Consider the following 506,340-nt stretch of genomic DNA (forward strand, 5'->3'; position numbering starts at 1 on the left):
CTCTATGTTCAGAAAGAAAAATAGCCTTATCTTTTAACACAGAAGAGAAGAATAATGCTCTTCCACACAAGTTTTGAACTACATAATTCTGTGTTCCTGACTTTGCAATAATTTAAAATCTATTTGTCCTTTCCTTTCCTGGTGTTCAGTATCCATATTTCTGTCTCCATTTAAACTGGATAATGTAATAGCACTAGTGCAGATGATATATGACATTCACTACCTTCCTGTTATTTTGCCATACCCTGAAGATCAATACTGGTAGCTCATCAATAGAATGTCTCTGGTGTCTTCAAATATTTGAGCACCTGTTGATCAGGTACCATGCAGGTAATTTTACAGGAGATGTTTGAAAGTCCTCACAGTTTAAAGTCAGTTCTGGATCAGCATCAGTATATATATACTAGAACTATTAGCTATAATACCTCACTCCTAAAACACATAAGAGAATTTAACCAATAATTTCTGCAGTCCAGGTTTTCTTTTAAGCAGTCCATGTGTGCTTCATGACCAATAGATTTCAGTTTCAACAATATCGGACTGTCCTTTACAATTATAGGATGCAGTATGGATTATCAATTTCTTTTCCCTAGTAGACATTTGGACCTTAAAGGTAGCATTTTCCAGTTTACCCTCAATTTTTTAAAGTCAGCTAAATTTCTGACTGAGGTTATACAATGATTTACCTGTGTGGATGCATAAGCCTGTAAAAAATTAATCACTGCCTCGTTTAGTGCTCCATTTGTCCCTTCTTTAACCAACAAGATTTTAATAGGTGAGATGCCCCCATTGAGAAGCCAGCAGCCATGGGAACCTTAAGAGCAAGGAAATGGCAGGTTAATACAGACCTGCAGGTCTATAGCTGGCGGTCTGTTTTACCCAGGAGGAAACAGATGAGGTAACTCCTCATTTGACTTGAGTGATGGTATGAGTGCCTTCATCTTTTCTCCATTCAAATCCCTTTTTAAGGGACTAATATTAGTGTTCACTGATGTTAGGTCATTTGGAAATGAGAACTTTGTGAAAGCCAGACTCATTAAAGGTAGTGGAAAAAAGCAAATTCTGAACAGCAGCAAACTCTGTTGTTGGGAGCTTCACTGTTTTGGGAAAAAGTATATATTAAAAAAAAAGAGGATTCTTTGCCTGCAGAGAAGCAGCTGTGTGCTCAGGAGAAATGTCAGATTATCTCTTGTTCATATGGCTATGTAAGGAAAATAATAGGAACATAAGCTAAGATCTATTTTGGCAAAAGCTCAGAGACACAGACATTTGAGTCTGTACCCATGTACTGTGGCAGTACTTACAAAGGGGGGCAAATATTGTGTTTCTTATATATATCAACATATATATATCAGTAGCTAAGGCAGTGTTTCAGCTGCTTCGACCTTTCAACCAAACGTCCAGATCCAAAATTTAATAGAAGCCCAGGATGGCAGCTGCTCTAGAAGCTGGTACAGTGTATGTTGATTTAATCTCCTGAAAACAACAGCCTGCTCTTTCTTCATTGTTTTTCCTGCTGTAGCTTTCTAAACAGGCTCAACAGAGATTTCAATAGAGATTCCTTTTTTTTAAAAAAAAGGTTTTTTGGGGGGCTGTATTTATAGGTCTAGTTCAGCACCTCAGAAATAGTGATACTGTTACCTGCCTTAACAGAAAATGTCACTGAATTACCATTGCCCGAATGTTTTGACAGTTATATTTTTGAGTACCGCAGAACTGTTCAATTTTTCTGTACTTCTGCTTCTGACATGAAGGTGCAGCAGATAATAGGGATTCAAGTGGCTACTCTGAAACAACAATATTAACATCTTCTCACACCAGAGGACCAGTGAATGTTTCCACAAGTATCACCTATTTTGCAAAGTGAGTTAAAGGACATCTGCATTTACACAAAAAGCTACTTTTTTTTACGTTTATGGCCTCCAGGAAAACTGATTGGAACAAAGGTGTGTTGCAAATTAGCTCTCCTATGACACATAGCACTAGATAATCACATTACTACCCTTATCAAGTACATAAATGACACATACAATTATTGGCTATCTGATACGTATAGACAGCTGCATCACAGAAGTTGTGGTTCTACTGTCCACTAAACCCAAACTAAGTGCCTTGTCTTCCTTGCAAACCTCTTTCTCTGCCTGCCATCCTTTCCTGCTTTAATGTGGGCAACACCTCAAAAGGATGGAGCTATTAATATTCTGTTGTATTTCTTATAGGAAAATATGGAACAAATATATAGGGACAGTATTAAAATAATGTAATTTAAAATTAGCCTAGGTGTAATTACCAATAAATCCAGTGCTGTAAGATTTGCTTTTCTCACAGTTATACTCAAAGGTGACTGAGCTGCCAATTGCTTCCTTCTAGTATCAGAAAGAAAGGAAAAATGGAGCATTGACTACAGGACTGAAAGCAAACAGCAGGAAGGAAAAGAAGTGAGAGCCACCTTAAATGATAATGGTGAAAACAAATTCATCCCAACTCACTGTGAATCTACTGCATCAGTTCTTTCTGAGAACAGAATTTGGCAAGGGGCTGGATGAAAAGAAGGATATGCCTGCAATTTCAAAGTTAAACAGTAAATTTCAGAGTCCTTCTCACAACTGCAGTCAAATCATTCATGTCTTCCCTCTAACAAGCACTAAAGGGGCCTTAGAGAAGACTTTGGAAATTCCCATCCTGAGTCACTCAGCCATGGTCACGATGGGATGTCTTGGCAGGAGGAATAAGAATGTGATAATGAACTAGACGCTTAGAACAAATGGACGAAGCCAAAGCAAGAGACACAAATTTCATTGTATCCTTAAGTTAGTATTGCTGTTCTTAAGTATAGAAAAAGCATTAAACTTTAACCAAAGTGGCCTTCACTTGCAGCTCTTCCATATGAAGGTGTACCTTACTAGCAACAGAAACAGTGTTGCATACCAGAACTTCAGTACAGTCAGGAGACTGACAGGACCCTGAGCCATACTTAAAACAGGACTATTCTGTAGTGTATTAAGAGCTACACCTTCACTAGAAGAACAGAAGAAACATTTAAACTTTGCCACTATGCTTTCTGTGGAATGTTACTTGCATGCACTTAAGGACAGAAAGCAAGCCATAAATGAGGTAATTTATTTTGCAATAATAAAATCAAATTATCATCTCTAAACTGTTTCCCTCCAAAACCTGGCAATGTTGGAGAATCCTCTGCATTAAAAGGCTTAATTAGGCCAGTAATTAACACCTTAAATAAAGATATAAAGAAATAAAAATCTTCCAAAACCTCAGCCCTTTCTGAATACTTATTAGCTGTGGTATATTCTTAGGCAAGTCAAGCTGATCAGGAATCATTTGGATTTGTAAAAGTGAGAGAGAAGATGGGCAGACACAATGAAGAATGAAACACCCATTTCAATGACTTATTTATACCATGGCATAGGCAGATCACTACCTCTTAAAATGAAAAACATACAGGGGGAAAAGGAATAATGTTAGAACAGAAATCAGGTGGATTTCTGGGAAATTTCTTGATAAATGCCTAAGACTAAAGCAGCTTATTTTAACTTTAGCATACAAACTGATATCTTACCCTGGTTCTCTTCCTTCTGAGTCTGAATTTGATTTTTCAGAGATGAATGATGACTAACTATTGGGTAAAATCTTTAAAGTCTAAGCCGGATGGTGAATGGGGAGGGAAGCAGTTGAAGAAATATCAGGAGTCATCTAAGGTGTGAGTCAGTCTTTAGAACATGCACTTGTGGACAAAACAAATGAACTGACGTAAATACCTTCGTCTTCAAATAATTTATTAGAGTCCATTTGGAAAAACATATGCCCAATAGAACAGGATCAGACAGAGTTCCTATCAACTGTGACTCTAATGCTGTCACACAAGAAAAGAATCGAATCTTTCATCCTATTCCTTAGAAATCTAATTTCCTTGGAGAACACAAATGGGTTTATATTCCAGGCATGTCTCCACAGTCCTTTCATATTTCTAAAAGCCAAGTTTTTACTTCAGATTTATCTTGTAATACAGCTAGTCTTTTATCATATTCAAATTCCTTAGGCAAGAAAAAATCAGCAGCATCGTTTCACTCCCAGACTGTAATTCCATGAAGTCCTGAACTCCACAAACTTTGCCCTCTTTTAAATTTTCCTAGTGAGATTCAGTACTACTCCACACTTTCCACTTCAATATATACAGAATGGTTTCTAGCACACTTTTTTCAGAAGTTGTATTTGAGGAAAACAAAGAGCTGCAACTAACTTTTTATATGTCAAGTTGCTTTCTTGAAATAAAAATTCAAAATGCAGTGACAGCATTGCTGACAGAGCCTGCATTAGACCCAAATACAGTATTTCTGTTGTGAGAGGAACAGAAGCCTTCAGCTTGCAGCTTTTTTCTTATTCAGTGCCTTTCATGAAGCAACTGTACTGGACTTCTCAAAATTAAATACTGCATATATTATTACACAGCCTTAGTGGCTGTTCTACCACAAATGACAGATCTTGTTAAAGTGACAAAAGAGAATTTAAGAGAAATTTAAAATATATCATTAGAATGTTTCTAAGGTGGCAAAAAATGATAACATTATATTATAGCAATGTGCTACCTGTGCCATAGGTAAAACTGGGAAACAATTCTATTTGAAAGCTGCCTTTTCCAGCTCTCAAAGACTCATGTGTTTCCTGCAGATAGCTTGAAATCTATAGTCTTGCAGTAATAGAGGGCTGCGGTGGGTTCACCCTGGCTGGACGTGAGGTGTCCACCAAAGCTACTTTATCACTCTTGTCCTCAGCTGTACAGGTGAAAAAAAATATAAGAAAAGGCCTGTGGGCTGAGACAAGCACAGGGAGAGATCACTCACCAATTATCATTACAGGCATAAGAGACTTTACTCGAGGAAAAGCAGTTTAATTTATTACCAATCAAATTAAAGTAGAATAATGAGAAATCAAGCCAATTCTTAAAAATACCTTCCCCTTGACTCTCTCTTCTTCCCAGGCTTAACGTTAGCCATAGATTCTCCAGCTCCCCCCCCTAAGCAGCAGAGGGGGGCAGGGAATAGGGATTGTGGACAGTTCATCACATATTCATCCCATTGGCAGGCAGCTAAAACATCCTTCTGTTACCAAACCTATTTCCAGCACAAATCTAAAACATAACCTCATACTAGGTACTATGAAGAAAATTAACTCTATCCCAGCCAAAACCAGCACAAGGTAGCAATACTGAATAGCAGGTGCTCATCATCACCAATTGTGACAGCTGAGAATTTCTTCTCCTCATTAACCTTAATTGTGACCTTTTAGAGCACATTTTATAAGAATCTTGTTTTTCTTCTTTTATTCACAAGATAACAAATGAGAGGTTAATCTGTATTTGCTTTAGCTGCTCCTTTGGTAAGCTTGCTCCAACTAGTTCAAAGAAAATGAGATCATTATAAATAATTTCTGCAACTTTTTTCTATAACAAGTTGCTTGCTTTCATGAATCATTCGACATTTTAAATTTTTTACTGATGTCTTCAGATAACACTTCTCTGTCTTACACTGCCTACTGCAGTGACTGGGCTTCATTTTACCCCAAACAATCTTCCTACAGCCAGTATCAGGCATTTGGATAAGGTAACTCATCCAAAATCCCTTGGCTATACTGCATTTTTATCACTTGACATAATTGCGTTTTAGGACCTCATCCTCTACTATTTTGTATCACTAATAAATTATGAAGATCTACCTGGGACAACTTAGACATCAGTAATTGAATTTCTTAAATTGCTTTTAAGTTCTCCATCTATGACATATAAGGTGCAGAGGTTAACTACTGGCTTAAAGACCTAAAGGGATTTTTGTCAGTTTAACATCCCCTTTTTGACCTCATGATCTTCTGAGATCTTCTGAAAGCACTGATAACTCTGGATATACTGTTTTGTTTCAACATTGGTGAAGGAATCTCAAGCACATAAACTTCCACAAAGCAGGCATCAATAGCGTCAGCAGGTGGGACATAGGCTTTTCCAGCTATGTGCTTGTACATGAACTCCATTGTGCAGAGGAGCTTCTTAGAAGTCCCATTAGCAGCTGAGTAGGATAGTAATGATACCTATCAGGCTATCATAGAACATGGGGTTTATGCCGATAATTTTCTTCTAGGCAAGCTGCCTTAAAAAACAATTCCAAAACAATTCCTGTTCTCATGGCTTTCTCAAAGGCTTCTATGCCTACACAAATAAAAAAAAAGGGTGAGGAGTTATTTCTTGGCCCCAAGACCAACTAGCAAAGCACAGCTTATCTGGGGGTGACCACATGAAGGAATAAATCTGCATCTAGCGCCAGAAAGCACTAGAATGCACTGCAGTGACATAAAGGAACAGGGCAAAAATGATAGCACCACTGTCAATATGCTATGAGAAGTCACAGGGAAAGGGTGAAGGCATAGAAAGTAATTTGTTTTCCTTCTCTGGTCCTTTAAGTTATTGTAACAACTAAATACTAAAGCTGACAAGATTTGGAATTTAGACACACTGTGACTTCTCTTACTAAGCTGTTAGCTGTGTCTTCCAAGCCGCAAACCATGACCAACTCAAGATGTACTGTATGTTTAAACCAGAACGTCCTTTCTGCCTACAAGCAGCATCTGAAGTGCAAACCATCTTGGTGATGGTGATCTGTAACACCTAACGGTGATCTCTAACACCTATAGGTTCTCTGTAACCACCACAGACAAAACCCTGGGAAACTGAGAGATAAAAGAATGACACACAGTTATTTCCTTGGCTGAATATCATGTCCATGAATGCTGAGACTAGCAAATCTCAAGGTTCTGAGAAGCAGGGAGTAAGAATTCAGTCACACATGCATCAGTCACTGTTTTCAACAGCAATCCATGCCATGAATGTCTTTGTTTATGAACAACATAAATCAAAATCTGCCTTTAGCCTTTCCACAATAAAACACTTCCTTTCTTCAGGGTAAAAATAATGCATGTGCTTCATTTTACACCCCTCTCCTCCTTAAGGTTGTTAGACTTTTCTTTTCCTCTTAACATCCAGGCTACACTCATCTCCGACCTAATTGCTGTCAATAGCAAGATCACTCTAAGTTCTGCAGCTGAAGCAGTGCTGAACAATTAGGGCTCTTGAGATGCCCATCCACTCCTTTCTTAATGCCATGTGCTTCCCCCTGCAAGAAAAAACTTCTGCTCGATTCCACCACAGTAAATTCCTTCCAGACTGCATCATCTTCTCACTGTCAAAATGCTTCAATTATATCGCAGTAGCAATGCTTAAGGGTGAACACCACTTCAATGCAGGCAAATCTTTAGCTATGAGATCTGTACTGCTTAAGGTTGTCTGTGCATTTTTGGTCATCAGAGTAAATTTTGTTGAACAAGGCATTCCAGAAGAGTATGATTGTATCTCCAGTCAACCCTAACTCTGTATTAAAGTTTTCTGTTCATCAGCTACAGTGTACCAAATAGATCAGTTATAACTATGGTTATAGAAAATAGATCTTAGAATTACTTAGTAGAACAAAACAAGAACTTTATAAAAGTCTTTTATGGTCCAAAAAGGCAAACCAATTCTCACTCCAAAAGTTGTTTTAACTCCTCAGATGCTGCCAGAAAGTATTTCAGATGAGTTTTTGCACAATAACTAGGACACTGAGAGATATGTTTTAACTTAAACCGTGCATCTGGACAACATTTCTGCAAGGAAAAGCTGTTTACTTGAAACAATATTGACTCACAGCTGTTGCTACAACAAAAGCATATCAAGAGAGCTCAGAAATCTATTAATGCTAAAGAGTATTACTGGCTGTTTTCTGCCTGTAAGCAGAGTTGCAGAATTTTTTACTTGAAAATATTTTCTATCAGAGACACCTATTACATCTTCAGAAGCAGTCTTTTAAGCAACTTCCTAACTTACAGCTTTATTATAAGACTACTGATGTCCTTGTGAAAAGAGGATTACAAACGTATGTCAAAAAATGTGTACTGCAGTAGCTGGCATTTTTCTTATGCCCTGGGGTAACACTGTGTGGATTACTAACACATATAAAGAGACTATAGATTACATTCTCAAAACTTCTCAGGCTTTGAGGGAAATTTACAGAGGTTTTTAAACTGTATTCCAAACAGAATTACTGGAAATTTCAACTTGTAGTATCTAAAAAATATGCCAACTTAAACTTAGTCTGAAATGGCTCAGTCAATCCAGCAAAACCAGCTCAACAGTAAAAATTTTGGCTATATCTGAAGTGACTATAAATTTTTTGAAAGACATTCTTTGTGTAAAACTGTAATCTCTTTTAAATATATGGCAGTGCTTCTGTGTAGGTTTTTTCAAGATTGTTCAAATACTGTATGTTATGTACCTCTGGCAATGCCATGAGTTGTACAATCTCATTCTCATTTCGCAAATATAATGGTAAAACCCACCTTCTGTTTGAGATTGCATTTTTTTCTTGATGAGTAGACCTGAAAGTGTCTTTTATGTGTTAAAGTCAGAGACCTGAGTTCTCTCAAATATGCACAAGTTATTTTAAAATTAAGAGTTTCTAACCCCATTTTTACCTCCCTTAAAAATACTCAAAACTTTCCCAGAATATATTCTAACAGGGAACATTACTATAAATCTTAGGTCAGAATTTCTATAACTTCACTGTAAGCATTCCAACTGTTAGGAATTAAATACATTTCTGGAAAGAAACCCTACAACATTCCTAGTGAGGGTAGAGGGTTACATAAAGAATAAAAAGAAAATACAAATCCCCATTTTGATAAGCAAAGTATATCATACTCCAATTTGAACAAGAGTTAGACAGAAAGGGAGAGGGGAGGTAGGAATGAAAAGAATGGGAAACAGCAGAGGAAATATCAAGATCAGAGGAGAAGGAGGTGCTCTATGCCACTGGAACAGATATTCCCTCCAGTCGCCAGATTGGAGCATTTGGATATTTCCCAAAGGAATGGCTGCCCATGAAGAGCCCATGCAGGAGCAGATTTTTCCTGAAGGACTACAGCCCGTGGGGACAGTCCATACCACAGCAGGGGAACAGTGTGAAAGGGAAGGAATGGCAAAGAATCCGGTATGTACTGGCAATCCTACCCCCTCATACCGTCCTGCCTGCTACTCAGGGGTGAGTGTAGAGACGTTCAGAGTGATGGAATGAAGCTGAGCACGGTAAAGTAGGAGGAAAGGTGTTTAAAAGGTTGTATTTAGTTCTAACACCCTAGTCTATTTTAACTGGTGATAAATTAGATAAACTTTCCCCAACTGGAGTCTGTTTTGCCCACTACAGTAATTGGTAAGCAATCTGCCTATCTTTATCTTGACCCACAAGCTTTCCCATCCTATTCTCCATCTCTGCCCTGCTGAGGAAGCGGAGTGAGCGAGTGTGAAGATGGGGAAAGTTTGTCCCTTAGCTGAAGTAAACCCACCATACCCATGCCATGCACTTTCAGTATAGAACTGTTGCCAGAAGGTATCTGAGATCAGAGGCATGTAAATTACAGAGATCCCTAATCATACTTCACTGCACACAAATGACCTTGGAGTTTTTTATTCCATCCTCAACATGGTCTACTCAATCTATTCAGTGCACTAAATACATTTGGGAGTTGCTGTGGATTAAAGATTAGCTGTGACAAACTGAACTTTTCAACCAAGTAACCTAGGGGAAAATACCAATTAAGCAATGTTGCAGTTCCACACAGGCAAAGCATGCTTTCAAATAGCTATTCCAACTACATGGCCAGAAGTAATTTGTAGGCTGTACGACTAAATTAACAAACTGCATATGGATTTCCCCATGCTCCCATTTCTATGTGCATGCAGTCCCAAAGAGAGTTTCTTACCATAGCTGGAGACCCAGGGTTAATGAATAACTGTGCCTAGACCTTTCCTCCCTATAAAGCCATAACACTACCGCAAAAGAAAACACAAAGAATTTATGATTGTGAATGTCCTCTATCAAAAGAAAACCTACTCTGAAAGATTAGTCTGTTCTAGTCCTCAACAGTATTTGAGGCTTAAGAAGTTGCACGTTAGAGTTTAATATCTTACTACAGCAGTTAAAAAAACCCCACAACTCAGCAGTGAAATACTGCGCCATGTTCTGGCCTTTCATATGCTGGAGGTTTTCCCAAATAGCTTCCAGGATAGGCCAAATTAACAGTAGCAGTGAACAGAATCACAGTTTGGCTCAGTGGACTAATAAATCTCTTCTTGTAAATGTTTAAGTTATACCAATTTTATTAACAAAACCCTCTTGCAACACATGCAGTTGTCCAATGCCTTTTATGGAACAGGCAGCACATGATAAATTATAACCATTAGCCTAAATCACAACAGTATCTCTCTTTAAACCTGAGGCATCCATAATACAATTATTAGAGTATCTATATTTAAAAAAAATAACGATGAGTAACCCTAACAAAAATAGAAGCAGAGAAGGAACCATTACTGAAAAACAGTTGGAAGGTAAATGTTTAGGATAATTTTATACTCTAAGCCCAAGCTAAAGAGAAGAATTCGTTAGGATTCTCTTCCAGGAAGGAGACCAAGCAGAGAAATCAGCAGTCACAAAAGGAAAACCACTACCCCCACCCCCAAGTCTCTCAATCTGGAATCATCAGTTGCTGTAAATATACAAAATAGGTGTGTAAAAGAGAAGCAGCTACCACCTGCTTACCTTTTAAAAGAAATTTTGGGGCATATAACCAGTTTCATGCTTTTCCATGCTTCATGTGTCAACAAGGCTGTGACAGATGTCCTATGAAAATGGCTTGCATTTGCCACTTTATCTTACTAAAAGAGCTTTTCTTCCTTTTTCATTTCAGCTCCTCAAACCCATGATTCACCTCAGGTTAAATAGACTCTGATTTTTAAAAACTAAACTAAACACTGTGTTTTGGATTTAGGAGTATTTGTGCTTTTGTCACAGACTGATTTTGTACTTTGTGGGTTCCTTACTGAAGCAACAGTAGCACTGTTGCTTGGAAAACTTTCATTGAAGTTTTGGAAGAAAAACTTCAGCAGTACTGTTTTTCTTGGAAAAGATATGGTAGTGGGATCTTTATGGGCTATAGCTTCCCTGAGATAGGAAATCTACAGGACAGACTGCAGAAGAACACATATTATTAAGCAGAGGTGTTACAATATTATAACTGAAATTAAGTGCTGAAGTAAAATTTACAATTTGTGCCAGACTGGTAAGCACCAAATAGTGTGGCAAGCCATTTTCAGAAGTGTTGCTATACCTTTGAGCACAGAAAATTAGATTAAAAGAGAAATTATCAATCAGCAGTAACAACATTTTTCTTTTTAAATTCTCTGTTTTGCTGCCTCATGACCTTTATATGATTTATAACCATACTCCTGTTTATTGCCCAGTTGTCTATTCAGAAATACACTACAGGGTTAATCTTCTCTCTTGCACTTGGCTACAGCTTTAGTACAGCAGTTTGTGAATAACTATAGCGAAAGTGATTTTGATAATGAAGTGATTCTCAACATGTATTTTTCAGAGCACAGTTTCACTTTCTAATGATGCAGATGTTCTGCAAATGACACCACCACATATAAGATATGTGTATCTGAAGAAATTTCTGAAAAGTGGGAAACCTCAAGGCACATTCATCACCAACAGGTCTCTCCTATCCTACAGATGGCATTGGCAGTTTCATACTAAATACACTTGAAAGCTCATTTTACATATATACACTAATAATTCCAATAGCTCACAAATGAAAATCAGAGTTTTTCCAGCACAAAGATGCATTTTCTTTAATATGAGTATTTCAAAACCATCTGCTCTGTCCCTTAACATTTAACAGACTGAACTTTAACAGACTAAACTTTTTCTAAGAATATATAGACATAGGGTAGGGATTACAAACAAGAATTGTCACTTTCTGAAGTAGAACTCTGTCTTGATCTTCCCACAGAATCTGTGCCTCATGAGAAATCTGTCTTAGCACTTGTTTGGGATTTCCACAAAGGCATCAAATTTCTCCTTTAACTTACAGCTGTATATCAAAGACTGAAAATAATTCTTATGTTTCAGTGCTCACACACTTCATCCTTTCCTACTATCCCATTTTTAGCACATGCTTCAGATACCTTGTGATGGGTGATGAATTCCCAGAGGTGCATGTAGTGCTGGACTTAGGAGGAGAAATATACTTTAAAAGTTTCATTATTAGACTGGATTTCTGCTGGATCAAGGTCTAGTGAAAAGGTAACAAAAGAACTGTAATCCTACATTTTTCTGGCAAATTTTGATTAAATTTTATAAAAATGCAGGGGTTTGGGTTTGTTTTTTTGTTTTATTTTGTTTTTTTTTCTTTCCAGTTGTACTGGGCAGACCATTCAGTTAGAATTGTTCTTTAGCAACTGACAAGCCTTATAGATCTGCAGTTGTAAGCCCCAGAGTTGAGACTTTTTTTTTTTTTGTCTATCTAACGAAGTATGCAAAAGAAGCAGATAATTATCATGGGATTGGATAGGGACGATTTAAATCTTCAGTAAAGAGTTTGAAAATGCAATTAAATGCTTGCCTGGTAGCCTTCAAGCATAACAAACATTTGTCTTTGAATTCCATTCAGGTAAAGGCTTAATCTTCATAAACTTCACTTCAAGAATCCCGTAATGTTTGAGATTGAAGGGACCTCCAGAGATCATCTGCTCCAACCCCACTGCTCAAGCAGAGTCATCTGGAGGAGGCTGTCCATAAGCATGTCCAGTTGGCTTTTGAATATCAGCTTTCTTTAACTGTAGCTAAGAAATAATCAGAGCTGTTAGTGGTGGTCTTGTTTTGTTCTCTGGTGATCACCAAGAAATTATTGTCGTCATGCAGAAAAACAAATAGTTCTACTTTACGTAAAGTTTGTCCCAGTTCCCACAGCATCCTGGAAAAGACATTCTGACCAATTGTGGACTTTGAACTCAGCCTAAGAACAATATGCTAGCATTGCTATGACTGCAGACATGATAGTACGTGTGTACGCATATATTTATATGTGATATGTGTTGTCAATCTTAAGGAATTGTTCTAAAGAGAAGTAGTGCTTTTTGCATATCATATTCTATGCATTTTAACTAGATTGCACATCTGCTTGATGGTCAGTAAAAGCTGGTATAAAGAATTTCAGAGTTTAATGGTCACACCTGGATTAATAATTTCGTAAAAGACTGCAACATTTTAAATGTAAGGGTAGATTAGAAATTCACCATTTAATAGCTTAGTGTACCCTTTCCAGATTCAACCAAAACCCCTTGACTCTCTTAGGTACTTAACAACAATATGGACAATTAAGCAAAATGGAAGAGCACAGAGAAAATAGCTCACTGTGCATTAAAACACAGCAGAGGAATCAAAGATAGACTGATCTATAATTTAAAGATGGTTCATTACTAGAATTTAACCAACCAACAGTTGATACTTTATATCTGATAATGGCATATTTCACCTTGGCATATATTCCTCTAGCTAGGCACTAGAAAAAATTTCCTGAGATCTCTCTTAAGACCACTCCCTTTTTTCAAGTACTTCTGTTTGAACAAACTGTACTTGAAAACACCTGAGCACATCTCATCATAAGATTACTTTTCAGTCACACCCTAATAAAAAAATATTTCTTGTTCAGCAAACATGCACTAAGCAAACAAGAAAAGCCCTTGCCCTTTGCTAGCACTCTTAATTCCCTGAAGTCTCATTTAAAGATTGTCAATGGAATGGGCAGCTCTGTACAGCATTAAAGAAGATAATTTCGCCATTAAACGAAAGTCAGTCATTTTTGTTATAACTATTTTCTAGCCTGAAGTCAGTCTGTAACTTGTTTTCTCATATCAGAATATTTCCTGCAGTAGAAATGAAGTTGAGAGGGTGTTCTAAGTATCGTACAGATTAACATGATAATTCCCCATTTAAACCGTTGGACTACCATAGAGCATGGGTACTCAAAGCTGCATAGCTATGAAAGAAAGTTTGAATGCTGCTGTCCTGAGGCAGAAAATGGATTGTATTTTTCAGTGGTGGAAGAGGTGTCATGGGGAACTGGAGAAGAGAGGTTTTATCTAGGAAGATGTTGACTGTTGAAAAGCAGTAGTGCATGGAAATTTCATAGCAGCTCTATCACATTTCAGGCCTTAAAGGCAAGTGTGCATACAAGTGCTGTTATTATTAGAGGAGTGTGTTATTATGGAGAGTTCATCTATGACAGATACAGATGATGTCAAACTTTGCGCTGGCATTTTCTGGGACAAAATTTTCTTCATAGAGGCTAGTATCGGCCATGTTTTGGATTTGTGCAGGAAGTAGTGTTGGTAACATAGGGATGTTTTCATTATGTGCTTACACAGATTCAAAGCCTTTGCTGCTTCTCACCCCACCCCACCAGCGAGTAGGCTGGGGCTGCATAAGAGGTTAGGAGGGAACACAGCCAGGACAGCTGATCCCAACTAACCCAAGGGACTTTCCGTACCATATGATGTCATAACCTGGGGAGAGATATATCATATATATGATGATATAAAGCTGGGGGAAGAAGGAGGGGACATTCACAGTGATGAAGTTTGTCTTCCTAACTGTTACATGTGATGGAACCCTGCTTTCTTGGAGATGGCTGAACACCAGCCTGGCAATGAGTAGTGAATGAATTCCTTGTTTTGCTTTGCTTGTGTGCACTGCTTTTGCTTTGCTTATTAAACTGTCTGTCTCAACCCATGAGTATTTTTACTTTTCTGATTCTCTTCTTCATTCCACTGAGAGTGAGCAAGTGGCTGTGTGGTGCTTAGTTGCTGGGTAGGGCTAAACCATGACATACTTGCTTCATCAGAAATAAATACAGGACATCAAACCCCATTAATAAGCACAATAACATATGATCATAGTAAATGTCCTTGGCAAGCACAGATTCTTAAAGCTTGAAGTCCAATCTGTGTTACTTTACTTTGACAGCCACTGAGGATGTCTGCCCTGTATTTCCCTGGCTATCCCTTTTGATAGCTGGGGATGTTTGTCTGAGCCTGAAGTCAGAGCTGGAAAGAGTTCCAGGTGAATCAACTCTGAGTCAGTTTTTGCTATGTTCCTAAGTCTTCCTACCAGGGGAATCAGCTGATTCACCCCAAATGAGAGAGATAGGGGCTAACATGGCAGAAATGGCAGAGATTGTGACCTGAGACATGAGTACTGCCTCAACATGAGTACCAAGTTCCTTTCCTGCACAGTGTATCACTACACTTTTCTTCTAGTGCCTTAAAGATAGAACTACATCATTTACTTCAGCAAGAATGTTTCTGTATTGCACAACTAGACTTTATAAAGCTAAGTTTGTATGTTATCCTCTCACTCCCAAACACTTAAGAGTATCAAACTTCTTTCTTAGTATTTTGAAAATACTCTCTAGTGGCCACTAAAACACCTCCTGAGATGTGAAGAAAGCATGATTCCCATTAGGGTAATTTCAGATTGCTTTTGAATTCTCTATTTAATTAGGATAAAGATTACTGCAACATAACAAACCAATTAACAGAGAAGTTGGAGAAGCTGATTTCAAGAGGCTATGTAGATTTAATACTTTTACTCCTAATTCTCTCAGACATTCTTTCCCCTCTGTTCAGATATGAGTCTTGCCTTCCTGTGTCCAAAACTCTGCTTCACCATGTGCCATTCTGCAATCTGTCCAAGCACAGTTTCAGGACAGGCAGAGAAAGATCTCTTCAAACCTGAAGCAGGAGTTAAGCAGGCACCTAACTTGGGAGGCCTTGCAAATTCTCAATATCCAGCACTGCATATAACACTTCACTGAAGAGGAAAGACAGTGAGGAGTAAGAAATTATTCTTTTTGTGAGGGAATAAAAGAGGCATAATTAACAGCAATGCCTCTACAGTACTTTGAATTTTTAAAATGCTACATGCTTTATGCATTTATGAGATTAAAAAAAATACGACCACAAGAACAAGTAATGGGAATGTGGTTTGCAGACTACTCTTTAAACTCAGGGGTCAGATTTTGAATATCTACAAATCATGATCTGAGTTTTGATTTCATCTCAGTCTCCTGTGAACTTCCTTTCCACAGTAGCACTAGGACTATCTGAAAAGGGAAATGTACTCCTATTTAATAATAATTACATATTATTTACTGTTATTATTTCTGCTCTTACTGCTATAATTATGCAAGCATGTTTGTGAATTTAGAACCACAATTTATAGTGGTGTATATCTATCTTAAGCTAGTAGGTTTATTTAAAACTTATTTGTGTCCAGGCTTCCACAGCAGCCTTCTAAACTTCAGTATCAGTAGATCTCATGGCTCATTACCTGGTCTGCTAATGCCCACAACTCATTTTACTCACCTAAGTGATATAGATGTTAAACATTTAAAGACTGCACTATTTGCCACAGAGCCACATCAATTATAAATAGCAAACAGCATTGCAAAGATCTTAAATTTTACTTTTATTGGGGACTCACTTTGAGAAGAAAGAAGAGTGCTTCTTGTTGCTGTCAGTTCTAATATTATGGCTAAGGCACTGATAATTTGAGTCTTGGTGACGTTATTTTGTGAACTATGACAAAACTGATTAAAAGAAGTAAATATGATGGAATCACAATGATGGTACTTATTTTGTATTGATATAGCCCTGGGAAGGCAAACAAAAGCAAAGGCACATTATGCTGCTCCTTGTACAAACACAAGTAGGTAGTGACTGCCCTGAAGAGATTATAGTCTCAGTAATTTACACAGATTACAGAGTAATAGGTATTGAATACTATGATTCTCCTTCTAGATCTATTGATACATGATGACAACATATCTCACCTATTTTAACTGATGATGAAATACTTCAAATATCTAATACAAAGGAAGGAATTTCTGGCAATCCAACAAATCCTACACCTCAAGCCCCAGTCAACACCTGTTAGGAAAAATGCTGTTTCTCATACAGAGCAGTTGTTGTATCTTCCAGCTTCTATTCAGTGATGAATATCTGGGAGCTGTTCTTAAAATTACTAAATTTTAAAAATAGCACCCTCAGTTACGTTGCATGCTTTCCATGTTTAGCAGAATAGAAAAGGCTCAACATGAAAAAGTTAATAGCCTATTTCATGCATCCCTTCCCTAAAGGGAGACAAAATTCAAGCTCAAAGGAACGCTGCTAGTCTCATCAAGCCACTTAGATGTCTTAAAAGAAGTTTTCTATCCCTTTACAGCTACCCCGGTATTATAAACAGTACTGCTAGTATGTACAATAAAGGCCATGTTTTGTTTAAAGTACAAATAAAGGTTGGTCAGATATATTTTGTTCAGAGATTTTAGTCAATGTCTCATGTAAGTGAAAATGGCCAATACTGCAAATGCAGTTAGATTACAATGTTGTTAGACTTCTTGAAGGTCACAGTTACTCCAATGAACCTTTCTTTTGCTCATTTCATGTCTCAGGGTTTTCTTCATGAACAAAATGCAAACAACAATGTAAGCAGTTGGGCCTGAGCATGTGACTTTATTGTCATTGAGAACTTTACTACTGACGTGAGTCAACCCAGCAGGAATAAATCCAGGGCACACGTGATTTCTGATGCTTTGCACACCTCACCACTGGATCTGCTGGTATATCCTTAAATGCTGCATAGACATGAAACACTGATTTTCCTCAGTTCCTAAGTCACCATTCATAATGACTTAACTGCAAACTTACTTTCTGAGGAGATTCAGTTGGTGATGATATCCTCCCACTCTGTTCTTCCCCTTCCTGCTTCTTAAACTGACTAGAGACCACATCCATTCAGTAGTTGTTGTAGACACCTGAAGAAAGCAGAAACCTTAAGACCTTTATTTTTCTTCTCACTTTCATCATTCTCTATTACATAATTTTAATTTTCTACAGTTTGTATTTTATCTCATATGGTTGAAGTCTTTACTGTGGAATAAGGTTCTCTTCCTCTGACTTATCTGATTCTGTTAACCTACACACAGATAGTCACCTTTTAAGGGTAACAGTTACAAACACCCCTATCTCGTTCTGTGGCACTACGTATCTTGTGAAACAAGTGGAAAATGAAAACTTAGCAATGTGTACTGTTTTCTCTCTGAACCTCAATTGTTTTCTTTATTTTAAAGTATGTTTGACTACTTTACTGGTACAAAATCTTCATCCTATCAAAGACATCAAATTCAAAAGAGTGATGATGTGATGAATGAGCTGTATTGCTTTGCTTTTCATGTGCCCACAGCTGAATTCTTTAGAAGGTCCAATTTCACAGTCAGGCTTCCCCTCTGCCCTCATTTATGTCATCAAACACAGCTGGGTCAAATCCAATATAAAATCTTTATTTTATCCCTTTTGAAAAAGCAATGAGTGAGAAAATTAGGGGACGGTTTAACTTAAGTTTAACTAAAAATTTCTAAGCAAGAAAAAGTGGAAAAAAGTTATCTAGTCAAAGAAAAAAATCAACTTACCAAAACTAAATATTTTATATTCATCTGATATGGAATGTTCTCATCGGAAGCAAAAGACTACCATGCTTTTCAATCAGTCACATTTTGAAGGAAAACAAAACGTTTTTAATTAGAATATAAGGGAAACCCCACAACTTCTCTCTCCCCCCCCCCCCATCAGATGTGTTAATTAAAGCTTGTAGAACAAATTCTAGAAGAACAATCTTGCAAAAAAATTTGTTATTATCTGGAAGTCCTATGAAATGGTGTATAGCATTTTTGTGTGTTGGTTGTTTTAGCACAGGTGTTACTTCTATCAGTAACAACATAAGTCAATTAATGAAACTGCATTTTCTTGTATTTAGATATATGATATTTATGACATATTTAAATATAAATATTTTAAACTATAAGGCATTAAGCCTGAATGTTTCTGCTAAAACCACAAAATCACAGATGAAACTCTAAAATATGCAAAATATGTAAAAAGACCTACATATGGATTACATAGCAAGAACACATAAAACCTAAATATTTACTCCATTATGACTCATATTTCTTTAAATGTTCTGAAAAAAACTCATGATGTCCTAAGGACATAATACTAAAATAGTAAAAAACTGAATGACAAAAATTAATGATGTGCTCGAAGAAACCATAGCAGTCCACTATTATTTTTAGAAAGCTGAAGTCACTGAACCAATGTGGAAGAGGTATTCTTAGTAACCCTTAACTCACTAATACCAAAAATTTAGCTCACTGACCCTTGCAGAGCTTTTAATCAAAACCCTGTCTGTCCCGGGTTTTATCAGACTTGGATAGATCGTAACACTTATCAGGTTTAGGCAGAACTTGTTGAATCTTGCAGCCTCTCTCTGTGTTCAGCTGACATTTACCAGTAGCTACTGGCATCAAGAGTAATCTCTATCCTAAAAGCATCCTTAACCTTATCAAAAAAACCCTTTGGGATCCACACTTAATTATACAGTGTGTGTCAGGTCAGCTCCAAATTTAGCCTGGCAGCTTCCCCTGGACCATAAATTTACCTTTGTTTTTCTTGGAGTCCTACCCCTAAAGGGGAGGTAGAAAACAGAAGGAAAAAAACCCAAACCATATGGGATGGCCTTAAAAAGATATCTCCAGTAAGAAAAAGCTCATATTGGAGATAAATGGATATTTTTTACTCAGCAATATATATAAAGGCATTTTTATCCCATTCTTTGTCAGTTGGGGAAAGAGGGAAAGTATTTTAAGGGGAAAAGCAGTCATTTGAATAAAGTTGAAGAACCAGCAGAGTACCTTCTAAGGAATTTGACCATTAATCTTTTTTTACTGTGATAAAATTTATAACTAAAAATTGGGTCAGTGGTCAATCAAGTAAGCAAACACAAATGCAGAGATGAAGTGAACAGGAAGTGTTGTGACTAAAACTAAAAAACCCAGCTACAGCCAAAGGCATATGTTCAAAAGCTGGCTTTGGCCTCTTCTCCAAATGCTTAGGATCTCAAGCTGATGATAGGACAATGAAAAAAAAGCAATAATAGGACAGCTGCTTCTGGTACAGCTGTTGTTTCCTTCTTTCTTCAGTGCCCAGAACATGATTCAGAGCAAAAGCTACTGCAATTATTGTAACGGAAATAGCAGATAGGTCAGATACCACTCATGTCTGGAACTAAATGATCTTAAGGACCTTTCCAACCCTAACTATTCTATGATTCTAATAAGAACATGACCACAGACAAAGAAGTGCACTTACTTAAAGGCACACTGGGATCCCTTGGTTTCTTTTAGCATTTTTTTTTTCATAAAATGACCAAGAACAAACTGAAGGTTCACAGACTAGTCTCAGTCTGAGAATATTTTAAGCTGACATTTCAAACTTTAGATCTGGTTCAAACTGTCAAACAAAACTTATTTTGTCAAAAATACATCTAACACTGATATTGTCCACCAAAAAAAAAAAAAAAAAGGACCAAAAAACTTTGGAAAAAAAGTTTTCATGGGTTGAGTTTTCCAACTTGTTTACAGTCTTTCAATATATGAAATTACATTATGCAACTGAATTTCAAATGCTTTAAGTGAAAACCTGAAAACACACATATGACAGGACCACACATCACTAGAATTTATTAAATGAAATGAAGATCAGTATTTATTATTTTGCAATCTAGCTCCATTCAAAACAATTTTTTTGGTTGTTCAAATCTTTAATGTTCCAGCCTGCTTCAGGACTCACTGAAAGTGATGGATCTATTCCAATCTATTTCAACAAGGCTTCCACCAGATCTCAGGTACTGTACAATTACAAGATGTTTTAGTTGTTCAAACATGAGAAACATGGAGGGGGGGGGGGGGGGGGGAGGGTGTCTTTTTTTTTTTTTCTTAACTGGAATTTAAATTTAATTAATTTATATCAATTTTCTGCCATGGACAACCCAAAACATAGCCCAATTTCAGTTGTTCCTTGACTGAATTCTTTACAGATGGTACACTTTACAAGTAGAGCCCTTGTAGGCACAATTACACACTGAGTCATTCATTTGATATTTATAAAATCGTAACAGAAGTTTTTGCACTGCATTTAAACATTATGGAGACAACTCAGAATTTTTTATAACAAAAATTTGATGTATTTATTTTTCCCTAACAGTTTAGAATTATTCAGTTTCACTCGCTTCTGGAACAAATTTGACTGCCACTGTTTCAAAAAAAAAAAAAATCCCCTACCAAAGCCATCACATCAATACATGAGCAGGGGGGCGCTGAATTAGCCCCTGTTGTCCCTGAAGTGGTAGCTTCTCTTGTGATAATGGTACTTACTTGGCTGCAACTGCATATCAAGATACCTGTAGTCTGGAAAAGTGAGCTGTAAACTACATTAATCCTGTATTTCTTCTTATTGAAATAAAACAAGTAGTGAGAAGCAGCTTTCCATCCGTAAGGAAATGACAGATAGCATATTATACATTAGCAAAATGATATTTATTTATTTATCTTGCATTCTTTTATGACACAGTAATTGTTTCTCTGAGCTATTGCCAAATACTGCTGGAAACAGATCGGCTATCTGACCTCTGCAGTTTCCACAGACTTTGGGTCTATATGTCTCTCTGACTGAGATCCTGATCAAGTTCATTCACTGGATGCCTGCTAAAAATCCAAGTTTGGCACCCACATCTGAGAGGTTAGTGAATGGTAAGTCCAGCCCTATTTTTAGTCAGGTATGAAATCCGAGAGGAGTAGTAACTCTCCCTTCTGCTATAATGGACAATGATGGCATAGCTTCCTTTAGGGCAAGATCAAAGGCACATCATCTTGCACCTAAGCATTGACAAACTGATGCTAGAGATGTAAGTTCACACCCAATACCATACTGATACAAGCTCAAACATCTTGGCAAATGATACTCTGGACAGTATTAGTGCTCCATGTTCCTGTTCTCTGTAAATGTGTGTTGCCTCAGCTATGTTTTCAATGGTGACATGTTTTCATGAATATACTCTGTTGAATAAGTATAGTCAGTTCAGTCAAGTCTGTATTCAGAGAAAGCAGTTCACATGAGCTACATTAAATCACTTGAAGAAAGGCAATCTTTTGAAGCCTCGTGCCAGCTATATAAACTCTGTATCAGAGAGGATCAAGGTTTCCAGCAAATCACTCTCCTTTCTTGCACCTCAAGCAGGAAATCTGTCTTCAGGCAAATGGCTAATATTCATTCTTACTCCTACATTCATCTTACTCCTCCAGTATTCATTGAAATGCTTGTTCTCTGTGAGTAAGGAGAAAGCAGAAAACAGGGTTGAAAGGACTCTCAATTTTGTTCCCTGAAACTGTTGTTTTTTATGATTTGTCTTGACGATCAGAATGGGTTCTAGTTTAACGTTCACAAACTCAGTGAAGCTTTTGACACCTCCTTGTCCAGAAGTTGGAAAGAGTATCACATTACAGATAAGTTTGATGTTGTAAGGCAGACTGTTACAGGTCATAAAATACCTCTAAATATATTCCTGGCTGTGCTGGTTCTGTTACCTTTCCAGTAGAAGAGTGATGAAATTACAGAAATAATGTACTTTCATGGTCTCTGAATGAATGACAAGAACCCTCATAGAAACAAGAGGCCTTCTAACAATCAAGGTGATCTGAACTATTTGCAGGCCAATTTTTACCCTTTGCAACTTTCCAAGATAGAATCATAGAATCATAGAATAGTTAGGGTTGGAAAGGACCTTGAGATCACCAAGTTCCGACCCCCCTGCCATGGGCAGGGACACCTCACACTAAACCATCTCACCCAAGGCTCTGTCCAGCCTGGCCTTGAACACCACCAGGGATGGAGCATTCACAACCACCCTGGGCAACCCATTCCAGTGCCTCACCAGCGCCTCAGTAAAGAACTTCGTCCTTACATCCAGTCTAAACTTCCCCTGTTTAAGTTTTAACCCGTTACCCCTTGTCCTATCACTACAGTCCCTAATGAAGAGTCCCTCCCCAGCATCCCTATAGGCCCCTTCAGATACTGGAAGCTGCTAGGAGGTCTCCACGCAGCCTTCTCTTCTCCAGGATGAACAGCCCCAACTTTCTCAGCCTATCTTCATACGGGAGCTGCTCCAGTCCCCTGATCATCCTCGTGGCCCTCCTCTGGATTTGTTCCAACAGCTCCATGTCCTTTTTATGTTGAGGGCACCAGAAGTGCACACAATACTCCAAGTGAGGTCTCACGAGAGCAGAGTAGAGGGGCAGGATCACCTCCTTCGAGCTCCTGGTCACGATCCTCTTGATACAGCCCAGGATATGGTTGGGTTTCTGGGCTGCGAGTGCATACTGAAGCCAGCTCATGTTCATTTTCTCATTGACCAACACCCCCAAGTCCTTCTCCACAGGGCTGCTCTGAATCTCTTCCCTGCCCAACCTGTAGCTGTGCCTGGGATTGCTCTGACCCAGGTGTAGGACCTTGCACTTGGCATGGTAAACTAAATATAGATAAAGATAGCAAAGGTGAGATCTATTCAGCCTCACTCTATCCTGCTTACATTGATCTTTTGCACTTCTGAGAATCTGAAGTCCTGTCTCTTTTAACTCTCTTCACAAACAAAATTATTGACTTTATCTCAATAAAGAAGAAAATGGTTATGTGCATTTACATCCTCTAAGTATCTAGCCTAACATCTTGTCTAAAAAGTTGACTTCATTCTGCCTAGTTGGAAAACACTGTTATTCTAAATTAGTTACATTTTTTTCCTTTTTTATTTTGCTGCTTAATACATTTTCTTATGAAGAGATGGGGTTTGGGGCATAGATTTTTTTTTTCCTTTGTTCTACAGAGTTCTTGCTAATAGCAAAGTGCTGAGAACCTCAGAGGATTTTAAACAGTAGTAAAGACTAGGGTCACAAGTTTATGCATCAATTTTATTTTTAAGTAAACAGTTCTCCTGGAGCTGTCTTCTAAAAATTAATACATATCAAATATGATAGCTGAGGGAAATAGGGAATATTTCTTGAATAACAGTAGTTTTTTTAATTTCTGTTTTACACATAGATACAATGTTTTCTGACACTATTAGCTTTGAACTGTATTTCTGTAGTACATTATAGAAAAGTCATTTAATGCTGAAAGTTTAAATTGCCTTGTGGAAAAAGGACCAGTGTCATGAAAGTGAAGAGGGTCTTTAAAAAGGAAGGTTAAAAGGGCATTCTGTTATGCTCTGGAATAATCTTGATTTTTACCATCTTAGTGCAGGTCTTGAGATTCTTACCCTTTCCTCTCCATTCTCTCTTCTCAGAATTACTCGTTCCTGTGAGCTCCAGAGTCCTGCTGTGTTTTATCATCTACAATATCCCTGATTTGTGACAAAATTCTGTGTCACTGGAATTGCTTCAAATAGATAAGAACATTTTCAGAACTTAATTAATAGAATTGAGATAAAAGATATACAGATCTCAGCAAGACAGATACTGTACTAGAACTGCCCTTCAGAAACTTATCTAATGCTTTCCAGGTTATCTTTACCTTTCAGAAATGTAAAAACTATGATACCCTGATGACATGCAAACTCTGGGGGTGAAACTCCTAGAAGTCCTCAAGCAGAATGGCATAAGCCCTGCTTCATGGCATTCTTTAGAGGACTTCAGTTTTAAACTACACTGGTCAGACCCTTTCCTAATATACCAACCATATAGGTATTATAAATGTGATCTGGGGTTGTTTTTCTTTTAGAGTCTAGCACCCAATTCACAGATCTCCAGTGTGAAGCCATGATAGAATAATTACCATGTTTATCAATTTTTTTTTGATGTCTAGAGAGAGATTTTTTTCACTCACACTAGAAGGAACAGATGTTACATCTCTTAACAGGAATCCTGTTGGTGTTCTTTTTTGTTTGTTTGATTTGGTTTTTTTTTGTTTTGTTTTTTTTTGTTTTTTTAAGGTATTATTCTTATTTATCCTGAGTTGTGACTATTCTATGCAGGAAACAAGGAGGACTTAGGCTAGGTGTGTTTTCTCCTTGTCATGTTTAGGTGCTAGATTCTGTCTCAGTACTGTGACACACACAACCAAACAATATCAGTCACCCCATCTCCAAAACACTAAGCTGGGTATGCAAAGGGAAAATATGGCAAAAGTACTTACTCCCTGCTTCACTCCCCCAGTTGGGATTGTTTAACTCTTACCTGTCTGTTCCTCAACCTGATTGAGCTAATATAAAATAGAGTTGGTACCCCACAACAATATATTAAAACAATCTGCATTCTGCCGCTTTTATGGGGTAGTGCCCAGCTTTGATGAAGATTTTAAAAAGGGACACACGTTCCTGAAGACCACTGGAGCAAAGATGGCTGCCCCTATATGATGCAAGAGGATGACCTGGGAATACCTCTGCCAGTTCTCCTCAAAAGTATTTCCACATAGTTCTTGAAATTTCAGAAGACAAGGAGCAGCATTTTTTAAAGGTCCTTGGTATCTGTTCCTTTCTTGTCCCAACTGGCATTTTTTTTCCAAAATTTCTTACTGTTTCAGGAGTTGTTTGGCCAACAGTGGAAAGCTGGAGAAGTCTAAACTTGCACCAGATATCCCTTCATTGCACCTCAAGAAAATTCTTCTGAGCTCCAAAATCTAGGAAAGAAATTTAGCATCATCTTAATCTGCCAGCTATAGGCAGAATCAAGCAAAAGGCAAACTCCCAAATGGAAGTCTTAATTGTAGTGCTATGAGCTATAATTCAAGTCTCCTGAAGACCCTTCTGGAAGCACTCTTTTCTAGGATCTCTTTTCTACCTAGGTGGCTAACTAGGTGGAGGGAACTAAGCATAATAGAGTTATTAATCTGTCATATATCAGAAGCCCCAATCATATAAAAGGGATATTGGCACTGTGACTTTCACTACAAAAACCACCTCCGTGAGAATCACCTGCTAATTAATTTATATTACAGCTGGCAGTGTTAGGCTTCCAGAGAAGACCAAGCTTTGGAGGCTTTTTTCCACTCTCTCTGTTTATGTATTAAGCAGACACTACTGAAGCTGCAACATGCAACCTTGTCGGATCCTGTCCCATGCTGTTGGCCAATTCTAAGAAAACTTTACTTCCAACACATGGCTAAAAGCTTATTACTATTACCATCTTCTTATCATTTGTGGCAAGTCTCTTCTCTTTAGGGTGGTCTCAACTTCTGACTTCCGACCTTGTAATTTAAAATTCTAACTGGAGCAGTCATTGTCACTTTCTGACATGATGTGGTCTGTGGAGCCAGTAAAACATAACGTGGTGACCTATATAGAAAACTTGTGGAGCCAGCACAAGGGCACAGCTTTGAGATGCCTATGTCAGTTCTTGTAAGGAGATGTAGGTGCTACTACTTCACACAGAGTTAGTGTTTTGCTGAAGCAAAGGTGCACACATCATGCAGAACTGGGAACAATTTCTGTGGTGAATTATTATTTGCCTTTGCTTACCTTAATGGGAAATCCTTGCTTGATGACCTGATGGCACCTACACATAAAAAGAATATAGGGTAAGACCTCATTCAGCCATCCCTTTTTAGAATCTGGTATACTTATCATAGGGAAGAGATGACCTCTGCTGACAGTTACAAAAAACTAAAATCAATCTTCAGTGAATCTTTTATTTTCACTTTTGACAGGCGCTAGTGCAGGCTATTTTTTCCTGATGAAGTTATTTGTGTGACACTCTTTTTCCAGTTGTCAGCTCCTCCTATGTCAGAGGCAATACCATTTATAAAGGAATCACAGGCTGTACATTTCAGGGGGATATGGGCAACCCTCTTTGCTTTAATGCTTTTCAAGAACATGTATTTCTTTTTAGAATATTCATCACACTTGGGAAAAATCCAAAACTATTTCTCAGTGCCTTCAACAAGCTGTTTGTACTGAAATATTCCTGCTCTCTATATGGAATTGTTACACGAACCTGAAAACCCGCAAGCCTAAAAACACACACTAAGCCCTGAAATGCATATTAAAAATTGAAAGAAAATGTTTTCTTTGTTATTGTTTTAATGATTGTCAATCTTATCTATTAATCCAGTTTATAGAACTCTCATTTTACTTTTTTTCCACTGGTCAGTCATACCTACTCTTGGAAATCTTTGGTGGAATCATGCAGGGAGAAGAGACTACCTATAACATAAAAATCTTTCATGTATTACCATCAGTAAATGAAGATAGATTTTCACACAGTCTACATGGAATCCTTTCTAAAACCTGTGGGTGTCAGATCAACACACAGATTCAGGTTCACAGATTTAACATCAAAATGGAGCCCCAGAGGTAGCAAGCAGAGAAAAGATGAAAACACCTTTTATCTGAATGTTACTCAACTTTGAGTCCTTATTAATTCAGAAGGCAAAATACAGCATTTATCATTAAAAATTGTTACCAAGATTTTTGTAGTGATAAGATCAGATGCTCTTTTTTTCTCTTACATTTTTGTAGCCCCTGTGTTATATTTATTTTCTCCTGAGAATATATAAGGTAGGTTTGGTACGACATTTCATTGCACTGGTTTGAAAGAAATTGTGCAAATGAATGGGAAATGATTTGATTTGTCAGTGAACCAAGGTTGAACGACTTACTAGTCTTACTAGGATCCAGGGAAGATTTGATGTGATGCATTAGGTGATGATCTTCTGGAACATTTACTGACATTGACTCACCTGTATTCATTTTCTAGCCTGTGAAAACTAGATGCTCTGTACTAGCTTAACATGTTTTTGAAAACTGGCATTCTTGCAATGAGATTCAAAAGTTATCAGTCTAGTAAGCTATAATAAACAAATGGTTTAATTTCACCCAGAAAGATAAATGGCAGCATTCACAGAGCAATTAACATAATACGTATCTTTAAAATAGTTATTCAAACAGCCAAAATTGTCATCATAGAGCTTGCTGCAGAAAAAAAAAGAAAAATGAGTAAAATGAAAGTATTTTAAATAAAATAGGGCCAAGGACTAAATTTGAAAAACTGGATTGAATGCTAGTGAAACACTCAGAGTCAGTCAATAGGACAAAGATTTTATATGAAGCTACTTCTTTTTACTTTGGCTTTGCACATAAAAATCATAGCTCCTCAGCTGATTAATTTTTATTTTATGATCAAAAGCAACACCTTGTATGACTTTCACAGCTACTTTGTCTCCTCAGTTGTAGACACGGTACTACTCAGTGATGCTTTTAGCTACCATTGGGGAATTTGCCTTGATAGATCCAAACCTTTCTAGAATATACCACGTTCTTCTTTTAAGTGCTACAACCTTTAAAACACAATAGAGAAACTGCAGTTTGAAAAAATTAATGCTGATAAATCCAGACCTCCTTTTTAATTGTGAAAATAGGGGTTTACGCATATTATACTTCAGGATCACAAGATGGATGTTACTCTAACTTCCAATAGATGCCAATATGTGGAATAAACATGTCTAAGAGAGTACAATAGACAAGATCATTATATCACTCCACAGACCCAAAAGCAAGGCTCCCGTTGAGATCAAAAAGCCCATCCTCTTTCCTTGACTACATATTGTATCTCCATATTCAAACTTTAATATATAATAAAACCCTATCAAGCCTTATTGATACACCTATTAAGAAATAAAGCACATTGAAGTCTCTAGAATTCGCATAGCTTGTCTTCTGCCTAATCTATCTAGCCTATTAATTTTCACAGACCCTGTAGTTCAGCGACAAGTGTACGCTGTGCATACAGGCAATCACTTCTATTGTTTCTACCTAAAAATGTGCTCATTCCAGGAGGGCAGCTTTTCTCCGAGCCTTGCACTGAAAGCAAATCTTGAGGTGATTACCTACAATGTATTAAGAAAAAGAAACCCAAAGCAAAACCCAAACCAAACCAAGTATTTCCCTATGCCTTGCACAGTGCACAGTTTAGCACTGTAGGTTTATAAGATGATTCAAGGAATTTGTGTAGCTCATTCTTGTTCAGACAAGCCCTTCTCAAGCCTATAACTTTAGAATACAAGTCACTATGAGCAAATAACAAACTGAAGCAAGATTCAAACATGCGCGAAGTATGCCTGTCAGTATCAATCCATTCATTATCACCAGATACCTCTCCAAGCCAACATACCTGATTTTCAGTTATGGAATACCTTCATCTCTACAGCACTTACCAAAGTCCCACTGCCTTGGAGAATCTGAACTTTATCCTCCTATGTGTTATACTGAAATCAGTCTGTTTCTAGGCTGTGTGCTATCATGAAGACAATATATTGAAATTAAATGAATGGAAAAGATGTTATAAGTACTTTGTTATGGCATTTAGTAGTGAAAGGGGAAAATGTGTTACATATTTAGTCTTTATACCCAAAAAGTTTGTAATATTTTCTTAACTTGAATTCCTCTGGTTTGAAATCTATCCCAACTACTTCTATACCATTCATTATAATATCACAGCTGCGCCACCCCAGAAGCTTTAATCTTAAAACCCCTATGAGAATAACAGAACAGTCATGCCAACAGGAATGCTGGCACAGAAAAACTTACCTGTCATAAGATTGCAAATAAGAAAGAAATATTTGAAGCTAATGCGCAAGGTGGGGACACAGTGGCAGAACATAGTAACAGAGGCAAGAAAACAAGGAAATCAAGGCACAGTCTGCACACCAGTACTGCAGTTGTGTGAGCTGAGTTGTGTACAGAGGGTAATACCATTCTGCTGCCGATTTCTTACACCTTTGGAGGCAAGACATGGGAAAAGCTCATTTCTTTCAGTTCAGTTCAAGCAACACTAAATAGTTCAATTGTCTGAGCTGTGAACAGTCCTTTTGTCTAAACCACTTCTCACTAATTACTTGCCTGCCAAAAATACATTGCTCATTCTATTCTTTGTCAGATGCAATTAATGCAAATTCAGTTTCATACTAAAATTATTTATTGTGTATCTTTTGTGAATCTCTGTTTGACAGCATACTATTAAATTACAAGTGCTGTGGTGTAAAAGGAATAGTTGCAATAAGTATTTGTATCTTTTGTATAAACTTATCATATCTGATGCCTTCCATTTTAAAGGACATGAAAGTCGTCTTCTTTCACCTTCCTCCTAGCAAACAGAGGTCTGAGCTAGGTAAATTGTCAGTCACTGCCTCAACTTGTCAAGCAGAGGTTAATGGACACAATGGCACAGGAATGCCTTCTTGCACTCATCCGACTGCTGCTGTGAGAGAAGCGTACAGGGGTGATCTCTAAACTTTTCTGTCTCAGTATGTCAATACAGTGTATCCATTCATGCTTGGTCAGGTCCTGCTGCACTGTTCAGAGAGTCGGGGGCATGTTTCCAATACAGCGTCCTGCCCTCCTGTCACCAATTATTCCGGGGCTGCCCTGCCCTTTATTTTTATCAGGCCTGTTCTTAATCTATCTGTAGCTATTCCTGTCCCATGATTTCAGATCTTAATTTTTTCTAACACACACATTTGATTCTAAAATGTTCCATTTGGCACTTGTCATCTTTCGAAGAATTCTCACCTACACTGTCTAATGACCTTCTCATGTCTGTTTTATTTTATGCCTTACCTTCCACTCCAGACAGTAATACTATTAGTGCACTGTCTGAATAAAGCTTCACTTTGATATCAGATGCAATGTTTTATTATACTGTAATTTTGTCAATTTCTCTGCAGCACTTAGCAGCTAAGAGGTATCTTTTTTAAATCTCAGTGTTGGCTGAAATGTCAAACCTTATCAAGCCCCCAGAGCGTGTCAAAGGATCTTTCTCATTCTGTTGGGTTTTTTTTGCTGAGTCATTTTAATATTCTATATATTTTCCTAGTTGCGACCACCTGATCTTCTTGACAGATATATATATGTATTACTTAAATATAGTAAACCAGCTACATGGATTTACTGTCCAAGGTGAATCCAGTTTTCTAAGAATTATCATGATCAATTAAATGTGTCTTCCACTTATGCTCAGAATTGTCCAGCTTTGACAACTGGAATAGAAAGGCTAGACAGAGGAGAGGATAAACTGAATTCCTAGCTAGTGGAGGGATTTCATGCGGGGGGAGTGTGTGTGTGTGCATGAGAATGTGCCTATACCGCTCCATGTGTTTTGATTTAGAAAATAAAGGGCATACATATCTGATAACTAGAAAAAATAACAGCTCCTGCTGTTGCCAGTGAAAAGGATATTTATGCAGTCCAAATAAAGTTCTATCAGCTCATCCAGCACCATGTTCCTCTCTATGCACTTCAAGAGCAGAGTGAAAATCCAGATCCTAATATCACATAGAATAGAATCATAGAATCATAGAATAGTTTGTGTTGGAAAGGACCTTGAGATCATCAAGTTCCTACCCCTGCCATGGGCAGGGACACCTCACACTAAACCATCTCACCCAAGGCTCTGTCCAGCCTGGCCTTGAACACCACCAGGGATGGAGCATTCACAACCACCCTGGGCAACCCATTCCAGTGCCTCACCAGCGCCTCAGTAAAGAACTTCCTCCTTATATGCAATCTAAACTTCCCCTGTTTAAGTTTTAATCCGTTACCCCTTGTCCTGTCACTACAGTCCCTAATGAAGAGTCCCTCCCCAGCATCCTTATAGCCCCCTTCAGATACCAAAAGGCTGCTATGAGGTCTCCACACAGCCTTCTCTTCTCCAGGATGAACAGCCCCAACTCTCTCAGTCTATCTTCATACGGGAGCTGCTCCAGTCCCCTGATCATCCTCGTGGCCCTCCTCTGGATTTGTTCCAACAGCTCCATGTCCTTTTTATGTTGAGGACACCAGAAGTGCACACAGTACTCTAAGTGAGGCCTCACGAGAGCACAGGGCACAAAGCTGCTCTGAATCTCTTCTCTGCCCAACCTGTAGCTGTGCCTGGGATTGCTCTGACCCAGGTGTAGGACCTTGCACTTGGCATGGTTAAACGTCATGAGGTTGGCATCAGCCCACCCCACAAGCGTGTCAAGGTCCCTCTGGATGGCATTCCTTCCCTCCAGCGTATCAACCGAACCACACAGCTTGGTGTCAGCAAACTTGCTGAGGGCACACTCAATCCCACTCTCCATGTCACCAACAAAGATGTTAAACAAGACCGGTCCCAACACCGATCCCTGAAGGACACCATTTGTTATTGGTCTCCAGCCGGACATTGAGCCATTGACCACAACTCTTTGCGTGCGGCCATCCAGCCAGTTCTTTATCCACCCAGTGGTTCATCCATCGAATTGATGTCGCTCCAATTTAGAGACAAGGATGTTGTGTGGGACAGTGTCGAACGCTTTACACAAGTCCAGGTAGATGACATCAACTGCTCTACCCCTGTCCATCAGTTCTGTAGCCCCATTATAGAAGGCCACCAAATTGGTCAGGCAGGATTTCCCCTTAGTGAAGCCACACTGGCTGTTACAAAGCACCTTGTTGTTTTTCATGTGCCTTAGCATGCCTTCCAGGAGAATCTGCTCCAAGCTTTTGCCAGGCACAGAGGTGAGACTGACTGGTCTGTGGTTCCCTGGGTCATCCATTTTTCCCTTCTTGAAAATGGGGGTTATATTTCCCTTTTTCCAGTCATCGGGAACTTCACCTGACTGCCATGATTTTTCAAATATGATGGACAGTGGCTTAGCAACTTAATTCACCAGCTCCTTCAGGACCCACAGGTGGATTTCATCAGGTCCCATAGACTTGTGTACGTTCAGGTTCTTAAGATGGTCTTGAACCAGGTCCTTTACTACAGTGGGCCTAGGGTCTTCATTCTCACAGTTCCTGCATCTGCCTTCCAAGACTTGGGTGGTGTGGTCAGAGCCTTTGCCAGTGAAGATAGAGGCAAAGAAGTCAGTATGAACCTCAGCCTTCTTCAAATCCAGGGTAGCCAGTTCTCCTGACAGCTTCTGGAGGGGGCCTACGTTGCCTCTAGCCTGTCTTCTATTCGCTACATACCTATAGAATCCTTTCCTGTTATCCTTCACATCCCTAGCCAAGTTTAATTCTAACTGGGCCTTAGCTTTCCTAACCTGGTCCCTAGCTTCCCAGACAACATCCCTGTATTCTTCCCAGGCCACCTGTCCTTGCCTCCACCTTTTATAAGCCTCTTTTTGCCTTTGAATTTTCCTCAGCAGCTCCTTACCCATCCAAGGAGGTCTCCTGGCCCTCCTGCTGCACTTCCTTCTAGTTGGGATGCAAAACTCCTGAGCTTGCAGTTGGTGATCCTTGAATGTCAACCAACAGTCTTGGCCCCCCCTGCCCTCTAGGGCTATATCCCATAGAACCTTACTAAGCAGGTTCCTGAAGAGGCCAAAGTCTGCTCTCCTGAAGTCCAGGGCAGTGAGCTTGCTGCACGCTCTTCTCACTGTCCTGGGGATCTCAAATTTGAGCATCTCATGATCGCTGCATCCAAGGCTGCCCTGGAGCGTCACATTTCCAGCGAGCCCTTCCCTGTTGGTGAGCACGAGGTCAAGCATGGCACCTCTCCTTGTCGGCTCCTCTATTACTTGCAGAAGGAAGTTGTCTTCCACCACCATTGAGGAACCTCCTGGATTGCTTGTGCCAGGCCGTACCGTCGCTCCAACAGATGCCAGGGTGGTTGAAGTCACCCATGAGCGAGCGTGAGGCTGTTCCTATCTGTCTGTAGAGTGCTTCATCCACAGAGTCCTCTTGATCAGGCGGTCTGTAACAGATCCCCACAATAATGTCTCCCATCGCTGTTCTCCCTTTAACCCTGACCCACAGACTCTCTGTTGACTGCTAACCTGTCCCCAGACAGAGTTCCATACTCTCCAGCCTATCCCTAACACAAATCGCAACTCCCCCTCCCCGCCTGCCAGGCTTGTCTTTTCTAAAGAGCCTGTAACCTTCCATTCCCACACTCCAGTCATAGGAACCATCCCACCACGTTTCTGTGATGCCTATTATATCATATCCCTGTAGACGTGCACACATCTCTAATTCCTCTTGTTTGTTCCCCATGCTACGGGCATTTGTATAGAGGCATCTGAACTGAGCTCCAAATGAAGCCGGCTCATTGGCTGGAGCAGCTGGAACATCTCTACATTGCTCCAAGCATTTATTATAGGTGCTGGCAACTGACTGGGTGTGTTGGGATGGAATGATGCCCCCCTCCCCAATGATCTTAAATTATTTGATAGCAGGTTGCTTGAAAAACTGGGGAACAAAGCAGTAGGATCAGAAAAGATGGTACATGCCCAAGTTCTCCATCCTGCATTGCTAAAGGCTGTTTTCTACTTCACTGTTCAGCTGATTAGTAGATGAGCCCTGAAAATGCTCTGTAGAATTTGTAAAGACCTTAATTCAAAATACAGTTTCAAATGTTAAGCAACTAAGATAAGCATGTCAGTGATATAGGCAGCTCTTGAGGAGTTCTAGAATATACACTGTGGAAGGGAAGAACTGGCATCCCAAAAAGCTCAGAAAAATACTAATCATCTTGAACCTCAGAGCATTGAAAAAATGCACTTACTTGTTAGTTGCTTTGAAGAAACTTCAATTTTCAGAATTGGTAAGGGATTTCCTGTTTTACATTTAAGCCACAGAAGAGTTATTCCAGGCAGAAAATAGCATAAGAATTTGCTCAAGACCTGCTGTGCAGAAAGTCTACTACAAGGACAAACATTGCTGCTTTCTTCATCAGCATTTCCAGGGACACTTGCAAACAGATGTCCTGATTAATCTGTTGTGAATTCTTTAAGAAATTCAACAGTTACAGAATTCCTGCTCATTCTGGAGATATCATTTGGATCAAACTATGTTCAAGCAAAAATGGGATTAAAAAGCAAACTGTGCATCTGAACAGCATTAAATCCTTTCTCATTCCTCTCACCATAAATCAAGAAAAAAGTTATCTGACTCCCAGTTTGAGACCTCTGTACCCAGTGGTAGTTACAGATATGTTAAAAGCTAAGTATGCCTCACGGAAAAAGAGCTTCAGGGAAAGCGGTCAGCTGTTTCCTGACATGTGTCAGATCCCTTATAAAACTCATGGGTGTGCCAGTTCCATGCATTAATTACCTGCAATGGACATCTGTTAATCAGAGGTTCCAGCCTCCTTCCCTATCACTCTCTCCTCAGATTTTTTGAAATAAATGTATCTGTTGTTATGTCATTTCTCATCACAAGGGTCTAACAAGGAACAACAGCTTTCCTATTAACCACCTACCAGCTGTAAAAAGGATAAGCTGCTGAGTCAACACTGCCAACAAAATCTGTTTGCCTGAGGGAATGACAATGTCAGAAAGTCAAAAGGAATATAAAATATCTAGACTTAAATACAGCCTGACCAACACTGAATCTGTCCAGGTATTTCATTTAGAGAAAACACTTGCTCACAATATTAGCCTTGGCTTATTATTTTATGCAGAGGTGCCAGGCAAGTCCAAAGAGTTAAAAAAACTCCCACCTTTCCTAGCCATACTCCTTGAAGCTCTGCTTCCCTTTCAGTTTAGATAGGGTGGGAAAGATAGTCTTTTGCAGGAACTACATAAGGAGTTTCACAGATGGCCTTTCGAGAGAGTTATGCAGATCTCTAAAGAGATGGCTTCTCAGCTGGCTCTTGTTAAGAGGCAGAATGTTTGTGTGTCAAACAGAGCCTTATGGTACTGAAGAGTTCCTGAGGTGCAAAATCCTTGAAAGCCTTCTGCCCATTTAACTCATTAGGAAAATAATTCCTACTGTGGAAAGATGATAGACTTGCTTTTTCCAGTGCTGCAAAGAAGGCAAGACTGCTGCTTTTACAACTCCATGACTGGATAAAAAATGCCACTGCTTACAGCAATTAAGCTACTGCCAGTGTCACTTTGTTCAAGAAAATGGAACACATCATCCCAGGAACCTTCCTTTACTTAAGCAGCTATTTGGAATATTTGAATTTCACACCAGCAAGAGGTGAAATAGTAGAGGTACGCATTATGGAACAGCTTCCAGTTGGGGAACAAAGCATACAGAATAAGAGAAAAAAATCCAAATAGCTCAATGCAAATTTGAGACAGACTCAGTCCCAGCATGATCATTCTGAAAACACAAGATTTTCTTGTCCAGCATCAAAGGTGTGACATCTTTGTTCTCAGAAATGTTCAGTCTCTGAAAGTAGAGCTAGACTCAAGATGCTCAGCATTTTCAAATACCAGACAAATACTGGAACCACTTGCTGGTTTACACCAGTTAATAATAAAGGAACCAAAGATTCATTTACTGCTCTGTCCCTCATGCATTATGGCTTGCAAGTGATTCTTTGGAAAAGCCTTTTAATCCTCCTGCATTTTAAAGTACAATTGGCTCCACAGAGCAATTAAGAGGGCTTAATTAAGAAGTCCTATACAAGCATTCAGCTCTTTAAGATTCTTAAATGCACATTCACTTTTGAACTTATTTCAAATGCAGAAATATCTTGAGCTGGAAGTTAAGCATGACATTTTGATAAACCACCACGTCCCTTCCTCTGGCATCATTCATGCAGAGAAAAAGCAATCATTATTTCATAACCTCCAGGGAAGGGCAGTGCTGCTCAATTGCAGGCCAGCTCTGACACTACTTACTGTCAGCTAAACATGGGGCAATATCCAGCCCTGTGAAATTTGCTCTCTAACACTCTCCAAGCCTGTAACCCCTGCATGTGCTCCTCAGATCTTAAGAAAGGTCTCAAGTTGCATTCAGGCACTGAGTTTCCATGACCTAGGCTGGGATTTGAGTAAACTTATTACTTCAAGAGGATTAACTTGTGATTAGTATTAATGTTGTGATTACTCCTTCGATAATCTTCCTTTTCAGTATGCCAAGTTTCTGTTTGTAGATTGATCAGATTCTTTATTACTAGTGTTGCTGCTATGGACAACACTATTTAGTTATTTTTATCAAGTCTCCATCTCAAAGGTCCAGAGAATACCACAATAAACAAATAACACAATAATAATAAATTCATATACTATTGGGAGTACAAATTTGCTTTATGTCAGAACATAAACCAGCATGATACTAACAATTAAATTCTGGGACTGTTTTCTATACTCTCCAATACACACTAGCACCAGAGCAACTATTAAATACAGGGTTAATTTATAAGTACAATTTTCTCAGTCCCATTTTCTGCCTTCCACCACTGAGGAACAGTACAAACCTGGTTATGAAAGGTGGCCAAGTAGTCTGAGATGAGAAAATGGCCTTATGAAACCAAAATTCATAAGACATTGACTGATACATTTAATAAGATTTACAGTTTATTCTCTTCCTGCTAAAATTCAGAACTTGTGAAGAAAAAAACCCAACCCTCCTTATCCATAAAATTCAAATACCACCCCATCCCCTCTTTCATTCAAGTACTGAAAAGGTACTTCAAGGTTTGGAAATTCAGCACCATGTATATTTATTAATCAATAATCCATATGGAAACTGTAAATTCTTATAAAATCTTCTGGACAATGCTACAAGTAAAAGCCTACTGCTATATGAACTTCTCACCCTTAATTCCCCTAACTTTTAAATGAATATATAATTTTTAGCACAACATATTTTCCATGTTAATTCTTCTATGTAATCTTCAAATGCTCTATAGTGAAACTTCATATTCACTTTATTTTATGCCATACAGTGATTCCTTTCTACTGTCATAATGCAATCTGAGGGGAAGTGAATACAAACCTACTTTCATGAATGTTGAGATATTAACAAACCAGAGCTTGATAGCAAAGCACTGATTACAATGCAACTAAATTGTGCTAAATTGCAAGAATTCATCATGCTTAGTTTTTTATTTTTAAAAAAGAAATCCACCTTAAATATAGAAAGAAATTAGATTAGCAGATTAGCAGAATCGTGCTCAACTGGCCACAGACCATACCTACTCTAGGTAGCTTCATGCTCTTTGATGGACAGTCTCAAATCATCCTCCAAGCATGCTTCCTTGTGAGGAACAGAAAAGTCATCATAGGATTTCATTTGAGTCCTGAATCTGTATCACACCTACATGTACTTCTAGGTATGATACTCTTCAGCTTTCTCTGCTTTTTTTCTTTTTTTTTTTCTTTCTTTTCTTTTTTTCTTGGGTGGGGCGAATTCAGCAATCTTATTTATTTGGTTGTTACACTCCTTCTGGGAATATTATATTACATTGTCAGCCTCTTCACCATGAAAATCCACCCTACAAATGCTTAAAAAAGAAGTGGAGGGCCCTTTAATATCAAAAAAAGCTCCTATTAAACTATTGCCACTTCGTTCAGTTTGTGGCTAAACAGAAAGTCATACACAGGCAGGGTGATGGGTCTTCTAATTATTTATTATCAAGTGTATGGTTATAAAAAAAAACATGCCTTCAACAATTTAGGGCTAGGGAAATAGTTTTTAGAAGTTAAAATTGTTATGTGTCAGTTTAATTTATGAAGGAATTGCAATATTTCCTTCTGTCATAAAACACCAACACAGACTGAACAATAGGAAAACATCCTGGTGTTGGGCACTATGATCAGTCAAGTCACTTAGAAGCCAGCCTCACAATGCAGTCTGTTTTAGAACCATTTCTGCAGGTTTTTTTGGCACAAGGGCTCTCTCTTCATTATACATAAGTTTCAAGCAGTAGGCAAAATGTGACCTTAATTTCTGAGCAGGGTCAGTAAGAGTTATCACAATACAAATAAAACCAGCTGAATTTCTTTGGGGGAAGAATGGTGGCATATTCCTCTGGAGTTCACTTGATAACTTAGCTTTGTTTTATTTAATTCTGGCCAATTTGAGCTCAGAACCAAAGAATTTTCAGCTAATACTGCTTGGATACGGCTACAAATAGAAGACTTTTTTCATAGTCCCCTTATGTGGATTTGTCAGGTACTTGTATCAGACTTAGTGGCCATCATGTAGTCAGTTTAGCACCCATATAGAGGTTTATATGGCTTATGTTAACAGAACCCCTATGCCCACAGATTCTGGGAATTCTGTATATACATGCTTGACTGCTAAGAAACTACACCATACTGTAAAAAAAAATACATCCCAGAAAAATAAATTTAAGACAAAATGCTGTTTGGGAAATTAAGGTTTTCCAATTAAGAATACACTGTCAGAAGGGAGGCACTCCCTGAAGGGAAGCAGCAATTGATACAGAATACTAGAGACTTTGGGAAACAAAGTAGAGTAAAAGGACCCAAAGATAGTACATTACAAACTGTCGAAACTCATCAGCTTCACTGCACAAAGACAGTAGATGCTAAAATGAATAACTTTCTGTGTTGACAGGTGACTTCCTGAAGAATAAGTTAGCATCTCAGAAGGACAGCTTTCTTTTCCAATCTCCTTTCTTTGCTTCAGTCTCCCCGTCCCCTTTACTAGAACTCTGCTAATTCATCAGGGGAGTGGGGAGGTGGGAATAAACAGTCAAGAAAATATACTAGTTGTAGGTGTTCTTACCTTACTTTATTACCCTTGGAGAGTACTTATATAAAAGAAATTTTCTCTTTGTTCCAATAATGGCAGCACTGCAGCAAAAGTACACAGTGGTTCTACTTTGTCAAACAGTGTAATGTATTCCCATTCTAAAAGGCTGTCTGCTTATAGCTCTCCACAAAGTCCTTGCTAATGCTATCCATCTCATACAGACCATTAAAACCCTTGATTGTCAAAGCACAGAAAAACTTCAAAGACGGTCTTTGTTCTTAACTAAAAATAGTGTTTAACAGCTTAGCTTATTGTGTGGTTCTATTTCTGCTGGTCAAATCTTTACATCCTTACTCACAAGCCATGACAAATTTACATTTAAGCTTTAAAACTAAAAGATGAAATCTTGATGCCCTTAGTAAATTTTTATTCAGACTTTTTCAAGAAAGACATCTATACACACGTGAAGAAGAAAAAATCTGAAACAAATAAGATAGAGGATTATATGTGCAGAAACTCCTACTTCATTGAAAACTGCCCTAGCCCCTACCTGTGTTTTCTTACTGATCTGAAAATGAGAGTCCACACAGCGTTTTACAAAGGCTTATCTGTATTGGTCAAAGCACAGCTGATGTTGGGCAATATAATCTGTGCAGGAATAAAGGGTCAGCAGGGTCCGCAGCCTGTTGAAATGAGCTATTTGAAAATGAATGTAGCACCTGAGGAAAAGAACATATTGGCTACACAAGTTCAGCATCATCAGGAACCTGCCTGGTTCCACCTGAACTTGTTTAAACCCACACTGACAACAATGTAACTCAGGAAGGAGGTTTAGTTCCACCACCAACTTGCCACTTTCTATCTGGGGGTCTCCTATTTTATCTTATTCTGGAATCTGATTTTTATCTCTGACCTGCTTAGGTCCTAGAAATTACTTGATTGCTTTGTGCTATGCTAGGAATTTTGTGCATCAATCTCCCTGTGCATTGGCTAGCAGAAAGAATCAGGTTCTCCTACACGAAAAGTTGTATTTGTATTTTACAAGGTAACATTACCATTGGCTATTTATTAGGGCTTATGCACTGATGAGTAGTAAAAAGTACGTATTGAATAATGTTGGACTACATTTAGACCAGTTCAATTAGTGCAAAGAGATCCAACTTGTTTATTCAGGAAAAACTATCAGGAAAGAAAATACCTGACTATATACACCATTAACAAACATCTTTCAAGCAACTCCAGGTGACAGCAGCTACAGAATACCAGGGATAATTTTGTTGCATTTTTTGATTTCTTTAAGGGAATAAAAGTAAGCTCAGAATGTGTCCTGTCTCAGTCTTCACTCTTTTTAACACCCTTGAAACTAAGCAAACTTTCTTGCAACATACTGGTTTTAGCTTGTGGCAGCTGATTAGCAACAGGGAATACAACTTCCTGTGCTACTTCTTCCCTCTAAACATCCTTCCCAGGCATTTCTGCGGTAGGTCATTTGTTTTCTGAAAGATTCACTGCAGCATTCCAGAGAGATTCAGGTGGACATTAGGAATATCTTTCCAAGATCAAAGATAGGAAGTCATGGGGATAAATGTGCCTGGATTGTTTTGCGGGAGAGTGAGGAGGCACGGTTCATTGTTTTTATTTTCCTCTGGAATCTCAGTGATATGCCAGCAATTTAAACATCATTCAGGAGTGAAACACGGAGGGAGATGGGCTTTGTAAACGCCAGTTTTCTATGATTCAATATGCTTTCCCATCAAAATGAGTTATTTAAGGGCAATTCACAGCTACTTAGGAGGAACAGAAATAGGTCCAATCTGCAGAATTCAGATTCATAATTTACATACTGCAAGAGCTAAAGCTGACAAAGATTCAGAAATCTGGATTCAAGGGCCCAGCCCTAAGGAAATGTTGCTGTAACATAATATGAATTCCTACAAATACTACTATCAACTCAATGAAAAACTTGAAAGTTGAGCTAATGGACATATTTGTATGGCCTAGAACCAAATAGGTAGAAAATCAAACCATTCCCAGTGGCCCTAGATATAAACGATGAATGAGCTGTACTAATTAGCTTTTAACTTACAAGTGCAAATCAGGTTAATTAAAAATAAACTTTACCACACTACAGCACTGAACACACCCCTTAAGTATAAATGAACAGATATAGCAAATTTGATCTAGATGCATTCATTGGGTTAATTAAAAGTCAGGCATGCATCTGCAGAACCAGACAGAATATTTTATTTCTGAAAGGGTTGTTGGCAATTAAGAAAAAGAAGACGAAGAAAATAAGCATCTGATCTCTGTTGAAGTTAAAAGGTTCTTTACACCAGAAAATCTAAAACACTGCTGACATGAGAAATGTTGACTCACAAGCCATGAGTGTTAAACACAATGTTTAACACAATGAGTGTTAAAGCACCTGCTACACCGGGTCTTCTGCACTGTCTTTTTTTATCTGTGGAGACTACATTGTCTGTGGCATGAACAAGTTTAATTAAGTATGTTGAAGTAACCTAATAACACTGCAATTTTAATACACTGATCTACAAACTGCAGAGGTTGAACTGCACCACACACAATTCAGACATCCTGGTCATAAGGAGCTCAGGCCACAGACAGAGCAGACACCTTGATACAGTGTCCTTATCAGCCCCTTGGCAGGTATGGGTTCTTCCTGAGACATGTCACTATAGTCCACTTGAGGAAAATCTATGTCCAACACTCAGCCTTTTAGTTGTAAGCAGTTTTCTTGCCAGGATGCTGCAACCTGTTTTTGCAGAGACCCCAGCATGCAACTGAAGCAGATTTGCTACACTTCGTTCTTATTTCTGCATCACAAGCACTTGCCTGCAGGCACAAACCCATTCCTGAATTAGCTTATTATCAGCTTCTTGCTCAGGAAAGTCAGCAGCACTGGATGCAAACTGACTAAGTAAATCTGTGTATAATATTTAAGATGATCTTGTTGGCAGATGCTTTAAATACATCTTCAGAAGTACAGCATTCTCTCTCACTTTTTCAGGAATATTCTTTTAAGAAACTACAATTGATGCATTCCCTAATGTGCTCTATAACTTCTTCATATGGAACTGTGTGTCAGGAAACATGTTAGGCAGACCTCCTCTGTATGGAGAAGCCCATAGATCACCTTGTTCAGCAAAAATTCAAGTACAGCAGTGTCTCAACTGGCTTCACAAGAGCTCTTGAAGTGAAACCTGATCCAACAAATGCAGCTATTTTATTATAATGCTTCTGCTTCCTTTCCCCCTAAGTGCATAAAATAGTAATTTAGATGGAAGAAAACACAATCTGTATGATGAAATGTTTTTCAAGAATGCTTCCTCCATAACAGTTTTGACAAATACAGTGCTGTGCACTCTGGTGAGCTCCAAGGCAAAGCAGAACATCTGAACAAAGAGACTGCAGATGGGTGAATAAACTGGGCCACCAACTACTTTCAGTCCAACAAACTTACTTCAACAGCCAAAATGGCAAAATTCACATCTAGAATCGGAAAAGGTCAATTCTTGCTGGATTTCTGCCATTACAATTTAAAAATATGCTCAAAGTACATGAGAACTGGAAACCTGCATGAGGTGAACCCAGTGTGAGGGAAAGAAGTTGGCATCTGTAAGCTCAATCCCCATCTTAGTTATTCCAGTAGACTATAAAATTCAGTCAAAGATGATGAGGTCTTATGTTCTGACAAGGCTCAAAATCTATGTTGGTTTACTCACAAAGCTGAGATAATTGAGCAATAATTCCTCTTGTATTTCAGTCACTACTTTGCCTGTAAAACCAGCTGATGAATTTGACATACCCCAGAATGCAGAAAAACAGTGCAAAATATACTTCTTTAAAGTTGCATATTTTACTTAAAGGAAAACTGTTGAGGAGTACAAAACTAATTCTAAGCACTATCACAAAGTACAAGAGAAGGATAAACTTAAATTATCTCATTATAGTTTTAATAAAGATCGATTAGCAATCAGTTAGCATGACAGCAGGTTCCAAATATATCACTGCTAATGTTAGGATGAGGAAATGTAAAACCTATTTGACCGCAAGGGAAAGAACAGACTTTTAAACAAAACCATAGATCTAGAATACTCTGCATATACACGAGGTAGATACAAATTTTCTTTAAATAAATAATTAAAAAGGCACATATAAGGCAGTATAGTCTAACTGCAAGTACCTTGTCAATGTATTTATCATTAGCAACCTAAAGTTGGTAACCATATCTTAGTAACTTAAAGATAAATAAATTACATATGTGGTTTTGCAGCACCTGCTTTGAGGGACAGTCAGACTTTCTGGATTTGAACTTTATCATCTGTGGGAGATAGATCAGATCATAGTTTTAGATGTGATCTTTCCTCATCAGAAAGCACCTGGCATTCCAAATCAACTTTGTCTCAGACTATATCAACTCAGCATTCAGTGCTGAATTTTGAGTTGTAAAAAACTCATCACTTTAATGCCAAAACAAAATCACCCAGCTGGGTTCCTACTAACAGCAAGTGAGTGAGGCTGAAACTGTTCGAAAATTCACTGTTGGTGTATTTTGGCATTAATAGACATCTCTTGCTGAAGACGTTCTGATTTCCTTGTCACTCCTGTCTTGCTCTTATGTCAGATAAAATATGCCACTGACAGTCAGACTGGTAACTGCAACTTTGTTTTGAAGGGAGAGAATGCACCTAAAATCTGATTGAAAAGCCTTGGTTTTGTTCACATTATGTGCACTTCTAAAAGACAGAGAAGCTTCAGGAACCTACATAGTCTAACCACTCTACTGGCAAAATCAATAAAGAAGTAAGTGTTGCAATTTTTTCAGGTGGCAGAATTACAAATACGTGAAGAAGTGAGCTATTTTAACATGCTTGAGATTATGGGTTTACTTAAAACAGATTCTTATATAGCTTCTGATATGTAATCATCTGGAAATGAAAAATGGAAGAGCTTGACTCAGTTTGGGTATGCCACACTAGCTGAGATCTGATTATGAGAGAAGAAAGGGGGCGAGGGGGATTATGTGGGAATATGTTCTCCTTTACCATCCTTTGGAAGTTTTAACACATATTTTAACATTTAAATTAAACTTTACTGTGTTTGAATTATAGTTGAATGCTCATTTGAAGTTTTGTGCTGAGCAGTTCTAGTTAAAACTTTCATGATTATGGTACCTCCTAAAGTATCAAGAGTGTCATCAAGTATTTTACCGTTATTCAGTTCAGCCAGCTGGTCAGGAAAAGCAAGAGGGAGGTTATCTTTATATCCTTTTATTACTGTCTATTTCCCAGATGATTTGATCTTACCAGAAGGCTGGAGTTGACCCCTAGAGTATCTTCTGCTGGAGACATCAGTATAAGGTCATATGGGAATCAGCCATTGGGCAAATCTTTCTCCCATTCCTTCCCTCTCTGCAAAACACAGACTCACTGTACACCTCTGTTCTGCTCCATCACTTGGAGGAAAGAGTGTGGTGTGATTTCATATGGCAGAAGAGCAAAGATGTAGCACAAGAAACCCCCTCTGAAGTTGAAGTGGAGAAGACATGCAAGTGGCATTACCCTGCTCCAAGAAGTGGTCAAAGAGGAGGCAGTGAAAAGCAGGGACAAGAAATGGTTATCCTAGTAACACTGGCTGCAATGCCATTGTGTGTTGCTTAGAAATTTAGAGCTGCAGTACTCTATTTAGTAGCAGAATATTAATGCTGCCACACTTCACTGGCTTCACACAAGAAATTTGCTTAATTTATACCACACTGGAATCTTTACCAACATGGGGGAGAGAGATATGTGAAACAAGAAATGGACATAAGAACCTTGACTTTACTGGAGTTAATTCAGTAAATTCAGACTTCAGGGGACTCCAGACTTTATTTTTGGTTGAAACAGAAAGATACTGGAATATACAAAAGACAAAAATATCTTTAAAAAATTACATATCCATCTAATTTTTTTTTTCTTCCAGTGTAAAGAAATCTCAGCTAAGAGAGAGACAGCTCTGTGGAGCTCACTATAGGTCTGTCACTACTAATTATGTCTGCTGCTCCAGCACTACAGAAGTGTGTGACAGAGCACTTACATTTTAAAATAGCATTATACTGTTTCATTAGGCCATAAGAACTCAACAGTATTTAAAATACACATGCGTTCACATTTATTTCTTAAAGTATTTCCTTGCCAGGCAAGTTTTTCTCAACTCCAATGAGGACTTCAGGAACAGTTATACAGCCTTTTTGAATGCTTTAAGCAGAGGAGAAATGCCAGGAAAGGTAACGTAATTAGGTCTTTAGTGTGAAATTAGCTGCTAGACTGCAGCCATGAAACAAACGAGAAAGTATATGTTCTAGATAAAATTAATTGTCCCTCATATACACTGATCAAGGACATAAGCTTCATAGCACCAAGTGACAGAAAATTTCAAGGTAGTGGAAGCAAAAAACAAAATGCTTGTAACTGCTAATGACACGTCCACCTCTGTATGTGAAACTGAAGGCAGGGAAATCACTGTCATAACAATAGCTCACTGTAAGGAGGAACAGTCAAAACCAAACCACACTGTGTGTCAACAATCTGCTTAATTGTTCCTTATGTGACACCACACACACCTTTTAAAGTCCTGCAAGCAAATTTTTGCCAGTCACTTTCCTCAGCAGACAGGCCTGTCTATGCTAATAATACATTTTCCCCTGGTTTTCACTGCCTTTTTATAACATGTAATAGTTTAGTTTCATAGCTCAAGCAACTGCTGTTTAATTTCTCTCTCTTCCATGGCTAAGAAGAAATTCTTCATAGCTTATACTTCATAATTGAAACAAGCATCTCCACACTGTTGTCTGTTAAGTACAGCATCACATACTGATCCATAATTCAATTATTTAATTCAGGAGTGTCAATTTTCCTTTATTTGTACAGGCAAGTAAAACCAAGAACTCTTCTGAGAAAAGCAGAGTAGATTTTTACAGACTATGAGACAAACAGTCAAAGTCGCCCCTCAGGACACATCACTGCTTCAGAAAATACTCTTGTACTGCTAGACACAATAGGAAGTTTTAGGAGATCTCTTGCACAGACTCCATGAATTTCTAGCTGTGTATTCTCAAGCTATTCTATGCGTGCAGCATGGAGAGTGCACAAAAACAAGGCTGCACCAACATGTACAAAATATTTTGTGGGAACAATGTTACAGAGGCCACTTCTGGAACCTTGAGCACAGACAATGTTAATATGTGCTTGCCCTTTTCCCAGCATGTCTGTATTTACACTTGAAACTATTGTCCGTTTTAAATTTCTGTGTTCAGCTTGCATCTCTGACCTGAGACTGCTCTATCCTCAATCAAAAATCCTGACACTACAGTGCCAGTGCTGACAGTAATTGTGCATATGTCTATTAAATGTTGGACACAGCATCAAGAGTTTTACATGCTTGAAAGACCTGCCTGTCTACAGCTCACGTTCACTACCTAAGTACAGGCATGCAGACTGAGGCACAGACTTCTGGAACATACTGTGTTCATTGCACATACGCAATAAAATTGCTTTATTTGATAGGTTGGGTTAACGTCACCATGGGGTCAAAAGGAGAAAATTCTAGACAAATGCTAGCTCAAAAATGCCTTAACTTTGACACTGTAAGCCTGGTGGCATTATGGGATATTTCTTTCCCATGAAAAGTCATGGTGTTCTACAGAGTCCTCAGACACAGGGCACCTGAAGAATCCTCTTGTTCTCTGGTGAACTCTGGTAACATTGCCAGAGCCCTGGTAGCCCATATGACTAAAGGCCGTTTCAGAATCTAAGCCCAAAAGTAGTGTCACACATTGATTGGTCCTACCTAACTGCAGGAGACTTTCAAGCACCTCAGCTCTTTTCTTGCAGTCTCAAATTCCTCAGCTGTTACCACAAACGAGCACCCAAAATCTTCCTTACATCAGAGTTCCCAGAACAAAATTAGGACAAGATTGCTTCCAGATAAGGCAGGGTTTACAGTCATTTCAAGGGAGAAAAAAAGAATAGATAACAGTTCTGTTGAATATACCATCACACTGCAAGTTCATTTGTATCACATAACCTGACAATGATTTGAAAGATAAGAATCTTAACTTCTGATGGTGCCTATCTTGTATGTTAACTGCTGTCTAACCGCAGTGAACTATTTGCTTTTATGCAGGTGTGACTCATGGCCTATGAATAACAAGAATCAATAGTAAATGCATTTGCTATATTTTGCACTAGAATACAATCTCTAGCCTGCAACCCTGGCAAAAGTTCATTTCATTTCAAGAAAACAAAAAATTAAGCCTTAAGTATTTCTTTTAGATCCTATCTATGTCAGGTTGTAACAGCTTGTATGTCATACAGTGAATTTAATAGACTGCATACATGAAAAAAAAGGCACTGCTACACAGAGTTAAGCGTTTACTAAATTGCAGTGCTTGAACAAACATTTCCTGTAAGTTTTACATTTTGTATGTCACACGTGTATTCACCTGAGGCATGTGTCCAGGAAATGTGAAAAAACAACACGATAGCTTTCACAATCCACATACCTTGTCAGGCATCATTAATTCTGTAAGCAGGCTTACAAAGAACTGAAATCTCAGGACCACCGTTGTCTCAAGAGACCAAGAAGGCTATTAAAATCCCACACTGAAATCTCGTATGCCAAAGGGCCCTGATATGATTCCTGAAGACAACATATCGGGAAGGTAGCAATAAGGTAACATTGTCTTTTACAGCACTTAATGAAACATGATGTCTACATCAACAAGAACAAATGGTTACAGACATAAAGAAAATATGCAAGAGTCTGATCCAGAAAAGTCCTCGCCCAATGCTAACTTTTTGTGTAAATGCTAAGTGAACCCTCACCGCCCCACTCAAAGGAAAACTGATTAATCCGCATGACACCTGCAGTAAGCACTCCCATGAACTCCAGAAACTCCAAGAGTATGAAATCAGAGTAGAAAAAAGTTATAAATCTATAGATTTTTAAGCCCTCATGAATTTTTAACAATAGTTTTCTGTGCTACTTTAATATCTAATATTTGCTGGATAAAGAAAATTTTAAAAAATCAGGGTGCAGACAATGCCAAGGATATGGCATTTTCAGTTTTTACTTCCCGAGGTAACATATTTGTGGGCAAAGACCATGGACCTGGAAGAACATGCTAACAGATTCCACTGCAAGAATCAGCAAAGCCTGCCACCCTGCAGGGGTGGCATTTTAGCAGTTCAAGGAACTTGAATGATGCTGTGTTTGTAGCCAGAACAACTATCCACCTATATATAACCTTGAATCTGCCACAGGCAGGTTGGTCTGGATTGTTCTTTTATATTCTGTAAGAGGATTTTTAAAAATAAAAGAGAATTAAAGGTACTCACTTCTACATGCCGTTAGCTAACAAGGTGGACTCTGAAGTTGTGAAGCTTGCAAGTTTTTCTTGCAGTCTTGCCATCCCTGGCCATGCTGCACAAACACACCTTTGACACACCCCCTCCTTGGAAATGCTAACAACTCGCTGTTAGCGTGCTCCATCCCCTGAGGCCATGCTTGGTCCCTGCCAGGGGACAGCAGCAGCCTCTGCACACCCCATCACAACCACCCCTTGACTTCGCCACAGCCCTGAAGGGCAGCCTCTTGCGCCTTCCCTCAAAACAAACACACCACGGCAGCAGCAGAAAGACCTTGTGGCACGCGTCTTCAGTAGAAAAAGCTGGAGGGGTGGTGGTGGTGGTGGTGCTTTTTGTCTTTAAAACAAAGCGTACTTAGAGCTCTGATTTTTTAAGGCAAAAGGAGGAAACAACGTTGAAAATGTATCTTCCGCCTCGTCCGCTCTGTCAAGGTGAAGCCTTTACCTCAGGGTGCTCTGAGCTCACCGATAGGTGGCGCTTCCTGGGAGGGAATACCACGGAGCCCTCCCGCCGCCTCTGGGGAGAAGCCTTGCGACTGTCATGGCCTCCGGGGCTGTGGCTGTGTGCTCCCGCGCCTCGCACCTCATCCGGATGAGCTACCTCACACATAAGCAGATTGCAGAGCTTTCCTCACCTCCCCACACGTTTCAGAAGGTTCTCCTACCCCTGCAGCAGCACAGCCCAGAGGAGTTTCTGCAAGAGGGTCACAGCTAGCCGTGCCCACCTGTAGGGTGCCCCCCAGCTTTGGAAAACCCTCTCAGGCACTTGGAGAGTCTGCCTTTGAGGAAGGCAGGTCAGAGTTCTCTACATGATGGCAGCCATACGCTGAGGTGGGGCAGATCAACATGAGATGTTGCCTCCCGCTAGGAGCTTTGTCTTTCCATGTACCTGACTACCTCTCAAATTACAAAGGATTTCACCAAGGTATATCTAGAGACCCCAGTTCTCTAACCCAGATACTAACAATGTTTGTGGCTGCATGCATACACTGTCTGTGATGAAGTGGTTCTCTGCAAGGCACTGGGGAAGCACATGGATCAATGGCTTTTCTTCACTGTGCCAATTCCTTTGGCACTGGACCCAACATGCTCTGCTCTGCTTGCCACTGGAGCGATTAAACTCAAGGATGCTTTCATTAGTGACTACATTTTAAATATATCTGGAAGGGCTGAGAAATACGGGGGGGGGGGGGAGAATATATTAAAAAAAATTGATTATGTTTGGGATGGTTGCTCAAACCCCTCTGTTTAAATAGCTATTCCACTACCATTCCAGTTCTTAGTATTTAAATGACTGAGAAGTAGAGGACATTAAAAGAGGTTTCTCAGAAGTGCTGAGTATTTGTTATTTCACTGACAGGCTGCAACCTGCAACCTCCAAAGAGTGAACCTCCTCATTCATCTCTTTTCCTTTAGCATGCAAGGAAGCCATTTTGGCAGGGCACAGGCCAGAGGACACCTGGGGCAGCCAACCTGTGATGTCATTGCTTTTTATGATAGTGCAGATTTGAAAAATGCCAACAAATTTCTTGTCAGCACCGCTGTAAATAATGTGTAATTTCACTGCAAATCTGGGCAACATCTTACACTTCCTGGAGACTCAGAGAAGCAGGTCCCTGAGGAGAGGAATCCAGTACATGGTATTCATGTTGCTGCTTTATTTGACAGTTTAATGTCACAATTGGGATGCTTAAAGCAATGTGGCTGTTTGTTCTTCCCCTAAAATGGTGGTCCTGCATTCCCTCCACTGCCGCTCCAAGTCACAGGGCTGGTGGGTGTCCGGCTGATGGCTTTACCTGCTGTGCTGTCCACACAATTTATAATAACAAAGATTTGTCACCTTTACAGATTAAAAAACTTGGCATTACAGCTCAGCACATGCTTTGAGATTGAATTAGCACATGGAGAAGGAGCCAATAGAGTCCCTACCTGAAATGGGAAAGCATGCATTTTATTTACCACTAATTTTGAAACTTTCTTTCACCTAGTAAAAAATTGAAAGTAGATAAGCAGCTTGACCAATAGCCAACTTTTAATATTACTCTCTCGTCTGCAAATGGATTACGGGCTATAGCCATAAATAACTTGCTTATTCTTAATGTCACTCCAGAGTGAAAGCTGTAGCTGGTTAAATGCAAGAAGTGCTTCCCGATTATTCAAAAGGATTTTTGGTACTGAATTTTGCAGACTGTCAACATAATACGAACTTATCACGACAAGCCTATGTTGGCTTCCTTAAAACAGCTTTTATCTTGCTTTTCACACCTTTAGGGTTCTTGAAAATACCTATTCTAATACATCTTAGGCTCCTTCTTCTTTTTGAACAGCTTCCCCCCCCCCCAGCTGAACAGCAGTGGCAGCTGGCAGGTGCTGTGGCCAGGATTCAGACACTAATCTGAACTATTTTTCAAAACTCCTCATCTAGTCCCTTCCTAACCAGAAGAGATCAGCACCTTTAGAAGACAGTTCACACATTCCTCAAAGAGCTGGATTTAAGATGTTTCTGGCTGTGACTATTTCTCTCCTTCGAATATAAATGACAACTAGACTAAAATTAGGCAACAAAAGTTAGGTGACATAACCCTGTACCTCAGTCTCCCCTTTATCGTAAACCCCCTGACTATGTATTTCAACTTGCTGGTTTTGAATTGCCTATCCTAAAACTAAGGATTACCTCACCTGAACCTAATCTGAGCTAAGATGCACAGTGCTCTTTCCTTTATCCAAACATGGCCAAGCTTCAGCTTCAATTTCTTGTACTAGATGGTTTTGATTCAGTAACCATGACTGGTGAAGAACAGTATATGAGACCCATGCTCTGAGAAGGCTCACAGGTGCTTCTTACATACCCTACTGAGTCTTTATGCATGGATGGGGTCTCATTCATGATCAAATGGAAATTTTCCGAAGACAAATTGGCAATGGCCTTGGGATTTTTCTTGCTCTCAGCTATGCGTGATTATCTGGGCATATTTTACCTGATTCATGGCAAACTAAAATAAAGGCCAAAGGTGCTTATGATAAACACTGGGTTTTGCAAGCAATTAATTTAATATTTCTGAAGAGTAAAGTCCTTTAGTGTAACTAAAGTATTTGGGTTTAAAGTATAAGTACCTCTTATAATATAAAGCATGGAACAGATCATCTCTTCTGTCCGCAAGCCCTAGGAAACTCTATAGAATAAAGCTGATTTTCTTCAGTGGGATTTTGTACTTGGACAACGAAATTCTTCAACATTTAGGGACATTATGATTAATTTAATGATTCGATTGATTTTATGATTTAACTTCAGTCCAGCAATAAGTTATTGTGAAAGTGGTTTGATCATGGCATTGTTTTCTGTTTAGTAACAGTAGAATACAGTTTAGTTCTGTTTATAACAGTAGAATACCTTCAAAAATATGCTTTCTCAATTGTATCATTGCTTTATAACAACCATATCCTTCCAGACAGGTATGGTTGGATTATAAGTATTTTCTTTGACCTTCCCCACTTATGGACGTAATAGGAAACTGCTGGTTTTGCCTATTATACCTGGATACACATGTGAAATTAAATCCTTTGCTTTTAATTTATATTCTTCTATCAGTTATGATAAGATCCGACATGACATAAAACAAGCGCACAACTTTTTTCCCCATATCCATCTATTTGGGCTATTGTTTGTCTTGTCTTTGTTGTGGTACGTTCAGATATAAATAATCTCTTACAAAACTCTCTGCAGGGAAAAGAAACAGTGAATGAATTATCGACTACCTACAAATATAACTAATAAAATATGGAAGTATAATAAAGAAAAGATCCACCTTAAACAAAACATGTAATTTTAAAATTTGATAGTCTTAATGATACCTAATTTATCACTGAAAGAAACACAATTTTTTTTTTTTTTTTTTAAGACATTAATGTGTGGAATTCATCACAATTACTTCAGATGATCAAAAGAAATAAAGTCGCACTGGATTTAGATTGCAGTCTTAGCACTGCAATGGCAATGTATTATATCCCGAGCCATCTGCAAAAATCTCAATACAGTTAGCAGCTTGGAAATGTGTGATCAGTACTGTTTTCACTGCTGAAGTCTACATCTCAGCCTCTAGAATATATCATCACAATGAGCGTAATTTGCTGTAGAATAAGGCACAGAGAAAAATGTGTGATGTCTCTGTATTCCCACTGGTGCACAATATATATGTACATAGTTATGGAGAAAAATATATATTACTGTGCACTACACTAATCCCCTTATACTTTTTGCCCTTTTGCTTTATGTCCTTTTCTAGACAGTGGGAGAGGATGAAAATTATCAGGCAATAAAAAGCTGTAGCAAATGCTAGACAAAGTAATAGAGGAGCTTAACATACTGCCGCCATTCCAAGGTCAAGCTGCTGTGACAAGGATTGCTTTAGGAGAGCAAAGGTGTGTAAGTACAAATATGCAGCTGCTTAAAACAGGAATAGATATAACACACTTCTATCTACCTTATGTGCTGAACTAGAATTTAAGTTACATTAATTGCTATTCATCTTCATTTTGGTGTTTCAGTAATACATTACATTAATAGCAGATATTATGACACATTTCCTTGTCAAATACAGTCATGTACTGAGCAGTGCACTAGGAGAAAATGATTGAGGAAACTGTTGAAGTGGAAAAATAGTCTTTACTACCATGCAAGAGGGCTGAGCTTGCTATTCTAGTTTTTAAGTTTTAAACATGCTGATCAAAAATGCCAACACCCAGGATACTTGAAGTTTTCCTGACAGATTTGGCTAATTTTCCTAACTTTTTCATTTGTTTAATATCTGATTTCAGATGGAATGAGAAATGGGTTTGTTTGTTTGTTTCTCCCCCCTTCCCCCTTAATGCACATTATGAATAAATTGTCCACTGGGCTATGGCCCCATTACAAATTGAAAATAACCTATCAGAAAAACCTTAGGAGTCATCCTCCACCTGCAAGCCACCCAAAATAAACCATACCTTCCAAAATGAAAGTTGGAACAAAAATAGAATCCTGAAGACTGACATACTTTGTGTTCCAATTTAGCAATTATTTGCTTGCTTGCTTGATTTAAAAATTTATATAAAGACTTCACCAAAATCCTGGGTTGGGTTGTGTACAAATAACATTGTACAAATATTGTTTACAAAGCACACTTTGTTTTTTTTTCCTGTTGTCATATTTATTGTTCTGTGTTCCACAAGCTAGGGTAACTTCGTATTTGTGGGTGCACACTGTATTTTTACAGCACGTGCTACTTCAAAACTTTACTGGATGACCAGGCGACTTTCTACTAAAGGGTAAATGAAGTGTGCACCTGCAAATTTGAAGTTTATCTACATTCATCCTAGTGTGGATGCAAGATGTAAGCCCAAGTTAAAGAAATGGAACAAAAGTCAGATCAAAATGTGCTCTATAGCTGAGAGATAAAACAAATGTGCATTTTGAAGAAGGTAAGTGGCAATTATACCTGACATTCTCTGAACTGCATTTGATTATCCTGCAGAAGATTAGGTGGGTAGTTTCTGATCTCTTTGGCTCATGTTTAGAATAATTTTACTACGGAGTCTGGGCTTTGGTGTTCTTGCTTGAATCCACATCATAACTTTGCCTTCTTAACAAAGCTTCATGAAAACTCATTTTAAAATATAAATTTTTCAGGCCTAGGAGAAGCAGGTGTTCTACTTATCACTGCCTTCATCTGAAAAGGCTAATGTGCGTATTACCCCTACTGTGTAATAAAATCTGAAGTGATTCACAGAGCCTACATTTTACTGAAGTCCCTTATATTTGCAATTGGCTAGGCATATCAAAAGCAAAGTGGAGATGCAGAATTTTCTCTTGGTGAATCTGATCTCTGCTTTGGAGGTATCATCTAGTAGCATGACTTGTATACAGTATTCACTGAGCCTGCATTTACTCAGTAAAGAGTACTTTATCGAGGAGTTCTGCAACTGCTCAAAGGGCAAAGTTCATACAGCAGTTCTCCTAACCCGGTTCTCCATCCAGGTTCCCAAGTTATTACACAAACAAGCAGCAAAAGCAGGAAGCCAGACTGCAAAAAATTCTGGCAGAGGAAAACTAAGTACAAGAACATTCAAATGGAGTCACATCTCTATGTTGCTGATTGTGCTTGGGTTTTGTTCAAAGATGGACGATTCAGATTCACCAGAGTATCTATTCAAAGAAGGCATCTCTCATGTATCTGGTTATCTTCTGTAAAACCATCCTTTCTGAGAACATGAACTCATATCTAGTTGATTAGACGATTAATCATTAATGAAAAAGAAGCCAAGAGGGGATAGAGTAAGACAAAAAGGCCAAGATATTTACCAGACCACAGGATTGTGGCAGCTTTTCTCATCCATAGAGGTGCAATCATGAACAGTGAAAACATCCAAAGATTACTAGATCCACACAGACCCAGGCCCGGATAGTATGCCATCCGCTTCTCCCAGACCTACTTCCCTAAATGAAGCAAGTGGAGCAGTTAATCTGTCATTGAGCACACGATCTTGTTCACTGCCATTGCTGAGGGTCCATGACATCAGTAGCTCAAGGGTCTTATGCAATTCCAGTTTTTTGTGGGTATTTAAACCCTCGGTGCTCAAACTGGTTCAAAGATCCACATGTGGAGCACACCTGTGAGAACAATGATCTGTTTGTAGGCCCATCACTAAATAGCACTGAACTACTCATTTTCTAACTAAAACAAACAAAACCATCTACTAAAGTATAATCACAGCATGATCAGTAATTGAAATATCTAAAACATTTTATGATTCTCATCACAGAAAAATGTAAGCAGCATGAAAATCCTAATCCCAAAGATGTACATTGTTTGTACAGAAGACATATACCAACTCTTAAGTAGCAGTCATCTGGAAAAAGAATCCATAATTAGGAAATGTACCTTTCAAGGCACTAATCATAGTGGAGTTTTGAGTTTGCATAATTGTAATTAAAAGACAAATCCATTGATTTGGGTACAAGAGCTACCCTTCAAAACCTGTCACTTCATAGCAGTCTCTTTCTCCAGACACTTAACAGCTATGGTAACTGGAAGTTGCTCTTTGAGCACAGAAATTAGCAAGAGTTATCTCTGATGCTGGCTTTGCGTAAGTCGGTATAGGTAGGTAGTCTGCTTCATGCTCTTGAACATAACAATTAGGCATGTTTCTTAACTCTAAAATTCCTCTTTGTGGAAATGGTTATTTGTGTGTGTGTGTATGCAGACAGTTAATAATTTGACGGGCATTTTAGTTCCTTAGTACTGCTAGAAGTGTATTTGCTCTTTCATAATGTCCAAACAAATTATCTGTTAAAAATAAACTGTGTTGTAGCATAGTGTGAAATGGAATTTAGAAGGCAGAAGATCAAAAGGAATTAAGTGCCAGAGCTCTGTCGTATGTGCTCGTAAAAATCGATTTGACTTAATAAGTTTAATGCAAAAGGGAATTGCGTTGCGTGCAATGCTTTCCTGTTGATTTTTAAAAAGTGTGGGAGCACATCTCTGCTGATGTCCATTGATTAAGCCCATGAATACATAAACTGAGTGCTTCACCTTTTTTTCTTTAAACTAATTCACAGAAAAAAAAACAGCTAACAGCTGCTACTTTCCACTCATATGAAATACTTCTTTTTTCTTTTCCCCATGTTGACATTTAAAAAGTCCTGATTTGTTTAATTTATTGTTTTTTAATAACCCTCTGTTTCAACAAACGTGGAGGTGCTGTGTCACTGGAAGTTATAGGTAGCTGTTTAAAGCACTGTTTATATTATGTAACAATATTTTGTGAGTTTGGGGATTTTGGTTGTTTTTCAGGGCGCAAGTTAGCTTGGTTTGGATCAAAAGCTCCTGTGGAATGGCAGAAATATTGAACCTATCTGGACAAGCAAGTAATTTCTGTTCATATTGGGTCATGTAATCAGCCTCTAAAAGGTCTTTTAGTCTTTGGGTGTGAAATCAAGAGACACAATGCTTATCAATCATAAAAAGACTGCCTTGATGCATTCTGACACTCACTTCTTACATTCTCAGTAAGCACTGTCATGGTCCCTTCCTTTTGTGAGAACAAACGAAGTGGTATAACCATTTTTCTGCAAAATTATTTTGCCTGTATGAGGATGTACATGCATGACACCTGCTTGGCTGAGCAGCCTCAGCTCTTAAACAATCGTGTTGTTTGTTCAAGGACATTTTTCATATTTATGTTGATAAACTGGTAGTCTATTTCCATCGTAGCTGCTACCAGAGTCACGAAGCAGCAAAACATTCCAACTCCAAGAATATCTGAGATGACAAAAGTTGAATGCAGTTTAAGGTGTACAGATTAGGTTGTGACCTTCCTTATCTGTCCTTGACTAGTCAGAGATGTCTTTGCTCTCTTATTACAGCTGTTTATCTGCTGGGTCTCTGATATACATCCCATAAACTTAACTGTGAGTTCCACCACATAACTTGAGTATGTTAATTATAGTCATACAGCTGCTATATTTGATGAGAATACAGGAGCCATGGTGCAGTATCGGGGGGTGGAGTGGCTGGGGTTGTTTTTCTCGCCCATTGCTCCCTAAAACTAAAACATTGTGCATGGAACCAAGTGGTAAGAAGGCTGGTTTATTGTGAAGTTTCTTTTGGGATTACTGTGCCCCAGTTTAGCCTAATTGAGAGCTGCCATATTACGGAGCAGGCAGGAGAATTTGGCTGCTGGAAACCAGTCCTGTGTGTCTGTATGTCACACATTAACATCAGTCTCTTCTTTCCCACAAAGACTTTTTTAAGTCTCCATCTGGAAACAGAACCAAGTCAGATGACCCAATTTATGAACATCCTTCTGACTCATCTTTATTACTATTTCTGATATTCTGGTCTTGTTGGAAAAATACTAAGAGACAGATTATGATATTTCATTAACCTGAGCTTCTTACTATCTGTCATACCAGAAGGAAACTGAATTAAAATAGAATTGTATTTGCATAGAAAACTTACCTTGACTGAAGTAGCGCTAGGGAAAATAGAATTAAACTTTTATTTATGAGATGTACATTTTCCTTTGGTAAGTCCCAAAACAAGTTGGAAGCCTACATTTTGCTAACAAAACCAGCCCCCATTCACATGCTTTTGAACATTTTACTGCACATATCCTTTCTAAACAGACCATGTTAAAGACATATATTTACTTCCCTGTGTAAGTTCACTAGAGTTTGCTATTCATTATAATCATTTACAGGAAACTGCCATCAGCTGTTATGCATACTAAAAGAGTAGTCACAGACCACGACCATGAGCAAGTTCTTGTGTGTGGCCTTGTACAAACAAGAAGTTTTTGACATTCACAGTTCTGAACCAAAGTCTAGGAATCCAAATGCTTCTGAGTCTGCTATCAAAATCTTGGTCCTTGGAGTTTCTCACCTGAAGTGCCCAATTTTTGATCCTTTGCTTGTGATTAATGACTTCAGGATCAGACCTCAAACTTCTCTGTGTTTCGAAATATGTGTTTCACACTGAAAGAAAACCTCTAAGGAGTGGTATCACCCAAGGGGCAAATTCTGTTGTGGCAATCAGTGCTTATGCCTGACAGTTGTTCTAACTCTGTTCAAGTCAGCAGTTTAAACTGCTTTGTCCTGCAAATTACAGCAATCACAAATTATTCTTGCACAAAAAATGGATATCCACATGGAATTTGGTGAGGAAAGAAAATGAACACAGCGGTGTTTTTCCCTTGTTCTTATGCAGTTTTTCTCACAGGCTTGCACCTGCAGCTCCATACCGTTAGGTCAGGCACTTAAAGGAACTGATTGCCACTGGCAAAGACTTCTCCCCTTCCTTCCCCCCTCTTCCTGCCTCTCGGTTGTAGCTTTTGGTTTCCATTAGAGACTCAAAGACATGCACAAAGCCTCACAGCTGGTCAGCAGACAGAACTGCCCTGATTGAGGCCCACTTTGGTCACTGCTGACAGCGTTACAAGCAGGAATGATCACCCCAAGGCTTGAGCTCTTAAGGCTCCTGACAGGAATGGCAGAATCAGTCTGGGAAACACCCCCTAGTGAGTCACTGGGAAGTATGTTCTCTTGCCCTTTTCCCCCTCCTTCTGTTTTTCCCCAGGAATAACTTACCATTAGAGTTAACATCTGCCATACTACAGGCCCTTTTGTGCAACACTTTCAATAACAAAATTGTATTCAACTGCTAGAAGTATAAATTTCAGTTTTTTACTTGATCTTATTTAACTGCCTTTCCCCATCCCACAGTATATCAAGAATATGCAGGTGTATATATAATATGCATGTGCATACCTATATATACACACAAGAAAAAAAAATAATCTCAGCTACTCTTTGAATCCAAATTCTTACCCCAGTTAATTTGGAAGCATTAACATAATCTCCACTAACAATGCCAAAAGTCTTTTCTGCAGCAGAGCAAGTGTAATTCTCATCTATGTATGGGGTTAGGGCTGTGCTTGGACAGCCTACACAGAAATGCATAGAGTCTGTTTATTTGGGCAAAGCAAGCAGCACGCAGACCAGTTTGCATCTGGACTCTTACTGCCCTTAATTCCATTAACAACAGCTGTCACAACTATGAACGTTTGTGATCCATACAAGATTCAACACTAAGTGCACAGGAGAGCTCTCAAGGACTTGCCTCCCAGAAGCAGCATTTGTGTACATATACTCTCGGTGCCAACAACACACAGCCCAATGCAGACCACTGCAGACCGTGGTCCAGAAACATCAGGTCATACTTCTACTCAAACATGATGCAAAGTACCTTTGGAAAGGGAATTGGTGAAAATGTGTTTTTACTATGATACCAGTCTATTATCTCATTACAGCTGTAGGCTCTTTCTCCTTTTCACTCTTGCATTGTCATGAGAAAAGTGGTTCCCAGCTGACATGGAAGATAAAATCCATAAGCATGCAAAGTGAGACAAAGCAGTTTTTAAAGACTGCCACTTTTATTACTACGAGAAAAAATTCCTAGGCTGAATGCTAACAGCTTTTCAACATTAGTTCCTGGTGCTTTCTAATGGGAGTTATCAAGAACCTTGCAGGGAATTAAAATTTCATGCTATATATCACAATAAAACTAAACATGCTAACACATAAACAGAGAAAGTAAAGTATGCAACAAGCTTCTAATCACAGCACTAATAATACAGAAGGTGAGCCACATTTATCATGCATCCTAAAAGAAGGCCTATGTGTTATATTTCAGCCAACCATGGAGAACTTACTTTTCACTGCCATGACAGATCATACAATACATCTAGTTACCAACAGCAGCTCAAAAAAAAAAAAAGCACAGAAGCAACCCTTACTTATTGTCCAATGTCTAGCATCCAGCATTAAGACAGTGAAGACAAAATACCAACCACAGCATGCCACATCACGTTTTAAAAGTCTTAATAATGGAAGACGTTAATTCCACCTCTGTTACATTGAATAACTCTCCACAGATCAATAGTTATGTGAAATAGGCTTCCTTATGTTTACATGAACATTGCTTTAAATTAGAAAATGCAGGACCCACCTGGCTCTGAGATGAAAGTTGTAGTAAGACTAGGAATAATAGGAACAATTAATTTATGGCCATTGCAGACTTTTTACTGTTGTATTCTCAAATATCTGCTCCTAGCAGTGATGAGACCTGTGGGAAGGCTTCCATTGACTCCTTTAGGAGGGAACCACTCCCAGCATCATGTGTGATCTGAGCAACACCACCGTAATGAAAATGAAAAATGAGTCACAAACAAAATAAGTCAGAAACATAAAAAATAAACATCACATTTATTTAAATAAAAATATACACACAGTGTACAATGGACATGGCTTACAGACAGCAATGAAACAAAAATGCTAAATCCTGAAATATAAAGAGCTGAATTGCTATAGTTGTGCTTCATTTCTCTGAACAAACACACACTATGGACTGAAGTGCTATTGATGTTACTTATACACAGCCCCATGTGCTCCAGAGTGTGAGACAGGAACATTACAAGGAATAGCTGTACAAAATGAAAACAAGTACCAAAGTAACTGGGGATTTTAGAAATTTTAAAGTCAGACCATTCATAAACAAAAGAGAAGTGCTGAGAACTTTTGAAGTACTTTGCGTGCACGGAAAGCATACAAAACACCACTGCAAGCAGTTAGAGATCTAAGTAAGAGCAGTACGGTCCAAATCTCAGCATTCCCAAGTACACAGATCCAGGGCTCTCTATTATCACAGCCAGATTTCCACTGCAACTCTTCCTCCCTGTCAGGACACAAACCTCATGCTTTATGTTCCAGCTCTTAGGAATATAAATGTATTGGCTCAAAACAGTCCTCTGGTTTATGTATTCTGAAGTATTAAGTTTCATGTTTATTTGAGCAAATGCAAGTTTTTAATCTTGCATCATGAGTATCATGCTGAAATTTATTGTTGCTATATTACTTACTCAGCAGGTGCTATAAGAGAGAGATTAAAAAATGCTTGAGTGCTGCAGAGTGTAAGCTGAATGCTCTGGCAATACAACAGTCAATGTGCTGCGTGACTAAAGAAAAACAAAAGCAATGTTCCAGAGACTGAAGTCTGGGATTTTTTTTCTTTTCTGCTTTAAAAAGGTATTTGCGTATTTATTTTTTTTTTAACATGCAATTGACAAAGTAAGTTTTGTTGTGAAGGACACTAAATTATTTTAAAGCATTTTGATTGTAGACATCTGCTTTTAAGCTACAAATAAGTGAAAAGATGCAAGTTCATGTCTCATGGCATTGCCTGTACAGCTCAATTTCTTTACAATTAGAAAAAGCATAAATATAGATATAAATGGTTTCAAGTTTACAACATAGCCAACAGACATGATACACATTTAAGGCTGTTAACTGATTACATACATTAATTCCACAAGTAATTTTGCTACATAGTTTTAATGTCACTTCTTTCTTTACTACACTGGTTGATGTTCAGTGCATTTTCTGCTTTTTATAAGTGGCCTACAGGATTTCCTGGAACTTGTGTTTAAACAAGAAATAAAAATAAGCTTATTTTCTGAAGCTCTTGACAGGCATATTATACAGTGGGCTTCGAAATGATATGTTGCACTTTTTTCCACTTACATTACTAGCAATGATTTAGAATACCATTACAATTTATTTCACTATAAATAAGTGAATTTTCATCAAGACTGATTGATTTAGACACATAAAGTATTTGTTAATTCCCTTATTCCATTTACCTAACGCCAAAATCCAGACAGCACAAAAAAATTAACATTAAGGCTCTTCCTCAGTTAACATTTTGTTTTGGCTGTCCTCCTAAATTGTTTTTTCTTTATAATACATACATTGCTAGCATTCCATGAAAATACACAACTTCACATAGACACGAATCAGATAACATAATGAAAAACTTCTGTCCCCTAGTTGCTCTATAAAAGCCAAAGTATAAACAAGAACATATTTTATACTTCCTAAAAGAAGGCCAATTAATAACATCAGGTATAGGCATGTTATGCATTGTAACAGTATTACAGTCAACTCTGAGGAAAAAAAAAACACCTACTTTAACCTCTATTTAGACACTAGTCTGTGGTACAAACCCTCCATATAAACCTGTAATGCATTATACACATATTCAAAGCTAGAGGCCCTTATTTCAGGAATGCTCAAGGCAGATCCTGATGACTTTATTTCTACAAATAATGTCCTCAGTAAGTGAGCAGGATTTAGCTTTAGATACCAGATATATCTTTGGAGGTTCATCTCCTAGCCCTTGAGAACTGCTCTGCCCTCAAAGTAGATTATTTCATAACTTAGAAAAGTTTTAACAGAGGAGATACGGAACATCTTCTGTGAATCTGCCACCAAAATCAGAATACTTCTCTTAACCCTTTGCAAAACAAATGGTGTAGTTTGTTCATGAAAATTCATCTGCTTAATTTTACTCACAGAGAACTACAAGGATACGTGCAACACCTCAAAGATGATTTAACTCATCTGTTAGGCATTCAAACAATGCACAGGGGTTGAAGCAGCTTCCACAAAGAGTACTCCAAGTAATGTAACTATCAAACTGCAGCAAACCCTCTTTATTTCTTCATAAAAAGCAATCTAGAAAACCCACTTGTTTGGAATCCATGCTCAGCTAACAGTTCTCCTTTAATGACCCAGCCTTTGCTTGTATGACCTCCAGTAGCCCACAGCAGGCAATGACCAAACCAGGAAACATTTGAGCCTGATTCAGTACTGAAGCAGCAACAAGGCTCTTTTAGGAGACTTTGAACCACACCAGTTGGTTATACAAGGGTATCATGACCTACAAAAACATGTTCCTATAAAACAACTGGCTTAAAAAAGTTCAGCCTATTCAGCTCAAACCCAGCCTACTCTTCTGTAATGGCCCAAGCTCAATGAAGTTTCACTGTAGTACACTGATGTGGGGTTTGGTTTCTTTTCTGTTTTATTTAGTTTCAGAAGACATGATGGGAAAGGCTGTTAAAACAAAAAAGGACAGGAATGCAATGCCTTTTTTTTTTTCCCCATCCAACAACCCCCCAGAAAATATATGGGGAAAAAATCTTCAATAGAAAAGTAACATGATAGTGTTAACAGCAATTTAGAACCAAAATGGGATTAAAGTGCTGAGACAAGATCTTGAAAGGCTATTTTCCTGATAAGAAGACAATCTATAGAATTTCATATTTTGAACTTGACAGGATGCCCATGGGACATGAAATGAAGAATTACAGGAAACCATAGTACTCACCAGTGAATACCATCCCCACAGAGACTTTTACAGCTGGTTTCAGAATTACAGTAGGAAGGCAGCATTCTCTCCTGTACATCTCTAGGATTATTTCAGAGATGCACAAGGAATTTACTGCTAGTTCTAAATTGCACATGTAGGTATTTTTAAGCTAATAACATAGCAGATAGTGAGGACTAGTGCAGCAACAGAACAACATTACATTACTGCCCTAGGAAGACTTAGGTTCCGTATATCCACAAAAAAGTTCTGTACAGATCAGCTATGCTATAGTTAAAGACCCAAACAAAAATTTATGAACACGTCCACCCACCCAATGAGTAGTGCCCACTTCTACTGCTACACAACAGGAAAAAATCAAGGCATTATATTCTCATCTGCCTGAGCTTAGCTATGATGCAACACCAACTCTTTTGACACCTGTCGAAGTAACACATTCCAGAAGAAGAAAGAAGTAATTCATGACAGGGCATTAAAAAATAATCAACAGATGCACCAACACACCATTTAAATGACCCACTTTTCTTTGAAAAAGGTTCCAATTAGTTAGGTAAACATATTGTATAGGTGAATTCCTGGCTTCACTGAAGTCAGTGAATATTGGAACAAGGGTCTCTTCCTGATGTTCTATGAGCCCCAAAGCCTGATCATGCAAATATACAAGATGGCTTTAATTTTAGGTCATCTGCATGTACCTATCCAATTAGAATTTGCAGAATCAGGCTCTTAAATATAATTTTTAATGGCATAGTTACAGATTTATACCCAGGTAATGGGTATTAATGGATTAAAAGCAACAAGTTATAACTCACAGTTCATTAACATTTCTTTGACTTCCATAGCAGTAAGAAAACATTAACTTCTTTATCCATGGTAATTACAATTTCCTCCAGATGTGCACATTCCCAGTGTGGTTTCATTCAAATAAAATTCTCACACTTCTGCTCCAGGTATTTTTTTTTTTCTCAAAATTAAGGCATTACATAAAGGTCAGTAACCAGTGAATAGTGGGGGGGTTAATTGTATTTCTCTCTGGGAGGCAGAAGGCAGCAATAAATAGACACAATTAGAAAACACATGTTCTTTGCAAGACAGATTTCAGGACTAACACAAGCTGGCAGAAGCACTAACATTCATTTTGAAAGCTGATAGTTCTTCATCCTACAGTGTCTATATGCAGCATTACAAAGTTGATATAAATCAGCTGCGGTGGCTAACTAGTCCTAATACAGCAGGTTACTCATAAGATATCTCTTAGGCTCTGTAATAACATACATGTCCTTATAGCCTGAAGATACATTGTCTCCTGTATATATAACTAATTTTCCTTACCTCTAAAGAACATATAGTTTTAAGGGTTTATAGTAAACGTGAACAGGACAGGTCAAATTCAGGTCACCTTACTGAAGAATTAATCCCCCTGATTTCAATGTGATTTATAAGAAAGTGAAATGAGTGTTACTTGGCTGTGGTACAGCAAGCCAAGAATGATATATCCAAATAAACTGCAAGGAATCAGAATGGAATTACTGAAATTACAGGCTGTAATTACTAAAAACATATTAAGAAGCTACCATGCTTATGTAAAGAAGATAAATGTAATTACTAAAATTATATTTAACCCAGGCATTAACATTAGAATCTTTTGTAAACACTTCCGTGAAGGATTTCATCATTAGTGACCAAGAACTTGGTACCATGCTGGTTCCAGAAAACACTATTCTCAGCAGTAAGAGACCCCTTAAATCAAATCTCAGGTTTTGGTTCGGAGTAGTCAGTATGTCACCTTGCAGATTGCTAACCTCAGTTACTATAGCAAATGACATTTGCCTCTGTAATCTTCAATCAAATGACCCAAATAACTAATTCTAGCTGGTGTATGAGTCATACTAACCTTCAACTTCACAAATAAGAGTTGACTATATTTGGTTTTGAGAATATTCAGTCCATTTCTTTTCATGGTATTTTATTTCATAATAACTAACTGAAGTTATTTTAACGTATAATGATGAAACCTGATAAAAATAACATCTCAACTGGTTACACATTCCCAATTAGTAAGCTATAAACAGTGATTTTTATATTCACTAATTAGCATGATGTATGTTCCTGATCACATTTTTGTTAAACTTAGGTGTCAGCTTTTCCATATGTCCCTTCTGGAGGTCTGTAGTACTTTGGGAAAGCCATCAGCTGTATCATGTTGAATGCATACTTTCTGCATTTGACATTCTTCAGCACATTCTCTATGCGGCATCCTTCTCTAGTGAAAGGGGGAAAAAGTACAACTTCATGAAACACAGAATAAATAAATACGCTTTATTTGTTCATTGCAGAGTTTCAGCAACAGTTGAAGTAAAAATAACAAAGATTCAACTTTACATTTCTGTTTTCCACAAGTGATGATACATCTTACAAAATTAAATCCAAGGCCAGGCCCAGTACAGTTATTGCCCTCAGAAACAGGTGATAAGATTTCCCCCCCCTCCAATATATTTGCCCTTGAGGTTTTAAAGTTTAGTAAAAATAATTTAAATACTTTAATTATTAATTTGTTCTAATTCCATAAATATATTTGTCTCTTAAACCTTCTCATAGTTTTTTTTCCAAATCGTTTGCTATATATGTTAAGAGTACACATTGCCCTAAAAATGCGTATTCTAGGAATAAGGCATTTTATTAAGTCTGGCCCTAGAGATTTGCAAAGGAAAGTTTCATCTCTGCTTCATTTCTTGTACGTTCAGCTTTGCAATGAAGGAAAAGAAAAATAAAAAAAAGCTTTTCAAACAGCCCAATGCAACACTGCTTTAGAAAGGAATGATGTTTCTTCACATAGAGTACAAAAGTCACAAGTGCCAAAGTGGTGCATCAAGACATAAACAGGAATTTGTTAAAAAGAATATAAAAGTGTCTTGAAAGCAAAAGCAACTAAAGCAACAATTACAAACAGGTGAATTCCATTACAAAACAGAACCTACTCCATTCCATTTAGTTACTTGACAGAAAGTGGTTAGTTGTAGTAAAGTAATAATCGTTTGTTAAACAAAAAAGATCCCATCAGCTAGTAGCAATGAAAATAATACAGAGAAAGTTAAGTCTCACAAACCACCACCCTGAAATATTGGTCTAGGGGTTAGTTTGTGTTGTGCAAATTCTTTTTTAATCTTCTTATTTTTTTTTTTTTTGTCAGACTAATTACTCTGGAAAGAGGAGTTCAAGCATTCAGGATTCCACATCTTCTTGTATACAGTGACAGCATTGTAAGCGGGCTTTCTTTGAGCTAATTAAAGTGGGAAAGCTTTACCATAAACAGAAAGAGCAAATCAATTCACTCAATGCATAGTATATTTCTTAAAGTTTAGTAAAAAAAACAAAACAAAACCATAATACATGTCAGTCATTGCTATCTTAAAGATGAATCCTTGGGGTCTGAGATTGTAGAAATATTACAGCACAATTCCTTTTTCTAAAGTTAGTTTGTTGCTGTTTGTAGAAAAGAAAGGAACACAAGTGAAGTTTATTGATATTTGGCTAATAGCAAAGCAAGACTTAAGATAAGCCACACAACCAGCAAGTGTGAGCTGACAAGCAGCAAGGCGACAGGATAGAAGTGTCGAGAAGTTGGCTTGTTATCAGTTAGACAGCCTGTTTCGGGATCATCCGATTCATTCAGTGCTCCCTGGATTTGTCTGCTGTTAAACAGGGGAAGTTAGGAACAAACAGAACAGCATTTAAACAGCAAAGAAAGCCAACATTAAGTATTTTGACAAAGTGAAACCACATAACCATTTCAATGAAAGAAATTTATGATAAGTACTTCCAATGTATTTATTGTGTCTACAGCTGATATGAGCAGCGCGATGACCAGGTGTCTAAGAGGTTATTAAGCCTGCTAGTTGCCTTGGAGTAGTATTCACAATTAACATTAAATAACTTATGAGATGAACTATACTACCACTAAAAAGAACACACACACACCAAACAGAAATGAAATAAGAGAAGTTAAAAAAAAAGTTAAGGAAGCAAAGAAAAAAAGATCATGCATATGTCACGATGCAACACTGACAAAAGACTGTCTCCATGGTGTTTGCAGGCTTTTCAGTCCTGCTTCATTATTTATTAGGAAATATATAGGCAGAAATAGAATGTGCACGTGCTCTTTTTTGAAAGAATTAACAACTATCCTTCAACAGTTTTAAATGATGGTATATTGACTCCTTAAAAAAATCACCAGTGCTGGTGGAAGTCAACAGCAGTTCTTTCTATTTAAAGGCTCACACCTACATTCCTGTAATTACCTTATACCTTTGTCAAGTCAACTCAGCCAGGAACTAACCTGGTCACAGCAAACTTCTACTAAATCACTTGAAGTTGCACAGTCACTGTCCTGTCAGAGCAGCAGGAATTCTTTCAAATCACTGTCAATCTCTTCTATTATAGTCTTGGTAGCTTCTCTGCAAGTAGAATTATGTATAGTTCAACTATACCCTTCAATCCCTCCAAATTTAACTTCATTGGTATATACTCAGGAGTCCTTATTAGTCCTTTGGCCAGTAAGAACTTAGAAGATTTTCACTTTTCTATATACTATGAATATTCTGGGATGAAAAGATAACTCACCATTTTTCCCTGTGGACCTAAGAATAACCACATATACAAATTACGACACAGTGCTTTTTCAGCAGCACATGTCCCAGTTATGCTGATTTTCAAGAAAGAAAATGCTGGCAGACTAGAAAGAGGCTGCAGAACAGTAAAGGTAATATCACACAATGCCAGGTAAAATGAGAAGGGTGCATCAAAGACAGCAGCAATCACTTCATGTTACAGAAAGCCTGCCCTTCTGACCTGCATGTTAAAAGGCAATGTTGAGTTTTCTGAGCTTGGATAGCAAGAAAGGTGCAAGAACTGCATTTACAGTATTTTAGACAAAATTCTTTCAGAAACTGTCAAGGAACTGTTTGATATGCTGACTTTGTCAACACTGTGGCTTATACCAAAAGAAATAACTCTGTGTTCAGACCAACCCAGTTAATACACAGTCTCCCACAGCATCCTCACAGCTAAATTGAGGAAGTGTGGTCTGGATGATCAGGTAGTGAGGTGGACTGTGAACTGGCTGAAGGAGAGAAGCCAGAGAGTTGTAGTCTATGGGGCGCAGTCTAGTTGGAGGCCTGTAACTAGTGGAGTGCCTCAAGGGTCAGTACTGGGACCGGTATTATTTAATATATTCATCAACGATTTAGATGAGGGAATTGAGTGTACCATCAGCAAGTTTGCTGATGACACTAAACTGGGAGGAGTGGCTGACACGCCAGAAGGCTGTGCTGCCATCCAGCGAGACCTGGACAGGCTGGAGAGTTGGGCAGGGAATAACTTGATGAAGTATAACAAGGGAAAGTGTAGAGTCCTGCATCTGGGCAGGAACAACCCCAGGTTCCAGTATAGGCTGGGGAACGACCTGTTAGAGAGCAGTGTAGGGGAGAGGGACCTGGGGGTCCTGGTGGACGACAGGGTGACCATGAGCCGACACTGTGCCCTTGTGGCCAAGAAGGCCAATGGCATCCTGGGGTGTATTAGAAGGGGGGTGGTTAGTAGGTCAAGAGAGGTCCTCCTTCCCCTCTACTCTGCCCTGGTGAGACCCCATCTGGAATACTGTGTCCAGTTCTGGGCCCCTCAGTTCTAGAAGGACAGGGACCTGCTGGAGAGAGTCCAGCGCAGGGCAACAAAGATGATTAAGGGAGTGGAGCATCTCCCTTATGAGGAAAGACTGAGGGAGCTGGGTCTCTATAGTTTGGAGGAGACTGAGGGGTGACCTTATAAGTGTCTATAAATATATAAAGGGGGAGTGTCACGAGGAAGGAGCCAGGCTCTACTCAGTGGCAAACAATGATAGGACAAGGGGTAATGGGTACAAACTGGAACACAAGAGGTACCACTTAAACTTGAGAAGAAACTTCTTCTCAGTGAGGGTGATGGAACACTGGAACAGGCTGCCCAGGGAGGTTGTGGAGTCTCCTTCCCTGGAGACATTCAAAACCCGCCTGGACACATTCCTGTGTAACATTATCTAGGTGTTCCTGCTCCGGCAGGGGGATTGGACTAGATGATCTTTCGAGGTCCCTTCCAATCTCTAGCATACTGTGTGATACTGCGTGTAATACCTTTTTCCTGTGGTCCACCCCCAGAACTTACTTCCTCTTCTGCTCACAGTGATAACATTTGGGATCAGCTGAGGACTAACTGCATTGTTCTTTGTTAATTTTCTCCTTTATCATGTATCTTTATATACTTTTAAAAACATTTTGCCTGCTGTTTTTCCTTTTCCTTCCTTAATCTCTCCAGGGTCCCAAAAGTCTGCCTCTTTGACCCTTTTGCACTTTCCCCTCACTCCTTTTCTACTCTTGGAGGTGAGCCTGCTGGTTTCACTTCTCCCCCATCACGCCCACAATGGAGAGTTCTAGCTCTATCCTCATATTCCTGTCTATTTCTTCCCAGTCACAGAGCCCAGGTGCTTTTGGACTGTCCTTCTGTGTGTCTTCCACCACAGACTTCATATGTGCACCTATGGCACAGCAGTTACACAGACCAAACTCTTTCCTCTGAAATGATCCACCTAGGCAGCAACAAAGTTCAACAGTCAGTAAGTTTGCACAGCCATGGCATTAGCCACTGTGAGGTAGAGCTTTAGCTTTGCATGCTAACTAACACTTTACTCTGAGCTGGCTGAGTTACACACATTTGCCTCTTCAGGAAGGAACCCTCCTACTTCTGCCATTTGCCTTGCTCTGTTTTGCCCCATGTCTCATTGACAGTGTGACTGTCTTTTATCTATGTTTCTACAAGTCCCATTAGCATCAGTGACATTTATGCAGACGTAATGATGGAAATGGAGATAAAAGCCATTTCTTCTATTATTTCCAACAGAAAAACCTACAGTACATTTGTTCTTTGATATTCTGAAAACAACGATCAGTGTCTTTCAACATAAGTCCTATCCTCCCCCCAGAGAAACCACAGTGAACAGCTGAGGGACAGGGACTTCTGTTCCACAGATTAGTCATATCATTCTATGCAAGATTCAATAAGATATCTTCAAAATAGAGCAAGAGGATCCAACTCCATTGTCAGCTTCCTAAGAACAGGCTGAGCAGAATACCTAAACATGAATTTAATTTAAGAGGAATATTTGATCACAGACAGGTGTCTTGCTAAGCTCTGGTAATACTTTTCAATGCACTGCAGTGACAATGTCTTCTAACACATCTTAAAGCATTCTCTGCAGCGACTAATGTATCTACTTAAAGCGAGGCTCTACACCCAGCTGTCAGCAGCATGACAACGCTGCTTCCCCTGGCTCATCAACACCTGTAGAAGTTTTCCTGCAAACAGCATGAATTCAGCTGGTGCCATGTCAGCTGGACTGATTTGCCTTCTGACACTCAGCACAACCAGAACAGTGACATCTGACCCTGTTATGGTGGAGTAATCATTTTGGATGGTATAACCATTGTTTTGGATGTTCCTTCCATCACAAACCATACTCTCAACTCACACCAAAGGGAAGGAAGAAGACTCCCAAAATACCCAAGTTTTTATTTTGTACACACGTACTCAATTTAAAGAGGAACAGTGAAAGCTTCTAAATCCGTAACACTTAGGGACGTGAACACCTCTCCAACCTACAGTACTATTTCTATTTATTTACTTTCAAATTGTTCATTTGAGGCTTACAACATAGCACCAATATAACATCATAACAGCCAAGGGTGCTGTAAGTTTAATGATGATATAACTATTTCAGTCTGCCTTCTATCTCACTTGGTATTTTATCATCTTAAACTCCTATTGGGATAATGCTGCATACCTATCAAATGAGGCAAAGGCAAAACAGCAGGTATTCTCTGTTGTTTTTAAATTCAGATGATAAATTGTTTGAACCTCTAAGCAGTGGAGCAGAGATAATGAAAATGATGTGAGGAAAAAAGAAGCTTCTCAAGAGTCCTTATAAAGCTAAGCACACATGTGAAGGCATAGTCTGGCTTTTGATTATCAGTCACACTGACATCCCTGAGCAAGGTTTTTGGAGTTGCATTTTATCGCTTTGGGATATATGCTTCTCTTGTTAGAACTTTTTCAGCTCCAGCTACTAATGATACTAGAAATTCTAAAGTGTCCTAAAGCAGTGCTTCAGGTAGAATACATAGGCAGCTCTTCCAGTGCTAGCAGGACTTCAGTCTGAGTTCATGTCTTGCAGTACGCATACTTTGGGGAAAGTTTCCTTTATTGCAGACAGACTCAAGCAAGCAGTTTCTGAGCCTGTTGGGTTTTTCTTGTCAAACTCCAGTGCTGACACAGACAAATGGCAAAAGTGAGACGCTTCTCTTTAACCCCATCCAACAACAGCAGCACAAATATTTCTTCAACTAGAAGGGATTGCTAACAGTTCTCAATCTTAAACAATTTTGCTTATTTATTCCTTTTAAGACTATCGCAATCAAGAACTTTCAAGAAAAAAACCTGTAAAGTGTGTTTTCAGCCCTCAGAGACTCTAAACAGAATACTGTCTGCTTGCTTGCTTTTTTAAAAAAAAACAAAACAAAACCCCACAATTTTTTCGGAGTGAAAGCAGCTTAATTTCTACATTACATATGTTACTGTGATTCACTCTAAATACTTCAGAGAAGAATCAAGTGTTTCAACATGCTGCACTACAGTTCTAGAAGGCAGCATTAAAGTTTTCAAAGGAGAAAGATGGGATCCTTGTGAACATCTCTTGGCCATCATGTAGATACTGCACTATAATATCGAGAAGAATAAAACATGTTTCAGAAGGAAATAAACAGATCTCAGACTAGTCCTGGAGGACTGCTGAATCAGAGCAGAACTCAGATAAAACATAGAATAGAGCAACCTTTTATGTTAAGATACAAAGTCAATACAATAAAACCTCCAATAATTTGTTAGAAAATGTTTCTGCATTGTTTCAAAATGGAAGGGAACCATAAGAGACATCTTCTGTATCAACAATCTTTATAATATTTCTTTTTCTGATGCATATTGTTGTCAATAACATACATTTTTTTCCTCAAATCTAAATGGTATTAGATACAGTAAAAGATGCTAGAAATCAATTTTTGCTGGTTATGTGATTCTATAATTTCCACTCTGGTTCAAAACAAACAACTGGCATTACTGAAACTGATGTGCAGTTCAGATCGAAGAATACTGTTCCAGTATTCTTTGAATATGAATCCTGAACTGAATCCAGTCAGGGATTTAAACATATATCAACAATACAAACAACCCAATGTGTTTACCAAATTTTCACCTTAACCCTCCTGTTTTTGTTTTACCTTTTGTAATGCAACTTTTTTCCCTATTCTTTTTGTTTTTATCAGTATCCTTTATTTCCCTACTCCTTTTGTCTTCCTTGTTTGGTTATAACACCAAAATGTTCCTTTTCTAACACCATTATTTAGAACATAAAAAGGAGAGCACAAGATATAACATGAGGCCTGTCCACTGAGTTTGGCCAAGCAGCAGGTTCACAACGTAGTCATGATGACATGACACCTAGATCTTGAAAAACAGTCAATATACAGTAATTCAGTTTTTTGTGCTCAAACTATACCACTGTTACTGAGGGTCCTCAGTCTGACCAGAGGAAAAGATTCCATTTTGAGGAGCTGGCCAGAAACAGCAGGGTACTGGAGGCTCAGCTCTGGTCACATTACAGATTTTCAACACTACTATGAACAGGCCATAATGGTTCAGTGCAGAGCACCAGATTCATAAATACACACTCTTGCAGTAGTACTTAATAAGAGGCTAGGAGACATTTGGTCTTGCACCCACACAAACACATCCAGGAAAACCCAACTGTCTTATGTGATCACACAGATAGACATGAGGACTTGGGAAGGAACGGTGAAGTAAAAAGTCAAATTACACAGCCGCTGTCTTTCAATCTCCAGCGTATGTGTTCTCATTGAAGTCAAACTAATTAAAACTAATTATTAATGCCTGAATTTCCCACCAATTTTGTCAGCTGAGCTGTTTTTGAATATCCAGGGGCAAGTGAGAGAGAGGCATACCCCACATACGCAGGCAACAGAACAGCACAACTCACTCTTGCTTTGGCCTACAGAAATGTCTCCCTGCAATCCTGCTCTGCAGCATCCTTCCTGAAAGATGTGGACTCTTACAGATTGAACTAGGTATTCACAATCTATTAGCTGATTGTATGTACTGTCTAGATTAAGACATTAAACTAATTCTGAGATAAAATTTAGGAAAATATTCATACTTTGGATAAAAGGTACAAAAGCCATGTGCTCATCTACTGTTTGCTAAATATGCGATGATAAAACATCAGAACACCGTTTGTTTTTTCACATGACTACAGTTTAGTAACAACAAAAATAGTTCCCAAATTAGGTATTTTGTTACTTACCGAAACTAGCCAATATAGTTAAGAGTTTGATTATTGCATGGCATATATTAAACTTCCTGAAAATACAGTACACGTTAACCCAGATCTATTCATAATAGACCACACCTGACAGTTTCAGCCCAAGATGGGAAAAAGTCTAAGAGAAGTATTACGGCTTCCTGTTTGTGAAAGCCATTTTTGTTTCAATATTGTCCTACATTAGAGAAAGTCAAAGAGAAAATGCTGAAATATTAAATGCTAAGTTAAACATTTTTAATTTGTTTAGACAGCATTTCAGACAGATCTGGAGAACAGAAAAATTCCCAGTTTGGTTAATTCTGTCCCAAAATTGTTGGCTCACCACAAAGTAAACCCCCTACTATTTGCCCATAACATACCATTAACACTGAAAAACAGATGAGCAACTGCAAGGTTTGTATCTAATATGCACAAAAGATGTGCTATTTGATAATATACATCTCCCCCAGTGTTAGTCCAGCACTTCAGAAATCTCATCTGAATGCAGGAGAATTAGTGTCTTCCTTTGTGACCGATACAAGATTCCTGCAAGAATGTTTCTTCCTTCAACATTAAAGAGTAACTACATAGTAAAATAGTAACATTGACAAAATTCATACAGTGAAAATATAATAAAAATAAATGAAACATTCCAGTTAGAATCACAACCCATTTTCCTCACTGCTGTTTTTAAGACACCTAAATTAACAGTTTAAATCCACCCTGAGCAGTTCTGGGCTGCTGAAGCTGAACACCAAGATCAAGTTCACAGTCTGTATCTCTGTCTCGTTTTTGGCCAAAAGAGATTGCCAACCAGAAGCCGCCACATGGGAATAGTCCCTTGGTCATGCCAACTCCCAGACTGCCGAGTTCACCAAAGAGAGTGCTAAAATCCACCATAATCATATGTGGAAACATTTAATAATTTCATGACTGAGATCATGTCCTAGAAACATCCCCCAGAGGGTTTTAATTTACAAGTATGGGCAGAGGCTTCAAGTCCTGCAAAGTCATTCTGGTCTTCTTACCAGAGATTAACTTCAGAACTGAAAAGTGATGGGTTCACAGCAGAGATTCTTCTTTACCTGTCAAGCCAGCTGAGTGGTTTTTGAAACATGATTTTCACCTCTATTATTCTCCAAGCAGAGGATTTGCTGTTTCATTCTACTATTTACCAATACTGCTGTGCAGTACTACACATAAATTCTACAAAGGTTTCTCTTTCTGTCAAAAAATGTGGTTCTAATAATCTTCCCAGACACTCTTCTATAAAGTATTAGGATTACATATACGGGAAATGTTCACGACAAAATTGCAAAATCTTTCCTGACAAACTTCTCTTACAAGGTTTGAAATTCAATCCAATATGCAACCAATATTAAAGCAAATGTGATCTATGTCTTCGTGCAGGAAAAGAACCAAGCAAAAAACCACAACCAAGCCATAAGATGAATCTGGGGTTTCTTAGAGATCTAAGCAGGTGTGAAATGATGATGACTACAATGTTTGAGTAAGTTCTGAATACACAAGACATTTCCCTGCCATAAGGTTATGGCACTACTATAATTGGCCAGTGAGTCACACTTATTTCTGGTCTGTTTCTGTCATAGCAAGGGAGCTTTATGAAGAATATGATCATATATTCAGCTCACATAGCACAGTGAAACAAACCCATGATAAATTATCTCTTTTATATGTCTAATCAGATTTTAAATGCTTCCTGTTGACCATGAAAAATCTTCATGAATCATCCCTCTTCTTTTGGCAAAGATTTTTTTCTAGCCTTTTTTCCCCCATGGTGAGGACAAGTGACAAAGCTGATTTAAGAGGCAAAAAAGGCTTCTTGTACAACCAAAACAGTCATGCATGAAGAATGATGCTTAAAATCTGATGTTAATTTCTACATGTTCAAATCTATGGGTAGAATGACAGAATTAAAATCAGAGAGAACTGTTGGTGTAAACAGAGGATCACAATCTGTCTTGCATTTGTAATTCGGGTCATTTTAAGTGAGGAGGGTGCTGAACAGCAGGAAGTATAAATTTGAATATTGTAATTTACTGTTTTATACCTGCACATTCAGTTTGAGATATACAACAGGAGGAATGTGACTGCTGCTGATTAATGACACCAATTCACCTCATCTCATCATGAGATTAACCAATGTATGAGTCATACAAAAAATCACAGGAAAGATCTGAAAACCACTCTTCCATTTCAAATAAACAATGACAGTTCATTAATTGCTTTCAGTTAACATACTGATACAGGTTTTTTTTAGAACACATTAGCAGTTTGATACCTGGTCTGTTCTGATCCCAGCCATTCTTCAAGTGCTGATGTCCCTCACAGTACATTTGTGAGGGTGCATTTATGCAAAGGGATTTAGCACATATGTAGAGTCCCCAGTTACAAAATGCACCAAACCCTGATTTTAGCTGGTGGCACTGGTACCAGGAGCAGCACTAATGCAGCGCCCCTACTCACACTAGGTCGACAGCTAAACAGAATTTACCCAAAACCACATAGGCTGGGATGCAGACTGTAGCAATCTGGAGATTGCACTCAACAGTCCTACCAATAAAACACCTTATCTTTTGTTTAGGAGGTTGATTTTAGCCATAACTAAGACAGTTTCATAAAATACAAACAACATCCTATTCAAATCCCAAATGTGCTGCATTTTCCATCCACTTCCTTCAGAGCAAATGACAGAGCTGGGCTGAAATTCTTATGAAGTGCCTTGAGGGTGGCTGTCATCCCTTCTGGAAACAGGATATATGTAGAGACTTTGAAGAACAAATCCTTTCTATAGGAAATTGAGAGTGGATATGACTGTTTTCTCTTTAATTGTTTTGTTTAAGCATTTAGAAGACAGCCAAAATTGGTTTGGAGCCTGTTCTCAGGCTTTTCTTTCTCAGATACCAAGGAGGAGGACTGAAGCTGAAATATTTTACAAACTTTTTCTCTTTGTTGTCACTACTCAGGTTTGTAAGGCAATTTTTATGCCAAATGATGCTGCAGGTTCCTCAGTAAGTTTCAGATAGACTCTCCCAGCTCCCTTCATCGTATCTCAGAAAGTGAGTATTAGCATAGACCATCACATTTTAAGCAAAGATAGAACTGCAGTGATAGGGAGAGTGAAGAGATGAAAACCCTGTCCTGGTTTCAAGCTGGGATACAGTTAATTTTCTTTGTAGTAGCTGGTGCTAAAGTGCTGGGTTTTTGCTTTAGTCTGACCATGACAATCCCATACAGTTTTCCTCCTACAATTTCCAGAAAAGAAATGACCTTTTAAAGACTTGAGATCACTATAGACTGAAGGCTCAATAAACAGTGTATTTACCTCCTGCATCCCAAAGCCTTTGCTAGCAGCAAGGAGTAAGAAAACAAATTATAACACAGGGGCAAATACCTTCCTCTCTATCATACTGCTACATTTTCCTTACTGTTACAAAGAAATGAAGAACATGGTTTGGATCAGTGCAGTCACAGTAATTCAGAGTTTGCCAAAGATGAAAGATACAGCTCTTAGGATATGCTCTATGAAGTACATTCAGGACTCCCTGAATGGAAAAAAGAAGAGTTCACTACACTGCAGTGTCACTTAATGATAAGTCACTGACAGATGAAAAAAAACACAGATTTACTTCTTGACCTGGATTGAACCATCAGACACTACATTTTTAAAATATTTTATTTTTTTTTTCTGTATGGCAGACTGAGTTATCTCAAACTCGTGATCAGTACAGGGGAAACATTCTCACCAGAATAGTCACTACAATGCTTTGGGAAATGCAGCTTGCAAAAAACTACAGAAATCTGCCAATTCCTGCAACTTTGAAGTCTCAGGGATAGAGACAATTTAAGAATGAATATCCCCAAATACATCCACAGCAAGCTGCATGTGTAAGTGTAAAGCAGTTCAGAAGTGGGGCTTTCCGCTAATTGCCATCACTTACTACTAAGCAGATGGATACTGTCTTAAAAGTGGTTTTAACTGTGGAAAAAACGGTGTTTTACTATGAAAATTCCAAAACATGTCACATAAAATTAGAAACACCAAAGAGTTTGTGGATAACTTATTCACTTATAATCTACCACTGTTTCCTTCTGAAGTAGCAGCAAGCCAGTATCAATGTTTGAGCATTTCCTTCCTTCCCCAGGATAGGACATGGAAGATAGCAGGAGGGTATAAATCTTCCCTCACTCAGATGGTGGATTATACTGCCTACAGTACAATCTATTATGTGTGCTGGTAATTTTGCATGCTGGAAGGTAAACATTTTAAGAAACATTTCAGCAAGACACTATCTGATGGTGCTCCCACTTTAGATCAATGCTGCACCAATTTTCCAGAAAACCCCTGTCTTTTGAAATAACTTCAGCACTCCTAGAACACAACACTGATGAGATTGTGCTGAGGGCAATTTCAGCACCTCCTGTTTCACACTCTATAAAAGAATGCAGTTCTCAACCCAGTCAATTCTGAGACATTTTAATCCTGGTATTGCTCATGCTTCTTTTGTCATTAAGAAAAACAGTAACACTTATTCACATGCTTAAAGTGTATGGCTTGAGTAACTGTGAGCCAGAGGCCAGGCGGTCAGACAGAAAAATCTACAGTGCAGCCAAAAAAAGCACATAGGTTGTTAATTAGAAACACTTCATCCCCCCCAGATGCCTATTACAATGGCAGGCCTTAAGGAATTCTGCTTCCCTTTTAATTTCTAATAAATGCTAATGCCCTTCAATTATCTTGTTAATGTATCCTACACTAACCACCCTGGGAATGACAGTGCCTCTCCAGGCCCAGTGAGATGTGTCAGCATTCACAGCCCGCCCCAGCACTTGCTCACAGCCAATGAACTATGAAAAAGTACCTCCTTCTCCTTGTCTTTTGGTTAATACCGCATTTCTGGGGCCGTTGGACAGCACTTACAGGCTTCTAGTAACTAAACAATTTCCCTTTTTGGCATAGATTTACTGCACTGGTAAGAACACAGCAGAGACCAAAACTTTTAAACTGCTTAAATGATCCTCTGCCATAAGCACAATTACATATGGACAAGCATGCGATGTTCTTTTTTAAAAGATCTCAACCATTTTCATAGTTTAACTCTTAATTAACCTTTACTAAAAACTAAATCAGCTTCACATCATCTCATCAGAGCCCAGCCTACACACAGAAAGGATGCCAGAACCAAGCTTGTCTCATTTTTATTAGTATTTAATTTTGCGTTAGTTAAAAGTAAGTTCTGTAATGTGCTATTAATGTGCTGCTAGTGACAGCTGCAATAAAATCAATACAACACAAAAGCTGCATTTAACAGCAGAAGTAAGTTTTAAAAATTACCACTGTCAAGCTACAGGCGTCTCTTGTTACCTCATTGATACATACATGGGACAGAGTTTGCTGTGCACTGGTTACATACCACTAAGTTAATAACATCCTTCTCCTCTCGAACAACACGGTTAAAACAGGCAAGCAGTATTTCTTTTATTTAACTCTCACTAGTGCTATTACTAGCCCTATTTTTATTCAGTTTTGCTCCTTGCAGGAACACTTAATGACAGCAGATACGAGATTCAAACAAAGCTAAAAGCATGTCAGAGGCCAGCAATTCTACTTATCAGTTTATGTACATCAATGCAGAATATTTTGGGGCATGAAATAATACATGACATTTTCCCAGGTACGGTACACAGTAATGAAATACATGTAAAAATACTGTAGAAAATTGAAAACATGATATTGCATCCTAAACTGGATTTTTTTTCAGTGGAAAAAAATGACAATTTTACATTGGCTCAATGATGTTTTCTTGAGTTTAGAATAATTAATCACTGAAGAAGTAACAGGCAACCTGGGGGAAGGAAAGAGTTATCTATGAACATTTTTTTCCCTAAAGAGGAGATACTAATGTTTTTTCTTCCATGTTATAGTGCTTTACGATCTCCAGCCCGTACTTGTGCTGCCACTGCATCACTTACAAAAATGAACCACACAAGCCTCAGATTTTCTTTCCAGCACCATAAATAAGGTCAAACGGGATGGCTAACAACGTAATGTTTCAAGCTCGTTTGACTACAGACTATATTTTGAATGGACAATCTTGATTTTTTTTCTCTGTAATGGAAATAAAAGGAAAAAAAAAAAAAGAAGACTTATGAGGAAGCAATTGTCTGGCTTGGGCTATGTTACAATGTGGTACAGAACATTAAGCTCTGCAAGAAGATTAAATGTCTTTTCATTTCTCTTTTGGCATTCCATGCCCAATGGAGTATGGGTAGCAAGTTTAAAGTTTTCATTTTTGCCATAAAAGATCATTTGACTTGTTCCTCTCCACTGTAATATGTATTTCATTTAATAAACCTTGTAATTAAGAAAACCTTACTAAAAAGCACTTTTCTATTCAAGGATTAAAATTCAGAGGGGGTTCATTTAGTTCTATTAGTTTTAACATCTGTGTTTGAAGTTGCAGATAGCTTCAAAAGTAACTGTTAATACATTGCTTCATTTACAATGGAAACTGGATGCTTAATGCATTTTGTAATGCAGTAATATCAAAGTTTTAGTATTTGAATAAAGCAGCCCACCGCAATAGCAGGTGTTGGTCCTGTCTGGGAAAAGGTCTTTTGGCTTCTGCTAGCCCAGTGTGGCTATATGGTAATATATAACCACTGATCACAGAGATCACGCCACAGAAAGCCATGTGTTGGAATGTTTGTGACCTCCTCTGTGGGGTGTCTATATTTCCAACCAGTGTCTGTAGGTTTAGATCCTTGGACTTTCCTATAGCTATTGCAGTTTTATTTCAGATAAAGGCTGTTTGTCAGCTGAGTGTATTAAAGATACAGGCCACAAACCAGTATTTTAGGAAAGACATCAATTTCTAAATTCAAAGAATTTGAGGGAGACACTGGCTGTTATCACCACAGCACCCACTGACCTGCACAGCTGGAACTAAAACATGTTTATGAGTTCTCCTTTCCAAATGGTTTTAATTGGTTTGATCATTCTCTGTTTCATAGGATTAGCCTTTTTGTCTTACTAACTCATTATTTCCTACAGTTATCATATCATGATTCTCTTTTCTTCTTTTGGGTATGTATTTTGGTGGGTCTCATTCAAATGTAAGAGCTGAATTCCAGATGTTCTTACTATATTAACTCTAAGGGCACGCAAAGCAGAAAATTTCAGGTTTTAATCTGCTCAAGAGACAGTGTCAGAATAGAACCATATCTGGAAAATACCCGTACTGTGTCTGAGTGCTTGTATAAGCACACAGGAGATAATCAAAACCATGAGTGCAAGTTCATTACCACCTCATTTCAAGTTTTACCTTGGAATTAAATTGAGACTAAAATGCGTTTTGTTGTTCCTATTGTGCTGCACAGAGGAAGATTCTTCATGACAGCAGGAAGAATGATTGCCTTTGGAACTGAAAACATCAAATTTGAGATACCTTTTTCACAGAATAACTTAAAAATCAGCTAAGACTACAAACATCTTTCTAGACTAGTGTGCTATGTGTTTGCTCAGCACCCTCCTACCAACAAACACACATTGCCTGAAAGTGAGAAAAAGTGTCTGATTTAAAAAATGCTGGCACACTCAAGTTTCATTATCCTCCCTGAAACACCAGAAACAATAGCTCTACCACCTTGTATCAAGTGACTGAATTTTCCCAGCTCTTCTAGCTCAGTAAAATCTTCATCTACAAACAAGTAGCTTCATCTGAAGACAGTAAACCTGCAGGGCAACTCAGGACACAAAGGTCTCAAGTCTTTTAGCTGAATTTTAATTGCCAGTCAAGGCATGTGAAACAGCCAGAAGCCGCAGGGATACAGAAATAAAAGTACTCTAAAAACTGTTCCTTGTCTTGGAAAGAATATCTGTGAAGTTTGTAAGCCATTTTTAAAAATTCTTTTTATGAAGTCACAGAACAAAACAGCAACATGTGACAAAATGAAATGCACCAACTCCTACGTTTCTACATTTTATTTGACTCTGTGTCTGAGCGTGCATGTTATGGGCTATACCACACAGACCAACACATTGAGCAGGCGAAACTCTGCTGTATGCAATGGTGCCTTGTCAAGGCACCTATGAAAGGTGATTTCAGTCCTCTTCAGCCAGAAATATATTTTACTGACTTTTAATCTACTGGATTAAAATGACACAAATTATACCCAGGCAGACAATAACCTTGGTCACAAAAAACCCCAAACCAACCCTCTTAATACTTCTGTAGAGCACAGTAAGCATGAAGCATAAGGTCATATCCACTCTAAGGGCTTCATGAAACAATGCGATTTTCCCTTCAAGAAAGTGCAGGAGGAAGTGAGTTGCAAGAGGAACACTAGACAGTATCTTACAGAGCTCAGCAAGGCAGGCTAGCAGGGGAAAAACAGTCCTGTATCAGTAAAATGAATACTCCTCTGCCTGGCAGCCCCTCTTGGGCCACTTGCTTTTCACAAAAGTGAAAATAAAGAGCATATTAGTCGCTGGACATGCACGAGCTCACTTTAAGAATGAATTCAAGCAGCATCTTCACATGATGATAATGATGTTAATCTGTGTAACTGAAATGTCAAACTGTATTTAAAGTAATTGTCTACAAATCTGCTGATAATACCATTATAGCAGCAAGTTTTTACAGAGAAAGAGGAAACAGGCAGCAACCTTCTCCCCTAAGCAGCAAGACAGCAAGAAAGCAAGAGAAGACTTTATTCAGTGTGATGTTGAGAAGGACTGTCCACCACTGCTCAGGCAGTTCATGCACCTGTTTAGCAGAGTCCAGGAGGGAAAGAGGCTTTAACTGTGCAGACAGTCAATATGAACCCAGCCATGTAAGCATGAACCCAAGTAGCAAGAGGGAGTGGGAAAATTATTAATGTGTAGAATAGTGAGTGTCAGTAAGGCACCAAACCTATAAGAATTGCTATTGCACATGCAAGTACAGCAACATAACTTCTGTTTAACACAAGCCAGACAATGAGAAAAGTCTCTGTTTATGAAAAGTAGATCCAAATTCAATTTCCAACAAAGGAAAGGACTGTGTGGTCATGAGCAAGTGACGTGACTTTTCATCTTTATCCTGAACAGGATGTGAAAAAGATACACGTGCCTTTCTTTATCTCATCCTTTGCTTGTCAATTATAAGCTTTTTGAGTCAAGAACATTTGACATTAAGAACTGTTTGCACATCTGCTCAAATCTCAGCTTTTGACCTACTTCTAAAACATTTACCTAGTGGTTATTAAAAGAAAGGCATTTAGTACATATGCAGCTTACCATGTTAGCAGTTGCTACATGAGTGAAAAAGTGAAGAATACAATACAAATAAGAAATGATAAGCAATTAGAAAGTTTCACACTTTCTTCAGGAAACAAACTCATGTTGCAACTTTTTTATGATAAGATCTTAAATGAGAGAGGACATCTTAGAAACACCTAGCAACTTTAACTAACAACATATAAGTAGGACAGAACATATTCTAATTGCACACTGATGACAACAAAAGGTGAAACAGAAAAGGCTGAACATGTCAGTGGTTTTTTAAAAACTCATGAATAAATATTCTAACCAGTTATAACCAATATTATCAAAGCAGATTTTTCTGGAATTCCAGAATCAATTCATAGACCTTTGAGAATGAGATGATGTAACTGCCTCCCTTTGTCTGATGCTACTTTGATCATTTCAAAACCAACCAATAATGCCTTTGACAGACTGCCAGTTCAGCCATTTTTATTAGCTTCCCTCAGCCATCTTATTACAAACTTAGAACACAGATCATGCCAGTCTTGGTTAAACTAAGTGAGCTAAAACCACAAACAAACAAAACCCCAAAACAAACCAGATTAAAGGTGCTGATTTTTGTTTCCTGGCTGAAATGTAATATGAAAAACATTCCAAAACAATCTACTGTGCACACTCCCCTTTTCTGTTTACACCACCTCAAGGCAGTCTGCTGGATGCTGCTCAGCAAACCTTTCTGTTGCTGATTACTTTGTAATCTGTAGATGCTCCACTGCCAACAGTTATGAATAAACTAGAAATGGATTTAAATGAAAAAAAAAAAAAACTAACAACTTCAGAGCAGTAAGGAGTGATTTTTTTTTTGTACAATGCTTATAAAGAACTTTATTTTGGCAAGAACAATATTTTCATCAGACTTATCAGTATACCCAAGACCCAAACTATTAATGAGATGATCTTAAAGCAAGACCTTTCTTATAAACATATGACTAATCTGCTCCTTAATCCTTTCTTAAGTATTCTAAAAAAGTTCCTCATATCAATGCTGTTGAGTGGCGTGGGTCTGTGGCTGAGGAGAAAATACTTATTTTTTTAAAGCAAGGTGCAGCTCATTGATCTACTGCTGATAATAATTTGCTGCCTTTTCAGTCTGTCTTCCTATAGAAGCAAACGTTACATGTTAGTGCTTGTTGTGAGGGGAAGGCAGATGCATCTGTGTATTCTTGCAGCCTTTGGGCACGCTAACTGATTTCAGTTGAATTCGAGTGAGGGATAAGAAACCTCAAAGATTATTATGTTCTCCCCAGTGTAAGGAAATACAGTCAAGTTGCAGAGACACGGTCCGAGTGGGAGGCTGTAGCATGAGGCTGAAGCTGCTTACACATTAGGAAACACATATGGTTAATGAGAGGAGTAGAAAGAAATTTCTTATAAATGCCAAACTGGGAAAAACTTCAGTTGGGCCTCAGACAATCATTCCCCAAGAAAGTCTATAAGCCATGAAAGGGTACAGAAAACTTTTATTCACCCTAAAAAGAGACACAAACCTGACCTCATATTCCTTCATGGAGTTACGCTGGTATGGTAGGCTTTAGTCCTGCTAGTAACAGTGTTTATATTAAAATTACAGATGCTCAGAATATTTCAAGAGTTATCAAATTACTCCCAAAAGCACTATTTACTCCTTTAAGGAATAAAAAAAAATAACTGATTCAAATAAAGAATGATACCCCTAATACCACAGTACTACGAAATCTGTCACACAAGGCTAAGTAAAGGTTCCAAGTACCACAGGCAGAGGCATCTCTTGCCTTATTAACAGCTGATCTCAGTAGGAGGCTAAGTCATATACCCCAAATATTTCATCCCATGATAGAAGTTACAGGGAACAGTGATTTACTTCTCACCCTCCAACCTCCCCTGTCAATGGGACTTTAACTTGGCTAAGCCTTGCTTGGGATCCCAGGGCCCTGCACAGATAGAAACTCTGCTCTGGCACCTACCTGGGGCAGTAGGAGCATCTCCAACAGAGGAGAAAAGCCACTGCTGGAAGACAATCCGCACGTGGCAACAACACCAGGCTGGGGAGGGAAGATAAGCTGGCAGGGAAGTAAGTGCACAGCAGGGCACAAAAACAGCACTGCAGATGCACAGCCAAGTGCCCAGTGATTTTGGCACTAGCTATGTTTGGAGTCACAATACAACTACAGCACCACTAAGCCCCAGGGTTGCAGAAACCACTTTAACTGTTAGAACAGTAGAAGTCAACTGTGGAGTGATTTGGCTGTGCACTTTGGGAGGGCTCCAACCTTTCCTTTGCATTAACTTCCTTATAAACACATACTTCCTATTCATACAGATTATACTAGAGGCTTAGGCTATTAAGAACACAGGTTCCCAGAATTATCTCACGAATTTATCTCTGAATGATCAAGAGAACAGGATACCAATATAATGCTGCTGGCTCTGTTATTGAGTGTAGTTCCAGACAACTACAGATAACATCATGGAAATAGAAAATCCATAATAAACAGTCCAAATGGAAACTCCTTTGGTCACTCCACTCCTGACAGTTACCACGACTTCTGCTGGCAAGGAAACACTGAGAAACAATGTGCTGCTGCTAGCTATGCCAGTGAAAGAAGTTGCTGTAATGATGAGGACACATTCACGAAATAACATTCACTAAATCAGAGCTGCCTCAGAGAGTAACAACTAGAAACCACTATTAAAATTCACTCCTGAACTGAGCTAAGCAAGGCTATTCTCAGAGGAGTTCTTCAAAATATCACACACCAAGTTGAACACATTATCATACACTGCAGGACAGAAAGAAACATGGAAATGATCACTGGAAAAGGGAAATAGAGCAGCAGACAGAAGGGGAAAACAACAGCAACAATCACATGCATAAAAAAAGGCAGGGATCCTATGAAAGAAAACTGGAACAGGGATGCTGGATGAGAACAGATGATGACTATGTGAACAGGGAGTACTCCAAAAGAAACTAAGTTTGATGAAGGAATTAAGGGAGCCTAAACTGAGAGTAAAAATTGACTTCAAAGTGTCTATTACCTGCTTTCTACATTAGCCAACTAATGCTATAGCCTGACATTGCATCATCTTTCTCCTGAAGAAGTGCACAAACTTCTATTACAAAACCACCTTTCTGGAATAGCAGCTAGGTGCCACTCTTTCCCGTGTCCCCTCCAACTTCTCCACAGTCTGTACATGGCTGGGAAGGAAGTCTGTACATGCAGGAAGGAAGTTACATACTCTCCCTGCCCATGTTACATTATTCTGAGAGGAATATTGTTTTAGAGCAGATAAATTCTTGAAGAGATTGGATCCATGATAAATTTAGCCAGCTATTGTATGCTGTTACTACCCGCTTATTTCCTGCTCTCTTCTTATCTAAATTTTAGACTTGGCAGTGTTGCTTTTCCCGAGAGATTTAGCTGTACGTGGTCAAAGCCATAGTAATGCAGCTGTGGCACATGGAGATTTAACAGGTGATAAATATGCATGGACTTTCCTCACACACTCTCCCAGAAAATCTTAATAGAAGTGAAACATAATAGGAAGAAATCTGGTATTCCTCACTCTGGTGAATAAAATGCATCTAGTTTCTGATTTCAGGTAAGACCTAGTCTTTCACAGGAAGATCTGAATAAGCAATGGCGTAAGCATTAAAGCACCCAATGAATGAAGCAATTAATACTCTTCAATGGATGACTAGAAGAATCTCAAAAGTAAACACCAAACCATATTTTCAGATAACCTGACTGCTTGCATGCCAGATTTGCCCACCATAGCAGGTGAAGTCCACGAAAACTATGGTCCTATTATGTACAACAAAAGTGACAAACACTTTACATTAGGGGTGCAAATAGTGTAAGCACTTTCCTTTTTTAATTAATCAAGACACAGAGTCTAAGATCACTGCTGCACTATTAAGGATCCAAACAGACTGTGATACTATATGGGAAAGCAAATTTATTGGATAAGGTTTTTTCATTTGGCTGGTTTTGAAAACTAAGTGATCCTAGCATGCACCTGGTAATTAATTACACACCTTTCTCATTGCCTCTACTGAATAATTAAAACATGCACTGAGAGAGAAGGCATAGTTCAAGTCTCTAGACTCTCATTTGGGTCAAGATACGGCAAGTACTAATATGGGCTAGATAACAGATCATTTACCCTGTTGATATCTCAGAAGAAGTCAGAGTAGGGTGAGTTTATGATTGGAATTCCTTTAAATCTGGTTCTCCTCTGGAGAACTGTGACATATACATGTGTAAGTCAGAAGGCAAGGACTCCCTTCAGCAAAAAAGGTCACAGGGAATCACAGTTTGTTTCGTGTCACAAAGCTAAAACACAAACATGGCCAGTTTCTTTTTTCATGAAAAAGGATTCTTTTTTTCCCCTGTAATGCACTGCAATGCTATGTTAGTATATTTTACTGTTCATCAGTTAAAATTTACTGACAGGTTCTGAGTCCTCAGGTAGGAAGGTACCCACCTTTCCCACATAATCAATGAAGGAGAAGAAGGTGCATTTCAAGGACTCACCCACCTAAGGCTGGTGTCAAAATGTGGAGGTGATACAGACTACTTACAGGTACTTCCTCCCCTGGACTGACAGGAATACTAAGCATTTACTTCAGAAATTCTGGTTTACTGCCTGCTGAAAAGCTAAGGGGTTTTTTGGTGACATAGCCTGGGTCACAGCTCTAAATATTCCTTGCAAAGAGTGGCAAAGTTTTTTACTGTTGTCCTTGAACACTCCCTTCCTCCCCAGTGAGTAGTCCAATAATATTATTATGGGTTCCAGGGGAAGAGCAACTATAATTACACAATGTTTTCCATTGAGATTCTACTTTCAATTGTTCATTCATTTTGAATGGATTAAATTCAAATTTCAAATGCCATGTAAAGAAGTAAAAAGAATACAGCTTTTTTTTTTTTTTTTTTTTTGTGATGGTTACTAGAACCTCTACCCTGAAGAGCAGGAGTTGATATTCTGCACCAAGGTAATAAAGGTATGAGAGATATAACTATTGTAAGAGCCTGTTCCTGCTAGAGTCTCAAATCACCTCTTCCTAACAAGGACTTGTTAAAATTCAGCAGGTACACTCTTTGAGGATTTAATTTATGCTGAACATCTGCCAGGTCAAGGGGTTAGACAAGACTTTTCCTTGCTGTTCTTCTCCATGACAAGTGATGACCGTTGCAACACGAAGCAAAGGCAATGAGGCAGGGGGACTGATGCTCTCCACTGTTCTCTCTACATTGTTACTGAAGCTATGGACGAGCTCTGGAGAAGACAAAGACACCCACATGCATCACACAGGAGGAAGGAACAACCAGAGGGAACTATTCGAGCACTGGTCTGGTGAAAAAAAGGAAGATGAGAACATTCTCATGAGAGAGTTCTCAGGACTCTGACTGGGGTGTTGATCAGAAAGGAGTCTGAAGTCAATATCTGGGAAGATGTTGGAGAAATGAGGTATGAGAGAAATGAAACTTTGGCAGTCAGCTAGAAAACATGCCCCTGCAAAACATGGACTTGAACATCTGACCCCAGTGGAGCAGACAAAATGTGTGAGCATGTATTACAAAACAACAGTCAATTTTACTTACCTAATTAGCCCATGTAGAAGCCTGAACCTCACCAATGAACTTTCTGAGCCTGACAAGGTGCAAAGTGCAAATAAAGTGTGTTTGGGTTTCCCTGTTTCCTTATTTTTTGGAAATCTTAAGAATCAGAGCATGGCTTTAAAGACACATTATAAAGATCAGCTCTGTGAAACGGAGTACTCATATTAGAAAACCTTAGATTTAACACAGCCTTTTCAAGCTACTGTTTGATATTTTGTCAACAACAGTTGTCTGCACATGGATCCCAGTCTCTGGTCCTGTCTATTTGCTTCTGCTTCCCAGCCCATGCAGCAATTGCAGCACTGTGGTGTTTGGTATAGGGCCTTCCATGGCCAAGGTCATCTCAGCCTGCACTTAATAGATTCTTGTCCAGAACATCTGGTAAAGAGCTGTTACAGCCATCCCATCTTCTAAACCCACAAATCTTTGAGATGATCTCTAAGAAAAGATGCCCTCAAACAGCTCTATAAAAAGTAACTCTTTACTTCATAATTGGGCCATCAAGATCCCATACCTTGTTGCCCAGACCTTTCATTCTCTGTATTTATGCTTCAATCAGATTTTTGATAGGCAATTTATCTAAAATAATCTGAAATATCCTTGACTGCTGTTTCAAGTGAAAACAGTGTGTCCTACATTGAGACAAATTTTGTATTCAATGTCTGAAATACCTGACAGGTATTATGCCCTGCTAAGAATGATGATAAAGCTGAAAGCCTGGAGGCTTCACCATATACAGTAAACTTGTCATTTCATTTGCTTGGTTTTACTTTTGAGGTTTTATTGGAAACATGCTCAAAACCCAGGAGATTCTGAGGTTAGTCACTACCCAAGGCCTCCAAAAGGAGCCCTGTCATTACTGAAACTTTAAAATTACACAGGTTCAGAAAAGAAAAAAAGGGAAAAGGACAATACAATGAGTTTTACAGAACTGCTTCTAGTGTGCTGCTTACCAGAGTCCAGCCTCCCTGGTAAGTGGCCAGCTCTAAAGACAAAAGGTATAATCCTTTGACAGATACTGAAAGGAACACAGGTAAATCAGCTTTTTTTCTCTCCCCTGCCTCTTGGAATATAGTTAACATTTAATGATAGGAAATATTCCCATATTGGGGAAGGGAAAAGTAGGAACAGAATATTGATGACTGTGACAGATTATGATCTGAAAGCATCAGCAATATTATAAATATGATGCGAATTGCAAGCATTTGGTACAGAGGGGGAAAACGCATTGATTTTCCTTATTCTACACTATGCCTGTCACTAAAATCAATGGACATCACACACACATACCAAGGAAACTACAATATGGAGAATTATTTATGGAATAGCTGCTTCACATACACATCAATTACAACACCATAATGGCTAGAGCTGCACCAAGAAGACAAAACCACGTATTACACGCTAAGTGATGAGAAGCTGGAATTCCTGTCATCGTTTCACCACATTTTTCATATGCTAAAGGGACAACTAATGGAAGCATTTTTGTACAGTTTTTCTTCTTTCTTCCTTTTTCACATTTTAGGAAGCAAAAAACATATAATCATTACAAGCCACTGATTCCACTTACAAACTAAATCATTAAATAACAGCTACTGGCAGTTATTTTCCAAAACAGCACTGTGCAATATATATTAAAGCAAACACACCAAAACATCTGAAATTGCCACTGGTTTGCTCAAAATTCTAGGGATGTTAGAGAAGCTGAAAAACAGCAGCATGCAGAAGTCAGTATCTCCAAACTTTTGGTGGCCAGAAAACACAAACCCATAAGCACATGCCTGCATTTTACAACAGCCAGCAAAGCTGTGTCAGCACTGGCAGGAAAAGAAAAAAGCTTTACAGCTACACAGGCACCTCTATAATTTTCATATCTCAAAATCATGGCATTTCCAATAGAGGCTGCTTTTGATTCACCATTTGCTTCTACCACTCTGTTTCACAGTACTCTGTCTCTCTTACTGTTAACTCTTGAAAGAAACCTTTCAAAGATCAATTCAGGCCATTAGGATTCTGGATGTTAAAATTGAATTTTTCTGTTCTACTAGTTCTTTTGAAAGGCTTAGAAGTGATTTGTGGCAATCAGCATAAAGGGATTTGACTGGCAGAGTTTAACTGAGTGACCTAGAGAAGATTCATCAGGGGAAAATTGCTAAAATCATAAACTAAATGGCAAACAGAGCTTTTGTCTGTCTGCTCTTAAAACAAAATAGGTTCTTTTAAATGTGAAAATCATTCTAAAAGCTTCTACAGGTAGTCAATGAAAAGCATAGAAATGCACAGCATAATCTTTCAAATAACACTCTGCAATAGTAATCAAACAAAAAGAAAGGATCAAGCATCACAATGATTATCAAACTAGTCTGTTGACCTCATTCACACAAACCTCAAAACCACAGCTGCCAAACTTCCCTCAGGTAAAATACATGAGATGTAGCTGAAACACCGTCTGTCTTCCTGTGGAAATTATGGCTTTTTCCCCTCTCATCTCTTTTGCCTGACTGCTCTTTCCTTCCCAGTTTGCTTTCTCAAACTGCCTTTCTTTGCAACTGACCTTTCTCCATCTGCCTGCAAGTCGAGAGCCCAGCTGGAGGGTCCATGCCACACTACCTAGTCAGTGGTGGCAAGGGAGGGAAGCCTGTGTCATCCAGCACTGTTCCAGAAGCACCTCCAGCAACAGATGGGCAGTGGGGAGGGAGAAACAGTCCCTGCTGAATGTATGTAGCACCAAAGATACCAAAAAAAGCACCCAAAGGCAGCTCTTGGTGAGAGCACCATGGAGTTAAGCACTGTGTGTCCCCATTTGACATTGTTTTTCCTCTGTTCTGAATTTTTGGGCTTTCATTTGCCAGCTCATAAGAAAAAAATAGTTTGCCTTTTTTTTTTTTCCAACCTCCACTTATGTGAACAATGTTACACAGATCACAACTAGCCCAGGTAAAAGATCTATTTATTTCTTATCCTGATGGTGCAGGTTATTTTGTATGCCACTGCTACACTAATTGCAAGGCTCTTGCTTTAAATCCCAGACAATCTTACCACCCAGACAATCCTACCACCCTACAATTTCCCAAGCCAAAATTATTACCTTCCACCCGAACACAGCATCTAACATCAGTTTAAGGCTACTTCAAGTTAATTTATTGGATATTAGCAGGATAAAAATTTTCTCTGTTCAAAACTACAGCAAATCATAGAAGTAACTTTTGTGATGGTGCTTCAATCTCATATATCCATCCGCCCATTTATTTTTTGTTTTCTCCAGATTTTCTGGGCTTTTCACCATTCATTCCTCTGCAACTCCAATTTACTGTTACCTTCAAACAGAATTGACGTGTTAATCTTCTCAGCCTTCAGACCAGTTATGCGATACAAAAGCACTCAAAGTCACTCATATTTTAGTCTACAAAAACCTACTACACTTTCATACTAACAAGTTTGTATGAATACAAGGTCTGTTTTTTTTTCTTTTTAAAATCATATTTGTATCTGTGAAACTTTTCCTATCTACTGCTCAATGCTATTCCAACATAATAATGGTTTTATGTAATTAGTTTGCCTGTATCTGGTAATTTACTGTAGCTTACACACTTTTGTATTTATTGGAGACATAAAAAGGAAAAAAACCAACATTTGAAATGCCAACATAAATGAAATTTAACACAGAAAACTCAGAAATTGTTCATTAATGATAAAATATGAGGTTATGGAAGACTGCACACAAGTCATTCACTCACTGAAATACTGCAGAGACAAAGGGATTTTTGCAAGGCATGTACAAAATTATACACCTCATTTTAATACAGGACACTGCATTAGCACCTTGCAAAACAAACCTGCACTGAAGCCACCTCAGTCCTCTGCTCAATTACTCTTTGTAAACATTACTTTGTTTCTTTAGAATATCTATCTTTGCCAAAAGACAAAAGGACCCTACCTGTGTAAACCTACAGTGCTAATGTAGACATTAAACACCTAATCTGACTATACTAAATATTAAGGTCAGGAATTACCAGTTACAGAATTTAAACATGATTATTTACATAGTAAGATCCAAATCCAACATAGAAACAAGCTGTGTTTCACAGAAGTGCAAGATACGACTCCTTGCTGGCTCACCAGAGTATTTTCTGTTAGTTTTGCAGTGACCTTTTTTATTTGCTAGAGACCTAATTTGAATGTTATAGATACATTTTTTAAACTCTTACAGAAAACACACTGCAGTACTGATTAAAGCCAACGATGAAAGCTTCTTTAGAGAATACAGCATCTGGATTAATTTCATGATCAAAACTTGTTTGCTCAATTTGTTTTTTTTTTATTCATCAGGGTCATTTAATCAGAAATCTTTACATCTTTTAATTACACACTGCTGATAGAATCAGCCTCAATTTCTGCATAGCTGTAATTTAGAATTAAAAATTTTATTTTTTTAAAGCATAGTAAAGATTTTATCAGATATTAACGGCAACACCATCAGTCCAAACTAACTTTATTTTTAATAACATGAGGTAAGAAGAACTGCCATCTGTAAAAAATATTTATACTTCTTTCACAATATTTGTATAAGTTTTACAGAAATTTCGAATGAGTGCATAAACATGTTAAAAATATATTTTAAAACAGAAATTGACTTTCATTTTTTAATTTATATTGTCATAAAAGGTTGTTAAGTCTTGTGAAAGCCTAAGAAATTGTTAAAATAACTGCTATTTACTTGGTCAAATGCTACAGTCAGTGGTGACACTTCCAAGGTTTCACTTATCTATCTTAGAAACTGTTAATTACTGCTAAAACACACAGCTGTGAAGCCCTTGCATGCAGAAGTGACTTACCAGCTGGCATGCTGCTGGTCAAGCTGTGCTAAATCAGGACAGGGGCCTATCACACATTTGCAACTGGCTTTAGACCCTTTTGTACCATACTTAGTTCCTGGCTCAGCCCAAAATGCAAGGAATATGCAAAAATCTCCACATACCTTCTCATACAGTCCAGCGCCCGAATAAAGAAGTCTTTGTGAAGCTGATGTTCATCCCTCAAGATGGAGCACTGCTCCAGCGTCACTGACATGGATGTCCGGTCTTTGGCACTTTTGCAACAGGTGAAACGGACTCCATTCATCTTACGGCAAATCTGAAACACATGCAGATGTCAAAAGATTGCCCTTTTCACACCTTGTGTTCTCTATGCACTACACAAACTGAAACTGTCACAGTTTTGCAATCACAGAATACAGAGAACTGAAGTATTTCTCAAGAAGAAAAAAGCTATAAAAGATAGTAATTCCAATGGCTACTGATGTGTGCCTTTGCATTTAAATCTACTGTGGGGATTTTAATATTCTAAGGATTATGCTGGCCTGACGCAGTGCCACAAAAGGTGAAAATGTGCTGAAAAAACCTGCAAACTTATCTTTTCATAGAACCATAGAATGGTTTGGGTTGGAAGTGACCTTAAAGCTCATCTAGTTTCAACCTCCTGCCATGAGCAGGGCCACCTTCCACTAGATCAGGTTGCTCAAAGCCCCTTCTAACTTGGCCTTGAACACTGTCAGGGATGGACCAGCCACAACAACATTTATAAATTTGCAGCATTAACACTCCACTAAAATAGAACCAAAAGATTATAGCTACTGCTCTATAGCCCATTTCCAATTTGTCCATATGACACATTTTAAAAGCAGATCTTCAAGGCTTTCGCTAGGAGGACAAACGTACAAATAACCTGCTCATTGAAGGAAAAAAGCCTTTCTTTATTTTAAAAGCACGCTGCACAGTCTTGTACTGCAATTGCAGTCAAGTCTCTCTCCTGCCCACCCCAACACCACCCCCTCAATGAAGCAAGAAATTGGTGGTGGATCCAAAAAAATTAAAATCAAAACCAAAATCTACTACTCTTAGTCCTAAGCATTTTAAGCAAGTCACTAAAATGTGTGGACTACAGCTTACGAAACCATAGCATCCAAAATTCTGAACTTGAAATATAAAGTATTTGTGTTAGCCTAGACTATAAAAGGAAAAGTTTCTTCAATTTTTTCCTCATTTTCTGTGAGAACCACCCTATTCAATTAGAGCTGAATTGTCTGAACACCCAATTAATGCTGAAAAGCAAAGAAGAACTTCAGCAAGTCTTACCTCAAGCTCATGGACATAGAGGACTAACATCTTATGAGGGTACGGATTCAGACACATCTGTATTTAAATATAGTCCTTGTTTTTAAGAGGTAAACTGTTCCACTCATGACCCAGAACAACTAAAGTTTAACACAAATGACTGCCATGGATTGTCTACTTTCAGTGTACATTTTGGCACAATTATAAGGAATAAGGGAAACATATTTCTGAGGATAATTTCACACCTTAAGAATCAATCTGTTGTTGTGCCAGCCCATTAGTTTATGCTTTGGGTTCAAACAATATTTAACTAGAAAAGGAAAATTTTGAAGGAAAGCTGGTGTGCCCAAGTGTGGGTTTGCCTTTCCCCTGGTATAATTTGGCCTAAGAAAAGGCAGTACTTTTATTTGCTTGCTCCTATCCCTGGGAAATCATAGCTGTAACAGTATCTAAAAAGGAAATATGAGAATAGGGCATGCAATAAATTACAGCAATTAGGCTTGATCCTAAGGAACTTCCCAGCTTGGCTATCAAGGGTTTACTTCAGATCCTGCAGGGTGAAACTTCATAATCTTGCTTCAGCCAATAAGCACTTCCTTATCTGTTAATTGCATTAGTGTCAAAAGTTGAATTTTTTTAGATGATACTGTGAAAGAAGTTAACTGTTTAATTGAGATTAATTCTCCTTACACTGTTTCTTTTGAAGTCCATGATTAATTGTGACTATTTGAAGTGAATGAATCATAAGAAAAAAACAGGTAATTATTCCAGATGAGCCTCTCATGCAGAGAAGGGAGACTAAATCCCAAATGTGGGCTGGCAGCACATAAATTGCTGGCTAGAGAGAGTCAGTTTTGAACTGTGAAGCATTCTAGGCACAATACGCAAATTACTGTATGCACAAACTTGTTTTGCATTGAAGCACAGTACAAAAGTCTCAATCATTTTAAAGTGGATTAAATTGAAAACAATCTGTTCACTTAAAGAAATTATAAAATCCTTAGATTTGGATTTAAGAAGCAGCATAGGTTAACCTGATGGGCTGGCCCACAAAAATCTTCACAATGACTCAGTTCACTAAGTAGCAGCAGTTAAACAAAGTAAATAATTAAAACTGGCAAACAGTGATCTGATTGCTCTAGAATATACTCTGTTTCTCGTGATCTAAGACAAAAGATGAAGGGGCAGTTTTGGAGATCAGAATATAGCATTTAAGTCTTTATCCCATTATATTTAGAACAAGAAATATTTGTGATACCAATTTGCAAAAGCTGACTTTTAGAACACAGCTATATTCTCAGGGTCCCATTACACAAGGGATTACATGCAGATGTGGATACATATGCATGTCCATCTAGAATCTACTGCAATAACAAAGTGATATCCATACATACTTTCCAATAAATAAATGTAATATAGTGCAACAATGTGTAAATCAATGAGTCAAGAAATACTAATTTCAGAAAGTTACAGTAAGGTAACATGAGGAGAAGCAGAATACAGCAAAGGAAAAATCTGAATCAGTTTGAATGTTCAAAGAATGCTTTTTACCCATGAAATTGTTTCCAAAGAATCCTGACTAGATAGTAGAAGACAATGTTCTATAGCCAAAGATTAAGGAAATTTTCATATAAACTCATTTTACATTACCCTGTACTGATTTATCTTATACTTCTTCAAAAAGCAATGTTTCATAGTAATTGCAGAACTTGTACTGTTAGAAAGGCTTCTGATTTTACTCACAACAGATTTATACTGCAATAGCATGTGATAATATTTATGAACCACAAGGCAAAATGTTATTAGCAATATAAAAAATTACAGTGGTGTTATTAATACAAAGACATAGCTAATATTGTCTTGTTCCTCACGTTAATGAAAAGACATGGAAAATTTAATTAATATTTTTTATAAAGTGTTTATTTCCCTTGAAGGGTATATGCATTTGAAAGTTCCCCCAAATGCATGGTCTTGCTTCAATTCTAGTAAATAAAGATTGAGCCTCTACTTATAGACAGAGACACCAAGGGTGTCTATTCTTATTACGTGGTTGAATTCCACATTCCTGAAAATCTTGAGCTCTTTATAAGTATCTAAGGTCATTTATTTGGTTGGGGTTTTTGTTTGTTTGTTTTTAACACAGAACTGGGAAACAAAAAGAAAATATGTAAATAAAGCAAAGTAAGTATCATTCGTTGTTTGATAAACATTTTTGTGTTCTGTGTCTGAACATCTGCCCTTTGCATATAAAGCTTATCAGTGCCCTTGGAGTGGCTGTCACAGTGACCCCATAAAGTGTGATTGACAAGAAGTTGTGCTGATACAATTAAACACTTGTTTACAAAACGTAAGTACTAAAAAGTTGGGTACAGCAGTATTTAACAAAAGGTAGAGCAAGTAATTATGTCCTCAAGAGTTATGGACAGTAAACAATAAAAGGAAGGTATTTTGAATAACCAAATTTTATATTATCAAAGAATGGATATGATTTTAAAGAAACAAGCAAAAAAAGTTAGATACTGTAGCTGAATTCTGTACTGTCTCTCCCATATGACGTGATACACTGATAGCTATGCATGATCATCCAAACAATTAATTCTGTCCATACTGGGGATGAAGGGATTCCTCTGCCTAAAACTGGACTCAGTTAAGCAAAAAAACATGCCCCAAACAATACATAAACCTCTTTTATCCTGTTATACAACTCACTGATATAAACGAAAAATTCTGCATCTGGAGCAAAACAATCCTGAGCAGCAGCACAGGCCATGGACTGCCTGGCTAGGAGAAGCTTTGCAGCAAAGGGGCTGGAGGAAGTAGGGGACAACAAAGTGACCAAGACCATCTCTCTCTTTGAATTCTAGCAGGTTCTACAAGTTAAGAAAGCAGGAAAATATAATATCTGTAATTTAACTGTAGGAAGAAGAGGTACATGCATGAGTGGGATGAGAGCCCATCAGAATGGAAACGTTAGAGAGCCATTTCAGCCTATCTACTTTAATCAATGAGTTTCCCAATTACATCCTTAAAATGCATTGTGCTTACAGTGTCAGCAGGCATACGAAAATCATGTGAACACATATGAAACAAGAGGACTTACCGTCGCAGCCAGCCACATGATTTCTACATTCTTTCTCTTTTTGGCCTGGATATTTTGATGGAGATTTTCTAGCAATCCCTTTAAATCATTTTGTTCTTGAAAATGTGGTAGACCTGAAAAAAATGGTTGATGAGTAGAGAAATAATCAAGCATATAAAAATCTGCTGTGATGGGATGCATTTTTTAGGTCAAAGTATTTTGCTTTTGTTACATCTCATTTTTCTTAGAAAATGATGCTTTACTTCCTAATATAAGAAGAGAGTTAAACAACACTAAACACCACCACCACACCACACACATCCCCCCAGATTTAACAAAGGATATTTCTCAGTCTGAGGAACTTTGATTTTGAAATACAAAATAATTTCAGGTTTACTTAAAATCCAAAATTATACCTAATTGCCTTAGGTATGGCAGCTGAGCTGACATTTTATTATCACAGATGTCTAGTGGCAACTCAAGAATAAGCAATTTAATTTGCTCTTCTGTTTTGTGGGTTTGTTTTAATGTTACCTTTATCTTCATTAGTTTTGAAAATCAGCAGAAACAATCAAAATCTGCTTTTCAAATTTACTTCTTCAAGTCCCAAGCCTAAGATTTGCACTCAATTCAAAGAGTGAGGCAAGTACTAATGCAGGTCAAAATCAATTCTCCTAATGTGATCACAGCTGGAATGATCCCTCTTATCAACAGGCTTTTACCTTTTATCTGTAATGAATTCTGTAGTTTCCCCTATCCGTGATTCATAGTAAGAAGTAATTTAAATATACTCAAGAACTATTTTTAAATGTCTAAGCTGCCTTACTCATACTGCTCTGCCAAAAAGAAAAAACTGCAGAAAAAGCGCATTCAAACTAGTTTTGCAATAATCTTAATAAGGATTGTTTTATCTTTGTATTACAATTCCTGATCAGACAATTTGATAATGCAGAGCATATAAAAATACATTACAACCTGCTAGACTATTATATTTACCTTGCACCTGCTTCTTTCGAACACATAGCATACAACGAGTACTCTAAAAAGATGCTTCCAGATTATGGGAATGCATAACTAGGTAAGTATTTTATTGTTTCATAGCAGTTTTCCCTTGGTTCACAGCGTAAAATGAGTCATCTCAGAGAGATGACTTCACCACAGGTAAAGCAAGATTCTCCTAATTTATAGTATCAGCAAATAAGATGCATCTTGACTGGATGTGATTGATCACTTAAATTCTTTGTGTCATAAAGCAGCATTAAACCATCAAATCATTCTTATAGATTATAAGGGGGAAAAGCCTGGAAGTACGTAACAGACTCACAGACTTTGTGTTGAAAATGCACGTACCGCTACATGCATTATTATGCTATGGAATAAAATCTTTGTTTGCTGGATTTCTAAACCTTGCATGTATCCCTCCTCTCACACGGGACAATGATGAACTGATGTTGCTGTGGGTGTTGGGTATCAAACCAGCAACACTGAATATCACTCATGACATGAGTTTCTTCATGTTTTCAGCTGTTTGAGTTCTAAACTGTTCAATTAATCAGGTACTACTAAACAACAATCACACATTTTTTCTACCCTTACTATCATTAGCTACTCCATAAAAGCAGTACTATTTTGGTGCCTAAATCAGTGCTACATTTGGTTGGCATTTTTAGTAGGAATCTTTCTGGAAACACATTTTTATTTAGTTTTCAGTTTCCTATTAGATAATTAAAGAGATTAAGAAACAGGTGAGTGACACAGTGCATATTCATCTAAAAGAAGACAAATCAGTGTTCAGCATATAGTTACATGCAGCTGAAGACTTTTAGTCTAGCTTTCTCTGTCTTCCCAATTACTATTATTTGCAATCAAAATTACAGAGGTGAAAGAAAAACAGTAAAGGTGGTAATACTTTTATGGGAGTGGAAAATTTAATTCATTGAAATGGAATATATGAATGAAGAGCAGGCAAGAGAGGCTGCCTAAGGGTGGTGGATGCAACAGCCTGGCCAACAGGCTGTGAGTCCCTAAATTCTGTCTGGCTTTACAAGAACTGTTTTTGTAACTAAGAGCTTTCTGAGCTGGGTGAGTCCTGCACTTATTTTGCAGCAAAGATTTGGCATTACAGGAAACTATCTGGAAAGGTGTGACAAAACCATCAAGGAGCCATCAATGTTGAATGACTCTCACTTCACCACAACACCAGGGCTGCTGCCAGCTTGCATGGAGGGTTAGCTTCTTAAGAACATGAGCACAGAGGTAAGGAGACAGGAAAGGAATTGAAGTCCTCCTGCAGCTGAATGATTTGGAGAGCTTGACTTTGTTTTTCCAGGGAGCTGGTTTAAAATGCATGTTTCTCCAAGCCAAGAGTGATTCCAAGTGAGGGTCCAAGAGTGATTCCATGCAATGGCAGGGAGCTACTGGGTAAGGCAATGGAACCAGAAGGTGCTTTGTCTTTTGTAAAAATTCGGATGAAAAACAGACTCAGATCTTAGAGGCAGAGAAAAAGCAAGAAGGCAATAATAACCAGAAAAGACATGATGAATTAGATAAGCGTAGTTCTTAAAAGCCTGCACAGTCTGGAAGAAGTCCAGAAAGACTGTGTGGCTCACTAATAATCCTTCTGCAAGAAGACAGTACAAGGTTAGTTTCTGTTACTGAAAAGTGGCCAATCCTATCTGCATGCAAATTTTTGCTTTTATATAATCTGAACCATTTATGAGGTAGCAAATCTACCTTAGACCTAACCCCAGATGAGGTTAGTTTTTCAGGATGCTTTCTTGGCAGGATTCCCTTAAATTAATTACTAACTCTTGTATGAGTTTCTCTGTAGAAATCCTAGAAATCCTAGAGCCAGGGGTGGATGATGGGCATACTGCCCACTGTTTAACAACAGAACTTTCATTTCTGTCACAGTTATTAACATCTGAAAATTATCCTGAGATAAAAGATAAGTATATACACATATACAGTGACACACTAGGTATAACTCCCAGTACATACATGTAGTAGATAATTTGCAAAACTAACCAACACAAGGTATGCTGTATAAGAACAGAAGCTTTGCAAGGCATTTTAACAGGCAGTATTCACCATGAGAAGGCACATGCAAATCCTGTAGGATGACAGGCCTTTAGATTTAAAAGATTCATCCCCCCCCTTTATAAAAAGGGAAGGAACAGAGACTGAAATCCAAGCTATTTAAAACAAGGCCATAAAATTTGCATCATTTGGGAATACAGTTTAGGCATTTAGACCACTTTAATAGGATTAGATTGATACAAATGGTCTTTTCAGTGTTTGCTTTCAAGAATCAGAGTAACAGACTCGTAATATTTATGATACCAAATTTCTGTAAAATTGAAATATAGGGCCCATTCTAATGGAACCCTGTTATTCACATCAGTGACATTATGATGTGGCTCACTGCTTGCATTTGCATCTGCCAGTTTCTCAGTGGTTTGCCATACCTTAATACATTTGCAAAATACGAATGGAGGGAATGACTGAAACTGATGAAAATTCCCACCAAGTATTTCTGTACAAATATATTAGGTACAGACTGTCCTCTACTTGAAATATCAAAAGGCATATTATACTAAGATTTAAAAGAGCTGTTTGGGTCATCATTATGCTGTTTCACTCTCCCTGTAGTTTCTGCTGTGGTGTTGGGCAATCACTACTGACTTCAGCAGGGCTGTGTACAGGCCATGTTCAGAGTGTTAAACTGTATGGAACAAGTTATGGGACTGAAGCCTAAATCTAAAAGCCGCACACCAATACTGTGGTAACATTACTTTCTTAGAATCTTCTATCTATCAAACCTTTTCAAAGCCATTTGCACATTGCATTATTTTGTACTTACAATCAGGAGGCATTTTTTCTGTAAACAGCTTGTAATATTTTTTTAGAAGTTCTAAGTTTTCCTGGTTAATGTTTTCCTGCAAAGTGGTATCTCCAAACCTATAAAAAAGCACAATGAAACGATGGAAAAGAAAATCCCAAACAAATGACCAAAACTAAAACAAAGCTAAATTATCCTTCAAAATGATTTCTCTGCATGCAGAAATCATAGAACCATAGAACAGTTTGAGTTGGAAAAGACCTTAAAAATCATCCAGTTCCAACCCCCTGATACAGGCAAGGACACCGTCCACAGGACTTTATTTTTTTTATTCCCCCTCCCTTCCAGCATTGAATGTAGTAGATTTTGTCAAACATGTAGTTGCTAATCTCTCATATGCTTTGTAACTAATATTTTAATACTTCAGAATGAGGTCATTACACATGGATAATTTTTCCAAAATCATATGGACAGAGTAATCCATTTACAGACAAACATTCAATAAAGCACATATTTTTTTTTACCTTCACAAATCCTGCATAAATGCAAGGGCTCTTTGTGGGAATTTCAGATGGCACCACAGGCTGAGAACAACATCTCTTACATCTCTTACTGCTCTTGCTTAAGTGTATTCATTTCTACCAGAGCTGGACAATATTGAAGCCACACAAGATGGAAGATATTCAAGTGTCAGGTGGAAAACCTGAAGAAATATTTTCTGCTATGGTCTGAGAATATTTGCTATAAATAGTCAAACTGATTACTTCTCTGGGCCCTTTCTGACCTAACACTGCTGAGCTGTTGGTTATCTTGGTTTCTTGTATCTGAAGCCAATGACAGTACCATTTCCATGTTGTTGAGCAGTGATTTCACCATTAAGCTTTACAGAGTTATGACCTGCAGGCTAGCTGGCTTCAGTTGTCTTCATTTAAGCTTACTGTGGCACACAGACCTCAGCAGTTGCTTGACAGTGCTGCAACTGGCTCAGGAACATGTTCTGGGCTTTCTTGCAGCAGCAGAGTCTGCTGGGAACACATCCCCTAATCCTAGCTATTCTGCACTTCACAGAAAATCCAGACAACATCAGGATGCCATTATGCTTACCCATGAACTGACCATAGCCACATAGGCAAGTATCTTTATCTACAAGATCAAAATTCTTGCAACAGCCAAGTTGTAGAAAATACAGGCTAAAAAAGAAATATATAATATAAATCTCCTGGTAGCTCTGCTGTGAGATATATGAGTATAAAGACAGGAATGTCCCTTGGGCAGTTAGGACTCATCTCTAGAACAGCCTTGAAATAAAGAAAAGGGAGACAGAGAAGGAAATGGTGGAGTACAGAAAGAGAGACGTGGACAGGTAAACCTCTTCAGGACAGGTAAGTTTTCTCTACCAGGCGGAGAAAAGGGAACACAAATCAGAAGATACCAAATGTACTGTTACATCATGCAGAAGGAAATGAAACATTCAAACACGTTAAGAGGGAAAAGACTACTTCCTCAATAGCCATGGCTGCACTGTCACATAAGAATATTTCTTTTAAATCAGATACATTCTCAACTGTGCTGTACTGAAGAGATGTTTTCATCTAAATAAAACAACATTTTCTAGAAATTTATCACAAAATTTTCTTTCTAGTCTCATGTTAATTTCCCCCACAAAAATATTTTTTACCTAAAAGCATGTGCAGTGTTTCCAATCTCAAAGACAAAGGTGCAGCTTTAGGAGTTAAGCAGTATTTTGAATTAAGTCTAACGTTTACACCTGTAAGTGAATGCAGAAAAAACTGTTTCTGCATGGAATAATCCAACTTGACTTTTTTTTGAGATATATATATATATTAGTATACATATATTTATTTATAGATCTACACATATTATTTATTCATTCATGGCTTTCTTTGTCCATAATGTAAAATCCCCACTGTGAACAAGACTACCAGTCTTCCTATCACGCCACCTGCAAGCCAGACATCTTTTCACACCAACTCCTCTCTACAAGCCTCCATATATCCAGGCTGCTTCTAAATCTTGTCAAATATTTCTTCAGGGCATTTGTAATGTAATAGTCCTTCCTGCCTATCCCACCCATGTATGCTGTCATGAACTTGCTTCTTCGTTCCTGCATACTCCTCTGCTTTTGGAGAAACCTGTTGTGTCCCAGTCACAATTGTCATGACTGATTTTTTTGATGTTGTACCCTATCACCTTGGCCATGTCACTCCTCTCATAGCATCACTTTTCCCTTCTTAATGTCATCAAGTACAAGCCATTTTAATTTTCAAGAACGTTTCAAGTTCTCTAACCCACTTGACTTTTTCAACAGTAAAATGCCAGGTTTTACCATTTTATGATTCAGCCTATGTCTCTCATTTCAATTTGCTATCTAAATTTTCTCATACATCACCACTCACAATTTAGAGAAGTTCCCCACAGATATCCACAAAGATACCTGATGGCATTCCTTAGAAGACTTCCTTAAAAGACAAAAGACTACTTTTACTCTGCTGTCTACATAGAACAGGACATGAAACTCCTGCTGTGTTTAACTTCTTGCTTACTGTCCAGTTAACTTCTTTTTTCGCTATTTCACTCTATTTCCCCAGCTACACTTGCTTTTGAGTTTGTAGTGAATGCAGTCTAATGATAAATGTCTCTCAGGTGCCCTGTTAATAAAACCAGTTAAGGAAGAAAAGAAAAAGTAGCTGTTCATTATTGATGTCTGCCTTGCAGTTTTAGGACTGCACAAACTTGATAATTAAACATCATGGACAGATAACCTTCTCTTGGAAAACTAACAGGCTGCTGAAACTTTGACTTTTATTGTGCTAATTAATTAGTTTCCAGCAATCTTTTCAGAGGATTAATATTAGCACATCAGAACTATAACATTAGCCTTAACGTTTCTACAAACATAAAACTAAGCATTCCCTATTACTAACTAACACTCCTCAGCCCTGGAAAAAAGCCCTAAAAAGTTGTGAAAAATGATCTCTTTCTAGCTTATGACTTGCCCAGCATCTTCAACCCCGCTTCTAAGATAATGAGAATTTTCAATTTTCAAACTCGTATTTGAAACAAACTTCTACATCTGTGAAATAGAAATTAATTTAATATCTGTACCCAGAGGAAACTTGGCATTGGCCGTGTGAAACGCACCCCTGCATGTGGTCATATCTTCACTTGGACTTATCATTATTTTGCATGGCTTCATAGCTTGTGCTTATTTCCTTTAATACATTTTAAAATACACACCAAGCAAATGTGAGATGGTCCAGCAACAAGTAACAAAACAGATTTATTTTTAGTCCTGGGAGATACCCTATACTAGCACAGCATACTTGGATAGAAAATGAAACATGATTTTCTCTTACCTCTCTGCAAGTGTTTGCTGTTCATTGATTCCAACATTAAAGAGTACTGGATACATGCGAAGTAGCTTTCCTTCTTTAATCTCTTGTGGCAGCAACTCAAACATCTTTGCTGGAAGCTGGACCTCTATAACATAATGTTCACTAGGAAAATAAAAAGATGAATAAGGATGGGCATATCAATTAGTTTGCTTGAAATTATAGCCTTCCTAAATTATAGAGAGCATAGAGACTTATAAATCAGTCCTTCCCTTTTCCCCTTAATTGTTTCGAAGCATAAAATGTGATGATTCAGTTTGCTGGCTTTAAGAGGATAACCGAGCTATATGGAAAAAAGGCAGGTAAATATAACCACACACTCCTGATAGTGACTTCTTTACTGAAGTGAAAATAGGACTAAGGATGAAAGCAGTAAAAAATCTTCAGCTACGAAAACACAAGTGAGAACTCCTCAAATATTAAAATGCATCCTACTGAGTTACCACAACTCCCTTTTGGAAGTCATGACTTGATCCTGTAACCACTCTAAATGCAATATGAGCAAAAACCTTTCAGAAAAGCTCAAAGCAAAATTCCCATTTTCTTCAGCAGCTGGATTTTCTCCCTGGGGATAGAAAGCACCACCAGTAACAAAACTGACTCTGTGAAGATAATAACTGAAGGCTCATTACACAAACATGAATCCTATTTTAGGAGAAGAGATGTAATATAGAACAGCTGTGGTTATATGTTTGTGTTTGGTCTGATTTTATGAAAAACATGTTATTTTGGCTGCCAGTCTAAACTCTTATTATGTGGAACCCTCCAAGTTGAATTTGAGGACTGATGTCTGACCCCACAACAGAAACAACAGCATGCTGTTAACTTGAGGCTTATTAGGTTTCTTTCAATTATTAGAGCAATCAGTCTAATAAAAGAGGAACAGACTAGAAGCAAATCCATTTGTCTCTATGATCTGGCATTTTAATCATTCAAACATGGCCAACCGATAACGAAGACTGAGGCTTTCTCTCCGGCAGAGCACATCTGGTGTACCACCAAGAAGGAAGAGTATTACAGCAACAGAAGGGAAGGAAGATCTATATCCTACCTACAGAAACCAGGCCTAAAAAGTCACACAACTTCTGCATGTAAACTTCAGCTAGTAAAATTTTTTGCAGCTATTAAAAGAAATCTATCATGAAGTCACTCCAACCCTTATTTTAATCAATCACATGCTTGCTAAGAAATTAAAATACAGTCTGGATTTCCCATGTGTAGAATTTGGGAAAGAAGACTCAGAAAACCTCGAAGAAAAGAGGCAGTTTCTGCACTAGCTCTGACAGGCTTGGCAAACTGGAGGGATGAGTGGCACTATCTCAAAGCAGGTGTTCGGATACGTATTTTAGCTTAGAAGAGTTCATGGTTGCATTTGAACCTCTATCCTGTCCACATATCTGAGAGCAAAATATAATAGATCCAGTACAGACTTGTGACTGAATTGTAATTACATGCAACTAGGGCAACAGCATATGCCTTGGTTCTGCCTTGGTACAGGCTAGAACTAATGTGTAATCTCTGAGCAAATGCCAAATGCTCCCTACTGAGGGGGGTTATCAGTTTTCAATGGAGGATACATGCCTTAGAAGGGGGAAAAAAATAAGTGTGTGTGAAGAAATAGTTTCATTCCCCAGATAAGTCTATTTGGTTTGTGTTTTGTTTAATTAATTCACCTGTGTGAAAGAAATAGTGAGTTAGCAAGGATGACAGTAAAGAACTCAAATGACCTTTGTATAAAAGCATTCATTCACAGGCTGCATGAGAGCTCTCCTAGTTGCTGTCAGGTACTGCCAGGAGATTTTTCTGTGATGGAGTGCTTTCATGAGGTTGAGAAGAAATGTTGGTTTAGTCTAATTCGAAGAGCATACACTGATGAACCAAAATGCCACCAAATCCTTGCACTGCTACATTTCACACCCCCAAATCACTACAAAACTTTCGGTGTGTGAAAGAACATTAGGAAATGCTGTCCTTTAGGCATGATAAATTAACATTGGTGTCATTTGAGAGCCTCCCCTTGCCCCCTCCCTTATTTTTTTCTTCCTTTCTTTTGAAACATTTTCTAGAAGTCTCACAGATAATCCGTGGTAACTCTGAAAAAAACCCCAACGAACTCTAATAGCACAATGAAAACAACTCATTTCTGATCATGTAAGTAAAAGGCTCCCAAGCTTTCACATTGCTGCCCAGAAATGGTACTGAAGTCAGGTGGGCAAAAAAGAAAAAAATAATTCAAAGTACTGAAATCTGGAAGACTTGCTTGATCTTAATTTACCAAAGATTTTACAGGTCCTGTGCTTCTATTTAAACATTAAACACTAATACAGCAGTAAATTTTATTGCCACGTCATGTCTGTCTTTTTGTGGCTAGAATTAGTGCAGAGATACCATCTTTTTTCAGCATGAGATGAGTAAGGTAACTACCACTTTTTCCAATAGGAAGGAAATATCAGTACATAATTTTTAACATTCAACGATCTCTCAGGGCAACTGGGTGGAGAAATCCAGCACGTTTAAGAGAGTAAATAATAAATCACATCTTTCCGAAAAAATTATATAAATTTTGGCATTATACACTGTTTAAGAATATCCCTTTCTTTGATTTTATTTGCCTTATTCTCTAATATTTGCCATCATTCCATAGCAAGGCATTTATACACACCTTTGCTTTGCAACAAAAAAAACAATGCACACATGGTCAGTCACTGCATCTCAGCTGGGAAGTGTTTACCTACCTCTTCTTTTAGCTGAGTGATGACTTTTTAGATCATTCCAATGTGGCTGTAAAAGTGCTAGTCTGATAGCGGGCTTCATTGAAAACATGGTATCAAATCCTGCAGTGCCTCAAAGTTCAGATGTACAAATACTTTAATAAAATTCTTCTATAGAATGTAAGTATAATAAAATACTACAATCTAATGCTTATAATAATAAAAGAACCTGAGCACCTGAACTAAACTGCACTTTTCCTGGATGGCCAGGGTCAGCCACCCACATCAGCAGGTTAGCACACTGATAGTCAATGCCACCACTCTTTGGATTGATTTGTTTGTGTACATGGAATCTCAGTCTTAAGCGCTTCCCCAGAAAAACAATTGCAAGTGAATACTCTGACTCTGCAAGATAAGAATTTGAATTAATCTTCTGTCTTGCATTTCTAGAGTCTTTCGGCCTCATTTTATTGAGCCACACCATGTATACAAGCCAAATGATCCTACACACTAATTAGAAATAACTAAGTTTTCCACTGTCTTCTCTTTTTATGCTTGACTTCCAATGCTGTGTGATAGGAGCTGTCTCACCACAGCTCTAACAAGAATGAGGCTCCGACACATAAGCTTTTAAGATTCTAATTTTCTTTTTCCCTGATACCGATTCCATCCAGTGAACACCTGCCAGTAAGTACAGTACAGCAATCACAGGCAGTAACTCTTCTTCCTAAAGACTGACTACTCCATCAACCCAGAATGCCTCAGGCAGCTCAAAGCTCAAGTCTCTTTTCAAGCCAGGACCTCCTAGTGTGACAGTTCAGTGTACTGCAGTAATGGCAGCAAGCCAGTAAATGTAGCTGCTGGATTTTTCAAGCTTTTTGACTGCTGTAATCTGCAAAGGATGTATGTCTTCTGTTTTACGTACACATCATAATTATTCTTAATTATTCCCGATGCACTGCCTATCATACTCCGGCCATCCTGCTATTTATTTCAATCCTTTCTCAGCAGGCCCATAGAATAAGAGTGAATTATCCCAGATAATTAAGTAAATCAGTGATGAAAAGCCTCTTCAGAAGAAACACATCTTTTCTAAAAGTTGTTGCTTTTAGCTGAATTTAATTTACGGTCATCTTAAGAATAATGATACTACTAAGGAAGTGATTTCTGCAAAAGTAAAAACATTTGGAGCTTCAGACTAGAATAATACCAAAGATAAAACCCCCATTCCTCCTGTGTAACAACCTATTAACCCTCTCATAGCCATAATTCATGAAGTTTATGTCCTGATATTCAGCAGTGCTTATGCGAGATGCATAATGTACCAGTGGCTTTGCACAAGGATTTTTGAGGTTGCGTATGTCCTGTGTGGTCTTCAGCAACTAAGATAGGCTTCATTTTTCAGAAGTTACCACTAGGTTTTGGTGCCTGAGTTTTTCAGTTTTTGTCTTAAGATCATGAAGGCCTAACTCTTAGAAATGTAATTTCATTTGTCACAATGAAATACAAGTTCTGGAAACCTCAAACCCAACGTTTCTTCAGTTAGAGGCCACTTTTGTAAATACTGACCTTGTCACCTCTCTTTGAATCAGTATGAAAAACACAACAGAAACTCTGCATAACCCAGACACTGTTTTGATTAATTTGTTTTAATAATTGGAACTTTTAGCTTTTCATCAGGAAAGTAACCCAGAACCCATTTTAATGCTAGCTTTACAAATCACTACTACCTCATTATATCCCCACTCACCTCATGAAAAGTAAAACTACTGCACTTTCCATGTAATAGAATTCATCAACAAGAAAAACACTATCTGGGCCTTTCATGTGCTACAGATTAAAATACATGCCATGGGCTCCAGGAAACAAAGTTCTTACCGCCTTCCAGTTATGATAGGCAAAAAATCTTCTGATTTGGCTTCGATGACTTTAAACATTACTTTCTGCAAATCTGAAATTCCCACAGCCATGTCTTCCAGCATCCCTGCTTCTTCACCTATATAGAAAGATTACAGAGGCTCTTAACAGAGTAGATAGATCAGTCACTGAATAGGTTATAGTAAAGCAATACAGGGATTATATGTTCCAGTCTGTGCTTCTAAAAAATCACAGTCCTAGATCTACATTAAAGTAATCTACATAAAAGCAAACTGATTTTTAGAACTGCTGACAATTCTCTGTGGCCTAAATGATAACTATGAGTATTAAGTACCACTGAAAATCAGGCTGCTCTGTATGTGCATACAATAACCTCAAAAAAAGCCTCTTTTGTCTATTCTGAAAGTGTTTTTAAAGACCATCCTACTGATGGAGGACAAAGGTTTTGAGAATAACAACAAGCATCATGCAAAAGGGAGCCTGATAGCAATCTCCAAGTGAGGATCTGCAGTTGCCTGTGCATTAAAGAGCTGCACAAATGCTAAATCCCTACTTCGGTCAAAATCTCTAATTTGGGGAAGGATCCAATACATCCAGCATTTTAAAACATAAGGTAGTTTCTCCCTCCAAACGTTCTTTTTAATAAGTATCAAATGATGACATCTATAACAAGCTAGGAATTAAAGAGCTTTCAAGCTATCTTCACATCACCAATACTGGTGTGTTCAGGGCAGAGGCTGATAAGAGTCAGTAACTGTTTAAGTCTGCTGTTTGGATTAGCTTTATAAACCTGCTTAGGTCAAATGCCTATACAAATGGAGACAGGTTTTATTAAAGCCAAAAGTTCCACTAGCTGTACAGAGGAAGAAGTCTCCTGTATTTAAGATGATGTTGTTCAGCACTCTGCATGGAATAATTAGCAGCTAGTGTTCTCAGAGGAATTGAGAATAAAATGAATGAGTAATTTTTGATGCAGAATTGACAGCACAGTATCAATGACTTCAACCGTGCTATTATATGGAAGCCTACTGTCTCCTAAGGATAGTACTTGTTGATTCGTAAGCCAAATTACTGGAAGCAGAACAGAGGTTAAAATAAGAACCTCCTGGGTAAACTGGTCTGAATACATAAGAAACTTTGTCCAAGAACAATACTTACTATATGTACTAAGGAGTCCTTCATATTGCACAAGCAATCCAACAGTATGAAGCTGCTGTAAAAATCCTTGATCATGCAAACCTGTGTGCAGTTTGATTATAAACCCACAGACCAATCCAGCGAGCTATAAAGACAGTGAAACCATATGAAATCAACAGATGTACTGTTATAGCACAGTTGAAATGAGGCTTGCTATCATTATGAGCAACAGAAATAATATTTAGATATTTGAGGAAAACAGCATAGATATTTCTGTTCAGTGACTACATACATAATTTCATATTAATATATTATTGAGGCATTTTTTGGTGTAGAAAGCAGTGAAATACTCCCTTATTTTACATTAGATAAGCTTCATTTATTTGTGGGGTTATGTGCTATTTACACTGACAGAAGCAAGACCAGAACGTCCACTGGCAGGCTGTAAACACGTAAGATTGTGAATTATGATGGATTTGAAAGCAGTTAGACACCTAATGCAACTGAATCTCCTTGGCAGTTGCCCTCTAACTCTTTAATTATGTTGGGAAAAACATATAACTTAAGGGAGAAATTAGATGAATCATTCAGAGAAAAGTCTGTCTGGAAAATAAGATCTACAGAAGATCAAAAGCACTTCAGTTATTAAAAGAAGACAAGTCTGAGAAGAAACATACTAATAGTCTTCAAACACATAAAATACTGCTACAATCTGATAACAGATAACCTGTTCTTCATTTCCAAGGTAACCGAGGTAAAAAAATACCTAACTTGAACAGCAGCAAGCTAGGTATTATATTCCAGGCTATATAATATTCCTGGCTAGACACGAGAACTTGACCTACAGGTGAGGATACTGGCATATAATCTAGGAAAACTAAAAATAACCTTATGGATCCTTCTTTGTGAAAAAAAGAGGACTAGGTAACCTTTTCCAGTCCATTGCAGACCTTCTTAACTCAGTGATACAGTTACTATGGATTTCCATCTACTATTATTTTCCCTATCACATTATAACATAATTAAGTGGATGTAATGGCAAATATAGGAAAAAAAGTTGTGTTAAACTGAGAAGAGGAAGAAAAAAAACAACAGAAAATCACAAACACTGGCATGAATAAAATGCTTAATTATAGCAACAGTAGGAGATAAGTGACACAAAACAACCTACTGCTTGACTAAAGACAATGTCTCTTCTTAGGGTCAGCATCAAACACTGTGGCAAACCACAGGCAAGTTCCTGGAGCAGAACAAATGCCATTGATTGCTTTGCCCTGGTCACCACTTCTCCCATGCAGTCCTTCAGTGTAATCACCAGGGGATATAGCTGCTCATACCAGTCACCTAGAAAAAGATAAAATATTTGTTCCAAACCAGAAAACTTGCAATTACAATGCTTTTCAGAATGAAAAGAGGGCTGCAGTGGCTGCGTAGATTGTCCTACATTTTAAAACAACTCTGCAACTCTATCCTAACTGCTGCAGTACAGCAAAGGACACCAGAGGTGTTGGAGGTAGAAATCCAGCATACCACCAAGACCGAGGCTAAATCCTTTGCCTGAATCCAACTATAGCCTGAAACAATGACTTTTTAACAGACCTAACCTCTCTGTAAAACTTGCATTAAAGTGTCATAAACAGAGCACACAGGGATACACATGAAAACACATTTAGCACAAGATGAATACTGTGGAGATGAAGATTTCCTATTGTTTCCAGCACTAACAGCTTGTTATCTAAACAGAGTACCACCAAAAAAACAGACGGAAGAGACTATAATTAAGAAAAAGTGAGTGCCAGAAAGCAAAACAAGAATAAACAGGTATCTGGAAGGGTATTATCTGTTTGATATATAGGCTGGAAAAAATATTAACCTTCAGGTCACATTCTTTTTCTTTTTAGCCTCTCTTTAGATTGTTCTCTTTAAATATCTAGATATACTGAACTCTTTTTTTTTTTTTTAGGTACTTCGAGTGGAGAGATTTAGGACTTCTGTCATACGTTTTGCTCTATTAAAATACATGCTAGGAATATCAGAAAACATAAGCCAGTGAAAATGCTTGAAAAACAGGACTCCTTAATATATTACAAATGAAATGAAGTGATGTCTAGGAATGGAGGAAAATCGAAACAGCTTACTCTAACTTGCCTAATTCCCAAGCTGTTCCTGAATTTTCCAGGACTTAATAAAATCATACCTGCATGGTAGTTGCACATAGGTTTGCCTACCTCTCCAAGCTGATCAAATGACAATAAAAAAACCACCCTCCTTCAGAATCTGCATCTGTTTCATTGTTACAGTTCAAAATAAAAGAGAAAACAACACTGCAAAAGAATCTATATAAAAATAGGGAGTGTAACTGACAACACAGTCCATCGCTTACTCATATTTTCTGTAGATTAGTGTAATTACGAATCAATGATAATTAAAATCTGTTCCATTTAAATTGTAATTAGATGGAAGACAACAGTACATTGTTTCAGGTAACATTCTGAGTCAGGCCAATGAAATACTCATTAGTTCTGGAGAAGTTCTTTAGGCAGGAAGACATAGCTGCCTGTTGCAAAGTCAATTTGGCTATGCTCCAGAAAAGTAGCTAAATTAATACAACTGTAGCCAAGAAGACTGGATAGAACTTTGAAAGCCAGGAGAAACTGAAAAAAAAAAGAAAAGAAAAAGTGCAGGAATGAGGAAATAGGAACAAGGACAGAGCAGTCACAGAGAACAACTTGAGTTCCTCTGCAAATAATGTTTTTGTGGTCAGGCAACATGCATTCTAACACAGTCATACATATTTAAATGTGAGTAATACAGACTGAAGAACCACTCGCAGTTATGAAGTTAGAGCCATCATGAACAAAATAGAACATAAGCCATCCCCTATTTCATGCTCCAGCAAAAAGAGGTGATCTTATACATGCCACTGACTAAGACAGCACTTAACACGCCATGTGCCAAGATCTGGTGTACACATTTTAAGGAGACTGCTGAAAAAAACCCGAGAGCTTGCAAGACTTAGAGTAGTTTAATCTCTTTAAAGCCTATCAAAAAGGCTGAGCAGCAACTTGATGTCCCCTCTCCATGAGGAGAAAATAACAAGTACTAACAAGGGAACAAAAGTGAAAGAACAACCAAAGGCCAGAGGCTACTGTGAGACACAGTCAATTTTAGAAATAAGGTAAACAAGAAGGTGTGACATACTGAAAGTCAGACTCGACAGACCAGACAATTTAAACTCTCCTTTTGAGTCTTAAATTATAGCAATTTATTAAATTAATCAATAAATAAATTCCAAGGAAAGCAACTGCAGCAGAACAAGATCAAAAGATGCAACGCCTACTGAACCTGTCAACAGGGCTGTATGTGACTAAAATAGAATTTCTTTTCTGCTTCCAACTTGAGCAAATAATGAAAAAGATCATACCTGGCCACTTTAAAGCAGATCTCAAGGTATTGATAAGTAGACATGTTCTATTTTCATGGGAAAGCAGAGATGGATACAGACATAGCCAAGGATCTCGCAAGTACACTGACAGCCAGGGCAAGAGAGAAAAAGCTGAATTTCTTGAACTAGCTACACTTTGTAAACCTGCTATTACAATTTCAGATTATGTGGGCAGGGCTAAAAACCTTTACTGACACTCTTGTTCATAAAAGAGGGGGTCACATACTGGTCACATAATACTTAGATCTGACTCTACTGAGCTCCCAAACTTAACCAGTCAATCCGCAGTGTATTTCTGCTTCTTTATGAACATAACTTTGTACTTGCCCTTACTGAGCTGTATCCTAGTATTTCAGTGCTCCATTTCATCAAGATCCATTCTAATCCTGCTCCCATGGTGCTTAAAGCCTCTCCCAGCCTTAAGCATCTGCAAATTTTATAAGCATCATTCATATTTAATAAGCTAAGTCAGTAATGAAAATATTGAATAACACCAGACCCAGAACAAATGTAAGTGGATTCTACCTCATATAGCCCTCCAGGTTGGCAGTAAACAACTGATAACCACCTTCTATTATTATTTTCCAAATTATTTTGCACATACCTTTTAGTACCTTCAAGATCATTTTCTCACAAGGCTGTTTTTGGGGAAATTATGTGTCTGGAATACTAACTTACTAAGTAATTTTTGTCAGTAACAGTTGCATTAACAAGGAATCCAAAGATCTGAAATTCTCAAGGCCATTTTTTCATTGAAGGGCATTCATGCTATATATATTAAAAATAAATCCTATTGAGTACTTAAAGTCGCAAAGAATGCAGAGCTTTACTTATACATATATTTTGTTTTGTAGAAAACAATAAAAACTGAAAATTTGTTGGAAACATTACCCTAATGACTGAGGAAAGAGAAATTATTTTATTATAGAATATAAATAGAATTGTACTTGCCAAAAGGAAAGAAGACAAAACTAAAGCCTCTTGTGATTAAGTTATCCATAGCTATCATCCTACTCCTTCCTCACACTGAAAATCCTTGCTCAAAATTAGTAAGGATGTCCAATCCCCAGAAGGTGGAGCTAGTTAGTAAATCTAAGAGAGGGATTGCACTGTTTCTTGAAAACAGAAAATTTATGCACGGACTAGTATATTCCAATGTCTATCCATTAATTTTAAAGCAAGTTTTGTGTGTTAAGTTCAAAATACGAGATATATCTTATGCTGAGACCAGGATCTTAGAAAGGACAACTCTAAAGAGAAATCTATACAGCTGCTCAATCTTCGGTCTGTTAAAAATCACCATATGTCACTTGTTATGCAGAATATCCTGTTGCAAATACTTCAGCAAGAATATAAATCAGGGTCATTCATTAATAATGCACAGAGCTCAAAATATTAATCAGAAGCACTTGCTTAATAGCGAGTACAACAGCTTTTAAGTTGCTCCTTGAAACTGAGAAGCACTGTGAAACTGAAGTTACTGAAACGTAAAAAAACCCTGTATTTTGAAGCTTACAAGAAGATTCAGTAGAATTCAGAAAATAAAACTGTCTTGTATGCAAGGCATCAATATGGAAAATGAATAAAAATAATAAAAAGCTATTATTTGTAAAGGGAGCTTTAAATCCCTGGTCTAAAATCAGGCTTAGACCTAACTTGCCACAACATCGTTGACATGTGAGGATACTGTTTGGGTAAAAGCTACTGCTTACACATCTGAATTTGGGGAGAGATGCAAGATGCCCTACTACTCCTGCTTCATGAGAAAACTGGCAGTCAGCTCAGAATCAACTGCTGCTGTAAAGAAGGTACAGAGGGTCAGCCATGGCTCAGGACCTCTGCTACAGCACAGACTAATGATAGCTTTTCAGAATCACTTTTGTGTTCAACACATTCAAGAACTCACATATTGACACTTCAGGTGACAAATCACAAGGTTTCTGTCCTTGATACCATGGAAAATCTTTTGAAAAAGACTGAAGAGTAAGCATCTCAAAAAAGACATTGGGAACAAGAACAGAAGCAATAAGGAGACTACAGGATAACTGTCAGGTTGCTAAAATTACAAAGGCAGCATGTTAGTGGTGGACTTGGTAGTCCTGAGGTAACAGTTGGACTTTATGAACTTAAAGGTCTCTTCCAAGCTTGCTGATTCTATGTACTGTTTGGAATATCCAACGATGAGTCAAAGCCCATTGATGAAGCAAGGAAACTCAATTCAAAAATTGTTCTAGTCAGCCACTGGAAAGGAAACTAAGGACATAAAAGCCAAACACATTAAAATGGAAAATGGAAGAATGAAATTAAAAGAAGTGGTATCACCACTATGCAGTTAGTGTATGATTAAAACATATGAATATGTGCAGCAAAGCACCAGTAATACTCCACTTTCATTGCTAACAGAGAGCTGCGGAAGGTCAGTTTATGACAGGATTTGCCCTTTTGTTGCCAGAAAACACCCATCAGTCCCATGTTCTCTTAATCAGCATGCCTGTACAGGCAAATGACCTGTTTAGCACCCAGCTAGTCATTTCCATGTGCTAATATTCAAGTTGCAATATGTCAAACTGCATGTTACATTTGATAGAGTTTGGCAGAAAAGCAAGCTTCTGCTCTGTTCAAAGTCAGACCCATTGAAGTGCCTATTAAAATGTGCTGGTAATAAAACAGGAAAAGCTCCGAGGCTTTGGAATTTGACTTCTATCTCCTTCTGCCCTGGCAACAGAGAAAAAAGCCAATTCTGCCACTGCTGTCTGCACCACTTAAAAATCAGTGGAAATCTTTGAAGGATTCAAGTCACCTCAAAATATAAATGGTATGAAGTTAAAAACTGAATACAGAATTAAAAGCAAAAGAAAGCATAACAGAGGGCCGTACAGACATATGGTAATGAATGCAACAGCAGCTACCCACAACTTTTCACTGTAGCTAACCACTTACCCCCCCTTACTACCTGGATATACAAATAATCCATGATAGGATTGAAATAATAGAGCTCAAAGGATGTAATTGAGTTGTCTTAACATCACAGATCGAACATTAGGCAAAATCTGCCCTATGGAAAAAGGCAAACAAAACAAAACAACCAACACAAAACAGCAGTAAACCCCTCAAAGTAGGCAATGTAAACATCATGGTACTATTAATCCACAGTACGAATTTACTCACCTAGGACAGGAACATCCTTCTGACTTTTTTATTTTCTTTCTTGAGAGGCTTAAAAACTGACTTAGTAGAGCTCAAGTATTAAACTTGGCAGCATAGAAAGGTCAGCTTCCTACCCCATATTGCCACTCTGCTCTTGGAGCTCGGTTTAACTTTAGTATGAGAGCTAAGCTCTTTGAAGAAAGAATGAGGTTTTATGCTCATAATTCTGTGGCATTTCTCAAAGGAATACCAAAAATTTGCAAAAGCCTGCATAAGTCTTCCTGGTGTTTCTGCAGTTAATGTAATAGCAGTTGCTTTGCACAGTTTGGGTGTCCAGAAGAACAATCTTGAAATCTTGGGTATTTATTATTCCATTGCAATCATCTGAGACTTTCTATACTGTCACATGGATTAATAGTGAAAATGGAAACCATCTAATGTTACATATACAAGTGTGTCCGCAGCTTCAGTCACAAGGAAAACAGAAAAAAGCAGCAATGACAATAACAGACATTAAGCTAAGGAAATCTAAAATACTCAAAACATAGGAGTAATGGATAAAACTCACTCTAGAAGTGTTGTGCACCTATTTAAAAATTAGTTTGTTGATTCAGTTAAATAGTATTCCTTTCCCTTTACACATTTTTAAGCTTCCTTTATTAGCCAAATTACTTGGAGAAAGCACTGGAATTATATGCTGGGCTACATATAGCCCAGGTTAAGTACTCTATCAAAAAGAGCAGGCTGATACAAAAGTGTGGGGGAAAAGAAAAGAATGTGCAGAAATAGAGCTGAAGTAAAGGCAAGCCTAAGAGAACAGGAAAGAAAAATGTGGGGAAAGCAAAGAGAAGAGAAAGTTTTTCACAAGTCTTTTGTCTCCACAAAAGAAATATCTGCTACTCAAGCGAATACAGACCAAGGGAGAATTCTTCATTTTCCTGACTAAATGGTAACTTACACTAAAAGCTCTTCTTCTGAGGATGCAAACAAAACCAGAACACAGCTTTATTTCACTTTTCTACCAGCACTGCATTAGGAGGGATGAACTGAAAGACAGAAAGGTTGAATCTAGACTTAGAGTCCCCACCAGGTATCAGATTATTCAACAAAAATTAACCCACACATGCCTGCAGCAATGTGGCTATGAACAGATGTTTCCCTTCATTCTAGCTAGGAAATATGGCACCATTTCCCAGGTGCTCTTTGCTACCTCTGCTGAAGGTTACCATTGGTCCATTCATCTGCCCAGCAACATAGTTTATGGTTCCGTAATTCACTTCAGGCAAAATCCAGGTGCAATCACACTGCCAGCTTAAATTGCCCGAGATCATGTGGTGAATTTTGCATGTAGAAAAACAGGGAATACTTGCACAGAGCCAGCGGAGGAATGGCTTGGTGGTAATTCTGATGGTGTGGTACAAGGAGCAGATGGAACCAACAGATTCTTTTAGCAGCACAGCTACACACGGAGACCTGTTAGGGACAGTGTAAGCATAAGAGCAAACTACCATGTTTCACTGGCACCTCTAATGCTGCAGGACATGCTTTCACATTCTGACTCTCATGGAAAAAGAAGAGGCAAAAATAAAAAGGATTTAATGTTGTCAAGTAGTTCTCCGAGACAAACCACTCTGGAGTTGAAACAATAAAAATCCTTCCTCTCCTTTAAAATCCATCTACTCTTCTTGATTTATCCTGCAGAGAAATCATAATCCTGCAACTGATGAAACCACAGCATGTTACCTTGGAAACTGATAACTCAAATTCAGTCTTAAGAATACACTCAAAGGTCAGACTGCATGAAAAGTTAGGCTAAGGAAGGTATAATTCATATTGAAAGGTAAGCATGAGAAAAAAGTGCCACTGATATTTCTGATGACAAAAAGTCCACAGAATAAATGTTTGGGGTTGGGGGTGGTGGAAAAAAGAGAGTAAGATCACATGATGTCAACACTGAGCCTGCAAATATAAACCTATCTTAGGAAGCTCTGAATACATGTTATGAAAACATCTATTGTTACAGGAATATGCTAGTGCATCAAGTTACTGTCATAATGTCTTCTGTCATCTAAAATGAACACGCATGCAGTCTTTTTCATCTTTATCATTGTTATATGGTACAAAAATAAAGTATTGAAACAGTCAGGTTCACTAATATAAGCAAATATTTCATCCTATATTTATGGTGCACTTTTCATTGTTTTGCTCAAACCCTGGGTATTCCCCATTTTTCTTACAAACATCAGTACAATGTTTCTTCAGCTCAACTCCAGCACTGAAGCAGTTTCAGAATCAAAGATCTATCTGTGCCCATATATTTGCACTGTTGATGAAACGTTATGCTCAAATTATGGTATAATATAATTGCAAGATACAACAAGCTTTCTGTATATGTAATGTTTGTGAATTGTACGTAGCATAAAATTGTAATTTGAGAAATATATCTCTGGGTGTAAACACGGTATGACTTTATATCTAGGAAAAAGTTATGAGCCCATACAAACCAGGCTTCGGATGTAAAATGGAGAAGAATTAAGGCAGAATTTATAACCCTAAACTTAGAATCTCAACCTCTATGTAGGTGTTTCACGGTGAGTCTTTAAGGCTTCACATCAAACTTCAGAGAGAGGATGCAGATTAAAAAAGCCCATATAAACTCCCACTCTCATAGAGAAGTCAAGCATGAAAAATTCTGGCACCAAAGGCAATGGTTTTGAAAATCATCAGGCAAGCAATTTTGGATGGTGTGTGCCAAAAACTTGGCTGGCTCTTCAGAAAGTTCCATCCTTTAAGTTAGTCCTATAAAAGAAAGGAATTTTAAAACATCTCCATTTCTCCATGACCTTGAAAGTCCTATAAATTGTCAAAGGCACTGCAAGATGCTCTCATGAAAATATCATTGGGAAATTACGTCTTCCTCATAAAGGAGAACATGAAAACAGTGATCTGCCCCACAAATCTGCAGTTTCCATGTGGCAGAACACTCAGCACAACTCATCAGAAGCACTGATTGTGCTCTCACAGAAGAAAACTTGTACTGATTCAAGAGAAAAGGGAAGCCCCCGAAATGAAGGGGAAAACAAAAAAAAGAGTAATTTATTCCAGTGCTGTAACATCTTGATATTTTTTGTGCCCTTGGCCTGTCAGCTCCACAAGACAACCCAGCTGAATGAAACACATCTATAATTTTCAAACCATTATTCCTTAGCAAGAAGTACTTTTCATTCTATTTGATGACTGCTTATTATAGTACCTAAAAGGAAGTAACTCTTAAGGGGTTTTGGCTTTGTGAGCTAAAAGCTGTAACCAATATTTCATTTGCCTGTGTAGGGTGTGAGCCTGAATCAAAGCTAAGCACATGTTTTTTGTAACTCCAATGGACTGCTTATGTACATTTTATGGATTATACAGAACAACAGAGGACATGTTCAGGGTTGAAGAGAGTGAAGGAAAATCTGTAAACATTCACTTTGCTAAGAGTGGCAAAAAGCATCCAGAAAGAATTATACTAAGTCATTATTTTTTTTCAGACTGGGGAGGGAGAGGGAAATCTGAAGCTCCATAAAATAAAGTAGTTGTGGCATTTGTTTGTTCTACGGAGTTTTTTTGTTTGGTTGGTTGTTGTTTTTTTTTAACTGAAGAGTTGGACTCCCACCAGTATCACTGAGGAGCTGTTTCATTTTATCCAACACACTTGCACATCGCAAAGTCTTGCTGGATTTCAGAATCAGATTTAATCTATGCTTAGAGAAAGCAATATGGAATGTAGCCATAGGATATCAGAAGATTTGGTGACAACGGCCTGTTGTGGATAAAGTTTTCTTCACATCTCATGGCATCACTTTACTTAGCCCTCAGTATTGACACACACTGACACCTGTATTCAGGGAAAAATGAATTTTAGCAAGTCAGAAAACAAAAATCAGTATAACACTTCAGAAAAGTGTAACAGTTTACAGGAGAATGACACAAAGAGAACGTTCACCTTTCTTGTAAGTAAGACACACTCCATTTTTTTTTCTTAAAACAGTATATTCAAGTAAAATCTGAAATGAATTAAACTACATCAACCTTCAAAGGAAAACACTGTTGCTTCAACAGGTTTTCATTGTAGCACAGAAAAAAAAAAAGAAAAAAAAAAAGAGCATAGCAAGAAGTCTGAGCACACAAGGGAACTATAATTTGACAAATAGCCTTCCATCCTTCAAGGCTAGAACTGTGCAAACCTTGCTATCTGCACTCTCATGAAAGATACTACTCACCCTTCTCTATATTGCTTTTCTGTGACTTTTTCCATGTTTATTTACTCTAGTCAGTGATTAAAAAAAACAAAAGCTTGCTTACCACCTGTATGAAACACCTTGCAATCTGCTGCTGAAGGATCATTTTCACCCTCTTTAGTGTTGCTGACGTTGTCTTTTTCAAGTAATCTGTCCACCATGGCAATAACACAGTTTAAACTCTTTCCCACATTGGCCCATACCCTGTCCTGAAAAAGCATAATTATCACTGCACATTACTGAAGAATTAAAAGAAGAGACAATACTAACTTCTTACTAACACCTTGAAGTGGAGATGTGCAAATTACTGTAAGTATTATTGGGAATATTAGGTGTCAGCATATTACTATTTTTCTCATTCTACAGCCTACTACCAACTTAATCTTTTTTCGTGTATTTTTTTTTTCTTGCAGTATAAATGACTGAAGTGAAACTGTTTGGGGTTTTTAGACACTGTAAAACACACATACTTCAAAGTCTACGCTAAAGTGCGTACTAGGTTTCATGCCCAATTACAACAAACTGAACGGTTTGTCTATTTGAAACAATAAAGACAGCAGACATACAAAGCCTTGCCAAATCAAACCTCCTGTGCAACTGCCATTTTTTTGCCATAGTACATGACAACCTCTTTTTGATAATTTAACATACCCTCCATTTTATCACATCAGTTACTCTGTTAAAGTAAATGTAAATAAAATTAAAAGCCTAGAATTAGAAACTTGCTTTCATGACACGTTTATTAGGTAACACAATTTCAATTTTGTTCTTCACCTGTCACACAAACTGCAACCATCATGCTTAACTGAGTTTATAATAAATATGAGAATTACAGATGTAACAGAATGATAGAATGAATTCTGTACAACAGAGAACAAGAGACATAATATGGAGTGAAAGACAAAGCTGTTATGGAACACAGATACAGGAAGGGTCCTTCAGGTGCTGGATGCTGCAGAAATTGAAGCTCTTGTACCTACTTATATGGAGCTGAATAAGAAAAAGGGAACAACCAAGCTGTACAGAAATGAGGCTGTACAGAAGGCTAGCAGTCAGACTAAACCCAGAACATAAAGCCACAGGAAAAAAAAAAACATATACATGTTTTAACACCAAGTCATTCTGAAACTAATGCAGAGCAATCAGTTTGCTTGAAGATTGAAAAATGGGAAGATAATATCACTGCTTTTCTTTCTACTTTATAATAGCCACAAGCATTATGCATATGTAGCCCTTGAGGCAAAAGACAGTAAGAGACAAGGTTAAAGAAAACTTAAACCTGAGAAATACCGTAGTTCCATAAAAATGGTAACGCCTGGAAGTTTGGTGAAGGCAAAGTTAGAACTAAGGCAAAAATTCAAACTAAGATTTCTTTTTAACTACACGCCACACTTCTTAGGCCATTATCCTGACCACAGGAATCTGATCTTTCCCTGTTCCCTCCAACTGAGGCCACACCCCACAACAAGCAGGCATCCTTGTGTCCTGAGGGACACGACATGGGCCTGCAGACTGTTGTACTGTATTTGCTGAATCTGTACAGAAACACAGTTGCTCAGTGTTGCTGCAGCAACGTAATTTCCCTTTCTTCCGTCTGCTAGGGGAGTTTAATCCCAACACAAAGAGTGATGCTTAATGAGCATCTGGAGTTATTGCATAAGTAACACGAATATGAGCCCTTGTTTCATTTTGGAAAGAACACTTTTTTCAAGCCACCTATTAAGCCAACACTGAGAGGATGTCTATAAAATATTCACATAAACATCCCCTGAAGGTTTAGAAGCAAAATGTTGACAGAAAGCTCACCCTTATTATCAAATAGAATCACAGAATAGTTAGGGTTGGAAAGCACCTTAAATACCTGACTGTTTTACATATGGGCATGTGAGATGGAGCAAGAGCCTGTCCTGCAGTCCTTTTTCTCCACAGTGGAGGTTCCTGGGATTAGAAGATATCACTATAGGCAGACAGAAAAAGTAGATGTGTCTACCATTCATCATGACATTATTCTGTTTGCACCAAAGATGGCCACATTTTGCCAAGAATACTGCTGAAATTTTGTAGTTTGGTAAGAACAATTCTCAATTAAAAACACAATTTCCAATCAGTGAAAACCAAGTGACACCCTGTTAGTCTCTGCGATCAGAAATCCATCCATTTAATGTTCTTTGTCATCCCATACTAGTCCCATAATGTTTCCTTTAGCCAAGCACATTTTACACCCATTTTTCACCTTTGTAAGTGGTGTATTTTCAATCCGCCTAAGAACTACCTTACAGGCCACCATTCTGCAGCATGTGCCAGGTTAAAGCACAAAATGACACCCACAGCCTCTCAAATAAACATCCTTGTAAGCCCTCTGTGTGATGTGAGTGATCAGAAGAAAATAAGTCTTATTTCTCAACACACTGAACTACTATGACCCTAGATTCTCAAGTAAGGATGCTTCTTCCCTGATACCAGTTTGTCCACCAGTTGTTGCGGATCTAATTGGATGGTAAGTTTACTACTGTGGAGTGAAAGAACAAGAGAAACAAGGTTTCTTGCTCCTTCTCCTTACAGTTTCAAGATCAAAAGTCAAGCCAGTGACAGGGAAGGTGTAAAGGGCTTCACCCTGCTGGGACAAGGCAACGACACACTGACATCTTTTACTTCTTTCAAATTTTAGAAGCCATTATTGAGTCCCAGCACATGGGGGGGGAGGGGGGGATGTTGCTGGTTAGAAATGGCCACAGATGCACTTCTCTTGTTGCCTGTGGTGTGGCACTGCCAGGCACACATGCATACTCTGAATGATGTCCACGAAAAGCCAGGCCTTGTCATCACAGAAAGCTGATCACTTTTCTTAAGACATTTAAAAATGAACCTGTATAAAGCAAATATCTTAACTAATGTGCATGATTAACCCCCTCCTGTGATGCGGCAGTACTTTGGAACGGAATATACTGCACACAGGTCAGTATGTCAGACCTGTGTCTGAGTACCATGTCAGTAGTTGAACATAACTTACTGGAAACACCATTTTATCTGTTCTTTGTAGCTTCAACTATGTTAAGAAGTCAGTCATAAATGTAAAGCAGAGAAAGCTCCAAATGCAATGTGCCTACCTTTTCTTGTATTATACATGATAACATGCTTTGTTCTTTCCTGCAGGGAAATTCTAGGACAGCAGAAGCAGCTGGCAAGAGGAGAAGAGACTATCTACCCAGAGGCAATCTGAAACTCTCAAGTTAAATATTTTTCCTTCAACAGTAATGCTTTACTATTGCTTATGTGTAGTGCACAATCCATATCACTGTCAGTTACTATGGGATGAATATTTGCACTTGGCATCAAAGAAGAGAGGTACAACACAGTCTTGCTATCCAGAAGGATGCTTTTTGGAAAACACTAGTCCCTCAGCGAAATAGTATCCTGCACAGTTAAGAAATTGGGAGTTACTCCTTACAGATAAATTTGGATGCGAGGGAAGGGGGTAGACCTCACCTACTGCCTTGAATTCACTTTTGTGATAGTTTGTAAGGTAATGAAGTCATTGGAAGTGGATGGAACAGGGTTATCTTTATGTCAAGATTTTTAGCTTGACGCCACTGGTTTAGATTTCAGGCAAAACTAAGATTGAAAATCCAACTGTAAAATGCAGGTCTAGAGCTTAATAATAGAGTGGGAAAAAACAAAACAAAAAAGAAGGATACAGTACCGTGCATACAAGGCAATGTATCTCAAAGTTTTTCCCTTTATAGTTGATTTTCAGAGTAGATTAAGCATTTTTCATACTTCATATGCATTTATTCTTTCTCTTTTCATCATGCTCATAACAATTCGATCATTACAACTACCATTATTCATTACCTAGATTGACAGAAAGAACTGAAAAATAATGGAAGTCTAATCTATCAAATTTAGAAAAAACCAAAATTTCTCTAGTATTTATACTGTCTTAAGTTTGACAATAACTGACTCAATTTAACTCAGAAAATACTTCAGGATACGCTTCAATCAAGCAGGTAATCTCACTAATTCAGCAGAAAAAAATAGATAAACTGTGAACTAATGTGCTTATATGTTTTAAGAGATGAGAATCAAGCACCTGGCAGAAAAAAAATCAAAAATCAATAATGAAATACAGTAAAGCTAGTGTCCCTGCAGAGAAGCTAAATGACAATACTAAACTAAAATACGGCTTGCACAAAAATGCTACTTATCCAATGTAAAATTTCTCCCTTTTATCAAATCTATTGTGATATTTATCTGAATGTTTCAACAGCTGAAAACAAACATTTTGGGTTTCATTTCAAGGAAAGAGCCACCATTCTGGCCCATTGGGTTGTTGAGAAAACATGAAAAAGTTAATTCAAGGCTCTAAAACCAGCAGACAAATAAAAGAATAAGTTATTTATTGTTTAACTCTCATGACTACTTAATGCATGGGGTTAGAGACAATTGTCTTTCTCTAGAAGAAATGTATTCTTCTTCCCTTATTTGTGGTATGGACAAAAATCACAGTTCAGGTGCAAGTTCTGTACCTCATGCAAGTTATTAAAGTTATTAATAATTTACAATAGCAATTAATATGCTGGCATCCTTTATGTTCATGAGAATACAGTAATGAACTGAAAGCATGAGCCTGAACTGAATAAAAATAGCTTGAGTTCAGGGCACATGTAACAAAGCAGCAGATCCATTATGAACACATCCACCAAAATAATTAATTTACAAAATCTCAGCCATATAAATAATAAAAATCTTTGGAAGATATGATAAGAATGTTAAAATCTAAAAGCCATGTGTAATTTTCAATGCAATCTCAGACATCCTAAGACCCCAAGACCCCTAAGAACAGGGTCTAAGGAAAAACAGCTCTTTTCTTGCTGAGAATTAATTCATGTGTATTTAAACTAGTTATATTCAGCCTTTGAAAAAAAAAAAAAGAAAATAATTTTCCTTCATAATAATGTATGCTACTTTAGTTTCCTTAAATCTGCCTAACTAGCAAAAAGAACTTCAGAAGGACCAAAGACTATTTCCCTGTCTGCGCAAAGAGATATTCTGGCCGTTACATGTACAACCAAGGAGCAACACAGAAGCACGCTCTAGTTGGGAAAATTCTTTCGAGTTATTTTTAAATCTGTATTGTATCTGAAAAATAGTTTTTCACAGTTTTGCACCCCTTTCCCCTCCCCCTCCCAATAGTACGTGACAAGGACATTTAGAGCTTGTATCTGTTTATGCTGATTTGGAGGGGTTTAGGATTGAATAGCAGCTAAGAGTTTATGACTACTTACCCACTCCTCTTCATCATATTCAGAATGATGGGGTATAGAGTCCTGTCTTTTAATCTGAGAAGGATGATCCTGATGCTGCAAATCACCCCCCTCTTCGGTACTGTTTTTAGGCATAGCTGGTTTCTTGAGGACACAGCCAGGCCGAGCTGTGTATAGTGCCAAAAGAGCACTTCTGACCAGCTGATCCTTAAATGCATGCACAAATAACTCTGTCTGCAAAAAAAAAAAAAAAAGTATGAATGAGGAGGTTAGACCAAGGAAGGCAACACTGCAACGTAACTATTATAGGACTGAATTACCCTTAGGTAGAGTGGATATTGGTTTCAGGCAGGCCTGAGAGGTAGAAAACAAAGTACAGCTACAGTGAGGAATGATTCAAGGGGCATAGGGATATCATCACATTCTACAATCCCACTGTTCTAAGGATTAAGATAAAAGTACAGTATCTGTCATAGAGATGATTATCTTTGCACACAATCCTATTCTATTCGACTTCAAGAATTTGCCTGCAAGGATGAACCTCTACAAGGATCAGTTCCAAGAGTAACCAGCCACAGCTCAGTAATTTCTGAATAAATGTCACATAAAATGTAATTAACAAATTGAATAAAACCACACCACTCTACACTGCTAAGACCTCAGCACCTGCAAAAGCAGTGTTTCCAGAGAGAAATTTTGGTACCTGTTGGTATCAACGCACCTATCGCGGCAGGTGAAAACACCTGATTTCTAGATTTAGTTCAATTATTTTTAAAGACATGAAACCTTGAAGTAGTTTTTCTAGGCTCTCTGAAGATGTTATTCAATCACTGCATAATTTTTCTAAATCCTTCTTGTTGACTGTGACAGCTGAAAGTTCACTGTATTTTTAAAACCTTCAACCTCTCTGCAGTATTTATCTCCTTTCCACCCCAACAAGAAAAGGAAAATGCTTTCTCCATTTGGCCTTTTAGCATCTCTAGACCCTCTCCATGTAAAAGCATTTTTGCCACCATTCTGCCAGGCATGCTTTTTTTGCTAGTACTGGCTGCCCTTCTGTATGCCTAATCCGCCTCAACTTTTCTTACTTTCCTGCATCTATACGCCCTCAAAAGTTCACTGACATTTAGACCACAATGCTCTAAATAATTGATGGTTTTCTTAAAGCTCTGGCTGCTGGGTTAGGTACCCGCTTGAAAAGTTTCTGCTTCTTTTACTTTCTTTCTTTTTCAGTACTATAGGACAATTTCAGTTTTCTACATTTCCAGCCTCCAAATGGTGCATGCTCAGGGAATTCATAGTTTCTGGGGAATACTGCTAGCAAAACCTAACAACCCTCTATAAAGAAGAAGCAAAGTGAGACTTGGTAGAGTTGCATGGTAACAGCAGAGCTTATCTTCAAGAATCTTCTACAGTATTGTATTGGGAGAATCTAAACTACTGTGCTTGTCTGTCCTTAGAAATGACAACATCATGGCTCTACTGAGATTTTACGCCTCCCTTTCCACTCGAAGTCTGCTTGAGATTGTTTCATGTCTCTGCATCAGGCATGGTAGACTCAAAAGAGCTTTACATTTCAGAAATTTTATGTATTGGACAATTTGAAGTAAGGAATGACTGTAATATATATTAGGTAAATACCTGAAAAGTCTAAGCAATTTAAATTAACGTAAATATTTTATAGGGAAAGTTCATTTTAAGAAGCAAACTGGCATGGAAGCAAACCTCCATTTTTCTATATAGAGACTAAAAGGCTTCTGTAATTAAATTCTGTTCTGGGATTCCATTGGTTTAACAACAATCTACATTTCAGCTGCATTTTCTTTCTGCTACATTTGCAGAACATCACTATTTATAAAATTGTATTGCAATCACAAAACAAGTCTATACAAAGAAATGAAAACTTTGCAATTTCTTTTAGATACTCAACCAAAGAATATTTCTGCAAACAAAGATAGGCATAGCTGGAAAATGAACTTATCAAGCCTTCTGCAAGCTGCAAATTCTGACATATTTGTCGACAGTTAAAGGCTTTCTTAATCAATTAACAGAAAACGTTGATAAAAGGTTAGTCTCAGGAAAACACTATAGCAAATTGCAAATTATACACAGAGAAGTAAAACCATGAGAAAATAAGCTCAATTTAAGAAGCAGCAGTGGAATTATTTGATTTTCCACTTCCAAGCCATGCACCCAGTCTTTCCAACATAAATACTTAGCTGTAATTCACCTTACTGATAGCTCAGACATACTCCCTGCTACCTAATGTTTTTAGAAAGAATTATTCTTTATATCAAGCTTAACGTTATCTTAAAGTGTTATCCTTTTTAATATATTTGAGGAATTTAATCACCAGAAAAATCATTTTTACAATTTCCTCAAATAGCATTTTCACTCCTAAATTTCTAGCAAGTTAAAATGTACGAGAACATTTCTATTTTACATATAAAATAGTATACAAAAGGTAGGAGAGCAGAATTGCCTCACATGCATAAGAATATAGGTAGGCTTCACATAATTCTATTCAGAAGAGCATACCAAACTATCTTAAATGTAAGCAGGGACCCTTTGTTAGTCTTAATTCTCCCATACTGGACCAGATTACATAGATCGGCTATTTTAGAATACTGAGATGATGCTTTGCATTACCTATGAGGGACTCAGCTGCAGCACTGTGTGGTTTCACTCAGTCTGGGGTTTTGAAACTTAGCATTGGCTTTCTCTGAAGCTGTTTCTTGGTCTTTCTTTTCCAAATGAAATACCTCCTTTCTTTTTTACAGGCAGCTGTGCCTCTACACTAGTTTCCTCAGCAAGGGTCCCACCCTTTTTCTCAATTATGTGTCTTTTCCTCAGAGTAAATTTGGGAATAGCCAGGGAAGCAGGTATTCTGTCATTCATGCAGCAGTTGTTCAGAAAACTGGATTCATCTCTTCCAAGCAAAAGGTGGAGGACAGACAGAAACTATGGGCTGTAGGTGGACTACGTCAGGTTAGACTCCTGCTTCCACATCTGGGAACCTGTGCTCCAATACTAACCAGCAATTTAAGCCTGGTCCTGAATAGTTGATACGGACATATATAGCTAAATGACAAAGGATAAAATATCTGTGACTTCTCCAAACTCAATGGATTGTCTTTTTTGGCCCTCTTCTGTGGCCAGACTCTCCAATAGGCCATGGCTCAAACAATGTCAGTATCACAGCAGCCTGCAGCCACTCTGAAGTCATTCAGTCCTCCAGCCCAGGCAGACAAAGGTGGGAAGGGCAAAGCCAGTGGCTATAGCCACAAACAAATTCTTTAGCAACTGGGTCTTGGATCTTCACAACAAACACTTTGTTTGATTTGCTTTATTTTTGTTTGCACATTTCTCCGAACTAAGCACTAACACAGTGGCTCCACTTTTTCTACATGCAGCTAAGAATGGCCTCCTTTGTATGACATGGAAAGGTATGCTATAACTACCACAACACCCACCCCCCACTCTTCCTTGATCTACAGGCTGAATTCTACTTCCCTACATTGTTCTTGACATTCAGTGACTCCAATATTCTCAGAGTTACTGTGGATTTACACATCTGTAACCAAGAGCAATGTTTATCTCCCCCATGGCTCCAATGTAATGCCTTCACAGTATGTGACTGAGTTCAATATTCAGATTTGAAACTCTCCCATTGAAAGATGTACTGCTGGGATAATAGTGCTCAACAGACCACAGGGGTTGCTACTTCCAATAGCTGAAGATATATTGAAATGATTATCGATAGTGTTATTAAGCCATATTGAGATCACATTACAGAAGGTATGGCCCATGAAGCAATGGGAAACTTTTTTCCAACCCCTCTGGTCAGAGCGTAAGATAACATATGTTTAAAAGTACTTCTGACTTCAGCTAATCTATAGTATCACTCTGTGAGACAGGTGGAAAATATTATCGTCCTTAATTTAGAGCTAAAGAAGCTAACATGAGGAAAAGCCTACAGCTACAGCAGAATATAATACAAGAAAGAGAATTAAAATTTGAGACCTCCTGGGGCCAACTTCTCCTTCCAGATTGTATCACCATTTCTGATCATGGTATAATTCTAAACATTAGCTCAAACCTGGCTTAAGCTACCTCCCACAAGCTCAAATTTGAAGTATGAAAGAAAGAGAACTAAAATAACCATTTATCACGCTGCAAAATCATTTAAAATAATCTATTTTTTTTATAAACCCCAGTGTGTGGCCACTAGAGGATAACAGACACACATGAAATTAATTATACTTTCAAATAAAGACAACCTTTATAGTTTTCATTTATTTTCTATACAGAAAATGCTAAATAATATTCTTTTTCTAATAGCAACATTCTGAAGCTTATTTTAGCAGGGCTTATTTAACATTTGCTGATGCTGTGAAAGTCAATTTATTCAGGAAAAAAACCACCAGTAGTTAGAGAGTTGGTTATTCCATTTTCCATTGCAGTGAAGATTTGAATCTTACTTTTTCTGAAAGCATCTTTAAAGAATTCTTCAAGCTGTCTGGAGAATGCTGGCTTGCAGAATTAAGTAGCAGGTCTGCATGGCTTGATATGAGAGGTTGTAGATGATTGATGTTGCTGAGAACTTCTTTTGCCTTGGCTGTGTTTTCAGGTGAATAGTAAATACACTGGTATCCAGTACTGTAATAACAGAGAAAGAGTCACAAAACATCAAAGTCATTTCTGCTATTAATAGCAATGCTTAATGTGCTAAAAATTTTACCTGGTTTTCCAAACAATGGCAGAGACCTAAACTCCACTGATATCATTGAAATGCTCCTTATTTAAGGCTAAAACCAACTCCTTGCTAGAACAGTAGAGGACAACAGACTGCCCACTACCAAATGCTCCAAGCAGTACTGTTCAACTTAATCATCCCTGTGAGTGATGGATCTTAACACAAGAAAAACAGGTTTTTATTTACTTATTTTATAAAACATAATTCTGGAGAAATGAAATGTTTGACCAAGTCACTGAATAATCACAAAGGTCATAAGGCTCCTCATTTTTCCAACTTGACTCCCCATCACATTATTACCTACCACATTAAGTCTTTCAAAATGAGCCATTACTGTTTAATTGATCAGTGGCCCACACTATGTTTTGATTAGCATCAGTGATGTCCAGGAATTGGTAATAACCAGAGCTATCTCAAATAAAAAGCATGTGTCTCATTTGCAAGAAAAGACATAGAAATAGGGTATGGGAGTTAATTACTACAAAACCACACAAATGAACACTGCAAACTTTCTACTTTTAACTGTTTGCAAACTACTGCAATTCTTTTGCATTCCTACCCCTTGGTTGTTTTTTTTTCTCCAACACTTCCTAATCATGCAATATCCTTTTCATAACATTATTCCAAAATACCATTTTAGAGAGCTTGCACACACCTGTATTCTTCGATGTAGTATACATCTCCCCACCTAAAACTCTTGTATCTAATCTATTTATAAAGCCCTGCTTCAGCCTTTTGGAGAAACTAACCAAAACCTTCTGCAGTTTCAGGTTAACCTATAATGTTAACAAGGAAAAACTGTAATCAAGCAACACCTAGAACATTACTAATGCCAGAGCAACATACGTGCTAGTCCCCAGTTGGTTCTGTAAGCCTATCCCTTCTTTTCTCTTGGGTTCTTTTACCAGACATCCCTTAGACGCTTCTGCCCTCTCCCAACCATTTTAATTTCCTTCTTAATTTCACATATTAGGACCTGAAATTTGTGCAATCCTTCGAACAATATACGCTGTTTTTCATTTCAGTCTTTCCCCAGATCTCTTCACTCCCCCATTAGAAATGAGTTCTAAACTAAATTTAATTTGATAAAGGACATATGCAATGCACATTCAGTAGTCTAAATGAAGCCACTTCCTTACAACTTAAACGGCTGAAGTCTTGTGCCAAATAAGGATAGATGCAAGCAGTCTTAAAATTAAGCCTCTTGCTTAGACACTTTGCTAAGTTGCAGTCACAAATTCCAAAATACCCCAACCTACTTCTCCATCTTTCAATGATGTCTCTATTTTTAGATACAATTCGTTGTGGAGGTAGCCTACATGAAGGGCATCTGAGTCAGCGAAGCTTTGCCATGATCAGTCATGTTACCAGTCACATCAAAATCACTATGTGTCTCCAATTTGCAGTCCACTACATGAATTGCTGTACCACTGAGTGCAGAGGCCAGAATTCCGAATATGTCAACAAAATGAATAGTACAAACTATCTCTCCTACTGATTTTGGAAGGAAAAAAAAAAAAATCCCTGTCCCTCTGGGAAATGAGGAATTGGCCACAGGATTGCCTTCAAGGTGCAAACACTTAGTGAAATGAACTTCCAAAGTTAGAGCTCTCTAAATTTACCACAGCTCTCAAGCTGTCAGAGTCAGTAGACAGGGCAGGGGCAAAGAGTAATCTTTGTAGTGAATTGTAGTGAAGACATAGTCTTAAAAGTCTTGATGCTTCACAGCACTGAATAATCTTCTCTAATTTCCCTTCAGGCTTCCCCCTCCCATTATTAAACAGCCTTTTTGCAGTTTGAATCTGGCTAAAACTGTTATCAAGTGCACCATGCACACACTTCTTTCTGGGATTCCCCTCTGCCTTTAATTCCCAGATCATTTTCACTCATCTCCCACAGCTCTAAGCTTCACCAAATATTGGAGCAGAAAAGCCACAGTCAATGGTATAAGAAAAGAAACAGGAAAGAGAGATACTAAACCTGTAGTTAGTTCTCATTCTAATAAAGGCAATCATAGTTTTTAAATAAAGAAAATAATAAACAGAGAATGAGTTTTTCTTCAAAATGAAGTGTTCAATCAGGCCTCATTATTTGGCTAATTTTAACATTTCCTGACCCCCAGAAAGCATGATATGATTTCAAATAGTCAGTTTCTTTCAGAATTTGAGGGAAACTTTTCTCCTCCAAGAAAGTGCATAATTATTATCGAGAAACAACACGTTTGGGAGTATCTGAAATTTCTAATTGTTGTGTCTCAACAGTGTTCCATCTAAGACTAGCCTAAGATTTTCTGTGGCCTTGCCATTCATGAAAAGACATTACTACTTCCAAGTCACTGAAATTAGTTTCTTTATAAATAACTACTTTTTGAGCTTGATGCCACATACAGCTGTGGTATATAAGCAGCATTACTTAAAAGAAGCAGCTACCAAAAGAACACGTAGAGAAACTTTTCACAGGTGTCACAACGCAGAAACTAGATGAAGGGAATTACAAGTAAGAAAGTTTTGCACTGGGCCAAAGGCTGCATGAGTAGGTCCAGTGCGGGATGCCAGCAGCACTATGAAAACCTACCTTTGATATGCAAAATGTATTATTAGTCAGGTACCTTTTGAAAAACTCTATAATAATGTCTTCTGGGTTAAGTTTCAAAGCTCTCACTAAGCATATTTAATCATTTCCACATATTGGCACCATCATTAACTATGTACATATGACTGTCAGTGGTCATTTCATTTTGAAAATTGGTTTAATGACACGGTCATGTAATTTGAATAAAGATTACATTGACTAGATCTGCAATTTAAATTAACAAAGTTTTTTGCCTGAGAATAAATACTGCAATATGATAAATGTCTGATTTTTAATGACACTCCAAGTAACTCCACTCCTGCTGTTAACTGAGTAATTTGTGTGACTGAGTTAAATTATCACCATCTGGGACTGGGTTAAAATCTTTCAATAATGAACATTTGACCTTGCTTTTTTCAACAGTCAAAACCACAGACAATAACAGCAAGAATCCAGTTAAAGTATACGCAGCAAGAACCTGTACGCCCAGATAACCTCCAGCTTACATACATTACAGAGGATACCAATTCAGTGGCTTATTTATGCATCACATATATTCTGTCTGAAGAGGGAAGTGAGGCTCAAAAATAAATTGAAACATTAAAACCTCTCAACCTCAGAACAATTTGCTGCTTCAGGAAACAAAACTAAACAATGTTATCAGTGCCGAGATTTTCATGTTACCAGTGCTGAAGATTTCCCTTGCAACTTGGAAATTCTGACTTTGAATACTGAGGAAATTAAAATTATTAGTTCTAATGTATCCTTACTTACTAAGTCCAAATCTCCACAAATCCTTATCTTGAAGCAATGGCTAAGGCTATATGCACAGCTTCTCTTGCTATTCTTCTATTTCCTCTTCATTCCTAACTGACCCCTGGAATAACTACATCACTGCCTTCAGCTGGTTATGTTGGACACAAGTTTCAGTCAAAAGAAAGGTCAAGATGCTCTTCATCAGCCCTCTGGAGACCTAAGTAGGACTGAAGCCACAGGGGCATAGGTGAATCTTATAGTGAATCTTCCTAGGAAGACTAAGCCCAGGCAGACTGCATGCCCAGGGAAAGCCTTCCACAGTTCTTTAAATTAAGAGTATCTTTACATTGGTGTGACTTCATGGATCCATGGAAGAGGAACAGTTTTCTTGCTCTCCAAAACATGATCCTTTCTAACCTTCACATACAAAGCTCCTCAACTCCTTCTTCCCTTCTTTTTACAGCCCCAGTCCCTTTTCTTTTATACCTGCTTAAGGAAATGCTTCAGGCAATTCTGTTCTGAGTGTCTAGCACCTGGAAAATACTGATGAGATTTTTATATCTCAACAAATAGTATAATCTTTGTTAGTTTCCCAGCAAAACTTCCAACAACACTGATTTATGGCCAATGAAAAAAAAAAATGTTCATCTCCATGAAGTCTAATCTTTCTTTCTCACACACACGTAGGAATACACACACAACAAAAAAACCAAAACAAAACAAACTACAGTGGAAAGTGGGCAAAGAATAACATCTCTGTGAACAGTGCAATGCATGACAGGCTGTGGTTTCCCTTTGAGAATAAAGGCTACAACTAGATGAAATGCAATTCATTATTATTTCAACGGCTCTGGGATTTTCTGTGGAACAGTACCATTTCAGGTTCCTCAGAGAATGGAAATGGGTTGAAGGAAGACCTCAGAACTGATAAAATTTTTGGTAACATGTATGTTTGTAAAGAAACACATCTCACACCTTGACCAAAAGCTAGGAGTAGTCAAAGAAAAGAGGGTCCTTTTGGGCAGTTTAAACCCAAATTAAATTATTATGGCTTTAGAAAAAGAAAAAAAAATCAACAGAAAATCCATTTCAGTGCTATTCCAGCTTTACGCCTGTGCTAATTTAAAGCAGGGTAATTTCTGAAGAACATGCTAGAAACAGTCTACAAAACCGTAGTGAATTACAGCACCTAATGCAGCTTGTGGGATACCCATTTTTGTTGATGGTGAGTACCAGGGCATTAAAAGTCTTGTAATCATAAGGCTACGTGTTTTGGCTACACCAGAGTTTATCAAATTAGATTTTAAATTAGAAAAAAAGTCCTCGAAAGTACCTTGAAAGTGATTTATGCACATTTTGAGTAGCAAGACGTTATACGTGTGTAACTTACTGCATACAGTATAACGTATACTGCCTTATGTTCCTGCACAAATGAGTTCTAAAAATAATTTGCTATGCCATCTAGACTGGTGATGATGATGATGAAGACTACAAGGCCTTCCATTTGCAGGAAGGAGAAGTAACCTATACCAGCAGGCCAACAGAAGACTGAATCTGAACAACTGACTGACTTTCTCTTTTAGCTAGAAATAAGGAAGGAAAAAAAAAAGAATAAACCAATACAACATCATGAAAAAAAAATGAACCGAATCTGTATTGTTTTGTACACATACAGTTCATATTGTGCAATGATTTCACATATTGTGATCAAACTTCAATGATTTGGATTTAAATGTGATTATGCCTAAAGAAGATAAAAAAAAAAATCCTTTGCTCTTACTGGTCTTGTGAAGTGCATCGCTAGCTACTAAAGGGACAGACATATTAGAGCCATGTCTTATAGACAGGCCTGACATTTGCAGTAGCAAAGCCTTTTATCTATGTTTTTGTTGCAAATCAAAACCAGTACAGATTGTGAATGGGTAATAAAATAATGGCCCTGCTTTCAGACTGCATACCATTAAGTCTTGTTTTCCAACTTCTCCCTATTATTTGAGATCAGATTTTTAGAAATCTTTTTTTTTTTAAATATGATTTTCTCTGTGGTAACAAATGAGAGAACTGCAAAAATACTGCATTTTTAAATAAATAATATTATATAATACCTTCCCCTCTCTTTTGCCTGCACAAAATACATATGTAATAGAAAATTTCTATACATAATAGAAAATATGCCAGCCCTACCTTCAGATACACATTTCCCACATTTCTCTGTTTGATAAACTTTCATGAAACGTATGTTTCAATCTTGTTCTGGTTTGGCAATTGCAAATGCAATTATGCTCTTGCAAAGCAGGATATAACCTTGCTACCAGCTGACAGTTCCTCTTGTTTGTTAATTCCACAAGCATAGATTTGAGCAAGGAATATTTTGTGATATGGCGATACTGTTGAATATTTCAATTACCTATTCTAATAATCACCCTGAAGGTCAAAGGCATGCAAGGCATTCTGTCATGTGCTAACAGTATCCTGAAAGCTATCAGGATTGGCTTGAGAAATAATCTCTTCCCATATCTGTCTCTCTGTATTCAGCTCAGTTCGCCTAGAGGAAACGGCTGCTAAATCTGCATTCTTTTTCTGTTCATTTTATATTCTGACTGATATCTCAAGGTGTCACTTCTTCCTTCAACCAGACCCTCAGAAAAGCTGCTCCCATTGTAAACCAGAAAATTTAAATTGTAAAAGCTGCCCCTGAAAATGCTCTTTGTCCTCAAACTATCCTCATGCAGTTAAACAAACAGGTGCCTACAAAATAAAGTTGTCATTGCCACAGTGAAAGAAATTCTCCTTGGCAAGAATGAGAATGGCCACTTCTTGTCTATATTTAAAGTAGACCAGTTCTTCAATATTCAAATAAGTGAGATCATATTCAGAGCTTACTTGCTCCTGTCTTTTGACTCATATGAGATCTTCTAGTTGAGTTTGCTCTGTGCTGCTCTCAAAGACAGATGAATTTTGGAGGTTTCCTCCTTTCTACTTCATGGGAATTCATATGCTAAGTGTCCATTTCTTCAGGTCTGGTAAGTGATTCGCTAAAATGGCAGTCCCCTGTTTTCAATGCTCAAAATTAAGTTTGGTAGCCTGACGGAGGCTCTCTTTTTTTTTTTTTTAGGAAGAGTCTGTGAGGATACTAACAGTTACCCTAGTTATATCATCCTAAATACAGATTTTTGCTCTTCCGTGGGAACAAGGAAACATGAGAACTGCACTGTCAGAGTAAAAGTCCAGTACTCTGTCCTTGAAAGTCACCAAAATACAAGTGCTTCTGAGGGATGCAAATAAGTCTAAGCGGCAAGGCAAATATAAGGTGATGTGTAGGCACTTTGAAATAGGTATGAAATGCTGTGATAAAATCTGCACAAAGCTTTACCTTGTGCTCTTGATCACAATCTATCAACTTAGAGGTCTACATGACTGAGTCAGTAAAAGAAGAGTGAATAAAAATGAGAAGAGGCTGTGCAGCACTGAGTATCCTTTGCCATAGAACATTGAATAGGACCTGAAGAAATGAGTCTAGCCCATCATATTCTGTTCTCCTGTTATGGCATCTAAGAAACAAGAGCATTGTCTACCCATTCCTATGAGATATTGCAATATGTTCTCCCAGGAAGAACTCAAGAAAGACTAGGTCTCTTCCCTATAAAGCATTTTCCTTTTCTTCAAGGAACAGAAATCGCAGTTAATGATTTCAAGTGTGCCTCACAGCTATCTTCCATTTTGGGAAATCACATTTTGTCAATATGGATATGCTGCAGGACTGCGCAAGTGAGAAACAGTTCATTTTCTGAAAGCAAAACACTTTGAAGTTCTTTATATCACTTATGACATTACTTTCTTCTTATGAAATGCAATAAAAAACCACTAAATACAACTCCAACTATATTAATCAGATAGTTAAAAAGCAGCTATTTTAAGAAATGCCTTTAGACATTTTCTTTATCATGTACTTCATAAACCTCCGTATCATGGGGCTAAGGCTGCCTATTCAGTCGCTGATAGTAGAATATGTACCTATTGTCAAAACGAAGTCCACTCGTGGGTCTTGTGTGAACAGTGATGTTCATGTTTCACTAGCAAGCTCTCTCGTCAGAGGTGGCAGGGAAATGAAAGACTTTGGAAGATTTAATAAGCTTTTTATGTCATGCAATGCAAAGAGAAAAATAATAATGCAGCTTTCAAAGGAAATACATCTGCTGGTTTCAGTTTGGTTTTAGTATTGATGCCAATTTCTAGTCAACCTAGAAGTCAACAATATATTTTTGTAATTTCTGCTCATTCTTTATGATATTGTAACTATGAAAATTTTCTTAGCATTTAAAACAATGGAATTCATTTTCTACAGAGCATCCCAATGCTTAGATTAGCACATATGCAGTACCTTCCTGCATTCTCTTTTGAATGTTGTGCCACCGACTGCATGGGGTTGGCACAGTTAGTTGAAGCATTGAGCAGTCACAGCTATGGGTGCTGCCAGTGACAGCTGTGGCTGCTTGAAATGTCTTAACAGCCATAGCAACAAACACAAATACGTCCAATTCTTGGTTAGCAAAATATGCAACTAACAGTATTGTACATGTTGAGTAGTTAACAAAGCATATGAGTACTGCAATAAACTGAAACCTTAGTTAGGGTTTTATCTTTGCTTATTCTTGTTTCATCTTTCTGAAAAACAAGAGGAGTTCCTTATTTACTTCACAGACATGCTAAAAATACTTTTGTTCACATATACCCAAAGCTGTCAGAAATGAAGTTACTGTTTATTGAAAAATTGTCTCTAGCCACTTTCCACTTAGCACAAAAATTACCAAAACACTATCTCATTCTGCACAGCATGTTTTCAGGCACTGATATTCCTCAAGTTCCCAAAATATAGGAAGAAAATGTCACAATTTTGAGTTTGTGTTCAAAAATGGGTCTTGGCACTAGAAGCAAACTCTGCTTCAATTTTGCAGCCCAATAAAGCAGAGAAGATAAAGGAAATAGGTTATAAATGCATCCTTGTTCAGTCCTACTAGATTTTAATCTTCCATGTGTTCAGCAGGGTAAACCATTTTGTTACTCAAGTGAGCTCATAACATTTTAATGCAACTTTAATGATATTTTCCTAGCTACTTATAAAATTACTTACTTTCGTCTTTCTGCCTCAAATTTACTCAGTAGTTTTCGGAGACCACCATTCTTAAATCCTTGGAAATGAGCCGCCGGCGCTCCCACCGTGATGACATCATACAGAGCATCTGGAACAGCAACAGACAAGCACAGAGATTTTCATGGGCCTATCCCCATGGTATGGCAACACTATGATATTTACTCTACAAGATATGAGGACAACAGGTCTATATTAGTTCCAACGAATAATAGAGAATCTGTGTCTCAAGGAGGCCCAAAGGCTAATCAATCTTTCCATATAGCCACCTGCTCACCTTTGAAAGTTTATCTGATTTATTGCTACATCTAAATTATATGCCACAGCACAGAACAATATTCTAGCTCTGCAGTTTACAAAGCTGCCAAGTAAATTGCCCCTTTGTGTATTTTACTTTATTACCCCTTCCATTATTTAACTTGCAATTATGTTGAGATGCAAAGTTCAAGCATTTTAGAGTCAAAAGAGACCATTATGATGGAACTGAAGAGTCTGACTGCTTGAATTACAGCTAATGATTCCAGCATCAAGTTTATATTTTCTGGCTGAGTAAAGGCATCTTTAAAAACAAACAAACAAACCAACACAATCTGATTCTGATTTAAAAACTTCAAGTGACAATGAGTTTGCTATATTCCAAGAGAAGTTGCTCCAAAGATTAATCAATCAGTCAAATCTCCACTTATTTCCTGCTTTGAATTTGTTTAGCTTCCACTTGCAGATATAATTACCTGTTTAATGCTAAATTGAAGAACCCTGTTCTATGACATGTACTTCCTTTTTATATATGCTTATAAACACAGAGAATGTCAGTAGTCTTCAGCTGAAAAGCTAACAGAACGGAAAATATACCATACTATTGAAATTCTTGATGAGACAACAAACTGTTATTATTCTCTGTATGTACCTGATATCTTGTGACATATGGGATGAACTTTTCCTGTATGGTTACAGAACTGGAGGTGGAACATCATCTTAAAAACAGCCTTTCATTTTGTGCCTGTGATTGATTGTCAATGCAGAAATGAAGATTTAATTACACCCCAAACCACAATAATTATTCCTTCAAGGTTTAAATTTACATTTGCAGAATTTATGTTTGCAGTAAGCAGTACCTGTTTTGTGCCCAAGATTACTGGAGGTATAAAAATACAGGTCAGAATGCCTCATTCTTACAATGTATTTCTAAAGGAAGCGTTAGAGGAGTTTTTTCTGTGAACTACTTTATTCATTAAGGAAGCTTTGCATTTAAATTAAAATCTAATCCATTCCTAAAATAGAACTTTTCTTGCATTTTGATGATAAATATCCCTAGAAGCAAGAACACTGCAGAAATGATTCACAGTTAATGAACTATGTTTTATTTCCAGAGTTGAATGTCAAAGCATATTCGCTCAAATTGATCTGCACTCTAATTGTGACTCTTCAATTTCCACTTAAAAGGAGAAGTGACATAATTTCATTAGCCTAAGGTGAGCATCAAGATTCTTCAATAGCCCATTCTTTCAGGTCTTAATAGACATTAGTCCATACTACATAATCTTGGGCTATTAGAGCTCTATCAGTACTTGAAAATAAGTAGTTCTATTCCTTAAAAAAAAAATGGTGGCTTGAAACCAAAATAAGATATGAACCCATCAGGGTAACTGAATAATGGCTTCTGAATATGTTTACAGATTAACTCAAGAAAATACTTAAAAGAGTAAACCCTGGTGCTTTTGCTGCCTCTGTTTTAAAAAGCAATAGTGACCCTGCTTATAGCTAACTTTATGGAGGATTTGCCCACAAGGAAGCTTTAATTCAGCCTATGGCATCTTCTTATCATGGTCAAGGATGTTTGAGACACAAACACACCCAGAACTTCTTAGCATCTACCCCATGCAAGCAAACATAGGAGAGTGAGAGTGGCTAAGAAGAAGAAAATGTCTATGACCCTAGTAACAGCCACAGGGCAGTCTCAGTCCCACTTTCCAGAAGACAGTATGCTGGAAAGTGCTGCAAGGAATGCCTTTTAATGTGGTCCGCTTTCACATCAGTGAAGCTTCTTGTAAGGCATATGCAGGGTCAGCATGAGTGCACTGGTATAGGAATGCTCCATTAACTCACAACCATTGTCCAGTTCAAGAACAGATGACTGTTGACAATACAGTGGAGACAGACCTTAAAATCCAGCAGAGAGTTGTAGGAGCTGAACCATACTGTCAGCATGCTTCTCCCAAAATATTAATTAATAGGTGTTAGAAAGACCCCTCAACTGTTCTTCAAATACCTACTTCAGGAACTGAAGGAAGAAAATGCAGAAGATTGGAGTGCAAGGAAACAGAGCTTTGAGTTAATCATTTCATACCAATTATTTTGACTCAAAAATATCACTCACCTCCTACTGGTACAAGTGAAACACTAACACCAATTACACTTGCCCAAAACCAACAATCCCTTCACCATGCAGAAATATAAACTACCTGCCCATCGCCCTTCACAAATAAAACACAGCTTTTGCAACATGATGACATCCACAGTGACAGAAGTTCCATAAACCTAGGCTTTACCAGACCAATTTAAAGAGCTGAGGGATTTTTATGTCAAGCACAGCTGAATATTGAACTGAAGTAACGTGTTTGCCTTCATAGAGATGGTATCTCCCACTGGCCAGAAGCAAAATAAAAATTTCTTCAGTCCACCAAATTTGTTTAAAACAAACACACTTAATGTATGAACAGGGACAAAAGCAAAGCTACGGCAATATATAAAACTGAACTTTGTAGTATGATGAACAAAGCAAAGTGTGGTGTTTATCAAATACATAGGGATTCAGTTATCCCATAATGAAATAGTATTTTTCTCAAAGCTGTTTCTACTGTAAGTTTAAACACACATGTATTTTCTATTCCATGTCAGTCGCCAACAATATCCAAAATCAAAGTTTGGTAAAAGTAAGCCTGTAATTGAACATGTTGAACAAAAAAGCACATATCAGTGGGCATGCATATATGGTCACAGGGATTAAAACCTATTTTGCATTCCCAAAATTAAGACATCTGACAAGGTAAGGGTTAATGACAGTTTTATGGCTCATCAGCTTGTTTAATCACCACCTCTGTGAAAGTTTACAGAACTAAAGAGATGGGATGGTAGCTGTGTAATAGATAGAGAAATAATTTATCCAACCAAAGGCAAATATAATAAAAATCCATTGCTTTTTGCTGTATCCATACTATAGTGCCAGCAAAATATCCTGAACGTATTGAGGAACCCATTTTGTAAACAGAGAAATAAAAAGAGCTCCTTGTAACTAAGGTGTCAGTCCCAGAAATACGGGCAAGCAGAAATACCCTGATTTTAACACAAGTTCACTTCTCTATTAATGTTTTATGATCTCTAAACTCGAGTGTAACAAGAACAGTTTTATCTAATTCTTACATCAGCAAACCAAACATTAGCTAAAGAAAAAAGGGAGTGTTTAATAACGTCAAGCTCTAAATTTAGAATATTATTCTAACATTTAATTCTTTCTGTACCCTTTTCAATTATAGATTAACCATATGCCACAAGTAAAATGATTTTGGAGGAGAAAGGAGAAAATTCATTGTAAACAAAAGAAAACAAAACTCCAGAAGTGCAAAAGTTGGGGGTGATTAAGTAGCATATTTCATTCCACTTTTTTATTTAGCAAATAAACATACAATGTCCTGTGGCCAGAGGTTTTCTTGAAAAGACGTAAAATTACAGTTCTGGCCATGTGTAGTCATTACAAATCTAAAAATGCTTTTGAGTGAATTAACTTCAAAAAAGTAGCTACATTAAAATTCATGCTGTCATATTCTGTCACAATAACTCCCCATCTCGTTAAAATGTTTGGAGGAACCATTGTTTAGTAGAAGAAATAACAAAATATTGACACAATACAGTACCTAACAGATACTCAGAAGTTCCCATGTTCTAAATTGGAATGAACATCAGCAGTACACAGTCTAGTACTCCCACAATCATTGTTTCTACAGACCATTTTACAATCTGCTTAGATGCAGAGTGTATTTACAAGGCAAAACTTTACAGTGTAATTTACAAGTTTCTACAGTGACAGCAAATTTAATAATCTCAATTTATCAATAAATTATTCACTGTACTATGATTTGCTTATATACAATCATTTATCTGTAAAGGATGCTGCTAAAATTATATGCAAGCAACAGTAGCAGAATTCTGTATGAAACAGAATCACAGATGACATTACAGAAAATTATCACCCTTTCCATAAGGTATCAGATGTTCACAGTATTTTCAGTATAATCAGAGAGATATTTTCGTTTAATGCTAAGCAAATGCTTACATGGCACAGGTTAGCTGATTTAGGCACAGGCAGCATTGGGCTTATTAAGGCTTCCTGAGAAATAGGATATATTTGGAGAAGGCTGAGGTTCTCAATGACAACTTTGCCTCAGTCTTCACCGGCAAGTACTCTAGCCACACTGCCCATGTCTTGGAAGACAGATGCAGGGACTGTGAGAATGGAGACCTTAGGCCCATTGTAGGAGAGGATCAGATCTGAGATCATCTTAGGAACCTGAATGTGCACAAGTCCAGGGGACCTGATGAAATCCATCCACAAGTCCCAAAGAAGCTGTCAGATGAAGTTGCTAAGCCACTGTCCATCATATTTGAAAGATCACGGCAGTCAGGTAAATTTCCTGACCACTGGAAGAAGGGTAATATAACCCCCATTTTCAAGAATAGGAAAATGGAAGACCCGGAGAAATACAGATCAGTCAGTCTCAGTCTCATCTCTGTGCCTGACAGGATCATGGAGCACATTCTCCTGGAAATCATGCTAGGGCACATCAAAACAACAAGGTAATTTGTGACAGCCAGCATGGCTTCACTAAGGGGAAATCCTGCCTGACCAATTTGGTGGCCTTCTACGATGGGACTACAGAGCTGATGAATAGGGGCAAAGCAGTTGACATCATCCATCCAGACTTGTGCAAAGCATTTGACACTGTACCATGCGACATCCTTGTCTCTAAATTGGAGCGACATCAATTTGATAAACCACCTGGTGGATAAAGAATTGGCTGGATGGCCGCACAGAGAGTTGCAGTCAATGGCTCCATGTCCAATGGGAGACCAGTAATAAGTGATGTCCCTCAGGGGTCAGTGTTGGGATCGATCCTGTTCAAGGACAGTGGGATTGAGTGCACCCTCAGCAAGTTTGCCGAGGACACCAAGCTGTGTGGTTCAGCTGATACGCTGGAAGGAAGGAATGCCATTCAGAGGGACCTGGTTAGATATAAGGAAGAAGTTCTTTACTGTGAGGGTGGTGAGGCACTGGAATGGGTTGCTCAAAGAAATGATAAATGCTCCATCCCTGGCAGCGTTCAAGGCAAGGCTGGACAGAGCCTTGGGTGAGATGGTTTAGTGTGAGGCATCCCTGCCCATGACGGTGGGGTTGGAACTAGATGATCTTAAGGTCCTTTCCAACCCAAACCATTCTATGATAATAAGTTTAGAAATAACACCACCCCTAACTGAACCTTGCAACTAACATCACCTAGGCTGGTAAATTTACCCCAGCAGTCTCTAGGAGGAAATATTTTGTGCTTTTATCACTATCTCTGGTGGCACAGTGAGGGGGAAAAAAAAAACAATAAACCAACCAACCAGAAACACCTCAGAAACCAGACAGGTGAAACTTGCTTTTTTTACACTGCACTGACATTATACACCACAATGGAAAATTAAGCCAATGCTCTAGAACGATGTGACTCTTACTGAACACTGTGCAGTGTGTCTGTATGAATCATGACAGTATTAGTTCTGCACTGAAACCACACATTATTTTGAATCATACATAAGCTACCGATACATTTCAGTGAACATATATTCTACATTTACTTATTTGTTCAAAGCTTCATAGAAACAACATGAGCACAACACACCTGGAATTTATAAAAAAAAAAACCCACAACTTAAAAGAAATATTGTTAACCACCTCTTAGTTTTTCATCTGCTACCAGTATCCAAAACTTGTGCCTTCAGAAGACGAGGCAGAGAAATCCCTTGCACAGCTTTAAATTTGGGCCTGATTCCTACTTTCCAGCACAGATCCAGGTCTTCTAGTCAATCCCAGTGGCAGTGTCTGCATGCTAGTTTAAGAATTTGAAATCTGGAGGGTGGGCAAGCTGTTGACTTCTTTGATCTCATGATTTAAGTGGGGTCTTTTATGGACAGTACATAATCAGTTGCCCTAGAAATATTCCAAACACCACCCAAACTGGAAAGCTTGGATTTTAGAAGCAGATGTACAGGCATGAGAGAATGAAATCAAAACCTTTGGGAAGACAGGTTCCAGATATGTATACAAAACAAAGGCAAGAAATAAACACACAAAGTTTCTAGAGCCCACTAAAGTGAAAAAAATAAACAATTTAAGCCTGTAAAGCACAGCTTTTTAAATAACAAATTTGGAAGATTGATTTTGATTTTATTAGAAAAACAAAACCACCAAACCAAACCAAGCAACAATCTGGTCATGCAAGAAACCATCTGTATCAAATCTTACAATACTGCACAAATTTTACAAACGAGCTAATACTGCACAAACTTCACTAACTGGCAAAATGCATGCAACAGGAAATGAATCTCAGAATTTTCTTTATAAGTCACTATATTTCTTGTGATATGCTTTTCTCCTCAGCATTCTCCAAACCGATAAAAGTCCAAATTGCACATAAATTTACTAAAAAATGAATCAATGTAATAATATTATTTTTCATGCTTTTTATCTGTAGCATCTTTTTGTCCCACCTACAAAATTTAACAAGAGTGATTAAGTAAAAAATTCAAAATTACTAAGATTCAACTCTCTAAACAGCATACCTTTCAGTTCCATTGTAGTTTTAAATCTGAAAGCATGTCCACCCAATGTTCATCCTTAAAACAGGATATACAGATTCAGATATCTACATCTTAAAATGGGCTACAATGAAAACCATATCACTTAGTTGAATGTTTAATTGTATTTCAAAACATACTTTGTCATACTTGGAAAATTTCTCTGCAGAATATACTTTACCTTTCAATCGAGGACTATGCACATGCATTCTTTGCAGATGAAGATTTATTGGGATGAATTCTAATGTTTTTTCTCCTTTGCTACAGCTTGATTTGAAGGAAGAACCTGAAAAACAAAAGTTTAAAGAATCATTATCTTAAGCACCCAGCAGATGTTTTGTCTTCCTTTTAATGCGAGGACAATACTTGTATGTTAGGAGTCTTCTTTAATTTACTTTTAATGTTTAACTGTATATTAGGAGAAGAATGGTTCACTAACTGAGTCTCAGCATGTATCCATATTGGAAGCAACAAAACAGCTTTTAATTCAGAGAACAATCTAATTTTTCAGTCTAGGTGATAGACATCTTTTCCCGCTGTTTCAAATTGCTCTGCAGTCTGCTGGAAACAATGTCACAGTTAATGTGTATTATGTTTATTCTGTGCTAAACACACAGGGATACAGAGCTGTGGAGGTACTATATTTTCACCAAGTAACATTTTTTTCTTCAAGCAAAAGGATTACATTGACAAGGCTATGCATTCTTCCTAAAAATTTCAAATAAAGAAATATAAACTAGCTTAAGAAAAGCTATAAATGGGTTTTCTTTCTAAAAAGCCAGAACCAGAAGCAGCGCAATGTACTGGGAAAGAAAAATAAAATCTGGTTGCATAATTCCAAAATGTGAGATTATGATTAACTCTATGATGGCATAAAGGAATATAATTAAAGCCTGACAGTATGAAAATGTAATTTACCTGGAGGTATTTGATAACAGTATATGCATATATAAAATTAAAGGGTGTAAATTAGGAAAGAGCCCTATCTTCTCACTCAGGCACCCAACATTTATCTAGACAATTTTTTCAGCACACTATCATTTTCAAAGGTCTTTGAAAAGGTTCAATCAGTTCAACATTTTCTTAACAGGAAAATATGAAATATTTTAAATTATTCTTTTTGACTTCATCAATCAAGATCTGCTAGGGGTTATCTGTGGAAAATGCGATAGATTCCAATAAAACTAAGTATTGAGCTTCCCAATGCAAATCACATTGCCAGAGGGCACCAGTGATGCTCCAGACCAGCCAGGCTTGGTTAGGCTGCTACCTAAGCTTAGTAACTAAATAATATAACTAAGATTAAGAGCAAAAGTAGAAAGAAAAGCAACTGACAGAAGTCAAAGATTCAGCTTTTACAGAAAATTTGCAGATGCAAACTGAAACGAGGAACCATGGATGATGAAGAATACCAGCAGGAAACCTGCACCTGGAGAGCATAGAAAGACAAAATTATAGGAACAGTAAAGGGAACTTCAACTGTATGAGGAATAGTGTAGATGAGGAGACTGCAAATCATTAGGAAGGAAATCCAGAAGAGTGCAGATTATTTATCAGAATTCAGCTGAAACCAAGATCAAAGCTTAAGGAATGATAACTGCATCTGAGACAAGGAAACACTGGAAGATAAGAGTAAGATGTCAGCAGATTAAAAGGGACAGCAAAAGAAGAGTAGGAGGGAAGAGAAGAGCCTGCTTTCCCTAGAGTATACTTCTGTTCTGGGCTGGAGTTGCATACATGCAGCATTGCTGAGTCTTGTTACTTCTCTTTTCAGGGAAGAGCTGCGAAGCAGAATCCCTTCCTGTCCAGCACCAGAAACACATGCGATAATAACCACCCACTGCTATCAGTTATTCTGTTTACTCAGGTATGCGATATTAATGCAGTGGCATTAATACCTCGGTCTGCGTCTGCCAGTATCATCCATGTGATTAAACTAATTTCTAATGTAGTTTGTTAGTTTTTAAATAACTTGGCAAATTGTATTTAATGACCGAGAAAACTACAACCCCTCTATTCAAACCGTTGTTGTTGTTATTGTCGCAAGATTAAACTCTTCAAAGTTAGGAAATACAGGAATATGGATGCAACCTTCATCTGACATCCATCTGAAGAGGAACTCCGAAATAGACTTCAGTGACTTATCACATTCTAGCTTTTTTCCAGCTCATTGAATGTCTCTGCTGCTCACTTTAGAAATAGTGATTCAATATTTTGTTTCCAACTTTTACTTAGGTATCTGGATTCAAATATACTGCTCAAGCTTCCCACAAAGACAGGATTATTCATTCCCTCAAACCTGCATCCCAACAGTTTCTAAGGGTTTTACAAATATTTATAGAATAATTTTAACTGGCTGAGAAAAAGGGTTATAATTTTATCCATTCTAATGGCAGACAATAAAAGTCAAATCATTTAAGAAAACAATGCATCAATATGAGATATGGAGGATGTCATTCTGCAGAGCACGCATTATAATGCAACATCACATTCCATTTTGGAAGTGCAGCTCCCACTGAGCTGAATTACATCCATGAGTACTGAGTACGTCTGCAAAACAGCTGGTGTCTATTGCCAGGCTTCCAAAAAAGAACATCACACACTAACCAGTTTTGAAGGCTGTCTTGCCTAGTGTCACATAAAGACCTTTGTGATAGAGGCAGGGATTGCCTTAAACTAGATGGACAGGATTTTCAGTTTGATGACTGAAATGAAAAGAAAAGAAAAAAAAAAGAGAAAAGGTATGTTTGGAAATTATCTCAGGTCAAACTAAAATGCACACAAAAAAAAATAATTTTCAAAGTTCTACTCCCTCCCCAAACCACCAAATCTGTGTTTTAAATTAACCTAAAATTATTTGTTCTGATGTTCTCTAACCCTTTTAGATTTTTGTTATGTTTCCTTGAAACAAAAATACTTATCATTCTCTAAAATTCTCCCCCATTTTTGAGGGGAGTTGTTTGCCAAAACAACTCAAATTTGAAATAGTCTTAATTTCCTTAAACCTCCATTTTCAGTAAATACGCTGTTAAATCAAAACTGCTAACAGTAATGCAGTCTCCTGATACTTTCAGTGCAATCTCTCAAATTTAACAAGAAATAGCCTTCTCCATTAAATTCCACAAATAGCTCAACTGAATCTGAAGTAACTATCTCTCAGAAAACCCAGCATGTGATTGTATAGGAGAAATGAGGGAATATTTTGGAAAAAAAAAGAATTATTTGCAGATGCTATCTCCCCTCTCTACATTGCTTATGAGTTAACAGTCTTCCCTAGTGCTGATACAAAAGGAAGTTGGAGATATGTGCATCTAGATGACTCACATGGAATTGTTCCTTAGAAGTGGATTTATCATCTAATTTAATTGTGACATCTAATAAGATATTGCAGGGTTGAGAGTAAACGTTGTCTTCATTAGAAGGACTAGGCTATTATTTGGCTTTAAAATGTGCAGTTAGCCCACTGATCACAATAAAATAAGTCTTTGAATGTTAAAGTAACTTTTTTTCATACAAGATGCAAAATCAGGGGTATTCCAAGTATAAACAAGTACTGTATTAGTAAGGAGGTATACCTGTGTGTTAGCCAGCAAATTAACATCTTCCCCTTATTTCTCATCTTCACTACAATTATTAGGTTGCTTTGTTTCCTGCTTTGTTTTGTTTTCAGAGAGAAGTTCCTACACTTTTTCGTATGGGCTGGTTCTGTTCTCCTCAGACCAGGTTCCCTGGTCTGTTGCAGTTATCTCAAACCACAGTCAAGACAGTTCATTAACATCACCAATCTTTTTAATTTCACTTGGACTTCCAGGATTTATGCTTAATAGATTACAGCGTCTACTTTCATTTTATTCTCAAAAGTTTATTTCAATCTTTTCCTGCAAGTTATAATTATTACATAGATTCTTTCATAATCTGTATTTATTGCCTTGCATATGATATTTTATGGATTGCTTTCAAAATGTTATTAGCTCAGCATTAAAAGCCACATTTATATCAGTTAAAACACAGAAACATAGGAAGTGTCATGCTGGATCAGAGTGCAGTCTGCCAAAATCAGATCTGATGATGGAAAACAATCATAAATACAAGGAATTACAGTTCTGCAACCAAACTGCAAAATATTATACAACATTTAGTGTAAGAGATGAGCTTTTTTCCCCAACACACACACTCATTAAAGCAGGTGATCAACTGCTCCCAAAATGTTTAGTTTCATTTAGGGACTCTGTTTTGCTCATACACTGAAACAGGGTTTCTCTTTTCCTGTGACCAAGAAAGTCACTGAACTCCAGAGAGTAATCTGCAATGAGAAATACCATACTCAGTCCTGTATTAGAAGATGATTGCTAAAGGATAAAAGTACAGTTTGAATGAACATTTTGGAAGGGAAAGATTTGTGTCTCAACTACTCAGTGCAGCAAATTCATTCTAAGCACTGAATTCTTTAAAAGAAATAGTTATTCTGCTATGCATTTTAGTTGTATATTGAGCTAAAACCCGGTTAATCCATTTCTCAGTAGACACAGAAAAAGTTTTGTTTGCTATAACTAATTGCGAAATTGAAAGCTATAACTCATTAAGAAAATACTGCAAATTTTCCATAACTATATACCAGATATTTCAAAAGATTGTATAATTTGTACCTCTATTTTTACAGAGTTTCATAACCATAACGTATCCCTCCTTCAGGAATATTCTAGGTTGCAAACTTCTGTATATGTAACACAAAGTGCAGTGTTGACCTCTGACACATACTGCTGTGCCTACACACACGTAAGTGTGGGAGTAGGACCACAGTGGGAACATCTAGCAGTGAGACTACGTAGCAAAACAGCATATGCAAGCAATAATGTCATCAAAAACACATATTTGAAATGGTGATTGTGAGGACTGGTGTTAGAAATCTGACACCAGCAAGAAAGCAGCAACAATAACAAGGCCTTTGTAGTAAGTTAGAACAAATGTGTCCATTTCCTTCCAGAACATATCAAAAATAGTGGTGTGTGTGAGTGTGTGTGTGTAGGAGGCACACCAGGAGGAAGAGGCAAAAAGTTACGCTATATACTGACCGAAATCTTTGTTTGCTCTAAATACAGTGTTATACAGGAAATAATCACAGTAGTCTCACAAAATAGAAAAGAATTATCCTAAGTTCCTTGAACGATTACGTGAACAATCAACTTGTCTTGTTATGAATAAGAATTGCTACAGGAGGAAAAGCCTAGCTGCCTTTTCTTCACATTTGTCACTGATGCTTCTTCCACTGCCGTGCAAACGCTCTGACCACAGGACTCTGGCAGATATGAACTGAACAAGCACCCAGAGCACATCTGAATATAAGACCACAGGTTCCACATGAAGAAAGGTGAGGCAGCACATGCTGCTATTTCTGGACTGAGAGCAGACTGATCATCCCATGTTAGTTCTGTGTTTTTCTGGCACAGTGTGGGCAATGACAACCACTACACCAAGGAGATGTAATGCATAGCTAGATATTACTGTTCTCCTGTAGACTGTTAAATGCGACTTCCTTAATGAAACCTCATTAGGTCTCAAGAAAAACTGACAAAACCACCTCTAATGGTGGTTTCAATTAGCAGATCAGAGCAGTCTGTCCAAGAGAACATGCGATTAAAACATGCATACGCACACTCACTCCTATTTTTTTTTTTATTTTGGCTGTTGTGTAACCAAGAATAGATGAAGAAACAGGGCACCTGTGAGATCTCAGAATTACAAATATTTCATTTCTATGTGTTTTATTTCTGCTGAATATACCAATCGCAGAATGGTTTGGGTTGGAAGGGACCTTGAAGATCACCTAAGTTCCAACCTCCTGCCATGGGCAGGGTCACCTTCCATCTAGACCTGGTTGCTGAAAGCCCCCCCCCAGCCTGGTTTAACTGCTCCAGAAGAGGAGAGGCTACTTTCATGGAATTTTGGAGCCATAGATTCATACCTGTGTGCTTCCCAAGCTCTGCAAGAGTATCCTGGTACATGCTCAGCATCTGATCACAATGAGCAATAACACTTTTTCGCATATTGTCCCAGTGAGGGGCAAGTTCTCCCAGATCTTTAAGTTCTTGATTCCTGTATCAAAAGGCAAAAAGATAAGGTTAATTAACTCATGAATTTGTTAACATTCATCTAAATTAATCTAAAACCAGTTTATTAAAAAAAAAGGACTTTCTAACATAAATAAAATCTGTTTTCATGACACTTGTAAAATCTGCTGATTTCAGCTCATTTTTTCAGCTACACAATAAAGAAAGTCGATTCAGTCAACAGTACAGTAATTTCTGTTCAAAACTCAACTGGTACCAATGCAATAGCCTGCAAAGTGAAATATTATTTCTTCCTTGGAGGTAAGAAGGCTTCCAGGCTCCAGAGAGCTGTGCTCACAGCAATTCTCTGTGAAGAAATACTAAACACCATTGTAAAGAATTCGAAGCTTGCTTCTTTGGCAATTCTTGCAGCATAGGTATTTTGATACACTCTACTCTTTAGATACTTTCATATATATCATAAACACAGTTTTAATAGTGTTTCTTCAGAAGTCAGTTTAACCAACACACCAGCCCTGCCTGCATTTCTTTAGTGCTTAAAATACACAAACCGAAAACCCCCACCAGTCCCCTTAAACTTAATCTTCAGCCTTACAGCTGTGTTCATCAGGTCTGTTATGGTAACCAAACATGTCACTGAAAATCCAAAAGGAAATCCTTTAGCAAATTATCAGTTTTCCTGTACACTCTTGAGGGCTGACCTGAGCGAAATAGAGATCACTTTAATTTCCTACACAAACACGCATAGTCACAGTACCCTGGGCTTTCTGTTTGTTTTCCCCACTTGCAAAGGAAGTTCATCCTATACATAACCCAGAGCCACTTTGGGGGATTTGCTGTTAAAGAAACTGATAATGAAAGATACTGACTCTTCAAACACTTGGAATTGTTCAGGAGAAAACTTGCACAACAACAACCAACTACTTTTCCACAAAGTACTGAGCAGATTGTTGCACTGCAATTCTTGGAAGTCTCAAAAAAAGATTTCCAAATTTCCTCTCACCTGTAGGAAAATTACTGAAGTAAAAGAAAAAACAAGGGGAAAAGGGGCAGAAGGGTGAAAAAAATACCAGTGAGAATGTGGCAGAGGAACACTACAACAGTTCTGACCCCTAGCCATAAATTATTTCTTAAAATTATTTCTTAAACAGAACAGCCCCACACTGATACACTGATGTTGCCTGCATCATCATTAGCTTCGAATGAGAGTGAACACCACTAGAATAAGCTATCTAGGCATAATTCTGTACCTGGTGAATAGAACAACCAAAATCAAGCAGATTGCACTGGAAGCAGTATTAAGACTGTTTATATATGTTCTTGAATGTATCAAAATGGAAACACAGATTACAATACATGAGCTCATTGGGAGTTTACTAATGACTTACAGTTACTTTTTTCCATTTCATTCAATCTGAAGAACAGAAGTAGATGAAACTTCAACTTTCCTCTATCATCAATACAAGCTGGTAACGCTGCAGCAGAAGAATCATCAGCAGTAAGAGGACAAACCCACCATTTTCAACCACCGTTCTCCTTGAAAGTTTTTATCAGCTTAAAATGAGGCATCCCATTAAATGAAAATCTCAGGGCTTCCTCCTAAAAAAACCTCCTAAGATTTGTCAGGGTATACAATTTGATTTATTTGCAGTGGCAATATTTTGGCACTTTATTTTTGTCTTATTTAATAGTTTTAGCAACAGTATTTGGACCTGTTTGAGTTCCAAAACTTTACTGCTCCTCCCATACAGAAGTATAGTATTCATAGAATCAGAGAATAGTTTTTGGGTTGGAAAGGACACCTTCCACTAGACCAGGTTGCTCAAAGCCTCCTCCAGCCTGGCCTTGAACACTGCCAGGGACAGGGCAGCCACAGCTTCTCTGGGCAACCTGTCTCACTGCCCTCATTGTGAAGAATTTTACTACAGAGTGAGGGGTCAGCACATCAATATGCTACATGCACAGCCCTCTATGCCATGGAAAACTCACTGCTGAGGATTTGCTCCCTGCCTTTATCTAAGCCCACTCCTGGAGCTTTTGGTCACAAGCTCAAGCCAAGCAACAGCAGAAACAGAAATCCCTTATCTCAGACTAAACTATTCAGCCTAAAACCAAAACTGGTTTAACTGGCTGATTACACGTTAACTGCATTGACACCAACGGGAAGGGAAAGTTCAAATCCCACCACATTATCTTTAACATGTTTTCAAGAAATGTCAAATCCTGCTCTTATCGTTGTCTACAAGATTTCTATTTGCTTCATCTCAGAAACACAAATGCATCACTGAGGTCAAAATGCAGCCACTAGTATGTCATAAAAAGACACATCTTATCCACAGTGTTTTAATAAAGTGAATGTGCAGTTTTATAGTAAATCTAGACCATATATAGCATGAAAACTCTGAACAGTACCTTTTCTAAATTTATTTTCATTTAAAAATACAGTAAAGCCAACACATGAGATAACAGGATTATATGTCATAAATGCTAGCACTCCAAAATCAGCCTTTTTGCAAATTATGTCTCTTTTTTCCAAATACTAACATGTAAGACAGAGGATTTAGATAGTATTTGTGTCTTATGATTTCTTACTATTTGTCACTGCTTTTGTTGCTCAGTAAAACTCTGAATTATGGCTGAAAAAAGATTTTTCCTATATCTAACCTCCATCGACAACACTTCATAGTACCAAGCTTTATCATCATTGTTTTGAAGGGCCCTTCCCAAAAGTAAACAAACAGATTGAAGAAACATAACATTTTTCAAATGTGGAAGTTTATAGTTTTCACTAATACCCACAACAACAATCTTAAAAATCTTTGTTTTAATAATATTTATACCAGAACTTATTTCATTGAATAACTTTAAAAAACACACTTCAACCAATAATTGTGTCAAACAAAAACTGTGCTATAAAAGAAAATTAATATTTATAATATATATTGGCTCTACAGAAGGAAAATCAGTTACTGATTCACCTTTTCAGTGCAGCCATGGAATTTTGAATAGCTTGTCAACAAAGCAGTAAGCTCAGCGCAAACTCAATGTTGTTAAAACAGAGTGATTTATCATCATCTTCTCCCACTGCAAATCCCCTCTCGAAGTATTTTCCAGGTAACTGTACACATCATCATGACAGATCTGGTGCTTAGCATGAACTTCAACTGTTTTTCCAGAATGAAAATACAAGTTTTGTCTACATCTTGCTGTCCAGTTCCTCAAGCTGTCTCCTGTATAGTCTTTTCTGTCAATGTACAACAAAACTCCCACTCAGGAGCGTGCCTCAACTTTGTCTCTTCCCTTGATTACTTCAGTATCTTCCTTGGTGGCCTTGACATAATCTTGCCTCCTTTGTACCTAACCAGAACGAGGATGTAAATAGTCTGTCCCATCCGTCCTAGTTCACTTCAAACATCAGCTAATCAGCTTATTTTTAAGCTTTTCTCAGGTACTTTCGGTTTTTCACATCCACTCTTTCCTTTAGTAGACGAATTATGCCAGCTTTTACTGAGCACTTCCCATTATGGTTAGAAACAGTTCTCCATTAAAAAAAGTCTAAACTCTACCTGTTACCCTTTCTTCAAAACTCTTCTGTGACATTATGGCAGAAAAATTCTGTAATGGATCCTGGTCTGCTGAAAGCACAGTGATTGTTAGTATAAAGATTAATGATCATTGATGCCATCACAACACAATTTTGAAGAGATGAAAAAGTCTAACTTATGAGACTTCTCAGGATCCCACAGCACTATTAGAACTGCCATAAACCTTCGTTCTAGACTCTTACTTAAAATCAACAACTTCTTTTACTCTGAATGTCTTACTGATTTATTCAGCTACAATTCATGGGCACTGTGCCCTTTAGGAAAATCAAGCTTTACCCCGCCTCTGCCTGCTGAATGGAATTACAGTCACTGCACAAGCTGTTACACGGATATGCAGGGTGGTTTAAGAGGATCCGTGCATGGACTGAAACAGCTATACTCTTCTTTATGAACAACTGCACCAGGGCATCCAACACAGCACGACTGGATACATTTCTGACAATAGTAGCAGTTAAATACTATTGCCATTAGTCTCAAAGTAAAACTACATGCAATTTTCTTGTTCCAAGAAAATGTTCGATGAAGCCCATTATGAAATGATGGTTGAGCACCCAAGGCTCAAACTAATATTCTGCCTTTTGATTTATCAACTCATGCTTTTCCTTTTTTTTTTTTTTTTGAGAACACCTTACGTACATGATTATAGTAAACTACTAAAAGTACCTGAAAGAGGAACAAAATAATTTCTACTTAATCAGTTTGTGCTTTGTGCCATGCTCTCTAATGACCATAGTAATGGCAAAAGACTCTTTCTCATCATTTTGGGTATGAGGAGATAGAAACAGCTTAGAAGCCTAAAGGAAAAATATTCAATGCTGAAAATTTAAAATACTGAATTCTGTAAGGAGTATTTTGAACAAGTGATACGCATCATGCTCACAATTATTAGAAGAAAGTCCTAATACTGAAATTATGTTCCAAAAGAACTTGTTTTGCAAAACAACAACTAGGTTCAACAGCCCAGACACCACTGTGGAAAGCACAGTGAAAACCTGTGGTTAGCGACAGTAAACTCAAAACAAAGCAAAAAACCCAGCAGCAAGATATTAAGATAAGCATAATTCAGAAGGGGACATACCATCAATGAACCGTTTTGAATTCAATTATTCTGTTGCAGAAAAGTGAACAGCAGGAATAGCCATTTGCATCATCAAGGACATAGCACAAATCTTCCCAAATTGAAATATGAAGTTGAAAAGATCAGTGTAATTACACAAAGAAGAAATAATTAAGAGGACGTATGACAAAAGCACATAAACCACAAATGCCGTATGAAGACAAAGTAGTAGTTTTTGATTCATTCAGCTTCAAAAATCTAGTCTTGCATGTCCAAGTGAAGCAAACATGACAAGTTCAAATATAAAAAAAGAAAGTGATTTTTGCCTCCACTAAGAAAAATTAGCTTCTGAAATCCAATTTCAGAAAACGTGAGAAGCAAAGTGCTTAGCAGGATCCAAACCAAGATGAAACATATCTGCATATCATATCTGCAAAAGTTTTATAAAGTTATAAATACAACAAAGTTCTGCATCTTTAGAAAACAGGAGCTTTGGAGTAAATATACACCATAAGCTTTAGGGCATGACTCAATCACTTGTAAGTAAAGGAAGTTTAGAAGCTTTCTTTTAAGGAAAGGAACACAGGAACTATTTTTCTCTAAGAAATTTTTCTTTAAAGTGTACATGTTTATGGATAAACCTTTTTTTTTAATTTATTTTGCTTGGTTTTGTTTTGTTTGTTTGTTTGTTTGTTTGTTTGTTTTTTTCTGTAGAACAGAAACTGACAAAATTACTCTCATTTTACTTTACCACAAGTTATTGTCCTGTGATGTACAGGCAGTTACCCATCAGAATGTTCTCCCAAGAAATACAACATTCTCCCAAGAAATGAGAGAATTGTAGCTTTTTTACTATAATGTTTCTCAAACAGATAAGTAATTACTAAGGAGGATTTAATCTCTTATGGAGAAGCTACCACAAAAAAAGTGAATAAAAGGATACTTTTGTTTCTTTCTTAATAATTTTTACATAGAACCTCTAGAAAATAATTGTTTTTTTGTTGTTTTTTTTTCTTTACAGATTTTCCCAAAACTTTCAGGTTCTGGTAAACCTGACCTGACAGGTAAGCAAAAACTAAAATGTAGGTTCTGCCTGTCTCCTGCATTCGACATTTGTTTAAGAAACAAAAGAAACAAACACCAAACCCAAACCACCCCAAAAACACAAACCACAACACACATTAAAAATATTTTAAAACCTGTTTCTTTTATATATATATATATATATATGGAAAATTGACTAGGATTTTTAAAGGCTTGAGAATATTTTATACTGTTCCCGAAAGATGGAGGTTTTGCATTTCTATCTATCACTATCCCCTTTTTATTATTCAAAAGTGTAGACAATATACAAGCTAAATTAAACTCATCTCTTCCTTCCTGCCTTAAAATTTGCCCTTCCTTGGATATTTTATTGCCTGGGTTTATCTTTGAAAGACTCGAGATCTTCAAACAGCACGGTCATTTGAGGTTAATTCTGTGATTCACATTTAATAGCAGAGGATAATCTGCATCACACTTTGCAAAGAGTCTCAAATTCAGTAATACCCTAAATGGCACCTGTGGAATTTACACTTTAATAGTATAGTATATTTTAGCTATGCTCTATAGAATTGTTTTAGGGTTCTTCAGTTGTTTTTTAAATTCTACCAATTCATCAAGAAACACTAGAATTGTCTCAAGACAATGTTGCTTCAGCTGTATGATATAAGCAAAAACATTTTATTCTCATAGCTTATATTTATAACTTCATTTCTTTCAGCTTGGAATCACATGTGACAAGATTAATCACATTATTAATTGCATTATTACTCAAGCATTTAAACAGTTTTGTGGGTTTCTTTTTTCTTTTTTTCTCCAATATATTAATCAGAGTGCTCATCCAAAATAAACAGTGAGAATCTTTATGACATGAGCAACATATTAAAACTGCACAAAGCTTTTCTAATTGCCTTAATGCCTCTAATTTATATTCTCTGCACCCCCACTGACATGAATAGCACCAACTTGGTTCTATTAGGACCACATATAAGTACTGCTAAGTGCAAAATCTCTAGTTAACAATGTAAAAATTTAAATGCTTCTTATGACAGAATTTGAGTGTGTTAATTATAATCTTGAGAAAGAGATTATTTTTTGCTTTGGCTTTTTGTCCTTCACAATGATGTGGGAGGCTCTAATAAGGTCTACAAGTTATATCATTTACTCAGCATGGACCAGGGCATGATGTGCACAGATATAACACCCGGAAATTTTAGCAGCCACTGAGACTGCACTACAACTTTAAACACTCGATAACAAACTAAAATGCATGTAAAATGCATGCACCATCATGCACATGCATGTAGTTGAGCTACATTTTTTGGAAAAAATTGGAAAATTACTTCTTTGAACATTTGTGCTAGGTAGTTACTTAGTTACTAGGTGAACATTTGTGCTAGATAGTTACTTGAAAACCTTACTTGGGTTTTCAATGTCCTTAAGTAGAGAGCATAGTAACAGTGCCTGTCTAAATGCAGCTGGTTGAAACAGCTTCAAAATTCATGGTAAGTTTACTTAGAATAACTGTTTGTTTTTTTTCTTAATGCTATTACCTCTTATTAATACAATATTTTTGCAGTGCAATTGCTCAAAAATCAGTCGCGTAAAAAATAACATGCAAAGGTCCAGAAAGAGCGATGCCTACTCCCAATACACAGCATTTTTGCCTGGGGCTCCATTGCTCTATGGAAGTTGTGTATTAAAATATAGTACAAAAACATACATCTTTCAGACAGTCTGAACTTTGTCCCTATCCTGTAATGTTACAAGAAAGAAATCAGAAAACAGACAAACAGCACAGATTTGCACAAGAAAAGGCTATCGGAGTTGGGACAGGACAGCCATTCCTGATGCAGAAGGAAAGCTTCAGCACGCTTTGTACTCTGGAGAGAGGGTTCAAGCAAAGTTCAGCAATTTATCCTTGGAATCTGTTTATTGGTTGTGACCACAAATGCCATGGGCCAAATTCTGCTGTAAGTAAGTGGAATTTCCTTTCAGTCAAAGCTGAGTTTGGTTCCAAGAGACGCAAAAGAGTGGTGGCAAATCTGAAAGAGCCTGTACTGCAGCCTCCACTGTAAACTAATTCTGCTGTTGTGCCATCTAGTGCAACACCAATTACATCTACACCTGCAAGCTTAGATTATATGGGTCAGCCAACCTTCTGAACAATGACTGTGAACTACTAAGTCTTTCTTCTAACAATTAGGTTCAAAGAACTTCTTGGCTAATCATGCATGATAGGTGCAAAGTATCTGGACGAGATTTGTGTAAAGAAATATTAAAGACTAGGGAAAGGACTCCTTGAAAAAACTTACGGAAGAAATAGAAATAATTCCTTAATAAAACCAGCAAAGCAAACTGTATGACCATTGTTAGAACAATAAAAATGACCATGTAACTCCTATTAAAACTTCTTCCAGGGAGGTTTGAAGGATAAAATCTGTAATGTATGCATATCTTTAAAAATAGTATCTCATACTGGAAAGCAAAGCTAAACGTCCTTAGGAGTTCCATACTTCAGACTAGCACATCAGTAAATTAAAAAGTTTGGTTAACAGTGAATACGAGAGATAAACAATCTTAGGAGCTATGCGAAAAGGGAGTTCAAATTACATTTTAAAATACAACACTGAATGGGATTAACACTTCACTTGGATATTTTTTTTATAGACAATTGCTTCATTGAAGCCAGAATAGGATGATAAGAAATTACCTCTGAGACAAAAAATATTTATTCTTTTATACCAACTGGGGAAAAAAGATGCAGAGAAGAATACTTCAGAAGAGAATAGCCTCAAGATGCTGCAATGTAATTTTTGCACAAGTTCAAGAACTAACATAACAATATCCTTCTAACATCGTTCTATCCGTTTAACAATGTAAGGAGTCCACAAAATTTTGCAATAATTGCACATCTTTGCATTTATTTCAATAAGCAAAGCCTGTACAAAACTGAAGCTCCAACCTACACACTTATATGATGATAGGTAACACACACTGCCCCTATTCCCACCATCTGCTGGTATTCTACCGCAAGTTGTTGCTCCTCTTGGTTGGTCTTACCTCCTCTCTCAGATCGATACAATCACTATGCCTCTCTTTTTCTTACACCCACACTTTCTACTATGCTCAAACAGCTAACCACGTTTTGGCAGTCAGGAAAATCAGAACAACTCAATCTTTGAGCAACTTTTACTTCAGTTTCTTCCTCAAAGACTTTCTTTATATTGGTAAGTATTGAATAATCACTTAAAAAGCCCCAAACTATGGTGATTCTTTACTATGACTTTATCCAAGGAGGTGAATGCTATAATATGAAATAACAGCCAGTGCCTTATGCCTTTGGAGAGAATAACGCAGCAGTAGTAAAAGTGGTTAAAGCAATCCTCTAACATTTAAAAGGCATTTACCCATGGGGCAAATGAAAATCTAGGAAGCAGACGAACTGTGCAAGTCAGCATAATCTATTTTTACTGCTTACTAAAAAAGCCTTACATGTTAGTATTCTCAAACAAGATCAGGCCATAAATGCATAAACACAGTAATAAATGAATAAAAGGAAGTATTATAACAATTCATATGATTATTATAAGCCATCATCACCATGCGTAAGTATGTATCTGTTCACTGACTTTATTAAAAGCAAGATTGTGGTCTCTCATATGCTATTATACTGGCATAAAAAGATCATACAGAAGCAGCAGATGGGGTGAATAAAAAAAGAGAAAAGAACCTCCTATTGCAGGACAAACAGCCACTATAAACAACCATGAGCAACCCCCTCTGATGGAGTTGCATGAAAGTGCACAGGGTGGCTTTGGGAAGCAGTGTTAATCTCACACATGAGACCAAATGCCTACCTATTTGTGAAGCAACTTTCATGGGGAAAGAAGCAACACATTTCTCCACACCACACATTCTCATTGGAAAAAAAAAGTATGCTTTCAGGAAAGCCCTGGACTGCTTAAAACACTGCTTTTTTCCACAGTTGTATCAGCACAACTTACATGTATTCAAGGACAGGCTACCATTCTAGTTGCTGCAGTCAGAATTTGGACATACAAAGGATTTTGGGACACCTGCACTCCCTGTCCTCTTTTATCCCCAGGCCATACGCACTGTAATGATCCTCAGATGTCCCTCCTGGTTACAAGACCAAATGTAAACAAAGACTTCAAAAGTTCAGTTACTTTGGTATCCTTTTCTTATGCCAACTAATTTACATTAGTCAGAGAAATGTGATTTATATTTTCAGTGCTCCTTTGTTAACTACAAACATGCTATTTTCCCTTACTTGCATGTTTGCCTGTGACATTAGCACTTCCCAGACACAAAGCTAAACACACTACAATGTAGATCACTCCCTTGTAATGTGTAGTTTCTGTATAAATTGTTAACTTTTCAGAACATTTACACTGTTAACCAATGTTGATGCTTACACATTTAATATCATAACTGCTCTTTAGCACAGCTCATTGCTCAGAACTTATGAAGTCACTGGAGTCCTAAAAATTCTGAACAATCTATGCTATTGTTCAGTTACTGCTGTAAATTCTTAGCAGCCAAAATGATTGCTATATTTTGCCTATTTCATACTAAAAAATTATATTTTAAGCTCATCACTTACATTATTGCAACTCAGAAAAATAAAATCTAGTATTTGCTGTTGCTACTTCTTCTTCCTTACCTTCTCATATCCTCCTTTATGTGCAGATTGATCAGCTCTTTCGGAACATGGAAAGAGAGGGTGGTCTCAGCCATCTGTTCCCGGATCCGCATCCACTTGTTGTCAGAAGTAGGGAATCTATATAACTTACAGATTGGGTTTTTTAACACTGCAGAGAGGAAAAATTATATCATTACTTTACTGTGGTTATATGACTCTCTGAAAATTTATGACAAAAATGATATTAAAAAATAATACACTATTTCCTGCTTTGCTTCCAGAGTTAATTTTAGAACCATTACAATTCTATTAAAAACATTAGATTGTTATTTAATTTATTATAGCAGCATGTGGAGGACAAAGTATTACTAGTAGAGTAGATAAATCATGTTTTCCCTGCACAGGAGGTATCCTGTGAATTTAGCATTTCAGTGTAGTGAGAATGTAAATTATGGTCTCTATTCTTACACTTTGGCTACAGTTGGAAAAAATTAAATGCAGAAACAGAAAATGAACTCACATACAGTCAATGCCATTGCTCACCATCTGCTAGAATCACTCACGTTGATAATAAATTGCATGGGACAAGTGAAGCATGCCTCAGTTTAGCTATAACTAATACATCTCCATGATATGCACACACAGAAGTCACTAATACCGATGGTGTGCATCTGCATTAAAGGAAACTTGACCATTGATGTGGTCAAAAGGATGTCATTTTATAGTCAGCCTTATCACTGACTTCATCAATAGACTGCCACTACATAAAAATAAGTATAACAAGCCTATAAATATGATAAACACACTGCTCTCAGCATCTATCTTGACATAGGAAAATCATGTTACTTGATGTCTTGGAAGGTCTTACTAAAAGACCTATCATATTTTTTATCTTAAAGCTCTCACGTGTTAGCTATGTTTCCGGTCAGATCTTACAATGATGGTCTATAATAAAGGTGAGAAATTTCTATCCTCTCCTTTCCTTCCTTCTTTTTGATTTTCTTTCTTTTTTTTTTTTTTTTTTTTGCAGGAAGAGCAAATGAGGAAAGAGCTGAGAAAGAGAAGTTTGATCTGACAAGCTTACCTGGAGAAAAATGACTCTCATTTAACACACACATCATACAACTCAGAATGACTTTGGACAGCCATCCAAATCCTCCAACAGTACCTTTCTATCAGCCTTCTGGAAAAAGCTGCCTCAGAGCAGGCTCCAATTGATCTGCCACTGAATGGTCTATAGCTCCTAGGAATGCATTTCCCATGTGTGCTGCAAGGAAACTGTTGCTGTCAAAATGACATCTACTAATAGAAATTTCAGCTTCAGAACTCACTTCCACCATTACTGCTTATGTAGGCTTATTTACGGGGAATGAAAAACACAGACCAAGTTTTTGAATACACACAAACTGTCTTGTCTATTTAATCAAACTGTTTTTAACAGAAGTTCCTTCAGAAAGGCTAAAACAAGATTAAATTTGAAGAGAAACTGGAAGTCTTTTTGGAGTCATTTTGCCTTTACTTAGCAGCGTTTTTACTTACAAAAACTAAATTCTGACTTACTGTTATGAAATAGGCCTAATAGATGCTTGATAGCTATGGCATAACATATGCTGAATAACAACAATTTTTCTTTACTATTAATACCCCCAAATACTTCAATGTGCAAGCATCTTAACACACATAACACAGTTCCAGAAACCTCATCACACAGACTTAACTAGTGTCTACTACAAAAAAAAAAATCCCATCCAAGTCCTTTGCCTATGATCAACTTAAACCTTAGTGTCTGGACTTTATTATATTGATTATATTGATTAAAATATGCTGCAATACTTTCCTATTTTCCTCCTTTTTTGCTGAGATACTTCTAATTAACAAAATCAGATTTGTCAATATTATCGCAACCTTTGTAAATCCACAAAGTAGATATATGGCACCTATCATCTTCCAGGATCAAGACAGGGAATGAGAATCTTCAGATCTCAGGGATGGCTCAAGAAACTAAGGGCTAATTCAGGTCTGCCCTTAAAGAGACACTTGCCAAAACACAGATGATGATTTAATGGTGATTTTGTCATTGTTGTGCGAGTGGCATTTTTTGTGTATGTGTGTGTGAGGTTGTGGTTTTTTTGTTTTTAATTCCACCTGCTCTTTAGGAGCAGGTTGATAATTTTTTATTACAATATTTTTAATATTAGGATATTTTTATTTTTTATTAGGATATTTCAAATGATGATGCCGCAGGCACAAAAGGCTCTTTTCTCTATTTTACCTTATTATGTCTAGTTCCTAAGAAGTTATCAAAAGATGTTTTTCCAAGAATAGCCCTCATATTTGTACTCAATCTATTACATTCAAAAACATTTGTCTGTGAGAACCTAACACATGTATGTAGCTCCACAATCTCTTTTCACCTCTCTCCCTACCATTACCACAACCACCATGGGGAAAAAACAAAGCCAAACAAAAAAAAAAAACAGCAGAACAGACAGCAAGGGAGACCAGGAATAACTTTGAAAATGTGGATCAGAAAGTTGTGACTTTTATCACTGTTAGAACCATTAAACTACAATTCAAGTACTACCTCCAAGTCTGAATTTTCAGATGGGGATAATCTCAAACATGTTGCAAGTTAAAAAAAAAAAAAAAAAAAAAGAAAAATATATAGCCAAAACATCTCTCCATGGGTTATAAAGAAAATTTAATATAAAAACTGAGAAAAACCATCAACAGGAGCTGCAAAATACTTGACATCATGTGTTTCCATAAAAATCTCATGTGTTTTCCTTTCCAATTACAACAATAATTGCTTTCTAATTACAACAAGTCATCTAAAAACAAATTCTAGAAGGCATGTAAAACCACCCAAATAGTAAGAATGGCAAGACTAGATTTGTTTTTTATAAAAAGTAGTTATTAAAATGACTCAAAGCTTCATAAAGGTAATCCTTCCTATATTTAGACAGTGATCATGAAAAACACTGAAAAAAGCCCAATCCAAGAGATGAACTACTCTGTTTAAAAAGAAAAACCTATTCTAAAAGCCTTTCTCTACGGTAATGAAGCCTAAAAGCCAATGCCATATCTTTAACTAGCCATATTTCTGGAAATTATCATTTTTAAATTTAAAGATTTCTGTGGTTTTATTCCATGCAATATCCTTTACACTTCTTCCCCTGCAAGTAAAATGAAAACATAATAAAAGATTGGATACTTTTTTTCATTTTTATTCCCTATCAAACATAGATCAAAACATACTGCTGCCATATATTAATTTACTAAGTGTTTCTAACTACATCTTCCTTTGTCACATAGGTGTATTATGCATATAACCTTGGGAAGAATAATTAAAATTTTCTTAGTTTTTGCTTAATTTCAATTACTTTTATTCTCTTTTTTATTGCAAAGTTCAATTTGTTTACATGCAAACAATCAGCAAACTCTCCTGTGTTATAAACAAATAACTGAATTTCAAGACACACAAAGTTAATCTTTTGGGGTATAAATGGAACAATGATAAGACTCTGAAATATGATACTCATTCCCGCTCACTCGGTAAGTGCCTCATAACTCACTTGAGGGCTGTGAGTTCCTTATATTAAGATTTAAATTACAGAGGAATGCCAATGTGTATCTATTCCTACAGACTTCAAGATTCACACAGGGGTAGTTTTTCAGTTTCATAGTTTTGAAGGCCTGATAAACCACAGGAGATAGTAAAAGAATTTGTTACAACAGTATATACATGTACTAAATACATATCTATATGGAATATATACTGCACCGTAATAGTTCTGTGTGTACACAGCAGGGAAAGTAGTGCAGGCAATGCTGATGTTATCAGGTTGCCTGTAATGTACTTGTACTGTATTACTGATATTGTTCCTTTCCCTTCAGTCCCTGTTTTTGGTTGCCTCTAATTCTGCCACACAAATTTGTCTGGCTTAAACTGATTATTTTCTGAAATTTCCAGATACACAGAATGAGGCCAGAAATCTGCAACAGAAAATTCTGTGCTTTATAAACTTGAATTCTGACAGCAGATCTTTTACAGGGATGTGCAATTTCACCATATATGACAACAACATAAGCATCGGGAGAGAAATTTCAGTATGTAAAAACTCAAAACTTGAACTTTACAGCTCCTACATGCACCAAGGGTCTACCTGTACTGAAAATTCTTGCGGCCTCCCCAGTTTCTAACACCACCAAAACTGTGCACATGACAATCATACAGAGTGGATGAATATGTTTCTGGGCAGAGCTACTGCGTCGTACAATATGCTTAAGGGCAGCACCGAATTACCCATGTGAGAAAGCCAGTCTACAGACAACACAGGAATTTGATCCACATGAAGAACAGTCACAGCAGTGTGCTGGACAAGAAGTCTAACTGGGTGGGCAAAAAGGTTGAGAATATAAAAGGAGAGCTAAAATTTTAAAAAAGAAGAAATTGGGAATTCAGTAAAGACACTGGGACTGACAAAACCTGGAACTAGTGCCAGGTGTCAGCAGGGAAGTGCAGGCAACTGGAGTGAGAAGAGGAAGTCACAACCACAGGAAACAGACTGAAGAGTATGTATTTACTAGAACAAACTTCCTGTGACTGAAAACTTTTTCCAATATCCTGTGTGCTGTCATTTCTTGCATACGCATCTGCAGTTCTGATTTTTTCCCTCAACTCTTTTAAATAACAAAAAGTGATCAACCAAACAAAAACCTACCCTAGTAGTGTTGGGTGGGGGTTTTGGTTTTATATTGTGTGTTTGTATATGAGAACAATAAATGTAGAAATGTTAAGCACTGTCTAGATAAACAAAAAAGTCATGTGCAAATACTCTTGAAAAGTGATCTAGACTTTAATAATCATAAAATTGGCATCTGCCTTGGAAGTTCCAAAAAACTACAATCCCCAAAGTACGGCATTTCCCCATAAAAAAAAAAAAAAAAAAAAAAAAAAACCCCCAAAAAAAAAAAAAAAAAAAAAAAACACAAAAAAAACACAAAAAAAACAATGAAACTCACTCAACAGAGACAGCAAATTGAAAGAAATCAGCTGGGAATCAGTAACATTTTCTCTGTACAGAAATGTCATTTCATTAAGACCCACTAATGTGGGTGACATAGAGAATCAGAATCAAGGAATGGCTGCACTGAATTGGGCCAAATTGTTCAACTGGCTCTGTATCTTGTCTCCAAGAGCCATAAACAGACACCTAAATATTCAAGATACTCTTCCTGCCTCCAGTGATTTTCAGTTCAGGAATTTCTGGAGCCAGATGTAGATCCTGTGTATTTAGTAATTCTCAATGAGTATCATTTCCACAAACATATCTAATCTCATGTTGAACTGTTGAAAAGAAATGGCAGCTCTGAAGAAGAAATTCTTCCTTGCTTTTGATCTAGTCTTAACAAGTCACAGAAAAAAAAAATCACAGCATTCATATATACATGGAAAAAAACTGTTTTTTGAAGGCTTCTAGTGCTTCCCTCAGACTGCAAAGCTAGTCTAGTAAGTCTGTCCTATCAGTGAAGTCATATGAACAAGTTTCATTAAAGGCTTTAAAACTTCAGTAACATTTGTCCTCAAATGTATGCAGCAAACACACAGAATTCTTGACAGCACTGTGGTTTCCGATGACCCATATAACTTATTTGTGACATTGTTACTGCAGAGTAATGGAGATTCATAAACCTGGGCTAATAAAACTTTTATGGTGCAGCATATCAGCATGGAATATTTCTCAGTATAATTAAAGAGAAACAGATCTAGTTGAACACTGGACACTTAAGCCCAGAGTTCACCCAGAACTGAGAACACCCTGCCAACAGCTTCCTTCATTTTAGGACATACAGCTTCCAGATCAAACTGAAATTGCCACTTCATTAACTATGACAGAAATTAATTCTTCAGGGTATGCAGTTACAAATAACGCATAATTATTTTTTAGACAAAACTATCAGGTTAATTCCATGCCCACCGAAGTCACTAACAGTCTTGAAAATCATTGAATGGCAAAGACATAGAAGTGCTTGTTTCAGAAAGCATAATTGACATAGCAGTCTTCCAGTATCTGAATGGGGCCTATAGGGATGCTGGTGAGGGACTCTTCCTTAGGGACTGGAGTGACAGGACAAGGGGTAACGGGTTAAAACTTAAACAGAGGAAGTTTAGATTGGATATAAGGAGGAAATTCTTTCCTGTTAGGGTGGTGAGGCACTGGAATAGGTTGCCCAGGGAGGTTGTGAATGCTCCATCCCTGGCAGCGTTCAAGGTCAGGTTGGGCAAAGCCTTGGGTGAGATGGTTTAGTGTAAGGTGTCCCTGCCCATGGCAGGGGGGTTCGAACTAAATGATCTTAAGGTCCTTTCCAACCCTAAATATTCTATGATTCTATGATTCTATGACATATATTTCTGGAAGTTTTCTTCATATTTCTCAGTAAAATGATACTGTCAAATAGGTACAAAACATTAAAATATTAAAAATTTGTGCATCACTTGAAGAGCCTTTTAAGAGCTCTTCCCCAAATCTTTGTGATTTCTTCAGGATCTGACATAGCATTGCAACACATTTTTACGGATGTTAGAATACTTACCTGCATTTAATGAAGGCAAATTGTCTTTACCACTTATGCCTTCAGTGGCTGCACATTCACGAACCAATGCACACTACAAAAGAAATGCAACAACAAATGTAACACATTCAGGTGTTACAAGGAAATTCATAGCAGTTTATAAAAGGCAGACTGAAAAACATCACTGATAATGTAACCTCTCAACCCTTAATTATAATTTACATTTTCCTCTTTATAGTCCCATTCTATTATACTGTAACACAATCAGAACTATAGCAGAGAAAATGGCAAAATATGATCAGCTATTTCATGATAAAACAGAAAGGTTTCTTACAGCAGAGGTTAAAATAATTTTTGACAACTTTTGTGCTTTCAGAGAGCTTTCTGGTGACAATGTAGTTTTCACATCCAGTGTCAGAAAGCACTCCATTGATTTTTAAACAACAGAAAAGTAGAAACCACGGGAAGTCTTTAAAATGTACTCACAGTGTGTGATTGAAGTAATTTGTTATACAAGTGAATTGAAGATTTCTTTGATCAGGGTATAAAGGTATTAAAAGTTCATGGCAAAATCAACAGTGTAAACCTATGTTAAATGCACATTTTTAATGCTTCTCCTACCTCCAGTCAGAAAAAAACAACAGATAGCCTCTAAAGGTGATAGGGAGCTCCTAGGGCTTCCCCAGTTCCTAGATACTCTGTTGCAGAGCTTAAAAAAGCAAGACATGATGTATTGTCCCACCAGTTGATATCTCAGACTGAATTTAACTATCACCTTACACTTCCATGAGGAATTCCCTGTACATAGTGAATCTAATGAATTGTCAAACCTGATTCAGAACTTACTTCTTTGAAATAATTCAATAACTTTACAGTCTCACAATTGCATCCTCACTATGAACATAGAAACCAAAACACCATGGTGCAACTAATACATAAAAACTAAGGAATCCTTTAAAGACCACAGAAAATTGAACTGTCATGAGGCTTGTCTTTCTTGACAAGTATTAGAACCCCCTAGAATCATAGAATCAACTAGGTTGGAAAAGACCTTTAAGATCATCAAGTCCAACCATTATCTCAGGACTGCCAAGACCACCACTTAATCATATTACTGAGGGCCTCATCTACACAGTTTTTGAACACTTCCAGGGATGGTGATTCCACCACTACCCTGGGCAGGCTGTTCAAATACCCGATTACCCTCTCTGGAAATAAATTTTTCCTAATATCCTATGTAAACCTCCCCTGGCGCAGCTTGAGTATATTACCTGTTGTCCTGTCACTTGTTGCGTGTGAGAAGACGCCAACCCCCACCTCACTACAACCTCCTTTCAGGTAGTTTTAGAGAGTGATAAGGTCCCCTCTGAGCCTTCTCCAGACTAAACAACCCCAGTTACCTCAGCCAATCCTCATTAGACTTATCCTCCAGGCCCTTCACCAGCTTTGTTGCCCTTCTCTGGACCCACTCCAGCACCTCAATGTCTTTCTTGCAGTGAGAGGCCCAGAACTGAACACAGGATTCCAGGTGCAGCCTCACCAGTGTCAAGTACAAGGTGATGATCACTTCCCTGGCCCTGCTGGCTATGCTATTTCTGGCTCCCTCAGGCTAGACAGAGTTCATTCATTATATGCCAAATAACTGTGGGAAGCTTTATTCCATATTTTGAAATAGAAGAAAAGCAAAATGAAAGAGAAGGCTGAAAAAATGGTTCATTTGGTGTATCTTGTGGAAGTTTTGCAGTACAAAACCACAAAGATTTCAGTGTTTGCTGGCTTCTTTGAACTGGTCCCACTGGTCCATTGCTTTAAAAGGGCATTGAAGTTTTTTAAGAAGAATGGTGAAAAAAGGAATGTAAAATCTATCCTCAGAATTTGGCTCAAAAGCAGACTGCTTTGGCTGAGCAGGAAAGGTATTCAGAACAATTCCCCCAAAGCTAGCTTCTTACATGTTACTTTCAGACAAAATAATGCAGTCCTTAAACTTACATTCCCTGAAGCATTACCTAATGTAATTTTTTTCTTTTCCCCACTAATAACAGAATACACCATAGTGTATAGCAATACACCATAGTATTAGGGCTGCAAAAATTCTGTTAGTAAGAATGAGGCTGCAGACACAGAGATAGGAGGAGGCAATCCTGTACAGGTATGTCAGTTACCATCAGTTAGGGAGCCAGTTAGAGAGACCTTTTTATTAACTGCAAATCATTCAAGCTCTGATTTCCTTGTTCTGAGCAGTCATTTCTGAATTTCCTCCAATCCTAAACCTCTTGTCATCATAGAAAAAGCCCATCCTTTCCATGTTCCTTCCTTTGCTTTTTTTTTTAAACTCTCAAATCCACTCTCCCCGTTTCAACTTCAACTGCAGTCTCCACCACTTTTGCCTGCAACAACCTGCCTACTTAAGAGCATTTTTGCTCTTTGCAAGCCCTTCTATCTTTTCTCTTGCCCCACACCATAAGCATCCAACTTAAAATCCCTACATACAACCTTCTGATCAACACCGCTCTATGCTACCACTTTAAGCCATCATTGCTATGCCATCCCTCCCACTGATTTTCCCCACAGCTGTGTGCTCCCATGAAATGCAGCTGAACCTTTCCCTTTGCAAGGGGACTCATCTCTTCTTTGGCTTGCTTGTCTGTCATTCTTTCAAGGTTTTCAATATTGTGGGCACAGGTTGCACATAAAAATCCATGGACTTCAAGGGCAGAAAATGGAGGAACTGTCCAAGGGAAAAATAAAATTTATGGTGTCTCTATGGACATTTTTTGATTAGGAGTGATCAAATACAATCAGTTGAGATTAACGACCTGTTAGAGAGCAGTGTAGGGGAGAGGGACCTGGGGGTCCTAGTGGACGACAGGATGACCATGAGCCAACATTGTGCCCTTGTGGCCAAGAAGGCCAATGGCATCCTGGGGTGTATTAGAAGGGGGGTGGTTAGTAGGTTGAGAGAGGTCCTCCTTCCCCTCTACTCTGCCCTGGTGAGACCCCATCTGGAATATTGTGTCCAGTTCTGGGCCCCTCAGTTCAAGAAGGACAGGGACCTGCTGGAGAGAGTCCAGCGCAGGGCAACAAAGATGATTAAGGGAGTGGAGCATCTCCCTTATGAGGAAAGACTGAGGGAGCTGGGTCTCTTTGGAGCAGAGGAGACTGAGGGGTGACCTTATAAGTGTCTATAAATATATAAAGGGGGAGTGTCACGAGGATGGAGCCAGGCTCTACTCAGTGGCAAACAATGATAGGACAAGGGGTAATGGGTGCAAACTGGAACACAAGAGGTTCCATTTAAACTTGAGAAGAAACTTCTTCTCAGTGAGGGTGACGGAACACTGGAACAGGCTGCCCAGGGAGGTTGTGGAGTCTCCTTCCCTGGAGACATTCAAAACCCGCCTGGACACATTCCTGTGTAACATTATCTAGGTGTTCCTGCTCCGGCAGGGGGATTGGACCAGATGATCTTTCGAGGTCCCTTCCAATCTCTAGCATACTGTGATACTGTGAGATCAAAATTAGCTCTTTTTTTCCTAAAGAAGGGGAAGGCCTAGGAAACTAAGGATAGAATATTACTCTGTAGGTTTTCATTAAAAACTATTTTTAGTTTAGGGATAGTAAGTGTACATAGTACTTTATTCTGGAAATTTTTTATTATATCTGTAACCCAATTTGGAATTAGCAATTTAGGTATTTGGCAAAGCTGATCATTCTAATTAAGGCTCACAATGAACTGAGTTTCTACCTTTTGATCCTGGGTATCTGTTGTGATGTGGTCTGTTTCACCATCCTCTAGCTCTCCCATCTTCACAAGATTGACTTCAATGGTACCAACTGTTTTCCCACCATCAGAAGTCCTAGGGGAAAAAAATCCACACATTGGGTCATCTACAGCACCGCATGCATTCAGTAAAAACATTGTTGATAAACATTTAGTTCCCTCTCCATTCTGCCAACTATGTCCCTGCCCATGGCAGGGGGGGTGGAACTAGATGATCTTAAAGTCCTTTCCAATCCTAACCATTCTATGATTCCAATCATAAACCAAATACTAACAATAAGGCACTCTGTATTTTCTCCAAATTCCTTATAATAGCAATCAAAGTTTTCACCACAAAACTGAGGATGGGTAAGCGCTATAAATGGTGGAAGAATCCATGAATATGCCAAGCTTTTATTCTAGACATTATTCTGTGTGTGAACCATGAGAGAAAGGGCTGTAACACTGCACCAATACCTTGCCTATGAACTTCAATCTCATTGCACAACACACTGCTTTGTTTCCTAACATAATCTGTGAAGAAAGGGCATGCTCAGTATATTAATAAACCTCCTGCTAAACCAAAATAATGAAACTAATCCGAATATCACTTTTCCTTTCCAAGTCCTTCTGTAGAGTAATTATTCAGAATCAGTCCCGTTTCTTCAACTATATGGGAGAAGATAATATAGTTCCAGATGAACACCTTTATTATCATCTCTGCAAACAATTTACTTCCAATTAAGCGAAAATAAATAGCAATTCAGATTTACATCTCCCAAGAGTACTGCTCACTACCTTTTAGGAGAAACCAAGGTTTAAACTCCAAAGAGATACTGAATGCTTTTCAGCTTTCACTAGTAGCAAAACACCAAGGTTAATGGTGCAGTCTATCTTCCCTGGCTTATTCTGAACAACTGGGTTTTTTGAAAGAAAAGATGAAGGTTAACAGATCATTTAATAACAATGAAGAAGGTAGAACAACAGCCACCAAGTAAAAATCGGCAAAAGGAAATGATAAAGTTTAGCAGAATTGCAAAATCACAGAGAAAAGAATGAAAACAAATGGGTTTGGGGTAATTGTGTCATCTCAGAAGCAAAGATAAGAAGTGATGGAGCAGGACAAAGGAATACAAAGAAAAGTGACTAGAGGGCTGGCAATAAAAAGAAAAAATACTTTCAGAAACAGTAATATTAGAAAAAAAGTGTTTCCATTAAAAACTGCCACATTCCTAGGGCAATCCTTGCTGCAGAAAAACATCAAAACCCCCTCAACACAGACACCCTTTGAGAAGTTCAAAAAACAGTCCTCGCACTGTATTAGCATAGGAAAGAAAAAAAATAAAAAACCAAACAGCCTTCTCCTCATTTCACCAACCAGGAGAAAGACTGCAATCCAAGGCCTGGCCTGCTGCATGGAACAATACCATGCGGAGGCACCAGAGCTGTACAGCTCCATGAGATAATTCTCACTGCCTTGGAAGCGCTGAGAACACCTGAGCAGCACTACGCCGACACACATTGTCCCCGGCTCTCAGGCAGGGCAGGCCTTGGACTTTGCCATGCACAGGCTTTCCCAGAGTGCCTGCTCATGTCCCAGGTAGAAGCACGCTGTCTCTGCGTTTTCCTCACACGATTTGACATCATCTGTATTTCTGCATGCAGCATAAGGCCTTAATTAAGTCAGAGCATGTCAAATCTTCACACTGACTCAAGTTAAGCGCATATGTCAGTCTTTTCAGGCATGGATACTTATTTATTATGCTAAATCAAAACTTTCATTTTTTACAGTGAAGTCTCAAAATACAGCTACCCTCAAGCTTCAAAATTAAATAATTATTTTGGTTGCAAACCATTATTCTTTAATATGTGACTCATTAAAATACATTCATCTTGTAACTACACAAATTAAATTTGTTCTTACATAAAAACTTGCAAAATTGACATAATTCTTCATATTTTACATGTGTCACTACTTCATTTCCTCTAAGCCAAATTCATTACTGACAATAAAATAAAGGAACAATAAAAAATGAACCAATTCCAGACAGCCTCGCAACCAAAGAAGCCTATGTTAATTAACAAAACACACAAAAGAAATAAGAAGTGTTCAATGTCCAAAGGGTTTTTAGGAGCAAAAATGTACAATAAATTTGAAATGCATGATCAGAACTTAACTGCCTTCTGAATGAAGAACATTCCCCTGAGTTGCTACAGCTTAGTGGTTTGATTTCATTTGTTTTCCCCTTCCTGTGTCAAACCAGCATGCAAACTAGGCTAACTCAACAAATCGACTACAGCATTTCCAAGGAGAAAGGGAATACAACAGATGTTATCAAATCACCTATACCTTTAAAAATCAGAGTAAAATGTGTGGCTGCGAGACTGAAAATTTTTCAACAGCTTAATGTGTCCCAACTAAAGCGTACAAGTGGACGACCTCATTACCAGGCTGACATAAATATGCAATAGCACTTTACTGTTATTCTAGTCTGAAAGGAAAATGTTGCATCCATTTGACTTTCAGAAGTAAAATCTTGCCCATCCTCTTTTAGGAAACACATTTTTCTAAGCCTAAAGAGACCTGCAAGTCTGAGACTGACCTACATAAAACAGATCTGATTTAAAACTACATCAGAGGAAATTAAGAGTATAAAGAGATGTTGAGCAAAATGGAGCTTAATTTTCAAATGAAGTACTACAAGCCAAAAAGGTATGTTGCTCAAGTAAAATAAAATTAAAAAAAAAAAAAAAAAAGCCAATTGTGTTTTCCCAGTCCTTGTCTCCCTTCCTTTAGAACACTAAATATTTCCCCTCATTGCTGTTATTAGCGGTTTGGCCTCAGTATGGCAGTGGGCAGTGCATTGCTTGCCTGCACAACTAGCAGTATAGATTTGGAAGCTTACTCTATACACGTTGGACTTTTTCTCAAAATCACTCCTGTTCTGGTCTAATATATATCTAATATTACAATTTGAAACATGCAGTATCTGCAAGCGGTCATGCAACAGAATAAAACTAAGTGGTGGGACACTGCATTGCAGTTACACTACTTCCTCCATTTCTCTTCTCTTTCCACATGGAAATATGAAAACACAATTAAAACAAAACAAAAACAAGAAACAACAACAACAACAACTAAAAACCCCAACCACTCTATGCTACAGGCATGCAAATCAACAAAGAGCTCTATAAATGCCCAAGGAGAAAGTGCCATTAGCTGTGTCAGACACTGTGAATGTAAAATACCACTGGTGCAAACAACACACACATTTAAAACTTTCAAGCAACATCAGAAGATTAAGATTTAGCTTGAAAGAAAATTAAAAGCAAAAAAACAGAAGTGATGCACTGGGAAAAATAAGTCTAGTGATTATACTTAGATAAAAATCTTCATTACTTTGCACTAACAGAAAAAGTATAGCACACATACATACACATATATGTATACACTTCATGCCATTTCCCTGGACAGACAGGAAAAGACAGTCTCACACAAACACACTGATGCTCAACAGAGCATTAGGAGAATAATTAATTAGTTTTAGACGACTTCATAATGCATTAGGATAGAATCAGCTTATTTACTGCAGTTTAATAAAAGCAAAAGGTGCACTCTGTACTCTCGCAGTGCAGTGAAGACTGTCCCTGCATCAAATGGCTCATGGTCATGTAACAAGAGATACAGTAGACCTAAAAGACAAACGATTATATCTTCATAAAACTGCAGAGGGACAGTGGAGATGAGGAATATAGCAATAAGAATTTAAAAAAAAAAAAAAAAAAAGCCCATATATGGCTCAAACTCTCGTTTATAGAATTGGAAAATTGCTGATTATTTTTAGAAGCTTGAGAGAAGGAGCACCAATGGCCTGCAGAGCATCTGCATTTGGAATATGACCAATGAAAAGGAGATCAAGTGTTGGAAGCATGATTTCTAAACCAGATTTTAGAATCCAGTGTCACAGGATGCAGGCTTTGGCAGCAAAGCTAGCAATATTTCAGTCTATCCCTAACCATGCAGCGTAACCTGACTGCACACTGTAGTGCTCACTGCACCTACCACAGCCATAAGCTTGTGATATTTTGCACTCACTAAGCTTAAGTCACTAAGGACCCATCTTCTGCTGAACCTTGTGGAGGGGATTCCAAGTGAAGCAGTTTGTTTTGAACTTAAAAAAAAAAAAACAAACAAAAAAAAACAAAAAAAAAACAACCAAAACCCACAAACTTCTATCAGTGTTAAAAGCAACACTGCTGTTCTATGTTCTCCTCACTGAGCCAAACCACAGACTTTGGAAGCCATCACGAAATCAGCTCAGGCTTAAAACTACAATTACTTACTAATGGTTCTAATATGAACTTGTAGTTTATTATACACATGGATTTCCCTACCACACTAAGTCCTCAAGAATCACCAGGTCAGCATCAGTTCCCTCAAAGGCAAGGTAAGGAGCTAGTCAGCACCATCACAAGCAGCAGGAACACATGCTCACCTGAATACTTCTAGCAACGAAAGGTTGACCCAAGCATCCAGAAAGAAAGATGGTAACAAGATAATGGTAGAAAAGCAAATGAGCTGGAAGGACTGAGAACAGCAGCCATTTGCCTCCAATGCTGTGCACATCAAGTCTCATTGTTGCACAGTGAATATGCAAATTTAGGCCTGCTAATTGGTTCCCATGGCCATACTTTTCTTCCAAAAAATAAAACAAAAAACAAAACCAAAACAAAACCTCAAGAATACAAGGAAAGAGAAGCAGAGAGTGTATTTGCCGAGCTATGTCAATTATACATGACAAAGTGAGTGACTGCGTCCTGAAACACAAACTGCATGACTTGCCATCTAGCAGGCAGCCCCTTTCTTCAAAGCATAATACACAATAAATGCCATTAGTATAGCCTAACATTGCATTCTAAGGTAAATAAAGTTTTTCACTGTTTTTCACTATTCGATTCCTTCTCAGTTTTCATGATCCAATGTACTGTTGATTAAGCTTCATGTCAAAACAAGTTTCACCTCAACTGAATGGACGATTTGCCTCCCTTATAATGCCAAGCCATTGTCCACCTGCTTCCTGCGGTGGATGCCAAGAAACAATTTCATGAGGAAGATAAGTAAAAATAGTTGTAGGAAGACTTGGACTGAATTTTAATGGGGAAAAGCAGCTAAATACATAGTATTTTACAGTCATCATTTGCTAATGAAGTTATATGTACATAAATGACTGCAAGAATTAGTGTGCTGCTTTCAAATTGTCTTTAGTTAGTTAAACATTACGAATGTAACTACTACTAAAGTGCAGTTACATGTCTTCCAGCCTACTGAACTACAAGATGCTTGCAGAACAGCGCTAGGAGGGACAAAAGTCAGAGGGATTTCTTTAACGGAGTCTTGGAGTTGCTTTTTTTTGAACTTTCCAAAAATAACTACGGTTAATTTTTATCTCCTTTATTTAAAGGAGAGAGGTTCAGTCCTGCCCAAGATAAATGAAAATAAGGCAGCTAAAAAAATCAGATTGATAGATAAAAAGATATGGTCTAAGAGGTCAAGTACAGTCACACGTTTAAAGAAAGTCTGTACACCACATGACTGACAGACATCCACAGGCATGTTCTCTCAAGTGATCTGTATAATTCATGCACTGCATCCTAGTTCTTGTTTTTTGTATGGTTAGTTCCATCACTACAGAGTTCTTGTTTACAGGGGCCAAAGGATGCAAGTGGCATTGATATTACCCTAGTTTCATCTTGAAGTACCCTACTTACAATTTTGTACTGTCTACTAAGAGGAGCATCTCAGACAGATGGACCTTATTTTTACAGAGAGAGCAAAAGAGTACTTTTATCTTTTTCTTCTGCTGCTTCTTACATGTAACTTACTGGAAATCATACCAAAATCGCCCAGTTAAAGATGACTTTCTTGGAAACAGACAAACTGTTACCACAGGGGAAGCAGCTAATGGAAATACTAGTTGCTAGCCCTTTACAGAAAGCCTCAACCAAGCAAAAAAACCACATTGTGCTGTTCTTAAAAGAAAGGCATGACAAAAAGATCCTCCAAACTGAACATGAAAAAAAAATTAAAATTTATTTAATAAACTATTATTAATTACTAAAATAGTGATCATTATCTAACTCATTTACAAAGTAAAAAAAAGGATGTGTGGTTTGTTTTTTTTTTTTAATTGAATACATTGCAGCATATAGTCACTATTAAGAAATATTCTGTTACTGGCTGTAGCTTTGACTTCTGTTTTATTCAAGAGCCCATTTTACTCTGCTGATCATCACAGCCTTGTGAGAAAGCTGGAAACAAGTGGCATTGCATTACCATTACAAAATAAAACTTTTTGTTCTATAGAAAGCATATCTGCTTTTATAAATTTCATATTGAAAACCACAATCCCAAGTCTCTACTAACTAAATTTCTTCTGCCAACATCAGTTGCATACATCATCAGCATCAAAGCAATTTTATAAATTGACCTGCTCTGGTTCTACACAGACATAGGTGTACACATCTACAATAAACACTCAGACATTAGCTTAGAGCACCTTCATAGGGAAGAAAGGACAATCACAATAAATTGTTTTGCAGTGGTTTTGTAACTTGATTCCTTCATCACTATGAATGTACACTGGTAAGGAAAAGCAAGGAATTGTAGATGTATGCCACCCCTCCACAAAATAACTGAGAAAAATACAAGAATATTTCTTTAAAAATATTTTTATATTACTGTGTACCTCATAAAAGACAACGGCATGACATAATAAATAAGGGAAAAAAACCCACAACACCCTGGAAAAAGTAACCAGATACTATAATTGCACCAATATTTACAGAGCACACCAAAGATCTATTTCCGGATACTTAAATCTTTACTTCAGATCTAGCAAAGCAGTATCTCAGTCCCAGGCAGTATATGGTAAACTCCCATCCAAAGTATATCAACAACAATTAAATAGAACTGTAGGCTCTGATAAGACTCCCTTATCCTCCTGAGGGGAGCTAATATAATAAGGCAATTAAAGGAAAGCAAGTTCCAACCCAAACCATTCCAGGATTCTATGATAATATTTGTCTTTTAATGTTAGCTGCATAAAGAGGACATACAAGACTGAAAATAATAAATAAAAGCAACCCTGAAAAGGATTAGAGCTTCAGTTAAAACTAACCTGGCAATCTGTCACCTGTGGATTATTAGTTATCCATCTGAACTTTTTATTTACAAATTAGATGGGCTAGGTACAAAATACCCTGAAACTTTCCTGACACTTTACATTCTGTCAATTATTATGGCACCTGTCAGAGGCATTCTTTCAGATCAAGTTTTCAGTATGTCAGTCAGAGAGGCAAAGTTTGTTCCAAAGAACATGAGACAACTCGAAATTCTGTAACAAAAGACTTACAAACAGTAAATTGGTATTTGTTTATCTAGCCATACAATTCCATAGGGAGTAGTCAGTTCACATTTGATTGGATTGGTTTCTTCTGTAAGAAAAAGTTACCTGCCGATTAGGCATGACATTATCTGCATTTGGGAGAAATTAAAATCAAGGCATTTTGTTAACTTTGCCCTTTAAACTACGCATGTATGTAACTACTATTCTTATAATAGGAAAGCACATGTGGTAATAAACCCAAAATACTTCAGGAAGTTTCTGTTTAAAAAATATACAGCGTCCTCAACACAGTGACAATACCACAGCATCACTGAAATGGTTTGCAATTTGGGCCTCCATCCAAATGAAGCCTGGCTTCATGTGAAGGAATAAAGAATACAACACAACTTTTCTACAGCACTTATGTACAGTATCCTAGGCAGAACATATACCAGTATCTCAGTTTTCCTAGGCACAGCTTCTTTCCTCCCAAAAATGTGGCTATGCAGAAGCATCATGAGTTCAGGTACCTGCTCTGTGATGTGTACCTGTACATATCCAGTAATCACAAATAAGTCTCCATTGTTCTTGCAAAAATCAACTCAACAAAATCCCAGCACCATATAAAGTCCAAAGAATTAATTCAGAAAAATCAGTGCCTAAAATGTGTCCCCTAACCTTCAAAAAGATTCATATCTTTATACACCTTAGGCCATGCAAGTCAGTATCAGGGGTGAAAACTTCATGTTTTTTCCTCAGTGCACAGCTTTCAGAACTACCTGTTTAGCCCAGTTCTGAATATGGGCTCTGACTCACCTGCAGCATTGTATGCTGTGCCACTCATACTGCCATCTGCGTTTGGCTGCATGTAACAATAGTTTAGGAGATTACAACCAGAATTATCCGTTCAGCCCAGCCCTAGTTTTTAATTATGGGCCCTGACTCTCCTGCAGTATTGTACACTGTGCCACTCATTAGAGTTGTACATCACCCCCATACTGGCATTTGAGTTTGGCTGCATGTAACAATAGTTTAGAAGTTGACAACCAATTTCACGTAAGAGAAGCCTTGAGTCACGGGGTCCACCATCTTTAAATATGTCTAGTAAACAAACCAGAAAACTGTACAGTGTTAAATCTTTAAACCACACATATCAAATGATATTTAGAATTTTCTGTTCCTTTCTAAAGGAAACTTTGAAAGGACATCCCCTACTTCAAATTCCCTGCAATTCTTCCATAGACTATCATACTAAAAAATTGCTAACCTTTTCTAATCTGACACGAAGCAAGCCCCAGCTTAAAGAATCAATATTTCATTTTGACTTTGTGCATGGTAGGCATAGAAGCATTTCAAGTTGACATCTAATATACCTGAAGTAATACAGAGTTTCATAGTCAAGCAGCAATTATAGAATCATTTAGGTTGGAAAAGACTTTTGAAATCATGGAATCCAACCATAAACCTAACACTGCTAAATCCACTGCTAAACCATGTCCCTAACTGCCACATCTAGATGTCTTTTAAATACCCCCTGAAATTATGACACCACCACTTCCCTGGGCAGCCTGTTCCAATACTTAACACCATTTTGGTGAAGAATTTTTTCCTAATAGAAAACCTAAACCTCCCCTGGCACAACTTGAGGCCATCGCATCCTATCACTTGGAAAAAGAGACCAACTCTCACCTCAGTACAAACTCCTTTCAGGTAGTTGCAGAGAGTGGTAAGCTCTCTCCTCAGCTTCCTTTCCTCCAGGCTTAACAACCCCCGTTCCCTCAGCTGCTCCTCACAGAACTTGCCCTCTAGACCCTTCACTAGATTCATTGCTCTTCTCTGGATGTGAAATCCCATAGGTTATTAATTCAACAGAGGAAAACACTTACCTGAGGGTAAGGGTCAACTGTTGCTCCTTTGACTTTACCAAGTCTGCTACTCTAAAAGTCGTACAGCCCAGGAAGCTTCTCTAGAAAACAAAGCAGAAAGAAAAGGTAAGGTCTCCATTACTTTTTGAAGTTTTCATTACTACTTTTTTTTTTTTTTTTTTTTTTGTGTCACACTTCAAAATCTTTCTTTGCTCCCTAGAAAATATTATATTCCAATAGAGTCAATTTGACACACTATCCAGTAGAAATTCTTTTATGCACCTGTAACATGATTATCAGTAAATTGTTAAACTTTGATTTTATAGGCAGGAACCTCTCTCTCTTTTATTAAGTACAGTCTGACAACCTGACAAAATGACAAGTTGCAAAATGTACGGCCATAGGAGAACTTCTGTTCAGCACAAGCACACCTGCATTTTGCATCATCTTCTTTCCATAACTGTAATTTTTAGATTACAAGAAATTTTAAGTTTTCAGTATTTTATCAAAGCTGGGTTTGCTATATTTTTTCTTCAAACCTTAGGCACTACCATCTATGAATTGCAAAAATCTCATCTGGCCAACTTTGCCCCAGAAACAATGGGAAAGAAAGTAATAGTCTACAGCCATCTTCTATCCATTTATCTTTCAAATATGTGACTCAACATCACTTGCTCTGAATAAATTATAATGAGATCTTAAAACTACAGTGAATTTTTGCAAGAAAATAATAAGAAATACAGTTTCTTTTCATTACATTACACTAATTTTACTGTTGGAATGCAAAGTAAAATTCCAAGCTATATTATACATGTTCTTGGATATACAAATTAAAGAAAATCAAGTTGCTCTGAGTTGACATACGCTGCATGTAGATAGTAACTTTCCCCTTTAGGGAAATAGAGAATTTGTTGCTACAGAGAAGTGTAACTTCCTCTAGTAAAAAAACCCTGCAGCCTGATTTCTTGCAGGAACACCAGCTGGATATTGAGTGTTTGAATGCTAACAATAAAGCCCTTCCTTATGATAGGTTTTCTTGCATGTAAAACATACAGTTCAAATCCAAATTCTCAATTTAGGTAAGCACTGACACTGGTCTCCAAGTGGGTAACTAAGTCATCACTTATGGCCCATTCCTATTCATGACACAGGCTTAGATTTCCCGTGCTTTCGTTGGCAGTTAAGTAGCAAAGGAAAAAAGATGCAAGCTGAGAGTCTATGGAAGGCTGGGAAAACAGCAGATTTGGGAAGTGTTGAACAGGAAGTAAGGAAGAAAAAATAAGACAGCCAGACAAACAAAGTTAAGGTTAGTCTTCCCTGCCAAAATGAAACATGTACTTTTACAAGAAATACGTCCAGGTGTGACACACCTAGAGTGAATATACAGATAGTTCCGTCTTCTTTTAGATCAGTCAATGACAGTGTTTCTTCACTAAAACTCTGTGGTAGCATGGTAAACACAAATTAGTTACCTCTTTACAAGAGTAGGAAGACACATATCCTTAGTAAAATAAGAACATGTTCTGAAGCACAACGTCTATATAGCAGCCTCTAATCTGGTATTTTATGGCATATAAATGCTTATATTTTCAACCTTACCGTTTGAAAAGAGGGAGGAGAATATTTGGAATGAAACTGATAGAAGTTGGGTCACTTAGGTGTTCTTTCTGCGGCACAATAGAACTGTAAACCCATTTAAGAACCCTAAGTCAGGGTTCACATATGACCAGGGCTAAGAAACAATTATATTGCTCTCTTACACAATCTAGGAGCTTTGGTCACTGTACAAAGTAACGAGCTCTCAGCATCATTATCTAGTTCTCAAGGGTCATGAAATTAAAGGTGAATAATTTTATGGGCTTAAAAAAATTCTACTCGCTTGGTTTTTATTTTTATGCTTATTTAGAATTAGGTTTTCTTTGCCTGACAATTAGGAGTTATTTTCAAAATTAAATAAAACTGTGAATGATCCCATGAAGAGAGTTATGCTAATGTTCAAGGGATCTAATTTCAAACAATGCTGGAGAATACTTTTTCACACTGATTTAGATACCAGTATTCTACCCTGGGGACTGAACTGGCAGCATACAAACCAGTCTAACTTTGCATACCTGATTTGGAGAGGCTTTAAAGGCAGGCTTTAAACAGAACTGCTGCTGTAATGTTAATTATAGAGTAAAGTTCCTCTGTAATTTTGCTAGCAGAGTACTTACGATTATAAATGTTAAGATATGTGCCTTGTGTAGTTTGATGAATAGTCTCAGCTAGCCAAAGAGAAAAGTCTCCATAATAGCTATATGAAAAGTTGAAACACATCGATTATTTCACTCAGATTGAACTTGCTGCCAAACTACAGGTTTTTCAAACACTAGCTGAACTGTGCCAAGGAGGCCCTGGTAATGCAGGAACATCACCTTAAGCTAAAAGTTTCAAATCCAGTTGGTTTAACTGTTTGCAGATGTAAATCTGATACCTGCACCAGACATTTGGTCTTCTATTCAGCTCTTGCAGGACCAACATTTCCCAGCCCCATGAGGTATCTGTATTATCTGGGAGGTTTCTCAGACCCCAAAATTATATCCCAATGCCTTTGCCAAAATTTTCACAGATCTACACAGCAAAATAAGTCCTCCATATGTCACTAGTGTAATTTCTTAAGATGGATTCAAAAGCAACTCTTACAGCAGAACTTTTTATACTCTGCACATGAAAACCAGAAAGTCAACAGGTCAGGCCCATTCGAGCAACATGATTCCAAGGCTCTTGATCTCATCCAGATTGCTTGTATGGCAGTAGCAGGAAGTCTAGATAGTTGTAGTACTTGCCTCAAGATAATTTCAGTTAAAAGGATTTTCAAGAACAATGTGAATGGGATTTCAGCAGACACTGAGACCATTAATGGTGCCTTGATTTTTTAATTCATTTAATTCTGCTAGCAAAAAAGCTTGTCAGCTCCTGTTCAGCAGTTAGGCAGAGCACCATTTCTCTTCATTGGGTGTCTGTTGATGAGCTGAGAAATAAAATCAGTTACTAAAAAAAAATAAAATTGCTTACTCCAGTATCTGCTCTTGGCTCCTTGTGATCAGGTAGGACACTAGTGCGGACCTGAGAAAGGAAGAAGAAAAAAACAATGCATTTTTTTCCTCATACTTTCTACATTATGGAGATAAATTTAAAGGGAGGAATATATGTATATATAATTTAATAAAAAATAATCTATAATTTAAAACCACAATATCTTCTGGTTCCTATGAGGAAAGTCTCTTACCACTAAACATTTGTCAGTCTGAACTTTCCTGATTCTCTAAAGGAGAAAGACTGTGCTCAGTTTTTCCTTTCATAAAATTAGACTCATTGCCTCTAACCTGAATGCCAGAATTCTTCATCTAGAGTTGTTAACTGGAATCAAAATTTTCAACCACAAATGGAAGAACACAGTACATTAGAAAGTATTCTATCCAAATAAGCACTTGCCTTTGCAGGCTGATCTGCCAAAGACATCCTGATCCCCAGTCTCACACAATGAGAGCCCTGTCTCCTCCTACCAATTTCTGAGCATCTTCGAGGTGACAGATATTTGTAGATATTCATAGAAGGAATGTAGAGACAACAGGGATCTCCAGCTGCCCCTGCATTTGCTGCAGGGTGGAGCTGCTTTTGTACACCACTACTTTCATTCCACAAGAAAACGCATGGGACAACATACAGTAATATAGGGGGACAGATTTAGTGTCTATATAATTTTATTGTTGAATGTTGGTTAAGAACAGAGAACCAATTAAACAGTAAAACTGGGATAGAATAAGTGTAAGAGAACCTCTGTAACACCCCTCTAACATGGTGTGCCTGAGCCAAAACAGCCCATTGAATTAGCTTGCTGGTAACAGGATGCCAGCTTCAGCAACTCACAAGGGAGGCATGTACTGAGGATTCGCATCTGTTCGATTACCTAGCCTAAATAACACATATCCATTTACAGCAGGGCCCCCCAAGGAACAGTTTTTGGCTTGATTTCAAAGTAAAACTCAAGCTCATTTTGCAAAACTGTAAGCAGAAGACTAATTTTTGTCCCATGCCCTCAAATGCATCTCTTAGTTCTTTTATTCTAGCTGCAACTTACCATACAAAGAGAAAACCTTACTTTAAAACAAAGCTAATTTTTCCTTCCTGTTTTTTTATCCTAAATACAATGTGTTGTTAGAAAAGGCCAACAAAAATCTACTACAGAGACACATCAAAGTAGAACCATAGCTTTTCTGAGTTAGCTCTTATGCCTTGATTCTGTACAGTGAGAAGAACTATTTTTCCACAAAAGCATAAAGATAACAAAGAAATGCTATAATTAATGTAGTAACAGCCAGCATATTTTAGAAATCTGTGGGATTCCTCAATTTGGTGTAATTTTAAATTTAGATTTTTTTCACTAATAGAACCATAGAATAGTTAGGGTTTGAAAGGACCTTAAGATCATCTAGTTCCAGCGTTAGTATCACGCAGGCGTTTGGCTTTCTATAGCATACCAGTAAAAAATTTTCAACACCAAATTTGTGTCAAAAATTTACCTGTAAATACTTCAAGTCACGGATTAAAATAAAACTACTGATATTTCCTTGGTGGTGGTACATGTTTCACCCTTTCAGAGGTTGGAAAGATAACTTACAGATCTGTTTCTTAAAAGAAGGAAGGGTGTCTATGACAGGCCATAAGATTCTACACCAGTAAAAAGCTGAGCCTCAAACAACATCTGGCCCAACATGGAAGTGAGGTATTTCCATTTTCTAATTGCTATAGATACTTATTCAAGAAACACAACAAATAATTTAAGAATGAAACTTTCTCTTCCTCACTGATTTATAAGAAGCAGCAGTCCAGCAAGTATTTTCAAACATGTGTAATTGGTTTTGCATGAAACAGGTGTGCTTTAAAGCACGAGGAAGCCTAAGTGTCTTTTATGCTTATAGAAACTAATGGACTCCAAACATAGGCTTAGAATCACAGAATATTCCTTTCTTTTCCTGGATGAAGTCTCAGTTCAGGAGAACTTATTTCTGCTTTTCTGGCCCAGCAGAGGAGTGGAAAAGGATTGTCAACACCTGACAAACCTACAGCATAAACCTTCCATATAACAAAAATTTCATTATTCCAAATGGAGTTAAATAAAAAAAAAAAAAATTTGTTGCTTGTTTGCAGTTCCAAACTCAATTTCATTAGTGTCACAATGAAAGGAATAGAAAAAGTATCCATAAACTTCAGGTTTGAGCTCTAAAATACTTTACAGTGTAGCTCCATGGTTCTTTTGTTTGTTTTCAGTTGGTTTAAACCACTTTATAACCAGTAATCATACAGCCAAATGTATGTAAGCACCATTGTTGGTGGGGCTGGCATTAGGCTGTTTTTCCCTCCTCTCTGAAATACATTTTTTTTGAAAGGAAACTGGATTTTTTGATCCAAGTGTACACAAATATTTATTATTCTTTAGAAACACTTTAAAATATTAATTAAAAAGCCATATATGTGTATGCAAACATATATGTAGGAGCTATTGTCTAGTCCCTTTCATGTTATCTATTGGCTGAGTTCCCAAACATACTTATACTCTCAGAATACTGCAATTATCAGAATCCTATTATGAGATGTCCACATAGGCCCAGGCCAGCAACATCACAAATACAGTCAGATAGTTTGCAACAAAATATAAAATCTAAGAAAGAACTCAACTCTAACCCCAATGCACAATTTATTTTTTTTTTTAAGAAAAGACATACAAAGGATTTATAAAAGCAAATATTCTCCCAGTGCATTGCCTGATTAAACAAACTACTGTACTTTTTAAAACATAGTCACAAACCAACTTTTCCCTAATGGACCTAATAGTATTCTAAAACAACTACAAAATATAAATACAAACAAAAAGGCAGATTTTAATATCAAGCATCCATTATTCTGTTAGAATTTGAGTTTTGTCATTATTTGCTCTAGGTTTTCCTGTGCAAAAAGCAAACTTCCGAAGGGTGAGTTTTAGTTTGGTGTGAGGCTGAACATCCCTGGAATAACACACATTGCAGCCTTACCTTCCCAGACAAGAGATGTATGAAGAGACGAAAGAAGTAAGCAAGAAAAACTGCTTGTAAACTAGGTCAAATGCAAAATGTTTGTGACAAGTATTCATTCCAATGATTTAGTTTGTAAAATAATACAGCTATCTTGTATGCACCACAGCTTGCAAACCAGTAAGAACACTAGAGTGGGTACTCAGGATACATTTCATTTTCTTTAAATTTCATGTAGAACAATATGCACTGAATAGCTATTCTTATACTTTAAAGTGCATTTATCACAGACATATCCAAGTGTCAAATTTCTCTAGGCATAAATGTTAAATTCAGCTTTAATTAACTGTCTTTTAGTATAAGGCAGCTTCATATGATTAAAAAGAACATTTCTTTCAGTCACTCATGGCAGTTTGAGCTGCATCCACACACACTGTCAAAGTTCAGAAAACTGAATCATTACCATTTTCAAAACTATTGTGCCTGCCCTTAATTAAAGCCTTTGCATTTCAGTTTGTGATCAAAGGTCATGTTCACAGGGCACTTAAGTTTTCAAACAAATGTTAGATCCTTTTCTCAGTTACTCTAGATTTACCTCATCAAATCACCAGCAGTTTCCAATGACTTCCCAGTACCTATTGCTGTTGGCTGCTCAAATGCACTCTTCTCTCACTGCTGTTATATGATACCAGCATCTCACTATAACTATGTACATGCCATTTCAGACAAAGCATAGGATGAGAGACCACTGAAAGTAGTCACTGAAAAATTGACTTATACTGTTTCAATATAGCACCTTCCATGAAGGCATTCACAATATCACCTCATCAGTATACAGCTGGCAGTGGTATAAGAACACATGCAGACAATTTTGCTTTTATGTTACCCGGAGGTGATCTGAGACAGTGACCATCTGCACCTTTCTTTCTCCAAAAGCCCTTTTGCACAGAAAGTGAACACTGAACTCTGCTAACACAGCCATCACAACTCCACAGACAGCTGCCATGGATAGTCAGTCCCCAGCTTCACCACCACTGCCTACCAACCATGCAGCACCAATCATCAGAGTCAGGGAGTAACCACTTGTCTTGTAAGCTTTTCATCACTGAAGTTGTAGCTCCACGTATATGTGCTGGATGAGCTGAAAATGCTGAAATTGTTACTAGGTTCTGCAATAATATTGATCAACTTTTATAGGATAGATCCCATTCCTGTACATGCAGCAAATTAATTTTTAAAAGAAGATAGTGATGAGACACTGTGCACATTTACCAGCTATTTATTTTCATTATAGAGATTAACAATTTGCTAAATAGTTCAATCAGCATAGCGTAGTCAGCAAAGTAAAACACTTCAATCAATATTTGCTGGATACCTGCTTATTGGCTGGAGAACAAAGACTATACAGTAATTTTCAACCTTTAGTGCACAGTTGTTTCTCAGAGTCCATATAAAACAAAAATGAAATTTTTTTCACAATAGACATGCATCTGGTACTGAAGGGTTTACTGTTCCAATGGAAAGCTGTTTGCAGAGACACTAAAGATGAAAACAAATAAAAGGAATATAAGCTATATAAACTTCACTGCTATGCTTTTGCAGTAGTACAGTACATGTTTTATTATATAGTATAGTCTATAAGAAACATTATATATTTATATTCATAAAATATAGAATAAAAAGTGATAAAATATTGTCTATATTTTCCCTACTATCTATAGTAAGGAAACTGGGACTTTACTACATGCATGCCCCTATTATCTGCTGTATACCAAGTGACATTTTCAGCTGTTTATTTATCTGAAAGGGTCAAATAGAAGGGCAGGCATATCTGCATATGGTTGGATACTTTTTATAGGCAATGTTAGATCTTGACTCTCATGCAGTGTGTGGAGTCAGAATAATTGGAGTCAGAATAATTCATTTGTGCAGCACTGAGACTATCTACTACCTCCAGGCACACTTTTCAAGAAATAATGTAGGCATAATATGAGCATAATAGAAAATACGAACTTCTCAGTCTCTAAGAATCATCATAAATTGCTTTTCTTCCCAAATTCTCTGCAACCGAATATCTTTATCTTCTCTGTGTAGGGTGTACCTTTGCATGCTTTCTAGAGAAAAGTACCAACACATGGTACAAGATAAGCATTACAAGATCCCCCTGGGCAAAGGCTGAGGTGAACAGAATTTAACAGCTTATGTAGGTGCATAACTAGGTGTTTGAATAAGAAGCCTTGAGTATTTGATTACAAATACAATTTTGTTTATTTTTACAGCTCGGGCATGTGATCAGAGTTGCCTCCAAAACCTCAGGAACTCTGTATTGAGTGCATCACAAAGAAGATGCCACTTTGCAACATCCAAATGGATGCTGAAAGAGATCAAGGGACAGAAAAAATCTGTACCTTATGAGTGCTTTGCATATGCTCAGAGAGTCAGATCAGATGCAGCAAGGCTTATTAACTCAGCATAGTTGCCATCCACAGCAGAGCGGTACTCCCTTGCACCATGCCTCTTACGCAGAACGATACTGACAGTATCTGTACAAGGGCTCACTGCATCCCAGATTCCTGGAGGTTATGGTTCCGGTATAGGGCCTGAGTCAGCCTGGCTGACCACTTACGCTGCTGACACTTGGTCTGCAAATTACCAAATACAAATAGGAGCTGACTGTACTGAAGATGTGCTAGGAGGAAAAAAGGCAGCTCCTGTTAACGTTCTTCCCCTGCAAAGCACTAGGATCACATACACAGCTTCTTTCCCCAGTGTGCTCCAAAACTGAAACACACAAAACTGAAAATCACACATTTAAAACACAGTTATAACAACCTCTCTGTATCTAGGTCTATTCTCTTCCACAGCTATTCATATGAGAAATAACTAATCCTTGAAGGTAAAACCCCAAGTTTAATTTATCTCTTAGAGTCAATGTAAACATAAACAAGCTGTCAAATCTACCCATATAAATCTTTATTACATTTTCAGGGTATACAATGAAAAAAGAGAAGGAAGAAACTATTTATTTACCTTATTAATGAAGTACACAGCATGAGCACTAAATTCAATGTTTATAACCTATTTGAAAGAGCTTTTCTTTTTTTCACTGAGAAAGATCTGTCAACTGTAAGGTTATGTTAGAGATTAAAAGTGGCAAAGAAAAATGGTCTTTATAAATTGGACATAATTAACATTTGAGTCTTGGCATCATTAAAAATAGATGCTGCTAGTAATCTGCTCTTTATTGAAACCTGGGGTACAGATATTCTGCCAGTATCAGTTGCTGCAGTATGCCGCTTTACAGGGAGAAGAAATTGCTGTGTATTGCTGCACCCAGTTAGCTCTCAGCTAAGACTTAATGTAGACCTCTCCTGCAAAGCATTCTTGTTCTGCACCATGAGATCATTGTCACACCTCTGTGAACTGCTGCTAGCAAAAGATGACCTCTGCATTGTGGTTTCAATGCACACAGTTTGCATGCAGGAAGAAACACCTACAAGTGATGGTTCAAGCACTGCAGGGGTCCAAAACACCATCCATTCTCAGATGCAACTGAGAATAGGACACAGCACACAGCACTCATCATCTGCAACCATTATAATGAGCACTGGTAGTAAAATAATGAAATACAGGATTTTTCCTCCATCTTTCAGTTTTTCTGAACAAAGCCCAACCATGTGAAGAAGCTTTCTGTAGTCTTATTATACGTACTGAATATACTAGACATTTCCTTGGATATCATTTTTATATAATACTACATCATATTTGAAATCTGTAGTCATTAAAGACAGCCAGTAGGCTGGTTGCTCTTCCCCTTGCCCCCACCATAATTTCTGGGAATCACCCCTACAAAATCTGTTGCATACTGGGAACAATCCACAAAACCTGAAGAGTAAAAATCCCCTCCGAAGTGCCTGTGATGCCTGCTCTTCCCTGCTTACTTTCACTGTGAAATAAAAGCCACAGAAGACAAATTCTAGCTTCTGTCAGCAAGCTAATGATGGAGCACTCCTAAGCTTTTTTGGCTATTCATTTATACGGGCAGCCAATGGGGAGTTGTTATTTGCTCAAATCTGAATACCTCAGGCCAGTTACTACAATTCCACCACCCAAAGATCACTGAAACAGACTCCACAATTCAAAAAAAAAGCAGCTGTTAATGGCAGCCAGGGAATCCCAGATGTTCTGGCAACCTACATCCCAAAGAATACTCACTCCAGTATGATCAAGAAAATAAGATGCAGAAATAGAGAGAGAGGCTTTTCTCTCACACTTTTTCTCCCCACCACCACCCCATTCCCCCACCCCACCTAGCTATGCATATTGCTTGAGCAAAACATGACTGATCTGGCAATTTCTCTGTCTGTCCATATGAGCAACTTGCTCCCCTGAAGCAACCCAAGTGTTTAAGCTGAAATTTCAAGGAAAAATGCCTTCTGAGACTGAAAGTATTCAGCACTGCTCACAGGGCCTGAGGCAGCTGGATAGAGGGAGGAAAAATTTAAAAAAACCATCTCATTTCCATATGAGTATCAGAAAACCTGTGCCAAAACCCCATGCTAGAGAAGCCAAGGAAAGAACTTGTACTCTAACCACATATTGCCAGGGAGATTTCAGAGGCAACAAGCCAAGAGTGGTGAAAAGCACATCCAGTTGTCTCATAAGCAGCCAGTCAACACAATCTCACTTCAGTATATGACACACAACTTAAATCAAGGCAAATATTGCTGGACTGATCAGATGATGAGCTCAATGGCATTACAAAATTACCGTAACACAATCTTCCGCATCAAAACTTGAATAAAAATTGCTCTATGAGTATGACTACAATGACAAAATAAGTTGGAAATCCCATTTTTTAATTTACTGAATAGACAGTCTATTTTTGAGTATGCTAAAATCTGCATTTCATAATTTGTATCTATTGCCATAAAAATCTTAGTAAGTTCTTCAGAACTCTTACTATAAATTAAACATGACACCATTTACACTGATGAGCCAGTTACTTAAAAGCAGCACAGTTTATATTTGCATTTAGCATAGGTATTTCCAACACTCCCAGTTCCTCAACAGATTGCAACATTTACTCAAATGGCAGAAGCTTATTCACATATTAAATACAGAAAGGAATCTTGCTGCCTTAACCAAATCCAGGCTTTTCAACACTATACAAAATCTCCATCAGTCTACTGACTCATGGGAGCAGCTGAAAATGAGAACTCAGAATTTAAAATGCTCTGCAGCTGGGGCAATAATGTCCCCAGTACACACCTTCACCTAAGTTTGCCATAGAAGCTCGTATTACCCCTCTGCCTATACCTGAATGCGTTGCCTGTTGGGGCCCTTAAGGTCCCAAATTACCTTAAGGTAATTTGAATGAACTGTTTTTACATGAGGTACAGAACTGACAAACTATCAGCCCCCACAGAAGCACCAAATTGTCATGAGATTATCCAGGAAGAAAGGTAAAGATTTTATCCTCTCCCTCTTCCATTGTAAGGTAACTTATTAACATGAGATTTTGAATGTTAAAGTGAACATTTTAGAGCGATTCTGCTCAGCCAGTCTCAACCTTTTTCATTTCCTACTGGGTGTCTCTCTTGGGAATTCCAGCATTGTTTTTTTCCTGAAGTTACTGCTACATGCAGCTGCAGCAGTAACACCACCAGAAAGAACTTTCGTCATAGAACCATAGAATGGTTTGGGTTGGAAGGAACCTTGAGGAACATCCGGTTCCATCCCCCCTGCCATGGGCAGGGACACCTTCCACTAGACCAGGTTCCTCCAAGCGCAGTCCAACCTGGCCTTAAACACTGCCAGGGATGATCCATCCATCCATGTGAAGACTTAAAATGAGTAGCATTATTTCCCCAAAGTCTGTGCCATGTTTACATGCAGCACCCATCCACCAGTACTCCAGACATCCATAAGAGTTGTTGAGAGGAGCAGAGAAAGCTGCTTCAGCTCTACTATATAAAAGAATACGTGTAGAGTGCATATTTTCTGACTAACCCTACTCTCTTCAAAAACAGTCATAAAAGTTGGAAAAGTGATCAACAACCTGATATTTTAATAAAAAGAAATATTAGCAACACAGGGCTCTAAGAACCTCTACATCATTTGCTCCAATATTTTACTGTCACAGACACCACATAATAAACCCCCCTTCACACATTTTTGAACTACACCTTGAAATTATTTTAATTTTTTCTCCCACCCTTGTGACTGGAAGGCCATTCCAAAAAACGATTGCTATAATAGTTCAGAGTAATTTTCTAATTTGCAGCCCAGCATTATTCATGGAGAGTTTATACTCATTTGTTCTTCTGCCAACATGGTCTTTTAGCTAAGTAATTATTTTCTGTTCCTCATACTGGTCTCCTGATGTATTCATAAGAAAGGAATCATATGCTCTCTCATACTTCATTTTGTTAGGATAATTAGCCAAGCTTTTCCAATACACTGTCATACAACAGGCTCTCCATTCCTCAGACTAGCTGATCTGTTCCAGTCCTAATTCATCTTTCTTGAATGTGAATGATCACATTACTGACAGCTTTCTAGAAAAGCCCTAACTCGGGTGTATTGAACATAATTCCCTGGATTCATCCAGGAATCACGCTTGCCTCTCTCTGCTGCATTACATCCCACTTTGATCAACTCACTTACCTGTGTTATCTTTCACGTAATTTGTTTCCAATGCATGAAGCCTTAGTTCATCCAAAAAGTTCATGTTAGTAGAAAATATATATTTTTGCCTTGTCTTGTGTGTGTATATACATAACTATATATGTACTTGGAGACTACTGTTTTTTCATCCCATTTCTCTTATTCCAGACTGAGTGCCTTGAAGCAGCTCCATGGGTAAAGAATTCTCTCAGCTGGCAACCCGTTTTCCCTTAGGACATCAGAAGCTTTCTTCACACACCAAATTTTAATTTAAGTGGAAGCTTGAAGGAGTCTCACATATATTTCCAGAAAAGCAAGGAAAATAAGAGTTATCAATAAGGATTTTTCTTTTGTTATTATGACAGTTTGTGATAATGTTTAAAAAATAGTGGAGGCTAAGGGCTGGTGGCAATATTACCTAACAGATGGTAATTCGTTTCTGCTTTGGGGATATCTGGGTAAAACTGCTCATCGGATATACTATCGTAGAAGGCATAAAAATAGGTTAGAGAATGAGAGGGAGTACCTACAATTTTTGGGGACTTGTTACAAGCTCTGTTTTCTTTGCCTTAGTAGACACGATCTATCTATTAACAAAAGCCCAGTTTAGCAAACTTATAGCTGTACTTCCATAGACAATGGCCCTCTCAACCTTCAGAACTGCAGTACTGTCATGAGAATGACTATTGTGCCCAGAGTTCCCACATACTTCATCTGCATTGTTAGCAATCCAGGCTTGAGAGGTGCAAGGAATTTTCTCACAGGAACATTCAAAAGTCCCTGGGAAAATAAACATTCCCAACAACCCAAACATTCCCAACTATCCAAATATAAACATTTCCAAAAGTATCTACAATGAAAAAAATATTTTTTGTCTTTTGTTTGAGGCTTTTCTTTTTTTTTTTTTTCAATTTGAGAAAGCATTTCATTATTGAACTACACCAATCAAACCTGCGTAACCGGAATCAAGTTCTTAAGTGTAGAAATACTCCAACAAATGACCTACTGCTCAGCCATCTTTAAACAAACAATCTTTGATAGCATTCTGACCTTCGCACAACCCCTCTCTCTCTTCTGAGATTAGAACTGAAAGGGGGGTTATATATTTATTTATTAAAGAAATACACTTCTGGCTTCAGAAGTGATTTCAAGATAGATACCTCACCTCTCTCATGATCTAAATCAGTTTCTGCTTTAAAGGCATGAAGTAGGTGTCACTGGATGCAGTTATCGCTGTGGGCCTATTTACTCTGCAGCAACCCAAATACAGTTTTGTACCTACAAGGCAAGGCAAAAAGCAGACTTCACACAGTTCCTTTACTTCTCAATGCAAAGCTGTAAGAGGGACAACTTAATGTTAAAAACATTTCACTGTTTTATCAGTGAAATTAGTCACTTCTGCATAAAATGTACATGATTTTGATCTCAAACCATTTTACAGAAAGACTTGTTTTCCTCATCTGAGTACACATCACAGTGCTTGACTGCCATATTCAGATAAATCCTTTTTTTCCCACATTATCATCTTTTTTCTTTTAAGCATAACTGCAATCTCCAATACATAATACTTTTCTATAAGCACAACTGAGGTCTTACAGAGTTAGAAGCCAGTAAGTTATGAGAAGCCTACTTTCAGACTGCTAAGTAGAGTCAGGAAAGCTGATAGTCATGGCTGCCCATGGTAAGTAATTAAATTCTGACTTTTATGAAATGCAAAGTGTGAATAATGACACTAGGTAAATATTTTAAATTAATTGTTTCTTTCACAATTTATATACTGATGGCACAAAAAGATTCTAACACTCAGAGTAAACACCAAATAGATTTAAATGTTTTCACTACTTAAAAAAAAAGAAGAAAAAAAAGATTCACTTTTTTCTGAAACTAAAAAGTGGTAATTTTCTGGGATTGTTTCAAACATGCTTTATCAGCAAATAAACAGAAGATATTAGGAACAGTATTCTTAGCAAAGATGTTTAAGTCTGAAATTTGATCACGCTTCTATTTCTAGAAATCATTTATATGTTCTTTCTTGCATTCAACTTGCAAATTCTTATTCAGAAATTCAGCAAAATAATGTTTTCTGCAAAAGAAGATAGCTGTTATTAGACAAGCTGATATGAGATGGAAAGAAATGGACAACTTTGTTTTTTGTATATGAAGTCTCTTTCAGGAACTCAAAAAAGCTTGTGCTCCTCAAAACTTGTTTCCTCCAACATACCTCCTTGTCTAACAAAACGCCACCAACTCCATTCTCACCCACCAGACATTTTCTGTGAGATATCCAGATGTCAGCCACAACACTACAGCTTATTAAATGAAGCTGCCTCAACCAGGAGACAGGAAAGCTGTAGCACAAATGCTGATGACAGCTCTCCTCCCTTTCATATTTTACATGCTGCTCCTTCCCTTCTGATGTGCAGTATAATTTCTCACTATTGCATCCTTTGCTGCTTCCAAGAGAGCTCTGCTAAGATGACAGCACTTGCTGCCTCACCCTTTACCTCCTCACCAAATGACATGAAATACCATAGGGTGCAGAGATTTACAGTCACTATCATATCTCAGGATATACTCAAATTGGCGTCAGGAACAGGAATTGGAAATTTTACACAGGCATGCATTTCAATGCCACCAAGCAGCAACTCATTTTAAAAATTACTCTGTCAGTAAATACCTTGAGCTAGTTGTCTTCCAAAAACCATTAAAAGTTAAGTTGGTTACAGGAGGTGTATGAGATTCTATTTAACTTTGGTCCAAGTCTAGGGAAAGTAGCTTATGGAAGATACCTGTATTTTAAATCATTAACAGTTCTCAGAGAGATCAAAATTAGTATTAGAAATTCACTAAAAAGTCTGCCCTACAAAAGTAGGGGATAAAAGGAGCACATGCACATTGTAGCTGGAATGATTTTATGTCATGTAGATTAGATGACAAAGATTTGATTTCTGTCTAAATAAATCAAAAGAACAGATCTTGCCATAGATGACGTAACTTTGTATACTTTTTAATGGCTGACTACAGACACTACAATGTCTTGAGGACTTTTGAAAACAAGTAGGAGATTCCATCTACTTAATAAGCAACACATAGGCTATGCTTCCAAAACTGTGTTAGTAGCCTTACATATCAAAATTATTTTAATTCACCAGCTTCACAGGCACAGCACCAGTTTCACTCAAGCACAAGTAATACAACAAATAATACAGAAAAGCTTAGCAAATATAGGCTTTAGCAAAGTGAAGTGGTCATTTTCACTTTAAGCAAGTACAATTGCACAGCCTACAATTTCTCCTCACTCCTTTCCCCTGGCAGAGGGAATAATTATTTATAAAAGAAAAGCATTTTAACACCAGATGTATTATATGAATGGTAGTTATACATGTAAAAATATGGTAATCTCTTCAGCTTGAGGATAGGTTATGATACAGTGCTCTGATAATTGCACAGCATCCTATATGCTGACAGGATGGTGGTAGTTTTAGAAAATTAATGTTTAGAGGCCTCCCCCTTCCACATATCATATCTAAAAGTGAAAAAGATATATGCAACAAAGAACAGCTTGTATGTGAAATAATGCTGTACTCATAGGGAATCTTCCAACTCATTCAATAAATTCTCTGTAAATTGTTGCAGACCCTCTACATCCAATGTGATTATTATAGCAGCTGCCTGAACTCAGCACATTGCAAATGGACCCTTTAAACAGAAATCTGAAGAAAGTCAAGACACCACTGGATAAAATGCATACATCTTCATCTAACTAATTCTAGCATGCATTTTGTATTGGGTCTGTCTGAGATGGAGTTAATTTTCCTCACAGAAGCACTCATAGTGCTGTACTTTGTACTGCTAAATAGAAACGTGTTGATAATACACTAGTGTCCTGGCATTATGGCTGCTTCTCCAGCATCCCCTCTCACCCACAGACTGGGGGTGGCCCAGATCATGGGAAAGGACACAGCCAGGACAGCTGACCCAAACTGACCAAATGGATATTCAGACCACATGACATCTGCTCAGCAATAAAAGCTAAAAGAAAGGAGAAGGAAGAGGGTGCATTCATTATTTATGATGTTTGTCTTCTAGGGCAACCACTACGTGCACTGAAGCCTTGCTTCCCAGGAAGTGGCTGGACATTGCCTGCTGATAGGAAATAGAGAACAAAATCTTTGTTTTCCTTTGCTTCTGCAAATGATATTTGCTTTTGCTTTATTAAACTGCCTTTATCTTGACCCAAGAGGCTTTTTTTTTAATCTTATTTCCCACTCCCTGCCTCCCATCCTGCTGAGGAGGGGGGTGACAGGGTGGCTTGGTGGGCACCTAGTGTCCAGCCATGGTCAACCCACTACACATCTCAAGACATGAACTGATCTAGCATGAATATCAAGGCTCATTTGCCTAGTTTTCTAATAAAACCCATGCAATTTCCAGTGTTAAAAAAAACACATCCAGCAACTGAATTGTAGAATTTTATTTAGAAGCAAACCCCAAAAATAAAACCCCAGATGCCAAAACCAACACCCTCCTCTTCCGTTTATGACTTTCATTTCTTCACCTTTCTGCAGGTGAGCAGCCAGGATGCTTATCCAGAACAATAACAGCCACAGTTACAAATGACAAAAAAAGAACATGAGAATGTAATGAGGGCAGTGAATACTGAAGGTATTGGGATGAACTCTTGCTCAACATCTGTAATTTATCCTACCTATGAATGGAACAAACACAAAGAGGATAACATAGCTTACAAGCAAGTGGATACACAGAAAATTAAATTCAGTATCAGTCATGTTAGAGTAGTTATGAGACTAGTGTGTCATATCTGCTTTTCTAGCATCAGCTACTTGAAATGTGTATGTATGCATGGGACAAGTTTATTTGGATATTACAAACTTAGTCTCATCAAGAGATATGGTATTTTTGAATAACACTCCATTTTATATATTGCTCTCATGCCAGATCATTTTAAATCACTAATTAGATGCAAGAACAAGCACTTAATTGCATTGTATTATGGGCTGCATTAAATATTGTATTAGTCAGTGGCTTTTTCCCAACAGTTCCCAAAATAATTTTTAAACTGAAGACCACAAAGAAGTCTGGATATAAGAAAAGTAAAATTACCAGAGAAACAGGCTACAAAAAGCTATTTGTGTTCCAAATTCACACGGAGGAACATGAGAAATGGGATAAGGAAAAGCGGGGATAAAGGTCCTGATTCAGGAAAGCATTCTATTTTGAGGCATTTCAGCAGCTGTCTAAATACCATTGATATCCCAAATGAAAGCAAAGGAGAACTTAGAAGTTAAAAATGAAATTTTCAGTTTTACAGTAAATTGATTAATTTTAAAGAAAAAACTTGCTTAATGGTAGATGATACTTTATGAAAATATACATGATATAGTGGAAAGAGTGTATTACTTAAGGGGGGAGGAGACATTTTATAAACCTGATTGGAAACTGTCAATACAACAGGCTATTAAACTTTCTTACATGTATTTCCCAACTTGGTGATTATTTTTCACAGCGCTAGTATCATCAGACTGCTTGAAATGAAGACTGAAACTTTTCCCTGATCTTAAAATGTCCCATAAAACATGCCTTGATTTATTCCCTCATTTATACATACTTAATATCTCAAAAGAAGAATAAAAGGGGTCAAAATGCTTTTCAATATTTGACTAACAAAACTTTACTACATGGAAAAATATTTTAAAAATCTAATGAGTTAAGAATTTAACTAAAAAAGCTCTCGGCAAAATAAAAATATATAAAATATATGTTATACATAGAACTATAAAAGTATACAAATTGGTTACTTATATGCCTTCAAGACACAATCTCAAAGAAGTTACATTTTTTCCTGTTGCATTCTGTAACTTCATGAAGTCACTCTGCTCAGTTTAAAGCACTAAGAGATCTTGAAATAATACCTAATCTAATACTGTTGCAAGAACCTTAGCTTCAAAATTGTCAACATAAGCATCATCACAGAGCAGTGATCATTTTATTAAATTCTGCGTCTCTTGTTTTTAAAAAGATGAGAGTGAAATAAACTCAACATTAATGAACTTCAGTTCATTCCCTCTGAAAACTAAAACATACTTGGACTTATTTGAAAGGCCACATTTAAAAATAATAGCTGAGTATTCTTTTAAAGGAAAGCCTAGCATTGATCCAAATTGCACATGAGGCTTCAGCTCAAGATAATATTTGCATTAACGAAATGTGTATGACAGGTCAGATTTAAACACTGCAGATTAAAATTCTCATCTTCCTACACAAAGATCATGGTACAGAAAGGCAGTGAATTATGCTTCACTCTCTACATCATCATTGCTCCACAAACCTGTGAGCAATTCGCAACTGCATGTACCTTGAGAGGAACAGTTTAAGGGCGTATGATGGTCCCCAAAAATAAAAAATAAAAAAAACCCTCAAGATTGCTCTGAGTTAACGGTACTTGCCTTCTTCCTTGTATACAAGAGAAGAAACCAAGACCCCTGAATGAATTCACAAGGTGTTTCACAAACACAAAAGTGACAGAATTCTCTGCAGGGAGAGGGGAAGCCCACGCACCATCTGAAATAAGAAGTACTTAAAATCTAGAAGCCTCTTATCTGTGACCTCATGGAAATTCTTTTCTGATCTACATTCATATCCAGAAAGCCATCTAACATCTATTTAAAATTAAATTCTTTTGCCCTGCAGAACTGAGGGCCGAGGCTATTGGAGTCCATACAGAAAGTCCCAGATGTTCTCAATGTCCTTTCATTTCTGTCATGCTAATTTTTGTTTATGCCATCACAATTTAATATAGCTGTTAATTTATTCTCCTACAAAGCATCTTTAGTCTTAGTACATACCGATTTCTTCCCATGACAACTGCGTGCAGGAAAGGCTGCCACAGTGAAACATGCAGTTCCTGAAATGACACCTCACTTAATATCTCACCATTGCTCCCGAGAACAACGGTATTTTCAGCCTCTGTCAGAGAGTATCAATTCAGATTCCATGATACCCAGAAAAAATCCAGACCCTGCTTTTCTTCAAAATTCATATGCCAACTGCAGTGTATCTGCTTCCTGGGGTCTTTTTCTCTTATAAGAGAGTATGAATGATTCTCCTTCCCTCAACAGTGAGATAAACACAGAAAGCTGCAAGCCCCTGCAGAGGGAAGTTAACATTTACATCTCAGTCTTGACAGTACTAGTAAGGATCACATACCAGAAGGTAACTTTCCAGGACTTATGAGTTCCCCCAAACAGAAAGGTTTTTGAGTTGGAATGCCAGACACTTCCACTCTTTTCCGTTCTTCACCACCAAGAATTTAACACTGAAGAAAGTTTGCTACAGAAGTTTTCTTTCCATATAATATATAATTAAGTTTTATAACTGATGTGTAGAGCAAACATAAAGCACATTACCCTATTTTATATTACAGGCATAAAAAGGAAACATACGTAAAGAAACCCTTTCATAAAAAAAAATACCATTTACCATTTCATAATTTTATTTATGAACATAAAAGTAGAAGCCTTGGAAAAGATCCACCGCTGCTGGAGGACATGCATCAGGACTACTTTTCAGTGTACCAGTTTGCCTATTTCACTTCTGACTTTAGTTCCTACTTAAAAATACTAATACTCCAGAATGTATATTCAAAACCTTGGTTCTTCCAAGGAAAATGCTAAGAAGCAGGAGCTGGAAGCATTAGTTCTGTGGCCAAAGGTCTCCTACTAATGCTTCTCTGCTCCTGTGCAGATCGAAGATATTTTTATAATTGTGCACTTCACTTGACAAGTGCCTACATTTAAGTGATCTCCTGCCACTACTAGAGCTATCATCAACAACCAAATACAATACATTTCAGAAAAAAACGGTTCAAAAAGTCAAGTCTGGCAGATTATTTTTTTCCTGCTAAAACCTGATCTTTATAATGACAAAGACTAATTCATGTTTTTAACCTCTAGTTAATCTTCTGTGTTATAGATGTGTTACATTTGTGTTACAGATGTGCTAAAGACTTCTCGAGAGCAGAGCCACTATTTTTGTTTCATTTCACCTAAATACAGGGCCATCTCAGTAAACTATTCTTTCCAAGAAAGAAATGCTGCAGACTGACCATCATTTTGCCTTGAAAACATTTCTCTGTAAACTGCCAGTACCTAATGAGTATCATTTAACAAAACCATGCTTTCTGAGCAAAGGCTCAGTTTGTTTCCCAAAGAGCAACAACGAAAGCCTCTTCCAGTTACGCAGTTCAGTTGTATCAACAGCGATATTTTTTCCTCTCACTTTTATCTCCCCTAAATTTCCCACATCCTCCACCGATAACAAACAGTCCCAACACATTCTTTATAAATCCCGCTCCGCTGGCAACCCATGAATCATCTGACAACATAATTGCTCTTGCATGCAGGGCACAGCCAAAGGTTGCCTTATGGCACAGGGCCAATATAATACATATACTTGCTCTTAAGACACTAGGAGTCAGCATGGTTACACTGAACCCCTTTCTCAGAAAACAGCTCTACTTGTTTTTTGCAGGTTTTTTTTTTCCAGTAATCAGAAATTGAAATAGGCTCTGTGCTTGACTTGCAGCAGCCAGTTTGTGCTCATGAAGTTCATGTCACAAAGGAAAGTCCTCTCCACTTTCTTAAATGTCCACATTCACAGCTTTTTCCTATTAAAGCCTTTGCAAACTGGATCTGCAGACTTTCAAATTCAAAATGATGGAAGTTCACAAATATGCCTTTCAGCTTTCTTTTAATACTCACCACAGCCTGTGGCCAAACATATTCCTGGATGTTATATGCCAAGCATTTATAATAGGGTTCCATAGAAATCCTTTGTTGTACAAATACTTAATTACTGTACTTACACTATGTCATTTTCCATGAAAACACACACACCAGTCTGAGTTGCGATTGTTCTGTAATGTAGCCCAGACTTCCCTGCTTTTTACTTATACAGAATAAAAATCTGTTCTCTCCATGCGTGAAAAAAAAGTTTCTCATAAATGGCTTTGTGCTCTTGCAAATTACAAGAATTCCTGTACAATGGGTCAGGAGAGTCTGACACGTCTTAAAAAAAGGAGGGGGAGGAATAATCTCCACGTTTGCATATTAAAATAAGCAACATTTTTCACCCTTTTTTCACAGTCAAAAAAGAGTGAAAACAAGCTGCAGTAAATAATTAAAGTGAAACAACCCCCAAGGGGCTAACCGGAAACAAAGTAGGACTACACAAAGTATGTCAATGAAGGTTATACAGAATAACATTTAAACAAAAGATGGCTCAATTAGGTAACTAAATTAAATACCACTTCAAATCACATACCTTCTCATCAGCCACAATAATACCTTGTGGAACTCCTACCCCAATATGTCCCCTCCTGCAACAAAGGGATAATAAACCCAGCAGCTACAGCAACACCTCAGGTACTAATTCTTTGCGACAGATGCCCGTTCATTTCTGGTAGACAGATGAACTCTAGTCACAAAACCCTTAAAAGAAAAATTCAGCTTCTGCTGCTTTTATTACCTTTGAGGAAGAAAAAGAAGCGTGTTACAGTCCTGCTATTTGGTTTAGCTGCTGAGAAACTGTTTCAAATTATAGCACTCTTACTCCATCCTGGTCAGCACTGTGCATATAGAGAAAGGGTAGGGGAAAAGCAGTAACTTCCCATTTTCCACACACCCCAAGACCACCAGAAATACAACAAATTGCTTACAGGGAATTTAGCTACAGGAAACTAAAACTACTTGCCTCTGTGACTGATACTTTTACAAGGAACACTATAGTTCCATTTCAAAACTCCTTGCTGGTCAATGTAACCAGAAAATGGCCTTTCAGTAGTAGTACACATACTGCATCTAGGAAGAAGTGCGAAAGCCTGCACCAGGATGAAAACTCAATTCTAAAGCCACTCGTAGCCCACTGCATCCTGGGTAAGAAAGATGAAATGCTCAGATAAAATGTAGATCTTAATGTCAAAGTAGCTCCCAGCATCACCTAAAAGCACGGAAATCCTTTAACCAAGAACGAAGGAGTCAAGATGAAGCTTCTGAAACATCCCAGACTTCATGCAACAACTGTATGTAGCAACATCTAAACAAGGCAAGGAGTAGCGTATTAAAGACTCCAAACTGCTTGAAGCTTCTCAGCATTCCTTTGTTTAAAATGATTGACAACAAAAATGACAGAATTTCGTTAGAAAGAGAGCTTCCTTGCAACCAAGTATTGTTAGAAAAGGAAAAAGGGCATACAAATGGATGAAAGGACATGGACCTGTTGGAGTATGTCCAGAGGAGGCCACCAAGATGATCAGAGAGCTGGAGCACCTATCCTAAGAACACAGGCTGAGAGAGCTGGGGTGGTTCAGCCTGGAGAAGAGAAGGCTCTTCTCTACTGTGAGGGTGATGAGACACTGGCACAGGTTGCCCAGAGCAGTTGTGGCTGCCCCATCCCTGGCAGCATTCAAGGCCAGGTTGGATGGGGCTTTGAGCAACCTCGTCTAATGGAAAGTGTCCCTACCAGTGGGAGGGGGTTAGAACTAGATGAGCTTTAATGTCCCTTCCAACCTAAACAATTTTACAGTGCATCCTGTTAAAATGGAAAGTTAGCTCTAGAACATCCCATGCATTTCTCTGTATAACACATGAATTTCCTCCATTTTACTGAGGCAGAAGCACCTATTTACATAGCCACTATTTTCATGCTTAGCATCTTCAGACACTAAGACTGGTTACCTAATACTTTGATCCTACCAATGTACACATATTTGATCTCATGCATTGGGAGTAATCCCATAAAAATCAAATCCTCTACAGCATAGAAATATAATATTTGTGACTTGCCTGTGATAATATAGTAAGCCTGGGATAAAATTAGGAACATAGGTTCTTGTCTCCTGTTCCACATACCACTGGATTACTCAGCTTCCTTCCTCTGTTCACAGTTGGGGGTATCCCCCTAACGAATATATTTCTGCATTCCAACCACTGTGCTGGTTTAATACCTCTTCAAAGCCCAAGACTTAATTGAAACCATCCCAAAAAAACACAAGTCTCAGCCACACAACTCAGCTGGGCAGAGCTACATTAAAAGGCAGGCTATTCAGAGACATGTGACGTGTAACTCCCATACTTTCTCTCATCCAGCATGCTATCCAAGAGATTTATCTCCTCAGAGTACTTAGAAACAAGGCCAGCAAAACACAATGGACTTCTCAGCTATGAGCACCTTCAGGTTCTGAAGAAGAACTTGGGTACTGCCTTAGGACAGAAAACACTACATATGAAACTATTTGAAGGGCCATGGTTGCTTAGCCACCTTTCTTTTATAACCTCAGATCTTGTTAATACACTAAAGCCAGTGTGTAAATACACTTGACTGGTTTTACTACTACACCAGTAATCTAGTTATTTTAATGACAAAAATAAAATTATTTTGGAAAACAAAAACATTGAAGTTAGACTAAGTAAAAAAAAAAAAAGTTATATTTGTACATCACTTTTTAATACCCTTTTCATTCAGGCCGTACAATGGAAATGTTATCAAGGAAGACAGAACTACTGTTTTTCATTCACTGTTCAAAATCTGGGGATTTGAAAGCTGTGTCCCATGCCTAGTGGGGCAATGAAAGTTTCATTTCTGTTCTCCAGTAAAACAAGCAGGAAATATAATGTCAACACTCATAAGTAAAATAAAATGTCTTAACTCCTTGTATTTAATGAGGCTTTTTTTGAAAATGCTTTTTTTTTGGCATATCCACACTAAATTGAGCATTTTAACTCTTAATTTCACTGCTACCTCCCACTTCCCTAAACTCGATACCAAACACCAAACAATGCACTGTCTTTGAAACAAACAGTACAGCTGCAGTTACTTCACTGCACATGTGATTTCTGCAATGGTTTCCATTCTAGGAACACTAATATACCAGCATAATTTCTGCCCTAACAACATCTAAGCCACTAATGGCTATTTTCTTCAAAGCCAGTAAAACAAGGAAAAAAGCATAAAAGGAGACAAGAAATTCCTGTTGAAACGTCAGAATTTTTAGACCACAACAAAAAGAATGAAATTATAGTATCATTTTAATTAAATATGATATACTTAATCAGAACAGCCCTTTCTCAAAGATGTCTCATGGGAAATTGGATTCAGATGAATGCTAAATGGCAGCAATTTAGTAAGGAAAGTACAGTCTGAACAAAAAATGTTCTTCACAGGGGAAGAGTCAATAAGCGTAAGGAAAAGTGTGCTGTTTCACAGGTATTTTCCAAGTACGAAATGCTTTTCCGGTCACGCTTTTTGTAAAATAGATACTACTTAAAACAATTAAGGGCCACTCCTAGCTTTGCCAATGTGAATTAGAGGCAAATTCAGGTCACTGAAGTAACACCACTACAAAAGCAGAAGCTTTGGGCCTGTAAAAGAGAATCTGGTATGAAAAAGGAACCAAATAGTAATTTTTGCAGTACTGTATTTTCAAACTCATTTTAAGAATTTTGATACTTCAGTGCTGTTTCTTACATGAAAAAGGTTCTTTCACTAAGCAGACAAAGGGGAGAACATAGTCTGAGGACCCATGACAACAATTCAGGACTCCGTTTTCTTAACAGATGGATTTACCTCTGAGCAAGATGGACCCATTCTTTCCTTTAAATACAAGAGAAGAATCTTTAAGAACTCAAAACTGCCAAGGAGAAACGTATTACACCAGGAACATACCTTAAGCTTGAAACCCTTATTTTCTCCATAGAAAAGCAATTACTTGATAAACAAGAGAAAATTAATCAATGACCAAGATCCCATAAAATCAGGTTTCTTCTGCAGAAATTTAGGTATTTCCTAAGCTTACTTAAAAATTTGTTGAAAAGTTTGTTGTTGACTAAGTTTAAAATGCTCATGAGTGAATTTTGTTTATGTACATTTGAAACACTGTTCTATCACAATAGTTTCATTATTCATTATAATTATTCATTATTTCATGAAGACAACTTAAAGTTAGGACTGTCCAAGCGAGATTCTCTATGTACTTGACTAGACTTCCAGCAAAACAAATGCAACTGTGTGCTTTAAAGATATCTGCATTACTTACTGATATGTTACTCTAGCTCAGTGTTAAAACTAAATCTTCCTAAGGAATCATAAAACTGAGAAGGGGAAAAATCTAAAGAGTGAACAACACTGATATGTGAAGCATGTAAAACCACCTGAGGGCTTTGATCACCTGCAAGCAACCTAAAACGTCCTGCTGCCACTTGGAACACACCAACAGACTGAGATCCAAACAGATTTGAAGATGCTGTCAGAAACGCTGCAAATAAACTGTGGTAGGCACTAAAGCAAAATGTAACTATGTAGCCCAATGTGAAAAGAATGAATGACATGTTTAACCTGGACAGTATTTGGAAATATAAACCACCAATTAATATAATGAAACCAGACCCTAACCCTTCATGTTAGACATAACTTACAGAGCTCAGAAAAATCTCATGGATGTCAAGCCTCTCAAATGTGTTATAGGAGAAAAGAAGCAAAAAGCCAAACCACCCACCACCCCAGAACTCCATCAGTTATGATTCAAACTGTTGTTAATGCGGTTTCCTCAGGTCCCATTAGCTCACAGTGTTTCATGCTCTTCATAGTTAGACTTTAACATCATCAGTAGGCTGACAAGGACAGTGGATAGTCTAGTTGGCATGTTACTAAAAACTGCAAGTTATTCTGGATCTTCCCAGTAATTTAAGATTTAGTCATGATTTTGCATCTCCCCTGACTGGTGACTGCATTACTGATGGTTGCCACAATATTTATACATACATATGTATATTCTTATTAGGAAAAGACACATGTTCATTAAACAGAGATAAAGCAGACTGATTTCTTATTTTCTTTCAGTAAGATAACTGATTGTCTAGACAAAGGAAATGCCGTAGCTTTTATCTTCTGGACTTCAATAAAGCAGTTGATACAGTGGCTTTTCAAAAATGTATTAGTTGGTTAGAAAGAAATTGGAATAACAGACTGACTAACCAGGAAATGGCAGGGTTGAAACAGTAATAACGGTTCCTTGAGACTCAGTGGCAGGGCTAATTTTTTTCATATTTTCACTGAACACTACAGCAAAAATTGCAGAAGCTTTGAAATAAAATTTGAAAGGCAGAATCTGTAATAAGTAAAACCACAAAGGGATACAGAAAGAATTACACATGGGAGACCTGAGTAACAGGCACGTAACTGTATCAAGTATAAGGCGATGCATTCAATTAGTAACAACTAGCACTTCCGCTACAAGCTAGAAGCATGCTAGTTCAGGAAACAGCAGCAGAAAGACTTAGGCATACCACTCATTGGCAGGCTGAGCATGAGGCATCAACAACTTTGAAAAAAAGCAAATTCCTTTTCAGATATATCAGGAAAGGTATTTCCACATTATGAGCAATACTGTACACACTTGACATTCATATTCAAGAAATAGGATTAAGAATGCTGGTAAGAATGGTTAACAACTTTTAGGTAGTAAGACTAAAATAGTTCAATTTATTGTTTTTTTTTAGCATCACAAAACAAGAGCTGCAAGGAGAGATGATTATTTTAAATGAATGCAACTGCCCATTAACATCAAAGGAAGGAGATCTATTTAAACTAGGGTAGTACTCCCCAGACTTTAAAACTGGGGCTGCTGGAAATTAGAGAAGGAAAATGGACCTTCCAATTTCATATTCTCACTGACATCTGATGCAAGAGACATTCTTAGCATATGCTGATAAAGCAAATAAAAGTTATACCCCTCCTCCAAAAGACCATATTTTTTGAATGTTACTGAAACACTGTAAATTGCCTTTGAGCTTTACTCCCCTTGAATTCTTCTGGGCACTGCTTGGCTGCTGTTATGCCCGTATTGCCCTGCGGACTATGACTGCTATTCTAGGCTAGAGCAGAGATACCCTGCTATGAAGTCTGAATCATTTTTAACCATTTAGCCTATGTACATCCAATATGCAGCATGACAAATTCAGACAAATCTGAATTCCTGCCAGGTGCTTTCATAAGTATGAGCATTCTCCTGCTTATAATAGTTATTGTTGTGCTAATTACATATATCAATATGAGCACAGATCACTATTTTATTCCACACACTTCTTATCAGCCTATTCTCCATTTCAAATTACTTTAAATGGAAAGAAAAACAAACAAAAAAAGCTGAACAAACATGCACCCCCAAAAAAACACACACACAAAAAAACCACCCAAACCAAGACCCCCAAGAATCAAAAAATTACTACCTATTTTAAAATTCATTTTAAGAAATATTTGTTATGACATATATTCACACTGCCACAATAAGAGGCATTCCCTGCACCAAAATCCCCTTATACTTCAAAGAGTTTAGCCTTAAATCTTCATAAATTTAGCCTGAAGCCAGTTTTCATGCCCACAAAAACTCAGAAACCATGAATTTACAAAGGACATGCTGACAGAGCTGAACTTTTATCAGAGTATTCTCCCTGCTATATTAAACACTTAATTTCCTTTCCAGTAGTCCTATATAACAAACATCTAGAAGCAAAGGACCACAGCCTTCACAGACTTCCCTGTGACTCTAAGAACAAGTGTAATGAAGATATTATTTATATCTCAGTTCAAAAACACAGCTGTTAATTAAAAAACAAGGGCACAGGCTGAATCCAAATTTACTAATTGTCTTTTAACCCTTTTAATTTATTAAAATCCCCCTTTGTCACATATTTACTATTGCTTTACCTCTTTCAAAACAAAAGTCCTCATTCTTTTTCTGTCTTTTTCTGACTTTTCCAAGTCATTCAGATTCAGTGCACCTGTTCTCACTGTTCTGAATGGTCAGTTCAATTTTTAGATGGCTTTAACTCACTGAACTAACCAACATCAATCTTCATACCCTCTAGAAAACAAAACAAAATACAAATTTTACACATTAAAAACCCACCATGCTTTTGAACTGAACAGTCCATTTACAAAATATAAAAGACATTACATAATTCCTAATTGTGAAATTCTAACCAAATCCCATAATATACTTCTCACCAGGCATATAAGACAAAATTATGTTATAGTAACTACCTGCATGTTCAAGTTCAAAGAACAGTAAAACAGAATGACAGACTAAACACAGTGATACCTACACAGTTTACCAACAGAAATGTGAGGGAAGCTGCAGATCACATTAGTAATATTTTGGAATTCAGTCCAAAATGTTTCAATGGAAACAGTCTGTTCTGCTGAATTACTACTTCGTTATGGTTATGGCAACTCTTTCCTGAAAAAACTTTATCTTGATGACAGGTTGATTGTCTATAAAACTCCCAGGCATGGGTTTCCAGATTCTTTATTCCAAAGGTATTCCTACCCGATCTTCAATCCTCAGAGTCTTCATCTCACTGTACTTGTACCTAGTAAAACTGCATTAAAACCTGAGTTTCTCCCCCATCTTTCAGGTCCTATCAGCCATATATAAGTGAATTTCTTCATCTTGATTTTGTAAAATAATCACCAAGGCAAGGACTAGAAGCTGAGACACTGTTCTCCCCCAGACTGCCCAAAGTCTCTACGTATCACTGTGTAGGCCAATATACCGCCCACCCCACCATCTGATTACAGGAGAGCTGTAATCAATTTTCCTATTACAAACTGTTAGAAGCCAGTCTGAGGTACAATCTGATAGCCAGGAATGTATTCCATCCACAGTACTGGTTGATTAACTCCTGAAAGGGTACTTGACCTCCATCTTGAAAGTTTATGGAGCATATCACTTTGTGCTGGCACACAGACATCTGTAAAAGAGATGCTATAGTGGACACCAATCTGGCAAAGTTAGAGTCACATTTTCTAAAAGTATGTAGAGACTGAAAATGGTGTTGACAAACTTCTTTAGGCAGCATTAAAGGCATCTAAGTAGGTATAGGTTGACTAGAAGTACCTCAAGTAGCTAAAAAATGGAAAATTGGATGCTTAACTTCATTAGAATCCATACAGGAGCTCACTGGCATCTTTAGGTGTGTACATATCTCCAGTCTGAATATCTTTCTAAATTCAACCCATAAGCCTTAGCATAATCTTCAGCTACAGTGAAAACTGATGTGGGGGAAGGCAGGGGGGAAGAGAAAAGAGTCAAGACCTCGTGTTTGATTCCTAAAAAGCACCTTAAACAATCCAGTACCATTCCAGAGCTTTCATGTTTTTTTTCCAGTCCAGTGTATAAGCTATGATTTCCTCAATGACTACTGTGGCATATGAGTTAGTTGCATCCTTTGTCTCTTAAGAGAATATCTGGAAAACTGGCTTTTTTCTTGCTTTTTGTTTGCACTGGAGTGGAGCATCTATGCTAAAACACAAAAAGTAACTGATAAAGTGACATGAAAGAGAGTCTGCCACAAATTACATGAACCCCAAGGTGAACAAAAATTATGTAAGAATCAACTCAGTCTTCGCAGCTGCCAACTGAACAAAAAATATTCAATGAAATCCATTCCAAAAAGTTCTCTTTTGTTTAAGAGCGACGTGTCTTGTGCTTTAAAAGACAGCCTAATGAGGAAGGACCATGAAACAGAAGCTGTAACAAGCCTCACTGTCACTTTTCAGAAGTCTAGACATTTGCCAGCAGACCAAATAAAGCTGACTAAAGTAATTTTGTGAAGGTTTTAGGGCCTCTGTCAAGCCTTAGCTAGCTAGAGCTGCTAGCTCTGCACCGCCAGGTTACTACCATGCTGGTTGCCCCAGTGCAAGCTGCTCTAGTCAAATGGGGCCCCTACACTAATAAAAAGTGCTGGGGAGTCCGCGGCAAATTACATTTGACTCGCTACTGAAACACATCTTCAAGTTTCTGAACTGAACGATAGGAACTTCTACAGTAAGTTGTGACATGAGTGTATCAAAAGTTCACAGTGAATTCAACAAGTTCCATGAAGATTAGTGAGGCATCCATCCTTGCTTTTTCTCTACTTTTCTTCAACAAATTCCTTTTCCATTGCAAGTAAGACTGTAGATTCATATATGATTTCTGGAGACATTTACGTACATTTACAGTATAGAAAGTTTGCATTAAGAAGAAATTTTTGGAGTTAAATTACATCCAGAGCTCAATTCAAATGCTTCAAAAATACTAACAGCTCTGGGGGAGAAAATGCAGCTTGCACTGACGTACTGCAAAGATCATTTTCTATCATAAAAAGTGCTGTAATTAATATTATCTTTAAGAGACTGTCCAGAGAATCCAGTTAAGCAGAATGTCTTTGCTCATTCGGGAAGTATCTTACTTTAATACATCCTTGCTCATGATGAGGATTTACTCCTGAAACAGAAGTCTGGTTCCCTATGTTCATCCATGTTCTTGATTCAAATAGCTACAGCTGCCTGACAAACACCTCCTAATACCTTCAGTAAGGTATGACTTCAGCTTTTATCTTCAAGCAGTGTGTAGCATTACCATCTCTTAGTCGAACAGTTGTTAACTCCAGAGGTGAGTACATTTAACTTTAAATTAAGAGTATCTCTTTCTCTTCCTCTATAGAAACTACATTTGCACATGACAAGAGGGTCCAATTCCTTGTTGCAATATTGCCGTGCAGACACACTTTCTGCTGGAGGTCTGGCAGCATAGTTTGCAAAATACTCCTGAGAATTCTCCTACAAATAACACGCAGCTAGGTCTTATTGACAGAAACTGACATACTCAACTGCTTTCCACAGGGTAAGCACACTAACCCATACTATAGACAGGCTTGCCTGAACTCTGAAGCTTCCAAACAGATCAAGCACAAAGGGAAAAGCACGGTGGCCTTTTATTTAGGTACCCCCCAAACAGTAATTTCTGTGTGGCACAGACACTTTGAGCCTGAGGTAGAGCTGTTAGATTGTTAGAAGCAACGTGGGCAGGAGCTGAAGGGCCGTGCAGCTCACAGGTTCAGCATCCTCCAGCTCTACTCCAAAGACATTTCACACTCTTCAGCCTACATGTTGTATATAAGGATTTATGCAAACGTGAGGACAGAAAACTTGCCATCAAAAGGCATGCATAGAGACTGCACACTTTGCAAAACTTTGCAATGGTGCTATATTCAATTAGATAACCAACATTAAAATAATTATCTGCTGCCATGAGGCTTTTATTGTAAAAATGGGATGATACACATGCAGATTTCTTCAGACTAACAGGGCCACCACTGTCCTTCCTTGCACAAATATTTTCCAGTGAATAAACTGCTGCAAGTTACTATTCAGTACCAAAATATTCTGAATACAGTAACATTTTCATAAAACCCCAGAGGAGATGCAGTACGTGCTGCAAACAACTCTGTATTTGAACTAATGCCACCAGAGAAATACTGTGGTCACACGTTACCTCCACTTTCAGATACAGACATTAGAGGAAAGGACTGATTAACAGAACTGGGAAAAATCCAATTCTGGATATGAAGCTACCAATGTAACAATAAAAGCCCTGCTTCTTCAATTTTCCTCTCTAAAAAAGAAAGGTCAAGGAGATACACAGTTAACTTCATTAGTGGTTACAAGTGCCATACAGATTTAGAAATAGGAAAAAGCACTAAGAAATAAATAAGTAAATAAAGATATCTGCTATGGTAGCCTGCATTTCGGCTCTTTTTTTCTAACATCCTGAAGAAACCATACCTCAAAAAGTAGAACCCTTTCTAACACACTTTGTCAATGTAAATACACGTACACATGTTCCCCCAGCATACACAGGAACTGTTCTGTTTATATAGGACACTGACCTTCAGTGCTATTCAGTATTTCGATACAGACCATTTTCATCTTCCTTAGGATTTTGTTATTATTGACTCTAGAAACAACATATGGAAGAAAAGTCAGAGCACTAAACAGCACACACTGCTCTTTTAGACCATGTGGGACAAACTCCAATCTTTTCACCCAGCTTATAAAATAAACTACTTAAATGTGATCTTCTCAGTGATCTGAAAACTGGGAAAGCAGGAAGAGATTAGAAAGGAACAACTGAAGCCCTCCTCTAAAAATGAATTTAAAAAGCTTCATGTAAATAAATGCACCCTTCAGAATTTCAGCCTTCTCTCTTGGAAATGTTATTATTGCTCAGATACTAACCTATATTCTGGGCTGCAAGCAGCACCCCGCCCTCAGACTTCCTGCCAGCCCAGGCTCCAGAAATTATGCCATGTGGAAATTTTGTCTCACCCAGTCAGCTAGAGCTGACAAGTTTAAAGTACCATCAGGCCAAGGATCTTGCTAGAAACAAACCCTTACCCCCCAAAAGCATCCCCTAACCAAACCAAAACCACTTCAAGAGAAATAAATCATACAAGATGGAACATTCTTGGCCCTCTTTCCCCCAACATTTCAAGGCTCCTTTGACCAATACCACCACTTAAAGCAGGATTCATTTCACAGAAGACAAGAAAATAAACTAGCTTTAGAAATTTGAGGCAAAACCAAATGTCCTCCAAACCCACTGTATTTTTTGGTAAGGTGAGGTGGTGTTACAGGTGTTCTTACAGCATCAGCTTTGGCTAATTTGGGAGAAAGTGTTTATCTGCTTAAAATAAGTGCTAATAATAATGTACGATTATTATACTAATTCAATCACAATCAAAACATTTCCCTCTTTGAAAAAGGCAACTTAAATATTTCACTGAAAAATTAAGTGGCTTTACTAAAGTATGATAAGCTTTTCCTCATAGTTTGTAGCACTAAATCTGAACGAGCCATGAATAAATCACATGAATGAGAAACCACAAATAAAATGAAGTTACTTGAAATTACTACTTTGGTGTAGATAAGCAAACTACACACAATTCCATATTCCCTGAATAGGACATTTTTTTTAAGATAGTAAGAAACAGACTTCCATAACTCATCGTATTGTACTTGCTAGTAGTATCAGCACATACTGCCTGCATTTTTCAAGGAAAATAAAACATGCATTTTACTTACAGTTGTTTTAGCTACTAATGCTCTAAGTTCCATGTTTATAGAGGCTGAAACTGAATTTGTTCCCCCTTCCCTAGTTTTCATACTCAGTATCACACACAAAAAAGCATTACAACTTATTATACTCAATATTAGCATATTAGTGACTGCAGAAGCAACTGACACTAACACCACCACCTAACCTAAAAGCCTTAGGTACAGAAAACAAGAATATGCAGGTATAGTGTAATTACATGGACTCTGGATTAGCAAAGCAATTGTAGAGAAGCATGGTCTTCATTTCACCTAAGCTTTCTGTTTCCATCACACGACTTTGTAGTCTTTGTATTATTCTTATTTTAGTGAATTCTGTATTCAGAATTTGTTTGTATATAAACTCAAAGACCTACTATCTTGAGGCTTCACAGTACTAATAGCTATTTCTCCAGCAATTCCTTCCATAGCCTAACGTGTCATTATTCTTTCTAACAGTAATGTCAAAGGAACTGGGACTTGAAGCCCACTCCAGAGATCCAGCTCTACCTGTACGCAAACACACACATCCAACTCTAACAGTATGCAAGCCTGAGATGGAAAGGGGTGGGCTATTTAAGTTCTTAGCATATCAAAGTTTGGCCGCACTTTATACTTCAATCTCTCTGCCTCTGCACATGAGTCTCCTTTCCCTCTGATACTTTCTGCCTGTCACATCTCTAGCAATCTTTTTGCTTGGCCAGCTACTCCCCATCTCCCACTCGCATGCCCAAATCAAATTTCAGCAGTCATGAAACAGAAAACAGCCAAACAAACTACTTCAGCGTGGTGTGTCATCTACAATAGCAATGGTGGTACTACCCTGCTATGCGCTACTAGATTGGTCATCTAGAACACACCTAGAACTGAGACTCTTGAGATTCTTCCTAGCCACCCAGTATGCATTTTGTATTGGAATGTTCGCCAAATACTCACCACGTCTCTCCTCCTGGTTTCTAGGAGAGGACTGGTAACTGATAAGCCCAAGGATGTCTTAAGACAATGAATCTCTGGACACAAGTCTCACACAGTATTGTACATACATGGAAACAGTCTTTCAGGAAGCCTCTCAACGGAACAGGGTATATGTATCTATATTTTAATTTACACTGAAAGGACAGTCTTTTTTCTGTTATACCCAAACCTGAAAGCCATTTGGGCATAGTTAATTAGAAACTTTCTTGTCACAGGGGTGATGTTATTTCAGAACAGGGTAGCAATAACTGGGCAGTAACTGAGAGATAATTTCTTGAGCAAGAGCCTTGCAATTACTTCTTTTTGAAGAGCCTCCAAGTTATTCCCCAGGAACAGAGGCAGTGAGGATCCATAGCTAGAACAAATCAAGGACCTCCATGCTTGATTTCACTAAGGCAGGTGTGTGTCAAAATCCGAGCCTTGCAAGCATCTCAAAGACATACTGACTGCTGCCTTCTACAGGAAATAAATCACATTTGTCCCACACAACACAGATTTTATCAGGAAGAACACTATCCTGTCCGAACTAATCTCACCAGAGAAATAGTTTTCTCCAAAACAAAACTTACAAATCTGCATTTTATGACAAAGCAGATCCATACAGTGGCTCATGGTGCACATGCTGTTGCAATCAAAGGAATCAGCTTTTATCACTCAATGCACCTAGAAAAAAAGGTTTAGAGCTTTTGATTGCTTCTGACACTCCCAGTAAAACTTCTAAAGGGTAAAGAAGGGAACATAAAACTGTGATCCAGTACTGCCTCTGGTCCTGCTCCCAGATTTTGGTGGAAGTAGTACAGACATAAACTTACTAGACACTAACACACCTGCCTAATTTTGTGCTAACAGATGCAAAACAGAGAAGGTAGTATCCTCCACTCTTCCTTCCGCGCCATAGAGATCCAGTGATTTCTTTGTTTTGCCTAAAAATAACACAGTGACAAATGCTCATATTCTTCTGTAGAACCAAAAACCTAAGCAATATAGGCAACAATATGTAACCATGAGACACACAAAGCAAGAACACTTCAGCCTCCACCAGAAATAATTGTACATTTCAAGTCATATCAATGTACTACACCAATAGTTAAAAAGTTTTCTTCTAATCCCACAAGAATACATACTCTAGTATTGGTACAAATGTACTACTCCTTGGTGTGCATGACAACAAACTTGCTTATCAACTTGTAGACAAAATAGTTTTTTTAAATTTCTTTCTAGTGAAAGCCTCAATTTCACTTGAATATGGCTCAGGTGTAATATTTACAGTCAAAACTGACAGAACAGTCTTTGCAAATTGGTATCTCTGGTTTTGTTCCAAAGTTACCTCAAAAGCTCTATGAACCATTACATACAAACCATTAAAAGGGTTGTTTTAAATACTGTGCCTTACTGATACATGCTGAAACTGGCAGAGAAAACTGGGGAAGAACAACAAAGATAGGGAAAGGAGGTATAAGGAAAATAGACAGTGTTCCCTACTCCAAATTGAAATTAAAAAAAAAAAATAAAAAAAAAAGGGAAAAATGAAATCTTACCAATATTGTTTGGATAATTGTGACTTGTAGCTTTTTCATTTCACATTAGTGAGACTGCATATACAACAAAGGATATAAGGATAATAAGACTGCAAGAATAAGCATCAACAGCTGCATGGTACTATAAAAAACTTCAACTATTCTTGCTTTAAAAATATCATAGCTGTGATGAAAAGAACTTCAGAGGGGAAAAAAGAAAAAGAAAGAAAAAATCCACCAAATTCGCAACACCCCAGAATGCTGGGAAAACACACCAAACATACTAAACATAATCCTACCTAATGTCACTGTGCCAGTGACTGCTTGACAAAGATCCATGACCTCATCAATGAGTAATAAATTCAAGGTGATGGAAGGCAGCTTACTTCTCAGTGAAAGGAAATCTCATATACCACAAAGTGCTGTAACACTACAAAGGAGTTGATACTGTGTGCACTGAAACTCTGAGTTTAACTGTTGATGTTTGTAATGTTCTTTCACATTTATGCTGGAGAGATTTTCAGAAAAGCAAACGCACTACACTTTGACTATGTTACCGACTGTATTTGTCCTTTGTTCTCTTAGTTTTCCAGCCAACACTGCACAAACTGCAAACGGTTTATTAAAAAACTGCATGTTAGAAAGCCAGATTGTTTTCCCCTCTTTTTATGATCATGCAATCCATGGTGAAGAAGACAAAATAAAGAACAGATCAAAACAAAATCCCCATTTCTGGCATGAAAAAAGGCAAGCATGGAGAATTTCAGCCACATGGGAATTTGCTTCTGTAGTATACTGCATAATGATTGCATAAAGAGGTTTTGATTACTGTAAAATTCAATGATACATGCATTTCTAACAACACTGGAATTCCTAAATGATTACATAAACCTTGCATGTTTATTCATCAAATATTTAAAGTACAGCATAATTCAAATCATTTAACTAGTTCACTACGAACAATTTATTATGCTCTTCTAACAAAAACTTGCTCAAGAAGATAGTCTCACGTTAAGTCCAATGCATGCAACTCTTTTTTAAATAAAATTATTTCCTCAGCTTTACTTTGAAAGTACAAAATTTCAAATGCAAACATTTCCTGGTGCAAATATATCCATAACTGTATAGAACACTCTTGTGAGACACATGGTAATGGAGAAAAGTCTGTTTTAATAAACTGAATTTGTTCCATTTTCCCAGTACACACAAAAACTTGAAAAGAAAAATCTGTTTCCAAACTGGTTTTAAGTGCCTGCTTTCGTAATACAACAGCTCCATACATATTTCTTTACATCCTTTCAATCCTTATTGCATCAAAATATATTAAGTATTATATTTTTGAAATATTTTTGCCACTGAAGGACTAGATTTTAACTATGCTGAACCTTTTACTTATTACATCAATATTGGTAAGTGCCTTTCTCTGAAGAGAGATAGAAGAGGTAGCTAGCAAAGTTAGCTTTTGCACAGGAGTTAGTGGGCCCCATTGAAAAAGCTTTAAATTAGATTTGAAGGGGAAAGGGGGTAAAACCAGGTTTACCTGACATAAGCCTGGGGGCCCAGTGTTAGAGGGATGGTGTGCTAGCAATGTCCTTAGGTCTGCCATCTCAGTGGAGGCAGGGGACAGAGATCTATGTGGCAGCAAAGACGCAATGGCTATTGATGTGTTAGAAACCACTGAAGCACCAGAGAATGGTCACATAGGAATTAGGGCTTCTCCCCCCAAAAAGGTGGGGATCAATAGCCCAGTTGAAGTGCATGACACCAGTGCATGCAGCATGGGCAACAAACAGGAAGACCTGGAAGACATTGTGCAGTGGGAAAACTACGACATAGTTGCCATCACAGAAACACAGTGGGATGACTCTGATAACTGGAGTGCTGAAATGGATGGCTCTAGACTCTTCAGAAGGGAGAGGCAATGAAAGAGAGGTGGTGGGGTAGCCCTAAATGTTAGGGACTGTTTTGATTATCTAGAGCTTAATGATGGCAACAACAGGCTTGAGTGTCTATGAGTAAGAATCAGGGGAAAGGCCAACAAGACAGGTATAGTGGTGGGAGTCTGTTACAGACCACTCAACTAGGAAGAAGAGGCAGATGAAATGTTCTGTAAGCAGCTGAGAGAAGTCTCACAATTGCTAGCCTGCATTGTTGTGGGGGACTTCAACTTACCAGACAACTGCTGGAAACACAACATAGCAGAGAGCCAACAGTCTCAAAGGTTCCTGGAGACCTTCCTGACTCAGCTGGTGAGTGAGCCAACTAGGGAAGGCACCCACTGGACCTGTTTGTGAACAGAGGACTTATGGGTGATGTGATAGTTGGAGGCCATCTTGAGCACAATGACCATGAAATGATAGAGGTTTTGATTCTTGGAGAAGTAAGGATAGGGGAGTCTGCAGAACTGCTACCTTAGACTTCCGGAGGGCAGACGTCAGTCTTTTTAGAAGACTGGTTGACAGAATCCATTGGAAGGAGAGTCTAGGAAAGCAGGAAATTCTTAGAGAAGGAAATCTTAAATGTGCAGGAGCAGGCCGTCCCCATGTGCCAAAAGATTAGCCAGCAGAAAGAGGACTGGCATGGCTGAACAGACAGCTTCAGCTGGAACACCGGAATAAATAGACCTTATGAACTTCAGCAAAAAGGGTGGGCAACTCAGGAGGACTACAAGGATGTTGTGAGGTTGTGAAAGAAGAAAATTAGAAGGGCCAAAACCCAACTAGAAATTAATCTGGCTACCTCTGCAAATAACAAATACAAATGCTTCTATAAATACAGTAGCAAAAAAAGGAGGGATAAGGAGAATCCCCATCCTTTACTGCAAACACAGTTACAAAGGAAGAGGAAAAGGCTGAGCTTACTTAATGCCTTCTCTGCCTTAGTCTTTCATAGTAAGGCCAGTCATTCTCCAGGTAGCCAGTCCCCTGAGCTGGAAGAGCAGATCATTCACCTTTCTTATGAAAGGGAAATCACCAGTGAGGACAGATCTTATCCTTCGAGTCATTCAAACATTCCCATGTTGCTGCCTTTAGTAGAAGAAAATCCTTCATGCTTGCAGTGCTGGGGCTGCCCATGAGGGCTGCAGCACCCTGCTTGACAAGAGCACTAGCCACCCCTCCTGAAGAACTGCTCCTCCAGTGTCTCCTCCAAGGAACACCAGGTCAAAGGCACTACGAAGGAAAGCGTATCAACCATTTGAAAGGAAAGAAGCATGTTCTTCAACCTGAGGTCGTGTTTTCACAGCCAGCTTGCTCCACACTTACTAAAGGAACACCATGCTCTTCTTCCTCTATTCACTGCTTTATGCATATTTCAGAGGAAAATATTCCAGCCTTCTATAGCAGGCACATGACTCTTGAACCCTAAAAGTCATCATTAGAAATGAGAGGGCAGTGCAATAACCACCTTGAATCTGTTTGACTATTCCTATGTGCTCCATGCCAGTCGAGCGAGGGATGGAGCAATGAATATCTATGAATATGCATACACAAGTACTCGTGGAAAAATGACACATCTGCAATCTTTTTGAACAGTGCTACAGAGATTAGAACAATCACACCTATGTTACCGAAATTCTTAGCTGGTTAAAATAAAAATCTACAGGAAAATGTTATCTTTTACTATTTGGCTCTTTTATTTCTAAGCAATTTCCAAGGCAACCCCTCACATTTTTACAGAATACAATTAGTCTCATCACTATGTAGTTCTACAGCAGTTTTCCAAAATGTCAGTTCTCAGAGCAAACCTTTGCCTCGTGTGAGGCAGCAGTAACACTTGATTGACAGAGCAGGTAGAAAAGGAAAAGAAAAATGGAAAATTAACAAATAGTAGATTACAACTTTCTGTGAAGATACAGCAATAGGGAGGAGTTTGCCTTAAATAGGAAAACAATAACAAGAGGGTATGAGAAATAGTAGGATGAAAAGTAGAATGCATTCAAAGAGAGAAGGAATTTTGGAAAGTCAAATCCTCCCATTGAATTTTCAAGGGCTAAGCACAAACAGCAGTAAGGCTACAAATGGACTTTAAGTCTATACCTGTAACTTTCCCAGTCCTGATGCTTATCCCCAGTTCTCTTACAGATACACTAAGATATATGAAACCTTATCTGTAACCCTCAGCCACTTCAAAGAAAGATTTTATTTCAATATAAATCCAAATGAAAGTCAGCAGTTTGAATTTCCCTTTATACATCCAGACTTTTTAAAAATTCTGAGAAAGACTAACAAATAATACTTCAGGTGGATTCCACATGCATGTGCCCAGAAGAATAAAAAGATCTCTCCCTCCCAGTATCTCTAACAATAGCATTTAGTAAGAATCTATAGTCTGATGCAAAAGGGAAACTACATCTATCAGCAAGTATGTATTTGTGAAAAAAAAAAAAATATTTACATGATGTTGAAGAGACACACGAACATCTGAAGCTTTACTGCATGTATTTCTGTTGGTAGGACCATGGTACTATACAGTACTGCTCTATTAAGAAGAATGAGATATTAAGAGTTTCTAATTTAAAGCAATATTTTCCTAAAAATCCTGCAGAGATTACAGTGACCAGAACTGAGAAAAGGAAGAATTAAGTGTTTTTTCTCTAAACAAAGTCAAACACTTCCAACAGCACTTTAAGTTTTAAAGAAAAAGTAAAAGCAGCTGGAGTAGTTTTAGCATTCACAAAAGGGAGGGACTGAGAGCACTCCAGTACAGGCAGAGTGCAGGTAGATGATGGACAAGCTTTCACATTTATTTCTGCTAATGCATTTCACATCCTGCTCTGCGGTGTTCCTAATATTCAAGCCATGGGGCCTCTTCAGCAGAGATGACAAACCACACTAAAGTGTGTGGTGGTTTTGTGATATAGATCGATGCCCACAAGGGAAAGTGGAATGCTGTCACTTCAGATTTGGCTTCACAACCAGACTCACAACGCATCTTTTAATGACAGGCAGTCTTCATTTCCTACTCATTCCAGTGTGATTCCATTTTAACAGAGATACTTGCAATACAAAGAAGCATGCAAAGAAAAACCTTTTGCAAATTTTCATTCATAGTAAGCAAGTTTAATAGAAGATTCAAATCTCACCAGTTAAAAGACATGCAATTTGAAGCCTAAATAATCTAAATTTTGACTTTATAACATACGTTTCCACATCTGAAGCTTCACTTTTATCCCTCCTCCTCTTAAAATTACCAAATTCATCTAACTTTATTCTCAGCGATTAAGAGAAAATTTGGGAAATAACAAATGCATGACCAGACTGTAGAATGCATAAATATTTCAACTGAATTTTATACATCCCATTTCTCCTTGCTTTCAGGAGATTGCACTGGAGTGGCTGTTTATATCTAAATGTGAATTCCAGTACTTATATTCATCTAAAGGAGATTATATCTACCTGCTGCTCTTTAAGGTAAACAGCAAAGACATCCATTAAATCAGTAACCCTAGTTAGGATATGGAGTCTCTCTCTCCTCTTGAAAATAAGGGGAAACTGTGAAGGGGTGGTGCAGAGACCAGACACAGAAAGTTGTCAACCAGGACAGCTTTTACAAGATCTTGTTGCATTAAAACACACATAATCCCACCACACAAGACACAAACATTTTTCAAACCCACTTTACATACAGAAAAGTCAGTGTAATGAGATTTTCAGACATAAATGAGGCAACAGAAGAACCAATCTTGTAAAACAAGCAAACAAAAGTCTCACCAGAGCTAAATGTTACAGTACCGTAAATATAACCACACTGCTCAACACAACGAAGTTCAGAATTCTTGCTGCAGGACACAAGTATATATATTCTAAACACAGAACAGAAAGACTGCCCTCTCCCAGATTAGACACTAAGCACTCCCTCCTCTTAATATAACACAAATTCATCTATTTTGTATTTCCTGTGAGTCTGTCACATGGCAGTGCTACCCGATCTGTGCTAAGCGGTATTTTCAAAGAGAATAAATCTGGCGACAGTTTTAAAACTCGCTAGACCAAACTTGCATGCTTACAGGAAAGATAAGAATAGCATGTCTGTGCAAAAGTAGTACAGAGGTGGTATTTTAACAGCATATGAGCCTCTAATTCCAATTTTCTTCCACACTTTTCTTGAAAAACACTTAACAGGTGTAGCTCCATCATTACAACAAAACTCAGCTATCAAAATCTTCAAGACAGTGCAGCTCAAGCTGGTGTAACCCAAGGCAGTACGGAAAGAAAATCGTGATGTAGAAACAGATGTCACTGTACATTTTTCAGAATATGGCATTACCCATTGCTTTGTATGCATGGCTCCACCGGATGTATTAAAATTACACTTCTTAACACACTATATTAGCTTCTTTATTCCAAATATATAGAAGTAAAGTAGGAATAGCATAGTCTTTATTAAAAGTTTCTATTTACACTGCATGGCAGCAATGCCAAAACAAAAATCTGGTTGTCTCTCACCAGGGAGTATCCACTTTCCCTTTAGCATTATGTGTGCACAAACTGAGCAGTATTTAATTCTTTCTGTATTACAGTAAACATCCAACAGGTTAAAATAAGACCTAATTCTTTCATATGGACAGAGGCAGGTTTAGCTAAAACCCAAGAAATTACCCTGTGATGCACCCACTGCCCTTTCCCTGCCTTTTCTAGTCTTCTATTAGCGGTAGTAAAATCCTGCTGAGTTTAATGCACACAATTAACTTCCTTTAGTTTCATTTTAATTACACAGGAAAAAAGAAAAAATAAGCATATATTTGTGATGAAGGATATTAACTACTTTGTACTGGTTAACTGAACTAACCAGGTTTAGTACAGCTCTGACTTTGTGGAAATTCCTATTACTGTAGCTTGTTGCCCAATTTTTGCAAAATATTTTGCAGTGTCAGATTCCAGGTTTATTCTGCCATAAGTGCTCACTTGTATGAACTCATGGAAGGTATGGAAGCATGGCCTAGATGACCAAAATGACCTAACAGTCTTGGATTCCCCTCCACCCCCAAGTGGATTACCTGGCTAAGAAATGGTGGGGCTACATGTTGTGGCCATAAGCTGTGGCAGCAATTTTTGAGAAACAAGAAAGACAGCTTTACTGTAGCATGGATCATCAGAACTCTGAAGCCACAGCACTTGGAACAGGCTTACTGCCAAAGGGACACAACCCATTTCGTGGGTCATGAAGCAACCATTAAGGTCTGTGCAGCTGCAGCTATGCTGGTAATGATATCAAGCTGTAGCAGATTTAAACCTTGACTTTTCCAAATCTATATATACCTCCAGACTCAAAAGTCACCTGAATGAATAGAAAAATGCAATGGCTTCCAATTATAGGAAAGTCAAGTTATTAGTTAGATCACTACTGATATTCTAGGATGAAAACAGAAATCCAAATATTGGCATAAATGAAGTCACAGCCTGGGTGGCCCAGGGTCATTCACACATGCTGCAGTCTACCTTGATTTAAATCTTATAGCTTATTTACATTTTTTCTTACCTACATCTAGTTGTAAGATGGCGAAGCAGTAACATCTTTCCTTATAAAAAAATATTATAAACTATAGATCTGGAATGTTTTACACAGGAACTACATAACTGGTATGAAAAAAAGAAAAAGGTATTCTCTCCTGTGACTTACAAGCTATGTTAATAGCATTCTCTGGGAGAGACTTCACTCCTGTATTACAATTTTAAGGAGCAGTTATAAATAGTTCTTAAAAGGTTTTAAAAACTTATCAAATTATATTAATTCTCTAGGCTAGATCTTGCCTTGTGTAAAAAGCAATAGAGAGGTCTGCCACTAGAAGAGTAGTAGTACAAGGATAACTGAATCAAGTACACTTTTTGCTTACAGATGGGATATTATCTTCTATCATCTGTCAGTCACAATAGAAACTGCAAGAGAAGGGACAAAGTCAAACTCCCTTCACTCAATTCCCCTATCTGTCCATGGGTGACAATTCTACTGAATAAACAGCAGATCCTATTTTAAGCCCCTGTAGTCTTAAAACATAACAAAAAATTAAAACATACACACTGTGAAAATGTGCATACATGCCTTTTCTCTGGTAATGCTTAAACAGAAAATATAACTTAGTCTCTAAACCGAAAGAAATATATAGATTCTACATCTAAAATATTCCACATATTTCCATTAAAAAAAACAAAAACAAACCAAAAACCAACACAGTAAGGAGACAGATCCAACCTGGTTGCTCACAAGAGTCCAAAATTTAAACAAATATATCAACTATTTTCTACCTGAAAAATATTAGAAATCCTCTAAACATATAACTTTACTTTTGCAAGCAGTTCAAAGACACTCTTAAGTTGTAAGCTATGCCTTTAATTTCCTTCTTATGGATAATGAATGCATATACAGTCATGACATGAGTTTGCACAGTCTTTAATCATACTGGGGGACAATTACAGATATGTAAAGGGCAGCTCAGCTAATAAAATACAGGTATCAAGGGCCATTTTTGATGCCCAAGAGAAAACTATCAGCTGGACTCCAGCTGCCACAGAAGAAAAACACACATTTCCCATAGGTCCTATGACATCTTTTAGCTCTATAAGGCTGTCTTAGATCACCTGGAGCACATGCGATGGCACTCAAGGCCTATATTTAGCAGTTACATCACTCAAACACTCCTGTTGACCTCCATATATTATCTCAAGAGTAACTGTTTCTCAGCATAAAAAGATGATGGTGAAACAAAAAATATGCAGTACTGGAACTCAGAATGATTTGCCTTTAGCAATGACACACAAGACCTTGGACTCTCAAACCAGTAACAGCAAGCAGCCACTGCAGACCTGCAGGTACCATCACGCAAGAGATTAAAATAAAGTATAATTATCTCTCTCAAACACCAGGTTACAGGCTATACCATCATTCTGGTGTGGGTATATATATTATCAGAAACATTTTCTGAAAAATTATTCACAGTGGTGTTATCTCTCTCTTTTGCATATGTTCTCTGCCATCAAAAAGCACAGAAGACTAATCTTTCATTTGCCAGGAATTCCTGTGCCGATTCGTGCAACCAATGAAACAGCAGCAAAGGGTCCATCATAAGCCTGGCTCTCTTTTTCTACTCTCTAACTTAACAACAAAAAATAAACTACATTTTAAGTATAAAAGAAGAGCAAAACCAATTCACATAAACCTATTTCCCCAATTTGCAAACTTGCTAAAGAGAGCCAAAGAACCATGTGGAATCGTCAGCACGATTTATGCAAGAAATGAAGCAAAGCACTTACCGTGTCTTGAGATTTATCTTTGACATCGTAGACTGTTAGTTTTATTTTAGTCTCCTCATAGATAGGGTATTCCGGTGGGAATGTCACACCAGTTAAAAACAGTGGATCTTTTGTACCCTGTGTAACATGAGTAAACATTCAGTAAGGTAACAGCTGTGCAATGTGTAGTGTTCCAGTGCAGATGTACAGAAACTGTGGGCTCTTTCAAAAACTTTGCTTCTACAGCAGAGAGATCTGAAAAGCTAAGTATTATCCAATCAATAAGAAAACTGGAGAACTTTAAAACTTTGTCAGGAAAGTTTCAAATGACTTTCTGGAAAGTTTTTCAACTGGAAGAGATATTAAGTGTTTCTGAAACAGAGACTAACAACATGCCTTTAAACAACTCAGCAAATATCAGTATCTGGAATACAACATGCAATAAACCATCCCTTTCTTTCTCGCACAATACTCTCTGAAAGTACCACAGTTTCATATTAATTTAAATAACCTAAAAATAAAACTTACACACAAACAAAAAAAAAAGAGATCTTCATTAAATCACAATGTCTACAGAAATGCTATGGAGACTCCCTGTATTACATTAAGCATTCTGCTTTGTGGGGAGGGGATTACACTACCCCTCTTAGGCAGCAGTGGGGCAAGAAAACATTCCTGTATTTTGTAACATGATTATATCTAAAAGCTCTACAAAGAGGTAACTATTATCACAGCTTCAAGCACACAGACAATTAAATGAAACATATAAAATGGTGCTTATCATTTCCTAATGTTTAATTATAGTTAATTTCCAAAGATTACCAGGCTAGTATCCTTAAATTTTTGTAGAAAACAGCTTTTCTGTGCCCCTTTCTTCCCCCTCCCCTAAACCCTGACTGTGAAGCTAAGAGCCTTGACACACCAAATTCAGGGATTTATTCAGATCTAGGACATTGTGTTAGGAAATGCATCAACTTCTATACATACATATATTCCATCTTCTGCACAACATCACTGCAGACAGTCTGCAATGAAACATCCTGATCAGACACAAGATACCTGAATTAAGCAGTTTCAGGATGGTTGATGGCTGAAACTATAACAATTTAATTAGTAGTTGGCTGAAACTGATCACACAAAGAGCTCATGAAATATTTCTACTGTATTTAACAGTTGAAAGAAGCCTTTGGCAAAACCCTGTGTGTGTTTATAATAAGACTTCCCACTTCTTAATGAGTCTCTCCAGTAAGTTAAACAAGTTACACCTACATTGCCTGCTCACACTTCATTTTCTCTGTGAACCATTTTTGCTGGTTTTGACACTTACGCTTATACAGCAAAGCAAAGATATAATACGTGATGCAAGACACTAATTATTTTATATAAAGTCACAGACATTACATACATACACTCCTTCCCTAATTTTAAAATATTAGGCTACTTCTAGAAATTGCAAAACATCAACTTTCCAATGGAAAAAAAATAGAACAAGAAACAGGATAACAGACCATACAATACACCTATGTTCTTCTGTAATTTAAAAATACTTTACCAACTCACTGCACTCTTAATTTAGTTTTACTTTGCACTGCCTTGTTCTTTCATGACAGTAACTATTCCCTGTTTCATTCTAGACTTACGTCTGGAGAACCGGAGTATTCTCTACATCTCTACTTGGAACAACACAGCTTTAATGAAAAGCCAAGTTCATTTCTAACTGTTTATCCTGGTTAAATGCCAAGAACTACAGAACACTCTTAGGTATGCTTTAGTAACTGCCAGAGTGTGCTTGTCTTACCTAAGACTATGCACTAACTTGTTTTATTTCTCATTCCCTTTCTAAGGAAGAAACGAGCTATTTATTAATCAACATGTTAATTGAATTAAGAAAGACTCTCACCTCCACGATTTCAGTGCTTGAATACCTCGTCAAAATGTGCTCTGCTGGATATAGCACTGAGACTTGTACGAATGTATTCAGCTTCCGATCACGGGTAGCAGTCACTAGATCCTTGCATGCTGGAGACAGTACAAAATAAAAATGAAATTCTCAAAAGAAAACTCTGGGAAAAAGCTGTCACAGGCACAGGACAAAGCAGACTAAGCGCCGGCTCCAGATCAGATCTCTAGAGACAAGCCGATTTAACAGAGGAAGTCCCTTGGAAGTTACTGACAGAAATAGGAAGTCACATGCTGCAGCACTGAACTGAGATTTCGTTTCCACTAAAAATACTTGCAGCTTCTGCAAAGCTCCGTGCCAGAGGCTCATCAGCCCCAGTATATGAATGTGCGTGCGCATACACACACACTTACACACACTGCAACATTAGGTAATTATGTAAACATAAGTACTTACTCCATTTGCCACAAAATCTCCCTTAGCAGCCTAATTTGATCATCTCTTGTCTGACAATTTTCACAGTACACAACCATTTTAAACACATTCTAAACTAGTTAAATGCTCTCAGTGATTAGGTTAGTTTACACAGTCTGATACTACATTAGGAACTTTTTAGTAGAATTAATCACTGAATAAAAATCTACGTAACTAAAAGCAGACAGCAAAACAACCAATTCTTTTGTCTGGCATATAAATTAGAAGAATAATTGTATTCTGGCTATGTCACATCATTATTAAACCTTATTCTAGCAAACAAGTATAGAGAAATTCAGCTCCTGTTTAATAATTTGCTGTTACCCTGGGCTCACTAATGCAGGTGACTGAGTTCACTCTTTAGACTAATACACCTCATCCCTTCTAACCAAAAGGATGAAAGCACCAAAATGGAAAAGGAGAAAAGAAACAAGTGCCCCATTAGCTGTTTTGCAGAAGGGATGTAGACTAACGAGGCATGCATTGGTTCAAAAGCAAAACCCATTCACCTTACATTCTTCAGCAGAGAAGACACAACAGTGAATACTGTGATAGCACCTAGCTAGTGCTTTCCGCAGAGCATCACACTACACTGGGAACTTAGAATCCAGAGGAAAGGAAAGCAAACCCCATGGGTTTGGAGAGGCTAATTGTCAAGAAAATGCTGTGAAATTTTCTAGGAGTCACTGCCAACCACGGGCTTCCTCAAGTGCACCTGACCTTTAGCGTTTTGAAAGATGAGTGATTATCTTCACAGCAAGCAAACCTGGCCTGATGAGAAGTCAAGGCAAGGAAAGCTCTGATACATACAAAAGGCCAACTCAGCTTGGTTTATACTTTTTTTTTTTTTTTTTGAGTGGGGGGGCTAGGGCCTGCTGCTTGAGGAAATAAAAGGAAAACTGGCTGAAGGTTTTACCACTCCTTCCATAACAGTTAAAAGGGAAAAAGGAAGCAACTAAATCTGATCTTCACTGAGCATTTTGAAGCTTTTGCTTTAGCCCAAACTCCCAATGTAATCTCTTGATAGACAGTCTCAAACTGACCCTATCATAATTTGGTGGTACAAGTAGGATAAGACAAAAAGGAAAAAAGAAGGGAAAAAGGAAGGGAAAACAAGAGACAGGAAACTTAGGAAAAATTAAAATAAATCTCCCCAAAACTCCACCAGTGACTCTGGCAGGAACCCTGCAGCTGAACTCTTGTAAAAGGTACTGGAGTATGTTGGAGATAAGTCCCTCATAAATAATAATTTGATTTACTTGTGGGATGTCTCAAATACATAAACTAGGTGTGACTAATTCCAATAGCACAGGCTTTTATCCTATTGACAAACCTTCAACAATAGGAAGATGATTTGCACTAAGTGGTTACCACCTTGGTGATATTTGAGCATAGGCGACGACTAATTTCTATGATAGCAGGACAATCCAGTCATTAGATCATTTTCCTGCAAGAAGGCAGCTTAGTAACACTATCTAGAATTTCATTGGGTACAGCTGACATGAAGATAATTCACTTGTATCTCTCCAATGGGGAGTATCAGCACAAAGTACCAGAACTCTTTAGAAAATCCTAGGGCAGAAGGATAAATGAAATTAAATAAAACCTCTGCCTACTTTGTCTCTATTGTGACATTGTGCTACTGCTGTTCACAACTATTTCTTCAGTTAGAGGGGATATTCGGTAAGGTTGATGCTGGCAGAGAAATGATTTGGTATGACACAGAATCTGTTAGTTTGAGCACAGTGCATCACTTCCCTTAAAAACAGCCCAACTGAACTATTTAACACAACATAAGGACTACTTTTAAGCTGATAGCAAAGAAAGAAGAAGTTTTTTTTTTTATATCCTCTTTATAGCCTGGCAAGTTCCACAGCCCCACATGGCATTACTGCCCTTTGAACTATTTTACTGCCAGTACCTCTGAAAATCTTAAGGCTTCTCAAAAAACAGCCAACACACTTCGGAAAAAGCAAAACATTACGTGGCTGTGGAAGTGGAACTCCAGCTACATGTTATATATTTAAACACATCCACTGGGCATTATTGACATACTATTCAAAAAGAAACTGTTGAAAACACAAACATTAAAGGCTTGCTAAGGCTTTTTTCTTAACTGCAAATATAGTACAGCAAAAGCAGGTAACAGTGTCAATGCATTTCCCATCATAACCTACAGCCAAGCAGACCATATAATAGGTCACACTAATACTTTACTATGCTTGAATTAATTCTGAAAAAATTCCTCAACAAAACTCAGTGAAATGAAGTGACAGCTTGTACCTACATGCCAAAAGTATATGAATCTACTCATTGTGACTGTTGACTCAGTGTAGAAGCTTGAATCATCCATTCTCCTGGTGATCCCATCTCTTCTAAGCCTATCAGCGTACAATGAATGTTTAAGAAAGAACGGTATTAGGGATAATTTATGCTTTTACATCACCAAAGAAAGAAGCTAAGATGACAGGAAGAGAACTCCTCTAAATATTAAGCAAAGAAGAAGAAGAAAAGACAGCAAAGTAATCACTACGTATAGAGCAAAATGAAAGGCTTCAGGGAAAAAGAATTGCTCTAGAATATATTTACAAATATTTATGTATTTTGCAAAATTCTGTGGTTTACATATAAAACTGTCTAACCATTTTAAATGCCTTAAAACAGATAACATTTAATCAACCATCCTTCAACATTTACTTTTCTAAAGAATAAAAGCAAAGAGAATATTGTTACGAACATTACTGTTGTTGTTCTACTATTAAAACTATAATACTATTCTTACATGAATCCCAGTAAACAAGTGCTCCTTGTCTATCAGTCATGCCTATACACTGACCTGTACATTCCAGTACCATTACAACGCACACAAACTATGTGTGCTGTAAATGCAAAATGCACAAGTAGCTGTTTGACTCTCGAGTCCTGCCACATTCAATATTTCACTAGCTTCTATGCTGCACTGACATGCTGGCTGTGCTCTTCATCCTTCTGTGAGCGTGTGTGCTCATGTAAAGACAACAGAGGAGAAAGACTAGTTACTGTTTCCTCAAAACTGGGCTATAATATAAACAGAGCAGAATCTTGCTTCACCGTTTCAGTGATTGATTCATTGGATCTGGGAGGATTTTCTGAAAACACTACTTCCATAGAGGAACAGAGCACAGAGAGAAAGATTGAAAAATCCCTGTGAGTATATGAAAATGAAAAGGGGTAAAGCAAAACAAAATACAGTGTGAAAATTCATCATCTACCTTCCATGGAACTGTAACAGTTCTGACCAGGCATTCAGCACTACTCCAAGTGCTAAGCCCACTGGAGCCAAAATAAATGAATCTGGTAGAGAAATGGGGAGATGCAGCATCTCCCAGAACTTAAAAAGGTCTCGTAGCTGGAGCAAACAGACATGGGCAGAGGGAGTGAAAGACACCCTGAGCTCAGAATTCACACAGCTGTTTGGGAAGGAAGCCAAGGACTAGCAAAAAAAAATGGTAAATGGCATTGAAATTGCAATGTTTATTTTTGTTAGTGAGGGAAACTACAGCACACTGGAGAATGTCTTCCCAGACTACAGATTCACACAATGCATATATTAGCCTACATGACAATTTGAAAGGTAGCTTTTCCTCTAATTGGTGACAGAAACACAATTTCCCACAGCTTCATCTCTCTCCATTTTCCAAACCAAAACTTATTCCAAGGGGCTAGCAAGGGACACAAATTAAGCACCACAGCCCCACTGTCCCCAGGGCACACTATTTTGCATGCTGTCAAAAGAGAACAGAAAATTAGTAGTATCTGAGGACAAGAGTCATGGGAGAAGCCTGTGTGTCTCACACACATGTATATGTGAACATAATGTTCAAAAGTTGTTTGGAGTTTTTTTCATTTCATTGGCATTGCAGCAGTGTTATTATCCCAAAGCAACTTAGTTTATAAATAATAATGTACAGTCTGTCTTGGTAGACTAATTAACTGAGGTGCAGCTATTCCTTAGGGAGCAAAAGGACACATTAAATAAGAGAACACTATATTCAGACCTGTGCTACATGCAGAACGCTAAACAGTACACCAATTTCCTTCCTCCACCCTGGGGGTTGTTGAGAAGCATGGGGAGGTGTACGAGAAGGAAGGGCACACCACCACTGCTTCTGTCTCTGCTGCGAACACACAGCACTAACCAAGCTTGCTGAAAAGAATACCTTCAGTAAGGCACATATAAAGGCTTAGGAATAATCCAACTTTAGAACACAGAGGAAAGGCTTTGGCCATACTTTTGAAGTAGGAATGTAAATACAGCTGCAAGAGGGATGAGAACAGGACAAAGATGTGTTCTTTGCATGGCAAAACATGCCTGAAAGCAAATGAGAGAAACATCTGGGGACTGGTATTAACACAGAAAGATGTTAATGAGCACCCCTCCAGATAGTGCTCCACAATAAATATTATTAATTAGTTTATCATAAATATTCCTAATTGGCCGTCCCATTCACATTTCAGAGGAATGCTTCAGTTTGCTGGTTGCTCAAGAGCACTTCTACCTAGGGACCAAAAGAACAGAGAAGCTATTCCAACAACAATTTGCAATGTGGACTCCCAGTAAAATTTACTGTAATACACTAAATATCAAAGGATGCAGCCACAGAAATTGTAATATTCATGTTATTGCAAAATGAGGTCACAGTTACATAGCCATGAAAAAGCTGTGTATTAGGAGGGACACTCTTTAACAGTAGTGACTAAAACAGATGGTCAGACTCAGGCAAACTTTGCAATGAAAAGAATCTCTATGTAACAGAAGACTACATTTGGATTGCATACAAAACAGTAGAGAACCACTGACTTTTACCTAAAAAAATGTTCAAGAAGACTGTTTCTGTCTCTGGAGATGAGACTTGTATAAAGATAAAATACGTATCTGTTCTCTGGAATGTACAGCTGGTTACTAAAGTAACCTAGTTGTAGCTCAAGGAAATGCACATACGTAATACAACTAGTATCCTTTGGGGCATGCCTGTAATTAACAGCAGGAAGAAGATTTCTACCAACAGTCCAAGGAGAAAGAGATGACAGGGAAGTCTCATCAGGTAAAGCATGAAGAAAGGTATCTCTAAGAAATCTCTACAAACACAGATCTGGGTGAAAAAAAAAACACAACCACCACCAATATTAGCAGTACTCACTGTAAGTAATACCTCAATATGCTGTCCAGAAAAACATCAATTGTCACCCACTTAATTTGCAGCTAAAAGAGCAATCATTTAGGAGTCATTGCTCCAGAAGGAAAATACAATATGCTGATGGAGGGTGGGATAAGTAATCATGGCCAGGAGTTGAGACAGCAGCTGCACTCATCTTCCTATTTGCATATGAAGCAATAGATCTGGTTGGAATTACCACTGTGAAAATCAGAAGTGATGTATTTCAGAGTAAGTTCTGCCCACCCTGGCTTTTGCAGTACTAAAGAAATTTTAGGGTGTCTTTTTTCTGTTTTACTGAAAGCTTCATACCGTACTGGAGCATTAAGTATGCATTCAGTGCATTAAGATGCACTTCTTAACTGCATCCTTGTGCTTTCTCCAAGAAGGTAAAATAAACACAAAGACTTAGACTAACTTTTCATTGCCATTACCAGCAGCAATAATAGTCACATCCTGCATGTGGGTCTCAATTCTTTTGACATGTTAGAACAGGCCTATTTCATACTGCAGTTTTGCTATTCAGCCTGGACAGTCCCAGTTGCTTGCACAGTTTGATAGATGAAGAAACTCAGGAAAGAGGCTGACTGAATCATCGTACAGCTCATAGGCATCATATTTCCACTGCAGAACTGAATGCATGGCTACACGTGTTAACCGTTCATTCAGTGCTATTTACATTTTGGTAGCGCCTTAATCCATTGCTAATGAAAGCTGTCTGTTTGAGCACATTCACTGCTAACAACCATGCTCCTCCAGCTTTATTTACAACTGTGTATAACTGACTTCTGTCACCCCTGTGCTCCAGACTTAAGCTATACAATAGCAACAAGGTCACAGAAGTGAATTCATAGCTTTACTCATAACAGCTGGCTCCTTAAGTTATGAAAAAACTGCTCTTGATCAATATTTTTAAGCTCCTTTAATTTTTGAAACTCTATCTGAAAAATGTGTCTCTGTGTATCTTTGTAATTCTTCCAGAAAAAGACTGCATTTCCTTACTGAGCACACTGTGCCTCTAACAGCACAAAGAACTCTGAGATGCTGCAGCAGTCTAGTGACCCCAAAGCAGAGGCTCTTGCTATTACTTTAGATTCTCAATTGTCATCGCTACCTTCTGTCCAAAACTGTACCAGGCAGAGCCATGAGCAGAAATGGTAGTTATGCTTGAACCTGAAGGTGATCTCAGTTCTCTGCTGAGAGAAATAAGAAGGAAAAAAGAGAGGAAAAAATTTGCTTAGTCTTACAAAAACTTGCTATATATTACTACACTCCAAAATATATTCATATCAAAATTATTTTTGATACTGCTATTCCAAGGCTATGATTTATTTTGGTATTGTTAGAACTTTAGAATACCACAAAAGCATTTAAACCTCCTGAAACAGAGTGAAAAACTATTTCCCCCTTCGCCTTCTCCCAACATTATCACATCAAGTATTAAATAAAGAAGAAAACTTGCTGCAATTTTTCTGAGATTTCTCATGATCCCCAAAATTGAGTGGTTACAAGTTTAAGTACCAACCAAGGAATCAGAAGAACAGCATATGGTATACAGACTTCTTATTTTCTTTTAGCTTTAAGTTTCTTTATACTGTAAGCTCATAACAAACAACCAGAACCTGTATCAATTTCTCCATATTCTATAAATAAAATATATTCTGCTGATTCCTAACTTTGTCCTTATCTTCAGAAATATAATAAATGTGCAAAAATATATCAGCAATACAACAAGAGGATGAAAAGAAACAAAAATGCCAAGTCACTCTCAAAGTTTTCCATCTGCCACATTTTTTTCCTAACAGCATACATTGCTTCCTTTGACATAAGCATTTATATAGTGCTATGCCAATTGTCAAGTGAAGCATTACGGGGTTTTGATCCTCAGAGTGCAGTATTACTTTACAATACTGTTGAGACAGTCTTTTCCTCTAATATGTAAAGAAAATTCAGCTGTTGCTTAGTCTTACTCCAAATCCATGTCATCATATAAATCCTTACAACATACTTTCAGGCTTGGCAAGGAAAGAAGCTTCCCTTGAAAAGTAAAGGAAGCAACACAAGAGTCCAGGAGCTACAGCCGACAACAAGCTTCAGAAAAAACTCTAAGCAACCTTAAATCTTTCAGGGTGCTTCTTCACTGCAGTACAGCTGCTTTGAGTGAACTACTCTGCCTTCTGGGTAGAAGTCCAACTACAGGAACCGAGACCTCATCAGGGAGTGTTCCACCCTGCTTCTTCAGCATGTCATGCAGCCTGGATAGGCCTTCAGAGTCCCACAGCTATTACAACCTAAGCGAGCTGCTGTTAACACTGACCCGAGCACATCTAAACAATAGTGAGGTTTTAGAGGCTGTGATGAGGATGTCATTTCCACATAAACTTCTTTGAAGCCAGCTCTAATTAATTATAAGCTAATAAACCATGTGGCCATAGCCCTGATGACCATGAGACACTGCAAGTGAATAGAACTATTAATTTCTTCTTTGAGTGAAAATGTTACATAGTAAAGGCAATCACGATGAAGGTGCCAGGACAAGGTGCAGTAAGGACTGCAACTCACAAAAGACTGACAATAGTTAGACTTGGAAGCCAAACTATTGCTCCACTGTCTAACGGAACATTTGTCCGAGAAGAGTGGTGTTCCTTCCTTTACATATGCCAAGGATGGAGCCGCTGTGAAGGGAGAGGAAGCAGTGTAGTTTGGATCAACTTCACAAAGATTCCTAAAAATCCAACACCCATGGGAGCACAGCAGAAAGGTTTGAGCATTGTAATACTCTCCATCTGTAGTGCTCAAATGAGCCAGAACATAACCTTTAAAAAAAAGCAGTCAGCGTATTATTGAGCTGTATGATTCTACTGGATTTTTTTATTATACCCCCCATTGGGATGCTAAATGATAGCTTGATTCACACTTGGTTCTCGTTACATAGGTGCCTGTCAAATGTTGAAATAGTGAGTCTCTGTCTAAAAAGAGGGTCCTCCCAGAAAACGGAAAGCAAAGCATTAGTCACTCCAATATGCCACAGGTCATTTTTCAGCAAAACAAAACCCACGCTCTTTGACATGTCTAAAAGTAAACCAAACTAAAATGTACTTCAAAGTCAAGGCAAAGAAAAGCAAGAGACACTTTTAATCAAAGGAGAAAATAGATTTCTGCAACCCAGAACAATCACTTTAAGCCCTATAATGATTAAATTTCCTAGGCAGGAAATGCACGATAAATGCTAAGTAATCTGCATGCAAGCTGTAGGTAAAACAATAAGATGTTCTAATATCAGTAAGACTTGTCTGAAAAGGTGGCAATTCTGGATTAATACCTAAACTAAAGATCCAAGTAAGAGACAATGCTTTACTCCTCAGGGAATTTTGAAACAGCCATTTCGACAATTAAATTAAGATTATTTTAATAGCATGGAACCAGCATGAAATAGCAAAGTATAACCCCTTTTTAAGGAATTAAAAAACAAAACCAAACTCAAAATAAACCAAAACCACATACTTGTGTCTTTTCACGTTAATGACAGAGTCCAGAAATAATAAAAGCTCACAGATCAAGGGTTGTGTCAAAGGGCAAGAATTCATCTCCCATGAGCATTTTGAATTTGTTTACTCACATATTCTGAAGAAAAAATGTTTACTCCTAAACTCTTCCAAATGTACATCCCAACCATGAGAACTCTACTGATAGACACAAACAGCCTTTAAAAAAGTATAGGGTGACAAAAACCATACTGACTGTAGTTGTTGTGACACACTCAGATGTCATCTTAAAGTAACATTTTTAAAGCACTTATATTTATTTGCATTGCCAGTTTCTTCAAAATCAACATCGAGTTCATCTCCTCAAAGATACCAGCTCATAATTATTACTCTGTTAACTCACAGATTTACAAAAGGTCTGCAAACTTGTATTTTGAGAGAGATTCAAAAAGAGGAGATATTAACTATTTCTACAGAGCAGTAGGACCCAACGTGCTGCATGCTAAACCAGAAAGTTGGATCTTTATACTATAAATAGACTGTCATTTCTAGCAGGAGTTTCTTCAAAGGTGAAAACCTGCTATTTACACGTTACAATACTAGGGTGAAACTGCCTTGGTTTTGATGAGTTGACACATGTAAAGATAGAGCTTTCTCTTCTTCGCAGAGAAATAATTGTAATTATTTCAACTCCTTTGTACAAAGAAATATTATTTAAGGATTAAAGGTGGGGGGAAGACCTTCATGTATCTCTGCAGAGACACCCCCTGGCAGATCTGAGATTTAAATCCAGAATGACCTAGGTATTCTTGCTCTTCACCTCAATGGGAGCGTGTTCAGATCTCGAAGTTGAAAACAGTGCTAGCCCATTTTACTTTCTAAAGCAGTTCATTTATAATCCTACACCCAACAATCCTCAGCCTTTTGGGTGTGAAGAATTCTGGTCTTCAAAGAATGCCAAGATTAAATTCTTCTTAACTCATAATGAAATTCTGTACTCATTCAGTCTCTCAGAAATCAATCTTAAATGCAACAGGATTTCAGATTAAAGTGTCAGCTTTGACTTGTTCTGAACATTTGAACTATATTTCAGTCAAGCATTTTTTAAATTTAGTTGAATTTATTTTGTTTCAGTTTCATATTCCACATAACAGGAAAAAAATACTAAAAATCTAGTTTATCACAATAATTGAAGTGTTCATAAATGTACTAGAAACTTTATTATCCACATAAGATGGAGGTAAAACAATGAAGAAAAGCATTCTTAGGTATTCAGCAAAGCCCTTCAAAGCATCTTGGGTCAGTCTGCTTGTCATGCTGCACACAACATCATGTGGCATTTTGTGGTGCTGCATTTAAGAGAATTCCATTTTTTTCAGGACCTGCAGAGGAATCTCTTTTTCAAGTCAAATCTCCCCACAGGACATGCCTTTGAAAACTGCCCAAAATAAATGCATCTATTACTAATGTGCTCAAAAGAGAGATGACTTCAACCTTCTGTTAATTAGATGTTTTGCTTTTTACAGAACTTCTGTTTCTACATATGAGTGAAAAAAAATAAGTCCACTGGGAAATGTTTTATAACATGAAAGTCTTACTGCAATTATTTCTACAAGCATAATTAGAGATGTATTTAACGACTGCCATTTCAAAGACAAATGTTCAGTTAATGCTGTGCTGTACCATAAGAGTCAAAAAAGTCAAGAGCTATCATGCTTTGAATTACTTAAAAATGTTTTAGTTAAAATACTATCGGCCTAACAGAATTGCTTCATGTCTGTTTAGTCATTACCATTCTGCACAACAGGAAGCATGAACATAACCACTGTAGCCTGTAAATAATCAATTTGCTTTTTGTCACCCAAGTGATCTGTACTCTTTTGCAATTGCCAGGTGACTATCTTCAAGGAGAACGACACATAAGGAAAGAGATGCAGAGTTCTCCCAAAAATTCTTCATGAAGCATTTTACAGACTGGGCTAAAGGTTAGAAAAGACCAGCTGCAAAAAGTGACAGCAAAAAGTCAAGCGTAAAGACACAAAAAGACAGAGATGTCTACAAGTAGGTTATAAACAGACTGCTCTAAGCCTCTGCACACCTGCTATGTGGCTTTGAGGGTATTTAAAGTCTCCAGATATTTAAGCTTTCAACTGTAAGAGGTCTTTACATCCCTGCAGGTTGGCTTCTGGGCATGTCCCACTTGCCTTTGCCTTAACAATGCTGAGCCTATCTCTGTCCCTGTCAAGATTTGCAAACCACACACCTATCTTGACAGTATCAGGCTGGCAGGCAGTGGCAGGGCACAGTTGCTAGTCCACGCTCTGCAAGAACATCACTGCTGATTTCCTTCACACAGACCCAGTGGGACGGCTGAAGAAGAAATGGGGCCCATTTTAACTCAGTAGAATACCTGACTAGAAAGAGGTCAGAAACAGGGCAGATCCACAGAGGTTTATCATTCTGCCCACCTCTAACATAGCAGCTAAACACCACAAAGTTACCAGTTATTACACAAAAGACAGCATATGAGCAGACACTCAGGTCTTCCTCTTGAATCTGTCCCACCTTGATTTAGAAAAGGAATTTGTACTGGAAGAAGGTGTAGAGGGGACAAAAGTTAATTTGAAAGGTAATGTCTATATTTTACATATATTATTTTACATTCACTTGTCACTGAATTCAGGTCACTGCCCATGGTCACTCCAGAATTCAGGTCCACTTCACTGGAAAAAAAGGCTAATCACCCAGCAGTCATCCTCAGCTTCTTTTGTCTTTGACCCAAATTCTTTTACTCACAGAGAAAGGGGGAAGAGTTTCAACTCGGGGCACAAGCGTCCATTTCAATTTAATTCCTGGCCAATTCTACTGCTGTAAATACATATTCAGTAAACATTCTATTTCAAGCTTGCACTTTGCAAGCATTCCCACTAGTTAGTCTTCCCTGTGAGAATATACAGAAAAAAAATAAACTAAACTATGCATGCAGATGTACAAAAAAAGGCCCTAAAACATAAAAATGAGCACCAATAAGATATTATCTCAGGCAAAGAGTATTCACAAAATTTTAATTCCACATTTACTCTACTCCAGTCCTAACACATTCTCTGCCCCAAAAGCAAAGCAATTCAGGCTGCTGTCATACCCTTCTGTGAGGCACACTAAACATACCCTAAAGCGTTTAGTAACAGTGCAAGAATGGAAGTTCCCTAAAACTGCTTGAGTCAACAAGGATGGCAACAATTCTAAATTACATTTAAATTAGACTGCTATGAGTGATTTAGAGCTCCTAAAAAAATTACAGATAGAGGCAACAGACATCTTATTATCAACATATGGTACAGCCTGAGACAAGAGTCCATTGCAAGCCCACCACTAAGAAAATCCTACTGGCAAGTTACATGACAAATCCCTGCCACATAGATCTCAGGATCAGTCTTCCCTTGAAGCTCAGTGAACTTCAGAATGAGAATGAGCTTCAACTAGTCCAACCCTCTTCCCAAATCAGCATCAGCTACAGCAGGTTGCCAGGATTGCGTCCAGTTGAGTTTTGACCATCTGCAAGGATGGAGACTTCCCAACTTCCCTACATCACCTATGTCAGCGTTTACCACCCTCAAAATAAAAATGTCTGTGTATGGGGAATTGTGTTCTGATTGAATTTCATGTGGGTTTATCTTCAGCCCACAGTCTCTTGTTTTTTCACCAGGCATAACTGAGAACAGTCTGGCTCCCTCACACTCAATCTCTCATACCAGGTATTTAGACACAAGGATAAGATCCCCCATGAGCCTTCTCTTCTCCAGGCTGAGCGGTGCAAGCCTCTCCCAGTATGAAGGATGCTCCAGTTCCTTACTAATCTCCAGTCCCTGAATCGTGTTACTTTTGGCATCCCGGCTGACTGTCCAGTAATTCCAAAATACAAGCTATTTCTCATACCTTCCTGGAAGAAATCCCATGACTCTAAGGGACATCAGACAGCAGCATAGAAAACTACGATTTCAGCCACTGAAGCATAAAACAAGGAATACTAAAAACGTCTCAGTGGCATACACGATTTCTTTTTTAAGTAGAAATAAAGCTTAAAACTTTAATGCTACTAGACATTGCAGTTTGATGGAAAAAGAAAAAAAAACAACCTCAAGAAACCCTTCCACTAGGAGAAGCATTGTAGTTTTAAAAGATTTATGAAAAAGTAGTTTATTTCTAGTATTGAAGCTATGGAGTAGACTAACATTTATTGCTGAAAAGCATCTGCAGCCACTATATGCCTCTTAAGGCCCCCTGACAACAGTATGGTTAAGGAATTTAAAAATAAATAAATAAATAAATAAGGAAGGAAAAAAAAAATCAATTACATCCTGAATAGTTAAAATGTCAGCTTCCTGGGAGGTAGAGAAAGGCTGTAAGAAGGCAGCAATGCCAGGACTGCCATCCAATTTTCTGTTGTAGGTAAGGAAGTCTTACAGAGCTTTCTGTAAGAACAAAGGAATAACTCATCCTTATTTGGCTTGTTGCTCTCTGTGCATAAACATCTGCAATAGAAATGACTCTAAGTAACTAGTCCTTTTCATTCAGACCAGTTTCCTGGAACCGCAGTGGAATCACTCATGGACTCATTATGTATCAGGTAAGCACAAAGCCATCAGGTCACATAAAAGCGTGGATGTGTTGGTCATGCAAAGGGGAGTGGGCTAAATGCCAGTCCACCTAGGAAGCCCATAAAAACTCCTTCCATAGCAGAGAATTGCTAGGTAAGGCACTGTTCTCTGTTCCTAGCTCAGCCACTGGGATCTCACACAGCTCTGCCACTTGCTCTGTTCTCCCACTCCAGCATCCTAAAGACTGAATGTGTAGTAGGCTACGCCCATACATGCACATACACACACACCCCCCCAAATCAAATCTCATAGTACAAGGTCTAAGAGACCTATGTGGGAGGCATGAAGGGAATCTGAAGAGACTCATTTGAGAGAACAAGCTTCAAAAACTTAAATGGAAAGAGTATATATGTTGGCAAGACAAATAGGAGAAAGTATGCACGGTAGGAGGTGTAATTTGGGGGAAAAGTAGGAAGAGAAAAATGATGAAGAAAAAAGAGCAGCAGCATGTGCCAAAAATAACTTCTCTCTAACTTAATGATATTAATCTTATATTCCTATGAACTACCTTAAAAATACCCTGGAAACACACATTTTCAGTTTCATCAGAATTTAAAAGTCCTTGTCACATCCACCAGAACACCCAGTACTTCAGAAGCCAAGCACTGCACTTGGAAAAATACTAAAGGAGAAATTATGGTCCATACTGAGTTGTTTGTTTGTTTTAATCTATGTGAGAAAAGTTATTAAGATAGCTCAATTTTCACAGAATCACATTATATCTCCACCTACATCTACAAATTCTTAACTAATTCAGGAACCCTTTTCATAAGTAACTTTCAATAAACCTTATAAGTTATATTAGAGGTTTCTGATTGCTTTGAGCATTTTACCTCAGAACCTAGAATTAGTTCAGGCAAAGCAGCACAAGTACCTTTACTGGTAAGGAATGAGGTAGATGAACCACACTAAAACTGAGCTGTTATAACTAATCTGCTCCCAGCACCCAGCACCAATGCGGCACTGATCTAGCAGCCAACCTCACAGAAAACTTTACAGTTTTCAGCATAGACACAACCTTATCCCTTTGAAATTCTGAATAGAAGGAATTTTGCACAATAGACAATACTTATGTAGTCTATGAGAAAAATGTGAAGTAGACAGAAGTACCAATTTCAATATCAAGAAGAAACTGATTTTACTAAGAAGCCTACCAGTTTTATTTATGATGTTAAAAAGGAAGGTCCTTCCTAGTTTTATGTTCCTTCCTCCCTGGCCTTGTAAATATAGCACTTTGCTAACTCTGACAAGATTCCAGAATTTGCACATTTCTGACAGAATTTAATCCTATTATCTGCTGCATTGCTCAAGAACTAAGATGATAAAACCCTGTCTCTCAGAATGGTTAAATTCCAATAAAATCCTTTCAACTGTTAAATAGCTTTTCAAATTCAGGTATCTACAAACCCCTTGCTAAAGAGATTAGCAATAGCTATTCAAAATTTATCTCTAGATAACAATTTATACTAAAACATGTGTTGCTGTGAGAAATATTATTCTATGAGATTTAAAATCTCCCTTAGTAACAGCCCTGATTTATACACATTCATATTTACAAGGCTGTCATCCACTTTCTCCTGATAGTTCAAATACAGTCAAGTAAGGGTAGTTCCATCAGTAAAATTTAACATTAGTAAAACTAGGAAGAAAACCTGACTAGCTGTTTTGGTGTAAGATGAAATTTGTGTAGGGCTAGAGCAAATTCATGTAAAATTCACTAAACTGTGTCATCAAAAAACGATGAAATGTAAACAGAAAAATAACATTTTAGTAAAGCACAAACCCACCTTTCACGTTCATATTTTTGCTAATACTGTTGCTAACATGGTCAACATTTGACCTTTTTTTGAGGGATACACCCTCAGCATAAAGCATCACTTTCAATTCAATTCATGGAGAAGGGATCACTTTTTAAATCTAACAAAAAATGTAATTTATTGTTTTTTAATTGGCTAACAGAACAAAGTATCAATTGTTCACCAACTCATAATATGACAACCAGGTTAGAAAGGAAAATTCTGCTAGGACCAGGACTCTGACTCTGGGCTTATGGTATGGACAAAGAAAAAGAAAAAAAAAAAAAAGTACTTCTGCTTATCACTCTTCTAGGTACAACTGCTGCTGAAAAAGCTGCAGATTATGTTTCAGAATTGGAAAAATCATTTAATCATGGTATTTGAGCAACATCCATACACCATTTAAGTTCACAGAGGTAAATCTGCTTCAAGACCTTTTTCAAAAGATGCCATCACAATATTATTCTGAGAAAATAAGACCGTAAAGAATAAATACTTCTGCATTTACAGTTAGACAGCTCTTGTCAAATCCACTAGTCAGTAAAATGAAAAAATAAATATCCCCCAAATTTTAATTTTTAATTCATTCAACTACTTGTTGAAGTTTTCTGTGAGTTGTGCATTGTTTAATGAGATTTAACAAAATGATGTAACCACGGGTTACATTATTCTGTACCTTGAAATGTACCTAGAGGCTGTGCAACATTAGGTCAGTCCATTAGACTTCACTGCCCTAACGTACTTCCCAAGGAACTGAAAGCTTTTGCAGATGCTGGACAGGTGCTTTCATTGAAGTTAGTACCTGAATATGCTTATAACGTGTGCAGAGGCATTCCTTTCTCTACAGTTCTCTAGATTATTATACTTAGCAGCCACAACTGCAATATCCTTTGCTTTCTCTTAACAATTCTAGTCAATTAGACAAATTCAAACACACTGTAGTGGGTCATAATGAATTCGATTGGTCATTGGTAGAGTAACAAACTTTTCTTTTAGACCATTTTTCAAATTTATTTCTCCATATTAACATCATGTTCACTACTGATTTCATGTTTGAGCATTTTGACAATAAACTGTGCATTCTGCCCTGCTGCTTCTTTTTTTTTTTTAATTGAGTTTTCTTGTGGTGTTTTGACAATTTCCCATCAAGTAAATGCAACTACCTTTAGAGGTGGAAGCTCTTCACAATAGTGTTTACCAACATGCAGAATATAATTTATTTCCCATAACTTATTACATAATGCTTCAGCTCAGTTCTGATAAAGTAGGTACAGTGAAACCAATGCAAAGTCAGGAACCTACAACCGTATTTAGTTAGATCTGGGACTCAAAGGCTGGGATGTTAGAAGCAACTAAGAACAGTAACTCCAAAATAAACATCTATAAAAGAAGTGACTTTGTGCATTTCAAAGTCATGGGAAAAATTCTTACCAGCTTCACTGTTTGTTAGATTAGGTCTTTATTTAGGCCCAGGATCTGCCTTTATTCCTTTTGCTCTATTCCTTCGCTCTACTTCACCTGCACAGACTGACACATGCTACCTCTTAGTGCTTCACAAAACAGCATGCAGAACAGAATGACTTGAAAAGCCAAACAAGAAGTTTGAAAAGTAAAACTTCCCAACAGTTATAAGGCTCAAAAAACAGCCATATTTCCAGAGTCCTCAGGAATACAAAAATTAAAAATCTTAGTCTAAAGCAAGATCTGACTACAAAATATGGAATGTTACAAGATCAGGTAGAATCCCAAAAGTGCTGAGTATATTGCATTGGGAAGCTATAATTCAGAAGATTTTTATCATTTCCTTTAACCTCAAGAAACTAAAACCAAAACCAAACCACCACCATGCAAAACAAAAACAATCACCAAAACACCCAAAACACTTTACTAACCTTTAAAATAAAAGGAAGACAATATTTTGGGCATTTTATAAAGAGAACACTTTCCAGAGTGTTTCAGAAGAGTTACAAACTACAATTATATGATAATTGTCAACTTTTTAATATAGTTAAAAAATGTATATATTAACTGGCACAAGCAAATGTCTATTTACATACATATATCATATGCTACTTAGTATTGTTCATATAACGCATATGAACAAAATTATAGATATAAGCAACTCTTTCAGGACTAGAAACTAGTATTATAGGTTAGCAACTGTTAGATTTGCCTTCCAAATTCTAAATGCTAAAGACCAGTCTAATCAAATTGAAACATCTCTACAGAGCCCCAGGATTTAGTTACACAAGTTAAGCAACCATTGCAGCAATGTGCTTGCTTGAAGCAAATGTCTTTCTCATCCCAGCTTACCATGCCTTGGTTTGCTTCACAGAGAGATCTTCAAAGTCCTTGACTAGCTAAAGCTAAAGTCAAGTCTTTAATTTGACATAAACCAAGCCTTCAAAAGGCAAGATCCTGCCAAGGGGCAGCTATCCAGCTTGGCTGGCACAGCAAGGCAGGTCACGTTTCCCAGATGCAGAGACCAGCCTGTCAGAATGAGAGTCCCTTCCACCTCTGTCAATAACCAGGTGAACAGCAGAAAAGACATCTTGACTGGCTGCCTTTGCAAGAGGTATTTTAACTAGCTGGTTGGGCCAAACAGCATATGCATACTTCACAGCTAAACTGTTCCTGTCTCACTCATCAGAAAGGTGTTTGCTGCATACCTGTATATTAAACATATAAGTAGCACAGTAGTGGTGAGTGGGGTGGCTGGGGCTAGGAAAGTTGGCATGGATATGTTGACACTCCAGGAAGATTTCTAACTGTTAGGACAAAATTGAAGTCTTCCATGGACCATGCAGCCACTGAAAGGGGATTCCCCCAATGTAAATGCACTACACTTAAATATATAGTACTATTTTAGGACCAAGACACTAAGAATCAGCTTTACATATTCCCTATACTGCCAAATATCCCCGACTTAAGACATTAACCACGAATATCAGTCAAAACCAAGAGATTTACACTGTTACTCTTATTTATTACCCAAGCAGCAGCAGAAGTCAGTGTGTAAGATCATTCACAGAGCTGCAACGGCTCAATCAATAATGCTGCAGAACAAACCACAGAACATAAATTCCTAATAGAAACAACCAAATGCAATACACAAATACTGATACCAAGAGTTAACAGAGCTCTGCTCAGCATGAGCCTGAACAAGTCTGAAAATGGCTTTACATCGGTTTTACACTTCTGCCTGCTGGGGTACATTTGTCACTGAAAGCAAGTTCTCCTGATGTACAGCTCATCTAATTTGCAGTCACTGCTTGTAGCACCTTCTTCCACGCTCCTATGCCACACCACAATCATTCTGGGAGTTTATTATCCCTCAAGTATAGCGATTACTAGCTATGTCCAAATACTACAGTCACGTCACCTACAGCATGTATAGAAAGGCACAGAAAAGTTAAAATAACTTTTAACAATTATTACAGTGCAGTAATTCCCCAAGACAAAGCTAGGCCTTTCTCCATGCCAACATTTAACCATTTCAGCAGAAACAGTCCCTACAGGAAAAAACACTACTCAACAAAGTTTTTGTAATGCTATAACTGTCAGTTTTTAAAAGGCATACAGGTAAAGCTACCAAGATAGAGTTAAGATAATCTAAAAATTATTGTATCAGACAGAAGTACATCTGCCCCAAAGGGTGCAGCTTTAGGGTACCAGCTAAATATAAACTCTTCACACACACAGGCCATTGCAATTAGAAGAAGACAAAACTGTATCTTACCAAGACTGAACTCCAGCTTTGGCTCATTTGCAATTCTCTGAATACCTTTCAGGAAAAAAAAATAAAATATATATATATATATATATATATATCTCATAATTAGACTTCAGTGTTCAGCTTTTTAACACATAGTCAAACTTTCAAACGTCTAATTCATACTCTTATCTGCCACTGCCATGAGAATAACACTTCACGTTAACCAACTTACAGTGAAAGACACCTGTGCGTGAAATATTTGTTGGAAAAAAAAAAAAAATTCTGTTTTTGAAGAAGACATTTTTCTTTTTAATAGAAACTTTCTGTTGCTGGGAAAGAAAACCAAGAAAAAAAAAAAGACCCAACCTTTCATCCTTTCATAGTTGTACTTGACTAGTTTTGTACTTGTAAGATTTTTCTATCATAACAACTAACAATATATCTGATGAAAAAAAATTAAACCTAATTACTCATTCTTAAGTAGTGATGTCATTCCACTAAAAACAGACAAAAAACATTCTGTGGAAGTATGTAAATCAGGTTAATACAGTAGAATAAACCAGCTACATATATGTTGTAAAGCAACAAAACCAACTTCTTTTTGGTTTTGGAAAGTATCACACTAATTCCTCTTCTCATATACCAAGGGCAATAAGAATATTTCAATTCCCTTCATTGCAAAATTACATTCTAGTGCATATTTTAGTGCAAAGGCCAATATATTCTTACTGCACTGGAATAAAGGAGTGAACCACAGAGCAGCAACAAGAGTAATGTAGGAATGATAATTAAAAAACACAGTTGTTCACCCACTGCAGGAAGTAATTGCATCACAACTATGGTATCAATGAACCTTGTAGAAATTGAACTGTCTCCTGTTGACATTTACATGTTGTCTCCAGTGAGCATTACTGAGTATTTGCCGTTACTGAAGAAATTGGTCAGATGGGAAGGACCAAGTATATGAACTGGAATGCAAGATTTTTCTTAAAAAAAAAAAAAAAACAAAAAATTAAAAATTAAAAAAATCCACAAAAAACTCCAACCCACATTGTTCTCATTACTATAGCTAATCATTCAGGGCTGTGCAAGAAAAATTACAGCTGCAGAGCTTAAAAAGGCCTTGGTCAATAAGAGACAACATGATTTCATTTTATTTCATTTTATTTTTTTTTTATGAAATTATACCAAATTTCCAAGTTGAATTCTGCTACTAGCAGCATCAGCATATTGGTTTCAAACACCTTTATCAATATGCTGGATACGGACTTGACTAAGTAGCTGGGCAACTGAAATATAGTGCCCAGAGCTCTATATGATATCATAAATCCAGAGCACCAAAGATGACTCAACATATAGCTATGTACTTTCAAATCCCCAGCATGCTTTTATATCACAAAGAACAAATCTGCAATACTAATTCAAGCACCACTAAGGCTTTATAAACATTTATCAAAGTTATCAGGCTACATTTTAAACAGCAGTCCATATGCTTATATAGAACATAAAAGAGGAAAAGATTATTTCTAACTAAATAACATCTAAGTCTTATGAAGAAAACAGATTAGGGAGAGAAAGTCAGAAACACAGTGATCACACATTTGTTCCCCAAAGTTTATCTGTATAAATAAAAATACATCAGGTAATGACATTTAAAGATAATTTTCATTAGTTTACTGCCTCTACAATTGCACTTTGTCAAGCAACAAGTTAAAACATAATTATGCACCTTGTTAGTGAATGTACTTGTACTGATACAGACAGGACATTTTTAGTGTACCACTCAATAATACTCAATAAAACGAGTATTATGCACTTACTTGTAAAGCATGGCTCTCCTAGACTGTCTACTTGGGATGAGGGCACAAACTGTCGTGCTTCATCTGATGATCTCTCCTCTTTGATTTCCATGATCAACCTCCGGAGCTGTTGAATTTTATTCTGCAAACCTTCTGAGTTTGCCTCTCCCAGTGCCACAGCCCAGGATTCACAATCTGGCTTTGATGCAGCTTCAAGGTAAAGATCTGGTTCTCCGCTCTGAAACTCTGTGCTCAGAAAACATAAACACAATTTTTAGGATCATGAAAATACTGATGCCACACAATTAAAAGCATCACACACAGATTTCTTTTTATGGTCACAGAACCATGCACCCCAGCCACCCCTTGAATCAAACTCCCAGTTCTTTTGTACTCAGTGCTGTACTGAGTCTATCCCCAGAGTGGTTCCAAAAGCAATTAATATATTGCTAAACTAGGTGGCGGAATCAAACTGAAATAGGAAATGCTTTCTTAGCACAGATTCCGCAGGCTAGCAGCTCCTCTGTAAAGACTCAACAGGTTGTATGTGGGAGCTTCTGACCTCATTAATATCCACATGTTGTTTGCTGTTCTGCCTGAAGTCTAATTGTTTAATGATTAGATTTTCTAAAAGAAAATGAAGAAGGAGGGGAAAAAAGCAGAAGCTCCCAAGGAATCCAGGTAAGTAGCAAAGGTCAGTCATTTGATTAAGATTAGAACAAGAAATAAAAACACCTCTTAGGCATTTCAAATTCTGCAATGTAGATGGCTTCACAGAGGCACAAATTCAATGTGACATTTAGTGCAACAAGCACTGAGAAAAATAAACTGGGGGGGGGGGGGGGGGGGGAAATCACTGCTTCTTTAAAACAAGTTGCCAAGTGATTTAGAAACTTAAAACCCTACAAAACACCTGTGCTACTGTATTAATCGGGACTGAAGTATTTGTTTGGACATCAGAATCATTTTGACTCAAATAAGCCATTGATCACATTAGTGGATGAAACAGTACACTTAAATGTTTTCATACTTAGCCTGAAAATCCAAACAACATAGAAAAGTTTTTTCAGCACAAAGTAAGCTTAAATTCCCTTTTACTAGCTTGAGTATCTCACCTTGGGCACTTACCCACATGCTATTCTAAACCCATCTGCACTTCATAAACTGAGCATCTGCCACTTATAATTTACTCTGCTTTTATTGTTGTGGGGGGAACAAAAGACGCAAACCTGAAGTCTGGAAGCCTCTTGAACTGTACCAGCAAAAATGCCTGTAGAGGCAAGACAAGTTTTTTTGTCTGGGGGTGTATCTAAGGAAATCTGTGTGAATGCAGCTGCTGCTAAAAATGCTGGATAAGACTTCACATACCAGTCAGACTACAGAATTCGTAAGGAAAGACTGGAAAGAAGAGCAGGAAGCAAGGGAACATCTTTCTGGATTCACAGGCAATTTAAGCAGTGCTAATAATGATTCAAACTCTTGCCTCAGCCCTCAGTCATAAAACAAGGTATTCAGTTCTTGAGACAAGAATATTCAAAACCATAGAGAGCTGCATATGTTCATCAGATCCTTGTTTACATACAAAATACCTACTTGAATGATCAAACCTAAAGCTGTGTTTTATTGTTTGTCAAAAATGGTTTTAGAGACATGGAAGTTTCAGCTGTAAGCTCTGCTACTGCATTGAGCCACAAGGGCAGTAACCTTCAAAAAGACTGGAAATTAGAAGAGGCGATAACTTTTCTGATGCTCTGGTAAGATCTGCAACAGCACAATGGTCTACTTTCTTCTGTCACTGACCTCAGTAATTCAGAAGTTCATTTTTATTTCATAATATTTTGGAGCTGCCAGTGGAAAAAGGACAGGAAAAAAGAGGCACGTAGTTAACCAGCATCAAGACCGAAATTAATAAGCAGTGATTCTACTTAAAAAAAATCAGATCTTCTAGGCATGCAAAGCACCTGCTTACACCATTCAGCCTTTAAAAGAACAACTTTAATAAAAGCAGTCTGAAAATCCAAGATACTTTAGCTGAGGAAAAACTGCAGAGAAACAAGCCAACACTTAGCATCCAAAATAAGAATATACCAAGGTGTTCTTTTCTTTCTGTTCTTTATTTTTAAATGCAAATAGGAACAGTGATCTTGTCTTGAAACATCCTAGCACTAGCTAGATAAAAAAACATCTGCTTTGGGAGGAAATCAATGTTTTGCAATTGAAATCATGCTATTTATATTTACTTCTCAGCTGTGGAAATCAGACTGCCAAGCACAAAAAGCATACTGAATCACCCTTAATATGCATGGAACCAGAAATGGATAGTGAAATGCAGTACAAGTGGGCATAATTCACTGTATTCTGATCTAACAGGTGCCAGTTTTGCTATCTGGAAATTCATTCTAAACTATCACTTCAAAACACTACAGTCTGCTATATTTAGATCTTTGGAGTACTCTGACAGCTAGGTTAAATTCTGAAAAGCATATTAAAATACCTGAAAATATTCATCACTGCAAATGTAGAAAGTTTTATTCTGCAGATCCAGCAGTTGGCAAGTTACATATTTCCCCCACTGTTTCAATGCATGTAATGTTTACAGACAACAAGTTCACATACTGGAACACACATAAGCAATGTCCAAAATGCACATTGGCAAACACGTCTGTTGCAATAAAGGAGCAACAGATTTATTTATATAATAAAGATCATCAGCTCTTTTTTCTCCCAGACTATGGGGACTGTTATTTTAAATCAGCTGAATACAAGAAACCCTAACAAGCTCAGAAAAAACTTAGCTGAAATGAGTCTGAAATGAACAGACCCACAAATGTAATGAAGGCCTTGAATGAGTGGTAGACATATCAGCAGAATTATATTTGTATTGCGTCCTAAACGCAGGAGTATTTCATGAGTGGACCAAAGCACTTTATGCTTTACAATGAAGTAGTTACCGTACATGAGCATCCTTTGTTATGCCGTCACTGCAACATGAGTTACCATGAGTTAATTCTGGAAAAAAATCCTGACCTTTTCAGAATATTTACTACTGATTTCAACAAGACCAGTTCTTTATCTGGTAAACATTCCTAGTTTTATTGTTATAATTTCTAGGCAAGATCTAGGAATATACAACAGTAAGATAATTTTCTATCTATTTGGGAATCTGCAATAGTAGAACAGTAATTTTCATCTTACTGCTGCAAAACATTGCTAGTAGGCATTCAAGTTCGATGGAATAAACCCACGGAAGACATTCATGCAGTTAAACACAATGGCTTTCATTGCAAAATAAACATTCAACTTACTAACCCTAAATTCAGTAGGAAACGGTATGTAATTCTATCTTCACCTCTTTTTCTTCTTGAACTGAAGGTGGTCTACATAGCTACAAGAAGCAACCGAAGACCTTTTGATAGCTTGCATAAACTCAAAAAACAGAAATAAAGGGAAAGATTCTGAGGCCAGACACTGGGACACTGATGTAAACAAGAGTTGCCTGAAAGTGTCTGTCCCAGCAATAGATTTGTATATATCTAACTGAATTCATTACCTATTTAAATCAACATTTTACAAAGCTTTGTCCTCAGCTTTTCCAAGATCTCTCATTTGTTTCCTGGAAGCTAGGAGAGTGCTTAAAAGCAAGAGTACTGCTACTATACTATTTACATTAATATAAGAGCAAATCTAAAAATGTGTAAAGTCAGATGTATTTATATTTGCCATTAAACACTACTCCGCAATTACAATAAATTGCCAACTATAAAATATTTCTTCTCATTTCTCTACACTGTTAGTTCAGTTTTGATCTGTCTGGCTGAAAATAAATTAATGGTCACAGCTACTAGCCACAGGAGAGGAGGAGGGGAGAGAAAAGGCCATATATTACTAACTTTAATGCATGAAATGGTCTCTAAATGTGAGCACTGACACTTGGATAACACAACTGACACTTGGATAAAGCTGCAAAAGCAAGCTAACACTGAGGGATCATTGATGACATTTGTGGGAACAAATTCTGTACCACAGCATTCTGTGTTTGCTCTACAACAGGTGTGTTCCAGTATCTGAAGGGGGCCTACAAGGATGCTGGGGAGGGACTCTTCATTAGGGACTGTGGTGATAGGACAAGGGGTAATGGGTTAAAACTTAAATAGGGGAAGTTTAGATTGGATGTAAGGAAGAAGTTCTTTACTGTAAGGGTGGTGAGGCACTGGAATGGGTTGCCCAGGGAACTTGTGAATACTCCGTCCCTGGTGGTGTTCAAGGCCAGGCTGGACAGAGCCTTGGGTGACATGGTTTATAGTGCGAGGTGTCCCTGCCCATGGCAGAGGGGATCGAACTAGATGATCTTAAGGTCTTTTCCAACCTTAACTATTCTGTGATTCTATGACACACACAAGCAAAAAGTAATTCTCAGATGTTACCTCAGCAGTGGAAAATGGTTGAGAATATCAATGAGCCACTGCCACTCAAAAATATAAAGCACCATCACAGCTAACCACCATATGCTGTAACAAAAGTAGAACAGAAGCTTTGATACGTAAATTATGTCCACAGGATATTTCTAATACAGACATCAGAAGCTTTTAATTCACAAAGCTGACTGAATCCTATATGCTGATGTATTTCATCTTCAAATTAGTAGTGACGAAATCATCCTGTGGTTACTCATGGTGCCAAGTTAATCTTGCTTTGGAAGTTAAATTTCAATCAAAGATAAAAAATTTAATTAAGAATCTTATCTTCAGCGTTGTTTTTTATATTTTGCAATGCTGGAATAAAGTTAAATAGAGATTGCAATGGTAACCTATATAAGTCCCCACAGAAGCCTGAGGTATTTGAAATTAATATAGTGTGATATCCCAGGATGACTACTGCAGTACAAAACTTTGTTTCTTTTAATACCTGGAGGCTTTCATACATGCCACATTGCTCCTTCCCTTTCATTAAGTAACTACCACACCTATACTAGAAGCAAGGCAGACCACACAAATATTTACATACCACAATGGTATCTCAAGATCACTGAGCAGAAGTACCACAGCACTCATTTTACGTACTGAGGCCTTCGCAAAACTGTAGACTGCTTTTGCTGAGAGGAAGTAGATCGCATGACTGGCTGGACCATCAGTCCCCCTTAAAAAAAGCAGCATTCACAGATCTTGATTCTATGTCTGGGTCTGCAAGAGTAATCCTAGCATATGCCTCACTTACTCTATAGCTAAAATGGAGTGATACTGATCTGCCTTTCCAACCCACTACTACTGAAGGCAACAAAAAGCTCCAAGGTGAAGTGACTTGCATACTACACATGGCAAAAGGGAATGCTTGCCATCTTAAGGGTATTCCTATATGCAGGCCTTCCCCCCCCCCCCCCCCCCGATGCACACTGCAATGTGTTTTAGATGACTATGACCTTTCCTCAAAAGCTCTGTCTTCTTCCTGTTCCCTCCCTTCCTCCTTGCACCTCACCAGCCCTACCTGGCTATTAGAGCTCTTATCTCTCCATAGTTCTCACTAAGGGATCACACACAGTAATGCAATTAAAATAACTTTAAAGAAATCTCTTATCCTGAAAAGCAGAAGAGATACACAGATCAAGACAAAGCAGTCCTTGAATGCTGCCTCTCATCTGATTGAATTTCATTGTGCCTGAGTCTCTTGGATTCATTCCCAATTTTGTGTTGTACATGACATAGAGGGAAGGAGGCAGACAGTTCTTTGCTCTCACCCACATGAGGCTATAGACAACAGAGCGGTCAAATTCAGGTTGCTCTTGGGACCAGTTCAAACACCTAGCCACACAGCTCTAATTGTCCTGCTCCAGAGAATCACAACAGTAACCAAGAACTACCAACATTAATACAAGTTTTTTGTTCCTGATTGCTTATCTGTTTGCATCTGCTGCTCGAACAGTGACACATCTGGAAGTGGATGAAACACTTAGAAGAAAAAAACCCTGACACAGATTAAGAGTGTTGTGTTGACCTGGGCCTGCTGCCAGCCACCTGCCCAGCCCCTCACTCACCCCCTCTCCTCAGCAGCACCGGGAGACAAAAAAACCCAGCAGCTCATGGGTGAGGTTAAAGACAGGGAGACCACTTACTAATCATCACCACAGGCAAAACAGATTCATAGGAAAAATAACTTAATATACTGTAAATTAATAGTGCTGACTATGGAGAAAGACCTTTTCCCTCCTCCGCTCTCCCCCATTTTCCCAGGCTCAACTTCACTCTCCTTTTTACCCCTCTACCTTCCCACATGAAAGTCAGAGGGCTTGGGTGGTTATGATCAGCCCATAAGTGCTCCTCTGCTGTTCCTTCCCCCTCACACTTTACCCATGGCTGCAGGGAAATACCTCCTCCACTTCAGCCCCCCAGGGAGCTGCAGGGGAATCTCTGCTTGGCCTAGAGAGCCTCCTCCCCTCCATGTGCTCTCACTCTGGCCCTCACAGGGCTGCTTCCCACACTTTCCCCTCACTCCTCACAGCTGGGCAGTATCTCACCATCTCCAAAACATGCTTTCCCTAAGGCACCCGCAAGGCTGAGGGGCAGAGCCCTGAGGGTGGGCACCTGGAACTGGATGGAACCAGCTGAGTCCGGCACAGGGTAGCCCCTGCCACTCCTCAGGGAGACTGCCTTGCAGAACCCCTCCTTGCCAGCACCTGGACACATACACTCAGAAGTGTCACCGCTGATAACAGGGTTTCCAAGGTCCAGCAGAGACACAGCTGTGCTCTAAACAGTTACGTATTTCTGTGCCCAGGGAGGCTATGATGCCTGCCTGCATTGTACAAGCTTAGATCACAGAACCATGGAGTGATCTGGAAGGGACGATAGAAATTTCATGTAGTTCCAACCCCCTGTCATAGGCAGGGACACCTTCCACTAGACCAGGTTGCTCAAAGACCCATCCAACCTGGCCTTGAACATCGCCAGGGATGGAGCAGCCACAGCTTCCATAGGCAACCTGTGACAGTGTGTCGCCACCCTCACAGTGAAGAACTTCTTAATATCTAATTTAAATCTCCCCTCTGTCAGTTTAAAGCCATTCCCCCTTGTCCTATCCCTACATGCACTTGTAGGAAGCACCTCTCCAGATTTCTTTAAGCACTGGAAGCTGCTCTAAGGTCTCCCTGGAGCCTTCTTTTCTCTAGGCTGATCAAGCCCAGCTCTCTCAGCCTGTCCTCATAGGAGAGGTGCTCCAGCCCTCCGATCATCTTTGTGGCCCTCCTCTGGTCTCACTCCAAGAAGTCCATGTCCTTAATGTTGGGAGACTCAGAACAAATGCAGCACTTGAGGTGGAAGTGGGAAGGTGATTCTCCCCGCTCAACTTGCTGGTCATGCGTCTTTAGATGCAACCCAGCATACGGTTGGCTTTCTGGCCTGAAAACATACACTGCTGGCTGATGTTGAGCTTCTTGTAAACCAACACCCCCGAGTCCTTCTCCTTAGGGCTGCTCTCAATCCAGTCTCTGCCCAGCCTATATTTGTGCCTGGGATTGCCCTGACCCAGGTCATGACCTTGGACTTGGCCTTTTTGAACTTCATGGGGTTCATGGCCCACCTCTCAAGCCTGTCAAGGTCCCCTCAGACTGCTCTTGGCTATATCACTGGTGCTCACGTTAAAACAAAAGCAGCAGATAACAGTAAGTGGACTGTATGAGGCTTGATGGTCTCTCAGTGACATCCCTGATACATGCCCCCAGTGAGCAGCACACTTCTCTAGAGAGGGTGTCAGGTTGGTAAATGGGTGACTCTGAACCTCTCAGAAGAGAGTCACTTGTACTCTCACCCATTGCCTTTTGATGGCATGAAAATGGTGGTTATTCCTGAGAAGAATCCAAGGGAAGGCAGTTAACAGCGCACTGCTCAAACATCTTAGCGCACAGCAGCAGTTTCCAGTTTTAAGATCTTTTTGGACAAAAGGGTTGAAACACTTTCCTTATTACACCCTTCAGGATTTCAGGAATGAATCACATATTTATGAACTGTCACGGTCAGATCCTACTCACACTATTCTGCTAATAGTAACTAGTTTCTGGAAAGGCATGCAAGAAACCAGCCACATACAGAACAACAGTCACCTAACAAGTCCTCCTATTTTCATTCATGTTCTGCTTAGAAACCTTTTGAGATAGATTGCTTTGGGAGCACTACACTTGAAGCACTGGGAGGATTATCTGCTGCAACTGCCTGAACTCTTCTGTACTCCCATTATGTTCCAGTGCCCACACCACCTTGAGGCAATGATCAGCTCCACAGTATCACTAGATGCTGCATAAAAGTGTACTTATTTTTCCTTTCATGTTAACTTCACTGCCCTGTATTACATTCTCTTACTAAATATCCAAATTACTCTCAGTTTCTCACTCTTCCTCATGTCTCCTGGGATTCAGCCCACCACTCAGAGAAATATGGAGGCAACTGGCCAAAAGCTCGCTCTAACCGTCCCCTCACGGTTCTAAGTTGACCCACCAGCTAATTATCTTCATCTCCAAGCCTGCAAGTCCCTTCCCAGCCATACTCCAAATTAAACCTCGAAGATCAACTCTACTTCCTTCCATGGAGCTGCTTCTGTTTTCCTGCACAGCTCTCTTCCATCTGTTCCACAAGGAATTTGACATTATGAGCAGGTATGATCTATTCCTGCTTTCACCCAAATTCTTTAAAAGTCTCAGATAGATATTTTAAAGTTTTTCTGGCTCCCAATGGCTAAGGGATATATTCTTGTGAGAATACAGCTAGTTTTTCATTATCAAAGACCCCACTGACAAAGATCTCTTCTTACTTCCTGAGTTTCGCTTTTCTCCCCCATTTTGTCTTCTGAATTTTGTTCTCACCTATAGTACATGGATTATTACACTTCTTTTGGTAGTTTATCATCACTCAGTACACAATACATCATTTTCATTTGTCTTCAGTTTTGTTCTGATACCTCGTAATAGTCTGGCTTTCTTTTTCTTTTCCCATCCAACAAAGCAGCAGCAGCCAGGTCATTGTCCTTGTTCTCCGGCACAGGAAAATTGCCAAGTTTGAAATCCATTTCTCATATACCTGTCTGTCTCTTCTCTGTTTTCTTGCTGTATTCCTTCAGTTGCACCCCAGGCATTCTCCTCATTTGCTGGCTCTGCATACCTAGACTTCTCTGCACTGCTTCTTCATTTGTTCTTTAATATGTTTTTAGAGGCTGGTCAGAATGCCACCCCTACTTCTAACCACACTACTGACCTTCAAAAACTTTGTTTTGAAAAGTCTGTCTCTCAGCTAGCAATTTCTCTTCGTAACTATGCAAGCATATTTCTTCCTCCACACATATTCACAGTCTTTCTCCACAGGCAGCTTGAAGTGCTTACTCAATATTCATTGTTGTCTACTTTCCCAGCTTTTAGACTTAAAACCTGCCAGTCTCACTGCCACAGAAACTGCCCTGTTTGCAGGCTTCAGAGCTAATTGAGAGTCCTGTCAGCAATCACAACTGTATTCTTGGTTCAGTTTAGCAGCATTATGTTCAAGCATTGTAAAAGAAGTGCCAGAACACAACTGGCATGACTGTATTTCTACTCAAACTGTAACATCACCACCTCATAAAGCTGATGATTCCAATCAATGAGTTGGACTCAATTAGGGCACAATTTAAAATGTCTCAATTTGAGAGTCAATGGTAATCATTCAGCTGTTATAATTAGGCAAAGCAATGCTTCCAAATCCAGAAAGAAGTCTTTTTTGGTGCAGTGCCTCAACATGAGGAAGAGACAAGAGCCTTAATTCCACTATTAAATATGCAGGATTTGAGCTACTCCCCAGAAAAGGATAAACCCCACAATACTGCCTTCTCAAACGTGACCAAAACCTAAGGCCAGGTTAGACGGACCTTTGAACAAATTGGTCTGGTAGAAGGTGTCCCTGCCCATGGCAGGAGGGTCAGAACCAGATGATCTTTAAGGTCCCTTCCAACCCAAACCATTCTATGAGAATATGAATCACTTCAGCATGTGAGGAAAAAAGTTAGCATAATTAATGTAACATTTCCATTGAAGTGGACTGGGGGTTTTGCTGATTATAAAGAAAGTAGGAACTTCTACCAAATGCAAAGCTGGCCATCATCCTACAAATGCAACATAACCTTTTTTCCCCTGTAGCTACTTTTACCAGCCTGCTACTTTTACAAAAACTGCTCTTAGGCCATTACAGCCAATAGAAAATATCATATAGATCTAAGGACTTCAAATCTCTGCAGTGGTATCAGAAAGAATCCACATCATAAAAAATTTCTACCACAATGGCTACTGGAGATTTATTCCTGGAAATTGTCAGCCTTTTCTCCAAATAAAATCAATCCTTGCACTTCAATAATTATTCCTATTTCTATGAAATAACTATTTTTTCATAGTGTTTTTAACACTTTCATTAATGAAGAGTTGATAGGAGGAGATAAAAATAGGAAATCCCCTCATTTAATGGTGAGGTTGGCAAATAATCATTCAAGAATAAGATGAATTGGCTATGCATCAATATAAACCCCATATTGTACATAATATCTAACAAAACTGAACCTCAAACGTCTACTTATTGTCAGTTGAAGATTATGATATATGGCTTTCACCTGATTTTAGAAAAAGTAAATAGCTTCTAAGATTTTCTTTTTTTGGCATGAATTCAGAGAGAAGCAGTGTTCAGACATGGGCATTTAACAGACAAGAGAATGTATTTTAGCTAAATTTTTAGCAAGTTTCAGTAGCTGAGTTTGTTATTTTTATTGACAGTAAAAATTGACACTGAACATATTGAGATATGTCTTACTTACTGAGAACTATTGAAACATCTGTTTTACTCCTGAACTCCACAATCCAGCAGCGCTCCAGGATTACCACTTCAGAGGCTTCAGAACTCTGAGACATAAAATATGACACAATGTTAGGATTTGGAACCTGATTGGGAAGTCCTTCTGTTTAGCTGTTTACATCCAATGCAACATGTAGATATATAAAGACAACAAAGCATAAAAGTCACCAGGCAGATGGATACAGGCGTTCTTTAATTACTGATCTGTGCCATCCTACTTCAGCTCTATGAGCTATAACGGGAATAAACTGTTAGAAAAGACCATGCCAGAAACTAAGAAAAAAGGAACTCAGTAGTTAGCTTTTTTCTCCTATTGCAGGTATTCAAAAGTTTAGCTGCCACCTCATTCCTAAACAAATCAGGCAAGTCTAGCTCATTCCAACTTTCATATTTACTGAATCAAATGTCAGATTCCATTAGAAGAGTAGCATACTTTCAAGGAAACAAAATAACAGTCTTACAGCAGGCATTTCACTTCAATTTTTATTTAAAAGGGATTTCTTTATCATCACTTGAAACTTTGAATGTTGTCTCTAGCTATGCAATTCAAATGACATTAAGTGATATGGGGACCTATTGCAGAGTGCAATATGATACAAATCACCACTATCATTTTTTGACTGCTCTGCAGAGAAGATGCAGGCTCTTCTAGTTTAGTATGACTCATTTTTCACAAGAGTGAAGCTATCAATCACTCCCTCAGAATTAATCCTTTTTACCTTAAAACTTCTATTATCCATTTTTTATCCCTAACATCTGCTAACAAATAACCCCTAGAACATGTACCCATACATTCCCTCATTGCCGGTTCACAACACAAATGCTGCAGAGCTCATTCTCTACTTCAGTGAGATTCTGCAGAGATTAATGTAAACTTACTTTAACATTCCTTCCTCAGGTACTTCTTTATTCAAGTGATCCTAAACATGAAAACTTTTTCATACTGTATTCCAATTTTACCAAAAGCCTGAACTTTAGTTCCACACATGACATTTAACAAATGACTCCATAAAACAGGTCATATTTGTAACACATGCTTAATATACACAGGTTTTCTTGTCTGCCTCTTTCTCCACATTTATACTGCACTATTTGTTCTGCCAGAATCACATTCTGCCAAGAGGTTTGTATTTGTTTTGAAATGGATGGCCTGATTCTGCGTTTTCTCACAAAAAGACCCTTTACTTACTTAGTAATCTTTCATAAGAAAAAAAGTGAAAATTTAATACAGTAAGACAGTAAGACCACAGTTAAGACTGATGAGTAATGATTTCCCTGAGAAAGTCTTTCCCCCCCGCCACCTTTTACCACTTATTAAATGAACACTCCAAACCCAGTTATCAAAGCATAAATCAACATCCAAAGGTCACAAAGGTTAAAATAAAACAGAGGTCCAAGGAAAAAGCACATGATGTTATACTGAAATATGCCAGAGGTCGAAAGAGAAATAGACTCAGAAAAAGCAATCAGACTTATCTAGAAACCACTTGTACACTGACTTGCTTGAAATATTATTCAGGTTGGGTTGGTCTAAAACGGATGCATTGTCCTGTAGACTGAAATCCAGCTAATTGATTAGTCAATAAAATTTTAAAAGGGAGAAAGTAGTAAAACAGTCCAGTAAGTTAAGGGAGAAATACAAGCGCTATGTTGGGAATTCTTAATTTGTAGAATCCAGTGAGTCAAGCATATGTGGTAACCCAGACGCAATTCTCAGGTGCTGTTGAGAGAGACGTTCTTTGAGGTTCTACATGGTAAAGTAAAATACAAAAAGTCTTTAAGGGCAACAGATCAAGTCACCTTGGGAAAACAGGCAATAATAGTTCAAAAACAAATATCAGACTAATTTGAAAAAGTTCTTTTACTGCAATACTGCTGAAACACTTTGAATTCTTCAGATTTTGAAGGAAAATATCAACATCAATAGTCTCCCAGACTTGAAAAGTGGGTAATGCAGCGTGATTCCTTTAAAAGCTGGCAATCTTTCAGAAAAGATATGACCAAACAGAGGGGCTTATTTCAGAAGTTAACAAAGATCTGAGACAATTTAACACTCAGCTGTGAGTACATAAGACTCCTATACACTCTGTCCAAAAACTAGACAATCAAACCTAACAGCTTTTTCTCTTTTCACCGCTATAGAAAATAGTTCCTCTGCTGATATTCATGCTCCAGAGATGAAACCAGCAAATGTAACAACTCCATAGACTTAGATTTCCTCCAAAATATATATCTAAAATAAGTGGAAACCTGTCAGTACGTAAAGAGAAGCAACTATCTGCTTCTTGCCTTTCAGACGAGTCGGGTATTCAGAAAGGCCTGGAATGAAGAATCACAGCTTCCATGTAGCTTGTTATAACTGTCAACATTTAAAGGCTTTATGTTTAGATTTGTATATGAAAGGGATATGTATAATACAAACAAATTGGCAAATGGTTAGCTAAAGATAACTATAAAATCATTAACAAGAATTTGTACGAGTAAGGTTTGTCTTGACGCAGTTGACGTACAAGAGTAACTACAAACACAAAAGAGACCATTCAGGGTTATTTGAAGTTTTATCCATTTATGAAAGCAGATGCTACAGCCCAAGAACCTCTTTAGAGACAACCTACTGAACTCCCTACACCAGTAGAAGTGGGAATGAAACAATGCTACATCTTCAAATTAATCTGACTGCTTTTCCAAGGTACACAATCAAGTACAGTGATCAGAGCATCTGATGCATTTACTCTTCCTGTATGCAAGAGGGAACAAGAGGGGAAACAAAAGATGAAAGAGCATAAGGCTGCCAGAAAAGAAAGTATATATTGCTGCAAAACATCTCCCACATCATGACACAAAATGGAAGAAAAATACCTTCTGAATACTATTACTGCAGACTTTCAATCATTTAGATGAGCTGTGCTCTGTCAAACAAAGGACTAACAAAAAATGCATTTACAAATGAAATGACAAAATTGTAATCAAGGGAACCATTATGCATATCCAAGAGATCAGTTTTGGTTTTCAGTATCTAAGGAGATCCAAAATTTCTCTCTAAGTTCATTATATGACCTTCTTTGGACTAGCTTCCCTCCACCTCAGGTGCAATTTTAAATAAAAGGGTAACTTCTAACAAACTGGTCTTTATGCACAGCAAATAGGATCAAAATCAGCTCTGTAGTAATGTGTAATTATCTAATATATTGGGGTTTGCTTCCTACCATTGATAATTTTGAATAATTGTCATAAAGTGCTTACTGGATCAAGCCAAATGTCAAACAGCAACTAGGCCTTGAACTATTACATCTTTCTTAAAATACTGACAAAGTCTACAGGCACACCACCACTGCCCAGATCATGAAATTGTGTTGAAACACTGATCTGAGGAGAAAATTAAAAGATTCCTAAATTTAACTTAAGCATCATAGCAAACTGCTGAAGTAGAAGAGTGCCCAACACCTAGAATCAACAGAAACCCTTCCAATTCACTTTGCCAAATGATTGGCCAAGTTTTGCTGTTGTAAATCCAAAGTACTGCTCTACAACTAAAGCCACTACTGTTTGTTGTTAACTGTCATGAGTTTCAAATCAGAGTGGTGAAGATACCCCTGTTTCTGGGGAATCCATGCATAAAACTGAAATAAGAGACAGATGCCTGCTAACTGTATATTCATACCTGCATAACTGTACACAGCTCCTTTTAACATCAAGGAAGCTTAATGATATTAAGCTGGCAACCATCAGTCAAGTACCTACTCCAGATTCCTGAATCTGCCACAGTCTACATTGTATGGAGGCATTTTCTGACAAAGTGTAACATTTTTGCAGTTAGAAAGCATAAAAACTGCAAACACATTCTACAGTAGAAAGCACACAGTATTTGAAATTACACTGGCACTTTTTTTTAGCTGTTTCTAACTCCACAAAATTTGCAACCTACGAGGTAAGCGGACTATGTAATAACAACTACGTTATTGCAGACTCAAGCCTGCCATTTTAGCTTGGATTGGGCAGGGGAAAAGAAAAAAAAAATGCTTTTGAAAAAATTAAAGCACTGAGAAACTCTTAAAACTGTCAGTGTCGTATCTGAACTATTTTTTCATTCCTGTAGATCTGACTTGATGTATCACTGGGAGGGGAGGAAGTGTGTCATTATAAAAAGGTTTTACAATAGGAGGGTGGTTGTTGTAAGGAGGGAGGAAAAAAAATAATCTACTGTTATCTATATCAAGTCAGGAACTGAACCGACAGCTAAAATTGGAAGTGACATTCCAAGCAATTCCTCTGTGATAAAACAGTAAGTAGAAAAGTGAAGTTATAGCATTGCATAAAAAACAAACACCACAGAAAGTAAAAACTCCTCTAATAAGACATTTCAAAAGGCCTCCAGAGTTAAACAGGGCAGGGGTGTGTGTGTGTGTGAATTTCACAGTTCATTTTCTTAAAAGCTTATTTTTGCAAACTTGAAACAATTAAATTCAAAAGTGTGATAGAGTAGGGATGCTACATATACCTATCCATTTATCATTCCTTTCAAATCAATTATATTCTGCTGCATCTAAACGTATTCCTATGATTAAAACAAGTTAAAGACAAATGTTACCGAAAGGTAACAAAACATAACTAGAATGGACGAAATTACAGTCACACAGAAGTACAAAAAAGGCTATGCTAGGGAATAAAAAAAAAATAAAAACTTTCAAGACGTCAGTGATGAGAATTCATTTCCTGCCTGCTATTAAAGTACTTGCAATAGAGGAGTTTGCCTGAAGGGACTGGTAGCAGCAGGTGAAGTTTATCAAATTATTTTGAGCCCATATCATCTCTCCCTCAAACTGCAAAGTCATCACTGCCCACCACTTAATAAAAGATGTATCTAATGACTTTCACTTGAAGCCTTAGAGGAAAAGTTGGTGACTGAGGAAACCTGAAAGACCAGGTATTTGGGAACCTACAAGGCTGCTTTCAGTGATATGCATGCTAAGAGCCTACTTGCAAGAGTAGAAAGTGAAGTGCCTGCTCCTAATTAGGGACTCTTACCTACTTCCACCATGTATCTACATCCTGTGTAAACCTGGCTCAGAAAATCTGTGTCCTCATACTCCTGCTGAAGGCTGGCTTTCCTGGAGGATAGCTAGAAAACTGTATTTGGCTGTGGGGCCTCCAATGTAAGAGGGAGGTAAATCTGTTGGAGCAACTCCAGAGGTGGCAACGAAGATGGTCAGAGGGCTGGAGCACCTCTCCTACACAGAGAGGCTGAGAGAGCTGGGCTTGATCAGCCTGGAGAAGACGATGGCTCTGGGGAGACTTAGGGCAGCTTCCAGTACCAAAAGGGCCTACAAGAAATCTAGAGAGGGGCTTTTTACAAGGGCAGGTAGTGACAGGACAAGGGGAATGACTTTAAACTGACAGGAGAGATTCAGATTAGGTATTAAGAAGTTCTTTACTATGAGGGTGGTGAGACAGGTTGCTCAGGGAAGTTGTGGCTGCGCATCCCTGGCAGTGTTCAAAGCTAGGTTGGATGTGTGTTTGAGCAACCTGGTCTAGTGGAAGATGTTCCTGCCCATGGCAGGGAGGTTGGAACTGCATGATCTTTAAGGTTCCTTCCAACCCAAATCATTCTGTGATTATAAGACTAGGAATAGATGTGATATGACCACTGTCTCTTGGCACGCCTACAGTGTGACCAGAGGTCTGCAACACATAGCAAGCACATAAGGGTATTAACGATAGCCTAGTGTTAACCTATCTTGCTCTGACACCAGTACAAACAAAGTCCTAATGGCATTAAAAATAGCACAAGCTGTACAACTTGCCTAGGATCCTGAGTTTTTACAACTCCACTGGTACCGGAAGATGAGCTAGTCAGATTGATACTAGCTCAATAACGTATGCGTGTGCTCAGGTCTTGCTTTTGACTATGCTATAAACATTACCACCTACATTTGCTATTTCAGTGTTAGCACAGATAAGGTTCGTCATCATGCAGTTAAAGCACAGCTTTTATATATATATGAACAAGAAAAAAGAAACACGAATTGTCAGGGTAATTTCATTCACAAACAGAAAAGCTAAGTCTTAAATTTATTTCAATGCATTTTTACAGCACTATGTCCATTGCCAAATAAAGCAAAATACACTGTTCTAGTTTTGAGGTATTAACAAATAACTGCATGACACATACAAGCATATAATTTGCAGAATAAAACCTTCCCCTTTAAGTGTTGGCAAGCAGTATTCATGTAGTTCCAACCTCCCTGCCATGGGCAGGGACATCTTCCACTAGACCAGGTTGCTCAAAGACACATCCAGCCTAGCCTTGAACACTGCCAGCGATGGGCAGCCACAATTTCCCTGGACAACCTGTGTCAGTGTCTCATCACCCTCATAGTGAAGTGTCCTTTAATATTATATATTCTTCTGCCATATTAATATTCCAATACTGTACCTGTTCAGTAATGCAAAGCCAAAGACCCAAACTGCATGATAAGGAAAAATATGCTTCCCGGGCATCTGATGAGATGCTTCGATTACTCCAGACATGCTGAAACCTGGTAGTTCATTGCAACAATCTTTACAAACTGGCAGCTCTCTGAAAGATACTCAAATCATCTTTTTCAAAAAATACTCTCTCCACTGTGATTAATCCATCAGGCAATGCTACCAGATCCCAGCTTCAAGCTGACAATATAATACCAATAATCTGTATTCACTCTGGAAAATGTTGACTTACGTCTCTGAACAAGTCCTGCAGTACAGAAAAGGACTTTTAATAGACTACTACCTTTAGCAAATGTGAATATTTAACCAACAGCAATTTTCTTTTCAGTTTAAAAATGCATCAGGAGTATATAATAATGATGTACAAATACACACTCTCTTAATACACACCCCATATTTACTCAGTTTATTATACATGAGTATAATTGAGAAATGAAAATTAGACACTTTCTACATTCTGCACACAGCTTGAAACAATCTCAAATTTCCCTGTCTACCTAAAAAGTTTATTGTATTCAGTTCAAATACAAATTAGTGAAATGTTTTAAAGTTATATTTTGGTGCTGGATCACTCCACCACATACCTCCTATAATATGGAGTCTTTTTTAAAAAAAAAAAAAACAACTCCCTGTGTTCTACACTTTTTGGCTATCATATAAAAACCATGTTATTACTATCTAGCACAGTTCCCATTATAGTGCCTTCTAACTTCAAAAATAACTGAAAATAAGAATTAAATGTTACCTGCAGGTTAAAATTAGATATGACAGCTTATAGAATCATTTAGACTGGAAAAGACCTTTTAGATCATGAAGCTCAACTGTTAACCCAGCACTGCCAAGTCCGCCACTAAACCACATCCCTAAGTGCCACATCTACACGGCTTTTAAATACAAAAAATCCAGGTTTTTATCCAGTGAAATGTATGCCCATCTAAGCCACAAACAGCCAATTTCTCCAGCAGAATGCTGTGGGAAATGGTGTCAAAGGCTTTACCAAAGGCTAAGTAGACAGCATCCAGAGCCTTTCCTGCAACCACTCAGTGGGCCACCTTGTCACAGAAGATCAGGTTAATGAAGCAGGACTTGCCAAGCAAGATTATATTAGCTCTGATTGCCAAAAGTTTGAAGAAGCAGGGTATGATGACAATTATTGCACTGTGCTGCTATAATACTCCCCTTGGCAATGAGAAGAAGAAATGTCACAGAGGATTCCTAGAATAAGGGCATCAGTGAACTACTGGAATGGGACCAACAGGCAGTACAAAGCCTTTGCTTGTAACAGTGGAACCAGCATCATGAACATATTTCAGTTATGCAAGTGAAAAAAAAAAAAAAAGCAAAACACAAAACCCAGGAGCTCAGTAGAATACTGGGCACAATAGTTCCCTGACACAGGGTCTAAACATGGGCTGCACAGCCCCTGCAATAAAGGTGGTGAGAAACATTTTCTGGGTGGCACTGAGTCCCATGCTAGTAAATCCATGCTGAAATTAGTTTAGCTACTTTTTTTTTTTTTTCAGTCTTAAAAAGTACTCCTAGCAAGCAGAAATGGTTGCTGTTTGCCATTCCCAAAATATGACAGGCGTGGAAGAGTCAAAGAGGTCATCAGTCAGGAAGAGAGGAGGGAGAGAAGTGCATGCTGGTACACTCGCAGTCACAACTTTCTTGAATCCCTAGCAGTTCCAGCTCAATTAGGGCAGCATCAGGTCTTTGTGTTTCGGACACTGCATGCTGAAAAGCTAGAGGATACTTGAACCCCGATCTTGACTACTCAGTAAGTTAGCATCAGACTTCCTCACCTCATTGCTTACCTTCTTCTCAACATTTATGCACACGTGACAGCACCAGCCTCAACACAAATCCCTGTTGATGCACTCCACTGTAAGAACTGGCCAAGCAGTTGTAGTTCCTAGACCTTATACTTTATTCAACTAGATATCCATGCTAGACTTCTCCTCCCTATTACAATGTAGTGATCCGCATTATTTGTATAAGAACGTGGAAAAAAAAAACAGATTGAAAGGCAAATGAAGGATCTAAGTGCCTATTAAGAAAACAAATAGATTTGTTCATATAATATATTTGCTTTTCTTGGCAGCAAAAGATGTTTTCAAGGATCATACTGACCATTCATTGATTTAAATGATGCACAAACTGCATGTGCAGTTATTCAAATACATTTAAAACTGGATCACCGTGACAAACAAAGTATTTAAAAAAAATATTTCAGGTGCAGAGAAAAAACAAGACCAAACTGCATTCCACTGCTTGGCCTCCAACAAGTAATGTTGTGCAAATTACCATGGCAGAGAGCCATGCTTTCTTCAAGAGTTAGTTTCATGATCCACACAACCCCAAAGAGACAGCCTCAGGATGGACTTTCTTAACAAAATACCTTTCTTCACAGTACCTCTCTTTTCAATATAAATCTTGTGTTTTCCGCTGAAGGTTTTCAGAAAGTGAAAAAACAATCCAAAATTCACTATATGCTATCAACTTTCCTCAAAACTTAAATTTTTGCAGTGTTTTCATTCCAATTTTTAAGTGTTTTGAATATTTTCAATTATAAACCCTAAGTGCTAATATATCCAATATATGTATTGTAAATATAACTCCTTCTCTTCTGATTCCTTGGACTGCCAATAATGCTGTTTACTTTTACTTGAAAGCAAGCTTCGATTCCTTCCTACCCCAAAGCTTTAATCTTCTGCACAATGCTTTTGAAAGAAGCAAACAAAATATTTTTCAAGATGCTCGACACTCAGTGTGCTAAGAGATGGATGTTGTGTGATTACTTATAGTCCCTAAGAGCACAAAAAAATTTTCTAGCAGACCTGTACATTGCCTCCAGGTAGCCCTTTCCCAATGTCAGTAAGTTTCAACTTCTAAACAGAGAACTGAATCAAAAGAAGCCTCTTAGTTCTTTTTTTAAATGTGTTCATTTTAGCTTCCTTACTCCTCCAGCATTTGTTTATCCTCTCCTCCCTATTTTTGCAACTGAAGGAATGCCAGCACTCCAGATCACTCCCAAGCTCAAAGGCAAGTAACAACACATGCCAGAGCATAGCTCTGCCTTTAACCTGTCCTGGCACCCATGCCAAGACCAGACATGCCTGTGTTCTTTGCAACAGCAACAGAATTAAGCCCTTGATATTCTGCATGCATATCTGTCATATTTTATGTTTGAGGAAAAACAAAATAACAACAAAAAAGACCATATAGAAACCTAGTTTTGTTACAGCCATGGAAAGAAAGATGAGAGGGCTTTTTTACCGCTCAGAGAAACTTTTCTTCTTCTATTCCCTTACAAACAGTAAGTCACTGAACATAAAAGGCAGAGTGAGCAATTCATGTGTGGGCACCCTAAGGAAAACCATCTAGGTTATAAGCTCACAGTTTAGAAAGCTTATATCATACTCTGTGAATGGGAGAGACTTATTAGACTTCATCAATTTTAGTTTTAAAAAGAAAAACAGCTCCCTTACCTACTGATTAACACCGTTATTTCAGACATGGTACTGACTTTCTGATCTTCGATTTTACATCTCAGGAGCTCTCACTAAGCAGGACCTAGGAAAGTATTCATGTGATAAATTGTAGCAGCTAGATGCTTGGGAATTAGAACACAAACACTGTAAGCAGCAAGAATAATTTTTAGCCAGTTAAATACCACAGGAAATGGTGGCATGTCACAAATATTAAGTCCACCACACTTTATATGTAATAAGCAAATTTTGAATATAGATTTTGAAAAACCAAATGCCTCTTCTCAAAACAATGTTTATTGTTTCCTAGAACATCATGCATTCCTATTTTAGGATATTTATAAAAACAAAAAGTAAAAATGAACAAGTGTTTTTAAAAAAAGTAAAAATGTGTTCATGCAGACAACTGATACAGGACCAAACCAGCCAGACATCAGTAGGACAGTTCTCATAAAACAGTTGCTTTAATCTCTCAGGCCATCCTCAAGGGAAAGCTACATACCTCTTTTCAACTATGAGCTTTGGCATGGAGAAGGACATTTTACAGGCAACTAGACCGACGTAAGAGCCAAAATGTGTAACTCTGCTAGACACCAAATGTATCCAATTGGTCATAAAATAAAAATATGGGCTCAATAAGATTTCTCCCTCCAGAGCCAACTCCTCGTATTCCACCAGCTATAAAGTGACTGTCTCTTCCACTCAGGAGACAAACGCTTTCTCATCTCTTCCCTCCACCAAGAACACCTTATCTGCTCTTCTCCTGCCTCCCCTCCTGGGAACTCCCTTTCCGTTCTGAGATGGTAAAATTGATCCATATTTAATTGAACACTGAACAACACTATTTAGCTTTGAATGTTGGTATTTTGATTTCAAACCTTATCAAAGGCATTTGTGGTCAAAAGCTTGACACTTCTCATCTGTCACTTGGTCTAATAAATTCCATAGCCTCCAACTAACAATCTTGATTATGTTCTCACATCACCACAGATACACCATCACCACTGCTGTTCAGAGCAACACGCACAAAAAGGAAGTAGGAGTCATAAGCACACAGAAAGAAATTTTAGGAAAGCTATTTTTAACAGTTAGGAAAGAAAGATCAAAAAGTGTGAGCAAAATGGGTACCTACTTGTTTGAGTGGGCATGCAATAGCACCTTTAAATTCAAACAGAATTTAGTGACTTGATGTGCAGTGCAAATAAACTTTTCAAAGATATTTATCAAAGAGGACCACTGGGGTTTTAACCTTTTTTAAATTATGATGATTAAATACATTACAGGAAAATTTTACCTGTACTTTGACCTTTCCACCTTCTCTCTGCAAAAAATTCAATTCTTTTACTTTCTGCCCTTTCCAAAAATCAAGGTATATTTAAGAAGAAAAATCACAAAATGCAGCCCCAGCCCAGGACTGTGAACTCCAGCTATGCAAACACTATTTGAAGAAAAGAGCATGAAGAACAAAAAAGTCCACCTGCAGAAACTACTAACAAACAGTCTTCCAGATTCTCCAATATTTAAGCGTCATGTTTTATATCCAAATCAGAAACAAAACCAAATAAAGGCATCATAAGGTTAGTTTACTCAAATGCCATTATCCAGAAACTGCCTGTTGATTACAGTATCAGCAGGCCCTAAATATTTATTTATACATAAATATTATTTCAATATGTTTTAAGTGCCTCAATAGTGTAGCAACTAGTTTATACAGTACCATGTGCTGGCTATAAAGAACAAGCATAACACAGATTGTTAAAATTAATGGTAAGTGACAAGCTCTGGCATGCCTTAAAACAAATATCCTCTGTGGAATCAGAATAAAAATATTCAACCACTGATTCAAAACACAGGCATTCATAATCTTAAACTAGATTACAACTTCCATCTTTTTTAAAGCATTCCACTTTAAACAGGGAGGCTTTGTTCAAAACTATTTACTAATTTAAGTAATAGAGGGGTTTATACTCACCTGGAAAAGACAGCTAAAAACAATTAGTGCTTTTACTTCCACAGGCACACTTGAGATTGTGGTGTTATGAAAAATAAAAAAGACTGTGAAGCTGTGAAGCACTTCCCACATAAAGTTATTTAGTGGTACATTGATAGTGACACAACAAATTATAAGTTTCAAGTTGCAAAGAACTACTGCATTTCCTAAACTAACATCTTGGCTCCTCCAAAAAAAAAAAAAAAAACAAAACAGGATTTAAGAAAAAAAAAAAAGGGGGGGGGGGGGGGAATAAAACCCCATGCCCACCAAAAAATACTGCCTAATAGAACAGAAATATATTTCTATTCTTGTCTATCTTAGCTGTCTTCCAGGGGAACCATACTGCTTATCACCCCAGTTATGCCAGTATCTTACAAAAATTCAAACTTCATTTCCTAACCTGATTACTTTCACAGTAAAAGAACCATTTTCCTCACAACAGAACTCAGAAAATGAAAAGTGCTTAAACAAATAAACAACACAGTAATTGTTGCATCTGTCCAAAAGCCCACGCAGCATTGTGAGCATCTATGGTAGTGAACGAGGCAAATAAATAAGGAATTCATTAAGAACAGGGCTAACACATCACCATGCTTCTCCAAAACACCTCCAGGCGTCTACTAGTCTTGGTCATGGACTTTTCTGAACCAATGGGTAATTGTGTTTAGTGCATTTGTATTGATTCCTCCAACATACAACATTTGTCTATATGTCCACTTCTGCTTTTTGTTACAATTGCCACAATTTTTTCTGGCATTACTTTAATTTTATTTTAAATAAACTTCTGCAGAAGCCATTCTTCTACTCTGCTGAACCTCCAAGACAACCACAGCAAACAAAAATAAAATCCCCAGTAAAACGGTGTTTGAAAACACGTGTAAATATGCAGAAAGCATACAGCACAGATACATTTAATGCACAAAAAAAAAAGGACAATATAGATGACTAAAGAGTTCCTACAAAGAAACTAGAGGAATTTCTTTAATTTCTACCTCTGAAAATTTGAGCTTGGCTATAAGATTCATATGAAACTACTGCAAGAATCTTACCCAAATTTGTAGTAAGTTTTAAACCTGGGACACATTTGCTAAGTAATGCTGTTCAACCTCATTTGGAGGGACCAATTCTGGCAGACTTAACAGCAGATCGTCCTCAAGGAAAACTTAGTTTTATATGCAATGTGCTGATACACAATCTCAGAAGAGTCTGCGCATTTGAATAGCCCAAGAAAGAAGCCACGGGTTGCTTACAAAACTATGTATGAGCAAACATCCATTGTAAATTTTATGACTCACTATGCAGACTTAGGTTAAACTTATCTCACCACAAGTGAGTTTAAGACTAATCATGAACACATTTGTTTTGTGGGAAAAAGAAACAATTTGACATTGTAGCATTCACTTTTTAAATTGATGCTTACAGGTCTTTACATAAAATATTCTAAAAACTCACTGGCAACCAACAATGATTTCACTGCATGCTCTCTGAGCAAGCATAGGATATAATGGCCTTTATCTTATTCTTCTGCATTTTCATCCTCCTTTGGTCATAAAAAGACAGCTTTGAGTTTCTGAAACAATCATTTCAAATACTCGATTACCGATAACAGTAATTAACTTCCCCCAAAGTATTTTCAGAACAAAACTAAAATACATTCATGGCTGTTATTAAAAAAAGGTGCAGCTGAAAGCCCTGGATTAAAGATGATGAAGCTGTACAGTGTTCTGGAAATGTCAATGCTTATTGCAACATAACAGCCTAGAAACACTTTTCAGAGGCAAGTTTAACCTTCATCTGGGCTTCACATTCTGACTTGAAGCTGTAATTACTGGTCTCACAAAGGGAGAAAAAACAATCTCTAATGTCAGTTTTAGCACTGATCTCAGAGTAAATAAAAAAAACAACTGTCTAATCTACATTATAAATGGAATTTCAGCCAGAGTACGCCCTCACAAAAAAGTCACAGACCCTCCCAAAATGCCACATAAAACACTCTTTTCCTTACAGACACTGAAATAAGTAATAATCCCACTTCAAAAAGCTGTTTCCAATCTATGTGTAGCTTTCATTTGTGTGCAAACACAAGGAACTATGTCCATTCACTTGCAAACAGATGCCTATACAACACTAACACACAGCATTACACATTTGACCCTTTGGAGTTTTAAAATGATTTAATTGCCATGCTGCCAAATCCTCCAAGGCAGACTTTCACAAACAGTTCACATGCAAAGCAGAAACACTTAGTGAACAGCAAAGTTAAATGTTCTCAGTGTGAAGTCAGTTTAATGCTACTTCTCATGTTTCCACTTACTAGTTTTATTTTCCATAGACAGGAAAACAGAAAAAAGTTTCCCCAAAAGAACTTTTACAAACAGTTCTCTCATTTAGCAGCCTCATCACTGCTTCATCATTTAAATACCCTCAAAGTCATTTATTGCTTCCTGTACCATCTCACTGTAACTGCTTTGTCCTAAACATTAAGTATTAGATATTCCCCAGCAAACTGATCAAAATGACGTAGCATAAAGGGCAACCAACAGTCTAGGCTATAATTAAATAACAGCACATTAAAGAATTAGTACAATGTTTATACTCAGTTGCATAGAAACCCTGTGAAACGACTTACAACATTGACTTCAGTACTCAGTATTGTTCATCATATTACTACTAATTTATATGTCAAAGCAGCTAACAGTGAGTTTCAAAGCAGTACAGAAGATGCATGTTTATCATACTACGACACTGCAATCACATTTCATAAAGAATGAGGAAAATTTACCAGCTGAACATCTCAAACGTAATATAGACAATTAAACTATTTTGTGTCCATCCCAGATATACTTCAGGACATTACAAGCTGGCAAACAGCCTGGTAAAATAGTATGGCAGGCATGGCAACACTGCTTCACATGCACTTGCAGTTCTCTTTGTCAAACACCACTAAATCCCACCAGCCAGGACCCAGAGATGAATCACAGAATCATACCACAAAGAAGGAAATGCTGTCATGTCTGTATTGTCAAGGGACCACAGGAATAGATCATCAACTGTGGTCTGATATTCCTTCCTGGAACTCTTCAAAGAGTGGGAATACAAACTATTTCCTTATCTTTCAGAATTTTTAAGAAAAAATAATCATATTTTCACCCCTAACTGGAACCCCTACAGATCTCTTTCAAAATCCCATTGTGGGGGAAGCCTGCAGCCACCAGCTCTCTCTTTCCTCAATGAGCACATTAGCTCTGAAGCCTGGTTTTCACAAGTCTTCACAGGCCATGGGTCTGGCCCCTCTGCCCTCGCACCTTCCCAGAGTTTGGAGCAAAAGGGTGGATAAAGCTGAGCAACATTGTATAATCAATGTACTAGTGTTACAGAAAGATGAGCTGATATGACCATGCAACCAAACCAAGTTTTAACTACCTCTGCATAGAAGAACCATAGACAATGATCCTGCGTACAGATGTTCACCAAGAGACAAGGAGGAGATGAAGGAATGGACATAAAAGCAGCAAGGACAAAGCTTAGTAAAGTATTTCAAAATTGAGCACTGGTGCTGTGGCTGGTAGTACTTGTAGTCAGGTGTAAAGAGAGGGAAGGGGTGTCTCCCCATGCCTGTTCACCATTAACCACATTAGTCTGTGTACTTTAGAAAAAAAACAATGAAGATGGAAAAACATTAAGCAACATAGAAACAAAATGTTTTATCTGTTCTGCTCTTTACAATCCAAACTAATCACTACTAAATAGGTACCTTAAGAGTAATTAAAGAATCCCATATGCAGAAATAAATTATACAGAAGATTACTTAAAAGTTCTGGCTCCAAGTGTCATTTCCAGACACAATGAAGCACTTCTGAAGGGCTTTTTTGTTTCATATCAATACAGCAAAGAAGAAAAATTTAGGATTTTAAGCATTTTTAAGCTTGTAGCTATAATTACTCTGTTCTAAGGACCCAATATAGCTGCAGTAATTTCCAAAAAGAAAAAAAAAAAAAAAAAAAAGAAAGAATTCAATTAGGCTCATTCCACCTAATCTTCCTCAGTACTGCCAGGGATGTGCACAATCGGTCTTTGTTGATTCTTTACCACAGAACATCTCTTGAGATAAGTTTCTCACACAAGCAAGAAGTCCACAAGTGAGTCATCTTTCAAGAACACTTTATCCAATGCAACGTTTTAAAGAGAACTACAGTGAGCATTTAACCTCTTTTGCTGATTCTAAATTGACACACACCGAGCCGTTTCTTAAACTCAGCTAGTTTAATCCAAGCAAGTGGCTAGGAATATTAAGCAGCAGTACCATATCCATAAGTTTACACACACACAAAAATAAATCCAAACTTTCAAGGCCAACTCTTTCATGCTCTTTTGTGAATAAAAACAGTGCTGGTATCCCAACACTGAAAAAAGAACCAGGAAAACTGCCAGAATCATGTGTTTTTAATCATAGTGCTTAAAACTGGAAATTTGCTTTTAGGAAAAATTGCAATGCTTTTATACTCGAAGTCAATGCATTCTCTTTATCACAGTGGTTGAGCTCTTTTCTCAGAGCATAGCCACCAAACAAAAAACACAACAGAAGAGTAAAAGTAATGTTACAGAAGGACTTTTCCCATTAAGACATTTTGCATAGATAGGCTGAGAAAGTTGGGGCCGTTCAGCCTGGAGAAGAGAAGGCTCTGGAGACCTCAGAGCAGCCTTCCAGTATCTGAAGGGGGCCTACAAGGATGCTGGAGAGAGACTCTTCATTAGGGATTGCAGTGATAGGACAAGGGGTAATGGGTTAAAACTTAACCTGGGAAAGTTTAGATTGGATATAAGGAGGAAGTTCTTTACAGTAAGGGTGGTGAGGCACCAGAATGGGTTGCGCAGGGAAGTTGTGAATGCTCCATCCCTGGCGGTTTGCAAGGCCAGGCTGGACAGAGCCTTAGGTGAGATGGTTTAGTGTGAGGTGTCCCTGCCCATGGCAGGGGAGTTGGAACTACATGATCTTAAGGTCCTTTCCAATCCTAACTATTTTATGTTTCTATGTCTTTAGACCTTAAACAGTTAAACTGTGTCAAGAATCAATGGTATAAAGGCCAACTTGAATCCAGAATGGCAAGATGTTAACAAGCCTCTTTGCATGACAGGATCCTCCATCCATACAAACTCAAACTGACCGATTATCTCTCTCGCACTCTAAGTCAAGGTTGCCAGAAAGGCCTAAAAAATTTACAGGCAGGTATTTCTGCAAACACAAATCACTAACATCAAGTGATGTTTATGTAAGAGCATAGTAGGTTATGAAGACATAAAGGCTATATTGAAGGTTCAGCTGTCTTGTTCTATTTAATTTCCTGTTTGCATTTCATCTTCTGAGAAGCATACTGTATTAGTGAGGGAATATACTGAAATTATATCGTAATTATAACTAAATTGGTTTTCCCAGCAAGCACACTGTAGTAGACAGAAATATGGAAGGGTTTGTGGTTTGTTTGGTTTGCTTTTTTCCTCTTCTTTCCCACTTTACACTAGGGACTGGATGGTAACACAAAAGCATAATAATACAGGGGTACATAAAGCACAGGGGAAGGACCAAGAAATCTCCCAGACTTTAACAACTCCTGTCACAGTTTCAGTTCCTATGCTCTGATGAAGTAGATGATCGTCCAGCCAGGTTGGATGAAGCTTTAAGCAACCTGGTCTAGTGGGAGGTGTCCCTGCCCGTGACAGGGTGTTGGAATTAGTCTTTGAGGTCCCTTTCATTTGAAACCATTCTATGATTTATGACAAAGGCCACAGGAAGAGGTCTTCAAGAGACAATGAGTTTGCTGTATGACAGTTTTTCACAACGCTTCCCACAAGCAGAGAGATTGTGGCATCCTCCTCTCTCTGGGCCACTACCAAACATAGGCTCAGTTGCAGTATAGGAAAGCAGCAGAAAGCCTAGTGTTTCACATCTTCCCCAGCAACTGCTGCTAGCCTAACAGTCTAGCTACTTTCATTTCAGCCTGAGAAACTTGCAATGCATCAAGCTGGAAAAACACCCCCAAATCCCATACATTCGTTTGTACAATATTTCATTTGGGATCCGTTTATTAACCTTAGGTAACAGTTCTGTAACTGCCTACCCCATTTGGCCTCAATGTAAAGCGGTTAACACAGAATGTAAATCTTAGCCTCTTGCCATTTGTGAAGGCATCAGAATTACTTGAAGAGTTAGCTTCATAACTGAAAATACAGTAGATGTTGTGAAATGCCATTTCTATAACAAGCTCATCATGAAAACATACACCCACACTCATTTCACATTTAAAATGAAAATCTCTCTTATGCAAGTATAATAGAGTGAAGGCTGGAGCCAAGTGTTTTACCTCTGAGCTGCTTTAAGAGACTTTTGTTTTAAACTGATGAATAATGCAGCCAACAGATTTTTTGGACATAGTTGAAGAATCTCTCATGACAGGTGACCACAAGATAAATTGCAAGAGTAACTGCAAAAGCCAGAGCAACTTTACAGTACAGTGCAAAAGCATCATAAGCACTTAACACCACCACGGGGAAAAAGCCTGTATCCACTCCTGTGAGTACAGCAGAACTAACAGCACAGCCATCCTGCTAAACACCACTGGCCACGTGATGCACACCCTTCACTCAGCAGAAACCCCCACCTCAAACAGCAGTGCCTGAGCAGGAGTGCTAAAGAACAGGCAGAGGTGAGTTGGTAATAAAGGTTTTTACTAGAGCATGTAGGTATAGAACAAAGGGGAATGGCTTTAAACTGAAAGAGGGGAGATCGAGATTAGATATTAAGTAGTTCTTTACTGTGAGGGTGGTAAGGCCCTGGCACAGGTTGTCTAGAGAAACTGGGGCTGCCCCCTCCCTGGCAGTGTTCAAGGCCAGGTTGGACAGGGCTTTGAGCAACGTGGTCTAGTGTAAGGTGTCCCTGATTGGAACCATATGATCTTTAAGGTCCCTTCTAACCCAAACCATCCTATGTTTCTATGATACGTGAGAAGGAACAAACTCCCTCCAGCACCTCAATTTGCAGCTAATCAGATTTACAGTAAGTACAGGGTAGCCCTACAACCAGCACCATCAGCACAACTATTGAGGGAGTGAACATTAGCAAAGGGCAGGAATTTGTACTAGCAGCACCATTTCTGAGGAAAATGTACATGGAGCCACTCAGTTGCAGACAAGGGCTTTAGTACTTTCCTGAGTTAGGGTCTTCCTTATAAAGCTCCAGAGCAGCACAGTAGCATTGCAGAGAGCTGCATGTAACAGGCAGTCTATGTCTTTCTCTTTTCTATTACAATTACAAGCCAGCACTAAACACCTGCAATTCTCCCTGATTGAAATAGCCTACCTATTTTAAGCTTCCCAGGTTGCCAGTACAGAGTCAGAACTTTGCACCACAACTGAAGACAGACTGTCACACCCAAGCAACTGCAGGCAGCTGTGCTGGGCTCCTTCCAGCTGCTCCCTCAGCTCTGCATGAATGCCACTGCTGATAAACCCTCCCAAGAGTGGTGCCAAGGCTATTTAAACTTCAAGAGGTCATTCATCACGAAGTCTTTGGGTATACGAGGACTTCAGCCTTAACTAAGGCTATGATGACCTACATAAGCCCCACACTTTGACGTTATTGGCTGTAAGCTACTTGATAAATGGATACATTATAATGTTTTCATTTTGCCAGGAAAAAGATGGTCTCTTTTACAGCCTAATTGCATTGTGAAATCACTTCAGTACATAAACTAAAACAAGCTGTGCCCAAAACACAAGACTTAATCTTAAATTACTTAAATTATCACTGTCATGGCTATAATAACCAAAACAGATTTGCTAGTTTGCAAACGCCATAAAAAAGTGTTATTCTGAAAAATTATTAATTATAACACAAGAGGTTCCACTTAAACTTGAGAAGAAACTTCTTCTCAGTGAGGGTGAGACAGAACACTGGCACAGGCTGCCCAGGGAGGTTGTGGAGTCTCCTTCCCTGGAGACATTCAAGACCTGCCAGGACACATTCCTGTGTAACATTATCTAGGTGTTCCTGCTCCGGCAGGGGGATTGGACTAGATGATCTTTTGAGGTCCCTTCCAATCTCTAGAATACTGTGATACTGTGATAGGTAACACTATAGCACAAGGAGTTGGCAAGAAAACAGACTGTCAGTTATGTATTGTCACCTTCTGTTTTATATGCCAACAGGAATAAAAGCATCTGAATCAAAGATGCATGATGGATTTGCTGCTGTTAAGCAATTATCAAAGACCTACCATGCCAAAAATGTGAAAAGATAAGTAAAAGGTCCCATTTGGTATTTTCAGTCTGGGTTAAACAACCTGATATAACTTGGCAACTGTAATAAAGTTCTGTTGTATTGAGATCAATCTGCTTCTGCATCACTGGGTACAAACTCCTGTTAAGCCTTTAGGCTCCCTCCATTCTAGGTGTCAATTTTGACCCACATCTGGGCTCATTAAACACAAATCCTTAAACATTCTTTTTCACGGAAAAAAAAATATCCTCACATATAAGATCAGCAAATAAGCTCACTCTCGTCTTCAGTAAGTAGGAGCAAGAAATCAGCCATGCTACATTTCAGTACAGCATGGTGACAGACAAACATTTCTAGGGTAAAGTCTCTTGTTCCTACTCCTGCTCCTTTATGTTGGTCAAATGGGCTGCAATAGGAAGAAAGGCTGTAAACGTCAACATAACACTCAACCTGTAGGAGATGTTGTGCAGAAACAGTTGAATGCACACCCAAGAGCAACAGTCCACAAGGATTTGGGGGTTCAACTTGGGTACTGCCCAGCCCAGCCTAAACAACTGCCAGTTTGGCAGCCCTGCCATAAAAGCTCATACTAGACTGTTCACTCCATCAGCCTGACTTCAGACTTAGCAGCAAGTACACATCTGAGCTCCTGATCCCTGAATTGTGCAAATGAAGAATGTAGCCTCATCATACAGAGATGGGCCTCCCAACCCCTGCACTCAGTCTTTCCATATGCAGAAGATAAGATGGTATGGGTGAGAGCTTTTCTGGGACCTGTCCACAATTTTGCTGCAGCTAAGCAGCTTATTTTGCTGTTTTCTACTGCATTATTCTCCATGAAAAATATTTCACATGTAATTTTTTTTTTTTTTTTTTAAACTAAAGGTCGTAATTTCTTCCAACATGGAAAACAGACCATTAAATGAAGAAATGGTTTTGGTTGTCACAAGAGCCATCTGAACGACAAAAAAATGGGTACAGAGGAAGTGGTCTGATACCTACTATGCTATGCCACACCACCCAAATTCCCCCTCCCTCCCCCCAAATACAGAAAACACACAGTTAAATTGTGATTAACACCACCATAAACAAGTTTGTTCACTGTGAAATCTTTTTTCGCTATTACATGATCTATTTTCACAGTTCATTCCTTCAAAGCTCTCACTTTTAGACATCTAAAAGGCCCTCGCATAACCTAGAGGCTCTTGAACTAGGGAAGCCACAGCTTTATCTGGAATGAAGGATTTGGAGCAGCCTGCCACAAAATCCAAGAAATTTAAGCTAAATTCACTGCCAATCTTTCCTTGTGATTTTTATGGAATTTCCTTCATGAGGTTCTCCATAAGCAGCATCAGTCTTAGCCTGAACAGGACTAACCCAACCAGATATAAATGAAAATGTTCTTCTGCTAGCTAAGTGAACTGAATCAATACAAGAATCATCAGAAGAACATAGAACTGTACCACTAGGATCAAGGGAGAATCCAAGGAATGTGATTACTTGCCTTCAACAGCAACACGTTATCGGTCTGCTCACCTACATGGCAGAGCTTCAGCTGCAGATTTAAACCACTAGTTAAAATGAGGTGATGATGATAACTCAAACCAGTATTATTTCAAGCCTACTATAAGGTTCAAAAAAATTTTAAAATTACTCATATTCTCTCTTCAAATGTTAATGGTTTTCTCACACCTTTTAGAAATTATTTAAAAATGAAAACACAGGTTCAGGAAGAAGGTTTTTTAAAAAGGAATAAACAAGTGGATTCCTTAAGGAAAAACACTACACAGGCACAAGGCATACAGGATTCTCAGTTTAATCCACACCAGAACTTACTTCTTAATTTCCTGGCTGCTTTCCCATTAAAATTTCAATTTGGCATTCCAGTAAAATGTCTTTTCAATAGGCACTACAGCTGTGCATTTCAAGTTCAATAAAGATCAAAATAAAAGACCATCATCCATTAACTAACACTCTTGAAGTAGTTTGAGAAGACTTTCCTGGGCAAACAAAATTTTTAAAACAATTAAATGAGAGACAATAAACAAAGCAGGAGCCCAGTAAGAAACATAAACCCTTGACCACCAGCTCGTACTCCTGGCTGGAAAACCCACTACCTCTATTCCACCACAGCTGCCATCAGTTTCTGAATACACAAAGCAGTCACAGCTGCTCCAGCGACATTTGAAGCCCTGCAGAACAAAATACTTCTTAATCCTGATGGCTGCAAGATGTCACTGTAAATCCAAAGAACATCTGCCTCACTGCTAGCTGAACAGATATATGGTTTCCTTTTGGTGCATAGCAATGTGAGCTTACAATCTGCTTTTGGCTTCACCTGTTTTTCTTCAGGAAATAATCACCATACTAACATTACAAATTGCCAAAACATTTGCATAAAACAACAATTAACTTTAAGAGAACACACATGCCAATGTTAAACGTGACAATTATATGGTTCCACTATGTTGCAGTGGCAAGACTTTGATTGAGAAATGAAAAAAGACACCTACGATTAAAGATAAAGATCACAGAGCATTCTTAGCAGTAGGACTAAATCCCAGGGAGCACACTTAAATGCTACTTGCAGTGGTAAAGCACTTGAACCAAAGTTCCTTAATTTTTATAGAAAAAAAACAACATAAGAAATTTAATCTTTACACTGCAGAATAAAACCAGTGTCTTCAAATGATAAGACCCACAACACTTTGAATGGTGTAATCAATAGAGAGCATTCAAATCCAAGCTCAATGATAACTATAACCTCATTTCAGTTTAGAGATTGCCTTCTGGAACTGTGCTCATGCAAATGATGATGTCCAAAAACGAAGAGGTAGCTTAACATAGCAGAATTGAAGCAAGCAGAAACCAGAATCCTTGCCCACATCAGTACAATCAGATTATCCTATTATTTCATAAGAACAGCTATTGAGATTATGAACACCTTTTCCAGAGTCTTCGAAGGTGTTAAGTAGATGCTTTGAGTGAACTAAAGCAAGAAGGCCCCACTTAACTAGATAATCAGAGATGCTGGCAAATTTTCACAATACCTAAAGGTTTTCTTCTTAAATACTTGACAGCTTGGGCCAGCAATAATCACTGCAAGCAACATAATCACCACAGCCTAAATTAGAAGAGTAGCTAGCGACAGCAGTGTTTCAGTACAGCAACTGCGATAATGATCTTTCAGACCTTATTCAAACAACTTTTCATGGGATGTGAAACGACAGCCACGTATTCAGCTGTGAGGACAGCAGAACCCAGCTCTATCTGAAAATACAGAAAGAGTTCTCCAAATGATTTCAAAATTCTTTTTTATGTGGTATCTCCCACCAAGCTCACTGATATAATGCTGTAATTAAATAATACCAGTGAGTTTTAAGCTCATCAAGCACCCTGTGTCTTTCATAAATCAGCTTGTATAAGGTCATTAATTTGGAGACTACTAAGGTTTCAGTCATACAGACTAGCTATATTACTAGTTTTTCTCCCAATTAGCTCAACGAGATTACAGATTTACATTCTTTTAGTATCCCTAAAAACTCATCAATTTTTCCATCTAGACCAATTCCTCCTCCTCCTCTACCTAAGAAAGCTTTATCTACAGCATTAAATTCTGTTATCAAAGGATGAGAGGAGTCAGAAAAAAAAAGTCCTTCTTGCTTGTTCAAAAGCACAGACCAGAAGTGCTGCTACTGCTCTGAAGAGATCCAAGTGATATTCCACTACAGGCCTGAAGACAAAGTGAGCAGCTCTCCTTCTGGAGAGACTTCGACCAAGAAAAGATAGATTAAAATCTAGAGGATGCCTTTGAAACACTTATGAACTTGAAAACCACAGGGGCAGGATCTGTTATTTGAGAAGCTGAGATCAGGCACTCCATCTGGGAATATCCTCCCTTACCAAGGTTCATAATTCAGAAATTCAAATCCATTCAAGCAGGCAGCAAAGAACTCTTCAAGAATAATTGACTACTATTAAGCCTCATTCTTGCTGAAACCAGCAGACTCCCATTAGCAAAATCTCCATTCTATGATCACTCGACTCATACTGACTTTTAGAGGTGTCATTCATATATTTTAACTCCAGTTGTGTTCAAATCCCTTGGGGTGTTTGGTTGGAGTGGGGGAGTGTGGTTTGTTTTGTTTAGGGTTGGTTTGTGGGTTTGGTTTTTTTTTTGTGGTTTTGACTTTTTTTGTCTTTTTCTCTTTGAGGTTTTTGGGGGAGTTTTGTGTTTCATTGTTTTGGTTGTTTGTGGTTTTTCCACTCTATTCTTGAAGACTGCCCTACATTTTCTCAGACAAAAAAGGAGCCAGGTACAATCCACCAAACATTATATAGACAGTTTTATTGAATAAACTGTAAATTCCTAAAAAAAAAAAAAACAAAAAAAAAAAAACAAAAAAATAAAACAAAACACAACCCCCCCAAATAAACTAAATACAAACAAAACAAAAAAAATCCAACAACTAACACCACAGTCTGACAAGCTCCTTCCTAATATTTCATGAATTGAGGTTTAACAGTGTATCAATCTGTTTGATACACTTTGTATGTATGAACTTACAATTGTATGTTCAATCCTATTTACTAAATTGTCAGATTAGTCATTAAAAAAAGCCATAGAAATAACATGAAATAACTATTCGGAGTAAAACAGTTACAACAGTTAAGCCTGCTTTGTCTGCTGTTACATTCCTATCAGCCCTCAATCACCGGAGTCGTTTGCTCTCCCATCGATTTCTCTGTATATCCTACCATCTGATGCACAGTGATGACTAATTACTTTCCCCTATTCCACTGCTACTTGTCCATACATTTGGTTGCTATTTTAAGTGGTACTGTTACTTTGCTACATATCTATTGTGAACTTCTTGAAGTAAAGATAATACATGACTTGATGATGTGCAACACAAAGACACTGAATCATATCACACATTTCCAGACTTGGAGACAAAGGCCAACACAAACCCTACAGCTGTCAACTTCCTTTTTAAATGTGCTGACAAAAGTAAAAATCAGCAATTCACAATGAAGTCACTCAGTCTGAGGTTAGGTTATAAACTTCAGAAAGGCCTACACTGTACACTCAAATAAAGAACCCAACAACTCCAGGGAAACATAGATCAGGTTCTTTTTTCTTTGTAATTATTATTTTGATAGGTTCGCAACTGGGGGAAAATTTCCACGTACAACTCAAGCTCACAGCGAAAAGGTGCATTTAGAACAACGGGATCTTTTCTTAGAATTTAAAAGACAAAATTTATTTTTAAAACCCAGCTGGTGCTTTCAAAAGAAGAACAAACTGGGTTTAGTTTCCTGCTACAACTGCTCTTCAGCCCAAAGCAACCAGACCTAATCTTCCCCCAAACAGGGCTGTCCTTTTCACATGAAAGGAGGAAGTATCTTATGTCTTTAACCAGCCATTATGGGTTCCATGTAATCTATTGAGGTCTAGGCTGAGAACTGGATTCATTTTTGCAAATATTGTGCACTTCAAAAAAATCGTGGAGCCCAGCTGTAAAGAGAGTACTCCAAAATACAGAATATTTGAGCAGCACTAGCCAATAGTAGCCCACAACAAGCTCTCAGGGAAGCAAATTTGAATGAACTGCAGGTGTCTCATTAGTTTATAAATTTACTTCAGCTCCACTGTGGATATTCTCAGGCAGGAAATTGCAAAACCAAGGACACTTTAGTTCTGAATGAGAAGCATGCGCATGAAGGTTCACCTTACTTGTGATAAGCAAACAGGAGAAAATAACAGCAAAAAACAGTGGCTTTTCTTTCTTTCTTGTAATTGATCTCAGTCTTTAACATGACCAAAAGTGATACCTGTGTGAATGACAGCAAAAAAAATTGCCCACAGGTTCAATAAAAAGAGAGAGAATTCCCAGTTTCAGTATGACGTCAGCCAACAGGAGGCATATGGAAGCTGATGGTAATGCTACTAACAAACCACCACTGAAAATAAGGAAGTATGACCTACTTTTGTTAATAAATATCTAACGTTTCCCACTGTCCCAGTTTAACAACTCAGTAAGATACTTTTGTGCTCAGTACAGTATCAACTGAGAGGCTTCTCTAAAGTATATCCTATAATCCTGAAGGAAATATGCAAAACCAGCCAATCTGGCTTCTATCTTCCAGGAAGCATGAGGTTTTCAGATGAACATGAAATTCTGAAGAAAGAATGAATATGGTCAAGTTGTGCAATTCAAAATTAAGAAGTTAATCCTAAAACAAACTGGCTATGAAAACATACCAAATAACTTTTGGACACCACATATATGAAGTCCCTGAAGAATTAAATACTGAAAACTTGACCTAATTCTGCCACTTAGCCCGCTGTGAAACTGTGGCTACCAAGCTTCCCACACAGTTTAACAATGTTACCATTGCACACTACTAAAGCAATTAAGGTTTATCCACTATCATGAACATATTCCAGGGAGATGACACCTTCTCTAGTTCTGCAACCCAAAGAAATTTGGGAATTTCATTACTATCATTATTTGGGGATTTGCCATCATGAATCCTATTGCTAAGAGAAGCAACTTCAACCTGATACTTAGGTTACAGAAGAGGCTCTGCTGAGTCTTGCTCCTCAGTGGGACCCTGCCTGCTATTGCTCCCACTGCACTGAGATGGGAAGTTTATTTCCTTCTATGGAGGGCAGGAAACCAGGCAATCCAATTCCATGTTAGCACTAAAGCTGCTTTGTGAAGCATTGCCTAAATTCTCTATTATGCATACAGTGCTGGGTAACAAATACTTGCTAAGGAAAGGACTACTGTTTATATAAGAAAATTCAGGCCTAGAAGCTGTTAATATTTAGTGAAAAAGCTGGAAAAGATAACATGCAAAATACTGTAAAGATGATGCATTGTGTGTTCACACACAAATGGCCACTTCTGCCATGCTGGTCTCGCAAAATAATACCCTTAAAAAAAAAAACACTGTAACATAAGTGTTGACAATATTAACAGTGACATCGCATTTCATCAATTTTACTATGTCATTCCTCATCCTTCCTTTACTTTCCACCATTGTCGACACCTGACTTGTATATTTATCATTCCAGGTTAAAAAAAATCTCACCTTTGCAGATTAGCTTACCCTGGGACTTGCAAAGTTTTCAGCTTTGAAGCAAAGAAACTTTGACAGACCTTACAGAAATATTTCATTCATACCCATAGGAAAGCTAATACAGAATACTAGTGGGAGCACTACTGCCAATGGAAAAAAGAGACTGAGAGCCAAAGTTCAATGGAAATTAGAGCAAAAAGTGCATGGGCCAGAAATAAAATTAAATTCACTCTGAACACATGTAGGAAAACACACCTGTGGGAAAAGAGCCCAAAATAAGAATATACTTGGTAAGAACTATTGCTTAAAGATTATGACTAATGACAGAAATTCAAATGAAAGTATTAAATGCACTGTGCTATTATGGAAGTTGAATGATTTCTGTAACAGGTAAGTGGGACATTTAGCACTCTTTGGGGCTGTAACAACAGTACAAGTTTCCTTTCATTCCCCTCAAAATGGATCTCTGCCCTGGAGAAATCATTTTCAACCATTCATAAAATATTCCATTTTATTCATTTTACGGCTCTCCTCCTCCTATGAAACAGGATCTTTCCACTTTATTTCCCTCTACTCCTGGTCCAAAATATAACATTCTTTCCTTCAAGAGATACATGCTTTCTCTTAAAAGATCATCAGCCCTTCAGCACTGAGACGGGAATTACTTGGAAAATCATCACCACCTTCAACAAGACAATAAAGAAGAAGAAAATAGAACATCCATGAATAAACTGTAGCTGATTATCCAGTGACCCATAAGAGAATAATCAGGCAGAAAAGCCAAATTCAAACAATTTGAAAGAGAAGTTATAATCCTTCTGAACTGTTTGAACTTTAGGACCAGATATTTACCTTAGGAACACAAAAAGTTATATCCAAGTATTCTACATTGTATTATAATAGAAACTGTACAGAAACTACTTGAGAGTTACATCTAAAATGTCCTTGAGCTATTTTTTACCTATTTTTTTCCATCCTCTTTTAGTCCTTTAAGTTATAAGAATATATTCACTATCTTATGTCATAGATTTTAAATTACTCTTTAAAGATACTCTTTTTATCTTAAGGAAAAAAAAAATTAAGCAAGAAAAGTATTTAAAATTTAGGGACATTGGACTACCTGAGCCTCCACTTTGTTTACAGCATCATTAAATATTCATTGCCACACTAAGCAAACTTCCTTTTCATTTCCAAAGATGTAATTGGAAAATCAACCCTAACTTCTGGGTGAGTGGGCTCCCCCTTCTCCCCTTCAAAAGTGGAAAATAATCAGACCCACTGAAATATACAGCATGACACTGTGAAAAGAAGAACATCCAATGAAAGGTAAAGCATTTGTGCCAAGACATACTTGGCACACATCCGTAAGAATCCAAAGATTAAAAGCAAGAAACTAAAAGGAAAACAACATTTTTAACCAGAAGACCTAAGACTGGTAAATCTCTCTCACTGAAAAAAAGATTTCTGTATGCAAAGTACTGACTGATGAGTTGTTCCAGAAGCAGGTACAGTTCACTGTATGGTTCCAAAAAGCTTCAAATTCCTGGTGCCATGCCACTGCTGTCACATTATAATACAAGAGCCAGCCTTGCAACAAAAGTAATCAGAGCAGAAAAACTTTGAAAACTATGAATGCAAAAAGGTGTGACTGCAGATAAATGAGCCATCTTGATATCTTCACTTAGGATGGCATCATCTCTCCCCTGGTCCCAGGTTTTGATTTTGCTAAATTGAAGTGATACCCATTAAGAACCTTCAAAGCCACTTTGAGAAACAAGCCTAAAAAGAGAAAGTTCAAAATGGTTATTTCAAGTCTTCTTCCAGATGCCTCCAACTCTGGAAAATCTGCGTGACTGCTTCTCTACTTAAATGCATTGGCTGGACTCCCATAGAACTATACTGCTGCTAACAAAAATAAGAAATCAAACCTTCATTTTCCGTCTCTTTCATGAAGACTGCATTCAGAGAGACAAGAAAAAAGGAAATAACAAGAAGAAAATCAGTTTCAACACTTATGTAATGACTTGTTCCCAAACATGGGTTTACACTACATTTGCTTGAGAATATAAATGATTTCTCTTGTGCATTAAAAGCTGTGTTTATACGGTTATACTGCTTATAAACCCAATGATGAAACAGTAAACACTGCCTACTAGGCTTAATTTTACACTGACATCAAGCTTTGAAAGCCTTTAAAAAATAAAATATAAAGAGGGTGGATTAAGCAGCACAGAACCTTAAGGTATACTGAGAAATACTATGGTTTATTCCTCACCTAGCCATGTTTTTCAGCTGATGAGAATTCATATTCACTTTTGTCACACGAGACTGGTGTATAGTATACAAACATCTGTGTGTCTAATATATCCCTTTCAACTCCACAGTGACTCAGGAATTACACTAAGACTTAATTCAATTTCAGTGTTCAAATTTTGGATTAAGTTGTAGTCTCTACATTCAGTAGAATCACTGTCACAACACAGGCTGCTATTTTGTTGTAAAAGTTCTTCTAAGATGGAGGCAGGAAGACAAGATAATCTTATAACACTGTTAGCTATTCTACCCTTTACAACATATAAAACAATTTTCTTCCTTTTATAACTTCAGTGGATATAAAAGCATAGCTATTAACAGAGCCCCTTTTGACCAACAAAGATTTCTACTAGACTGATGTGAAAGTCACTTAGTACTGAAAATAAGCCAGAAAACTTTTTGAAAGCTATGTACACCACCTATGAAAATAAACTGCCTCAGTAAGTTGCCTATAATGCATATCCCTTATTACAGGGTGACTGTCACCCCATCTAGCAAGACATCAGCTTGCACCTTTCCAGCTTTGCAATGCTGAGGAAATCAATTTGAATCCACAAAACTTGAAAACATCAGAATCAAATGAAGTCCATCTTGTTGTTTTGTATTTTCCAAGTAGAGTATCCCATTTCTGTCCCTCTACAGTTATGAGCAGCCTGTGTAAAGCAGGCCCAAGTAACTTCTGCTGCCTTTTCCTGGAGCAGGTTGCAATGTCTAGCGTCACCCATCAAGACAAAATCATAATCCAATCCAATTTACACATAAAGACATTAAAGAAGAACACCTTCATTTTTCTCAAATAAGTCTCTAACATTAAAACAGGAACAGTTTTCACAGAAGCATCAAAAACAGGTAACACAAGGAAATGAAACAGTTGAAAGCTGAATTAAGACATGGCATAACAAGATTTCTGTCTCTGTGTCAGCTAAGTCTATCTAGAAGAAGAACTGAAAAAAAAAAAAGAAAAAAGAAAAAGAAGCAGTCAGTCCCTCGGCTCTTTAGAACGCCCTGATTTTTAAATTCCATTTATGGACAGGAACCAAGCAGTAATTCCTCTAGAGATCTGAACAGTGTTTCTGACAAGATTTACATAATTTAGGCTCCCTTTGGCTGTGACTACAAACCTAAACAGAACATTTCAGAAACGTGGCAATACAGCACAGTACAAGCTGGCACAATAACAAAGATAGCTACTTCCACTAGTTGAACAGAAGAATCCGAAGCAACCAACAGGCTTCAGGGTAGATATTTTGCTGGGGGGATAGGAGGTGCTGGTTGGCTGGGTTTTTTTGTAAAGAAATTTTTACTAAGTCACTACCATCATGTTTCAAGACCAGATTTCCACTTATAGGCGATTTTCCAGCAGGGGTGTTTTAGTGGAAGTCTTACAATCTGAAATCCTCAAGCCTCATTAAAAAAAAACATAGCCAAATCTAAAAGGCTATCTTATTGGCCTGCCTTAAAAGAAAGTTTGCAGTTCAAAAGTCTAAGCTTAAATACTAATAAGAATTTGAGCAACCCTACCTCAGCATAGAGTTTTCAGTCTCCACACTGCCACTGTGTCCACTTCCGGATGCACACAAGGGTCTATTCTCAATTCCCACAGCCAACAGCAAAAATACAGTAACACAGAGCAGCAAGCAAGTAGAAAATAGAGATACTCATTCCTTGCAATACTTCGATGTCCTCCAAGCAAACAGCAGCAATAAACAGAAGATACTCTGTAGGCCTCAATGAAGTCAAACAGGACGTAGTAAAGAACTCAATCATCCACACAAAGAATTCCAGCCTTTCATACTTCTTCTGTAACACTAAAAGCAGTACCAGCAAAGCCTTTGCAAACCACTATTATTTCATCAGTATGACCAGCCACAGCAGGTCACACACTTTACAGATGAAAATTGTAGTGCCTCAGATTAAGTATGGGGGGTAATTGCTAACCTAAGATGATTCAAAACAGCTGTAAATTCCAAGAATCCGTTTTAGCTTTAAAGCCTTCCCCAGAATAGGAGTGACCAAGAAGTATCTCTATCATAAAATGGTTTGAGTCAGAAAGGACCTTAGGACCATCCAGTTCCAACCCCCTGCCATGGGCAGGGACACCTTCCACTAGACCAAGTTGGTAAAAGCCTCATTCAACCTGGCCTTGAACTTAGGGAGCTCCTTGGCCAGGGATGAACTTAGTGCAAATTTGCCATTTTTTGAAACAACGATGACATGCAGTTCCCCAAGCTGCATGCAAATTTGTGGGGTTTCCATACTCTTAACCTAAAGTAGACAGAACCAGTTCCCCATATTACAAAAGTATAGGCAAACATGTTGAAAAAACTGAAGCTTACAAGATTTCACTGCTTTTGACACAAATTCATGCCACACCTTCCAAACAGGAGCATGGGGAGGGAGGAAATAATCCTGCTTTCTAATAAGCAGTATTTTCATTTGAAGTTTGGAATCTTTTTGCTAGCGAATACCCTACATACCATCACTATCCAAATTTTTTTTTTTTTAATAAGAAACTCAACACAGCTCTGATCTACTCTTTTTGTCTTTCTGGATAATTTCTCCTTATTTTAAAGGATCTCTCTCATCCACATACACAACAGTATTTTAGAAACTTTAAACAACAGCTTAATTTAGCTGCTAAACAGCTGGCCAACGCTGTCACAGGCAGGCAACAACGATGACTTTAATTACCTCGTTACTGGAGCTCTTAATTCACATAACTGCAAATTCTATGGCTGTTTTACCCTAATTATTCATGTAATGGTCAACAAAACTACCACAACCTATCAACGAAAGGTTACTAGCAAAATTAAAAACTCCTGTAGGTTAAGAATTTCAATACCCAAGCAAAAAGTGGGTTTTTTTCAGTTAAAGATTTTAAAACAGATACAGTTGAAATGAAATACTAGCATGGGAAATAAGCAGGAGGAGTTAGAAACCTGTGTTAGGTCAGGAGACTATGATCTGGTGGCAATTACAGAGACGTGGTGGGACAGCTCACATGACTGGAATATAGTCATGGAGGGCTATGTCCTTTTCAGGAAAGCCAGGCCAGCCAGGAGGGGTGGTGGGGTTGCTCCTTATGTACTGGAGCAGCTACAATGCACTGAGTTCCGTCCAGGGACAGATGACGAGCGAGTTGAGAGTCTGTGTGTGAGAATTAAGGGGCAGGCTGGCAGGGGCGATACTGTTGTGGGTGTCTGTTACAGACCACCAGATCAGGGTGAGGAAGTTGACGAGGCCTTCTACAGGCAGCTGAGAGAGGCCTCACAGTCACAGGCCGTGGTCGTCATGGGGGATTTTAACTTCCCTGATGTTTGCTGGAAGGACCACTCGGCAACCCAGCCACAGTCCAGGAGGTTCCTCCAGTGTGTGGATGATAACTTCCTCCTGCAAATGGTGGATGAGCCAACCAGGAGAGGAGCGCTGCTGGATCTCATCCTCACTAACAAGGAGGGTCTGGTCGAAGCAGTAAGGGTTGAGGGCTGCCTTGGTTGCAGCGACCACGAGATGGTGGAATTCAGGATCTTGTGTGGTAGGACCAGTAGAATCGCCACCCTGGATTTTAGCAGGGCAAACTTTGGCCTTTTCAAGCAATTGCTAGGGGAAATCCCATGGGCAAGGCTGCTTGAAGGTAAAGGGGCCCAAGATAGGTGGTTAGCATTCAAGGATTGCTTTTTCCGAGCTCAAGATCGGAGCATCCCGACATGTAGGAAGTCAAGGAAGAGGGCCAGGAGACCTGCGTGGCTAAATAGGGAATTGCTGGGTATGCTCAAGTGGAAGAGGAGAGTTTACAGGTCATGGAAGGAGGGGCTGGCCACTTGGGAGGAATATAAGGCTGCTGCTAGAGGATGTAGGAAGGCAGCTAGGAGGACTAAGGCATCCTTAGAATTAAACCTGGCGAGAAGGGTCAAGGACAGCAAAAAGAGCTTTTTCAAATACATGGCAGATAAAACTAACACCAGAGGCAATGTAGGCCCACTGATGAACGGGATGGGTGCCCTGGTGACAGAAGATACAGAGATGGCAGAGTTACTGAATGCCTTCTTTGTCTCTGTCTACTCTGCTGCAGGCAGTCCTGAAGAGCCCTGTACCTCTGAGACCTCAGATGAAGTCAGGTCAACGGAGCGGTTTGCCTTAGTCGATGAGGAATGGGTTAGAGACCAGTTGAGCAATCTGGACATCCATAAATCCATGGGTCCAGATGGGATGCACCCGCGGGTGCTGAGGGAACTGGCAGAAGCCATTGCTAGACCACTCTCCATCATCTTTACCAAGTCTTGGGAAACGGGAGAGGTGCCTGAGGACTGGAGGAAAGCAAATGTCACTCCAGTCTTCAAAAAGGGCAAGAAGGAGGACCCGGGTAACTATAGACCGGTCAGCCTCACCTCCATCCCTGGGAAAGTGATGGAACACCTTATCCTTGGTGCCATCTTAAGGCATATCAAGGATAAGAGGGTTATGAGGGGCAGTCAACATGGCTTCACCAAGGGGAAATCATGCTTGACCAATCTCTTAGCCTTTTATGAGGAAATAACACAGTGGATGGATGATGGCAGAGCGGTGGATGTGGTCTACCTTGACTTCAGCAAAGCATTTGACACAGTCTCCCACAGCATCCTCACAGCTAAATTGAGGAAGTGTGGTCTGGATGATCAGGTAGTGAGGTGGACTGTGAACTGGCTGAAGGAGAGAAGCCAGAGAGTTGTAGTCTATGGGGCTGAGTCTAGTTGGAGACCTGTACTCTAGTTGGAGTGCCTCAAGGGTCAGCACTGGGACCAGTATTATTTAATATATTCATCAACGATTTAGATGAGGGAATTGAGTGTACCATCAGCAAGTTTGCTGATGACACTAAGCTGGGAGGAGTGGCTGACACACCAGAAGGCTGTGCTGCCATCCAGCGAGACCTGGACAGGCTGGAGAGTTGGGCAGGGAATAACTTGATGAAATATAACAAGGGAAAGTGTAGAGTCCTGCATCCAGGCAGGAACAACCCCAGGTTCCAGTATAGGTTGGGGAACGACCTGCTAGAGAGCAGTGTAGGGGAGAGGGACCTGGGGGTCCTAGTGGACGACAGGATGACCATGAGCCCACACTGTGCCCTTGTGGCTAAGAAGGCCAATGGCATCCTGGGGTGTATTAGAAGGGGGGTGGTTAGTAGGTCGAGAGAGGTCCTCCTTCCCCTCTACTCTGCCCTGGTGAGACCCCATCTGGAATATTGTGTCCAGTTCTGGGCCCCTCAGTTCAAGGACAGGGACCTGCTGGAGAGAGTCCAGCGCAGGGCAACAAAGACGATTAAGGGAGTGGAGCATCTCCCTTATGAGGAAAGACTGAGGGAGCTGGGTCTCTATAGTTTGGAGAAGAGGAGACTGAGGGGTGACCTTATTAGTGTATATAAATATATAAAGGGGAAGTGTCACGAGGATGGAGCCAGGCTCTACTCAGTGGCAAACAATGATAGGACAAGGGGTAATGGGTGCAAACTGGAACACAAGAGGTTCCACTTAAACTTGAGAAGGAACTTCTTCTCAGTGAGGGTGACGGAACACTGGAACAGGCTGCCCAGGGAGGTTGTGGAGTCTCCTTCCCTGGAGACATTCAAAACCCGCCTGGACACATTCCTGTGTAACATTATCTAGGTGTTCCTGCTCCGGCAGGGGGATTGGACTAGATGATCTTCTGAGGTCCCTTCCAATCTCTAGCATACTGTGATACTGTGAATGTGGGATGTTGCCAACAGTGCAGAAGAATCTGCAATCAAAACAGAATCAACAGCTTCACAGTTTTGAAGGCGTGCGCTAATACTACACATATTGCATTTCAAAGGCCATCACGGTACTCACTTGCACGTCATTCAGCTTCTGCCTCTGTGGAAGTTGAGGGCAGACAAGCAGAACACCAGAGTTACTGCCAAATGAACAGATCATTGACCAGTATCGCCTCTTTGAATCAGCAAGGTCTTTGTGTACCATTTCACAGTGAACTTGAGGTTACACAGAAACAGAAAAGACTCATTTCTTTCACAGCCTCATCCGCTGCTTCTAATTGACTTAATCTCACACTCGATTAGCTCCTGTGAAGTCTGACCTTAAGAATTGCCCGGTGACAAAGGAAAGTGGAAGGCAATCTTATCTAAATCAAGGGCCTCAACTTCTCCCCAAGCTTCTGCTTCTCATTAGCTTACCATCTCTGAAAAGTCAAAGAAAATTATTGTACTAGTTATGCCTATACTGTTGGCAGGGCATGGATTCGGGAACATTTCTAGTATGTCCCATAATTCAAACTTTGCATATTTATGTGGCAGCAGTTGAGCCTTTTTCCTTCACCACATTTTGTTCTGCAGATTCCTCGAAATCTGTACTTCATCATATTTGTGAATCCCAGCAGTCTGAACCCAGGTGATTTACTCAAAATGGAGCAGACAGACACACAGAGGGGCTAAATCAACAGTTACCTCTGCCAACAGAAACCTTTCTCAGGGTTTTTAAGACTCTCCTGACTGAAGATGTTGGTCTTCAAAATTAGAGCCACACGGGAACAAAATAGCACAGTTTTGCTGTAGTTAATCTGAAATGCATTCAACCAGTAAAGTCCTTAAAACCAGACATCATACAAAAAAAGCTATGAGCAGTCTGGCATTATTCCATGATTAAATAATTTAAATTTCTAATCTCATTTGGAACATTATATTCCTTCTTTGTTTAATGAAAGAAATTTCTCAAAAGCAGTAACTGCCTGTCTGCCTTTTAAAGCTCTCAGACAGCTGAAGCTCTTCTTTCTAGTCCTCTATTTCATAACTTAGATCTGGGGAATAATACAATCATAATATAATACTGCTCTATAGAATACAAAAACATTCTTTAATAACAGTCTTAGTCATCTAGCATGTGTTTTGGAAGAGATTTTAGGGTTTTTTTTTATAGTTTCTTAATAACAGGAAAGTTGACATTATCAAATACTTTGTTTTGCTCTCTTCTGTATTGCAATTCTAATTTCTGTTATTTCATATCCACCACAATTTAAGTGCTGCACAAAACTGCATTACAGAAAAGCTGAACTAGCAAAACACTCTTGTCTGTCATCAGGGACATACTGCTTAGATCACAGGCAGTCACATCTAGAGTCCCAAAAGCAACACTTATACATCAGGCTACTTGATAATTATTTAGCCAGCAGAGGCTGAAAACAGGCTAACATTCAGTAAGCAACTCCATACACAGACTTTAACATTCTGGTGTGCTACACTGATTTAAAACTAAATAATATAAATTAAAATAATAAACCCCTCACAGTCTATGACAATAATCTAATACACTTCTGGTGTTCAAATCACACTAGAGAATCCCTGAGCATGATCAGAAGATTCTCTCAATGGTTTCTGGTCTCAGTAGCAAGCCGCATACATATAATACTGTTGAAGACTCAAAACTGTTTCAAGTCTCTAACTCAGATGCACATGAGAAAGTTAAAACCTATATTAAATACAGTTTCTTCCAATCAAGCCTTGTAAGACACTTCAGTGTATCAAACTATTTTTCAGGGCTCAAATACAATATGAGTTAGAAATCCTCTACTTCTGTTTCTCTTGATGTTAAATAGGGTTTTGTGAAGAACAATAATGAAAGCAGCAGCTAGTCTGTTCTTTTCAGTCCAAGACTATCATTCGAATATGCATATGAAGTGACATCTAATCAAAGACAACAGGACAATCTCACCACTTACCACTATGATAGATAAATATATGAGAATCTTTAAAGATAAGGAAGCTATCAAAGCTCCTTTATTCTGGAGTTACTTTTTTGAACTACTCATTAAGAGAGGTAGAAAGAAATACAGTAAGTATTTCATACACAAGGGAATCCTTTCTTTAAAATGGAAGTACACAGGTAAACTAACTGTGAGAAATTCATCATTTCTGAAAGAAAAATGTATGCAATTCACAATTATTCATAAGACAGATGAGAACACTTCTCTCTCGGACCCAGGTCATAAAAATTACAACAGACTTATTGTAATAGTTCCCATTTTGGAAGGCTACCAAAGACAAGAAGGAAAACACTACTTTGAGACTCCCTGCAGTGAAAAGGTATTCCTAAATTCACAAAAGTTATACAAAATGAACTAAAACTCATTTATTTCTCTTGGACTCCCCTTAAAGGCCCAGTGCTGCTGAAAGCAATAAAACTAGCTATTAAATTTCCCTTCCATACACAGGAGTAAAATAAAAAATAAAAATACAAAAACCACTTCCATCTACTTCCTGAAACAGGTTGTCTTCAGTCATTCTCTTCTGGAGACACCATTTGCTCATGAGGTACCAACTCTCCATATGCTGAAATAAGAATATTACCTTTTTTCTTCAAAATGTTGCTCTTAGATATAAACTTGAATTCTGAATTAATTGCTTTGATTAAATTAAGGTTTCCATTTGCTAGTTCCAAGACCAACCTTATCCTAAACAGTAAGTATCCATTAAATAAGTACTATATGAATTTTGATAATGATTTTACAAGAAAACATCATGAATATATACTATTTAAAGATATCCTGCAGAGTTTGCAGTCTTGGGCGAATTACACAAATTAGAAGAAACTCCAAGTTCCTCACCTAACAAGCAACAATTGCAGTTACACAAACAAAACCACCAGGGTAATAAAATCGCTCTATCAATCTAGCTCCAGATCTGCTGTTTCCCTACTCTTCCAGTTTGGAAAAAGTCTTAGTCAAAGCCCACAGCCTTATATACTATGTTTACATGTAAAATTGAGGGGTGGGGGGGATATCCAAGTTAGTTTTTGCTTTTAGAAAGTTCTCAGTCAATGAATGCAGGATTGTCAAATGCAAGGCAGATCAGCAGACTGCCCTTGAAAGCAAACCTTCTGATGCAATTTAAGATAAAACAATAGTTTTCACTATCTTAAAGCAAAGGAGAAATCCTATACTCTTCTATGGCTTGAACTGGGAACAAAGTGCAGTTAATTCTACCATCAGAAAAGTCATTTCTGAAACATAGCAGCTTTTTCTACTAGAATATAGCTTCCATTCTACTCAAATTATTTATCCTCTTACTTTAGCTGAGGCTTAATTAGAGGAATAGAAGAAAGGGATATTGGGCGGGGGGGGTGGGACTTAATTAAAAACATCAAGTACCTAATAGACAGTAAAAGCATTCATAATTACTGCATATACTGGTGACTTGGTTGGAACTTATCACAAAAGTTAGGGCTACTGCAGGCTTTCATTACATTTAGAATTATTAGTTTTACTTATCCACAAAAGGAAGACAAGAGGCTCAGCTCAGCCAAGTGCCACAGGGAGAGCACAGGGGCAAGGAAGGAAAGACTGCTATTACATTGGGGCACCCATTTGGTCACTGCACCAGCTTTTGTGAGTTTATTATTAAATCTGAAAGAAATGGCCCTCGGATCAGCAATCTGTTTCCATGTGCCAGTGTATTTTTTGATTTGTATATGCAAATTTCCAGGGGTGATTTCCCAGCTATTGTCAAGGCCATTAGAAACCATCTTTCTTCACAATGGTTAGGTCTATTAGCACAGCAATATCCTTATGAATTCAGACAGCCAAATCACATGGAAAACTGATTCCTAACACTAGCTATATTATATCTATTATATCATTACAAAAAGTATCTTATTGCACCCCAGCCAAATCTGTAACTACTGGAACTGCTCTCAATTTCTTTTTTAAATGCATCCATCCATTCTTCACAAGCAAAACCCACAGATGTAATTATTCAATACCTTTTAAAATATCCTGAAGGTAACAAGCCTGCTTGCATATTGAGAGCTTGAAAGTAGACTGTCTTTCAATATTACAGTCTTATCTGAAAGTTTAGAGAATATTTCTCACAGGGACAGACTGGGATACCTAACCTGTGCCTGGGAAACTGCTACTCAGGTATTTTTCCCATTGCCATCTAGTCATTTTTAGAATCGTCCTTTAATTCTAAAACAGATTGTCTCCAGAAGAAAAAGAAGAGTAAATTTTTTTAAAAAGGAAAAATATATATCTATGTGAAGGTAAAATTCACCAGGTTTCAAAATAACCTAGCTACTACAAAATTCTTGGCTAATTCTTTTCCATTTTACAACCCAATGAATATTACAGGAAACATACATGTACATATATCCTTAAGCACCTCTCCTCAATCCTGCCCACAGCCCTCCCAACAAGCTGATTCTTCACTCAACACACATTCTTGTCTTCTGTTCACCTATTCCACCGTAAAACAGAGGATATACCTGAAAAATATAGCACCCCATCATCACATATGTGCATTTTACAGTGAAACTCACCAGCTTCACCGAAGTCACAGAAGGTACTTTGGTATCATGCCAGTATAGCATGAGAAGTATTTGGGCAGAAAGGTGCAGATGAATGCCAGGCAAACTATACTTTCCTATGTATCAGGATTGTACAGGCCTGATCAGGTCTGCACAGCAGAGAGCTGGTGGCATCATATTTGAGCTACTCAGCTCCACAGAACATTAAATACTGCAATATAAAATGGGACAGAGGGCTGGGGGAAGAGATCCTCAAGCAAAGCCCTACCCTTAACACAAATCATTCTCACTCCCCAGTGTATCACCTCAACTAGCTGCAGAAGGAAAGGCTTTTTTAGGACAAGTGAACTTCTTTATATCCAGAAGAATGCTCTCTAGTGCAACGGCAACACTGCTGCTGTGATACAGCTAGAACCCAAGTGTCTGCTATCAGAAGGCACAGCACAAAGAGACCTGCACATTATTTCAAGAAATAAACAATTAACAGCATAACTTTTGGCATTCAGCACAACCCACCGCTTGGATATTTTGGTTAGTTAAATGCTTCAGATAGTTTACATGGGAAAACATTGATGCTAAAATGTACACTTCGCAGCATAAACTTGATAATGTGGTTAACTGCCAGTACTAAGAAGGAAAAGAAAACAGGGTGAGTGATAAGGTTAAAGCCATTAACTTTGCCAGTAAATTATGAGGGTGCATTATGAAGGCAAAGTAAAAATGCTTTAAACAACAAAAATACTATCACTACTCTGTCCTCAATCAATTACAAATAATATAAAAAAAACCCCACCCTATCTCTAAGCAGCACTTGCCATCACCATTTCAAAAGCCTCATCAGAACGCAGAATCCCTGATTTCACAGCACTCTGAAACCTAGTGACTCTAATTGAACTGCACAGCACCTTGAGGGATCTGTAAACAAAATAAACACTAAAAAATTCATACTGGAGTGTAAAAACGCTCACAGCTTGTAGCACAAGTCAACACTCTTGACCTTTATCTGATTATCTTAAGCCATTTATGAACTTGGAGTAAAGAAAATCCAGTAAATTACTTCTTTTAACATAGTCTGAAAAACAGTAGAATACTGGCTGGCGTGGGATAAGATACGTGCGGGGATAGTGTGCTTTTCAACCATCCCCTCAAGCTTACATGGCTGGATCCCAGTTCTGTCACTCAGGCAGAAAACAGTCAATGGGGAACCCTGCGGCATTTCTCACGTACTTAAAGAGAAGAATAGAAACAACTTTGTGCTACACATTGTGTACCATATATTGTTCTCCTGTAACAATAACTTTAGAAGTTCAAAAGCATGGTTTGTGATGCTTTCTCAACTGTTTATCACTGCTTCCACCGTATCATAGCCTTATTAGTATACACACACGCATATGCACGTAAATATACATAAATTCAAATATCTAACTTGAAAATGCACATCTTGAGATCCCACATTTATTTTTTTAGGCAACCATTTAGCACATAAAGGAAAAGCAATGTGCTGCATGCTTACAGAACCTCCTGGACTGGCTGATCTAGAGAAAATAAATCACTTAGAGCAAAGGGAATGATTCTGCCTCTAATGTAATCAGCATGCTGCTCAGAGCACAAATTTACTTGCAGCAGAACAGACAAACCTCATCCAGAGTAGTATATACCCAAATCATCAACTGTTTCTATTTAAAACAAAGATTTCTCAAAACAAAATGACTGAGATGTGAGAATTTCCAATTTTTTTTCTTTTTTTTCTTTTTTTCTTTTTTTTTAGGTTTTTTAGGACACCTAACACATTTTTTTTTACTTCTAAAACCCTGTTAATATGAAGATTAAACTTATAAGCATTTATTTATACTAAGAAGCATGAAATAAAGATGTAAGACATAGCTTAATTAGATACCTAGAGATTTTCCACATTTTCAATTTCTACATTCTGCTACCTTGCAGACATAGAGCTCTGTGAAACAGAGCAGAGGGGGACAACACTACAATCTAAAGACAAGGTATATGCAGAGTAACTCTTTGGGTTACTATTAAAAGGTACAACACCCCAGAACAGAGACTGTGCAAAATTGTAAGGTTAACTCTGAATTGCTCACAATACTAGGAATACTACAAATGATAACATAAAAGCTATATTCCTTCCTGCCTCTGTCCTACACAAAACACCTGTATACCAAAGGTTAAGACTACCAGCTCACAAAGTCCACAAAGAAAACATGTTAACGGCCTCACCTATCCCCATCACCACCAGATTAATTCTTTAATTTTTTTTTTCTTCTATTTTGCACAACTGCCCAAATTAAAAAGGTATAAATGACAAATTTCAAAGAGGAGAGCTGGGGAACTTGCCAACAGAATGGGAACTAAAGTGAGAGAGAGAAAGCTGATACACTTTCCTGTCAGTCTGTGAAGACTTTACGTATTACAGTTACAACTTCAGTAGCCTTTGCCTATTATGCCAGAGCCTCATGTGGCAACAGATGCCAATCTGGCTGGCTGAAATCAAACTGAACTAATTTAAAACCAGTCAAGGTTCAGCTGCCTTTTGTCCCCTGGTGCTTTTTGAGCATTTAAGCCTTTTGAATACTGATGCTTAAAACAAGACAGAGGGCATGATTTTACTACTACAAAGTAATAAAACCAAACTCAATACAGCTCAACATATTAGAATTTTTTTTTTTGAATCCATAGCAGTAGCAATAAATCCATTCATTAAAATTACTATCAAAAGTGACCCCTGACAGAGCAACTCTTTTTTACATGGTATGGCAGTTGACCTTCAAGAAAAACCCCACCTGTCATATCAAGGTACTTGTGCCAAACCTGCTGTTCAACACACCAACTGTACAAAACACTGCTGGCAATCCAGGACTCAGCCTTCTGCTTTAATCTTCCACTATTACTTTGTTATTTTGAACACACTAAGTAGATGGACCTTTCCATTCCAACTCTTCAAGTAAGGAGTTTTCCCTGTGCTCCCAAACAACAGTATGCTTTGTTTATTGGGGTTTCCTTCCATCTTTCTATTGCTTTACATTAGATATTTATAAACTGCAGAATAATGACTAAAGACTGTTTTAGCTATCAATAACAAAGTTACATATTGCAAGCATCTAATTCATGGTGAGATCAGGGGATGAATTTGGCTTCCCGCAGAGGATTCCCAAATTACTTTGTACATCAAATTAGACAAGAAAACCAAAAATAAGTACAGCTGAAGAGACCTAAAGCTACAAAATAATTACTGAAAGCAGTTGCCAAATTTTCCATGCTGCAAACAAGTAATGCTTCCATAGATGGATCAAAGTTAACACACAAAGGGGCTTTTACAAAATAAAAATAAAACAAAGACTCCACTCACAAACAGAAGGGAAAGTTTAGTAACAGACATAAAGCAGCGTTTCTTCATTCATTAAGTTTGTACATAATTCCTAGTATCAGAATTGCTGAGGGTATTGTTTTTCCTGGAGTTTCTCCTGCAACAGACAGCTCATTGTGGAAGTTGCAGGCTCTTACCTTCCTAGCCATCCATGGCTACATACCATCTACCTCTTCCTAAAAGAGATCAATTTCTGACTCTGACTCATGGTTTTGTGACCAGTTAGAGGGGTTTTGTAACCAATTTATTATTTTGACAGGTATTTACATGACAGCTGATTTGTATCATGATATTTCTAATATTTAGCTGAAAAGAAAAAGATTATTTACTGCATTTCTTTCAACGGGTACTGAAGGAGAACCAACCAAGACTAAAAAACCTTACGTTTCAGCAGAGGCATAAATCTTGGAGGGAAGCACAAGATAGCCTCAGTGTAATCTCTGAAAAGCAGGTCAACACAGAGCATTCATGTAACCAAAAGACTGCTATTCCATAGGCTTCCAAAGATGCTCAAGGAGGGTTGGTGCAACAGAGGCCTCACATCTGCCTGTACACATGCATCCCTGTCCCACGTGAGTGAAACCTCAGGCAAACAGAGCACCATCCAACTGCAGGGATGACCTCAAAGCAAATATTTGCCTTTCTCCCAGAGAGCAACAATCGGACAATACCCCTCCTGCGCTGCTTGCTTGGCTTAGCCTTGGTCCAAAAAGACCTTTTAGATAATACGTCTCCCAAACTTTACATTATCGGACTGAGTAAGATAAGCAAGCTTGATACTACATATATCCTCAAGTTTTTGGTTCAGGGAGCCAGAGGAGAGAGAATAATATTTCTCTCTGCAGTCTTTGCCTTCTGGTTTATAAACAAAGCACAACTATAGCCCTCTTCCATGACTTTCACACAGCCTTCATAGAAATAAAACAAATCAGCACAGAGGTCAAGCATAATGCACTTACATTTATACTACAGAAAACCCTGGATTTTGTGGTAATGTGAGCAGAATTTTAACACAATGCTGTAATTTGTTTTCAAACAGCAACAGCTTTAAATTTTTGAGCGAGTTTCCTCTATTGAAAATTAAATTTAGAAGTCCACTAAATTGGAGGCCCATCAGCTTTTCAGTTATTAAGAATTACATACTTAATTCCATACCCAGTATTTAAACTAACAGAAACTTGAGAACTTGCTGTATTTGAGTTAACACATGCCTCAACAAGTTCTAGCAGTAAGGTCACTGCCAATGCACACAGAATTACAGGCAACAAATTTGCATTCTTTTGTCAGCAAGAAAAACTGCAGTAGTCTTGCAGCTGTAGCCCAATGTATCTTCAATTCCAAATATTGACAAATACTGTACTTGCAGGTGACAACTGGATGACTTTCTAAGATAGGCTAAGATTTAGCCGGTTTACTGAGAAATAATTAGGCTCAAGAGGTTAAATGGGTGTTAAATCAGGAACAGACTGTTAAAATTTGATTTAGGAGGCACAGTATTTCTTATTGCATGGTGAATGATGAGTAGGTGCTGAAGTCGTTCAACCTCTTGAATAACTAGACTCTTGAGTAGAAGTAAAAAAGCAGTCACAGTTTGTTAGCTGAACCATTTTAATGTTTTCCATCCTTACAGCATCCTTTCTAACATACTTAAAATATTCCTTACATAAATATTAATTTACTTCAATAATGTGGAAAAGAATTAGTTCATTATATCAGTTACTAGTCTGTCTTGATTAATAGGTAGGGATAATTATTATAACATACAATACTAAGAGTCACAAAATTTGTCAAGTTTAATGGCTTCTTAAAATTGCAACATAATATTGATATGCTTAGTAACACTGAAATTATGTAGTTTCTGAAACACGGATTGCATGAAAATAAAAAAAAAAATGCCAGTACAAAATAAGAAAAGAAGATGGCTAATGCATAAAAAGGATTTTGGGATGAAAATGGAGAAAATGGACAAAATGGAAGAACAAACAGAGCTATAGGGGGAAATAAACTGGGGATTTCAAGCAAAACTGGAAGAATGAAAACACCTCTCCCTCAAGAAACAGGAGAGAAAGCTGACAGAGAGAAGGAAGATAGAAGAAACAAAAAGACCTGACTAGACTAAAAGAAACCACATCAAGTCCCATATAAGACAACTAGATTAAGAGAACAGCTAAAACAGATAATATCCCTGCAACAATTTGATCAGAATGAAGCCCAAAGAACATGCTAAGCATCTTATATACCAGAGAAATCCAGTTTGAAGCTTTCAGGAAACAAGCAACCTGACATCTGAGAAAAAGGACCACCAGTCCAACATTTTATATATATAATTATAAAACTGTTTAGGTTGGAGAAGACCTTTAAGATCAAGTCCAACCATTAACCTAGCACTGCCAAGCCCACCACGGAAACATGTCCACCATATCCCTAAGCACCTCATCTTCTAAACAACTCTAGGGATAGTGACTCACTACTTCCCTGGGCAACCTCTTCCAATGTTTGATAACTCTTTCAGTGAAGAATTCTTTCCTAATAGCCAACCTAAACCTCCCCAGGTGCAACTTAAGGCCATTGCCTCTTGCTCTATTTTTTGTCACTCGGGAAAAGAGACCAATGCCCACCTCGGTACAAAACCTTTCAGACCAAGTATATGGCCAGGTGCTTACCACATTGAACTTTAAGGGAATTGCCACATTCCCTTACAAGCTCTTCAAGCTTAGTGTCTTCCACACAAGTCTGGAACTGTGACACTGCAAAAGCGTCTCTTCCTCTCAATCCATTTAATGAAAGCAAGCCCACATACAGCAAACTGCATTTTCAGCTCTTACACAGATCAGGAAGAAATTCAATTCCAAAGTATAGGGTTTGGGTTGTTTGGGTTTTTTTTAGGGGGAGAAGGCTTGTTGTGATGTGGGTTGTTTGTTTGGAGTTCGGGGCGGGAGGGTTTTGGTTGTTTGGTTGGTGGCTTTGGTGGTTTGTTTATTTTAAGAGAGACCTACATGAACGCTACAATGAAGAAGTAATTACAGCAGTCATTGCTCTAAAGAGCTGGTCATCAAACACTGGACAGCAGGATCAGGATCAACCTGGTGCAGAGAGTATAACCTATTCACCAATTCAAGCACATCTCAACTACAATTTCTGCAGTTCCTCAAGAGCAAAGTTTCTACTCCTACTCTCACTTTTACTAAGAAGTGAGTATGCAGAGGGCAATGCTATTACAAAAAACAGCAGGCTGCCCAACTACCACTGAGGGAAAAGTACCACAAAGTACATTCTGAAAAAAACACCCTTTAAGAATAATTCCATATATATTCAAATTCTAACTCAGCAAGAAAAGAATCTGTAAAAAGGATATATTTTCTTCTGTATTCATCACCTTTAAAAGTTGCTGTTTCTCTATGTGTCTTTCTTCACTGAACCTTACTGATCCTCTTACCCTACATTTTACATTAATCAGCACTATTCCATTCATGTTTTTACTCATAACACAACATATTTTCTGAGGTATCCAATAGCCATAATTGTTGCAGCATGATTTGACAGGGTATTCATCTCCCATTTGGTTATCTCAGCCACTGAAGGACCTCTTTTTCATGAACTGCTCCTACTATGACAGATACCATCTCTATATCATGCCATGAAAAGTATGGAAGTGAGATGTATATCAACATTCCGTTCCTGGAAAACAAACTTACCCTGTTGTGTGGCTTTCAGTAAGTGGCAGCAGCAAAGTAGATACACAAAAAATACAGCCGAGTCTATTAGTAACAAGGAAGAACAAAGAGAACAAGAGGAATTCAAGACTTGAAAAGGCTCAGTCAAGTGAACATCTTCCTGAGGTCTGCAAAGCACAAAACAGGACATACTACAAAACAGTACTACATTCCTGTATTGGGGTAATCCTTCAGTAATCCTTTGTTAATCCACACCCAAAATCTGTGCAGAAACAAGCATGTGAAATACTACTTATATTAGTATTGTCAACATCACAATTACGCAATCTTAAGGTAGCTCTGTTCTATTTTACATTTGCTTCTTTTCCTCAAAGATGATAGATACTCTACCCTGCCATTGGTAGATTGCAATGAAGATTTTTTTCAAGCTAGTGAGATTGTAAAGCAGGATTTCCAGTATTCTTACTTGTAAGTTTTCTCCTAAAAGCTTGTCCTGAGAATTTATAAATAGTCCCCTGCAATGTTCCTGAACTATCTAGAAATACCAAATTCCTAGCTAAAGACACAAAAAGGCATTTTTAATAATTTCAATATTCATCTTCTTCCTAGCTTGATTAGCCATCTTTCTCATTTATCCTGGATACACTCAACGTAATGCATATTGAATTTTATCTTTCTCTTCAGGGCATAACCCTAAAAACCTTAAGCCCACAGTAACCACACTCAAAATGACTCGGAATAGTTTGGGCTGGATAGAACCTTACAGCTCATCCGGTTTCAACCCCATGCCATGGGGAAGGACACCTTCCACTAGAGCAGGCTGCCCAAACCACATGGGAATAGTTTGGAAAGCCGTATACCTTGTCTGCCTCTCAGTTATTGTATCCTCTGTTACTAGTACACAAATATAAAATAACACTCAAGGTGTAAGCTGATCTATTGCTGACATCAAGTTATTAAATAAAAGTAGATAGATTTTCTTTGGCATTGAATGTTAACTAATCAAGTAAGGTGAACTGTATTACAAAACTTTCATCTTAAGTGAGACTGCAAGCAGACAAATGCATATTAATATACATCTCAACCACAAAATTTAATGTCACCAAAAAGGACAAAAAAGACAAGATAGTCTGAAGCATGCGATACAGTCACCTGTAACGACACAAAGGAATGGTATTTTTGGCACCATGCACTATTCCAAATAATGTATATAATAAAGTTCAGGGGCTACATTTGCTGAAGCTGGTTATCATTCAGCTCTGTAATCTGAAACAGTGACACTAACACTCACTATTCCTTTTAAAATTTCCAAAGTAAAAAAGTATATTGACACTGACAGAAAGATAAGATGCCAAAAATACGCCTCTGAAGAACTTTGCTTAAACACAAATATTTTCTTAACCAAAGTTAAACAGAACTAAACTTTGAAAATTCAAAGTTTGCTTAACCTATATTAACTTTTAATTAGAATATAATATATCCTTTTGCATAATACAGCCTACTAAACCAGCCAGTATTGTGTCATTCCAAAAACACGTCAAGTAAAAAAAAATAAAAAAAAATCCTGTGAAGTTTATCAAAGGCTACTTTTAGAAAGAATGCTCAGTTACTGCAAAACAAAATCTCTTCTTTAAATCTACAGACTTCTGAATCACACTCCACCTAGTTTCAGCATCTAAGGGTCTTACCAGCTACAGGGAAGTTTCCAAATACTGTTCTCAGCCTGCTTTTAGAGGCATCCTGCCCAACAGAGCAATAAAATCGCAAATTGATTATTGAATTTGAGGAACGCCATTGTCTTCCTTTGCTAAGAACCCAAAGGAGTTTAAGCAATTTTACTGAAGTGTCTGTTTTGGAGCATAAACTGAGGTCCTACCACAGGAGACTCAAGATAATTGTTTAGTTTAAGATAAGGAAGTTAAATCACATGACTAGCTAGTACTTGACAAGCTATATTCCATTTAGAGTGGTGTAGTGTGAATAATATCTAGTGTGAATAAGATGAGGGGAAACGTTGCAATAGAAGTTGAGGAACAGTCTCAAGCTTCCTTCCAGTTCTCAGTGTACGTTTGCACACGAATACACAGTGAAATGGCCATCACACTGCTCACTTTTTACAGTTGGAAATTCTTAGAATACAGTTTACCTTAATCTCTTTCTAGAACTACACATGTGTTGAGCTACACTTCAGAAGAGCTAACCAGAATTAAGGCCTTGCCACAACCTGCTGATCTGGGAAAAACAAAATACGTCATGGAAACAGTCTGGCAAGTGCTAGCTAGAGTCCCTGGATTCCATGGCTATTGAAAGGTGACCTGGCCTAAGGCTAGCAATATACCTATGGCCTTCAGATCTCACAATCAAAAAAACAGGCAGCAGTGTGGAAAGAGCTGTCCAGGAAAAAACAAAATACATACACCACCAGCTCACCTCTCCCCATAAACACCACCTAAATACACACACCTGAATCTCTAAAGGAGGTTTAAAAAAAAAAAAAAACAACAAAACAGCAAAAAAACTATCCAATTGTTTCTTTCTGTTACCAGTTAATTATAAATATTCTGTTTACTCCAGTTTTACAGAGCATCTCACTCTAAAATTCTACTCCTTCCCCATTTGTAAATGTTTCCTTACATATCGGACTTGAAAATGCTCCTACTTCAGCATGGGAGAAGGAAAAGGAAAAAAAATCTTTGCCTCTCTAATTTCAGTCTTTTTTTTTTTCTTTAATTTGGAATGGTAAAGATCATCACAACACAATGCTGAACATATGTTAATGCAAGGGAATGAATCAAAATGGGAACACCTGTCTTTGAACATTTCTGAAGTTTAATTTATTTTAAAGCACAGCCAAAAAAGTAACATTTTTTCCCTTGACATTATCCTCCAATTCACACTTAAGTGTCTTTCATAATTCTGAAAGCCATAACAGCCAGCAATACATAAAAAGTAAGCTGCAGTTTCAGAAACCCATTTCCCTACTTTACAAGCCACAACAATATTAATTAATAGGCAAGAGCTGGCCTCCTTCAACAGTCTTCTATTCACTTTGGATTGGAAAATATATATTCTTGTACAAGTAGAATACTTGAATATTTACAGTTTTGGAACTCCTGTATGACTGGAAAGAAAGGAGAAGCAGCCAGCAATGTTTCAGAACAGTGCTTCATTGAGGAGGCTTTTCACTGTTCCATATTTCACCAGTTATTCTATGGAGAAAGAAATATAACCTGCTTCTCTGAAAAACAAAAAACATTTAGAGATTCCCCTTGGGGGAAACTTTAAGGAATAAACAAAGATCACACACAAGACTCAATGCCAGGCTTCCTTGGGTTTATTTTCAGCTACACAGCTCTCAAAATCTCCACCAACTCAGACAGAATAGGCCCCTATCCTTAAACAGGCAAAGTTCTAATACGTTTTAGAAGTAGATGGCAATACTTTAGCTTTCCCATAGAAATGGGAAGAGGTGTAGAAAGTCAAATTTAGAGATCTTAAGCTGTCATCAGCAAGATTCCATCATTCCACCAAAAGTTTTTTGATGTGGCTGGCAAGTTTCAGTGTGCATCGTTAGGACCATCCTAAAAGACAGCAGTGACAATTTAGGTGGTGTCTAGCATCAGGGACAAAAAACCCTATAACGTTCTTTCAAGGATGGGAACTCCTTGCTGACAGGAAGCAGGAAGGGCACAGGTAGAAATAATAACCTTAAAGGATAAAATGCAAAATTCAGTGCCAAACCACCTCGTCTTGAGTGACCTTTCCCATTAGGCAGGGAAGCAATGGGTTTATTGTTTCATGTGTGTCCATTACAGGAGGGTCACCAACATAATCCTGATTCATGATAAGCAGGAAGAGATGAAAACCAGAAATCATCATGGAAGCACAATTCATGTATTCTAGAAATTCTGATTAGGGAAACATAAGCTAATTTCCATTGATAACTTATCTTACCCTGTGATGTTTACATACAAATCACACTGCTTTCTTCATAGGAGGCAAGCCCTTCCTTTCAGGTTGTTTTTCTACACCGTCAGCAGAGAAGAATGTTTTAAAATGTACATCTACAAATATCTGGTTTAGGAATACAAGCAAGCAGTGAAATGATTACTATAAAGATTCTCTCAACTTTGAGCTTCGCACTCAAAAATAAAAACCTCCTAAAAGGAAGGTGAGGAATAAGGCATATAATCAAAAAACAGAGCAAGCAATTAAGAAATTAAATAGCAAATTAATTATAGTTTTACCTCGTACTCAATTTATCTTTGTATAATTTAAAACATGTACTTAAAACCTCTTTTGAAAAACAATTAGAAGAATATTCCTCCATTCAACAGAAAAGCATGTGCAGAATACCACAGAATGCAAAGAAGATTTGGATTTCCTATTATTCAACGGACAGCTAAAGAAGGAAACCACTCTGAAGAATATTTCCAGATTTTTTTTCTTTTGGAAGGTGACAAAGTTGTTAGCGTTAACAGGTCAGACAATACACAACTTGTTTTCAGCTCCAAGCAGAAAGAAACTGAAAATATTTCTCTCCAAACTAAACTTTCAGATGCAAAAATAGTGATGTAGAGGCTAAAAGCATAGGTGGTTCACAGAATCAGACAAAAGATATTTGCATCTGCTACGGATCGGGGTGTGGGGTGCACAGACACTGAAAAATCAGAGTACCTATGAATAAAAAAAACCAAAAAAACTAAAAAGGCAAATAGTGCATTCCTGCCCATGACGCTCCTGTTCCTGCTCTCATGCCACTTTAAGCTTAAGATGTCCTTCTATGTTGATTCAACCTGGCTGAACACCAAGGTAAAACACCGCTGAATAAACAAGGACTCATTTATTTCGTAAGGTATGAAAATTCATCCTAGCATTTTTTGTGAGCAATTTTATCAGGGGCAGGAGATGGGCAGGCACAGGGGAATATGATCTATTCTTCCACAAGGTAGAGACAACTGTTCTTCCCAAGTTTCCCTACAGAGAAATTCAGAACCTTTCAGGCAATATTTTTACTTAAAAGACTAGCATGAAACCCCATCTAATGCAAAAATGTTAAGACTAAAGCTATCAATAAGGAAAGAATACAATACACTAGCAGACCAAAATGGGAACAGGTACAATTTAGATGTAACTCTATAGGATAAACACACAGTTTGGGTACTCGCTGCTGCATCCAGAAAGCTTTACTCAACTCCATGGATCAAATGCAGCCAGGCTGTGTAAAACAGTTGTGGGAAAATTAGCTCTATGCATCTGTCAGATTGCATATACAATCTTTCTGAAGCTTAACATTGTATCAATGTGTGTAAGAGTCTAGAGCAAGCAAACAGGTTGGCAGCTATCTGTATCATCAGGTAAAGGGAAATTTGTTAAGGTGAAATACAAAGCTTTTGTGCCTATCTTCAAGAAACACATATTTTAATCCAAATTCAGATTAAGACTTTTTATGTTTTACTGGATCATTTCTGGTACTGTTGGCTAATTAACAGTTTTTCTTAAAGTTTTTGTAATATCAAAAATGCATGACTGATTTTGGTAAGTATGCACAAATAATGTCTCAATGATTTCCTCCCCCTCCAATTTTTCTCTATTAGGACTGAAAATCTTTATTCTCTTATTCTAGGAAATAAACTATTAGGTCTGGTAACAGTAGTATATTTAGGGTTAGGGTTATTTTGCAAAAAAAAAAAAATCTTTGGAAGAATATTTAAAAAAATCCCGTCATGGGGGATTTTAACTTCCCTGATGTTTGCTGGAAGGACCACTCGGCAACCCAGCCGCAGTCCAGGAGGTTCCTCCAGTGTGTGGATGATAACTTCCTCCTGCAAATGGTGGATGAGCCAACCAGGAGAGGAGCGCTGCTGGATCTCATCCTCACTAACAAGGAGGGTCTGGTTGAAGCAGTAAGGGTTGAGGGCTGCCTTGGTTGCAGCGACCACGAGATGGTGAAGTTCAGGATCTTGTGTGGTAGGACTAGTAGAATACCAAGTAGAATTGCAACCCTGGAATTTAGCAGGGCAAACTTTGGCCTTTTCAAGCAATTGCTAGGGGAAATCCCATGGGCAAGGTTGTTTGAAGGTAAAGGGGCCCAAGATAGTTGGTTGACATTCAAGGACTGCTTTTTCCGTGCTCAAGATCGGAGCATCCCGACACGTAGGAAGTCAAGGAAGAGGGCCAAGAGACCTGTGTGGCTAAATAGGGAATTGCTGGGTATGCTCAAGTGGAAGAGGAGAGTTTACAGGAAGGAGGGGCTGGCCACTTGGGAGGAATATAAGGCTGCTGCTAGGGGATGTAGGAAGGCAGCTAGGAGGACTAAGGCTTCCTTAGAATTAAACCTGGCAAGAAGGGTCAAGGACAGCAAAAAGAGCTTTTTCAAGTACATGGCAGACAAAACTAACACCAGAGGCAATGTAGGCCCACTGATGAACGGGATGGGTGCCCTGGTGACAGAAGATGCAGAGATGGCAGAGTTACTGAATGCCTTCTTTGTCTCTGTCTACTCTGCTGCAGGCAGTCCTGAAGAGCCCTATACCCCTGAGACCTTAGATGAAGTCAGGTCGACGGAGCGACTTGCCTTAGTCGATGAGGAATGGGTTAGAGATCAGTTGAGCAATCTGGACGTCCATAAATCCATGGGTCCAGATGGGATGCACCCGCGGGTGCTGAGGGAACTGGCGGAAGTCATTGCTAGACCACTCGCCATCATCTTTACCAAGTCCTGGGAAACGGGAGAGGTGCCTGAGGACTGGAGGAAGGCAAATGTCACTCCGGTCTTCAAAAAGGGCAAGAAGGAGGACCCGGGTAACTATAGACCGGTCAGCCTCACCTCCATCCCTGGGAAAGTGATGGAACACCTTATCCTTGGTGCCATCTTAAGGCATATCAAGGATAAGAGGGTTATGAGGGGCAGTCAGCATGGCTTCACCAGGGGGAAATCATGTTTGACCAATCTCTTAGCCTTTTATGAGGAAATAACACGGTGGATGGATGATGGCAGAGCGGTGGATGTGGTCTACCTTGACTTCAGCAAAGCCTTTGACACAGTCTCCCACAGCATCCTCACAGCTAAATTGAGGAAGTGTGGACTGGATGATCAGGTAGTGAGGTGGACTGCGAACTGGCTGAAGGAGAGAAGCCAGAGAGTTGTAGTCTATGGGGCTGAGTCTAGTTGGAGGCCTGTAACTAGTGGAGTGCCTCAAGGGTCAGTACTGCGACCGGTATTATTTAATATATTCATCAATGATTTAGATGAGGGAATTGAGTGTACTATCAGCAAGTTTGCTGATGACACTAAGCTGGGAGGAGTGGCTGACACGCCAGAAGGCTGTGCTGCCATCCAGCGAGACCTGGACAGGCTGGAGAGTTGGGCAGGGAATAACTTGATGAAGTATAACAAGGGAAAGTGTAGAGTCCTGCATCCAGGCAGGAACAACCCCAGGTTCCAGTATAGGTTGGGGAACGACCTGCTAGAGAGCAGTGTAGGGGAGAGGGACCTGGGGGTCCTAGTGGACGACAGGATGACCATGAGCCAACACTGTGCCCTTGTGGCTAAGAAGGCCAATGGCATCCTGGGGTGTATTAGAAGGGCGGTGGTTAGTAGGTCGAGAGAGGTCCTCCTTCCCCTCTACTCTGCCCTGGTGAGACCCCATCTGCAATATTGTGTCCAGTTCTGGGCCCCTCAGTTCAAGAAGGACAGGGACCTGCTGGAGAGAGTCCAGCGCAGGGCAACAAAGATGATTAAGGGAGTGGAGCATCTCCCTTATGAGGAAAGACTGAGGGAGCTGGGTCTTTATAGTTTAGAGAAGAGGAGACTGAGGGGTGACCTTATAAGTGTCTATAAATATATAAAGGGGGAGTGTCACGAGGATGGAGCCAGGCTCTACTCAGTGGCAAACAATGATAGGACAAGGGGTAATGGGTGCAAACTGGAACACAAGAGGTTCCACTTAAACTTGAGAAGGAACTTCTTCTCAGTGAGGGTGACGGAACACTGGAACAGGCTGCCCAGGGAGGTTGTGGAGTCTCCTTCCCTGGAGACATTCAAAGCCCGCCTGGACACATTCCTGTGTAACGTTATCTAGGTGTTCCTGCTCTGGCAGGGGGATTGGACTAGATGATCTTTTGAGGTCCCTTCCAATCTCCAGCATACTGTGATAAAGAAGTAGTCACAGTGAAGCAGCTTATGAGTGTGCAAAGCGTGAATAAGCATCAGGCTGAACCTCAAAAGGAAAGTCTGTTACATCAGGAAACAGCAATATGAATTGCGTTTGCCAGACTGGAACAAAGACTACCACATAAATCCATGAGGTCTGGCTACAGCCATGGAAGTCTAGGCCTTTAAGGGAATCTGCCTAAGACAGACAGCTAACAAATTAGAGAATAACTATGCATGAAGACTTTTGCTCTATCGCTTGTACCCATGAACAATAAAATAGCAAATAAACAAATACAAAAGCAAACCCCAACACCACACCCCGCACACACACTAGCAAGCCCCTGCATCTCTGCAGATTCACAGAGGCAGAAGCCTGTCCACATGTTATTTTCAACTCTCCCAGCTTCAGCGGTTCCTGAAGTGGTAGAAAGCTGTACTGGCCTAACTCAGTGTAGAGAGGGTAGAGGACTGGGTCTTCATGTGGTCCATAACATGGAAGGAAGAGAAATTCTGGATTTCTGCACCTGGGGCTCTATTTGGTTATTTCCTGTCATGTCAAGATTATCAATTTTAATATCACTAGGATTATGTATATCAAAATCCTATATCCACTTCTTTTTGGAGGAGGGAGAAGGGAAAGTTAGCAAACCTTTATTAGGAAGATGAGATAAGGGGATAAACTGTATTTTCTTCCTGGTTTAAAATCTGCCAGATAAAACTTGGCATTTTTATTTGTATTGCCTTTCCTAACAATAATCCTTCTTTCTCCGCAGAGAACACTTTAACGAAAACCATTTTTATTTCAGAACTAAGAAACATGTCAAATAAAAGCAAAATAAATTTTAAAAATTTCTTCTCTCCAGGCTACAGACTGCTTAAGTTTTCTAGCAGAGACTACCAAACTTCCTTACAAAGGTCAAACTTCAGCAGTATTTAAACCCTCTGATTATTATTAATAGCCTGTGACTGAGCCCACTATGCCTTTTCTGTAATTACAGAATACCAGGTTGGAAGGCACCCCAAGGATCATCTGGTCCAGCCTCTCTTGGCAAAAAGCACAGTCTAGACAAGATGGCCCAGAACCCTGTCTGGCTGAATATTAAAAATGTCCAACGCTAGGGAACCCGCCACCTTCCTGGGGAGGTTATTCCAGTGGCTGTTTGTTCTCACTGTGAAAAATTTTCCTCTAGGTGTCCAACCAGAATGACTCCAGGAGTAACTTGTGCCCGTTACCCCTCATCTTTTCTACGTGACTCCTTTTAAAGAGAACCTCCATCTTCTTTGTAGCCACTCTCCCAATACTGGAGCAGGGTGATAACTGATCCCCTGAGCCTTCTTTACTCATGTAATATGAAAGCATTAACTCACAGCACCACACAGGACACATCTATGCAGCAGTCTCCAGATGGAGAGCCCAGCTGGCTTTCCACAAGAGCCCACTAGCCTGCCCAGGATCCTGGGTGAACATCATGTAAGCAAAGACCAGGCTACTGTAGTTATGCTGCCACCATGACAAGCCAGTTAGCTACACTTACACTCATAAAAGCTAAACATGTCCCTTCCAACTGTAGCATGGACAGAGCAACAGTTTTTCAGACTTTTGTTGACACATAGATTTGCTTAGGTTGGAAAAGACCTTTAAGTTCCTCGAGCGCAACTGTTAACCCAGCACTGCCAAGTCCAACACTAAGCCATGTCCCCAAGCACCACAGCTACACATCTTTTAAATACTTCCAGGGGTGGGGACTGAGCCACTTCCCTGGGCAGCCCTTTTGATGAAGAAATTCGTTCTAACTCTCATCTAAACCGTCCCTGGCACAACTCTCAATCCATCACTTCCCACCTGCAATTCTCTCCACACTAGATTAATTAGCATTTCAAATAACTCTTTAAAGTTTCTAGTGTTAATACACATAAAAACCATACTCTTTTCCTTCAATTCACATCCATCTTTTTGAATTGGCTAGATAAAAACTTAAGTTTTAATAGTGACTGTTCCAAGTGTTAATTATTTTTTTGCCACAGGAATTCTGTTTGTACCCTAGTTTCTCAGCACAATTTTAAATTACTTCAAAACATTAATATTAAAATGGACAGAATGGAGTCGGTTTATTGTTTTTCCCCACACAAGTTAACTGAAGCTGTGAGAAAAAAGCGCAGCACAGCTTGTTCCAACCAGCACCAGAAAAAGTCTCAGTTCCTTTTAACACAATCACACTGCGATCACTGGAGACCACAAAAGGAAAGATTCCAAGACAAAAGACAGCAAGTACCAATACCTTAAAACCATTTTTTAAAACATAAGATGGGTCTTTAAAGTGCTCAGTGAGATTTGCAGGATCGCTTTAGAAGACTTTGCCTCTGGATATGTCCATACCATGGCTATTAAAATAATGTTAAGCGGAGTGTAACGTATCAAAGCCTTGATAAAACCCAGACCAAGTAACACTGATTACTTATCAAACCATTGATAAAAGAAGCTTTGCTCCTCAAACACAGAAAATCTCAGCAGTAAAAGCTGATCATACAGTGTATTTATTTCTCTAAAATCCATTCCAAAATGCAAACACATTGGCCTCACTGAATCCCATTATGTGCTTGGACTACATTGACATTAATCCTCAGAATGTCCCATTAGAATTTAAGTCTGTTTATTTAACCTTCCTATGTATCTAGGAGATACCCATAAAATCAAAGACTGTGTCAGCTAAAAGCAGTTCCACCTACTAATTTTGAGATGGTGGTGGTGTCCTGGCTATTTTTGGAGAAGGGGGACTTTTGTACAGGCTTTTTTTAAAGGAACAGATGATCTACTTATTTTTACCTTCTGTCTCAACTTTGTAGCAGATCAGCAAGCCACCATCAAAGTAACTCTTGAAAAAAAAGACTGAGTGAACAGCTGTAGATTCTTCAAAATCACTCATAAATCTACTCAGGAAAGTAGTGCTGCATTATGAAATCCCTACCCCAATGAAATCAAACCACCTGAACCTGGTAGGAGCTTGTCACTTGGGTACTACGCTGCAGTAGTATCTGCAATGCACTTAACAGAAATAGAATTAATTGTCATCCTTTAAAAAGTTGATCCATTAGCATTAGCGTGTTAGGCTGTGATAAAAAGGAGACATCACTGGTAATGCTGAGGCTTATCTTCTCATGGGAATACTTCAGAGTGTTCTTATATTAGGAAAGCTTTTATAGCCTTCTGAAACAGTACATAGATATCCATTTTGGTTTCACAAACTTTTGCTTTCCACATCTGTTCTATTCTTTGTAAATATTGCTCTAAAGGAAAGGTCAATGGCAAAAGTCTACAGATACATTCAATATCAGGCAGACTTTTCAAATAGTCAAGAGGGCCAGAAGTCTAAGAACTTGAGTAAACCTAGAAAAAAACTAAAGGCCAGATGCATGTGATTAAAAGAAACAAACCCAAAGCCACACAAAATAAAAACATATCACAAAAAAAAACCAAACAATAAAACAAACAAAAACCAAAAAGGAACTCAAAAAAAACTCAAAACAAACAAACAAAACCACACAAACAACCTAAAACACACCAAGGAGTTAATTCTCAATAAAAATTCCACCCAAGAAAAAAAAAAAAAAGAATAGGAAAAAAAACCTCACACCCACAAAACCACACCACCAAACTCTCCCAAAACCCAGCAATACTATTTAATGTATTGGATCTGCCACTGTTTCCTTCTTTCTATGAAAGAAAATGTTCAACTTCAGCTACAGATTGTTTTCCACACCATTTGCAACTTCCGAACTTCTATTAGGTAGCTACAATAAAGTCCTACATATCATCAAGTGCAAGTTCTTGATTAATTTAACATCTGCAGTTAATGAAAGTGTTTAATTTACCCCTAAAAAATTTACCCCTAAAAGTTAGATTAATATCCTGCCCAGTCCTTGCCTATGATTAGTATTGCCAGGTACACAGTAGTATATTTCAAATTTTTCTATTGAAGAGCTCTACTGTACTGGACAGACATGTAGAAATTATAATACTGAATAAAACCAGAGAAACAGGAAGATAGAGTTAACAGGCTTTGTATAAAAGGTATATGTCATAAGCCTGTTAGAGTTATCAGAAGCATTGGTGCAGCACACACGAACTTTTAAAAAGACATTTTTTCAAGGTCCTTCACCAATTTCTTCAAAAAGTTACACTGCAAAGTCATAAAGGGCAAATGTCTGGCATTAACAGATGCCCAGGAACAAGGATGTGTACAATGAGGCGGTAACATTTTCTAATGCCAACAAAAGAGACTCAAACCTAAAACTGAGGGCAAAGCTATAGGCTCTCAGTATCCTCACAACCGAGTCATAATAAAAAAAAAAAACAAAAAAACAACACTCCCCCCCCCCCAAAAAAAAAAAAAATAATCAGTGCTGATACATGCAAACTGTATACATTTGCCAAAACACATTTACTTTTATAACACTGAACTTAAAATTAGCTATCACCACTCAGCAAATATTTTCTCATGGCACTGGGGAGAATTCAGCTCAGTTCTGAGAGCTGTTCAGAAAAAGAAAGGGAACAGTAAACAGTGCTTAGTGAAGATACTGAAGGAGAAGGTAGTCTTTTGACCTTAACAGTCAGTAGCTGCTGACAAACCAAAGGCCAGAGCCTCTCTTATAAACTGGGGGCACTCAACTTATGCAGGGAGAAAGAAAGTCTCATTAAATCTCAGAGTGAAGATGGGTATGGAAACCACCATTATTATTCTTGGCCCACCCAGGAGCCTGTGCAAGCAAGGCTACCCTTCAACACTACCTAGCTGACCTCTGTCCTAATACATCTTCAGGTCCCAGTACAACCAGGATCTTGTCCTCACCACACTCATCTCCACGTTGATACCAAGATGACACATAGCAGTCACCCCTCATCCCTACCACAACCAAGTCATGGCAGCTGGGTTACAGTTAGGCCCTCAAGAGAGGTAAAAGAGCCCTTCCCTAAATCACTTTTCAGAAGCCATAGGACATCTTTCCTAGGTGAACCCCTCTCAGGCAGAAAAGAAAGCACATGAGCAGAACAAAACTTTATGCTTCACTTCCTCAAGGGGCAGCATAGATCAAGCTACTCTCAAAACTTGAGAGCCACTGACATAGCAAGCACTAAGGGGAGAAGAGAAAAAAAAACAAGAATAAAAAGGCTAGTCAGGATCACCTGGGATGCAATGTAAACAGCAGCACCCTGATGTTTGTGTATATATACGCACAGCTCCTCTCCTCCTATCTGCTCAATACAACCTTTACTAATGACTATACGGTCAGGCAAGCACAGACTAGCCAGAAGATCATCTCTGATCTACCCACAGACTCCTTGGGCTGGCTGGCATCAATCATTTTGCAGCTGCAAGATGACTCTAGCTGTGCATATACTCCTCCTTCCCTTCTCTCTTCATCTAGCTCATAAAAGTCTAAACCGAGGTTAATCAGCAGCCTCTGGCTTCAAAACCCTGCTTTCAGCTAAAAAGAAAAGCCAGTTTTGCCCTTGGTGAATTATTTCAGTAGCATGTTTCTTTCTTAGGATTAGTTAACGTTAGCCTAAGATGTTCATTTGGCTGGTAACCTAAAACTACTATCTGAAGAGATTGCTGCTGCCATCTACTGACAACTTCCTTTATAAACAAAACATAAACTGAGACAAACTGATTCCATAGAAAACCCCAGCATGCACAAACTGGCAGCCAGGCTACATCATCTAAGACGGTAATGAAGCATGAATAACACTTCATCGTGGGCTCAGACCCCTTACAGTGAAGGAAGAGTTTAGCAACAGCATCCTGACAAACTGGTTTACTGTCTTATACAGAAAAAAAAAGTGATGCATTGGTTTTGGGGGCGAGGTTTTGTTTCTTAAATAAAAGAAGGGGGCATATTCCTTTGACTACTAGTCACTCAGCACTAAAGAAATGTGGGAATACTATTTCAAAGATAAATCTTTAACTTTCACAGCATCTTCTCTTAGAAGTAATATTCCAGTTCAGATTAACACAACTGAAAGTGCCAGTTCTGTGCTTGGTTTGATACAGTTTTATCTTCCTAAGGGGCTCTTCACTAGAATGCATTGTCAAACAGTTTCATAGGCCGAGCAGCTCTTCCAGCTACAGCTGATACCAACTTCAAAACAATTCTTTAGCAGAGATTCACAAATTGCAGCAGGAGTTGCCTCTTACCACAGCATGTTATTCCACAGGTATTATTAGCCTTTCTCCATCCCTAGGTTTCTTTCATGTGTTAGGAGCTAATATTCTATGAGATAACTGTGAAGTATTTCAGTTGCAGTCTACCCAGCTAGGACTGCCACACATTGTCTGCTCAGCATGTGCACACAGAGTTTCAAAGCCTTTCTTGTTTCCAGCATAGCTATTGGGTCTTCTCTCACTAAAAACAGATGGATGTAAGAGTTATCTCTAAAAACCATAGCTTACATAGCTAAAATTGTCACCCAGGTCTCCCCAAATAGCTATAGAACCTAACGGAGTTGTGATGTTGGAAACTTATCTCAAATAGCGAATGCCTGCTCAGCCCCAGGACTCTCTCCGCAGCCATGCGTGAAGCTGCTCGACAAGCACATCTGCCAGACCCTGCACTTTCCAAGAACCACCTCAGGGTTCACTGAAGCACCAAATACAGCGACATCCAGTAAACCAAGACAGAAACCACACAGGGATGCTCTATAACCTTTTGCTAAAGAGTTATCTATGCAATTATCTATTCTAAATAAGATTGGTACTTGATTACTGCCAGTAAGTAATTCTAACATATACAATTCCATATATTATGTAACTGCAACACAGTAATTGCTGTAGGAATAGCAGAGCACAAACAACTATAAAAAAATAGCTAATTCTATTAGATAACACAAATTTAGGGATTTGCTCAGATTAAATGTTTATATATATCACTGGAGCCTTTACAAATACAGATCAAGGACCACAGGACCTAATGATATTATCCACTGTACAGAGAGAGAGAACATAGATGTCAAACCACAAGAAAAGCCGGAGAGTTTATATACCAGACACACAAGTCCATGTCAGCCTGTATGAGAAACAGCGATAAATAAATAGTGTTATCATTATGAGCCTGTAAGCATCATAGAAAAGAAGATTTATAAAGGCAAAACTTAGAGAAATATTACATTTCTTACTAAATATCTTGTTTTAGTACTTCCTTGTTGGTTCCACAGACCTATGAAAGCAGGCACTGTGCTAGACACCACTCAAAGTCAGAAGGACTTTAAATGTAGACCAGGTAGGATACTGGAGGCTGGGAAAAAAACTTCATAGTGAAAATAAAGAGCTTACAAAAGAAAAGACGCAAGAGTCAGGTGCAAATGAAAGAGCAACAGTCAGAAAAAAAATCACAAACAGAAAACCAAAACAAAAAATAAACAAACAAACAAAAAAGAAAAAAAACAGGGAATCTATTTTTCAACAGCTCTAATGGATATAACCAAACCTCATCTTCACCAAGATCAGGAGAGAGGTATTTCAGTAAATGAAAACACAAAATAAGATTATCCCAGTCTAGAGTTTTAGGTGATAGAGAAAGAGTGGTCCATCTAGAAAAGAATCTGGAAAAACACAGACATAGCCAGAACATGAATACTCAGAAACACATTCCTTTTGAAAGCAATGCTAAAAATGGTATGAGTAGCAGGAAGAGAAATGATGTTTGCTTCAGCCATCAAAAGCAATGGGGGGGAAGAGCTTGATAGGAAAGATTAAGCAGCTGTTGGATTCCCGCTGAAATTGAATTCATGGCTAAATGCACAGGAAGAGGTCTCTGAAAAGCAAGATGAAAGTGGAATTTGGAGAAACAGGTATTTAGGCAGATGCAGATGCAATTTAATACTGAAGAATATGCAGTTTTAAGTCAGTTTTTCTCTATGTGCTTCAACTCTAGGTAGAGTATATCATGAATCCCCAAAAAGCATAAAATCAAAGGAAGAAGCTGCAAATGACCAGGAGAAAATGGAGTCAGTGAGCTATCATTCAAAGTGGCAGACAATCCCATGAACAAGAGAGATGCTTCTTAGCTCTCGTTTGGAAGAGGTTATTCAAAGGATATTACTGTAAGACTGTTCTGAAGACTGCAAGAGATGGCAACAGGACTGGGAAAGAGTGGGATGGAAATGCCATGGGTAACACTGTAAACAAAGTAGTCATAGACTTCAGATATGAACGAGTAATGAGCACAGCTTGGGGAGCAGGTAAGTAAAGGACAGGTAGCACAAAAAAAGTAAGGATTAAAGCATGCTTATGCCATGGAAAAGCTAAAGGAAAGGAAGACATTATGGAACAAGTTAAGCAAGAGATTAAAGCAGGCAGAAGAAAACCAGAAGACAGAATGGAATTATCAAAGCACGCACTGGTTTTAAGAAAGGTCTGCCTCCGACAGCAGAAGAAGGAAAGGGAGCGCTTCACTATCTGGAATAAATCAGTAACATCTGGAGGCAGGAAGGAGCAGCTGCAAGGTAAGTGACAGAATCAAAGATGGCATGAAGACAGTATGGCTTGCCAGGATCCTGTGAAGATGGGAGAAAAGAAAGATATAAAGTCATTCAATTCATAGTAAAAATAGGAGCAAATAATGTTTGTCCTTACTTGATGGCTATAAATTCCATTTTCAAGTACTGTTGGAAGGCAGACTGCAGCAACAGTCAGCACATTCACCTTACTGGTACCACACAGGCTCTCAGTAACAAAGCTCACTGTGCCCTTGCTATCAACAAGGAAACATGGTGCTCTGAGCTTGCAGTGGGTCTGCAGAACTAAAATATATGGGTCTGGGTCAGCATTACAATTGCTCTGCAGGAAGAGCTACTAAGAAAATTGAGGGCTATGCTTGTCTGCTTACTGTTCTGCCCCAACTATTGCAGGCAACTACATGGTCCCCACATGATCTCTTCACTGGCGGCATGAAGACAGCTGCTTCCTTCCCCCTAAGGCTACACTGGTATTATGTATCATGTTTAGTGGGGTTTTAAGGCTAGAGTTTACAGCATTCAACTAGCATAGAGTTCTCTACACAGCATTTTTCCAATCCAATATGGCTAAAAAGATCAAGAAATTCTGGGAAAAAAAAAAAAAACTATTATTTAAATTGAGACATAAAAAAAAACCAAAAAAAAACACAAAAAAAACAAAAAAATTCTAAAATACCTTTACAGTATAACATAAGGGGCAACACAACTGGTTGTTATTTAAAGATAGGCCCAGTCTAAGAAATGGACTTAAAACACATAGAAGACATCTCATTGACTTAAAACACATTACTACAGCAACAGGATGCAATACCTTACTGAGGAAGGTTAAAATCATCATTCCAACACTACACATCTCAGTTAAATGCAGGAAAAAGTACATGCGAGGTTTGGACTGAGAATCTTCAGACTTCTGAGCCATGTAAGGGTTGATACAGCTTCCAAATCTGCTTATGCCACAGTTCTGTCATTTTCTGCTTGTCTCTAATTAGCACACTTCCTAGTGTAAATCAAAATCTTACCAACACAGTAACAACATATTTCACTGAAACTTTCTGAAAAGATATTACAGACACAGATTCACTTACCTGCTTGTCAGCTTACAGACACTGCAAAACACGGTCATAACCAATATCAAACAAGTAGCATTTAACAAAAAAATGCAACATCAGCAGTGACATTCAATCCCAAAGCAATGCTATACAGCACAGCAACACTTACACTGGCTGCTCAGACCTTAAACACACTGACATAGAGGATGCTCTAGAAAATTGAAATCACTGCTGAAAAATGGTTTATAAAAAGTACATCCTTAGCCAGAAGAGACACTTTTATTTCAAGATGCCCTGGAGAGACTTACAGAACGCTAAACCACACACAGAGAGAAAACCCCATAGTCCAACAGACCAGAAAAGGCCTCACAGCTCTAATATAAAGCATTCTCACTCTGTAAGAGTATTTTAAACATATCAGAGCTATACAGCTATGCTTAAATGCTGAAAATACATTGTGCATACCTGCCTGACTGCAGAGCAGATTCATTGATAGCCTTACATTTTTATGGCATAACTTACATACAACTACACCATGAAAACCCAAGTAACATTTTCACAGCTGCACTACAGTGTAATTTACATCAGAAATACATCAGAAGTCATTTTTCTATTATTTCTACCTTTCACATGGTTCTCTTGTTATTGATTTATGAGTCAATCTGAAATCTTACTTTGAGGCTTTTTTCCCATTACCAGTACATTACAGTTGTGATAAATGCTACAAGAACATAATTTATGTTAAGTTTCCACAAACATTGCAAGAAAGCTTGCAATTATTGACAGCACAACCATTTAGATTTGCTCATAATCTCATCTACAAAATCTTAAGCCTAATAATGCATTTGGTTTAAGGAAAAATAAATCATTACTAGAGAAGTCTCAAAATATTATCAAACTTTCACTTAATTGTCTCTGGCAGCAGGTGTATTGTAGCACTTCAATTTACACCTGTGTAGCTAAATCTGTCATTTCTTCAGTATAAATCCTTTGGTTTCAGTGGGTTAGGAAACAAGCATATAGATCCACTACAGTATGAACATGTCATGTAAGTTTGCTACCACAACACCGTTGAGATTTGGACAATGAGGAATGACTTTAAACTGACAGAGGGGAGATTTAGATTAGATATTAGGAAGAAGCTCTTCCCTGTGAGGGTGGTGAGGCACTGGCATGGGTTGCCCAGAGAAACTGTGGCTGCCCCATCCCTGGCAGTGTTCAAGACCAGGATGGAAAGAGCTTTGAGCAACCTGATCTAGTGGAAGGTGTCCCTGCCCATGGCAGCAGGATCGGAATTAGATGATTTTAAGGTCCCTTCCAGCCCAAACCATTCAATGGTCTGTGATTAAAGAAAAAAGGACAGCTTTATCATTTTATGTCTGAAATATGGCTGCTAATTTAAAGTACTTTCAGCACCCATAACAGCTTTTATTTTAAATATGGCCATCATTTAACTAAACTTCTTTTCCTTTACATGATTATTTTAAAAAAAATCAATACATCATGGAAGTCTTAAAAGGCAGCCTTTCACACAAAAAAGCAGTGTGGGTTTATTGAGCCAGTGCATGGACAAATTGCCCTAACAGATTGGAATGATTACCCCCTAAGGATCATTAAGCCACAAATTAAGAAAGATTTATACAATAGATACTAATGACTCTCCTAGAGAATCCACCACAGACTATTGATCAAAAATCTATTTTAAAATAAACTTCTAAATATATATTCAAAAATTAGTAGGAATGTCAAAGTGTTTATTCGATAAAACATAATGGGCCCTCTGGAACTATTACCAAGATGCAAAAACATAATTGTAGTTTTTAGTGTATTTTTTACTGTAGATTACAAATAATTTAGAAAACTGGCTAAGTATCAGCGTTACCATTTGGGAATATATGGGAAAATGAACCATAGACGGGTTAGGTAGCTTCTTTCTTGACTTCAGTACAAACACTCCAATTTCACACATATATAGCAAACAGTAGGGTTTGTGGTTTTTGGTTTGTTTTTTTTTAAGGCAGGAAATTATTCTGAAGGACCTAAACCAGAAAAGAAGGAAATGACACAGCATGACATTTGGTATTAAAAAAAAAAAAAAAAAAAAAAAAATCGCTGTAAATTCCCATCTGTAATTAAAAACAAAACAAGTAAACAATACTGCAATCCCCAAAGAGATCTGACACTTCTAATCAAAAGTCCCCTTCCATACTGATGAAAGAAGGCACGTAAATATATAATACTTATTATATGCATAAGCAACTGTTGCCTGACAATCTTCCTCCCCGTTTCCCCCTCACATGAGTTCTGGAAGAAAGTACCTCCAGGTTGGAATTGGATAGAATCTAAGTAAGTAAATAACGTGAGGCACACGGCACTTTCTAGTTCCCTAGTTCCAAATATCAACTGTTTTGAAAACATTAATAAAAATACTTTTAAGTATTTTGGACTAGGATCCATAAAAATTGCTCCAAGATTAGCACAATGTCAAACTTTTCTCTAGAAGCCCTGTCACACATGAGGCTCCCCAGCCCAGTCAGCACTGCTAAGCATGGCTTTAGGAAGCACAGCTGCAAAACTACTGCCTTCAAAAGCATATAGTATATTGACAGTGTTCCAATAGACACAAGTGCACCCATCTACCACCTCCCCAGAAGTGGACAGAAAGCCTACACAGAAACTCAAGGGTTTGGGACTTCACACAGGAAGGAATAAACATACACTTGCCATAAAAGACAGTATCTGTGGTTGGTTGACAGCAAGCTGTCAGCCACCCACACAGCTGCTGTTTGACTCCTCCCCCCCCCCCCCGGACTGGTGGAGAAATGAAATTTGAAAGCTCATGTGTTAAGAGGAAGATGCAAAGATCACTTACCAGTTACTATCACACACCAAACAGACTTAACCCAGTGAAAACTGATCTAGTTTACTGCCAAATAAAATAGACCTGGATGGTGAGAAACAAAGACAAGGACTAAAGCAGCTTCTTCCCCCACCTCCTTTTCCCCAAGGCTCAGCTTCACTCCATTCTCTACCTCCTCCCCACTCCCCAAGTGAGGATGAAGAATGCAGTTGCAGTCAGTCAATAATGGTTCCTCTCTGCTACTCTTTCCTCCTCACACTTTTTCCCTGCTCCAGCATGGGGTCCTTCCCATGGGCTGCAGACACTGACCAGCTACTCCAGCATAGGAGCCGCAGTTCCTTCCGGAAGGACCTTCTCCAGCATGGGCTAGCTATGGGCTCTAGATCACTCAGTACATATCCATGTACTCTGGCATAGTCTCCTCCATAGACTTCAGGAGAACATCTCTTCCCATACTTGGAGCAGATCCTTCCTCTGCTCCTTCTCTGACCTTCTGTGTGTTTGCAGGGCTGCTTCTCACACTTCTTCACTGCTGTGCAGCATTTTGCCCTTTCTTAAATACATTTTCCCAGAAGCACCACTTGCTTTGCTGATGGATCCCTGACTTTTTCCTCACAAAGACCACTCCTGCAGATCCCTTACTCCCACAACTTTATCACCTAGAACCAGTACCTACCATGTGGTAGGAAGTCAACCGGGGGGGGGGAAGAAAAGGGGGACAGGACAGAGAAAAAAAAATAAAAAATAAAAAACCACCAACCCACCTACCCACACCACACTGAAGTCTCCAAAGGAAAAAGTTTCACCAACACCAGCAGATGCCGGATTATGCCTCAGGCCTACAAGTATGTCTACTACCAAGCCCACTCAAAGTCCAAAATAACCAATTCCACTGCTAGACCAAGGAAAATGAATGTCCTTAAGATGCCTAATAGGTTATTCTGCTGCATCCAATATGATAAAGTGGATGGAATAAACCACATTTTTTCCTCACACTGAAAATATATTGCCACACTAAAGATTTACAGCACAAATAAGTCAGGAAGCATCCTTTGCAATTTCATAGGGAAGAATTTTCTTCTATACAAGTAGTATAATTTATGTACATTTGAACTAGAATGACAATCTGTCATTAAACTATAAGCATTTGTATATGCAGACATGTACGTACCTCCGAAAGCAATTAAGGAGTAGCAGCAAATCAGTCTTCATTTCACAACAATGACTTCTGGAGTTAACTATTCAGCATTCGGATGAGCTTCTAAAACAACAGAGTTACTTTTCTTCCACATCAAGCCATAACCCAAGTCAGGTCCCAGCAACAAAAATAGGAACATGGCTTCATCAGTGCTGTTCTGGGAACATCTTTCACACTCTACATTACGTGAATTATCAAAGGTTTCAGTAGGATATTAAAAGCAGGAAATTGGCAACTATGCTTAATAACTTCTATGATAAGATCATTTTTAGTTATTATTATCCTGCAAACTACACTCCCAGAATTCAAACTATGATTTCTCATCTGCTTCAAATGGAGTCTTCTTCAAATGGGAACCCTGTCCATTTCCAGATTGAGATATGGGGCTGGAAAAAGGGAGCAAAAAAGGAAAATACACGGTACACTCCCTTCTGTCATCACAGCATACAAGTTGCTTTGGTTTTATTTACTTAGTATGCCTATAAATTGCACCCTTTGAAACAGGGATTTGAGATTCAGGGGAGATAGGTCTCTGTCAAAGGAGCTATCCTTTACAGTACCCAACAAGATGAAGCCTCTGAAAATGACCATTTTACAAATTCCTAGGCTATAAGCTGACTAGGAAGTACTACATCATTTAGTTTGATATATTGTAAGACGCTGCCCTTTAATCACTCAGTGATCTCTGTACTGAGCTTACTAAGCTGTGGCATTTTAAAACTGAGAACCCACTATATCTCATCACACTTGGGTTTCAGTGACTAATCATCCTGTGATCATCTGAATTTGTCCAACTTGAATATCCAAGTTTTTCTCTTATTCTGATCTCCCTAATTAAGGAAAGTACCTGATACAAATCCCCTTTGGAAGCACTTTGACATTAATCAGGTCACTAGTCTTATTGATAAACTAAGATTTGTCACATATCCCGGCTCCATATGTAACTACAGCAAATTTTGAAAACTTTACACAAGGAAACCAGAATGAGATGTAGTTTTATAAAACTGACCTATACATAGAGACAAAAATCACCCACCTATTTAACTGGTTCAGTCAAAACACAGCATTTCAAGGGGAATTCCCATTTATTTACTAGTTGGTTGGTTGATTTGATGGTCCAACTGAGCTTGCCTCATCTTCCATCCATCTGCACCTCATCTACACATTAAAATACATACATACACACCACACACCATATGAACCCAAGTACCAATCCACACTAAACCCTCTAGTATAGTAACATTAATTCTCTGAATTTCCAGAGCCAAAGTGATAGCTATATTTGATTTCAGCAAAATTCTCCTACTCTTCACAGCTGCAAAGTTGCTCAAAATATTCCCTGAAACTGTTTTACAAAATGCCAGAGGCTCCCATGAAAATAGGAGACTTGGAGGAATACAGAGTAGAAGAAAGCAGTTTGAAACTTAGAGCCTTTTACTAAAAATAGTTTCTGCAAGTCATACAGCAGAATGATAACTTCTGAGGGTGTGACAAAGGGGTGACCATAAACTTGCTTTCACCTATGTAGGTGAAGGACTTCTTGGTCCTTCTACCACCCAGGGTAACGCAGCCATATGGAACTCAGGCCACAGAAACATTTACATCACACAGTCTCATTTGTTTGCATGCATACAGAAATCTACCCCATGCTCCTGAACAGATAGCAAATACTGCTTTAAAAGTATGCCGTATGTGCACATTCATAACTATATTAAAATAGGCCACTATATCCCATTGACAAAAATCTTTCAAACAGAATATGCAATCTGTCAAGCAGTACTATAATTTCCATCCAAATGCTAGACCACAGAGTATAAAAATACCCTAGAAGCCAATTATAAAACACTTATGGTTAACAGGTAAGTATCTCAATCTTCATACTACTCCCTAATTCAATACAATCCAGCGCTATTTTCAGGCAACTACAGAAGCAGTGTTCATAATATCAGACAGAAAGGGCAAAAAAAAAAGAGCAATTCCGCACTCAGTGCTTGCTCCTTCCAGAGGATGAGTGGCCTAGACGCCTAATAAAGCCAATGGCAAATGAGGGCACTCAGCAGCTCCTGCAAGACCCCCACTGTGTGCCATGGTCAGACCCTATTTTAATAGGCCCTCCATTTTAAGCACATAATTACTCTTTACAATAAAGGAATTAAAAATAAAAGTACTCTTGATAAACATAGTTACAAAACCACACTAAAAAACTGTAGTAGTGGTCAGAAATTGCATCTTGAACATTAACACATTACCTTATACAGCTGTGAGATTTTGCTTTCATTATTCCAGTGGATTTGGTGGAGTAATTCTAGATTTAGACCTGCATGTGTTATAAGCAGAATCTGGCCATAGATTCAGCTAAGGCATGTTGATATCATGAAAAATACTGAGTGTTGAAGGAAAACAATGGGGTGGGGTTTTCTTCATCTCCACTATTCTAATAATAGTGATTTTTTTTTTTCTCCCTGAAAACACAATGCCAACAGCTATCATGAAAAAAGGATCACTCAAGTTTTCACTAATTAGACTAACACATCAAGAAAAGCAATAGGAAAATGAATTACCTTATTTTTCGTTAGAAAAAGCAGATTTCTTTTCAGACGGCACCATCTCTCTCTCAGTTCTACATGCAAAGAAGTAAGAGATTAAGAAAAACAACCTTTTGTCTTCACACATTAAATGCTTCTTAAAGAAGATGCATTAGTTATAAAGGTCAGGAAAAAAAGAATCATTAACAACCAAAAAAAGCCAGCTTCACTCAGCAGCTGCCTATGTACAACATGCTGTTAAATGCCAAGCAACTTCCCAGAAGGTTTCTTCTACTCTGCAGCCAAGAGAATTGGTGACTGCGGCACACACTCAACACTGTTTTCTCTGTTTTCCTCCCTTTTCCTCACATTGGAGCGGAAACAGCCACTTGGGCATGGAACAGCTTGTTCTTCAATTATTTCAAGAGATGAAATATAATCCTTGTTAAGACACAAAAACATTTACTATCCCACTTAGATTACAACACACTAATCTAAATTTATAATTGTTAGAAAATAAGAACTAAGCAAATGAAACCTAAATACTCACAGTCATTTTGTTACTGCTCTTACTACACTTTTAAAAAGTGCTTAACCAATGGGAACAACAACATATTTGTGTTTATACACATGCAGGCACTTAAGCTTTTAAAAACAGGGAATGCTTCAGAACTTTAGGGTTGGTGAGTGGGTCCAAAAGGGTTCAAAAGTTACTCTTCCTGAACTTTCCACTTTTAAAATTGCATAATTTTTCTTCTTAAAAAAGCACTTGTGTATACATCTGTAGGTACAGACAGCTACATATATATACCTGCTATACAGATCTCACAAAATGTGAGCACTTCAGACAAACCCGATGCCACTTCTTCACATACGAGGGAAAGGCCTTACGTAAGATATATTCCTTTTTCTTTCTGAGAGGGCATGTGAAACCCCATGTGTCCACACAGCAGCCAATCTTGAACTGCTAGGGAACAGGAAGAACAGCTGTACCCTAAGATCATGTTATTCCACAGCTACCTCTGTGGAACTCTTGTACTTACCTCAAAGCTGGCGATTGCTAGAGCCATAACATGGACCAGGGGGGATGTCTTGTTACAATAAATAAATAAGATTCTTTTTCCTTCCTCTTTATAATTTCAATAGGCAACATTTAAAAAAAATCAGAATAGCTTTTCCCCCACAGGAGAGTGGAAGGTTTACACTCCCAGTCACAGGACATAAAATAACTGGTTTCACTTATAACCAGGGTTGGTTTTTAGAAAAAGAATTGAACTTCCTAGGTATTTGCAGATGTATTAGAGTACAAGAACAACACAGAAAATAATACAGATGCATATCCACCAACTAAAAATCTAAACACAGTTATCAGAGGCAAGGATGCTGCTTTAGAGTAGAAGTACAGGACCCTGCTAAGACTAAATTCTATCCTCCAGAACCCTGTAGGGACCAAAAGGAAGGAATGTTACATTCACACTGCTGCTTTTTCTAATAAAAGTCATTTTTATATAGGACTGTGAAAGTCACTACCTCATAAGTGTGAAAAATAAGCAAGTCCAAAGATTAGTCACACTAACGATGATCAATGGATAGTATACCAGTGGATAGCATATACAGTGACCAAAACACCTCAAGAGAAGTGACCCTTCTCTCAAGGAGTCATAATCTGATTGCTGAAAGCCAGAAGGATTTACAGGGCAAAAGGAACATCCTACACATGCATAGTTTTTTTAAACACTTTCCTAGATTCTATCACCACTGACCATGGCACAGAGAGCCCATGATAGTGGGCTAGATGAATGTTTGGTCTGTCTCTGGTCAACCTAAGGTTTTTAGTGGCAATATCAGTATTCACGAGGGAAGAAAACTTAAAAACATCCTCATAAACATCATACATTCACTGGACATGCTGCCTACAAGAAGAACATGGGGAGAGAATCCTCTTGAGGAACCTCAAAGCAGCCAAAAAGAAAAGCTCACTAGTATTATCTCCAAGAAATTTGCTGTATCCTCCACAGGAAACTGTCTACTTGCCATTAGAAAATAAATATTCTGAAAATGTGGCACAAAATTTTCTCATCCGCTCATCATAATTGAGGCTGTGTTCATTTGGGTTTGTTTGTTGTTTTTTTTTTTTCCCCAAAAATAAGCATAAGCATAATACAATGAAGATCAACTGGGACAAGTGAAAATAAAACATTTGCTGTGGCTGAAATTATTGCATTAGAGCTGATTTTACAGCTAAACAGGAGCTATTTCTTAACAGCTACCGAGGGAACAGACATTTATTCAAGCTTACTGGAAATTGAAAGACATTTAAAACATGATCATAAAAGCCTGAAGAAACCTGCAAAAGAGGTAGGAAGTGAGCCATGGAAAATCTATAATGATAAAAGAACAGGTTTTGAGTATGGGAGGGGCAGCTCCTGAGGAACTGAAAATAGGGTGACTAATGACTAGTGATAAGCAATCACAAGCAGTAAAAATCAATCTTTCTTAACAGGAAAAAATAATTAAAAATAATAATAATGTAAGAACCAAGTACTGTTTCTCAGAGACATGACAAAGGAAGCTTGAAAACTTAAGCAAACTAAAGAGCTAGCTTTAAACTTCTTTATTTAGAAGGTATTTAGCACCACTCAAGCATCAGTAATGAAGAAAACTGAAAACTCCAAGGTGCATGTGATTAGTGAAACTGCAAGCTGACAACTGCAAAACACATGCACATCAACCACAGGTAGTTTTCAGTGCAAGTCATTTTTACCTATTAATTTTTCATCCCCGACCACCCTGCAAATCTTCAGTTTTCCTTCCTTGTCAAAAGAAACCGATGGTTGCCTGGCCAGCAAAGCCAGATCTTTAGCACTGAATCTCATGGAGCTGCCAGGGAAGAGAATGAAGATGAGTAAGAACGGAGGAAGACAATGATGATGCTATTTAGTTTGTTGAAGCTGAGGAAAACCTAAGCCACAGATATGAGGGTCAACTGAAATATCAAAAACAAAACAAAAAGCAAGAGATGGCGTTTTTTGTTGTTTTCCACTCCTGTGTCCTCCAAACACCATACTATCTTTCATAGTATGGGAGTAGTGCAAGTAATAGGGAAAACCCGCAAGGTTATATGGGTGACAACATCTCCCACATACATTTTAAGAAACAAAAATGTATGTTTTGCTTTCCATTGTCTCTATAACCTCATGCAGAAGCTACAATTTTACCCTGCATTTCCACAGTTTATCAATACTGCTAAAAATACATTCTGGCTATAGGCATATAAATAACTAGGAAGCTCAAACAGGTGTTCAAGGGGCAGGGGTAGAAGGCAAGATTGCCTTGTACTTCCATCTCCTTCACCAGAACAATAACTGTAAAAAAATATGAAGTATTAACTATAAAAGTTCACCATATACTCTAGTATTCATGTTTGTTATACTGATGCTGATTAGGACACCAAGTGCTTCCTATTGGTTTATGGTATATCCTAACAGTTTTCAATTCTGGAACACTTTCTTCTGTACTTTCAGGAAATGAGGTCTTGTTCCTCACCCCCCAATCAAAAATAAAACAAGAAAAAAGAAAAAAGAAAAAAAAAAAACCACAACCACAAAACCAACAGTTTTCGGTTATTAGAACTACATCTACTGAACCTAGTGAAAAAATTATACTGGACATATACATGAGAGATCTTTTCTTCTCTCATAGCTCCTCCTTGGTTTTTCTGAAATTAATTTAATATTAGGTTCTGTAGCTGTAATTTTGACCAGTGGAAGGCTGGAAACATGTTTATGTCCAAATTACAGTTAACAGCACCATGCTGCAAGGAAGGCAAAATAAGGCCAGAAGTGTATTTCTAAATAGATCTGCCTTTTAAGCCACAAAATATTCTATGCTCTTATTCAATCCTCTTCGTTGTTTTTTTTGGTTTTTTTTTCAGATGGTTAATACTCTTACACACTTTAAAAAGGCATCTAATGCACAGCACATGGGCTTCAGAAGCCAGTTTTGGTCTCTAAATCAGAAGCCTTTGTTCTTTAGAGGACAGCACTGACACCATCTGATGGAGAACTACCAACTCTTAATTCCTGATCAAGTTCCTCAGTTGTTGAACTAAAGGATAAGTTACATCTTTTGCACTGTATCTTTCTATTTGCCCTTTCATTCCTACTTTCCCCCTTCATATTTACTTCCTTTGTTCAAGTTTATTCCTCAATAAATGACTGCTGCTGTCTCCTTTAATTTCTAATGGCCAAACCACAGCCAATTCCAACAGCACTACAATGGCAAAAGCAGACCAAACTCAACTATTAATACAGCCAAGCCATAAATATGACATCCAGAAGATAAGTCTCCAAGTCTTTTTTCTGTTTTTTTCCTCCTACAAAGGTTCTACAATTCTATGGAGAACTGCCATAAAGCTAAAGCTCTTTTCCCTTTCATTATCAAATACCTTTGCAAGCCAGAAACAGAATAGGTGCAAGCATTCCTAGCACATATCTAAGCAGTAGAAGGTTGCAGCTTCCTTTTCCATTCATTCCCATACATACATGTTCTGTTTTGTTTTCCCTTCAGCATCAGCAGCAACACTTCATTTTTTAAGCCCATCTTCATGCCTTTGGCTCCATTTCATAATCTTGTTGAAATTACAACCTTATAACAACATGGTCATCACAGAACCAGGCCAGCAATTTACAACATACAAGGGTGCTGCTGTGCCAAAAATGAGCTACTGACTCCAACAGAGGTTCCATGCAGGTACAGATGGCTATGTTTGGTGAATTGATGGACTACAACTATGAAAATATGAGTCACATAGCACTTACAAAAAGTCTATTTATCATACACTGTAATCTAATACTACAAACATCCAGCATTGAAGATCAAATCCATCAGGGGCAGGGGAAGCTGCTGGCTTGGCCACATGATATACAAAACCCAGCCACCATGACCCTTGCAAAAGGCTTACAAGGGCATACAGAGATTTGGGGACTGGCAACGCATACATTCCTGCTAGCCTTTGCAGGCTCAGTGGAATTAATTGTTGGTTTTGGTTTACAGCCACAGACTATATTTTTAACAACAAAGCAATAGACCTACTTGTTTTTAAAAACAGCAGACCTAAATTTGGCAAGGTAAATAATTTTTGTGATCTCCAGCTGTGCACTGTTTTGTTATCCCTGGTCCCCTCTCAGGCAGATACCTTTCACACCTCTCACATAGCTTATTGGTAGCCTTCTTGTTTTAGAGAAGGCAGTTCTAGAAATCCAACTGCAACCTACTTAGTTACTGGTTTGCGAACTAATCAGTTTCAGTCCATTGTGTAAGCCACTTATAAATCTACACTAAACAGCATTTTCAGGTATAGCTGTACAGATACTTTAGATTGGTTCTATCTTTTTGAATAGCATGAAGGAAGTCAGACACTATAAGCCTGGTCCCAGGTGGAAAAGTCATTGAAAAACATCAGCAAGCGTGCAAAGCCTATGCTATCAAAGAAATGAAGGTTACTGGCTAAACTCTAATTATGCTTAAATGGAGTAATTACTGTAATGCATGAACTTATGTAATTTACATAGAATTGCAAAACACAGAAGACCAGAGGACAAGTTATAAGCTGCTATTTAAGGAAGCTTTTGTTTTCCAGCAAAGGGAAAAACAGAACCAGGTGAACAGAACATTATGGTTTTCTGGAGAGCTCATGAAAAGGAATAAAGAAACACCAGGAAGTGATGTGCATATTGATTTTGGTATTTCCCTCCCTCCCCCCCAAGATGTTCTATCGATTGCACGTATCTATCTGTAAAGTGGTAATGGTCTAGAAATTCCTTTAATCACACCTGGGCATCACTTGCTTTGCAGATGAACCATAACATGCAAATCATGTGGGACAGCAAGTGGTACACAGCAACTAAAACCCCTGAGACAGCATGCTTTGGTACATACACGCCTGTCTCAGACTTTAAATGTGAGGCAGCTTGGCCAGCAGAGATCCACAGTGCTAATAATCAAGGTGCCTGTTCCCTGGAAATTTGCCAGAGAAGCTAAACTAATCTGACAATGTCTGAATATTATTCAAACCTAAAAGGCCTAAGAGACTGTGGGATTCAAACTTGCATTTAACTTAGAAGCTTAATGACTATGCAAAGGTGATCACAGCCAGAGCTGACACAACAATAAAATTAAAAGGTAAAAAACTGATAGGAGTGTCTGTGTTCAGCTGTAGCACTGGGTCTCCTTGAAGGAGCAGCAAGACCGTTTAGCTCAATAATCTACTTCCGTTTTGGAATAAAGCTGTCAGTTGGGGAAACTACTTAGTTACATAGTACCTTTGAATGTTTCTGCTAGCTAGTCGCTTTCCTAGCATGATCTCCAATAGGAAAGATATTATCTTCAGCTATTTAACACTGGTGGTTGAAGAGACTGGCATTATTTAATACTTGTGGTTAGAGAGAGTCATGCTGCATCTAAAGTCTCTCTCAATATTTCTCCCCACACAATCACCACAACCATAATTCATGTGGAAACCAGACCAGTCAATTACTTTGCAAGCGGCCAGGAGAGAAAGAGGTGGAGGAATCTATGTCCTTGGAAGCAATAATTTCAGAACAGATGAAGTTCTGACAGCTCACAGACCACAAAATTTATTAAATCTGTTAGATGTCCCCTGTCCCCTCATATTTGCCATTATCCTTTTGATGATCACTTTCTCTGGATGTGGAACAATTATAACTATTTAATTCACATGACACAGAAGAGTTGAGATATATTGTAACTATTAAGTACCAGCCATATAGTTGCCTATTTTTGATTATCACAATGAGAAATATGTATATTTTTGATCACTTGAAGATATGTTAGACCACCTCTTACCCTATACATAAATGTTAGAAGTCAATCGAAACTGTAAGCGTGTTCAAGTAATATTAAATTACAGGGAAGTTTTACCAAGTAAAACCTGTACAAAATTGACTTCAACACATGAGACCAGCATGAAAAAAGCTATACACTGAAGCAATCTGCAACCCCTGCACCCTGCAGGACAGCTACTAAGATATATTTTATTAGTTTCTGATACCACCATACAGCAGCTGTGCAAAGTACTAAATGTGGGAGTTTCACTAGTGCCAATGCAAAACAGAGTAAACACATTCATGGCTGCATACCCTACCCTGAAACACCTTCAACACTATATTTCAGGTTCCAAGTTTTCTTAAGTGCAGTTCAAAATTAAAGAACTTAGCACATAATACTTTGCAGCTTTCATTAGTGCTGCATTTGAGGCTAGGTATTTTGGTAAAGTGTTAAAACACAAGCTTTCTAATGATGCAATCTCCTAAACCTCCTAAACAAAGCCAACAAAATCAGCTGCCTGATTTCAGCAATTTCAAAAAGAAAAACACTAGAACTCATGTCTGCAAGTCCTCAGAGACCCTGCCAAATACATTCTTGAATTCCGCTTCTCTTCCTTTGAAAAGGTACAATATTTTTAGCTCACATCATTTTGCATTAAGAGCTTCTTTAATCTTCGGAACACACACAGTGCAGGAAACAGCCTTCAAAAGAAAAGCTGCAAAATTAGTCCACAGTTTTGTCTTCAATAATGGTATTCTTTTTAAGCAAAAAGGTATTGCTAATTCCACATATTGTCTCTTTGTTTCACCCATAATTATTAGGCCATAAAATATAAATGGGACGCATTATGCCCCCCACACACACCTAAAATTCTCCATTCTACCACTGATCCCTGCACATTCAAACAAAACACTAGGTTTTATTCTCTCAATCCAAGACAGAAGAATACAATGCAGTGTCAGCAAAAAGAATATATGACAGGAGTTCCAAATATGCAGATATATCCATATATCCAAATGAAAAGTTTGAAAATCTAAATCGTATCTCAGTTTTACCTTTAAAATCATTAACAGGTGATCAGCTGATTAGGTAAGAAAACTGTCCTGGCTTACATAAATTTGGAGACTGTATTCCAAAAAAGGTTTCAGGGGATCTCCAGAAATCAATCTTCATACAGGGGGATAAAAGAGCAGGGAAACATTTGTCTTTAACCACAACCTTCCTTTTAGTATTTTTTTCCTCTCACTGAGGGAAGATAGGCAAGATCTATATACCAACTATCACTAAATGCTAAATTATCTACATAAGATATCTATTTGCAATACAAAGTTGTTTCTTTCTATAGGAAGTTACAGATGCCTATCAGCAGACATGCAGTCAACTGAGCTGATGGGAAAAAAAAAAAAAAATAAGTTTATTTCTATCTTTCTGATCTGTTCATTTCTATCTTCTGGCTATCTATCTCCTACTAGCTACACTAAAGCTAGGCCGATCATATATTGTTTGTCATTTTACCTTATACTTTGTTAGGCTGACAGCACTGTTGTAATCTACTTGAAAAGATCATAATTTTAACCTAGTTCAAATGTTGCTTCCCACCATTTACCAACCACTATAGCCTTCCAAAAGAAAAATTAGAATTAAAAGAACGACAGGCCTGCAATATTCAGCAAGTTAGTAAGACATGTCACTTCCTAGAACCTAGCTTTCCTAGTTTGCATAAAAGAACAGTAACAAAGAAAAACTATTTTGAATGTGTGTAGAGGGCAGGCAGTAGAAACCTTAAATAGTTATCTGTTTTTCTCAGTAGTACCAGTGGTCATATCAGTCCTATTTTATGCTGAAACACACACATACCATATTTTAACAACTTTTATGGCTTTATCCTCAGACTCACCACCCTAACCTCACAGTGCCCTAAAAAACAATATGGGAGCTCCAGCCAAGAAGACTCTCTCTAACCAGAGCCAGCTGTCTCCCAAGGGAGGTATGACTTTGCAATGGCATCATACAGCACTACATGAACTAAACCAACCAGCACCCTTCTATCAGTATCACTACTGTCTGCAAGGCCCTTTTAAAGTCTTAAAACTAACATGACTTTAAAAGTAAAGTATCTACTCAAAGGAAAAAAAGAAAAAAAAATAAAGCTGTGAGAGGTGAACTATTGATTTGGAGGCAAATGATGAAAACATAAATGCTGGTTTGGCCGGAAGGTATTCCCTTCAGCTGAAAAAAAAAGCAAGCAACTACACAGAACAGCTTTGTCTTCCCTTCCTCTGACAGACTTCACAGTCAAGCACATTCCTAAATGATTCATGCAGTTCCCCAGAGCTCAGATGTGACCTTTCTGGAAAAAAAAAAAAAAAGAAATATATATATATATATATATATTCTTGCATTTTGCTTCCCCCAAGAAGGATAATACAAACACTTAACTGCAAACAGGTATAACCTGGCACACCTACTGAATGATATAGTTCTAGCAATAGATACTGATCCAACCAAAAACCAGCTCTGTGAAAATAAAGTAATTTTTCAGTTGCATGAGCTGCCCCATGTGGTTCGCGGCCAAACAGCCTGTACCACCCAAGGCAGAGAACTGAACAAGAATCAGGCTGTTGCTTTCACCAGCACGGCCACCTTACCATGACTTAAAGAGTTCAAACTGCAACTTCCCTCAGGTTCTGCTTGAGCAGCCTCTGGCCTGACACAGGCTCCCGGGGAAAGGTCACCCTTCTTCCTCATGGCAGCACCAGTGCTGATGCAGCCAAGCACATCACCTTAAGGAACTTACTTTGATCAATACCAACCTCATCAAGCTGTTCCCTGATCAAACTGGCTACCTGGCTGCAAAAATGCCAGCGCCAGTCCAAAACAGAGGACAAGAGTTGGCAGCCACAGGTAATCTTTCTGCAGATGACCACAGATGTGTCATCTTAGTATGACAGTATAGCTGCAGCCTGAGGACAAAATTCATGTATAAAGCACTTCAGACAGCCCTTGCTCATCAAGCTTCCTGGCAAATCCAAATTAATCCGTGAGCTTTTCTCAAATCTCCTACTACACTTTTAAGCACCACTGTCTTAAATTCTTGTCTCCCACATGTGCCCAGGTGACTGCTGCCCTGCCACACTGCCTGCCTTCCACTGATGAACAGCATAACCACACTAGCTACAACTTTTCCTTGGGCCAGCGAGAAACATGGATTTATCAAACTTACCCACTTCAAAACCAGCACTAGAAAACAAACACCAGAAGATTAAGTCAGTCTTCCAAAAGCTTATTCAAAGGCAACTGCATCATTAATGCTTCAAAGACATCAGCTACACGCAAATTACTCTGTCAGTGAGTTCAGACACTATGATGACACTGTGGTTTCAGAGCAGGTGGTCTCCAGCTAAATAACAGCATTTCAGTGACTAGTTACAAATTTATTTACACAGCAGATTCCTTTCTCTAGGCTCCAAGAATGTAAACACCCAAACCTTTTGTAACCTGCCATTTAAATGAAACAAAACCCCAAAATAAACCTTAGTATAACTCTATTCACACAATAGTAGGCAAACTAGTCTGGAGGAGGTAGCGTGCAGCAACCACTGATCCCATAAAGGGATGAAGGGAGGGCGCAGCAACCCATTTCAAAAAAAACTGCATAATATTAAAAAAGGCAGCATGCTCCATTCTGCAAGAGACAGTATCTGAGTGGCAATAACTGGAACTTTTGCCTCTAGAAGACTTATTTCCTCTCTCTTCCAATATCTATAAAAGATGCAAAAGACAGAGGCAAACAAAGTACAACATAACTGTGACACAAATTTTACTGGTCATTTTTACTGTAACAGCCAAATTACCGCACTGAGACAGCAGCTTGTAGTCTAAGATACAAGATTTTCTCCATTTTTTTTTGATCTTAAAAAGCTTACAAAACTGTTTGGGGACTATATTCCTTAACCTTTTTTGCTTTGCATCATATCCTAGTACCAAACAACTTCAACAGTCTTACCATCTATGCTGACAAAAAGGTTACCACATTGCTGAGAAAACACAGTGATGAGATTTTCTCTCTACTACTCCCCATTCCCCAAACATATGATATCTGGGGTTTATCTGAGCTATAAACGTTAAAGAGATTTTAACAGCATATTTGAGAGACCTGGGGTTCATTTGAGCTCTAAAAAGATTTTCCTAGAAAACTAAGTCAAGTCAGCTACATAGTAAAATACAACCCTGTATTTCTAATTTTAAGTACTTGGAACAAAATTCTTCCACTACATTTCAGACAGCTCTGGAATTCACCACTTTTTATTTTGGCATTAACAGGAAGGAACCCCTCCCTCTTTTCTTAATAGTATTAATTCTGCATTGGCTGTCTTTTCCCCACAGAGTGTTCAAGAAAATAACAGAAATGGTTTTCCTTGCAGAAACTCTTTAACACACCTGTGAAGGTACAGCAGAAGCTTCAATTTCACTCTCACAGTTTCAGGAGAGACCATGAGCTCTCCTGCCCCTGCACTTTTCAAGGGAAAAAGATTACTGGGCTTCCCTCAAACTGACAAAAGGGAAGAGTGGAAAAGCAAGGGAGTTAATATTTTATGATGTCAATTAATTTGGATAATTAGAAGTCAAGCAAAACACCAGGGAGAGGAGGGGAGAATCTTTATATGAAGTACATTCCCTACTTAAATATACTGCTCCTGAATGTTCACAAATATCTGATTACCTACAATTTTAATTAAAAAGCCACTACCACTGTTAAGAATGTAATTGCTGAACAAATAAATCTAGGAAATTGTGACTTAAAGCTATTCTATTAAGAAAGAGCAATAAATTGCTTTAACTGTGTCCCATTAATAATGAGTCAATTTCTATATGCAATGGAAGTCTCAGTTCAGCAGAAGCTATTATGTTATCTGGGGAAGGGAATATTCAGCAAGAGATGCAAAACAAAATTACAGGGGGAAGAAATGCAACAAAACTCGTGGAACATGAAAACCACTAAAGGACATAACTGCTTTATACTGACCCGGAAGCTACAGCAATAACAAGTCAAGATCAATGACATATCCTCAATTAGCAGATAGGAATAAAGTTTATATGTTTTTAAATAAAGAATAAGACACCCCAAAAAGACTTACAAGCTTCACAGTTTTTTGTTTAACCAAGTAGATGATGGTATCTCCCTAAATTCACCCAAAGTGAAAAAAGAATAGAAGAAAGAGCAAAGTGATACTTTAGAACTGCAACTTGAATCCAAGGCCAAAGGATGATACAGAAGACAATAAAGCTCTCCTCACATACCCATTTCAGTTTAGATTAGGACCTGTGTATTTGCAAGCACAAACTGCAAACGGCTTCTTCCTTGGCTTATTCCATGGTGACCATATGACTGCTGATTTTTTGATTGCATAATTCTATGCTATTACAACCTGTGACACAGACACCATGTGTGGAAATTCAAAATCTACTAATGCCTTCCCATGCAGGCAATTTGGGAACTTTAACACTTAAGTTAAAATTCCTATTCTTGAATATCCATCATTACACTACCTAATTTCACTAATACGCAACTTTTCACTAGCTAGAAAGACAGAGTAAAAAAAAAGAATCCTAGAAAATAAATCTTATTTCACAAGTTATTAATTGGGCAATAGAGGCATATATATAACTGTATTTCTGTGTACAATTATCTACTCTATAATAAATGACACCCTACTCTTTTCAGCTACAAGGGATAGTGGGCAAATATTCTTTTTAACAACCTTAGTTTGAAGAAGCTGGAACTGGCAAATAGCCCAGCTACATCAAATCCACCAAAGTTACATGGTTTTCAGATTAAACACCACATGCAATGATAAAAAGTTGACAGCAGTAAAGAAAGTAAGGCTGTCACAGTTACATACAAAATACAAAATTCAGGAGTTGGTTTCCTAAGATACACTCCTTCAGTAGAGAATTATTTGGGTAAAGAACCTATGACTTCTGTACTAAGAGACAATTATTACAAAACAGGTACACCTGAATTAAGTGCATGGGTTTGTATTAAACATGAAACATAACTATGATTTTTTACCAGAGGCAGTCAAGGTCTGAGTGTTTCTGTGATAAAAAATGAAGGTGCACAGTAGTACAAAGCAAGCTCCTTGGCACAGAAACTGAGCTTGCTTCAGTGAGTGGTTGTTAACAGCCTCTTTTCCATCCCTAGCAAAATCACACCTGATTGCCCAGCCTGGAAAAGCTGCCTAACATCTAACTGAAGGATTTTCACCCACATTTTAATCAGATTTATACACTTTGAAGGATTCTCAGGTTCTAAAAGATCCTCTGAGCAAGAATAAACAGAGAAAACAGCCTGAAGCAGAGAAACAGAACTTAGGAGACCAATAAACCCAAGGCACCAAAAAAAAAAAAAACAACACAACCACCCTAAAAAGGCTAAAAAAAGGAAGAACATCCCTCTGGGGTTCAGCTTGCAAAGCTCTGCTTTGGTGGTTATACACAGGCTGTTCCTTGGTCACACTTGCATTATTTGCTTTCCCGTCATCTTGTCACAGAGGCAAAGCAGAATACCTAGAGCTTGGCCAGGGCTCTGAGTAAGTTCCTCTCACCAATATGGGCACTAGTGAGCTTTTAACACGTTTGCAGCACGCAGTGACGCAGCAGTAAAGTTTCACAGCCTGTGGAGAAGGCTTCACGCAGTAAGCACAGTCTGAGGAAGATGCCTTCCAAGTGAAAATCCCAGATAGCACTGGAGCAGTTACCAATGTGTACTAGTGACACAGGGCCAGAACATCACAGGTACTTGAGAAAAAATACACCCATACAAACAGAGTGACTACATAACGGTACAATTAACTCAGCCAAAAATAAATTTTAATAGCACCCTAATGAACTACCTTCCTCCTCCTCCTTACTGCAACACTCCTTTACAGTTAAATTTCAGCACTGCAGACTTGCAGTTATTTTGATCTTAACTTTACCTGCATGCATTAAGAGACATGAATCTCTTAAGATATACATATTTCAGAATGAATGCTCCCTTTTGCATGAAATAATCAGGAATATTAGATAACTTACAACACGTTTCTCTAGAAAGTGAGGCAAAAGCATTTTTCTTAGAAAGGCAGTTCAAGGACATGCTTCTAGAAGTCTACTTCAAGACTGCAGACTCTGTGGAAAGAGCCAACGGAGAGTAACAACTGGACTACAATACCACAAAAAGAAGGAACATTTGGGGACAGAGAAAGAAAGTACCAAATATGTGCTAATGCATTTTAAAGGTGATAAGAGAAGCATCAGGGTTGATTTTTAGAGCTGAAATAATGAGCATGTCTAACCTGGGAAGAGTAGAGTTGGCAGGAACAGGAAGAAGGATATGTGAAGGACTGCAGAAAGAGCATCCTGTGCAGAAGCTACTGGCTGATCTAGAAGGGTAACAGAGAGGTAAAGAAGGGAACATGTTCAAATCTCAGGGTTCAGGCCTGCAAGGAGTCAGTTTTATGATCCTACCACAGCTTCTTCCAGCTTTTGAACAAGCCCAGGAAAGGTGGCTACTCTGTGAATCAGCAGCTCTTCTTGCAGCTGGTGGGGAAGAATACGTTCTGCAATTGACGCTTAACAGCCTTAAAACTGTTATTTCAAATAGAATATCAATGGCTTTGGGGCTTTTTTCCTCTTGTTCTTGAATTTTCAGACATTAGTCTAAACTATTTTGCTCACCTTGCTTCAAGGCAGAAAAGCAACTTGCGCGGGAGTTAGACAAAGAGGTTTAAGAAACTTCAATTCTGCTGGTAAATAGCTGTTTGCCTTATCCTGAGAACATCTTAAAAACTGCAGACTGCAAGTACACACACACATGCACGCACACAAACAGTATTTTACAAAAGCGTTCCAGTTAATTTACCCAGCATAGGCTGTTGTAGTCCCAGCATACACACCAATTCACCTTACAAGTCAGGCAAAAAAAAAAAAACAACGTATCCATAAATGACTTGAAAACTGATTTCTTCCTTAATTTCCTCAAGGCATTCAGACAATTAGGAGTATGTTAGTTGGAGGACAAGCACAGTGCCAAGATTCTCTGGTTCCTTCTCAGACTTAACTGTCTCCTTCCCTTCCCTGCAAACAGATTTTTAAAATAAAATTTAAAAAGAAAAAAGGAAGACTGAAATTTTGCATTTTGTTTGGAATGCCACTAAATTGGCATTTTCTTTGTACATTCTAGGTAAATATGACCAAAGTTTTAACTTCTGCCCATCATTTCTCTTTGATTTTAAAATGTTATTCCTCCCCAGTCCAAGCAAGTCCAAACTGACCCAGAAGACTCCTTTATTAAGCCATTTACTGTTTATTTTCTTCCCCCCAAAAAATGCTTGCTAAATTTAATTAGTCTATGGAGATGTCAAATAGCTTCTCCTGCTCTACCAAAATACAAAGATTCAACTTTTCTTCTGCTCAAGGAAAATAGTATAACATTAACCTAAAATTTTTGCTTAGGGAGATGCATAAGCAACTCCCTTGCCATTAGCACAAGTGTCAAGACCAGTCACATCAGACTATTTCTGCAGGTGAATGGAAAAGGTGTGAAGGCTAGAGGGGTAGCAGGTGAAGGAGGGGTATTGTTGTTATTGCCTGGGTTTTTTGGTGCTGCTGCTTTTGAAATGTGCAAGAATGAAAGACTGTTCCTATGATTACTTTTCAAGCACAAAAAAATTATCAAGGGTCAGAAACTTGTCAGATATAACATCATCTGTTTTAAAGGCCTGAGGTCCTATAAAACATTTCTCTTGACATGGAAATGAAAGGCTTAGGGCAACTCTTTTTGTAAGTGTCACAGTGGCATTTCAACTTAATTGGATTTAATCCTCAGAAGAAACTGTAACAAAAAGTTACTCCTTGTAAAGCTTGTATAGATAATACAAAGAGACAAACTGATTACAACCAGTCACTTACTGGTTACCTGCTTACAGACACCAGTCAGGCAGTGGAACCCAAAAAGCACACACTGGACACAGGATTAGTCCAACCACATTAAAAAAACAAACCAAAAGAGAACTCTGAGTTACCTACTATTACATACAGCATCAGATTAAAATCCTCTTCATAATATGCATTATTGAGCTCAAACCTAAAAGCAGCTAGATAGCTTTCTCTCAATATCCCCAAAGGAATGTCGTTCCAGCACCTGACTGGTTGAACGGCAAGAACATTCAGTAATTTTCAGCCTACATATCTTAATGTCCAAATTAGCCACATTATTATGCCAACACTGACCTTTAAGTTACATTTATATTCTCTTCTTTCCCTTACAGAAGTGTCAAAGCAAACCAAGCTTTGGGTTTGTTTTTTTTAATCATTCCCCTGTAGGGAATGCTTTCCAGTCCTCATAACCCTCCCCTGAACCCATTTCTGAAGAAAATATACAGGACTGAAAACATAAATACTCAAGATACACACAGTCTGTGTTAAAACTATAGTATTCCAAACCAGCCCCAGCTGTTCTTGGTCCCACCTTTTATTTTCAAATTTAAAAATTGTTTGAGGTCTCAACCACAATATCTTGGCCCTACCTACCATTATCAGAGACACTGGTATGCATGAAGGTACTCTCTTCACAGTGTGTCTAAGTAATTTCAATTTTTACTCCATCACAATTACCTGTTTCCAGATCCAGCACTGCATCTAATACAGGAATCTACCAATGCCATAGCAGTCTCTTACCACCTTTCACTAAACTGACATAGGGCTCTATTTCACTTATATTGTCTCTAAATTATTAGAGCAAAATATCATGTATTATAATGTTTTTCAATAACCCCTGTTTCTGGCTTTCTTGAAAACATTGCATCCTTCAATATCCATGTTCTGTCATGACTCTTATGCTACTATCTTATAGTTGTGATATCGAACTTAACATGCTGCAGTTCCAATTTTTTTATACCGCAAGTTCCTGATAATTGCACAGAAGTGTTTCAGCTTTGTACTTCACCTAAGAAAATCTTAGTTTCATTCAAAGCTGGCACAGCCATAACCAGTAGCTATTCTCAGAAATATTTATTACACTTAACTTTAATTAGCCACTGTTTTGTATAGTTACATCACTTTTTCTGTTGCGCTACGCTGGGTTTCCTAGCTCTTTTCATGTATACTTTAAAGGAAAAAAAAATAGGCATTATGCAGATTATCACATTTCTCAGTTTTAAATTCTTCAGCAACAGCATATATTCTCAACGTCAGCAAGCTGTTTCTGCAAATTATAGTTTCAGTTCATCTTTTAAGACTCTTCTTCCAGTAGGCACATTTTTAATGGCTAAAATTTCCAAATCCTTTCTGTAGGACCAGGTCTTCCTTCCACCCTGCCCTAAAGTAAAACAGGTTATTACCTTCACTGCCATGGGTTACCTGGAGCTTCTAGTGACTCATTTTCTAACCATTAACAAGGAGGTGGGGTTGGGGATAGGCATTCTCACAGGAAAATACAGGGCAGATTTATTTCTAAATATTCCCTCTTTCTAAAAGCTACTAAACATACTCCTCTAGTATTAAAAATCCCAGTATCCTACTAGAAACTGAAGTTAGAAAACATTCAAACTGAAATGGGCTTATGAATGTCTTTTCATACACAAAAAAATGTATGAAAAACCTTAGTTTTATATTCACAGCAAAACTTAGAACTGCAATGGTACTAACATAATAAGAAAGCTCCAAATCTCAAATAGTGGCTTGTCAGTTTTCTTAAGCAACAATAAACAAAACCATGACAGTGCATGAAAGCAGCAGTCATAAACCTGTCCCTCTGCACTCCCCACATGTAAAATGAAGTCAGAAGCAATTCAGATAAAGAAACAATAGAAAACACTATCTCTGTCACTAGGAGACACTGACAGAAAAACAAGCTCCACTTACTAAAAGAGAATGCAAAATTTAAAAATGTGCAGAATATAAGCAGAAAAGACAAAAAGTTGCAGTTTCTCGCGGCCTAGAACAGGAAAAGCTAATATAACAATTCTGTTCTACATCCTTAAGACAGGTTTCTAACTAGTCCATTTAAAACACTTAAAATTATTTGAGATTATATTATTTACAAGACACTTTGCTTAAGTTCATAAAGTTATGATGGAACACTAATTTATTGGGCCTATTTATGAAATTATAGTACTTTCTCCTATGAAAAGCACAGCAAACTTTTTTAGCATGTATTTTCTGAAGATACTTGGTCTTTGCGTCTTTATTAGGAAGAACAGATGTTATTCACACATACTTGAAGTAAATATGAATATTTTTCCTCATTTTGCATGCCCCTCTCAATCTCAGTAACATGGCTGCTAATAACAGTATATGGCTTTTAAAGAAAAACTGCACTTGGAGTCACTGTGAAAGAACAAACAGAGCAGTAGCTGGTATTTTCTTCTCTCTACTATCGTGTGATTTATGGAGGAGGGCAAGTAAACAAGAGGTTGCACATAATTGTAACAGTACAAGTTTGTTTTTACAAACCATTGGTTTCCTATACAGAGGAGATGCAAACAGTAACACTAGCGAAACACTACATGGATTCAATAACAAAAGTATTTTGGTACTTAATCCAATGTTTATGGACATTTGAGTTAAACCCCATATTCCTGTACGAAAGCTAATTATATGTAGATAATTTTACCAAAAAGCTCTGAGCCAGGTTATTTAAAATACAGAGCCCGCTCTTGGGCTCCAGGCTATATCACAGCAGCTTAAATCCCTAAAACCAAAGCTACAACTGCATCTTTTGAAGTACTAAAGATGACAATGACCATTATCTCCAGTTCATGCCATCTAAGAGCTATTCATCTATTCCTAGAACAGAAACTCACCCATTTTACAGAAAGGAAAAAGAAAAGCCAGTCCTTTTCAGAAATTTTAAATGCAACTTCACACAGCAATACAGAAATGCAGTAACTGTGTGAACACACTTGGGCAAACACAGGAGGGAACACAGCTTCTACCACACCTGCTGGAAGGGCACCACATAAATTCTCCCAGGGCATTCACAGCCATCAACTCACTCCTTCAAGCAAGTCTGGCCCTACTGCAAGCATTAACCTAACCCTATTTCTTGTTTACTCAGCCTCATTTTACTAGCAGGTATTTAATTTCAGGAACAATACAAGTCACACGTATTTCACCTGGACAAAGTCTGAATAACTTGCCTAGAGTATATAATCAGACAAGTCTAGTAAAACAAGAAAAGCTGCTTTGATGCATACTAGACTTTTAAAACTAAAATAATAATTCTACTCTAACTAATTTAGATTTGGTTTCCAAAATATTTTTCCAGCAACTGGCTATATTTGTAATACACAGATGAGCAAACTTATGGTCTGTCTTTGACTACTGACTATCTCTTCTTTATTATCAATTCCTAATCTAGTCGCAATTTTAGGATTCCTTTGAAGACAGCAAACTTATCAACCTGTATTTCACAAAAACCGTAAAAAGATGGAAGTTTCTCCCAAGTATTATGCTCAAACGGCTACCAGTTCTTTATCCAGAACTGTTATGTACTCAGATGGAATTCACTGATGCAGATACAAGGCAGTTAAATGATAGCTAGTAAATAAACTGCGTGCACGAATTGATGGGGTTAAAGAAAAAAATTTATTTACTGAAAAACCTAAAATAGGATTGATCACATAAAGGATTAGCAGAATATAGTAGCACACGTTATACCTAAATTAATCCGTCTGGGATTAAGAGACCAGCTCACTGATAGGACTTCTGGGTAGTATTAGATGAATGACTCAAAAATCATTTCAGATTTACCCTGGGATTAGACAGCAGGTAACTCTCAGTATGACAGATTGCATCTCTATTTTTGTGTCCAGACACAATAGGAACCAGCTTGTACCAATATACAACCACTTATTGTGAATTTTATAAATTTTAAAACACAGTGAACAACCTATTCAACTGCAAACGGCCCCTGTGTCCAAGGAAGAAATTCTGGAGTCTAGATGTGTATCCTTAAATGGAAACTAATGAGGATTACTGATAAAACCTTTAGACTTCTACCACAGCCTATACAGAATAAGAGAATGGTATGTCCTCAGAGGACAGAAAATACTAAGGCATCAAGTTCTGCTACTGAAGAATTAAAACACATGTGAGTCCCAAAATAAAAGGATAAGGAAAGGTATTAATTTGGTGTTCTCACAAGGACACAAACCAAAGAGCTCCTAGAAAAAATAAAAACAAGCATAGCATGGGTTTATTTATAAATGAAGTACAAATCCATACTTTCTAACTTACAAGATTCATCAACAAATAAGGCATAGATAGCTCCATATTTCCTTCACAGCAGATCTCTGCAGGTGCAGATAGGACAAAAATCTGCATATTGTGGGATTTACTGTTGCTAGGCTTTATTTTGTGTTGAATAACAGGGATCAGAGGAAGCATGGGAGAAGCATGGGGAAGCAAGGGGGTAGCACAAAGCCAGCAGACACTGTGTGACCAGAAATATATCTAACATGATGCCGCAATGGACAGCCAGTTATTTTCAAAGGATTTGTATTGATGAGGAATTAACACTATTAACAATCTTTTTAGAGCTATCTTCAATTTAATCAGCAGATTTTTCATGCAATTGGAGACCACACTGATGCAGACAGCACATATTTGCCACAGCTTTCTTTGGGCTGCTATATAATACAAAGCCTATATTCCAATGCTGATTAATCCAACAGCTTTTAGGTAACTTTCAAAGCTCCCTCTTTATGAGCCAGGACCAGGCTGAGCATAGAAACAAAAAGAACACAGTTGTGACTCAACAGATAATAATCAGGAATTACTTTTAAAATAAAAACTATTACACACAATGACCCTACCTGAACTTAATGTGTCAAGACACTGGCTTCAAGAAACTAGCATTGATTGCTTTTGCTTTTTCCCCTCCTCCTTGCAACTTTTTATCTTCTACAAAGCTTACTCTCTCCCTCTCATACTCTACTGACTTTAGCTGTAACAGCATTAAATTGTAGTGCTCCTCATTGCCACTCCTCCCTACTTGCAGAAGGCACCACACCCACAGCAAAGGGGACATAAATAAAGATATGCCCATCCTCAGCATCTGCTCTTCAAAACAAATGAGCACTGCTATCAACACAAACTAACTCACCTGGCTGAGACCAGTGACAGCCAAGAGCCAAAACATTCGCTTCTGCTGTCCAGCACTACTTCCCCAGCCCCTTCAGCGAGATACAGCACATCTCGTCATCTGCTTTCTACTCTTATACCCCATTCCCCTATACTAAGCTAGGATCCAGGGATCTCAGGATGTTCAGTAATAAAACTCTGGTTTAATGCCTGAATGTTTCTTTTAAACATGGATGAATCATAACCCCTGAAGGTTATGGTTTTCCAGACTTGCAAGACCACTCCTGATGTCATAGCATATCTGATAACCACTATTAATAAGAAAACAATCAAGCAGATAAATGCAAATGAACAATTTCCTAAGATCTGAAAGGACTCAGTGCTGTATCTAGAGGATGGCACAGTTTTATTTCTTGGCCTAAAATTCAAGAAAAGAATTCAGAAACAAGCAAACAAAAAATCAAATATCTCTCTGCCCACCTGGAGTACTGATTATCCAGCCAGCTGCTGTTTTCTCCTGCCAATCTTCTCCACTCATGTTCCTTTTATGAGAGCACATAATCTGCCCCACTGAGTCTGATTACAGACTAGACATGGCTAACTATAGACTGGTGTAATTCTGTTTGCAATAAAATCATTCCTCAGCAGAGGTCTTTACAAGGTGGCTCTATGCTACTCAAAACCTTGGTAGACAAAGCAGGCCCTGAAAAAATCACAGATAGATGCTTGTTAGTGGTGTGATCCTGCAAATGCTTTGGCTTTTCAGTGACTGGTCATTTGATCAATGACTGTACAACTTCAACTCACTTCTGTTTCTCTTCTACCATAGTTCTCTACCATACACATTTTGGTTAACTAGGAAAAGAAAGAAAAAACCTTCAATCCTCACTCAGTCTTTGCATTCAATCAGCCAACACATGGTATATTTGTGGAGCAAATGTTTCAGACATATTAAAAAGGTCAATGACACACTTCACGAGTTGTGAAACAGTGACCTCTGCTTACTCACAAGACTGTCATTTCACAGACACAAGATTCTGGTTCTGCACATTGAGCCTTGGAAGAATCACCAAGCTCCTGGACAGAGATTATAGGCCTGACAGTTTGATTTATTCATTTTCTTTAAGAGTTGCAAAGACATTAGATGTGTCTGAATGCTCGTGCCTTCCAGAGGAAAAGTAATTTTCTATTTCCAGGATGAAAGTGGCACTATAAGTGGTATGTTCTCTCACTTTGATGAAGAAATTCATTTCTGTACAGACTGCCCTGACTGGAAGGATAAGAAGAATGGAATAGCTAACTAAGCAACGCTTCTGGTCAGGAGACACGCAAAACCAGCAATTTATTGTTCTGCTCCTTACATTCTACCACTCCTACCAACACAAATCAAACTCAGCTGAATGGGTAATGGAGCAGAAAGCAACAACTGATCAACTTGCTGAAATTTTCTTCAGGAAAAAAAAAAATAAGAGCTTATATCTAAGTCGCACTGACAGAGAACACAAAAAAAAACCCACACCTGTGAGAATCAGAAAACATTATTAAAAGAATCCATCTAAAGAAAAAGTGGAAGTTTAGCTTTGAGAATATTTTCTAGTTAAATTCACATTCTCAACAGAATATTATGCTGAGGTGAGCTATGATTTCACTTACATTAGAAAAAATAATTAAAACTAAGATTGTGAGTTAAATATTCCTCCACCGCTGCAGCAACATCTGGGGAGTGTACTGACTCCCCAGTAAGTAAGGAGATCAAAAATACATACACAGAATGAAAGTAGTCCACGATCGTTCATGGACTCATCACTGTGCCAAGGTATAAAGGACTTCTGGATACCTACAGCTCAAATAAAAAGGTAAAAAAGTGATACCTTCATAGTGCCACAGCACTCTCTGACAGTGGGACGAACATACGCATATAGTTGGTATTAAGAACCTAAGCAACAAAGACCTGCCTTTCATTAAGGCCATTAATTATGGCATCCTGGTCAAAGTCTGACTAACTCTAAGAAACATACCTAGAATTTCCTATGCAGTTGCAAAGAGATACTGTTTTTCCCTTTGTCCGTAACAGTGGCTACTTCATTCTGTTAAATGCCTGCTGCATTTCACCCCTACATGGTAAAGATAAATAAACAAATAAAAATCCAGCAAAAAAAAGCCTGACACCTACTAATGTATATATATTTCACGTATCTGGTTGCACAGAGTTTGAAACCATTTCAAAAAGAAGAGGAAAGAAGGAGAGTAGTATCTAAATTAAGTATTTCACTTCTCTACTCTGGGCTAATCCTTAGAAGAAGCCATAATGTGGCTGGTAGTAAACGAAACCCTCATCTCCTCAGTCACAAAATGGTCTTAAATCTCCTTTCACCCCAGGGAGAGAGGTGCTGGAAGCCAATCTGAGCATGAGAAAAGCAATTTACCCAAAGCACCTTATGCTTGGACTAATCTGAACAGCACAGATACTGTAAGGCATCAGCTCAAAACTGACATAAATTAGAACAATCCCAACTGATCCTGAAGAGAGAAAAGTAACAGATTAATCTTCTGCTGTCCCAGAATCCAGTACTGTACTTCAGATCTTGCACTCTGGAGATGATCATCAGTGTGGGGCATCTATCTAGTTAACAGAAAAGGAGCCCCGAAGACAAAGCATATCTCAGGTTTCTCAGTAGCGCTGCTCTGCCTCCAGCAGTACTGCACTGACTTGTCACAGAAGACAGCGGTGTCACCGGCTGCCACATATCACAGGTGAAGGACATTTAATACATCTGAATGTATATATCAGCAGCATTTATGACATTTACTCTAAATCAGAGCATTTAAAACACAAAAGTAGAGAAAGGGTAGTTTAGCTCCTAATAACTACATTGTAGTAACCGTATCTTACTACAACTCTTTGCCATACCCAGCAAGAGCCAAGGGTGTCTCCTTTAGGTCTGATATTGTCTGGCAGTTTGCTGGTTTTCTTACTTGGCAGGCCTCACTCAAGACATTTTAATGAATGCTTTGCTCATCTCTTGTTTGAATTTATAGGTCTTCAGGTTAAGTGAAAGGCTAAGTACAGATTCTGGTATGCAGTCCATGTCTATTTAAATGCATGTCAAAATTTTGAAATGCTACTGTACCAAAATGGTTCCATCAAATCCCTTATCCATAAGAAAGGAAATAAAAGGAGGCCTAGCTTGAGGTCAAATTTTACAGTCATTAAATGAGCACAGCTTCCACTGACAGCTGCTTTCTCTCCCGTTTTATTTAATTTACATGGATGCAGATGAAACAATCAATAGATTTGACTGGTAATTTGCATATTAAAACTAAAGGAAGAAAACCACAGTAAGAAGTGGTTAAAAAAATACAACAGGAAGTTTAGAGCCTAGGCGTATTGGCCCAGAAAAGTATAATTTGCCTCTTTTTACATCATCGGGGACTCAACTGTGTGGTACTAGTTCTGCCCCCTTCCTTTCTTGGATCTGCTAAATTATGCTGCAAGGAATGAAGAGTACCAGTTCACCAGCAGCTACTGACAGATAAACACAGATTCCAACTCAGCACTGCACTTGGTATTAATTTATTTTTTATTGTTGTTTTTGTTACCATATTAAGTATTTCAGTTACTGCATTCAGGTCATCCAGTCCAATAAATGCATTGCTGTCCTGTACCAACCAATGACAGAATACTCCTATCACTCTTTCATTTCATAAAGGAGAACTCAATACTACCTGGCAAGGATTTGCATGCTCTTCTGTGTTTTCCTGTCAGTGGTAAGAAGTGACAAAAAAAGAGAAACTTACAAAGAAGAACTTGTTATGACCTTCTCAGAGCACTGGGCTACTAAACCCAGACTAGGTAGATCCTGTACAATCCACCTTCCCGTACAGTCCACCTGGAGTGGGAGGAAACACAGCAACCAAGCTTCATTTAACAAGATACTGACTTTAGCAAAAAAAAGTACTAGTGACTACCACGAGATTCTCTCTCATTTAATGTCTATCTATAACATACATTTCCAAGTCTTCTGATAACTCCCTGGTGACCAAATTTTCATCTGTCCACAGAATAAAGCTTTTTCTCCATCTAACTAAATTTTACTATTATCCAAGTAGCTTGCAACCAGTCATTCTGCTCCAGTAGGATAAGAAATTGGTCTCATTTTTACAGATTAAGATTGCTTAATTAAGATTACTTATTCCTGTGATACATCAGAAAATTACAATCACTCCCCATTCTCTTCAAATTGAAAAGGGTGACTAGATTAATTTTTTTTAATTAGCATTTTGATTATGGCTTGCTGTCCTGGGTTCAGCAGTAGCAGTCATTTTTCTCCTTCTTGGTAGCTGGTGCAGTGCTGTGTTTTGACTTTCGACCTGATGTCTTGGTCTGGCCAAGGACTTTGTGAGCCTCATACTCTGCCAGGGAGGAGGGGAAGCCAGGAGGAAGCAGAGACAGGACACCTGACCCGAACTGACCAAAGAAGTATTCCATACCACAGCACGTCATGCCCAGGATGTAACTGGGAGTGACCCAGAAGGGCTGGGACTGCGGGGTTGGAGGAGGTATTGGTCAGAGCTTGGTCGGGCTGGGGGGGCAAGTTATCGGTCGGCTGGTGGTGAGATGTTGTATTCTCTTCCCTTGTTATTTCCTTTATTGTTATTATTACTGGTGGTAGCAGTAGTGATTTGTGTTATACCTTAGTTACTAAACTGTTCTTATCTCAACCTGGGGGAGTTGCAATCTTTTTGATTCTCCTCTCCATCCCTCCGGGGGTAGGGGGAGGGAAAGAAGGGGGGGAGTGAGTGAACAAGTTGCCTGACTGGGTTTAAACCATGATACTTGCATAAGGTTTTTGATAGGCACGAGGCAATTTATTTGTATGCTATCCAAAATAAATTGCATTTTATTGGTAAACTATATTAAATTTTTAAAACCTTGAATTTTATATTTGAATGTTATACCTATAGAGGCATAGGAATGTAGCTTGAAAACTAAGGACTATGTTCAACGTGCAAGTGAGAGGGTTTTTGTTTGGGGTTTTCCAGAGAAAAAGAAAAAGGCAACAGCTATCCATCATGCCCTGAAGTAAGCTGCACCTAATTTTTATGAAGAAAAACAGGCAGGAACTGGGAGAAATACAAAAATATCATCTTTTCCCTTGTTCTCCCAGTATTTCTTTCATTTCTCATTTTTCTGGTCTAAGAGTTTCGCTAACTGCCCAAAGGTTTGTGCAATCAACTTCTTTGCAGCTGCACTGCTATCACCACCAAAACCAGGAGACAAGACATATAATGAGACAATTTAGTTACTTTTCCATTTGATTTCCTTAGTCTAAAGCCACACACACAACCTTTCAGCTTCTTTTCCTCATCACTGAGTTAATAGAATTTGTCAGGAAAACAGGCTCAAAAACTGAGGAAGAAAACAATGAAGACAGCAAAACAAACTAAAGGACCATCACTTCACCTCCAGCTTTCCAGGCTATCAGTGCTCATTCTTTTCACTCTTACTAAAATATTCTCATCCTGATCCTTCATACCTACCTCTTACTTCAATTACCCCTTGCTCTCATTCCGTGAACTACCAAGTCTTTTTTCTCGCAAAGCAAGACTTCCATCACTTCCAACATAAACTTTCTCTAGAAAAACGTTCTTTTCCCAAATCTTTCTCAGATAAACATGGTTATTTTTTTCCATATACAGGCAGAAATTCTCTACAAGGATGTACCTTAAACAGTTTTATGTATTTCACTAAAGAAAGAGATTTTCCAGCCAGAAACTCTATACTTTTGTGTTGAAAATAATTACATTTCCTACATTCAGTGTGAAGAATAACATTACATTTTAGACTGAGGCAGAAAACTATCAATTATAAAGATACAAATGAGAAGAAATGTTGAACAATTGTCTCAGTATATGGCAATACATAGTTCTAACCAGGTTATTAAATAATTCTTACTTATATTGCATTACAACTAAGCCAAAGAACAGGAAACTGGGCTAGTGAGCAGCCAAAAGCACAAACAAAAGTGCCCCTATACCCTGGGGAGGGGAAATGGTGGAGGCACAAGGAAACTGGAAAAAATCTTGGAAAAAAATCTTCAGAAAAGATATTCAAAACAAAACTCACAGCAAGACTTTTAATAAACCCACTAATGTGCTCTGGTTTTAATAAGGATGCAGTTTTAAAACTGAAGACTTTAACTGAGGTTAATTTCTTGGTTTGATCTGAACCTTCTGTTACACTGAAGTCATCAACTACGACCGGCAAACTGCCCTGCAGAGTGAAACCCTTACAAGCATGCATCTAAGGAGATAACTGAAGACCTTAATCAAGGTTGATTTGTTGGTCTGATCTGAAACTTCTGTTCCAGTTAAGTCATCAACTATGACCAGCAAACGGCCCTGCTTAGTGAAATCCTTGCAGGCATACATCTAAGGAGACAACTTTTCCACTGCATCTCACTTTTACTTATACACTTCCACAAATGAAAAATAGAGCTGAAAAATATCAAGTGCCAAAGACAGAGCAGCACAGAAGTACATGCCATCTGTGCCAACCCAGAGTTTACTGTAGTGCGGACACAGATGAGAACTTTCAGCTTTGTTTTTCAGGATTATGATAATTTAAAAATCTACAAATACGGATCTCAATCTAAATTCCTCCCAGCTTGATGTTTATTTAGTTCCAACGTAATCCAACTTCTGGCAGACACATACAAAGGAAGATTTTATGCCTCACCCCTTAAGCAAAGAATGATTAATAAGCACCAAAATTCCAACAGAACTATGAGATATCTTACCTATCTAGTCTACCAAAAGGACTTTGAGCTACTTCTTATGACATTGAATTAAATATTAATGTTGCTTAATATTACTCTTAACATTAAGAATCCTCACATTTTAAATATTAAATCCACAATTAAAAGTAAGATTGGAAAACTACTTGCAAAAATGTGTTAGATAACTATGCCCTGTAATAATATGAAGTTGAATCTAGCTGCTGTTATCAATAATCACTGCATGAAGAGATACACATGTGAAAGCTCCAACTCAAAACATCTCCGAATTCTACCAGAGAAGCACAAGGTAGCAGCACAACTAGGCACAACAGGAAAACTTGATACATACTGTTACCTACAGCTAGTGTAAGCACCATAGCGGAAGCTTCTTCAGAGAACGCTCCTTTTGTTTGGTTTCACAACTACCTCTGGCATGCCTATGTTTTCTCTCTTGCTGCCCTTCTGGCACTGAGCTCTATATATGTTAATTTACATTTAAGCACTTGGTTCCTGCTTTTTTCCCCAACTACAGTAAAACAGTCAGTGACTAATGCATCTACATAGACCAGTGAGAATGCCAGAAATTTATAAAGTAATGCTGCTATTTGCAAATACCACATTACATATTCTGTAAAGATTTAGAAAACCAAGTACAAGTAAAAATGTTATTTTAAACTGAAGGCTGAAAGTATTACATTGATTCACTCTGAATGTTTAGGTTAATAGTGACTGTAATAGTGATTTTAGATATGGCAGCTCTTACAGTCCAGCCTCAAGCTTCACGTAAACACTTATCTCTGCTTGAGCAATTGAGTGCTTCCCTGGGCAATCCAGTCACTACCATTTCCGTACACTTTCCATGTGCTAATGAGTACGTTCACCTTGTAATGCTGTAGCCACAGTGGTGCTACAACAGATAAGACACAGTTTGCAGGCCAAGACAGCACCCACACCACTATCTTCTGCATAACTTAGTGCAAATAGCACTTGCTTGATTGCACAGATGATGTACTGCTCTATCTCAGAGAAAAGTGAAAACTGGCCAGACCAAAACATTATTTTTAATAATTTATATATTCATTTCTTTGAATATTTTGAAAATGTTAAACTCCTGAACCTAGAATCATACCTAGTGATATTATATTCTGTATAAAGGGCTTTAAGATCTCACCTGCTTCTTCTCCCTGATCTTCTCTGCCCTTAAAAAAACACAAGTAGTAATTTCGCAATTGATGCCCTCATCCACTCACTTCTTATCCCTCAACCTTACTTATTTTGCATAGTAAATTACAGGAGGAGGATGTTTGGCTTGATACTATTACCCCAACCATATATAGTATTATTTTATCTGGTTATGACATACAGACTGGTAAGGAGAGGAATGACAGGTACTTAACAAGCCATTTCAAATCCCCATATTAAATCCCCGGATAAATTGTGGAATAAAAGTCCTATCAATGCTGTCCAGGTTAACTTGTCTACTAATTAAAGCTCCTGCTCCTGGTGGAGTTAGTGGGGAAAAAAAATGGATTCACACTGATTTTGCAACACTTTCACTCTCACCTTTGGGTGCAGAAATCTCTCTCAATAGAGTAAGGGAAAATATGGTGAAAGATATTCTCATATTTTTCTGCTGCAGAATAAAAAAACCTCTTTACATTTTCTCCCTTCAAAAAAATAATTGCTCTTTTCCTTCTTACATTGTCCTATATTGGAAAGCCATTCATTCCAAATCACACGTAAAACAAAACACAGCTTCTTCAAGCTTCAAAATTGGTGAATTTACAGTTGCCTAAATCCATCCCCTACTCCAACACAGCGCTGCAGCTTACATAATGCTTCTTGAACAACAATGCATTTCCATATGATTTGGAAGTTGTTCTCTGGTATGCTAATACAGGTTAACTTTGTGATTCTCAAGTGCCTAACTGCCTTTCATCTGTCAACTGTAAACTTGTTTATATCTTTACTATGAACCATCACTTCTGATTTTTAAATTAATCTACAGACTGTATGTTGGCTTGCCTACTATTCATTCTTTCCTAGATCGGTTAATAAACTAAAATATCTCCACTGGCTGCTGTTACTAAAGAAATCAATAAAAAATAGTTTTACTGTTTGGTGTTTTTTTCTTTAGTTTTTAAATACCTAAGCATATTTTCTAACAGTGAATCTCTCATTAAAACTACCATTACACATGAATGAGATAAAAAACATATTTCTCTATGAAAAAGCCTGAGCAGACTCATTGGTAGAAGTGAAAAAACTTTAATTAGCTATGAATCATCAAGCCCAACCTCCTGCCATACACAGAGACACCTTCCATTAGACCAGGTTCCTCAAAGCCCCATCCAACCCAGCCTTGAACACTGCCAGGGATGGGGCAGCCACAGTTGCTCTGTGCAACCTGTTTGAGTGTCTCACCACCCTCATAGTGAAGAGCTTCTTTCTAATGTCTAATCTAAACCCACACTCTTTCAGGTCTTCTTTTATGAAGAAAAAACAAAAAACAAACAAAAAAAAACAAACAAACAAAAAAAAAACAAACAAAAAAAAGCAATGAAATATCAGGTAGTTAGGATTTGAAAAAATAAAACAAGAAAACAACAAAAACAGGACACCAGGCTGTTTGCACACGCCAAAGTTCAGAAAGTTCCCTTTCTAAAGTGTTGCATTTACAGGCAAAGTATTAATGTCTGTAGAAAGACTAATGGTTTTCCAACATATGTCTTTGATAAATGGGTTAACTAAATTAGGTTTGATTTTTTTTTCTTTTTTTTAATTAAGTTGGTCCCTTGCCTGGAGCAGCCAGAGTTGTTTACCCACAATGGCCATGAAATTCCCTGTGTTTGATGGTTTAATTATCTCCTTCTTGTCTGGTAATTCTTTAAAGGCATTGCTTTTGTGTGTGTGTGTGTGTGTGACATAGCAAACAAAAAGAATTATCTGTCTGTCCTTCCCTGTTCAATCCTTTGAATTTACGTACACTTTGTGTTCCCTTCTTCACATATGATGACTTGTAAGTTGATGGACTAAGGCACTGTTTATTATAAACATCGTATAAATTATTTTCGTTATTTTCAGTTACCTGAGCCACTGTAGTCCATGACCTACACAGACACCTGCTACCTACATATACTACAAGATGTGAATTTTATTTACTTGCTTGGTTGCATCATCTGTCAGATGCAGAAAATTCTACCTAGAAGAGCATGGCAAGTTACATGCATCTCCCACCTCAACACAAGGTCCTGACTTACACTGTCTGTTTCTGTTAGGTGTTTGGGTATGATAAGAGCTAGGTCTGAAAGCTGTGAATATCCTTCACTGGGCTAGAATGGAAACAATACTATTTGGCAAAAATAGAACAAGCTGAAAGATAACCATGTATGAAGAAAGAGCAAAAACCGGAATTGCATACAGAGACTTTACAAGTTTTCTTCACTAACAAACACAAGTGTACCAAACACTTCTCATTATATTCCAAAAAATATCTATATACACCTTTAAAAAAAAAAACAAAACAAACCAAAAAACCCACACCTGACTGCTGAACAGTATGTAAGAACAGAATTTACTTCAGTACACGGTTTGCTTGACCAACATAGTTCTACACATAGAACTTAAATTACATCTTCATCAAGAACTGGAACAAATAAACTCATTATTATGAACAAATTAAAACAAAGCTTTTTATCTCCTAAATAACCATCAAGACTAACACTACAGGACAGTTTAAAAGGCAAATCCTACTCACCAACCTACTACACTACATGGGTTTGGAGGGACCTTAAAGTCTAGTTCAACTCCCCCTGCCGTGGAGAGGGACACCTCCCACTAGACCAGGCTGCTCAAAGCCCCATCCAACCTGGCCTTGAACACTGCCAGGAATGGGGCAGTCACATGACTTCTTTGGGCAACCTGTTCACCTGCCTCACCACCCTAATTTTAATTAATTACTTCATTATGTCCAATCTGAATCTGCTGTCTTTCTGTTTAAAGCCACTATGCCCTGTCACTACATATCCTGGTAAAAAGTCCCTCCCCTTTGTAATAAGCCCCCTTCTTATAAGTAGTAAAAGGCCTCAGTAAGGTCTCCCTGGAGCTTTCTCTACGCTGAACAACCCCAGCTCTCTCACCCTTTCTTTGGAGGAGAGGCTCCAGCCCTTTGATAATATTTGTGGTACTCTTCTGAACCCACTCTAACAGATCCATGTATTTCCTGTACTAAGGACTCCAGAGCTGGATTCAGTACCCCAGGTGGGGTCTCACAGAAGCTTAGTAGAGGGAATTAATCACCTCCCTTGACCCACTGGCCATGCTTCTTTTAATGTGAACCAGAATACAACCTGCTTCCTGGGCTGCAAGCACATTCCCAGCCCATTTCTAATTTTTCATCCACCAGTATCTCCAAGTTTCCTCAGCAGGATTGCTCTCACTCAGCTGACCATACAGTCTGTACTGACACTGGTGACTGCCTTGACTCAGGTGCAGGACCTTGAACTTGGTGTTTTTGAAGTCCACAAGGTTCACATTGGCTCACTTATCTCAAGTATAAGAAGGTCCCTTTGGATGTTAAAAACTTACCATAGGGTGTCCAGATGTGAAGCTTACCAAAAGGTGTCTAGAAAGAAAGGATTAGAGACCTTGCCTTACCAGGACATCATGCCAGGCAGGCAAAAGAAGAAGGAAAACAGGAAATAGATTGGAAAGTCTGGATTTCTGTTCTTTGTGTTGCATGAACAATACAAAAGACAAAGAACAGGGCACATTATCACAGACAACACAAATAGTAAAACAGATCCCAGAATGTTTCAAGATGTTCACAAATCCAAATTAAAGACACTGAAAATTCTGGTGCTCTCCATGACCCAAATGCATCCTGATGCACTCCTGCCTCATAAAGGGAGTCAGGCTCACATGCAGCTCATCATCTCCTCATATACACAGTTCTCTAAACATAAACAAGGACAAGCCAACCTTTGCAGTAAGATGGAAAGTGGCCAAGCACACAAAGATTTAACTTCATTGTTAAAGATTCAGGAAAGCTGCAACACTGGGACTGTTCACGGCACATCCCTTCATTTCCCATCTAGTAGAAAACTTCTAATAGCCCTGACATTTATATGACCCCCCCTGAGGATCCCTGCTCTGTTTTGGTTTAGTTTTTCCCAGCTGGAACAGTTCATGAGGACAAAGCTATTCATTATTTTTGTATTTACTAAAAGAGGTAACCACAACCCTCAGATCACTGCTTCAGGCAAAATGCCCAAGCATGTCATTCCATTGTAACATGCCAACATTGATTGTTAAGGTAGTTTCAGTGCACTGAAAATAAGAAACATAATTTATCTTTCAAAAAAGAGTACTTTATTCTTGTGTTGCTATAAATCTTAATAAATATTCATAGACAACTCTAGTATACATCATTAGCAAGCTGTTCAAAAAACTGAGCAAGCGCCGAATTAGGTATTTTAAATAATTATTATAAATGTATCTTCTCATAGCAACATGGAAACAGTTGTAGCATTTTTCTTAAGTAGAACATGGATTTATTGAAATAGGAGAGCCAACAAATGCTACCACCTGGAAGAAGACTGCAAGGTTTTCCTGTACTAGAAAAATAGACTACTCCAAATGGGTTAGTTTCCCATTGTCCCCACTGCTCTGCTCAGAAATGACTTGTTCCCAGGAGCTCCAGAGACTCTGTTTGCTTTACTTTTTCTAGGACTCATCACCTTATTCCCAAATAATTCCTCTAGCTTGCATCCATGCCCATGTAACAGCCAAAAAAGCTGTACCTGCAACTGAACTGCTCATGGTAACAGAAATAGAAGAATTTTCTCCTACACGCCCAAAAGAGTAAACTGAACAAAAGTTTCTAACCCTCCTTGCAATGTCATACTACCAAGAATAGGAAGTTTAGAGGGTTACTTTGGTAGCCTGATGGATTTTTGACCACACACCATGCCATAGGCATTATATACTCAGTAGCATCCCGAACACTTAGACAAGCATGAGTCCCATTCTCAAGAGTAAAGTTTTACAGAACAAGCCGACAGACCTCAAATGATAGCCAAGTACCAGAGCAAAAATATCAGGAAACTGGGTGATCAACCTCAGGGGGAGAGGGGGGGAGGGAGGGAGGGGGAGAATATAGGACTTGATACTTACCATCCCACGTGCACAGATCAAGCCTCCACAGCCTTGATAAAACACAATCCCAAACTGGACAAAGGCATTTCAGTTTCCCCATGATCATGGTTGGAGGTGAGAGCATTGGACACCAGATCAGACAGTTTATTTCTGGAATACTTTTTATACAGGTCTAAAATAGACTGCCAGTTAATCTTGTATTCCTTTCACTCTGTGAGTCAGTCAGTGACTTCTCACAGCTTGTTTTTGTCAGCGATCAGCTCTGTTAGATTCCTACACACCATTATATCAGTGTTCAGCTGCAAATTATAGGACAACTCCTATTCATATTAATTTAGGCATCCACAAATTTTTTTTTAATAAACTGGTGTTTAACATGTTTGGAGGGTTTTTTTTTTTTTGTGCAAGGTTACCACAGTTTGCCATTCAATTAAGAACACTAATCAAAACAAAACATACAAATAAGAAAATTACCTGTGAATGCTGAACCAAAAAGATCTGAAAAAGTATGTGGTTATCTCAATTTACACTTGGAGCTCAAGCAACAGCTAAGATTCTGAGCTGCCAAGGAGAATTTACACAAGGTTTCCTTTGCTGCAATCTATAAATGATACAAGTTGAAAGTGTATTTTCAAAAGACAATATAAATGTAGAGAGACACTACTTGCTGTGTACCTCAAAGACCCGTATGTACACATATAGTATCTCTCCAAGCACAGGTTTACTAGAACAATTACATTTTCTGCTGGTATATCTTTCACATTATCTTAAAAATACTGATATTAGAGGTATTAATGGTACCTAACACTTGCTTCTGTGAAAAGCATTATAATAGTAGCAGAAAAGCAAGAAAAGAGATGTATTATTACCTCACTGAATGCTCCTACTATTTTATAGTACTTTTCTATCTTCTACTTAAAAGGAGTCATTATCAGAAGTTGTGATGTTGTACAACATTCTCTCCTCAAACATATTCAGCATGTCATGACTTATATCTTAAGCATGCACAATCTTCCTAATTTACCACCAGATTGATTACTCATCAATTTTAGTGCAAAGTACTACATATAGTCACATGCATATTTTGACTGCCTGAGTATATTTAATAATTCCGGGATGTGGACAGTTTTGCTTTTTCCAATACTCAGTTCCAAAGAAGCTATTCTGACAGGGTTTTTCATTTTGTCAGAGAAAGAAAATCCAATTTACAAAAACATAAAGCTTTCACGGTGTTACATCAAACTGCTTTCTAATTTCACTTGCAAATATATAACAAAGCAGTACAACGACTATGCACACAACCTTTATAGGCTGGGTCCTCTAATCCCTCTTGCTTTTTCTGCTTTAGCAGGGTAGTCTACCTCTAGGATAGCACATATTCATGATACAGAAACTGATTTAAAGGTTTCTTATAAATGTGATTTTTGCCATCCTGATCAAGAATTTTGTATAATCAGACACTGCTGAAAGAAAACTTGCAAAGCACTCCAAGGTCTACTAACAAGGGGTGTACTTTGCTCACAAACAACTCTCTTAATTCCCATTGCCAAGGAAGCCCCATTGCAATGCTTGAATAACATTAAGATGCATTTGGTCTTTTTCAGGCTTATACATTGTACCAGTCTTTAAAAGACTAACATCACAGCAACTGCTTTCATATATATGGCTTCACACACACAGGCACTTCCTGTAAAAGAAAGATAATAAACTGTAACAGTACATGCAATTTGATGTCAGTAATTTGCCCCAGAGATTTTGTACAGTTTAATTTGTTTTAAAAATACTGACATATATGTACCAAGTCATCCTAGGTAAATGATGAATGGCCATAATACAACTATAAGATATTAAAATGAAGTCTCACCCATCATTGTTTTATCAGTTGATAGCTTTTATCTTACAGTTTTAAAACATTCATCTCAAATAACATTTTCAAAAATACCTGTGGTTTTCCTAACCAATAAATAACTACAAACACAAGCCAGCTAACCAAGAATAAACTGTAGACTGAACTTACAGCATGCCAGCTATCTTGCAGTAACTGCCCAAACAAGGTAAATTCAAGATAAAATTACACCATGAAAAATAAGTGACCTGATATTTAACAGGAGTATGCGCTGTAAATGCATGCTCATCTATGAACTAAGGCCTAAGTGTGGCAGCTTCTACCGGGTTTGTTAAGAATTCCAAATGTCTCAAGGCTTCTCCATATTTTGCAGTGCCATCTAGTGTAGGCTGTACTCACACATCCTAAGCTTCCAACTATCAGTACCTCAGGTATTCAAAACCATAAAACCTTCCACAAAAATAGCAGCCACTGCTTTCATTTATTTTACTTGGAAACTGTCAGTTCCTAGAAGGAAAAGGCTACATTAGCCAGTTGAAACAAAATACCAAAACCTAAAGCTATCTGACATTGACAGATAACCAAAAGCTGAAAAAAATTCCTAGAGATACAATTAAGAATATCTATATTTTTATCTCGGTGGCTAAACAATCAGCAAATATGATTCATTTGGGAACCTGTTTAATGTACATTCACTAAGTGAAAACTTAATTAATGCATCCTAATCATATCTGTTTGTATAGAAACTACAGATCAAATTAGAGTATTTCTCAACAGCAGGTCTAAACAGAGAATGCTTATTTCAGTATGTTAATTGTTTAAATCAGGTGTTTCTTCATTGCTTATATCCTCAATCTTTATTCCTAGGTTTAATCACTGGATCGCTGCCTGATCATGCTGCTCCTCTGGAAAGAGCTGTTAGGACAGCAGGACAGCAGGAAAGTTTGCTTTATGATCAGCTTGCCCCCCAGAGGCAACATTGCCATCTTTACCACTTTCAGCTAACAGAGAGGCTACTTCATGTGGCTGTTCTACAAAAGCCGCATGAATCGTGTATCATAACAGTAACAGAAATTTGGGATATAGTGTACCTCTATAGCTGCCTCTTGAAGGGGAAAAAAATAATAAATTAACTACCCAACCCACACACTTACTTGGCTAAAGCAAAAAGGCACTTTTAATGCACACTCCAACTTTTAGATTATTAATTTGAAAAAGATCTCATCAATTGAAAGTACATTTTAAAACTATAAAAATAGCAGACTGACGTTATTCTGAACGTCAAATACTGTTCTCATTTACAGTATAAACTGCAATAACCCATGAAAGGGAACTATTCCAGAATTATGTCATTATAGCAGAGAAAGTAATATATAAAAAACCTTTCTACTGACACCTGAGTTTTTTAGCCACTTACACATGCACAAAGGAAACAAAATCCAAGCAGAGCAGCGATGTTAGTGCTGTAACAGAAACTGTTTGATACCAAAGCATTGATGTGTTCTGCCTAATGCTCCATTCTCACAGCAGTAAATACACAAAATACCAAGTCACATTTAGTGCCTAGACTTTTACACCTATTTTCATGGGTTTGAGTCATTTTTGTAACAGAAATATGCACCCTAGGTTCACTGCATCTTAGTAAGATTGCATTGCTATAATATACTAAGATCACAGTTTCTAAGTAAACAATACAAAAAAACCTGATAGTACATAAAAAGCTGTCAAAATATAATAAAAGCTTATTTCCTCTTAACTGTCTATTACACATCTACCTCTTACAACCACAATAAAAAAACTACTCTTTTCAGTACCTGTTAAGGAATTTCACTCTACTTTCCAAATTAGTGTTTTCACAGCAAGCAAGAAACTCCTACTGACAAGTGTACAGCTAACAGAATTAAAAAAACTGATACAAATGAAAGTGGTTTAGCTATACATACCTGGTAAGTTTAAGGGAAAATGATCCCCAGACAGACTTAGCTCAGCTTGACTATACTACTATACTTGGGGTAAATTCTCACTGAGGTCACAGCATAGGGTAATATTTCATAGAAACAGAATATGCAACAAAATAAAAAACATCCACCAACAACACACAGATGGATTTGATTTTTTTCATGTCATGGCACAGAGTAACAGAGCACAACCTCAGCCTGCCAAAGAAATTAACTTGATCAACAGCATCACATTGAACAACTTTGACACTGTATTATGTCAAGTAAGCACCTTTAGCTTGTGTTGTCTTCTGTATTTTCATTAAATATAGCCTTCTTCAACATTAAAAACAATGTCAAGGAACCTATGGGGCAGATTCACTGACAAACTAGAAGAGGCTGAGATTGCCAACCTGAGACAAAAAAGCCTATTAGCATCCTAACCTATGGAAAGCAATATTAAACCTCCTGTGCAGCTACAGAGTTGAAACTACTATAAACAGAAGACCTGTCTTGCCCAATCTCTTCTGGATTCAGAAGGGTGTTAAGTTCTATAGAAGTTGGACCTAAAGCACCTTAGAAACAGAAGTAATCCTATGTTCTTAAATAGTCCCACTAAAGGTACATCAAACTATTTAAAACCCATTTCTGAAACATATAAGCAAACTGTATCATTGTTAACTTGTAAAAGCTAGAGTAAGCACATGCAATTTATTCTATTCACTCCCTCTTAAAACACAAATTAATATACGTACCATGTATGGTGCAAGATACCCACATTACTTTTCAGTATGTTTTCTCAGTATACCTTGCCAAAAAGGGACACAAGACTTGGAAGACAGACAACGTATCCTGTCTCCTAACAGGAATTTTCATAGCAGAAAGTATTATAGAAATCGGATTTGGTGTTTGAGGTTCTGACAGAAGAAATGAGAAAAAATGAGAAAAAACCCTCTTGTCTGAAATGATCTGTTACTGACCTGGACAAATTAACTTAATCTATCTTTTCAGTTCATGGGGAAAATAAACTAAAGAATCCCTCCATCACTAGCTTATAGGTTTTCTCTCTTCTTAGTATTCAGCTGGCAAGCAGTTAACATAGTCTTCCAAACAGCAGGAAACTGAAATTCACAAACCTCAACTCCATTTTAAAATTGCCAGTGTGGATTTTGTATCAAGATTCTGTCTTTTTCATTGAAATCCTTTATCATCGTGAGGACATCTATGAGCTGAAGTTCAGCACGGTACTCAAACCTTGTGCAATTCAGATGGCCTTTCAAGGTTTGCCTCAGGTTTTCTGTAACAGTTCAACTAGCTCACCCAGCTCTCCCATGTGGATAACTGACCAGATCCTTATCTGGCAGAGTTAAGGGAGAATGAGGCATTCCTAAAAAAAAAAATAATAAAGCTTAAGGACTGCAAGAGCAAAACCAACTATTGCTCCTAAAGAAGGAGATGGAGAATCTGGGACAAAATTGTAGCAAGACTCACTGATCCATAGGAGAAATCAGGTAGCATGGGGAGGGCTCCTAAACCCAGGGTAAATAGTAGGCAAGACCAAAGGGTTGGTGAGGCCAGGAGAGCCACCTCTCCCTAAACGACATTTCAGCCTTCCATCCATGCCAAGTTTTGACACATGAACTTAGATTTGGAAGTTATTCTAAAAAGCCAAGGAAAAGTACTTCACAGAATTTGATTTACATCAGTCCAGATTACTTTAGAAGGAATTCTTATTCAAAAGTGTGATAACTATCATTCACCGTTCATCAATGGTTACAATAAAATATTAATGTAATACGAAAGACTTACTAAACCAAATAAAACTAGCCCTTTCTAAAAAACTTTCCATCAGTCAGAGCATTTGACATACAGGAAAAGTTATGAAAATATAAACTGGTGAGAGAGACATAGCCAACTGCTGAAGTAGTTAAGAATGCTAGTTCAAGTTATCAGAAATTTTAAAGAAACATTAGTGTTGAGAGTAATTGTCCACCTTTTACTTTGTCTCTCTTGGCAAACTATCTTACCTCCTCCTGCTAATCTGTTGCATAAATCCAAAATGTATTGTTTGCATATTTCACTGCCAAAGTCATATCTGCAACAAGCTAAACAATTCAGCAGACATATCAATCTAACTACTTTTCTTCAAAATTCATAGTGAATTTAGGCCTAGGCCTATTTGAACAATTACTTCATCTGCAGACTATCTTGCAGCCTCCATTCTTGACTGTCAACTAGCAGCAGTATGCTCCACGGCTGACTTCGGTGCTCCAGGCAGACCTTCTATAGCTGCTTTTTTGGGGGGTTGGTTTTGATTTTTTGTCTTCTTGCAGTACAGTAAGCATCCAGGTACTAAGCACAGCATAAATCATGCATTTTGATTCGCAAAGCCTTTACCTAATATTGTGAAATCTTCAGGTCAGATCAGCAGATAAGGAGACAGTCATAAGGGAGGAAGATCTGTAGGAGGCATGTGGATATACCTGCTCAAACTGATATACCCTACCCTGAGGAAGACAGAATTCTTTGATCAGAAAGAACTAAGGCAGTCTCACGGTTAAGTCCCTCCACAGCAACCAGAGCAAATGAGAGATCAGCAGCACTTGCAAGGTTTGAGGAACCTATGGAGAACTGGAACTTGAAACTTCAAGTAGTCCAAGAGAGCCAGTAAAAGAAAAGCTTTGTTTTAAAGAAAGATTTAATTTTATTTTAAGCACTATAAAAGCTGTCAAAAAGCAGAGGCAAAAAAAGCAAAAATAGGGCCCTGAAGTAAGTAACACTGCCACATGTTCCCACTAATGTCATAAGGGATGTAAAAATCTCACAGGACTAATTTCTGCTCATATTAATCTTGTGACATGCCCCTTAATTTTAGTGGAATTATCAGAATGTGTGAAGTAAATACCGTTCAGTCCTGCATGGATAGTTACAGTAATGAGGACTTACATGCACAAACCTCATCCAATATACAGGTTCACAGGACAAGAAAACTAAGATACCACAGGGCTTTAAAGCCAATTCAAACTTGATCAAGAAAAATGAAAATAACATTAAAAAATATCAAATTACTGGAACACTGCCTTTTAAAGGCTGCTATCACACTTGTAAATAAATACTTATGTGAATATGTTTCATTAGTAGCTACTTATTTACATAAATTCTTGCTTTGATACAGACTAAGAAACATTTTCCCCATCATTCTTGCCATGTAGATATCTTTTAGAGTGCCTGTAAACCAGTGAAGACTGAAAATTAGCCTTGCTGAGATTCAAAGCCAGATTTAAATGGCATATATATAGCCATCTATTAGTATCTATTTTAAAACATCATTAATGGGTAAATAAACAAGTAAATTTATTTCTGTTAAGGAAGAGAAATGGAAACATAATTCCACATCAAATGAAAACACTGTTCCACAGAGACTTCATCCTATTATTTCTATTTCAAATAAGACACTGGGCTAGCTTCGGAGACAAGGCAAGCAGATAGCACCAGCTCTGCTATCCTTGCTTCCAAAATCTGTATGTCGTTTTGGGGAAAAGAAAATAGAGCTCCACTTCATCACAGTTCAGGAATTAAATATCACCCCTATACCCCTTTCTCAGGCTGATACGATTCCAAGTTACAACTCTGCTCAACTTGTTTATATGCAATACCTTCGTTGTGGTTATCATCACATTTCAGCAGACGTTATTATTTGCAATATGGGGATCCTATAGCTCTATTACTCCATCAAATTAACCCCTCAACGGCGCCTACAGAGCCTGCTACCCTCATCATCAGCCAAGTAACTCCAACTTTCAAACGTGACAGAAAGCTGCGGCAAAGAGGGTCCTCAAGCTCCCCACAACGCCCCTTCAGAGGAGGCACGGCCGCGGGGGGCGGCCAGGCGCCGCGGTCAAGGCGGCACAGAGGCTCCCCGGCCGGCAACGCCGCTGTCGCCAAGAGAAAGTAGGAGACGTGCCCCGCGAGGCCGAGCTGGAAGTTACCCCGTCAGCGCCGGTCCCCCCGCGCCCGCGGTGATGCCCGCAGAGCGGCGGCGGGCCGTGCGGGGGTCCCCGGTGCGGCCGGGCCGCCTCCCTTCCCTCAACCCCGGCCGTGAGGGGGCGCGGGGCCCGCCCCAGGAGACAGGAGAGCGGCAGCCGCTGTCAGCGCGCCCCCGGCCGGGTCGGCGCTCGCAGGGCTGAAGCCCTGGACGAGAGCGCCTTTGCCTTCTGCCAAGGGCTGCGCACACCTCGCAGGCTAAAACCTCAAGAAACTTGACAAGGGAGTGCAAGGGAGGGACTTCGGCAGAACCGATCCCCGGCTTTTAACCTCTCCCGACGCGCCAGCGGGTAAACGAGAAAACAAACCCCTCGCCGGCAGAACGCGCCCCGCATCCCGCCTCCTCTGAGCGGCAGTTACCTGCTGGCGACTGTGCGCCCGTCCGGCGGGGCGACCGGCGCCGCACTTTCCTCCGGTGCGAGCGTGTGCCTCTAGGTGCCTGCCGAGCCTGCTATTTATAGTCTGGAGCCTCCAGCAGCGCAACGGCGACAGAAGAAGAAGGGCTGAGCGCCCCGGCAGCCACCGCCAAGCCTGCCCGTCCCACTCCCTGCCGCCTCAGGGAGGGCGAGTGGCGGCTGCCGCTCTCCGCGGGCACAGGCGCTCCTGCTACCGGCGCCGCCCTCGGGTGAATCTCCTCCCAGTGTGCCCGCAACCCGGCGGCGGTCCCGCAGGTAGCGCCCCTGAGCCCGCGGCGGGGAAAGGAGCCGGCAGCCGCCTCGGCCTCTCTCTGAGCCCTGCGGCCGGCAGGCAGGCAGTGCAGTGCAGCGCGGCGCGGCTCGGCTCAGCCGCGCGGAGGTGACCCGCTACTGCTGCTGCTGGAGGAGGCGAGACCGACAGTGGGGTGTGGGAGGGAGAAGCCGCCGCTTGCCATTCACCTCCTGCCGCCCAGAGGGAGCCCAGCCGCCGCGGCCGCCTGCTCGAGCGCTAGGGGCCGAGAGGTTGTGGCGGGAGCCCGCCGGCCCGAGGTGACGGCTGTACGAGGCGGCGGTCCCTCCCGATGAACCGTGCGCCAGCACTCTACCGAACTAACGAGCTTCTCACCGGCACTTCCTCCCAGGGCTGGAGGTGCTCTCCAAGTCACGGTCACCCAGGTGAACACAGTACAGAGCCAGGGGAAAACGCTGGTTATTCCCCGTCTTAGCGCTGCAGCGCTAGGGCTCCCTAGGAGGCAAGCGAATGGCTTCTGGGAGCCGCTGGGCTGGCTTCCTGTGAGCTTCAAAAGTTTGGGAGTGGGCGGTGAGGGAACCCTCTTCCTGCCAGCGTTGAAGGTGGGAGGGCTTCACCCAGCCTCCGACCGGCGACCCCGATCCACAAACTGCTAATGGCTCCGTAAACCCGGCCCTTGGTCCGCAGGGAGCCGCAGCCCCCTCATTCCAGCTTTGTAGGGGCACCAGTGGCTGCCCTTGAGGCAAGGTGAGGGTGCACTTTTTGTGTGTTGCCCCTCCAGAAAAAATTACTGCATCTAGGCGATGCTGGGCTTTGCGTGGTCAGTCCGATACTGAAGGTCCTTTCCAACCCAAACTATTCTGTGATTCCTCACGAAAAACCCCCTCAGGTGACCCTGATGGCCAAGCTGACCTCTTTGGCTTGCGCAAAGCTCAGCTAGTACATGCCACATGGGCTGTCATCTGAAAACTGGTTTGGTGTGCAAGGCATCAGAGGAATTAATAAAAGTAATTTCTAAAGCATCTTACTCACTTGATAATAATCTCTATATAATCCTTTTTTTTTTAATGTAGTTGGATGAATTATGGTATTTCAAACTTCAGTTAATCCTATTAAGACTGCTTGAACATTATAGTATAGCAGGACACCGTCTGGGATTTGAGCTGTGTAAGTAACTCCTATGCCATCATACACAAACCAACTGAAGTTAATGCAGATTAGATAGCTACCTTAACTTACTAAGTATCATTTGTTACAGGGCTGGATTTTAGGGTTTTCTACGTTGTAGTAGCTGCAGTCATCTACACGGTACCAGGACAAAGGCTGACAATGGTATGTGCAAGGCAAGACTGACTTAGTTTCAAGACCTTGAAGTTACAGAGAGAAAAACTTGTGAGCAGAGGGGAGCTAACCAAATACTTGCATTATAAGCTACATAAAAATTTAAAGGAAAACTTCTGACGCACAAGAGAGAGAAATTTGGCCATGTCCAAACACTTAAACATAAGAAGTAATACACAAAAACCTAGCTTGATGTTAAAAAAAAACAAAACCAAACATATGTAAAGCTACTCATGCATTAATGTTTGCAGTTTTAGGCTTATTCTGAACAAACCATTGTAACAAAGTGAAACTGCCTTTTAAATTCAGAGATTAGTCTTTTGAATATCTTCCACAAACAATATTTTGCTTCTCACAGCAAGAATTTCTTCATAATCTTCCTTCTTGTTCAGTTTTTAATGTTCCACAGTATACCACAGTAGAAAAGATCCTGCTGGCACAGGAATCGGTACCAGCAGGCTCAGAGCACCACTGATGAAAATCTGGCTCGTGAGCAGAGAACTTGAAAACTTAACTACACGTAATTCAGTAGCATAGGCTGCTTCTTTCTTTGTACTCCCTTAAGAACTGAGCACTGAGTAGGTCTGTGGTTACTTTTCAAATGAAAGCAATCTAAATCTCTTAGATGTGTTCAGAACTGAGGACAGTCTGTCAAATTGCTGTCCTGTTAGATTTAGAAGGAATTGTAATAAGAATGCCTGCTTATTTATTTCAGTAATGAAACCTTAAATACACAAAGCACTGAACATGCAAGGAGCAGTTATAAAAAGTATAGGCTTGACGTATGATATTCCTTGGGCAAGCCTTGTTGTACAGCTAGTTATACTGCAGAGCCCAAGAAGGAAAAAGGCTAATTTTTAAATTACTCTGATGTTAAGATGCAAGATGTTAGTGGACAGTGCCTGTTCAGAAACCTGCCATGTGTCAATAGGGGGGGGGAGATAATCAGTTTTATCCCCTCTGAAATGTTTTGAAATGGATATATAGCCTAAACCTCTCTTTCATCATACAGTCAAAATTTTCAGAGCTTGAAATTACACTTAAGCAGAAAAAATGTCTTCTAATGTTCAAAAATACTGAGCTCAAAATGATTTCAAATGTGTTTCAGTGGTCCCTATCTCTGAAAGTCACATTTCCGTAAGTGCCTAGATGTGGATTTAGGGTGTCTAACTACATCCACTCAAGCTTGAAAATTTTAGTGTACATATATACCTGTGCTTCAGAATAAATGTATCAGAAAGCTTAAGACAAGCTATAAAAGCATTCTCAACAAAGCAATGCAGACTTGAGCCATTAGAAGAAGAGACACCAACCTGACAAAGTACTTGACTGGATTATTCATATCATCCTGGTATACAGAAAGTAGCATTTGAAGCTCAGTCTTTAGCAGATAACTGTACCAGCAGGAGAAAAATTTAAATGAAGAACCTACTGGGGGGTCTTTTTTCCTGTTACTTACTTAAAGGTATTTCTTGGTATTTTCCAAATCAATGTGCTTCTTTCTTCAAAATCTTCCTTTCTGCTATCTCCACAACTCCTATATGTATGATCTCCTATATTCCACCTTATAAATATTAGGTATAACTAAGTTTCCTGTTCTGATATGATTCTGTTTCACGGAGTTAAATCAAGAATCTCTTATTCACAAAGAAAGTAAGTGAGGGAAGGAGCAAACAAGGAATTGATCTGAGACAGACTTAAGACTTCCCAAGGGAACAGCACATGGAGCTACTGGAGAATATCCTTGCTCTGCTAGCCAGATTGGATCTGGCTAGCAAGGTTTACTGTTTCCAGACCAAGGCCTGGGATCAAAGAGAGCACCAAATAATTAAAGAACTTCAGGATGAGAAAAAAAAAGTAGGATTTAATGGCCTATCAGCAGCTGCAGTAAACTGTCTCTGCTGGAGAAGCTCTAGCAAGCTATCGAAGTCTCCCATTGCACAGGAGGAAATAACAGGATTGACAAGAATTTACTAAACTTTCACGGAAAGGCAAAGGTGTAAGCAAGAGGAAATGCAAATCTTTATTGCTATAGGCCTTTGTTCAGAGTACATTTTGATGGATAGAAACAGTTTGTTTTCAAGCAGCTCTTTTTGTGTTATCTTCAATCAGTGTTCTGTGTAACAGTTTACCAAGAGAGAGAAGTTAATGTACACCAAATGCAATATGGGTCTGTCATGCTAACCTTGTTAGGAAGCAGGGCTGTATCAGCCAGAGCAGTTAAATTTAGTCTCAGTATCCAAGGAAGACTGAAGAGGATCTAAAGTATTCTATATTCCTGAGCACTGAAACATCTTTGAAGGTAAAAACTAGAGTAAAAATCCAAGGCTGCTTGTTCTCTGGATAGCTAGTATGAATGACTGCATAGCATAATTGCATTGTTTCCACATGTTAACCACAATACAGCAAAGAATACTAATTTTATATATACTTTTTAACTGCAAAGTACTAGGCAGTCAAAAATTACATCCTAATGAAAGCATAAACCATTCCCATATCAGTGTCTGATGGCTCCCACCTCTTAAAGCTACTGTCCTCTTCATGGTGGAACCAGCAACCCTTCCTGAAGCCAAAGGGTGCTTCTGACACTGACTCAAAAACTAAAGCACCAAATGAAAATCAGCAAAAATACATCTAAGCAAAGTAGGACTGAACTTGACTGGTACAGCTTCCTGCATAGCAGTGTCACTGTAGATTACTACACAAAATGAAATCTGTGAACTATGGCAGGCTCTTAACAAACAGAATCACTGACCGTGAACTACAGTTTGGCTTTTGGTGCCTCACACTTTGTTACTTACTTACACAGATGATGAATGTGTGCAAAAATTTACCCTGCTAATCTAATAATGATTTATACCCAATATACGTAGTACAATGCAGCTACAGAATTATTGCTAAAGAAGCAAGAAGATGGTGAACTTGGTTCTGCAAGGGAATGAAAACCATGCATTACTGAAAAAAATAAGGTCTTTACAGGTTGTTCTGTGTGGATAATCAAATGTACGAGTAGCTCCACTGCTAACATAAAACAACTTTCAGGATCAACACTCACCAGAAGAAGAGTTGTATAGCTAATATATTGGAGGTGAAACTAAAATTGAGATAAAAATCATACTATCAAATACCAAAGAAAGCAATGCCAAAGGAAAACACTTCCTCAGTTATCTGAAATGATCACACAACCTTCCATCAAAAGACAGTGAAGGAAAACAATACAGAACCACTGGAGAAAATCACTGCAGAGATAGTGTCATACTGTGTACTAAATGAGATGAAGTGGTAGTGCAGATCATAAAAAAAAAGCCCAAACCAAAATTAAGTCCTGTCCTGAGTATATCACACCTCCTGCTGAAAGACAGATTTGCTTCCTTTACACTTTAGCAATATTTATTATGTTTGTTGTACGAGTAGGGAATGATGGTAACAAACTGACCCAACGCAATTGTTTTTCTGTACATTGGATATATCATGCAAATATTTATCATCAAAGCCAACCTGAACAGTCATTTCACTTCTTGCCCCACTGTCAGGAAGAAGTCAGTCTCAGTCTTAGAAATCCCAGACAAAGCACTATTACAGTATTATTGCTCTCTTTTTTTTGTTATTTATTGCTGTGCAAAATTTTGTATCAAACCAAAGAGCAACAAACAGAGTTCCGAAGGCCTCAAACATGATTTTATCACTAATATGACCTTGGAAATATCGTATTTATATGACACACAATGCTGAATAATGTAATTCTACTCTACTGTTCAAAGCATGGTACTGGAATGACTTTATTGCCTCTGTGTCAGGTAGTCTCTTTTAAAGCTTATCCACTGCATCATGTGTTCTGGCCACTTTGACGATAATGCAGTTATGTGCCCAGGCCTATGCTGGTTCATATTTGCCAGGCCAGACAGACACATGCAGATCTTGTACTAAAGACTGTGGGGCTGCAGCCAAAAGAAGAAAAAAAAAAAAAAAAAGGAGTTTTACTTTCATTTTGTGGTCATTTTGCACTAACATAAATGACTATGCAGTAAGCAAGGCTTTAAAGAATCAAGATAAGGGATTAAATTATTAGTCCAGTTCCATTAGTACAAACTCTGTAGACTTTAGGGACCTTTTTACTACCTACTTATGGGACAGAAACCATAGTTTTTATTAGGTCTACTAGTATTGTATGCCATCTTTCAGGCCAAGTGCCCTGTTATTGGATGTTGAATGCTTAACCTCTGCCAAAAAATCACACTGCTCTGTTTTATCTCAGAAGGCAAAAATACTTCAATATCTTTCAGCAATACTTGTGTGGGACAGAAGGTGAAAGGCCAAGCCAGCAGTTAGTTTACTGTCTGAAACAATAAAATCATCAGACAAGCTGAAGTAGAAGCAATACATGATTCTTTACGTGCTGACAAGATTTTGCCATTGCTTTCTTCAATGTTCCTAACGTAGGCTAAATTTCAAGGAAGGTTTGTACAATGCCAGAACAGACCTATTTTAAAGCATTGAGCTGATGTCCATCAGAGGAAAAAAAAAAAAATCTATCAAGAAAATTTCTTAACTTCCTCCTTAGTTCCCAAAGCCAAACCCCAACCCTACTCCTGTGGCTTTAAGTGAAGTTTCATGGCACTTTTCATTCCACCACAACAACCCCTACAAATTAGAGTTTAGACTTCTAGTTTTATTCTCACGAATTAGAACTATAACCATTCCCTTCTTACAAAAAGAATTTTAATTATCTGCTCCCTTTAAAACTCTGCCAAAAACTCAGGAAAACCTGTGTTTGTCCTAAATGTAATCCCATATTCCCTTTGTCTCACCATTCAGAGAGAAAACTGTCCTCTGGGCCATGCCTACAAAAAGAGTATCCCTGGCAATGGCCAGCTGTTCCCAATTCTCTCATTTTCCAAAGGGACAAATTGGCACAGAGCAGCTGCGTTCATATTTGCATTGCCCTCCACTGGTGTAATTACTTGTGTAGTATTTTATTGAAGATAACTTTCTCTCAAATTATGATGGCATTTATTTGTTTTTTACTTTGCATGGTAAAAATTAAAAGGTTTGATGCAACAGAAAACCAAGCCCTTACAGCTTTTCAGTGCTTCTGGTGGAGCATTTCACACAGTAGTTCACACTCTCCTTTGAAATAGATTTTAGCTCCATTCGTGGCAGCTGGTTGAAGATGAGCAACATCTAAAATACTGAAAATCCACAAATGCCTGCCAGATTGAAGTAGCAAGATGATAGGATACCTTATCATTGGCATCTTCATAAAATGATTATGTGATTCCATTCTCATTTAAAATCTATTTCCTGTTACAGCTGCATACATATATCCTCTGATGCATAGTCTGCAAATTCATAGCAAGAGTAGCTCAACAAGATACCACACTTGTATGAAAACTTAACACTTGGAAAGTAAAGAAAAAAGTACTCTCTTCCATATAAAAGTAGGTTTCTAGAGCTTGGAAAGAACCTTCAGAAATAAGGTATGAATGCAAATAGAAACATAATCTTGAGAAGCTGCATTTTACACCATTTACTCACCATTCCTTCTTCACTGGATGGGAGTCCAGGCCTGTGTGACAGGTGGATCTGATAATTGAGGGAGTGCTTTCTGCAAGTCCATACATGCTTCAAAGGGAATGTCATAAATGACAAAAGTAGATTAACCACATTAAATACCAACTGGCAAAATCAAGGACTCACAAGATACTGCCAGTGCTCAAGGCAGAAAGTGAGCAGGTTTGAATAGCACATAGTGGGCCGTTGCAGGTATAGCATCTCAGGGGAGACGTCTGTAGGAGGGGCTGGCTTCCAGCCCCATCTGAATACCAGCGGCAGGGAGCTCCTGTCTACCTGCCACAGAGCTAAGATGTTACCAGTCAGCTAATTAGCAACATCTTGCCTCTTGAAGGGGAAACCTCTTCTTGCTCTTGCTGAGCTTCTGCTGAGCTCCTGCTGTCACACTTTTCCTCTAATTTAAGACAGAAAAATACAGCTCAAGACACCCCTTGCTTGGAAATTTGCTAGTCCTGTTCTAATCAACTAATGCTTTAAAACACAGCTGCCTTGATTTCAGAGAAGTTTTACTTGTAGGATAACTTCCTATCAGTATTTTGTCTGGGTTTATTCATTTACCTGTAATGTACCCAGGCCTTTGCTGGACAATGAATTTTCTTCTGTTTCCTACACAACGGCAAACCCCCTGCAGGCTCTCACCCCGATCATTTTATACTGGTCACAGCAGGACTTTAAAAAGGATATATCTTACTACACAGATGAGCAATCATTTTCAAAATCCTTTGCAGCATTTTCCTACCCACTGTGCTTCAACTCACAATTTGATGCCATTCAAAAATAGCAGTCTCTTGTCTGTGTATGATATTGTAGCTTCTCTTAACGTAAATGCTTAATCTAAAATCATCACCACTTAATGGTGTATTCTTTTCTCTGTACTGCAATTTAAAACAGTAATACAAAGAATATTTTGGAGAGCTTGATATATTCCCAGCTGATTATGTCCCTCACTTTTCATCTGCTGATCTTTGATATATTTTGGATTTTGACCCTGTCTGTCCTGTAGAAACTTGTACGTAACATGAATTGACTGGCTAAGAGTTAATGATGTTCACTGCTTCAAGTTGGCTGTACATTCTGCTGGCCAAAGTCTGTTTCTTCTGTTGTGTTCAGAAAAAGTATCTGCCTTGCATTACAAATTAAATTAAATAAATGGAAATAATTAATGCGAGGTGATTGATAGTGAGGATGGTCAGATTTAGTTCCAGCTTTGTCACTGATCTGTTACATAGTTTTTAGAGTTTTGCTAGGTTTGCGTGGATCTGACCCACTTGTAAAATAGCTATAATCTTCCTTGGAGAATTCACCAGGTACTGTTAGCTTTGGGCCCTAGCTATAGCTGGCCTTTCAGCACCTGTGTGCCATTCAGGGTATAAAACCTTGTTTTGACCAAGAAAAATGAATTAATTTTGGGAAACATCATGGGAAACCCTTTCCTTTGTGTGTCAAATGGCAGTAGATTGCCTCAAAGTGCTTGGGAGAAAGTAAAATCGTATGAAATTGTTGGCCTAAAAAGGCTCGCAAAGCTTAGGAAGGAACCATATTTTCTTTGAGTCTTTCTCAGACTATTGCCTGCTTCACTCTCCATGTCTAGAACTTTAATTAATTGAGGCATTAAGCACAATTTAAAATCCTCCACCAACAGACACTACAGGAGAGCAAAGTATTATTATTCATTTTAAGAGGAACATATTTAAAATAATTTAAGTCATATGTCAGGTCATTTGAGAAGTCAAGTCCATTTTTATCAAGAATTAACAACTCTCAGCTTCTGTGTTTAGCAGTAGATTAGTTTCAAGAACTGTCCCCTGCTCCTTCCTGACTTTTATCTAGGTCATCTTCATGCATGCAAATATTCCCCTGAAGTTACTCTCATGAATCACAGAATCGTAGAATGGTTAGGGTTGGAAGGGACCTTAAGATCATGAAGCTTTAGGACCTCTTTCTGCAGCTCCACAGTAAGAATATTTAGCTCCATGCTTTATGTATTTGTCTGCAAATGTTCTAATATCTTGCTGCTGTCACAAAAAAATAAAGGTTTCTGTGTTCTGGAGCAGAACCACATAGAGCAGATAGCTGTAGAGATACAGCACATCTTGTAAGAGAGAAACATATTTTCTTGTTCGTCTTCAAAAAATATATATATTTGGTAGGTATGTAACAGTAACTCCAGAGTGTTAATTTGCTTGGTTAACTGCCTATAGATAAATGTATTAAGAGTAAATAATATTGCAGCTATTTCAAGGTTAATTAATCTAGGTGACCACCACTATTTTTGTAATGACTACTTATTAAAAGGAAACTTAGTTTCACAGTCAAAGTATAACTCCATTACAATATAATGTTTCCATTCATCCTTTAATTTTTTGTCTCTTTTATTAGTTAACTAACATTAGTTGCTAAGTAGAAATTAACTTTAGAGTTATAAACATACATGCTCCCGGAAGAATATTTTAACAAGTGTAGATGGTGCTAATATGTAAACACTGTAACCACTTCCCCTCTGTTATTTTTAGGGAGTAAAAGTAAGATAAACTGGTGTACACATACATTGCTTGTAAGTCAAGCAAAAAAAAAAAGAAATAGAAAATACAGCTTCTTACAGAAGTATTATCTGTATTTTAGACATTGGGTCAGAGTCTGTTCACTTTTTTTTCCCCTGCAACACGTGCAAATAAATTCTTTTGGATCCAGCTGAACTGTTCTGAAGCTGCAGCATCTAAGAACAGGATTCAGCTACTCTGTAAGAGATGAACATGTAACTGCCTGCCAGCCAATCACAGGTAGTATTTATCTTGCACCTTTAATGTTTCTCGTTAAAATTAAACAGCAGAACCTCAGGAAACGTGACCCAAGTAGCTTAATTCTGCTGTGGTTGGAGAGGGAGTGAGAAATGAGCTGAAAGGGAAGGATGGAGGTGTACAGCAAGTCAGAGGCAAATGCTGCAGCCACACTGCATGGCTTCTCCACCCTCAGACTGTGTAATGACAGGCGTTGTGGCTACCTTGTCTTTTCCCTAGCGTTACTCAGAGCTCGTATGAGCAGCCGCCATTAGAGGGTTTGATGTTGCTAGGATGTTGGGGACAAAGGAGGAGAAAAGCCTGTGCTGTACATGGCACAGGGGCTGTTTTGTGGAGAGACAGTAATCTTTCAAATCAACCTCAAAACGTTTTGTGGAGAACACAAAGTGAGATGAGAAGAGGGGAAGCAAATTCTGGCTTCCACAGGGTCACTGTCTAGCAAGCTTTGCCTTCTTCTGTGGGAAGAAATTCAAGTTCTTGTAGAAATGTTGCATTCCTACTGCAATGTATACTGGGGCAAATACTGATTTTCTTTAAGACTTCTTGAAAATCTCATTCCAGAAAAGACGTATGTTTTACTTTTCCTGTCTTTCGTGTGCAAATAGGGGTCTGCATGAGGAGGTTGTTTGCAATTTACTTTAAATGAAGAAAAAAAAAAGAAAGAGAAGAAACAATGGTAAATAAAATTGTGTGTGAACTGTGGAATTCTGGGTTTGTATATAACATTTTTTGAGACAAATTCTCCTTCAGGTGAAAATAATCCCCACAGAGGAGTTTTTCCCAAACATTTATTGGATGTAAGAACTAATGGCTATAGATTAAACAGAGTCCTCGAGTCAGAGCTGGTTCACCTGTGCCTTGCTCAGAGGGCATGCAGAATGAGCTCCAACTTGCCTGCAAAAGACAGGGTGAACATATGCCCCTTGTGGCTTGAAGACAAAATTAGCCTGCACGTGAAACTGGCTAGAGGGGAAACATATAAACTGCATAATGTTAATATCACAGCACTACTTCTAAGTTAGCAATTCATTTTCCTCTCCTTAATGAGGGCAGGGGTTAAAACATGGAGAATGAACAAGCATTTCACCATTAGAGGGGAGAATTGGATGGCAGGGTAGAACAGGAAACCTGTGAAATTGCTATTAGTAATGAGTCTGCAAGAGCTTGAGTCTATCAAGTGCTTCCACTACCACTTTACTTTCTGAAGAAACTGCTGAATGCCACCTCTCTTGATTACACCTGCAGAAATTGATTTATTTTCATACTCATTTTCATATTAAATCTTGGAAAGCAAGGGGAGCTGAGGTATGACAACAGATTTTGTGACAGAAGATAGAAGAATGTCAGGGCTTCTTGCCATTCACTGTTCATATGCTTATTTTTCTTGTACATTGAAACTTTTCTTTGTATAACTGACATTAAGACAATCATCTCAAAATATGGGAAAGTGGTATGACTACAGAGATAACCCAGCCAAAATCTGAGCAAGGACTGAGAAGCACAATAAAATCTGATGCTCTTCAAGGTGTTGCAGTCCTTCATTTAGCATGACATTTATTACCTCAACAGCTACTGGCAACAGCATCTTCACTTTCTTGCCAGATGTATTCTGGTGCATGATGTTTTTCTTGTGACAAAACTTGTTATAAATAAAGGAGATGGAAGATTAAACCAATGACCATGGTTTTATCAAGGAATTTCTCCCTCAGACTATAGGCTGATAGTTACTGTGCTGTGATAGTTACCGCACTTCATGTAAAATGTAATGGGATGCTTTAAATCTCCAAGTACTATTTCTGTAAATATGTTTGTTAGAAAAGAGAAAACGAAGAGCTATCATAACATGAAATACTATCAAAATGGAGTAGTGTTGATTTAGGTACCAAGTTTATGCTTTTCAGCACAGATGTAATCTACTCTGATCAGCAGTGAAGCATTTATTCCCCTTACTTTAGGATTTCCAGAAGAAATGGTGTATAGAAGAGTGGTAAACAATTCTCAATCCACATGCCTCTACAGCGTTCTTAACAAAGGGAACAGTGTAATAATATAATGGTTAAAATGTCAGGAAATATACCAAAATGTTTCTTTAAAATAAACCTGTATTGGCTGATTGGGTACATGGAATCCAGCATTTTTCTCACCTGACATTTTCCAGGCTGTGAGATCAGGTAGTATGCAGATGAAAAATATCTATTGCATTCTGTGGTGCGCTACATGCAGGCAATCAAATCTGTATGAGTACGTTTCAACCAAAAAAGAACATTTCTGAAGTTCCTTTATTTACTGATCAAGCAAAACTCCTAAAAATGAAAGAAAAACAAACCATCTGCAGACAAAGTAATAGTCTGAAATCTCTGATATGCAGTGTTAAAGCAAGATTGGTTTGTAAAGAAAGACAGTTCTTATTTTACTTTTTTTTTTTTTTTATGAGGATGGTGTATTTAGGAAAAAAAACAAACCCAAACCCCAGATGTCATCTCCTGTGCCTGGTGGCTGGACTGAAATATGTGTTTAATTATATTTGTGGATATTCAGAAATACTGGCAGGGATTTAAAATACCCATAACTGAGCAGAAATGCTGCCTTTGGTTATGGCCCAATTTTGGCCCATATAAAATGATAGCATGATGGCTGCAAGAAATGTCTGTAATTCCTTTCGAAAACATGAAATAACATGGAACCTGCCCTGGTTTCACTGCATCACTGTGTAATGTGATTCTATCAAAATGTTCAGCCTGGGTATACTTACTGCTTCACATTCAAGCATGCAGAATTTACCATGTTAAGATGAAATGCAATAATTATATAGGCCACTTGACCTGTTCTTATTTTCTTCTCGCTGGATCTTTAAACAAAATCCAAAAAGAAGCTCAGAGAGATGCAAGCTGAAATAGGAAGGAACTGATCTTTGTTCCCCATGAAGGAGGAACACAGCAGCTTGTTCAGCTCCAGTGTGAGCTGTAATGCAGTATGGCGTGTCCCTCCCTTCTCTACGCTTTCCCAGACAGTAGTTGCCATAAACAATATTGTAATGTTGTAAGCAAGCTAATCATGTCACACATTAGGATGATAACGTAAACAGCATAAATGTCTGTTATTGCCACAATAACAGTTTCAGCATAGGAGCCAACACAAGGAGGAATAGGAACATAAGAAAATAAGGCCATTATACAGAGATCATTCTGGTTAACAGATTAAGATCTACCTCCAAAAAGCTGCTCTTCTCTTCACAATAACTGAGTCAAGCCTTCACTGCCTCTTGTTTAGGCGCATTTCTACAGCACCATTTTTCATTCCTCTCTAAATCGATGATTTCATTGATTTATCTGGCTTTTTGACATGGCTGTCATTTATTAGAATGGTGAAGAGATATTGGAGTAGGCAGAACAATCAAGAAGAGGAGAGGTGAGAGGAAGTGCATACAAACCAAAGCATTTTATGGAAAAGGTCCACTGAATAATAAACTATTAAAAACTTCCCTGGGGTATTACTTTTATACATTCTGTACAGTTTAACAGAGAATTGTGTTGTATAATAGAAGTCAAAAATCACATAGGGATAACTTTTTAGTAGGAATAAATGTTTTGTTAGAGCAATTTCTAAGGGAATTCTATTTAATTTCTTTAGAAATGAAGTTATTTTTATGTAATTAAGAAATAAAACTGTAATTAAGAAATAAAACAATCTTGAAGAATATACTCAATTAAAGGCACTAAGCAGACCAGCAGTAAACAGACCATTTTTGGTTGATTCTTATCACTTAAACAGTGTAAACTTTGATGCATTTTGTTTGATTTGAGCTACTGTTACATATTATGAATATGGAAAAAACCCAAACATATAACTACATGGAGTTGTATAGTCCAGGAAAAATGCAAGTCAACAGAGAGAACCCTACTCTAATTTGGCAAGTAGGAATTACCCAGTCCTGTGGGCCTTACCACAAAAAAACAGATTTCAAGTATGGGCAGCAGTTCATTTTACCACTACCTTGCTGACCATCATTTGAAGAGGTAGCCATATGCAAATATATTTTTGTCTCTTTAACATAAAAATTCGGCAAATCATTTTCCTCTAACATCTCTGTTCCTTCCTGGTCCCATACAAATAAGCAAGGTAAGTTTGCTATGAAGTAATTCATTTATTTGCTCTTCAGCTAAAAACATACCAGTATGTTATGCTAGATACAAGGAAGTTCTTTACTGTGAGGGTGGTGAGATGCTGGAACAGATTTCCCAGAAAAATTGTGGCTGCCCCTTCCCTGGAATTGTTCAAGGCCAGGTTGGATGGGGCTTTGAGCAACCTGGTCTAGTGGAAGGTGTCCCTGCCCATGGCAGGGGAGTTTGAGCTAGCTGAGATTTAAGGTCCTTCCAACCCAAACCATTCTATGGCTCTATGATTCTGTAACTTCACCATGCCTAGTCAAAATCACATAAAAGACCAGTTTGTTCAACCTTTTCTTTGGAGATGAAATTGTAGCACAAGCAGGCTATCCTTTGCCATCCTTTGCCAGGCTAATGCCTCACCTTGCTCATCCTCCCCGGATGTGCAGGAAATCGGTGGCACAGTACAGAGAAGCAATGACCACATACAGGACACAGCTCTGCATTTTGGTTTCCCAAGGAGTCCCAAAGAAGAAAGGAGAGAAGTGCTGTGGAAAAAAAGAGCCTGGAAAGAAACTGAACTGCATCTGACAGTTAACACTTCATTTCCTATAAAACACTCTTTTGTCTGGAGCAATGCTTGCAAGCAGGGTTGTCACAGTCTGCCTATTCTCTGCTGAAGTGGAGTGGCCCCACAGAGCCTGTCCTTCCAACACACTTCCAGATAAATCCAGACTCCTTGTTTAGGTGATCTTGCAGAGTTTCCCATAACATAGGTATATATATTGCCCCTGATGGATGGCTCTGCAACCTGGTGCTAGATGGGAAGTTACAAATGGATACAGAGTTTTAGTAATGTGTTAATAAAAAACCCAATTAAGATCAAAATACCTTCCACAAGGTTAACATAAAAAGTGATATGTTAAGTGAAATTACACTAAGGAATAAATGGCAAATGCCTGCTTATCTCTGAGCGGGACTTTCATGAATAATCCAGCATGCTTCCTAATGATAATGAAAGTGCCCATGTCTTATATATTAGAATTACTTCCCCCTTAGTCTCTGCAGGCTAAAAGCGTTGCCTATTGTTGAACACCATGCTAGGATGAAGAGGTGCTAACACAAGGTTTGATTTTTATGTTGATAGTCTACTGCAGTTACAGGTTAGTACTAGTTATTTGCTTTCCCACAAGCCCACAGAAATGGTACTGCACACCTATGTCATTGTATAAAAGATGTTTTATGTTTCTCAGCTAATGGATATCTTTTGACAACATATATCTAAAAATTAAAACTAGCCAAAAACCTGTTAAAAAGGAACTCCAGGGGTTACCTCTATGACGCTGGCGTGGTGGAGTCATTAAGAGGGGAGCCCTGACTTTAAATGAAGAATTCAGCTGATACATATAGTAACACATTAAATTTAAAATTTGTATCAGGAAGGATGAGGTCAAATACAGAGTTGGTGGGGATTAACTCTTTTTATAGAAAAATTATACTTTCAGGAATATATATATATACTGACAGTATAATTCTCTTGAATTACAGAAGTGAAAGTGGCATGGCAGGGGGAAGAGATTACTGGTTAGTTTATTAGGGTTTCTAGAATTGGTGGGTTACCCAAGAGACGTTTTAGTTACAGACTAATGAACTGGAAAAGATACTTGGAGAAAAAGGATATGGTAGTTGATATAGTTCACAAAGCATTAGTTAAGCCTTGTGAATCTGATGGACAACAAATTATTGTTGAAACAGCTCAAATCTAAAGAACATTTTTCTGTGTCATTTGTTTCAACTTGCTCTTCTTTGTCACCTAAAATCAAGGAAATAGCTGTGCAGCATGTTTTTATGGGCCACATCAGTGACAAGTTTATTCTCCTGCCATTTCCCTTGTACATTTTTCCTGCCTGAAATGAAACAGGCAGGGAGTACCTCTCTCGAACAATGGCAGATTTAAACTGGAGCAGCCTGCTGCTCACTATTCCAAGACCATTTTTTGTTGCTCTGGCAGCATAAAAGAGACTTAAATGGGTGTAAAAGGGTAGCTTGCACTCACTTTAACTACCCCATTACATTGCCTCTGCTGTATAAAGTAGCTTCAGAGTAACCAACAATCCAGACCTAAATGTTAAGTGTTACAGTTTTATTGCATGCCTGGTATTGCTACAAACCTAAACTTGGGATATTCGGTCCTGTTGCCACAGACATAGGAGGATTTACAAATTCCAGCATGGTCTCTACAGTATTATCTATTACACTCATGTAGGGTCAAAGTATGCAGAAACTTCGTATGTTTAGCAAATTGCAGCTAAGCATTTTAATTCAATATCCACCAGACAACTCTCCAGGGCACAAGATGAGATGCCAGAGTTTATTTGCTTTGTTTGCTAGACTAAGATTTCTCTGTGAACTGCTCTGGATATGTATTTTAGCCAGAGGAGCTTCACAAAGACTTTGAGAATATTGTTTTCAGTGTAGGTTTGCTTTGAACCTCCAAACATAGCATGGCCTGCAACTAGAAATTGCTTTGCCATGTTACCGATATAATGTTATAGAAAAACATAAGCAAACCATGCGGGCTTGGACAAAAGATCCAGTTAACCTAGTATTTTGTTTCCACCAAGGGTCAAATGCGGATACCTGAGGAACAGGATGAACATAAGTGGTCTTCTCCTGAGTCTTTCCCACACTTCAGCCTTTTGCAGCTCAGGGGATTCCTGAACCAGACTTGGTTTCAGGGCAGTGAGCATCCCTCTACAGATTTCCCTTACATAAATTCATGCTGTCTTCACCCAAATGCCACTAAACCATTCACAACATCCTGTGGCAAAAAGTTCCTCAGGTCTACTATCAATTGCATGGAAACCATGTTTTGAATTTGTCTTCTGTTGGTTGTGTTTGATGTCTTTTTGTTCTCGTAGTGGAAGCAACTGAACAGTCAATCACTATCCACCCTGTCATGTCACTCATTGGTTTACATCCCTCAGGCATCTCTTTTTCCAGTCTGGAGGATTCACATCTATTTAATCCTGCCTTTAACTGGAATTGTTCCAATAGCTTTGATGTGCCTGTTGCCATTTTCTGAACCTTTCCAGTTCTCCTACATCCTTTGGAACGCAGGGCCCAGAACAGCGTGTGGTATTCAAAGGTGAGCAATGGTTCTCTGTTGTGTTCTCTGTTCTTTTCCTCACAGTTTCTAATGCTAGATTAACTTTTTTTTGACTGCAGTTGGGCATTGACCAGAAATTTTCATAAAACTGTCTTTTGCAAACCCGGTACCTCATTTTCTACTGTCACTAGGAAATGCAGAGTTCATGTAAACTTAAGGTTTTTTTTCCCTTTCACAGTTGAGTTACATTAAATTTCAGTTTCCACTGTGTTATTACTAAGATCATGGGATCTTTTGCCAATATTTCTTAACTGGACTTTTTTACTGTGTTATCAGCACAGTTTTTCATCTCACTGCTCATCATCTTTCCCAGATTATTTATGAATATATTGCATAACCTAGATGCTGGCATTGATGCTGCAGACGAGGTCTCTCCACTGCCAAATTATTCACTTACTACTATCCTCTGATAATGGTCATTTAACAACATTTTTATCCACACAATCTTTCCCCTTATGCCACTGTTACGAGGTTTCAGTAAGAGATTTCATACCTAACTCAACATCTACTGGAAATCCAGGTGGATTACATGAACTCTATCACCCTAAACTTAATATTTAGACAACTTCAAGAAGCTTGTGAGACTCGGCTTCTTCTTATAAGCATTCAGCTCCTCACCAGGGTACTATATTTCTCCACTATTTCTCCTAAAGTTCCTCACTAGTCACTAGTTCCTCAAATGTAATCTGGAAGGATTTAATTTTTCCCATTATGAATACAATATAATGTCTGTATTTGAATTATTGGTATTTTATTGCCTATTTCTTTTTGTAAGTCTCCTCTGCTGTAATGGTAGGTTATTCAGACGTGCCTACAGGATTAGGGCGCTTTGAATATCCCGTCATAGAAATTGTCTTTATTCACATTGGACTGAATTCAGCACCATTGAAGTAAAGGTGATCTTAGCCCCTTCATTTGATGTGACAAAAGACCAAATTAATTCTTGCCTCATATTGTTATCGTAAAAGGTTACAATATTATCACAAAGGCTGAGTGCTCTTTATATGTTCCCCCCCCAGATTATATATTTTTTTGCTTTGTGCAACTATTAGTGGATTCATTCAATCAAACCTTAATTTAAGATGAATTAACTTATTCACTCCTGATGTTTTATCTCCTGTTGTCCTGATGCATAGCCTCATTCATTTGAAATCTAGCCCTGCCACATCTATAGCTATTTCACTGTTCTCTTATCCACTTAAATCAGCACATTGCTGCAAGCCTCTGTTCTGATGTCTACAGTCTTCTTACTCCAGGGTGCTGGAACACAACTGTGTTTGTCCTACAACCAGTATTTCTTCTGCGCCTGCATGGACCTGATGCTTGTAAATTCCCAATCTAAATAGAGCCTGGAAATGACTGTTCTGCTTTTTAGTAGGTTCATTTCCTTTCTTTTTAATTTCTCAGTGACAGATATCTCCATAATTAGGAAATCAACTTTCTCCCTGAAAAATAGTTAAATGGTATTCATTGGAATTCACATGACAGAAATGTAAGGATTTACACAGAATCTGCTTTCGCCTCTCAAACAAATGTGGGTAACAGTGTGCAGGCTTGGAAAGCTATTACTCTATGCACCACTTCAAGGTAAGCTATTCCCACAAGTATCTTATTGTCTTCCCATTGATCAGTGGTAGGCTTTGTAAAAGTCCGGTAATGCTTTTGGAAAAAGGAAGCTGCCTAGAAATAGAGAGGGCCAGAAAAGCTACTAAGATCAAATGCCATTTACCTATCCTGTGGTGCTCCTTGGAGGCTAGAAACCCCATTTCTTACAGAGCTCCAAGACTAGCTATGAACAAGGATCCCCAAGGTGATGAAAAGCCTTCAACATGCTCCCCTTTTAGACTGTGCTGTCATGGTGCTCCCCAGTCTCCACCACTGGTTTTGAGTGAAAACAGAACTTCAGCCATTTGTTAACAAGTCCAACTCCTTTCCTGCATGCTACAATTTGGAAAACAACAAAAAACAGTGCAAAGGAGTGATCTAGAGATTTTCTTCCTGTAACAGTTTCTTTTTTTCATTCTGCCATAGGAAGGGGTGATTTGGTCCATAAAGAGCAGAGGAGGGAAGGACTTCAGAGAGCTCTTGTCCGGGGCCTAGCTCTATTCCCTCTAAAGAGCTGAGTCTGCTGAGTCTACTGAAATGAGCCAGCTGATGAGCATTTTTGATAACACTGCTCTACACATGTTTTTCTCAGACAGACAGTGGAGCTGGGCATAAGATTTCTGAAATATCCTTTCCCTGGAGGAACATCAGCAAGCCCTGTCTCATTGAGGGACAGTTCTCTTCTCCTTTTCTCATTACCATATCCTGATTAGAATTCAGTGTAAAGATTAATGATAGCAGGACTGGTTCTGGTTGGACATTTTTAGGCCACAAATATGCTGTTACATAATCAGATGGTTTAATCTTTTCATAAGGATGCATTTCTTTATCATAAGAAGATACAGGGTTTGTTTGCTACAAGAAGTAATAGTTATACTTTAATAATAGAAATCTGAGTTGTTTATTCAGAGTCAAGGTTTTTATGACTCCTGAGCCAGTGATGCCCAGTAATTAGATCTGTAGCTTTTGGCTCCTTATTATTCATGCTGCTGTATTAGAAGGATTACATTTATATATTGGTGAGCCAAATAAGATTTTTCTTTTATGAATACTGAACTTCTGAGAGGTTTTTTTAATTAGTAACAGTGGAATTAATGCTTTGAAGGCATTTTTATTAAAATGATGATCTCAGTGGACACTATGCAGTAACATGGGTTGAAAAGTAGGACATATGTCGGAGAGGAAATGCAAAGATTTTTTACACTTGCTTTAATCACAAATCCAGGCAAAATGACAAAAATCTCCCTATTTTTCATGGCCAACATATTATAAAATACTTTGAGCTGATAAGGATCAAACTTCTTTTTAAGTTTGTAAAAGAGGAAGTGGTAAATTTGAAGGAAATCCTTTTGTCCCTTGTACAGCAAAATGTTTTTATAATGCACCTTAAAGCACATGATATGGTTGATAGAGTCTCCCAAAATGTTTTAATTCACTTTAGTAAGCTCTTTCCAGTGGAAAAATCTTTGAAAAACTTCTAAGCAGCTTTGTGCAGCAAAACCATAGCTCAGCATTGCAAAGATATGCTGAATTCAGAACTGTTTTTCTTGAGATGTGCTTCTACCAACCTGTGCAGCACTGCCATGGGGCCAAAATGCTACAGGGTTGAGCTTCACTGAACTAGGCACTTCTCTGCAGAAGACAAAGACAGCCCTACGCCGATGGCATGCAGTTTAGATGCTGTCAGTCTCAGTACACGGAAAATAAAGCACAGCACAGAGACAGCACATGTCATGCAGGAAGTCAGCAGTGGAACTAAGATGTGAACCTGTGCTTACTCTCAAGTCAGTGCCTTGATCAAAGGGTTATTCTTCCACCTTTGAATTGCTTTCAAGTCACGTGGCTTGGAGTTTCTGTTGAACCTCAATTTTGGACAAAGCTCCCCTCATTTTTAACTGCATGCCTGTTAGAAATACTTATTTCCCTAGAGTTTATTTTTTGTTTATTTTTCCTAGATCACTGAAACTGCTATTTACCTTCTGAGGTTAGTGAAGAATTATGAAATGGTCCATGCTCCCTTAACTGCTTCAGTTTTTCCACACAGGATCTGATCAGAGAACTTCGAACAGGGATCTAAACCACAGGGGATCAGGTGCCTTGAGATATTGTTATGGACACATCATACACTTGCAGTTTCTAGAAGGTTTGAACAGTAGATCACACTATGCAATAAACATCCTGTTCATTTTTCCCTTAAAAGTTTTGAGTCCATGTGCTTAATAACAGTTCTAATTGGGTGCAAAAAAGTCAATATTCTTGCTAATAGCAACCTGACAGATATTTCCTCCTTCTAAAAATATTACTACTGTTCAATTTTTTTGAGATTTTGTGATCCTATTTGTTACTGAGAGTGTGCATTCTTGGGCAAAAGAGATTTCCCTAAGGGCAAGATAACAGCTAAATCAAATGTAAGTGCAAGGCTTGCATTAAGATATCATACAGCCCAAAACTATAAATATTTTAAGTCACTCTACATTCAGTGTTATGATGTACATGGGAGTGAAACTGACCCAAATTTACCCTGTTTTGAAGCAGAATTATGTGATGCAGGTGCTTAAGAAATACCATAGATGCATAATGGCAAAAGAGACATTATTTTAGCATAGCATTTCTAAACCAAATGGAAAATGTGTACATTTCCTCTGCATCCTCCGAGTACACAAATAAGGAAACTTGCTACTTACTAGTCTTGTTATCTGATAGTACATACATGGCCATAACTTTAACCTGAGCTTAAGAGACGATTAGTATTTTTGTTCAAAAATATCAGGGAAATAAGCTGATTATTGCAGCCAGAGATAGCCAGGGACTACTTAAAATATTCTAGGAAAGATATTATTAAGGACGTCGAAGTAAGAGAATAGGGTCTTAAAACTCCCTTTCTTGGTGGCTTACACATTTAAATACATAGACCATGCCCCAAGTCTGCTGGACCCAGAACCTATCTGTTCATTCATGCCTAGCAAGAACAATTAGCAGAGCACACTTTCTACAGTCATTGGAGAGAACAGGAGATGCTAACTTCTGCTTCTCCATCTCACAGCTGTATTTCTCACCTGTGCTTATCCTCAGGAAAAAATTAAAAGAGAACCTAACCTTCTTGTGCTGTAAGAAACAACCCTATGCACCTTATATCATGAAACAAAATGTTCAAATATCCATGACATTTCCATATATTATTGAGGGCTTTTTTTTTCCCCTGATTAAAGTTTAATCTTGAAGACCTTGATTTCATTTTGCTGGATTCATGTATTTCAAAATCCCCCTGCTGTTTAAAACAAAGCTATAGATAAATTGTCCTTTTAAAAATCCAGAACATGCATCATCTGAAACAGTCCACTTTTCATGTTTCACAGGGCTACAGGCTTTTTTACTTCTTAACCTCTTAACCTCCTGATTTACATAAAAACTTTATATGCCACGATCTAATTCCATGGCAATTCATTTTTCCTTCCACATAGGACTAAAGTAGCAATCTTTTTCTTCTCATTTTTTTCTCTTGAAAAATTGAATAACAAATCTGTGTTTCTGTACTATGAAGTGCATTATCTGGCTGATTGAAAAGGCTCAAAATGATTCCTTAGGAAATTCTTTATACCTTTTTTCCTTTTAAAGAAACGTCCCTTTTCAACAAAATGGTCCCTCCAGATTAAAGTAGTTTTGCTGCAATGGTTTTGGACATTGATTTACAATAGAGCTGTATATTGTTTGAAAGAAGAAAGTCTAGAGGGCAGTACTCAGAACAAAGCTGCTATGGCTTTTATAAAGTCAGTAACACATTGCAAAAAGCCCTGTGCTGCAGAATGGCTCAAGTTCCCTAATGGGAAACCCAGTGGCCTTCAATCTTGTGCCTTAACATGCCTGATGTTTGAACTCCTCTTTCCACACTGTAATCAAGAAGGCAGATTAAGTCAACACTTATTACCTTGCAGCTGATTAGTGACAAGCATATAGGGACAGTCAGCTGCCACAGCCAAGCCACGGGAAATGTATCACTCTGAAGTCTCTCCACAGCCCAGTTAAGTTGAGCCTGTTAGGGAAGGATACTGGAGAGGTGACGCTCTGTACAGAATTTGCTTCCTACTCCTTTCAACACAATCTCCCATTTCCCTTGTAATCCCCACACCAGATTACTTCTGGAAATACTAAATCTAAATCTATTCATTGTGTAAGTATACCTTAAATCAGTTCATTTCTCCTGCTCACAGAAACCTGTACCCCAGCAGACACCGAGGAGGGGAGACAGTGAGCCTATGGCATTGACACTCCTTTCCCATTCACCTTTAACTTTCCTCTCAGCTTCTGCACACGACAGCATTCCCCACCACTTCAGTACTTTCCAGTGTCCTCATCACATTAACAGAATATAGATGACTGCAGAGAGGAATTTAGGCGAAACAAGAGATTTCTTCCAACCTAGCGAAGGATTAGAGGAGTAGAGGATTTTTGCTTGTTCTGTGCTATGCCTTTACACAAAACTTGGAGGCAGTCAGCAGAAAGGAGAAGCAAGCCCAGGGCCTTTGTCCAGCAGCTACCTCTGCCTTTAACTTCCCATCTCTCTATGCTGGTGTTTATGAAATTGTAATGATAGTAGTAAAACAAACGCAAATAAATAATGTATGGATGAATACATTTTTGGATGAATAAATTATAGGAGTCATGCTGACTTTCAAGAGTAATAGTTGTTGCAGTTCATGCTTGAGATGGGCTGTCAAGGGGGTTTCTCCTGGATCCACCAGCAATTGCACTGCAGTGCTGCAGGCCCCAAGAGCAGGGTCTTGCCAGAATGGAGCAGTCCATCTGCACAGGCAGGGGCAGAGGCAAAGGCAGAAGCAGTCTTGCTGCCAGCATATACTGCAGGCAGGGCAGTGTGAGAGGCAGTCTCCTGCAGCTAGGGCCCTCGTGCAGGTAGCACTGCTGACTGGGAGAAAATACACATTTTGAGGGGAAAAAACTCAATAGCCTAGATTAGTCTAAAGTACCCCTTCATTTGCTGTTGGCATCCCGAAGGAGCTAAGAGAGGCATCTGAACTCAGTACCTTCCCAGCCTCCAGAGTTGCCCTTCTCCCAGGCTGCTCAAAGCCCCATCCAACCTGGCCTCGAACACTTCCAGGGATGGGGCAGCCACAGCTTCTCTGGGTAACCGGTGCCAGTGTCTCACCACCCTCAGAGTAAAGAATTTTTTCCTAATATCTAATCTAAATTTATGCTCTTTCAGTTTAAAGCCATCTTCCCTTGTCCTATCATTACATGCCACCTGGTTGCTCTGAAGGAAATATATTATTGTTTTCCAACATGCTTTCAATTTTTCCATTTTACTAAATTTACCATATTTTTACTAAAAATTAGGAGCATCTAACAAAACATTCTTGGATCCTGTGCTTCCATTAAGAAGAAAAATTCTATTCCAATTCAAATCAATAAACATACAAAAATATAGACTAAACTTTAACTGCATATTTAGTTATATAGCGTATATATATACAGAAGCCATATACGTTTAAGAGCATATTATATATAAAACATAGATCCTTCAGTACGTTATAGTATGCTATAGAATACTATTTACTGTATATGACATATAATATATATTGTATTTTATACATATAGTATATTATACATATATACTGTATATAGTATATTATACATAGCATGTATAACTATATATCATGTATACAGTTAACATAAATATTTAGGATTAAATTTTATGTAAATACAATGCTTTGAAATTATTTGTATATATTGTATATACTGTTTGTTAAGAAAATTCACTATTTAAATCAATAGAATTATTTAGCAAAGCATAAACATGGAGCATTATGCTTTCTTCAGAATCATAAAAGAATCATTGATCTTTCAAAGCAGATCTATCATAACAGTCACAGAAATCTCTCTAAAGCATTCAATAAAGCATTCAATACAATATACAGTAAAACAAAATATAGTAAAAGCTGGAATATTAAATAAGATACTAAATTTATAGTAAAGGAACTCAACCTAAACATATGGACAATATTGCTGTAATGAAAAATAAGTTTTAGCCAAAATGTAATTATTAAAATAGGGCACAGAGGCAGGAAGGTATTTCAAGAAAATCTGTAACTCTTTGAATTCAACCTTTTCTTTTTGTAGCTGATCCCAGCCTTATGTTCTAAGGCCTACCTAGTTGCTAGAGGTTATTATGTTTTATTCTTGCCTGATAACAAACATTTAATTAACTTGGTGATAATTTCAGCACAAAATGCTCTAGAAATGCAAACTGAATGAATCATCATTAACTCAGACTATAAAATAACCAGCTCCAAAAAACAGTATTTCTTTAAAATATATAAAAGAAGTTGAAGGGCTCTTTTAAAACCAGGACAAAGAGAATTTTCAATAAGCTGACTGTAGCTGAAGTTCAAATTACAATAGGCAGGCAACTTTCATTTTGCATTATACAAAAGAAAACCCTGCAACAGGTTTCATACCCTACTATGATATATGTTGTTCCTTTAGTGATTGTTCCATTTTTAGAGGGAAAATATGCTGCTAAACTGTGTCTAACTTGAGGACTGGGATGTGCCTCCCACGGTGCCCATGCCCCAGTCACATCCTGATTCCTCTTTGTTGGGCCCTGGTTCCATTAAGCTCTGGGTCCCTTCCTGCATGCAGGGTTTTGGGGAATGACATTTAAACACCTGAACCAAAGGGAAGAATTGTTCTAACTTTTATACATTAACTAGGCCCCTAATTTACTCACCTGTGCAATCAGGATTTCTCAATGTGCATAATGTGTTGCAGTCTTGCTGCTGAAGTTTGTATCACAAACACACACCAGGTTTTGGCTTTAGTGTGTGCAGACATGCTATGGTGCATGAACTATGGACATTACTCTTTCTTTCCTCCTTGTATCCTCCCTTGTACCCAACCCATAGGCTGAAACTTATCTTTTATTTACATTTTTTGCATTTTAGATTGGCTTACATGGAAACTGGCCTTCAAGTTCAAGCTCTGCGTGTGTACTTGTGGGTGTATTTCCATTCCTTCAATAGTATTTTCATACCCTGGCCACACTTAATCTAATATGATTGAGGAATCCCCAAAATAATTTGGTTTCTATAAATTCTGTTAATATAGAAGGTTACGTAGAGAGGAAGCTCCACACAAAGCCTGGACTGAGGGAAATGCACCAACATGTGCTCATACATTAGATGCTGGAGGATCTATGTTGGGGGACAGAGGCAGAGACACTTCTGAGTAATACTACAAGCAGGAAAACATTCCATTAAATTTACACCTTCTAAAATCTATGCTAAAATCCACCAAGTATGATTGAAAACCAGACTTCAATAGTTTCAGCGCTTAGAGAAGTCACTGTTGTCTCACCTTGGATCCTACCTTCTCTCCTCTCTCCATGCCCCACAGGGACTCCCAGAGAGGAGCACAGAGCTTATCAGTCAAGAACAGTGAAATTAATCAATAGAGGACAGCTGTACTCAACAAGTATACTCTGCATTTATGTAATCTATTGGCTTCCTTGTGAGCTTTGTCCTGTTTGTAGATCTAGGCATTTAGCCAGAAGAGGTGTTGCTTTAAAACGAAATGAAAATTCTTAGATGAGAATTAATGGAACAGATGCTAACCAGAACTACAATGGTCTCAGTACTTTGTCCATACTCCTAAGATGTCCATATTCACCTCACTTTTCCCTTATAGCAGTTTCTGCTATGTCATCCAATTTAAAACAGAAAAGGCAAACTAATTTCTTTTTGCTCTTTAACAGAAGTCCCTCTGTTCTCTGTAATATCAGCTTTGACATTGAACTCAAAAAGTTTTACCTTTCAGCTGCTTTTAAACTCTACACTGAAATAAGAAAATGATTTTGTCTTGAGAAAACCTGATGGACTTTAAACTATTCAGTTTATTCCAAGGCACTTGCTTAGTTTCTCCTGGTAACTTCTTTGACAACAAGATGCTGAATTTCAAGAAGGCAAAAAGTGATTTAACTTTGCCGGTCTTTTTGGTGAGAATTAAGAGTGCATCACCATGTTGCTATTTTAGCTTAAAGTCTTCAAAGCTGATGTCTTTAGCATTGTGGAATCCCTCAACTAAATTGTTTGTTTAAAGTCCAAAGTTCATCCAATGCAGACTCACAGAGGATATGATACGACTTCCTTGCCTGCTGCATATTTTAATAAGAAAGCAACACTATTTGTAATATTTGTAAAAATTACATAATAACAAAATATATATATATATATAATCTTTAGCAGATGTTCTGTAGTAACTTCAATAATTTAAAAATATCCAGATAGGTTACCTTTTGGTGCAGAAATCTGGGGTATCAAAACTAGCTTCAAGTTAAACTCCAGTGCAATTCTCATTGCTCCAGTTGAGTTGCATCAGGGATAACTGGGCAGTTTCTTGGTTCTTAAATCCAGAAACACAGCATAAGGCTAGACTTATAAAAAAATATGTGCCTTGTACTTGAGAACAGTAGAATTTAATTTCAGAAAGGGAACCAAGTAAAATTATTTATAAATGCTACTCAGTATGTAACTTACTGGTCTGGGAATAGTATTAAATTTCTTATTAAAAAGCTGATATAATCCAATCCCTAATTAAAAAAAAAATTAATACAAAAGGCAATTTCCAGTTAAGATGTTTTTTACCTTTGTGAACTGATACCTTTACAGTGTCAGATTTTACATACTGGAAGAATTTTCCTGAGCAGATGAGGTGTTTTAAGGACTGACTATCAAATACTAGAGAAAGACAAAGCTTTGGCACAGTGATGGCTGATAGTGCCTGCTTCACGACCACCAAAAAAAAACCCAAAAAATAGTCATTTGATCCTGCATTTTTTGAATGTTTCTGGTTTTATTCAGATGTTTTAGACAGAGGTAAGTATTAAACAAAACTTTGAGATCAGAACATCCCAGACTGATATACTGTTAAAATAGTAAGGATTTTTAGAAAAAACAAACCAACCAACAAAACAAACAAAACCCCACAAAAACAAACCCCGGCATGTTTCTTTATTTAAGATGTATATTACTGCTTGTCTGCTACCCAGTGCCAGAGACTACCCGACCTAGAAGCCTTTCATTTGTTTCACTCAAGGGCATTAGGTTGCTTCTGAGTTAAAACTGAGAAGCTGGATTGTTTGCTTTTGAGAATAAACCTGTCCCTGCCATCATTTGGTGGATGGAGAATGAGCTGAGATGCACAGCAGCGATGCACATGCTTATCCCTGAGCACACAATGTTGTTTCAGCTCCATCTGATGCACTGGTGAGTACTTGGCCATCACGCTGCTGGCCATCAACAGCAGTGCTAGAGAGAAGACAGCTACAGTGGGCTACCTCTGCTCCCTCCCTGGCCCAACAGTGCCAAACAGGAACAGCTGTTTTCTTGTACTGTACATCATTTCACTATGTGCTTCCTTTAAAAGCAACCTAGGATTTAAAATACAAATATCGGGGGGTACCCATGTTTGCTGCAGTTTCTGGAGTACAAAAATGCTTAAGTGGAGATAAGCAATCTGTTTTTCTTCAAAGAAAGGCTGTCTAAAGCTGGTAGCTTACACGAGGATTGCTTAATGACGCATCAAAATCTTTTAAAAACAGATGCAAGATTGGCAGACAAGTGATTTTGTGTTTGGGGGCCAGGCAGGTGAACAGGATTATTCATCTTGTCTGGCACCAACCTTCTGCCTTGTTTGTATATTGATTTCTGCCTGAGCTACTTCTAAACTAAAGGCTATGAAGTGTGCATTTGCACCCCACATCCTAGAGGCTGACTTCATTTATTGTCAGATTTTCTAGTGACCACTCAGCCTGAGTATGCATTTTAGTTAAACCAGCCATTAATGCAGACGGAGAATGAACTTACGACAGTATCTGGCATGGTAGAAAGTAGGCTCTGTGATAAATGTATCTAGCACTTCAGACACTTTAGATTCCTCTGGGACAGTTGCAACATCTTGGAGTGATCACTGCATCATAAAGCTGGAGATCATAGGTTAATTGGAAAGTCTGCTAATGCAGTAGTTGTACTGGAGATATGAAGAACCGCTCTGCTTCTTCACAGAATTTTACTTCAGATGCTCTAACCCTTACTTCTGTGAAGAAAGAAAACCCACTGTTATTCAAAAGCTGAGAAAAAAAAAAACCAAACACCATACTTGTTGGTCTATTCTAAGATCTACATGGAATTGGTTTCCAAAATCAGTTACAGATTGTAGGAGTCCTTTAAAGTCACTGGACCAAATCCTGCCTTTGTTACTCAGATTGATTAAACAGATCAAATGCCCATCAAGTTATGTGGGAATTAAACATGAGTTTCTCCTCAGCAAGGAAAGAAAAGACGACAGGACTGAGCTCAACAGTAATTTAAATGACAGGGAAAAACTAAGATGCTTTCCTTAGGGCATTTTCTTTATGTGTTGAGCAAGCAAACTGTTTAACACATTCTGACATGTATGTTAGTGCCAGACACCTGCACAGCTGGCATACTTGCCTAATAATTGGATGTTTTTCTTCCACTGGGCTCAGATTATAAGAAAAGAAAAAAAATATACTTTCAGGCTTGAGATTTTGAGGTGCAAAGGACCAACAAGTGATGATGACCACCTTGCAGGGGGGTTTCTATACCACTCTACAGCAAGTGGTTTTCCCCTCACTGGAGTTCAACTACTGTAAAAGAGCACAGTTCCTCCAGCCAGTGCAGCACAGATGGGCTGAATGCTGTTTTCTAGCAAATCAGGAGCCATAGGGTTTGTTTTGCCCATTCTGACAACAGTCATTAGCAACTAAGTTTAAGTGCAATCAAATTTGACCAGTATGCAAGAAGAAGAAAGCATAATTGTGTGTGATTCAGATAGAAGTCTTTATTTAGATCCACCTCTACCACAAAAGTGATTACCTGAAAATGAAACAGCTAATTTTTTGGGCTCTGCAAGGTACAAGGAATATTACAGAGACTGGAAAATGCACAGCATATTGCAAAACATTAAATTACAAGACCACACAATAGTAATACGGTTTTCAGTTTCATGTAAGAAAAGTGGTTGAAGGCAAAAGAGCACACATCTTAATATCTGCTAGGCTCTTCCTGTAGCCTCTTATGCCATTACTTGAAGCTGTGAACTCTTAAATGTCTTCTGTGAAGGACAGAAAAAAACAAATGTCTGATGATATCCAAACCCTTCCTTTGTAGGAAAGAAAGATTTATTTGAAGAAGATTATCATGTCAAATGTGACTGATAGCATGTCGAATATGCATGGTGAGTTGGCCAAAAAAGTGAAAACAGTGGTTTGCAACTCCTCTCTGCTCTCATTCCTACATAGTAAGCCATGATTCTGGTTAGCAAGAAGTTTTTGAATTCTGTTACAAATTCATGGTAGTTGGCTTTTACTGTGGGGTATAGGAAAGAAGAAGGAAAATTATAGTTTTTATAATGCAATGGAATATACCTTTCATAGCAACACTTCTTAGTTACAGGCACTGTGCTACAACCTAAACGTATTTGTATCATGGGCAGATCTAATGTTGCTGGCCACAGAGATTGCTTAGGGTAGGGGAGAGGCTGAGTACAGAGGCTCCTTCTCCACAGCTGTGTTCACTAAAATAACACCACTGGACATACCTAGCCAGCCTACATACCCCAGCCTTGGGGTTTTCTCCCCATCAGTTTGGTGCATATGACAACCGATCAGAAGAAAACCTTAAGTGGGAGTTCAGCACAGGGCTTTGTTTCTAACAGTACTTGCAAAACCAGGCAGTTCCTTGGAAGCGTGGAGTCAGTGCACGGTGTCAGAATCCACTGCAAGCAGCAGAGAAGCCCTGAGGAAGGCGCCTGCCTAACCACATAGGAAGGGTTCACACAGAGACAAAGCTCATTCCTTGTCTCTGGCTCCTGAAGTTGTTCCTATGTAAAAGAACCAAGTTTTAATTGTAATCTGTCACAGCTGTCAAAATATCTGGCCAATCAAATCTGGGATCCCTGCTACATATATTGTAGCAGGAATTTTATGCATCTCTTTCTTATTGAAGTGTCTGAAATTACAATCCAGATTCCGGCCTGCTCCATCCCCTTTGGGCTCCTGCAAAGGGCAGACACTGAAAAACGCATCAACTTGTATAGAAAAGAACCTCACCACAGGTAGCCTACAGTAGGCATAAAGGTACTGTAGCTTACCTACAGCATTATAGCTGTACTGAAAGCAGGGAAAAGTGGGATGGGGCTGTGCTGCACATCAGGAGAACTTCCCTGGCATTGTCTATGAGCAGAACTGCTTCAGTTTTATACTTGAAACTAGTCCTGCATTCTGTGGACGTTAAAAATGACCACAGAATCATAGAATGGTTTGAGCTGGAAGGGATCTTAGAGCTCATCTAGTTCCAACCCCTCTGCCACAGGCAGGGACACCTTGCACTAGACCAGGGTGCTCAAAATCCCACCCAACCTGGCCTTGAACTTTGCCAGTTACAGGAAAAAAAAAAAAATGCTTCTGAGTTGTCTGTATTCATTTTCTTATGTCATTGTTGTTGGTAATTATATAAAAATAGAATTATTATAATCTTGTAATTAGTTCTTTACAATAATTATACTGTGTTTCTATAAGTGCCCTTGATTGGTCATTTTCGTGTGCAGGGCTTTCAGAAAAGTGATAAAGCCATTCAATTTTTTGTTTCTATTTATAGTTTCATCTGCCTTCTATCTAAGGTAATAAATAAATAAGGATTTTGAGTGGTAAAATATATAATATAATAACATAAATAATTTCAGCAACCATATAACTCTTACTATTTTTTATTACCCTACTGGTAAAAATAATGCTGAAAATGTATTACAAGAATCTGTATGAAAGCACTGAAGTAAAATGGTCATAAAACCAATCACGTTTTATAGAAACAGGAGTATGAAATCACATTGTGTGAGGTTTTCTGCTGCAAAGCAATTTATCATGTAAGAAAAGACAACTTTCTGCTGTGTCTAAGCACCTAACGTGTTCAACTTTTTGAGACCCATGAAGAAGTAGGTTTTATTATTTTCAATTTCCAAAACCTTTACTCTGGTCATGCTAGCACAATCTTTCAGGTCCAGTGGTAGAGTAATTTGCCAGTTCTGGTAAGTCTGCAAGAGTTACCCCCTTCCTTTTATATTCTGAAGTCTCAGGCATTTTGTATACTCCTTTCTTTAGCTGTAAATGATCTCCATTTCCTAATACCCCAGGAATATTTCATTGGCTCAACTTTTGGGATGTGCTCAAATTTAATGCATAAACCCCACAATTTGGGAAAGTAAAAACAAATTTAATGCACACAGATTTAGAAAGACTTTCAGTTAATTCAGTTGAGGTACTATTTCAGATATTTCTCTTTAAGAAGCAACTTTGAGCTCACACACTTCACAAATCACTAATGTGACACCTAGGCTCCTTTTATTCACCTTTTGTAGTCCTTGATTTATAGCATGATTTGATTTACATTACATGAAAGGTCTATGAATATCTCCGGGCAGTAAGTTCAAATTAGATCAGCCATGTTATTCCAGTTTATTTCCACTACGTTATTAAAGGATACCAAACAACGCAAACATTCTTACTTAACAGTCCTAAACTTTATCCTATAACTTCCTTCCTAAAAACATGCTTGCTATCCAAAATGGAATTCTTCTGCAGCCGTCTGTGTAAGCTCCATGAAATAGAGCGCTGCATCCTCACAAGACACTACACCCTTTTGAGTCATTTTTACGCAATATAGTTGAAGGGAATTTTTTCTGCCCAAGCTCTACTCTTGTAATGGCATGTGTTGTTATTTAAAATATGCGTACAACTATTTATATTGGCAGTCTAATAAGGTGCTGAACTAAAACCTTCAAGAATGTTTTAATTTGATGGTATTTAGTGGACTACAGTTCTGTTTATTGCAAAGCAAACTGTACAGTTTTCTCCACAATTAGAGAATAGCTTAGTAATAAACAATACTGCAAACCACCCAATCTACATTTCCTTTTTGAAGTTGCAGGCAGTGACAAAATAGAAGGACTATTTATGTGACACTATTTATGAAATAGTGTCACTTTTAACTTGAGTTCAGTAGTCTGGCTGCTGTAAAACAGTTGGTATAACCTGTTACTGAGATGGGGAGAGAAGTGAGCACAGGAGGAAATAAAGTGAAAGGAACCAGAGATTCAAACCCTTTCACTTCCCATCAAAAAGAAGTAACTGGTGTTAGCATAAAAGTGTACTGCTTTAAGGATATGAATATCAGTCCCAAGAAAACTGTAAAAATATCAGGCTAGAGCATACCTTCTCTGAAGCTTAATATTTACAGAACCTGTTTTCTCCCTTCACTAATTTTCTTAGCTCTTGGCTATTTTCCCAGGCAGTGGTTTCTCAAGCAAGTGTATTGTGACCTAAATGCTAGACTGGTTGTAAGATAACATAAAATGCAGAGTAAAAAAACAGTACTTTAAAGTCAGCATTTCCCACCTATGAAGGGTACTGTTTCTCATATACAATTTGTGCATTTGCTCACAGCAGTCACCCTGTTTCCCTGCGCAATTAGGCTATTATTACTGCTCTGACAACAGACCTATGTATAGTACTGAGATGCTTCACTCTTCACCAAATGCCCTGTTGGGGTGTCTGGAAATTTTGATTCACTGACTCTTGGTTCAAAACCTTCACAGTCACTTTTTAATTCCTCCTGAACCGTCACATCTGATAACCTGAACACAATTTCTTTCAGACTCTCTCAGAAGAGTTTAAGCAAATGTCTTAAACTTGTCTCCCACCCGTCCCCCTTTCTTTTCCCACCCCCTGAAAATTGTCGTAATAATGTTAGTGACCTGGTTACACCACCATAATCTGGATTTATTCCATTGCCTTTGAAGGAGCTAATCTGCCTTTACCTGTGTGTTACTGAGCTGAAATCCAGCTCAGTGGGGCCACTCGTGTGGAGGATTTGGTCCTTGTAAAATCTCATAACTTTGTTTAACAGCTATCACACAAATAGGAATGAAAATGTAATCCTGACCCAAAATCTAAGCAATTGACAGTATCTTTTAGCATCATGTCATAGAGCAGGAAAAGGATTTTTTCTGGTAGCTGGGCCAAAATGACAGGATGCACTTGATTTTAGGCTTTGGTTTCACACATTAATCAAGCTTTATTAGCATAATGACTGCTAGTCTTTCCCCTTTTCTCCAGGTCTAGTATTTTGATGGAGCAAAACCAGATAATGAATCTGGCTGTCTGGTATTAACAAACCAAACCACAGACACCTCTGCAAACATTTGTAAGGGATACTGCTTCATCTTCCTCAGTGGAGTTCACAACTCCAAAAACAGATCAAAGGATTTGGTGGAAGGTTCAGAGGGAAAAGATGATGTTTTTCTCCATTTAGTTGTTTGCCTTTAAGCCTTTCTTCTTCCTTTACACTGCAATTTCTTTTTTTCTCCCTATCAGCGAGTCTGCTCTGGAAAAATGCCCTTCTGTGGAGGTGTTAACTGAAGGACAAAACCTGACAAGTCAGAGGTCAAAACTCATCCAGCTCTCCTCTTATAAGGTCTTCTGACTAGCACCAAAAATATTATTCCCCTAGTTTTTGAAAGGCTAACTGTTGTTTCTTCCAGCAGTTTCTGGGGCACTTTCATTTTGGATGCTTGTCAAAACCTACTTCTCTCATGCAACTGAGAATAGGGCAATCCCCAAGCCTTGCAGATGGGAACAAATCTCTGATTTCATCCACAAAACTTCTGGTAGGTAGGAGAGCTTCTAAATTGCTGCTGCAGTGAGTTCGTAACAGCATCAGTTAAATGGCATGGGGAATTAATGACAGTGCAAACTGGGAATGGCAATTAGATATGTAAGAAAATAAATACGAGGCAGTATTAAATATAGGTCAAAAATGTATATAAGACCAGAACCCCTTAACCATCCTGACAGTTACATTTCTGCCCGTAAACAAACAGCCAGTTATGCACAGCAGCCCTTAATAAAAGAACTGATAAAAGATGAGAGCATACTGAGAAGGGCAGAGGATGATAAACTATTTTGGTCTTAGAAAGCAGATTCCTCTCTATTTCAATACCAGTCATACTTACCCCTTTGCTCACAGAATACTGAAAACAAAACACAAGGTTTCAACTCCTTGATCAGGAACTACTGGTGTTATAAATATGTAAGAGGAGATTAAATTGCCACAAAGCAGCAAAAGAAAGCTTTTTTTTTTTTTTAATAATCCGTGTTATACTACAATGTAGATAAAAAGAAGGAAAAGGTTCATCCGGCATAACAGGCTGAGCACTGGGTGTTTAAAGACAGCTCTAGGTGAAGAGTGGTCTAGTGATCTGCCTTGCATCCCTCTTCCTGCAGCGAGTAAGCCTGGTCCTCCAGGCAACTCTTGCAGCAATGATAGAGGGGCTTCAGGGGGAGAAGCTGGGTGGGATCCTGCCTGATGATCAGAGCAAGAAACATGAAGGAAAGACTGTGAGCAGCAGGTAGCCATAAAATGGGACAGTCTATGGTTTCAGGTGTTCTCTGTGGTGTCTGGGTTGAGGTGAGAGATCATTTCCTTATTGAGAGCCCTAGTGGAGCTCTCTCACAGAATAAGGAGGATCTGGGATAAATCTTTCTACACATATTTAGGCCAATTCCAGCACACCTACCCATATTTCCAGCTGATGGAGTGCAGCCCAGCTCCATCCTGGAAGGCACAGATCCACATTAACATGGCAGGTCCAGGCTAGATGGATGGTCTATGAGACAACATAGAGTTCCTTGTGGAGAAGGTGACCATACTCCCAGAACTGCTGCCTCAGTGCTCTCTTTGATTTGCTGGTTTTCCTGAAATTTCCCTCAGTGGAAAGGTGGTTTCTGCCTCATATTCACCGTGGTAACGCGCTTCCTTTTGGTTAGGCTGGTTCAGGGTTCAACACTGAAGGGCAGTCAAATCCGTATTGAACTATGGCTGTGAAAATAGAAGGAAAGCAACTCCAAAGAGGAAGACAAGAAAACACCACAGCTCCTGCTACTTTCAGAAAACAAGAAGTACATCTGTTTTTACTAATGCTAAATCAGTGCAGAGCAAATTAAAAAAAGCTATTATATCTAAATGGTATCTTTTAATAACCGCTTTGCACTATTAGTAAAAAAAGTTGAGCAATGGTGACCTGGATCTTTCCTGATTTTTTCTCCAAACAGACTACAGTGAATGAAATAGACTCAATTTATCTAACATCCCACATAAGATTTCAGCTAATACAAGCCCTCAACATTCTGTGTTCTTATCTATTTTTTTTTGTGTGTGTGTGTGTTCTCTAAAATCCTACAGTTTGTGGGATAGGAACCTGCTGCTTGGTATATAACTCCTGCTACAGTGTGCTTTGCACAAGGCTATTGAAGTAATTAATTACTATAAGGAAGATCCCTTCTGCTTAATGGTTGCTTGGCCCCAGATTAACTGTGCAAAACATATAAACCCACCACAGAAAGTGGAATCCAGCCAGGAACAGGCTAGCCTTCTGTGATCTGGCACAGGTTGCCCAGAGAAGCTGTATATGTCTCACCCCTGGCAGTGTTCAAGGCAGGTTGGACAGGGCTTTGAGAAACCTGGTCTAGTGGGAAGGTGTCCCTGCCCATGGCAGGGGGTTTGGCATTGCATGATTTTTAAGGTCTCTTTTAACCTAAACCATCCTATGATTCTGTGAATTCTAAGTGATTTTTCTCTACAGTCACTTTCTTAGGAGCAACAAGCTGTTCAAATGAAAGTCTTGTTACTTCACAAAGAAAAAAAAAAAAAGCCATTTATCTACCATTGCCAAAGAATGAACAATTAAGAACACACCTAAGTATATCAAGATGCTAAATATACAGATAATCTTGACAGCCCCGTATTTATTCTCCTTCCTAAAATTAACTGCTAAGAATGTGATTCTGTTCTAGGTGCATGACCAGTTGCAGGAGGAGAAATATTGTTGCCTGTGAGCTATAAAAAAAAAAAAAGGTATTTTTATGCTTCACGGAGGACGTAAATGCCCCTGACTTATGTGCTGAGCAGAGGTACATGAGTCAGCGTGTTGGAGGGATGGAGCTCTACTCTCCATCATTATGTGATTGAGGATGCTGGGTGCAAGGTTGGAAGTAAGCATTTCTTGTCTCTGTGCCAGGAAGACAGTCTCATGGCCCACTCAGGAGCTATTCCTAATAAAAACACCTCTGTAAAACAGCAGAGTATTTGGTCATGACAATCTATGCTTCAGCATAAGGAAATTACTGTAGTAGAGAAAGTTTTCAGCAAAATGAAAAACATTTTTATAAATCATAGAATTTTTGGAGGGAAAAAAAAAGGTGCTTAAAAAACAGTCCTTCCTGCTTACATCCCAGGAAGCCAGAATTAGTCGCCTTCCCTGTAGGCAATTTAAGTAGAAAGGGCAAGGATTCAATAAACATCATGACTGAACTGCCCTTTAACATCTAAGAGATGGCGACTGAGCATAAAGGCACTTATGAAAGAACTATCAAGGGGAAGTGAACATTGCCACTACCTCTGCTGAATATCTTCTGTGAATACAGGAACTGAGTCTTGAAGCCTGCTACCAGCACCTTTTATTAACTTTGGTGAATAACTGAATACAATGCTTATCAATCTGAAACGGAAAAAAAGCATGGAAATCATACATGCTGATACCATTTGCCTAGTGACACATTCAGGCACCATAGTCCACATTTTCAGTGCCTGCATATGTAGCTTTCTAATGTTTTATTATTTCTTCTTAAGCCAGAAATGTCACACATTTCTCAGTCATATTTTAGAGCTTTCTTAAGACTGTTCCATCATCAAGTTCCAAGTAAGAGCATCACCAGGACAAGCATGCCCTGATAATCTTAGCTGTTCCATCCTGCACCCAGCCACACTCCTAGAGTCCTAGAAGTGGCAGTGAAGCCACATTACCTGTCCTAAGCCATGGAGAAGTGATCTCCTATACAGACAAAAAGCTCCTGGAACCACTTGTGCCCAGACATGGGATCTGTCATGCAAATGTAATCCTTTTACAGCTTCATTTCAAGAAAGCAATCTTGAAATGATTGACTTTTCACCCTTTTCACCTCTCTCCCCCATCCTAATTTAAAAGTTAAGTAGGACCACCCTCAAAACATTGGCAGGATCAGTTGGAACCACTGAGTTGTGAAGAGGCATAGGTGCAAGAGCCCTGGCACCTGAGAGCAATGAGGGGTACCAATGGAGGAGTGAGTGCCCAAAGTTGACCTAGCAGCTTGCTGGGGAAGCTCAGTTGCTTTGGCCCTTCCAGAAGAAATTTTTTACTAACACTTGAAATAGTTTAGTTTCCTGCTGGGGAAAGAGAGGTAAACCCCGGCAGCCAGGGTGCAAAGTGACCACTGCATTGGGAAATGACTGCCTGACACAAGCCTATGTTTTTCAAGCAGACCCTAAAAGCAAGTTTGATTTTAGGAGCTCATCTCAAATATGAAGTAAACACAATAGTAAAATTTGTCATTATCTGCTTATTCAGAAATATTACCATACCATTATAGGCTTCTCAAAGTTGTCAGATTATAAATAAATAAACATCTACAAGGTGGGAAATGCAAGCCTGACCCAAGCTGATGAGAGCTGTATCATGATCAGCTTGTAAACACCCTTTCTGAACTGCATTATCCAGTTTCAAATGTCAGAGGCATCCTCTGGAAGTGCCAAGCCAAATTCTTACATGTTCTTTATCCACTTTTCTCGTGGAAGGCCTTTACACCAGCTAGTGAAGCAGATCATGCTTACTTCTGCATTTAAAAAAGAAGTAAACATCAGTCACAGTTCAGCCAATGCTCCCAGCTGTCCTGGGTTCAGCAGTAGCAGTCATTTTTCTCCTTCTTGGTAGCTGGTGCAGTGCTGTGTTTTGACTTTTGGCTTGGGAACAGAGCTGATAACAAGGATGTTTTGGTTTGTACAAGGACTCTGTGAGCCTCATGCTCTGCCAGGGAGGAGGGAAGCCAGGATGAAGCAGAGACAGGACACCTGACCCAAGCTAGCCAAAGAGGTATTCCATACCACAGCACGTCATGCCCAGGATGTAACTGAGAGCTACCCGGAAGGGCTGGGACTGCAGGCTTGGAGGAGGTATGGGTCAGTGCTTGGTCGGGCTGGGGGGGGGGGAGGTGTGGGCGGCGAGTTATCGGTCGGCTGGTGGTGAGATGTTGTATTCTCTTCCCTTGTTATCTCCTTTATCATTATTATCACTGGTGGTAGCAGTAGTGATTTGTGTTATACCTTAGTTACTAAACTGTTCTTATCTCAACCCATGGGAGTTGCATTCTTCTCAATTCTCCTCTCCGTCCCTCTGGGAGTAGGGGGAGGGCAAGAAGGGGGGAGTGAGTGAACGAGCCCTCTGCCTGGTTTTAAACCACAACACCAGCCAAGCCACTGCCCCCAGAAGGGCACCCTGCTTTGTCATTTTACCTTTTACCTTTGCATAGTGAGAAAGAGTAGCAACTAGCAAGTCATGGTGGTGCTCTTTTGATAAAATTAGAACAAGAAAGAGACTCTTGAACTACTGATTTGATTTAGGCTGATGACCAAGGGCAACTTTCCACCAAATCTTCTGTCAAGTAGAAGAAAATGATGCTGCATGTCCAGTTCTCATCCATTTAGTGCTCCAAACCCAGAGAACTTTTGATCCTGCATATCTGCCTACCAGATAAGAATCCAACAGCTTCAGAATCAGAGCTTTGCTTGCCCTCATACTTTGTGTACCAGTTAGTACACAAACTCTAAAACCTTGGTACCAAAGAAGAAAATGCACATCATTCTGAATTGGGCAATGCGGAGCGTTGGGAGGATATGCGATGAAAAGCACTTTTTACACTCTCAGTGTTTAAAGGGCTCTTTTTAAATTTACACTTCCTGATTACAGTGACCTCCGTAATAACTTTCATTTGAGTTCTTCCAATTTCAGTAGGAATGAGACACCTCAAAGGAAAATGAGGTTTCAGGAAGTGATTCAGAAATTGGTATTATCACTTGTATCTGTTAAGGCTTGTTCTTTCAGCTATATGCTTGCTTTTTTTTTTTTTTAATCTAGTATGTAAGTGTCTGCTAAGTATCATCTCACTTTACCAAGGAGGTTGCAAAACACAAGGGAGGGGAGAAGGCTGGGTTCGTACTGCTGCATTTCTAAACAGTAACAGGAGAGATCATTTTACACTCAAAGCTTTCTGCAGTGTGTATACTGCCCACTTCAGATGGGCAGTCTGATTGTCCTTACGTTCAAATATCAAACTCTCAGATTTCTAAAAATACTTCTAGATTTTTTTTTTCCCCTTGTAGTTTTAACTCCTTTTTAAACCTCCTGGTTCTCTGGTTATGTTAGATGTCTGCCACCCTCACTAGGAATCTTGACATGTTTCTCCAGAATGACCTTTATCTTACACTGAACTAAAAGCTTCAGAGAGTAAACATAAGGTCTTCCTTACCATTTCCATGTTTATTTTGCCGCAGGCTGCATCTGATCACAAAACTGACACCACTCCCACTCCATGGGAATGTTTCTTATTTAGAAAAATGGCAAATAAACCAGCACAGAGAAATCAAGTTCTAACAGATACCCATTGCACAGTGTCCTCTCCCCCAGTCAGTAATGAATCACTTCCTCAGTGCTGTGAGAAAGGGGCATCGAGTTGCTGAAGGTGCCTGATTTCAAAAGAAGCCAACTAAGATACATGATGCCATGCTGTACTTGTTGGAGAGGATAAAATCAGAAAAACAAAACGATACAGGAATTTGTATGGCTAATAGTTGCTTTTATTTTTTGCCCTACAGAACATAGGCCATTTTGGAGGTTAAAAATTAAACCTCAAATAAAATGAGGGCAAATTATCAATTACTGCAACTTCCAGAAGATCATCCAGATCATCCCATATGATCTGCAGACTACTGTACACCCCAGAAACCATCCAGAGCCACGCACGCAGGCCTTTACCCTAGTCCACCTCCTATAACTCTCTCTGCATGCAGGTGCTAATGCAAAAGCTTTTCCAGGTCACTTAGCTTGGGCCCATAACCCCACAAATTGTATTCACAGCTGCCTCCTCTGGCCCTGACAGGTTCGACAATAATCAAAGGAAAAGCAAACATCTCCCACAAAGCCTTGAAACAAATACTATGTGTTATTTTAGAGATTTTGTCAAGCGCGAGCAGCCTAGCACAGGTACCCTGAGGGGACTGCAGGTGGCGGGCCCGTTGCGTCTGCAGTCTGAAGTGCTTGGGATTTTCCCCACCGCTGTCTTACACAGTGTCCTGGGGTTCAGCAGTAGCAGTCATGTTATTTTATGTTATATGCAGTGAGGCCATGAACTGTTGGATTTTACAGCATTTCAAACATCTAGTGGCTAAAGTACAGCAGAAGATTAATGTGTAGCTTGTATGCTGGTTCTCCAAGTAGCCTGTTCTTACATTAGCTAAGTGATGACTCCTTCACCATAAATATCAGAGGGATGGAGAATAGACTTTGTGTTTGCAATTTCTGGATTCCTCATGATGAAATAGGCCACATTCAGGCAGTGTTGTCATTTTTTATTCATCACAGGTAACGTAATTCTGATCACCGCTATAGGCTATTTTGTCACTATATATAATCTTGCAACTTTCACACAGTTTTTGCAAAGCAAAATGCGAATGAGGAACTAATCCCCCTCAAAATGTCTTACAGCTTGGAGGGAAAGAGTTTTATCTATGTGACCAAAGGCTAATTGTTCAAGTCCCAGCTGTTCTGCCAACTGTGGTTAATATTTTTCTGCCCTTCACAACCCAAGACATTACATTCAATTGCAAGTAATTACTATTCCCCAGTTCTGCAGAAAAATAGAGTCTAAATGTGATTTGGACAGCATTGAAACCAGGACTGACAGGCCAGTAAGGCCTCTTGCTCAGACTGAGGAGAAGTCAGATCAGATGCTTCTAGAATAATTTGCTTCTCTATATATACTGAATTAACATATGACTTAAGTTAAAATTTGCATTAATATGCCTTTTATTGGCGTATATTAGTTGCTTTGACTAGCAGCATCCAGCCCTTTAAGGACAAGCTGTGGCAGCCTCCATGCTTTGCTGAGACTGTGCTTCTCAGACTGCAGCATGCACTCCAGTGGTGGAAGGCTGACTACCTCAAATCAGTACACAAACTAGGGTGCAGACTGATGCTACTGACAAGGGTGGCACCCAACAAAAATGAAGAAATAACATTGAGCACCCTTTGTCCTAGGCAGCTTCACTTGTATTCCAGAAACAAGGCTGACTGGGTCTGTGCAAAATCCAAAAAGATTAGGGCTTAATATAATAAGCCTCTTCCCAGAACAGAAAGTGTGGCAAATGAACGATACAGCCTGTCACCTCTTGATACCAAATTAAATCCTGCCTGGTTCAAGCAGGGATTAAAATTTATTCCCAGCTAATTGACGTTTGGAGTCACCGCACCAGATTAATTAGTCTCAGCTCCAGCTTCTGCTTTACGTATTTGCCTGCGCAGCTTTGAGGTAGTTTTTCTAGGTCATGCACAAACTTTTGCTGTGTGCTTGTTTGCATGAGAGAGTGCAGAGCCCCCCCGAAAACTCCCAGTGGTAAACCCACTGGGGCGGCTGCAACCGACTCAGTCTGAATGTGGAAGGACTGGCAAAATTATAATAATCTCCAAGGGCCAGGCTGGTGGGAGTGCACAGAGCAGCAGAGAGACAAAAACACGGGTAAGTACTGTGGGCTTTGGTCTGATTTTGTGATAGTCAACATTTTGCTGCTGTTGGTGTAATATAGCGAGCTGCCATGATCAAGTATGGCCTTTGCTCTAAATCGCAACAAACCCAAATGTAATCACAACTGATGGAAACTATGCGAAAAGAAATAAATTTAAAGAGGTGTCCCAGACAGTTTAGCAGCCATGCCTTCCCATTTCCATATTTCCTCTTTCTAAAGTAAGAGTACATAGTGGTGACTGGAAAATGAAATATTTAAATTCCAAGCTGGAAAAAAAAGGCAGGTTATTGCAATTTTTTCAATTAATCATGATTTTTGTAACGCAAGTTCACAATCAAATCATGTAAATAAATTATAAATGTTCCATTACATTAATTTATGCAAAGACATTTTAAATACCAGTAAAACCCAAGACACTTCATTCTGCAGCTGTTTGATAAGACATTTAAATGTTTTCCAAAAGATTTCTCCTCTCTTTAAAAGAAAGTTTCTTCAAAGTAAAAGATATAACGGGGAGAGGAGAAGAAATACCAGATAAAAATGTGTTTCTTTATAAAAACTGTTTCAATAAAATGTTTTATTAGCTTTGAGTACACGTGCTTCTTTAAAATTATCTGGACGGAAAAAATTGGAAGTCAGAAGGATTGAATGCTATTAGAATAAAATTCCACTTAAAGAAGGACAACAGGCAATTGTCTCTGATTTAGAGCTAGAAGTGCGTTAGTGCCATTCTTCCCTTCTGGGGACTGTTCACCCTCAACCAAAACAACCCTGTCTTAGTTTATGAGAAAATCAGGATGAGCTGCTATAACAAAATGCCAATTGCAATTCAGCTGGGATTTCATCCTGCTCTGAGAAACAGCCATCATAAAATTTTTACATTAGGAAATACATCCTGTTACTACACTTTAGGGTTTCATATTATTCCAGCTATTTCTCCCATTACCAGCTCTCAATCCAGCAATTCTGCCTCAGCAGCCTGCAAGCAAAGTCTATTTCACAACATCTCCATGCTGCACTTAAAGTGTCTGCAGAACAAAAATGATGTCATTCTGGGTCCTGTATGGAATCTGCAAGTGTTTCTTCCTGCACTCTCCCACATTATGGCCGTTATGTATATCTATTCCAGCCTTTCCTTTAACATAGTAGAGGGTGCCAGTTACAATGAAAGGGACAGCTAGTACCATCTGAAGCTACCTTCCCACCTCCTCAGGAGGTCACTGTATTCATGAGTGACACTTGAGTTGTGTCTTCAGAGATATTCTTTGTATTCACAAGGATTATATGTATCCATCAACATTTCCTAAGTGAACACTGACAACTTTATCTCATTGTAGTAGGCTGTAGGCACACAACTGTATCTCCTGTGCTGTAATCCTACAGTTATCACATAAAAGTGGTCACCGCAGCAGCAGCTGGTTACGTGAAGGAGGGTTGCCAGGGAAGTACTCAGCAGGGTTTTAGTTGTCTGAACTGGAAGCAGGAAAACATGACTGTAGGCAACTGCAGATAACCTGGTCTGTGTGGGTCATGGACAAAGAATTACTGGTAGAGTCCAAAAATAAATTTGATCCCGTAATACTTGAATGTTTACACTACCTCACAAAATTTTAATTTTTAGAGTCCTTCACTACCCTCAAAAATGCAAGAAGGACAAGAAGAAAAATGAGGATTTGCTGCAGTCGCTTGAAATCTTTGGGGAAAACTGCAAATATTTCTGTTTCCACCATTCTGAGAAGGCCAGGAAAGGGAGAAAGTGATATTTGTATGGAGACTGCATTCTCGCTCCACTACCAGCTTTCCTAATAGCTAATGCATAATACAAAGTTTATCCTGACAAGTTGTTTGAATATTGCTTTCTGAAAGCATGAAGTGCTGCGGTTAAACCTACAGCACTGATAACATTGCTGTGTGCACTGAAGCCGATTCCCAGCTGCCGGAAGCTCTTCCAGGAGGTGCTCCTTCAGAGTATTTGTAAACACCTACACACACCACTGAAAAGGATTACAGAGATTTGTGAAAGGGGAAAAAAAATGTCTATAAAAAGAAGCATTTTCTTACTAGATGTGTTTTGGTTGGGTTTGGGTTTGTTGTTTTTTTTTCTATCTGGGTTTTCATTTCTGGATAGCAGAAACAGAAATATGGTAAATGTACTTTCTTGATTAACTGACTTCTGCCTGCTGGCAGATAAACTCAGTTTATTTCATCCATTTATTCTACCATCTATTACGTTTAGTATAGCTACGTTCCATATGATTTAAGGAAATTTCATTATATTTCCTATACTGAATTTCTGTACTTCACATTTTGCTGGTAAAATAGAAACATAGGACATTGATTAATAAGCATCATATAATCCTTAGACACATTTAGTAAATCACTCTGCCACTATAGACTTTCATCAGACATATAAATAGAAGGAACAAAGGAAACTACACGGTAACATTTGTAATAAAATCATCCAAATTACTATCACTTGTAGTGTTTATATGATACTAACACAATGTTTGATCATGATAGAGAAGGAAAAAATAACTTGGCACAAAATTAAAAAAAAACAAAAGGTTGTAAAAAATGAGCCTTCATATACTAAAACCTAACCACATCACACAAAAATGAACATGGTGATAAAAAAATGCATCACAGGTGATTTGTTCCATCTGTATGTCATTTGCCACTGAGCACTCTATCAACAACATGTGGTAATATCAAACTGCTACAGGATTATCAATTATCAGGGATTATTCATTATCAAGATCCAGGATTATTACTTATCAAACTGCCTGATGTTTACTACAAATGAACTAAAAGTACTCCCTGTCTCAGTCCACAACCTTGCAATGGGCCAAGTAGTAATGGCTTTGAAGGCTTCTGATGTAGGGTCAGGATTTTCTTGTTGGAGGGGAGGTCACTGTGATCAAGGTATTTTCCAGCTGTACTTAGGTACGTTGTATCTATCTAGATTTGATAAATAACCATTTCACTTACTACTTTTTAAGGAAAAGAACCAGAAGGCTATGTTAAGAAAAAGAAAAGAATTTTCTTTCTCAAGTTTCCATTCATACCTTGTGTTCTTTTTCTTGGGAACCTCACTGTCATGAAGCACCACCTCAGGGCCCAAGTTAGTATGAACCAGACTGAAAATTAAATACATCAGCACCCTGGTCCTCTGTAGCATATAGAAGGCCCTCAAGACAGGTTCAACATGGAAGTTATCCACAAGAGTCTCTGAAACATGTGCATCTCCATCTCCAGCTGAATTCAATAGAAACCTAGCTTATTGTCTCAAAAAGATTTGTATCAGATTTGTTAGTTTATCAATTAAAACTATCTCCTCCTCTACCTCCCATTCTCTCTTGTCACACAAATTACAAACCCTTTGGACAGGACTATGTAACTTTAGCTAGGTTATCTTCTTCTTATGCACCATGACCGGTATATGGCCTTTGAAGGCCAAGCTACATTTCATGGAAAGCTGACTGAACGGGGAGAAACAGGTGCACTGCACATTTTCCTATGGAGATTCAAATAATAGGTCATTTGCACTCTTAGAAACAGATGATGACAGCAGTGTTTGATCTGATTTCCTTTTAAAGGGAGATACAATACCAACTGATCCATGTATTTATAAAAATGTGCATATCCCCTTTGGATTTTATTCAGCACTGACTTGCAGAGATATGCTAACATAAATTCATTTATCAAATGTACAAAACCAGTATCTTTAGTTTCTTACCACCAAGAAGCATAGAAACACGAGCTTTTTCCCACCATAAAAATATGTCTGCTTTGCCAATGTTACATAATTTCTAGCTTGGTTCTTTGAAAATCACAAAAATAGTTCCTACTTCAGGAGCAAATTCACTCCTCAAGTGTGATCAGAATCACATCTGCTGAATTTTAGTGATAAAAAGCAAGTTTTCTTCATGTCAGACTCTAGAACTGTAACAGGTAAGAGCACATACTCCCTAATCCAAGGACAGAAATCTGATACATTGTTAAACTAAATAATTTCTAAAGACCAGCGCCTGTAAGGTGCTGGGAGCCCTGCGTTCCTGGTTCCTGTCCATGGCAGCACGGGCTGCTCAGTAGTGCAGGGGTGTCACTTCTTAGAAACTTTACATCTCTGGCTGTCACTTGTTATCAAGCACCGATATATGCAGTTGAGACTTTGTTAATGAGGTATAAAGGCTACTTCTCCACACAGACTCAGGATGAAAGTTTGCTTATTTACTGTATTATTTTTTTGTGTACCAGCCGTAGCTGTTAATTAAACACAGGCACTCCTCTAAATGCAAAGATGGTAACTAGGGCTCCAGGGCTATATGAGTCTGCATTTTAGTAGTTTGTAAAAAAAACTATGTAAGAACTTCACTGAGTAAGCTAATAATTACAGTAGAGGACTGCAGGGCCTTCCTAAACTGATCCTCAGCAGCAAGGGAGTAAGGAGGCCACTTCAGCAACAGGGAACTCCGAAGGGAGAGTAGCATAGCAGCTCATTTAACAGCTTCTTAAGACTCCAAAATTCTCTTAACTAAATACTGCAGAAAACTGAAAGAAGTTACAGGGCTACAGTCAATCTTCCCATCCGTAGGCTCTAATCCTTTTATTCACCTATCAGTTGGCTAGTCAGGTGAGAGAAAATATTTGCCATTACATTTAAAATCAGGGTTAAGTGTTCACCACAAATCTCAATATCTGGTTTTAGGATGATAAGAAGCCAACCATGCAACTTTGAAAACACAGAATCATAGAATCATAGAATACTTAGGGGTGGGAAGGACCTTAAGATCATCTAGTTCCAGCACCCCTGCCATGGGCAGGGACACCTCACACTAAACCATCTCACCCAAGGCTTCATCTAACCTGGCCTTGAACACCGCCAGGTATGGAACATTCACAGCTTCCTTGGGCAACCCATTCCAGTGCTTCACCACCCTTTACAGTAAAGAACTTCCTCCCTATACCCAATCTAAACTTCCCCTGTTTAAGTTTTAACCCATTGCCCCTTGTCCTATCACTACAGTTCCAAATGAGGAGTTCCTCCTCAGCATCCCTGTAGGCCTCCTTCAGATACTGGAAGGCTGCTATGAGGTCTCCACGCAGCCTTCTCTTCTCCAGGCTGAACAGCCCCAACTTTCTCAGCCTATCTTCATACAGGAGCTGCTCCAGTCCCCTGATCATCCTCGTGGCCCTCCTCTGGACTTGTTCCAACAGTTCCATGTCCTTTTTCTGTTGAGGACACCAGAACTGCACACAATACTCCAGGTGAGGTCTCACAAGAGCAGAGTAGAGGGGCAGGATCACCTCCTTCGACCTGCTGGTCATGCTCCTTTTGATGCAGCCCAGGATGCGGCTGGCTTTCTGGGCTGCGAGTGCACTCTGCCTGCTCATGTTCATTTTCTCATCAACAGCACCCCCAAGTCCTTTTCTGCAGGGCTGCTCTGAATCTCTTCTCTGCCCAACCTGTAGCTGTGCCTGGGATTGCTCCGACCCAGGTGTAGGATCTTGCACTTGTCATGGTTAAACTTCGTAAGGTTGGCATCAGCCCACCTCACAAGTGTGTCAAGGTCCCTCTGGATGGCATTCCTTCCCTCCAGGGTATCAACTGAACCACACAGCTTGGTGTCATCGGCAAATTTGCTGAGGGCACACTCAATAATTAGAACAGCTCTTGACATGTGAGTTGCCATGAGTTGGCCACCAATACCCTTACTCAAACAAAAATGGAGCCTCAATTCCTGCATAAAATCAGGGAAATAAATGTTCCTGCATGACACGCAGGGTCTTTCCTTGAGCATGTGTCCAGTCCAGGCCAGTCCAGCCAGAAGTACTGCTGGCGAGGACTGCCCTGGAGCATTATTCACATCCCACAGGAAGATAACAGCAGAGTGATCACAATGAGCTTACACATTCCTCTCAGAAGCTCTTCTGCTGGTAATGGAAACAGGGCATCACCATGGGGAATGAAAAGACAGTTTCACTATCTCTGCAGAGATGATGGTATTTCCTGGTTTAACCACTGAACCATAAACATTGACAGCAAACCATAAACATAAGTATCCGCTGCAAATAATACACTGCAGTTTCATTTTACTAACTGTTTTCTGGCTGTGTTCAATTAAGTACATTAAAATTATTTCTCAGTATTCATTTCCCATTGCTTTCAATGCCTTCATCCCTCATTCAGGATCAGAGAAGCAGTAACCGCATTAACAGCAATGCCTTCACAGTCTGTATGGCATAGAGAGTTTTCATATGAGGAAGAAAGGAATTATACATGAATAAGATAGTAAAGGCACAAGGGAAAGGAAAGAGGAAAGTGATTTAGCAAAGCATTTCAAATGTTTTAATAAATCATAAATTTACACTGAAATGTCACTTCAGCAAGTTTTCTTACACTGATCACCAAACGACGATTATACTCTTTGTGTGTATGCGAGAAGCTATTAAAGTGCTGTTATAGTTGCACAGCATTTCTGAGGAAAAATACTGATTGGAGCATAAAGAATTTCAATTTTTACTACTACTTGGTCTTTTCACATAGTCTCCATTAGTTCAGCAAGAAAATGAAATATAACAAGTGTGCAATCTAAGCCACAGATCTCAGAGACCCCCCAAAAAATATGAAATCCAGAAAAACCTGGATGCCTATTTCATGGAAAACGTAACAACTTTATGCTCTAATGATTTTTAATGCAGCAGATCTTGGAGAGAAGATGTAAGATGATGCCACGCAGAAATGCAAGAAAATATTTTTTGAAGTGGAAGAATCAGATAAATCATGAATCACCAGTGTCAATGCTAAATCTGCGCATGTTCTCATTGCTATTTTTAGATCACTGACCACCATCCTACTGTCCTTGCCCAAGGATTTTAAGCAGTGTTTTCAAAGACTTACAAGCAAACAAGACAACCAAACATGAGGAATCCACATAATCACCACAGTACTTTCTGACTTTCTCTTCTGCTCTGGGCTGCAACTTTCCAGTGAAACTACTATTCCATCCCCAAATGTTGAGTTTCAAGCCAGAAAGTATTTGCAGATTCAGTTACAAAACAACTGACTGATGGATAGATGTAAAAATCAATAGGAATGGATATAAGTCATCAGGGATAAGCCAGCTACCAATGATACTGAAAATCCCATCTAGCTTTGCTTCCACAGAAAAGATTCAACCATGCCAAAAGCAGATATTGTAATTAGTACATTTGATGTGGTTTTAAAGATATCTCTCTGTGGCAGGTAGACTCTCAATGGTCTATCTTTACATATATTCCTGCTATATCTCAAGATCTTTTATTTTTTTTTTTGCTACAGATCTAGCTCTTAATGGCGCTAAATTCAACAAGATTCAAGCAAATGCATGCTAAGAAGAGCAAATACTTAAACAAAAACTTGTTTTTTTAAACATGCTGCCTTTGTACTACTAGAATCATCTTAGTCATCTGGACATAGCATAATTTTCTTAAACTTTCTGTAATATTCCAAGACAATAAAAACATAAGCAAAATGATTACAGAGGGCAGCAAAACTAGCACTGCCTTTTCCCCTTTACTCTCCCATTTTTTCCTTTCTCATCTCATCAGATGTTTTATAACCACAGGATTAGAATGATGTAGGTTAGAAGGGACCTCTGGAGGTCATTTGGTCCACTGCACTAAGCATCACCAACTTCAAAGTCAGATCCAGCTTCAAAACAAGACCAAGTTACCAGTCCAATGACGGAACTGGTCTAAGAATGGAGATTCCATAACATTCCCAGGCAGCCTGATTCAATGACTGTCAAACCTCCTTTGTTTTTCCTAGTTTATCTGGAATTTCCCTTGTGGCAATTTGTGCCTTCCTTGAGTCTACATACTCTTTCGGCTCCCTTTAACAGTGACTGAGGCAAAAAATGGGTACAACGCAAAACCACTTTTGTTACTTTAGACAACTGTCTGGTTGGCAGGGAAACATGCTTTCATTGCTAATATACTGAGATCTACATAATTCAGTCTGAATGTTTTAGCAAAGAGAAGATAAGGATATCTTAATCGGTCTTTAGTCCCTGGAAAGAAGTTAATGCCTCTATCAGAAAAATGAGGATAAAAATCACTGTTTGAGAGATGCTAAATTATTTTCTGCATAAAGCTCATATAGCCCAAGGGAGAATATGGAATGGCAGCAAAAGGCAATGGCTATTTTTAAAAGAAAACATTGCTGAAGCAGTATTTCATTTAACTGAGATTATAGCTAAAAATAGGTAAGTATAGACCTTCTCAGGTATTACCATGGCAAAGAAGCTCTTAGATAATTATGTGGAAGAGTGGAGGAAAACTCAGAAAGACATGGAACACACAGTGTGCTACTCCACTGATCTCTGATCTGTGTCTCCTGGTTAATATAGTAATATGAATGACATGAGAGTTGGCTTCTACATTCTTTTGGGGGGGCTTGGGGTTTAGTTTTGGGTTTTGTTTTTGTTTTGTTGTTTGGTTTTTTGGCTTTTTTTGTTGTTGTATTTTCCCCATGAAATGTTTGGTTTGCTGTTTCTGTGAGTGAAAAAAAATATAGGTTCTAGGTATTGACAGTCTGACATAACAGCTTAGATTATCCATTGCACCTTATAAAATAATTAGCCTGGAAGTGAAGAATCGAGTTCAAGAATGTGCTAAATGGAGCAATCATCCAGCAAAGTGAACAGGGAAAGGATTTTGCAGTTATAGTGGAAGAATCACTGAAACATCCATCTGTTCAGTACACATATGCAATAAAGGAGACAAATGAAATAGTATGTTTTTACATGTTGTGCTGTGTGATCAGAATAAAAACAAGAGAGATTACAGGATGTGCTGTGTAAATCCCACTGCTTGCTGTATGGGGCACCATGCATTTACAGAGCTACTAATGTGATAAAACCAAGTCTTAACACCATAAGGCAATTTCTGTGGAGCTGAAGATACACTCATATTAAAAAAAAAAAAAAAAAAAGGACTTCAGCATGGTCTAACAGAACTGGAAATTGTGAAGGGGACTAACAAAATTAATAGAAATAAAGCTTTAATGCTAGAAAGCCATTTACAAGCTAGAGGAGATAGCTCCAAGTAGCCTACTCGTTGTTTGACTAATGAACTCAGACAGCTATTCCATTCAAACACCTGCAGTCATACAAAATAAGCTACCGAATAATTAAAACAAACATAAAATGAATTCAATGAGTGCAAGTGATGGTTTGTTTATTTTGGTGAGAAGGCAGAAAACACACCTACTAAAAAAGTAATCTGCACATGCAGACCCCTGACTGTAGCTAATACACCCTGGGGCAGCACTGAAAATGCTCATTTTCATAGTTATGAAATAGTTGGCAAGCTGATTAGTAGCAGACAAAGGTTGTAGTTAAATAAAAAATGGCTTATTGATTTCTGATCAACCTCCCATCAGTTTTATCTCAATTGTACTCACCAAGCAGTCTTTAGTGCTAGTAGCTCGTTAATGTAATGCTCTGCTCTGGCAATGGAATGGTCCTGACCCTGGAAAGGTCCCACAGTACTGCTTTCTGTGTCGTGGGCCCAAGCACACTGTGCAAGGACAACTGGCAGCAGATTTTCTTCAAATTATCTGTACTAACATAATGCTTGTGCTGATGTGGATGTACTCAGCATATTCAAATGAGCTCCTGTTGTGCAGTACAGCCCCAAGTGCCGATGTGAGTATACCCCAGGTACTAGTAGGCCTCTACTGCCAGGATTTAACTTCTCTGTTTCTGTAGGAGTGCTGGTATCATTACAAGACATTCAAGGACAGGAGCAGAAGCAGCATGGACACGCAGGAACATAGTGTTAAGAGAACTGAAAAATTCCAGCTCAGGTTTACACTACTGACAAAAGAGGGTGCTCAGAACTTCTTCAGAAGCAGTGTGATGTAAACTTCTGAGTAGCACTAATCAAAGGGAAAAATCCACCTGTTAGTGCCCTCTTGAAGTCACTCCAAAGATGAATTTGACCCCTAGTGGAATGACAGCATAATCAAATGACATCAAGGGAAAGGGCTTTAAGTCACACTTAACTCTAGTTATATTATTTTTATTGCATTACTGTATTTTTGTTATGTATGACTTACTCTTCATTTGTCGGTGTTATGGTAATATTCCATAAGTTGTTTAAGATTTTATTAGCACTTTGTCTTGTTTGACAGCTTTATTCATGCACCAACTCAAGAGATTTTATAATTGTACTTTCCATTATTGATATATTTCCATATGAACACCAGAGTAAGGTGTTATAACAATATAAATGAAAGAAAAGGAGCCTAATTTCTTTTTATACTGCAGAGGTGATTCTGCTTCCAGCAAGTATGAATACTTTAGCTCAGGACCGCCTACGGAAACAAGGAAAATTTTTTCAGTGGTCTGCTAAGTTGACATTTCAGACTTATCTCAAGAGAGCAGCAACAACTTAAAGTGATTTTGGCAATAATGCCGAGGTCTACCAGCATTCCCCATGAAATAATGGTCAGTTCCCTGGAGAGCTACCTCAAGCTCCTAAGTTTTCCTGTCAACTGAGGGAAAACTTTGCACTCTCCTCTAACCTCACTCTCAGAATAAGGCTCACATGTGGTGTCTGATGTGGGGAACTGCTATTTTGGCAGTGTACATTCAAGCTGGCAGCTGCTAACTTCACAATAAAAACGCCTGGATCTTCAAACCTTCTGTGCTGAAATATTCATAAGAAGAGACGGGACTACCATTTTTAGCAGCATCCCACAAGCAAGCAGTCAGGCAGGTGAACAAACCAAGGTACTGCTAAAGGAAGACAGCTGACAAGTGCAAGTTTCTACTCAGGCTATTTTTCACCCAACACAATGACCTTGACACCTATGCATGCACACAGGGACAGAAGGGGAAGACATGTTGTGTGCCTTAGCTTTGACTATGCCAGATCTTCTGCCATCTTCGTCGAGCAGAGATGCAGTTAGACCCTATGCTGAGAAACCCCAGATGCAGAGGGAACACTCCCTCTCTTCTCCATACTTGCAGAGAACAAACTGTATTTCAGTATTTGGAGACTGTCCACAGAGTTTGAGAGAGTCATTTATCCCACAATGCACTGCAAGTGCTCAAGCCCAGACTGTCAAAAGCTCAGATTGTTTTCCATCATCTTTTAGGATTTTCATCTTTCTTTGAGAAACAACCATTCCAGTCTTGCCTAAAAGACTCTCTCCTTCTTTTCCTATGGAGATATTTTACCTTTCTAGAATAAATTAACCGCCCCCTCTGGACAGTTTACTTTTTAACTGAGGAAAGACAGCTGGAACCTCTTCACCTCCTGCCTTCCAGTCTTTCCTGCTCATGCACTCTGGCTTGACAGGTTGGCATTTAGACACCTACAGAGGCCTCCTGGTGATAGCCCTGCCAACCAGAGGAGCCTACTGGAAAACCCTTCCTACGGTCACCCCCAGCAGATTAGACTATTTGGAGCTTTCCCCAGTTAATTCCTGTGTTGTCTCCCTTATGGCTTCTAGGTCACTCCTTTTGCTCCTGACTTTTAACTCCATTTCCATGATGGACTTATTTTACACAGGGATGTGAGACAGCTCCCAGGTAGAACTGGATTTCACACACCAAAACTTTGCAAGCCACACTTTTAAAAGGAAGACAAATTCTATTTTCTTTAGCTAATCTTTTCCTGTAATTATTATTAGCAGCAAAAAGCAGTTACATTAATACAGCCAAGCTGAATAAGCAGGTTGTTTCATTTTCTCCTAGGAGAAGAAAAAAAAAAGGAAACAAAACAGGAGCATATCTTTCAATGATTGATTTTTATTTTTTTTTTAATGTCACCATGATTCCCAAGCCTTTATTTTCCAGGTGGCTCTTTTTGAGTGTAGCAGGAGCTAGCTGCTCCTTCACAAATGGCAGCTGGGGCAGTCGCAGCTACCCACACAGGGTCCAACAGGGCAAGGTCTGGCAGCCAGGGCCTGTCCCACCACCCCAGCCAAGAACAGGGCAACTGTGAGGGGGACCAGCCCAGATGCGTTGCTGGGACAGGGGATGTTCTTTCCATGAACCAGCCCATCTTTCTCAGTTGGCCACTGCTCCTGTGGAGGCTGATGGTGGAAACAGACAAACTGATGGACGGGACAGTGGAAACAGGCTGCCCTCAGCTTCACACGGCTGTGCTCAGAGCACACCCAGGTCTCCCATGCCTGCCCACATTTTGTTATATTGTCTATGGACAGTCTGCAGGGGGCATAAGGGACTGGAAGGGTAGGGAGAAGAAAGACAGAAAGGCAAACTTCTCTTTCCACATGGAGAAATGAGGTGTGGAGAATCTTCACTCAAATTCAAACTGACAAATTAAATGTCATCAGTGCTTCAGATGAACACATTCATCTGCAGAGGCCTGTTTCTGCCAGCTGCTTGTAAAGCAGACTTTGGGGGAAAGCAAGGGGAACTGAAGAGACAGCTATGAAAACCATCAGGTTTTCCATGTCTCTGAAGCGGCAGAAACAGGCAGACATCTGACTGCAGGACCTGCATCACCACTGACCAGCTTAAAAACTAGCATTGTGGTACTTCTCATTTTGCAACTTTGAAACATGTGACCAGCTTATCAGTGCTGTTTTTGCCAACACTGTTTTCCTACTGAGCAGACCCATGATGGAAAAATCATGGATATCCTGACCTGCTCTGCTACTCCTCAACCACACTGGAAGAGGGATTGTGTGTAAGTGCCAATTCCCGCTGCAGCTGGAATGTGCTGCATCGGAACAAGAGAAGTGTAATGAACTGAAAAAGCTCACAGCTGCATGGCTATCAGGAGAGAAAAGAATGCCATTTAGTAACAAGTTGATACACTATATTGGTTCATGTCTAAATTTATTCCTCCTCAGACAGACAAGTGCCTGCATTAAGTAAAACGCTTAGTGAATACATTAAATACTGGAAATAACACACTAATACTATTTACAGCGCATGGTGATGTGGCCTTATTATTTCAAGATGACAGTGGCTTTTCTGCTAAAAACTTTGTGAATATTACAATTTCTAATTTCCACACTAAATCTCAGTTAAATTACCATGAGTCTCAAAGACTCATGAAATTAAATGGAACAATTCACAGCACCAAAAATGTGTTTTACATGTCCAGACAAATCTGATTATCATCATACTCTTCAGAAATATGTTATATATTCCAAGCATGTCCGATTTTTCATTATATTACCATTAAATGTGGTCTAACTTTAGCTGACAAATCAGAGAATAATAATTAGGATGAATCTGGTAATTTATTTCAGTGTTATGAGATTAATTATGTTACTGACAAGCAAGATAAGGTATTTGGACAATGCCATTAGATGGTTCTGAATAAATAAAATTTAATATTATGTTAAATGTATTCCTTAAAAGTATCCTCCATATAATAAGTAAGGTCTAGTAAAAAACAAACAAAATGTCACCTGTCATTTCCCATCCAAAGCCAGGATGCCTGGATTCTTACTGTCTTCCCCAAAAGGTAAAGATGATTTCATGGTTATTGGTATGCTTTTGGGGGGTCCTGTTGAGAAAGCAGGTTATTGCTATTGCTCTAGATCCAGAACTGGGATTGTAGAGCTCACTTAATAAACACATTAATTTAATCCTGCTGAAACTGCGAAAGGCACAGCAGCCACTCAGAGCGAAGGGCAGCTTGTAACTGGTAGTTTCAGACTCGGATCACACTCAAATCAGCCCAGAACAGGATCCAGTTCTGTTAGTTACTGAAAGCTCATGCCAGTAGTACTGTCTCATTATTGAGATAAATATGATGCACAAAGCCATGCCACAAACATAATATTACATAATTCTGAGTTTCATGTGAAAAAGAGGCTTAAATATTATGCTAGTAGCTACACAAAATGAGAATTGAATGTACATTCCCTGAGCTCCTGCCCCACATCACCTAGCATACAGAGAGGAAAATGTAAACCAACAGCTGGGATATGAACACTTTATCCATGCAATCTCTTAGGTACAATGTAAAGTGATCTACAATTAGTAATTATTCCAAATGTGATATTACGCTCATCTATCACTCACTTGTGTTAGTCAATGCCATTCAGAAGATATTTTCTTGACCACATGGACATGAAATGAATTAATGCTGCACATAAAAGGAGCTGTACTATTACGCATAACCTAAGCTTAATCCTGTTTCTGTTTAATTATACTAAGCAATGCTTTGCAAGGACAGGAGTAAGGCTGCTCTTCTTTAGAATCCCTTCTTTCTGTAAATCTTTCCTGTCCCAGTTAAGCTAATCAACATTCTTACAATGCTTTCTCATATGAACTGTCAGTATTCCTTAAATGCGTTACTATCTACCAATTACCATTTTCTACCACTTTCTACCACTCATAACACTTCTTTTTCATTAGCACTTCAAAATATTCTCACGTTCTATAACATCTCATTAAACTGGAATCCTGATTATTTCTATTGTGCTAGCAAGTGTGTCACTGTCACTATAATGGTTATCTTTTTCCTATTTTAACTATCCAAATGAAGCAAAAATCAGTTCCACTTCATTCTTTCCAGATGAATCCCAACTCTTTTTATTTAGACACCCCTATTTATACTTATTTCCAATTCTACATAATTCCACTGTAATGAAACATCTTTTCATGGCATGTCCTCTGCAATCTTACTGTCAGGAGATGAGCCTGCACACTAAAGCAAAACTATGAACAAGACTTTGGTAATCTCCATCCCATTCTGAAGCTCTTCTTAGCATGGCAGTGGCAAGGCCCTCTGTGGGTGGGGCTCCCTACTTACACATTGCCAGAAGAACCTATGTTCATGCAATATCACTTACTTTTTCCCTGCTGTGCAAAGTTAACACATTATTATTTTATCACTGATGGAAATGTTCACTGTGAAGCAAGCCATGCCCTAGCACATGCTGTAAAAGCACAAAATGGAAAGAATCATCCAGTTCTTGAACACTGCCAATGCAAATATGAGCCAAGAGAGGAGATAACAAATAGATGGAGCATGGAGGTAATAACAAGACAATCAAGGTCAGTGAAAAAAAGAATGATCACAGAAAGCAAACTGGAGCTCTTCTGTACCTATCACATCAAGACAGAGATTGGCAGAGTCATGAAAAGAGAATGAGGTGGTTCCGAAGGTATTTATGAGGGTATGTGAGATGGAGCTTCATCAGGAAAAATGTTAGGTGTTTACAGAGGAGGATTTTCAAAAGCACCTAAGTCATTTTAGAACATGCATCCTATTGGCTTTCAGTAAGGCTGATATTCATAAAGCACTTTGAAAGCACAGGGTGTCATTTCTTGTCCTCCTGATCCACTTTCAAAACACAGATAAATTATAATATAAACAAAATCAAATTGCTTTACCAGCTAATGTCAGGCATAATTCTCTTAGAGTTCCAGGTACTGTAAAATCATTTTGTGGCTTTTGGTGAAACATTTAGACCTTCTATCAGACATGTCTATTTCACAAGCAAGTGTAGGCCACAATCTTTTGCAAGAGCTCTAGAGACAGTAGGAATGACAAACTTTAAATGACCAAGTATTAAAGACCTTTTAGCTTCAAAAGCATTGGTATTTGTGGAGTATTGGTAGAAAACAGGACTCACAAGTACCCAAGAGAGCACATTCAGGCCAGGATGGATGGTTTGACAGCACTGCTTGAACACAAGTATGTCAGCTGCCTAAACCATCCTCTTATCATGATGGGTTGCAGGGCATGAGGATGTTCACTGGTCATGGTTCAGTTTTGAAGGGGACCTGTCTAATACTGATAGGAAACAAGAATTTGAGTGCCCTGTGCAATCAGGCATTGCCCTCAGAGGAAGAGGTTTTCCAAGCCTTGACCTACTCTGAGAGGAAGGTACTTCTCCAGTATTAGCATAAATACAGATGCACAGCAGGTGAACACTTGAAGCAAACTTAAAAAGTGAGCAGGAGCTAGGAAGCTGTTACTCTTACAATTATGAGATACAGTGCAAGAAACAACAGGAGACAAAAATCCTTATGTCAAACTGAAGTTCTGACTGGTGAGTGGCCAGACTGGAAGGTGACTGGCCTAAGGGGATGACAAGAGTATCAAGTACCTTCGAGCCCTCCCGAGGGGACAGACCTAAGCCAGATCTTTGTTGAGAAACTGAAATGGCAATTCTTTTTGTCAGAAAGAATACTCCATGTATATCTTAGGTGTCTGATTTACATTAAGCTAAAAAGCATTAACAAGACAAAAGCACCTTATAGCCACTTAATAAAGAAATAATTTTCCTCTCTGTTATCCAAAATTTCCTACAGTAGTTTATGACACTATAAACCTTCTGTGATTCATTGCCTTTAAATCACTCTAGGAAAATGAAGATACTGAAAAACATGCAACAACTACAGGGAAAAAAGTATCCACCATCTTATTTGGGTAAGTTCTGTATCAAGCTGTCAGTATAGCACCATATGATTTTCAAAAAGATGGGGCTGGATCTGCCTCATGTTTTTTAAATGTTTTGGGCCATGAGTAATGCATTTTCATTTTTTTTCAATTTGTAGATAATAAGTAGTAGGTAATTTTGCCTTCAGTAAAGAAAAATAACTATTTTTCGACATGTATTTATGCCTTGTGTGAAATGAAGTTTTACTTTAAATAGGTCCTTTACCACAAGAATGAGATCACTGAAATAAGGGCAGAAAAGTCCACAGTACACCCTGACACATGATTCAACATAAATAAGTTCTACAAGCTTAGTGTATTTGTCTAATCATATGTTATTTATAAAATTGAACATTTGCTTCTATGCTGCACTGTTCCAAGCACTTTCTTTCCAACTTATTTCAGTGCATACAGAGCATCAGAAAAAGACTACGCTTCCCTCTGATGACAAGGAATCTGATACTGAAACAGGAACTGATTGAGACTGTGCCCAACTGTTCAGAGAACCAATTATTTTACACATTAACCTAAGCTCTCCTCAGCAGCTACTGTAAGTGAAGAACACATCAGATCCCGGTTTAAGACAAAATACCACCACTATTGAATTATCACAGGCTCCATCTGTGCTGAAATTTAAAATGGAATCCAAATAAAAATGTGTTTACACAATTTCACATTTCAGAGTACACATCTGACCCTGCGTTGTTTTTCTATACCACACAATTCTTTTCTTCGTGGATCTTAAGTAAGCCTGAGCTATGGAAAATTTCCTTGCTGATCTAAATTTATACCAGAGAATTCAGCTATTCAAATAAAGAAACCACTACAATTCCTTTTGTTGTTATGCATTTGAATTAGTATATGCAACACCACAAAAAGTGTCAAAATATAGATAAACAGGCTTATTTTGGAATATTCTAAACCAAAATAATCTGAATTAGATATATTACTTCATTGCTAAGAATCCTTCCAGGGATTCAAATACTGGAGCTGAATTCAAAAAAGAAAAAGACCCAAACCCACAATCTAATAGGTCAATGAAATAGTAGCTGAGCAAACTCTTCCAAAAAATCATTAAACTGCACTGACATTTCTGACAGAAGATAGCAACTAACTGTAGATTCCGATTACCAGTGTGACTACACTGTGTCTTAGGGCTGTACTACTCCTTGTGATCTGCTCACTTAAGTGTGAAATCTCTGAGGATCTGTAAAAGACTAACATAATGCATTCATAGAATCATATCATGGAATGGTTTGGGTTGTAAGGGACCTTAAAGATCACCTAGTTCCAACCCCCTGCCATGGGCAGGGGCAGCTTCCTCTAGACAAAGTTGCCCAAAGCCGCACCTAACCTGGCCTTGAACACTGCCAGGGATGGGGCAGCCACAGCTTCTCTGGGCAACCTGTGCCAGCGCCTCACCACCCTCACAAGGAAGAACTTCTTCCTAATATCTAAACTAAATCTCTCCTTTGTCAGTTTAAAACCATTCCCTGTTGTCCCATCACTATATGCCTTTGCAAAAAGTCCCTCTCCAGATATTTCTTACAGGCCCTCTTTACGTAATGGAAGGCTGCTATAAGGTCTCCCCTTATGCTATCCCTGATTTTGGAGGATCTGTGCTAGTGGGTCTGCATCTGACTTCTGTTTCATTAAACATGCTTGCATAAAATACACTTTAGTTACTGTCTATTGATATTGTCCAAAGCTACTGTGTTCCTTGTTCCACAGTACTTCATTACTGGGTGTTTCAGGACTCCTTGAAGTCAAGTCAGACACCTTTTCTTAGTGTTGCAAGGAAAAAAGGTGTATGGACTCACATTCATGTGTCTGTCTTCCTCTTGCTCATCACAAGCATTAGAATAAAATGGCTGATTTCTCTTGGTTTTGACAGGAGGTAGAAATTTCAAAGATGTAATGCTTTGACACTCCAGGTATGCTTCAAAAGCCAATTTGACATGATGAAGCCGACTTTCTTTGGGTAATGAAGAACCAATCAACCCCACAAAGCATTAAAGCATATAACAGAGATGCTTAAAACAAGTGGCAGTCACCTCCAGTGCCAGAAGCAGAAGCTGTGCCCCTATGAATTAAAAGGTTGCATTGGTTATTATTTGAGGCAGGGGGGAGACACACCTGCTCAAGTTGGATCTAAACTGGGTATCTCTACAATGCAATGTAGGTTACACGCAGTCAGAATAATGACTAAGGATGAAAGGGCCCTCTGTCAGACACTTTTGACACAGAGTGTTTACTGAATAATTCAGAGTACTGGGAGCATAACGAAGGAAATACTGAGTTAGGACTTAGGAGCATGGACACTCTTTTAAGAAGAAACATAAATAAGCAATGACTTGTTTCACAACTGTAAGCAACTAGCTGCCAGGAAAGAATCAAGAGTAAGAAAGATAATGGTGAAACTGCAGACACCTGAACTTGCCTCAGGGTCCCAGCAGTACAGTTTTATAGAGAGACCAAAAACGAGATGCTAAGCGAAGTTTGTGACTGATTTACAATTGACAAACCCATCTTTGGATTTTTGATGGCTTAAGTGGAGAAAGAAGAATTACAATTATGACTTACGACAAAATTTTCAGATCCTGAGGAAACCAATACTTACACCTTGTCAAAATAATCAGAACAAAGCCAGTCATATAGTTTGTAAAATATATGAAGTCTGAGCAGGTAATGAGAGCATTACAGAAGTAAGAGAAAATTTAGACTCTATCTATGCTATAAAACACCACCGCACCTCTCCCCCCCCCCCAAAAAAAAAAGAAAACAAAAAAAAAAACCCAAAACCTAAGAAAAGAAAAACACTAAGGCATCAGAGTTTAAACACGGCTCATAGATCTTACATGCTGTAGCAAACACAAGGCAAAACAAGACACAAGATGCAAGGCACAGTGAATTACTTCCCTTAGGAGGAGTATGCACATTTAAGTTGAGCCGCAGCCTCAGGCAATAATGACCAGTTGAGCATTACAGCAGTTAACTCAAAAAACCAAGGCTTCTTTTGTGCCACATTATCAGTCATATACTGGAACATTTTCTTTTCTTAGCTCACAGCAAAGGATTTCATACAAGCCAAAATGCTGGGTTAGTGAAAAAACTGTTGTAAATGTAAGAGAACAACTAGAAATGGTATACAGACATGCTTAATACCTCACAGGATGTATAAATCTTTCAGTACTGGCAAATCCCCAGGCTCTAATAAGCTGAAGCACCTCTTTTAAGGTACACACACCAATCAAGCCATGGTCATATCTTTGAGAGACAAACTTTTTGTTCTGTGAAACTTAACATGCCACTTTTTTTTTTTTCCCCTCTGTATTCTCAATGTATTTTTTTATTTTTCTTTTAATGGTAATGCTCATTTGGTCCTCAGTTATTCCTTCAAATGTCATCCATAAAGCATATATCCAGAAGATCTGATAGCATTAACTTCTTTGATATTTAGTCTTAGACAAATTACATTTTACAGTATCCTTTACAATACACATGGATAATATATGAAGAGGGAGGCAGCAGAAACCTGTAAGTCTGAAAGATGATTTGCACTCCTCATAGGAAGAAATGGCAATAAAAATAGGAGATTTATGATACAATTTACTCCTTCATTAAGCAGCAGGCATTGTAAGTGTCAGCCAACGCCTGTAAGGATTTCAGTACTGGCTCTGCCTAGTGTCTCATTAAAAACTTATAAAAGAAACAGCAATCTAACTTAAGCTAACCCTGCTACTTTTTCAAATGAAGTGTACTGTCATAATTTTACAAATTAGAATATAGATCTATTTGGATGCCTGTTCAACTTGCAAACATTTCACCAAAATTCCAGAAACATCACATACTGAAAAACCTGTTAAGTCAGATGTGCATAATATGCAGTGAAGTACTATGCTTAATATTTTCTTCACCTACTGAATCTTTTCTTTCTAGAGAAAGGTGTGATATTTGACACATCTTTTGGGGCAGATTCAATGAAGTATGCATTGTTCTCTGTGACAGCCTTACAGCTGACTTCCACAGTCCATATTCTGTCTGAGTTACAGATGACCTTGCAGGCAACCTACTTTTATCACTTTCTGTCAGATAGTTGGGCAGATGTTTAACTCTATTTCTATAAACAGACTATTTTCTCAGCAGGTATCTAAATTTAATCAAATGTATCATTTACCACAGGAAGCTCTTCATATAGGTACAGCTTTTCTTGTTTTAAAAGCAGTCTATACTTGAAAGAGACAATCACCATTACAAATTTTTTTCCTGAAAACAGTATGTATCACTGCATATGAATTCCTACATAACGCCACATTTTCATACGAACACACTCAAGCTGCATTTGTATTGCAGATGTATGCATGCAAAATATGCACTTGCACAAGCAAAACAGATTAAGAATTGCACAAATTCAAAGGGGTTTGGCATTGCTTAGTTTGATTCTCTGTATTTAAATATCTAGCCTTATGCATCCTAACCATAATGCAGTTTATGTTGACTTTGAAATCTGGGACATTTACTGTGAACATTTTGTGCAGTGCAAGAGAAGGAAAAGATATGGAGCCCCCAAAAATTTGCTTTTCAGACTGTCAGGGCTTTGAAAAGTTATGCACATCTTGCCAGTGAAATGTAAGTTGTTGGCATATACATAGCCCCTGGGTAGTTGCTGTGAATGTCAAGGTACCTTAAACCTTCCTGATCTCTGTAGGAACTTCACTGATGTAATTCTAAGTTTCACAAAGATGTAAGTGAAAAACAATCAAGGATAGTGTAATGCACAGCTAAGTTTCCAATTGTCCAAATACAGTTTAACCACCATTGTTCCACTATGGCTAGTACAGTCATTTTCATTAGGGTGTGCAATGAGACAGGCAGCAGTGAAAATGGTATATTTAGTAACAAGCAATTTTGTTTATTCATGTAATAGAATTGGCCAGTTATCCTTTTGAGTAAAAGGATGAAACACAAAATACACTTGCCATAGCAGATCAGCTGAGCCCCTTACTGAGACTCAGTAAAGAAGTACTGAATACTTAGTAAAGAAGGTAGGTGTACCTACTAGAGAAGCCTGAGTCTAAAGACAGTATTTCAGCCAAAAGAAATCTGAGCCATGCTGAACTACAGAGACACTTCTTATTCCTGGAAATTTCCAGTGGCAGATGTGGGTCTACCAATTTATCTCACATGGATAAGTCTGCCTTTTAAAATACGAACTTTCTGGCCCCACAGTCCACACTGTATGTCTTTTAATCCCAAGAGAAAACCGAATCTCCTTAAACTTTTTAGTGTCTCAGACTAATACCCTGACATATTATTGCCACACAAACACTGACAAGTACCTAGATCTCCCACCACCACTGCCCCTAACCACAGTTAATAGCTGTTTGGCTAAAGCTACAGATGCCCCGTTTTCACAGCAATTACTACACAGGTCTTTTCAATACTGGATGCAATCTCTGCAATATCTTCCTGTTACAACAGAGTAAAACCAACACAATTAGAAATAAAGTCACATTCAGGCAGATATTGCTCCTTGAAACCACAAATACATATATCTTACATATGCAAAACCGAATCATGAAAGATTGTATCCACAGGAGACAAAACAGGTCTTTCAAATCAAGGCTTCTTTCTTCAAAAATAAGTTGCATCATGATAACTGCATTGTGAATATAAATAAGTAATTGCATCCCAGGTTTCACTGGGACCACATGCTGTGCTATTTTGACTTTTTGATGTCTTGTTATTGGATGAATAAACCTTTGGGACACGTGCCAGCGTACAACTAGAACATGATGACTCAGCATTCAGGCATTTTTAAACAACACTTTGAAAACTAAATGAATACTTGGTAAACATTATCTAATCGAACTTTGCAGTGCTCTCAAGTACCTAGCTACTACTATTTATATGTGACAGATACTGACCCTGTAGTTAAGCAAGCTGCTTGCAGCCACCGATGAAGTTGATACCAGAGCCATGATTAGCGCTCAGAAGCTCCTGACTCACAGAGCAGGTTCATGTTACGCTGAAACTGATCTAACAGCAAACTGTGACTGAAAAGGGAGGCCTGCTTGACATGTTCCCTGGGCTCCTGTTGCCCGGCTTGCACTACATTTAGCAGTCATCCAACCACATAGCCAAGCCACAGGACGCTCAATGTCAGATGCTCTGAACCTACTGCAGATACATGGGGATCCTACCTCTCAGGGAGGCTGAATTCACTGTACATGCAAAGTGGGTATCTCTGTACATCAGCAGGAAGTCCAGACTTGCTCATGTGGGTGGCATAAGGAATGAGCAGATGTTGATCTAAAGCCTAACCAGCCCTTAAGATGGGCCTGCAGGATGGTCCCCTTACCTAAAAAATGTTCTGCTAGAAAGCAGTTATCTCAGTCACGAAGTATAAAATGTATGTAGGCTGACTGGATATCTTTAATCCAGCATTCTTAGTAAAAAGTCTCCTTTCTGCCTTTCTGTCTTCAAGATTCCTGAGTCATTAATGAAATGCCACCATGGTTAACCTTCTGATGCTATTTATGCTGTTTCACAGGAAGAGTAATTATTGTTCAGATTTGCCAATAATCTTTAGTTTTTGATGAAACACAACTGGTTTTTTTTCCCTTTTTCAAAGAAAATATTTTATATTTTATTCTCTGAAGAATTATTTTTCATTTTGTCACAGCTTAGTAACATATCTGTATATAGAAATCAGATTTCACTGAAAACAGAGGAACAGTCTGCGTTCCAGAATTTAGCACATAAGTATATATTGATAATTGCATATCTAATAATAAGGTTGTAATTAGGATCATCCCCACAGTTCAGGTTATTCTTAGCTCTGAGGTCATAAGCATACACAATGACTCAGCCAGTCACTGTAACTCTCAACCAGTTGGTTTTCATTGCTAGTTCTATTACTTGACATAAGCTCATTAAATAAGGATTTTGCATACTTGGTCATGAGGATGCAAATAAGAATATTATTTCCAAATTCTTATGCTAGAGGTTGCTAACCCTCCCCCCAACTATAGAGCTTCAAATATTAATTTTAGCTTTTCCCAGGACTGTAGATTTTCAGACCTTTTTGATCCTTTTTTGAGAAATTGCCTTATCTATGCAGAATAGCTGTGACCAAGCTGCTAGACAGAATATCCCCCGACTGTTAGGAAGACTGTTCTCTCATCCCAAGCAGCTGGCACTGCCTCCCCTACCATCCATAATGCTATGTAAAGAAGGACAAAGCAATGAAAACCTGCTCAAACCTTTGATCTCACAGGTCACAGGAGCCGTGATGTTGCTAATCTAGAGCTACGCATGCTATCTGCATTTCCTGCCTCTTCACGTGCCTGCAAGCCATCTGTACATCTCCAGCTTTTCAGGTGACCATTCCAGCTCTTTCACATTTGCTTCTGCTGCACTTGTTAGACATCAGATATTACCAGGGATTAATTATGCTCATTTCCCATAAATTCCTGATGCTGAATTACAGGTATTAGTCAACCACATACCATGAAGTTGTTTGTATTGAGAAAGAAAAGCACCACAAGGAAGGCTTTGCCAGCACACCCCACTTGTGGGACTGATGACCTGCCCTGAAGAATATTATTTGTCTACGGAAGTGGAGTTTGGTTTCTGGTTTGCATACTGCCAATTTTGTGACCTTTCTTGTTACCTAGTTCTCGGTCCCTGGAAATTGCATAATTCCCTATCGCTAGAAATAAATTCTGCTATGAAAAAACATGGTAGACTAATACAATTTGAGTATTGGAAACTAAAGCTATCTAGAGCAAAACGAGGGATAAGCAGGCAATGTTCCTTAAAGATGGGAACATTCTCACAGCTGTTAAAGAGCAAAGGCTTCTCTTAAGTCAGCGTTGCTGGTTACAAGTAGACTTACAGGCCAGAATGCGTGACAGATAACGCAACCAACGCCAGTCACAGGAGAAAAGGGCCTCTCCACGCCGACTGAAGGCAGGATAGGCCTGCACATGGCCTCACCACTGCGGGGTAATCCCATGACTGCGACTAAACGGCGAGGAGGCTGGCGGGACATTACATGTGCGACGGAGAAACCAAAACCCGAACAGCATACACTGGCGTTAGACTGTGCGAAAGAACTCTCCACGCCCAAAGAGTTCGCCACCCCTTCACCTCTGCTGGCCACCCGCCATGCCCGCTTCCCCCCGTCCTCACTCCCCATTGGCCGGCGCGCCAGCAAGGAGGCGGGCGTGCGGTGGCCGGTTGGCGCGTGCACAGGGCACGCTCGGGCCGGCAGGCCGGCTTCCTGTTTGTGCCGCTCAGCTTCCGGGTCAGCGGGAGAGCGTTGAGCGGTCGCCGTTGGGGCTGCGGCGCTGCCTCAGCTGGGGGCGGGGGAGCGGGGCTGGGGCTGCCGCCGCCACCGCCGCCCGGGTGAGGGGCCGGCGAGACGGGGCAAGAAAAGGGCGCGGGAGCGGCGGCTGCCGCCGCCTGGGCGGCATAGCGCGGCGGGGCGGAGGAAGGGCCGCGGGGAGGCGGCGGCGGCCGCCTCCGCTGAGGCCTGGGCCGGCCCGCCGCCGCTCGGCCGATGTGCCCGGAGCACCCGCCATGGACAAGATCCTGGAGGGGCTGGTGAGTTCGTCTCACCCGCTGCCGCTAAAGCGGGTAATCGTGCGGCGGGTGGTGGAGTCGGCGGAGACGCCGCTGAGCCAGGCGCAGTGCCGCGCTATGTTCGCCCTCAGTACCCGGCTGGTGCTGCAGGGCCCTGACCCCTTCCAGCGGCAGGTGGGGCGGCAGGTGCTGGAGGCCTATGGCCGCTACCACCGCGACGAGTTCGAGGCCTTCTTCAACCGCGGGCTCGTCCTCGGCCTCCTGCAGCGCGGCTACGGCGAGCTGAGCAACCGCGACCCCGCCATCCTCGACTACATCCAGGCGGGGCTGCGGCTCATCATGAGTTGCCCCTCGGTGCTGGAGCTCTTCGAGCTGCTGCAGGTGGAGGCGCTGCGCCTGGTGTGCGAGCGGCCGGCGCCGCCGCTCTGCGCCCGCCTCTGCCAGCTGCTGGGCGACTTTCCGCAGTGCCTACCTCGCGGCAGGAAGCTCTCGCTCGCCTTCTGCCAACAACTGGTGCGCAGCATCGCCCATTTCCAGAGCCAAGGCACCCGGGAGGCCGAGCTGCGCCTCTACGTCTCGCAGGTGACACAGGTCAGCGGGCTTCTGCGCAGTGTCTGGAAAGCCGAGCCCGACACGCTGCTGCCCTCCCTGCAGGAGCTGTTCGCCATCATCTCTGCCGCCGGTGAGCGCCGCCCGATGGGGCCCTGGGGGATAAAGGGGGCGGGAGGGGCGCAGAGTAACGTGGGCGCTTGAGGAGAGCGGCAGGTTTGCCAGAGGGAAGAGCCCAACCGGTAGCATCGGGTAGCTTTGCAGGCATAGCCTAGGACCCGTTGCTTCCTTGCCCAGTTAATAAAGTGCAACTTTTGCCCGTGACAGAGGCAAAGATCCCCCCCAAGGAAAGCTAGAGGGGAGATAGTGATTTATTTAGCTGCAGAGTAGGATAGTTTTGTTACTATATAAACAGAAAAATAAGCCCATCTCTTGTTGCAATACTGTAAGTGATAACACAGCAACAACATTTGGGGTGTCCTGTTAGGAAAAACTAAAAGTGTCAGAAGCTACTCTTCCTTCTTGCGCCCTCCTGAGAGATACTTTGCGTCTTGGAACTGTGTAGTCTATGGAACTGGGGTGTGTGTAAGAAATACATAGAACTTTGGTATTGTGGGAAGGATTCACTGTTTTCGTAATATAGGTGCGATTGTAAGTAGGTCCTTTCTGACCTCAGAAATCTGTGAAGTACTGTATAAGCTCACACTGGAAAGTACCTTTGATGTTGAGGCATCTGGGAAACTTGACATCCTAATAATGTATTTCCCCATGGTTAGGACGCAGTTGCTGAGATAGGATGTGGGAAGTATCAGGTGTATTGGATCCCTAGGCTTAACATGAAGAATGATAAATAATTATATGGTACTTCTTTTTAGAGAAAAAAAACAAACTACCTACTTCTCAGCTCTGTTGAGGTGGAGGAGGAAGTTGGCAGACTCTCACTTTCTTGCATGGATAAAAACAAAAGGAGTTTATTTGCTCTGTTCATTGTCCTTAATCCATTGAAACCCTTAAATTTTGTTTTAGTTTGTGATAATAGAATCCACTCAAAACTTTACAACTATAGTGAAGTTGTAGGGTGGAAGATAAAGCATATTGTTTTCTGTGAGGTTTTCTTTTTAGTTTCTTACATTATGTTCAACTGTTACAGATACTTCATTTGAACCTTCTGTTGCACTGGCAAGTCTTGTGCAGCACATACCATTACAGATGATTACTGTACTCATCAGGAGCCTTACTACAGATCCAAATGTGAAAGATGCAAGTATGACTCAAGCTCTGTGCAGGTACTGTATTTCATTGTAAAGGGAAGAAAAGTCTCTTTTTTTCGTTATTCTTGCCTTTGTTGAAGTTGTTTGTCATTCAGGTTAAAAAAAAATATTAAAAAATAAAAATGGTGTTCAAAGTTATGCTGTTTAGTGTGTTAAGGTAATGTATATTTGTGATGTTATGTTACTGGTATGGTTTCCGTTTAAGTTTGTTGCTTCATTGCAAATGTGCCTTTTTTCTCATGCTATTCTAGGGTGGATGAAGAGTAGGGCTGTATAGAAACAAAGAGGAAGCCAGGCCTGTTCCTTTTAGATATCACCTTATGTTTAGATCCCCTACCTTATGGGAGATGGCTAAATAGGAAACTTGACAGGGTTTGCAGTCAATGTGAGAAATAAAGCCTTGTTTTCAGAAGATCAACTTTTATGCTTTTTCTAGAAGCAGTGATGCTCTTACATGATTCTTACCCATACTCTCTCTTCTGAAGAGAGGAGATAGAAATGAGTTTTAGTGCTTATTTTTGAGGATTTTTTTTCTGGTTTACATATCTCCATTACTTTTTAGTAGGATTCAGAGGGGACAGTCTTACTTCCATCTTCATTCCAGCCTCCGAAGTTTTTGTGGATGTTCTGTGAATGAAAGAATAGAAATAATGTAAAACCAATTGCGTATTATGCTTCTTATTACTTATCTAAACATGACTAAACACTGAGATTAGTAGCACTGTTAACAGGCTGTGATTCAGGTTGCAGTCTTGGTTAGTATCTTCAGATACGTGAATACTAGTGATGCAGAAGAATACCAGTGGGAGAAAGATGAAGACCTTGAAGATCTTTGAATTATTTATTTAAAAGCATATGTAACAAGCTGTTATTGAGCACTGAAGAGTAGAAAAATGAGTGAAGCAATTAAACAGGAATCTGTTAGAAATTTGTATTGTTTAAAAATAACAAGTCTCAACTAAAATTATTTGTTAACTACATCCATTTGAATTAGTGTAATACGCATTTATGTACTGTAACGTGTATCTTGATGAAATACTGAGTTTTCACACTGAAAATGTGCTTACAGTTGAAAACATCATTAATGAGAAGCAGCATCATTAATACTGTAATACGGGGTAATAAGACATGCTATTTAGGGCTTTGAAAAGAATCTGCTCAACTGAACAGACTTTAACAAAGCTGTGTACCCAGCCTGAAATGCAAAACTGTGAAGTTCAGAAGGATTTGTATATGCTAATAATCTGCCAGTAGTGTGCTGGTGATGAATTTTTATGTTAGTGCAATTTTAACGTTTATGTGGTATTATCCGTTTCAGCATAATGTGATTGTATAATGGTGGCTTTAGAGCTGCTTCTCTGTATGCCTCTGCTTAGGGAAGTAATGCCGTACTGAACTTTGGGTATAATAGGAGCTGTTATTAGCAAATAAGTGATCTTTCTGAATACTAGTCCTGTGGTGCTTTTTTTCCTCTTGTTTTCGAAAGGACAGTGAAATCTTACTTGCCTTATTCATTCTTTGAAGTAATACTTGATTTTAAGAGCCTCTAGTTCTGTTCCATGGAACTTTTCTGGTACCCCTTGTTATTCTTGTAGGTACTCTTACGTCGTGTACCTTTAGCAACCCTTTGCAGCAATTACTCTCCTCTGTCTTAGAGGAGTATTGTAGAAAGGATAATGCAGTTGAAAAGTCTGGAGCACCAAATGACAATGTTGTCATAAGGCTTGCATTGTTCCCAGGAGATGCAGAAGTCTGGGCACAGTAAGGTCTCCTGATGAGAATCAAAAGACCTTTGGTGACTGTCAATTAGAGCTCTTACTGCTCACTTCCATGACACTGCAGAGTCTGTCTAAAGTAAAACATAAGTTATAAATACTCTGCAATTAGAAAACTAATAAATTGTTCAGCTGAGGTTGCATTAGGCATAGGTTTGTATAAGAAAAAGTTCTTGCTTTTTGGCATCACTGAGCTGCTCTTAATTGGCTCAGCTGTCTTATGAAACCTTATCTGTAGCATCAGCGTTGAATCTTTTCTGGGATATATGACTGCATCAAAAGTCTGCTTCAGAAGTCTCGGAGGAAGTTGACTGCGTATAGTTAATATGTTGTTTTCACAAGTGTCTTTGAGGAACTGAAAATGTTCCTAAGAAAAACTCCTGACATGACCAGGCCCTTTGTCCTATTGGTAAAATTGTAAAATACTGTAAAAATGCTATGCTGAGGGGAGAGGTGGGGAGTGGGTATGTGCCAGGTAGTCTGGGGATCTTCTGTTATTGTTTTGTTCTCTTTCTAATCTGAGGAATTTGCATCTGAGCTGCTAAACTCTTTGATGTGGCTAAGATGATATTATTGTGAAAGAAACAACCGTCTGAAATTGCAGAGATACTTATTTTTAATATTCAGAGATATTGGAAATATCCTTGTTAGGCACACAAGTGGATAGCAGACCTGCTCAATTTAGGGTGATATGCAGCAAATGGTCCCCTTAGGCCTTTAAGGTTCTCTTAATCTGGTAAACACAAAAAAGATCCCTTGTGGTTTTATTTATGATCATCATGTCCCATATTAAGATCTGCCTTTGCATTAAAAATGCAGTCATTGATTGCAACAGGGCAGGAGCCAAGTAAATGCAATGCAGAGAGGATTTAATAAGCAAAGTGTCTAATCTTCACCTACTAGATCTCAGATTTGATGCTATTTAGGATAGTGTGAAGCATGTTTGCAGATTCTCTTCTGTTTCTTTTGCCTTTTGTTTCTGCTCTAAAGAGAATCAGATTTTAAGGATGGGAATTCTGTTTGTATCAGTCACACAAGAAGTTACGCGTCTCTTCGCAAGGTTAATCATACTGAAAGTATAGCCGTTGTCCTATTAGTAACAAGGTTGAATAGTTTGGTAGTTAATTATACTGACAAGAGATGACACAGGATTGCCCATCATATAACCAGAGCAAAGGAAGGGAGCATGGGGAGCCCTAGCTTCCGCCAAAAAGCATCCTTTTTCTTTTGGTGTTTGTGAGACAGCGTGATTGAAGGTGCTAGAGTATAGAGGTGGTGATCAGATGGCTTATAACAGTGGTTCTGATGTAGGGCTCTACAGAATACTCTTCATTTGTATAGAAAGTTAATTAAGAGAACCAAATTTATGTGCAGGTGTTAGTGCCACTGTTGAAAAATATCAAGCCTGCAAATTGTTGGGAGGTGAAGACAATAGGACCATAAGGGTTGGGGCCCGGTTTTAGGTTAATTCTTTGCAGGCAAGAGCAATTTTTGCCTAGTTTTTTGGTCCCCATTTTAGAAAGTATATGGAAAGGGTGCTCAGAATAAACATGTTTGAATTTAACATGTTGAGGAAATGAGAGCCTTGTGGAAATTCAGGACAATGATTATGATCTTGCCATATTTTCTCCCAAGTTCTAGGTTTTGTTTTGTTTTGTTTTTTTTTATTCCTAGTAATACGAGATAAACTGTGTAAGATCTGTGCTGGCTGTCCTGAAAACTCCTTATTTTAGAGAGAGCTTTGAATGCTGTATGTGCAGATAGTACATAATTCTGAGATACATAAATTTTAGAATGTGTGCTATACATTTTTGAGATCCAGATTATAAATTCTGTGAATTTAGATTGTTTATGGTAATACAGCATGCTCAGAATGCATGTCTGGTGTTGCTAAAGACTGCCATTTAGTTTGGAATCTGAGGATTGAAACCCTTATTTCAGTCTGTTTGGAACTCTTTTAATTTCTGGGAAGAACATAAGGGCTGATAGTTTTGCTTCAGAGTGATAATCACTAGCTGTGCCTATTAGTGATAGCGGCTGTTTACTAGACTGTAACTGGTTGTGTGCTAGAATTTAGCCCCTTAAAATAATGTATCTTTGAGGAGCTTTTTCAGAAAATATGTTAAGAAATATACTTCTAACTTCCTGTTTCTACAGATTGAGTGAAGCTTTTGGAAGTCATCTGGCTCAGTCCTGCTCATAGCAGGGCCAGTTTGAAAGTCAGACGTTGCTCAGGGCCTTGTCTAATTAACATAAGAGCTTTCTGCAAGGAAGTCCTTTTTCCTTTCTGTAGTGAAATTCTTCTTTTCAGGGCACATATAGGCCACAGGCTGCTGATGGTTATTATAAGATCCTTATAACACCTGCTGCAATGTAGTTAAAATTAATAGATTTTATCTTTTTAACAGAGTATTTGAGTTGGCTTCAAGAAATGTAGTTCAAAGCTGAAAAGCTTAGTTTTAAGATTTAAACTTAATAGTTTGGGTCTAATTTGGGGTAAAAGGTATAGGAGGGGAGGTTCACTTTTTCACCTTCACTAATAAGTTTTTGCCCCAAAGTAAAAATGTTAGCTTAATGTCTGTAAAATCCTTCTTAAATAACAAGGAACAATAATAGGCATTATACTTAATTTTATATGCTTCTGTATTTTTAGGGGGAGGGTGTATTTACTTTTAATGTATTAAATAGATCAGTATTTGTTACAGAGTTAGATTACTTCAGACAGAATTAGTCAAATTATAGTCAGAATCATTCTTCCATTACTTCTGAGTCTCTTAAGTGTGTAACTATCTGGGTAAGAGATAAAAACTTTGTTGAGATTAAAAATGGTGACATGTTGACTTTTATGTGTTATCTTTTTATTTTTCTTCAATCTTTCAGAATGATTGACTGGTTGTCCTGGCCTCTAGCTCAACATGTGGAAACATGGGTGATTGCACTGCTAAAAGGACTGGCTGCAGTCCAGAAATTTACAATTCTCATTGATGTCACTCTGCTTAAGATTGAGTTGGTATGTTGGAAAAGAACATTCAAAAATAAAGGAGAAAGGAATTTGTAACAGCCTTGCAATTGAGTAGCATCTTTTGTATTGCAGTAGGTATTGTCATTCTGCAAAGAGAATGTAAATTTATCTGTAGCTCTCAGTTGCATGCAGTGATTCTGACTGTTTCAAATTATTGTGAATTTGGAGGTCTGTTTACATTTTTACTGAAATTGAATTTTCTAGACTTGCTGAAATAAGTACGTGCTTTTGGTTTTGTTTTGTTTTTTTTTTTTATTAGGTATTTAATCGACTGTGGTTTCCTCTAGTGAGGCCTGGTGCTCTTGCTGTCCTTTCCCATATGTTACTTAGTTTTCAGCATTCTCCAGAAGCTTTTCATTTGGTAAGTTAGTAAATAAATGGTTTTCAGTTATTTGAAATACTATTCACATTTTCTGAAGCAGGTGTCCAGAGTAACATAATTGGTTTGCTTGGATTTCCTCTGTTTCAAGGTTGCAGAATAGTATTTCTGTGTCTCACAGACCACTACTAGGTTTTTTAACTTCCAGGTTCAGCCACTTGATCTGTAACTGGAAATGAGCATTGTTCTTCCTGGTAATGTGTGTTTCTGGAAGTAGTATCTGGGTGCAGCATTGTTATCTTTGACCATATACTTCTGGAAATCCATTTATGTTGTGTGAAGTCTACTGATAAAGTTGGGTAGCAAGTAGAGTTTCAAGCACAACTCTTTGGGGAAAACAGATAACCAATTATCTGCTGTATATACCCTGGTCACCCTGGACAGGTGCCTGACATCAAGAAGTACTTTACTTCAAGAAAGCTATGCTATCTGTATTTCAGTGTTTGTATGGGCAAACTGACTGATACTGTTTTTCATGGCCACGCAACAAAACACAGTTCACCAGTTGAAGTGATAATAGGGTATGATGATGACTGTCAGTACAGCAAGATGTGTTTATTCCCTATTCTCATACTTGGTGTTTAACTTACTGTTTAAGTGAAATGTCAGTCTTTCAGATTTAACCATAGTAAGTCTAGCACACTGTTTCTCCAAGCTGTCATCAAGGCTCTTGGGCCTGAAGGGGTCACAACCCTATGATTAGTGTCAGAGTAATTGCCTTATGTCTGTTACACTGCTTTTAATTATAGAGATCTGAAGTTTCTCTCCACTCCATTTCCATAACCTTGGCCTAGCATAGGAATTTAAGTTGTAAAGGAAAGAGCCAAGTAGCCTTGAAAAACATAAACATAAAAATGTTTATTTTTAAAATAAACATTTTACACATTTACTGTTTTGCTTTTCTTTGTTCCTTAGGGAAAAAACATTCATGAGAAAAATGAAAAATTTGAGAAAGACTTATTCTAGAAGTAGGTGTTGGCTTTAACAACAAAAATTTCTACCGTAGGCTGCATGCAGTACTGCATAACTATCTGTTTTCAGATCTTCATGACCTTTTTCTTTACTGTCAGTTTTTGAGCTACTCCTGTCATTTAGTATCCAATAATATTTTCCTGCACTTAAACTACTTGTTCACTTTTACATTCAGACCATTTATTATAAAAAACTGTTAAATGCACATATAATAAATATAAATTAATTTCCTTTGCATTGCATCTCAATTAACATTCCTCTTCCCTATGCTTGAGTGTTGTTAGCATAAATGACTTGGGTTTTTTATAGAGGAGAAACACTGTCATGCACTTATGATACAGAACTTATCATGATGTATACTATGGAATTCTAAAATCTGATGTATAGAATGTTAATTCAGCCTCAAGCCAGAAGTGATATTTATGTATGCATTTGAAGTGTCATGTTCAGCATTATGCAGCATGCTGTAAGTAAGATTTTGGCTTTCAATTTGAGAGAGCTGAGAACCTGTACTTTTTTTCCATTCTTCTCCCTGTTTGTGCTAAATTATTGTATCTCGGACCTGCTTTACACAAATCTCATTCTTGGAGCTCAAGAGTTACTTTCTCATTGCTATGTACGCACATTTATAAAGTGGAAGAGCAACATTTTTTAATTGCAGCTTTCACTATTGATGCTGTAATACAGCGAACACTTAATTTTGGTGTCTTTTTATAAAGAGTGAATATCTTGCTTACCAAAGGAGTGGGATTTGTTTCTCCGTGGTGTAGAAATAGTCCTTATACTTAGAGAACAACTGATATTTGAAAAAGTGTCAAATGACTATTTTGCATGTGGCCTCTTTTACTTTGGTCTTTTGGAGTCTTGTAGTTGGTATGCTTTCGTACAATTACGATGTTTTTACAATTCACATTCTGTATTTCATGTCTTTACTGCCAGACAACTTGTAAGCTAATTTGTGATGGGAAGTTACTCTGTCTACGTCTTTCAAAGTTAACCCATTTTGATCACTTGAAAACTGCCATAAGGGGTCTCAAACATTTTGGTTCATGGCAAAAAGTCCCTATTCTTTGGGCCGGCATTGAAATAACTTTTCCTACATGATGTTTTAAGCATAATATAAAGAAGTGTCTTGTGCATTTAAAAGTACAGAGCTGCACTGAAGAAGGGGAATGAGGTGGAGTAAACATTTCTGATTTATACACAATTTAAAATACTAATGAATCTGAATTTGTCCTCAGAGTAAGCTAATTTCTTTTTTTTTTTTTTTTTTTTTTAAGCTCCAAAGTAGATGACTGTCTTGGTTTACTGAGCCTAGCTCCCTCACTAGGTGGAGCTGTGACCCAGCTTCTGTCTTGTAAGCTCAAGTAGTGTGACTGTATTAATTGGTTTCAGGTTCGAGGCGTTAGATTCTGTTAAACTGAAAGGTTTGTCTTTAAAAACCATTATCTGTGGAATTAGAACAGGATATTGCACTGTTAGTGGTGGCACAAAAGCAAAACATTTGCTGTCAGTATCCTTTTGAAGATGAGTACTTTGAACACTTGACCATTTCAGATTTTAACATGCATTGTCGAATTTATAAGGTTATAAAACTTTATGTGAACTAGAGAGAACATTGAATAATTAATGGTGATATTTGAAAATTGTCGTAAGAATAATGTATGTTTTTTAAGTCATTGTTTCTCAACCACTTCCTTTTTTAAGAACAAAAGATCCCCTGTCATTTGTCATGTGTAAAACAGTAAAGCTGTCTGTAGGGGTTAAAAAAAAAGTAATTAACACCATTTGTTGTTTGTTTTTTCCCATGCAGATTGTCCCACATGTGGTTAGTTTGGTTCAGTCCTTCAAAAGAGATGGCTTACCTTCCAGTACAGCCTTTTTGATGCAGTTGACGGAGTTGATACACTGTATGATGTATCATTATTCAGGGTTTCCAGAGCTCTATGAACCTATTCTGGAAGCTATTAAGGTATATTAGGAATATTAAGAAGGTGGAATTTTTTTGTTCTGCTTTCCCAAACATGAAAGCTCTACTTCCATAGATCTGTATTCTTTAGAACTTCCATTAGGAGAGAAGAGCTAACCACCTAATCTAAGGTCAATTCTAGCTGTATTGGGAATATGTTAGAAAAGTTGTTCTGACTGTCCATCATACAATTATAGCAGCCTTTAAAAAAGCCTGAAATGAGATCCTTTATTAAAAGTACAGTCTGATATTTTTTTTTTAAGCCTTATGTAACTATTAATACGCTTTTGTGAGGCTTACTCTAGGCATTTTGTTTCACCTCAAGCGAGAAACTCTAACTCTTCAAATATAAATTCACAGCACTGATAGTATTGAAGAGAAGTAGGTTCTGAGAAGTACTTGGCATAGTGTTAATTTTTGGCTAGCCTAAAACACCATTGCTAAGTACTACATCTTAATACTACAGTCAGTAGTGCATGCCTCTGGGTAAAGGAAGATTGCCTGTGATGTTTCAAAGCAAAATTTGGTGCTTTTTTAGATAAATATTTAAGTTCATAATGCACTAAAGGTAAAAAATAAAATTTAAAAGTATTTCCAAAACAAGTGAAAAAAAGAAAAAATTGAGAAAAATACAAAATAAAAAAACCCCACCCCAACTCTGTATTGCTGCCTGATTTTTATAGCAATAGGATTGCAGTTAAATTTTTTATGCTTAAAAAGCCCCTATCAAGTCAATTCTAAATATTCTGAACTTTATTCTTTCATTCTTGTGTTTTGATTTGACAGCAGGAACAGACTTCAAGCAGAACAGAGAATACTTTAGAGGTCTATTAAAGTGTGTAATTCAAGGGTTCTGTGAATATGCAGGTCAAATGTGACAACTAGCCCCTTATTCCTGCGATTTGAGAGTTGAGTAAATCAAGACAGCTTTGACTAAGGTGGCTGTGGAGGTTGTGGGGAAGAGAGGGGATGCATCTACTACACTACTGGGGATAGCAAGGCCCTGAACGAGCATGTGAAGCATTGGAAGCAAGTGAAGATAGACTGCTGAATCACAGGACCTATTGTAAAAACAAATACAGTTTTTTCTGTTAAGTGTGTTAAATGTTTCTCTTGTAGGATATGCCCAAACCCACTGAAGAGAAGATTAAGTTGATTCTCAATCAGAGTGCCTGGACTTCACAATCCAGTTCTTTGCCATCTTGTTTATCTAGACTTTCTGGAAAATCCGAAACTGGGAAGACAGGCCTAATTAATCTAGGAAACACTTGCTACATGAACAGTGTTATTCAGGCACTTTTTATGGCTACAGAGTAAGTCTTTTTTAATGGCTCCTTTCAGCAACTCATTTAATTGCAGATTAACTGCCACACTTGTGGCAGTCTTGCTTTACACATGTCCTGGGGTGTCTCAGCTTGGTATAACTGAGTGGATTTCTTTGCGCTCAGTTACTGATTGCTTTGCTGAAGTCCAGCTCTGTGAAACTGCAGTTTTAGCCCTTAAAAATCCTGATTGTTCTGTCCAGTGTCAAGTCCCTTTTTCCTCACTGTCCCTGCTCCCTTGAGTGCTTGAAGTTTTTGGTGATGCTTTTCTTATAATTTGGAAGCTGTTGAGGAAAAAAGAAACAACCCGTCTGTCTACAGCTTACTCTTACACATTTAAACGTTTAAAGAAATGGGGGTTTTGCAGTGTTAGTTCCTATCGTGCAGTAGTTTTACATCCAGGTATTGAAGTATTACGTGTTTGCTTTTTTCCCAAAATGAAATAATAATCTGAGCTGCAATGGTAACTGCATTGTTATTAGAAATCTACCAAGGAAACTCATGTCTATCTCTCTTTTTCAGTTTCAGAAGACATGTTTTATCTCTGAATCTAAATGGGTGTAATTCACTAATGAGAAAATTACAGCATCTTTTTGCATTTTTGGCCCATACCCAGGTATGTCAGTTCACTTCATCTGCTGTTTTTTAAGCCCAGATCTGTATACCAAAATTTAGGAACAAACATGAATGCTATGGGAGTCCTCTTGACTATATTGGAAATACAAATATATTTGTAGGGGAATGAGTCCCTCCAAATGTTCAGGTGGTGTGGTTGGGCTTGGAGAAATCTGTATTTCATAAGTGGAACTTCCTGATGTTGTGTCATTTTTATAAGTGGGCAGTAACAGGCTTTCTTTGAGAAGCCAAATGAAAAAATCCAAGAACTGACTTGATGTACAGGCTGACTTTATGCAACTTTCTAGGATAAATTGTGACTTTCTGCAGTGGTTTTTAGAACAAATTTTAGTGTAGTTCAAATTCTAAAGTGAACTAAAGCTCATTCTAAAGTTCAGAATATTTTGCTAGTGCTAGGAAGACATAAGACACTTTGTGCTCTTTGACTTACTAACAATAAGCTTGTGGAGTGCATGAGGCTGGATCACCTTGAATTGGTACTTATGAACTACTGGTGATGCTTTGAAGAAAGAAAACTTTTTTTTTTTTTTAAGCTTGTGAGCAAGGGCAGTAACTGCTATTACACTTAACATCTGGTTTACACTCGCTACACATTTAATCTTTGCCTGCAGGGTCCCTTGCTTGTATGTTTAAGACCAGATCTGTATACCAAAATTTAGGAACAAACATGATTCCATGGGAGTCCTCTTGACTGTACTGGAAATACAAATACGATATATTTGTAGGGGAATGAGTCTCTCCAAATGTAATCACTAGATTGTAGTAATCACTAATGTAGTAATAGTGATAATACTATAGGCCCTCACAAATGTAGTAATCACTAGAAGTGATTACTACAAAATTAAAGGGTGTCTCTTCCTATGATTAAGTGCTTTAAATGTTCACGTACTATGTTTCATATGATTCCTCTGGAGCAATGAACTCTGAAGTTCACTGGTTGGTATCAGAGTATTACTATCAATATTTTAAATAGTTCTTGTGTAACCTTGTCTGTTCCTCTCTTACGCCAACAGAGGGAGGCATATGCTCCTAGAATTTTCTTTGAGGCTTCCAGACCACCATGGTTTACCCCTCGATCCCAGCAAGATTGCTCAGAATATCTCAGATTCCTGTTAGACAGGTATAGTTATCGTGCCATTGATGGGAAAGAATCTACACTCCTACCACATAATGTTGAACTCTGGGGAGCAGTCATGTAACAGTTCCACTGCCTAAGTGGGGATGGGGAATTTTGGCCCTCTGGTTTTCTGTGTGGTCTGAAATGTTTTTCATGGGTTTAATCTGTGGTAAAGTATGGATAACAACTTGTACCCACAACATTTAAAGCAGGTTATAGTGGTAGTAATGTTCCATTCTTAGAAATCTAAACTTGAGTGTTATGTTAATATCACGGTCCTGTTGTAAAATTAATGTGGCTGCTGAAAGCAGTGTAATCGTGTATTTCGAATTTCATGTTGGAAGAGACAGCTGTATTTCATACAGGTCAGATAAGTAATGAAGAGATGCACATGCATTTATAACCAGTTTAATAAACAAGCAAATTAACTGTGGCATGGATAAAAATACCTGATTTTATTAGTAGCCCTCTTTTGTTTTGGCTGAGATGTGGCTAAAAAAAAAAAAAAAATATTTGCTTCTCTACCCACTTGCTCCCCTATCTTGGGTTTCTTCTTTGGTTTGTTTTTTCTTGCTGTAGTTTCTTAACTTTCTTGGCTAGAAAATCCTGACTTTTTCTTTGGAAATAGTCTGGCGCTAGATAAATACCTGCTTGTACTCTTATAAAATCTGACATACAGAACCAGTCAACTGGAGAACTGATTTATTAAGATAATGTAAGGGTAAATAAAAACGTTGTTTGTGAAGTTTGTTTGTGAAGTTTGTTTTTTTATACTTGCTAGTTCTCAGTATATCCATTTTGTGTTCTGTTACATATAATGAAGCCCAAATTAAATGCATTTGTGCTTCTGTCGTACTCTTTTGGGTAGTACTGACCTGTATGGTTCAGGTTGCTTATAGCAACTTTTTAAATGTAAGACATTCCTAGCCACTTCACAGTTGTATTTTTTACCATAACTGGAAAAAAGGTCTGAAATGGTGCAGCAATATTTGTTTGGAAAACAGCACAGCTACTTGGATTTATTTTTCTTTGTCTTCAGGCTGCATGAAGAAGAGAGAACTTTGAAAGCACTGTCTTCACTAAAGGCTCCTGAAAATATAATGAATGAAGAGTCCCAGACACAAGAAGCTGACCATAAAGCACAAGTATTTGCACCTTGTACAGAAAGTGAAGAAAGAACTCTGATAGAGAAGATGTTTGGAGGAAAGCTGAGGACTACTATATGCTGTTTGAACTGCAAAAGTATGTCTCAAAAAGAAGAAGCTTTCACAGATCTTTCTCTGGCTTTCTGTCCTCCAACTTCCTTGGAGAACGTTGGCCCAAAATGTATGGAAAGTTCTGAAATGAAAGATGATTGCATGGTGCAGACTAACACTTTAGCAAATAATCCTGCTGGAGAAACATCTCTCAGTAATTTGGAAGTGAATGGTGGATGTGATGCAATAGTGAATGAAGGACCCATAAAAGATTTTTCTGCTGAGCCAAACTCTGAGAATACCGCAAATGCTAAACTTGACAAAGTTCAAGATAATAGAGATATGTCTCAGAGGCTAGTAGGTAAAAACACCCTGTCAGTTACAGACTTACTGAATTATTTTCTGGCACCTGAGATCCTCAGTGGAGACAATAAGTATTATTGTGAAAAGTGTGCCTCTCTGCAGAATGCTGAGAAAACTATGCAAATCATCGAGGAACCTGAATACCTCGTTCTCACTCTTTTGAGATTTTCATATGATCCAAAGTGTCATATAAGGCGCAAAATCTTGGACAATGTTTCTCTGCCACTTGTTTTGGAGCTACCAGTCAAAAGAACAACATCCTCTCTAGCTGTAGATCCGGGAAGCTGGTCTGCTGGTGTTGAGATATCTGATATTGGAGAAAATCTTGCAAAAAAACTGAAGCCCTCGGGTGCTGATGAAGTGGCCTGCCCTCAATTGGTGCCCTATGCGTTAAGCTCTGTGGTGGTACATTCTGGTGTATCCTCTGAAAGTGGACATTATTATTCATATGCTAGAAATGTTACTGGGTCAGGGCCTTCAGCACTCTGCCACCAGTCTACAGCTCTTTCTTTAGTTTCTCCTCAGGATAAGTTGTTGACAGAGGAGAGTCCTTGCACTGTTGTAGAAAATGAGCTGGACATGGAGATACCAAGAGAATGGTTTCTGTTTAATGATAGCAGAGTGACGTTTACCTCATTTCAGTCAGTCCAGAAAATTACCAGTAGATTTCCAAAGGACACTGCTTATGTTCTGTTTTACAAAAAACAGAACAGCGCCTGTGGCTTCAACACCAATTCAGCAAATGGACTCTGGGTAAATGGAGACCCACCCCTACAGAAGGACCTCATGGATGCAATTACAAAAGATAACAAACTGTACTTGCAGGTAAGGTGGAAATTGTGTATGAAGAGTAGTTTCCTTAAAACTCACAAGACGCAGCCTAAAAAAAAAAGGTCAGCTTTTAAATATTCTGGTATATTAACATAAATCGCCAACCTTGCTTCCATCTTGATACAGCTAGCTAGGTTTCACAGTACAGTGGTCACCATTAGATGGGAAGCATCAAGGAACATGACTCTAAACTCATTTTGGTTTCATTTTTTAGTGGAGGTGCTCTCATGGGTTGTTCAACTACTTCTCATTCTATGCAGGAGAGACTTCAAACGGTTCTAATTTTCATTGGCTTTACTTTAGCTGCTCTTGTAATCTGTTGGACTTGCTTTGCTTTGAACATCATGAGTATGTTTGGATGGTGTAACAGTAAAAGTGTGTTTTACTGTGTGCTTTTTGCTGGGATAAGCTGTTACTGTAAGAGTTGTAATCCTACTCCAATTAGAAAAACTAGGTAAATTCAAATTGAAAACAGCTAAATCTCACTATGGAAAATCCGTTAATAGCTGCAGGTATTTACAAACATAAACAAGAGAACTGAGAGTTTAAATTGCAACTCTGCTGCTGTTCTCAGACTGTGGTTAAAGTGTTTGTATCCTAACCATCTTTGTTTATATGCCACCTCTTCTTGACCATGGTGTAGCACAAATATGGCTTAAGTAGCAGTTGCAGATCATAGAATCATAGAATAGTTTGGTTGGAAGGGACCTTTAAAAATCATTTAGTCACACTCTCTCACTACAGTGGAGTTAATCTTCACCTAGATCAGGTTGCTCAGAGCCCATCCACCCTGCTCTTGAATGTTTCCAGGGATGGGGCGTTTATCACCAATATGGGCAACCTGTTCCAGTATTTCACCTCCCTTGCTGTAAAAATTTCTTCCTATCTATTCTAGATTTACCTCTTTAAGTGCAAAACCATTACCCCATGTCATATTGTGACGGGGTCCATCTGTCCAGGGGAGAGTGAAAAATAACCTGTGTTCCAGATTCCCTTGTCAATTGTCCGAAGGCCCTGAAGTCTCTTTGGACCACATGTTACAGCTTCATTGCTACCCACATGGAAGAGCAATAACAGCTAATGGTCTGAGGGCTATACCAGGGTAGGAAGTTTCCTAGTGATGTTCTTAACATGGGACCCAGGGCGGCAGCAGGCTTCCCTAAGAGAAGGGTATGTCTAGCATACTGGGCTCTCTGTTCCCATCAGAAGGCAGTTACCTACAAGTTTAAAGTAATTTTTCTTTCTCATGGAGGTGGCTGTGGTGTGGGGCATAAGCTTTTCTGACCATCTGTGGTGTAGATGGACTCATCCATTGACTGACCTTCCACAGCCAGAGCCTCATGCTTGTTGTACAGAGGCACCTGGGAAAGAAGAAGGGGGTTTGCCTATGCACTTGCCTCCAAAATAATGTCATGCTTTCAGTCAGAATTGCTGTGACTTCCATTGATGCATAAATGCATTAATTGAAATTTCAGTCTCAAAGCCAGATTATTATTTTGAGTATGGTTATGGCAGTATCTAGGTAATGAGTAATCAGGGGGAGAAAAAAAAAACATTTTAAGAACACAACCTGAAGAAAAGTAGTAGAACTACTACAGTGATACTTAACCTTTTTTATATAAAGCCAAGCATTTAAAGGTGGAACAGTGTCATCCACATGGAATATAAATCCTAGTAACTATTCTTTTTTGTGCATTTACTGATTGAATCCAATGTCTGTATTGACATACTGCACTGATACCAACAGGATAGGTGATTACCTGAGTATGTCTAACAGAGGCTATTTTCAAATATAAAGAAATGCTTTAGCCATCTCTTCAGATTTGAATGATGCTTTAGGAACAAGCAACACTGTCAGGATATCGATAAATTAATTTGTTAAATATTGAAGTTATTCATAAATATATTTCTCTGAATTAACATTTTCAAGACCATTTTGATGGGATTTCTGGAATATGAAGTTAATTAAGGAAAATTAAAATAGAAAAATCTTGATTAAATCTTAAATCGGAATCAGTGAAAATCCAGTATGATTTTATAAAAGTTCAAATCATTTGGTACGTATACAGAAAAACTGCTTTTTGATAATCTTCGAGATCAAACCTTTCTCTACTGAACACATAGCTGAAGTTTTATAAAGCATGAAAGTTAAGTTACTTGAAAACCTTTACTTTGCAATTAAAAAATAAAAGTCTCAAAATGGAACACCCTCCCCCTCCCCCCCCAAAAAAAAAAGAACAACCCACCCAAACCCAAGTATATAGTACTTGTTTGGGGTTTATCTGGGGGGTTTTGGGTTGTGGTGTTTTTGTTTTTGTGTTGTGTTTTTTTTTTTCAATTTGTGATTTTTTTACCCATCTTTCCATTTTGAATACTTCAGTATTGGCTTTCTTTGTAGTGCTCTACTAATCTCAAGGTTGTTGAAATCCTGTTATTTTTTCACTTTAAGTGAGGCTGATAAGAAGTGCTTAGTTATTTTTCTCAAATTAGCACTAGTATTGTGATTGTATTTTTGAGAAGTTGCACTTCATTGTCCTCAAGAGTTCTAAACCAGTTAAGTGTGTACTTTTCTGTCCTGAGAAACTCTTTACTTTCTCGAAGAAACCTTCCAAAAATCTCTAGCTTACTGCTCTTGTTTTACTATTGTATGCCAGTTTGCCACATGGTAAAATATTTTTATTTTAAGTAACAAAACCTGCAATATGGGTAGCTCCTGCTCCAGTTAAATTAAAAATCCCATTCTGGGAGCAAGTGGAAAGCGGGGAGGTGGGGAGGGATGCTCTGATGCTCTATGTTATTCTTAGTCCAGAGAACTGTATTTACTATCGAGTTTTACTTACCTAATTTAGTATATGTTGGGAAAAATAAAGTCATTCTGAAAACATTCATGATTGTTTTTAAGAAATAAGGATATTTCTTGGAAAAAATGCTAGTGCCAGATGCTATACTAGAAAAATTTAATATAGATTAATATTAATTCAGTATTTGACTTGAGAGAAGAAAGACGTGTGCTCATTAGCTCCTGAACGGGAATAAAGCATGAAACCTCTTAAACAGCTAAATAATTTTACCTTTAGCATTGAAGATGCAAATAGTGTATGGGTTTTAAAGCTTCTTGACAGAGTATTAATAATTGATAATTTGATCACTGCTCCATATTTCTCTTGTCTGTGTGCATATATAGGTAACCTCCATCCAGCAGAGAAAATGTTGCGGACCCGGTAGAATTAAGCTAAGATCAGTACTGAGGTTTATTTTCTCAGTGCATTATGTCTGCTTCTGAACAGTATTTCTAGGTGGTTGACAAAAGCTGTGCTTGCAGCTCAATTACACTCTATACCAAATGCGGTGCATGGCTCCAGAAATGAGTCATCCCTTGCATGTAAGTCATGTGCAAGGCACTGTGCTGTTGCTGTTTGTAGTCGTGCTTCTTGCGTTGTCCCCTCTGCAAGGAAGCCTATTGAGAGTGAAACACTCGAACAGTTGTTAACAGTATTTTCAAAAGTATGAAATAAAGACATACATAAAGTAGTTTGCCTAGCTATGCCAGAACCTCATGCTATTCAGTAACAGTGTAAGGCAAATTCTGTCATGTTTCTAGCTAAATCTGGCAAAAAAAAAAACCAACAAACCAAGACCAACCCAAACAAACAAACCTTATCTGTAAGAATCTAGTGGCCTTTTTTGTTTACAAATTTAAGACCTTTATTTAATACAGCATAATCGCAAACCTGTTGTTGATGCTTATATACGTCTGTAGTACATTTTTTTTATGTAAAACTCAACTACTGGGATTTAAGGTATAAAGTTGCCCTAAAACAGTTATCTGGAGGGGTGAAAGTGGAGCTGGGATTAAGGAGGAGGAGAGAGCAAGGAAAACTCCATTTTTAGTTTGGTACTGTGCTGCATCTAACCACTTTTCAGAAACAGTTTACCAAAAAAGCCAAACCAGCCCAGGAACAATGTAGCTAGTCTCCCACTATTTGGTTTTGAGAAGAAATTCTGTTCTATATTAAGCGGTTTTGCATTGTAGATTTTTAATGAAACAGGCTATTTATACAAGGCCTGACATTTTAATCAACACTTTCTGTTGATTTCTGGTATTACAAGTGAGATCTTCCCTTGTTATTCCTAGTAAATTTACTTAGGTTTTTGATGTGTCTTACAGTTGGCAGATACGTGAGAATCCACATATTGCTGGAGATAGCATAGGATAGTCTTTCAGGAATATGGCCAGCATTTCAGTGTAGACCGTGTCCTCCAAATATCTTGTTACGTAATTTTGGAAACCAGCATGCCTTTCAGTCATTAGTGTAAAATAGTTTCAAACTTACGTTGTTTTTCTAAGAAGGTAGAGTAATTTAAACCCACATGTACTATTTTTAGCACCTGTGAAAGTACATGGACAAGACTAAGTTTAGTTCTTTCATGGTAGTATAATACAAACAGTTTTCCAGCTTCTTGGCTCTGTTCCTTGCTTTCACCAGGAATTGGAGAAGAAAAGAACAATTCAAGGTGACCCATGTAATTACTAAAACCTTGTTAAAATTTCCTCCCTTTGCCTTTAGGGAGTTAGGTAGTGATGAAGTGTCATGTGAAGGAGGCTATTGGGATTGAGTCTTAGCACATGAATGCTTCCATTTTGTTTCCTAAAGAAATAAAGCTTGTACAGGTCTGCTGTGTTTTTTCTTGTCAGTATTCCAGAGCCCAACACCTGCCTTCAATTTTTGAAGCTCTTGACCAGTTTGAGAAAGAGATACTTAAGAAATTGCTGCAAGGTTTATGAAGCTGGTTGGCCAGAGACAAAGTAGTATATGATCCCTCTAATGAGGGAAAAGCCTGTGCTCATCTCTATCTTAGATGTCTAAGAAGCCACAGGCACATTCAGCTGAAAAAACAGCTGCCAGAAGCCTTTTCTTGGTCCTGCTGTTTGTGCAGGTACTTTGCTATTGATTTCTTGGTCCTGCTGTTTGTGCAGGTTCTTTTTCCAGCAGCTGACCCTGTTTTTTATGAGAGTTCCTTAGAATTACTAATGTTAAATAAGAGTTAGCATAGCAATAACACTTGAAAGTTTAAAAAACTGCATTGAATGGAAACTAAATAGTTTTCCATCTTCTTGCCTTTTTCTGAGTATGTTGTTAGTCTGTGCGGTTGATTGAATGGAATGAAAAGAAATCTTTTAGATAATTAACATTTAATTGTCTTACCTTTCTATTTGGCAACCAAGAACGAGGGCATCTTAAAATTGATAGGAGGAAAAGTCATGTAAAACATGTATCAAAACCTGCTGTTTTGTGAGCTTTTGGTCATCAGTCTTAATCCTTTAGTAACATCCCATGTTCATAAAAAATACAATTGTAGCATAAACTTAAATGGATTTAATTATGCTGCACGTGTACTTAGTTTTCAGCAAAATTGCACATCTTGGATTGGCTGTGGCTATTCAACCTGATGTTCAAAAAAAGCCATTCAGACTTGGGAGTCCAGAAGTTAGTGATGTTTCAAAAAACTGCTTCAAAATTTACTAGAAATAAGCTGCTTCAAGGACTTGAAGTTGTTGGATTTTATTTTATTTTATTTTTTTAATTCTCCTTCTATTCTTTCATTTCAGGAGCAAGAGCTTAGTGCTAGAACACAGGCACTTCAAGCTGCCTCAGCCTCATGCTCTTTCCGACCCAATGGATTTGATGACAATGACCCCCCAGGAAGTTGTGGACCTACAGGTGGAGGAGGAGGGGGTGGGTTCAGTACTGTTGGTAGATTAGTCTTTTGACTATGAAGACACCCTGGAATACACTGGTTCCGAAGCAGCTCTGTACTGCTGAGGACAACTGAAATAGTGAACTTTGTCAGATATTGTACTGAGACTTGATCTGTGTTTCAAAAGCAAATGTTGGGGGCTTTTTGGTTATGTTCTATCTGAAATAAATAAGCGCATAACAGAAAAAACTACCTCTTTAAAATTCAGTTGCTTTTATAGAAAGATACACTTGACCTAAAGACATAAAATGGAGACTTTTAAGTAGTTGCTAATGATACTGCATTGAACTGAATGCATGCGCTTCCATCAGTTTCCGTTTTCCTCATCCACTGAGTGAAGAGCGTTTGTCTTTTTACTTTGATGGGATTGCTTTATGTGGGAATCCTTTCAGATGGGCTAAACTGCATACATAGTCTATCGCCTCCACCTTATTTTCAAATCCACTATGGATTTCCAGAGATGATGCAATTTATAATGAAGGCAATAACTTACATGTGACATAATGCAGTACTTTTCAGGTCAAAAATTATTAAATATATTTCCATTATAAATGTCAAGAAGAAAGAATAATTTATAAATATTTGCTAAGTTGTTTTCCAAAAAAGTGCATGTTCTGTAGGAACAATGTTTTTAAATAGAAGTTGTTAACTTTGTAGCATTTCTAATTGTTTTGAGGATTTTAAAATTATTTCAGGGGATATATCTGCTGTGTATTGGAAAGGAAGAGATTCTGTATGTGCCTTGCAGTACTGTAACTTAAACTTTCTGAGGCTGCAGAAAAGGGGAAAAATGAGTTAGTTGGTTTTTCGGGTTTTTTGTCAGTATTAGAAATCAGTACACTTATAGTAGCTCTTATGTTTCTAGCAGTACAAATCTGGTAGTTGGAAATGGAGTATGTTGTCTTATGATTTTGATTTAAAAAAAACATACCTAGTGATCCACAACTTTAGTGGCCTGTGTTGCCAAGAAAAAGGTGGTCATAAATACTGAGCTATATTTGTGAAATCACAGAGAGGCTACCTGTATTGATCCTTGCTGAGGATCTCTGCCTCTATGAGTTCTCTGAAGTTTTCCCTTCTGATTTTGCTTGTAGTGAGAAATTTCTGGTGGGTTCAGGTTTTAACTGTCTACAGAAGACAAAAATGATGTTGTCCATGGAGCAGTGTTGGCTTTCTTGTTAGGCCAGCAGAGGTTGAGCATACACTCTCAGAAGTCTTGGCAGAAATAGCAACTTAAGTTTTGATGTGCAATGAGGGTAACAGGAGTTACACTGTTGAATCTGGTGATTAATTCTTAACTTGAATAACCTTGTAGTGAAGTGTAAATTTCTTTAAAGTATTTTTACAAAATCCTGCAATTTTACTGTGTTTTTATATTCTACTAGGTGACAAAGGGCATCCTTAAAAAGCATGCAAACCTGGCAGATGTTAGCTTAACTGTACAAAATACATTTCTTAGAAAATGCCTATTAAAAGCATAAAATAAGTAGAAAATTAAACCTTACTCATATTAAATATATGGGGTTAGTCTGAAAGATAACTTAGCTTGCAAGCTATTTTTATATTATCACTAAAACTATGCTATTTGCTCTGCTATAGGGTCAGATATCACTGCGCAAGAAAGCTAGAGCAGCTCAAATTCATTTTTCCAAGTTTCCAAGCTTTGTTTTGACTGCAGTACCTTGGCTTTGACCTATGCTTTTCATTGCTATCTCAGTTGTAGGTCTCTGAATCTGGGGATTCAGCTGTGGAAATGTTGAATGTTATGAGACTAGTGTGAGGAACATTCTCATTTTGTTGTGCTTGGATGAGGTTTTCTTGAAAACTCACTTTACTTTGAAATTCTGTAATTATCAGTCTAAGAGGGTTTTTTATTTCTTTTCAGGCTTCTCTGCCAGTTAGCTCTGGTTTCAGAATGTTTTGTATAACAGCTTAATTTGGCTTTTCTCTCCCAGATTATGGGGACACACTAAAAAGCCGTCTACTGTTTGCATTACAATGGGAATATTTTGTCTCTCTATTAATTTACTGTTCATTTTGAAACACTAGTAAGGAGAAGCGGGGGCAAGTGTTTTTACTCTATATGAAATAATAATTTGGTCAAGTACAGCTTTGGTTTTATGTTCTCACAGTAAAAAATACAAATGATGTAGCCTATCTAAAAATAATGTGCAGTATGAGTTTTGTATACCTATTGTACTATATTTAATTCATGAGATCATAGGTTTTCTACACCCTTGTTTGCCTGTTCCAAATTAAGTGTTAAATATGGAAATTTTATAAGAGTAATGCCAATAGGGTTGGATCTCCTTAGGTATAAAGTGATTGTATGTCTGAAAGTAACTTCTTCCTTTCTCTTTGTTGACTTCTGTTGATGCCGTTACTTTGAGGTTTACGAATAGACTTTAAAATTCAGAATACGTATTGACAAGTCTGCTTGCTGACCTGACAACTATTGTAGGCTGATTCAGGCCTAATTTAGAAGGTTTCAATAAAACTAATGCAAGTGGAGAAGTTTCCCGCTTTAAAATGTACATCTTTTTTCATGGTTTACAGTAATGATGTTGCATGCTCTTATCTTCTGGACATAATATGAGATCAGTGTACATATGGTACTTTGATTTTTGTTGCCTGTGAATGAATGCTGGATGATTCGTTTATTGACCTTTTGGGCTCCATTCTTTGTTTTCTATCTAAGTTGAATAGGTAGAAAGATAACAAAATACATAATATTGTTTCCTAAGCTTAGGCCTTTTTCTTGTTTCCTTTCACGAAGGATGTGCTGTTGTACCAAACTCAAGGATGATACGTCTTTCTAAAATTTTATTTCCTTTTAACACGACAGATTGTGTTTTGGCTTTTGTTTTAATGGTTAGTGGAGTGGTATTAACTGTCTTTGATACAGTTCACTTTGTACAGTTTTTTTCACATGGAACGTTGCAGTGGACTGCTGTGAATTTCTCCTCCGTAACAAATGATTACAGTATCTACAAGCTCAGTTAAGAGGAGAGAAAAGGCTTCTTTGGATAACTGAACAATTCACACCGCCTGGCTGGCTCCTTTTCAATTCTTTCCCCCTCCCCCTTGTTCTTTACTCTGGAAAGTTTAATATTTTATTTGCTGTATGCTCTGGAAGTTTTAATGGGTAAGCTTTTTTTTTCCCTTTTTGTTGTTTTGTTTTTATTTAAATCTGTAGCATAGTTTTTTATGGAGTCAGAATCTTACTTTTTTTTTGTCTGTATGAATGTCAAGGGGAAGGGCAGAAGTACTCCGGGCTAAAGCAGTGTTAGAACAAAAGCAAGTGGGTATAAGTTTCTGTAAATAAGATTTAGATTAGAAACGAAATTCCTGATTACTAGAACTAATTCTGGAACAGCCTTCCAGGCAGAGACCTGCTTTGAAGGAAGAGCCAAGTATATCTATGAAAGAAATTAAATGCAAAGTAGTGTCTGAATAATAGGCAACTAGACTTGATAAACCAGAGGTTCTTTCCTAGAGTTTTCTTTTGGGCCTCCCATCATGCCACATTGCTGGTTTTCTTTTTAAGGCTCCAAGATTAAAGTGTAAATGAAGGGAATGCTAAATATGACAGCAAAGATTGACTGCTCAGTTTTGGGTGGTGTCGGTCTCTGATTTAGGGGAGCAAGGCATGAAAATTATGAAATGATAGAAAGTGAAAGCTAGAAAGACTTGTGATCCAAGGAAATGTGTCCCATTCCTAACACGGGCAATTACCTGGTTAACAGCCTACTATGGGGTATACAGTGGGTTGTAGCACTTGGTATCCTTAGGCTGTAATCAGATGTAAACTATTGGACTTTTTTAATGTGTGAACAAATGATCTATGATCTAAACAAGAGATCAGATTACGTAATCGTAAAAACTTTCATGTTCCCTATAGCCAGTCATCATAGGTCTACCTTAATCTGAATACATAGCTATGAGCAACATGCTCTTAAATCACACAGGTGTCAGGTGAGGTGTAAACAGAACTAGCCAAACTGAAGCAGAGATGGATGGTTTTCAATATGATATGCTGCTTTCATATTTAAAACAGGAGTATTTTTTTCTATGTCTTCTGGATTCTAGGAAGGTATGTAGATTCAGGATACACATTTTTTTGTTGCTTGTTTTTTCCAGTGCAGGCAGTATTTTTAGGAATCGGTTGTAAAAGTGCTGGAATAGGCATGTAAAAATGCACAACCTTCACTGCAGCCTTGGTAAACAGCATGCTACCACATGCACTGCAATGCTGGGATACTTGCTGGTGGCCATTTGGGACCTTCACCTTCATCTGCATCTCTGGGTGGCCAGAGGCAGCCACCCTGTGGTGTCTCCTCAGCATTTATGTCTGCAGCAAGGACCACGAGAGGAGTCTGAAGTGTTGAGGTGCTAGCTCAAGTCAGGCACAGTCCCCAAACCCCCAGAAACATCCCAAGGCCCAGAGTGTGTAGCTGAAGGATCCCTTGCAGCACTGAGACCAGGTGGCAAGCAGCAAGAGAGGTTGCATGATTTCACATGGGGATGGTGTGTGGAGTGGGGAGTGGTAAAGGAGAAGTGCTGGTGCAGGACTAAAGCAAGACTACTGAACTGCAAAAACAAAAGGGTAGCTGTAATCTGATTTGGAAGTTGTGTATGTTTTAGTGATAATTTTGTATGTATCTGATAAAAAGTTGTAACTTCAGTGTAACTGAACACCAAAGGATACTCTGTCAACAAGGCTTTGTTGTCCAGGCCTCATCTCTCTAAAATTTGTTGTATCAGCATACTTACTCGAAAAGAATCCCCCACGGGTTGAGATAAGAACAGTTTAGTAACTAAGGTATAACACAAATCACTACTGCTACCACCCATGATAATAATGATAAAGGAAATAACAAGGGAAGAGAATACATCACCTCACCACCAGCCGACCGATAACTCTCCAACCCTGCAGTCTCCCAGCCCTTCCGGTCCTCCTGTGGTATGGAATAGAAAAAAAATCTTCATAGGTGTATTGAAAACATGAAATGTGCTGCTGAGTGTTTCAGATTGACAGTAAAAAAATAAGTTTAGCAACAGGATGGTGTTAGCAGTTGTGATTGGTTTAGCAGCTGTAGTATCGTACAGCATTCTCAAGGCCAGTGGTCTCCAAACTTTTTTTGATTGCACACCCCATCAGTAAAAACTTGAAGTGTGCAGATAATGTATGTGTATTTATTCATTTATAATACATTGTACTACTGTCCTAATATATTATGTACTTGCACAAGAGTAGAAATTGAAAAAGTATGAGATAAAGATGAAATAAACACTATTTTTAAATTACTTACAAATTTGTTTATTAATGGTATAAGATACACTTTCTTCTTGCACCCAGATGGATTGACTTGCACATCCACTGAGTTGCAGGCAGTTCACTTTAGAGACCACTTTCTCTTGGTTGTAGTTTTGAAAAGAGTTTTACCTTGATGGGAACAGGTGTCAAAATTGACCTGTTTATAATAGTGGTTTCTTTTACTCAGTGAATATAGCATGTTATCATTACTTTATATTGCATGACTATGTTGTGGATCTGTGTTTGTTCTGAGTTCTTAAAAAATTTGATGCAAGGGCTATGAACTGTTTCACCATTTGTTTTTCTACAGCATGAGTTAAATGACAAGAAAGAGGTGTCAGCCTTAACTGGTTTGCAGAGGCGCAAAGCCATTCCAGTTCTGAGGGGAGGGCATGTCCATTACCAAATGCAGGAATGTATTAGTACTTGACTTTAGAGGTTAGTACCATTTTTCAAATGACTTGCCCTTTTCCAAGTGTTCTCTAAAGAATTACAATATTTAGTTGCCAACTCCTTGAAAGCCATTTCATTTTCTTGCTGTATCTCTTAGTGTTCTACTGAACTACAATTGAAATATTTTTTTGCAGTGTGCCTGTTCTTAAATCATGTTGTAAAGTGGCTTAAATGTTTAATAGTCTTTCATCTTAGCTTTTAAAAATGGATGGGGTAAATGAGTGGTTTACTATACACATGTTGGGCTACATAAAGAAGTCAAAAAATATATATATTAATACCTCAGAAGATGTCTGAAAGTATTTTTTTTTTTTGCTTGAGTTGAAAGATAGATGTTTCAGTAAAATATAACAGTGGTGGGGTTGTTATGGGGATTGTAAACTTCAAATCTCGTCTTGAAGGATCTCACACAAAAACATGCAAAATCAATTGGAGCAGAGAGCTCCTAATGGGCCAACTAGATCTGGAGAACCGAGTGTTGGGCAGCAGCTGAATTTCATGTGTATTTCAGTTGCAGTGATAAGGCAGTGTTTCACTTGAGTTGTCTTCTCAGTTGGTGTTACTTAAATCTTCATCATTTTTGACCTTCAGTTTGTTGAATTAATAAAGAACATCATCATTGGTAAAAATGCAGCAGTTACCAATGAAATGAAAGTTACAGCACAGAAACATTCAGGCCTCCTGTAAATAAAGACGAGGTTCTTCAAGGCTGTTTTCAATTCTTGTGTATTTTTCCTCAAGGTTCCACAGACTGTAAGTTTGAAAGGAGGTTTTTTAGTTTGGTTGTTTTTTTCCTTAACTACAAGAATACCTAGGAAACTCAAACAATGAACAGGCCAGGTGATAATGGATAAACTACTCCTGGGTGGTGAACTGTGTGAGAGGGAAGGGAAAGTTTTGGGTTGCCCTTAGAATGTGTAGTTTGAAGTTGAGTCTCTTCTAGTTGGCTGCCCACAACCTCCCTCTGGCATTAGAAACAGCTGCCTTTATGTGGTCTCAGGATTAAACTTGGTACTGCCTGTGAGGATGAAATCGTGGGAACCTTCTCTTTATCCAAGACCTATTCAGGCTAACTGAAGAATTACTCTTGACCTGAGCTATTTCAGTTTTGCCTTGCTTTAAGTAACAAACCTGCTAACGGCCAAGGTAAAGGAGAGATCAAGCTTTAACATAATAAAGGACCTAACAATGATTTAAAGGGGGAAAAAAAAATATTGTATGGCTCCAGTGGGAGCTGCTTGTTCTCTGCTGGACTTTAAAAATCCCAGGGCTGCAAAGGGTGTTTCCTGCTGATGAGAGCATGAAAGCAGCAGCTATGTAGAATTTACTGGGAAAGTGAATTGGCTGCAATATAAACAAGCAGCTAGGTGGATGATTTCATCATCTGGGTTTGTCTGCTGTATTTTGCATTTGGGGATTGATGTGAATGAAGCTGTGTGAGGATAATAAGCAATATGAATCTGAGGATGTGGAATAGAAAACAAACAGGCCTCAAGTAGTTACGTTCTTAAAAGCAGTTACTAACACTTCTGCAGAAGAACAGTCAGTTCCTGGAACGGAATCCTAGGTGGTGGTGGTGTGATCTTGCATGGCAGCCTACAGCAGTGCTGCTGCTCCCATGCTTTCATAGGGTGTGTTAGGGTGGAAGGCATCTATGGAAAGACTAAAACATTATTAGTACACTAGACCTGAAATGCACCCTTTGTTCATAGACCACAGGCTTAAGTATAGTCACAGATGAAGAACATTTCCTTTCATCACAGGTATGGAGGAGTAGAGAATTCTTCCTGAAGCTGCTCATTTTCCTGGAAGCACATCTAATACGGAGTTTGTGTATTGTGGTCAGTATTTCTTCTCCAGTTGTGAATATGTAGCATAAGCCACAAGCTGGGAGAAACTTCAACTAAGCAAGCTTCTAACTGCTTATTTGACAGGGCTGCTTTTAAACTGGGAGTCAGCTCATCTCCATCTAACTTATCCTTGGTACTAAGGAAATGCCAAGTAGATGAGACCAGAATGACCGACAGCAGCTCTTTCACGTTCCCCATCTCACTTCTGGGAATGGACATGAATGCTCAGCTTTGAAGAGGATTTGATGAAAGGAAAACAACCGGAGGTTTTTAAAAAAGGGGAGGGAAAAGCTGGAAAGAAATGTGAACAAGAGCTTCAGAGTATGTGGGTATGCAAAGCTGTGGATTTCCTACTCTTATTTTTGAGACCAAAGACAAGATGTTTAAGCAAAATCTTAACAACTTCACATGTCATGTATGCATAAATTAAAACCCTTGTGGGAAAAAATACAACAGTGATTTGGTCAGGGTAACCGTGACCTACTTGTTTTCATTAATATTTCAGCTACACTTATGCCCAGCCTCCTATCTGTCTACATTGTATTCAAGCAAATACTTTGGGGGAAAAATAAATATTTGGGGTTTGACTTTTTAACTTAATAGCTATTTTCAAAGGAGATTCATTTTTTTCCAAGTAATTCTTCTGCCTGAATATTCTTCCCACTTTCTTACAGGATGATGCACACTCTTACATATTGTAAGAATTTGTGCAATCTGATGTGAATAGGTATCTTAGGTTGTTTATAGCCTCATCCCTGAAGTCTCCTGAACCTCCAGATTTTCATTAGGATAGATGTTCTCCTTCAGATTACTAGGACCCAGCAAGATTATTCTCTTTATTCCCTTCCTACGTGAAAAAACAGGAATGAAGCTAGAGAGTCACTGGGTAAGAAAAACTGCAGGATCACTAAGCAGGGAAAATTTCTCAGCAGCTCTGTGTTTAGTAGTGGTTTTCACCTGTTCTACCCTGTCCATCTGGCAACTCTTTATCTTATTCTCCCCTAAACAAATTCAGGGGAATAAATTCTCATGGTACTTATGAAATGTTTCTTGCTGTGGCTTCATCAGTGTTGTGGTGTTTTCCCTGTTTACATCCCCCCTCCCACTCCTCAAGTCTCTTGCAGCTGCCAGTTGACTCTCATACAGGACGCAGATCATCTTGTACTCTGCATGCTTTTTGGCACTGGGCTGTATGTAACAGCATGTGTTTCTTGGTTAGCTTTTAAATGCTACTGTGATAAACTTAAATCTCATCAAACATGGGATAGCATAATAAAAAATATTAAAAAAAATTAAAAATGCAGTTAAAAAATCAAAATGAGCTATTGCATCTATATAACCTGATGTGACTCAGTAAAGCCTCTGTTTTGTATGTAGAAATTCAGACAAGTAGCAGTTACAGTAAAGTTTTGTGTTTCTTCAACAGTTTAAGAACTTCTCAAGAAGCATGCATGCCCAGTGGTAGAAGGAAGTAGCATAGTGGTAGCTGTGCTTCAGGTACTTGTAGGGAATTGCATTATTAAGAGGTTCCCACAAAGGCCAGTCGCTACTCATCTTTAAGCAAAGGCTTGTGGTTGCAGGTGCTTGAACCATGAACACTTTAGTGCCAGATTAGATAATTTTTCTGAATAATGCTGAGCTACATGGTAGCAAAACCTTTCTGCTGGTGATAAGGCTTGGTGATTCACTGCTGGCTTGAGGAAATGGCAAATTATGTCTCTCTTCATTCAGATGGAGCCATAGGCACTGGTAGTGATGGTGAAGGGTAACAGAAATGTTTACTTAGTTGTCTTCACCTTGTAGTCACAGTGAACTAAGTAGTGACTTAGTGTGACTGCCAAGTAGAAGCTTGCCCTTTAATCGCAGGGTAGTAAAAGCTGTGAAGAAAATTGTTTTGTGACTTCCAAATGAATTACTACTTTTGAGGGCAGAGGAGTATCTGAAATTGAATTTCACAGTTGTTGGCTATAAATTAATCTGTGCAAATGGATTATAGTATGTAAAGAATGGGAAGGAATATTTCTTATTAAACTACCTTGACTCAAGTATTCTTGTACAATCTTGCCTGTTTTTTCCCTAATTGGCCTACTTCGGGTATCAGTTGTGGCTTCAGCTATGTTTTTGTTTTCAGGGACTTCTTTGTTGCATCTTGACATAAGGTTTTAACTTGCTTTGGGTAGCATAAGCTTTTATAAATATAATCAAAGTATTATCATTTAAATATGAGCGGTTTTAAATGACTTTGTTACTGATGTCCCTGATGTGTTGTATTAATTTGAAGTAATTATGTGTTCATCCAGTAGAGAGCACTAATGACACTACTATGTTGCAGTTCACATTCCCATCAAATTCTTCAGCACTGTCTTAGAATACTGTGCTGGGCTGGGATTGGGACTCCTGGCTTTTCTCAGAATCAGTGTATGGCTGAACCTCTGCTATAAACAGTTTGGGGGAAAAGAGTGTAGAGGAGTTAGCAGGAAATGATAAACTTAACATTTGCCCACAGTTTGGAGCTGCAGCAATACTCCAGTCTCTCCTTTGCATTGAATAGCTAAGTGATGGCTTTTGGTGTGGAAGTTGATTAACATTCCTCTTTTAGTGGCTGGTGCCAAAACTGTTGGGATAAATGGCTGACTGCTGGTGTTGCAAGTATCTTAAAGGTCTCAGGAAAGTCAGTAGTATAATCAAGGTGATTCCTGCTTCTCTGTATAAAGGCAAAATTCGCATCAGCAGTGGCTAAAATAGTGTTTTTATTAATAATCTTTTGAGAGCTGAGACAGCTAAGCTGGACGCGAGATAGTTCACTGAAGCTGAAATTCTTGAGTCCTCAGGGATGATGTAGCATGAATGAGAAAGACTGACTTGTCTTTAATATGTCAAGTGGAGTTTGTGGCTAGCAGCTTAAAAATAACAATCCCTATACTCACTTTGTGAGAAAATTAGATGGAGCCAATGAGAAAATATAAGCAGACCTATATAAAAATGTTTCAAAATAACTTTGGGAAGAGTATCTCAAGTCTGTGTCCTGGGTAAAACATCTCACTGTGCTGCCCAGCAGTCCGAATGTGTTTGTTCAGAACAGCTCGGCAAACTGTTAACTGTAGTTCTGGATCATGAAGGAGGAAAAGGTGCTTTTATTCTTCCTTAGGGTTATAGAAAAATTTTAATAATGTGATCAGAGTAAGTTAATCATCCTAAACATAAGGCAATCTGAAACAATCACACTGAGAAGCATGAGTTATAGTAATTCATCTCAATCTTGGATGAATTTTAGAATAACTGTCTGAGGCAATATCTTTATTACATTATTTGTAAGGACTTAAGGGGGGGGGGGGCAACAGCCACACATGAACTTGGAGAAGCACCTTTATGCTTATTGTATTAGCTGATGTTTGGTTTGAATTTGATTTAGGAGGCTGCAGTATTACCTCAGAAACAACCCCCAGTTAGAAAAGATTCCATTTAACATGTGGGGAGACTGATCTAAGCATGGGTAAGATGCTGTATTTATCTAAAATACATGATGTGACTTATAAAGAAAATAGCATCTTTATACATTTAAAAGTCAAATTGGTATGGAAAATCTCCTTTCTTGGGGGAAAATGTTCACTAGTTAGAAGAATTTCAGGTTTCTTCTGAGTAAAAATGGGTACTTTTAAGAGGGCAGTCATGGTTTTTGGTTGGAGATTTGTGTATTTTGATAATCTGAATGCGATGAATTAATGCAGCTAGCATGTTATTTAATTCTTTTTTACTTTTAATTGCATTTTCCAATTGGTCCTAAAATCTGCCATCTGGTAACAATCTACATTAAAGTATTGTCATTCCTAAAAGTAATGGGAGTCTTGCCATGGAATTCAAGTCCAGGATTTCATTCTTCTCTTCATCTTGCATGACTATTGCTGTTCAGGGTGTGGCAAATATACTATATTCTGCATCCTGATTTATGTGAGCATTTGCTGAGCAGATGTTAGGGAGCTAAACTAGTTCATTTCAATCCATCTCTCATATAGCAGCTGAAAAAGTGAGGCTAGATCGGTCTCAGGTGTGATTCTGTTCACTTGGGATGGTTATAGCGATTACAGTTTCTGATGAGTCAGAAACATCATGCTGGATTTAAAAAGTACAGCTATAAACTAAACAAGGATTTATTACTTCTGCTGATGTGAGCAAGCTGAGCAAGCCAACACTGCTGCTATGTGAGTGGCTAAGGAGGGGGGGAGTGGAGGCAAGGCTCAAAGAGTGAGGGCCACGTGGGTGCTAGGTTTCCAGCTCAGCTGCTGATGCGGTGCACTTCCTTCTTCAGGTCATCACCTCTCCCTGAAGTGGGGTCACCACCTGGGCACCTGTGATGAGAGGAGTGCCTTTCTGTGTATAAACCACTTGAGTTCCCTTTTGCCAGGATAAGCGCTGGTCTAATGATACAAAGTAAGATTAGCCCTTGCTGATTAGCTTGAAAGAAGTAAGAAAAACCTCCCTTGCCACTTTTTTTCAGTTGCAAAATACCTTGCACACTTCATTAGTTCAGTAACCTTGTATGGGGGGGTAGGTGTTTGTCGAAAACCCAGTTTACAATGAAGATAAAATAAGAACATATAACTGGCATATCTTGGCCAGAACCCACTGTGGGACTCGCTCCCACAGTTATGTCTGCTGGTCGCCAGCTCCTACTGAGCCTGGTATTTTCCCATTGCATTGTTTTTACTGATAGCTTCCATTCAGTAATAACAGAAGTCTTTGCAAGGGTGGAAGAGATTAACACTCTTTATAATTGAGTAAAGAAGTGTTAAGTGATTTCCACAGCCACTGTAGAATGAGTAGCCTGTATGATAAAGTAATCTTGTGATTTCTTTGTTCTTTACTGAAAGCAGTTGGTGAGCATTTTATGCCATGTTCAGATATAAAATAAGGTCTTTCCTGGTTTGAATCTCTTGGGGAGGAGCAGTAAATGAGGGAGGAAGGCTACAAGAGATAATTAGTAAAATGCCCAGCTCATATATACATACAGTCACAAGATGAAGCGGTGCAGGGTTCTGTGTGGCAAAACATGGAGTAAATTTTGATGAGAAATAACAGTAAGGAAATAAAGCAGTCAGAATAAGATAATATCCTTTTTCCTTGTGTCTTCTTAAGGAAGACTTAATTCATGACAAACTGTTTAAATATTATTGGTGTTTAACTGGGAACTCTGGTGTAACAGCAGTGGACAAAAGCTAAGCTCGATTTCTTGCTGGGAAAGAGGAGTGTGCTTGAGATAGCTTGCCTCTCTGTAACATCCCCCATCACAGAGGGATGTTGTCAGGCTCTGGCATTCAGACCCTTCAGACCCCCCATGGCTCTCTGAGTGCAGAAGAGCCACAATAATAAATGTTTCCATCTGCTTCTGGTTATGAGTTTGTATCTCACCCTATTCTCCACAGTGATCCATGCACTTGAGACAGCCAGGCATGAATATTTCCAACAGCAAGAACCAAGATCACACCCTGAAAAGTCCCATCTGGTCCAAACCTGTTGTAGATTGCCTGCTGAGCAATGCAGGTCATTGTAAGATCATCACACTGATGTCCCATATGCTTATGAAGTCCTCTTCCCATATATTGGCTGTCTTGTTTTTCCAAGCTCCTGCATTCCAAAATGGTTATCCTTTTGCTTGTATGGCTTTCTGCAGCAGGTGTGCTTCACTGTGGCCACAGGCCTGTGCACAAAATGTAGAAGATCTGCATGTAGGAGCCCAAATTTATGTGCGAGAAAGACCTTGGCTTTGGAGCTGTGTGTCGAAAGAGATGTAAGAATGACCACAGGCTCTGAATGTTTGGCATGAAGTGTTCAACTCCTCCAGTGAGTTTCCTCTGTTGCCCTGCTTCTGTTTCCCTCCCCTCCAGCCCAGTCATCCAAGTTAGGTAATTTACGCCTACCTACTGGAAGGAAGGAAGGTGGGGTGATTGATGGTGGTGTTTTTAGCTCTTGCAAGGTGCTTGGAGGCTGCAACAGTGACTGACAAGTGAAAACCTAAGCCTATAAACACCTGCAAATCTTGGTCATGCCTCAACCATTTATGAAATCTCTGGGAAGATTAAACATGTGGGAATAAAGCTTCGTACTACATCATCTCATTCCTGAGTCTAGTTAATATTTGATTAATGCAGAGATAGGAAGTTAGTGAATGTTCAATTTAATAAGCACTTTTAAATTTGGGACTGAAATATGCAGTTTACATAGAAAGTAATTTTTAGAGGAGTGCCTTGTGAGCTCTTTGTAAACTCTGCAGGGTGGGGAGCATGTGTGTATCAATGTCTGCCCAATGCAACTTTATGCAGAGTTTTTAGATCTTCAGTTTCTGTGCGTAAAATCATCTTCTTGGCAAAATTACTACTAAATGGTAGATCGCAGCCTTCTAGAAATTGGTTTTGGTTTTGTTTTTTGAAACTACTCTTGGGTTTTTGTTTAAAACAGAAAAAGCCACTCAGACTGGCATGCCAGTGCTTGTATTGAGATTCCTAAATTCCACAGTGTATCTTTTGGTATGTTCTTCTGTCCCTCTTCTCTTCTGAATAGTCTCTAAAGAGTCTGTAGGAGCTATTTCTCTTCAGTCTTTATCTGCACTGTCTCTGTCTAATATCTTTGGAAGTAAGCTGTAAGGAGTGGGGTTTACACACTGACCAGAACCCGATTCTGTTTCAGAGGACCTACGCTTATCAAATCACTATATAAAAAACTCCACACTTCTTGTGTCATCTTAAAAGGTGCTTGGTATTATGAGTAGAAGCTTAATGTCTTTAAGGTGTGTAATAGATATGAAATGTAATACAGTGTCCAGCTCTTTTTGCAGATGAGCAGTGACCTGCACAGTGAAGGCATGTGGAGAATTATTTGTGTGTAGGAACTAATTAGACTCACTGAAATTAGAAATCAGACTAATTGGTATTTTTAATGATTCTTAAGCCCACAGATGTGTCATAGAATCTTAAGATAAAGTTTCATAGGTGGATGAGCCAAATAAGCAGCTGGCAGCTATCAGAAGGGAGAGATACCATCCTGTCCTCTCCTCTCCTCTTACCTTGAGCTGGCTTTGGTGTTCATGACTGCATTTAAATCAATTTAAAGTACTTAAATGCCTTTGTATTCTGCTGAACGTTCCCACAGATATTCTGGCTTGCGTACAAAACAGTGTGGTGTGGGCTTTGGGGTTTTTTGTTGTTGTTTTTTGTTGTTTTTTTTTTAAGTTCTGCTGGGACAGAAAATTGCATCAACCTCCTGTGCAATTGGACAAGTGCTGGTGTCAGCACAAGGGAGGGGGTGACCTGTGCCTCTGGGGAGTGAAGGGAACGGGTTGAGAAGAGGGTATTGCAGAAAGGGAAAGGGAAGTCCTCCATTTCTAGAAGGGCTGGCATGTTAATTTGGCTCAGATTTATGATAGTGTTCTATACTTTTCCTTCAGTGTATTATAGATGTTCCCTTTAGACAGCTAAAAGAGTGTGAGGGAGAGAATGGGGAGAAGTCCTGCCTGTGAAGTGAAGGATGCAAAATCCTCCTAATTAATTCACTAAGGAGGTATATGTATCTTTGTCTCATACTAATGTGTGAAGATGTTAAAACTTGCATTAGCAGACAGAAGGCACCACAGTAATGACATAAAGAATGGAGCTGACCTGCTTTTGATTTATTAATGGCACTAGTGGAATTTGAGCTGATTTATCAAGATGAGACTTTATCATGCTTAGTGCTTCTACACAAATAGCCCATAAATCATTCATCAATTACATCTCATTGAAAGTTACGTTTTGTTGTACTTCTTTCTGAAACCCCTGTAGGCATAGAAAAACGTTTTGATCTGTGTTCACATGTAATAAAGCTTTTTCTCCTTCCTCCTCTTACTGTATTTCATTAATTTGTTTATTTTGTTTTTTTTTTAAGGTCAAGAATATACCAGACTTGCACTGCCAATCATATTGTTTTGAAAGGACATGAGTTTGTGATGCTCACATAGCATTAAAAGTCTGCATGAGGGCAGTCTGAGGTGCCCTGGGAAAGCTTGGCACCTTGGGTTGCTTGGGTCTTAATCTTCCAAATGGTGGAGCATTAGGGGTTTTCTGAATGTTTTCAGACTAAGAGAATTCTGCAGTCTAAAGATGAGAACTTGTCTCTCTAACATTACTTGATTGTCTTGCTTTGTATTTGGTGTCAAAGCAGTTACATCTCTCCCAGTGCTGCGAGTTCAGCAGTCACAGTATCACAGTATGCTAGAGATTGGAAGGGACCTCAAAAGATCATCTAGTCCAATCCCCCAGCAGGAACACCTAGATAATGTTACACAGGAATGTGTCCAGGCGGGTTTTGAATGTCTCCAGGGAAGGAGACTCCACAACCTCCCTGGGCAGCCTGTTCCAGTGTTCCATCACCCTCACTGAGAAGAAGTTTCTTCTCAAGTTTAAGTGGAACCTCTTGTGTTCCAGTTTGTACCCATTACCCCTTGTCCTATCATTGTTTGCCACTGAGTAGAGCCTGGCTCCATCCTCGTGACACTCCCCCTTTATATATTTATAGACACTAATAAGGTCACCCCTCAGTCTCCTCTTCTCCAAAGAGACCCAGCTCCCTCAGTCTTTCCTCATAAGGGAGATGCTCCACTCCCTTAATCATCTTAGTTGCCCTGCGCTGGACTCTCTCCAGCAGCTCCCTGTCCTTCTTGAACTGAGGGGCCCAGAACTGGACACAATATTCCAGATGGGGTCTCACCAGGGCAGAGTAGAGGGGAAGGAGGACCTCTCTCGACCTACTAACCACCCCCCTTCTAATACACCCCAGGATGCCATTGGCCTTCTTAGCCACAAGGGCACAGTGTGGGCTCATGGTCATCCTGTCATCCACTAGGACCCCCAGGTCCCTCTCCCCTACACTGCTCTCTAACAGGTTGTTTCCCAACCTATACTGGAACCTGGGGTTGTTCCTGCCCAGATGCAGGACTCTACACTTTCCCTTGTTATACTTCATCAAGTTATTCCCTGCCCAACTCTCCAGCCTGTCCAGGTCTCGCTGGATGGCAGCACAGCCTTCTGGTGTGTCAGCCACTCCTCCCAGCTTAGTGTCATCAGCAAACTTGCTGATAGTACACTCAATTCCCTCATCTAAATCGTTGATGAATATATTAAATAATACCGGTCCCAGTACTGACCCTTGAGGCACTCCACTAGTTACAGGCCTCCAACTAGACTCCGCCCCATAGACTACAACTCTCTGGCTTCTCTCCTTCAGCCAGTTCGCAGTCCACCTCACTACCTGATCATCCAGACCACACTTCCTCAATTTAGCTGTGAGGATGCTGTGGGAGACTGCATCAAATGCTTTGCTGAAGTCAAGGTAGTCCTCTTCCCACTCACCACCACTGGAGCTGAGGGTTGTTTTAGCTTATCTGCTTGTAGCTAACACATGTTCCTTCCTCCACATAATTGGTCCAGTACGTCTGCCTGAAGCTGCACCCTTGATCTTTGATCTGAGGTACATTCATCTACCCAACCAGCTCTAGCATTTAACATGTTTCTCAGGGTTTGGTTAAAAGCATAGAGGCGATGACAGTTTTGCTTCTCGTTTTGCGAAATGGACAGCCTCAGCTAGTGCTTTCAGCCTCCCAGCTTTCCTCCACAAGTGTGCAGTAGCTGCTACAGAAGGATCCCCATACCTAGTGCAGGATTTGTCTGTGGAGTAGGAGCATGAGTGCTGCCTGCTAACCTTTTCATGGTTGTCAGCAGATGAATGGAAAATGGCCTCATGGTCAGGTGGCCAGCAGGCATGAGAAGAGGGAAGACAAATAGTGGCTTTGGGATTTGTTTTGCTAGGGCTTTTGTGAACAAGAAGCAGCATTTCTCTGTATTATGCCTTATGGAAACAACAAATGAAAGAGGAATGGGTGAAAGAAGAAAACTGCAGATTTAGACAAAAGCTATAGCCCAGGAGTAGGAGAGCTAAATGCACTAATTGAAACCAACACTCTGCCTGGTACGTGATAGAGGTCATCACAGCAGCCTAAAATTAGTAAAGATACGAGCTAACACTACCAGCGGAGACAGATTGCCTGGAGGGCTTTTGTATCAACTTTTAATTCCTCAAGGCGAGCCAGTGAGAAAATTGTTCACATAAAGGGTGGATTGGCAGTGCTCTTTCCAAAATATTATTTTTGGGCTGCTCATCTCTTAGTGCCTGGCGACGTGGCTTCAGGGAAAGACACTGCACGTTTGAATAGCATGTGAGTTCTTGAAACCATACTGAGCCCTGGGGGATCCTTTATACGGTAACCAAAACCAAGCCAGAACTGCTAGTAAGGACAGCGTCCTCCAGGCAGTACTTGTTATTCAGCAAAAATACTTCAGCATTTTAGTCTATTTAAGGTGTTTCCTCTACTTGGACACTTCAGTCTGCCTGCCTGTCGGCTGTCTAGTTAGTGGAAGTGCTTGGATTGCTTGCTCGTGGTTGAATTGAAATGTGTTACTGCATTCAGGCCAGGAAAGCTTAGCCTTTTGGTTTTGGTGCTCAGTCCTTTCCTAGGATATACCAGGAAGACTGGCATGCCCTTCAGCATAGAGGGCTTTTATTCTACATGTGTTCCCTTGCTCCCATTCAAGCTTTTAACAGCATTTTTAGAAACTGTGTGCTGAGTATAATACCCTTCTGGAGTTGTCATTTCCTTTGTTGGACTTTTGTGGGAAAAGATGAGAATAAACATAGGATCGTAGAATCATAGAATAGTTAGGGTTGGAAAGGACTTTAAGATCATCTAGTTCCAACCCCCCTGCCATGGGCAGGGACACCTCACACTAAACCATCTCACCCGAGGCTCAGCCCAACCTGGCCTTGAACACCAACAGGGGGTGTAGCATTCACAACTTCCTTGGGCAACCTGTTTCAGTGCATCACCACCCTTACAGTAAAGAACTTCCTCCTTAAATCCAATCTAAACATCCCCTGTTTTAACCCATTACCCCTTGTCCTATCACTACAGTCCCTAATGAAGAGTCCCTCCCCAGCATCCCTATAGGCCCCCTTCAGATACTGGAAGGCTGCTATGAGGTCTCCACGCAGCCTTCTCTTCTCCAGGCTGAACAGTCCCAACTTCCTCAGCCTGTCTTTATACGGGAGGTGCTCCAGTCCCCTGATCATCCTTGTGGCCCTCCTCTGGACTTATTCCAACAGTTCCATGTCCTTTTTATGTTGAGGACACCAGAACTGCACACAATACTCCAGGTGAGGTCTCACAAGAGCAGAGGAGAGGGGCAGGATCACCTCCTTCGACCTGCTGGTCACGCTCCTTTTGATGCAGCCCAGGATACGGTTGGTTTCCTGGGCTGCAAGCGCACACTGAAGCCAGCTCATGTTCATTTTCTCATCAACCAACACCCCCCAAATCCTTCTCCACAGGGCTGCTCTGAATCTCTTCTCTGCCCAACCTGTAGCTGTGCCTGGGATTGCTCCGACCCAGGTGTAGGACCTTGCACTTGGCATGGTTAAACTTCATGAGGTTGGCATCAGCCCACCTCACAAGTGTGTCAAGGTCCCTCTGGGTGGCATTCCTGCCCTCCAGCCTATCAACCGAACCACACAGCTTGGTGTCATCGGCAAACTTGCTGAGGGCACACTCACTCCCACTGTCCATGTCAGCAACAAAGATGTTGAACATCTCAGTCTGTGCATAAAGTTTATATGCATAAAATACATGCAAAGTATAAAATCCAAGCAAGAGAACTGTAACCATGAGAGGAATAAAGCTAACAGTAATGGATCCTTATATTGCAGATTTGGTGTGGGGATTGAGTTAGCACAGGCTCCCAGAGAAAAAAGAAAGAGGAGTTGGCACAGATCAGATAGGGGAAGGAGGGAATTAACTGTTGAAATGAAGATTAGATAGATAGATAGATAGATAGATAGATAGATAGATAGATAGATAGATAGATAGATAGATAGATGGATGAAGCTCCTGGGACAGAATCCCAAATCACCTTGCGTAACACTTTGGGAAAGTTGCCCATGATAATTGTACACTCCTGTACTTACGGAATTTAGGAAAAATTAAAAATAAACAACAAAACCATAACATCCTAAGAAAATAAAGTAGATTTATATAACTTACAAAATATGTCTGTTTTAAAATAACTTCAGGCAGGTTTCATGGAGATTAAACCAACATTTGGTCAACAGAACATAACTGGTTCCATTTATTTTGAACATTTATACTGACAGGCTTTGTACAGGAGTTTTAACATACTGTAACAGTAAAACAGCAGTTGGGAATGTGAAGAGAATGAAATTACTCACTTTGCCTAATTTAGACCACTGATAGAAGAGGTCAGATTCCCCAAGCTTCCCTCACAGCTGGGGGAAGGAGGGCTGAGACAGTGGCTTTCCAGGAAGGTCTAAAGGTCGTAAAAACTGCAACAGCTACCATAAGGTTCCAGGCTTGACCTTAAAGAAGAATCTAGGCAAACTATTTTTAGCATCTGTATCAATGTAATTGTATGTCAATAAATAGTGCTGACCTAATGAGGTGTTTAGAAAGTAAACTCTCTCCTTACCTGGTAGTAATTGGGATCAGTTGGTTTTGTGTCACGATGTATTGCCGAACAAAAGTATGCTGCAAAGCACATTCTGTCTAAATAAAACCAGGCCACTGATCCTGATGTAACATTTTACAGTCTGTGAAAACCTGACCACTGCTCTTTTAAATGTTACTAGATGTATAAGAAAATGCTCTTGGATTATCTCAAGATAAGCGTGATCTACTGAGAGCGTCAGTAAACATTCAGGTTTTTATGATCTTGTTATCTTAATCTCTCTCTTGCTGTCTTTAGATGAGTAACTTAACAGATGGCGGAAGGTGGCCTTAGGTTTCCATAATAGTTTTTTGGATTTCTTTTTTTTTTTAGTGTGAAGTTCAGTGGGAGAGACTGGGTGAGAAGTGCTGGAAATACAAACCCAGTGTTGTCTTTGATAAACCACTTACCTGTCTGGATCAGCCTGTGTGCTAAGCTGTGGTGCCCGTAGCATTTAACTCTGCATCGTTTCAGAGTGTGGTGACTGGAGGTAGCTGGGACAGCACAGCTTCCTCCCATGGCAGCAGCTCTGGAAAGAGGCGTGCTGCTCAGGATGGGAAGAAAGGAGACTTCAGCAGAGTACAGATACAACTCCCAAAAGCTGATTTTCATTTTAGGGCCCTCACGCAAACAAATATATGGGCACTGGTGTCTTGCTGGGGAAACAGAAGTGATGCATAAACCAGTGTGCAAGTTGAGCTGCTGAATTTTTGCCAGTGGTCATGCAGTTTCTGTACAAAAATCTCAGCTTTCTGGAGTCAGAGCACTGACAAAAACATTGCTAAGCTCTCAGTCATCAATCTAAGTAAGGACTAGTTACTTGGCAAGAGATGCTGAATTAGACCTAAAGTAGAACATGGTAAAAGTTACTCAAGTGACCTTTACAGCACAATGAAACAGGAGAGAAGTCATTATAGCCACCTCATAGCCCTGGGAAACTGGGATGGAGTGACCTGACCAATGTTGTGTTGCTGTCAGTTAAGCTGGTAGTTGTGCTCTCAGCATTAGGTCAACTACCCCATAAAGAATAAAGGGGAAAGTGTAAATTGCTTATTTAATGCTTAGCAGGCAATTAGTTATTTAGAAAAGAATTGCAAAAAAAAAAAAAAGCCTGGTGTGGGTGTAAAGGCAGCAGCATCTTTGAAGTCTGGCAGTGATTTTAAGTTATGCATACTTGTGATCAGGGGAATCATAAAATCATAGAATCGTTAGGGTTGGAAAGGACCTTAAGATCATCAAGTTCCAACCCCCTGCCGTGGGCAGGGACACCTTATGCTAAATCATATCACCCAGGGCCTCGTCCAACCTGGTCTTGAACACTGCCAGGGATGGAGCATTCACAACCTCCCTGGGCAACCTAATCCAGTGCCTCACCACCCTAACAGTAAAGAATTTCCTTCTTATATCCAACCTAAACTTCCCCTGTTTAAGTTTTAACCCGTTACCCCTTGTCCTGTCACTACAGTCCCTAATGAAGAGTCCCTCTCCAGCATCCCTGTAGGCCACTTCAGATACTGGAAGGCTGCTATGAGGTCTCCACGCAGCCTTCTCTTCTCCAGGCTGAACAGCCCCAACTTTCTCAGCCTGTCTTCATATAGGAGGTGCTCCAGTCCCCTGATCATCCTCGTGGCCCTCCTCTGGACTTGTTCCAACAGTTCCATGTCCTTTTTATGTTGAGGGCACCAGAAGTGCACACAATACTCCAGGTGAGGTCTCACAAGAGCAGAGTGGGGGGACAGGATCACCTCCTTCGACCTGCTGGTCATGCTCCTTTTGATGCAGCCCAGGATACGGTTGGCTTTCTGGGCTGCAAGCACACACTGAAGCTGGCTCATGTTCATTTTTTCATCGACCAACGCTCCCAAGTCCTTCTCCGCAGGGCTGCTCTGAATCTCTTCCCTGCCCAACCTGTAGCTGTGCCTGGGATTGCTCCGACCCAGGTTTAGGACCTTGCACTTGTCATGGTTCAACTTCATGAGGTTGGCATCAGCCCACCTCACAAGCATGTCAAGGTCCCTCTGGATGGCATTCCTTCCCTCCAGGGTATCAACCGAACCACACAGCTTGGTGTCATCGGCAAACTTGCTGAGGGCACACTCACTCCCACTGTCCATGTCAGCGACAAAGATGTTGAATAAGACCGGTCCCAACACCGATCCCTGAGGGACACCACTCGTTACTGGTCTCCAGCTGGACACTGAGCCATTGACCACAACTCTTTGTGTGCGGCCATCCAGCCAGTTCTTTATCCACCGAGTGGTCCATCCATCAAATTGATGTCGCTCCAACTAGATAGAATCTAGTTTATTCCACTAGATAGAATCTTTCTATCTAGTGCATTTCCAAAGTTCAGTTTTTTAAAAGGCAGCTATATTTAATTTTAAAGGAAGCTATTCTTAGTGCCTAAGCACATATGTCACTCTCCTCATTCAAAATTGGATTAACAATAATAATAATGTAGGAGAGTCATGTTGGACTGCTGGGCTTTTGGGTCCAGCCTTTGTGAGCTTGAAACAGGTGACCACATGGGGAAGTAAGCTAGAAGTATGGGTTTCTAGCTGATTCGTGAGGGAGCCAGCTGATTCTCTCCAGTATAGAGGAAAGATCTGCATTTGTTTCTGTATGAAACCTACATGCAGACAGATAATGCAGGCAGAACTTTGTATCCAGGTAGATGGATTTACAGAAATTGAGATTACATTTTTTAAAAATCTTGACCTAGTAGATTTTTGCCATTGAAAGCCATAGAATCATAGGATAGTTAGGGTTGGAAAGGACCTTAAGAGCGTCTAGTTCCAACCCCCCTGCCAGGGGCAGAGGCACCTCACACTAGACCATGTCACCCAAGACTCTGTCCAACCTGGCCTTGAATACTACCACAGATGGGACATTTACCATTTCTTTGGGCAATCAGTTCCAGTGCCTCACCACCCTTACAGTAAAGAACTTCTTCCTTATACCCAGTCTAAACTTCCCCTGTTTAAGTTTTAACCCGTTACCCCTTGTCCTGTCACTACAGTCTCTAATGAAGAGTCCTTCCCCAGCATCCCTATAGGTCCCCTTCAGATACTGGAAGGCTGCTATGAGGTCTCCATGCAGCCTTCTCTTCTCCAGGCAGAACAGCCCCACCTTTCTCAGCCTATCTTCATACGGGAGCTGCTCCAGTCCCCTGATCATCCTCATGGCCCTCCTCTGGTCTTGTTCCAACAGTTCCATGTCCTTTTTATGTTGAGGGCACCAGAACTATGCACAATACTCCAAGTAATCAATAGGTTTCTTTTGTCCCTCTGGAAGATGCTCTGAGGGATGAACTTCTGTTAAAAGCTTTTCATATTGAAAATATTCATACTGAAAGTATGAATATTTTCATATGAAAGGATATTTAATTCCATTCTTCCTCTTCCAAAGTTAATGAAAGCGTAAGAAACCATTTGTGATGAAAAGCTCTGGGCTTTTGTGTTCTTAGGAAAAGCAGGTGACAAAGTACTTGATCAGTGGCAGACCACGAAAGCAGAAATAGGGGAAAAAACTCTCTATTTGCTACTTGCATAGTCAGCAGAAGTAGCAAGATTTACAACTACAGAAGAAAAACCACTGAAGTCTCTAAAAAACTTCATAAAGTGCTAAAAATCAGGTATCAGTTAAAAATGGCATCTGAAATAAACAATTTTCTGGAATGTGAAGATAAATTTTTAAGTATCTAGAACAGACAGAGCAGTTTGGTTTGCTGCCTTAGCTGGTGACTGGGGAAAGTCCTAGACCATCCCCGAGCAGAACACCCAATGCATGCCCTGAAGAGGGGAGATGAACATTCAGTGTGCTGTGGGGAGGATGTGTGGACTCACATGTTAATAACTGTCAGTGACTAATAATTGTTAGTGACTTGATCTGGCCCCTGGAGCTTAAATTACAGATGTGAAAGAGAAAATTTCATCTTGTTTGAACTGGGACTCACCATTTGGGAGTTTCACTTTTGCTCTTCTAGGTGTGCTCTGTGTAACTCTGGCTGTAGCTCATTTTCATCAGCTGTAAAATAGCAAAAATAATTATATTTCATCTTGGGGAGTTATGTAAATGTGCAAATGACAGAAGTATTATAGAGATGGCAAATATGGGGGGGGGGGGGGGGATAAAGAAACACATTGCCATAAATCTTCATTATACCTAAAATGCCCACAGAAATACATTTGGCTAAAAAGGATTGTTCTGTTGAACTGAAACTAAAATTCTTCCCATTGTTAAACCAATGTTTGCTAGTTTACAACATGACTGGCTGCAATTTCCTCCCCTGGAGAAAATATCAAGTGTTTTGAAAAGGCATGTTACCTTGGCTGGTGCGCAGCTGTGTGCCACCCCTGAGGATTCCATTGCAAAGTCATGGCTAGACAATGAAGATCCCTTCTCTTGAGGTTAAAATAAGGTGGTCAAAAAAAAGGTATGCAAGCTGTAGGTGTACTTTAAATTGTATTTTTCCTGTCTTCAGAGTCCATAAATAGAATGGAAATTCAAGAAATGAACATTTCTGAACAACAGCATTTCAAGACAGCATGTTCTCTTATGTTTTCAATAAATTGTTCCAAGCTGTACAAATGTGTTTGCCAATCCTCAAAGCTATCATTTGCAGCCAGTTTTTTTTGGATGATAATAAGATTAATGATAAAATAACACTGAAAACAATTCTAAAATAACCTTAGGGATTTAATATAAATCCATAAATGCAAAGAAATTCTGAGTTAAGGCAGCCAGAGTGTATTTAACTTAGTCTTGTTTTGCTTCTCAACTACCATGCATACAATTGTTCATTAGGAGAAAAGGGTCTGAGCACACTTGGTAAAAGCACAAAACATATGTGCTATTTGCAAGAGCTGTAAACACAACAGTGCAAAGAGGATCCTGTGTTTATCTTAATTGCAAGTGATTCTCTGTTTGTTAGAATGGCTCAACAGTTCTAAAGAAAATATTATGCATTTTATTTTCCCTGCTTATTTTTTAATAATGTGTGGCTACCATTACATCCAGTTGTCATCAACTTTTTCCAATACTCGAGTTCATATTGTAATACTTTTATTACTGTTAGCTAGACCTCAGTTTTCTTGAAATAGAAAGTATTAATTGTTGTATAATACACCATGATGAAAGGTTTAATCTTAGAAGTATTATCTTTGTATTTATATAACATCTTTGTTATACAAATACTTGCCATAATTACTGTGCAAACAGTGGTGAAGCTTTTCAAGATAAAATATGCTAATTTTCTACAATTTTGGTTGTATAAACAAGCAAGAGAGAAAACCCACAGAAAGACTAAGCTGATATTGAAGTAGGTCTGACCAAATACTTTTGGGGAAATGAATATGCCTATTTATATCATATGAAGTTTAATCTTTGTGGGTAAACTGTGTTAAAAGGATATTACTGTAAGACAGTTTTAAAGTCAGGAAGTCCTTTTCACATGCTAGCTGTACTCCCCTATGTAATGCAAGTTCAGATATGGACTGTGAGAGATCATTTTTGTTTCCATGTTCTTCGCAGGTAGTCTTCATCTTGCACATTCCATATTCTTTGGGTGATCCTGAGACCTGAAACAGCTTTGCAGGATTCTGAGAACACACAGCTACAGCTGTGTCAAGCCATGTGATCAGAAAAATTAAATTTTTTAACAATCAAATTTGTTTTTTTTTGGCTGGATACCCAAAAGCCAATGGATACATTTGGCTTTAAACTTCACATATCTCAGATGCAAATCTGTATAATGGGGATAATAATACTCACTTTGCATGGGTTTTATACTGTTGTTTTGAAGGAGAGTTTTATGCCAAAATTCTTAAGCTTATGAAAGATGCAAACAAGGAAAATTCAACTGTGTAATTGTCCTGACAATAACAGGATTTATCGGCATGCTAGAAACTTTAAATCTGTTGCACAGACCTGCAACTTAATCTGAAGGAGCAATTATTAGTGGTATTAGGTTATAACCCTTCCTGCCACGGAAAAGCCTTATAAAGTCTAGTGTGGTCGTTGTAGACAGCATCTCTGAAGAGCTGCATTATGAAGTTCTGGCAAGTCTCTACTGAATGTGTGCAAACTGCAGTTTTTCTAGACTTTTGCTGCATCACTAAGTTTCATTTGATTTTCAAAGGAGAATCCCGTAAGTCCCCCTGCAACCCAGATTTCTAGTCTTCTATAAAGCTTCTCAAAGTTACATGTAGGCTAGAGTTTTCATATGGAAGACTTGGCATTAGGAAAACAGCATCTCCCTTTTCAGCTGCATTCTTGGGAATTAGTGTGGGATTTGGCAGAAAATTTTACTTTTAAAAAAGACTGAAGAAGTCTCATGGGATGAAAGAAATTGGGTCAAAGAGTTAAAACTGCAAAATTACAGGCAATGCAAAAAGGGGTCTTATAATGAGAAGGCTTGGGCAGCTAACATAATAATGATCCTACTATATTAGCCTGTAATTAGATCATTTCCTTCTGAGATGGCCAAGAAATAAATCCCTATAAATATGAGCTTGTGACACCAGTGCTGAGATAATATCATATCTCTCACAAGTCGTTGCCTGAAATCCAAAGACATAAATGTATGGAAATATGAACTCCCATCACAGATATGAATGAACAGTGCTTTTGTGACATTGCCATCTGGGCCAGACATTCTAGAACTAGCAGGGAGCAACCCTGCATTTGGGTAGCTGAACACTTCCCACTGTAAAAACGTCTTTTGACCTATCTGGGAAAGCTGTAGGTCTTCCTCTGTGTATGGGAAGCTGCTGAAATTCAAGCAGAGGGAGCACCTTGGAGCCAGAGGAGTCCCTCTTCTGTAATGAGGAGGATGGAGGAGAAACAATGGGGATGGAGGGGAGAGCAAATTTTTCTTTTGAGTGGCTGTGAAACTTTGGTTCAGCTTAGCCTTAGGGAAGTCATGCTCCCAGGCCAGACCTAAACAACAGTGCTTAGTCAGCTTGGGTCTGTGGGAACACACATCTTCTCAAGGGGCACGAGTAGAGAGATTTGGGCTGGATATCCTTGGCAATTTCTTCTACTTCATCATTTTGACATATGATATATGTTAGAGAAAGAATAACCCTTATTATAAATCTTCTGTTATTAATTATAATTGTTCAATTATATGGCAGTAGTGCATATCAGCATTCAGCCCTGTTCTTGATGGTGCCTTATTATTGGGTCTTCAGACATAAAGAAAAAACAGGAAATAACATTCAGAAATCAGATCATTAGATGAAATATACTTAGGAAATGCTGAAGTGCTTGAAAATGCAACTCTTGAGGTGGTTGTGAGCATCCCTAATTTAGTCCTCTTGTGTTGTGTGCATTACTGTTCCTTCTTCAATGGCATGATCTCATCATCTTCTTTCCCGCATCTTCCCTTCACATGCAGAAACTTGATTCTCTGTAGGCTTTGGATGGTAGGTAATAAGTAGGTCACTAGCTGAATTGTGAAGACTATATTTCTTACAGCTATTGACCTCTCTGAACAGTCAATTCTGTACTTAAAGGCAGACTCCCTTGTAAAAAAAGAGTAGCTTTTACCCATAAAACCAACGGTATTATCACAGAACTTGCAGGGAAGGGGGCTGAACAGCAGTTGTAGAGGCAGTCTGAGTTTTGGCAATACCTGGGTTTAAGAGAGCTTGATTTTGCCATCTTAATTGTGTGGGTAGGGCCTGCACAATTGCATGTGTGTCATTAACATTACAGAAATGAATAACCATTCAAAAGATCTTTCCTATGTGTATTGTGTTCTTTAGTCCATGAGGATTAACTCCTCTCTAGGCAAAGCTTCAAAAGGGAAAATTATGTACTATTAAAATAACCCATTTTAGAGCTTCATATTTTCACTTAGATCTTAATCAAGCTATTATTGTTATTAAAATATTCTGAAGTGAATTCAGATTTCATAAATATGGATTTATTTTTTTTTCTGAGCTGCTTTTGTGTGCAGAGCAAGTTAGAAGTGTGCATATAGCCTCTAATGGGACTTACTGGTTCCCACAGTGTTTGCTTACAGTTTCTTCAGTGAGTCAGCTGGAGACCCTAGTGATCTCCAAAGTCTTTACCACATTTATTTTTCTGACATCTCATAAAGTCCCAATTGCAAGTGAGTCTCTTGCTAGATCTCATACATCCAATTTTCTCAAAATTTTCAAAAGGTACATTAAAAATCTGAATTAAATTGGCAAAGCAAAATGAAATAGGTTGGAATAAAGCTCCTTCTGTGTGCTTAAGTCCCCTTTTTGTGGCTAAGTATTACAGCATTCTCACAACAGGGATGAATTGTGTCTTTTAGCATCTTTTTTTGGTTTTTTTTTTGGTTTTGTTAGTTTAAAACCATCTCCTAATGTTTGCCTAGTATATCTGGGATTTTTCAATTGAGCTTTATGATAACCATCATCTGTATGCTCATAAATCCAGGAATTCTGTACTCTTTGCTTACTTTTGTGGTTTTCCAGTAGCTATTAGTGAAAAGCTTTGCATACACAAATACAGAGCAATCTTTCAATTTAAGCTAAAACAGAAATAATCATCTCTCCCCTTCCACACACACTTAGGCCATTCCTTCTCCCCAGCATTAATTTTGCCCCTGCCCTTTGTTCCATTAAAGTGCATTTGTGATGAATGAGTCTGTAATATCTAATGTATTCAGGACATTATATTTCAGGCAATAAACCACAGGAGGAGGCTGGAAATCACTAGATTTCTCTCTTCAGGATGTTTTGGTTGCCTTCAGCCATCCAACAGCCTTCCACTGTTCCATGCAGTCACTAATAGTCTCTTACATTAATGTCTGAGTTTCCCCTTCCGTTTGTTGCCGAGTTGGTCCCAATCACCTTTTCTCTGTTCTCCACTGAGCGCCTTCTAATTTTATTTTATTTTATTTTATTTTATTTTATTTTATTTTATTTTATTTTATTTTATTTTATTTTATTTTTAATCAGTACTTCTTCTTGTTAGCATAGCGAGTGAAAAATATGCGCAACACAGATCTCTTCCTTTCACATGACCCCTGTGAATTTGTGATCTACAATAGCTTTAGAAAGCTGCAGACAATGAGCTGTGGGACTTGCAGTGGCTCATGGCTATCTGTAGCACACAGCCTGATACCAGGCAAAGTAGGGAAGCCTAAACCCCGTTTCCGTTCCTGCTTGTACCCTTTACGTGTTAAGTAACTGCCTCCTGATTTATAGGGATGCAAAGGAGAATGGAAATGAGCCAGTAGCTAAGAGCTCCTCTTGCTGGAGCTGTTAAGTGTGACGCCAGTCGGCTACAGGGTTTCTTTTGGCAAAGACTTTTACAACTGCAGAGTTGCTAAATACATCCGATGCACAGAAAGAAATTATTTTTTTAAATAAAATATGGAGCTAGGTCGTTGGAATTGCTCTTTAAATGAGGTAAAAATGCTGGAATAAGTATAAAATACGGGCTTTGCTGACTGAACATAAAGTGACCACAGGAGATAGTTGAAGAAGATAAGCATTGTGGTAATAAAAAGAACTGGTATACTGGTTTTGGCTGGGATACCTGTAATTTTTTTTTTTTTTTTTTTTTTTTTTTTTTTTTGTGTGGTAGCTTGTATGGTGCTATGCTTTGGATTTGTGGCCAAAGCAGTGTTGATAACAGGCCCATGGTTTAGCTACTGCTGAGCAGTGCCTGCATAGCATTGAAGCTTTCTGTTTCTCATGCTGCCCACCAGTGAGTACACTTGGGTGGCAGTGCCAGTTGGGAGGGGGCACAGCTGGGACACATGACGTTGTGAACAGCAATAAAACCTGAGTGAAAGGAGGAAGAAGGGAGGACTTTGGGGATAAAGTATTTGTATTCCCAAGTAGCTGTTACATGTATTGTAGCCTTGCTGTCCTGGGGATGTGTAAATACCTGCCTGCCAGTGGAAGAGTGCTGAATTCATTCCTTACTCTGCTTTGCTTGCACATGCAGCTTTTTCTTTATCTATTAAATTGTCTTTATCTCAACCTGTGAGTTTTCTTACTTTTTCCTTTGCCATTCTGCCACCTGTCCTGCCTGGGTAGGGGTGAGTGAGGGGCTGTGTAGGGCTCAGCTACGTGCTGGAGTTAACCCACAACAACAGCATAGCAGAGTTAAATTCTTGTCTGGGTGCAATTCTAAACCACTCAAGAGTCCCAGGAAGCAGTGTTCTCCAAATACTGTTTCAAACAGGATGGGATACAGCCCCAGGCTCACAGAATTGCACAGGCTGGCAGTCACCTCTGGAGGTGATCTTCTCCAGCCCCCTACTCAAAGCAGGGGAAAACAGAGCAGGTTGCCCAGGTCCATGCCTGTGGGTTTTGATAACTCCAGGGATGGAGACTCCACATCTTCTCTGGTCCCTCTATAGTTTTGTTTGGGAATAGCTCATAACCAGAAGTAAAGAGAACACACTTGAACATACTTTTTTTTAGGAATTTAGAAAATGTTAATTTCTGCTTTTTGAAACCAAGTTGCAACCTTAAACTTGTCTCAAGTAGGCTAAACCTGTTAGACCAATGATTGCTGACTTTGAAAGGGTATATTACATGCAAAATGGATAGTAAAAAAAGTTGCTCTCTTACTCATTTGCTCCAGTTGAGCTGCTCTGGAACATTTTTTTCTCCATTTTCTCTATTTGCTGTCTTTAGTGACCTTGGTTTAGTGACCTTGAAAGTATAATGGGACAGACTCTCTGCTGTCATATCTGGGACTGGTGCCACCAATAACAGGTCTTTTTTCCGTGATCTTGACAGAGGCTTTGGTCCAGTGTTTCCCAGCAGTGCTGCAGAAGTCATGCACCTGCTCCCCTCTTCAGTATATCACAAACTCAGGTGTAAATGTTCCATGCAGTGAGGAAGTACATTTATGTATTTATTTATTAAAACAAAACAAAACAAAAAAATTCCTCTCTTTGACAGAAAAATGTGTACCAGATAAATATGTGGTTGAAAAAACTTTGCTTGTAAAACTGGTAATATGATTATGGGGTATTTTGCCTATGAGTAATGGATTGGAACCCATACCTGCTGCCAGAAAGTTGGTTTTGCTAATTTACACCACTGTAGCACTTCCAAAACGCCCTTTATGGTGGGGGTCCTGTTACTTCATAACCAGAGGAAGACACCTACCCTGCCCCTCCTGAAAAAGCCCATAAGGTCTATAAATGAAACAAGCACAGGGAGACCCTTGGGGATATAAAATAAAGATTTTAAGAAGAGATAGAACTTTCCATGGCCCAAGAGATTTGGATCAAGATTTTCCAAAATTCAGAATTGTTTTAGAGCTGAACACTCACCCCACAGCCGCTTTTCATTTGAAAATTAATTTCCTCTTTTTTTTGCCTCCCAAGGTCTTCTTAAATATCTTTAGTAAATTAAAACTAAGTATTGCCAGCTCTACCAACAACTTTGCCTATATGGATATTCCATGAATAACTCCTACTTAACAGAATTAAGTAAAAAAAGTAATAAATTCAACCTTTCTTTCTCCCACAGTGCAGTCCACTCCCTTGCACAGGGTTCAGCTCTCAGTCCAGACCACCCACGTTATTAACGAGCGCTTTGATCTTGCCCTCCAACCACCTGGAACTGGATATCTGCCTTTTAAAATAGACTGCACCCTCTTTTACTTCCTAATGACCCAGGTATATTTTTCAGAACTTAAACACTTTGCAGACAACACTAATATCCACTCTATTGCTATACTTACTGCTGCAACGTTTACCATCTGGGGAGAAGTAAAATACAGGACAAAAGCAATCAGCACACAACATTTGCAGTAAACTAAAATTACACCTCATTATCCATTTCTGCACAACAAGAAAGTCATGCTTTCAATAGGGAACCTGAGGAATCAGGCTTGCGCACTTACAGTTCCTGTGATTCTGGAGCCTACAGAAATCCAGGAGTACATAACCTTGTGGTTCAGAAGACTTGGTGTTATTGGTTAGTGCTTTAGGAGAAACTGGTTCCTTGAATCTGCCCAACGCCCTGGTGACTTGGGCCTCACAAATCTGCAGATAAATGTTCTGGAGAGCCAACATCTCTCCATGGCTGTTGTCACTTATGCCACTCTTAGGTGTTGGACAAGAGCAAGTCTTGTCATTCTTAGGACTTCAACTCTGAGAGAGGTAATACTGAAGGGATCGTCCAAGCTTGATGAGACTGGGATGAGAGACCTGAGAAGCAGCTCCATGAACTGTGAATGGAAGGATCAGTGAGATCTCTCTCTGTCTCACAGGTCTGTAGGGGACTTTAGCTTCCTAATTCCTTGGCATATCCACTGAGAGCAAAGAACAGGCTAGAATGATATAACTATAATACAATTATCAAAAGATATCTAAATGGTCCATTCCCATCTGCCTAGTAACTTCAGAAGTGAGCTCTCGGAGGAAAACAAATTGCCATCTGTGCTCTGGGAAAGAAAACACTGTAATTTCACATCTGCTGAAAGCGTGCCTGACTGCAGAAGGGGTCAGAAAGAAGAGTCCTGCTCAAGGAATCGCTGAGACAAACTCATGAATAATAGCAGTTACCCATGGAAATGCCATTACGAGTTTCTACCAAAAGAGCCTCTGTTTCTAGACACTATCACAGCACCAGCGATCAGGATCGTCCACCATTTCTCTGCTTCCAACCTTTCTTACATTCAGAGGAAACAATTTTTTTTAGAAGATAATTTCTTCTAGTGATAAGCAGTGCAGAAGGGAAAGGATTAAGGAAAATAAGAAACTGCTGATAAAGACATCAGAAGTGAAATACTGATCAACACTGAACTACATAAATAAAAGATAATTTACTGTAAATGATGGACTTTGGTCTTTGAGTTGAATTCAACCATAGTTTAACATCAATAATTGTCCCAAGGGTTTTGTTTGGCTTTTGTTTTTTAGATGTTCTCATCTTGTTTCTGGAAAAAAGATGTTATAACAGACCTGAAATGTGCTTGACCTACATTCTTCAAGTTTAGAATGGCACAACCGAGCCTGCATTCACATTCCAGTGTCTCGTCCTGAATAAACAGAAGCACCTTCCAGATGTGTTTGATACACTGATTACAATTCTGCACTGCAAACGTTGTATCAAGATTTCTTAATCACAAGCATTACTTTTTATTTAATGCAGGATTTTGCCTTCCAGTAAATTCATCTTTTGTTACTGACAAAGCCAGTTCTGCAAGGTGCAAACTGAAAGCCCTTTGAGGTTTATTTCCTGCCAGTACAGTTAGTCTATCACCACTGCATTAGCATCAGTAGGAGATAGAGGTTGAGATGATTGCAGACCACCATCAAGCCAAAGAAAGGGAGGATGGAGAAACACAGACTTTGTTATATCCTGGCTTATCTGTTCTGTCTTTCCGATTAAAAACTCCATGGGATACAAAAGTGTCTATAGTTCGGGATCTGTGTCATAGTATTGTCACAATAATTAGCACTGGTGAAACAATGCCAGCTAATATGACTCTATTTGGAGACAGAAAGAAAAACATGTTTTAATGCATCACTACCTGTTTTAATATGTTTTAAGGTAAAATTCAGCTCCCCTTATAGTCAGCTTTAGAAAGTATGTTAGCTATTCATAGGCCATAACAAATTTTACATTTGTTCCTCTCATTATTCATGCAGTGGGCTAAACAATATTTTTAAATGGAGTTAATTAATACAGGTTTTGCTGAGATGTCTAAATACATAACCTGTTTTCCCAGACTAGATAGATGCTTATTGCAACACTGCATTTTAAGCTGCATTCCATTGCTTGGGAAAGATGTACTTAGTCCTTTGGAAAAGATCTCTAAGAAGTGAGAAGTTGAAAAATGCTGGCCTCGTCACTTTTTAGACCCAGTACATTTCCCTTTACTTGATGGTTGCCAAGAACTTTCACCCAGTAAGAATATATACACTTACATATATTCAGTTCACTTACACAGGTCCATGCATTTCAAGACTGCCAGCAGTTACCAAACTACAGAATGACTGTTACACAAAATACTACTAAGCTCATCCCTTAGACCCTCAAGACCATCCATATAAATGGAAGGTAACATATTGTTAAGCAAACTTTGTTTGCTACTGAAGGAAAAAAAAAATCTTTCTGAAGTTATAAAAATTAATTTAACACACTTGATGTAAATTTAACAGCCCTAACTCCAATGTACTTCTCTCTGTGGCATGACCCTTGCTTACACGTCAACTGGGGATGAGCCTGGTGATAGAAAATTGTGATAATACGACACCTTCCTTTCTAATAACTGAAAATTAATTTTATTTTCTATGCTCACATTCAAATATGTTTTCATAAGGGATTGTTTTTCCTTTTGTATCCCTCAGACGTTACGTTCTGTCAGCTGCACAAAGGTTTCTGAAATAACCTTTTTTAAATGAAGTGCTTTCACTTCTCTACAGGTTGTCCCCTCCTACCCTCCTATGATAAGCTTTTTGTAGTTATTTCCATTGCTGTATCTGATACAATTGAAGAATATGTCCATGGCTGTTCAGGTCTGGAAATATAGTCTACCTTTTTCTAGCAGTGTTGCTAACATTACTAGTCTTTGTATTTTCTAACCAGAAGGCACAAAAGGATATTTGCTAGTACCACATTTCAGATTATCCGATTTTCTTCCTTTCAACAACATTAACTTCTTGTAATTCACATTCACAAGGCCCTGTGGGAAAAGTAAACCTTGTGTTAGACATTTTGAGATGTCATGTTCTTATTTTAACTCTAGTTTTTGTAAGGGAAAATAGCTGAACATGCTGTTCCCAGTTTTTCCCCAGTTTCTTTGGAACAATTTCCTTGGCTGGTCATACGTGCTTCCAAGCTATCTGAACCTGCTACTCATAATGACTTTTTGTTTGCCTTCTACTTTTATTTAGAATAACTCATGTAAATTTTGGCTTTGCCACATTTGGTGATGACTCCTTGCCATCTGATTTTATTGACTCAAGTATTTGTTGCATTGTGTCAGTGACTGCCAAAAAGAATAGCATATTGTTTTAATTTCATATCTTGCCCCCTCGTTAGCTGCTGATAAGAGGATGTTTGTGATGAGCCTAGTGAGACACTTGGAGATAATGCCTGCCAGTGTCTTCTGTGGAGAGCTTAGACCTGTTAGGAAACTTCCCCTCAGAAGCGCTCCCTGCCCTTTTCAATGACACATTTGTGATTTCATAGCAGGTACTTGATCATACCTGGGGATGATAGTTTGGGTTCTGTTGTTCACTTCACTGGGTGCAATTCGTTCTGCTGAACAGAAATTATTTGCATGCAGTATCAAGGAAATCAGGCAGTTAGTACAACTCCTCTGCTTGTACCTCCTCAGGGAGAGCATCTCCTTTCATCCAGCCGCTTAGCCAGTTCCCAGACACCTACACAGACAACTACACAGGACCAGAACAGATCAATATTTTGTTTCCATACTGCTTTTCACAACAAGCTTTCTGGTATATTCTCTCTGCCTGGCGCTTTCCCAGGCCTCCTTTTCAGAAGAGAAGATGCCACTTCCTCCTGTTGGTTTGGTGGCTCACAAGTCCGAGTTCAGCTGTGCTCCTCCTGGGGACTGAGCAGCTACAAGCCATCCATGTGATCCACAGTGTGCAGCTTGCAGCAGGCTGTGCTAATGGCAGGCTTGCAACCCCTCTGCTTCCTTCCTCCTTCAAGAAATGGCTGTCTGGCCCTCAGATCCATACTTTCTCTTCTGACTTCCTATACTATGAACAGCCCTGTTGAGGTGATCGAAGTGGTATTTCTGCAGTATCTCCAATAAGATTTTTACACCAGCCGGGTTCTTGTCAGAAATATACTGTGATTTCCAGTTTAGTGTGATAAAAAAAACTCTTTTTTGCCTTTTTCTCTTGTTCTTGTGGTGGTCCTCTGCATAGCTCCTAATCGAAAAGAAGAAACTCTCACTATTCCATACACCTCTTCTGTTTTACATCTATACATATAACATCTATAAATATAAGCTTTCCTCACACAGAAACTTAATATTGCATATTAGTACATTAATTACTTGCACAAGTTCAGATCAGTCCATATTTTGGTGCATATGTCACTACATATTCCTTTCTTGTGATTTTCCTTCCCCACATGTTTGGTTCAGCACTGTCTTAACATAGCCAGCAGCCTTTCTTTTTGCTTTCCAGAGTATAATTTGCCACGTGTTTGTCTTACAGTGACATACATAAATTATTTTCTTCTTGGGAGTTTGCTTTATTGTTTTTCCCTTTGTTCTGGGTGGGACGGGGAGGGAGGAAGAAAAAGGCGGTTTCTGGATGCCACTGTGTAAGGTGCCTTTCCTTCCATCAATGGAGAGAAGGGACAATTCTTTTAGATACTCTTCTGCTGGATGCTACTTGAGGTAGAGTCATCCTCTCAGTGTGATAGCCAGCTGATTTGACCACTCTCTTGGAAACTTCAACAGTACAAAAACACATTTTTGTGTTCATTTTTTTCTCTGGAAAATTGATTTTAAAATATTTCACTGCCACATACCAATACAAAACATAAATGGCAGTTTCTAACAGCTTTATTGTATATGCATTATATTGAGGTTTACTGTTTAAACACAGATCTCATCTGGAATGATGTATACTTTGAGTCAGTATGCATACTGATGTATACTTTGAATTTTGAATTGCATTCAGCTCTGGGGCCCCAGCATAGGAAGGATGTAGACCTGTTAGAGCAAGTCCAGAGGAGGCCACGAAGATGATCAGGGAGCTGCAGCATCTCTCCTGTGAAGACAGGCTGAAAGAGTTGGGCTTGTTCAGCCTGGAGAGGAGAATCCTCTGGGCAGAACTTAGAGCAGCTTCCAGTGCCTAAAGGGGACAACAAGAAATCTGGAGAAAGCACTGCAGAAACAGCCTTTCTTGGGAAACCATCATGCTTCCGTAGCCTCTGAAAAATAGGAAATTGTCTTTTTCATATAGTACAAATCCCAGATGGAAGAAATGAAAGTATTTCCCACATCTTTGAGTGAGTCTGAAAGGAAAGATTTAGCTGTCACCTGCCAGTCAATGAAAGACAAAATCAGATCTTGATCTGACTAGATCATGACAGTGCATTTGTTAGTCCAGTCCTTCTGGGTAGAGCTAATAAGCATAGAGACGGAGAATGGGCAATACCTGCGGTCCAGCAGCCCTGGGGTTCACACCGAGCCATACCACACCATTCTGGAGGGTGCTCTCTTCCCAGTGTGACAGCAAATCAGATTCCCTAAGCAGATGGCACAGCACAGCTAGGGACACTACTTGATGTTCAAGGCCAGGTTGAACAAAACCTTGGGCAACATGGTCTAGGATGAGGCATCCCTGCCCATGGCAGGGGGGTTGGGACTGGATAATCTTAAGGCCCTTTCCAACCCTAACCATTCTGTGATTTTATGATTCTATGTGGAGGCAGAACATTAGGCACTGGCTAACCACGAGGGCAAATAGCAGAGAGTGAAGATGAAATCAAATAGGGAACAAGCAGGTGAACAAGTGAGGGGTTAATATGAAATTTGGAAATAAAGCAGGTGAGAGAAAAGAAGAAGACAAAGGGAAGGGTAAAAAAGACTGCACTGGAAGGAAGTGTACTGTACAGAGAATAAAAGAAAGTTGGATTCCTGGATCCAGAACTTCTTTTCATAGCCCTAGGAAAATGAGGAGAGTCAGTATGACTATAAGAGCTGTGAACTGAAAACTGAATGAGGGAAGATTATGATAGTCCTGATGATATTTTAGGGAACCTTCTGAAGTTTTTGAAATGCTGACAATGACTGAAGATACTTTAAGTGATAGCCACTCTGAACATATAGGCAGAAATCTTTCTTTTAGATAATCATCCTGCTCATTCCTTCAAAAATCCCAGCAAGCAGAAAGGCTTTCTAGATAGAGTTTCTTGTCTCTCATAGATAGATATTAATTTAAGAGGAAATTAATAATTTGTTAAAAAGTCTTCTTTTAAGTTCAGTTGTACTTGCTGAAGGGTCAGTTGTCTTTGAAATCAGTTAAAGAAGCTGGAGTAACCAGAGTTTGTCCTGAGTACCATATACTTACTCTTCAGCCCCAAAGTGAGAGGAAAAATATGTTTGTGTTTGCTTTTCTTTTTCTCTAAGAGGTTCAGAGAACACTCCATAACATCCTTCGGCAAAATGTTGTCTCTGTCATTTCACCAAGGGGACAAGAGTACACAGCTGATTTTTTTTTCCTAGGGAAGGGGGTTATTTTGAGGCTAAGGGAGACAGCTACTGGAAAAAAAAAATCTATTTAATAAAGAAACAAGCAATTCATTTGGCAGAGCAGACAAAAAAGGCCTGACAAAGGAGCAGTAATAGTGTTAACCTCAGGCTGCGTGTGGTCCACAGATGAAGTGTTTTGAAAGCCATGGTTTGCCTGTCCTCACTGAGCGGGGAGCGAGAGAGAAAAAAACACAAACCCTGTGCCATTGCTCTCTGTGAATTTTTTGTTTTGTTACAGGAAAAGCAGAGGAAACCATGAGGCAGACTTACTCCCTGCTTGAGATTGAACATCCTATTCTTGTGGTCATGGCAAAAACTAAGCAGTGGTTTGGGCTTCCAATAGACCCCACCCCAAGATCTAGTTTTCACCAGGAATACCCTCAGTTCAACTAACCACTTTGTTCCTTAAATCATTGTTTTTCAAGGGATATTTAATTTAAAAGATGTGTTTAGAACTAAGTGAAATCTTATGCTATGCAAACAAAACAATTATTGTTTGAAATAATTCCTGTCTTCTTGGGACTATGTCCAGAAGTCATATTTTGTCAGAGCCAAGCTGCAATGGAGCAACCAGCATTCTCTTCCAAGTCTAGCAATCCACGGCTTCAAAGGCCAAATCCTGCCTTCGGCTCCACCACTGTACATTCAAAGCTACTCCACTGACTTCACATTTGGCCCTATATGTGGAAAACAAGATTTCACCTCCGTGTCATGTTTTGCTCAATTTTGTCTTGGATTTCTCTTTGTCCATTTTGCTCTCAGATTTAAAAACAAGAATTTAATCCAGCCAGTAGATTAACTCAAGCAATAAAGAGTCCATGTAACAAGGGCCAAAAACCAGAATCTGGAATATGCTGGTGCCTGGAACTAAGGTCCAAAAGCATAAAGTACCTTTTGCTCTGGCTGGCAGGAAGCAGCCTCCTCTTATTTTTGTATTCTTGAGGAAGGGAGAACAGTCTATGTTGCATGAACTAAAATATATTTTAATGAATTCTTAACACCAGGGACTGTCAGCTTTAAGGATCCTATTTCATCGTGTTTTTCAGTAAATTGTTACCATGATTGGTTCTGCCTTAGGAGCCAAACAGAGCCTGGCCTTTCTGTGTATGAGGGCAATGAGGAGGGAGTCTAAGATACCAGAATTTCCCCTTGCATGGCTCACATAGAAGTAAAGTAAAAGTTCAGTCTGTACTTTCCTTCAGTTCCTCCTTTCCCCCCTATTATGAAAAAGGAGGCAAAGAAATTGATGGGAAAGTAGTTTTTCTAACTTAAAGTATTCCAAAATCATAAGACTGAATGATAAATTGTAGATTCGTATGGAACTTAGGATTCATCTTTCCAAACTTTTGTCTGCAACCAGGAAATCTCAGAGAAGAGTGGAAGCTTGGGGTCTCAGATGTCCCCACAGTGACATGAAGCATGGCCTGTGTAAGAACACAGAAGTATGAGATTAGGCAACAAACACTGTTTTTCAGCTCCACACTCATTATTGAAACTGGCCAGACTTGCATGTGCAGGGAAAGAAATAGAAAATAATCCTGTCCCAGAAGTCATTCCTTCCTTAATGCACGTGAATTCAGAAACCCATGATATGATTTATTGTTTTCTTAATTTAAAATAAAGCTACCAAATACATTATTAGAAACTTTTTTTTACAGGCAATAACACCAGAAGTGCAGAAGCAACTGCAAAGGATTATCAGGGGTCAGCATATTTAGCCTTTGGGAACTGCCTAAGTTAAGTATGTTCCCATATGACCATATTGCCTTAGGGTTCACAGCCTAACTTTGTATTCTATTGAAAGTGCAGGTATATTAGATCAAAAATTTATCAAGGCTGCCTTGCCATATAACAACCATATTCTTCTCAGTTAACTGCATTCCCATCTGCTTTTTATTCTGTCCTTGTTTTTTTCTGTCCTCTAAGACTTTGGCCTGCTTCATAGAATTTCACAGGGTTTTCTGTGAAGGAGTTTCTGTTTATTGCTGTTAGGTAGACCTTTGCAGGGATGGGGGATGCTGAGCAGGAAGAGGGGGCTGGGAAGCAAATGGCAAAGTAGCTGGTTGCTTTGCAGCTCTTCCTACAGCAGAGGAAGGGACTTCCTTCCTACTGCCTCCTCCCAACTCATATCAAGAAATAGGAGTCAAAAAGCTTATCATACCCCAAAGGACAGGTCTCACATGACACATTGTTCATGAGCCTGCTCCAGGTTTCATCTAATGTACAAGTCACTGAAAATTCCTCCCATAGATTTTATAGCAAAGCATTAATGTATAAACAGCTAATGAGAAATGGAAAAACTCTGGGAAAACTGCAGCTGACAGTTTTATGATCAACCCACAGAATCTCAGGTTGTTTGGACTATAAAAGATACTATTGTTGTTGTTATTATTGTTATTATAGAATTTTCTGCAGATTTTCTTTGCAACAAAGCTGCTTATCACCACCGTCACTTGCTCTCATGCACAGAAGAGTCAAAGGCTCAAAACAGTCTGTTTCTCCGTGATCTCCTACATCCTTTTTTGCTTACTGAGACATGCAAGAGTGCAGTGATGTATGGGGGCAGCCTGGGGCTGCTCTGCATAAATACTGCTGGGCTTCAAGTTAGTTTGGATGTAGGAGATGGTCTGATCTGCTCCGGTTCCCCAGGTTGAATGGGGAGACGGTCCATTGTATTTCAGTAAATTTCCATGGGGAGAACGTAGCTAAAAAGCTCATACAAAGCTTACCACTATGGGATTTTTTAATTAAGAAGCAGGTAATGTTAGTATCAGAGAAATGTCAGGTAGGGCTTTAGAAGGGATTGCTACTTCTTCAGTTGTGTTTTTTAAACACATATAATTAATGAAATTCCTATTGCTGCCAGTAAGGTCTCTAGTACAGATGGTCTGAGACAGTTTCAAATTATCTTCCATTGGGAACACTTGCTAATTACTTTGCACTGTTGTACTAAGCTAAAGGAATTTCTTTGTTAGAGGGAGCTGAAAAAGACTCTCCAGCTCTTCCAAAGCTTTCTCCAGACAGTAATAGGAAAAGAAAGGAACTGTGAAGCTCTGAGATACTGGCTGGT

The 506,340-nt window shown here is 38.5% G+C and overlaps 2 protein-coding genes and 1 long non-coding RNA gene across 13 annotated transcripts; 1 reads left to right on the forward strand and 2 right to left on the reverse strand.

Moving 5' to 3' along the window:
• Nucleotides 1–62,642: 62,642 nt before the first annotated feature.
• On the reverse strand, nt 62,643–376,157 carry INPP4B (inositol polyphosphate-4-phosphatase type II B). 11 transcript variants are annotated; one of them, XM_062637265.1, is made up of 26 exons: nt 354,711–354,880; nt 333,961–334,012; nt 262,581–262,665; nt 251,793–252,017; nt 249,997–250,041; nt 230,650–230,768; nt 228,771–228,887; nt 186,375–186,425; nt 183,342–183,421; nt 174,056–174,167; nt 170,332–170,404; nt 163,756–163,903; nt 153,260–153,390; nt 147,479–147,583; nt 140,389–140,497; nt 131,656–131,833; nt 127,196–127,408; nt 121,975–122,119; nt 112,210–112,382; nt 111,060–111,183; nt 109,902–110,019; nt 105,277–105,417; nt 101,921–102,018; nt 98,080–98,192; nt 93,845–93,999; nt 62,643–65,740 (listed from the first exon to the last, which is right to left on the reverse strand). In XM_062637265.1, exons 1-26 carry the CDS (start codon nt 354,872–354,874, stop codon nt 65,620–65,622), a joined length of 3,195 nt encoding a protein of 1,064 aa, XP_062493249.1. In that variant the 5' UTR covers nt 354,875–354,880; the 3' UTR covers nt 62,643–65,619. The 11 variants fall into 11 exon arrangements, with proteins under 11 accessions (XP_062493249.1, XP_062493247.1, XP_062493246.1 ...); XM_062637263.1 differs by having other exon boundaries at nt 62,643–65,745; XM_062637262.1 differs by lacking the exon at nt 62,643–65,740 and adding an exon at nt 65,788–67,171.
• A 36,705-nt stretch (nt 376,158–412,862) lies between these two features.
• On the reverse strand, nt 412,863–414,712 carry LOC134173335 (uncharacterized). Its single transcript, XR_009968213.1, has 3 exons — nt 414,644–414,712; nt 413,459–413,560; nt 412,863–413,127 (listed from the first exon to the last, which is right to left on the reverse strand). It is a non-coding gene; the product is annotated as an uncharacterized LOC134173335 (long non-coding RNA).
• Nucleotides 414,713–443,381: 28,669 nt separating this feature from the next.
• USP38 (ubiquitin specific peptidase 38) lies at nt 443,382–467,384 on the forward strand. Its single transcript, XM_062637260.1, has 10 exons — nt 443,382–444,370; nt 445,388–445,523; nt 450,164–450,293; nt 450,565–450,666; nt 453,470–453,628; nt 454,745–454,938; nt 455,470–455,563; nt 456,597–456,703; nt 457,740–459,084; nt 464,702–467,384. The coding sequence occupies exons 1-10, from the start codon at nt 443,686–443,688 to the stop codon at nt 464,861–464,863; spliced, it is 3,114 nt and encodes a 1,037-aa protein (XP_062493244.1). The 5' UTR covers nt 443,382–443,685; the 3' UTR covers nt 464,864–467,384.
• The last annotated feature ends 38,956 nt before the right edge of the window (nt 467,385–506,340 follow it).

This window comes from Pezoporus occidentalis, unplaced genomic scaffold (assembly GCF_034315485.1).
Source record: "Pezoporus occidentalis ecotype Australia unplaced genomic scaffold, CSIRO_AGI_Poc_V1 ctg51, whole genome shotgun sequence".
In the NCBI taxonomy this organism is placed as follows: Eukaryota; Metazoa; Chordata; class Aves; order Psittaciformes; family Psittacidae; genus Pezoporus; species Pezoporus occidentalis.

Excerpts from the sequence above, each read along its gene's own strand:
- INPP4B (XM_062637261.1), bottom strand. The coding sequence starts at position 354,874 with ATGCTGAGGATGGGCATATCTTTATTTATGTCCCCTTTGCTGTGGGTG. Across the intron at positions 112,383-121,974 it reads CAAGGTGTTTCATACAGGTG|GTGACTGGTATGAGCAGCTA; the intron begins GTAAGCAAGCTT and ends ATCTTTTTCTAG. Across the intron at positions 105,418-109,901 it reads CCTATCATAACTGGAAGGCG|TGAACATTATGTTATAGAGG; the intron begins GTAAGAACTTTG and ends TTATTTTCCTAG.
- USP38 (XM_062637260.1), top strand. The coding sequence starts at position 443,686 with ATGGACAAGATCCTGGAGGGGCTGGTGAGTTCGTCTCACCCGCTGCCG. Across the intron at positions 445,524-450,163 it reads ATGACTCAAGCTCTGTGCAG|AATGATTGACTGGTTGTCCT; the intron begins GTACTGTATTTC and ends TCAATCTTTCAG. Across the intron at positions 450,294-450,564 it reads CTCTGCTTAAGATTGAGTTG|GTATTTAATCGACTGTGGTT; the intron begins GTATGTTGGAAA and ends TTTTTTTATTAG.